At 44.6% G+C, this 576,716-nt stretch overlaps 1 protein-coding gene and 1 non-coding gene across 2 annotated transcripts; both read right to left on the reverse strand.

Moving 5' to 3' along the window:
- Nucleotides 1-47,665: 47,665 nt before the first annotated feature.
- Nucleotides 47,666-449,971, reverse strand: LOC124711312 (putative fatty acyl-CoA reductase CG5065). The gene is made up of 9 exons (XM_047241329.1): nt 449,496-449,971; nt 421,145-421,149; nt 95,148-95,560; nt 90,886-91,134; nt 78,744-78,999; nt 63,088-63,280; nt 61,443-61,682; nt 58,932-59,183; nt 47,666-49,277 (listed from the first exon to the last, which is right to left on the reverse strand). Exons 1-9 carry the CDS (start codon nt 449,660-449,662, stop codon nt 49,205-49,207), a joined length of 1,848 nt encoding a protein of 615 aa, XP_047097285.1. The 5' UTR covers nt 449,663-449,971; the 3' UTR covers nt 47,666-49,204.
- Trnas-cga lies at nt 326,154-326,228 on the reverse strand. Its single transcript has one exon. It is a non-coding gene; the product is annotated as a tRNA-Ser (tRNA).
- Nucleotides 449,972-576,716: the final 126,745 nt, after the last annotated feature.

Consider the following 576,716-nt stretch of genomic DNA (forward strand, 5'->3'; position numbering starts at 1 on the left):
GTGTACCGTGTGAAGCAGTGCTTTATTGACACCAGACTGACTGCTCCCCTTTGCGAGGGCTTTGCTATCGATGCCACGTGCACAGAGACCACCAGAGGACTGTCATCGACCACGAGGTGCATACAGTGTTTGCAGTACCAAGTGACACTCACCGCACAGTGTCCAAACTCCGATCACTGTGCTACACGCGACGACGTGTTTCTGAAAGATCTTCACTTGTCCTTCTGAAATCAAATTACTAGTGCAAAAATGAACAAAGAGGAAGGACAAAATAGAAAACTGTTAAGGCTTTCGTGGCCACTTGTTGACAAACTGCCTGTTTGCTGCCGCCTCGGGTTCTTCACCCGACGTTCGTTTGATGATTTTTATGAGTGGCTGGAGTGTCAAAGCTTCACCCACCAGGAATGCAGGCTGAAGCTTTGACAATGCCAGCCACTCAGAAAAATCATCAAACGAATGTCGGGTGAATAACCCGAAGCGGAAGCCAGTAGGCAGTTTGTCGAAGGACAAAATCATTTCGCACCATTTGTACAATGTATGAGCAGAATTAAACTGCTGCTGGATTTGAAAGTCACTCATCTTCGAAGTACTTCCTGAATCACACTTCAAGCCATCCCTCGCCCCTTCAGTATTCTCCTCGTACATTTTGCTTGCATTTTCAACAATTCCTAAAAACACATCTCGTTTTGTGCATTGTTATACTCCCTTACAAAAGCTTAAGTTTTATAGAATTTATTCTTTAACAAACTATTTTGAATAATATCGCTCAAAAAGAATGCAAAATGTTGTACAAAATAATTCAAAGTAACCTGGAAAAATGCGAATTTCATTTGCTCAGGGAAATGAAGAAAAGTATCCCAGAGCTTTCGATTTGAGACCAGTCCTACTCTTTATAGGTGTGAACGACCTTCCACTTAACATACATCAAGCAAGGTTAGTACTTTCTTGCAAGCGACACGAGCATTACTGTTAATCCTGTTAGAGGGAAAGCAGGAGCAGAAATTTTCAAAGAATTATTAAATGTTTTCTCTTAAAACTGGCACTTAATTAAAAATACCAGAGTATTCAGTACTGTACGAGAAATAGAATGACATAAACATTTAATGTGAGACACAGAGTTAATTTCAATTTTCTTACTGTATACACCACGAAAATTTTACTGAAGGAAAACATGGTACTGAGCTGTTAAACAACTAAATTCAGCAAAATTTGCTGCCTTTGGGAACAAACAAATCAACATCTTAGCAAAATTTGCGTAGTTCTACTTATAAATGTTTTATGGTACAATATTCTGTGATAAGTTAACAGTTAAAAAGAAAGTACTGATTGCACAAAACTCTTTAGTCCACCCATAATCATCTTGACATTCTTCAAGCAATAAGGAGTTTTAACTGCACATACAATACCTATATAAGCTAACGAAATTTGTCACAAATAATCCATCACAATTTGAGAACGGTGGTGATGAATACAGCTACAAAAAAATTAATCTTTTACATGAAAAATTAATCTTTATTTCTAATTACTAAAGCTGTCTTTGGCTCAGAAGGGGTTTCAATAATCTGTCTCGGAAGTCTTTCATCATTTGGCTAACGACACAAAATATGCAACTTTCAAGTTTAACCTTAGTCATTCCTCCAGAACCACTTTTTCTGTTCCATAAATGAATCTGAAATTAAAAACTAGTAGTATGTGTAGCTAAATAATACTAAATTTAAATGTATCACTAGTTAGATGCACAGTATTAAACACTAATATGTTCATTCCTTTTACATTTAGTCCGTCGAACTAGCCATCTCTCCCTTTCTCTCTTTGTTGTTCAGAACTGAGGTTGGTTTGCAGCAGTACGCAATTCCCCTCTTCTCTCTGCCTTCCTCTTCATTTCCAAGTATGTAGTGAATCCCACTTCCTTCATAACCTGCTGCAAGTATGACGTCCTTGGTCCTTCCCACCGATTCCTTTCCTCAAGAGCTCCTTCTGCTACTGTTTACATTTTTATTAATTTGCCTTGAAATGTGTCCTACAAGTTTCTCTCTTCTTGTTGGGATGTTTCTCCACAGAGATTTGGCTGCCTGCACTCTTCTCAGCGCTAGCTCTGTCTCGCCGGCCGATCTTCGTCATCCTTTTGTAGCACCAAATCTCCAGGGCTTCTAGCCGTTTTCTTTCTAGTGTCCTGTCGCCTAAGTTTCACATCCGTATAGGGCCACACTCCAGACAAAAGCTTTCATGGTCCGTTTCCTTATTTCTAGATTGATGTTCTTGCTGGTGAGTAAGAACTTTCCCACATTAAAAGCAATTTTGGCCCGCCGTATTCTGGTCAAAATTTCTTTCCAGCTTCCATCACTTTTGATCCTGCTTCCCAAATAGGTAAATTCTATTATCACTTCGAGCTCCACTCTTCCAATTCTTATTCTGAAAGGTTCGTATTCTTCTTTATGCTGCATAGCATCACTTTATTCTGAGGACCTTCTGTAGATATTCCTCCGTCTCCGTGACAACAGCAATATCATTTGCGCTATGCTAATTCTGATCCAGACCTCATTAATCGAGAAAGCTAGGTCTATAACTTTCTGGATGTACGAATCTACAAAAAAAGTGTCGCTGGAGAAATTGTTTTTGTGCAATCTTTTTAACTGCTAAGTTATCGCAGTACCACAAGACATTGAGTGCAACTATCGAAGATGTATGTAGCCATACTCACAAAGAAATCGTATATACTGAAGTGTTCCACATTGTTTTGATGGAAATAGGTCAAACGACCTGCACAACATGTAAGTAGCTAACTAATTTGTAATATTTTTTGGGGCGTTGTGATCTGGTGTGGTTAGTTCCGCCGGCGCGCCGAGCGGAGAGGCTGCCTGTTTCCCCTCAGCGCAGCGTACCGCACGGCTAGTCATTTGTTCAAAAATGTTCAAATGTGTGTGAAATCTTATGGGACTTAACTGCTACGGTCATCAGTCCCTAACCTCACACACTACTCAACCTAAATTATCCTAAGGACAATGACACACACCCATGCCCGAGGGAGGACTCGAACCTCCGCCGGGACCAGCCGCACAGGCCGTGACTGCAGCGCCTAAGATCGCACGGCTAATCCCGCGCGGCCTAGTCATTTTTTCCTCAATGTAGTTTGAGTCTACACATCGTCGTTTGGTCCGTAGCGCCTGTTGTGTGTGTCTGCTGCTAGCTGTCTAGTCCGCTCAGACGTTACGCCACGCCCTATAATAACAGCCAGATGAGGCGTTTCTCAAAGGTGCGGCAAGAATTTAACAGTTTACATATGGGGAAATTTACAACAATAGAACAACCGCGGAATGGGGGAAACGCTCACTGAGGACGGATAATTTTGCTAGCAGTAAGACGTGCACAGTGTATTGCGTTACACGAAAATTTCCTGATTTTATACCACCACTTACCCAATAAAATGCTCCCTCTTGCTGCTTATTTGCAGATGTGCGTTGCATTAGGCCACTAAGTAGGCTGGCAGATATTGTTCGGAACAGAAACTGATCAGACCAGGTCAGCTTTAACTGCAAAATATTGTTTACCGATGAGAAATGATCGGAACAAAGTTTCAGAGGGATTCGGACACTTAATTGAAAAGTAATTAACGAAAGGACACTAATTATGTCCGAGCAATCTGCAGCCAACCTCGCCTATTTTTCTTGCTGTAACATTCAGGAATCGTGCAATGAATGATTAAAAGACGACGTGACGGCTTGAATGAATAATGGAGCCGCCACAACAAATCGACAATTACAACTACGACTCTTTCATCTGCTCAGCTCGAGCGCCAAACGACAGAAGGTGATACTACAGGAAGAAGATAAAAGAACAGCGCTCTTTAATTAATTCTCGCTGGCTTTGCATTCGCCACTTTTACAACTTCTGGAAGTTTCAGTATCCTAAATGCAATCTTTAAATATATACCAGAATCGTGACTTTCTTACAAATCAAAAAAAAGTTTTTTTGCTACAGAAAATTACATAAACAACTAAGAGAATAAAAATTAGGGCAAAAAAATAATGAAACGTTTAACCGCCCACCCCCTTGAATGCTCGTCGTTGTGTCAACAGTTTACACTATAAGTATGTAACAGCAGGAGGAGGACGAAGTTATCTTTCAGCTTATTATTTTCACGTTACCTTTTAGTAAAGAAGAACAGAGTGTACGACAACATATAGCAAATGAAATACAGGGTGCCACAGGAAAACTGGAACATTTCCACAATCCAATAAAACTAGAAGTGATGAAGGAAAGAAATTGAATTCATAGTAATTGAAACCTTACAAATTTGCCATTTACAAAACATTGATCGCATTTATCGTTTTTTAAAAAATTACGTCATTCAGATGACGTCCTCGTGTACGAATACACTCGCGAAATCTGCTGTTGAGATTCCTCACTGACCGCTGCAACATCTCAGCTGCGTTATTGTGAACTGCATGCCGAATCCTCCGTTTTAACTCATCTAGGGTTATTGATAGAGTCGTGAAGACTCTGCTCTTGAGGTAGCCTCACAAAAAAAAAAAAAAAAAATCACAAACGGATAAATCTGGCGACCTAGAGGGCCAGCGAATGTTACCGAATCGTGGGATCACACGGTTGCCAAACAATTCTCCGTGCTGTGTGTGACGTCGCTCCGTCCTGCTGAAACCAGTGTTGTTCAATGCAGGTGTAAAGAAAGTTCGTAACATCTCCATGTAACGATCGGCATTGACAGTTATTGTGTTTCCCTGTTCATTTGCGAAAAAATACGGTCCGATAACCCCGTGTGGTGAAACACCACACCATACTGCCACTTCAATAGCGTGTAAAGGGCGCTCATGAACGTCATTAGGATTTGTGTGCCCAGTAACGGTAGTTCTGTCTACTCACATAACCTATGAGATGAATATGTGCCTCATCTGACATACACAACTTGTTTAGAAATTCATCGTCACTCTTTATTTTTGTTGTCATTTGTGGACAGAATCCTAATCGTAACCGGTAATCGTTGTCCTTCAGTTGTCGCACCGACTGTGGTTTGTACGGATGAAATTTTAAATCAAGATGAAGAATTCTGCGAACACTCTCCCAGGACATTCCAAACACTGCCGCTTGCTTACGAATTGAACGCCGTGGGCTCCGTAAGACAGACTCGCGTACAACATCAATGTTCGCTGGAGAACGGACACATTTTGGTCGTCCTGTTAGTTTCTTCTTAAGGGCAGATCCAGTCTCTTCAAAGTTATTAATCCAACATTTTATCGCGTGTTTCGACGGAACGGCATCGTGACGTCCTAAATTATAAAAACGTCGAAACTCCCTCTGCGTCACTTACAAACTATCATTGTTTTTATAAAACATTTTTATGGCTAACACACTCTGTTGTCCGTTCCACTGATCCTTGATTATTGAAATGGCGGACTGTTTACTCGCTAACTGTCACCAACCGACAGTGCTGCCACCCGCCCATGGCTGCCACTACTTACTGCAAACATTCCCGTTATTCTGTGTCACACTGTATTTGATGAATGAATTGTTGGGAATCTTTACAAATAGTAGCTTCTTAAAAGATATTCAGGATGATTGCTTCATTGATAAGTATGCAAAAGGAAACAAAATTATTTTTTATGTTTCACTAAAGTAGAGCTCAATTGTTAGTCTAATATTCTTGGCTCATTTATCATTTTGAGTTGTCTGTCCCTCCCCGACGGGAAGCAGCTCGCGGGTAAAAAGAGCTAGGGAGAAAAAAACAAGACAGTGAGGGGCATCATCATGCTTCTATACATTTAGTGCTTTGAACCAAAATTTTACACATGTTCATGAGTCACAGTCATGGTTATTGTACGAAAATCTCAGATTTTACGCACTTTTCGTTATTCACACTCATAAAAAGTTCTCTGCATACAACATTCACACATAAATTGACTAATAAAGTAATTACCTATTTTTATTTGTTTAATGTCTAAGTTTTTTGTGAAGTGTTAGTTCTCGAGAAACATTTTGTACTTAACAATAAAATGATGTCGTCGAGGACTGAACAAAAAGTTGCCGCATCGTTGTGGAGGGGCGAGCGACTGAATCTGCCCTGCGATAAAGTTGACTAGTACATTCATGTTAAGAAATGAAATTATATATACGCGCGCGCGCACACACACACACACACACATACTTGTATGATCCAAATACGTGTTTGTTGCATGCAACACGCAACGTATTTACAAATAAGACTGTTCTTCTCAGAAATTCCACATAAACATTTCGTTGCTTAGACGTCACTGAAGTGTTCATCACTAACAACAAGCAAATGTAAGCGTCGTGCAACCGTGCGTGATTCGCATTTAATGCCGTTACGCCATGCAATTTACAGAACGAAATTTTCACTCTGCAACGGAGTGTGCGCTGATATGATGCTTCATGGCAGATTAAAACTGTGTGCCAGACCGAGATTCGAACTCTGGACCTTTGCCTTTTGCAGGAGAGTTTCTGTCAAGTTTTGAACGTAGGAGATGATGTTCTGGTGGGAGTGAAGGTGTGAGAACGGGTCCTGATTCGTGCTTGGGTAGCTCAGTTGGTAGCGGCTTTTGGGTGCCTCGTGCGTTCAGGTGTGCTTTTCGAGACCGAATGTGACACTCTCACCCTGCCGCCGGATCGAGGAGGGCTTGGGCTTGTCCATGTCTATGACAGGCCGGTCGCTCTAATTGCAAGCACGCTAGTCATGTTATGGCAACGTCGTCTGGCCAATTTGACGGGTTTGTTGCTAGAGGAACTGGTGGCGACCTCCCTGACACCGCCTGTGACGATGCAGCACGTCCCACCCCACCCCCCACCCCCTGTCAATCTCCTAATCTTTTGCATAGATATCTTTTATTTAGACGCCAGTTACGTGCGACTCGCCCTACCAGCGAGACACCGAGTCGTGCTGAACTTAAAAGTCTATTCTTCCCGGACGAGACATGTTAGCCGCGCACCAAAACTAATGCTGTGACGTGTCTTCGCGGACACACAGTGTATTACTTGTTTCGAGACAGCCCGAATGACACTTTGTACTCCGTCCGCAGCTCGTGGTCTAGTGGTTAGTGTTGCCGCCCCTAGATCACGGGGTCCCGGCCGGGTTGGGGATGGTTGGGGATTTGCTCTGCCCGGGGACCGGCTGTTTGTGTTTTCCTCATCATTTCATCACCATCATTAGTGACAGTGGCTAGATTGGACTGTCTAAAAAAAATTGGGAATTTGTACGGGCGCTCATGACCGCACAGTTGAGCGGGCCACAAACCAGACATCATCATCACTTTGGACTTCTGGAACTGTTCGCAGGAACGGCATTGCAAGATCATCCGTAACCCAAAATATAGACAATACTTCTCCAAGTATTTATGGAGTGCACATCAAAATTCTTCGCACAGATTGGATCATCACAGGCAGAAGCTAGAATTAAAAGACGATGATAGAACAAAGCACGATTCATTGTGGGATATACCTTAGTCAATAGGAGAAGTCATGCGTGGATGATTAAGCTGTGGGAGAGTTTTGTCATGACCTTTTGCTCTGTGCGGCGGTATGTGCCCCCCACTACCTGTTTGTTTTTCGTCTTAACTGACGAAAGATCCTCGGCCTTTTTATGTTTCCAGTCCAGCGCACAACGCAGTACCGATTACTGGTGGTATGGGTTCCAACATTCTGTTTTATTTCATGGCTTCCTCACCCACACACTGTCCGCCCCCGGTAGCTGAGTGGTCAACGCAACAGAATGTCAATCCTAAGGTCCCAGGTCCGATTCCCGGCTGAGTCAGAGATTTTCTCCGCTCAGGACTGGGAGTTGTGCTGTCCAAATCATCATCATTTCATCCCCATCGACGAGCAAGTCGGCGAAGTGGCGTCAAATCGAAAGACTTGCACCCGGTGAACGGTCTACCCGACGGGACGCCCTAGTCACACGACATTTCTTACCCACACACTTCACTCAACTTGAGTAGAAGAAGGGATCGGTTGGTAGGACATGTTTTGAGGCATCAAGGGGTCACAAATTTAACGTTGGAGGGCAGCGTGGAGGGTAAAAATCGTAGAGGGAGACCAAGAGATGAATACACTAAGCAGATTCAGAAGGATGTAGGCTGCAGTAGGTCCTGGGAGATGAAGAAGCTTGCACAGGATAGAGTAGCATGGAGAGCTGTATCAAACCAGTCTCAGGACTGAAGACCACAACAACAAACAACACTTCACTCCTTTTCACTGTGCTGCGACGATAGCTGTGTACATTGATCAGTCAGAACATTGTGACCAGCCACCTAGTAGCCCGTTATGTTCACTTGTGGCGAGGATAACAGCTGCGACTCGTCGTTGCACGGAAGCGACGAGCCCGTGGTAAGTCGCTGGAGGGAATTAGCAACAACATCTGTACACACGAGTCACTTCATTCCGGGAGGGAGCGATGAGCTCCGACGCCAAGTTCAATCACATCCAATCACATCCCAGATTGTTTTCAATCGGGTTCAGATCTGGCGAGTTGTGGGGGCCAGCACATCAATTGGAACTCGCTACTCTGTTCCTCGAACCACTCCACATACTACTGGCCTTGTGACATGGGCATATTTTCTTGCTGAAAAATGCCACTGCTGTCGGAAAACATTATCATCATGGAGGAGTGTACGTGGTCTGCAACCAGTGCGCGGTACTGCTTGGCCGTCATGGTGCCTTGCACGAGCTCCACTTGACCTATGGTTGCTCACGTCAGTGTTCCCCGGAGCATAATGGAGCCGCCGCCAGCTTGTCTCCGTCCCGCAGTACAGGTGTCAAAGAGCTGTTCCCCTGGAGGACGACGAATTAGCGCGCACCCATCGGCATTATGAAGAGGGTGTGGGGATTCATCAGGCCATGCAACGCTCTGCCACTGCGCCAGCTTCCACAGCCTTTGGTTCAAATGGGTCAAATGGCTTTGAGCAGTATGGGACTTAACATCTGAGGTCATCAGTCCCCTAGACTTACAAGGGGAGGCCGCCAATTGTGAAAGTCAGATTCGATTCATACTGCGCATAATAAAAGCTCATGGCCAGAGGTGTAATGTGGCAAAGCACCAAGATGCACTTCTCAGCCGTTGTCGAGAAAATCGACAGTTAAAATAAACCGTTGCGATGAAATGCCCTCTACGGTTAACAGTATATATATATATATATATATATATATATATATATATATATATATATATATATAAACTATTAATGAATTGCTTATGCATTTTGGTGAAGGCGGATCGCTCTCCAATTGTACCGCCTCCATTTTTCCGTTTGTTTAACATGGTGTACCAAAGCTCTCACGTCCGCACTGATTTTCGGCGATGTTATAAGTTGCGCTAGGGACCGCATCTACCTTCTTTCGAAGTTAGCAGGCAACTACGCTTTTATGCGGCGGCTCGTTTCGGCCCATTCAACATCTGTCCTTCAAGTGTAACGAGCGAGTAACGGAGCTTATATTTCATACCTGCCACAGCAAATTTGTGTTCGTGGGGTCTCTATTCTAATTCGAACGTTTGACTTACGCTATACGTATTCGTTTCGGAATATCGTTTCTACGTCTTCCGTTAACTATACGTGGTTAACATTGTGAAGACAATTAATAACATTTGTGAAATACAACTCTGTTTGCGGAAAACATAATGATGTTCGAAGTCGCCAGTTTTTCCACGACAAACGACCTTCAACAACTTATTATATGCATAATTGTTGCAACTGATTGCCGGGAATTATATATATATATATATATATATATATATATATATATATATATATATATATATATATATATGTGTGTGTGTGTGTGTGTATAGACACATTTGAATAACAAAAAACAAATACTAAAAAAAATAAAAAAAAATTGCATGGCGCGAGATTCGATACGGCTACCTTCGGATTACGAACCCCAGCGCTTACCGCTGTGCTACGACGCTGTCGATCAATATTAATCGTTGAGAGTATTTCACCGCAACGGTTTATTTTAACTGTCGATTTTCTCGACAACGGCTGAGAAGTGCATCTTGGTGCTTTGCCACATTACACCTCTGGCCACGAGCTTTTATCATGCGCAGTGTGAATTGAATCTGAATTTCACAATTGGCGGCCTCCCCTTGTTAGAACTACTTAAACCTAACTAACCTACGGACATCACACACATCCATGCCCGAGGCAGGATGCGAACCTGCGACCATAGCAGAAGCGCGGTTTCGGACTGAAGTGCCTAGAACCGCTCGGCCACAGCGGCCGGCCAGCCTTTGGTCACGCACCCATTTGAGTCGTAGTCGCCGATGTTGTGGTGTTAACAATGGAACGCGCACGGGTCGTCGCTTGCGGAGGCCCACCTTTAGGAGTGTTCGGTGTACTGTGTGGTCAGAGACACGTGTACTCTACCCGGCCCTAAAGTCTGATGTTAGTTTCGCCACAGTTCGCCGCCTGTCCTTTTTTACCAGTCTTTCCAGCACACGACGTCCGACATCTGTAATGAGGGGTGGCTGCCCAAACCCACGACGCGTCTGGACGTGGTTTCGCCACGTGTTGAAGAGACTCGCCACAGCACCCCTCGAACACTCGGCAAGCCGTGCAGTTTCCGAAACGCTCTTGTCGAGCCTCCGGCCCATGAGCATCTGCCCTCCGTCAAACTCAGACAGATCGCGCTCCTTCCACATTCTACACACGGACAGCACGCTCACCGATACTTCATGCACCGCGCGTGTGTCTGACTAGCAGTCATTCCTCGCCAGGAGACGCTGCTATCACCTGGAGGGGTTTACGTCGACAGTAGGTCTGTGGTGGCTGATCGGTGTATTACGTTCTGTCAGTCCCCTCCATACACTTAGCCTCCAATTTAATGCAACAAGGGCACTACCCAGTTTCAGCCTTTTTTTACAAAACAAACAAAAAAGACAATCCACAAGAAAGCCATATTTTTAATTTTATGCAGAAGACATGCTTTATCTCTGCAAAATGCTCTATTTACAGGTGATGAGAAAAAAAGAGAGAAGCCGGTAGAGCACTTGTCCCAGAAAAGCAAAGGTTCCGAGTTCGAGTCTCGGTCCGGCAAAGAGTTTTAATCTGCCAGGAAGTTTCACATTCAGTACAGTTTACAAGACACATGTCGACAGTTGGATTCGAAGTGGCATTACTGGATGTCCGCCGCTTGCATCGGTATCACGAGTTTTGTGAGTGCGTGTTCATCATCAACTGCGGCATATACAGAAGACGAGGAATGTCAAATTCGTCACATATATCCACGTCTCTACCATTTCATCAAACTTTCAAATGTCTTTTTAATTTCTTGTCTATATCATGTAGCATCTTGGCCTACAAAAGCGTCCCTTTTTACTACTTTATAAGTTCAAATTCGAGCGAAAGGAACATTAGGTCTAAATACATCAGTCTGACTCTAATAACTTAACTATGAACTTGTACAAAGTCTCTTTCTTTGTTAGTCCCACGGACTGCAATACTTTCTTTACATTACTTGCATCAATGAATATTTACAATAGATTTTTGGATTACTCAGAATACAGTCTCTTACGATGTTTCTTTATAAAATCATTTTGTTTTTGGTTTGATACTTAAAGATAGATCTAGTTTTTTTTTCTTTTCATTTATACATGGAACAATACAGATATACAACATGGAAACATATATAGAACATAGATATATAGAACATAAGATATAGAACATGGAAAGTAAGCGTTTCTGGACACATGTCCACATAACATATTTTCTTTCTTTGTGTGTGAGGAATGTTTCCTGAAAGTTTGGCCGTACCTTTTTGTAACACCCTGTATAGTGAGTGCATTGGCAATTCGTCTAGCGGGATTTATGTAAAGCAAACGGGGATAAGCTGCTACAGTGCGCTATCCCCTGGTGGCACTGACGTAAACTTGTAGTTGAGTGGTAAGTGTGCTCACGAACCGTGCACGGTGTTTATCAAATCCGTATGTACTTGGCCTATAAGGCAATTATGTCACGCCAGTTGGGCATGTGCAAATGTTCATCAAAACGTGCACAACTGAACGCGTGCTCGAGACCCTGATGACAAGGCCCTCTGTTGTTCCTGATCTATGTTAACGACATAGGAGACAATCTGAGTATCCCTCTTAGATTATTTGCAGATGATGCTGTCATTTACCTTCTTATAAAATCATCAGATGACCAAAACGAATTGTAAAATGATTTAGATAAGATATCTGTGTGGTGCGAAAAGTGGCAATTGACCCTGAATAAAGAAAAGTGCGAAGTTATTCACATGAGTACTAAAAGAATTCCGCTAAATTTCGATTACGCGATAAGTCACACAAATATGAAGGCTGCATTTTCAACTAAATACTTAGGGATTACAATTACAAATAACCTAAATTGGAACAATCACATAGATATTGTTGTGGGTAGAACAAACCAAAGACTGTGATTCACTGGCAGAACACTTAGAAGGTGCAACAGGTCTACTAAAGAGACTACTTACACTATAGTTGTCCACCCTATTCTGGAGTATTGCTGTGCGGTGTGGGATCCGTGTCAGGTGTGACTGGCGGATGACACTGAAAAAGTTCAAAGAAGGGCGGCTCCTAAATAAGGGAGATAGTGCCACAGACATGATACGTGAATTGTAGTGGCAATCATTAAAACAAAGGCGTTTTTTGTTGCGACGAGATCTTCTCATGAAATTTCAATCACCAGTTTTCTCCTCCGATAGCGAAAACATTCTGTGGGCACCAACCTACATAGGGAGAAACGATCGTCATGATAAAGTAAGAGAAATCAGGGCTCGCACAGAAAAATTTAACTGCTCGTTTTTCCCGCGCGCCCTTCGGGAGTGGAACGGTAGAAAAAATGTGTGAAATCTTATGGGACTTAGCTGCTAAGGTCATCAGTCCCTAAGCTTACACACTACTTAACTTGAAAGGACAAACACACACACCCATGCCCGAGAGAGGACTCGAACCTCCGCCGGGACCAGCCGCACAGGAACGGTAGAGAGACAGCTTGAAGGTGGTTCATTGAACCCTCCGTCAGGCACTTAATTGTGAATAGCAGAGTAATCACGTAGATGTAGATGTAGGTGTGAAGTTTCACGGTGTCTAGAGGAGTAGCGATGTAACGTATCGCGGTAGATTCAGTGCCACGTTTTTCAGATTACCAGATCTACATTACGTTTAACACCATTCAAAGAAAACCAACCAGTAATTCCGCAAGGCGTCAAAATTTTCGGTGTTCGCATGCTCTTGTGCTCTTACACAACAGCCGCCACTGTATGGGGTGCATTTATTGACGCAGCAGTTGCCCACAAAGCTCCTTCGTCCTGAAGACATGCTGTGACAATCTAAATTTTCTGTATTTCATCCCACGATCTAGGCAAGACACTTCTAAATCCCTTTATGAAGACAAGCGGCTATGGGGATTTCTTTTCAGGCGAATATACCTGAACCTGGCGGTGTTTTAGTGAGCATTATTCGAAACCATCACCACTAAAATGGGTACTATCCCCACTGATTCATTCGCACATTCTGAATGGGGACTAACCGGCCCTACTTCATTCTGGTAAGTTTGGTGGCCAGGAACACTCGAGTCACACGTTCCAGCAGCGTAAGTTGCTGCGATGTTGCCTCTACACGTAAGTCCCTGTGCAGTATCTTTCCACTCGGTATTTAACCTTCCATTCACGTCTGTCTTTTTCTTCCATCCATTTAGTATACTCGTTGCAAAATCTTTGACCTAAGCGCTTACTAACTACTTCCTCAGGGTCAAGTACTGAACAATGATCTCTCTGAGATACTTGGTGTACAGTGGCTTCTATGGTTGAACGATCTGTCTGCAGAACTGCACATTGCTTGTTAACTTGTTTACTGCCTACTGTACGCCTTCGTTACGTTTCCTTAAGCTCTGAACTTTCGGCAGAAATACTTGACAAAGCAGTATCAGTGAGAGCGGCTAATTCGTTATCTCGCTCAGCAAGAGCGGTATTGATTTGCACGGCATTCTGTTTGGCCTGTTCTGCTAGGGTATTCTCTATTTGCGCGGAAATTCCCGTCGCCATCTCTTCGTCACGTGCTAGTGTGCTATTAATTTACGCGTCAAACTGTTTGCCACGCTGGTCCACTCGCATGACCATTTCCTGGTCCTGCTTGTTTATCATTAATGCAGTTTTCTTAAATAACATAGTGAATGGATCTACATTTTCATTCAGTTCAGGAATTTCCTCACTAGGTACTGCTTGTGGGTTTGACTATTTCAGAAATGACTGGATTCACTTTCTCTGTTGCCGGATCGGCATTGTTGCAAGCGTCGGTATCAGATTCGACATTCGTTTGATTTTCAGGATCCATTCGAACATCTTTCGCTATTTTGGTCATGATATGGAAACATCAACGTCATCCAGAACTGACATGTTACTCTACTACACTGAAGTGCCAAAGAAACTGGTATAGGCTATCGTATTCAAATACAGAGATATGTAAACAGGCAGAATCTGACGCTGTGGCCGACAACGCGTATATAATAGGACAACAACTGTCTGGTGAAGTTGTTAGATCGGTTACTGCTGCTACAGTCGCAGGTTATCAAGATTTAAGCGAGTTTGAACGTGGTGTTATAGTCGGCGCAAGGGCGATGAGACACAGCATCTCCGAGGTAGTGATGACGTGGGGATTTTCCCGTACGACAATGTCACGAGTGTACCGTGAATATCAGGAATCCGGTGAAACATCAAATCTCCTACGATGTTGCGGCTGGAAAAAGATCCTGCAAAAACGGGACCAACGACGACTGAAGAGAATCGTTCAGCGTGACAGAAGGGCAACCCTTCCGCAAGTTGCTGCAGATTTCAATGCTGGGCCACCAACAAGTGTCAGCGTGCGAAACTTTCAACGAAACATCATCGATATGGGCTTTCGGAGCCGAAGGCCCACTCGTGTACCCTTGATGACTGCACGACACAAAGCTTTAGGCCTCGGCTTGGTCCGGCAACACCGACACTGGACTGTTGATGACTGGAAACATGTTGCCTGGTCGGACGTGTCTCGTTTCGAATTGTATCGAGCGGATGGACGTGTACGGGTATGGAGACAACCTCATTAATCCATGGACCCTGCATGTCATCAGGGGACTGTTTAAGCTGGTGGATGCTGTGTAATGGTGTGGGGCAAGGGCAGTTGAAGTGATATGGGACCCCTGATACGCCTAGATACGACTCTGACGGGTGACACGTACGTAAACATCCTGTCTGATCACCTGCATCCGTTCATGTCCATTGTGCATTCCGACATACTTGGGCAATTCCAGCAGGACAATGCGACACCCCACACGCCGTAATTCCTACAGAGTGGCTCGAGGAACACTCTTCTGAGTTTAAACACTTCCGCTGGCCACCAAACTATCCAGACGTGAAAATTATTGAGCATATCTGGGATGCCTTCCAACGTGCTGTTCAGAAGAGATCTCCACCCCATCGTACTCTTGCGGATTTATGGACAGCCTTGCAGGACTCATGGTGTCAATTCGCTCCAGCACCACTTGGGACATTAGTCGAGTCCATGCCACGTCGTGTTGCGGCACTTCTTGTCCCTATACGATATTAGTCAGGTGTACCAGTTTACAAACTGCCTATTGGCTTCTGTCTCGGGTTCTTCGGCCGACGTTCATCTAATGATTTTTCTGACGTGCAAGTTTCAGCACCAAAGACATCCTGGTCAGCTTTGATGTTGTTTCGTTATTTACGAAAGTGCCACTCAGTGACGCTCTGGAGCACATCGGTTCCATTTTACCGCAGGACATCAGAAAGCTCTTCCGTGCATGTCTCACCACGAGCTATTTCACGTGGAATGGAGATTTCTACGAACAGCTGGAAGGCGTCGCCATGGGCAGTCCTCTTAGTCCAGTGGTGGCCAACTTCTTCATGGAACAATTCGAAGCACAGGCACTGGACTCGGCGACTTGCAAACCTAAGGTGTGGTACAGGTACGTCGATGATACTTTCGTGGTGTGGAGCCATGGTGAAGAACAGCTCGGTGAGTTCCTAAGACACTTGAACAGCCTCCATGCCAACATAACATTTACCATGGAAGTAGAAAAGGACAAGAAACTGCCATTTCTAGATGTGCTGGTCACAAGGGTCGGCGAAAACCTGGGACACAGCGTGTATCGAAAACCGACACACACGGACCGATACCTGCACAAACTGTCAAACCACCACCCGAGCCAGAAAAGAGGCATGGTTAGTACGCTCGTAACGAGAGCAGGACGAATATGTGAGCCGCAGCACCTCAGACGAGAAATGCAACACCTGGAAACTGTTCTGAGGAGCAATGGGTACTCCAAAAGTTATATTAAAAGTGTAACAGAGCCAAGCACTCGGCGAAGTAAGGAATCGGAAAAAGAAATGTCGGGTACGGCCTTTCTGCCATACATTCCCAGAGTGACGGACAGAATCGGCCGTATATTGCGCAAACGCGACGCAAAGACGATTTTCAAACCGACAAGGAAGATCAAAGAGTGTCTTAGATCGGCGAAGGAGAAAAGAGACCCACTTGCAATGTCGGGAATATGCCGTATACCATGCACGTGCGGAAAAGTTTATTTCGGAATGACTGGACGATCCATCAACACCAGGATCAACGAGCATAAGCGACATTGTAGGTTGGGGCAGGTGGAGAAATCGGCCGTGGCAGAGCACGCACTCTATGAGACCGACCACGTAATAAAATTCGCCGACGCGGAAGTTCTGGCTGTAGAGAAGCACTATCACACGCGCTTGTTCAGAGAAGCTGTAGAAATACAAAAACACGCGAACAGTTTGAACAAGAAAGAGGAAAGCCTTAAGGTAAACGGATCCTGGCTTCCCGTACTGCAGCGAACGACCGTCGCAGGTAGCAAGAGGAGAACCGCACCGGAAATGACCGCGGAGAAGCCCTCGGACGTTGGCACACGAGGTACATATAGTCTGTGGCCGCGAGCTCGGCTCCAGTTCACCACCGGCAATGGAGGGTGAAGCTTTGACAATGCCGGCCACTCGTGCTGGCGAAACGTCAGAAAAATTATTAGATGAACGTCGGCCGAAGAACCCGAGACAGAAGCCAATAGGCAGTTTGTCAACAAGTGGCCACGAAAGCCTTAACAATTTTGTACCAGTTTCTTTGGCTCTTCAGTGTATCGAGAACTTCGTAAACAGCACATAAGTTGCAATGCAGAAACGTAATGGGTACAGTTTCGGTTAATGGTACCAACTGTACTTACTACAAGCACACAATATCCCGGGCTATCGAGCTTATTCAATAGTACCATTGAACCACTACCACATACCGTTTCTCGCAGCGCTCCAAGATTCTACAACTGAACAACGAGGACGGACGACAGGTAGGTGCTGACACTGTTGAGTGTCGTTGTGGCGGCTTTCCAGACAGTTGGCGTGTAGTCACGAAGTGATTGCCACCACTGGCAACACTGCAGTCGCAACGTGAGTGTACCGCCGCTGTGACTTGTCCTAAGGTGGATGGCTTTTACATGAAAGGAATGTCATACCTGCGCTCGTCTGCGTAAGGGGAGCACAGTAAAAATTCCCTAATGTCAAAGATGTACAAAAGTTTGAATACGCACGGAAAAACGTAAACTGCCATTGAAATATATGTATTCACTACCCCAAAGTCTTGTCGTACTTAAATGATCATACAATACAAGCTTCTGCGGCTGCTGTTTCCTCCGTCGGTTTTTTTTTTTTTTTTTTTGTTTTATGGGTATTGGGATGGATTGGATTGTTTGGGGGAGGAGACCAGACAGCGAGGTCATCGGTCTCATCGGATTAGGGAGGGACAGGGAAGGAAGTCGGCCGTGCCCTTTCAAAGGAACCATCCCGGCATTTGCCTGGAGCGATTTAGGGAAATCACGGAAAACCTAAATCAGGATAGCCGGACGTGGTATTGAACCGTCGTCCTCCCGTCCTCCCGTCCAGTGTGCTAGCCACTGCGCCACCTCGCTCGGAGGGTATTGGCCAACAGAACGTTTCTGTACGTAACGTCTCGTTTGCTAATGCTGGAGACATAGTCAGACGCTACAAACATTCAGACAGCAGTTTCAAACTTAAACAGGGCAGCATGCCGGACTGTCTATACATATCCACGCGACGGTCGGTTCGTGACGTCATCACACCGTTGCCAGGGCTCGCAACACTACGAGATCTTGCGATCTGCAGTGGCCGTCCCTTGCAGCGAGTGAGTTTAACACTCACTAGCTGCGTGTTTAAGTCCAGTCTAGCTCTCGAGAACACATGACTAAGTTTTAAAACTTTGTACGTGGTCTTAGGTTGAAATCTTCTTGGATATTTAATAAACAGCCCATCAGTTGCAAAATGGAACCCGCCAGGGTAGCCGGGAGCGCTAATGCTCTCCTTCCTGGACTCGGGCAGGTGTGCCGGCCCCTGATCGTATCCGCCAGGCGGATTAACGACGTGGGCCGGTGCGCCGTGCAGCCTGGATGTGGTTTTTAGGCGGTTTTCGACGTCCCGCTAGGTGAATACCGGGCTGGTCCCCACGTTCCTCCAAGTTACAGGGCTCACAGACATTTGAAAACATTCACACTATTCCATGGCTTACACTAGACGCAGACAGTTAGGGTGCACTGTTAGGCCACACTTCCGTGGGGGAGGTAAGGGGTGGCGGCAGGGAGGGCAACCGGCAACCCCTTAACATTAACGTGCCACATCCGGTTAACCAGCAGACCCTGCAAGTCAGGATTAATATTTGGAAAGAGAGAGTTGCAAAATGGAACATTTATTAAATCCACTTTAACATGGTTTCAGAGTTTTTAAAACGTCTTCTTCATCAGGAAACAGTGACAGTTAGGTTACGTGTTGTGCCAGATGCATGTTAAAATATAGCCAAAAGGCGTCAGTCAGATATAAAATTTCACCTCTGTAATAATTAAAACATGCACAACATGGCTGTTGTCATTTGGTATTATGTCACCAATGTACAGCTGCTGTACAAGTGTCGTGTACTCAGCTCGTTGGCAAAGGAAAGCTCCTACATGTACATCTACATACATACTCCTCAATCCACCATACGGTGCGTGGCGGAGGGTACCTCGTACCACAACTAGCATCTTCTCTCCCTGTTCCACTCCCAAACAGAACGAGGGAAAAATAACTGCCTATATGCCTCTGTACGAGCCCTAATCTCTCTTATCTTATCTTTGTGGTCTTTCCGCGAAATATAAGTTGGCGGCAGTAAAATTGTACTGCAGTCAGCCTCAAATGCTGGTTCTCTACATTTCCTCGGTAGCGATTCACGAAAAGAACGCCTCCTTTCCTCTAGAGACTCCCACCCGAGTTCCTGAAGCATTTCCGTAACACCCGCGTGATGATCAAAGCTACTAGTATAAAATCTAGCAGCCCGCCTCTGAATTGCTTCTATGTCCTGCCTCAATCCGACCTGATACGGATCCGAAACGCTCGAGCAGTACTCGAGAATAGGTCGTATTAGTGTTTTATAAGCGGTCTCCTTTACAGATGAACCACATCTTCCCAAAATTCTACCAATGAACCGCAGACGACTATCCGCCTTCCCAACAACTTCCGTTACATGCTTGTCCCACTTCATATCGCTCTGCAATGTTACGCCCAAATATTTAGTCGACGTGACTGTGTCAAGCGCTACACTAATAATGGAGTATTCAAACATTAAGGGATTCTTTTTCCTATTCATCTGCATTAATTTACATTTATCTATATTTAGAGTTACCTGCCATTCTTTACACCAGTCACAAATCCTGCCCAAGTCGTCTTGTATCCTCCTACAGTCACTCAACGACGACACCTTTCCGTACACCACGGCATCATCAGCAAACAGCCGCACATTGCTATCCACCCTATCCAAAAGATCATTTATGTAGATAGAAAACAACAGCGGACCTACCACACTTCCCTGGGGCACTCCAGATGATACCCTCACCTCCGATAAACACTCACCATCGAGGACAACGTACTGGGTTCTATTACTTAAGAAGTCTTCGAGCCACTCACATATTTGGGAACCAATCCCATATGCTCGTACCTTAGTTAGGAGTCTGCAGTGGGGCACCGAGTCAAATGCTTTCCGTCTGATACCCTTCATCCATGGTTCGCAAGATATCATGCGAAAAAAGGGCGAGTTGCGTTTCGCAGGAGCGATGCTTTCTAAACCCGTGCTGATGCATGGACAGCAACTTCTCTGTCTCAAGGATATTCATTATATTCGAACTGAGAATATGTTCGAGAATCCTGCAACAAACCGATGTTAAGGATATTGGTCTGTAATTTCGAGGATTCGTCCTTTTACCCTTCTTATATACAGGCGTCACCTGCGCTTTTTTCCAGTCGCTCGGGACTTTACGTTGGGCAAGAGATGCAAGCTAAGTAAGGAGCCAATGCAGTAGAGTACTCTCTGTAAAACCGAATTGGAATCCCATCAGGACTTGGCGATTTATTTATTTTCAACCCATTCAGCTGCTTCCAACCCCAGGGATGTCTACGACGATGTCCTCCATACGGGAATCTGTCCGAGACTCGAACGGCGGTATGTTTGTACGATCCTCCTGGCTGAAATATTTCTCAAATACTAAATTTAAAATTTCAGCTTTCGTTTTGCTGTCTTCCGTTGCCAGGCCAGACTGATCAGTGAGTGACTGGATGGAAGACTTCGACCCGCTTACCGATTTTACGTAAGACCAGAATTTCCTTGGGTTTTCAGCAAGATCTTTTGCTAAGGTATGACGGTGGTAGTGGTTATATGCTTTGCGCATCGCTCTTTTTACAGCAGCACGAATCTCTACTAACTTTTGCCTGTCTTCATTCTCCCGATCTTTCTTGTACCTCGAGTGCAACTGCCTTTCCTTCCTGAGCATTCTCCGAATTGCGCTGTTAAACCACGGTTGGTCTTTTCCGTCGGTAACCCACTTTTTCGGCACATACTTGTCCAATGCGTGATTTACAATGTGTTCACAATTTGCCCATAATTCTTCCACGTCCATCGTACCGGAAGTAAATGAAGTCGATTCATTTACTAAGTGGGATGCTAACAACTGCTTATCTGCTCTTTCTAGTAAGAATACTCTCCTAGCCTTCTTGACCGACTTTTTAACTTTCGTAACCATAGTCGTAATGACAACATCATGATCACTAATCCCTGTCTCAACACTGAGCGACGGCGTGCTCCGTTTTAGGGAGCCTTGTATTGTTGAAAACTGCGTAGCGTCACGATATTTTGTTTGCTGTAAGAGGATATGCGGAAAATAGCAAGAGCACAATTCCTTTATAATAATTGTGCTCTTGCTATTTTCCGCATATCCTCTTAAACAAAATATCGCGACGCTACGCAGTTTTCAAAAATACAAGGCTCCCTAAAACTGAGCACGCCGTCGCTTAGCAGCAGTTTGAGACGAGGCGAATAGCGAGCAACGTGTTCCCAGACAGCAGAATCTTTGGAAACCGTGAAATGCTGTAATAACACGGAGAACGATAGCAATGAGAAGGTAAGCTGTTAACAAACATCTCACTTCCGCCATTCTGTGACATACAAAAACATAGACGTCAAATCGATTGCACCTTTCAGCGGAAACGTAACATAAATTCTCAAAAGCTTGTATAAGCTTTAATTTTAATATGCAGATCATCGACGCTGTAGTTATATTCATGTAATTCTGTTTTGCAAATCAGTCATCCAGATTGTTTAAAAAGATTTGCCCGAGGCAGTTTGTTTTGGAGACGCACGAATTTTATAAATTGTAATTACAGAAAATCGGAATGTTACGTATTATACATTCTCCTACGAAGTTCCTTTGCCAAGTGATCTCTGTGTTCGCTCATACAGACATTGTTCGAAGTCCATTGTGTCACAGTGGTTTGTTGAAGTACATATTCTCCATGCACGTGTCATAAGAAATAATACATTTTTATAAGAATTTCTAACGATTACAGAGGAATTTCAAATATTATACTGTATTTTTGCCAGAAATAATTTGCCTGTTAAAATGTAGGTGTCTTATAAATGGAATGAAATCCGATCTGAAATTGTTGTTTCTGTTTTCGTGTAATTAAATGAACTGGATCCGCGATGTCGTCCTTTTAGCACTACAGTTCGAATCCTCGATGCGAGTAGAGAGCGCCCACATTTCCTTGGCTTCTCGTCTCTCTAGCATTGAATAGGTAGAGATCGTTGCAGTTCGGGATGCTTTAATGACGTTAAAGCAGCACTGTATAGTGTAAACTGGCAATAGAACCCTGCAGCAATGCGGGTCCAGTGACTCATTTGAATGTCTGTTCCAAACCTTAAGAACAAAATTTGATGACATTTTCCCAGAAATCCCCAATAAGAACCTTGCAAGCAAGTCACAAGGAAGTGAAAACCCCATTAAAGGGAAGATATGGTATACACCCGAGCTAAAGAAATTACAGTGCATTACCAAAACATTAAGAAACCATATGAAAACAGCCGTAGATCCTCCAGGTAAAGACCTGCTTCACTGTAACTGCTTAAGAGCCAAAAAAACTACAGAAAGGCAGTGGATGCAAAAAAGGAAAAGCAATGACAAGTTCATTAAAGAGGCTCATAATCCATGTAAAGCAGCATGGAATCTGGTAAATGAGCACAGAAGAAGCCTACTCCCGTCTTAAATTCCGGTAGCCCTGATGCCTTCAAAAAATGGTTGAAATGGCTCTGAGCACTATGGGACTCAACTGCTGAGGTCATCAGTCCCCTAGAACTTAGAACTAGTTAAACCTAACTAACCTAAGGACATCACACACATCCATGCCCGAGGCAGGATTCGAACCTGCGACCGTAGCGGTCTTGCGGTTCCAGACTGCAGCGCCTAGAACCGCGAGACCACCGCGGCCGGCCCTGATGCCTTCAACCAGTACTTTGTTAGCGTAGTGGAAAGTACGGTAAATGAAATTCCAGTTTCAGGCTCAGATCCCACGGCCAACATAAAAAGTGTAAGCTGCACATTTAAAAACTCGGAGGAAAAACACCCTGAGGACCTTGTAAAGTTAGTGAAGTCCTATAAGCATTCAGAGAGTCCAGATATCTATGGTATGCTTTGCACAGTACTGAAGAAAGTAATACCAAAACTTGCTCAGCCACTAGCCACAGTAATTAACAAGTGTTTATCTTCTGGTGTCTTCCCAGATTTCCTGAAAGTGGCAACGGACAGTACCAGTCCACAAAAAAGGCGACCCGTGCAAAGTGCTCAGCTTCAGACCTATTTCAATAACACCCGTTCTTGCTAAAGTCATGGAGTCCGTAATGAAACATCAGATACAAAATTACTTCGAAAATAATAAACTCTCCCAGGACACACAACACGGTTTTCGCAGGGGAAAGTCAACAGTTCCAGCGGTACTGGACTTAATCACGAAGATAAGGGAGGGGTCTGAAGACAGAGAGAGTGTGACCTTGGCACTCTGCGACCCGAGCAAGGCGTCTGATTCCATCTCACACAAGACACTGATTAATAAGCTCAAGTGTTGTCGTACTGAAGGTGCGGTCCTAGCTACTCTTCAATCCTGTCGTGAAAACCGAAGACAAAAAGTAGCAGTCCATGGAGCAACCTCCCAAGAGCAAAAACTGGAGCATGGTGTACCCCAGGGATCCGTCATAGGACCTCTACTGGTCCTTATCAATGTCAATAATATAGGTTGTATCTACGACATTCTGCAGTTTGCTGATGATACCACACTCTATGTCAAGTGGAGAACTGCTGAAAAAGCTCTGTTGGCAGCAGATGTACTCTTTGAAAGCATTAAAGAGTGGTTCATCGAAAATGAAATGAAAATAAATCAACAAAAAACACAACACATGATATGCGGTCACAGCAACGTCGGCTGCCAGGATAACATGGATGCTGTCAAACTACTAGGCTTCGTGATAGACAGAAAACTGACAATGAGTATGTGTGTTCCAAGTTCTCTCGTGTTATAGACCTGCTAAGAAGACTAAAAGGTGTATTAACTGACCAGTAACTGTTAACAGTTTATTATTCACTCTTTCATAGCCATTTTAATTATGGTGTGCTGTTATGGGGACACACTGCAGGTTGTAAGGAGGTGTTAATGCTCCAAGAAAAGCTATCGGGATCATTACATCAAGTAAAACACAGAGGCACTGCAAACCTATATTTACCAGATTAGCCAATATGTGTTCCCATGCCTCATGTGAACTTCGAGGAGGAAGCCCTGTCGTCATCCGAACGGAAACCTACTTGCTTTTTCCGTTACGTGAACGACACTTTCGTCATCTGGCCACATGGTATGGATAAACTCCTTGACTTCCTTACACATCTAAACTCCATATACCCCAACATCAAATTCACTATGGAGACTGAAACGGAGGGTAAATTACCTTTCCTTGACGTCTTGGTCAAGAGAAGGGCTGACGGCACCCTAGGCCATGGGGTGTATCGGAAGACAACGCACACTGATCTGTATTATCACGCAGACAGCTGCCACCACCCTTCACAGAGGAATGGGGTACTTAAAACTCTAGTACATAGGGCGCGCACTATCTCTGACGCAGAGAGTCTACCCCAGGAATTGGAACATCTGAGAACTGTATTTCGGAAAAAATGGGTACTCAGAGTGGCAGATTCAACGTAATCTCCGCCCAACCACTACAGCACAACCTGTGGAGATGGATGAAATCACGAGGGAGGAGGTAGGCATTAGCGTTTATTCCATATACAGGCGCACTCTCGGGGAAAATCGCCCGCATTTTGAAGAAACACCGGGTCGGAACTATGTTTTGTCCTCCGAATAAAACTCGTGCACTGGTGGGGAGCGCCAAAGATGACCTCGGTTTGAGGAAGGTCGGAGTGCACCAGATTCCGTGTCAATGTGGCAAGTCGTATATTGGTCAGACGATGCGTACCGTCGAGGATCGATGCCGTGAACACCAGAGGCACACTCGACTGATGTATCCGAGCAAGTCGGCGGTCGCTGAACATTGTTTGTCGGAAAATCATGCTATGGAGTATAAACGCACGAGGATTCTGGTACAGACGTCGAGATACTGGGACAGCGTTGTTAGAGAGGCCATCGAAATTCGCACCAATGACGACCTCATAAACCGTGACTTTGGCTATAATCTTAGCAAGGCTTGGGAACCAGCGATTGGCTTAATCAAGAGTAAATCGAGCAAACGTATAGTTGTGACGACCACAGCGGACAGAGCCATCACTCCGACGTCATCTCAGACGCCGTCGCAATCTGTTCCATCGCGCGTCCGTGGCACGGGGCGCGGACGGCGGAGGGAGCGCGCCGCGGGCGGAGGGTATTTAAATCGGCCACCGCCGCACCGAACCCAGTTCCCTCTGAGCAGCCATAGCGTACGGATCTCCGTACCGGCACGGTCTGCCAGTTCACCTGATGATGGGGACATGTATGATCGCCGAAATACTGTGCCCGTTGGACACTATAGACCGGCAGTACACCCGTGGATATTTTGAAGATATTCATAATCACGACACCCGCTACTAGAGGAACATTGAAGTACCAAGTTGTCGACTGACTGGAACGTAAGACAGTTTTCCAGTGGTAGCCCTAAAAATGTTCAGTACACTGGACCGAGTAGTCAGGTCTCTGCCGCAAGGACTGTTCAAAAGGCCAATTGCACAGGACTTGGAAAGACACCCATTATATTCTATTGGAGAATTTTTCAATTCAGACCAAAGTGAATGAACGAAACAATATTGCCTTAATATGTTATATGTGCCCTTATTCTGCATACTTTTCTGTATTTGTATAAAGCTGTAACGAAATCTTATATGTAGCCCCGACGCAGTCTGTCCTGTCACGACTGGTAAATGACGCAGACCTAGTAATATAGTAATGTATGTCGATTCCTTCTTTGTCAATATTTGCCATCAGATGATGCTGTGCAGAACAGGCATGACACTATGGTTATTATTGTCTAATAACATATTTTCATTTCAGTGATGAGTACAGTAATTTGTAGGAATGAGTAACATTTGTGCCGGTTGTGCCCCTGATAATAGTTCACTCTGAGAAGTCTCTGACGGGAGTAGCTATCATTTCGATAGAAGTCTAAAGACTGTATATAACTTCGGACTGATATTCACTTGTTTCCAGTCGCTGCAAATCTTAGCTTTCTAAACACTGTATAAATTTTATCTTCATTGAACATTATCAATAAACTTTTACCATTTCAAATTCAATAATAAATAACATTTATGTGCTCTTTAACTACGCTCACGAGAAAGAAAATAGAAGAAATCCGCTGAATTATTGACCCATATCACTGACATAATTTTGCATTAGGATTCTGGAACATATACTGTGTTGGAACATCACGAAATACCTAGAAGAAAACCACCTTTTGACACAAGGTCAGCGTGGGTTCAGAAATTTTTGTTCTTGTGAAACATAGCTGCCTCTTTATTCACATAAAGTAGGGAGTGTTATCGACAGACTATCTCAGGGTGATTCCATATTTCTAGATTTCCAGAAGTGTTTCGACATCGTTCCTCACAACAGGCTTCCAATCTAATTGCGTGTCTATGGAGTATCGTCCCTGTTGTGCGACTGGATTCGCGATTTCCCATCAGAAAGCTCACAGTTCTAATGAAACAGAAGTCATATCTAGCTTTCTCCAAGGAAGCGCTGTAGGCCCCCCTTCTGTTCCTCTTAATCTATGTAACCGAATAGCTTACAAACCCGGAATTGCCTGGGTATTCATTTTGCCAATTTTTATTAGAAGTGAAACAAAAAATGAACTGTTTTTGCAGTGTAATATCGAAAAATTTTCATTCCATGTATTCGTGAAAACACCTTTGAAATTACGAAACAGTGATAGAAAGAAGTATACATAGTGTAGAAATGTTGAAGTACAGTATGTGGGCAGCTCCTGCACGCTGGTCGCAGCTGCTTGCGTGTCTACAACGTGATTCTGTGAACATCTCAGTGGCAACGCCTGTTCATTGCTCTACAAACGGCTATCGTTTTCGCCTACAGCCACTTGCGCCTCGTGGTTGAAAGCCGTCAAAAGCGCTGCCAGGTATCAGGGATTGCTGTATGTCGACTCGACTGTAGGTGTACCTATGTGGCAAAGAATAAATGTCTTACAACTTCATGCATGACGTGGCATTTTGTCACGCATGTCAACGTTAATAATGTCATATCTCTTGATCTATATGGCGGACGCTGATATACTCGTGTAGCTACATTCAGCAACATATGTGGATATTGTCTCTGAAATGTGTTGCGAACACCGTTATCATCAAAGAAGTAGTAAATAGAAACGTCATACATGATGAGTCAGTTTGTCACGCATCTCAATGTTTAAGATCACTTCTTGGCTCTTGACCTGTGTGTGGTACCGTGATATAATTTCGTAGGTGCATTTAGCGGCATGTGTGGATACTGTCTGAGAAATTTGTTGCGAATAGGGCTGGTCGAACAAGTAATAATTGAAGCGTCGTGCACGATGCGGTCGTTTTCTACGCACTCATTGTTTATGACAGCATACCTCCTGAACTATGAACGTAGGTGGTTCTTACACCCATAGGGATTGTTGCCTAACAGTAAGGGATGTGTGTGCCAAGTTTACTTGAAATCGCTCCAGTGGTTTAGGATGAGATGCGGAAAACACACATATTTTTATAAAATGTATGGGTTTAGGAAACAATCTGAGCAACTCACTTCGAATGTTTGCAGGTAATGCTGTCGTTCACCATCTAACAAAGCCATGAGAAGATCAAAACCACCTGCAAAATTATGTAGACAATATATCTGTAAGGTTAAAAAAGAGGCAGTTGATCCCATAATGAAAAATTTGAGGTCAGCCACATGACCACAGAAAGGAATCTGTAACGTTCCGTTTACACGGTAAATAACGAAAATTTAAAGGTTTCTAGTCCGATTAAATGCCTAGGCATTTGCGAACGAGCTAAACCGGAACTACAACTAGAAAATATTGTGGAGAAGGATAACCGAAGACTGCATTTTATTGGCGGTACACTTGGAAGGTGCAACAAATACAGTAAATAGACTGCTAACACTACGGTTGCCAGTCTTCTTCTGTAGCATAGTTCAACTGTGGAGGATCATTAGCAGTTAGGACTGACGGAGGACAGCGGAAAAGTGCAAAGAAATCAGCTCGTTCTGTATTATCGCGAAACGGGAGAGAGTGTTGCAGGTATGAAACGCGCGCTGGAGCACTCATTAAAACGAAGACGTTTTTCGTTGCGACGAGATCTTTTCACATTTCAGTCACCAACTTTCTCCTCTGAATGCGAAAATATTTTGTTGGCTGCCAACTACTTGCGGGGAAATGATCATCGCAGTAAAATAAGTCAAAGCTCACGCGAAAAGATTTTAGTGTTCGCTTTTACATGCGCTGTTCGATAGTGGAACGGTAGAGAAATAGTGTTAAAGCGCTTAGTTGAGCATCAGCCCTCTGCCAAACGCGTAAGTGGGAATTGCAGAGTAGTATAAATGTAGACGTACGAGCATGCTACGCCTGCTTTCGTTTACGCACTGAACACAGAGTTGCGCGCTAGCTAAAGTGGGATAAATGATTCACGTTTATTTATGTCAGAATAATTTGCAAAAACAATATTGATTGTTTTGATACAGGGAAAATCTTCACTTGACTGATGGATTTTACTAATTCCTCTGTTTCGATTTTTCCTTGTTTTTTTCCGTTTCTTTCTTTCGGATGACAGAGGTCCCTCAGCCTTGGGGACCTGGGCCAATGTCTTGGCTGACCCAGCTTGTTTACAGCTGACAACAATATATACATTCAGTACCCTCTCTTACTCCTATTTGGTATGGGCTCAACACTTCACCAATTTTTCTAAGATGTGACACGACTGGTTTGTATGCAATCTTCTTTGTAGACTCGCTGCATTTTTCTCAGTCTATTGGAGACGAACTGCTACTAAATTTGTACAACAATCTGTGTGACAAGGAAAGATGTGAGCTCGGATTAAAGTGGTCATAAGTTTTCGTTTTTTTTTTTTCCCCTAGTTCGCAGCTATCTTTTCCAGCTCATTGCAAGGTTCATTCTTGCCAACTACTCCGGAGACAGAGCAACTCCTAAATGGGATCAACACAGTTTCCACAAGCACTTATAATGTAAACCTGAACTGTCCTGTTCGTCAAAGAGGTCCATAAGGCTATGGATATTGTGAATTGTGGTTTATTTGTCTCATAACGTACATAATCTAAATCATTTGTTTCAGGTACAGGAGACATGTCAAACTGTGGTAAAATTTCACCATAAACAAAGAACAGCTGATGTTAACAAACAGCATAATAATAATACAATTTTTTATACAGACATACAATAAATTCTAACATTTCATTACCCCTTTCTCAAATTATCATTTCATTCACTATGAATTCTTCTATTGAATAGTGTGATTTCTCCCACAGAGTACAGAATGTCCCTGTTAACCAAGAGATATTGACAGAAGTGATTTACCTCAACATTTCCCTCCCCCCCCCCCCCCCTCCCCCGGGGGAGGCTTTGGCCAAAACCTCAATGCATAAGAGTCTTTTCATTATGACTGTCTGAAACTCAACGTAGAGTGAGTGGCAATCTATCCTTTTCATAATATTATTGATATTCCAACCTGTACTTTCCACTGTTTGATATTATGTTAATTGTGACTATTGTATTAATACAGAATGAACACTGATTTTATTGAATGAATGGCATACTGCAGTTTTGTCACAGGTAATTGTCCACAAAAGCTATACGGCAATGTTTGGGACACGTAACTGACACAAGAGACATCGTAATAAGAATAGACTTATGCGCAGCAGAGTTAGAAATAGCTACTGCAGTGAAGGTCGGTTCATTCGGGGGATGGGACCGAACAGCAAGATCGTCGGCCCCGTCGGATTACGGAAGGGTGGGGAAGGAAGTCGGCTGTGCCCTTTCACAGGAACCGTCCCGGCATTTAACTGAAGCGATTTAGGGAAATCACATAAAACCTAAATCAGGTTGGCCGGACGCGGATTTGAACCGTCATCCTCCCGAATGCGAGTCCAGTGTGCTAACCACTCAGTCTACAGTGAAGAGCAAGTGTTCCTGTTGTACAGTAAACTCAATACTACAGCATGTCACATGACCGGCATGTCGCCAGACATTGGACTGGCCAGTGACATGGCAGCTGAGTGAAGGACAGGCAAGACACACTACTGAACATTTGAACAGTCCTGATCTTGAGTGCCAGACATGGAACACTCTTGTTTTGCAAGCTGTGCAGGTAATGAGCATTTCACGTACCATGTCAAAGGTGTACCATGAATACTTTGAATTGATAAAACTTAACATCACCACAGTCAGCTAATGCTGCTGGCAACTACTGTACTGTGGATAAATGGGCCACAATGCAGAGAATCAATTGTCCACTAAACAGTGGACATCAACAGCTAGTAAGTACCCATACCATCCAGCACCAATTCCTCACAATGGGATTCACCTCTGCTCACCATACATCACAAGCCACAACAATCAGCACGGCCACAGGAAGGCCAGCATCGGACACTGGAAGCGGGGGCAAAGCTCACCACTACTGACGAGCCGAGGTACACTATGATACACGACAGTGGCAGAATATGAGTAGGCCTACTTCAGAGACTAAAACGTAATGTACAAAGATCCCCAGCATGTTCTCCGCAGACAGGGAAGACTATGGGAGCTATATGACACAGATCACAAATCAGCACCTCTGGAACTTGAATCCTGGAACAGTATGGATGATAATGAGAAAGGACCAACAATGATAATGGAAGAAGCAAAGACAGAATATCTGCAATGAAAAATGGAGAAAGTGGTAGCTGCAGATACGATACAAGCAGGAATACTAAAATGTTTGAACCAAGAAGGAGTAAGGTTATGTAACAAAATATATGACGAGGATGAATAGCCAGAAGACTTTCTGACTTCTGTAATGATTCCAGTATCAAAAACTTAGTTATTTAGTTACTTACTCCATATATCAGATTCGCAATAAACTTTATGATTTGAAATGTGCCAACAGAACAAGCATTGAACACTTATATACAACTAAATTAAAAATTAAAAAATGATACTGATATGGCTGCATGCTGGCCATTTACAATTTTTTAAATGATTAATTATCTCTGTTCAGGAATTTGTCTATTGTTTAGGAGGAGTTGCTAAGGAGAAAGCTCTTCAACCTACATTTGAAAAAACTTCTGCTATCTGTCACACTTTTATTTCCATGGGTATATTGCAAAAGAGTTTTTATAGTGTGTTTTTCACCCCGTTCTCTGCCAGATTTAGATTCATTAAAGGGTAATATGGTTCATTTTTCCTTCTAGAAGCAAGGAACCAAGAAATACAGGGAGCCCAGGACAGATGGCCTCATTTCACATACAAGCAAAGTTACGTTAAGAATCATTAATGAATGACTGGAAAAGGTAACGAATGAGAATCTAGCTGAGATTTTGATTTTAGACACAAGAGATGCACTAGGACTCTTGTAAATTTTGGAAGAGAGGGTTATTGAAAGTGGAAGAAACCTTCGTGTGTGGAAAAAAGCATTTGACAGTATAACTTCATATAAGCTCGAAACTATAATAAGAGAAAAGAGAGTGGACTGGAAAATGGGACAACACAGAAACTCATTATATATAAATCAAAAAGTGTCAGTGAAAAAAAGAGGGGAAAACTTGAAGGAGTAAGTCCAGGCTTCTATCTATCTCACATCCTTTTTAATCTGTAATTAGTAAATATGACTGACCAGAGGCCATTAGATGACAAGGAGGTTAAACTTTGGATTTGTAGATGGAATACCAGATGTAGAAGTATGAAACCAGAATTTCCCTACAAACGGTGCTAGCCGTCAGTGTAGGGCCCGTGAGACTGTGTCTGCAGCGTCATCTGCTTCCTAGAATGACTGATGACGAATGTCAACATACAGTAACCAAAGTTCCGTACATCGGTATCTGTTTCAAACCTGCAAACATGTCAAGTTTTGTGCCTCCGAACTATGATTTGCGGACAGCATTGGTTTTCTGTTATCATTTGAAGAAAACTGCTGCAGAATTGCATCGAATGCTTGTCAAAGCTTTCAGCGAACATGCTTCTTGGGAAAACACAGCGTTTTGAGAGGTCCAAAAAATTCAAAAGTGAGATTTTGACGTGAGAAATGAAAGGCGGTGATTTTGACGTGAGATATGAAAGGCGCGGGAAACCACATAAAATGTTTGAAGGCAATGGATTGCAGACCTTATTGGATGAAGATGCAACTCAAACTCAACAGGAATTCATGGAACAATTCAGTGTGATGCAGAAAGCCATTTCTCTTCAGTTGAAAACTGTGGGAAAGCTGCAGAAAGTCAGAAAATGGGTTCCGCATAAACTGAAAGAAAGACAGCAAGCAAACTGAAAGACCACTTGTGAAATCTCGCTCGCCGGATGCAAAAGAAAGTCGTTTCTCCATTGAACAGTGACAGGTGAGGAAAAATGTATATATTTTGAGAATCCTAGGAGTCATAAATCATGGGCAAACAATCGACATTCACCGCAAGACCAAATCGCTTTGGAAAGATGACAATGCTCTGTGTTTGGTGGGATTAGAAGGGTGTCATCTATTGTCAGCTGCTAAAACATGGTGAAACTGTTAACACTGGTCGCTACCAACAGCAAATTATCGATTTAAATCTAGAATTACACAGAAAATGACCAGAATATGGAAAAAGGCAACACAAAGTCATATTGCTCCATATTGTCCCATCACACACAGCAAAATGGGTCAGTGAAACAATCGAGGCATTCAGTTGGGAAATACTAGGGCATGCGGCTTATTTTCCAGAATTGGCTCCATCCGATTATCATCTATTTGCATCACTGGGACAGGCTCTCTCTGAGCAATGCTTCAATTTGTATGAAAATGTACGAAAATGACTTGCTGACCGGTTCACTTCAAAAGAAGAACTGTTTTTTTGGCATGGTATTTAACAGCCTGCTGGAGAGGTGGGAGAAATGTATAAATAGCAATGGAGATTATTTTGAATAAAATATTGTTTGTCAGTTTCAAACAACAGATGTGTAATTATTTCAGCCAAATTCTGTTTCATACTTCTATGCCTGGTATTCCATTCAGTAACAGAAGAAAAAGAATTACTAGACATAGTAATACCAGCAAAGCTACTGGATATATTGAGGGACTGAAAAGCAATACAAAGGAAAGAAAATAATGGCACTAGGAGAAAATAAATGGGTAAGAACATGAGCAAAGCTTTTAATATCAAGGAAGCAGGTTAGAAGCTGATTAGAAGAGTAACACAGAAACTAAAACCAGGAAAGCAATAGCAAAAGAGGCATTTTGTAAGAGAAGGAGAATTTTCTGTAGAGTATGGACAAAAATTTGAGAGAAAGACTAAAAAAGTGTTTTGTATGGAGTGTCCTCCTGTGTGGTGCTGAAACACGGACACTGAGGCAGAAAGATAGAGTAAGGCTGGAGGCTTTTAAGATGGAGACTTTGCGGAGGATAGAAAGAATAAGTTGGATGGATAGACTGAAAAAAAAGGATGCTGAGAAACAAAGAGCAAGACTGAATATGATAAAAGGGAGGAAACACATGTTGATAAAGAAGGAGAGGGTTTGAGGGTTATGCGAAAGGGAAGAGGAGTTGTGGGATGAGGTGGTTTCAGATCCTGAATGATGTGATGTATGGAGGCAAATACAGCAGCATTAAGAAAGAGGCAGTGGAGTGCAGGAAATGGTGACACAATGTACCTACTAATACAGCAGAACACTGATGACAGAATTCCCACGAGCCACTGAATCTTGCTCGCAAACAAGGAACTGTTCAGACAAATGGCATAGATATTTTTAGTAACCCTACCAGACATGTAGATGGATGATAAAGACACATCAATATTATGACGTTGCACATGTCCAGTGAGGGCAGCTGTGGTGGGAACGAGATCAATATCACAGAAACCCATTAATGTTCAGGTGAACGTTGGTTCTTATCCCTTGCCTCATTCAGATTAACTTTATTCTAAACATGGGAATCTACTCTCCAAAATTGATCTTGCAAAGGTATAATTTCTGCTGGTTCTTGACTAAAATCCTCAGAAGATGCAAGTATTGAACATTCCATTCGGACTATATCAATATAATTAATTGGTAGCCTTTCAGCATGGCTAGAGCTCCTGCCATCTTCAAAAGTTTCTTGAACAAGCTCAAGTTGATGACAGTCTAGCAACTGGTCAAACAGCAAACATTTGCACAATTTCCATAATCGAACTCTCACATTGTCTCGGTGTGATTGATTAACAGTGTACTTCCAGGTGATATGGTGAGTTGTTGCTTCCACTTCGCGCACAATATTTCGATGACTGACCCAGCCGTCTTGTTCAGGTGCTGTGAGTTTTGTTGTTACGTGCACTCACTGACTGTGAGTCCCTATTTATAACCGAGTTCAATTCCTGACACCCGCTATGCCCATTGGTGCTCTTTTGTTTTTCAGAACTTGCCCTGATATTCTGTGAAATGCCAACTACGATGGCCAGCAAGATTTTAATAAACTGAGTGCCATATCCGAAGCATTATTTAAATTGAAACCACTATTCCTGTTATTTAGGTTTTCTGACATGTTTTGACAGACTCCTTAATTCTGCTATCCGAAAAACTTGACGTCTGCTCTGTGATACTGCTCTTATCATATTTAATTTCATGATTACATTTGCGGCAGTTCTCGGTGACTATTGATTTTCTCGGTTATTTTAGTCAGGTGTGTCACTGATGTTCCTTGTGTCTCTGCTCGACTGTTCTGACAGTCTGCTGAGCATAAGACATTCATGGAATATGGTACTTGGCTAGCTTTTAGGCATCTAGATCATCTTTAACATTAGAAAGGACATTTTTTATCATAGTTGAAGGGAGTGAAATACACTGGATGTCAGTTTCCCTAGGAGTCTACCTATCTGTTCGTGGGTGAGGTACTTCTTCAGTGAGCCTCTCCTTGTCTGAAAGTGTTCAACATCTGCGGATCAGTGTCTTTAGCACTGAATCTCTTTGTGACAAATGGTGATGGCTCGAGCCATGGAGATAGAGGTCAGTATAGGTAGATCTGTCTTGTTCTCTTAACTGACACATTGAGGAAAGGTAGTCCTCCTGCTCGCAACTTGAACGCAGTTTTCCAAAATTCCTTCACCAGGAAAGATGAATGGAATAATCCAGAATTTGAAACACGAACAGCTGCTAGCATGAGTTTCTTAGAAGTAGATACCTTAGGGGTTGCGAAGCAACTCAAATCGCTTGATACGGGCAAGTCTTCAGGTCCAGATTGTATACCGATTAGGTTCCTTTCAGATTACGCTGATACAATAGCTCCCTACCTAGCAATCATATACAACCGCTCGCTCACCGATAGATCTGTACCTACACATTGGAAAATTGTAATCCATCTAACTATAGACCTATATCATTGACTTCGGTTTGCAGTAGGGTTTTGGAGCATATACTGTATTCAAATATTATGAATCACCTCGAAGGGAACGATCTATTGATACGTAATCAGCATGGTTTCAGAAAACATCAAGTAGTATTTTATATCTGTTTCCATATTTCTCCTCAGGTTGAAGTTTACAGTATGTTAAGTCATTTTGTTTGTCAAGACTCAAATAAAGATCATTCTTAACATGCATTTCCTTAAGAGTTTGTGTCATAGAATTCATTTTATTGTCTATTTCACTGTATGAAACACATTCTTTTTGCATCATTTTTGTAATTAGAGATGGAACACATGATATTTTTTCTCAGTGAATGCTTATTATAAATCTCAGTGTTCTCTCCTTAATAATACACTGCTTTGAGATTCTAAGTCTAGGAACTGTATGATACAGCGAAAATCTTTCAACAATGCCAACAAAGCAACTGTCTCACTAGAAATGCAACAGATATGAAACAGCTTTTTAACTTTCACGTAACCAATGACACATATAGCCACCACAATGTTTCAAGTTTTGCAGCTGTATGTGCTTTACTGAAAATTTTATAAAGTTCATCTAACAAGCATTCAAAGTTATGAACAGCATTTCCATCACTAAAAACTAGTTAAGAAACAAGGTCCATCCTATGAGCCATACAATGTACACTAATCAGGCGTGCAGATATTTTTTCATAATTCTAGCTGCAACACCTTATTTTTTACCAGTAAACACTGCTGCTCCATCCGTACCAAATCCTACAACCTTTCCTTTAAGAATTTCCCCACCTATGCCATCTTCTGAGATAGCTTGGATAATTTTTTCTTCAAGAGACTTTGCATCAGCATTTGGCACTGGTACTAATTTACAGAAACAGCAGCATGCGTTGTTTTGACTATTAACATATGTAACATATAAAATCAAATATTTTTCAGGTATCCATTCAGTTGACTTATCCACAGAAACGGAAAAAAATCAAACAATGGAAAATCCAGGATGGATTGTAACAATATTATGAGAAGGAAAGTTGCTACTCACCATAGAGTGGAGATGCTGAATCGCAGATAGCCACAACAAAAAGACTCTCACAATTATAGCATTCGGCTGTTAAGGCTTTCATCAACAAAACATGCACGCACACACACACACACACACACACACACTCTACACTCATGCAAATGCAACTCATGCACTGAGTTGCATTGGTGTGTGTGTGTGTGTGTGTGTGTGCACATATGTCTGCCTTTTGATGACGTAGGCCTTAACGTCCGAAAGCTCTAATTGTGAGAGACTTTTTTGTTGTGGCTATTTGTGACTCAGCATCTCCACTATAGGGGAAATGGAAAAAAAGTCAATTAGTTACACAAAATTAACTAATTTTAAAAGTAGCTGTTCCACAATAAAATTAGCCATTGGTGCTGCGGTCTTATCTCTATGAAGATGTGTTCTGAGATTTACGCCATTTACAATTTGTAGCTATTTAAGTTCTGGAGGGTCAGAAAACTCCTCTCTCATTTTGCACCCACACAAAATGATTGTCTCACCTTAATAATAGCAGCCAAGTTTTCCTTCCGATTTTTTAAATATTGCTCACGGAGTGAGAAGGTCTTCTCATCTCATCCTGTCCAATAAGTCTCCCCTGACCCAGGGTTCTGTGTGACTTTTCTGAACTGTACCCCTTTCCCTAAACGTCTCCAGTTCTTTTCCCTCACCCCTCTTCCTTCCCCTGCAATTCTTCAGCCAGGAGGAGGAGCCACTGGCCCCAAAAATTTGTAAAAGTTAAATCTTTTTGTGTGTGTACCCGAGCTGCTGCTTGGTGAGTAGATTTTTTTTATCTATCCATTTAATTATATCATCAATAATTGATTATTTTCATTGTAATACATGTACTAGGATACACTGCTGTTCATCAAGTAAACAAGTTGCTAAACAGTGGACAACTCGCAGTAAAAAGATGGAAATCACTTAGCTTCTGGCCAAAACTGTTTGTTGCACTAACAAACACACGTACAACTCGGACAACTATCATTACGTCCTAACACTAGCGTTAGAAGGCAACAGTGGATATGTGGGTTGTGTGTGCAAGTGACAAAGGAATTTCTTCAGAAACTAAGTTATTTTACATCTTTACAAGTACATGTTCACTATAAAGCATCTCCTCTATATGGTAAGTGGCAATCAGTCCTTATATATATGTTATAGGTAAACATTTCTTTGGTGAACACTGGCAAGGATGTCTCATGTTATTAACAAAATTAGTCCCCACTTTCTGTACCTATGCACTTTTCCCATCTAAACAATATCTAAACAATAGACTCTTACGAACTCTACATATGAAAAGCTAATCTGAAATGTATGTTTTTTACCTGAGCTGAATTTACAAGAAATATCTCCATTCACATGAGGACAAATGTAAAATACGTATTATGCATGAAGTCGCAGTGCCTGCCTGTACAGACAGGTGGTCAACACAGTGGAGCCTCACTTAACAAGCACCTCCCATAACGGCACAATTCGCATAATAAGCACAACAAATTCTAAGAAAATGACTCACCAATTGATCGTGTGCCACGGAAACATTCAAGAATATGAACACCTTTCATTGTTAGCAGCGGCATATGGACAATGTCTTTAGTATCTGCTGCAGTCTGAGTTTAGCGCTCTTTCTGCTACCGTCTTAATGCAGCTTGTGATCACACACTTCTCTGAACTTGTGTTCACAGTGTTTTTTGTGTGCAACTCATAATAACATTTGCAGAAATGTCCCCAACGATAAAGCCGCAAGAAGATGACCGTAAGAGGAAGAAAATGACTTACAAATGAAACATAAAATCGTTGAAAAACATGAGCGTGGTGTGTGTGTTGCTGATCCAGCAAGCGTGAGCAATCAGTCTACACCAACCATTTGCACTATGCTCAAGAACAAGTACAAGATTAAGGAGATAGATGCTTCAAAGGGAGTGACAAGAGTATCACTTCATAGGGAGTGACATGAATATTTAAACAATGGTCTCGTATTCTGGATGATGTCATAGAGTTGCTCCTTATATGGATAAATGAAAAGCACTTGCAGGGGGACACTATTACCAAGAACATCATTTGTGGGAAGGCAAGAATGTTTTTTGCTGACTTCATTAAGAAGCTGCCAGGATCATCAGTGGCCGAAGTAGTGTTTAAGAGAAGCTGTGGGTGGTTCAAGAAGTTTAAGAGAACTGGCATCCACAACATTGTGAGACTTGGCAAAACAGCCAGCTCTGATACAAAGGCAGCACAGAACTTCATCAGCAACTTCAGGATTCTTGTAGATTCTGAGGGTTATCTGTCACAACAGGTTTTTAATTGTGACGAGGTAGGTCTATTCTGGAAAAAGATGTTGAAGCGTACCTTTATAACAGCAGAGGAGAATGCATTGCCCAATCACAAGGCAATGAAAGACTGTCTTGCACTGCTATTCTGTGCCAATGCAAGCAGCGATTTGAAAATTAAACTTCTGCTTATTTACAATTCAGAAACTCTACGAGCCTTCAAGAAGTGTAAAGTCCACAAGAGCAGGTTAAATGTGATGTGGAGGTGCAATAACAAGGCTCGGGTGACACATGATCTTTCTTGTGATTGAATCAAATGAAGTGTTTGGTCCTTTGGTGAAAAAATACTTGCTCAAGGTCAATCTGCCACTCCATGTCTTGCTTGTTATGGACAACACTCGTGCCCATTCTTCAGGCCTACATGTTCACCTCCTTGAGGAATTTCAATTCATCAAGATGCAATTTCTGCCTCACAACACAACTCCATTACTCTTGCCTATGGACCAGCAGATTATTTCTAACTTTAAGAAGCTATACACTAAAGCACTCTTCGAGCATTGCTTCGAGTTGATTGAAGCTCACTTCAACATCATTGCCTGCGTCAAGATAATCATATTGGCATGGGAAGGGGTTACCAAGAGAACTCTTACCTATGCTTGGGAGAACCTTTGGCTGGAGTGCATTAACTAATGTGACTCTGAGGCATTTGAGTCAGTACCTGTGGAGCCTGTGGTCAATGAGATTGTGTCTTTGGCCAAGAGCATGGGGTTAGAAGTGGATATCAATGAGATTGTGGAACGGCCGAAGAGCTTATGGAGATACAGTGTGTTTCACAGCAGAGATAACATAACAGTTATTGGTGTTTACAGGCCACCTGCAGCAAATACAGATACCTTTTTTGTAAATCTTTCTGACTTGCTTGTATATATAGACACAACATTTTCTGGGCCAAATGGTCATGTAAATATTATAGTTACAGGGGATATAAATATAGATTTATTAACAAATGATGTCAGCACCAAAAAGTTACATCGTCTGTGTGATGAATTTAACATGACCCCACTCATTCGGGAACCCACTAGAGAAATTGGCAATAGTAAAACATGTCTTGACAACATAATAACAAACATGACCCACCTATCCCAAGGTGCATCGGTTTTAAAACTAGCAATCTCAGATCACCATGCAGTACAGCTTAAATTGGAGCTCCATGAGGCCCCCACTGTTACCACAAAGCAACAGTTTGTAACTAAAAGAATAATGTATAATGACAACATAAATAGACTAAACTGCATGCTAGCACAAATAAAATGGTTTGAAAATAATAGCTTTTCATATGATAGCTTTGCTGCTGACTTCTATTACTGCTTTGATACCACATGCCCAGTTGTAATCACAAAAATGAAACAAACAAAAAATATAAACAAAAATATTTGGGTAAATAGTAATGTCACTGAAGCGAGGGAAAAATTAAAACTATTCTACAGTGCAATGCTGAATAATAGAGAGATTCCTGAGCTAAAGGAAGCCTTCAAAATATATCAAGCACACTATAAGGACTTACTCACACAGACCAGGAGCAACTATGTTGCAAATAAGCTTCAAAACTCACACAACTTAACTTCTGGCATCTGGGCAGTCATAAACAGTTTTAGAACCTGCAACGACAAATTCTGTATGGACTTTACTATTAACCACAATGGCATGCTCATAAAAGACCAACTGGAAATTGCAAATATTTTTAATGAATATTTTTCTTCTGTAGGGGAAGCCATAAATGACAAACATAAAAACATGCACTACAGTTTTAAAGGTAATACATCTGACCACAGTATATCTCTAGACCCCACAAACTGTGCAGAAATAATGGGCATCATTAGCTCTCCAAAACCCTCTAATTCAGCTGGGCATAATGGCCTAAATACTAATGTTTTAAAAGCCTGTAGCCAAAATGTCTCTGTGCCTCTGTCTGCAGCAGTCAACAATACAATAGAATCAGACTAAAAATAGCACAGGTAACACCCATTTTTAAGAAAGGTGACAACAACAAAATAGAAAACTACAGACCAGTCTCAATCTTTCCTGTCTTTTCCAAAATAGTTGAGAAAGTTATATACAACCGGATTATAAACTTTCTTAACAAACACAACCTGATGTTCAAAACTCAAAATGGATTCCTGAAAGGTAAATCAACTGGCACTGCAACTGCTCAACTAATTGAAGAGGTGTTAGGGAGTATTGAAAGCAAGGAACATGTGGCAGGTGTATACCTAGACCTGGAAAAAGCCTTTGATTGTGTGAACGTTGACATCCTATTAGAAAAGCTATGGAACATGGGCATTAGAGGCGCTGCTTATGACCTAATAAAGTGTTATATGAACAACAGAAAACAGTTTGTTCTACTTAAAACGGAAAGTGTTGTCTACAAATCAGAGATCACGTGCATAAAATATGGCGTGCCCCAGGGCTTGGTGTTGGGCCCCCTTCTGTTCTTTATCTATGTAAATGATATTAAATACTGTACTGTAAATTACAAAATTGTTCTGTGTGCCGATGACACCTCCATTGTATGTAAAAAGGAATCATGTAATGAACTAGAGGCCGAGTGTAATAATGTGACAAAAGAAATTGTTCAGTTTTTTAATGAAAGCCACTTAAATGTAAGCACCAGTAAAATATGTTTGATGGAGTTTAACAAAAGTAGTTTAAATAATGAAATTAAATTATACATGGGCAACGAATTGGTAAAGAAAGAGTCTACTGTAAAATTCCTTGGCGTAACAATCCAAAGCAACCTGAAATGGGACACATATATTGACTCCCTAGCAACTAAGTTGTCAAAAAATATATTTGCAATCAGTACTATTAGCAAGTTCTGTAGAGACATTGTAGTCCTAAAGACTGCATACCATGCTCTTTTCTCCTCTCACTTGAACTACGGTATTGAAATTTGGGGGGCAACAACAAAAGTTAATCTAGATAAGCTACTAATTCTTCAAAAACGGGGTGTGAGAATAATCTGTGGAGCAAAATATAGGGAATCTTGTCGCAACTTGTTTCCAAAGCAGAGGTGTTAACTGTTATAAACACATACATTCTAAAAGCCATATTGCTTGTGAAAAGACTGCACCCAAACACTTATTCAGATTTCCACCAGTACAATACTAGAAATTAAAAAAAAAGATTTTACATTGGCAGCCACAGAACAGCACTTTATGAAAAGGGGCCTCAGTACGCAGGTATAAAATTAGCTAATGCACTGCCTAGTGCACTCATGGCTCTTCCTACAATTAAGCTGAAACATCAGCTTAAGAAATTTTTAGTAAAACACCCTTTCTACACATTAGAAGAGTACCATACTTATATGAAGAACAACAAACGCTTTGTGAAATTATGTGAATAGAAATGAGTAAACATCTTATCGTAATTTTGTTGTAAATTAATGACGTATTCAGAAGAATGTGTCCTGTGTATTGTACAAATAACTTCAATCATTACTGTTTCTTTGTACATGTGCAGTGTACCATTCGATGTTGAATAAAGCTATTACTATTATTAATTATTATTATTATTATTAGGAGGAGGAGGAGGAGGTAGTAACAGCAAGTTTCTGGCACAATAAGATAAATGCTGAAAGCATGGGAATAGGTTGCATCATACATTCAAAATCATCATCCCAATAAAGCAGTGGCCATGCACGCTACAAATTTATTTGACGATAATGCTATGTCACATTTTCACCAAGTGTTGAAGCTTCGGCAGAAAAAAAATGGTTATAGGTAGTTATAGGTAACTTCCTAGTTGAAAAAAATTAGTTGTGTATGAATAATGAAGTACATAATACTGTATGTATAGTTTTCTTTGAGTAAATGGCATGAATAAGATGTAACTTTTAGTAGTTTTTCTGCATGGAACGTATTATTGTATTTTAAATTAATTATATGGAATATATTGTTTCATTTAACAAGTACTGTATTCCAATCTTAAGTGTGAAGACTGAAAACTTTACCTTATGACACTATATTTAGCAATAAATATACCCCTCTTCATCTCTATTAATGCATGGTAATACAGTATGACTATTGTTTCAGAGTTGCTATGCTAATTTTGTGTTCGTAATATAACAGTCCACAATTTACACACACATATGTGTGAACAATAATGTTGTCTGACTGACATTTTACACAGTGAAACAAAAGTATCGTATGTATTGTATTGTTTCCAACTCTTAACATTTCCTGCTGATTATTTCTATTTTGTGTTCTTAATTACTACACATGTGGTTAGAAGTCCATAATTGTGTTAGTTCTATCTGTACTGACAACAATGAGTAGTATGAAGATTAAATGCTCTCTTAAACTTTCTTTTTCCTCAGTACAAAGTTATCCAGGAATCTAACTCTTGATTCTAGTGTAGAATTTTACAACAAAGAAGGGTTGGTTGATTTGGAAGAAGGGACCAAACAGCGAGGTCATCGGTCCCATAAGATTAAGAAACCATCCTGGCATTAGCATTTTAGGGAAATCACGGAAAACCTAAATTAGGATGCCTGGTCCTGGGTTTGAACTGTCGTCCTCAGAGTCCAGTGTGCTAAACACTGCGCCACCTTGCTCGGTAAATAAGAAGGTAGTGAGTTCATATAGGAATCTAAGTCTACCAGATGGTGACTTGCATGTCAGGTGCGGCAGGCAGAAGTAAATTTAGTAATTCTCAAAGCTAATGTAGCAGTTAACACTGGTGAAGAAGCCATTTGTCACATTCTGTTCAATGGGAATTGCCCACAGCTGTTATTTATATAAATTTTAGTATCCAAGGATGATCTAGGTTCCCCGCGAAGCCCCGAGTATCGACAGAGAGAACACGATGGAGATACTCGGACTCCAAGTGACAGTTGTGGCTTGTGTCCATATGCGGTACGGCTGCCAGTGTAAGCACGTAAGATGGTGCCGCCCTCTGACGACTGTTGACCAATATACCGCAGCCTGGAGATTCTGACCAGTCTCTCACTAGTTACCACTGAAACCACCTGCTTCATTCTGCCACTCTCCTTGTTACCACCAGTGCACATAATCATAAACCCTGTATCTACCTAGTAGACTAGGAAAGAAAATAAATGGTCTTTTCCTCCAGGTGTTAATTTATATGGAGGTTAAGTTAACTTGTCTTAGCGTACTTTTGAATATACCATACCGTACATTTGGGGAACTCTGAAATGATATATAGTTATAATTCTAATTAAAAATAAAAATGAACAATTCAGATGAGGAATGGTTATTAGTCAGCTGCCAGAAAGAGCAACATCTCAAGAAAGGACAAAATACACATGGACGAACTGTGACTCTATCAGAATTGCTGCACTTGTTCTTACAGCTGTTGCTCTTGTGTCTTGCACACACACACTCCAAATAAGTGCTATTAATGAGAAGTAGCAAACTTTTACAAAGAATTAATAATGTACATACTGTGGAGCTCCTATAGAAGAACTAAAGCAAATCATCGGAAATTACTACTTAAAACCAGGGCCAAGAGAAATACATCAAAAATACGTAGGAAATATCAGGGGTAATGTGTGGTTATCTTATCCTTACCTACTTACGAAGCAGAAAGTAACTATTGGCATTTCTTCCCCCAGCATTTCTGCTCTCACCAATCAATCTGCTTCAACATGTTGTATGCCACTCATCTATGATACTTTTATTTATGAGGTTTTTATCCATTTGTCAAACACAGTCACTGTTTGTTTATGAAACAATTCGTGTGTTGTCATAAGAAATATGAAAAACTAACCAATAAGAATATATGATAAGTACAAAACTGATTGGCAGAAATTCTTTAATTTTTAATCAACACAAAAGTTCTCACATTCAATAATAGTACAATCATTGTGAAATTTTTGTTTGGAATTTTTAGTACATATGGTTAATTTTACACTGGCAAAATAAAAACTAAAATATATAGGACCATTCATCACAGAGAAAATTGCTTTTATATACTGAGAAGCAGCAAAGCAAAATATGTTTTAATTTTACCTTGGTTTCAAGCATAAAATTCACTTTATACTGTTCCACTGCTGTAACTGTATTATAGAATACAAAATACTTCTGCAGAAGATATTTGCATTAAAGCCATGAAGTTGTTTTTCTTTTTTCTGTTTTTCTTTTACATGGTCACAAAAATATTTACGATTAATGAAATACTGAAAGAAAATTTTAATGCAGTTTTGTAGCTAGCAACATTTGTTTTACACATTTAATTACAAGAAATTTACAGTAAAATAATCATTGTATCATTCTACTCCTGTATGTTATTAAAATAACAGTTTCTCTTTTTTTCATAAACGACCTGCTCATTCATAATACTGCACAAATTTCAGCATAAACTGTATGCTCATACAGAAGAAAACTGAGTATATTTTGCAATTTAATGTTCTATTGTTACATGGTGTAAGAAGGCCTTATTCACTTTTTAATTGTAGTATTAACATGACACTTCAAAAATACTGAAATACTTGAATGATCACATCTCTGTTTTAGGAAATTGTGATCAAAGTTTAAAAATTCCTACAAGCAATTCTGATAACATAACTTATACTCTCCCTTGTAAATAATCAGTTTCACTTTGTATAGGTAGTTTCAGTAGTTTCTGTTCTCAGGACTCACTCATTAGTAATGTTAAAATAAATTATATAGTAAGCATAAGTTAAAATTGGGATATGTACATAAGAAAGTGAGATTCTAGTGAAAGATTAGACTCTCCCATGTTTTGCTATACAGCATGACAGTTCATATGTGTGTGTGTGTGTGTGTGTGTGTGTGTGTGTGTTGTTTGTAATGAACCAATAAAAGATAACTTTAAATAGGCTAAACTTTACACATTTTTCAGTCTAACTGGCAAATATTTACATACTGAATGTGTTCAGAATGGACACTGATATCACTTTCCCATGCTTATATTTTTATGTACCTCCCATGCTAAAATTTTGCGTTTGCTTTGTCAAAATACAAGTTTCATAAGCTTTTACAATGAACTATTGAAATAAATTACACAGAATAGTTTTGTGAACACTTAACTGTTTATGGAATGAACATAAATTATGAAGTGCATGTGTTGATGTGTTCTCCAAACAATGCAGGCATTTTAAGTGAATTATTAACAAAATTGCTTTTGTTCTTTTATGTGACACACAGTTTTCACTTATACTGCTCTGTGTGTGATGGCACCACTTACAAAAATTAGTAATATTTCACAAGTGAGCATTACTGGAAAACATACTGACAAATTTCTATGTTCATACCTTCATTGACTAGAAGACCTATTAGTCCTTTCAATCCTCTCTCTCTCTCTCTCTCTCTCTCGCACACACACACACACACACACACACACACACACACACACACACACACACACACACACACACACAGAGACGCCATGTGTTCATCTGCAGTCTTCCACGTTAGAACAGAAAATATAAACAGCAGTAAGATTTTCAAACTTTCTCTGAAGAACATCTTAGTGACCACAGCACAACTGCAATGCCTGATCAAAATAATGAGTAAATGTACATTGACCACTCAAATGTGTACACTAAAGATACTTTTATTACCTCTTAGCAGACCCTTATAAACACTTATTGGTCAAAAACTGCTTCAAAAGTGAATGGGTTAAATATTTAAATATGCAGAAAATTTCTGTTGGCGATAGACACACACTTCATAGTGCCATAAAAATGAAATATTTGTATTTTTGTGCAGTGGTGAATTACCAGTCAACAATTTCTTCACTTTTTTGAGACAGAATTATACACTCTGTAAGAATATGGACATGTTCTATTATATCACTTTCTGGCCAGATCACTTACAATACAGTGCATGTAATATTTCAATCAGTATCATTCTCAGTGTGAAATGAAATTTTGCTTTATGCATGGTATTGCATCCAATAAGGTGCTCAACAATCCTGGAGAACATATAATCTTTTATTCTGGTGATTAATTAAGTAGCCACTGACTTCTGAAGAAAGAACTAAACATTGATATAATTCTATTTATGAAATTAAAAAATTACCAAATAAAATTTAATTATATGTAAAATATACCATAGCATTTGGTTTTAATAAAAAAATGAATGTTCTTTCTTCGCTGTAATGTTGCTCATCTAATGTAAAAATATACTAATTTTACATTATACAGATCTTACTAAAAAGGCATATAAATTTTTTTATTATGTTAAAAATGGAGGTAACAAATATTAATGGTCAAAATATCATACAGAATTTGAAAGCCTGACTGCACACTATTTTCCATACAGCTCATGGTAACTGAATACGGTCCACGACAACAAATCAGAAATTTAAAAGTTATTACAAGTGTAAGATATAGCTTAATAACCATGTATGGAACAGTAATCTTTGCCAATGGAAATATATTTTCAAATATTGTACAGAAACAATTAGTTGTCAACAGCTTACTACTCAACAATTAGAGAAAATTTTTCATAACAACAGCTAAATGTGCATACATGAAAGAGCATATAGGAGAAAGGCACATCACATTTCAAATATACCAATTATTGAAGAATTATAAATAACTGAAAGTTATACACTGTACATCACTTTATATAAGCTTCAAAGAGACTTATTTAATGAAGAGGCACTAGGACACACATAGGTCCTTTTGTGTGGGACTTTCCACATGTCAGTCATTGTATTTACTGAAACCTCCTGTGCCAGTGTCATGTTCATCTTACTGTCATTACTAAAAATATAAATTTTCACCACAAAATTCTGCAAATACAAGGAAGAAAATAGTCTAATGGCCTATCCAGTCAGCAATATACACTGTAAAACTTTTCTTGATCGCTTACATAGCAAACTCGTAACAGGTGAGATATTGAAAATCCACCTGCTTGCAGTTTTATGATTTTTTTTTTTCATTGTCATACTACAGGCTTCAGCTCCTGAAAGTGAAGTGAAAGGATGCTCATTCTACAGCTCCTAACTATTTCACCCTGAATGCTAAAAATGCATTTATAACTACCTGCATAACTACAGTATTTATTTCGCCAAACCACAAATATCAACCAGCACTGGCCTGTACAGTTGTACAGAAAGTGTCTGCTTTTTCCTGACATAAGATCACCATTCTGTCAAATCATGAGGCAAAAATAACATGAAAATGTAACAGAGATGTATTATTTGTGATATGCAGTAATTATCATGAGTCAATCAACTTTTGTTGTGTTATACTGACTGCTTTTTAGAAAAAATGTAATACACTCAACACAAAAGAGTTTCTCACCATTATAGTATCAATTACTGAACTTCTTATACTCTGGGCATTAATCATAATTGTAGCATTTAAGTACTTACAAAAGTGATATGTCAATATACAGAAAAAGAAGTATGGAAAAAGAGTGAGGAACTTAGAAAATCAAACTAACAGTGAACACATCACAGTTATTTTGCTGCATCTTGGATGTCATATTAATTATGCCAATGAAAACTTCAAGCAGTACAGGTCATATAGGCTTAATTACAGGTCTGAATGAAGTGTATATGCACAAAATACACGCTACTGGAGTTCACTGTATGACAAAAATCTGCCTTCCAACATTTCCCATTTATGATAAAACCTGGGACGGATTTGAACAATGACAGCTTTATTTCCTTATTTCTTGCTGTGTCCATCTCACCTGCTGTTCTCCCAAGACACATAATGTTACAATAAGAATTATCAGAAATGCTCATTCATGATAATATTCCTCTCCAATAGAATACATGTTTATACAACTTTTATTCTATATTTTCAGTACACAATTGTAAGACAAAATGTATAAACCTAAAAGAAGCACACACAGATTTATAGAGTAACACAAAATAAAACTAAGCACTTTTTAGACAGTACATCCTATTTAATCTTCAAAAGATTTTTTTTAAATTTTCCAATGACTACCTCTGGAAGGGCACAGCTCTTACAGACACACTGTTTGTTGAAAACCGAGGGTTGGGCTGTCACATTCTGATTTTTGATGTTGACATACTGAGGAATCCTCCCTGTGCAAAAATACACTTTGCAGCATAATAAATGAGAATAAAAACCACAATTTTTTATTTCACTGAGAGTGATTGGCCTAGAATTTTGTTTCTATTTCATACAAAACTGGTCTGATAACCAGAGCATTTAAAATATATTTTAGCAAAACAACCAGAGAATTCAGAATTCCACGACAATTTCCTGTCAGAAATGCAACTGGCCTTCTTTGAATGTGCATATCCTTCACTCACATTCTAGTTTAACAGAATTTTCCTCCGTATTACATGTCCTGGAACATCATCCGAAAAAGACAAAATACGCAGTGTTCCTTGTAGACAAGTTTTGCAAACTTTGCAAGTAACAACCAGGATTATTCATTGTCACTGATAACTTGTAAAGTGCCTTACAATCACCTCAGTTTAACAATCTTCAGCAGAAACACAAAAGTTAGCACCTGAGTAATGCGATGAGCCCAGTACAACCTGAAAAAGAAATATTTGTCATTAAACTGTGACAGTTTCATAATATTAATTTTAAAGTGTCCTATTTATGATCAGACCTTCATATCAGCTACAGGTGTTTGTTCATTCAACTATTACAGACTTAGAATCATTACAGCAATGAAGTGATAATGCTTGGAAGTGAAACTACCAGAGAACATAAATGAATTGGTCAATATCAAGCTGAGAGCTGCTTTGTGTTATTGGTTCAAATGGCTCTGAGCACTATAGGACTCAACATCTGAGGTCATCAGTCCCCTAGAACTTAGAAGCACTTAAACCTAACTAACCTAAGGACATCACACACATCCACGCCCGAGACAGGATTCGAACCTGCGATCGTAGCGGTCGCGTGGCTCCAGACTGAAGCGCCTAGAACTGCTCAGCCACGCCGGCCGGCATGTATTATTGGTGTAATAGTTTAATGTCAGATACAATATCAGAACACTCAAGGATATAAAATGAGTTGGCTTTTTCATTTTTAATGTGTTATGGGTCTACACACTCAAAATTTTCATAACAACAGACAAAGTAGTTCCTTTAGTGAACATTGCTCACAAAATTGAAACTATCTACGAAGTTGGAACCTTGTAACACACCCTAAATTTCTGCTTATGACAGTGATCATGTTGATATCCATCTGAAGTGACAAGTAAAAATTTGTGCCAAGACCAGTCCTGGAATCTGCATTTCCAGAATTTTGCGAACGGTTGTGTTACTAGTAGGCTACCCAAGCATTCGACCTGGCTCAACCCCAAGTCTCACAGGCACTCAGCGTTAGGAATGCTCACACATCATAGTAACAACACCATTTCAAAGGAACCAAGGCAGAGTGCCTGGCTGACTTAACCCAACTGACGTATTCTGCAGTGTATACAATGTGACTTGAGCCTTTCGAGTCAAATTTAAACAGGTGATAATGGGCCCACATCCAATTATATTGAGATAGGGAACCAGTGGTCAGAAATACATATTTATTGTGTTATTATTATTTAACTGGATAGATAAAAAATCTACTCACCAAGTGGCGGAAGAACGCACACATAAAAGACTGTTGTGACTGGCAATTTCCGGAGCCAGTGGCTCCTTCTTCAGGCAGAAGGGTTGAAGGGTGAAGGAAAAGGTCTGGGAAAAGGATTGGATTTTCGGAAAGTCACCCAGAACCATGGGTCAGAGGAGACTTACGATACGGGATAAAAAGGAAAGACTGATTGTGGGAATGCATCGGACGAGATTCTACATCGGCATGACTACCACCAAATTATCAATTAGCACGAATGGCACGGGCAGAGGGTATATACTGGTAACTCGCAATATCCTGTTGCAGAACGTGCTCTACAACATGACATTCATGACCCTGGCACCTGTTTCACACACACACGCACCACTGGGATTCTTCCCCCAGATACCAGTTTCTCAGAACTCCACAGGTGGGAAGTAGCACTGCAACATGTTCTCGGTTCTCGCCACCCACCTGGCCTTAATTTATGTTAATTTCTTCCTTGAGTCTCGGCTTTTCTTCACTGTAACTGCTCTTTGCTTCACTCAGTTCTAGTTTTCTACATCTTTCATTGTCATTCCGGTCTATTTTTCACCGCCCACTCCCACTTCTGTTACATACAGTGCACTTGGCTTACTCACTCTTATTAACTCATGCACGATCTTTTAGTAGTACTCTCTGCTTGCTTATAACCCTGTCTTCCACCTTTAAGCAGTTCTGGGTGACTTTCCCAAAATCTACCCCTTTTCCTAGACCTCTCCAGTCTTTTTCCTTCACCCTTCTGGCATCCTCTTCAACCCTTCTGCCTGAAGAAGGGGCCACTGGCTCTGAAAGCTTGCCAATCACAACAGTCTTTTATGTGTGTGTTCTGTCACCGCTTGATGAGTAGATTTTTTTAAGTATACAATTAAATAATTTCATCAAAAATTGATTATTTTTGGTGTTTTATTGTGTTATGGATCCTTCGAAGCGTGTGTTTCGCAGGCAAGTTGATGGGTACTTGTTGCTGGGGGTAAGACACACAGTCTAAAACAGTCTCCTCAAAGTCTTGGCCGGCTGTCTGTGGCATGAATGACACTGTCTCTCAAGAGGTGGTATTCACACAACTTCTTCCAATTAGGATGAGGTGTTGGGAAAGTGTTCTCTACACATTCATGTTGCTATACAGACACACTCCATCCCATCACACCATTCATTAAATGCACATCTGCCTGCTGTCATTACGAGTTGCGTTCTGTCTTTGACTACGCACCTTGCACTGTACACAGTAACACATCTCACCGTGGACACGACAAGCTGTCTCATACAATGGACAACTGACACCAGAGATAGTGGTGTGTATGCGGCACAGGTTAACGTGCCGATGCGACACATGGGGTCATCGTATGACACATGTGTACAGTACGTCTGTTTGATGGTCAGGGATGTACATTGTTTATCACCTGCTGCCTGTTACAGCGTACAACAGACAGCCTACATCTTTGCAAGAGTGCAGCCGAACTGCATGCTACATTTCAATACACGCATTGGGACTGGCAGTTGTCACTTTAAACAATTACTATTAACTACATTGTTCTTGTATGGCATGCACTGTATATGTCCAAATACAATAAACATGCATTTCTGACCATTGGTTCCCTATCTCAAAATAACTGATTGTGGACCCACTGTCAACTAATTTGCCCCAAAAGAATTGAGACACCCTGCACAAGATCCATTCAAAAAACAACTGAACTTTTTGAAATAACATTTTTATTCAGCTACAGATTTTCAGCACACATCTCCTTCAAAGTACTCCCCATCTCATTTCACATACTTGTCCTAATGGTGTTTTCATTTTATTGTGATTCTTTTGAATGTCCATGAAAAATCCACTTTGAGTCCTAGTCTAGGTACAAAATTTCAACTGTCACTTCAAATGTACATTATTGCTATTAGTACATGGACTCGTGTAAACCTTTGCCTTTTGGTACTGGTTCATTTCAGACCTTTAGGATCATGAGTGATTTGTTCAATTCATCTCCTTTCTCCCCAATATCCATTCTCTCACTCCTCTTGGTTTTCTCTTCTTATTATGTTAATTCTAATAGTGGTGTCAGTTCACCACAGCTGTTCCCAAGTTTGCCACAGGAAGGAAGAGGTGGTGTGACAAAACCTCACAAGAAATCTGCGTTTGTCATGCTCTGGACAAGAGTAAACAGTAAGAGCTCCTTGTCTAGGGTAACAAATGACAGGGGGGGGGGGGGGGGGGGGGTGAGATATGTTGTGATGGTGGAAGGAAGTGAAAATCTCAATTGCAAAGATGGTGGAGAAATGCCCTTCATTGTAAACATGAATTTAATTCAGAGACGTCTGTTACCCCGGAGAATCTGTGCTTTGGTACTATGTAGGTGATGGCAGAATCAAATCTGTACCATCTGTACTCCATTGGTGCACCTGAAAAAGTGCCACTTCTCTAAGATGACAGTCACCTGTATGAGTCCAGCAGGCCTCACTACCTCAGTTTTAACCTCATTGCTGCCACTGTGGTAACTCAAGATATGCAAAATCATCCAATTATCCACCACTCTCCATTTGGTGTATTCCCACAGTGGAAAAACCTTTGTTTTGCCCATAGGAGGCAGAACCAGTTAATACTGAGAATTTGTATTGTGCTATGAGCTGAGGGTGGAGAGCCTAAAGTAAGGTTACTGATTGTGAAGCACACAAAATCCACAAAGTCTGGGTCCTGGCACAAATTTTCAGAGGTTGAGACATATCCGGGTGGAATTGTTCCACATGCTATAATACCACCTTTCAATAATTTTGTTTACTTTCGTTTTTTCCACTATGCACTTAATGCATATACCATGATTACACATAATTTCTGAATTCTTATCGTGCAATATGTCACTAAACTTTATTATTCACAGGATACCGTACTTACTCAAATATAAGCCGCACTTTTTTTCCAGTTTTTGTAATCCAAAAACCCGGCTGTGGCTTAGAATCGAGTGCAAAGTAAGCGGAAGTTCTGAAAAATGTTGGTAGGTGCCGCCACAACTAACTTCTGCCGTCAAATATATGTAGCGCTACACAGGCATGCTTTGCAGGTACAAAGATAAATACTGGTGCCAAAACCACTGCATCAATAAATAAATTTAAAAAAAAAAGGTGGAAGACGAGCTTTTTTCTTCGCCCCGAGTTTCGACCACTGCATTTTCATACATTATCCAACGAAGTAAATACAAATTCCGTATTGTTCCTCTTTGAATGTAGCAGCATTTCAATGTACTACAAAAATCCGACTGGCAAGACTGTTTGGGATGTTTGTCAATACGGCCAACTCTACGTTCTGAATTTTTTCGTACCTGTGAGAAAAGATAGTTGCTAATAGGAACTTTTATGAATTGTGAATCACATGCAGTATTCTCTTCACCATAAGAATAATACGAATATAAACATTTTGCCATGTATTCTTTCGTGTTTGCTGCTCTCTCATTTAAATCCTGTCTGCCAAATAAACTACGAAACTAGAGTGAGACAAAAGCAAACGCGGAAGAGTACACATATCATGTCATGTTTATATTCGTATTATTCTTATGCCTAATGGTGATAGTCAGAAATGAAGCACAGCAATTGACTAAATTTTTAAATCTAAGATGACTAATTTCTGTGCAGAATGTAATGTAGTAAAGAGGCGTCTGCAAAGATTTTCAAAAGGAGAAAAATTTTCGCTAAACTCTCGTTCAGAACATCATTTATCACATGCAATGATCATTATCAAAGAAAGCAGCAGTGTAAGTAACAACAAATAGCAGTCTCTTGCCATTGTTTCGCTAATGAGACTATTCTTCTCTTTTTTTAAAAAATTGGAAGCGGCAGTAGCGTGCACAAAAGCAAGCCATGCCGCGAGCAGCGACAGGTCGTAAACACTCATTATCAGAATGTGACAAACAATGCATGACACAGTACAGTAATGCATTTTCAGCTTAGAGTGACAAACACCTATAACAAAGAGAACGGCACTTATCTGATCAAAGAAAAATAAGCAATCAATTCAAACCAGACAAAGCATGTGAAAAAGGAAGGGTACCCGTATAAATACGGAGCACCTGACGCATAACAATGGCTACCTGGTAAAGCTTAACTGCTAAGCTTACGACTCGAACCAAACTATTGTAGCTGTATCATCATCATTTGACCTAAATTGTGTCTCATATTACAATGGACCAATTTTGTTTTGATGTGGAGGTGCGGCGTAAAATTTTTCTCTCCCCTTGAATTTCGAGTCTCAAATTTCAGGTGCGGCTTAGATTCGGGAAAATTTTTTTCCTCAATTTAGAGTCTCATTTTTCAGGTGCGGCTTAGATTCGAGTAAATACGGTAGTTACTGATATTATTATACTAATATATATTTAGTTTACTTGCAGGTGTTTTAAGGAAATATTTACAATCTTAGTGGCTTGTAAGACTTTCTGGAATTTTATATTTCAAACAAAACAACATGGAAAGAAACGATTGCTTTTGACCACACAGAGGAGACACTGAGTTGCAGACAGGCACAATGAAAAAGAATTCCAGAAATATTTCAGCCTTTGGACAAAGTTGTTCTTCTGAAGCAGAAAAAACACACATATTCACAAACAAGCACAATTCACTCACACTTGGCAAATGTCTCCAGGTGCCAGGATTGAACTATGTGTGAGTTGTGCTTGTGTAAGTTTCCTACTGCTTAAGTGAGACTTCTGAAAGCTGAAATAATCGAAAGCATTCTTTTTCATTATGCCTTCCTACAACTCAACACTTACTCAGTGGTGTGTGTAGCAAATCCATCCTTTCAATATTGTTATTCTATCCTGAACTATCTATTGTTTTATATTTTGTTATTCATATTACCTACAAATTAATGTATTCCAGAATGTTCAGGTCATAAAATGCAATCCTGTCAAAATTCTACTGTTATAGTTTTCTAGCCATGATTTTTCTGATTCCAAAAATGTAGGCTAAAACTTTCCTAAAATAACACATTAGTTTATGAAATATCCAAATTATAAAACATCACTTTCAAGAAAATTGTTGGCGAGCTTTGGAATTGCACATTAAAATTTCTGCAACACACAACAGTATCTGCCATTTTGCCATTTTCGAATTATACAGCTTACAGTTAACAAAAATAAATTCATTGCCTAATCTGTTTTCATATTTTTTAAATTTCTGGCGTGCTTTAAGCTAATAGCTAAAATGTAATAGTTCTGTATTTTCCCATTTTAACATTCCTGTGCTACGCGCATCTTTACACAGACATTCTGCAAAAAGCTACAGTCAGTCAGAGTTTGTAAATGATCCTGTAGTCAGTCATTGCCAACCATTCCATATGCAAACATATGTTAGTCAGTCAGCCCCTGCCACCTGTGAGTTTTGTGAAACCACCCACAGTATATGTAGCTTACTGATGTTTGTCGTAAAATCTATAGCACATTACAAGCAGCTGATCAAAGGTCTAGTAACATTAAATATGAATGAACTGAACAGTACAATCAAATGTGGTGTGTTGCATGATTATTAACTATTTGAATCACTTAACAATCGTTGGGAGGAAACTGAAAATATTCCATGAGACTTAGGGGGCACCAAATAGTTCATTAACTCTGCAAGGTCACTTCATTTGGTTAGATTTGTAAGTTCAATATTTATTTGATACTATGACATAATGTGAAATATCTGTCAAGACAGTAAACTGATAACATTCTCATATAACAGATCTTCGCATGTGGCTAAATATCTTAGAATTACACCTAAATGATTGTTTGAGAAACAGCAGCAGATCATCTGTTATAATTGTCCTCTGCATTTGCATTGCTATAGAATACTCTATTTCACTTTTAAATCATTATATTAGCATTGTGTAATGAATGTTGACCATATTCTTGATATTAGTAGAACTTACCAAGTATAGCTTAACACAGATTTATGAGCTAGTCATTGTCATTTCTTTTCCCCTCTATCCAGCATCAGGCTGGGTTAGGACATTTATGATACTTCTTCAATTTCCCCGGTATTTCCAAAATTGTCCTTCTATAGCTGTTTTGTTACAGTTCATATTTCTTCTTCTTAAACTGGTCTTAACTGAGCCACTCCATCTTACTGCGTGTCTCCCTCTTGCCCTCATATTTGGCCTCCATCATTCACTCTTATATTCTTCCACTTTCCATTCTCTTTATATGTCCAAACCATTTTAACCTATTCTTCTCAATTCTGTCAATCATTGTCATTTCTCAGTCTGTCCCTCTTCATTTTCCCTAACATTCTTCTTAAGAATTTAATTTCACTGGCTAAAATTCTGCTCTCTTCCCTTTTTATTATTGGCCAGTTCTCTGATGCAAATATGTTATTATGGGTGTGAACTATGTCTTTTACAACACTTCCTTCCCCAGACTAAGCCCTGCTCTGTTTCACACACTGGTACACTGTATTGCTCTGTTGTACTCTTTTGCTAAGCTTTGCCTCCGTTCTTGCAGGCTCCATTATTACATTTCCTTGATATTTAAAGTTATCCAAAATTTCAATATCCTGTTCTTAAAAATTAATTTATCCCTTACCTTCTCTGTCTCCCCTGGTTGCCACCATACTCTTGTTTTTCTCCACACTGTGTTTAATTCCATATTTCTTGATTTTTCATTTAAAATGTCTAGTTGTTCTTGCACACCTCCTTACTGTCACTTGCCCACAACACAATGCCAAAAGCAGATAGATCACCTTTATAAATAATGATGGTGACACAACACTTTCTTGTTTCAACTCTGTAATATTCCTAAGCAAATCAGTTCTTTCAACTTGGTCTGGATACAACTGAGCTGTTATGATACATTGCTTAAATAATTTCAAGGTGTTTGCTTTCCAATTTCCTCCTCCTTTTATCTGGGGACACTATTGTATGCCTTCATTAAATCAGGAAATGTCACCACCAGACCTTTTCCATGCTCTCAATGTTCTTTCAACTGTCCCATACTAAATATTGAGTCCACTGTTGACCTCCCTTGTCAGAAGCCATAATACTCATCTTCTAACTGATCTTCGATGCTTCAATAGTTACAACATACTTTTCTGTCTCTCTTCTTGAACAATGGAATTATTATTCCCTTTCCTCATTCTTCAGGAACACATTTTTGAGTACATTTGCATCTTTGCAATCTGTATAATCTCTGTAGCCTAGTAGGTCCAGCTGCCTTTACACCTCCACACTTATTTCACCTGTCCCAGGCGCCTTTCCTGTTTTCATTTTCTATGTGCTAGTTCCACTTCTAACACAGTAACCTATTTCTCTTCTTCCATGACTATGTCCCCTCACTGTACTTCTGTTACCTTTCCATTACTGTTAATCACATTTAGTAGTTTGTCAAAGTACTCTTTCCATCTTTTCCTTATCTGCACTGATCGTGTTATTAATTTTTCAACTTCCCCTTTCCCAGTTTTGTGAATGTGCTTTCCTTCCTCTCACTTCTCGTACTTCCATATAGCATCCTTTTACACCACATTAAAATCCTTTTCCAATACTCATTTCAATTCCTCCAAATTTTTCCCTGTTTTCTTAGGCTAACACATTCTTTTTACTTTCCTGGTATTTCTTTTTAATCTCTTCCTTTTCCACATATGACATTCTTTCTTTTCTTCTATTGTTTCCTGCACCTGCTCATTCCACAATGGTGTCTTCTTGTCCACTGCCCTTCCAGACATTCTGTCACAAGTGGTTCTCTGCAGAACTTACAAATGCCTCTTTGAACTTACTCCATTACAAACTAGTGCATAGCAATAGCATTAAGGCATGTGAACCTTTCATTGTTATTTACAAAAATTTCATAAAATTTCAAACCAGTCTAAAAAGAAAATTTATCCTAAAATGAGTGTATTCTCTGTTGTGAGTTGGACAGAAAAGCTAATTTTTATGTGACAAAAGAACAGCTCTCTTCTTGATCTAAAATAAAAGCAAATACCAAGGGGAGAAAATAGCCTGAAGGTAACAGGGACAAAGACAGGTTTCCAGCAAAAATAAAGAGTATGAAATTGCTGTAGGGATCAAATAATAATCAGCACATATATGAAATACATGGAAAAACTACACACACCTCTATACACTATGAGCAATTTTTTCAGTAGGTAAGTGTTAGATTGTAAGTCTACAATGTCATTATCTTTTTCCTCCATATAATGTGATTTCCTCTGAGGCATTCCAGTGCATGTCTGATAAATGCTTAACTGCTTCATGATTTGGATTCCACATTCAACTACATACCCCCTACCAATCAACTGGCAAACGAGATATCAAGATCAACAAGCGCATTGACAAAGCATGCACAGGAGAATACCTTGGTCTTCAGACCAGCTTTCTGGTTAGTAATGTTTTCTTAACCATAAAGCGCAAATTTTCTCACAGTTCTCATAATGTTGTAAAAACAGTTCACATTGAGTATGCTGTTTTCATCGTTTCTTATTTATTTCCAAGCTACTTTCTGAACACTTATTTCATTTTGCTTACAAATGTAAGAATACCGACATAAATGAATAAAGAAAGGAAAGGAAAAAAAGGATCTTTGTTTGACTGATCATGAGTTAATGAATCATAGTGCTAATACTTATAGAAAGGCAGCTGCACATACTTCTGAAGTTTTCGCCGTGCTCCAGGTATAGTGTCTGCAGAATCTTTCAGGATAAATTTCCTTATTCCTAGCATATATTGTTTGACATATTGGTCCCAATCTAGCTCAGAAATGTCCACATCAAATAATGCTTTGTCCTGGGCGTCTTCCATTAATGCCATCAAATTATCACTATGAAATTTCCACTCGTGCAAGGCAAAAAATTCACCAGTCTTAGCAGCCATTTGAAATCGCTTCGAAATCTTCATCATGCTGGAAAATACGAGAATAAAATCATTATATCTAAATTAATTTTATCAAATTATCCACAAAAATAACTAACTAAAGAGCTAATAAAATTATATTCTATGTAGATAGACTGAAGTGGTGAGTGAAAATTTGTACCAAGGCCGGGAATCGAACTTGGGTCTCCTGCTTGCTAGGTATGTGCGTTAGCCGCCTCAGTGGTTGACACACTTCATGGATTACCCGGGCATGCCTCCCTTCTCAATCCAGATTTTCACTGCCATCCCAGTCTGCTTTAAATTCCACTGTATGAGACCAGTAAAGTCTCTTCATTTGTATAAGTACTTGGACCTGGGTTTGAGGCTGGATACCCCAAATACATTTGATGCTGAGGTGCTATTCCAGAACATGGAGAGCCTCGGCAATTCTGTTGTTGTGTAAGGGAGAATTTAAAGTAGAGTGCGCTGGCAGTGAAAATTTGTATCGAAGAGGGAGGCATACCACGGTAATCTGTGCAGTGCAGTTGAACCAACCGTTGTGCCAAGATGGCTCAGTGGCCAATGCACTTACCTAGTATGCTGGAGACTTGAGTTCGATTCCTGGCCTTGATACAAATTTTCACTTGCTGTTTCAATCTGTATAAATAAAATCATATCTGCATGAGACCAGAAAAGTCTCTGAAACTGTATCATTTCATTTGTAAAACAGTGCTCACTGCATTAAATATTTCTAGTCTTTTCTCACTAGTTACTTTGAAATAATTTGTAATCCTCAGCCTATTACATAAGACATTCATAAAAAGTGTATTGATTAACAATTGATTCATTAACAGGCAAAAACAAGAAAGAAATTCAAGACATTTATTTGCAGCATTTTCAGCTACAGTTGTGAAGGGCGGTCGTGGAAAAGCAAGAAAAGTAAAAAATTAAAAGCAACAGAGATGTGGATGTGAATAATCACAAAAACATCCTGGACTGTATGACAATTTAATGAACATATTTTAGAAAGATTTAAAGAGAAAAGGACATCCTTTAATTTGATATATAGAAGACAAATTAAATTAATTAAGACACCTAATTCATCATAACATTTTCATAAAGAAAAGTCTTACAAGGAAAATTGATGGGGAAAAGCAGACATCTGCATTACAGAGTGTTCTCTGTTGAATGAACTGCAGCAACAACAGCCAAATATTTGACGATAAAATCAGTCAGAGATGTGTGAGAAAACTGATCACATAACAAAGTGAAACACTGAATAGAGTACATACAGTTCTTTAATAGATGAACCACAATTAATTCCATATAAAATATTGCCAGAAGCAGTAGGGCATACTGTGGTGGCATACAGGATAAAATTTTGCTAAACGTAGTTAATTTGTTCAAGGAGCTCTATTATTTTTGGTGCACTTCTTAGTACATTAAATATGGATAGAAACTTTAGTTACCTCTTAAAACTTTGTGTCAGACCAGGGTGTACATCAAATTTACTTTTGCAAATACTTTTCGTCAAATGGCTCATTTTACAATAGGTCATAAACTGACTCAAAGTTTCAGTCTGCTACCTTTATAGTCTCCTGTAGCACCAAACAGAGGTTTATTCATAAATTTATTTTATTTTATTCATAAATTTATTTTATTCATAAATTTATACTATGTTTGTTAATCATTCGAGTGACACACCAGGTTGGAGATATATGTTTGGTAAAACACCATGTCCTGCTGTGTGAATATGCCCACAACTGCCTGCTCCACAGGCCTTTTTTAAGAGACCAAAGGTGTGATAATCAAATGGGGAGAGAGAGAGGGACGATATGATGGATGCTTAAGTATCTCCCATTTCAGTTGGCGTAAGTTCTGTGTCACGACATTTGTGATATGGGGACATGCATTATCACAAAGTACCAGCGCCCCTTGTTGCAGTTTTCCTGGTTTTTGAAGATATGCTGCCCACACACACCCTTCATTCTCTGATCGAAGTCTACTGTTGTTTGTCCTTCAACAGCCAGGAAAAGAATAACAGCACTCTGGTCTCGTTTGGATGCATTTAGTAATAACATCGCCACAGTTCCTGTTTCCACATTTACTGCATACACGTTTGAAAAACATGACTGCCACACCAATCCCTTGCCTACACATCAATGCTATGTTGTATGCTACGTTGTATATACACTGCAGCAACAGCCTAAAACGGAAACTTTTTCATCACCCCATACATATAAAAAGCAACAGAATGAAATCAGATACAAATATGAAACATAAAGCAGTTTTTACGGCATATTCTTACATTGGTTTGGCTCCTTGTAGTCGCAGAACCATGTCGACAACAAAGGCAGGCACAATATGGAAAAGTGCCTCACATATCTTGTGCATCAGCCTGTTTGTTCTGAAGGTAAATCCAGGGTACCACATAACGTGTCGTGTAGGTGATGTGCAGGCGTGTTTCTGTGTCAGCCTTCCAAACTCAGCCCACTGGACAGGGTTCCTCATTCCTGATGTGCAGTTGTAGACTCTGACTGTGTTGGGTCTGTTAACATGGTGAACTGTCAGAACAATAGCTTTCTTAAGGTTTAGCATTTTGACGTTGCAAAACTATATGAGCAGCAGCTGCATCTTACATAGCTTTTCGTATAGAAATTTATATTAACGTTACAATGGTAAATTGTTTCAACTCAGATTCTACTCTTACACTATTTTTAAAAGTATATGTCTCCTAATATAAAAATGATTCCACCTTTGTTGGAGTTCTGTTGAATCCAAATGTAATTCAGCGATTTATTGGTACTACAGAATAGAAGAAAACAACATTTTTAAATTTAATAGCATAAGGAAAGCTTGTAAATAAAAATGAAATTTGCTGCCAAACAGAAGGTGATTATAAAGAAAAAACCATTTCTCTTTCACTTATTCTTGATTAAATATTAGTGTAGTTTGATGTTTGTTTTTATTTATTTATTTATTTATTTTCAAATTCCACAGATCCACGGCACAAGAGTATCGCTAGGATGTAGAACACGTTGCACTCAGTAATACTCTGCCAATTTATTTTTATCAATATTAATCCATAGATCACCAATGATTTTTTAAAAAAGAAATTACTATTCAGAATAGAAAGCAATTTTCATTCTCAGAGAGCAAATTAAATCTGCCTGCTTGATATGTATCCATCATGGAATAACAAATGTTCACAGCTGTGTTCAGGACTACAGTTTTGTCAGCAGTTACACTATTAAATTCAGCACAGGAAGTAATGGAGACAGTTTATCTTTTTCATAAGTGATATTTATACCAGTAGACCTTCAAGTCCCAGGAATCTGTTTTTCCCCATAGCCAAATGGGATTATAAACCTTTTTACTTTTGTGTTATTGGTTCTCTTTCTCCTACTTTCTGTGCCCACATACTTGCTTTAACCTGTTGACCACATTTTTCCTCCTGGATGCTTTACTGTATTTTGTTCTAATCTTGTTTTCCTTGCACCTGCTACACCAGTATTCCACCAAACCTCCCCACAAATGATCACCTGTGCTATTTTTATTTATCATGGTTTGTCTGAACCTTATTTCACAGTATCATTCATTATTAGCCTTTCTTTCCAAACCTCATATTGCAGATCTTTGTTTATGTTGCCCAGGTGATCGTGCAACAATGTCCGTGTATAAATGCATGTATATGCTACTATTATTTCTTTTTTAGATACTGAAAACTAAACAGATAATAACTTGTTCACTCTGCTCTACTAAACAGTGATAAATAAAGTTAGAGTAACACATTTTACCTACTTCTTCAAACATTTTGCTGTGTCATTCATAACTTCTGGACCTGTATGTAACTTATTTATGATTTGAAATTTTTCTGTTTATTTTGCAAAAGTTTTATTCACAATTTGTGATTCTTACTACGGTACTCATAAGTTTAACATTTCTCGGAGTACCTGTATGTCGCTGTGTGCCAAGCGACAGCGATCAATGTGTTGACAACGTAGTCGACAGGGATCAGGTCCATGATAAGTGTCTGGTCACATATGATGCTGCGAATGGTGCCGCGTCCTATCTCCATCATGATTCCTGTGATGCCACAGACATTGTCAACCCATCCAGGGAAAGGTTCACGCCACGCTGCTGTAACTGTTAGGACAATGTATATCATTATTATTGATACTCCTGATTGGCATTTTTGGTACTTACAGTGAACATTTTTTTACCGCAAAATTTGACTGTAGGAATTATAAACAAAAAATTCATTCCATTGTAATACTGTGTTTGTGACACGTGTGTTAATTGTGCATAAAATACATACATTTTGTTATAAACTACCTATTTAGCTACAAATTTAGGCTGTAGAACTGCCACTGTTTAAATACCAGTTCAATTTAATTACAAACATTTCAAAAAATGTTGTTTGGCATTTGTTACCAAATCTGATTTTTGTTCACTTCATAGGAAAAAGAACACTTTAATACATTCAAAAATTTTGCAGATTTGCTTACCAACAACTATATTAATCAAATGAAATGGGCAAATTGGATTATACAATATTGTAGGAACTTGTGTCAAATAGTGAGTGGCAGTAAACGTCATTAAAATAAACTGTTAGGTGCTTATAAACAACTTCCCTTACATTATAGCACAATTCATACACATATCATTGTGTAACATTCTCATAACTTCATTTTGGGGTGAGTTCCCTCCTTGAAACTCCTTTGGGTCCTCCAAAATTGAGTTCATTTGGGACCACAGTCCACTTTAGAACTATTGCATATGAGATTGTATTACCCTCTTAAATGTATTACATTTAAATAGTTATTCCCCTACCAATAGTTATTTCCTACCAATAGTTATGTCCTACTCTCCTGGCAGTACAACGAGAATCATCCATGTTTTTTTTCCCCCTTTTTACTATCCTGAATTCATGATTAATTAGAAATAATGTTTAAATAAACTAGTATAGTAAGAAGTATGTTCAGTTCTCCAAATGTTAGATACTAATATAGATGTATGACATACACTCCTCTATTTCCACAATGTGGAGAGGATGATGCTATCCACTCTTTAAAATATGTTTGTTTCAAAAACAATCACCCAATTTTATCCAAAAATTTGTTACTTATTAATATATAATTCTACTCACAAGCAAAAGGAGTTCCCTTCTATTTAATGCTGTGAGGACAAAACAACTGAAAGTTGAAAGTACTTTTCTATAAAAGTTATCATAACACTACTGCAAAACTCTGCAGTTATTGTTATCCATCAATTGTTATGACCTCCACTGAAACACACATTAAGCCTGAGTTTCAGACAGCAATTTCTTTTCACTCATTCACTCACTGATTCACACTTTGTGTTCCTTAGATGTAGCTTTGAGAAGTATACGAAAAATAAGTTATGATTAGTGCTAATCTATGCACATTGGTAATTATGAGAATTATTTCTCGATTAATTTTCACAGAGAGAAACAGAATTGAGGCAAATATACACACTAAAAAATTGGGTTAGTTCACAAATTTTTATTCTAGCAGGTCATATAATCATAATTTCCCCAAGGACAGACAACTGTTTCTGAAAGTTGTACGATCAGAAAACCATGAATTTTGCATATCATTTACATTGGTTGAAATTTTGAAACAGATCTTAGTATTCTGGGCACAATATCTGATATATATAGTCGATACTGTTTATAGCAACACCACTTTTAATGATTCAGTAGCTATAACAACGAAAGCTAACAGTTCCACCAAAATTGTTTCCATCTAAACTGGTTAGTACAACATCATATAAACGATATCATACCATATAAAACAACATATTTATTGCATTTTTGAAGAAATATATCAGCTTTAACATCCAATGTTTATTTTTGTTTCATACATATTTGGGGATTACTAACAACTATGTAACACTTATTTTCAAACTCATGTTTTCTGTACATTGTTGGTTTCATATCAGTATGTGTATTAAACAGTTAATGCCAGATGTTGCAAAAAAAGAGTAAAGCAATTAATATTGAAGAAAAGTCACAGATAATATCATGATTAGAAAATGGGGGGAACAAATGTCAGCATCACGAATGAATTGAGTCTCACATTCAACAATTGCAGTAGCTACCAGAAAGATCGCGGGAGGCGCACATTGGCACGGCGCGTCACGGACAGTAGTTGCCGCAAGTAAAGTCCCGCCCACCAGAGGGCAAGCAAGAATTCGGCCGCATCCTCTGCCGGCGGAACAACAACTCAGGCAGCATAGGCTGTGCCCAGCCAGTTCACATTGGGCATGCCTAGCAGACAGTTCCCGGTCTACACTAGGTGAAGTGCGACGGAAACGTGAATCGTGTTACTACAGTCTGAGAGTCCTAGGTTGGCGCCCGTGGAGGAGCTCTGCGGGGCTGTGTTCTCCCATCAGTGTGGTCCGGTATGCCATCAGGAAAAACGTCAACGCCTCCTCTGCAGGAAATTCGTGCACACACTTTTTCATCTGCATCTTAAATGTGAGCCTCCCATGATCTTTCTGGTGGCTACTGCAACAATGTCTACAATTTTGAAGGACAGAGAGAAAATACAGTACCTTTTTGAACATAATTCTTTAAAAATCAAGTGGGTGAGATCATCTGAGTACAACTATACTGAAGAAGCTTTACTTACACGGTTTAAGTGGCAAAGATCAAATAACATGCCAATCAATGGACCTATCCTGCACGCAAAAAACAATGAATCTGTGCACCTATGGGCAATTCCGATCATCAATTGTTCTTCGTCTAGGATACATTTCTGAGCTCACTATGATTTTATCACTGGGAAAATTCATGGTAAAATGGCCAGTGTCCCTGACAACACAACAGATAAGTGGCTATCTAAGAAGTAGCCAGTTACAAGCCAGATTATATATTCATTGCAGGGAACTTGGTTTGTTTTACAATATGAATCCCAGATAAGATGCTGAAATATAAAGGTGAACAATGTTTTGAACCTAAGAGGAGAATCACAGTTATGGTTGCTGCAAATATCACAGTATCTTGTAAAGAAGAGCTTCCGGTGATTGGAAATCCAAGAAAACTTAGAGGTTTTAAAAATAGTCACTCCTCAGCTACAGTTTTTGAAACAATGCAAAATCTTGGATGACATCTGACATTTCTGAAAAGTGGCTGCGTAACTCAGACTGGCAGCTGAAACCAAAGAAACGAAAAAGTTCTCATTGTTGATAACTGCCCCACAGACCCAGTAGTTGACAATGTGCATTGCATAAAGCTTGTGTTTTTATCCCCATATGTCACTTATGTTCAATAACACAAGGACTACAGAGTTATGAAACTCAAACTGGTGTACAGAAAACGGCAAGTGATGACCAAGTTACAAAAACAACAATCTCACCGTGTACATCCCAGCAAGTGAAGAAGAAATTGTAGCTGTCATCCACAGCAAACATGTGACTGGCATACAAGAAAATGAGCAAGAAGAACAGTTTGTTGTGCCATCACTTAATGAAGATCTCAGTGCAATGAAAATTTTACAAAACTTTCTTATTTTCAGAAAACTGTTTAATACAAACGATAATAATGAAGCATTAAAATGAATGTGTCATCAAATGCATATGTACATGTCAAACACAAAAAGCAAACAGAGGTAACTGATTACTTTAAATAACAGAATATATTGTAGTTTGTGTTATTGTATTGCATTTTGAAGTTAATGCAACTGGCTAAAAAACTAAAGAACACCGTCTTCCCCGTGGTTATAGGAAACTAGAAAATTGTTCGAAAAGGTTTCTCTTTTCTTTCTCCAAACTACAGTTTCTCTTTTCTTTCTCCAAACTACAGAACTGCAATAACAGTGTATTTATTAGCAATGCTTTGTGGTTATATGTGCTGGATATTTTCAATGTGTTAGGTATGGCACATCACGTCTGTATAGAATACTGTCTTTTCATTTTGGTACTTTTGATTAATTTTTGTAATACAGTAACTGGAATGAAGTTGTGTCACAGATGCAATCATTTGCCCTGCTCTAGAGGAAGCCTCTCAGCATGCAAGAACTGCGCATCCACAGCAGGTGGGTTTACTGGTAGTTGTGAGCTCCCGTGTCAGGCACATAGTTACACCCCTTACGAGATATGGCTGCCAAGGAGGAGAAGAAATCCAGTGTGCACTTTTATGTGCACACCGAGAGGCTTCACTCTGCACGTGGAACAAGTGCTTCCAGATGCCACGTAGACCACAGGGTGCAGCCAGCTGCTAGTGGTGGCTCACGTTTGTACTAACAATGTGTGTCGCTTTGGATCATAAGAGGTTCTCTCTGGTTTCAGGTGAAGTATAACTGTCTCTCAATTAGGAAAATTGTGAGGTCATCCACATGAATGCAAAAAGAAATCTGTTAAATTCTTATTACAGAATAAATCACACAAATCTAAAGGCTGTCAGTTCGACTTAATGCCTGGGAATTGCAACTAGGAACAACTTAAGTTGAAATGATAACACAGTTAATGTTGTGGGGAAGGCAAACCAAAAACTATATTTTATTGTTAGAACACTTAGAAAGATGCAACAGATCTATTAAAGAGACTGCCTACACCTTATTTGTTCATCCTCTGCTGAAGTATTGTTGCACTAAGGGGATCCCCACCAGATAGGACTGATGGAAGATATTGAAAAAGTTCAAAGAAGGGCAGTATGATAAACCAGTTGGGATGGCAATCATTGAGACAGGTGTATCTCGTTGCAGCCAGATTTTCTTACAAAATGTGTCACCAACTTTCTCCTCTTACTGTGAAGAAATTTTATCGTCACCTGCCTACTTAGGAAGAAGTGATAACCATAACAAAATACGAGAAATCAGAGCTCGTACAGAAAGATTTAAGCGTTCATTTTTCCCACACACTGTTAGAGACTGGAACTGGAATGACGTCTTAATTATTGGATAACGTGGAAAATTAACAGGCTAGTAAAAATACTATCCCCTTCTGCTTGAATGAAACATGGAATGTCCCTCATGTCAGGAATGCAGGCCGCAGGACGAAGACTGCTCAACGGAACAATTCGAGCTCTCTGGACAGAATACTCACCTCCCCTTTAAAAGAGCACACTGGTCACGTCAGAGCTCTGTACTCGGTGTAGAACTGGTACCACGTGGTCAAGTGACCCTCCACCACCAGCGAGGCAGTAACTCGATGTGGATGTGCCAGTCAGTTTTACAGAACAGTGCAGTAAGGCGGGTTGACCGGAGATGTGACACAATAACAGGGAAGAGCTGTCTCATTTCGATGTGCCCACGACCACATCACAATTTAAGTTGCCCGATTTGTTGACATATCGACACAGGCTACATACTTGTACGACTAATGCTGTACCATTCGCAACAATATAACATTGTGTAAGAGCAGTGGTTCCAAAAAAATCATAACAGAGGGGGACCAGAGATGAGTGTGACACCTTACTGATGACAGTCAGGTCTGACAGTGGCAGCTGCAGGTTCACCTCAACCACTTTCCAAGTGAACTGTGAGGGGAACTGAATGAAACAAACATTTGTAACTGTGTACCTCGTAAAGAGGCCCCTGCTCACGGCAGCACGTCTTCGGCGGGTCTGACAACACAGAAACCGGGGAACAGCTCACTGGAGGCATGTAGTTTGGTCTAATGAGCCACAATTTTGCCTCTTTTCAAACAACGCGAGGCACCGACGGCTCTATGAGGGGTTTAATCCACAGTGTGTGGAGAGGAAGTCCCGTGAAGTTCTGGGGCCAGTTTTTGTGCCGTGCCTCGAGTGCACTCATTTAAATTACCATGAACATCAATCACAATGTTTTTCAAACAGTTTCAGTGACCAAATGCTGCCCACTTTACTACATCTTTGCATGAGCATAGTGACTCTATACATTCCTGGTTGATGAAAAATTCAAGCATCTTATCACACCTTGACCGGTACGCTTAATGTCACAGAAAATGTTTGGAATTGTTCGAAATAGCAGGTGAGACTTAGCAACCAACATCCTTACAATTTGGTGTTTCTATGGGATTTAATCGCCAATCAGTGGCTTCAGTTGGATATGGATTTATGGCTACATTCAAACATTTTTTAAATGACTTTTCCCAAGAAAATAACTATGTTTCACTCAACTCAAAAAACAAACAAGTGGATTACAAAAGGGATACGGACATCATGTCTAAGTAAAACGAGCTTGTACAAGTACTCCAAGCAAAATATTAATACTGACTGCATTACATATTTCAAAAGATGCACAAGAAAACTAACATGAGTTATTTCAAAAGCAAAAAAACTAGAAAATGACAAAATATTGTGTAATTCCAAGAATAAAACTAAAACAACCTTGCAAATTGTAAGAAAAGAAATGGGCACCAGGCCAGTTAATCACAGTAATGTCGAGATGATTATGAACAAAAATAAACTAACTGACCCCAAACATGTGGCTAGTGCCTTCAATCATTATTGCTCTAATTCAGCAAAGCAGTTAATAAACACACACCTTGACAAACAACCAGCCAGTCACTCAGATCAAAAATTCATCCAAACACATTATTCATGTATCCAGCAACACCTGAGGAACAGTCAAGAGCCCTAAAAGAATTACTTAATAAAAATTCAGTGGGTGTTGATGAGATACTAGATGCTATTATCAAAGTCAACACAACATTTATTCTGAAACCACTAACAGACATAGTAAATTCATCTTTTGAGAGCGGTGTGTTTCCAAATAATCTAAAAACTGCAAAAGTAACACCTTTGCATTAGAATGGTGCAAAAAGTGATATTGCTAATTATAGGCCGTTTCAGTATTGTCAGGCTTCAGCAAAATTATGGAAACAATATTCCTTAGAAGATTAACAGTTTTATTAAATAAGAGTGGCTGATAAGTGACTCCCAACATGGGTTCAGAGCTGGAAAGTCAACTCAGACAGCAAATTTTGTTTTCTTAAATGAAGTATTAAAAGCAGTGGATGATAAGTAACATGTATCTGGGATATTTCTGGATCTAAGTAAGGCCTTCGATGTTACTGATCATGGCATTCTCTCGCATAAATTTAATTATGGAATTAGAGGCCTGTCTGAAAGGTGGCTCCAGTCATACCTCCGTTATCGTCTGCAGATTACAGAAATAAAACACAAAAAATTTCTAGTTTTTACAGTCATGAGGAGAAAATCAAGTATGGAGCCAACAAGGGTCAGTTCTGTGATCTCTACTATTTCTGCTGTATATAAATGACTTGGCTAGTAAAATACATGATAGAACCACTGCACCTAAACAATTTAAATAAGAGACTGAGTTTACCAGCATATGCTGTTAGTATCCTCATCCAGAATACAAGCTGCTCATCAGTGCTGACAATGTACCATTGTAGTATGCAGTTGCTACCTATGTATGGAATAATTTTAGGAGAATTCCACAAATTCTATAAAAGCATTGAAAATTCAGAAAAAGATTATCAGGGTGATAAAAAAAGCTAAATGCAAGGATTCCTGTAGACCCCTTTTCAAAACTCTCAAAATACTGCCACTGCCTTGCTAGTATATATATAATATACTAATTTTCACAAAAGGGAGCATCTTAAAAAAGACAAATATCTTCAGACACAACTATGATACACACACATATGAAACTAGTGAAAAGATGAACCCACACATGAACATACAAACTTAGGCAAAAGAGGAGTGTATCATACTGGAGCTATGTGATATAACCATTTGCCTTCTTATCTAAAATGCATACCAACATTAAATGCATTTAAAATTAAGTTAAAACAGTTTTTGCTTGACCACTGCTTCTATTCTTTGTCTGAATTTATGGAGCATCATAATAAGTAAATCTCATTTACCAAATTTTTTAATAATTATCAATTCATAATATAGTTTATGTTGTGCTTATAATGTGATCTCACTTAACAACTGCCATTATCACATGTAGAAGTAATGTAGTAAACCAACCTTCATTGTTATGCATTTTGATTCTGTCAACAATGTAGTCAAAATGACTACTGTATTGTGAATTAACTAGGTTTACCACTGTTCTATATCACATGTACAAACGATGTACTAAAATGATTCTTGGACAAATGAACATCAACAAAACACACACACCTCATGACAGACTCTAATTCACAGGTCACTTTTCGTTTGTATGTGTGCATTATAGAGGAACATTGACAATTCATCATAGCATTTGTTTAAAGCATAATACTACTTAAATGATGCCATCAATGATTCCAGAAGTCACAACCTATGTGTATTTTGTGCAGCAGGGCAATTTGCTGGAACCAATATTTTTTTTTATTTTTTTTTTTTTCATGGGGTGTGTACACCTGTAAACTTGCTTATCAGTGATTTTTTGCATCCCAAACCATACCAAAGCAGTGTGGCAGAGAATCTACCAAAACACATTCATTCTTTCTTTGATTCAATTCTGTGACACTTAGAAGTTCTTAATGCAGTTCATTTTGATGCAGGAAAATGATTTATTTCATGCCATATTTTTCACCTATACTGAGCACCACATTTGAAAATTATTCGAAAATCTCAAAAATGTAGCAAGAAATGAAATTATAATCACTGGAACATGAAGAGGGACACCAAGACCAGCGTCCCCAACCAAAGGATGAATCACTTCTATCACTGTCAACAGTCCTCAGTCCTTGAAAAATATCAGGGAGCTTGGGTGTTTAACCCGAGACACTGAAAGATAATTTGGTGTTCAAGAAATTTATGCCCTCCTTCTCCCAGACTTCTCAGCTTAATACTCATAATGAAACACCTTGCCACTGCCAGAATTTGTACCAGCCATATCTGGATGGAATGCCACTACATCTGGGATTATGAAATAATTGGCTGATCTGCTAGTCAGGCTGATCTGCTAGTCAGTGTCATATAGTTCACATGGTTCTAGGTCAGATGAATAAGATGCACGGTGTAACACTACAACACCGTACTTTGCTACAAACCTCTTAACAGACAATGAGGTATGAGCTGGTGCATCGTCTTGATACAGAACTCATGACTTGTACTTCCATACTTTGGGTCATTTTTTCTTATTTACTCATGGATTTAAGCAAGAACCTCATGGTTGTAATGTTGATTAATAGTTTGACCTCCAGGAACCCTACGAAGATACACAGTTCCATGAATATCGGGGGGAGGGAGGGAAACGATCAACACCAATTTCAATCTTGCTGTGCTCATTCGAGCTTTTTTTTGCTTTCAGTGGAGTTGGATCCTTCCAGTGCATGGATTGGCATTTAGTGTCTCGATCAGACGTGAAAAATCAAGAATCGTCACCATGTTATCACTCTTTCCAAGAAATCAGTATCATTTTCAATGGTATTAAAAGTGTGAGTACAAACATCTTCACAAGCTTCTTTTTCTTCAATTGTGAGAATTTTCACCCCCAGTTTTGCACACACTTTTCTCATGTTAAATTGGTTATGCAAAATTTATCTCATGGGGTCTTTATCAAGTCTTTATCAATTCCTATAGTTTCAGCAATTGAAAACTCAACCAATCGACAGATCAAATCATATTACCAGCTTTTTCGATATTCCCACCTGTTTTTGATGTTGAAGAGTTTCCAGGGTGTGTGTCATCTCTAACATCTTTTCGGCCATCTTGAAAATGCTTGAGCTACTCAAAAACTTGCATACATGATAAAAAGTCTACACAATACATTTCTTTTAGTAACAGATAGATTTCAGTAGCAGTTTTTTTTCCAAGTTTCATGTGAAACTTTGTGATAATTTTTTGCTCTGTTATTATACTCATCATTTTTCTGGAAAACGAAATAACAGCTCTGAAACAAATGAAGACTATGGCCACACTGATTTGTCTTTAGACATCTTCACAGCTATCGGTTGTTGATCTTTGGTGCATGCATACTTACCCCGTGACAGCATCAGTCCTGTTATTTTATGTCCACACATCTTAAACTTCTAATCAGTTTTATTAGATTATCAGATAAACCTTTTCTAATCACAATTTCCCACAGCATGAGTCTATCCAGGCTGTAAATGCCTTTTCAAAATCATTGAAGGTGATGCAAGTTTCCAAACTGAATTTTCTTCTTTTCTCAATCACTATGAAAATGACATTTGCTGTAGAGCAGTCCCATCTAAATCGCACCTGTTCCTCGCTAATGATATTGTCTGGTATGCCCCTGAGCCTATTGTTGATTATTCTGGACTATATTTTACAGGCACTGTTCAGTAAACTACTGCCTCTATACTTTTCACGTTTGCTCTCATCACCTTACTCATAAATAGGGAATATTTCACTTTTAGCCTGTTCCCTGGTATTCTTCCTTGTCTCCAGCACATATTCAGCAAATGCATGAGGCTGACATGTAAGGGGCTTCTGCCATATTTCCAGCACTCTGTGTTAATCCCATATATTCCTGGTGCTTTTCTGTTTCTTAAATCTTTGACCTTGCCAATAAGGGCTTTGAGCATGCCCATAACCTCCTCAAGAGAGATGTCGTCTAACCTCCGAGGTTCATCTACATATATCTCTTTTTTCTGATATTTATGCCAACAATTTACATACTAGGGGTGCCAAGGTAATTCATCAATCAGAGTTAGTTAGCTAGTTAGTTAGTTACATGTTCCATAAATCATCTGAACAATTCTTTTATCAAAATAATGTGGAACGAGTCAGTTTACAGGATATGTAAACATAATTAGTGTTAACATTAGTGAACACATTTTTTGTCCTATTCATGTAACTACATTCAGATACAATTTTTTAACCCTGTATTTTTGGCTCTAAACCTTATTCTACATAAAATTAGGTTCATAGCTGTACATTATATGTTAGATTTGGAAAATACAGGGTGTACATAAAGTCCAGGAACACTTTCAATTACTCACTGCGCAAGAACCAAACATGGTACAGATATCAAATATATGTCATTTTGAAGAGAAACCCTGAAACTTTCTTTTTTTTTTTCATGTATACCAAGACAGCATAGATTCGTAATGTGCCGATAGTCAGCACTAGTCGCAAACATGGTGACTTCAGGTGTGGAGCGAGCTTATTGTGTGTTGGGGTTTGACAAAAACAAGTGTGCTTCAGCTATTCAACAGATGTTTAGAACCAAGTATGGTTAGAGGCCACCAACAAGGAAGGCCATTTACCATTGGCACAACAAATTCGTTATAACGAGTTGCTTGTGCCCTGCAAAGAGAGGTGGACATCCCAGTGTGAGTGAAGTGAATGTGGAGCACATATGAGAGAATCCAAAGTAATCACTGCGTCGTGCATCCCGTGAACTTGAAATGCCTCAAATGCAATCGACTCTCCATTCATCTTTCAGCAGGATGGGGCTCCATCCCATTTTCATCATGAAGTTAGTGGGTACCTAAACAAGGAGCTGCCACATCACTGGATAGGCCGTGCTACAGAAGGGGACAGCTGTTTCATGAAATGGCCTCCCTGATCACCAGATCTCACTCTGTGTGACTTTAGTCTGTGAGAACACATTAAAGATGTGGTGTATGTACTGCCTCTATCACGTGATGTAGCAAAGCTCGGAGAGAGAATAAGGAAAGCAACTTCCACAGTTGACGATGATGTGGTGGGACGAGTGTGGCAAGAATTTGATTACTGTATTGATGTCTGCCGAGTCACTCATGGTTTGCGTATTGAATGTTTGAAAAAAAAAAAAAATCAGTTTCTCTTCAAAATTATGACAATGTTTAGTACTTGTGCAATAAATAATTGAAAGTGTTCCCGGACACTATATACACTATTACAGTAATTAGAAATTATGTGTTTTATATTTCAGAAAGGAAATTTCAGGCAATTAAGTAATTTTAGTGCATTTTTTGTTGTGCTAATAGTTTGTGTGCGAAAAAAGTGGGTTATAACATTATTTACACATTAAAATCAGAGATTGTAAGACATCTCCATTTGATGGTGATGTTGCCTTCTATTCTGTTACATTGATGTCTAGTGGGAATCAGCCTGTAAGCCTTAAACCATCAGACATTGGCAGTACTCTACGTACGACATTCTGTACCAGCCATCTGACTCAAGCAATGTCACTGCACCTAGTAAGATATGTGTTTTGGGCACTTTACTGCATAGGCACATCCATGGGTTAACTTTTTTTTAATGAGGGAGTATCAGAAAAATGGGGTGACATTTAACTTTTTTGTTGTCTAAATAATGATTTTTCCTCGGTATATGAATGAAGCTAATAAGAGTCAACTGTGATGGGTAGTTTTAGTGTCCTGACTAATGTTTTCTATACAAGGCACCATACCAGGGGGTGTGAGGGATGCGCTGCACATGTGTGCCAGCTGCAGAAGGGTGTTGAAGGCTGGGTGCACCATTCCTAACTAAGCTAATTATTAATTCATGATCACAGCTACTACATTGCTAATTTTACCTTACATATAAGCATGGGCCACAGATTCATTTCACACGAGAAAGATTTGTGAGTACTTGTAACTCACATGTTTAATAGGGCCTCCCTTTGTAAGTTGAATTGAAATTAGTGATGCTGTCAAGAATTTTCTATTAATAATGCTCAGAAAGTAGATTTTGTATAAATAATTTTGTTATTTCTAAAAATGAATGGCTAATTACATGTTTAGGTTGTACGTGTGATAAATTTTTGAACACTAGTGCTAGATTAGCAACTCAACCTAATTGCAATATCAACTGGGGAGGGGGGGGGGGGGGGCAAGTTGGTGCTTGCACCTCGGTGACTGATGGGCTTGGGTTGCCTCTGTTCATTCTACTGATTGCATAATAATTTAAAAAATCCAATTTGACAGTGTCTTTTAGAGCTTAACTAGCATCCTGGCCTTCCCAACAGACAGACATATTAATTCAGTATCAGTTTAAAGAAACCGAGAACAGATATTGTATACTGGCTAATAGAAAGTGTAGCTTGGAGTGTAGCGAAATTAAGTCAGATTATGCCAAGGGAAATGAGAAACTAAAAGTAGTAGCTGAGTTTTGCTGTACAGACAGCAAAAAAAGCAACAATGAGTGAAGCTGGAGGGAAGTAAAATGTAGATTAGCAATAACACGAAAAAGAGAAATCCCGAACATCTATTACAAATTTAAGTGTTTGGAAGTCTTTTCTGAAGCAGTTTCTGGAGTGTAGGCTTTTATGGAAGTGAAACATGACAATAAGCAGTAGATCAATAAAATAGAAGAAATGAGTTGGTACAGAAGAATACTAAAGATTAGATGGGTGTATCCACTAATGAATGAGAAAGCACTGAATCAAACTGGGGAGAGAAGCGTTTGACTAAAAGAAGGGATCAAATGACAGGACACATCCTGAGGCATCAAGAAGTATAGGATATAAAACTTGTAGAGAGATAGTAAGCATTTGCTACAGGAAACAAGTTCATATGGATGTTGGTTGTAGCAGTCATGAAGAATCTAGAAGCTTGTATAGAATACGCTAGCACACAGAATATGTAATGAAACTGGATATCATATCAGACTTGTTCTAATGATGAACACAATCAACCTCTTTAATGAAGACTGTGATGCATTAACAAGTCATATTTGGGAGGTGAGTGTGCAGTTTCTGAATACTGTAAGATTACCCTACTTACATGTGGTACTCTGCTATTGTTATTTATCCACACATCGATCATTCATTTAATGCCAAAATTATACTGAAATAACAATTGAGATTGAGTAATTTAATAACAGCCATTATTGAAGACTGCTTTCATATAAAATTAATAACTTTTTATAGATTCTATGTTTTATATTTAGAGAGAGAACCTTTTCTTTGGTTCAGTGACCATTTGAACCTGCATGACGCAGACCTACCAGTAATTATCTTGTTTCTTTAGCGACAGCATTTGTTTGATATTTCTTATTTAAGATTTTGGATCATTCTTACAATAGTACTTGATAGTAAATTTATCATCTACTTCAAAACATAGTACATTGACAAATTAGAAAAATAATGTTATGCCTATTTTTATATATATCAGAGGCTATTGTGAGTAGTTACTGTTTGTAAAACAAAATAATTAAGATTATTATTATTACAAAAATTTCTCAGAAGAATTTTGGTACAAGAACCACCTAAATAAAAACATGAATACATGTTTTATATGTGATTTATATTAAAATTACCTGAATGAAAATATATAAATAGTTACTTAGAGTAATATTTTATAAAATCATTGGTTGTCAAGAAATTCCTGTGAAAAAATAATAGCAATTAGAATGTGAAATTATTAGTGCATACTGATTTGAAAGATCACATGATACTATTATGTAGGTCTTGGGAGTTAACTGGGATTGGAAGGACAACAAATAGGATGTGTATACAAAACATGCAATGTATTGTATATGAAGATAGCCTGAGCGAAGTTGACAATATTGTTACTAAAATATTGACAAAGTTATAAATGTCACTAAAACTGCTAATGAAACAGCAACAGAAAAATTCTTTATTTATTGAATGGATGTTTAACTGTGATGAACCTCAGCAATAATTACAAAAAACAATCATCCCCTAGATAGCTACAGTAGAAAATATTTATGGTGAAGGTAAGTATAACACAAAAGTATTTCATTATTCGTATCAGCTGTTCTACGCTACAGGCAACTTGCAGTTATCAGGTGATCTAACAGTTAAAAAACCAGTAAAGTGCCATCCTGACTCTTTAAAGAATTGATCTACCTCGTATAAAACAGTTTCAAATGTCTGACTACTTTATAAACAAATTAATATGTTGCAAGTTTGATGTTCTGCATGTACATAGAAAAAGTTTATACAAGATTTGAAATTAGGTTAAGAGTCTGTTTTAAGTCTCTAAGAACTCTCATTATGAAACACTGGACAAATACAATTTGGGTAATTTGCACTCTGATTCAAGTAAAAGATAGTTTTTCTCACATGTAAATACTTATAATGTCATATCTCCTGAATCGTGTACTGTACAATGATATAATTTTCCAAATACATTCAGTGGTATATGTGGGTATTACATGTTGTGAATACTGTTAGTAGTAAAGAAGCAAGAAATTAAAATGCCTTATCTGACACTCAAGTTTTACGGTGCGAACAGTGAAAATGTTCATTTTGCGATGTCGGCGAGAAAAAGTTCTGTAAATATTTGAAATTACGTGTAAAGTTTGTTGGGAGTCGCAACATGCCCTGATTCTCAAATATTGGGTGAATATAGTTTCAGTAATTTATGTGCCACGAGCTCCTATGTCTCAAAACACATACACTGTTTCTAATTTGTTTTACTGTGTTAAACATTTAACAAAGATTACACTTATTAATGAGAAGATTATGACGGCATTTAAATTTTAAAATTCGGCCAATAACTGTAAGATATATCTAAAATAAATTTCTGTTGCCTCTATATGTTGTTAGATAGGCAACTTGCAACTGTGTCGGTGCCTGGGGTGAGAGTCTATTTGGAAGCTGCAGAAAAATAAAATTAATCTTAAAAATTTATTATCTTTCTTAATATTTGCTACTCAGCTTATACTTCCATAGTAAGCAAGAGCATTGAGACTGATATTCGGACCGAAGACCGCTTCAACCTGAACATATCATACAGAAGTAAACACAGGTGAGCAGGGTCCCCAACTGCCGCGTATACACACCGATGGACGGCCGGACGATGGCTGCGGGGATCTCGCCCGCGTGCTCTGCGACGACCCACTCGGCCATGGCCTTGGTCAGCGTGTAGGTGTTGGGGTGGCGGCCCTGCAGGTACTGCGACACGACGTCCAGTGCGTCGTCGCTGAGTGCGTCGCAGCACTGGATGACGCGCGCCGGGTCCGCCGGCGGCCGGTACACCACCTCGCGCACCTCCCGCCGGTCCGCATTTGAGTATGCCGTCGACACGTGCACGAATGCCTGAAGCACACGTGACACACTTACACTCGAGGCACACAATTCACACTGTCATACAGTTCCATTTTATCCCTAGTGACACAATACCCAACAAAAAATAAGGATACTCTACTCAGGAGTAGTATCTTAAGAAAATTACTGTACTGATTATTAGAGTATTGAAATAAAAGTATCTATACTTGTCTTTGCTAAAAAGATTAAGAGTAGATCCTATCTCAGCTTGAGAAAAAAAAGTGAAGCACCTAAAGAAATGGTCAGAGGGCACTTTAATTTCTTATACATTATAACGATATGTTTACGTAATGTGTATACATAAACATATAGTTATAAATGTCCCCGTTCGTAGTCGATAATTATAACAATATGTTTACTTTTGTGCTGTAACGTATAGCTATAATCAGCGGTGGAAATACACTCCTGGAAATGGAAAAAAGAACACATTGACACCGGTGTGTCAGACCCACCATACTTGCTCCGGACACTGCGAGAGGGCTGTACAAGCAATGATCACACGCATGGCACAGCGGACACACCAGGAACCGCGGTGTTGGCCGTCGAATGGCGCTAGCTGCGCAGCATTTGTGCACCGCCGCCGTCAGTGTCAGCCAGTTTGCCGTGGCATACGGAGCTCCATCGCAGTCTTTAACACTGGTAGCATGCCGCGACAGCGTGGACGTGAACCGTATGTGCAGTTGACGGACTTTGAACGAGGGCGTATAGTGGGCATGCGGGAGGCAGGGTGGACGTACCGCCGAATTGCTCAACACGTGGGGCGTGAGGTCTCCACAGTACATCGATGTTGTCGCCAGTGGTCGGCGGAAGGTGCACGTGCCCGTCGACCTGGGACCGGACCGCAGCGACGCACGGATGCACGCCAAGACCGTAGGATCCTACGCAGTCCCGTAGCGTACCGCACCGCCACTTCCCAGCAAATTAGGGACACTGTTGCTCCTGGGGTATCGGCGAGGACCATTCGCAACCGTCTCCATGAAGCTGGGCTACGGTCCCGCACACCGTTAGGCCGTCTTCCGCTCACGCCCCAACATCGTGCAGCCCGCCTCCAGTGGTGTCGCGACAGGCGTGAATGGAGGGACGAATGGAGACGTGTCGTCTTCAGCGATGAGAGTCGCTTCTGCCTTGGTGCCAATGATGGTCGTATGCGTGTTTGGCGCCGTGCAGGTGAGCGCCACAATCAGGACTGCATACGACCGAGGCACACAGGGCCAACACCCGGCATCATGGTGTGGGGAGCGATCTCCTACACTGGCCGTACACCACTGGTGATCGTCGAGGGGACACTGAATAGTGCACGGTACATCCAAACCGTCATCGAACCCATCGTTCTACCATTCCTAGACCGGCAAGGGAACTTGCTGTTCCAACAGGACAACGCACGTCCGCATGTATCCCGTGCCACCCAACGTGCTCTAGAAGGTGTAAGTCAACTACCCTGGCCAGCAAGCTCTCCGGATCTGTCCCCCATTGAGCATGTTTGGGACTGGATGAAGCGTCGTCTCACGCGGTCTGCACGTCCAGCACGAACGCTGGTCCAACTGAGGCGCCAGGTGGAAATGGCATGGCAAGCCGTTCCACAGGACTACATCCAGCATCTCTACGATCGTCTCCATGGGAGAATAGCAGCCTGCATTGCTGCGGAAGGTGGATATACACTGTACTAGTGCCGACATTGTGCATGCTCTGTTGCCTGTGTCTATGTGCCTGTGGTTCTGTCAGTGTGATCATGTGATGTATCTGACCCCAGGAATGTTTCAATAAAGTTTCCCCTTCCTGGGACAATGAATTCACGGTGTTCTTATTTCAATTTCCAGGAGTGTATATTTGCGATCGCCGACCGTGTGCGGCTGTTTCTTCTTGGACCGTCTGATCAGTCGGAAGTTGCATTGCAGGGGAGAGTAAATGCCTATTCAAAATATAATTATCTTTGGATAGCTCGACACGAATTTCCTAATGGACCGTAGTTTATCATGCATTTACCAGTAGAATATGGCACGGAGAAAATATTTCGTCGCATGCAACTTCCGTGCGATTTCGACGAAAGAATTCGTGACTGCGAACTCTCTATGTGGCAGAAACATAAAGAAAATTGAATAACTTCGTGAAGGAGTGAGACATAGATTCTATACTAAATAAATAGTCCATATACCAGTTCCATTTAACTCTGAATTTATGGCAATTAATAGATGAACTTACACTGCAATGAAGGATCTAACATGGATGCCGTTTTGACTGGCACGTCTCTTCTCGTATTGAAAACAATCCTTTGACGTTTTCACATACACGACGCACAATAAATGTACTACTATGCAGTATTGCACTTTTACTTTACACTAAAATAATATTATTTTTAACAATAATAATACGGTGGCAAGACATGCGCGTCCGACACAAGTTACAAGAGACAAGAGAAGAAAAAAATGAGTAACTGTTAATCGAGAATATCTCGTACATCAAAAGAATGTGTAAAAGTGTTCTTCTTCTGTTCGCCGCGGTTTTCAAAGTCAACAACTCACAGCATCTCTGACGGCGCTTCGACAATAAACAAGTTACGTCACAGGTGGTTCACCTTTTACATTCTCGCAACATTATTTGCTAACTGTAGCTGTTGCCGAGCGACTGCTCGATTAGTGAATGATGTAAAATGATAAGGCAATCACATAATGTTACAACATTCACACGATCAGCGAGTATGTAAATGATTAAGAGTTGCAATCCTCTGTCACCACACAGCATTAGTACCGTTTGTGTTTAGTGTAGTTGCCAGTTCTGATAGGTGCACGAACAGCACCAGATGCCGAGTGACCACTGTGATGGATACAGAGGTGCCACACACTATTGTAAGACATTAGCAACAACTGACATTTTGAAACTGTGTGCCGGACCGAGACTCGAACTCGGGACCTTTGCCTTTCGCGGGCAAGTGCTCTAAAGACTGAGCTACCCAAGCACGACTCACGCCCCGTCCTCACAGCTTTACTTTGCCAGTACCTCGTCTCCTACCTTCCAAACTTAACAGAAGGGTTCGCAGATGAAAATCGTCGTTGCGTACGGTGGTGACCAGGAAAACTGTCTCATTCATCTAGTGTTTTGGAGAGGCTCATGTCGCAGTGGGGTTTACTGTAGAGTAGGAGTGGGCAAGCAGTTCTCTGCTGGAGGTTGGCGAAGGAGTGGGCAGAGAAGCAACCAGTCAGCTGGTAGAACGCATTACTGATGAACGTGAGTAGACACTGTTTAGGACATTTAAACAGCAGACTGCAAACGACGGAAGGTGATCCGCGGTCTCGAGCACACCCGTACGGGCACGCCGATTAAGGCAATTCCTGTGGACGGTGGCAGCAGCTCGGCTACCACAGCACGCCGGTGTACGGTGGTCGACAGCTGCGGGATAGCGTCACGGCAGTGAGACAGTGTCCGAGCGCCCAGGTCCGACACTCGGGCAGTGAATGTCATTTCACGGCCCGGCAGAGCCACTGTCAGACATTTGGCGATGACTGACACACGCAGCACAGCACCGGACAGTCCGGCTGAGACTACCTGCTGACGGGCTGGTCCCGGTCATTTAAATCCCGTTTCCAAATGCCGACAGTTGTGGAAGGTCCCCCATTTTGAGACAGCATCAAGAGATCTGGAGCGGCGTCGGCGGTCCGGTGTGGCGTAAGTGGTGGTTCAGTCGATCGTGTAGCGGGAGACCTGAGTTTCTCCTGGCGCATACATCTTTCAAATAACTTCCGGGAATTCAGCCAGGTAACACTTTCAGAGACCGCCGACATTTCGGCGGGAGAACACCCCGCCATTTTCAAGGCAAACTGCAACAGACAGGCGGCGTACATGCAAATTTAAAACCTCGGTTCTCCGACTGAAGCAGGAAAGATAACACACACACTGAACACTAGTGCCACCAAAGATGACCAAAGTCAGAGCTATCGATAGTGAGAATATGAATTCGCAAGTGAGGTTGCATTGAGTCTGTCCCTCTGTTTTTTGACAAGGGAGAGAGTCGGATTCCAAACAGAGTTTAAACACAAACCTCCGTCCCTGTTAACGAGGTACCTCGCTAATTTAAGCTCAACTGCCTCCCTAATGACACTGTCCCAATAGCTGGACGTGCATGCCAATATCTCGGTGTTATTATATAACATGGGGTGATCAATATCCGAGCAATGTTCGGCAATAGCAGATCTATTTGGCTCCTGTAATCGTGTCCTACACGGTCCTGATACTTTGACCAATGTATGCCATGCCACAGCTACAAGGAATACGATACTCACCCGCCTTACGCAGTCCAAGATCATCCTTAACGGAACTCAAAAGTGCTCTAATTTTAGATGGAGGTCGGAAAACACATTTCACACCGTATTTCCGTAAAATACGACCGATCTTGTTGGACGTGTTTCCTATGTAAGGCAAAAAGGCATTAGACTTAGGTGTCGACTCAGAGTTATCATCAATCACCCGATGTACAGTTGGTCGATAGCGCATCGCACGTTCAATCTGCCTATCACTATAACCATTTTGACGAAACGTAACTTCAAGATGGGACAGCTCAGCTGGCAGAGTCTCAGCGTCAGAAACGACATGTGCCCTGTGTACCAAGGTACGAAGTACCCCATCACGCAGAGCCGGATGGTGACAACTATCAGCCTGTAAGTACAAGTCGTTTTACGATGGACGTGGAAGAGGATGGTTGCCTTACCTTTCTTGACTTGTTGGTTAGGAGGAAGGATGATGGATCATTGGGACATGCAGTCTACAGGAAACGTACTCACACCGACTTGTAAATGTGAAATGTGTTTTCCGACCTCCATCTAAAATTAGAGCACTTTTGAGTTCCGTTAAGGATGATCTTGGACTGCGTAAGGCGGGTGAATATCGTATTCCCTGTCGCTGTTGCATGGCATACATTGGTCAAAGTATCAGGACCGTGTAGGACACGATTACAGGAGCCAAATAGATCTGCTATTGCCGAACATTGCTTCGATACTGATCACCCCATGTCGTATAATAACACCGAGATACTGGCATGCACGTCCAGCTATTGGAACAGTGTCATTAGGGAGGCAGTTGAGATTAAATTAGCGAGCAGCCTCGTTAACAGGGATGGAGGTTTCTGTTTAAACTCTGTTTGGAATCCGGCTCTCTCCCGTGTCAAAAAACAGAGGGACAGAGTCAATGCAACCTCACTTGCGAATTCATAGTCTCACTATCGATAGCTCTGACTTTGGTCATCTTTGGTGGCACTAGTGTTCAGTGTGTGTGTTATCTTTCCTGCTTCAGTCCGAGAACCGAGGTTTTAAATTTGCATGTACGCCGCCTGTCCGTTGCAGTTTGCCTTGAAAATGGCGGGGTGTTCTCCCGCCGAAATATCGGCGCTCGCTGAAAGTGTTACCTGGCTGAATTCCCGGAAGTTATTTGTAAGTGTAGCGGGAGTCCGTGTGGCAATCCGTCACACAGAAACACTGGCTGAGGAAGCCGTGTCTGCTGGTATTGCTGAAGTGGCAGGCCATTGGCCAGTGGACTGCAGCCCAATTTAAGCTGCCAGGCTGCAGTCCCACCTGTCGGTATTTGAGACATTGCAGTGTGACAGAACACGTGTGGGACCGGCATGGGTGCCATCTTCATCTCGGTGTCGAGGACCAGTTGATGCACAGTCTGCCCCAGGAAAGGGTACAGCGGCTATCTGACTTCCTTTCTAAGAGAATCGACTCATGCACCCAGGAGAGAGTGGACCGTTAAGTGGTCTCGTACTGCCAAGTTCGTCTAAGTTTGACTTGATACTGTAAACAGTGAAATAATGCACACACCCACTAAACCTGTGGAGTTTCATTTCGTTTCCTCATTTCGTACTGGGTGCTTCACTGTTATTGCCAGGCTGTATATAACAGACAGAGATAGTGGATTTTCACGTGTTTTGAACATAATAATACAAGCAATAGATCAGGCGGTGTTTTAATTTTCATTATAGATCACAGTTTTTAAGATTAGGAAATCAAAATATTGAAGCACAGAACAGATCATCTTAAAAACAGCGGAATGCTACGCAAATGTACATCAGTAAATCTTACCTAAACTGCCGGCCACGGTGGTCTAGCGTTTCTAGGCGCGCAGTCCGGAACCGCGCGACTGCTACGGTCGCAGGTTCGAATCCTGCCTCGGGCATGGATGTGTGTGATGTCCTTAGGTTAGTTGGGTTTACGTAGTTCTAAGTTCTAGGGGACTGATGACCACAGATGTTAAGTCCCATAGTGCTCAGAGCCATTTGAACCATTTTACCTAAACTCTGTACAGTCATTCAAAACAATATTTCGACATTTCACTGACAATCCGTTAAGTGACTATGCAGTGCCCACTCGGTACATAATAAAAGCAATATTATAAATCATTACTAGGATCATTCATACCATATCTGCTATAAGTACCGATAAAAGCATCAACTGAAAGGTAATGAGAAAAAATATCGGTATTGGGGTGAAAATTCTCTAATACCAAGAAAAACTGAAACTTTTTCCATGCCCCTACTCTTTTCGTAAATCGAGGATTGATTGTGACCACTCGAACTATTCCTAGACGCTGTGTCAGAAGTAAGGCCCTCTGGTCGTAATAATCTGAGTTTTTGAGTAGTAAAGTTGCCTCTGACGAAACATAACACACACTTTTTGCTACTACATAAAACTGCTTCGTCTTATTCGTCTCTGCCTTGATAGATCGTGTTTCTTGTTTTTACTTCATACGCTTTCTTGTTATTCAAGTTTTCGTATTTGGTTCCTGTGTCAGAAAATATCCGCAGCATTACTCACACGTACGGAAGTCAGAACGACCTTTTATTTGGAGTGAGAGTTACGTTTCGTGGTGACTGCTTCCACGAACAAAACTTGAAAAGCCTGGTTCCAGAATTGAAGTATCACGAGGTCTAAATACCTCAATTCAATTAATTTGTATCATCCAAATGACAATGTTCCAACTAAAAATAGTCCGTTAAATCGTTCATACAAGTCCATCAGTATGTTACGAGAAGCTTTCTTCTTGAAAGATTAAGTTCAGATTTGTAATCTATGATTAAGATGTGACCTTTTCGTGTGCACACGACGTGTGTTTCACAGTGTCTGTGACAGACGCCTAAGGGTGACAGATCAGGCCATGGGGAACGACTTTTGTTACAGACAAAATGTTTCGCTGACACTACTCGTCTTGTGTGACTGGCCACGCCCTGAGAGGCAGCACTGCATAGGCACTCAGCGGCGCTCGCACGCGATGCGTGTTGCCTATCGCCCGGTCATCTGCTCCGTGTGAAACGCGGGAGGATGAGCAAAATTCGAGTTCTTGCTTCGCTCCTAAAATATCTTTCTTCACTCAGAGAGAGTCACTCTCATGGCTTTCTTTTCGAAAACCACTATCAGTTTATTGGAGGTAGGCAGATACTGCACACGTGGTTAGTAGAAACCTCGTCGTCCCAGGGTCGGCGAATACCAAAGGCATCCGGCCATCCTGATTTAGGTTTTCCGTGATTTCCCTAAATCACTCCAGGCAAATGCCGGGATGGTTCCTCTGAAAGGGCACGGCCGACTTCCTTCCCCATCCTTCCCTAATCCGATGAGACCGATGACCACGCTGTCTGGTCTCCTTCCCCAAAACCAACCAACCAATCAATACCAAAGGGCTCATAGCATCGCCGTGAGGCCTCAGCGAATATTTTGTCTCTAACAAAAGTTTTTCTCCGTAACGTGGTGCATAACGCACAGACGTTTGTCACAAAGACTTTGAAACATAATATAAAATATATACAGGATAGTTCCGTGATGATGATGCAAACTTTCACGTATGTGGAGACGGGTGAATGTACCAATCTGAGGTCCGGAAGCGACCGAGTCGAAAGTTAAAAGTGAAAATTGTTCTGATATCTCTGACAGTGGAATATACTGTATATACCAGTACTGTTGTTGCTAAGGTTGCAGGGTAAGTAATCCCGACGAGCGCGTAGGTGTAGAGGTTGCCATAATCACTCATCCCAATGCAGATGGCGTACTGCGTACTGACACGAGCAGTCCTGGTGTACAATGTCTACACTGCAGCAGAGACTGCAGTCTGTCCCTACACATTGAAGTACTAACGTCGATCAGGCCTCACCAAATAAAGCAGTATCCGGTGACGGAACTTGCAGACATGATTTTCGTGTATGGACAAGCGAATGGAGAAGCGGTAAGGTTGTACATGACAAAATATCCATGTTTCCGAGACTGAGAGGGCAATTGGTACAACACTACAATGACCGAAGAGGACGAAGAACTACACGGACTCACGACTTAGAAGATGGAGTGCTTGGTTGAATGGATGTAGCACCTGCTATGAGAACTCGGGCATTTGCACGCGAGATGAATTTTTCTTTCAGCACTGTGTGGCGAATATTACGGGAAATGCAGCTAAACCCCTACCGTTCAGAGAAAGTGGACTTTCGATTCCTGCTGACTTCGCACTTCGTGTCATGTTCAGCCGATAGTTCTTGCAGTGTCTTACAGTCGATTCCCACATTGCTGCGTATGTACTTTTCACGCATGTAGCGTGTTTCACCAGAGACCGAATGATAAATAGTCGTAATAGTTATGTTTGGGCCAATGAGAATCCACATGCTACAGTTGTGAAGCGCCATCAGCACGGATTATAGCTCAACGTGTGGACAGTCATAGTCAATAACTGTGCGCTAAGCCCATATTCAGCAGCGTACTCAGTGTTTATCAGAGGCATGCCACTCAGGTTCCTAGAACATATCCCACTTGTTATTCGTCATGATGGAACCCCCACCTCACTTTGCACTTGAACACTCGGATGACACTTTCCTCAAGAGTGGATAGGCAGAGGAGGTGCTGTTTCGTGTCCAGCAAATTCACGTGATCTGACACCACTTGAGTCCTTCTCGTGGGATCACGTGGAATGTCTTGCGTACGAGATGCCTGTCGAGACTGAAGAGGATCTCCTGGCAATAATTATCGCTGCCTGCGACTCCAAATGACACTTGGGATACTAGAACGTGTACGACTGAACTTGGTGCGACAATGCCATGACTACTCAGATGCTGGGGGACGTAAGTTTGAACAATTGTAAATGTAGCAGCTTGTGCAAGTAGAGCGTGTAATGGGATTCATGATTAGTGTACCTCAGAGTTAGCATTTTTGGTCTCTCTGACATCAAGTTATGTGCGTCGTTACTAGTCGATCAACAGAGGAAATTATCAGAGGGTATTATGGAGAATTCGGCGGGAATTCCGTAGGGATGTTGAGACCCTTACTTTGAATGCTGCAAGAGACGGAATTTGTATAGATTTTCGCTTATACTTTTCGACTCAGTCGTTTCCTTACCTCAAATTGACACATTTACCCTTCTCCATCATCGTTGAAAGTTTGTGAGATCGTCACGGAATTATCTTGTATGTACAGGATGAGCCAGAACTCCACTGGCAAAATTTCAGACGTTGATGAGGCATATTTTCTAAATATTTTGGTGTAACGGGAGGCCTCAAATCAAAAATGTTCAAATGTGTGTGAATTCCTAAGGGACCAAACTAGTGAGGTCATCGGTCCCTAGTCTTACACGCTACTTAAACTAACTTATGCTAAAACAACACATACACCCATGCCGGAGGGAGGACTCGAACCTCCGGCGGGAGGGGTCGCGCAGTTCGTTTGTCATCCCAACTATCTAAACTTACGGGAAAATACCTTCACTACAGTGAAAAACTCTACTATGACAACACAAAGCAGTAATGCAACAACCATCAAACAGATGCAAAAGTCGTGTAAATGCAACAACCTTCAAACAGATGCAAAAGTCGTGTAATGCAACAACCGTCAAACAGATGCAAAAGTCGTGTAATGCAACAACCGTCAAACAGATGCAAAAGTCGTGTAATGCAACAACCTTCAAACAGATGCAAAAGTCGTGTAATGCAACAACCTTCAAACAGATTTTGCATCTGTCTGTAATGCAAGAACCTTCAAACAGATGCAAAAGTCATGTAATGGGAGAGCATCTCTGCCACTCTACCATTGCTCTCAGTGTACTCAAAACACGAGGTGCACATCAGCCAAGTCTCCATCGGCGAACGTGTCCGTACTGCTGTGCATCACTGTAAAGGAACAAATAACTCGTCCAGCGAAAGAAAGAAAAAGCGAGCGGTACTGAATGCAGTCTTGAAGTTGAAAAGTAAAGTGGGCTTCACTGCTGTCAACAAGTACCGTCAGTGAATCGTACAAGTGCTTCCAAATAACACACAGCGCTTACCGCCGACATTTGCAGTGTTGTGCATACGTCTTCGATGCAATACGGTTACGAAGATAAATGAGGGCAAGAAATCAAACGAAGATTACTGTGTAACGAGCCGCCGGAAACAACGTACCCCTTGCGCCAAAATACTGGAATAATATGGTGAACAACCTCTGAAACCTTGTCGATGGAGTTCTGGTTCACCCTGTACAGGGTGTTTCGAAAAGGACTTTACAATTTCAAAAATCCAAATAAATTCATTGAAGGAAGGTATAGACCTGGGTTTAGTGTTATTCTGTAGAGAAACAAATAGAGCTTCTTTACCTTACACCAAAGATGTTGTATGTGGCTTCCGTTGGTTATCCTGCACACATATCATCGGAAGTCAATTGCTTCCCAATCTCGCTATAGCACTGCAGATGCAACTTGCTCAGTGGCTGCGTAAATCCTTGCTCTTAGTTCAGGTAGAGAAACCGGCGTAGGAAGTACAAACATGATATCCCTCATGAATCTACATAAAAAAAATTGAGTGGAGTCAGGTCTAGGAAACGTGGGGGCCATGCAATTGGCGCATCACGGCCAATCCATTGACCTGGAAAGCGGTCACTGAGAAAATCTCGGACATCAGACAGCTACTGGGGTAGTGCACCATCTTGCATGACGTACACATTCCGTTCTTGGTCACCCTCATCGATCTGTTGTATCAAAAATTGTTGTAACATATCCACGTACACTATCCCGTTGATGGTTCTCTCATGGAAAATAAGGGGCCGTACACTTTGTTCTTGCTCAGTGCACAAAAAACGTTCAGTTTATGGCTATCGCGAGCATGTTGCAATGTCTGATCTGCGTTTTCACTCCCCCAAATCCTACAGTTATGTGTGTTAACGATTTTGTCCAAGAAATGTTCATCCTCATGTAATCGATTTAACATATCCGCACAGAAGGTCTTGCGAGCAATCTCATCAGTGTCTTTTACTGATTGTACGATCGTCATTTGTAAGGTTTCAGATGCAAACCGTTTCTCAAGACACGCCAAACGGTCACGTGTGGAATTTGCAGTTCACGAGATGCACGCCGGGTCGGTTTCGTAGGGGCTGTTGACAAAATGTTGTCTCACTCGCTCAACGACGTCGTCAGATGTGCTTGGACGACCTGATGATTTCCCACGTCTTACCGAGCACCCCGTTTCTACAAAACATTTATGCCACACATAAACTGTACGCCTACTAGGAGGGTCTTTAGCGTACTTGGTACGGAAATTAGGCTGAACTGTTGTCGCCGGCTTGGATTCTCCAAACAAAAACAAACAGCTAGCACGCTCGGGTCCAGTGAAGGCAGCCATCTTTAACGCCAACTGCCGCTAGCGCTCCTTGCGGTGCGATTCGGCACTAGCGAACTACGCGAAACAAAACTTGATGTATTTCCCTACAAACTGACACTAGAATCACCTCTGTAGGTACAATGAATTAATTTATACGAATTTTCAAAGTTGTAAAAGTCATTTTTGAAACAGCCTGTGTATAGACTTCTAATTGCGCTCCTGCAGCTGGCGTACGTCATGCTTTTACGCGACACTGACTGCAGCGCTTGCAGACGGGTGTGCGGTGCCGGGCCTACCTGCAGCTGGCGCATCTCGCGGCACAGCTCGATGACGCGCTGCGTGCCCAGCGTGTTGAGCGTGACGGCGGCCTTGAGCTTCTCGTTGAAGCGGACGGTGGCGGCCGAGTGGAAGACGACGTTGACGCAGGCGGCGAGGCGCTGTCGGTCTGCCGCGCTCAGCCCCAGCTGCGGCTCCGTCACGTCGCCGCTCACGCTCACCACCTTCTGGAAAGCCGACGGGCACTCCTGGCGCACGCGCTCGAACACCTGCCGGAACCGCACGCCGTCAGCAAATACTCACACTGCCTGTGCCAGCCGTGACGTATTCAAAAAAAAATGGCTCTGAGCACTATGGGACTTAACATCTATGGTCATCAGCCCCCTAGAACTTAGAACTACTTAAACCTAACTAACCTAAGGACAGCACACAACACCCAGTCATCACGAGGCAGAGAAAATCCCTGACCCCGCCGGGAATCGAACCCGGGAACCCGGGCGTGTGAAGCGAGAACGCTACCACGCGACCACGAGCTGCGGACGTGACGTATTCGAAATGGCGGACAATTACTCGTCAAAAAGCAGATTTCAGAGTACCTGATGGCTCAACACAAAAGTTTTGTCTCAAGTACAGATAGTGTTGACGATCAGTGGACAAAGTTCAAAACCATCGTACAATATGTGTTAGATGACTATGTGCCAAGAAAGAGCGTAAGAGATGGAAAAGAGCCACCGTGGTACAACAGCCGAGTTAGAAAACTGCTGCGGAAGCAAAGGGAACTTCAAAGCAAACATAAACATAGCCAAAGCCTTGCAGACAAATATAAATTACGCGAAGCGAAATGTAGTGTGAGAAGGGCTATGCGAGAGGCGTTCAATGAATTCTAAAGTAAAGTTCTATGTGCTGACTAGGCAGAAAATCCTAAGAAATTTTGGTCTTACGTCAAAGCGGTAGGTGGATCAAAACAAAATGTCCTGACACACTGGGACCAAAATGGTACTGAAACAGAGGATGACAGACTAAAGGCCGAAATACTAAATAGCTTTTTCCAAAGCTGTTTCACAGAGGAAGACCGCACCGTAGTTCCTTCTCTACATTGTCGCACAGATGACAAAATGGTAGATATCGAAACAGACGACAGAGAGATAGAGAAACAATTAAAATCGCTCAAAAGAGGAAAGGCCGCTGGACCTGATGGGATACCAGTTCGATTTTACACACAGTACGCGAAGGAACTTGCCCTCCTTCTTGCAGCGGTGTACCGTAGGTCTCTAGAAGAGCGTAGCGTTCCAAAGGATTGGAAAAGGGTACAGGTCATCCCCGTTTTCAAGAAGGGACGTCGAACAGATGTGCAGAACTATAAACCTATATCTCTAACGTCGATCAGTTGTAGAATTTTGGAACACGTATTATGTTCGAGTATAATGACTTTTCTGGAGACTAGAAATCTACTCTGTAGGAATCAGCATGGGTTTCGAAAAAGACGATCGTGTGAAACCCAGCTCGCGCTATTCGTCCACGAGACTCAAGAGGGCCATAGACACGGGTTCCCAGGTAGATGCCGTGTTTCTTGACTTACGCAAGGCGTTCGATACAGTTCCCCACAGTCGTTTAATGAACAAAGTAAGAGCATGTGGACTATCAGACCAATTGTGTGATTGGATTGAAGAGTTCCTAGATAACAGAACGCAGCATGTCATTCTCAATGGAGAGAAGTCTTCGGAAGTAAGAGTGATTTCAGGTGTGCCGCAGGGGAGTGTCGTAGGACCGTTGCTTTTCACGATATACATAAATGTCCTTGTGGATGACATCGGAAGTTCACTGAGGCTTTTTGCGGATGATGCTGTGGTATATCGGGAGGTTGTAACAATGGAAAATTGTACTCAAATGCAGGAGGATCTGCAGCAAATTGACGCATGGTGCAGGGAATGGAAATTGAATCTCAATGTAGACAAGTGTAATGTGCTGCTAATATATAGAAAGAAAGATCCTCTTTCATTTAGCTACAATATAGCAGGTCAGCAACTGGAAGCAGTTAATTCCGTAAATTATCTGGGAGTAGGCATTAGGAGTGATTTAAAATGGAATGATCATATAAAGTTGATCGTCGGTAAAGCAGATGCCAGACTGAGATTCATTGGAAGAATCCTAAGGGAATGCAATCCGAAAACAAAGGAAGTAGGTTACAGTACGCTTGTTCGCCCACTGCTTGAATATTGCTCAGCAGTGTGGGATCCGTACTAGATAGGATTGATAGAAGAGATAGAGAAGATCCAACGGAGAGCAGCGCGCTTCGTTACAGGATCATTTAGTAATCGCGAAAGCGTTACGGAGATGATAGATAAACTCCAGTTGAAGACTCTGCAGGAGAGACGCTCAGTAGCTCGGTACGTGCTTTTGTTGAAGTTTCGAGAACATACCTTCACCGAGGAGACAAGCAGTATATTGCTCCCTCCTACGTATATCTCGCGAAGAGACCATGAGGATAAAATCAGAGAGATTGGAGCCCACACAGAGGCATACCGACAATCCTTCTTTCCACGAACAATACGAGACTGGAATAGAAGGGAGAACCGATAGAGGTACTCAATGTACCCTCCGCCACACACCGTCAGGTGGCTTGCGGAGTATGGATGTAGATGTAGATGTAAAATCCAGTACGCTGAATGTGTCGAAGACACTGATATTCGACATCTGGTTAGCCCCGTGATTAAATATCACACAAGTGCAAGCAGGGACAGAAAAGAACAATGACAATATTTTCTCTCTGTATTACTGTTTGTAATGTAATTTGTCGTGACATACTGACGTACACAATAGTCTGAGATCTAGTTTAGGTTGCAAGATGACAGGTAGACAGTGCGTTATTGAAGCCAACAGATGGGACGGAATGTGATGAGAGTAAGTATAATTCTTGTTATGGTACACACACTCTATGACAAGAAAATATGAATGCGACGTATCACGTACGAATTATCCAAATGGGACGGGAATCAGTAGATGTGCAGTACATATACAGAAAAAAATATCATTACAATTTCAGAAAAAATTGGGTGATTTATTCAAGAGAATGAGCTTCACAAGTTGAGCAAATAAACAAGACGTTGGTCCACCTCTGGCCCTTATGCAAACAGCTACACGATTTGGCACTGATTGATGGAATTGTTGGATTTCCTCCTGCATATCGACCCAAATTCTGTCCAATTGGCGAGTTAGATCGTCCAAATTCCGAGCTGGTTGGAGGGCCCTGCCCATAATGCTCCAAACTTTCTCAACTTGATAAAGATCCGGTTAACTTGCTGACCAAGGCAAGGTTTGGCAAGCGCGAAGACACGCAGTAGAAAACTCAGGCCGTGTGGGGGCAGGCATACCCTGCTGAAACGTAGCTCCAAAATGGCTAGCCACGAAAGGCAGCAAAACGGGGCGCGTAGTACACTGTCGACGTACTGCTGTGCTGTAATGTTAGGGTGCTCGGCATCATTGCTGGTTGTCGGGCGACAGTCACGTCGGCATCTCAACGCTGTCTGGGACGCCTTCAGACACGTCCTTGACCTGGAATCTCATTGACTGGAGTAGGACTGTCTTCAGAGATGAGTCCCGTTTTGGACTGAGCCCTGATCACCAGTGAAGACGTGTCTGGAGACGCCCCATACAGCGGTGGGATGCCAACCTCACTTTCCCCTGCCATACAGTCCGGCAACCGGGAGTGGTGGTCTGGGACGCCATTTCATTTCATAGCAGGTCCTTTTTGGTGCACACCCGCAGCACCCTTACAGCACAGCAATACCTCGACGATATTACATGTCCCGCTCTGCTACCTTCGTGACAAACCATCTCGGGTTGACATTTCAGAGAGATAACGGCTGCCCGCACACGAGACTTTCTCCTGATTCTCCGCGTGTTTGCCAAACACTACCGTGCCCAGCAAGGTCGCCGGATCTACCCCCAATTTAGAACGTTTGGAGCAATGAGATCACCAATTTAATATTAGAGAGCGGTGTGGAGTGCAAAAATCGTAGAGGGAGACCGAGAGATGAATACACTAAGCAGATTCAGAAGGATGTAGGTTGCAGTAGGTACTGGGAGATCAATAAGGTTGGACGGGATAGAGTAGCAAGTAGCGCTGCATCAGACCAGTCTCTGGACTGAAGACCAGAACGACAATAAACGCGCCAATTGGACAGACTTTGGCACGATATCCTCAATCGGTCGACGCCGAGCTGAAGAACTGCTCGCACATCGCTAGAGAGGAGATGCGAGTGTCCCGGCAGCGGGCACGTACCGGGTGCTTGAGCAGCTCGTGGTGGCGCGAGTCGACGTCGAGGCCGCGCTTGGGCCGGATGAGCAGGAAGACGGTGGCGATGTCGGGGCAGCAGCGCAGCAGCTTCTCGACCAGCGCCTTGCCCACGAAGCCGGTGGCGCCCGTCACCAGCACGCACGCGTCGCGGTAGAAGCCCTGCACGGGGCCGCCCGCCTCCAGCGGGTTCTTGTTGCTGCTCTCGCCGTCGTTGTTGTTGTTGTTGTTGCTGCTGCTGCTGCTGCTGGCGAGCGGGCTGGCGTCGCCGGCGCCGGCGCTGCCGGAGCTGCAGCTGCTGGGCCCCATGGCGGGGGCGGCGCTGGGGGCGGAGGCGCTGGCGGCGGCGGAGTCCTCGGGGGCGGCCTCAGCGGCTACGTGGCCACATAGGGGCGGCGAACCTGCAACACGAGAGGAGGCGCCGACTCAGCAGCGGTCCGACGACACGTGACGGAGCTCCAACTGGTAGCGAGCGCTACTCGACACCTGACTAGGGCGGCCTGAGTGCGAACCACACGCGAGAAAGTACGAACTATGTACAACGACGGGCTACATCTCTGCTAAAAATTTGGCCATTTCGCGAAACGCAGAAGGAGATATAATAAAGCACACAACCGTAGAAACTCTGATTTCAAAAAATCTGCAATAAGAATTCTCATGCAGTATGTGATCCAAAGTATGCGGACACCTATTAGTAGATAGTAATATGAGGTGTACCCAAAAATGGTTCAAATGGCTCTGAGCACTATGGGACTTAACTTCTGAGGCCATCAGTCCCCTAGAACTTAGAACTACTTGAACCTAACTAAGCTAAGGACATCACACACATCAATGCCCGAGGCAGGATTCGAACGGTAGCTGTCGCGCGGTTCCAGATTGTAGCGCCTAGAACCGCTCGGGAGGTGTACCCACCTCTCGCCTTTATGACGGCTTGAAGTACGCTTGGGAAACTTTCAGTGAGATGTCCGAATGTCTGTGCAGCAACGTCAGCCCGTTCACCCCAAGAGTCGAAATCAGAGATGGTAGCGGTACTGGACGCTGCATTCTGGAGCGAAGTCGACTTTCTGACTCATCCTACAGGTGTCAAATTGGGACTCTGGGCAGACCATTCCATTTGAGGAACGTTATTGCTAAGAAGCGAGTGCGTCACAGGGTGCGTTGTAATGCTGATACAAATAACCATCGCCTCCGAGGTGTTCCTCTAGTGTAGGGGCTACGCAGTGCTGTAAAGTGTGTTCGTATCTTTCTGGATGTAACGTTTGCGTAAGTACGATGAGGGGACCACACCCTAACCAACAACAGCACTCCCCATATCGTAACACCAGCTCCTCCCAACTTGACTGCTGGCACTGCGTATGACGACAGGAGAGGTCCTCCAGCATTCGCTAAGCCCAAACCCTTCCCGTGGACTGCCACAAAGCACAGCGTGATTCATCACATCAAATCACCATTTTCCAGTCCATCACTATCCAGCCTCCTTTTATAATGTCAGGTACGCATCTCGCGACCTCTCGTGCTCAGTTCCGCAATACGAAGGGGTGTCCGGGTACTTCTGATCACACACAATGTACAAACAGCCATGATAATTTCTTAGCAAAGGTAGCACACAAAACTGAAAACCATCTTCTTCAACAATACTCCCTGTCACTGATCCCAGTACAACATTTTATTCGCTTATTAGAAGCTGTAATCACTTACCGAGTGGGCTGCATAAGGCCATTTCGATCCCTGTTCACCCATTAGAATAATAAGACAACGAGTTACAGTTTGAGTCACCGTGAAGCAGAAAAAGGTAATGATATTCAGATAAAACAAGAAAGGAAATTAATTCAAATTTAGATGTGGAATAATTCGTGTTATACTGACTAATTGCCATCTTTTATTAATTTGTTAGTTGCTGTTTTACATAGGACTTGCACCTTAGAAGATATTGCAATCCACGTTTCAAAGATGTTATTATTATTATTACTGTTCAAAATCCATTGTACAACAATAAAGCTATGACGCGTCGTGGAAATACGAGGTATGTCCACAAAGTAAGTTCCGTTTGGTTATATAAAACAAACGTGCACCGATACAGAAAAAAACATTTATTGTACAAAAATCTACAACTGTTAAACTACACTCCTGGAAATGGAAAAAAGAACACATTGACACCGGTGTGTCAGACCCACCATACTTGCTCCGGACACTGCGAGAGGGCTGTACAAGCAATGATCACACGCACGGCACAGCGGACACACCAGGAACCGCGGTGTTGGCCGTCGAATGGCGCTAGCTGCGCAGCATTTGTGCACCGCCGCCGTCAGTGTCAGCCAGTTTGCCGTGGCATACGGAGCTCCATCGCAGTCTTTAACACTGGTAGCATGCCGCGACAGCGTGGACGTGAACCGTATGTGCAGTTGACGGACTTTGAGCGAGGGCGTATAGTGGGCATGCGGGAGGCCGGGTGGACGTACCGCTGAATTGCTCAACACGTGGCGCGTGAGGTCTCCACAGTACATCGATGTTGTCGCCAGTGGTCGGCGGAAGGTGCACGTGCCCGTCGACATGGGACCGGACCGCAGCGACGCACGGATGCACGCCAAGACCGTAGGATCCTACGCAGTGCCGTAGGGGACCGCACCGCCACTTCCCAGCAAATTAGGGACACTGTGGCTCCTGGGGTATCGGCGAGGACCATTCGCAACCGTCTCCATGAAGCTGGGCTACGGTCCCGCACACCGTTAGGCCGTCTTCCGCTCACGCCCCAACATCGTGCAGCCCGCCTCCAGTGGTGCCGCGACAGGCGTGAATGGAGGGACGAATGGAGACGTGTCGTCTTCAGCGATGAGAGTCGCTTCTGCCTTGGTGCCAATGATGGTCGTATGCGTGTTTGGCGCCGTGCAGGTGAGCGCCACAATCAGGACTGCATACGACCGAGGCACACAGGGCCAACACCCGGCATCATGGTGTGGGGAGCGACCTCCTACACTGGCCGTACACCACTGGTGATCGTCGAGGGGACACTGAATAGTGCACGGTACATCCAAACCGTCATCGAACCCATCGTTCTACCATTCCTAGACCGGCAAGGGAACTTGCTGTTCCAACAGGGCAATGCACGTCCGCATGTATCCCGTGCCACCCAACGTGCTCTAGAAGGTGTAAGTCAACTACCCTGGCCAGCAAGATCTCCGGATCTGTCCCCCATTGAGCATGTTTGGGACTGGATGAAGCGTCGTCTCACGCGGTCTGCACGTCCAGCACGAACGCTGGTCCAACTGAGGCGCCAGGTGGAAATGGCATGGCAAGCCGTTCCACAGGACTACATCCAGCATCTCTACGATAGTCTCCATGGGAGAATAGCAGCGTGCCTTGCTGCGAAAGGTGGATATACACTGTACTAGTGCCGGCATTGTGCATGCTCTGTTGCCTGTGTCTATGTGCCTGTGGTTCTGTCAGTGTGATCATGTGATGTATCTGACCCCAGGAATGTGTCAATAAAGTTTCCCCTTCCTGGGACAATGAATTCACGGTGTTCTTATTTCAATTTCCAGAAGTGTACTTTTCTACATAGCTCCAGAAATTTTGTAGGCACTTGTTATGGCGTGGAACAAGTTTTTGTATGCCTTCTTCATAGAAGGTTGCCGCCTGTGATGCAACCATTTGGTAACATGTTCTATCAGCTCGTCTTCATCGTTGTTGAAGTGTTGACCACCAAGGACAGATTTTAGGTGTAAGAAGAGATGAAAGTCGCTAGGAGCGAGGTCCGTACGGAGGACGATCAAACGCGTCCCAGTGAAATTCCCGTAAGAGTTGTTTGCTCACATTCGATGTGTGAGGTCGGGCATTATCGTGGAATAAAAACAACACCTTTTGGCTCTAACCCTCGGCGCTTGGTCTGTACAGCGCAGCGCAATTTCTTAATTGTCTCGCAGTAACCATGTGTAGTGATTGTTTGGCCTCGTGGTAAGAAATCAATGAGCAAAATGCCTTTTCTGTCCCAAAAAACGGTTCACGTGACTTTTCGAGGTGTCAAGATTTGCTTAGGCTTCACGTTCGTTGGGGATGAAGTGTGCCTCCATTCCATTGATTGTCGTTATGTTTCAGGGGTGTCGTACGATACCCGAGTTTCATCCCCCGCGACTTTTCATCCCCCGCGACTATCCGAGAAAGAAAACCATCGCCTTCTTCATTGTAGCGTGTCAGAAACTGAAGTGCTCTGCCCATTCGTTGTTTTTCGTGTTGTTCAGTAAGAATTTTGGGTACCCAACGTGAGCAAAGTTTTCGAAATTTACAATTGTGCTTAATCTTCTGTTCAATTGTATGAACCAGTTCATCAGTAACCACAGACGGGCGTCCACTTCGTTCTTCATTGTGCACTTGACCACGTCCTTCATTGAACATTGTGACCCATCTTCTAACCATTGAATCACTCGTAGCATTTTGTCCGTAAACCTCGCAGATTTGCCGATGAATTTCCTTTGGTTTAACTTTCTTTGCATTTAGAAAGCGAGTCACAGATCCGATTTCACACGCGGCGGTATTTTCAATTACGGCTGACATTATAAAGAAGCACTGCAAAGCACACTTCGCCAGCAGCGGTCTAACAATGGCGTACATGTCTTCTCCTCGAGTCAGAGTAACTGCCGCGCGTGCTCGGGAACTGCGACCGTAGCGCTGCCGCGGATAGAAATAGGAACGGAACTCACTTCGCGGACGACCCACGCAGTACTAAGAAAAGTTGCTGGACCGCGGGGCAGTCGAACAGAACCCGAGATTTCTCAGGCTGTGACATAAACAGCTCGAGCAGTTCCAGTCACGCGCAAACGCCGCACTACCTCAGTCGCTTGCAGCGTGCCGTCGCAGTAGGGACCGTCTGGAGGGATTCGCTGGAGGTGGCCGACACCGCCGTGTGTGCGACGCGCGTCTTGACCGGCCGTGCCGCCACGCACGTGCGTCTGCGCAGTCGCAGAGTCCGCGGCGGCAGTCCGCTCCACTCACTCACCCCCGCCCCCCCCCCCCCCACACACCCCACCAACGTGTTGTCGTCACGTCGCTGACCGCCATATTTTCTTAGCCACGTAAGGAGCAAACGCAAACAAGTACACTACTGGCCATTGAAATTGCTACACCACGAAGATGACGTGCTAGAGACGCGAAATTTAACCGACAGGAAGATGCTGTGATATGCAAATGATTAGCTTTTCAGAGCATTCACACAAGGTTGGCGCCGGTGGCTACACCTACGACGTGCTGACACGAGGAAAGATTCCAACCGATTTCTCGTACACAAACAGTAGTTGACCAGCGTTGCCTGGTGAAACGTTGTTGTGATGCCTCGTGTAAGGAGGAGAAATGCGTACCACCACGTTTCCGACTTTGATAAAGGTCGGATTGTAGCCTACCGCTATTACGGTTTATCGTATCGCGACATTGCTGTTCGCGTTGGTTGAGATCCAATAACTGTTAACACAATATGGAATCGGTGGGTTCAGGAGGGTAATGCGGAACGCCGTGCTGGACCCTAACGGCCTCGTATCACTAGCAGTCGAGATGACAGGCATCTTATCCGCATGGCTGTAACGGATCGTGCAGCCACGTCTCGATCCCTTAGTCAACAGATGGGGACGTTTGCAAGACAACAACCATCTGCACGAACAGTTCGACGACGTTTGCAGCAGCATGGACTATCAGCTCGGAGACCATGGCTGCGGTTACCCTTGACGCTGCATCACAGACAGGAGCGCCTGTGATGGTGTACACTCAACGACGAACCTGGGTGCACAAATGACAAAACGTCATTTTTTCGGATGAATCCAGGTTCTGTTTACAGCATCATGATGGTCGCATCCGTGTTTGGCGACATCGCGGTGAACGCACATTGGAAGCGTGTATTCGTCATCGCCATACTGGCGTATCAGCCGGCGTGATGGTATGGGGTGTCATTGGTTACACGTCTCGGTCACCTCTTGTTCGCATTGACGGCACGTTGAACAGTGGACGTTACTTTTCAGGTGTGTTACGACCCGTGGCTCTACCCTTCATTCGATCTCTACGAAAACCCTACATTTGAGCAGGATAATGCACGACCGCATGTTGCAAGTCCTGTACGGGCCTTTATGGATACGGAAAATGTTCGACTGCTGCCCTGGCCAATACATTTTCCAGATCTCTCACCAACTGAAAACGTCTGGTCAATGGTGGCCGAGCAACTGGCTCGTCACAATACGCCAGTCACTACTCTTGGTGAACTGTGGTATCGTGTTGAAGCTGCATGGGCAGCTGTACCTGTACACGCCATCCGAGCTCTGTTTGACTCAATGCCCAGCCGTATCAAGGCCGTTATTACGTTCAGAGGAGGTTGTTTTGGGTACTGATTTCTCAGGATCTATGCACCCAAATTGCGTGAAAATGTCAGTTCTAGCATAATATATTTGTCCAATGAATACCCGTTTATCATCTGCATTTCTTCATGGTGTAGCAATTTTAATGGCCAGTAGTGTATATAATCGACACAGTTATGCTGTCTATGCGTTACAGCATCTTGGGTGCCAGCAAACAAACAATACTGTCAAATTTGTTACGTCACACAGACCGAACATTGAAGTTGGGCAGATGGCTGGAAAATTCCGTTTTCGAGATAGAAAGACACTAACGTTCACACACACACGCGCGCACAAACAGCTTCAACGACTAGAGATACGACGTTCATATCCACAGGACGTGTACATTAGTATGTTGCGCAGATATCATTAGCATTTCAGTCACCTCGGTACAGCATGTGCCCTGCTACCTAGGAGGCACACGGTCTGCCAGTGGCCCTGGTAACTTGATCCATGTGTGATGGCATCGATGTGTATAAGGCTCGTATGGCCTCCTGTGGTTTAGGCATTCATGCTGCATTCACCTGGTTGCAAAGTCCATCTGTGGTGGCTTCACCACATCTCACACATTGGCGACAAGTCCAGTGTCCAGGCGGGACTGCGCAAATGGCTGACATCCTGTGACACCGAGAAGGCGCGCGTTGGTGCAACATGTGGTCGTGCATTGTCTTGCTGAAAAATGGCGTCTGGAGTGTTATGCAGAAAGGGCATGGCTGTGGGTCGCTGGATGTCATTCCCGTAGGTCATACTGTTCACAGTGCCCCGGACACGCACCAACTGTGGTTTGTGACTGCACCCAATAGCACCTCAGACCGCAAGACCTGGAGTTGGTGCTGTACGTCTTGTCCGAATGCGGTTACCGTGATGCCGCTCCCCCTGTCTGCGGAGAACTAAAACGCGGCCATCAGTTTCAAACAAACAGAACTAGATTCGTCCATAAACACTATCTGACGCCACTCGTGTCCGCAGTGACGTCGTTCCGTACACCATCGGCATCTAACATGTCTCTGCACATGCGTCAAACGTAGACGGAGAAGTGGACGACGCGCACGTAACCCGTCTGCGTGGCGGCAACGGACCGTCACCCCTGATGGTATGCGTTGTGTTCCACTGTTCCACTGCTGCGCCAGAGCCGAGGAGGACGCAGATCTGTCCTGCAATGCCATTCGTATGCGGTGTCGATGTTCTCGGAGGATGGTCTGGCTGGTGACAGCTGACCCACCTCGTCGTGTTCCACAGCCTTCCGTCAACCACATTCCACACCAGTTGCACTGCTGAAACATTTCTTCCCAGCAGCAATTTCGCCGACGGATACATCACATTCTCTCGTGCCAATAATGCGCCCTCCTTCAGAGTCACTGAATTGACGGTACGGTTCGCATATACCGGGTGATCAAAACGTCAGTAGCCGGCCGGGGTGGCCGAGCGGTTCTAGGCGCGTAGTCTGGAACCGCGCGACCGCTACGGTCGCAGGTTCGAATCCTGCCTCGGGCATGGATGTGTGTGATGTCCTTGGGTTAGTGAGGTTTAAGTAGTTCTAAGTTGTAGGGGACTGATCACCACAGCAGTTAAGTCCCATAGTGCTCAGAGCCATTTGAATCATTTGAACCAAAAAGTCAGTATAAATTTGAAAACTTAATAAACCACGGACTAATGTAGATAGAGAGGTAAAAATTGACACACATGCTTGGAATGACATGGGGCTTAATTAGAACCACCCCATATTGCTAGGCGCGTGAAAGATCTCTTGCGCGCGTCGTTTGGTGGTGATCGTGTGCTCAGCCGCCACTTTCGTCATGCTTGGCCTCCCAGGTCCCCAGACCTCAGTCCGTGCGATTATTGGCTTTGGGGTTACCTTGAGTCGCAAGTGTATTGTGATCGACCGACATCTCTAGGGATGCTGAAAGACAACATCCGACGCCAATGTGTCACCATAACTCCGGACACGCTTTACAGTTCTGTTCACAACATTATTCCTCGACTACAGCTGTTGTTGAGGAATGATGATGGACATACTGAGCATTTCCTGTAAAGAACATCATCTTTGCTTTGTCTTACTTTGTTATGCTCATTATTGCTATTCTTATCAGATGAAGCGCCATCTGTCGGACATTTTTGTAACTTTTGTATTTTTTTGGTTCTAATAAAACCCCATGTCATTGCAAGCATGTGTGTCAATTTGTACCCCTCTATCTACATTATTCCGTGATTTATTCAGTTTTCAAATTTATACTGACTTTTTGATCACGCGGTACACCTGCGAGGCATCCAGCACGTCTGCTCAAGTGACAGAGAGCCATTACCGTCAGCTTACAGCGACAACGAGGGCGGCAGGCACATTTTACCGGTACGCGCTGCGCCGTAAGATGGATGGTGACCTTGAGCCCGTGGGTCGACATAGCTCAAATGCTAATCATTTCTGCAGAACATACTAATGTGCATGTCCTGTGAATATGAACGTCCTGTCTCTAGTCGTTCAAAGTGTTCTGGTTTTTTTTCTGAAGATGAGTGTATAATTAAAAACAATTTTAGCTGATAATAAATCTTATTCAGTGTACAGCTGCATTAATGACAGTAATGAGATGTTAGAATGTCGTACTTCAGCAGAGTATCTGCATGCTTTACACTTCTAACATTCCTTCTACGCAACTGTCTTATTTGCCACATTTCTACATCGCTTTTTTCTGAACCTTCACGGTCATCTGGAATGAAACGCAGACGACTTTTTTAAAGTACACCTATATGGTGCATTGAGTTTGTCACAATGTATCGAGATTAGCCTGTTTGTCCAGAGTAATGTTCAAATGTGTGTGAAATCTTATGGGACTTAACTGCTAAGGTCATCAATCCCTAAGCTTACACACTACTTAACCTAAATTATCCCAAGGACAAACACAGGCCCGAGGGAGGACTCGAACCTCCGCCGAGATCAGCCGCACAGTCCATGACCGCAGCGCCCTAGACCGTTCGGCTAACCCCGCGCGGCTCTCCAGAGTAAAATTACGTGTTAAACAAAACTCGAATAAGTATACTGGCTAGGTATGTACATAATCTACAATTAAGACAGCCTTTTTATGTACGGAATTCCTTTCAAAAACGTGGACCTAACACAACGATGGGAATGCAGCATAAGGCTTGACCAAGCTGCGGCGTACGCTGTAGAGTTATGCGCGCCCTTCATACCTTAGAGGTTCTGGCAGGTGCTCTTTTCTAAGAAACAAAAGCTCTAACGCAATGCCGGCCTCTGTGGCCGAGCGGTTGTAGGCGCTTCAGTCCGGAACCGCGCTGCTGCTACGGTCGCAGGTTCGAATCCTGCCTCGGGCATGGATGTGTGTGATGTCCTTAGGTTAGTTAGGTTTAAGTAGTTCTAAGTTCTAGGGGACTGTCGACCTCAGATGTTAAGTCCCATAGTGCTTAGGGCCATTTGAACCATTTGAAACTAACGCAATATGGCATAAACGTGACCCTTCTATCTTCGATTTGAACTGCTGAATGCCGCACAAGCAAAGACATGACTCTTGAAGAAAAAACTCCAGCCCACATATCTGCAATCCTCCTCACAAGCAACGATAACGCGAGCCTCCGAATTACATATTATTTACAGCTACTATATAAGTACCAGTGTATAGTACAAATAAATGTCTTTCTAAATACGTAAGACAACTTGCTAAATGTCATTCAAGTAAAAGGTGGAGTAACTGTAAGTAAAAGTTGCAAAGAAACTCGCCAGTATGTACAGGGTGAGACACATCGCTAGTCACAAGTGTGCGTGATGACATTCTATTTAACTCAGTGGGATAATGCAGTACCTCGCACATCGCAAACATCACTCTTCAGATGCCACAGCCCACGAAAAAACGAACTCCACACTGGGAATTATTTTCTCTAAACGCGTCGTCCGAGTATTAAATAAAGCAAAACTGCATAACAAACAAAATAATTTTTCCCATATCGTAATTACACCCAGTAGCCACCGACTGCCGACAGTTTTACTGAAGCCAGTTTTCGAGGTTTTCACTGGCTACGGTAACGATACACATTGCCTAAGCCGCTGCTGCCAAGATGGATTTTAGACAGAAGTTTGTTTGTTGTGGTCCTCAGTCCTGAAACTGGTTTGATGCAGCTCTCCATGCTACTCTATCCTGTGCAAGCTTCTTCATTTCCCAGTACCTACTGCAACCTACATCCTTCTGAATCTGCTTAGTGTATTCATCTCTTGGTCTCCCTCTACGATTTTTACCCTCCACGGTGCCCTCCTATGCTAAATTTGTGATCCCTTGATGCCTCAAAACATGTCCTATCAACCGATCCCTTCTTCTAGTCAAGTTGTGCCACAAACTTCTCTTCTCCCCAATCCTATTCAATACCTCCTCATTAGTTACGTGATCTACCCATCTTATCTTCGGCATTCTTCTTGTCCAAACTATTTATCGTCCATGTTTCACTTCCATACATGGCTACACTCCATACAAATACTTTCAGAAACGACTTCCTGACACTTAAATCTATACTCGATGCTAACAAATTTCTCTACTTGAGAAACGCTTTCCTTGCCATTGCCAGTCTACATTTTATATCCTCTCTACTTCGACCATCATCAGTTATTTTACTCCCTAAATAGCAAAACTCCATTACTACTTTAAGTGTCTCATTTCATAATCTAATTCCCTCAGCATCACCCGACTTAATTTGACTACATTCCATTATCGTCGTTTTGCTTTTGTTGATGTTCATCTTATATCCTCCTTTCAAGACACTGTCCATTCCGTTCAACTGCTCTTCCAAGTCCTTTGCTGTCTCTGACAGAATTACAATGTCATCGGCGAACCTCAAAGATTTTACTTCTTCTCCATGAATTTTAATACCTACTCCGAATTTTTCTTTTGTTTCCTTTACTGCTTGCTCAATATACAGATTGAATAACATCGGGGATAGGCTACAACCCTGTCTCACTCCTTTCCCAACCACTGCTTCCCTTTCATACCCCTCGACTCTTATAACTGCCATCTGGTTTCTGTACAAATTGTAAATAGCCTTTCGCTCCCTGTATTTTACCCCTGCCACCTTCAGAATTTGAAAGAGAGTACTCCAGTCAACATTGTCAAAAGCTTTCTCTAAGTCTACAAATGCTAGAAACGTAGGTTTGCCTCTCCTTAATCTAGCGTCTAAGATAAGTCGTAGGACCAGTATTGCCTCACGTGTTCCAACATTTCTACGGAATCCAAACTGATCTTCCCCGAGGTCCGCTTCTACCAGTTTTTCCATTCGTCTGTAAAGAATTCGCGTTAGTATTTTGCAGCTGTGACTTATTAAACTGATAGTTCGGTAATTTTCACATCTGTCAGCACCTGCTTTCTTTGGGTTTGGAATTATTATATTCTTCTTGAAGTCTGAGGGTATTTCGCCTGTCTCATACATCTTGCTCACCAGATGGTAGAGTTTTGTCATGACTGGCTCTCCCGAGGCCATCAGTAGTTCATGGAATGTTGTCTACTCCCGGGGCCTTGTTTCGACTCAGGTCTTTCAGTGCTCTGTCAAACTCTTCACGCAGTATCTTATCTCCCATTTCGTCTTCATCTACATCCTCTTCCATTTCCATAATATTGTCCTCAAGTACATCGCCCTTCTATAAACCCTCTATATACTCCTTCCACCTTTCTGCCTTCCCTTCTTTGCTTAGAACTGGGTTGCCATCTGAGCTCTTGATATTCATAAAAGTGGTTCTCTTCTTTCCAAAGTTCTCTTTAATTTTCCTGTAGGCAGTATCTATCTTACCCCTAGTGAGACAAGCCTCTACATCCTTACATTTGTCCTCTAGCCATCCCTGCTTAGCCATTTTGCACTTCCTGTCGATATCATTTTTGAGACATTTGTATTCCTTTTTGCCTACTTCATTTACTGCATTTTTATATTTTCTCCTTTCATCAATTAAATTCAATATTTCTTCTGTTACCCAAGGATTTCTATTAGCCCTCGTCTTTTTACCTACTTGATCGTCTGCTGCCTTCACTAATTCATTCCTCAGAGCTACCCATTCTTCTTCTACTGTATTTCTTTCCCCCATTCCTCTCAATTGTTCCCTTATGCTCTCCCTGAAACTCTGTGCAACCTCTGGTTCTTTCAGTTTATCCTGGTCCCATCTGCTTAAATTCCCTCCTTTTTGCAGTTTCTTCAGTTTCAATCTGCAGTTCATAACCAATAGATTGTGGTCAGAATCCACATCTGCCCCAGGAAATGTCTTACAATTTAAAACCTGGTTCCTAAATCTCTGTCTTACCATTATATAATCTATCTGATACCTTTTAGTATCTCCAGGATTCTTCCAGGTATACAACCTTCTTTTATGATTCTTGAAACAAGTGTTAGCTATGATTAAGTTATGCTCTGTGCAAAATTCTACAAGGTGGCTTCCTCTTTCATTCCTTCCCCCGAATCCATATTCACCTACTATGTTTCCTTCTCTCCCTTTTCCTACTGACGAATTCCAGTCACCCATGACTATTAAATTTTCGTCTCCCTTCACTACCTGAATAATTTCTTTCATCTCGTCATACATTTCATCTATTTCTTCATCATCTGCAGAACTAGTTGGCATATAAACTTGTACTACTGTAGTAGGAATGGGCTTTGTGTCTATCTTGGACACAATAATGCGTTCACTATGGTGTTTGTAGTAGCTAACCCGCACTCCTATTTCTTTATCCATTATTAAACCTACTCCTGCATTACCCCTATTTGATTTTGAATTTATAACCCTGTAATCACCTGACCAAAAGTCTTGTTCCTCCTGCCACCGAACTTCACTAATTCCCACTATATCTAACTTTAACCTATCCATTTCCCTTTTTAAATTTTCTAACCTACCTGCCCGATTAAGGGATCTGACATTCCACGCTCCGATCCGTAGAACACCAGTTTTCTTTCTCCTGATAACGACGTCCTCCTGAGTAGTCCCCGCCCGGAGATCCGAATGGGGGACTATTTTACCTCCGGAATATTTTACCCAAGAAGACGCCATCATCATTTAATCATACAGTAAAGCTGCATGTCCTCGGGAAAAATTACGGCTGTAGTTTCCCCTTGCTTTCAGCCGTTCGCAGTACCAGCACAGCAAGGCCGTTTTGGTTAATGTTACAAGGCCAGATCAGTCAATCATCCAGACTGTTGCCCCTGCAACTACCTAAAAGGCTGCTGCCCCTCTTCAGGAACCACATGTTTGTCTGGCCTCTCAACAGATACCCCTCCGTTGTGGTTGCACCTACGGTACGGCCATCTGTATCGCTGAGGCACGCAAGCCTCCCCACCAACGGCAAGGTCCATGGTTCATGGGGGGTAGACAGAAGAACAGAGGTCAAAATGGAACCCTTCAGATGCTTCACAACGAATTTCCAACAGGACAGAGAAGGAGCTGAAAAGAGACTCGCCAAGAGGACAAAGGAGAAGGAAGGTAGATCAGAGTTCAACGTCCCGTTGACAGCGAGTAGAAACATCCGAACTGCGTCGCTTCCAGTAAACGATATACGTGTTCTTTAGTAAATAAAGACTGTAAACAAAAGAGTGGCAAAAGGAAAGAAACACAAAATAAGAACAGGTTTTACTTGGTAAGAGCGAGGAAAATACACTCCTGGAAATTGAAATAAGAACACCGTGAATTCATTGTCCCAGGAAGGGGAAACTTTATTGACACATTCCTGGGGTCAGATACATCACATGATCACACTGACAGAACCACAGGCACATAGACACAGGCAACAGAGCATGCACAATGTCGGCACTAGTACAGTGTATATCCACCTTTCGCAGCAATGCAGGCTGCTATTCTCCCATGGAGACGATCGTAGAGATGCTGGATGTAGTCCTGTGGAACGGCTTGCCATGCCATTTCCACCTGGCGCCTCAGTTGGACCAGCGTTCGTGCTGGACGTGCAGACCGCGTGAGACGACGCTTCATCCAGTCCCAAACATGCTCAATGGGGGACAGATCCGGAGATCTTGCTGGCCAGGGTAGTTGACTTACACCTTCTAGAGCACGTTGGGTGGCACGGGATACATGCGTACGTGCATTGTCCTGTTGGAACAGCAAGTTCCCTTGCCGGTCTAGGAATGGTAGAACGATGGGTTCGATGACGGTTTGGATGTACCGTGCACTATTCAGTGTCCCCTCGACGATCACCAGTGGTGTACGGCCAGTGTAGGAGATCGCTCCCCACACCATGATGCCGGGTGTTGGCCCTGTGTGCCTCGGTCGTATGCAGTCCTGATTGTGGCGCTCACCTGCACGGCGCCAAACACGCATACGACCATTATTGGCACCAAGGCAGAAGCGACTCTCATCGCTGAAGACGACACGTCTCCATTCGTCCCTCCATTCACGCCTGTCGCAACACCACTGGAGGCGGGCTGCACGATGTTGGGGCGTGAGCGGAAGACGGCCTAACGGTGTGCGGGACCGTAGCCCAGCTTCATGGAGACGGTTGCGAATGGTCCTCGCCGATACCCCAGGAGCAACAGTGTCCCTAATTTGCTGGGAAGTGGCGGTGCGGTCCCCTACGGCACTGCGTAGGATCCTACGGTCTTGGCGTGCATCCGTGCGTCGCTGCGATCCGGTCCCAGGTCGACAGGCACGTGCACCTTCCGCCGACCACTGGCGACAACATCGATGTACTGTGGAGACCTCACGCCCCACGTGTTGAGCAATTCGGCGGTACGTCCACCCGGCCTCCCGCATGCCCACTATACGCCCTCGCTCAAAGTCCGTCAACTGCACATACGGTTCACGCCCACGCTGTCGCGGCATGCTACCAGTGTTAAAGACTGCGATGGAGCTCCGTATGCCACGGCAAACTGGCTGACACTGACGGCGGCGGTGCACAAATGCTGCGCAGCTAGCGCCATTCGACGGCCAACACCGCGGTTCCTGGTGTGTCCGCTGTGCCGTGCGTGTGATCATTGCTTGTACAGCCCTCTCGCAGTGTCCGGAGCAAGTATGGTGGGTCTGACACACCGGTGTCAATGTGTTCTTTTTTCCATTTCCAGGAGTGTAGTTTCGTGGCTTCTAAGTTTACAACAGATTACATTTACAAAAGGCGACGTGCAGCTCCGCCCCCTACCGGCTACGGTGCGACCGACAACCCCAACTTGCGGCGAGTTACATCATCTCGTTTCTTTTTTTTATTATTATTGTTTATTTATTGTTCCGTGGGACCAAATTAAGGAGAAGTCTCCAAGGTCATGGAACGAGTCAATACATGAAATTATAACACGATAGTAGAAACAGATAAAATGAAATATAAGTAACATATTCAGGCGACAATTCGTAAGTTTAAATAAAGAAAATCAACAATGCAACACTGGAATTTGCTTAATTTTTCAGCTCTTCCAGGAGCTCCTCGACAGAACAGAAGAAGTGAGCCATGAGGAAACTCTTCAGTTTAGACTCAAAAGTGTTTGGGCTACTGCTAAGATTTTTTAGTTCTTGTGGTAGCTTATTGAAAATGGGTGCAGCAGAATACTGCACTCCTTTATGCGCATGAGTCAGGGAAGTGCATTCCACAGGCAGATTTGATTTCTGCCTAGTATCAACTGAGCGAAAGCGGCTAACTCTTGGGAATAAGCTAATATTATTAACAACAAACGAGATTAAAGAAAAGATATACAGTGAGGGCAATGTCAGAATTCCCAGACTATTGAATAGGGGTCGACAAGAGGTTCTCGAACTTACACCACATATAGCTCGAACAGCCCGTTTTTGAGCCAATCAGGAGAATTACCCCAAAAAATAATACCATACGACATAGGCGTATGAAAATTGCGAAGTAGACTACTTTTCGTGTTGAACTGTCACTTATTTCAGATACTGTTCTAATGGTAAATAAAGCAGCATTTAGTTTCTGAACAAGATCCCGAACATGGGCTTTCCACAACAGCTTACTATCTATCCGTACGCCTAGGAACCTGAACTGTTCCGTCTCGCTTATAATATGTCCATTCTGTCTGATCAAAATATCGGTTCTTGTTGAATTGTGGGTTAGAAACTGTAAAAACTGAGTCTTACCGTGATTTAGCACCAAATTATTTTCCACAAGCCGCGACCTTATTTCATGAACTACATTATTTGTTACTGTTTCAATATTACACACAAGATCCTTCCCTACCAAGCTGGAGTCATCAGCAAACAGAAACATTTTTGAATCACCTGTAATACTAGAGGGCACATCATTTATATAAATCAGAAACAGCAGTGGCCCCAGCACCGACGTCACATGCTCAACATTTGTTATCCACCACTTTTCGGGTATTCCCTGATATTTGTGGCCCCGTGCATGGGCGCACCCAGCGAGGAGCAGGGGGGGGGGGGGGGGGGGCAGCTGCCGCCCCCCCCCCCCCAGAACATATTTGAACTCGTTCGCACAGATTCGGGAGTAATTATTTCGTCTTCGGCACGTTACTGTCGGCAAATCCTAGAAGATTATTACTGAATTAAAAAGTTGTATTTTTAAACAAGTGCATTCTTATATTTTTCACTAGTTTACTGTTTTATTTAATAAGAAGTACTGTATGTTGTCTTAAGCCCTTGTTTCCTGAGACTAGTATGACCTGCCCCCCCCCCCCCCTAAGTCCTTGTTTCCTGAGACTACCAATTTAGTATTGGAGGGCAGCGTGGAGGGTAAAAATCGTAGAGGGAGACCAAGAGATGAATACACTAAGCAGATTCAGAAGGATGTAGGTTGCAGTAGGTACTGGGAGATGAAAAAGCTTGCACAGGATAGAGTAGCATGGAGAGCTGCATCAAACCAGTCTCAGGACTGAAGACCATGACAACAACAGTATGACCTGCCCCCCCCCCCCCCCTCTCATTCAGATCCTGGGTACGCCCTTGGCCCCGTGTATGTCATATTAAATTACTTTTCTCAGCATGATCTACGTCGCTTCTGGGTTTTTTAGATTTTGCGAAGAATAACCGTGTACTAGGCCTTTTTTAAAGTGCACAATAATGGCGTGCCCTTGTCTTGAAATGACATTCTGCCGTAATATTGAAGTTGTAATATGAAAATAACAATACACGACGAAATCAATACGGCGTCTGCGAAGTTGCCGCCTGCCGCGGTCGCACCGAGTGCCACGTCACTGTGACGTCACTTGCGAGTGACGCGGGCCTGAGCTACGGGGCGCGCTGTTGCCGCTCGGCAGGCAGCGGCAGGGGCAGCACGTGGTGTTCCCAGCCGCTGAGTCACGCGGCGCTCTGCACACCGGGGGGGCCGGCCCTGGCTGCTGGCTGCTGGCGCTCGCCTCCCGCCGCCGAGTCGATAGCGTACTGCGGACTGCGGGCTGGGCGCGCCCTAACCCCAGGGCGGCGAAGGGAAGGGAAAAGGGCGGCGGAATTCCAATTTCTGCCGCCGCCTCGGCTCACATCTCGTGCCGCGCCGGCACTGACTCACTTGCTCTTCCCTAATGCACAGCTACCGGCTGAGTTTGTACGTGCGGCCAGTTTGTCAGAGTCATAAATTTCGCACAACAATACTGCTCGATAAAGGTAGGCAAAAGCTCCCTTTGCTCGCGTCTTTCTCCGCTGCAGTCAAATACGAGCGAGGGCTATTCGGAAAGTATGGTCCGATCTCACGCGAAATGGAAACCACAGTGAAAATCAAAAATGTTCTATTCGCAACCGTTTGCTACACCTTCCAGCTACTTCTCTACGTACGTAAAAAGAAGAAACACCTGCAGCCGTCGTTGCTATGCTGCAACTACACTCCTGGAAATTGAAATAAGAACACCGTGAATTCATTGTCCCAGGAAGGGGAAACTTTATTGACACATTCCTGGGGTCAGATACATCACATGATCACACTGACAGAACCACAGGCACATAGACACAGGCAACAGAGCATGCACAATGTCGGCACTAGTACAGTGTATATCCACCTTTCGCAGCAATGCAGGCTGCTATTCTCCCATGGTGACGATCGTAGAGATGCTGGATGTAGTCCTGTGGAACGGCTTGCCATGCCATTTCCACCTGGCGCCTCAGTTGGACCAGCGTTCGTGCTGGACGTGCAGACCACGTGAGACGACGCTTCATCCAGTCCCAAACATGCTCAATGGGGGACAGATCCGGAGATCTTGCTGGCCAGGGTAGTTGACTTACACCTTCTAGAGCACGTTGGGTGGCACGGGATGCATGCAGACGTGCATTGTCCTGTTGGAACAGCAAGTTCCCTTGCCGGTCTAGGAATGGTAGAACGATGGGTTCGATGACGGTTTGGATGTACCGTGCACTATTCAGTGTCCCCTCGACGATCACCAGTGGTGTACGGCCAGTGTAGGAGATCGCTCCCCACACCATGATGCCGGGTGTTGGCCCTGTGTGCCTCGGTCGTATGCAGTCCTGATTGTGGCGCTCACCTGCACGGCGCCAAACACGCATGCGACCATCATTGGCACCAAGGGAGAAGCGACTCTCATCGCTGAAGACGACACGTCTCCATTCGTCCCTCCATTCACGCCTGTCGCGACACCACTGGAGGCGGGCTGCACGATGTTGGGGCGTGAGCGGAAGACGGCCTAACGGTGTGCGGGACCGTAGCCCAGCTTCATGGAGACGGTTGTGAATGGTCCTCGCCGATACCCCAGGAGCAACAGTGTCCCTAATTTGCTGGGAAGTGGCGGTGCGGTCCCCTACGGCACTGCGTAGGATCCTACGGTCTTGGCGTGCATCCGTGCGTCGCTGCGGTCCGGTCCCAGGTCGACGGGCACGTGCACCTTCCGCTGACCACTGGCGACAACATCGATGTACTGTGGAGACCTCACGCCCCACGTGTTGAGCAATTCGGCGGTACGTCCACCCGGCCTCCCGCATGCCCACTATACGCCCTCGCTCAAAGTCCGTCAACTGCACATACGGTTCACGTCCACGCTGTCGCGGCATGCTACCAGTGTTAAAGACTGCGATGGAGCTCCGTATGCCACGGCAAACTGGCTGACACTGACGGCGGCGGTGCACAAATGCTGCGCAGCTAGCGCCATTCGACGGCCAACACCGCGGTTCCTGGTGTGTCCGCTGTGCCGTGCGTGTGATCATTGCTTGTACAGCCCTCTCGCAGTGTCCGGAGCAAGTATGGTGGGTCTGACACACCGGTGTCAATGTGTTCTTTTTTCCATTTCCAGGAGTGTAGTTTCGGTGACTCGATACACCGTCTTCCGTATTCTGCGAAAGCCAGTTTATAGATGCAGGCCACTCACGAGATCGTGTATACGATTCTACTTCACCCCCTCACCGTCAGCTAGAGGCGGAAGATAGTGTACACACTCACCGAAACTTGTTGCAAATAATAAAATAACATCAAAACGACTGCTCCTGGTGTTCCATTTTACTGCGAAAGGGAACAGCTGAAGTGCTGCAGACCGTCAACCACACGGATGGGCATACATAAACTTCTCTAATATAGTCGCCGCTCCGACTTAGAACATTTGTCGTAGCGTTGTACCAACTTTCCAATAGTTTCATCACAGAAGGCAGCCGCCACTTCTCCACGCTGGTCTGGAGGTCGTTGTCCGGGCCGAAATGCTGTCTTCATTGCCAGCATTTCATATGGGCACAGATGAACAGAGAGAGCCAAGTCAAGCCCGTATGGTGGATGATCAAACATTTCCCATCCAAAATGCTGCAGGGCGTCCCCACTGCCCCTGCAGTGTGCGGCTGGGAATTTTCATGAAGAAGGAAACGCGTGACAGGTACTTTATGCGGGGTTGCGTGAAATCAGGTGCAACCGCGCAACAGGCACCCACACTTGGCGGGAGACATTACTATTCTAGGCATCTTTACTTGCTCACTGTGTACTCTGAGCGGACCGTGACATGGTCGACAGAGTACTAGAGACACATCTGTGCAAAGTTTCATCCGATTTTCAGTCTAATTCCTATTTCGCGATCTGTCGGCGTGAAATCTTATGGGACTTAACTGCTAAGGTCATCAGTCCCTAAGCTTACACACTACTTAACCTAAACTATCTTAAGGACAAACACACACACACCCATGCCCGAGGGAGGACTCGAACCTCCGCCGGGACCAGCCGCGAGTATTTCAGTAAAATCGTCTACTACAATGGCTGACCAACAGTCATGGCAATGTGAAGTCAGTGCCGGCTTCTAGTCACAGATGACGCATCCTTCTCGCAAACCGCACGTCTGCGGACCTACCATTAGATAACCACTTTTGCTTCTTCTCTCGTGTACTTCCACCTGTGCCAGTATCCGCTATTAATTACGATACATACTACATGTCATTGCAAGCTTTCTCGGCGTATTTCAATGATCAAATCTTGTCGAGCGATGAGGCGAGTGATGGCGTCTTCTTGTCGCAACGTTTCAATCAATTTCGTAGCCTGAAGATGATGGGTACGAAACTCCTTGAAACGTTGCGACTGACGACGCCACGTCGCGCCTCATCACCCGAAAAGATTACATTGCCAATACACAGTGTTTATCTGCACTAAGCAATCCACCTTACGGTATACAGAACGATGTGGCACAATGGTGACCCCAGTGGACTCGGTGTCGGGAGGTCGACGGTTCATATCCACGTCCGATCATGGCCGGTCATACAGACTTAGGCAAATGCCGCGATGGTCCCTTTCAAAGGGACGACTTCCTTTCCCACCGTGCATTAATCTGAACTTGTGCTGCGTCTCAAATGACCTCGACGTCGACAGTACGTTACACCCTAACCTTCCTTCTGTCCTTTTTTATACTACGACGCATGTCGGACGACGCCTCGGTCACCACGCTCATTTCCCCACTTTTCCTGTTCCATTCGCGAAACGCACAAGGAAAGAGCGAATGTCAGTAAACTCCCCGCATGACCTATGACTTTTCTGAATTTTGACGTAGTCGTTATCAATCCGCGAGACATGTCAGCGAGGAAGAATTGTATCGCTTGACCCTACTTGGAGCGTATGCTCTCGGAATTTTAACAGTAAACACGTCCGTGTTGCACTACGTCTCTCGGTGACACTTCGAACTTGCCAAGAACAGCAATAGCTGAAACGCCGCTTGATCAACTTCGAGAGTACGGTGCTGAACTTGAACGATGATTTCACAGGCAGATAAATTTGCGTAACTGGTAACTTTAACACGAACGGTTCCACAGGTCCGAATCACAATACCTCTCATGTCGATACAGTTGTCAGTGCAGCATATGGAACGTGTTTCTAAATGCACATTATACATGGCTGTAACAGGTATTTCCATAGGCGACTGAGCACAGTGTACTGAACAACATTACATCAGTATTTACGTCTTTTGCAGACTAATAATTATAGCTACTACAAATCGTATGTTTTTAGGTTTTAACAGTACTTCCAAGTACATGGGACAAGAGCAAGGCATTAAGGCGGGGGGGGGGGGGGGCTCATGAAATTGACCGAAAAAGTCAATTTTTAATGTATCACTAGAACTCCTGAACAATAAGTTCCCAAAGTTTCAATGATAAAAACGCACCCGAAGTGCCTGAAAACTAATGAAATGCCGGCCGCTGTGGCCAAGCGGTTCTAGGCGCTTCAGTCCGGAACCGCGCGACTGCTACGGTCGCAGGTTCGAATCCTGCCTCGGGCATGCATGTGTATGATGTCCTTAGGTTGGTTAGGTTTAAGTAGTTCTAAGTTCTTAATCATAACTAACACTTGGTTTAAGAATCATGAAAGAAGGTTGTATACATGGAAGAACCCTGGAGATACTAAAAGGTATCAGATAGATTATATAATGGTAAGACAGAGATTTAGGAACCAGGTTTTAAATTGTAAGACATTTCCAGGGGCAGATGTGGACTCTGACCACAATCTATTGGTTATGACCTGTAGATTAAAACTGAAGAAACTGCAAAAAGGTGGGAATTTAAGGACATGGGACCTGGATAAACTAAAGGAACCAGAGGTTGTACAGAGATTCAGGGAGAACATAAGGGAGCAATTGACAGGAATGGGGGAAATAAATACAGTAGAAGAAGAATGGGTAGCTTTGAGGGATGAAGTAGTGAAGGCAGCAGAGGATCAAGTAGGTAAAAAGACGAGGGCTAGTAGAAATCTTTGGGTAACAGAAGAAATACTGAATTTAATTGATGAAAGGAGAAAATATAAAAATGCAGTAAGTGAAACAGGCAAAAAGGAATACAAACGTCTCAAAAATGAGATCGACAGGAAGTGCAAAATGGCTAAGCAGGGATGGCTAGAGGACAAATGTAAGGATGTAGAGGCCTATCTCACTAGGGGTAAGATAGATACCGCCTACAGGAAAATTAAAGAGACCATTGGAGATAAGAGAACGACTTGTATGAATATCAAGAGCTCAGATGGAAACCCAGTTCTAAGCAAAGAAGGGAAAGCAGAAAGATGGAAGGAGTATATAGAGGGTCTATACAAGGGTGATGTACTTGAGGACAATATTATGGAAATGGAAGAGGATGTAGATGAAGATGAAATGGGAGATACGATACTGCGTGAAGAGTTTGACAGAGCACTGAAAGACCTGAGTCGAAACAATGCCCCCGGAGTAGACAATATTCCATTGGAACTACTGACGGCCGTGGGAGAGCCAGTCATGACAAAACTCTACCATCTGGTGAGCAAGATGTATGAAACAGGCGAAATACCCTCAGACTTCAAGAAGAATATAATAATTCCAATCCCAAAGAAAGCAGGTGTTGACAGATGTGAAAATTACCGAACTATCAGCTTAATAAGTCACAGCTGCAAAATACTAACACGAATTCTTTACAGACGAATGGAAAAACTAGTAGAAGCCAACCTCGGGGAAGATCAGTTTGGATTCCGTAGAAATGTTGGAACACGTGAGGCAATACTGACCTTACGACTTATCTTAGCAGAAAGATTAAGGAAAGGCAAACCTACGTTTCTAGCATTTGTAGACTTAGAGAAAGCTTTTGACAATGTTGACTGGAATACTCTCTTTCAAATTCTAAAGGTGGTAGGGGTAAAATACAGGGAGCGAAAGGCTATTTACAATTTGTACAGAAACCAAATGGCAGTTATAAGAGTCGAGGGACATGAAAGGGACGCAGTTGTTGGGAAGGGAGTAAGACAGGGTTGTAGCCTATCCCCGATGTTGTTCAATCTGTATATTGAGCAAGCAGTAAAGGAAACAAAAGAAAAATTCGGAGTAGGTATTAAAATTCATGGAGAAGAAATAAAAACTTTGAGGTTCGCCGATGACATTGTAATTCTGTCAGAGACAGCAAAGGACTTGGAAGAGCAGTTGAATGGAATGGACAGTGCCTTGAAAGGAGGATATAAGATGAACACCAACAAAAGCAAAACAAGGATAATGAAATGTAGTCTAATTAAGTCGGGTGATGCTGAGGGAATTAGATTAGGAAATGAGACACTTAAAGTAGTAAAGGAGTTTTGCTATTTGGGGAGCAAAATAACTGATGATGGTCGAAGTAGAGAGGATATAAAATGTAGGCTGGCAATGGCAAGGAAAGCGTTTCTGAAGAAGAGAAATTTGTTAACATCCAGTATTGATTTAAGTGTCAGGAAGTCATTTCTGAAAGTATTCGTATGGAGTGTAGCCATGTATGGAAGTGAAACATGGACGATAAATAGTTTGGACAAGAAGAGAATAGAAGCTTTCGAAATGTGGTGCTACAGAAGAATGCTGAAGATTAGATGGGTAGATCACATAACTAATGAGGAAGTATTGAATAGGATTGGGGAGAAGAGAAGTTTGTGGCACAACTTGACCAGAAGAAGGGATCGGTTGGTAGGACATGGCCTGAGGCATCAAGGGATCACCAATTTAGTATTGGAGGGCAGCGTGGAGGGTAAAAATCGTAGAGGGAGACCAAGAGATGAATACACTAAGCAGATTCAGAAGGATGTAGGTTGCAGTAGGTACTGGGAGATGAAAAAGCTTGCACAGGATAGAGTAGCATGGAGAGCTGCATCAAACCAGTCTCAGGACTGAAGACCACAACAACAACAACAAGTTCTAGGGGACTGATGACCTCAGATGTTAAGTCCCATAGTGCTCAGAGCCATTTGAACTAATTAAATGTGTGACGAGACATTCCTGCCACGCTCGCTTTTCGAACCAACTTTTCAATACAAGTTTGCGGAACAACAGTTCCGTAGTTTACTTCCAACCAAACTTCCACGGACACATATAGAAGGTTCTGACATGTACTCTTGGCTTTTACAGATCATCTGTGACTCTGTTCGTTATCTCAGAAAAATGCAAACTTCCACGGACACATATAGAAGGCTCTGACATGTACTCTTTGCTTTTACAGATCAAAAAATGGCTCTGAGTACTATGGGACTTAACTTCTGAGGTCATCAGTCCCCTAGAACTTAGAAATAATTAAACCTAACTAACCTAAGGACATCACACACACCCATGCCTGAGGCAGGATTCGAACCTGCGACCGTAGCGGTCGCGCGGTTCCAGACTGTAGCGCCTAGAACCGCTCGGCCACCCTGGCCGGCTTTACAGATCATCTGTGACTTTGTTCGTTATCTCAGAAAGAGACGCGTATAGAAGGCTCTTGACATCTACTCTTTGGTTTTACAGATCATCTGTGACTTTGTTCGTTATCTCAAAAAGAATAACAAACCAGCTGTTCTGATTATAAAGAAGTAATCCTTTTTTTCCTTGTGCTACTTACGGGAACTTACATAAATGTTCGATTGTTTCATCATTGAATAATGCCAGAACCTACCCAATGTAAGTGACATAAGTGCAGTGTTGGCTACGAATTTCCACATGGTGTCAACAGAGGAACATCTCGTTCGTCATCCGGCGCCACATTATCTGCTGTAAATATCTACAGGCTCAGAGGGATAACAACCCCTACATTCACAAGGAGAGGCTTGTCGGCCGCGGTGGCCGAGCGGTTCTCGGCGCCTCAGTCCGGAACCGCGCGACTGCTAGGTTCTAATCCTGCCTCGGGCATGGATGTGTGTGATGTCCTTAGGTTAGTTAGGTTTAAGTAGTTCTAAGTTCTAGGGGACTGATGACCTCAGATGTTACGTCCCATAGTGCTCAGAGCCATTTGAACCATTTGAGGAGAGGTTTCTAAACTATATCCTGAATGTTGTAAAGCCCACTTAAAAGGTTCTGACCGATCGTGAACTTCTAAAAGAATGTGCTCATGCCAAAACCGAGAATCCAAATGAGTCTATAAATTCACTCATATGGAAACATATTTTCATCTGGTCAGAATTGCAACTTATGATGCACTTCTCATATTTAATTATGGGAACGAAGGGAGGATGAAGGTATTAGTGACAATGAGCTTCAAGATAAGAAATTTCTCGATTTACGGCGCCTCTCTGCAGTTGAAAACTCAGTCAAACCTTTTAAAGGAAAGAAGACAGAAAATAAGAAAGCAGAAGAAAAGCCTTGAAGGGAAAGAGGACCCTGAGTACAAATCTGGGGACTTCTGAATAGATGATGTGAGAAGAAACGTTGGGTTGCACTTTAAATCGCATTCCCTGAAACTTATTTTCCCCTGGGCGTCAGGTCAAGTGTTGCAGTGTGGACGCGTGGACGAAAACGGTTAGTCTATACTGACAGTCGTAGTCCACTTAGTGGCGCAGTTACGATGGTGCAGAAAACATGAAGTCGTAAAGTTTGTGACGTGTTTGTGGGAAGACTGTTCGACACACAGAAAAAACAGCCAACACATCGACGTGTGCACGTACTAAGGTACCTCATGCAAAAATATCTGGACTTATACCCTGAATGTAACAATTAACTCGTTGACGATGGATTATTACTCATCACATGTCTTTTCTCTCTGCTTGAGGTTACCAACATAATCTTACACGCATTGGTTGCATTTTGTTGTTTCACTGGCTTCCCGGAATTACTGAGTGATAGGAAACAGAACATCAATATTTGTATTGCCACGTGGATGACGCGATTTTCACTTAAGTGCACATAGAGAGACACGTTATTTACAACGAGTGGTCAAACGTCATGAGAAGGGACTGGGGGCTGAATGCATCTTGCAGCTATTATCATCCCATGTTCAAAGTTGGTTAACCAGCAACGAGCTTGGATTTTCACTAGACACCTGTTTGTAACAGACTATTCAGAGTTTTTGTTCAGGGGGAAGTGAATAACACAGACCGAGAAAGACTGCGAACTATGGTGTGCACTGTACTCACACAAACCTGTAACTGAAGATGGTTGACTGAATGACTGGCGTGCATTTTCCTTGTGTTTCTGCTTGTTTACTGTCGACTCCAGCAAGTGAACTAGTTACGTTATCCCGGGTCCCTGCACTGTGTGTCACTACATGAGACTCAAAGTCACTTTCCTGTTAGGTTTTTTATGATGCCATTTTCACGTAGACGGCCATGTTTTAAAACATGTCTTCAGGAAAGAAGTGGAGTACCGAATTAACAAAACAATCTGTGTCCGCAGTTCTGGTCCGCGCCGTAGATTTTTAGTGAACCGTCAGGACTCAATCATGACAAGTGTTTTGTATTAAAATGTAATTTATTTATCACTCTCATTAATGCAACAGTCATACAGAATACTATGATGATAATGAGTAGATAAACGGTTAGTAGTTTTGGACAGTCGATGGCCGCTCTACGTCGAGATGGGACAGCCACGTAATCGCTTTGCCCCCGTTTTTTTGTCACGCTGCCCTGGCTCTCACATTCGCTCGCCTTTCTAGGCTTTTTTGATTCTTTTCGACGCTAACTTTCCTCTCACTTGCGTCTGCTACAATTCCGACCCCAGTTTTGAGCTGTACGCAAAATCACAGGTTAATGTAAGCGCAAGATAAACCAATGCAAATGTGAAATGCTGGTACATTAACAACCAGTGTAGCCGCTAGAATGTTGAACGCAAGCCTTACAGACGTGCAAGCTTTGAGTTGTACAGGGGCCGGATGTCTGTTTGTGGCATGCCTGGTGCACTGGGTCGGTCAATACAGAGACGGTTAACGCTAGTTGTGGATGACGCTGCAGTTGTCGTCCCGTAACTGCTCGATAGGAGGCAGATATGATGATCGAGCACGCCAGGGCCACATGTCGACGCTCTGTAAAGAATGTTGGGTTCAGCAGCTGTATGTGGTCGAGCGTTATCCTGTTGGAAAACACACCCTGGAATGCTGTTCGTGAATGGCAGCACAACAGGTCTAGTCACGAGACTGAGGTACAACTATGCAGTCAGGATGCCCAGGATAAGCAAGAGAATGTTCCTGCTATAAGAAATCGCACCCCAGACCGCAACACCAGCGCGTCCGGCAGGCAGACAATTTCGCGCCATCTGCTGGTCAAACCGCTGCTGCAGATGCAGTGGGATGCGCCGCAGCTACGCGACGTACACACGATGGTCTTCCTTCTCGGTAGAGCCACGTGGCCATCCGGAGAGCGGTCTTCTTGCGACGGTACATTACGGCGACCACCGCTGCCAGTAGTTATGTACCGTGGCTACATTTCTACCAGGTCTTTCTGCAGAGGTGTAGAAGGAACATCCAGCTTGTCGTAGCCCTAATACACGACCTCAATGAAACTCACAAGTGGAGGCTACGACGTTTGGAACGGCGATTTACCGTAAACTTCGTACACTCGTAGTACTGCATGTGGACAACAAAGTTGCGAGCAGTAGCGTGTACTTCTCAAGCGTTACTGAGAAAATCGCAAGATAATTTCGGTCGTCGAATATATATATATCTGTGCGTGGCTATTTTTACCATGAAGCGGCTGCAGCCGAGTGGTGACGGCACGGTAGCTCAGCGTGTTCGGTCAGAGCGTTAGCTTCCATTTCTAATAAAAAAAACTGGGCGAACAGATGAACGAACAAACTGAACGGGTGTCATGGGACGTCCGCCCCGAACAAATTCAGCGAACAATATAGAACAATATGTTTTTTTTTTTTTAAAGACGCTATTAAAATACACTCGATACTGCATAACCAATTATCAGCGCCGATTTTTAAGGAAATACTGCGTTATGCATGGTTTGCTTCCAAACTATCGTCTGAACGAGAGGTTTTCGAAAATGTTAACAAGGTTTGTTTTCCCACAGAAAACGTCAAAAGACGTTGCGTATGCGGAAACATAGCATTTATTGAATGGACGTGGTGCCGTTTAACTTTAGTTTTCCATGTTTTTACGAAAAATTCCGTCCTGCAACTTGTACTCGTAAAGACGAAAGCGACGATTAATTGTACATCTTTCGAAAGCCGTCTGTGCCGGTCAAAACTTGGAGGTGACAAGTCGCTTCGGGCTCCTTCCAGGTATAAGGGATTTCTCAAATCACGGACAAGCATACATTTTCAGTATGACTTTATGCATTTGGTCGTTTACTAGTCGATAGTTATGAATATTACATTATTTGTGATAATAAAAATCAGTAGACTGCCAATAACATTGTAAATTTAATAAAATTTCGTCCCATTACACGTACTTTCCCCATTATATCGGTTGTAATATAAATAATAAAGAAAATGGCTGTGTCGAAAACAGAAAAAAAAAACTGACGAACGCAACTCGATCCAGCAATCCAGCTGCTTGAACAGCAATTGAATTTGTTCATGGCGGACGTCTAATGACACCCATTCAGTTCGTTCGTTCATCTGTTCGCTCAGTTTTTTTTTTATTATAAAGGGAAGCTAACGCTCTGACTGAACACGCTGAGCTACCGTGCCGTCACCACTCGGCTGCAGCCGCTTCATGGTAAAAATAGCCACGCACAGATATATATATATATATATATATATATATATATATATATTCGACGACCGAAATTATCTTGCGATTTTCTCAACAACGCTTGCTTGAGATGTACGCGCTACTGCTTACACATTTTGTTGTCCCCATGGATTACTACGATCGTACGAAGTTTGCAGTAAATCCGCGTTCCAAACGCCGTGGCCTCCTCTTGTCAGTCAGGTGTTGCTAATGGCTTCTTTGTCGTCTTAAGGGCATTCTTAAGTAATATAAATTCACCACGTTCAATCTCAAAGGCAGCTATCGCTCACGAGCGCTACAGAGTGTGTATTTAAAACAGACGTGATTTGCATCCTGAAAGGGGCGCTACGAACGCCACTCTTATGCAACTGGCGCGAAATTTGAATGTATAATCACCTTCCGGATGTAGAAATACGCCTACCGACATTCGTTTATGTCGCGTGACTCCTTCCTTGTGTTGCGATTTCTTTTTCCGTCAGCGTATATGCTCGAAAATATTTTTATTGTCTCATTCTCGATTTCAATAGCACTCCGCAAACCTTTCAGAATCATATCGGAATCAGCGTCGTACTTAACGGGTTCCCACGCCACACCAGTTTATAGCTTCACACAAAGCTAATTCGTAACAATCACGCGGATGCACCTGCGCTGGAATGTCACAGTGAAAGGTAGTAGTGCGCGGCAAACACGAACAGACACGATAGATATCCGTTGTGCGCTCAACCATCGTTTACGAATTATTGGTCTCTGAGTTACTAGCGATTCAGATCTGACGGTATTTTGTCACAGAAAAAAGTTCGATCGATGAGCAAATGGACGTTTTCGCGTCAAAAATATAGGATGCTATTTTAAAAAAACACGTAGCGCTGTTCATATCTTCCTAACGAACAAAGTTACAACAAAGGCAGCCACGCTGGTTAATGTCACCGTGGTAGCTAAACTACATTTGTTTAATACATATTTTATTTTGCATCTGGACAAAGACTAATTTCGGGTGGTCAAGATAAATGCATATCCTGTATATTTAATTTTCTCCGCTTCACGCAAACAACGAAACAGTAAAGTTCATTGAAATACAGGAGTACAATATATATACTTCTTGGTGACTAATTCATTAAACCGATCCGTTACAAACTGTGCGTCGCAATTCGATAAGATGATATTGCATGATTAAATCACTATTAGTGCGATTGTGCGGTGGCGGGGACACCGTGTCAAATAAGATTAACGCTGACTTCAGCCACAGTAAAACTTCGATTACTTCATTAACATTGTAAGGGATCCGTGATCCCACGAACATAGATGCTATATCCAACGCCCAGGTCGATAGTAGACAGGAGTCGATTGTCGAGTGCTGCAGTAGGCAGTTAGACTAGTGTGGAGTGCACAGTAGTACTGGAGAGTGTCGAGCGAGGAGTAGTACGGGAAAGACGGGCAAGAATGGTGGTCGAGTGAGTTGTAAACGGCAAAATTCACCGGGGTATGACGAGTGAGCGCGTCCCCCTGATCGTCGTGGGGTTGGCCCTCATCGATACCGATTCGCGAGTGATATGAAACAGAAAGTGACTGACGAGTGCCGAATCACGTGTTTCGCGTCAACCGCGTCGACCAGCAACAACCATGGATTGCAGTGAGGATTGTTGTGGATGTTAACCATCAGCATTGCGTGTGACGAAGTACTGAAAATGAGCAACCAATAAAAAGATATAACCGTAATCAGATGTGTAAGGCGAAGGTAGCAACTGCCTCAGAATTTGTGTGTTAGTAGAAAATATAGTTTGTACATCGCAAGCTTTGTGGTCCTTAATAATAGGCCCAAACTTTCAATCATTCCACTATTCAGTTGCAAAACAGCCGCACTCGCTTGAAATACTCCCGAAACCACAGCAGGAAAACCGATAGCCTTCATCCATTAAGCACACGGTCATATAATCATAATAATTAACTGTTTGGCGGCTTGGGTAAATTACACAAAACCCAATAAGGAATTTAAACGGAGGTGTTTCAACATTCACTGCAGGAAATCTTTGATGCTAGAAAAATCCTTTACACATACAACATATTCTACATCTACATCGATACTCTGCAAATCTCATTTAAGTGCCTGACAGAGGGTTCATAGAACCACCTTCACAATTCTCTATCATTCCAATCTCGTATAGCGCTCGGAAAGAATGAACACCTATATCTTTCCGTACTAGCTCTGATTTCCCTTATTTTATCGTGGTGATCGTTCCTCCCTATGTAGCTCGGTGTCATCAAAATATTTTCGCATTCGGAGGAGTAAGTTGGTGATTGGAATTTCGTGAGAAGATTCCGTCCCAACGAAAAATGCCTTTCTTTTAATGATGTCCAGACCAAATCTTGTATCATTTCTGTGACACTCTCTCCCATATTTCGCGATAATACAAAACGTGCTACCTTTCTTTGAACTTTTTCGATGTACTCCGTCAGTCCTATACGGTAAGGATCCCACACCGCGCAGCAGTATTCTAAAAGAGGACGGACAAGCGTAGTGTAGGCAGTCTCCTTAGTAGATCTGTTACATTTTCTGAGTGTCCTGCCAATAAAACGCAGCTTTTGCTTAGCCTTCTCCACAACATTTTCTATGTGTTCTTTCCAATTTAAGTTGTTCGTAATTGTAATACCTAGGTATTTAGTTAAATTTACAGTTTTTAGATTAGACTGATTTATCTTGTAACCGAAGTTTGAGTTCCTTTTAGGAGTCATGTGGATGACCTCACACTTTTCCTTGTTCAGGGTCAACTGCCACTTTTCGCACCATTCAGATATTTTTTCTAAATCGTTTTGCAGTTTGCTTTGATCTTCTGTTGACTTTACTAGTCGATAAACGACAGTGCCATCTGCAAACAGCCGAAGACGGCTGCTCAGATTGTCTCCCAGATCGTTTATATAGACAAGAAACAGCAAAGGGCCTGTAACACTACTTCGGGAAACGCCTAAAATCACTTGTGTTTTACTCGATAATTTTCCGTCAGTTACTACGAACTGTGACCTCTCTGACAGGAAATCGCAAATCCAGTCACATATCTGAGGCGATATTCCATAAGCACGCAATTTCACTACGAGCCGCTTGTGTGGTACCGTGTCAAAAGCCTTCCGGAAATCCAGAAATACGGAATCGATCTGAAATCCCTTGTCAATAGGAATCACCACTTCATGCGAATAAAGAGCTAGTTGTGTTTCACAGGAACGATGTTTTCTAAACCCATGTTGACTGTGTGTCAATAGACCGTTTCCTTCGAGGTAATTCATAATGCTCGAACACAATACATGTTCTAAAATCCTGCTGCATATCGACGTTAACGATATGGGCCTGTAATTTAGTGGTTTACTCCTACTACCTTTCTTGATTATTGGTGTGACCTGTGCAACTTTCCAGTCTTTAGGTACGGATCTTTCGCCGAGCGAACGGTTGTATATGATTGTTATGTATGGAGCTACTGCATCAGCATACTCCGAAAGGAACCAAATTGGTATACAGTCTGGACCAGAAGACTTGCTTTTATTAAGTGATTTGAGTTGCTTCACTACTCCGAGGATATTTACTTCTACGTTACTCATGTTGGCAGCTGTTTTATAAGCTTAAATTTTACATGAAAAATTGTTGTTTTTATATTTAATATTACACAAGTTCTATTCTTCTTGTTCACGGAGCTCGACGATGTAATTGTTAACAGTGATTACACACGGAAAGAAGTGGAGTTTTGATTTGATATTCTTGTGATTCAAACTGACCTTCAGTCAACAATAATACCACACAACATGTAGTTTGACTAATAAATTCGTACTTAATTTGGTGGGTGATAATCTCTGAAAAGAAACGGACATGTAGTATGTGACGTGTCTGTGTTTACAAACTATAGGCTGACAACGCGTCTGCTGCACTGGTGAGAAAAACTTAAGGACGAAAGTAACTTTCGCATGCTGTGCCACTGCCCAGTAACACGGCTCGATTAAACGTGGGCCACACGTAGAAAGAACTGATACACCACAGTACTGGAAGAAGTACTCAGTGAGAAGAACACAAGTGAGACAGCAATTAGACTGAAGTCACTGTGATTCACGATGGTGCCGCGGATACTACATAAGGCGAGAGATGGTTGTTAGTATAGTAGGGTGTGTGATGACACGGACTGTAGTGTAAGCTCTGAAACGCGCTGCCACGCTGACCGCGGGATCCGTAAGGAGTTGTTGTGTCAGGGAGTTCCACCACTCCTCCACCAGCGCCGGTCACAGTCCCTGCAACGCATGCCACACGCGCTCGATGGGGAATCGGGGGGTGGGCAGGCCTGTCCATTCGCTGAATATCGTATCGTTCCTAGAGCTCCTGCAGCTGCGCTGTTCAGTGCGGTCGCGAACGACCATCCACGAAAATGAAGACAGGACGGAATGCACCCCTGGAAAAGAGGCACGCGGCGAAGGGCTACAGTGTCACAGGTGAGCGTGCCGTGTTCAAAGATTTGGAGGTCAGTACGCCCATGAGATGCAGTATAAGCTCGTTAGCGCGAACTCGCATAAGACGAACTCGCCGTTAACGCGAAAAAAATATTGGTCCCACCACGAATACATTAGTTCTTATATCGGTTAACACGAATTTAGGTTAAGGCGAATTACGAACTCTGTTTCAGTTCCCAGCGCAATTAAATTTCACTGTAACACAAACTTCCGACCTTAGAGTATTCTAAAGCGTAATTTTTTTCCGAAATCAATGTAGGGAATGTAGCTACAAAGCCAATTATACTTATTGTTGACTCGTTTTTAACGTATTGTAGGTCGGTAGCCGCGATTATCACCTCAACAATCAGCGTATGCTGTACATTGTAAGACATTGAATAATGTATGCAGCAGCATTTAGGAACGTACTCAGTGCCAGATTTGACAGGTGTTCTATTAGTCGTAGCCATATCGAGTTGGAATACTGACTAAAAACTACAGTTACAACCGGTACCGTAGCACGCGAAAATGGCAAAGAGGAAACAGACAGCTCTAAATGTACAGTTAAAGCTTAAGATTCTAGATGAAGTGAACCGTGGTACCAAGAAAACAGCAACTGCAGAGCAATTTGGAATACCTAAATCTACTATATCTACGATTATTAAGAATCGAGAAAAAATTATTAATGCTGCGGCATCAGGTTCTGGAAACAAATCCAAACGACTTCGTACCGCCATATATGAAGACATGGAGACGTTACTGCTAGAATGGCTCAATGATGTGCATGCATCTAACATACCTTTAACTGGCCCTGTGTTTCACTCAAAAGCAAATGATATTGCTAAAGATACGGGCATAGCAGACATCCGTTGTCCTGCTTGTTGGTTGTATCGGTTCCAAAAGAGACATTCAATTTCATCGGTAAAAATTTGTGGTGGCGCAAATTAAGTTGATGATGAAAGTGCGAACAGCTTGTTGCAAGAATTCAACCGAGTGAGGGAAAAGTATGCCTCGTGTGATGTATTTAACATGGATGAAACTGTATTTTTCTACAATCTTTTTCCAAATCACACCCTGGGAATAAAAGATGTTAAGTGTCACGGTGGAGCACGAAGCAAACATCGTGTGGCTGTCGTCCTGTGCTGTAGTGCTGACGGCAGTGAGAAGTTTCGTTCCTGGGTGATCGGTAAAGCCGAGAAACCACGTTGTTTTAATAACATAAATATGGACACTTTACCTTGCATCTACTCTCACCACAAGAAAGCTTGGATCGATGGCACATCATTTCGCAAGTGGCTTCTTCGTTTCAACAGTCGAATGGTTGCTCAAAATAGACATGTTGTTCTTACATTGGACAGATGTACTGCCCATAACGTTCATGATCTGAACCCATCCAACATAAAGGTTCAGTTTTTTTCCACCAAACGCCACAAGCCCCCTTCAGCCTTTGGACCAAGGCATAATCTCTCTCATAAAGAGAGCTTATCGTAAGCGACTTGTAAGAGCTGCAATTCGTGCTGCTGAAAACGATAGTGCAACCCCAAACTGGAATCTGTTTGACGCAATAAAAGCCATCGCAGCAGCCTGGAACTCAGTATCGCCACATCATATAGGGAAGTGCTTTAACAGAGCTTGGAGACATAGCAACACTGAAGATGTCCACGATTTAGAAGATGCCACTTCATCTGATGAATGGACAGTTCTGCAGGACGTTGCGAACCGTGGGATTAGTTTCGAAGTATTCATTAGTGAAGACGACGATGTTTCCGTATGTGCTTTTGTGGAATCGGATGTGCGAAAAGCTGTGAACGAGGTGCAAGAAGGGCCATCAGAAGAAAGTGAAGAGGAAGAGAATACAGATACCATTCCATCTACCCGTCAGGAGATGTTTACAGCCTTGGACTGTTTAGAACGGCTCGCTTCAACATCCGACGTCACTGCTGGGTTTACGGGCGCTATCATTACAATTGGTTGTGAAATTACAAAATATTATCGTTCCCATGAACGTCAGCGAACCATGACCGATTTTTTGCCAAGAAAGTAACGTACATAATTTGTGAGCACTTGTAATTTTAGAATCACTTCATAGTGTTATAAGTCTACAATAACGTGATTGATAGTGTAGTGTATTACACATGTACACTTATTAAAATATGTTTTTTTTCACTTAACACGAATTTTTGTAACATGAACTGATTTTTCGGTCCCTTCGGATTCGTGTTAACGAAGTTTTACTGTATTATGCTTCTCCAAAACAAAGCAGCTGGACAATGTTCCACAGTGCTGTACCTACCCTCATAAGGCGAGAGCTGGGAACACGTAGTGCACTCAGAAACATCGTCGAACACGATATTTTTTGGTAGTCCGAAGTGTTACGGTGCGGGAGACAAAATGTTACGTAGACGTACTGACCTCCAAATCTCTGAACACGGTACACTCGTCGATTAACATTATTGTGACACTGTACTGTTTCGCTAAATGTGTGTTTCAGGGAGTGCGTTTGATCGTGCCTTCATTTTTATGGATGACAATACATGACCGTATCAAACAGCGCAGGACAGGATATTCGGCGACTGGACTTGCCTGTCCATCCCCCGGCTTAAATCACATCGGTCAAGTGTCATGTTCTGATAGGAGAGGTACTGCAGCACATCAACACGTACCAACGAACGTCCAGCAGTCGTCAGCCTCGCTGGTGGAGTAATGGGACGGCCTGCTACGAGACAAGCCCCGTGGCTATCGTGGGATCACGTCGCAGGGCGTGCAGTGCCGCCCTATCAAGATCAAGTCGCCGCTTTTGTAATGTCAAGGGCCCCATCGTAATTTGTAGTGACTTCAGTCTAATTATTATCTGTGAATAAAACTGCCATTTCTGTTCATATCACGTTTCTTTCAGTTACCTCCTGTACTATACTGCAGCACTTCTTTCTATGGATGGTGCAGGTTTCATCTTTACTTGGCTGTGACACATCACGAGGAAGTCACTTCCGTCCTTCAGTTCTGGCCATCAGTGTGTTTTTCTTCAGCTGCGACTTAACCGAGGGTGATGTTTGTTTCCTTACAAAATAAGCAGCTTACATCTTGACGGTGCATCGTTTACTTAATCAGATCAAGCAGTTTACATCTGAAACTCACAAACAGAACTACTGTGCAAACGAAAATTCCTCGAATGGAGTCGTGCAACAGGTGTATTTCTGCGTATACCTACAGCAGTAGCAGAAATGTTCGAGAAAAAACGAAGAATGTAAAGGAGAATAATTTGCAAGTAACTGCGTCCAGCAACATGGGTGAAATTGGAAAAAAGATGCCGTCTTATTCTCTTGGCGTCGGATTGCTGCAAACGGTTGGTGGCGGTGTTGCCTAGAGAAGCGGCAAAGTGCTTAAAGCACTACAGCTGCGTTCTGACGTTAATGGTTTGCTGTAAAAATCTATGAAGACTGATAATGGGATGCTTCTTCTCAAAACGAGACGGCTGACTTTCTGACCCTCCCTTGCGCGGTACCGAAGTAGGTTCGCTATGTCTGACGGCCTCGCTAGAGTGCGACCGCGACAGGTGTTGCCACAGACTTTTGCCGACTGCTTCTGATTGTGGGGAACTGGTGCAGTGGCGAGGGCAACACTCACAAGGAACTGAGGAACTAGCTGAAGCGTTCCCGATCTGTGTGACTGGCTGGTGGTCAGAAGGTGGCGATATGAATTTCATGTGTGACACACATCCACGTCCCCGTAGTGTAAACCACAGCCACACGGCAGACTAGCAGCCGCTGCCATTCCTACCTGGAACAGCGTAGGCAACCAGCACGACCGCGGCGGCAGCTGTCTGCAACACACAGGCGCTCTTCCGCAGTACAGCCGAGGGAATCCGTAGTGCTGCGACTGAATGCAACAGCGCTGACACTCCGGAAAACGTTTCCAAAACTGCGTTGTGGCGAGAAGCTGTTACTTTGAAAGCATATTGAAATATTTCGTTTGGAATCTATATGTTCCTCGCTATATGATACAACTGGGTAGTTGCACCTAATACCTTACTCAGTAACTGGTTGACCAAGTCTGATTTCAGTATATGTCACAGGAAGACCTGAGAAGCATGGATGATTAGTGCAGGTCGATTACGATTTTGGCGAAAAAATCACTGGAAAGAGTAAAATAGCCAGAAGTAACAATCCAGAGCGACCTGACGGGAAATTACCGCAAAAACAAATTGCAGGAAAAGCAGCAGCCAGACTGAGATAAAAAACACTTGGTAAGACCAACTCTTGAGTATTGCTGATCACTCCGCAGATTAATAGAAGAGATGAACAGATCAGACGAAGAGCTCATATTTGTGTAAAATCAGCTTTGTACAAGGTAAAGATCACTGTTTCTCCCAAAACTGAATAATATGTAAAACTACAGGTTCAAAAAGTAGCTAAAAAGTACTCTGTTTTCCAAGTCCTGTTATCTATATTTTCGTGTGTGAACAAAGTCAATTGAGCATACATTTTGTAAGCGATACTTACGTATACTAAATTAGCGGTGTTGTTTGACAGCTAAGAAGTTTAGCGTGCTTCCTAAAGTGGTTAACCTCTACTGTGCTGTTGTCACTGGTCAAAGTGTTATGGGCCTTTAGGCCAGGCATTGCGCTAACATTTACTTACATTCAATGAGGTACAACGAATCAGTTTCAGTACTTTTGCCATGTATGTTGGAAGTTGATGAAGTACTATCGCCCCGGCCTCAGTGGCCGAAAGGTTCTAGGCGCTTCAATCCGGAACCGCGCGACTGCTGTGGTCGCAGGTTCGAATCCTGCCTCGGGCATGGATGTGTGTGATGTCCTTAGGTTAGTTAGGTTTAAGTACTTCTAAGTTTTAGGGGACTGATGACCTCAGATGTTAAGTCCCTCAGTGCTCAGAGCCAAGTACTATCGCTTTCTCAAAGTTCATTCCGAGAGATGTTATTCTGGTTAAAACACGTATAACTTTGCAAGTTAAAGTGCTTCTCGTCATTTTTTCCGTTTCTCGCCGTTCCTGAGTTGTTTCAAAATTCATGGAGATACGTTCCGTCTTTGTAACTAAATGAAAGTTTGTTTTTTGCCATACGCGTTTCGCTTACATTATTACATAATGCATTCATTATATATATATATATATATATATATATATATATATATATATATATATATATATATCTCTGCCACTCAAGATGCTTCATAAATAAAAGAAGCGAAACGCGTATGGCAGAAAACAAACTGTCTTTCATTTAGTTGCAAAGGCGGAAAGTGCTTGCACAAGTAAAGCGTTTCTGTTTTCTTAATTTTATTCAAGAAGACATTATTCAGATTCAAACAGCTTCAACTTAAGAAGTGCTTCAGCTTTCTCAACTTTCATGCAAAAAGACAGCATTCAGTTTCAAACAGATTTAACTTGTCAATCCAGAGAATCTACAACGTTTTCAAGAAGAAGATAATACTTAAAGGTGGAGTGTCCAACGGTTATTAAGTACTAGCTTCTGTCTTAACCTGTGTGAACTGCATTGCCACAAACTGTGAAGATGTTGAAGGACGCTAAGCAGGCAGAATGTTGTACAGTAAATTAGCGGCCATGGCTCTGTGTGTCGCGGTGTCTTCAATTCTCGATTCCCTTCCTGTTAAATTACGACTGAGAATAAACCACGGTTCAGACATGCAGTAAGTGTTTGTTTCTATAGCTTGTTAGATGTTGTGAGTAGGCAGAGATAGATTGCAGTCCAGTCAAAGAGCCTTATTGGGTGATGATAAAAACGAAAATAAAATTACTAAATTAATTAAAACGTTATTTCACAGTTCTAACGACGAAGACAGTGTGTAGCACGTTTTTGCAGATATCACAGTCGCCATCGATTGTGAAAGTTATTGGTTTGCACTACTGCTGCTTCGTCATTAAGGCCATTATCACGCGATATAGCGCAAAAAACTGTGCTTCAGCACACGGCAAACTCTGAAAATCTTTGATACGTACACAAGTCACCATGGTATCTGAGCCTTTTAGCAATGTTGCAGTCTTTAACACAAATCCCGGTAAATTACTGTTCTTGTACAGATATGACGATGACATGAGCACACGTCAAGATATTTTTAAAGCTTAGTCTGATCGAGGTGGCAAGGTGGTTAGCTCACTGGACTCGCATTCGGGAGGACGACGGTTCAAACCCGCCCCACGTCCGGCCATCCGGATTTAGGTTTTCCGTGATTTCTCTAAATTGCTCCAGGCAAAAGCCGGGATGGTTCTTGTGAAAGGGCACGGCCGATTTCTTTCCCCACCCTTGACACAATCTTTGTGCTCCGTCTCTAACGGGCCCGATTTCGATGGGACGTTAAACTTTAATCTTCCTTCCTTTAATGTTTGCCATGTGCTGAAACACAGTCTTTTACAGTATACCTCTTGACTCGAGACTCGAGACTGAGGTTGCAACTGTGGAAATAAATGACTGTTACAGTCTGTGGCGACTACGATGTCTTTGTAAAAGTTTGAAAAGCTTTCCAGGTAGCATTTGACTTTAAAAATTAGGGGTGTTACAGGCTCACTGAACTGATTGTTTCCAATCGGCTGTTCCCATCATTAGCGAGTGATCCTGGAAAAGAACGACCAAGATACAGTACCCACGGCGAGGCATGTATAGATTAAACATGCTCGCAGGACGGGATTCGAACCCGGGACCTACGTCTCCGGCGCGCAAATGCCCTAACCGGCTGAGCAATCCAGGGACGCTCAGGACTCGCCCTGGCAGACAGGTACTGGCGGCGAAACCGAGTCGTGAGTAGTGCCCATTGATATCTCGCTCGGTGAGAGCGTTTTCCCACAAAGTCACGGGTCCCGCGTTCGAGTTCCAGTTCCGCATGCAATTTCTTAATCCTAGCTGGAATAAATAGTTCATTTTTTTTTTTCTTGTAACAGTTGTTGCTGCTTTATTGCCGTTTTCAAATAATCAGCAAATAACAACAGTGAAATTATCTACACATAGTGTGGTTGTCGATATGAATAATCACATATTAGTATAATACAAAGAAGTGACAAAACATATTCCAATCGTTTATAATTACTATATGTCACGTAATTTGTAGGAATTAGACAACGACAGTTTACCATTGATCCAATACGGACTTCAAATCAGACTAGGCGTGGATAGCATTGTACACTACTGGCCATTAAAATTGCTACACCGACAAGAAATGCAGATGATAAGCGGATATTCATTGGACAAATATATTATACTAGAACTGAAAAGTGATTACATTTTCACGCAATTTGGGCGCATAGATCCTGAGAAATCAGTACCCAGAAAAACCACCTGTAACGTTCACTGTTCAAAGTGCCGTCACTGCGAACAAGAGGTGACCGTACCAATGGCACCCCATAGCATCACGCCGCGTGATACGCCAGTATGACGGTGACGAATACACGCTTCCAATGTGCGTTCACCGCGATGTCGCCAAAGACGGATACGACCATCATGATGCTGTAAACAGAACCTGGATTCATCCGAAAAAATGACGTTTTGCCATTCGTGCACCCAGGTTCGTCGTTGAGTACACCATCGCATTCGCTCCTGTCTGTGATGCAGCGACAAGGGTAACCGCAGCCACGGTCTCCGAGCTGATAGTCCATGCTGCTGCAAACGTCGTCGAACTGTTCGTGCAGATGGTTGTTGTCTTGCAAACGTCGCTATCTGTTGACTCAGGAATCGAGACGTGGCTGCACGATCCGTTACAGCCGTGCGGATAAGATGCCTGTCATCTCGACTGCTAGTGATACGAGGCCGTTGGGATCCAGCACGGCGTTCCGTATTACCCTCCTGAACCCACCGATTCCGTATTCTGCTAACAGTCATTGGATCTCGACCAACGCGAGCAGCAATGTCGCCATACGATGAACCGCAATCGCGATAGGCCACAATCCGACCTTTATGAAAGTCGGAACCGTGATGGCACGCATTTCTCCTCCTTACACGAGGCATCACAACAACGTTTCACCAGGCAATGCCGGTCAGCTGCTGTTTGTGTATGAGAAATCGGTTGGAAACTTTCCTCATGTCAGCACGCTGTAGGTGTCGCCACCGGCGCCAACCTTGTGTGAACGCTCTGAAAAGCTAATCATTTACAGATCACAGCATCTTCTTCCTATCGGTTCAATTTCGCGTCTGTAGCACGTCATCTTCTTGGTGTAGCAATTTTAATCGCCAGTAGTGTACTATTCCAATGCAACATTATTATTCAAACGGACAACCACCATATGTGTAAATAATTTCACCTATCATATTCGCAGAGTACTTGACAATGACAATAAAGTGCTGTCGTAATAAAGACTATTAAAGTTATATTGCTGCTAGTCTGGACCTATCCTTTTCAAAACGCCGGATTATGGTGTGTACTATGCTGTGGGCGCAATCGAACGAAAAAAATATTTACACAGTAATTACGCACATGCGGATCTAGAACTTTAAGGCGTGAGAAACAGTCTATACCCGTTGCCAGCTGATGTGTCTATGTTTTTGTTTTTGTCCATCAGGTGTAAGTCTGCGCAGCGGTCCCGTACGAGCGGTGGTCCCAGGAAGCCCGTAGAGGCGTCCCGTGCGTGGGCGCCAGCACCAGTGAGCGCCGAGCTGGGAAACCCCACGTGACCCGGCCAGCAGTGGGGCTGGACTGGTCTGGTGACGCGGGCGTCCGTGCGCAGCCGGGGGTCGCTCCCCGTGTCAGACGCGGCGGCGCCGGCGGCTAAGGCGCTTATCCACACGTCAAAAGCAGGCGCGCCGTGCGTTACGTAACGGCCAGGGTGGGAGGGGGGGGGGGGGCAGACGCATCGGCCGAGCACACACCCAGGGCCGAAGCACCAACGTCCGCAGCTCGTGGTCGTGCGGTAGCGTTCTCGCTTCCCACGCCCGGGTTCCCGGGTTCGATTCCCGGCGGCGTCAGGGATTTTCTCTGTCTCGTGATGACTGGGTGTTGTGTGATGTCCTTAGGTTAGTTAGGTTTAAGTAGTTCTAAGTTCTAGGGGACTCATGACCATATACGTTAAGTCCCATAGTGCTCAGAGCCATTTGAACCAATTTGAACCGAAGCACCAAGTTCTACTCACCTGGTCAGTAGTTAGGTAGCGTTCGTGTCACTGGCATCGATCTTACAATAGAAAATCCATGTCGTCAGCGATTTATGTGTACAAGGGGTAACGCGTAATAACACGAGAACGGTACACTGAACAATATTACACCAGTATTTACGTCATTTGTAGACTAATAATTATAACTATTACGAATCGCCGTCTATGTTTTTAGGTTTGGTAGTACCTCCAAGTACACGTGGCAAGAGGAAAACATTAATGTTTACTTTTCCCTGGGCAGCTCGTAAGATACTGAAGTGTGGACACGTGGACGCAAAATTGTTAGTCTATACTGACAGGTTCAAATGGGTCAAATGGCTCTGACCGCTATGCGACTTAACTTCTGAAGTCATCAGTCCCCTAGAACTTAGAACTACTTAAATCTTACTAACCTAAGGACATCACACACATCCATGCCCGAGGCAGGATTCGAACCTGCGACCGTTGCGGTCACGCGGTTCCAGACTCTAGCGCCTAGAACCGCTCGGACACTTCGGCCGGCTGTACTGACAGGTGTAGTACAATTAGTGGAGCTGTTACGGCCGTGTATAAAACATCACGTAGTAAATGACGTAACTTGTTTGTGGAAAGACTGTTCGACATAGGGACAAAACAACCGCCGGCCGAAGTGGCCGTGCGGTTAAAGGCGCTGCAGTCTGGAACCACAAGACCGCTACGGTCGCAGATTCGAATCCTGCCTCGGGCATGGATGTTTGTGATGTCCTTAGGTTAGTTAGGTTTAACTAGTTCTAAGTTCTAGGGGACTAATGACCTCACCAGTTGAGTCCCATAGTGCTCAGAGCCATTTGAACCATTTTTGACAAAACAACCGACGCACTGATGTGTGTACATATTAAGGTACCACATATAAAAATATCTGCACTCACATCAGCTACAGCCTGTAGGAAGGACACTGCGTATTTCAAGACTGTGCGCACTAGTTCCGAACGAAACAGAAAAATACGGGGTGATCAAAAAGTCAGTATAAATTTGAAAACTGAATAAATCACGGAATAATGTAGATAGAGTGGTACAAATTGACACACATGCTTGCAATGACATAGGGTTTTATTAGAACCAAAAAAATACAAACGTTCAAAAATTGTTCGACAGATGGCGCTTCATCTGATCAGAATAGCAATAATTAGCATAACAACGTAAGACATAGCAAAGATGATGTTGTTTACAGGAAATGCTCGATATGTCCACCATCATTCCTCAACAATAGCTGTAGTCGAGGAATAATTTTGTGAACAGCACTGTAAAGCATGTCCGGAGTTAAGGTGAGGCATTGGGGTCGGATGTTGTCTTTCAGCATCCCGAGAGACGTCGGTCGATCACGATACACTTGCGACTTCAGGTAACCCCAAAGCCGATAATCGCACGGACTGAGGTCTGGGGACCTGGGAGGCCAAGCATGACGAAAGTGGCGGCTGAGCACACGATCATCACCAAACGACGCGCGCAAGAGATCTTTCACGCGTCTAGCAATATGGGGTGGAGCGACATCCTGCATAAACATCGTACGTTCCAGCAGGTGTTTATCAGCCAGGCTGGGGATGATGCGATTCTGTAACATATCGGCGTACCTCTCACCCGTCACGGTGGCAGTTTTGCCGTCCAGCGCCATCTGTCGGACATCTTGTGAACTTTGTTAAATTTTTTTTTTTCTAATAAAACCCCATGTCATTCCAAGCACGTGTGTCAATTTTTACCTCTCTATCTACGTTATTCCGTGGTTTATTAAGTTTTCAAATCTATACTGACTTTTTGATCACACGGTACATCCTATCTGAATACCTGTGCTTTTAGCAGATACCCTAGTTGCAGACCCCTTTGGATAATGAGGTATCCGAGTTCTGTATCGCACATTTTCTTTCCACTTAACAAGACTGACTGTGGGGATTGGCCACCAACATCACTGCGACTTGGTAGGGGCGTTAAAAATATGTATTCTGAATACTGCAGCTTTTAAGGCAAATTTGTTTGACACATCTTCTTGAACGATACCATTTTCCCTTTTCTTCTACCGCAGAAGTTTGTATGCTACGGCTTTGATATACGTAATCTGTTTATTTCGCCAAATCTAAAATGAGCCACTTTATGTTGTACAAATTCCTCCTTCTCCACTGTTTTCCGATTTCTCCTAATATTTTTGAAATTCACATAACCGTTTGTTTGTACCTCACTGATGGTTTCCAATAATCGAAAGATGTTGACATGTGAATGACAGAACGAATCGTTCAGCTTCGAATCAAACCTTGCGCATGCATTCGTCGTTCGTGTCTGAGAAGGTAAGAATTCTGCCCATAGTGATGCACTATGGCGGAAATTTACATTCGGACTGAAACTCGGATAATTTGAAAACCGAATTGCGGCTTCGTCGTCTGGTTGAAAGGCCGGAATACTGTTTACGAAACAACCGTCTAACTCGCTAGGTGAGAGAAAAGGGAGGTCAAATGAAGTCTTTAGGAATTATGAAATGTCACCCTGGCTAGTATATTTCTTTACGTGACTCAAACATAGTAGCGTACTTTGTGAAACCAAGTCTGGCTTAGGTTGGAACGACGACTTTTCAGAGATGTAATTTGCCAAATAGCGAGAACAGCAGAATGAACAGGCACTTGAAAGTCAACATAAACAGGCCTAGGAGAAAAAATTAGGGGCAAATGATTACTTATATGTTGAAGTACCGCCGGCCGTTGTGGCCGAGCGGTTCTAGGCGCTTCAGTCTGGAACCGCGCGACCGCTACCGTTGCAGATTCGAATCCTGCCTCGGGCATGGATGTGTGTGATGTCCTTAGGTTAGTTAGGTTTAAGTAGTTCTAAGTTCTAGGGGGCTGATAACCTCAGATGTTAAGTCCCATAGTGCTCAGAGCCATTTGAACCATTTTTTGGTTGAAGTACCGTTTTGTACGTATCAAGAGACCTACTTGTAAATAAAGTAAACAACAACAGTAGATGTGTATAATTCTTAAAATCGTGAATAACGAAAACTTGTTTACAAAGGAAAAAGTAGCTTGTAAAAATACCGTCCATAAATAATGTGTCACACTGTTTTAAAGACGACAAGTTTTTTTTTCTGTGGTCAGCCCTGTAGTGTTATTCTCGACATCCTTATCAAATAACAAGTTTACGTAACTTGTTTGTGGAAAGACTGTTCGACGTAGGGACAAAACAGCTGACGCACTGATGTGTGTACATATTAAGGTACGACATATAAAAATATCTGACGCAGTTTACAAGTTGTTTATGTACTGCGAAATAATCGCGTGCAACTCCGACAGGTTCCTTGGCAACTTAGGATGAAATCTCATACGAGCAGAGTGCATATGTTTTTCTAACCAGAGTCAAATCATTGTTTTCCATGCTAAAATAACAGCAGAAATCCCCGAATGAAGAATCTTGCTTGGTCGTTCGCACAACCGTTCAAATACCTTACGTTTCAAACACTTGCTTAGCTTCTGCCTAATTAGAGACTGGACATTTTCAGTCACTTGACTGTGGGAATTATTCTCTTCACGGGTCGTACCTATCACAGGGTCGTTCCTATTACAACCGGTCTTCAGATATACTTTGAAAGACTTTTTACAGCACGACCATCGTTCAATTTCACCATTAGAATTCGACGGAGACGAAATTTGTACCCCTCCGTCACACGTAGTTGCTGCCCTTTCGCACTAGACATCGTTGGACGCCCACTGCATGCTCCAGTGTAATTACGGCGCTTCCAGTGGATCCGACCGTTATTTGTACCCGGCCTTTCAATAGATGAAGTAGAAACTCGGACAACTAGCACGAATGGGTTCGAGTATGTGGCTGCGTCAGCGGCCTCTCGCTGCAGTGGTGGCTACTGACACATTGTCAAAGTGCCATGGACCCATGCGAAACCATTCGACGTGGCACAGGACTGGCAGAATCCGTGCGACAAACTTTTACCCCCAGAGTGTGTGGCTGGCAGCAAGTGGAGAACGTTAGCAATGAGCCTCTCACTTATTAGTTTTGTAAGCATTAATCACTCAAAAACATTGTACCTTCGGACGTACACGCTGGTGGGAAAAAATTATATCTGGCCGGTGTGGCCGAGCGGTTCTAGGCGTTTCAGTCTGGAACCGCGCGACCGCTACGGTCGCAGGTTCGAATGCTGCCTGGGGCATGGGTGTGTGTGATGTCCTTAGGTTAGTTAGGTTTAAGTAGTTCTAAGTTCTAGGGGACTGATGACGTCAGATGTTAAAAGTCCCATAGTTCTCAGAGCCATTTGAACCTACTTTTTTTTTTTTTAAATTATAATATCTTAATGTACGATATCGATTTCGATCCGACGACAGAATACGCCATATGTGGAATGGTAGATGCGCCGATAATAGTTTCATCTTTGTTCGCCACCAGAGCGCCATCTGTGGCTGCCCCTTAAAAAGTAATGCTCATGATCGAAAGGCTCTCTGTGACAAGAGGTGTAGAGGAAGCAGGCACCGTGCCACCAAGAAGCACTCGTGGTTCCTGCAGACAACTGAGCGAGTCTGAGAGGGTCCAAACAGTGTCTTCCCCAGTGGCGGGATGGTCCTTTGGGAGAACTACCACACAGTTTGGAGGTGCCACGTCAGCTGTGCAGCGGTGCTAGCAAATGTAGCCACGGAAACAATATCACGGTCGTAGTCGATGATGATGATGTTTGGTTTGTGGGGCGCTCAACTGCGCGGTTACCAGCGCCCGTACAAATTCCCAACCTTTGCTCAGTCCGATCTCGCCACTTTCATGAATGATGATGAAATGATGAGGACAACACAAACACCCAGTCATCTCGAGGCAGGTGAAAGTCCCTGACCCCGCCGGGAATCGAACCCGAGGCCCCGTGCTAGGGAAGCGATAACGCAACCGCGAGACCACGAGCTGCGGACGGTCGCAGGCGAGTTGATGGACACACACGCTGCACAGACGCCAGCAGTGGCAGATCGTACAGCTACCACAGCGGACTGTCGCGAACCAGGTGCCACCACTGGGAGACTACGGGGACGCACACACTCACGCCACAGCATCGACGTGCACAGTTCGACTGGTGCTGTCAGAGGATGGAACAGCGCGTCGTGGTATTCGGTAGTGACGGCAGATTTTGTCTGCCTGCAAGCGATGGTCGTTCGCGCGTACGACGTTGAGCACTGTCTCGAACAGTGCATTCGCTGGAGACACACTGTCTTGTGGTCTGGAATGCAATAACCTAAAAACTATCGTGCGCCTTTGGTGTTTGTGTAGAGAACGCTGACCAGCATCAGACACGCGCAGAATGTCGTTTCATCAGTTCTTCAGCCGTTCTGAGAACAGATAGGTGATGTCATGTTCCAACAGGATAATGCTCGCCCAGGCACTGCTCACTCTGCAAGACGTGCGGCAGCTTCCCTGTCGAGCGCGATCGCCGGACTAGTTTCCAATGGAGGGCGTGCGGGTTGCTGTGGGACTACAAGTGGCTCGTGCGATTCGTTCTTAGATACGAGCACGTATGGAAACGGTATTCGCCACCTCTCAGTTCGACTGCCCGGCACAGTCAATGCTTGCACTGCCAGCCATTGAGACTACACTGCGTACTAATATGGCCGTTACAGCATGGGTCCACACTTGATACCTCAGAACCGCTCAAGTTGTTGATCTGTAAATGTTATAGTTCTATGTACCCCATATGTACTGTTCTGCAGTACATTTTGAATGTACTGTAAAACTCTGTTTTCTTTCTGTTTTATGGCACTGTGTTTATATGGACTATGTATTTTTTTTTTTTTTTTTTTTTTTGTGAGGAATCTGTCCCTGAAGTTTGTACAAGTACAGCACATCCAAGATAAAATCGACCCCATGTTAATAACACGCATATTTACGTCATAGGAAAACTTCACTTTATGGAAAATCAGGAAATACTTTCAAAAACAACAAGAATTTATAAATTACAAGTTATATCGAAAATGGTAGACCTGTGCCTCTTGTACAATTTTGAGGACCCGAGATCACATTGAAACTCATTTTATGCGAGACTCTCTCGTCGGTTGTTTCAGTACTCTGGCGTCTTTTCCTTCAGCTGTCCGCCTGCTTAGCTGAGTACTAACGTGTTTGCCTACCGTGCAGCGGGTCCGGGTTCGAGATTTTCTCCGTTCTTGGACTGGGTGTTATGATGTCCTATTCACCATCTCATCATCATCGACATGCAAGTCGCCCAACGTGGCGTCGCCTGAAATAAGACTTTTAACCCGGCGGCCGAACTTCACCGGACGGGGCCTCCCGGCCATCAACGCCACACCATCATTTCATTTCATTTTTTTTCCCTCAGTTGTTCTATCGTCTGAATTTTATGGTGGGATTGATTTACAAGAGCAAGTGCACTCCTTTACCAAACAAACGACTATCAAACTATACAGAGGCACCACAGCAGAAGCAAGGACGAGTGGAACACAGTCGCGCGGGATTAGCCGAGCGATCTAGGGCGCTGCAGTCATGGACTGTGCCGCTGGTCCCGGCGGAGGTTCGAGTCCTCCCTCGGGCATGGGTGTGTGTGTTTGTCCTTAGGATAATTTAGGTTAAGTAGTGTGTAAGCTCAGGGACTGGTGACCTTAGCAGTTAAGTCCCATAAGATTTCACACACATTTGACCATTTTCTTTTTTAAGTGGAACACAGAGCGACACCTGGCGACGCTGTAAACAGTAAACAAACACGACTAACACCTAAAACGACGTAAATCGGACTGCTGGTGTATGCAGACAAAGTAAGTACAAAGCCAAGATCACACATATAGCTTAATAAGATCACTACTCGTAGGTAGCCTTTGCAAATGACATAGCAATAGTAAGTGAGACGGAAGAAGACGCAAAGACACAACTCGACAACTTAAGTAAGGTAGCCAGAAAGGTGGGACTGAGGATCGCCTATAACAAGACAAAGACATTAAACACCACTGCAGACTGGAAAACACCGGAAGGCACTGTACAAATGATGACAAATTTAAATACCTGGGAGAATTTATAACTGGAAGGAACAGGAGCAAGGAGGGAATAACACAGACGATAAAGAAGATGAGGTCAGCCTTCTGTATGACGAGAGAGATATACAATAAAAAGAATATATCCACAGAGGCAAAGATAACCCACTACAAGGCAACGGTGAGGAATGCAGTATTATATGCTGCTGAGAAGATATGCGAAGACCTAGGGAAGAACTGTACCGGAACACGAGAACAATATCCGGGAACATCAGGCTCAAAATGGCAAGGTTTGCTGGACATGTAGTTAGGATATGGACAGAATGACGAAGAGAGTGTGGGAAACAACAGGGAGGACAAGGGAAAGACAGGAACCAAGTGGGTTGTTGAACTTCGGAAGGACTGGTTGGAACTGAGGATCAAGGTCGAAGGAAAGGAAAATTGCAGGAACAAATATACACCGACCAATATGCCGGAGATCAATGACAGAGAAGAATACAGAAAAAGATTAGAGTGTCACCAGTGGAGCCAACAGGAGAAACGGACACTGAAGATCTCGGAACAAGAGCGGGAGAAAAGAGAAAGAATGAAGAGGTTCTGGGAGAAGAAGAGGAGAATGCATTCCACGAAGGTGGTCCTACAGAGGCCGTAACGCAACAAGAAGAAGAAGAAGAGGAAGAAGAAGACCCAAATAGAAAGAAATTGTTTCTCCCCTAATAACAAGAGGAGAAAAAAAAGTGAAATGTAGTAATGTATCTGATTATTATATGACCTAAACGACATGTTTATTATAGGTCACTGAAGATGGTTAAAAAATCAAAAGAAGCGAAACGCATATGACACAAAACAAAAAGCGTTTCATTTAGTTGCACTTAGTTACTTGGATAATTAGTTACACGTTCCATAGCCCGCATCTCGTGGTCGTGCGGTAGCGTTCTCGCTTCCCACGCCCGGGTTCGATTCCCGGCGGGGTCAGGGATTTTCTCTGCCTCGTGATGGCTGGGTGTTGTGTGCTGTCCTTAGGTTAGTTAGGTTTAAGTAGTTCTAAGCTCTCGGGGACTTATGACCACAGCAGTTGAGTCCCATAGTGCTCAGAGCCATCTGAACCATTTTTGAACACGTTCCATACATCATTTTGCACGATAGATCGTAATGATGGGGAACGAGTCATTTGACATCACATCGCACATTAATTTGTACATATGGTTACACTCTAATCGCTTCTAAGCTCTTTTTATATTACAAAAAGAAAAAAAAAAGACAGATGTAAATTAGTAATTCCTACCTATGGCGTTCTACACATTACTGTAATAGAAATTCTTCTGCGGAATAGAAGTTGTTACGCAGAAACTTTCTCAGTTTGTTTTCGTATTTTACTTTGCTGTCTGTCAGACATTTAATACCACTGGTTAAGTGACAAAAAAATTTTCTGCAGCGTTGTGCACTCCTTTTTGCGTAAAATAAACCTTAAAGCGCAGTAATGATTGTCATTTTTCCTTCTCGTATTGTAATTATGTACATCATTGTCCCTTTTGAACTAAAGTGGTTATTTCCAACAAACTTTATGAGGGAATAAATATATTGTGAAACAGTAGTCAGAATGCCCATCAGATGTCTGCATATGATCGTAGTGAGTACGATATATTTTTCTTACAGCACGTTTTGTCCAATGAAGACTTTCTTTCTTAAAGATCAGTTGTCCCGCAATATTGCTCCATACGACATTACTGAATGAAAATATGCAATATATGTCAAATTACTGATTTGTCTCTCCCCAAGATTTCCTAGATTTTAAGCGCAAATATGGCTGAACTAAGTTGCTTTAGGTGTTGCAAAATGAGCTTTTTCCAATTTAAATTCTCATCAACGTGGACACCTGAGAATTTTGAAGTTTCCACTCTATTTACTATTTCCTCACCATGCATTAAACTTATCACTCATGTAGTACCTCTAGACGTGTAAACTGAATATGTGTGTCTTTTTAAAATTGAGGATGAGACAATTTGTAGAAAAGCAGTCAGTGATATTTTTAAGAACTTTGGCATTTATTCTGTTTCTGTTTGTATGCTTGGATTGATTATAATACTAGTGTCATCCGCAGAAAGAACTAATTCTGTTTGTTGTATATTAGACGATCGTTTAGGTATATGGAATAATAGTGGACCTAAGATTGAGCCTCGGGGAACCCAATATACGATTTCTCCCCAGTCAGAATTATGTAACCGGACTATATTGGTTCCTGCATACTTAGGTGTGACATTATCCAGTGTTTGGGTATTCCATCAATCCCATAGACAGCTTCAATTTATGTAGGAGAATACTGTGATTCACACAGTCAAATGTCTTAGATAGGTCGCAGAAAACAACAGCTGTCGTTATTTTATTATTTAATGTTTGTAAAATCTGGCGAGTGAGGAAAGTAGCTACGTGCTTGCTATTGTGGGACCCGTAACTGATAAGCAAATGTTATGCAAATCACACCGAAATGGGTTTACATAATGCATGTAGCACACATATATGTAACGCTGTCTTCTAATAGCTGTGACATAAATTCTACATAGGGTGGCTAGCCTCTCGTATAACTTATTCAATAAATCAATCGATCTACGTTCCCCTCCAAAAATGACGATGGAAAAGGATTCGGTCGAGTGTGACTGTTTAAAAGAAAAACACAGTCCTAAAAATTTACGATTAAATTTATTTTCTTTAAGTAGAACACAAAAATGATCAAGAAGTAGTACAAGAAAGAGTCATGTATTTTAACGTAAACCAAACATGTAAATAGTCGTCACTTGGTAGAGGGGTTGGCAGGAACCTAGTACAAACGACACCACATGGAATCTAGTGCGCATCTCTACTACGAGAAGATTGTGGTCGAGCAGTTCTAGGCGCTTCAGTCTGGCACCGAGTGACCGCTGCAGTCAAAGGTTCGAATTCTGCCTCGAGCATGGATGTGTGTGATGTCCTTAGGTTAGTTAGGTTTAAGTAGTTCTAAGTTCTACGGGACTGATGACCTCAGATGTCAAGTCCCATAGTGATCAGACCCATTTTTGAACAGCATCCGATAACCTACTTTGCAGGACAGTGTAATACGGCAGCGAACTGACATTAATTTGCATGTAACCAAATTCATATTCTAGAAATGCTAGATAGGCTGGTTTGATTGCCCTTAATAAATGTATGAAGGGGCCAAACTACCTTCCGTCTTGGAAGTGATCAAGTAAACTGCATTCTCAGTAGAGCGATCCTTCTGAAAGCCAAGAATATACACTGAAGCGCCACAGAAACTTGTACAGGCATGCTTATACAGAGATATGTAAACAGGCAGAATACGGCGCTGCGGTCGGCAACGCCTATATAAGACGTCAAGTGTCTGGTGCAGTTGTTAGATCGGTTACTGCTGCTACAGTAGCAGGTTATCAAGATTTAAGTGAGTCTCAACCTGGTGTTATACGAGGGTTGTCCAGAAAGTAAGTTCCAATCGGTTGTTAAATGGAAACCACAGTGAAAATGAGAAACATTTACTTTGCAAGAGTTAGCTACACTTTCCAGATACTTCTCTACATAGTCGCCGCTCCGACTTAGACATTTGTTGGAGCGTTATACCAAATTTCAACACCATCGTCGGAGAAGGCAGCCGCCTGTGCTTTCCGATAATTCTGTACTCTGGTCTATAGCGCTTAGCCTGCGCCCAAGTGTTATCTCCGTATCCAGCGTTTCATGTGAACAGAGATGGTACTCAGGACGAGCCAGTTAGGGCTGTGTTGTGGGGGATCGAACACTTCCCTTTGAAAATGCTGCAGGAGCGTCTTCACTGCCCCTCTAGAGTGCGGCTGAGATTTGCCGTGAAGAAGGAAGTGCGTGGCAGTTGTGTTAGGTGGGCTGCATTCATGAAGGCGAAGTCCCTCAGTGGGACCTCGTACTTGGCGGGAGACATCGTTGTCCTGGGCACCTTTACTCGCTCACAGTGCGCTCACTAATGAAAAGAGCGCCTTGATGCGATCGACGGTCGTACTGCCCAAAACGTCTGTGCAAAGCTTCATCGGGTTTTCACTGTGGTGTCCATTTCGTGACCGATCGGAAGTTACTTTCTGGACAACCCTCGTAGTTGGGGCACGAGCGATGGGACACAGCATCTCCGAGGTAGCGATAAAGTGGAGATTTTCCCGTAAGACCGTTTCAGGAGTGTACCGTGAATACCAGGAATCCCGTAAAGCATCAAATCTCCGACATCGCTGTAGCCGGTAAAAGATCCTGCGAGAACGGGACCAACGACGACTGAAGAGAATCGTTCAACGTGACAGAAGTGGAACCCTTCTGAAAATTACTGCAGATTTCAGTGCTGGGCCGTCAATAAGTGCCAGCGTGCGAACCATTCAACGAAACACCATCGATACGGGCCTTCGGAGCCGAAGGCAGACTAAGCCCAAACATGGGAGGTACGGTAAGGCAAGGCAAGATGAGATGCGAGACGGTGGAGCAGCTCCCTTCCGCGCCGCTCGCCCACGCACGTTTTCGAGTTGAGAGCAGTCGATACGAACGTCGCAGCACAACTCTGAGCGAGTCCAGCGCGTGTGGGCTGTGGGGAAGGGGGTGGGGGAGAAGGGGAGGGAAAGTACGCCGCGGATTACGGTGCTGGTGTTTCCGCCGGCGGGCTCATCTGCATAACGCATTACGCGGGATTTCGGCGGCGCTCTGTGGCCCCAGTTAGTGGGCGAGCCGGCCCGAATTAATTGTGTTTGGCGTGCGCGGACATGCGGCCGGCAGGGAACGGCCACCTACCACCTTTATTTCTGCGTAGCGTAAGCCTCCCCCGGCCTACGGTACGCGTCGATATTCCTAACGAGTAGTGCGCCGTATGAATGTCCATGTGCGTTACAACCTCATCTGCTCTCGGCGGATCTGAGTCTACGTGTCGCCTTCGTACCCCCATTCACAGGCAACGTGGTGGGCGAACGACTGTTGTGTGCCTCTAGTAAGCCCAAATTTAGTTTTCTCTCTTTTTCGGTTTTCAGTTTGCTCAGAATTGAGCAAAATCATGGGCATCTTTCTTTGATTCAGAAAGTTCTTCAAGGCCACAACGTAAAGGAAAAGCCTGTCTCTCGTAAATAAGGATACCGGACAAAATGGTAACCCTCTTAAAAGAGCACACTGCTCACTTTACAGCGCTCTAGATGGTAACGGGGTGGCAGCATGCGGTCACGTGACCTTGTCCACCTGTAACGTTAAGTCGTTGCGGTGCTGTGCTGCCACCACGTGCTATGGAACCACCGCTGTGTGACGGCTCTACATCACAGACTGGCAGACCCAGGCTAAAGTGTTTGGACGTGTTCCTGGTCATTCTGTGAATAAACTTACCCGGTTCGTCCATGCGCCGACACGCACTGTCCAACATGTCTACAGGGAATGGTGTACCACCCGTAGACACACCGTAAAAGCAGTGATCGTAAGGAGATCCTAACCGACAGGTATCAGATACGAGTGCGAAACCTTGTCGATGAGATTTAATCTCGAACCCGACAGGCACTGCTGGTACCAAAGAATGCAGGTCCAGTTCAGCCAGCTTCCGAATGAACATTGCGAAGAGAGCTTCACACAACGGACATTCGGTGTACCGCACGCTAAAGGCCGCTGCTCAGAGCGAGTAAGAAAGTCTTCAATGGGCCAGGCGACACAGGAACTGGAGAGCAGCTGACCAGCGCGGGCCGCCGAGTCTTTTAACGAACAGTCTGTGCAGTTGTAGTGCAGGCTGAAGGCAGTTCTGTGATGTTTCGGGTCTTCCTCGTACCATGATTCGGACCCACTGACTCACGACACCGAAATCATCAACTAAAATATTCGTTTCACCATCCTCGGTTGGGTTGCGTTGTTTGGGGGAGGAGACCAGACAGCGAGGTTATCGGTCTCATCGGATTAGGGAAGGATGGGGAAGGGTGTCGGCCGTGCCCTTTCAGAGAAACCATCCCGGCATTTGCCTGGAGTGATTTAGGGAAATCACGGAAAATCTAAATCAGGATGGCCGGACGCGGGATTGAACCATCGTCCTCACCATTCCCGGTGATCCAGGTGTTGCCCTTTCTTGACGTATGACCGAGCGAGGTGGCGCAGTGGTTAGCACACTGGGCTCGCATTCGGAAGGACGACGGTTCAATCCCGCGTCCGGCCATCCTGATTTAGGTTTTTCGTGATTTCCCTATATCACTTCAGGCAAATGCCGGGATGGTTCCTTTGAAAGGGCACGGCCGATTTCCTTCCCCATCCTTCCCTAACCCGAGCTTGTGCTCCGTCTGTAATGACCTCGTTGTCGATGGGACGTTAAACACTAATCTCCTCCTCCTCCTCTTAACGTATGACTTCATGTTTAGTATGCTGTGGAGGGTGCTGTCTTCCGTCTTAACAGGGCTGCACATTTACGTCCCTCGTCTGGCGAACACTAAGGCACCCTACCGCACATCGACTGCCGCGCTAAACCACCAGACCCTAATCCCACAGAAATTTCTGCGACTATTTGGGACGGCAGTTGAGGCGCACTGATCAACAGCTATTCAGTTCGGTGGTCTACGTGATCTAAGCATCAATGAGTGGCTTCAGGCGGATGTGCCATACATGAAGTAACCTGTAGAGTCTGTTTGGGTTGAGGCGGCGTTACACGGTATGGGCGTGATGAGTGGAAGGGTGACCATTTTTTTGGCTGATGTGCCTATTTTCGACAAGCCTCGATGCCGTATGTTTGACGTAACACAGCATTTTGCCTCCTTCATGTATCACTCAGGGCAGTGCACTGGGTGATCCCATTATTGCACGACACCACGGAAGCCCAATTTCTTTCTTTCTTCCTTTCTGTGTCTGGAAACCATCAATGTTTTCAGTTTTTCTAGTCGCTACTGAGTAAAATCAGTGGAACGTTTGCTTCAGAAAGACCTTCAAGGACCTGGGAAAGGCTTCCCTCCACAAAACGCTGCATGTCTTGGACCCGACCCGCTTCACGAAGTATGCCGTCCTCTTGACCGGCGCCGAACACGCTCGTAGCTGACTGAGCCTTCCTACAAGTCACCCGAGGCAGTTCAACGGCAGCAAGCTCGTACCCTGAAGTGCGCACCAGCTTTGAGGCTCTGTCCTACACAGTGGCGTGAGATTGACATACTTTCGTGTGTTGGCATTATTTGTCATGCAAAAACAACTGAATATCTATACTGTAAAATACAGGGTATCCCAAAAAACACGGACAACACTTAGTGTACTGTGTGGGAAGGCAGACTGATCGTTTTTGAAGAAGGAACCCATGTCCGGCCTGCATTACAGACGGGCTTCGAACTGTGTACCTCCTACGTTAACGCGGAGCCTACACCGGCGGTGCTGAACCTCATGCACGTGAGCCAATCCGCGCGGTTGTCTTTGAAGTATTTCAATCGCTCCATGGGCTCAAGCCATAAGATCCTCCATTGGAGTAACAGTTGTGCCATACGCCATACTCTTCGAGAGGTGCAGATCTGACAACTGTGCTGGCCATGGAACTGATCCACCTCTAGCAGTCCGTCGATTGGTATATGTGACGTTGAGCTGATTCCGCACGTCGACATCAAAGTGTGCTGGAGCCCCGTCATGTTCCAGCCATATGTCAATCCAAACATTTAGTGACACTACCTCCAACAGAGTAGGCAAAGTATCTCTAATAAATGTGAGGTACATCAGCCGTGTTAGTTTGGCAACAGATATGGCCCAATGATATGGTCACCAATTTACCCCGGCCTAGATGTTGAAATCGACCCTGTTTTGATGATTTTGAGTAGCCTGCACACGCGGATCTTCGTCCGCCCAAAAATGCATGTCGTGCAAGTTTAATACGCCGTCTCTACTAAAAGAGCATTCATCCGTGAACCAAGGTCAGAAACTGTCGCTGGAGTAAGCATTGTTGTAAACACCGAAGCGCAAGCTGTACCCATCGCGGGCAGTTTTCCTCCCGTAATCCCAGGACTTTCAGCACACAGTATGGATGGAGTCGGTGTTGATGGACAACACGACACACGGCGCTTCTACCCTCTGCAAACGCCTGTCCGACCTACCGAGTGCTGGTGGCCGGGTCCTCTTCCAGCAATGTCAGACGTCCCCCTTCAACTGTACTGTTAGAGCCGAGCGTGGACGACCCGCAATCACGGTCCGGCACCTACCACAGTGCTGGGGATAGTATTCCCAAGTGCTGAGCGCAAAGTGGTACCACTTTACTGTACAATGGAAACGGCTCAGGCAGGAAATACCTACGTGCAACTTTCCGTCTTCTCTGGGGTGTGTCTCGACGGCCGCGAACGTGGAGTGACGACGGGTACGTCTGTTTGGAAAACGTAGCTCACCCGCGACAGTCCGCTTTGCCGTACGCAAGCACCACGTCGGCAATTTCCGCAGCTGTGTACCGGTACATGTCTCACCGTTGTCGACAACGTTAAGGTGCGTTTACACTGCCATTTGTATCGGCACATGTATGAGATACATGTATATGCGACTTTGCGACATGTATCGCGACTTGTATGAGTTGACAAGTATCATCCTCATACTTGTATGAGCGTGCGTTTACACTGGTTGATATGTGTCACTGTGCGATAGCTTTCGACGATAATTTGGAAGATTTCACATTCTTATGTGCTTGTACACTTGCTCTTTTGGAAGATGATAGGAAGAAAAGGCGGAGGAAGCGTAGATGGTGGCAGAGAGAGTTTCTCGCGAATTAATGCTAAAGGATGGCGCATATTTTAGAAATTATGTTAGGATGAGTATGGAGGATTTCCGCGGTTTGTTATCACTTGTGGCTCCTCTTGTGTCCAAAACCAACACAAACATTCGGGAAGCGATTCTACCAGAGGATCAGTTGGCAGTAACACTCCGTTTTTTGGCCACTGGGGATTCCTCTTGAAACGAAGATTTCATTACAAAACATTTGCATTGTCGCGCGATTGCTAATGCCAACGTCTCACACACGATTGTCGGCATCCGTTGTCAACATTATCACGCGAGGCCGCCGGAATAATAGCAAAAAATTGATATACGTGCCAGATGCATGAAAAGTTATAGAATGTATTACATACTCTGATATATATAAAACTTTTACCTTCACTTCTTGGCATAAAACTTGCACAATAGCCTCGCAAACACGAAGAATAATGTTGCATATGGCACTTTTTGATGTTCTATGCAGATACATTAACGTCGAAACGATAGTCGGCACCTCCAAAACTCAGCCGCCAAAGAGCCTGGTACTACGCTAATCGTCAAAATAAGCGGCAGGCGACAAGACGACAGGAAATGATAGTACTGCGCATGCGCGAGTTCTTCAAATGTCGCTCATACATGTCGCGTATATGGCCAAAAAGCGATATACAATATGTATACGCGACATGTATGAGCTCGAGGGTCCGCATACAAGTTCCGTGAATTTTTGTATCACGTGATGTATCGCGACATGTCAAATTGACATGTCGCTCATACATGTCGCGATACATGTATCCCAGTGTAAACGTACCTTTACTGCACTGGCAGACCACACACGGCCCGCAGTGGTATGCGTGCTGGGGCTGTGCAGAGGGATGTGGCGCATGCGCAGGAATGTTATGACGCTCAGGTCGCCCATCCGCAGCACACAGATGGCTGAAAGGCTGCACCAAAACGAATCGCAAGAAACTATCACAGCCGTTCGTTCTCCAGACTTTGACGCTCTCCAGCGCTCAAGCCGTGCATCTCGTATGTGGTTTATGTCTCGAAAACCGATCAGTTTGCCTTCCCGCACAACGTGTTAAAAACTGTATTATTTTTATTTTTTTTATTTATTTATTTTTTTTATTTTTTTTTATTTTTTTTTGCTGGGGGGGGGGAGGAGCACTATATAACATGTACTCCGATACGATGTAAGAGACTGACCATTTGCGTTCAACGCCACTGATAACTTTAGTAGCAAAAGATTAAATGTTTACAATGGCTGCGAAGTTACCACTTGCAAACTTTCTCAGTGACACGGTTAAATTTATGGTACGAGTGTTCAGACTTCCGATTCTTTGAAGTGGACGAACATTCTGGATCAGATGACCTGAAGAAAACGTCCGAATGCTACTTTGTGACAGACACAAGGTTAGCTATATTTTATTACGGATTAACTCAAACGGAAACCGTACATAGTTGAATTACAGTTTCTCTCTCTCTCTCTCTCTCTCTCTCTCTCTCTCTCTCTCTCTCTCTCTCTCTCTCACGTATGCACCCCTTTAAAATGCGATCAGGTGTCAACAGACACTGCAGGAACTCAAAGTCTGGCAGATAGACTGTACGGTTGTATTGAAGCTTCCAACAGGTTAATCACCTACTACTAACATAATTGGAAGGAATGCTTCTACGAGTTTGAAGTTACGAATTAGTGTCATACTTTGTGAATGCATGTGAGCACCTGAGATAATTTCTGCCTGTTTCTTTATGACACATTTTTCGGTTGGTGACTGGCAAAATACGAGTATAATGATAATTTGCAAGTTCACACTCGTAGAAACATTGCTTCCAATTCTGTCAGCAGCAGGTGATTAATCTGTTAAGAAACTTCCAATAAACGCTCAAGTTTATCCTCCACACTTCGAATGGTCGTTGAGTCTATAGACACCTAATGAAATTTTAAAGCCGTACATCTCCAGAGTTTGTTCATCCTTCTTTCTTACTGTGTGGAATAGCAATTATTACAGGATATTCCTCTTTGATAATCGCCAACTCCGTCTAAACTTGTAACAAAGTAATTTGCACAGTAATTAGACTGTGGGATAACTTCGGAAGAGCCTGATTAAAATGCGAACAGTAAAACTTGCTTTGCTACCTGCCGGGTTCTGCCTCAAAAAGATCGGACCCTGCAGACCAGACTACAAAACTAGCAGGGCGTAAAAAACAAAACTAAATTTGGATCTTGTGACGTGTCGACACGAAGACGGAGGGGTAGGCGGCTGCCTGGGGCCAGAAAAAACCCACCCCGCTGTGGACGTCAGGTCCTCACCATCATCTGTAGGGAAATTCCGTGTTACGCAGTACACCTTCCTACAGCTTTGTTATTAACGCAAACACGTTTCAGCACAGCTATCTTGAGTGGGATTTTTTATTTTCTTTTTAGAAAAATCATTGTTACATGTTTACCTCTTTTGTAAGTTATATGAATTTTTAGCTCAAATGTAACCTACTCAAAACCTCAACATGTAATAAGAATTTAGCAGAAAGATAATAAACAAAAAATCCCACCGAAGGTAGCACATACAGTGTTGAAAGATGTTTGGGAAAAAATGAAACTATAAAACGGCGTCTTGCGTAAGGCAGAATTCCTATGCACGGAAATAAGAGGAACTGCAACATCCAAAATATGATTATCCTCTCATTATGTCACTGCAATTCGGGATTAACTGCTTAGCAGAGGTCCACAGGGCCACTTTCAAACTATTTCTGGACCGTTCCACCCTGTAATAGGGCGTGCGAATAAAGGACCACCGGAAACTTCCGCTGCAGGCTCTGTTTTCATTGCGATGATTGTTTCTCCCTATGAAAGTCGGAGTCAACAAAATTCAGCGGTGTAAATTAGTGATTGAAATTTCGTGAAAAAATCTCGCCGCAACGAAAACCCTTTGTTTTCAATGATTTCACCCCACGTCGCGTATCATCCGCTGTTTCGCAGTGTTACAAAACAAGCATCCCTTCTTTAAGCTACCCCGATGTATCTCGTTAATCCTCTCTGGTAAGGATCCCATCCCGCGTAGCAGTACTCTAAGAGGACGACAGACAAGCGAAGTGTGGGCGCTGTCTTTAGTACAGCTGTCGCACCTTCTAAGTGTTCTGCCAATAAGACACAGTCTTCGGTTCACCTTCCGCACGCCTTTTCTGTGCGATCGCTCCAATTTAAGTTGCCAGTAATTGTAATCTCTAGATATTTAGTTTAATCGACAACCTTTAAATCGTAATAAAAAGGAACACCAGCAGCCGTCCTTTCGATATTATTTATTATACAGCTACCGGTTTCGGTGATTCACTACACCACGTTTAGGCCTTAACTGACGTTGAGGGGTCTGGCTGCGGACACAACATCGCTGTTGCAGTCTACGGGAACCAGTCCACAGATGTCGGCCACTGATGGCATCGTCTATACAATGGGACTTCACCCCCCTCCCCCACCTCAGCTACCCAAACTGGTAGCTGTGTAATAAATAACATCGAAAGGTCGGTTGCACGTGTTCCATTTGATTGCGTAAGAGAACAGCCGAACTCGCTCAAACTTTTTATCAGAAAGATGGACATATACTCTTTAAATTTGTGAGATTTATCGTGTGACCCAAATTTAACGCATCTTTTTAGTACTCATGCGCAGGACTTGACGCTTCTTATTGTTTAACGTCAAGTGTCACTTTTCGCGCCTTACAGATAAGTTGTCTAAATCTGTTTTCCAATTCGTTTTGAACTTCTGATGACTTCACGAGTCCGCAGACGTCAGCAACATCTGCAAGTAGTCTAACAGAGCTGCTCAGATTGTTTCCTAAATCGTTTATGTAGAATGGGAACAGCAGGAGGTTTACATCAGTTCGCTGAGGAACCCCAGATGTCACTTTAGCTTCACTAGATTAAAACCAACTGTGACCTCTCTAGCAGAAAACCACGAACACGAACGGTACTCCACAGAAATGCAATTTGATTAGAAGCCGCTTGTGTGGGGGAGTCTCAAAAGCCTTCTGGAGATCTAGAAGCATGGAATCAACTTGGAAGTCTCTATCAGTAACTGTCCTTATTTTATATGAATGAAGTGTTTCAGAAGAACATTTTCTGAGCCCGTGCTGGTTACGCGTTAATAGATAGTTTTCTTCGTTATGTTTCATAATGTTCGAGATTGTATATGTACGAAAATCCTACCCCAGATCAATGTTTCACGGTAAGAGACTGTAATTGAGCGGATTACTTGTGTTTCCTTTCTTTGATATTTAGATCTCTGCAACTTTGAAGTTTCTAGGTAAGCATCTCTCGTCGAACAAGCTTTTGTATATGATCGCTAAAAGTCGAGTTTTTTCATCAGGATGCTCCGAAACGAACCTGTCTGATATACTCTCTTGTCCGGAAAACTATCTGATATACTCTCTTGGCAGGAAAACTGGATGTTACTTTAAGTTGTCTCGCTACACCGAGGGTATCTTCTTCTAAATTACTCATGTTGACCGCTGCATTTGATTCGAGTTCTGCAATATTTACTTCATTTCTCTTTGGCGAAGACATTTCGGAAAATCATGTTTACTGGCCCAACTTAGTGGCGCTATCATCGGTAATATTAGCAGGGTGAGTGAATGTGCGACAACGCAGGGCACCAAGTGAAGTGGACAGACTATTCCCTTCTCCAGAGGCCTGTAATATTTGAATATATCGTTCGTTTACAGCGAACTTGACTTTTTTCTGTTACTCAAAGTGAACCGAAAAATACAGTAATTTAGAAAATAATGAGAACTTTTCACAAGAAACAGAGTTGGCCCGTCGGCAGCGGACGTCTCGCCACACAAAAGAGTCCGGGACCCGATTTGCTGCAAAGCGAGGTGTGGCGGTGTTTAGTGCGCTGCCTTTGCTTTCGGGAACATCGGGCTTCACGTCCCCGCAGGTGTGCCTTAGTTTCTCTATGCCGTTTTCTTCCAGTCACATCCTTGTACGGTGCAAGCTTGTGCGCTGTATCCGTGACTTCGACGTCGCCGCAACCTTACTTCCAAATCACCCTTTATTCTTTCACGAATTTCTGGAGGGACCTCCAGGAAACAATTGTTACCTCGCTCAGTTTGTTCTTTACACGCAGACGACAGTAGATCGCAGTACCCAGGTTGATGCTGTGTTCCTTGATTTACGGAAGGCGTCCGATGCAGTTTCGCACAGCCGCGTAGTGAACAAAATACAACCTGAAGAATTTTACCTTCCAAGCAGACAGAACCCAACCGCTTTGTTAAAGGGGCGAAATCGTCAGATGCAAAAGTATCTTCCGGACTGTTTCCAGGGAGTGTCGTATGCCTGTTACTACTTACGATGTACGTAAATGGTCTGTCGGGTTATGACGTAAGGCGCGGATCACGGCGTCGTACGCAGGGAGAACGTCAGAAAACGGTAGCGAAGTGCAGGACCACCTGCGGGTAATCGATACTTCTGCGGAGACTGGTCGTTGACTCTGGACGTAAATAGCTGCGCGAAACTGCGCGTAAACACGCGCAAAGAGCCATTACTGTCCGACTACACTGCTGGCTATAAATCGAGGGAAATATTAACAGTCGTAAAATACATAGGAGCGACCTAAATTGGGGCAACAGCACAGAACTAGTTAAAGGAAGAGCAGAAGCCAATCTGAGAATCATTCGCAAGAACAAAATTGCTTACAAAACACTAGAGCGACAAACTGTTGAGTATTGTTCATCGCGCTGGGATTAATCGTGAGCTGAGAGAAGATCTACATCTACATCTACATTTATACTCCGCAAACCACCCAAAGGTGTGTCGCGGAGGGCATTTTACGTGCCACTGTCATTACCTCCCTTTCCTGTTCCAGTCGCGTATGGTTCGCGGGAAGAACGACTGTCTGAAAGCCTCCGTGCGCGCTCTAATCTCTCTAATTTTACATTCGTGATCTCCTCGGGAGGTATAAGTAGGGGGAAGCAATATATTAGATACCTCATCCAGAAACGCACCCTCTCGAAACCTGGCGAGCAAGCTACACCGCGATGCAGAGCGCCTCTCTTGCAGAGTCTGCCACTTGAGTTTATTAAACATCTCCGTAACGCTATCACGGTTACCAAATAACCCTGTGACGAAACGCGCCGCTCTTCTTTGGATCTTCTCTATCTCCTCCGTCAACCGGATCTGGTACGGATCCCACACTCATGAGCAATACTCAAGTATAGGTCGAACGAGAGTTTTGTAAGCCACCTCCTTTGTTGATGGACTACATTTTCTAAGCACTCTCCCAATGAATCTCAACCTGGTACCCGCCTTACCAACAATTAATTTTATATGATCATTCCACTTCAAATCGTTCCGCACGCATACTCCCAGATATTTTACAGAAGTAACTGCTACCAGTGTTTGTTCCGCTATCATATAATCATACAATCATACAATAAAGATCCAAACAATAGCGGCGTCTTTCGTCAAGGTTTCGTTCAGCGACCGCCACAGCGTTACAGCGATGCCCAGACACTATTGGCGAGGCAGCAAGCATCACAGAGGAATTCCTCTTAAACTATCGACAGGGGATCTCAAGTTGATTCCGTATTTCTCGATTTCCGGAAAGCTTTTGACACCGTTCCTCACAAGCGACTTCTAATCAAGCTGCGGGCCTATGGGGTATCGTCTCAGTTGAGCGACTGGATTCGTGATTTCCTGTCAGGAAGGTCGCAGTTCGTAGTAATAGACGGTAAATCATCGAGTAAAATTGAAGTGATATCAGGTGTTCCCCAGGGAAGCGTCCTGGGACCTCTGCTGTTCCTGATCTATATAAATGACCTGGGTGACAATCTGAGCAGTTCTGTTGGGTTGTTCGCAGATGATGGTGTAATCTACCGCCTAGTAAGGTCATCCGAAGACCAGTATCAGTTGCAAAGCGATTTAGAAAAGATTGCTGTATGGTGTGGCAGGTGGCAGTTGACGCTAAATAACGAAAAGTTTGAGGTGATCCACATGAGTTCCAAAAGAAATCCGTTGGAATTAGATTACTCGATAAATAGTACAATTCTCAAGGCTGTCAATTCCACTAAGTACCTGGGTGTTACAATTTCGAACAACTTCAGTTGGAAATACCGCATAGGTAATATTGTGGGGAAGGCGAGCCAAAGGTTGCGTTTCATTGGCAGGACACTTCGAAGATGGAACAAGTCCACTAAAGAGACAGCTTACACTACACTCGTTCGTCCTCTGTTAGAATACTGCTGCGCGGTGTGGGATCCTTAGCTGGTGGGATTGACGGAGGACATCGAAAGGGTGCAAAAAAGGGCAGCTCGTTTTGTATTATCACGTAATAGTGGAGAGAGTGAGGCAGATATGATACGCGAGTTGGGATGGAAGTCATTAAAGCAAAGACGTTTTTCGTCGCGGCGAGATCTATTTGCGAAATTTCAGTCACCAACTTTCTCTTCCGAATGCGAAAATATTTTGTTGAGCCCAACCTACATAGGTAGGAATGATCATCAAAATAAAATAAGAGAAATCAGAGCTCGAACAGAAAGGTTTAGGTGTTCGTTTTTCCCACGCGCTGTTCGGGAGTGGAATGGTAGAGAGATAGTATGATTGTGGTTCGAGGAACTTTCTGCCAAGCACTTAAATGTGAATTGCAGAGTAGTCATGTAGATGTAGATGTAGAAACTTCCGAGAGCGTGTTTTCTAAGGTACTTGCTCCCTCCCGCACGTCGCTTGAGGGCCGCGCTGAGGTAATAACGATACTCGGCCTCCTACGACGGCTTACCCACCGCCGGTCTGCCCACGGCGCATTTGCGTAAGGATCGTGAAACGACCAAAGTTCCAACTGCCAGCCGAAAAACTCCCATAAAAAAGGCCAGAATTCAGAAGTTCGTGTGAGTTCATCCGACGTGTAAGGTGACCTAATGACGTCACACTGGCACCAAATTCTACCAGAATTCTTCCCGTCGCCACCGTGGACGAGCCACACGACTGGAATATCTTCATAGGCCCCCTTACACACATTTGACCCCTTTTTCTTGAGGCTTGCCGAGGAAAACATTTCAGAGATACCGCCGCTCAGAATCGGCACGAAAACGCCTTACTGTTGGCGTCAATGAAATCACCCCTTCTCTTGGAGTGTTGATTCCCGCACATTTCACCGTCGAAAACTGCAGTTCCCAGTGATGTCGGAAACAAGGCGACGCCGTCGACAACCTTTTACACTGCCGACATCCCCATACGTTTCAACCGATCTCTATGGACACAGCGGGGCTGCATCCCCATGGAACACTATCGCACCCCCTAGGAGTGCAGCGCGACCGCAGTTTTTGCTCACGTGTACAGGCTGGAGCCACTAGGGACTGTTCAAAGTCATTCGACGAAATTAGAACGTGATCCGAAGCAGCAGAGGCTGATCGTGCTCTTTCATCCCTGTTCCGTGCCCTCCTGCGACGTGAACACAGAGGGTTTCAACATTGACAAGGGGAGGCCGCCAATTGTGAAATTCAGATTCGATTCATACTGCGCATGATAAAAGTTCATGGCCAGAGGTGTAATGTGGCAAAGCACCAAGATGCACTTCTCAGCCGTTGTCGAGAAAATCGACAGTTAAAATAAACCGTTGCGGTGAAATACTCTCTACGATTAATAATTTTCTACAGCGTCGTGGCGCAGCGGTAAGCGCTCGGGGTCGTAATGCGAAGGACGCCGGATCGAATCTCGCGCCATGCAACATTTTTTTATTATTAGTTTTTTGTAATTCATATATATATATATATATATATATATATATATATATATATATATATACCTTCTTTCGAAGTTAGCGGGCAACTACGCTGTTATGCGGCGGCTCGTTTCGGTCCATTGAACATCCGTCATTCAAGTGTAACGAACGAGTAACGGAGTTTATATTTCATACCTGCCACAGCAAATTTGTGTTCGTGGGGTTTCTATTCTAATTCGAACGTTTGACTTACGCTATACGTATTCGTTTCGGAATATCGTTTCTTCGTCTTCCGTTAACTACACGTGGTTAACATTATGAAGACAATTAATAACATTTTTGAAATACAACTTTGTTTGCGGAAAACATAATGATGTTCGAAGTCGCCAGTTTTTCCACGACAAACGACTTTCAACAACTTATTATATGCATAATTGTTGCAACTGATTGCCGGGAATTATATATATATATATATATATATATATATATATATATATATATGTGTGTGTGTGTGTGTGTGTGTGTGTGTGTGTGTGTGTGTGTGTGTATACACACATTTGAATTACAAAAAACAAATACTAAAAAGAAAAAAAGAGGTTGCATGGCGCGAGATTCGATCCGGCGACCTTCGGATTACGAACCCGAGCGCTTACCGCTGCGCCACGACGCTGTAGAAAATCATTAATCGTAGAGAGTATTTCACCGCAACGGTTTCTTTTAACTGTCGATTTTCTCGACAAAGGCTGAGAAGTGCATCTTGGTGCTTTGCCACACTACACCTCTGGCCACGAGCTTTTATTGTGCGCAGTATGAATCGAATCTGAATTTCACAATTGGCGACCTCCCCTTGTGAGACATGCACGAGTAAAACAGCGAAGACCACCCACAGTTCGGCAGCACCCTCGTGGCACCCGGTCACATTTACTGAGAATTTGAAAAAATGTCTCTTTACACAGAATACCAACGAAATGGCCCTAGGCGTCTGCAGGCATACAACTGGCATGAAAAGAGTCTCAGTGGTTGCTACTACACTATGTGATCAAAAGTATCCGGACACTTGGCTGAAAATGAGGTAAAAGTTCGTGGCGTCCTCCACCGGTAATGCTGGAATTCAATATGGTGTTGGCCCACCCTCAGCCTTGACGATAGCTTCCACTCTCGTAGTAGCCATACCCTCAATCATGTGGTGGAAGGTTTCTTGGGGAACGGCAGCCCATTCTTCACGGAGTACTGGACTGAGGAAAGGTACCGGTGTCGGTCGGTGAGGCCTCGCACGGAGTTGGTTTTGCAAAACATCCCAAAAGTGTTATATAGAATTCCGGTCAGGGCTCTGTGCAGGCCAGTCCACTGCTGGGATGTTATTGTCGTCTAACGACTCCGCTACAGGCCGTGCATTACGAACAGGTGCTCGATCGTGTTGAAAGACGCAATCGCCATCGTCGAATTGTTCTTCAGTAGTGTGAAGCAAGAAGGTACTTAAAACATTAGTGTAAGCGTGTGCTGTGATGGTGGCACGCAAAACAACAAGGGGTGCACGCCCCCTCCAAGAAAAACACGACCACACCACGACATCACCGCCTCCGAATTTTACTCTTGGCACTACACACTATGGCAGATGACGTTCACCGGGCATTCGCCATACACACACCCTGCCATCGCATCGCCGCATTGTGTACCGTGATTCGTCACTCCACACAACGTTCTTCCACTGTTCGAATGTCCAATGTTTACGCTCCTTACACCAAGCGAGGCGTCTTTTGGCATTTACCGGCGTGATGTGTTGGTTGTGAGCAGCCGCTCGACCACGAAATCAAAGTTTTCTCACCTCCAGTCTAGCTATCATAGTACTTGCAGTGGACCCTGACGCAGTTTGGAATTCCTATGTGATGGTCTGGACAGATGTGTGCCTGTTACACATTACGACCCTCTTCAACTGACGTCGGTTTCTGCCAGTTCAACAGACGAGGTCGGGCCTGTACGCTCTTGTGCTGTACGTGCCCCTTCCCGTTTCCACTTCACTGCCACACTTCAGACAGTGGACCTAGGGACGTTTAGGAGTGTGGAACTCTCTCACGTACAGACGTATGATACAAATGATATCCAATCACTGACCACGTTCGAAGTCCGTGAGTTCCGCGGAGCGCCCCACTCTGCTCTGTCACGATGTCTAATGACTACTGAGGTCGCTGATATGGAGTACCTGGCAGTAGGTGGCAGCACAATTAATCCTAATATGAACATCGTATGTTTTGGGGGTGTCCGGATACTTTTGATCACACAGTGTGACGACATTCCCATGGTTTGACACGTACACAGTGGCGTTGTGAGGATATTTGGTGCCAGTGTGACACCGGTCACCTGCCTCACACTTCACACGCACTTGCGAGCTGCGGCCTTTTCTTTCGCCACATGTAGACACCTCGCCTCTCTCAAGCGTCGCCGTCGAAGGAAGCTACATTTCTGCAGCATCACAGAGCAAGGTACCTTTGAGCCACAGTTCAAATTTATGCGCCGCAATGGGAGGAAATTACAGGCTTTCGAAAAAGTGATCCTTCGTATTGCGCTGTGTAGTTCTATTATACACCATCATCATTGTCAGTAAGTTTGACAGAGGGAGCATGTTCCGTAATTTTATAGTGAATATTTGCTGTTTATCACTTGTCTGACATTGTTGTTGTTGTGGTCTTCAGTCCTGAGACTGGTTTGATGCAGCTCTCCATGCTACTCTATCCTGTGCAAGCTTCTTCATCTCCCAGTACCTACTGCAACCTACATCCTTCCGAATCTGCTTAGTGTATTCATCTCTTGGTCTCCCTCTACGATTTTTACCCTCCACGGTGCCCTCCAATGCTAAATTTGTGATCCCTCGATGCCTCAAAACATGTCCTACCAACCGATCCCTTCTTCTAGTCAAGTTGTGCCACAAACTTCTCTTCTCCCCAATCCTATTCAATACCTCCTCATTAGTTACGTGATCTACCCACCTTATCTTCAGCATTCTTCTGTAGCACCACATTTCAAAAGCTTCTATTCTCTTCTTGTCCAAACTAGTTATCGTCCACGTTTCACTTCCATACATGGCTACACTCCATACAAATACTTTCAGAAACGACTTCCTGACACTTAAATCTATACTCGATGTTAACAAATTTCTCTTCTCATTGAGAAACGCTTTCCTTGCCATTGCCAGTCTACATTTTATATCCTCTCTACTTCGACCATCATCGGTTATTTTACTCCCTAAATAGCAAAACTCCTTTACTACTTTAAGTGTCTCGTTTCCTAATCTAATTCCCTCAGCATCACCCGACTTAATTTGACTACATTCCATTATCCTCGTTTTGCTTTTGTTGATGTTCATCTCATATCCTCCTTTCAAGACACTGTCCATTCCGTTCAACTGCTCTTCCAAGTCCTTTGCTGTCTCTGACAGAATTACAATGTCATCGGCGAACCTCAAAGTTTTTACTTCTTCTCCATGAATTTTAATACTGCTTGCTCAATATACAGGTTGAATAACATCGGGGAAAGGCTACAACCCTGTCTCACTCCTTTCCCAACCACTGCTTCCCTTTCATGCCCCTCGACTCTTATAACTGCCATCTGTTTTCTGTACAAATTGTAAATAGCCTTTCGCTCCCTGTATTTTACCCCTGCCACCTTCAGAATTTGAAAGAGAGTATTCCAGTTAACATTGTCAAAAGCTTTCTCTAAGTCTACAAATGCTAGAAATGTAGGTTTGCCTTTTCTTAATCTTTCTTCTAAGATAAGTCGTAAGGTTAGTATTGCCTCACGTGTTCCAACATTTCTACGGAATCCAAACTGATCTTCCCCGAGGTCGGCTTCTACCAGTTTTTCCATTCGTCTGTAAAGAATTCGCGTTAGTATTTTGCAGCTGTGATTTATTAAACTGGTAGTTCGGTAATTTTCACATCTGTGAACACCTGCTTTCTTTGGGATTGGAATTATTATATTCTTCTGGAAGTCTGAGGGTATTTCGCCTGTCTCATACATCGTGCTCACCAGATGGTAGAGTTTTGTCATGACTGGCTCTCCCGAGGCCATCAGTAGTTCTAACGGAATGTTGTCTACTCCCGGGGCCTTGTTTCGACTCAGGTCTTTCAGTGCTCTGTCAAACTCTTCACGCAGTATCTTATCTCCCATTTCGTCTTCATCTACATCCTCTTCCATTTCCATAATATTGTCCTCAAGTACATCGCCCTTGTATAAACCCTCTTGTCTGACATAAGGTAAGTCATTTACATTATTCTTGTTACCTCAATTAAAGGTACACTAAACTTGTATTGTATTGTACTGAACAGGGCACCTAGAAACGACGGAGAGGCTTCGTCCCCGCCGTAGCGCTCAGTGGTACAGAACCCTACAACGGGCTACGGCAGTCCACTCACCCCACCGCCGCCCCACACCGAACCCAGAGTTAGGACGTCTCAAACCTGATGAGTGCAACCCCAATTGTTTGCGTGGTCGAGTAATTATGGCGTACACGTATGCGGAGAAAATGCTTGCGCAACAGTCGCCGACATAATGTAACTGAGGCGGAAAAGGGGAACCAGCCCGCATTCGCCGAGGCAGATGGAAAACCGCCTTAAAAACCATCTATAGACTGGTCGGCACACCGGACCTCCACACTAATCCGCCGCGCGGATTCGTGCCGGGGACCGGCACGCCTTCCCGCCCGGAATGTGGTGCGTTAGACTGGACGGCTATCCGGGTGGGCGTAATTTTTGTATATTATCACTGTTGAATTTCTTTCCTGTTATAAATGTACTCCGCTTTTTTTTTATGTGTGAACCGCTAATGCTTTCTTGGCGTCTGATCTGGAAAAGTACCCACTTTGCCCACTTCTCCCAATAATTCAGTTTTAATCTGAATGTCACAGTAGAAATTGCTTACTTCCGTGCGTCACACATAATATTACAGGCTGACTTCGAAATCCTTTCATATACAAACCTATCGTCCGTCATTTATCGCTCTGTGACATTTTTGAATTAATTAACTGATTAATATTATTTAAAACCGTCATTCTTCTATTTTGGTGCCTAGAAAATATGTCCGGAAATCAGAGCAACAAACAAAGGGTCCCTTTGCGATGGTAAATGCTGTTGAGGCGATAACGAATGGTAAGACGCCTTCTACAACAGAAAAGCAGTTTAATGTTCCACGTAATATTCTGAAAAGAAGACTTCTAGGAACAAAAAAGAGACGCAGTACGCGGTAAAAAGATTCTGGGAACCTTATGGACGGTGTTCGGTAAAGAAAAAGAACAAAAAATGCTTGTCGTGACGGAGTTTCGTAGAGGAAGCTTGCTCCGTTATTTTCTAGTAAAAACTTCTGAAATGGCAAAGCAATTTTACAGCTTTACAGTGAATTATCTAGTGGCGTCTGCATTCCAGATTCAGAAAGGAACAAAACATCGTATCGCTTTAAGCGAGAGTTGCAGGTGGCAGGCAAAGACAGTACTCTTAGTCTCAGGAATGCTACCTACTCCGACTGCTACAGAAGAAGCTTTTAACAAGGTCAACGTAGACAAGATTTTGATGTTGTTAAAACAGTGCAACAAAAACAATCTCATCCTGATCGCCGTTTTACAAGGAGACTGAAACCGTTAACTCTTCAGTCTGAGAACATCACAGTGTTTGCAGTTAAAGTAAGACGCCAAGCCGTCACTTCAGTCCAACACAGGGCTGTTATCCACTTCCGGACTGTGCCATGTCTGCACTGGTCCCTTAGCCCCGTTAGCGTGGGAAAAATGGTCATTGTGTAAGACTTCAGAAAAATTCGTATACATCCCACTCAGTACACATTTTTTTTACTTAGAGATATTTAGTGTGATACTTTATAATATGTAAATTGAAAATATGTCAGGCTTCTATCAACAAGCATATTCCAGTGAAAATTCAATTTCCCGTAGACTGGTCACTCTACCCTATACATGTATTAACCCTCATACAAGGCAGTGGTGTCTTGTTTCGTGACAGATGCATTCGCAGAGGTGACCTCTGCCGTGCACTCAAAACAGAAACGACACCTCGTCCGCCGTCCACTTTCACTGGATTTATTTATTTCACTATCGCAACTTGGACAAGGCTGTCATTCCTGAGAGACAAGGAATACGAAAATGTGGTTGAAAACGAGAGCAACAATCCTATGCACTGACGCTCTCCACGGTGAATTATCACTTGATAATGGAAAACTGCCAAAACCACGACTGTGAAATGAGCAAATCCATTTACAGTACAAACGGTACATCGTTTAAGTTTCTAAGGTACTGTAGGACTATGGACTCACACAAAGAGAATGCAATTTAGTCTCTATGTTGATTGTTTTGATCAGGAGGGACGGATTTCTTTAGCAAGACAACGCGCCCGGACGAAACGCTATGGGGAGGGAGGGAGGGGGAGGTGACGGCGAGATGGGCGGGGTGGAGGCACCACGGAGCGGTCCCCTAGTTTTAGTTCCCTCAGTCCGTTCGCTAGTTGTAGTTCTCTCCATCTGTCCCCTAGATGTAGTTCCCTCTGTCCGTCCCCTAGTTGTAGTTCCCTCTGTCTGTCCCCTAGTTGTAGTTCCCTCCATCCGTCCCCTAGTTGTAGTTCTCTCTGTCCGTCTCCTAGACGTAGTTCCCTCCATCCGTCCCCTAGATGTAGTTCCCTCCGTCCGTCCCCTAGTTGTAGTTCCCTCTGTCCGCCCCCTAGTTGTAGTTCCCTCTGTCCGTCCCCTAGTTGTAGTTCCCTCTGTCCACCTCCTAGATGTAGTTCCCTCTGTCCGTCCCCTAGTTGTAGTTCCCTCCGTCCGTCCCCTAGTTGTAGTTCCCTCCGTCCGTCCCCTAGATGTAGTTCCCTCCGTCCGTCCCCTAGTTGTAGTTCCCTCCGTCCGCCCCCTAGTTGTAGTTCCCTCTGTCTGTCCCCTTGTTGCAGTTCCCTCTGTCTGTCCCCTAGATGTAGTTCCCTCCGTCCGTCCCCTAGATGTAGTTCCCTCCGGCCGTCCCCTAGTTGTAGTTCCCTCTGTCCGTCTCCTAGATGTAGTTCCCTCCGTCCGTCCCCTAGATGTAGTTCCCTCTGTCCGTCCCCTAGTTGTAGTTCCCTCTGTCCGTCCCCTAGTTGTAGTTCCCTCCATCCGTCCCCTAGTTGTAGTTCCCTCTGTCCGTCCCCTAGTTGTAGTTCCCTCTGTCCGTCTTCTAGATGTAGTCCCCTCCGTCCGTCTCCTAGATGTAGTTCCCGCCGTCCGTCCCCTAGTTGTAGTTCCCTCTGTCCGTCCCCTAGTTGTAGTTCCCTCCGTCCGTTCCCTAGTTGTAGTTTCCGCCGTCCGTCCCCGGATCTTACAGCACCCGGAGCTCTGAGAGAACACCCTGCACCCTGACGGTCGCGTAGGCCGTTATGCCTCTCCGTCATGCACCGTCGTCAGCACAACAGGTGACCGCCGCACGTGCTGGTGTAGAACTGTCAGCACCTACCTGCGTCACCCGCGGCGCACATCGAACAACATCCCTCTGCATGCAGAACTGGCAAAACACACTATAATTTCTTTTTGCTTTGTCTTTTAGTTCTAATGATGGCTAGTGTGGGGCGACATCGGCTAACGTTTTGAAGACCTTTTTGTGACGGCGTCAAATGAAAATAACGTGTTAATACTTTGTCGTTGTTTCGTTCGCACGTGTTCGTGTGAACTACCCAAACAAAAAGAATGCAAATGCCACACAAGGAATCTAAGAGCAATCAAACATTCGATCTACCCGTACTCGGAATTGTCTACCAGTGCGAACGCGTAAACTGGGAGTTCCGTCGCACTTTCTGAGATCCACTCTCACTTTGACAGGCGGTACGTGTTATCTCGCTCGCAAAGGTCCAGACATGAAAAACGTCTCTCGCTTACTGAGTTCTCAACAGGTGGAAACGACGGGCACTTGACAATCAGGGGTTTCTCGCTCAGCCATTTCACTTACCCAGGGATTCGATCGCATACCTCAGTTTCCAGGGCAGGTATCACCTCGTGCATGAAGAGCTTTGTGCAACAGACGCCATATCTAGGAAATATCGGAATTACGTGACTTGACAGCGTATTCTTATGCAAAGGGAACACTTTGACAATAAGCAAACAATCCGTAAAAATAACGGGAGTATTAGAAGCCGAGTTGTGTTTGTTGTGGCACACTGCTGACTGTTAACAAAGGCCGGAATATACGGAAAAATTTCTCAGACGTGCGACTGAATCGTAGATTTTTTGAGTGAGAGAACCGGATGGGAGAAAGTTCATCAGAAATAAAGATAACGTCAGGAATGCATCCCGAAAGTACGACAGAATTGGTTGGTCCCGTTCTCCCTAAACATAAACAGCCCGTCAAAGGCTGATGACTCTTTGTGTACAGGGAAATGTTGTCGCTGTGTGACGATAGATGGGTTCAGGATAAATTGGATACAACTTTTATTTGGGCAATGGACTGTGTGGGTAAATGTAAATTAATCGAATAAGTAGGAGAAGCGGATTAGGCTTTTTCCTCCTGGCCGATTGCTGGCTACAAGGCAGCAGGAGGAGAGATCTATGATTGTGCGATGTACAGGGGGATCAGAAACAGAGTGAGAAGCTTGTAAGGGAGTTGCAGAATATACAGTACTGGGAAATATCTGTTAAGAAAGATATTCGATACGTTGCGCCGTAATCAGCACTGAAGCTAGCCATTCAAGCTGTTGCGCGCACAAATTCAAGCAGCCCGCCAGATACACTCTCGCCAAACGTGTTACTCGTTGGCTTCCTAAAGTTGAACAAGACAGCGACACAAGAATTGTACACGGGACGGTAATAAGCATCGAACCCGAGCCGAGGGCTCAGCAGTCTCGTGCGCCACCCCCCACGTTGTGAGACAAACTGACACTAACTGTATCTGCTGGCCCGCAACGGCCTTATTCGCCAACTGCGGTGCTAATCAACTCGGAAATGGCGCAACGTAACCGATTTTTCTTCTTACCAGTTACTTCTCAGCACAAACTACGCTGCAGCTCCCTTACAAGCTTGTCAGACAACCCTGAACAATCAACAAGGCGCCACTCCCTCCCTCCAGCTGTTGTCGCCAGCAGGTCAATGCTGGTGACGCCGCCGCTGCTTTATTCAAGCAGCTCCTCAACTGGCTTCACGAGGCTGACTGGCCGCGTTCCAGGACTCCCTGTGTCAGAAAAAAATTCGAGGAGAATAGAGCGATTCGAACCCGTGTCTTTCCACATCGAAGGCAGCGACGATAAACGTTGTTTTCCATTCTGTTCTCGTCATTTGGTGTGGGAAGATGTCTCCTGACACCCCTTCAAATTCATCGTTGAGTACTTCACTCTTTTATTTTTTATTTCATTTCTTCATTTTATTACAGAGGGCAGCCAGTCTTCCGCCGGAACACGCTGAGCTACTGTGCCGGCAGCGTTCGACAACGGAGGTAGTCTTTCGTGTTATTTTCTTCATGCTGTGCACCACGGCCGTATATTGGCTAACGGCCATTTTGAACCATTCCACATCGGCTCTTTTTTCGAAAGTTTTCAATTTATTATATTTCGCACGACTGGTCATTTTCAAGCGCAGTCTCCAGAGAAAAATATCAAAGGCACAATAAGTACAAGTTTGCCATCCCGACATATCAAAGTAATATATTACAACAGGCGTCGATGTTTTGTACAATTACCGGTTCGCAAACGGGATACAGCTAATCTGAAAGCGAGTACATAACGTGCAACCGTCAGAATTAAAACGACAAAATCTAATTGTGTGCAGTAGCAATCATCCTTAAAACTACTGACATACTCCAAGTCCTCGCTTTCGTTGTCGAACATCAACTGTCACTTCCGTCCACATGGGAAACTGTTGCAACAAATATACAACAATGTGAGTTTAAATTCTGACGCTCGCACGTTATTTGCTCACTTTCAGATCGGCTATATCGGCGTCTATTAACAGCATAATTGTACAACACATCGACACTTGTTATGCGCCATTACTACGTTCAACTGACTGAATTATATCGTTTAAATATGAATCCGTAACGTCGTGAAACGAAACGAGATAGTATCAGGACAGAAGATCAGTTATAGGAAATGTGGATGGACGACTTCGTATTGTTGGGAGAATTTTGATAAAGCCAGGTGTGCCTGCAAGGGAGACCGAGTAGGGAGTGCGACCAATGATGGAGAACTCCTACAATTGCCCGGTATCGGCGAGCTGGTGGGATTAGAAGTAACGTAACGAAGCAATTGGGGGGGGGGGGGGGGTGTTGCTGCGAGTCTTACTGGCCGCTACGAGTTACGGCAGCGCTCCGCGAACTTCAATGAGTTTCCTAGCAGGGAAGATGAGCATCTTCTCGCGAAACTCTACTGAGGAAATTCAGAGCACCAGCAGTGGCGACAGACTGCAAAAGGTTCTCCTCCCTCCAATGCGCACTCGCGTACCGCTCGTAAGGGGAGGAAAAGAGGGATCAGGACTCTTCCAGAAGCATACGGGCGCCCTATTTGCGAGTGGAACAGAAAACGAAATCAGTAGCGGAGGTACGAGGAACCCTTCGCAGTGGTTTGAGGAGTTTGGGTGCAGCTTCTTTGTAAGGGTTCTGGGACAGCGCAGCCCATCTGCAATCGAAATCGCATACAAAACGCTGGTGCGACAGATCCTAGAATACTCTCCTTACCGAGTAGGCATGATGTCCACAGACTTCACAGAGACGAACTGCCAGAACAGTAAAATGTCTCAGCACAAGTGTGATGTACTCGACGCGCGTAAATTGGAATCTCTGGAAGAAGGCGGCTTTGCTTTCGCGGAACCTTTTTCGGTACATTTAGGGGAGTGCCAACAACTCCAATCCTCATTCCTGCCGAAAACGAGGTGAGGCGGGGTGGTTGCAGCTGCCACATATTTGCATGTGAACGTGTACACTGAAGGAGCGGGTCAAGAACGTTCTCTCGACTCACCCTGCACCTAGTATACACTTACTTGATCGAAAGTGTCAGGACACCCTTATGAAATGCGGAATCCACCACTAGATGTGTGATGGCGAAGGCGGACCCGTCACCGTACCAGGGTGAGTCAAATGAAAACCTTAATTTTATATATTTGTATATATATTATTTATTGTGCAGAAGTGGTACAAAGCTGTATCACTTTTCAACATAATCTCCTCCACGCTCAATGCAAGTCCTCCAGCGCTTACAAAGTGCAAAAATTACTTTAGTAAAAAATTCTTTTGTAGTCCGCGCAACCACTCATGCACCGCGTGGCGTACCTCTTCATCAGAACGGAACTTCTTTCCTCCCATGGCGTCTTTGAGTGGTCCAAACATATGATAATCACTTGGGGCAAGGTCTGGTGAGTATGGTGGATGAGGAAGACACTCAAAATGCAGGTCTGTGATTGTTGCAACTGTTGTACGGCCAGTGCGGGGCCTTGCATAGTCCTGTTACAAAAGAACACCTCCTGACAGCAATCCACATCGCTTTGATTTCACTGCAGGCCGCAGATGATTTTTTAGGAGATCTGTGTATGATGCACTGGTGACAGTGGTCCCTCTAGGCATGTAATGCTCCAAAATGACGCCTTTTTCGTCCCAAAAGAGAGTCAGCATAACCTTCCCTGCCGATGGTTCTGTTCGAAACTTCTATGGTTTTGGTGCTGAGGAATGGCGCCATTCCTTGCTCGCTCTCTTCGTTTCCGGTTGGTGGAAGTGAACCCAGGTATCGTCCCCAGTAACGATTCTTGCAAGGAAGCCATCACCTTCTCGTTCAAAGCGCCGAAGAAGTTCTTCACAAGCACCAACACGTCGTTCTCCCATTTCAGGAGTCAGCTGCCGTGGCACCCATCTTGCAGACACTTTGTGAAACTGGAGCACATCATGCACAATATGGTGTGCTGACCCATGACTAATCTGTCAACATGCTGCAGTGTCATTCAGTGTCACTCGGCGGTTTTCCTTCACTGCTGCAATGTTCTCTGGAGTCACAACTCGTTGTGCCTGACCTAGACGAGGAGCATCTTCCACTGAAGTCACACCATTTGCGACCTTCCTACTCCATTAGTAGACCTTCTGTGGTGACATTCATGCATCACCGTACTGAACCTTCATTCGTCGATGAATTTCAACAGGTTTCACACCTTCTCTACACAAAAACCGAATAACAGAGCGCTGTTCTTCCCTGGTGCAAGTCGCAAATGGGGCGGCCATCTTTATACTGATACTGCGACGGTATGTGTGCATCTGCATTATGCTGCCACCTACAGGCCACCCTGCACGCTGTTTGTAGCACGCTTACCAACTTACAGGCAAACAACGCGAAATTTCGATTTGTTATTACATGTTTATGGTTTTCATTTGATTTGACTCACCCTCGTAAAAGGAGGTAGGTTGTATCGTGTTGCGAGTGGAGTTGCAATAACCGCACAAAACCCTTGGTACGGGGGAGGGGGGGGGGGAGGGGGGGGGGGAGGGGGGGGGGCGTGCGTGGACTGCTGTAGCTTGTTGTGAACCACTGCGGGCTACGGAGGGCACGAAGTCTCTGCGTCGTTTCTAGGTCCTCAGTTCAATAGAATACAATACAACTCGTATTTATCGATAACACGGCGATCGTAAGGGCAAGATTAGGGTAATTACAGCATGCAGACGATCATCTTCCCGCGCTCCATTCGTGAATGGAACGGGAAAAGGTCCTAATAATCTGGTACAGTGGGAAGTATCCTCTGCCATGCACTTCACAGTGATTTGCACACTACAGCTGTAGACGGAGACTGATGCGGAGCTAAGCGCGCGACCTGGACGCAGCATCTGTCGCCAGGTCGAGCTTATCCCACGTTGCACAACATTGCAGTTTCCATATACCGCTTTATTTGGCCGAAATAACTATGTCGCAATAAAGCCACATCATCTTTACATACAGGGTTATTACAAATGATTGAAGCGATTTCATAAATTCACTGTAGCTCCATTTTTTGACATATAGTCACGACACACTACAGATACGTAGAAAAACTCACAAAGTTTTGTTCGGCTGAAGCCGCACTTCAGGTTTCTGCCGACAGAGCGCTCGAGAGCGCAGTGAGACAAAATGGCGACAGGAGCCGAGAAAGGGTATGTCGTGCTTGAAATGCACTCACATCAGTCAGTCATAACAGTGCAACGACACTTCAGGACGAAGTTCAACAAAGATCCACCAACTGCTAACTCCATTCGGCGATGGTATGAGCAGTTTTAAAGCTTCTGGATGCCTCTGTAAGGGGAAATCAACGGGTCGGCCTTCAGTGAGCGAAGAAACGGTTGAACGCGTGCGGGCAAGTTTCACGCGTAGCCCGCGGAAGTCGACGAATAAAGCAAGCAGGGAGCTAAACGTACCACAGCCGACGATTTGGAAAATCTTACGGAAAAGGCTAAAGCAGAAGCATTTCTTAAACAGGAGATTGGAAAACCGATGGATCGGTCGTGGTGGAGATCATGATCAACAATTCATGTCATGGCCTCCACGCTCTCCTGACTTAACCCCATGCGATTTAGTTCTGCGGGGTTATGTGAAAGATTCAGCGTTCAAACCTCCTCTAACAAGAAACGTGCCAGAACTGCGAGCTCGCATCAACGATGCTTTCGAACTCATTGATGGGGACATGCTGCGCCGAGTGTGGGAGGAACTTGATTATCGGCTTGATGTCTGCCGAATCAGATATCGAACATTTGTGAATGCCTAAAACAACTTTTTGAGTTTTTGTATGTGTGTGCAAAGCATTGTGAAAATATCTCAAATAATAAAGTTATTGTAGAGCTGTGAAATCGCTTCAATTATTTGTAATAACCCTGTATTTCGCGTAACGATCATGGAGGTAGAACACGACGCGTGACGTGGCACTTTTCCCTTAGCTCACTGTGCCATGAGAGTGACTAAAAACCGTTGAATCCGGTACCGCGACTGCACAATGCCTTCCGCAGCAGATAACGGAAATGGTCGTCTTTCCTAAATTATGTGAAAAACAAAACCTGTAGTTTTATTTCCGAGTTATAGTCTTCTAACGTCACAAATTGCTCTTTTAGTTCATTTTTTGAAGTTCAAGGAAAGAGGAATAAATGGCTCTGAGCACTATGGGACTTAACATCTGTGGTTATCAGTCCCCTAGAACTTAGAACTACTTAAACCTAACTACCCTAAGGACATCACACACATCCATGCCCGAGGCAGGATTCGAACCTGCGACCGTAGCAGTCGCGCGGTTCCGGACTGAGCGCCTAGAACCGCTAGACCACCGCGACCGGCAAAAGAGGAATAATTTACTAAAAAGATACATGAATAATAATATAAAAAAGACGTGCTCATCTTTTTGTTTGTCCTTAATACAGTGCCCATCGTTTTTGCTCGGAGCTGATGTAGTCCTCGAGTGAAGACACTTTTTGACAATATCGCATCACTTGTTGTACTTCACATTTCAGCTTGTCATAACAGTAAAAATACACCATTCAAGTTTTTAGCACTAAACAGAGCTTTTTTACTCGTAACTTTATGAGACAAAAGGCATGGTGTAGACTAGTGGACATGCTGATTTCCAACTACTCACTGATAATATGGCACATATACAGTTCTGTATATTAAAACATGAAGTTCCACTATGTTCCAGAAGCTGTAGTGTTGAAATTAACGACATCTGGTTTTTGCATCATTAACAATTTTATGTATACTTATCTTTTTTCATTGTTGCAAAAATCAAAGGAGTAAAATGATAGTAAAAGTTATTTTATGAAGTGTATTTTATGCACAATGGATCCAATTGAGCTCCGTGACTGTTCCTTTATGTGCAGTAGAACAATAACCAGTGACTACAGAAGACGATTTTATGTAACACACGATCGGTTTCGGGCTTGATAGTTTACATTCATGTACATGCTTCCGTGCTTAGTGTTGGAGAATACTGTTTAAATCAAAAATAGATGATGTGATGAAGACTATTCACACAAATGAAGCGACTGGAAGTGCCTACGCGACGTGTGTCGCTAAATATTGGATACACCGGAGTAACGTAAGTATTATACACTCCTGGAAATTGAAATAAGAACACCGTGAATTCATTGTCCCAGGAAGGGGAAACTTTATTGACACATTCCTGGGGTCAGATACATCACATGATCACACTGACAGAACCACAGGCACATAGACACAGGCAACAGAGCATGCACAATGTCGGCACTAGTACAGTGTATATCCACCTTTCGCAGCAATGCAGGCTGCTATTCTCCCATGGAGACGATCGTAGAGATGCTGGATGTAGTCCTGTGGAACGGCTTGCCATGCCATTTCCACCTGGCGCCTCAGTTGGACCAGCGTTCGTGCTGGACGTGCAGACCGCGTGAGACGACGCTTCATCCAGTCCCAAACATGCTCAATGGGGGACAGATCCGGAGATCTTGCTGGCCAGGGTAGTTGACTTACACCTTCTAGAGCACGTTGGGTGGCACGGGATACATGCGGACGTGCATTGTCCTGTTGGAACAGCAAGTTCCCTTGCCGGTCTAGGAATGGTAGAACGATGGGTTCGATGACGGTTTGGATGTACCGTGCACTATTCAGTGTCCCCTCGACGATCACCAGTGGTGTACGGCCAGTGTAGGAGATCGCTCCCCACACCATGGTGCCGGGTGTTGGCCCTGTGTGCCTCGGTCGTATGCAGTCCTGATTGTGGCGCTCACCTGCACGGCGCCAAACACGCATACGACCATCATTGGCACCAAGGCAGAAGCGACTCCCATCGCTGAAGACGACACGTCTCCATTCGTCCCTCCATTCACGCCTGTCGCGACACCACTGGAGGCGGGCTGCACGATGTTGGGGCGTGAGCGGAAGACGACCTAACGGTGTGCGGGACCGTAGCCCAGCTTCATGGAGACGGTTGCGAATGGTCCTCGCCGATACCCCAGGAGCAACAGTGTCCCTAATTTGCTGGGAAGTGGCGGTGCGGCCCCCTACGGCACTGCGTAGGATCCTACGGTCTTGGCGTGCATCCGTGCGTCGCTGCGGTCCGGTCCCAGGTCGACGGGCACGTGCACCTTCCGCCGACCACTGGCGACAACATCGATGTACTGTGGAGACCTCACGCCCCACGTGTTGAGCAATTCGGCGGTACGTCCACCCGGCCTCCCGCATGCCCACTATACGCCCTCGCTCAAAGTCCGTCAACTGCACATACGGTTCACGTCCACGCTGTCGCGGCATGCTACCAGTGTTAAAGACTGCGATGGAGCTCCGTATGCCACGGCAAACTGGCTGACACTGACGGCGGCGGTGCACAAATGCTGCGCAGCTAGCGCCATTCGACGGCCAACACCGCGTTTCCTGGTGTGTCCGCTGTGCCGTGCTTGTGATCATTGCTTGTACAGCCCTCTCGCAGTGTCCGGAGCAAGTATGGTGGGTCTGACACACCGGTGTCAATGTGTTCTTTTTTCCATTTCCAGGAGTGTACTGTTTTGCAACACATATCGCTTAGCCACTTTCAAATGTTTCATTTGGGCCTGTTTGCTCGTTATCACACGACCTGTTTGTGATTTAAACAGTAATCTCCAACACCGAGAATGGAAACATGTACCTATGTGTCAAGCACCTGAAGATGGACACAAGATCGAAACCGGTCGACCAGTAAATAAAATCGCCTTCTATTGTGACGTAGCGGTTATTATTTTACACCCTATTTCATAAAAAGGGCTTTTTAAAAAGTGTGGGGCATTACTTATTGAACGATCCTCGTATATGCTGCTCTTTACACGTGGCATATTTTACAATCCCAAAATTTCTATTTTGCAGTTATTGAATTCCTGTGCGCAGAGAAAGAAACCGTGACGAACATCCATAAATGTGCAGTGTATAGCGATGCTGCAGTTGCTAGGAGTACAGTTGGGCGACGGGTACAGAAAGTTACAGCGTCACGAAATGCAGAAACAGCTCCACGGTCAGCCACCCTCGGCACGTCCTGTCACAGCCACTGCTGACTCGTGGGGACGCCATTATTCGTGCCGACCGGCGCATCACAATTCGACAATTGGGTCTACAGTTATCGGCCAGCACTCGAAGTGCAATGATCGAGACTCTCGGAAGAGGTACTCACGACGGGTTCCACGAATGCTCACAGCGGACCAAAAGATTCAAAGAGAGGCCATTTCATCTGAATTGTTGGAGCTTATTCTCTACGGAGAACACACTTTGAAGATGGCGAGAGTGTCAGCCGTGTACAGAAAACACGGCTGCGCCTACAGGAGAAGAGCTTTCACCAGCAGGGAATACACGCCCTCCCACAACGTTGGCGTACGGCTATAGAACGTAATGGACACTACGTGGAAAAATAAGACATGGACAAGACATGCTGATGTATATTGTCACCAAATTCTGACTCTTAACAATGAACATGTTCTGAGTAACAATAAACATGTTCTGAGAAGAAAGTGTGGGGCATTACTTACTGAACGACCCTCGTACTTAGGTTGTACAAAAAAATTGAATTATTTACGGAAAATTAAGTGCGATTTTAGAGCAAAATAATAGTTTTACGTTTAGTACAGAATAAATTTGCATGAAATATTTTGTAAATTACATTTCCAAAGATATTCGAACCCTATGGCATTTGTTATACCCCATGCAAAGTGAAATCTACATGATTACTAATTTGTATGACCAATAACTTTTGCATTCAAAGGTACAAAAAAGTTTCAATACACTGCGAAATATCTTAGCAAAGGCGTTACTGCAACAGACATGAAACCTGCACTTAGTAACTGCTGCTGGAGAGAACATTGCCGAGAAAAGAGATGGGATCGTAGTTTTGGGTAACTGCCGATGGTATCGTAAAGTACACTACTGGCCATTAAAATTGCTACAGCAAGAAGAAATGCAGATCATAAACGGGTATTCATTGGACAAATATATTATACTAGACTTGACATGTGATTACATTTTCACAAAATCTGGATGCATAGATCCTGAGAAATCAGTACCCAGAACAACCACCTCTGGCCGTAATAACGGCCTTGATACGCCTGGGCATTGAGTCAAACATAGCTTGGATGGTGTGTACAGGTACAGCTGCCCATGCAGCTTCAACACCATACCGCAGTTCATCAAGAGTACTGACTAGCGTATTGTGACGAGCCAGTTGCTCGGCCACCATTGACCAGACGTTTTCAATTGCTGAGAGATCTGGAGAATGTGCTGGCCAGGGCAGTAGTCGAACATTTTCTGTATCCAGAAAGGCCCGTACAGGACCTGCAACATGCGGTCGTGCATTATCCTGCTGAAATGTAGGGTTTCGCAGGGATCGAATGAAGGGTAGAGCCACGGGTCGTAACACATCTCAAATGTAACGTCCACTGTTCAGAGTGCCGTCAATGCGAACAAGAGGTGACCGAGACGTGTACCAATGACACCGCATACCATCAGGCCGCGTGATACGCCAGTATGGCGATGACGAATACACGTTTCCAATGTGCGTTCAACGCGATGTCGCCAAACACGGATGCAACCATCATCATGCTGTAAGCAGAACCTGGATTCATCCGAAATAATGACGTTTTGCCATTCGTGGACCCAGGTTCATCGTTGAGTACACAATCGCAGGCTCTCCTGTCTGTGGTGCAGCGTCAAGGGTAGCCGCAGCCACGGTCTCCGAACTAATAGTCTATGCTGCTGCAAACGTCGTCGAACTGTTCGTGTAGATGGTTGTTGTCTTGCAAACGTCCCCATCTGTTGACTCAGGGACAGAGACGTGGCTGCACGTGCAGCTATGCGGATAAGATGCCTGTCGTCTCGACTGCTAGTGATACGAGGCCGTTGGGATCCAGCACGGCGTTCCGAATTACCCTCCTGATTCCATATTCTGCTACCAGTCATTGGATCTCGACCAACGCGAGCAGCGATGTCGCGATACGATAAACCGCAATCGCGATAGCGTACACTCCGACCTCTATCAAAGTCGGAAACGTGATGGTACGCATTTCTTCTCCTTACACGAGACATCACAACAACGTTTCACCAGGCGACGCCGGTCAACTGCTGTTTGTGTAGGAGAAATCTGTTGGAAACTTTCCTCTTGTCAGTACGTTGTAGGTGTCACCACCGGCGCCAACCTTGTGTGAATGCTCTGGAAAGGTAATCATTTGCAGATCACAGCATCTTCTTCCTGTCTGTTAAATTTCGCGTCTGTAGCACGCCATCTTCGTGGTGTAGCAATTTCAATGGCGAGTAATGTATATTTGACACAGGATTCCTATAAGTTTCGTTCATTGTAATATGAAGGTGCGGACGCCGACTGAGTTACAGAGCGACAAGGACGCGGGGGCGGTGAACTGGACTAGGAGCCTAGTGATGCTGGAGAGACATGTTACACAGTGTAAAAGCCGAGGGCAACGCGCACTGTGGAGTGGGTCCCGTTCACACAGAGCCGCTAGCTAGCTAGCCGTACCCCCTCCAATGGAGGGCAGGCAGCCCTGCCTCGGACCTCCAGCTACTGCTGCTGCTGCGACCGCGACCGCTATTGATCGCCGCGCCGCCGCGTGGCCCCCCGTCTCCGCAAAGCGAGCGGAAAATCGCCGCGCACACAGTCAGTCCAGCCAGTCAGTCGGTCGGTCGTCAGTTTTCGCAGTCGGTCGTCAGTTTTCGTGCAGAGGACGCACCGGCGGACGACGTAATTCCCCCCGTTATTCGTCCCGGCGCGGCGAAAGCGACGATTTTCCGAAGACGCTCTGCACGGCGAGTTCATTACGGCGGGCGGAGACAACGCAATCTTCTCGGCCGGCGGCTGCGGGAAATTGCCCCGCAGACGAGCCAGGTGCGGCCGGACGGAAAATTGGATATTTCTCGATGACAACGACGTCACTTCGAGAACGCCGTACCTTATGGGCTGTTGCTGGGAAAAGTGGCTACGGCGAGAGTTCCAGGGGACTGCTCGGAACTGCGATAAGCTGGAAGTAGCGCACACGTGACATCGGAGAAATAATAAGAAAGACAAAAAGGAAACAGAACCTAGTTGTAAGATCTTGGAAGAATAAGTGGTTATGACAAGAGCAGGACGAACATTCCAAGATCCGTTACAAAAGTTCATTTTTCTACAGGACACAGAGAGACCACATGTGTCACAAACACGGCGGCTCTCAAATCTTCTGCCCACTAGACCGAAGTTTAGCAGCCTTACGTAAAGAGACACTTTTTCGAACTTGTACTGATTATTTTTTTCGGTTGACTTTGCACTTATCTATTTCTGCTGAATGGCTCTGAACTCCTACGGTGTGATTAGAAAAACATAAACTGCAACAGAAGGAGGACGACACTCTGCACAGACGGTGTAAACATCCCACTCCCCCCCCCCCTCGCCCCTCCCCCAAGCTGCCACTCTGGAACATCGAGCGAGACCACCAAATGGCCGGCCGGAGTGGCCGTGCGGTTCTAGGCGCTACAGTCTGGAGCCGCGCTACCGCTACAGTCGCAGGTTCGAATCCTGCCTCGGGCACGGATGTGTGTGATGTCCTTAGGTTAGTTAGGCTTAAGTAGTTCTAAGTTGTAGGGGACTGATGACCACAGCAGTTGAGTCCCATAGTGCTCAGAGCCATTTGAACCATTTTTTTGCATTTATGAGTCTTTTTTTGTTCTTCTACTACTTCATATGTAGTCCTGTACACTAAATAAATAATGTCTCTGACCTAAGAAAACCTATTCGTTTCATCACAAACCGTTCATTTCATCATAATAGCAAATCTCTCATCTCAAAATGGTTCAAATAGCTCTAAGCACTATGGGACGTAACATCTGAGGTCGCCAGTCCCCTAGACTTAGAACTACTTAAACCTAACTAACCTAAGGACATCATACACATCCGTGCCCGAGGCAGGATTCGAACCTGCGACCGTAGCAGCAGCACGGTTCCGTGCTGAAGCGCCTAGAACAGCTCGTCCACAGAGGCCGACTCTCATCTCAAACATTATTATTCCCTGACATACCTACTGACAGGGGCAAGAAAATTATAGTCTTTGACTGCAATCTTGTTTCCAAGAAGTGTCACATCTACAGATTAAAAGTATTTTTCGGGAACACATTCAGTGATATCGGATACTTATTTTCATTTTCGCACCCTTACGCTTGTTTGACGGAACACGTGCAGTGAAAACCGAACAACCTACAGGACCTTCGCCATGAGTTATCAGTGAATCCGATTCTCGCCTTATGCAGGCATTTCACACTTCTGTACTTTGTTTTTACTATCCCTCACACGTTCCTTTTTTCCATTTCCCTCAGACGCAACTGTCCATCAGGCCACGGCGCATACACGCGAGTGAATGGTGGACACGTCCGCGAGGGAGGTTTCCCTCTGAAATTCGTTTCGTAACTAAAAATGGATCGGCGGACTTAAAATTCATAAAATATGCACCAAGTTTATGTATCGCTGAGCTATTATTCTGTTAAGACACTATACATCTGGAAAAAGTTATATAACGTCAAAATAAAGCCACTGACTTAACAATCTTTTGTATTTCTGACGAGACAATTGCATGAGCGCTTCACTATGCCTGAACCTGTTCCGGCCAGCCGGAGGTCATCTTCAGACTACATTCACACGACACTTGGAGGATTGTGGTGCGTTGTGGGCACGGTGAAATGCTCATGTGATTCTGTCGAAAATAATATAAAAAAATAAAAGAACGCGATGTCTTTGTCGGAACTGTGACGCTGTTACAAGACGCGTGGGAATTTGTGTTCAGTGACAGGGTGTGGCGTGCGGTACCCACAGCGGATCTCAGGCTGATTCCATATTTCTAGACTCCCAGGGACGATTCTGACACCGTTCCTCACAGACGGCTTCTAACCAAATTGCAATCCTGTGGAATATCGTGTCAATTCTGCGATTGGGATCGCGTTTTCCTATCCGAAACGTAACAGTACGTAGTAATTGATGGAAAGTCTTCAAGTGAAAGCAGAGTGATACCTAGGGTTCCCCAAGGAAGTGATATAAGACCCTTGCTCTTGTTAATATACTGAACCTATTTAGGTCACGATGTGAGCAGGCCACGTACACTGGTTACAGACGATGATCACATTTATCATCAGAAAAAATACAGCCACCAGAAGATCAAAATGAATTGTAAGATAATTCAGACAACATATGAAGTGCTTATTTCAATAGTGGTACAAGTCCATTTTTGTTCATTCTGAGATACAGAGTCCAAAAGTTAAATGAGCGCTGAAAAATCTGGAGTTGAGATACCAGAAATATTCTTGAATATATACTTGAATATTTCTGGTATCTCAACTCCAGATTTTTCAGCGCTCATTTAACTTTTGGAGTCTGTATCTCATAATGAACAAAAATGGACTTGTACCACTATTGAAATAAGCCCTTCATGTTTGTATGGAGCGAAAGTGGCTATTGACTCAAAACAATAAGAACTGTAGGGTTCTATACATAACTAGTAAATTCGTTACATTTCGATTCCATGATAAATCACTCAAATCGAAAGACTGTCAGTCAATTAAATACCTACGGATTATAATTACGAACAACTTAAGCTGGTACCATCAGACAGAACATATGCGAAAGCGAAACCGGAAGCTGCGTTTTATTGGCAGAACGCTTAGAAGACACAACACGTCTACTAAGCACACCGCCTGCACAACTCTATCTATTCTGATGTATTCCTGCACGGAATGGAATGCTTAGCAAGTAGGATTGACGGAGTAGAGCGAAATACGGTGATGTGTTACTGCCAGTAACCCTATGAAACTTGGACTACACATAGAAAGAACTCCTACAGTACAGTAGACAAGATAATTCAAAGAAATACGCAATGACGCGAACACAAGTGAGGCTTTTAATCACAAACAACAATTACTCTGAGGTCGCCACGATACCTGATTGCTCCCTGGACGTTAGAAAAGGCGGGACGCGGTTCTTAACAGGGTGTGTGACCACCACGGCCGGCAACGTGCTCCCATGGTAGCCATAGGACTGGTACCGAGTTCTCATGGTAGCGCGCTTCATTGCTCAACATCTGCTTCATTGTCGTAGGTTCATGTAGACGTGTTGAAATAGGTCTGCCGCCGCGCGGGACTAGCCGAGCGGTCTAAGGCGCCGCAGTCATGTCGACTGTGCGGCTGGTCCCGGCGGAGGTTCGAGTCCTCCCTCGGGCATGGGTGTGTGTCTTTGTCCTTAGGATGATTTAGGTTAAGTAGTGTGTAAGCTTAGGGACTGATAACCTTGGCAGTTAAGTCCCATAAGATTTCACACATTAACTGCCAGTAAATTAGGATTTTACAGGAATGTTATCGCATTTATTTTTGACAAAATTCGTTTATGTAACCAAAGACACAAGTTTTGACGATGATTTGGGTTCTACTCAAGTCTTTTGATTTATAATACTTAAGTAAGAGAACAACTTCATGCAGCCCATACAGTGAGGTAACTGTTTCCCCTGCTATTTTCCCGATACTTTGTCTGATACTTGTACTTTTATTGTGCTGTAATCTGTTGCAGTTGTAACACTTGATAAATGCCTAAGGCCGACAAGAAGATTGTGAAAGGAAACCTGTTCTACTGTCAAATGGTGGCTATACCTTTCAATCAAAAAAGTAATCAGTTGCCGTCTGTCTTTCCTGATGTATTAATATTCATCTGGTGTCGCTGCATCGGTTGTCTGCATGTTCGTAAATCACGAAGTTTCGAGAGGAGGAGGAGGAGATTAGTGTTTAACGTCCCGTCGACAACGAGGTCAATAGAGACGGAGCGCAAGCTCAGGTGAGGGAAGGATGTGGAAGGAAATCGGCCGTGCCCTTTCAAAGGAACCATCCCGGCATTTGCCTGAAGGGATTTAGGGAAATCACGGAAAACCTGAATCAGGATGGCCGGAGACGGGATTGAACCGTCGTCCTCCCGAATGCAGTTTCGAGAGCAACTGCCGTGCGTTACACAGTATCAGCTTGACACGTTTTTTTTTTTAAATTATTATAACATTATTACAACAATACATGTACAGAAAATTGTAATTGTGAATATCTGGTCAATATTTGACATTATTGAAATCGTTTAAGAACGAAAATAAACACAACTGACACGTGTGACTAGTAATGTACAGACGGTTTTAGTCACAATTCTAAAAATACGAGGTCAGTGTGTGTTGTGAAATGTAAAGAAAATGTAATAAGTTCATCAGGTAAGAAATTAATAGAAAATGGAAAACACAAATGAAGAAAGAGAAACAAAAGGGTACTTCTAGCGAAGGTATTGATTGTAAGTGAAGCGTCCTCTGAAATCCGTACAATAACGCAACTGATAAAGTGTTGCCAAAATGTTCAATGTGTACTTCGGTGAACGGTGCAATGACATTCCCACAGGTAGGCCATTGCCCAATATTCTGACCGAGGTGTAACAGCTTCGAAGCTGTGCAGTCTCCTGAAATGTATTGCACAAATCGTCGATACCGCTGCCAGACGGTCGACAGTATTGCGTTTGGCGTCGTCTGTCTACCTCTACGCCACAGTGCGCGGTCTCTGTTCGCCGAGGCTGCGCTGTGGAGCGCCTTCTCCCGTTTCCAGCCGCCACGCGGCAGCAGTCCAGCGGGCCGCTTCGCCTCACTTCCAGCTCCACGCGGCCGGCGTTTGTTTTCTGCACACTTTCTCCGCGCATTGCCCGCGCCCCGCCGTGTGGTGTAGCGCGTGGTGTGTACAGTGTGTAAACTTTTAGATGGCAGACCTCTCCCTAGTCCTGAATCGGTACAAGTCGGTAAACGTCGGGAGGCTTCGGTAGACACGCAGTTTCGACTGCTGCCAACATTACGTAGCTGACTGTGCTGTACAAGGTAGCCACTGTCGTCTGCTTCGTTATTGTTTTGCGCTTTACTGTTGGTTCAAATGGCTCTGAGCACTATGGGACTCAACTGCTGAGGTCATTAGTCCCCTAGAACTTAGAACTAGTTAAACCTAACTAACCTAAGGACATCACAAACATCCATGCCCGAGGCAGGATTCAAAACCTGCGACCGTAGCGGTCTTGCGGTTCCAGACTGCAGCGCCTTTAACCGCACGGCCACTTCGGCCGGCCGCTGTACTGTTCTGCGTGTTTTTATTGTGCAGTTGTGCTAAACATTATCAAAATGAGTGAAGAGGCAGTTGCTGGTCCATCTTGGCAGTCTCCAGCAACCCCTACCGGTAGGCCTACGGTTAGAAGGAAACCAGTATTACGTAGCGATGCTCGCAAAATTATATTGCGTGTGATTGAATGCTGCGAAAGGGAAAGGGAGCAGAAAAAATTGCTTCACCCCATTTACAAATTTTCAGTGAGAGCTGCTACATACACAGGATAAAGCATGCGTAGCATCGGAAGATTCAAACAGTTTTCCAAGAATCATCCTGGCGTATCACCGCAAACGTCTGGCAAGAAAAGGTGAGTTTCCATTTCAGATACTTTGTTCGCGATCACTTTGAAGGAGGCCCCTATTTCGTCCGAATTACCTTATATTTCATTTTTCCTTGCTACCGTATTGCAATCCGATGAATGGTTTGTGAGCGCATAGTAGACAAACATATATATATATATATATATATATATATATATATATATATATATTAATCTGATTTGATCCATTATAAATGGTTTTTGAAAGCCAGCGACTGTAGATACAATAAGTTTGTTTATAAATAAATAAATCTTCTGCTACCAGTCACGATTTTTTCTTTATTTTACTATTCGCACGACGCGTTTCGAGAAATAACTCCCATTTTCAAGAGCGGTTTTTTTTTGTGTGTATTAAGCCATTTCTTTTGATGTTGCCAGTGTGTGTGAGTCTGCTTCATTTTGTTGACTTTTAAGTTTTCTAATGGTCCATTTGTGTAGAGTCTCACACACTCTTAACATCACACACAACTTGTTGTACACTTTACACATTTTCGATGTGTAAAGTGTTGTGTGAGACTCTACACAAATGGACCATTAGAAAACTTAAAAGTCAACAAAATGAAGCAGACTCACACACACTGACAACATCAAAAGAAATGGCTTAATACACACAAAAAAAAAACGCACTTGAAAATGGGAGTTATTTCTCGAAACGCGTCGTGCGAATAGTAAAATAAAGAAAAAATCGTGACTGGTAGCAGAAGATTTATTTATTTATAAACAAACCTATAGATTTTAATGTACATGACGATTTCAGTTTCGTTTACGAACAATATCGAAAGCGAGTTTTACTTCGAAGCCTTTCGTCTGCTTTCGTGTAAGCATGACGCGCAACAATTAGTAGTGCCAGCACCGCAACTGGTAGGCGTGCCTTGTCCCCCCCCCCCCCCCCCCCCCCCAAACGGCTCCTATCCCCTCGCCAGCCAATGCTTGCTTCTTCCTCTCCCCGCACTCGCCACGTAACTCTGCCGTCTTACAGTCAACACACTGTACGCGCAGTGTACGTGCAGAGCACAGACCGGCCGCGCCGGGACGCGGGCGTGGCCTGCTGCTTCTGCTGCTGGCCTGCTCTGGCAGCTGCCGGCTTCAGCCAAGAGCGGGCAGCGGCAGACACCGGGCGGTGAAAGCGGCGCGCCGGGGCCCGTCTGCGCTCTCTGCTGCTGCTGCTGCCACCCGGGGTCAGCTCGTGCATCTGAAGTCTACATTCTAGACCGGCCGCGCGGTTTGAGGAGTCATGTCACGGACTGCGCGGACCCTCCCGCCGGAGGTTCCAGTCCTCCCTCGGGTATGGGCGTGTGTCTTGTTCTTAGCATAAGTTAGTTTAAGTAGTGTGTAACTCTAGGGACCGATGACCTAAGCAGTTTGGTCCCTTACGAATTCACACTTCAACAACAAGGTCACTAGACAAGTGAGCTGACACGTACTTCACGATTGCAGGAGTACATGACAACAAATTCAGAACACACACCAAATGAAAGCGCATGGCACAGTAAAGGATGCCCGAATAGATGCACGAATAGACAGTAATTTCCCCTCCCTCCCCTCCACCATTGAGCGAAGCAGCGTAATGGTTAGCACACTGGACTCGCATTCGGGAGAACTACGCCGCGCGGCTAGAGGCTCCATGTCACGGACTGCCCGGCGCCTCCCGCAGGAGGTTCGAGTCCTTCCTCGGACATGTGTGTGTGTCTTGTTCTTAGCATAGGTTAGTTTAAGCTAGTTTAAGTAGTGTATAAGTCTAGGGACCGACGACCTCTGCAGTTTGGTCCCTTAAGAACTCACACGCATTTGAACATTCGGGAGAACTACGGTTCAAACCGTAGTCCCGCCATTCCGTGATTTCCCTAAATAGCTTCAGTAAAATGCCGGGATTGTTCCTTTGAAAGGGCACGGCCGACTTTCTTCCCCACCCTTCCGTAATCCGATGTGACCGATGACTTCGCTGTTTGGTGCCCTTCCCCCAAATCAACCGACCAACCAAACTCCCCTCTGGCGGCAACGCAGGCGTCTATTCACGCATGCAACGATCGCGAAGGTGCCGAATGCCATCTTGCGATAGACTGTCCCAAGCACCTGACGCCTTTAGTTTGGGAGTCTACATCCTAGACCGGCCGCGCGGTTTTAGGAGTCCTGTAACGGACTGCGTGGCAGCTCCTGCCGAAGGTTCGAGTCTGTGTGTGTGTTGTTCTTAGCATAAGTTAGTTTAAGTAGCAGGGGAAACAGTTACATCACTGTATGGGCTGCATGAAGTTGTTCTATTACTTAAGTATTATACAGCAATAGACTTGAGTAGAACCCACATCATCGTCAAAACATGTGTCTTTGGTGGAGGCGCTTCCAGGCCCTGACGCAGGAGAAACTTCCCGCTTCGTCGTGTCACATCCGTGTCCAACTGGCAGAGGACCTGGTGATGGCGCGGGCCGGAGCAGCTGTTGTGCACCGCGAAGAGCACGCTGCGTCGCACCAGCCGTATGTGGGCGTGCATTGTCCTGCTGAAGGAGGGCATCGCCTGCCCGTGGAAGAAACGGCACTAGCATGGCGATAAGAGCCAGAGTAGTACTGGCGGGCGATGATTACTTTACGCTGCAGAAACACCAGATGTGACCGTGGGTTACCCCCCCCCCCTCCCCTCCCGCCCATCCCTGCCGTGAAGGCTGGGAGCGGCCAGCGTGTCGTGGGCGGATGCTGTCCGGAGCACACCGCTCACCAGATCTGCGCCGTACCTGTATACGCCCACCACTCGCATACAGACAGAACCTGCTTTCATCGTTGAAGACAACACTCTCCAGTGGAATCTTGCACGACACCGGAGCATCTGCCCTCGGTGACGTCACGGTGCCATCAGTAGCCTGGCGATAAGCAGACACCGTCTTCTCGGTCCTCCTGCGTGGAGGCCGTTCCTGGCGCTCCTCGGTGGCACACCAGGCCCAACATTTGCCTAGGTTTCCTCCCCGATCACACAATGCGTCCATTTTCTGTCGAGCACCATGGAACCGGCGAATCATTTATTTTGTATCCCGCCTGGAAGCGCCTGGAAGGCGGCGCGTGGGTCTGCTCCTGAAAACAAAGGTAGGCCGAAAGTAGGAAGCAAGGTGAGGTAGAACTCTCGGCAGTGCAGTGTAGTGTGAACTAAAATCACCTTTACTTAACTATGCATACAAGTAGTGGTCCGGCGACCGTGAAATAGAAACAATGTTGCTAGGTCGTGTCCTCGGAATCAAATGGGCCGAATCTGGAGCGGCGCTCGTAGAGCTGCACAGCGCCTGCTAGAGGGCGCTGTCGTCGGTGTCGGTGTCGTAGTGCCAACCTACGAACTTGCACCCACGCCGTGGCATCATAGCTATCGATGCCAAAATTTAACTCTCAAACTTTTTTTTATACAAATGGACAACTTTTGAAGCCATATTATAAGTGTTACTTCATAAATGTACGTTTGAAATTTTACACAAGAGACGATGTACAACACGGAAAGGTTCACTGCTAACGTTCCGAGAACATACGTTCCAGGAACAACCCAGTAACATAATACTTCCCGGTGCGTATATCTCGCGGATAACAACCGTGACGTCAAATTCAGAGGAACTGCTGGCACGTTCCGTGACCGGAAAAGGAAAGCTGGAGGAACGAGCGTGGTACCCCAAACATCTTCCGCCGTACTTGCCTAGTGTAGATATACAGGCTGTATCTCAATCAGTAGTTAACACTGACTCGGGTGAAACGACACGATAAAAGACGCAGAAATGTTCCAGTGAACATGGGTCCGCAAGAGTACAGTTTGGAACTCCGTGTCTGTGGCTGAGAACCACTACTGATTTCAGTTTGAAACATTGTCCTAGCCATTACAATAGTACGTTTGAAATGCACACTTCTCGATTCTGCCACGGCCTGGCTGTACTCAAATTTTGCCAGTGGTCAATGCATCTGGTCTGCTGTAGGCGGGTGGTGCTCATCTGACGTGTCACCCCACCCACCAGTGTAGTTGTGGGTACGTAGGTCGAGTACGACATGTACCTTGGCGTCCAAGACAACCTCATCTCAGTCCTCCTCTTTTTTCTGTCTGAGGTCCTTTCCAAAGTGACGTGTACCCCGCTGCCGTTGATGCGGCTGAAGAACTGCAGCAGCGGACTGTACAGCGGTGTCAAGCTTCACGAAATGGCCCTCGGGGAGGAGAGGGGAAGTAGGGTCGACAGTATTCGCAACTCACTGCACAGTCGAGTACAGTACGCTGGGACGATACGTGCAACACCTCCTTTAACATGTAGCTACGAGTGTACAGTGAATTGTGAGATGTACGGTGCTGAAGCATTATTGTATTTCTCGTTAAACTAAGCCATGCAGCCGGCCGTTGTGGCCGAGCGGTTCTAGTTGGAATCCTGCCTCGGGTATGGATGTGTGTGATGTCCTTAGGTTAGTTAGGTTTAAGTAGTTCTAAGCTCTAGGCGACTGATGATCTCAGATGTTAAGTCTCATAGTGCTCTGAGCCATTTGAACCATTTTAAGCCACGGATGAAATTCAACGCAGTTGCACGGTCAGTGAAGAGAAAAGTACATTTCCTCTTATTAGGACGATACTACAAATTGACATCGGTAGCAGCCAGTAACCGCACAACCGCAATTATCTCGAAAATTGCCCCGTTTCCGAGCCATGTTTTACTGGAACTTACTTGCTTCTGCTGTATATTGTCGCCGACGTCCGTTTTCAGTGTTAATTGTGACACACTCTGCCTAAGTAGACAGCTCTGCAAAACTTGTTAAAAGGACCAGCTAGATAAAGTAACATAACATGCTAACTACTCAAATGTTTGTACGTCAATTCTTTAGGGGGCTACGGCCGTTTACTATTGTAAGAAAATGAAACACCTATAGCGATCTTTAAGATGTCAGTCCTACCAGTTTCGGCGCTTCAATGCACCATCTTCAGGCCTTAGTTGATACTGATGGGGCTATCACGATCCTTGGATACGACGCATCAGTGGCCAATTCTCTGCGCAGCAAATCAGTTATGTTCGCCACTGATGCATAGTATATATGGATCGTAACAACCCCTTCAGCATCGACTAAGGTCTGGAGATGGTGCACTGGAGCGCCGAAAGTGGTAGCTACGCAATAAATGACATTATAAGGACGGCTGTACGCGTTTCATTTTCTTGCAGAAGTTAAGTAGTCATAACGCCTATTTTAATATTTATGACGACTTACTGAGATGATCACTGTTGCGTATAGAAGTCCAAGCCGAAGGATGAGAGACGGCGGATGGTGAAAGAGCTGGAAGACGCGTGCAGCGGCTAGCGCCGTCGACGGGGCCCTCCTGCACGGCCCTCTTACCCACGGCGATGGACTTCAGACGGCTGAACGGCTCGCGGCACCCAACACCGAAATAGTGGGAACCACGGAAGCAGACCATGGAGGAAAACAAGTCTACACCAGCGCCACGGATATAGAAATCGCCCTTTGTTTTAGATCGTATAAAAATTATAATTTTATTGTGAATTTTAATTTTGACAAGTACAGAGTTTAACTTTGACAGCTACACATTTTAATTAAGTATTTTAGAGATAAAAGTAAATTAGAATAATCTACTTAATACAATAGGTGCATTTGTAATTTAACAAATGTACCAGACGCCACCTGTCGGAAATAGTTTTATAATTGATGTAAATGACGTGCATTCTGCCGACCACAAGACCGCTACGGTCGCAGGTTGGAATCCTGCCTCGGGCATGGATGTTTGTGATGTCCTTAGGTTAGTTAGGTTTAACTAGTTCTAAGTTCTAGGGGACTAATGACCTCAGCAGTAGAGTCCCATAGTGCTCAGAGCCATTCTTCCGACCAATTTTATGTGACGCAGCATGTGAAGGTTGCTGTGTGTGGACGGGTTGCTCAGAAAATGGTTCAAATGGCTCTGAGCACTATGGGACTTAACATCTGAGGTCATCAGTCCACTAGGACATAGAACTACTTAAACCTAACTAACCTAAGGACATCACACAGATCCATGCTCGAGGCAGGATTCGAACCTGCGACCGTAACAGCAGCGCAGTTACGGATTGAAGCGCCTAGAACCGCTCGGCGACAACGGCCGGCACGGGTTAGTCCTGTAACCGAAATTGCAGGTACGCTCTGGTACATCTGATGTTGATCGGACAGGATTAAAAAAGTTTGCATTTGTGAAATAGTAAATTAGTATCACTATCGTTTCAGATCTGAAGATGGTTCTAGAGGAACCGAAACTGGTCATGTGAATAAACATTTTTGCAATGAAGACGGATTATAAGTAACATTGTATAACCAGTGATTGCGGTATCCTATCAGACATTATGTCTGTTTTTGCAAAGTTAAGTACACGGTGGAAATGAATGAACATGCCATGTACCGAGAGGTGTGCCAGTCGCGCCCAGAAAGCTGTATATGGGTCAGTTGAAAGAACGGGAAAAGGCAGTGTGTGTGTGTGTGTGTGTGTGTGTGTGTGTGTGTGTGTGTGTGTGTGTGTCAATTATCGTATCGCTACGGTGCACTCTGGTGGTGGTCTTCTTTACAGCGTGGCCCGGAGAGAACAGGGAGGTGAATTAACACGGGGAAGGATCATCGGGAAACTGTGAGATTGTTGTTTTGGGGGAAGAGACCAGACAGCGATGTCATCGGTCTCGTCGGACTGGAGAACGATGGGGAAAGACGTCGGCCGTGCCAATCAGGATGACCGGACGCGGAATTTAACCGTCGTCCTCCCGAATGCGAGTCCAGTGGAAACTGGAAGAAAGACGAAGTGTGACGAGTGTAGTCCAGGAGTTTCGAAGCGCTCACAGCACTGTTTCACGTGCACGGAGAGCGTTCGGGACAACAGTCACTGCTGCCCGAACCAGAGGAGGTGGTCGACCACGGTCAACACCGGCAGCAGCAGGTGGGCGCCCGGCGCTACACCGTGCAACAGGCAAGAGGGGGGGGCAGCCCTTGTGAGACAGCGGGTGCAGTTGCAGCCACACGTAACAGGACCGCTCCGCACGCAGTCACGTGCTCTGCAGCGACTGTGGTGGCTGCGCCAGTTGGTCTCTTTGCCCGACAACCAGTACGCTCTATTCCAGGCTGTTCCAGCTCGTCGGCTCCGTTGTGAGCCGCGGAGCGCTCCCTGCTCCAGGGAGCCGTGTCGCTCTCTGTGACCAGTCAAGTGGGCCGGCACGTGTCGTGGCTGGCTGAGGCAGGCGGCAAGGCAAGCGTTCTGATGTGCCAGCTGCGTCTTACAAGATCGACAACCTCATACTACTTTAGCTGCTAAGACGTGGTGACGTGCTACACCAGGAAATACGATGTTCAGGAAATAAATAAAGACTGCAAGCCCAGCATGTGCGGTGCTTTCGTCAAGCGCTGGCGAAAATGCAACAAAAGCTCTGCGCCCTTTTCGTGAGCTGTGTCTCTAAATCCACTGCCATGTCCAGGATTCGACGAGACATTGTTTGCTTTGACAAGCAAACCCCTTCAACTGCCTGCACCTCCCTTGGAAACAAACATTCTACAACTGCTACCATTCACGATTTTACGAGTGGTCCCACCGAAAACGGCTTGCCACTTGTCGCAATGATGTGAGCGACCCTGTAGCTTGCTTGAATTGCAGATTCAGTAGTGTTTTCTCCGCTCTCGTTCACCTGAAAATTATAAACGCATTACAGAACACGAATTATGTTGCTTGTTTTGATACCCTCCGTATTAATAAACCGTTTTTAAACTCACGTCTCCTGGTATGCCGTTCTTAAGCCTGGCTACCAGTTCTCTGCGTGCAACGCCTTCTAACTGATCGTAGTGCGCTGCGTGAAGACGAGTATAATGTCGTTGTATATTGGACCTCTTCGCAGAATTAAATACTTTATGACATACAAGACACTGCAGACGACCATCCCTCACAGTGAATAGAAAGGTATTCCCCAATAGAGGTACAGGGCTCCCGCGGCTAGTCATAGCTGTCATTGAACACGGATTATTGCGTCAGTTGCGGCTGCATGCAGCCAGGGGGCAGTGAGTAGGCTTTCCCCCTCCACGCCGGCTCCGAACTGCGGCAGTGAGCGCTCCGGAGCCCTCCGGCTCCATGGAGCTCGGTTGGAACAGCCTGCTCTATTCCGTTGACAGCCGCACAACGCCATAGGGACTGCAGCAAATACAAGCGGGGTCGCGTGCTCTTCTCGTATCAGAGCTCATTTAACCTCAACGGTGATTCTGGACGTACCGTCAGACGACGAGAGACGGGAGCACACAATGTAGCCAGCAACGTTGTCGAACATGATCGTTTTGGTGGCCCAGGTGTTACGGTCTGCGGAAGCGTGATGTAGCGTGGCAATACTGACCTCCAAACCTTGGAACGATCACCGTTACTGTGACACTGTAAGCCTTCCCCACGTGCGTCTCTTCAGTGGTGCATTAGCAACCCACTTCATTTTTAGGGATGACAATAGGCGACGGCACGGAAAAGCGCAGCTGCAGGAATTCCTGGAACGAATGGACTGGGCTGCCCGTTTCGCCGACTTAAATCCCACAGAGCTCACTCGGGGTGCGTTGGGGAGACATACCGACGACCCAGCAGGCGTCAACCTCGCTGGTGAGGGAACGGGACGCTCTGTCACACTAACTACTCACTAACGACACGTGGGAGCACGTTCCAGAGCACGCTCCGTCGTCCGTGGTGATCACACACTGTGCTGAGAACCTCGTCACGCCTTTCGTAATGGCCAGGGCAGCATCACGAATCGCGGCGACTTCAGTGTAATCATTGCCTTAGAATAAAAGTGTCATTTCTGCGCGTCTCATTCCGCACTTCTTCCAGTTATCTTCTGTACCACACTGCGCCAGTTCTTTCTACGCATGGTCCGAGTTTCATCGAGCTCTGTGACATGGCGCGAATTACCTTCAGCTTTCCAGAGATAACCACAACCAGTCGTCACCTGCGCTTCTTCGAATTTCATTTACCACGACCAGTTTTCCAATCGCCTGGCCATTCATCATTAGATAGTACGCATTTACCGAATATCTGGAGCATTGAAGGGTTATGTAACTCTGGCAAAATGTAAGAACGAAACAAGTAAGCACTGAATGTGGCGAGAATTATTTACATCACGAAATCCACTTAAAGGCATTACTTCCACTTTCGTCGTTGAGCTCTGCACACCAGCGTCAACTACAAACAGATAATGCCAAACGAAAATCAGGACTCAACAAGTTTCTTGCATTTTCCGCACACTACCAAGCCTCTGCCGCAACTTTGCAAACTTTCTTGTATTTCGAAATCTCCGACATTACGTCGGCTAAGAAATGAAGAAGCAGCGCTCAAAACGGTCTGAGAAAACTTTTCCTTTAAAAGTACGCAGGGGAATGAGGCGTTCATAAAAGAAGCTGCCCGTTTAAATTCTGTATAAATTTCCCCGCGTTTGGTTTTTATTTATTTTTTACTTTTATTTAGGTACTTCAGCACAGCGGACCAACACCTCAGGTCTCGCTTGTCTGGTAAGTAGTCACTCTTGTGAAACAACTCTGGCTCTAGAATCTCGTGCGACATGCGCTCACACAGAATTTCAGCGATGAAATTTTTTTTCCTGTTTCTAATAAAGATACGAGCGAAATATAGGACGGAGTAATCAAAATAGCTGGCGAAATAAGCAGAGAAAGTACGATCTGCATCAAACAATATTAAATATTTTTTTAATATTGTACTATTTTTAATATAACCTTACTGGTGCACCACAGCGTCACCAAAGCTGCGAAAAGTAATTGGCTAGCGCATGAAAAAAAAAAAGGTAACCGAAATTTAGCTCGGCGCACACCATACAGTGAATGTCACCAATATTGTCACGTTCGTTATACTGTTTCTGAGGTGGAATGTACAAATTAAAAATTAAAGAATAATACGAATTAATACTGCGGCTGGCGTGTCTGATGTTTTCTTTGTATCTTTCTGACCCTACTCAAGGAGAGATGCAAACATGTCAAAAAGTGGAAGGAAGTGTCGCAGTCAAATTTACTCCGATCTTTCTCTCCTCCACTGTACCGATATTGAAATGAAGAAACACGGCGAGTGTTCTTTAAAAAAAGGAAAGGAAATTTGCGTGTTTACATTTTTTCCTGAAGCACTGTGAACTTTGCTCTCCGACTGCCTCGCAAATAAGTTTTCAGGTGAGTGAAAAATGACAATATAATAAGTGTCATGACGTGAACTACTGACAAAGGCGAATGTGTTCATGGTGTCACGCTGAGAGAGTAAATGCTGAAGATCATCTGCAACATCCACCATAATTGATCATCATACTGCAAATGAGGATTCCTCCCTGCTCTGCATTACCGTAACTGGGTGTTGTGTGTTGTCCTTAGGTTAGTTAGGTTTAAGTAGTTCTAAGTTCTAGGGGACTGATGACCATAGATGTTAAGTCCCATAGTGCTCAGAGCCATTTTTTGCATTACCGTAGGCCCCCACAACACTCGAAACGGGATGTTGACGTAGTTTCCACCCTGAACTTCTACTCTGGACGGAAGCAGTTCAAATCTCTGTCCGGCCACACTCATTAAGGTTTTCTGTGGTACAACTACATTAAGTAAGGCGAATGCCAGACTGATTCCTTTGAGGATGACACGGCGCAGTTCTTTATCCAGGCTTGTGCTCTGTCTTTAATAACCTGGTCGTCGACGGGTCGTTAAACCAGAATCACCCACGCTTCCTTTACTTCAGTGTAAAGCTTTTTGTGTACTCGTATCTTCTGCGCTCTTCTGCCAACATTCGCACCTCGACGCTAGAGTATTCTCTGTGGTGATTCGGCATCGTTCCTTATATTGGATAGAACTGTCAGTATACACACTGGCCTTCCCTACCTTAGCCGGCCGAAGTGGCCGTGCAGTTAAAGGCGCTGCAGTCTGGAACCGCAAGACCGCTACGGTCGCAGGTTCGAATCCTGCATCGGGCATGGATGTTTGTGATGTCCTTAGGTTAGTTAGGTTTAACTACTTCTAAGTTCTAGGGGACTAATGACCTCAGCAGTTGAGTCCCATAGTGCTCAGAGCCTTCCCTACCTTAGACGGCCCCCGTGAAGAACTAGTGATCACAGGACAATGAAACTTCGTGCAAACATTTGTAAGGACATGCAGAAGAGAAATAACGAATACACCATTGAAATAAACACATTTTAATTTCCGTATGAGAGGATAAAATTTGTCAACTGCGTACCATGTTAATACGTTCCGTGTTACACGCGTTGCTCGGTGTGACGACCGACCACCTCCATCCACAGAAGCCTGGGACCGCACTAGAGATAAAGTAAAGTTTCCCAATTGTTGCAGCTGTGTTCGAACGGCTGTCTTGACGCACCTCGTACACTGCTTGAAGATCGCACTTTGTGTCCAGCATTCTTAGCCGTGGCAACAGGAACTTCAACAATTTGTGGCGCTATTGGACGTCGGCCTCTCGCCGGAGCAATTCTGAAATCGCCAGTTAATTCAAACTTCTCAATCATGTCCAACTCCGGTGCGGAAAGAGGGACCCCTCCGAACTCTTGTAATGCGTCGACACTCGCGAAAAGCGACAGCACTATTGTCGCTGTTTTATCACAGCAGCTTTACGAGTAAAGCCCTGCTCACCTTGTCCAGACCCGTGTTGGTTGTCTGGAAATCTAATGCTCAACTAGAGAAAGTTCAATCAGAACCAGCCTGTACACTGGTGCGCAAAACTCAAGGACGATAAGTTAGATGGCTTGATGAAACTTTGGCCCAGACATACGGAGTAACAATTATTGAAATGTATGAAAAAAAAAGACGAAAATAAGTTACAAACTATGGCGTGCATACACTTACTTCAACATGTAAACGTCACTACAGACCAGAATGAGATTTTCACTCTGCAGCGGAGTGTGTGCTGATGTGAAACTTCGTCGCAGATTAAAACTGTGTGCCGGACCGACACTCGAACTCGGGACCAGAAGAGCTTCCCTGAAGTTTGGAAGGTAGGAGACGAGGTACTGGCAGAGCTGATGGTGTGATGACGGGTCGAGAGTCGTACTTGGGTAGCACAGTCAGTAGAGCAGTTGCCCACTAAAAGGCAAAGGTCCCGAGTTCGAGTCTCGGTCCGGCACACAGTTTTACTCTGCCAGGAAGTTTCACGTCACTACAGACATTTGGATTTAGGTTATGACACGTTAAATAGCCTGCCATCATTGGCGATGATGTGATGCAGACAAAAAGCGAAATTCTGCATGACCCGCTGAAACGTCGAAACATCGATGCTGTCGATGATCTCATGAATGGCTGTTTTCAGCTCAGCAATCGTTTTGGGGTTGTAGCTGAACACAGCCCCACAAAAAGGAGTCACATGTGTTCAGATCCAGAGAATATGGCGGCCAATCGAGGCCCATGCCACTGGCCTCTGGGTACCCCAGATCCAGAACTGCGGTCCCCAAAGCGTTCCGCCGGGATAACAAACACTCTCCTGCTTCGATGGGGTCGAGCTCCGACTTGCATCATCTAAGTCCTCTGAAATCAGGGTCACTTTGTATAATGGCACGAAATCATGTTCCAAAATCTTCACGTCCCGTTCGGTAGTCACCGTGCCTGCACACTACACACTCACCCGTTGAGGGTGAAGAGTCTTCTCGATCGCTAAATGCGGGTTCTCAGTCCCCCAAATGAGGCAATTTTGCTTACTGGCGAACCCATCCAAATGAACGTGGGCTTCATCGCTAAACTAATTCGCATCATGCCCCGCGGCCAACCGCGCAGTTTCAACGTTGTAACGCAAACCGTTCAGAAGTGATGAGGATTTTATTCATGTAGTTTAATAACTGTCACCCTTTAGAAACAATAGCTACAGTATAGTACAGAAGGCAGCTGGAACACACAGTGAGACGATCAGAAATGACGCACTTATCCAAAGGCTATAACTACAATGAAGTCACCGCGACTGCTGATGGTCCCACGGACATTACAACAGACTGGACGTAGTTCTCGATAGTTTGTGTGATCGCCACGGACGGCAATACGTGCTCTGGAAAGAGATCCCATTCTGGCCACAGAGTTGGTGAGAACTTCTTGTGATGAGGCGTTCCATTACTCCACCTGCGCGAGTGACAACTGCTGGATGATCGCTAGTGCATGCAGAGGCGGCTACAACACGTCGACACACCGCACTCCACACGTGCTCGATGGGATTCAAGTCGGGGGGAAGGGGCAGGCCAGTCCATTCGCCGAATATCGTCTCGTTCAAAGAACTACAACACCTACGCAGTTCAAGGCGGTTGTGCAATGTCATCCATAAAAATGAAGTCTAGGTCGATTGCATCCCTGAACAGACGCACAACGAAAAGGAGTAGAGTGTGACAGTAACACTGAGTAGTAAATGTACCCTGTCCACAGATTTGAGCCGGCCGCGGTGGTCTCGTGGTTCTAGGCGCTCAATCCGGAACCGCGCGACTGCTACGGTCGCAGGTTCGAATTCTGCTTCGGGCATGGATGTGTGTGATGTCCTTAGGTTAGTTAGGTTTACGTAGTTCTAAGTTCTAGGGGACTGATGACCACAGCTGTTAAGTCCCATAGTGCTCAGAGCCATTTGAACCATTTTGAACCACAGATTTGAGGGTCAGTGTGCCCTGCAACAGTACGCCGCTCCCCACCTTAACACGTGGAGCAGCAAAACGGTAACTTTCGACAATGCTAGACATAGCCCCATATGGCGAGTGGTGCAAAAAGGTAATGCACCAACGAACACTGTAACGGCAATAACACACCGACTTCCAATGCGAAAAAGGTTCTAAAATTGGGTGCTGCTACTTTTACGGTCATTTCTAGTAGAGACGATCAGAGAACAAATGTACCAGGCTACAGCCTAGAGTGGAGGACGTAATGACAACAGCAGCGATATGTACGACGTGAAGTGGGGGTGGCGTACCGAACGAGAGGGCTCTGTCGGATTCTGGAGAGGTCCGAAACAACCGAAGAAAAGGTGGTGAGGTGACGTCAGCAAATATCTGTCAGGAAAACGGATGCGTGTCGATGAGGCCCCTTCTTGCAGCGGTGTACCGTAGGTCTCTAGAAGGGTGTAGCGTTCCAAAGGATTGGAAAAGGGCACAGGTCATCCCCGTTTTCAAGAAGGGACGTCGAGCAGATGTGCAGAACTATAGACCTATATCTCTAACGTCGATCAGTTGGAGAATTTTGGAACACGTGTTATGTTCGAGTATAATGACTTTTCTGGAGACTAGAAATCTACTCTGTAGGAATCAGCATGGGTTTCGGAAGAGACGATCGTGTGAAACCCAGCTCGCGCTATTCGTCCACGGGACTCAGAGGGCCATAGACACGGGTTCCCAGGTAGATCCTGTGTTTCTTGACTTCCGCAAGGCGTTCGATACAGTTCCCCACAGTCGTTTAATGAACAAAGTAAGAGCATGTGGACTATCAGACCAATTGTCTGATTGGATTGAAGAATTCCTAGATAACAGAACGCAGCATGTCATTCTCAATGGAGAGAAGTCTTCCGAAGTAAGAGTGATTTCAGGTGTGCCGCAGGGGAGTGTCGTAGGACCGTTGCTATTCACAATATACGTAAATGACCTTGTGGATGACATCGGAAGTTCACTGAGGCTTTTTGCGGATGATGCTGTGGTGTATCGAGAGGTTGTAACAATGGAAAATTGTACCGAAATGCAGGAGGATCTGCAGCGAATTGACGCATGGTGCAGGGAATGGCAATTGAATCTCAATGTATACAAGTGTGATGTGCTGCGAATACACAGAAAGATAGATCCTTTATCATTTAGCTACAAAATAGCAGGTCAGCAACTGGAAGCAGTTAATACCATAAATTATCTGGGAGTACGCATTAGGAGTGATTTAAAATGGAATGATCATATAATGTTGATCGTCGGTAAAGCAGATGCCAGACTGAGATTCATTGGAAGAATCCTAAGGAAATGCAATCCGAAAACAAAGGAAGTAGGTTACAGTACGCCTGTTCGCCCACTGCTTGAATACTGCTCAGCAGTGTGGGATCCGTACCAGATAGGGTTGATAGAAGAGATGGAGAAGATCCAACGGAGAGCAGCGCGCTTCGTTACAGGATCATTTAGTAATCGCGAAAGCGTTACGGAGATTATAGATAAACTCCAGTGGAAGACTCTGCAGGAGAGACGCTCAGTAGCTCGGTACGGGCTTTTGTTAAAGTTTCGAGAACATACCTTCACCGAAGAGTCAAGCAGTATATTGCTCCCTCCTACGTATATCTCGCGAAGAGACCATGAGGATAAAATCAGAGAGATTAGAGCCCACACAGAGGCATACCGACAATCCTTTCCACGAACAATACGAGACTGGAATAGAAGGGAGAACCGATAGAGGTACTCAAGGTACCCTCCGCCACACACCGTCAGGTGGCTTGCGGAGTATGGATGTAGATGTAGATGTAGAAGTGCATGGACAAGTCCAGAGGAAATCTTTGGACAGCAGTTCATGTCAAATTGTTGGTGATGGTGATGCACAAAAGACTTGGGTAGGACAAGGAAGTCAATGACTCATCTGCAGAGTCATGCTCGCGGTCTATCCACTACACAGGATGGCTGCAATTCGCAGTTTTTGTTGCAAATTGTCACCATCGTTATGGTGTACCTATACGCGCTGCTAACGACATTTGTGAGTTCACGACGGTGTGACCATTGCAGAATACTGTGGGCTTTTTTAATCCAGTTTCATGTCAACGTCTGCTTTTACTCTGCTATCTGCGCTGTTTAAACTGCATTGGCTTCTTTGATGAGGCGGCCTCAGAAAATATTTGTTCGGACGACAGCACATAGAAACACGCACGCTTTGCGATGACTGCGTCTGCTGGTACAGGCGCAAACTCACCGCTGTTCTGTACAGTGCAGTATCTGCCCTACTGAAGTACACAGTAGCCACTGCAGCTAAAACTGAGGTGGAAGTAGTGGGGAGGACACAAATACGAAGTGCACCGTTATGCCACGTAAGGACGTTACCAGCCAGTGACGCCCCGAAAACAGGCAGCGTTTAATGTGTGCCGCCACTCGACCACTAACGACGTACTGGGCCTCGCAAACGGAAAACATGTTAAGCGCCGTTGAGACCGCCAGAAACAGAAACTCCTGCAGGGGAGTCACCAACAGGGTGACACATTCAGCTGTGAGCCGTCGCGTTAGCCGACATCTGTGCTCCGTCTTGCAACCTCCATAATCAGGCGCTAATGTTTCGTTTGTATGAATAATTCGCACGTATGGTAAACTGGCAATCTTATGAAGTGAAAATGGGAATTACTGAGGCTCTCATAATAACAGAACGCTCTGATGGCGGACCGTCTTCAGTTTCTCCCTACGATACCAACAGTAAATCACAACTCGCACAAAATTTCTAGAGAGATACACTGACGGATTTTGCAGTGAAAGACTGCCTCTATCGCATGCTTCGCATAGAGTTCACTGTGATAAAAGAAGAGGGATTACGGTGCGTGCAAGGGCATATGTTCGCTTTCACAGCGCTCCATTCGCGAATGGAATACGCACAATAGGCATGGTGAGCACTACAATATGCACCGTAGAATGCCTAGCGGAGGATGTATGTATATGGACACAAAACATAAACATCGTTCTGAAGTACGTTTCAATTCTTCTATTCTTAAACGTACAAATAACTTACAGAACTGTCATGACGTTTCACTATAAGCCAATATGGACGCAGTTGATGTCACGCCCTGGTCGAAAAAAAAAAAAAAAAAGGTTCAAATGGCTCTGAGCACTATGGGACTCAACTGCTGTAGTCATTAGTCCCCTAGAACTTAGAACTACTTAAACCTAACTAACCTAAGGACATCACACACATCCACGCCCGAGGCAGGATTCGAACCTGCGACCGTAGCAGTCGCACGGTTCCGGACTGCGCGCCTAGAACCGCGACACCACCGCGGCCGGCTCGAAGGAATTCCTTCACACCGGCACGCAAGTACGACATTGCGCCGAAATCATTACAGCTATAAAGTTTTGCCAAGCCACTATTCACCCTTAGATAGGCCCTCAGTGCTATCCTCTCTGCTTTCTTTGCTATCAGTCTGAAGTTTGGGCTAGCGTAGCCTTTCGATAACGTTATATTATTTTTAAGCCTCGCTAATTTCCGTGGGAATTTCGACTGCAAATCTTAGTTCTGGTTACTGTTCCTTTCCAATTTTATTTCTGTACTGATTTTTTATTCAAGTTTTTTACCTTCCTCTCCTACAAGCAGGTTACACGAATGCGATGAAGAGTTTCAACTCAGCCTTATACACTATGTGATCAAAAGCATCCGAACACCCCAGAAACATACGTTTTTCATATCAGGTGCATTGTGCTGTTACCTTCTGCCAGGTACTCCACATCAGCGACCTCAGTAGTCATTAGACATCGTGAGAGAGCAGAATGGGGCTCTCCGCGGAACTCACGAACTTCGAACGTGGTCAGTGATTGTGTGACACTTGAGTCATACGTCTGTACGTGAGATTTCCACACTCCTAAACATCCCTAGGTCCACTGTTCCCGATGTGATAGTGAAGTGGAAACGTGAAGGGACACGTACAGCACAAAACCGTACTGGCCCGACCTCTTCTGTTGACTGACAAAGACTGACGACAGTTGAAGAGGGTCGTAATGTGTAATGGGCAGACATCTATCCAGACCATCACAGAGGAGTTCAAAACTACATCAGGAAGGCGGAAGCTGAGAAAACTTACATTTCATGGTCGAGCGGCTGCTCATAAGCCACACATCACCCCGGTAAATGCCAAACGACGCCTCGCTTGACATAAGGTCTGTAAACATTGGACTACTGAACAGTGGAAAAACATTGTGTGGAGTGACGAATCACAGTACACAATGTGCCGATCCGATGGCAGGTTGTGGGTATGGAGAATGGCCAGTAAACGTCATCTGCCAGCGTGTGTAGTGCCAACAATACAATTCGGAGGCGGTGGTATTATGGTGTGGTCATGTTTATCATGGAGGGGGCTTGCACCCCTTGTTGTTTTGCGTAGCACTATCACAGCACAGGTCTACATGGATGTTTTAAGCACCTTCTTGCTTCTCACTGTTGAAGTGCAATTCGGGGATGGCGATTGGGTTTTCCAACACGATCGAGCACCTGTTCACAAAGCACGGCCTGTGGCGGAGTGGTTACAAGACAATAACATCCCTGTAATGGGCTGGCCTGCACAGAGCCCTGACCTGAATCCTACAGAACACCTTTGGGACGTTTCGGAACGCCTAGCAGGCCTCACCGACCGACGTCGATACCTCTCCTCAGTGCAGTACTCCGTGATGAGTGGGCTGCCATTCCCTAAGAAACCTTCCTGCACCTGATTGAACGTATGCATGCGAGAGTGGAAGCTGTGATCAAGGCTAAGGTTGGGCCAACACCGTACTGAATTCCAACATTACCGATGGAGGGCGCTATGAGCTTGTAATTCATTTCTAGCCAGGTGTCCGGATATCGAGGCTGTGGGAGACGGCCGATGCACTTCCTTACCCTTCTCCTTCGCTAGTTTGTGCCACCTCTGTGGGTAGTCGCCTCGCCGCCGACGGAGCGTTAAAGGCTAAAGTTCCTTCTTTCCTTCGCTTTTCTGCTACGGTCGCCGGTTCGAATCCTGCCTCGGGCATGGATGTGTGTGGTGTCCTTAGGTTAGTTAGGTTTAAGTAGTTCTAAGCTCTAGGGGACTGATGACCACAGATGTTAAGTCCCATAGTGCTCAGAGCCATTTGAACCATTTTCCTTCGCTTTTGACCGATATGCACGGCTACGGAAACCTCTTCCTCAAGCTTCGCTAAATATTGCGTCCCAGTACAGTTCGTTAGTTCTGAAAGCATTTCTCTCAGAAGTCACATTTCTCTCTCTCTCTCTCTCTTTATTTTTTTTTTTTTTATTCACCCGCGGTAATATTGCTTCGATGTTTTCGTTGCTTAGCCGTCTTGTATGGTCTAGCTTTCTAGTTATCGGAAGTCATTCACTTCCCCTGCTGCTTTTTCTTTTCTACTTCTGATTTTAAACAAGCCTGGAGCTCTTCATTAGTTCCGTCCGTATTTTGTATATTGTTAGCGCAAATTTACTGCTGCGTACCCTACGCACTCTGTGGAACTCTTCACTTCAGTCCTCCTGACTCTCATGCAAAAGAGATGTTTCGTCGGCGGACGTGTGCAACAGTACTTCGCCTTTCTGTTCCCTAGCAGAAGTTTCCTTTCATTTCATTCATCCCAAGTTTGTCTGCCCCGCGCGAGAGTGTCAGTGAGACATCGGAAAAACTCAGTTCCCAGACTCTTGAGATAGACTTAAACTATTCCGAGAAAGTCTACCAACAGAGATTGAAGAAGAGGCTTCAGGTGATGACTCTAGGAATATACTACAACCTTCCACATATCGTTCACACAGAACAGGATTAGAATAATTACAACACGTACAGAAGCATTTAAACAATCATTTTTGCGGCTCTCCGTATGTGAATACAACGGGAAAAATGCCCTGTAACAACTGTCACAATGGGACGTACCCTCTGCCATGCACTCCTCAGTGGTCTGTCGGGTATAGAAGTAGATGTAGATGGGAAGGAACACGTGTGCGCCATCCCGTCTGTCAATCGTGTAGACTTTGTTCTGTCCGTAGTCGTAATTTTAAAGCGTTTGCATATCGTATTTGCTGAGGTGGGGTCCGCCCCCGGTAGCTGAGTGGTCAGCGCGACAGACTGCCAATCCTAAGGGCCCGGGTTCGATTCCCGGCTGGGTCGGAGATTTTCTCCGCTCAGGCACTGGGTGTTGTGTTATCCTGATCATCATTATTTCATCCCAATCGACGCGCAAATCGCCGAAGTGGCGTCAAATCGAAATACTTGCACACGGCGAAAGGTCTACCCGACGGGAGTCTAGTCACAGAGTCTAGTCACACGACATTTCATTTCATTTCTGAGGTGGGAGGATGGGACCAATCCACAATTTGCCTAGACGAGCGTGGAAAACTGCCTGAAAACCGTGGTCAGACCGGCCTTTGCACCAGCATCGGTCGCCGATCTGCCACGTGGGATGCGATACGCACATGCCTAACGCCCGCCCCCGTACATTGGAAGGTAGCGCGCAGCGCGCTACGCTAAACGAGCCATCTGAAACTGTATATGTGAAAATTGGAGTCCGCAACTTACATGGGGAGGGCACGACGTTTGGATCACGGATTTACTTCAAACTTTGTATATTTTAGTACGCCATTGAAACTAGCACTAAGGCGCACTACTCTGGCAGTACCGACGAGCAAATCGCAAGAGAAGTTTTACACGTCTACTCTGTAGGTGATGTATCTGTGCGAAGGGGCCGGCAGCAAGAAGTCGTTGTAGTGAAGCGACTTCCCAGAGGGCCGTCAACGAGCCGACTCTTTGAATGCCGCCATCTACATTTGTTCATCACTGGTCACTTATACGACATCTGAGAGGTAACATAATGAAAAAAAAATTCCACATTCATTTTCACGAAGTAGTAGGGAATTTCGTACGTAACTTGACTGTTTACCATTTCTAATTAAATTTTCAAGGACGAGGGACAGGCTTGCAAAGCCTAAGTCAAACCTCGATACATAATGATGCGAATGACGTTATTCACAATTAGTAATATAGTAAATAACAAGGTGCCAGACCACATGAGTAATGCAGAATTACTCGTCGGATGTGCTCTCGACATCACACGTTGCAGAACGATATTTGCCATACAGACATGGGAAGCAGTAATTGAAACTTCAGGCAAATAGTTAATCCAAACAGACGTGATTTTTTTCCATTGTATTACTTCTCAAATGTCATGTAAATTAAATAATATGATCAGTGATGAAAAAATACAGGTGTCGAACCGTCGCCTCATAAACGTCTGTATTCCGAAGCTCGAACGCTAAGTACCATTTTTTTATAAAAAAAATCTCATTTTGTTCGTTGTTTGTTGCATTTGTTCGGTATGGACATTCGTTCAAGTTCATCGTTGATCCGTGCACTCTCTGAGCTACCATACCGGCCAAACGCTTGAGTACCATGAACTCTAATTTCCACACCTACTCACAGATACATAAGGCGCCTAATAACAGAATCGTAAAACTTATCTTGCGATTTTTTTCGGAACTGGCACAGAAGAGCAGCTTCTTAGTTGCACATTATGTTGTTTTAATGTCCCGCTAAAGTTGTACAAGTTTGAAGTAAATCCGTGATCCCAGCGTCGTGCCGTCCCCTTTTTAGTAAGGACCGTGGTTGACATGGTACGTGGAAACGCCTTTTTTTGTCCCATAAGAAGCGCTGCGAACTGTCTGCCATGCAGCGCACTATTAACTTTCCAACCAAACACAAGGCGAAGCGGCAGTGACGCAGGCAGAGCTGTTACCAATTGGGAATAAATTCGACGGCGGGGGACTCGCCGGTTACAGCACGCATCTTGCAACCGAGGGAAACCTGCAGGAAAGCTTGGACGGAACCGCAGGATTGCAAGTATTTTCGATTTATTTCTATAACAGTGGTGTCCTCTGTTACAGGCAGAGATCTAAAGTGTAGGGAGGCAGTGTAGTGGCTGCAGGGTGGTGCAGGCCCCGCCTGGGAGGACACGATACTCTTTGATCGGCACTTCACTCTCGAGATTTACTTTAGAAACACTCGAAGGAATGCGGTGCACTAGACACAGCCATAAGCAGTTTCTGCCATTTTTTTACAGTTTTTGCTGTTGCTGCACAGAATTTGCAAATATTTCGCGTTCTGCACATTTAAGTGCGGTATAATACAGTATATTCAGGCAGAGAATTCTGTGGTGAGTAAAATGCTATATATTTTTAGAACTATTTATATAACAAGTGGGTATCTGAGTCCTGCTTCAACCAATCGTGCACTGTCTTGTGCGTTGAAACGGAAGACCTCGTACACATGGAACTGAGTTCCTTTGATGTCACCATAATTATACCTGTCTTGAAAACGCGAATTTCTGTTAGTTTCCAATAGCTTTTATTGCAAAATGTGATTAAATTGTAACTGGTTTTTGGTAATACTTTTGGCTAGTTTGATTTCACCTACTGATTACTGGTCTCCAGTAAGGTAGTAAAGTAAGCTATACACTCTCAACAACACCTCGATTGCGACGCTTTTAAATTTCAATCGAATATTCGTTCGTAAGTTCACGACCTTGTTGTATCTCCGAACATATTTTAATATCTGGAAAAACCTTAATTTTCCGCAATAATTTCTGGCATTTCAGAAGAAGACTGCAGCGCATAAAAAGTGAGCGCCATGTGTGCTCATTACCTACCTGGGGCCCTGTAAGAGTCCAGCAAGTTTGTACTTGGTATTTAGGAATAACACGCATGGCTAAATTAGCGACTTAAATAGCTGAATTAACATTAAAGGAGCTCACTGCATACGAAAAGTATACAACAATAAAACGCTGCTTCAATCGCGTACCTATACGATCAACACTATGCGGACTCCTATTAGTGGACATTAACAGGGGGCGCGTCTGTCCACCCTTCGTCCTTACACGACATCTCCACCTATGCTGGGGACACAGCATGTGACTTGGCTGGGTATCTACGGAGGAATGGCACACGCTGGAGTCCGGAGCGAAGTGAACGATCTAAGTGACCCAGAAGGTGCTCCAGCTCACTTCAGGTCGGCACTCTTGGTAGACCAGTCCAGTTCAGGAACGTTACTGTCCAGCAGCCAAGCACTGCCTCATACAGAGAGTGCTCGTCTCCGAACGCTTTTCCTACACTCCGGAGCTCTGGTGCTACTTTTAGTCATTTTCTACTGGACGACAGCACGTAGTACGAACTGAATAGCAGTTTTGGTTTATACTCCGATCTGACTGTGTGACATCTGTAGGTTTGGGTGTCAGATACAGCTGCGCGGAATCATCAAAACGATTACCACTAACGGAAAAACAGCCATGTAAAAGGTGCCTTCCACACGATGATATAGAATACTTATCGAAATGCGCTGTGGACGAAACAAAACTTCCTGACTGATGCATAATTAACAGTAGCTGATCTCACAACATGTTTCTTAATGGGTGTGACTGCTAGCTACATAAAGATATTTTGTCAGCAAGTAGCATTCTCAGAGTTTCTCGGTTTCTGTGTATGCAGCTACCAATCACTAACCTGATAGCGTTCTATCCTTTGACCTCCTCACTCGAGGAAGCAGTCGCTGCACCTGCATATCTACAGTCGCGGGCCAGAGGACTGTTTTTCCCCGTCACTCGCCGAAGGTCAAGCCGGCAACGCCTAACGCATGTTCAGATAATGTTACAACGCTTGGCCGGAAAAAGGAAAACCATGCCAATGTTACGGAATTTGAGTTTCAGTATCAGCCGCTGATTACTTTCCACAAAAAGTCAATTTCTACAAAATTCCAGAACTGCGTAGTATTAATGTCAGTAAGTTGTACTTTTGTATTTAGGTTTAGTTTGATATAAAAATATTCTCTAGAGGTTTCTGTCAAGTTATCCCTTTAAATTTTCAGTTTACTAAATAAAAGTGATTTTTCTTCTAAAACCTGTAAAAACATTTTAGATGAACTGACCTACACTAAACTGGCAGCGCACTATAGTCAACAGATGTAGTAAGGAAGCTGTACCAAAATTCTAGAGAACAGTGTAAAGTGACAAAAGTACTGACGGTAGAGAAGAGGCGGTCCAGAGGTCACAATCGACTCTCAGTTCCGTTGGAAAAATTCTGTAAGTCACACTTTAAAGAGTTATCGAACGGATGTTTTTGTACAACGTAGGGTACAGTTCTGATCAGGCAAAAATTGCGAAAATTATTAGTCTTCGACAATGTAAATTATTTTGTAATCAAAAAAGGTCCCTGTGCGTGCACTGCTGCAGAAGCTGGACGCATTCCCAGTGCAGGTGTATATAGGGACCAACGTAGGGGCATTAACCTTCGATTGTTAAAATTTATTTCGGACATGTTTGAAAAATAAAAGGTCAAAAACTGTCTTCCTTTATCATAAATAATACACATTAACTAACAAAAACATTTAAGTTTAGTGTCCCACGAGCATAACCAGATCCATGTTTTCATCTGAACCTAGCGCTTTGCCGGCCGTTGTGGCCGAGCGGTTCTAGGCGCTTCAGTCCGGAATAACGCGGCTGCCTCGATCGCGGATTCCAATCCTGCCTCGAGGGTGGACTTGTGTGATGTCCTTAGGGGACTGATGACCTCAGATGTTAGAACCATTTGAACCTAAGGTTTTTCAGAGTTGCATTTTTAATTTTAGAACCAATGTTTTCTACATTGTATGAAGTTTTCTGCGGCATATACGTCCCACTACATACAAATTGTGTACAGACCAGCATAATCACTGAGGTACATAGTATGTTTCAAAACATTTGCCTATGATGTGTAAGAAAACACAATTAGTTACTTCAGACATTCTTGGAATGGAGAAGATGGTGGTTCGGTCTGGCTTTCGTGAAATAGAAGCACTGTAAACACACGCCGGTCCATTCGATAGCTCACAGACTTGTATATATCCACACCATGGGCCGCTGCATTTTTGTCCAAGTTTCACATCATCTCACTACATGCTAGCTGTAGACATACACTACGTGATGAAAAGGATCCGGCCACCCCCAAAAGCAAACGTTTTCCACATTACGTGCATTATGCTGCCACTTACTGGCAGGTACTCCATATCGGCGACCTCAGTAGTCATTAGGCATCGTGACAGAGAAGAATGGGGTGCTCTGCGGAACTCACGGACTTCGAACGTGGTCAGGTGATTCGGTGTAACTTCTGTGATAAGTCTGTACGCGAGATCTCCACAGTCATAAACATCCCTGGGTCCACTGTTTCCGATGTGATACTGAAGTGGAAACGTGAAGGCACACGCACGGACCTCGTCTGTAGACTGACAGAGACCGCCGATAGTTGAAGAGGGGTCGTAATGTGTAATAGGCAGACATCTATACAGACCGTCGTACAGGAATTCCAAACTGCATCAGGATCCGCTGCAAGTACTATGACAGTTGGACGGGAGGTGAGAAAACTTGCATTTCATGGTCGAGCGGCTGCTCATAAGCCACACATCACGACAGTAAATGCCAAACGACGCCTCGCTTGGTGTAAGGAGCGTAAACATTGGACGATTCAAAAGTGGAAAAACGTTGTGTGAAGTGACGAATCACGGTACACAATGTGGCGATCCGATGGCGGAGTGTGGGTACGGCGAATGCCCGGTCAACGGCGTCTGCCAACGTTTGCAGTGCCAACGGTAAAATTCGTAGGCGGTGGTGTTATGGTGTGGTCGTGGTTTTCATGGAGGGGCTTACACCACTTGTTGTTTTGCGCGGCACTATCACAGCACAGGTCTACACTGATGTTTTAAGCACCTTCTTGCTTCCCACTGTTGAAGAGCAATTCAGGGATGGTGATTGCATCTTTCAACACCATCGAGCACCTGTTCATAAAGCGCAACCTGGAGTGGTTACACGACAATAACATCCCTGTAATGGACTGGCCAGCACAGAGTCCTGACCCGAATCCTGTAGAACACCTTTGTGATGTTTTGGAACCCCGACTTCGTGCCAGGCCTCAGCGACCGACATCGATACCTCTCCTCAGTGCAACTCTCCGTGAAGAATGGGCTGCCACTTCCCAAAAAAGCTTCCAGCACCTGATTGAACTTACGCTTGCGAGAGTGGAAACTATCATGAAGGCTAAGGGTTGGCCAACACCATACCAGGGTGTCTACGTGGACAAGAAAAAAAAATTCCCGGATTTTTCCCGGATTCCCCGGTTAAAAACACAATTTCTCCCGGATGAAATTACGTATAAAGCGGGTGAAAATACATCCGTGTTAAGTAACAGTATGCTTTCCCTCGGAGCTGTAAAACCTATCAGTCCTTTGAATCGTAAAGGTCTTAAACCGGCGGAGGACGTAGCAGCACTTTAGGAAACGAAATCCAGGAAAAACAATGCGTTTGGAAAGTTGTTTGATGCGAGACAATAAGCACAAAGTTTATTTTCGTATTGCGAAAGTATATACACAAATTCCACAAATTACAGCACGGTAGCTTCCGAAACTCTAAAATAGAGATTGCGTTGAGCGATGCACTTTTGTCAGCCAGTCATAGCTCATGTCACGTGATCTCGCTAGCGAATGACGGCAGTTTTTCAGAGCACGAGGCCTACGAGAAAGACAGGCCGCGGCGCGTACGTTACGAAGGTAGGCCGAGCTCGCTCAAATCAGCTAAGTGCGTTTCTACACCGGTTAACTCGTAACTAGATGTGTATGTACGAACGAGAATTGCATCGTCTATTGGCATCCACTGTTATTAGTCCTACAATGATAGGACGTCCGTACGCCTACTAACAGGCTCTAATTTGGCAATTAAAATCGTTCCAAAATGATTATCAGTTGCGTAGAAAAGTCGAGCTGTTCTGGCATGAAGAGGCTTGTGACATTCCTCACTAACACAGTATGCACATTTTTTTGAAGGTCAATTACACTTTTTGCCATCGATTGCATAATTTTTTATCTATGAAAGAACAACATTAAATATGAAAACTAACTTGAAGCTCGGTCTTTTTTTAGTGTGTGTTACATGTTAATTCATATCAAATATAAATGTGCCGGTAAAATTTTAAATAGTGGCATAAATGACTTACCTTCTGCGCCCGACATTTTTCAAATGGCTGATCCTCAAAGTGTTAAGTTTTGAATGAGAGTTATAACGCCCTGTGATTTAAGAAATTCACTGCACATTCTCACACGTAACATAAATCATCTTGCGTGGAAATGTAATTTGTAAGTAACGCATCTCAAGCCACTATTCGTAATATTTTCTGGTGATCTGTTAGAAATGTAAAGAATTGTGACGTGACGCACATCGAATGCACATTAGTTGTTACGGACGTACTGCATAATCTTCGACCTAAAGCCTTTGACACTTTTCGGTGTCGGCAAACTGGTCTGTGCATTGTGTGGATGACCCATTTCTATACAACTAAACTTTTATTTTGGTGTTATTCTCTGATTTATGTTTCATTGCTGCAGTATTATTCAGCAGTAGTGGACTAAAGCTCTTTGTCAGCGTATCAGATCTTACACGTCAAACCTACAAAACTTTAACTCAAATCTAAAACAATGAAAAATCCCGGAATTCTAAAAAATTCCCGGGTTTTTCCCGGATTTGTCCCGGATGAAAAAATTCCCTGGTTTTTCCCGGATCTCCCGGATGTCCCGGGCCGTATACACCCTGCATACTGAACTCTAGCATTACCGATGGAGGGCGCCACGAACTTGTAAGTCATTTTCAGCCAGGTGGCCGGATACTTTTGGTCACACAGTGTATATGAAGTGCAGTCGTCCCAACGGTCAAAAGTGCATATTACTTTAGTGCGACTTATCTATCCCATTAATCACGAAAGGGTTAAAAAGCCATTCGGTCGTCGCCGGTCGCACGTGATGGATGAGCCTCTCTACTCTCCAGAGAGTGCTGTAATTCCAGCCACGCCAGGGCGCTTAAGCCAGGGATGGCGTTAACGACCAGCGACTGGGGTGCTTTACGATCGAATTATCGCGCAGATTTTGTGCAAATATCTAAAAGGGAAGTTGCGAGCATTCACAATTTGCTTGATAGCCCGTGTTTTTGTTCCGACGTTCCCAGCTCTGAGTACCGCCCGTAGTGTTACAGAGAACCGCGTGGCAAGTGGTGAAGCTGAGTGGCCGCATTTAAGGCAAGCAAATAACACTACTTAATTCACAGATGGAGTGATAATTAGCAGTACTTGCAACTTCGGGTAGAAATCGTCTATGAAATGTGTCGAGTCCAAATAACGGTAGGGAAAGTCAAATGAAATCCAAAATTGTTAATTTGGGTGTGTGAAATTAAAATTATATGTAATATAGATGATAGTAGACTTTCATTTGTCGTCTTAGTACCTGATTCCTCTGGATAATAAATAGAGAGTTGCAACAGTTTCTGGCTGTCCGCACAAATGATTTCCCGGCTATTTTACAATACAGTGCATTTAAAAATAGCACAAATGATGTGAATGAAGAGAAACTGACTAGCGCCCAAACAAGAACTAAAAAAATACATAGACGTCGCCCTAGATTCAGCTCTTCTGTAGCACATATGCTACATCCAACTACTGTATTATGTTTTCCTTCTCATCCAATTAACTGAACTCCTTGAGCCTGACGATATGGTGTACTTTACAGCCTGTGCCTTTTGTGGAGCGTTAAATTTCGTTTCTGGAAGCTCCCAATAAGTTTCATCATATAACTGAAAAAAGGTGTTTCTCAGAGTGTCGTCATAGCTTCGAGAAATGATGGTAATTTCTGCTTGTATTCAGTAATTTTGAGCAAGCGTGTGTCTAAAATATGCTGCTGCAATATGCTGATATACCGTATACCACCGAATAAATGATTGATTGTTTCCTCCCAACAATACGGCGTCGCTTTTTTTTCGATGTAGCTTTAGGTTTACAATCGGCGACGACCTACCTGTCACAGTCAAAAGAGAGAATAAAAGAGCAAGAAGAGTGTGAAGAAGAAGAAGAGAAGGAATGATGACAGAGATGACAACGACCCAGAACACCAGGCCTGTACCATCGCCCCGGCGAGGTTCGAGTCCTTCCTCGGCCATGGATGTGTGTGTTTGTCCTTAGGATAATTTAGGTTAAGTAGTGTGTAAGCTTAGGTACTGATGACCTCAGCAGTTAAGTCCCACAAAATTTCACACGTATTTGCACATTTTGTACCATCACCAACTGCAAACATGTTACATTCCTTGAATCTACCTGAGATGACGAATAGAACACAAGAAAGTTGTTTTCGTTTGAGGGTTATCTTCATGCAAGGATTTCACAATCTGCAGTGAGATAAATGCAAAATAGATCACCGTTTCACAGAGAAAAGGAAATGTTTCAAGAAATTCCGTAAGAAATTTGTAGAATTATGAAAAATTTTCTGATTTTATTTTAAGGTATAATAAGAAAATAAGGTTTTGTGATACTTGCATAAACGTATTTATGTGTTTCATTTCTCAGTTTATAAATAGAATCCAGAAAAGCTATTCCTGAAAACATATTTTTAATGGGATAAAAGTGTATCAGAATCCTGACGTAGCACACATCTGATGTTTTGATGAATTCCAAAAATTTCTTAAATTTGGTATTTTTAGCCTTGTTTTGTAGGAGGACTACACACAGACCATCTCCATAAACTTGTCATTCACAAATTCTAAGGTCAAGACTGACGAGGTTCAGACATTTTACTGTTTCTTGGAATTATGGGTTTCGAACGGTTTGCTGTTTCGAACGGTTTGCTCACCACCAGATGGCTCCGTTGTACTTAGAGGTGGTATTTTTAGCCTCGTTTTGTAGGAGGACTACACACAGACCATCTCCATAAACTTGTCATTCACAAATTCTAAGGTCAAGACTGACGAGGTTCAGACATTTTACTGTTTCTTGGAATTATGGGTTTCGAACGGTTTGCTCACCACCAGATGGCTCCGTTGTACTTAGAGGACGGACTGGCGATCAGAAATTGAATGCTTTCAAACGGTTCAAATGGTTCTGAGCACTATGGGACTTAATATTTGAAGTCATCAGTCCCCTAGAACTTAGAACTACTTAAACCTAAATAACCTAACTAACGGACATCACACACACCCATGCCCGTAGCAGGATTCGAACCTGCGACCGTAGCGGTCGTGCGGTTCCAGACTGAAGCGCCTTGAACCGCTCGGCCACACCGGCCGACCTTGAATGCTTTCAACGCCACGATTCCCTACACTGAAAACGTCTAAAACTGGTAAATTTATGTAAACGAAACGAAAGTCGAGGATAACTTCAAGTTGAGACTGTGTATCGCACATGTACTTACTGTGAATGTGTCGAAGATGCTTTGAAGGCTAGCGGTCTAAGGCGCTGCAGTCATGGACTGCGCAGCTGGTCCCGGCGGAGGTTCGAGTCCTCCCTCGGGCATGGGTGTGTGTGTGTGTGTGTGTGTGTGTGTGTGTGTGTTTGTCCTTACGATAATTTAGGTTAAGTAGTGGGTAAGCTTAGGGATTGATGACCTTAGCAGTTAAGTCCCATAAGATTTCACACATTATCTTTGAAGGCTTGCGTTTTATCCGTGTAGCATGAAACGTTACATCGAGTAATATAACGATGAACAAAACCTTCGAAACCGATAATGGCACGAAACAATAAAATGTATTGAACAAAAATATCATCAAGTTAGCAGTTGCTAGATGTTTTTATCAGGTAACTATATAATTGTAACACACTTTAAAAATGGTAAAAAGGTTGTAGATTACACGTGTAGCTGCTCAGAGTTGAGGAAGATTTTATGGCACCTTCCATCGGAGATTAGTAAATCGCTCTTGACGTCCATTTACCTCCTCCTCGATGTAGTCTTTCCGTCGTGTATAGTCACACCGAACCGTAGAAATTTTCCGAGAGTCGCTTACAGGACGGAAGATAGCCGGTTCGTTCTTCTACAGGCCGCTCACTTACTTCTTGACTGTGGCGACTTCTGCAGACTGCCGGCTACTGGTGGAGACATCCCGGAAGGCCCGTGGCCGCAGATTAACGTGGCGCGGTAATTAGCCAGCGCCGCGGGCCTGAGGGGGGGGGGGGGGGGGGCTTTTATCGCCGCCGGCTCTGATTATGTGGGGGAAGGGGGGGGGGGGGGGAGCTAGAGGCGGGTAACTGGCAGAGCGCGACCGCTGCTTAACGAGATACGCGGCCGCACTTCTCTTTACAAAGTCTGTGGGAGCGCAGTACGCCACAAGTTGCGTTAAATTAGTCCCAGCAACTCTGAAACTTATCCCCCCATCTTTTCTCAACTCTGGCTTACACTTCACCTTTCACACCTTTTCTATCCTCTTTCCTTACATTTTTAAGCCATCAGTCTGTCTGCTCTTTCGTCCTCTGTCTCTTGTTACTTAATCGCAATCTTTTATAATTTCTGCCTATCTCTTTCACTGCACAGTTCAAGCACTGCCAGTCTCTCCGGATCCCCACTTAACCTCTGTATACCTCCTTTACAAATACGAGAGTCACTCCAAAAGAAATGCACACTATTTTTTTTTAAATCCATCTTTTATTCTACATGTCTGAAACTTTTACAGTTGGTAGATACATCCTTTAAGAACAATATTTTCATTTGTCCACATAATTTCCATCCCTCTCAACTGCCTTACGCCATCTTGGAACCAGCGCTTGTATACCCGCACGGTAAAATTCTAGACCAACCTGTTGGAGCCACTGTTCGGCAGCGTGCACAAGGGAGTCACCATCTTCAAACTTTGTTCCACGAAGAGAGTCTTTCAGTTTCCCAAAGAGATGATAGTCACATGGAGCCAATTCAGGACTTTAAGTAGGGTCTTTCAATGTTGTCCATCCGAGTTTTGTGATCGCTTCCATGCTTTTTGACTGACATGTGGCCGTGCATTGTCGTGCAACAGCAAAACATCCTGCTTTTGCCGATGTGGTCGAACACGACTCAGTCGATCCTGAAGTTTCTTCTGTGTCGTCACATATGCATCAGAATTCCACTTGGCACGATGTCCACAAGCAAGAGTCCTTCGGAATCGAAAAACACCGTAGCCATAACTTTTCCAGCAGAAGGTGTGGTTTTGATTTTTTTTTCTTGGGTATATTTGCACGATGCAACTCCACTGAACGCCTCTTCGTCTCTGGTGAAAAATGGTGGAGCCTTGTTTCATCCATTCGGGAGGACGACGGTTCAATCCCGCGTCCGGCCATCCTGATTTAGGTTTTCTGTGATTTCCCTAAATCGCTCCAGGCAAATGCCGGGATGGTTCCTTTCAAAGGGCACGGCCGACTTCCTTCCCCGTCCTTCCCTAATCCGATGAGACCGATGACCTCGCTGTCTGGTCTCCTTCCCCAAAACAACCCAACACCCTATTTTCATCACCTTTTTTAACGCCAACACTTTGTAACCTCCCAGCAAATATACAGAGTGATTCAAAAAGAATACCACAACTTTAGGAATTTAAAACTCTGCAACGACAAAAGGCAGAGCTAAGCACTATCTGTCGGCGAATTAAGGGAGCTATAAAGTTTCATTTAGTTGTACATTTGTTCGCTTGAGGCGCTGTTGACTAGGCGTCAGCGTCAGTTGATGCTAAGATGGCGACCGCTCAACAGAAAGCTTTTTGTGTTATTGAGTACGGCAGACGTGAATCGACGACAGTTGTTCAGCGTGCATTTCGAACGAAGTATGGTGTTAAACCTCCTGATAGATGGTGTATTAAACGTTGGTATAAACAGTTTACAGAGAATGGGTGTTTGTGCAAAGGGAAAAGTTCTGGACGGCCGAGAACGAGTGATGAAAATGTAGCACGCATCCAGCAAGCATTTGTTCGCAGCCCAGGAAAATCGACTCGCAGAGCTAGCAGAGAGCTGCAAATTCCACAATCAACTGTATGGAGAGTCCTACGAAAAAGGTTAGTTATGAAACCTTATCGTCTGAAATTGGTTCAAGGCAGGCAGCCCGTGACAGAGCACTTCATCACTGGCCTCCAAGAAGCCCTGATCTTACCCCCTGCGATTTTTTCTTATGGGGGTATGTTAAGGATATGGTGTTTCGGCAACCTCTCCCAGCCACCATTGATGATTTGAAACGAGAAATAACAGCAGCTATCCAAACTGTTACGCCTGATATGCTACAGAGAGTGTGGAACGAGTTGGAGTATCGGGTTGATATTGCTCGAGTGTCTGGAGGGGGCCATATTGAACATCTCTGAACTTGTTTTTGAGTGAAAAAAAAAACCTTTTTAAATACTCTTTGTAATTATGTATAACAGAAGGTTATATTATGTTTCTTTCATTAAATACACATTTTTAAAGTTGTGGTATTCTTTTTGAATCACCCTGTATTTAATGGCAATGACAATAAATGAGAACTAGCAAACTGAACCAAGTGTAAGCTCCCCACAAAAAATGTAACTCAATTCAATAAAAATGAAATCTCAGTGACAATGAAAACGCAAATAGACCTAAATGTCGATCTTAGGCCCTGTTCTTACCTCAGTAAAATTGCATCTGCTCTTATTTTTCGCCATAGCTTGGAGGAAATGCATCGCAAAAATTCTTTGAACTAAGTAAATTTTTTCTTTAAGGAAATGCATGGGTAATTTTCTTTCAATAAAATGTTTGTTTTGTTAAAATGCTTGGTTTGAAAACAAAATTATTATTGGGGCGATTCTTGAACAAATTAATTACACTTAAGATGCATTACATTATCAGATGAGCGCAATGCTGCTTCATTACCTTATTTAAAAAATATACCTCGTCCTGAATCTTGACCAGAGTCCCATGTCGACGCCCGCCGACTCCTCACACACAACAGCACCTACCGACTCCCTACATGCAACTGAACTCTCTCGCAACTCGACCGCAACTGCTACTGCCGACTCCCTACATGAAACTGAACTCTCGCGCGGTCAAGCGCAGACTAGCAACGATAAACAACTCTCTGGTCAGAGATTCTGTCATGCCTCGCCATCGCTGCTACATAACATACGTGTTTCAACTTTCAGTATTCTGCAAACACTCCCTTTCCGTATCCCAAAGTAACGTGACAATTCGTTCACTGTGATGCGTCTGTCAGCAGTCACCAATTCGTTAACTCTCTGCACATTGTCTGGAATGCGTGCAGTACGAGGCCTGCCGCTGCGAGGACAATCCTCAATATTGCCGTGCCCGCTTTCATCACGTAACCTGCCTGCCCACCGACTATCTGTACTGCGATCGACAGCAGCATCTCCATACACCTTTTTCAAACTCTTGTGGATGTTTCCCACTGTCTAGTTTTCACAGCACAGGAATTCTATGACAGCACGTTGCTTCTGACGAACGTCAAGTGTAGCAGCCATCTTGAAGACATGCTGTGACGGCGCCACTCACGGGAACAGGTTGAACTAAGTTTGAAAACAAGCGGGAAGGATGTATCTACACACTGTACAACTTTCACACATGCAGAATGAAAAAAAGTCGGCCGGAGTGGCTTTGCGGTTCTAGGCGCTACAGTCTGGAGCCGAGCGACCGCTACGGTCGCAGGTTCGAATCCTGCCTCGGGCATGGATGTCTGTGATGCCCTTAGGTTAGTTAGGTTTAATTAGTTCTAAGTTCTAGGCGACTGATGACCTCAGAAGTTAAGTCGCATAGTGCTCAGAACCATTTGAACCAGAATGAAAACTGTATTTTTACAAAAATAGTGTGCATTTCTTTTGGGGTGACCCTCGTATGACACAAATTTTAGGAAGCGTCAAAACATTCACAATCTCGTAACCGCCGTGTCGTAAGGGAATTCTCTGGAAGACCAAAACTCAGCTGTGCAAGCGATCAGTATAATGTTCTCGTGACTGTAGCAAACGAGAGTCCTTAGACTTTCCCGCCATAAGACATAAACACATCAGTGAGCGTGAACACTGACGGTGTCCCCACATCCGAGAGGCAGGTCTGGAGGCTGACTCCAGTAAGCGCTACACGCGGGAAGGCTTGTCGCTGACTGGAATGCGACTGTCTCTGTGTATTTCCGTACATACTGTAGGAAGACCTGGAACTGAACATTTATCGGGCACCTTCCAATAATATCACTGGAAGGAAATTCCATATCAACATGCCAGTCAGACGTAACTGGAAAGGAAAACAAAGAGTTACGCGAGCACTCGAAGCATACGTCCCGCTCCAGCTGGACAAACGGTATTTAAGGAACTGTAGTCTGCCCTTGTCTAACGTTATATGTGAATGACAATACATAATGGCTCTGAGCACTATGCGACTTAACGTCTGAGGTCATCAGTCGCCTAGAACTTAGAACTAATTAAACCTAACTAACCTAAGGGCATCACACATATCCATGCCCGAGGCAGGATTCGAACCTGCGACCGTAGCGGTCGCTCGGCTCCAGACTGTAGCGCCTAGAACGCACGGCCCTCCGGCCGGCGACAACACATACTGTTTCATACGTAGTCGTATATGAATGAGAGAGACAGAGAGAGAGAGAGAGTAGTGGGAGCAGTAAAATAAAGCACGGCCATACTTGCACGATGTCCAATTAAGTCCACGTGTAGCGCTTTCATTACAACCATTACATTCGTGGCGTGTAAACGATCTCGTAAAAGCGGTAAGCTTGGTACGACATGAGCTGCAGTGGCGGCCATTAGTCTTACGTGCGCAATATGACAGACGATGATCTCACCTGCTACGTGCCGTCCCTTTCTCCTCAATTTCACGGTGAGTACGACTGAAAAAATTTACGCGCAGCTTATTCCTTATAACCATTACTTAAGTGTAATGAATCACGTCACATGAATGCCATACAGTAGCACACAAATGTACTGTAGACGCTGATACGAATACCGGAAGTTTTAGAGCAGACACTTGTGAAAGGCATCGCACTGATTCGTTCGTGTTTCCCGTTAACGGGCGGTGTGCACTGCGAGCGAATTTTCTTGTAGTAAGAAAGTTTATGACCGTCAAACACTCGAGTACAACGTTTCTGCGGCCAAAGCAGTTTCGTCTTATAAGTCTCTCCAACAGTGCTGTAAAGAAAATGAACAAAACACTGTATTACAAGTAGACAGACAAAAAAATCATGTCGGTAAACTATACAAATACGTTGCTAACGCCACACACAATTAAAACTGGTACGACGGAATCAGTTTGCAGCAGGGCTACGTCATAGTATGTGGATACTGGGATGCATCCTACCATCTCTTCGGCATTCGACCCTTACTCAAGTTGTATTTCTCGCGAATCTCTTGGGCAGTGGAGAGTACCAAGCGAATTAAAAAAATCACAGATCAGTCCAGTATATACGAAGAATAAAACAACGGGCCCGAAAGACTAATAAACGTGAGACTGACGCAAAATTCTTGAGGGTATTTTAAGATCGAATACAATAATTATTCTTGAGATAGGAAAGTTTCTAGCCACAAATTAATAATAATATAATATGTGGTGCTCACCCACGATCATCTAGTAGACATCTGTTTAAAGAGTTGGGCTTTCTGACTAGTGCTTCACAGTATATTTATTGGCTCATGACTTTGTTGTAAATAACACACTACAGTTCAAAAGGAACAATGACGTTCAAAACTGCAACACCAGAAGGAAAAGTTACATTCACAGCTGCACATTAAGGTTGTCCTCAGCACAAAACGGGTGCACAGCGCTGCAATAAAATTTCTGATACTTACGCAGTGATATGAAATGTCTGACAGACAGCAAAGGAAAATTTGACAACAAACTGAAGAAGTCTATCGTTGGCAAATCCTATTCTATAGAATACTTTCTGTTATTATAATGTGTAAAAGGTGGTGGGTAGGGATTACTAACTCATACATGGTGTTTCACGTTTGATGTTACACACTTCTAGAGGTTGTAGAGGCGCTCAGTAGATCAAGTTTTACATGGGAAACCATGTCCGCAAACGTCATCCGAGGACGCTACAGAGCCTTATAGGTACAGGCACCGGCGCCTGTAAATGTATGTAATTACAGGGTGGTGATGATACAAACTTTCTAGGAAGATGGAGAAAGACAAATGCATTAATTTGAGATAAGGCTCCCTGTACCGGAGACGAATGCGAAAACTGTTTGGATACCTGACAGTGGAAAACACGTACTGGTACTGTTGTTGCTAAGATTGTACGCTAGGCAACTTTCAGAGGTGGTGGGTGGTGTGGAACAAAGCAAGGAAAAAAATGTCCGGTAAAAATAGACACTGAAATGCATACCAGAGGAGTACCAGCACTCGCTCGTCCTCGCGAGTGTCAAACACATCTACCTCTTCGGAACAAGTGTCCATATCACTTACGAGCTCGTTGCATTTCATGTCGCGTTGCAGCGTTACGCCGTCTGGGGTGGCCGAGCGGTTCTAGGCGCTACAGTCTGGAACCGCGCGACCGCTACGGTCCCAGGTTCGAATCCTGCCTCGGGCATGGATGTGTGTGATGTCTCTAATTTGGTTGGGTTTAAGTAGTTCTAAATTCTAGGGGACTGATTTTTTTCATTATTGCGTCTAGATATTTAATGGATGTGACCGTCTCTGGGTTTGTGCATGGGGCAAATAAAAGTGGTCCAGAGAAACAGAATTCCAGGGTACAAAGAAACAGAGCAGACGAGAGGAAATACAGTGCTAAACTGTTTATAGGAGATGTTGAAAGTGACCACCGTTCATCTCCTGGCACTTTTGAGCCTCGGTCAGCAAGCTGCTGAAAGCGCATCGAAGCTGAACTACTGCAGCCGCGTCCGAACTGTTATGATGCAGTTGTTGAAGACTACGAGGGTTGTTACGATACACCTCACTCTTGAGGGCTCCCCACGCAAAGTAATCGCACGCTGACAGTCAGGGGACCTGAGTGGCCACCTAGGGCCGCGATAAGACTGAACTCTTCTAACAACTCTGTCACTTTGAGAACTCGTTCGCACGATCAACGTGATATGCTTGTCTCTTGCGACAGGCGTGGGTCGGTTTGGTAGGACTCTGAAGCGTTTTCCGGTGAACTGCAGCCACCCTTTATGGTGTGCGGGCACGTTTGGGAATGTTTTTAGACTTAACAGTGATCCTGTCTACGCCATTTCCAGACTAAAGGATCCCTGACACCCTTTGCTGGCACTCTAACACCATTAACATTCTCAGCAAACAACTGACCACACCGTTTCCACGACTTCGTTGTCACGTAACTCCCCACAACGAACACCCGCTGTTCCACTGTGAGCACCATCGTCTCCTTCGCACTGCTCCACTCACACTGACACAGCCCACACTACCCTCTGAACTGGTGTGGATCATGTGGCAGGCATACAAGTCGTGTGCGCGTCACGGGGTCTGGTTATATGCATACATTCACGTCAAATCGTGTCCACTCCTCCGGGCCACTTTTATTTGCCCCACGCTGTATTTAGAACTACGTAACGTGCTTGTAATTCGCCCTGCAGAATCACTTTAAGTACAATTTCTGATTCTGGTATCTTTTTTCAGTTATACAAGCACATAGCGTCCCAAAGTGTCGAGTTTTTTTTATAGTAGTATTTCACCGCTGTCGCGTACTGCTGTTCATTTCGTGAAGAGCTCAACGGTGTGCTCTTTTTCTCCGCAACAGGGCAGCGAGCTACGACAGTGTCTGTTGTAGAAGACACGAGGTTAGCGTTGAGCCTGCAGCGCCTGTACAGAGGAGCTGTGGTGGCCCTCAGACAGCCACGGGTGACGCCTCCCGCAGGCCAGACTGCGTGTGCCACTACACCTATCTACTGGAAGATAGGTGGTCTATAATTGCGCGGAATATGGCAAGTGTACCGACGGAAGCGAGCATTAAGCCCCTAAGTGGGCACACGTCGTTGTGTATTTTTACGGTATTCCTACACATCTGTCGATCTAAGTAAGGCTTAAGCTATCCACAACAGTTCCCAACACTTTTCCGCGCGAGTCCGTCACGTAATCAAGAAGCGCGCTAACCGGAGATTGTAAGGTGCCTCTTACGTGAGGAAGACAATTTTACCAGTTTTAATAAAGTATTGTCTCTTATTGATGTATTCACGATAGTTAGGAAGTGCTGTAGTCCGTAGCCGGCCATGAGTCGGAGAGCATTTCCCATGCTGGCTGGCTGGCTGGCTAGGTGACGGCGCGACCATATGTCGCGCGTAGTGGGGTGGGGCTCGGCGCTGGACCGTAGCAGCAAGCGTCAGCCTGAGAAATATACACGACGGGAAGTACAGCCATCTTGGCGCCAAAGTCACCGATTCTGTTTATTTATACTTAATAATTAAAGTCATTTATGACAACATGAATACTAGGAGGAGCCTCTGGATGTTTAAAACTATTTATCATAATTTTGCCTCGTTAAAATTCACACCCGTTCATTAACAAATGCATATCTTAGTAAGTACGAACTTGATCGGAAATACACGAACTGTGACGAAACTAGTAAGAGATACGGACTGCGCGCCAAAGTCGGCAGTCGGCGTTAAGAGCTCTTCCTGTCTTGTTCGATGGTAGCCGTGCTCTCGGTTACGAGTAGTTTGTGAATGAGTGTTTCATTATTGATCTCATACGAATAAAAGTGATATTGCGGCATTCTGAATGTTAATTTCGAGTAAATAGATACCCCAAAGTTAACCGACAACAATTTCAGATAATTATCTTCCACCGACAGACACATCCAATGCGCCAATGAAGAATCTGCACGGGACGACATTTACGAGAGCTGCACCGCGCACAGGTAGGAGCAAATCCCACGATACGACCCACCAAGGCGGATCAAGGAAGTTCCGACATACACTCGCAAACTCCGGGTGGAAATGCTGACCAGTCGTACTGCACGTCACATACACCACCCTCTACGGACTCGCGGCTAAGCTGAGTAATAACGGTATCAGTTTAGAAGCGAGGGGATCTTGGAAGGTAACCAACTCAAACGTGGTCAGCTCGAAAGCTGTCGGTCAAACTTCACCACCAGGATTTGGCTGGCTTAGGGGGGCGTGCTGTGCAGCTGCAGGTCAGCAGACAATGTGTCACAGACGGTACCTCCACACAGCGCCTCGCTGTTGACCCTTCCAGCAAGTGGGGATGTTAAGACCAGCGTCCTCGTCGACGTTGTGCACGCCCGTCTCGTAATCCTCTTCTTTCCTTTCATGGCGCCCTCATCCAAACCATCACCTACTGAACACCGCTGTACACATGCAATCGCCATAACTATCCCCAAGATACGGGGTAGATGTGTGACACTAGGTAACAGGTCGAACGAAGGCAAAAACTGCTACGACCTCTTCCTGGACTGCAACACGAAATTGCTTATTCAGTGACTGATAACACACTGCGCAACAGAATTAAATCATCGCTTTTTCGAAACCCCGCACTGCCTTGCACTGCGAATCATAAGTTTGAAATCTGGCTCGAAGGCACGTAGAACCTTCCTCTTTAGTGGTGCAAAAGCGTGGAGCCCTGCGATGTCAGCCACAGGTGCAAGTGGCTCTGGGCACTGTGGGACTTAACTTCTGAGGTCATCAGTCCCCTAGAACTTAGAACTACTGAAACCTAACTAACCTAAGGACAGCACACAAATCCATGCCCGAGGCAGGATTCGAACCTGCGACCGCAGCGGTCGCGCGGTTTAACACTGTAGCGCCTAGAACCGCTCGGTCACCACGGCCGGCTCAGCCACCGGTTGAACGACGTTTCAGACAGCAAGCTGTCGACACACGCGCAGAAAACTCAGGATCCCAGAAGTTCGTGTGAAGTGTAAACTGGGTTAATGACGTGGCGCTGGCACGAAATTTCACCACAATTGTGCCAAACGGCACCGTGTACGTGTCAGCCCCTTCGATTACCTTCGGCTGCAGTTTGGCTGCCTTCAGGCGCTCGAGCAGCCGCCACGTTAAACTGGTGTCGTAGTTCCTGACAGGCAAATTTGTAACGTGCCCAATACACCTGCGTGTGTGTTGACGATCTGGGGGGTCTTAAGACGGACCCTTTGGTTTTTAATTGACGCACGTGTTAATGTTGCGCTCCCGTGTGATGACGCCACACGAGAGCAGAAAACTGGAGGAGTAAGAAAGCGTAACTGCCCTATACTGTTTCGGATTCCGTCGAATGTTTTTGAATGGCCCCTAGTGGTTCCACTCTGAACACGAGAGCAAAAATCGCCGTCGCACTGCACTCCAAAGGGGTGCGACCACGTTCAACTGGGATGAAGGCTTGAAACATCCGCGGGTGTCTGCAGTGTAAAGAACAACTTCCTGTTGGCCCATCGCAAGGTGAACTGTCGTTTTCGAGCGCGAAATATAGGGGAATCAACGACGAAGGGCAAGGGGTGGCCTCATTAACGCCCTTTGTGCCCCCTCCCCCTCCCCCATGAGGCCTTTCCGTGTCGATTTTGAGCGGCGGTGTGTCTGGAATGTCTTCCCCGGTCACTGATAAGGAAACCGCGTCATGTCAGCGCTGGCTGTGTCAGTTCCTACCTCCATCGCAGAGATGTCAAAAGAATTTTACTGCCGCCAACTTACATTTCACGGAAAGACCATAAAGATAAGGTAAGAGAGATTAGGGCTCGTACAGAGGCATATAGGCAGACATTTTTCCCTCGTTCTGTTTGGGAGTGGAACAGGGAGAGAAGACGCTAGTTGTGGTACGTGGTACCCTCCGCCACGCACCGTATGGTGGATTGCGGAGTATGTAGATGTAGATGTAGATGTAGATGTAGAAGTGGCGAAGTGTGGGTGAGGGCGGCTGTGACGACCTTCGCATCGTGCGACACGTCCGCGGTGGCCTTGGGCAGAATTGTCGTGGAATTTGGTGCCAGTGTGACGTCATTAACCCACCTCACAGCTCACACGAACTTCTCAGCTGTAACGTTAGGTCGCCATATTTTTGCAGCACTACAGAGGACGGCGGTGCGCACCTTTGTGCGAAATTTCAAACTTACGCGTCGCAATGTGAGGTAATTATGGGGTTTCGAAATAGTGCTACTTTAACTTCGTTGCTGCTTAACTGCAGTTAGTTGGGCAGATTCTTTTTAAACCTTGCTATTTACAAAAGCGACATACGCTGGTTCTCAATAGCTGCCGTCTGCCAACCACATTATTCGTTACACCGTCACGGTTACCCTGCTCCACGTTCCAACACAACTGACGATGGTGGAGCGGCGGAGAGATCTTAACACATCCCACTGTATAGCAATACAGTACTGTCAGGTTTGAATCTCACCATGAATACATATAACTGTTACCTGCCCCAGTCCTGGTGTTCCATAATACTGCCCACAGTGTTCGTTGCTCATACCACTGTACAGTTTGCGTTTCCCTACTCAGACAATCGCGTCCTTACTTTTTACTGCTTTCTACAGCCGTATTTTGACAGTGAAGAACCATACTTGACCGTCTTCCTTAATAGATCACTGTTAATGCGTCAGTATTGGCGAGGAGGGGAAAGCAGTAGGCACCCGTTGAGGTGAAAAATCAAACAAAGTTTTAACAGTATGAAGTTTTGATGCCGTAAAAAGGACAGGCAGGGCTGGAGAAGCCGCCGAGACTGAATGGGCAGACGTCCAAGAGAGCCGGTGAGGAGGGCGTCTGGTCGGTTTGGAAGCAGCCAGCAGAAGAGAAGGGAACGGCGTGTCCGCTCCCGGCAGCTGGCCGCGGTTCCGCCCCCACTTGACCACCTCCACGCCTCCCTATTGGTCGGTCAGATCGTAAGACGCGTAGTTCGGTAGCGTTACCTCGTCAGCAACACGTGAGTTTAGCTGCTGATGGTTCAACACGTGAGTTTCAGGGTGGTTCTATCCGCTTCTGGGCAACGTGACTGAGACGCTGCAACTTACCGCCAGGTAGAAGCCACTGACGAACATCAAGTGAAAAATAAAAATCAAATTTTTATACTAGTAAACCCATTCAGTAACGGCCCCCACTGTACAACACCATACTGCAAATTAAAGTTGAACTATATATAAAGTACCAAATAACCTCAGTTGGTATCACTTATTTTTCACAGCTAGCACCATGTTTCACGCCATACTCAGCGTGGACGTACAGACACACCTTTCAGCGCAAATACCAGCGTTACGCCTACTTTCATTTTCTGGCTGACAAGTAATGAGGCTTACCCGTTCCCCAGTTGCCTACAACACGTCGTATAAGCACCTCACTTCATTAACATAACACGAAAATGTCAGTGTATTCATAAATTTTGTGTTTTAAGCTTAATATAATGATAATGACAATAAAAGAACAAAAACAATGGAACAAATAAAAATACAAAAGCAAATAATATAACATAAAATTCTACAATTATGCCCAAATATAATGCATAATCGCAGACAAGCCTATGCCAGTACTTAAACTGATACAAAATTTAACAACTGCTGCCTTTCAGTCCTCTGCTCACCTCTGTCAGACTCTTCCCTCCACATTGCTGCTTGGGATTTTTATTTTCTAAACGCAGCCCAGTGGATTCGTTGCTGCGGTGGACAGCCAGTCGCTGCGTCCCGTGTGAGTTTCTAGCTGTTTAGCTTTGTGATACGCAGTATGGACGAAAATTGTGAAGTGTACACAACTTGTTGCGTAGCAACTGAGTCTTCCCATCTACTCTAATAATACATAGAATATCAGTGTCAAATAAAAGCAATCACAATAAACAAAGAGAGAGAGAGAGGAAATAACTTTTCAATGTATCTGTTCAATATGTGAGGCAGCAGAAATTGTATTTAACACAAAAACACTGGCGCAGGTAAGTCCAGTATCGTGAAAACGTTGACTGGAGTAAGCTGAGAAGCGCTACGTCCGTAAGGTTTTTGAATTTCTTCCCACCACGAAGTTTAACAGTTCGCCGTGTGCTATGTGCATCACGCCATTATTTGTAGTTGTCCAGGAATCAGCGCGAAGCACTGCAAACCGCGAATTCGTATCTACACAGCCGTTGCCGGCAACATCACTGTTTAGAAGACATTGAGGTAGATTCTACTGCACCGAGCGAGGTGGCGCACCGGTTATCACACTGGACCCGCATACGGGAGGACGACGGTTCACATCCGCGCCCGACCTTCCTGATCTAGCTTTCTCCGTGGTTTCCCTAAATCGCTTCACGCAAATGCCGGGATGATTCCTTCGAAAGGGCACGGCCGACTTCCTTCCCCATCCTTCCCCAATCCGATGGGACCGATGACCTCGATGTTTGGTCCCCTCCCCCGCCCGAATCACCCGCCCAACGGACATCTTACTACGCAGGGACTTCAGTTATGCGTGTCGTTCCACGCTAACACCAGTGCGCAAAAGGTGTGTCGCGTCGTCAGGACAGGTGTACGTGTCACGAGCCTCATTCGTTGTTCTGCTCCGGATAACAGGGGCAAAACAGCGTGCGACTGAAACGGTGCGGCAGCTGGAAACGCACTCCACGATGAAGCAGGCGCGTCACTACCACTATTATGGGCTAAATCTCTAAATTTCAGCTAAATTCAACGTAAAACGTTTATGCACCAAATGCCGTGTGGCGCCCAGCCATAATAAAGTAGTACCAAAAATTTGACCGAAACCACCCCGGACGTGGGTGATACTGACCGGTGTCTGCCCTCTTTTCGGCAGGCTGACAGAACGCGTGGGAGATTCTCCAACGACGAAAAGGTCCACACGGCGCTTCTCGAATGGCTCCGTCACAGAGGAGCGCATTTCCATTGTCGACCACTTGGACGAGTGGTAGAACCTTCCGACATGAGGCTTGGTGAGCGTAAGATAAACACCGCCCTTCTGCCCACAGACGGGACAATCGGGACCGACCGACCGCCGCGTCGTCCTCTACAAACGGCGTCAACTGGACGCGGTTTGGAGGGTCGCAGGGTCAACACAGCTGACATTGCGGGGCTGAGCGACACTCCCCGTTCCAGTCGTGCCACCGAGCTAACGCCGGCAATCGAACCCAGGCCTGCCGCACGGCAGTTAGCGACGCTCACCACTCAGCTACGGAGGCAGACAAACGCTTCGTAATTACTGCCACTACTTTTACGTTCCTGATGGACGGTAATCTGGCTTGGTAATTATGTTGGAAAACAGTGTCAAGTATCCGTCTCACTAGTAAAAGCAGTGCAGCATTCAGTAGAAGTTACTTCTCGGAGTGCCATCGCGATAACAGCCCAGTCTTGTCAACGTCTACCCAATTTATCCAAACGCAGGTAGGGGACCCACAGTTTAACGTGGAATCCGAGCCACGTATCGCGCCTGGCAAATCTTGACACAACTGAGAGGCGAAGGCTCAAAATCATGAAAAGTTCAATTTTTACTTTTTTGCGTTTTCTGAATCTGCAGACTATTACCTTTTAATAGATATATAATTTATTCAATTCCGAAGACTACAACTATTTTTAAATTTTTTTTGAAATGTGTTCTACATGCGCGTGACCCACTGTGGCGCTGTTAAACTGCTGTCAAATGGTGTTATTATTAACGTCCGTGTTCATCAGGTACACTTTAGTGATGTGAGATAAAGTATGTGTTGTGGCTAACCTGTGATGGTTCAATATATATCCCTGGTGTGATTGTCGATTGTTTCATGTTTATTTACTCTGTCGTTATCTCGAAAATATTCGTAATTAATTCTGTTTCTTGAGTCTCTGTTTTGTTGAAGTATAATAATGAGTAAAAGTAAAGTTATTAGAAATCCTCTGAAGGCTTTTAAGAAAAGGAGAAATGTTGGAAAGCCAAAGGTATGTGTTATTATTGTAAACAATAAAGACGATAACCAAGTGAGTGAACCTAACCTCTCAAGTACACCTGCCCATAGCAGTCAAAGTGGGAAAGAAAATACTTCACAGAAGAAGCTTGGTTCAATGAGTGAAAACTATGAATTTTTTATGGGCGAATCGGATGTGAATGAAATATTTGATATGTCGGTTCTCAAAGGAATTTTTTCAAACTGTGTAAGATGTATTCAATGTAGTGAAGTTGGTCTGGAACTCTGCATAATAAAGCACGTAGGACTTGCTAGTGAAATACAACTGAAATGTGATAAGTGTTCATACATGACCACCTTTTGGAACAGTGTTGCAGTAACTGCAACTGAAGAAAATGGTAGCAAAATCTACGAACACAACAACGAGCGATGCCTGCTTTAGACAAGGAACGCCTTCGGGCTGCAGACAGGGCTGTAAAGAGTCTAGAAATACAAGCAAGAGTAAACAGGAGGAGGAACAAGAGGAAGCTGGAGGAGGAGTTTGCAGAGGATGAAGATAATCCATCTTTGTCGCTCGATTCCCGAAACTTTTATTTTCTCATACTAATTACATGTTTTCTAAGGATCTTCTAAACAGATTTGTTTCAAACTTTCAGTAAATGTTACACAGTACCTTCTGCATAATTTAACACAGCCTTTTTCCAAAAAACTGTATATTTTTGAATATATAAATAAAAAATTGCAAAAAAATGTTGTGAATTTTCATTACAATTGAAAAAAAATCATCTTCAATAACTGAACTAAAATTTTGTAAAATCCCTGTGTTAAGTTGTAGCCCATATTCGAATAAATAATTTGTAAAAAGTTCAACTTCCTACCTCAAATACTTTGCGAGGAAAGATGTGATTTATAAGCGTTATTTTAACATTGCAAGTATAGGGCGTTCCGGAGCCCCTTAAAGGCCGACTGAGCCATACAGTAATCCGACCGGGATTCAACCTCGCAGGCTTTAGTTTTCCAGACACGCGCTTTGCCGCTACGCCACAAGGCACAGCAGTGTAGTTCAACATGGTGTCCCACATTCACGTCTGCCTTATCTTCTCTCGCTGATTTTATGCAGGTAGAGACGGTATGGTTATGAAACAGAGCATGCATCTACTTGAGTTGGCACACTGCGGTTTCTTAATTTTGCGAAAGTCTAGGAACAATTCGTTAAAAGGAATCCAGTTCGGCTGTCTGACACCCTTTGGCACGCAACCATTCTGCAGAATATTGACCCAACTTTATTCGTTAGTTGGTTCTCGGTGATCCCCTTTTCCGCAACTAACGGCACGCAACTCTGCGCCTGGCGGCTATGCAGGTGTGATGCACACCCAAAGTTGCTGCCGGTGCTTCTGCTGGTGCCTGGTGCTGTATACAGGGTGAAAAGTATTTAAACCGAAAAACTCTGGGAGGTTGTAGGGGACATCAAAACAAATATTTTTCCCTAATGTCATTTTTCCCTATGAGGAGTATTTAAACCGGTAGAGGAAGATTTCTCTGGCGGCAAATTAATTAAACCAACAAACACTTTTCCATTTTTTAATGACCAAAACACAACAAATTAAGACAACCCAATTTCAATTACAGCAGATTTTCAATAATGCCTCCACTGACACTTAAACAAAGCTTACACCGTCGGATCATGTTCTGTCTGACACGGGCAAAAAGCCCCAGGAGTATCCTGAATTGTTCCTGCTGCTGCTGCTACTATTACGGCAATCATATCCTCTTCTGATGCAACAGATGTTGCGAAACAAGGTTGCGCATCTCTCCCCACACAAAAAAGTCCAGAGGGGGCATGTCTGGGGATCGAGCAGGACCACCTCTGCCTATCCACGTTTCTGGGAACCGTCGGTCAAGGAATCGACACACACGACGACTGAAATGTGCCGGCGCCCCGTCATGTTGGAACCACATGCGTTGCCTTGTAGGGAGCGGGACGTCTTCCAGCAATTCTGGCAATGCTCTGGCGAGAAAATTGTAATAGTGCCTGCCATTTAATGGCCTAGGTAGCAGATACGGCCCAATCTAACAGTCCCCAACAACTTGACGAGCGCTAGTAACTGTGGCATGTGGGTTATCCTCAGTCCAAACACGCGAATTGTGCATGTTGAAGACTCCATCACGCCCGAACGTTGCTTCATCGGTAAACAATACAGAGGATGGATATGTAGGATGCATTTCACACTGTTCCAGGTACCACTGCGAAAACTGTGCTCTGGGTGGATAATCAACTGATTCCATGTTGTGGACACGCTGTAATTGAAAAGGACGTAACAATTGCCCTCGAAGGACTGTTCTTACATTCGTCTGATTTGTCCCCACGTTACGTGCAGCTGCACGAGTGCTCATTGGAGGACCCCGCTCCACATGCTGCAAGACAGCTTCCTCAAACTGCAGCGTTCTTACCGTGCGACGGCGTCCCTGTCCAGGCAATCTGCTGAATGGCCCGGTCTCACGCAGGCGTCGGTACACAGGAGCAAAAAAGGTCGTATGATGCGGGATACGGCGATTAGGATATTGTTGTTGATAAACCCGCTGTGCAGCTCATCCGTTGTGGTGCGCTACGTAGTACGCACCAACCTTATCAGTGTACTCACTCCAGGTGTATCGCCCCATTAGTGAACAGAGACAATGCACTGCTACACTGGTGGACAGCAGTTGCCTACAACTGAAGAGCGTAATACAGCCTCTAACAACTGAAGATCGTAATAGGGCCTCTAACAACTGAAGAGCGTAATACGGCCTCCACCGGTTTAAATAATCATCATAGGAAACTCCCAGAGTTTGTCGGTTTAAATGCGTTTCATCCTGTATAAAGCTCTATTTAAGAAGCACACCTACCTGCACTCGCGTTCTCTGACAAAAGAAAAGCGGGCCAACTTGTACGAGACCTCATGGCGCTGTTTACCCCTGCTGCTGTTTTACAAATGACGCCATAAAAGCTACGGCCTTCTTCGCTGCCCAACAGACCCCACCTGTTACAGGCACACTCGGGCGCCGGCGATTTCTCTCTCGCGTGCCTCCACTCGGGTGTATATCTTCGGCACACTGCGACACGTCCCAGAGTGTCTTGGCACTTTCTGGGCAGAAAACATCACCGTTAGAGCACAGTACCGAAGCAATTTATCTCCATTTTTACGTCCTTGTAAGAACTTGCATACAAAATTGACAACTCAACATGTCTAAATTGTAGAAACTGCCTATTCCTGCAACCTACCTCTAAACCACATGACAGGCGCTTCACGAATCGTCGTAGTATGTTTCTTCCGCAATTTCTTACTTTGCACTTAACAATCAAGTCTTTCGCAGAGGATTCACACAACGACTCTTCGACTATTTCATCTGCATCTACATTTATATTCCGCAAGCCACCCAACGGTTTGTGGCGGAGGGCACTTTACGTGCCACTGTCATTCCTTTCCTGTTCCAGTCGCGTATGGTTCGCGGGAATAACGACTGCCGGAAAGCCTCCGTCCGCGCTCGAATCTCTCTAATTTTACATTCGTGATCTCCTTGGGAGGTATAAGTAAGGGGAAGCAATATATTCGATACCTCATCCAGAAACGCACTCTCCCGAAACCTGGACAGCGAGCTACACCGCGATGCACAGCGCCTGTCTTACAGAGTCTGCCAGCTGAGTTTGCTTAACATCTCCGTAACACTATCACGCTTACCAAACAATCCTGTGACGAAAGGCGCCGCTCTTCTTTGGATCTTCTCTATCTTCTCTGTCAACCCGACCTGGTACGTATCCCACACTGATGAGCAATACTCAAGTATAGGTCGAACGAGTGTTTTGTAAGCCACCTCCTTTGTTGATGGACTACATTTTCTAAGGACTCTCCCAATGAATCTCAACCTGGTACCCGCCTTACCAACAATTAATTTTACATAATAATTCCACTTCAAATCGTTCCGTACGCTTACTCCCAGATATTTTACAGAAGTAACTGCTACTAGTGTTTGTTGCGCTATCATATAATCATACAATAAAGGATCCTTCTTTCTATGTATTCGCAATACATTACATTTGTCTATGTTAAGGGTCAGTTGCCACTCCCTGCACCGAGTGCCTATCCGCTGCAGATCTTCCTGCATTTCGCTGCAATTTTCTAATGCTGCAACTTCTCTGTATACTACAGCATCATCAGCAAAAAGCCGCACGGAACTTCCGACACTATCTACTAAGTCATTTATATATATATTGTGAAAAGCAATGGTCCCATAACACTCCCCTGTGGCACGCCAGAGGTTACTTTAACGTCTGTAGACGTCTCTCCATTGATGACAACATTCTGTGTTCTGTTTGCTACAAACTCTTCAATCCAGACACACAGCTGGTCTGATATTCCGTAGGCTCTTTCTTTGTTTATCAAGCGACAGTGCGGAACTGTATCGAACGCCTTCCGGAAGTCAAGGAAAATGGCATCTACCTGGGAGCCTGTATCTAATATTTTCTGGGTCTCATGAACAAATAAAGCGAGTTGGGTTTCACACGATCACTGTTTCCGGAATCCATGCTGATTTCTCGACAGTTCCATGGTAGAAAAGGAACAGCTACATCTTTCCGCGTGAGCTCCGATTTCCCTTGTTCTATTACGATGGGCATTTCTGCCTATGGAGGTGGGAGCCAACAAACTATTTTCGAGTTCGTGGAGAAAGTTGGTAACTGAAATCTCGTGATAAGATCTCGGCGCAATGAAGAACACCTTCCCTTCAATGAGTGCCACCCCCGACCGCCTGTCATATCCGAGAGAGGTGGCGGTGTGTCGGCACACTGGACTCGCACTCGGGAGGACACCGGTTCGTATTCCCGTCCGGCCATCAGGATCTAGTTTTTTCCGTGGTATCCCTAAATCGCTCCAGACAAATGCCGGGATGGTTCCTTTGAAAGGACACGGCCGATTTCCTTCCCCATACTCATATATAAGAAAGAAAGGCAAAAAAGATTCGTGGTCGTGCTCTGTCTTTAATGAGCCCGATGTCGACGACATGTTAAACACTGACCTTCCTCCCTTCTTTTTCCCATGACATTCTCTCCGCTATTTCACGATACTATACAACGAGCTGCCCTTCTTTGAACTTTCTCGACGTTTTGCGTCAATGGTATGTAGTAAAGATACCACAACTTACATCAGTACTGCGGAAGAGGATGGACAAGCGGAGTGTAAGCACTCTCGTTAGTAGATTTGTTGCAGCTTCTATGCGCTCTGTCAGTAAAATGAAGTCTCTGAATCGTCTTCTGAACAACATTTTGTATGTGATGGTCCCAATTTGAGTGGTTCGTGATTTTACTCCCTGGGTATTTAGTTGAACCAATCGCGTGATTTATCGTGCAACCGAAATTCAATGAAATTTTTTTTTAAACTATTCATGTGGAATTTAGCGTCACTTGCCGCTTTTTTGCACCATACACACATGTTGTCTGAATCATTTTGTAATTCGTTTTGATGTGCTAATGAGTTTACTCGACGGCAAGCGACTGAAGCGTCCATCAACCATTTTAGAGGGCTCCTCAGGTTGTCTCCTAAATCATTCACATAAATGAAGAACAGCAGAGGGCGTGTAACAATTCCTGGCAAAGCCGGATATCACTACGCTTTCACCAGAGCACCTTCCGTCGTTTACTACGAACTTTGACTTTTCCGACAGGAAACCACGAATTAAGTCGCGCATCTGGGACGGTACTCCATAGGCACGCAACTTTATTGAAGCCGCTTGTGAGGAGTTTCGCTGTTTTACACGGCAAATTGAGTCGGAAGCTTGATAACATGGAAGTGTTGTAGCTCATTGCTACACTATGGACACAAACAAAAAGAAATGTAAGATAACTGTGTACGGGAAATGTGGACGTGTTTGACAGCTGAATGTTATATCTGTACGACAAGAATTATGCTATCTCTAACGTAGAATAGACAAAGACGGCACTAAAAACTTAGTAGCGAGGACTGCAGAAGGCTAAAGGGATTTCTATTGAAATAAGCAACTGCTTACAACCAAAAATACGGGACGTCGGGGGTACAGGTACAGATAATGTTATCCTTGGTACCTGAATATGTACCCACAATGTTAGTTGTTTTTTCTCCGGAACTAACAGAACTACAGCAAACACGTCACTTAATTTACTACCTGATGTTTTCTGCACGGTCGCAAGTGTTGTGCGAACTGGACAACGCCCGTCAGTATAGACTGTCCGTTTTTGAGTCCACTCACACTTGAATACATCGCCCGCTGCCTGAGGGGGCACAAACATTAATGGCTTGCTCGTGAGTTGCGTACCTGGGAACTTACCGAAAAACGTGCAACTCGTGATAGCTATCGTTGTTAGCGAGAAAATGAAGTGGATACAGGTATAATGTTGTAAAAAATGTTCAAACGTGTGTGAAATCTTATGGGACTTAACTGCTAAGGTCATCAGTCCCTAAGCTTACACACTACTTAATCTAAATTATCCGAAGGACAAACACACACACCCATGCCCGAGGGAGGACTCGAACCTCCGCCGGGACCAGCCGCACAGTCCATGACTGCAGCGCCTAAGACCGCTCGGCTAATTCCGCGCGGCTATAATGTTGTACAGTACTCTGTCCTCAGTCATCAACAGAAAAATCCGCGGTTGTACACGTGACACGCTGTATAACCACTGAGGGCAGCCGGAGGTTAATAAAAAGTAGTGTTTTGGGTTTTGAGCATCCCTCCGGCACGCTTTATATACCCTGCATTGCTAGTGCTTCCACCTGCCGTCTCTGAGTCGTTATTGCACGATGACGTCGAACATAGGCGGTGGTCACATTAGTTCTACTCGATCGTGTTTCTTCTATCTCTCACCTGCTACTTTCCTTCCGAGCTCCTGCTTTGCGGGGTGTAAAGATTGAGTAGCGTCCTGGACACGCCACAGTCCCGTCTCACTACCTTCTCAACCACCGCTTCCATCTCCTGCCCTTCGAAAGAGGACTCATTCTGTACAAGTTGTAGGTAACTTTTCGCACTCTATATTACACCCCTGAAATCTTTCATCATCATCATCATCAGTTATCTGCTATATTAGCAGGTCCTTTGCCTCTCCATTTTCTGCGATCCATTGTTTCCTTCTTAAGGCTGCTGTATGTTGTACCGTCCATCATGTCATCCAGTATCTGGAATCTCTTCCTTCCTCGCTTCCTTTTCCGGTCTACATAACCTTCTAAAACTGTTTTTATCAGTCCGTCATTCTTTCTTAATATATGCCCAATCCAATTTCTTTTTCTTCTCTTTATTACATCTAGTAACTGCCTTTTCTCTCCCACTCTTCTGAGTACCTCTTCATTTTTTACTCTGTCCATCCAACTTATTGCTTCCATCTTCCGCCATGTCCAGATCTCAAAAGCCTCCAGCCTTTCTCTGTCTTTTTTCCTCATAGTCCATGTTTCAGCGCCATATAGAAGAACACTCCATACAAGACATTTTTTGAGTCTCTTTCTGAGTTCTCTGTCCATACCGCTGCAGAAGATTCTCCTTTTCTTATGAAACGCCTCTTTTGCCATGGCTACCCTTGTTTTAATTTCTGTGGTGCACTTCCAGTCGGTGTCTAGCCTGCTTCCAAGATACTTAAAATTTTGCACCTGTTCTAGTGTTTCTCCATTCAGCACAATTTTTATTTCCTTATTTCCTCCTATTGCCAATACTTTTGTTTTATTTGTGTTAATTTTCATTCCATATTTTTTTCCGTTAGTTGCAATGGTGTCCACCAAATCCTGTAATTCTTTTTCCCCTGTGGCTAGAAGGACCATGTCATCAGCAAATCTCAAGCACCCTACTCTTCTTCCTCCAATTTCTACTCCTTTGTCATCTAATGAGCATTGGTCAATCATATTTTCCAATCTTTAGTCAGCTGAATTACAGACGAAGGAACGGTCAAAGTGTTATATAGAAAGCGAGGAAAGATAATTAAGGACGACCCATTTCAATTCGACTGCGAGTGCGGTGGAGGATGCGACAGCGGCCTGCTGGACTGGGGATTTGTGCGGGCGCGGCGACCCGCCTACAGGTCCTCAGAACAGCAGCAGCAGCAGCAGCAGAAGGCGGTCCGCCCGCTGTGTCGATATCGGAACGACGCGCCGCACGGACGCGCAATGATATTGAATGGGGCGAGCGGCTCGGCTCTGGGAGGGAAATGAAGTTCCTCCAGCTACGGCGGCGGCCCCATCTCCGCCCACGCAACGGCCCTGGCGGGCGAGTCGGCAGGAAATAAGAATTCATCGACGACTGAAACAGGCGGCGGCGCCGTCCACAAATCAAATAAACTGGAGACTCGGCGGCGCTGTACGAGTCTGTCACTTGCTACTACACGGTACAGTCACGGTAAGGTGAGCGCCGACCATGTTCGATGCCAACGTGAAACAACCACTGTAACACCCCAAATAGAGCCCCTTCTTGACAGCAAATGATATAAAAATTAGCTATCTACATCTACATCTACATACATACTCTGCAATCCACCATACGGTGCGTGGCGGAGGGTACCACGTACCACAACTAGCATCTTCTCTCCCTGTTCCACTCCCAAACAGAACGAGGGAAAAATAACTGCCTATATGCCTCTGTACGAGCCCTAATCTCTCTTATCTTATCTTTGTGGTCTTTCCGCGAAATATAAGTTGGCGGCAGTAAAATTGTACTGCAGTCAGCCTCAAATGCTGGTTCTCTAAATTTCCTTAGTAGCGATTCACGGAAAGAACGCCTCCTTTCCTCTAGAGACTCCCACCCGAGTTCCTGAAGTATTTACGTGGCACTCGCGTGATCAAACCTACCAGTAAAAAAACTACCAGCCCGCCTCTGAATTGCTTCTATGTGCTCCCTCAATCTGACCAGAGGGATCCCAAACGCTCGAGCAGTACTCGAGAATAGGTCGTATTAGTGTTTTATGAGCGGTCTCCTTTACAGATGAACCACATCTTCCCAAAATTCTACCAATGAACCGAAGACGACTATCCGCCTTCCCCACAACTGCTATTAGAACATGCTTGTCCCACTTCATATCGCTCTGCAATGTTACGCCCAAATATTTAATCGACGTGACTGTGTCAAGCGCTACATTACTAATGGAGTATTCAAACATTACAGGATTCTTTTTCCTATTCATCTGTATTAATTTACATTTATCTATATTTAGAGTTAGCTGCCGTACTTTACACCAATCACAAATCCTGTCCAAGTCATCTTGTATCCTTCTACAGTCACTCAACGACGACACCTTCCCGTACACCACAGCATCATCAGAAAACAGCCGCACATTGCTATCCACCCTATCCAAAAGATCATTTATGTAGATAGAAAACAACAGCGGACCTACCACACTTCCCTGGGGCACTCTAGATGATACCCTCACCTCCGATGAACACTCACCATCGAGGACAACGTACTGGGTTCTATTACTTAAGAAGTCTTCGAGCCACTTACATATTTGGGAACCAATCCCATATGCTCGTACCTTAGTTAGGAGTCTGCAGTGGGGCACCGAGTCAAACGCTTTCCGGAAGTCAAGGACCTTGACGATAGCTACCGGCAAGAAAATATTAACATTATTGAAAGTTTGACCAACAGAAATACTAGAGAACTAACAACATATATTCCACGGAAAGAACTAAATGAAAGACTATCAGATGATCACTTAATCTACGAAGCGTGAAAGTCTAAACAAAGAATTCAAAATATATGCTTTACGAAGATGAAAACCCAGACGAGATAAAGTGATCAAAGGTAACATTTACCCAAGAAAAGAGTTGTAGCCGCATCGAGCTGCAAGTTCGGTGCGATTACAATGAAAAACTTCAATGGAGATGTTAATTCGCTCTCTTGTAGACATCGCGATAGAAGCACGCTTATTGGCCGATACTAGAGTGTTTCAGACCGATCTGGAATTTTTCAAGTATCGTCTCGACGTATTAGTCAAAGTTCTGAAGACAAGTGATAGAACATTTACCGTTTAGCCAGACAACGCGACAGATAGTATACGCGAGGGAAAAGCAATTCTGGGACTTAGTCCTCGTGATCTGTGATTGTCACGAACAATGAAGGACACAGCAATGTACCAGACGCCGACATAAACTCTACAAATAGACTTCAGTAAGAAACATATACACGCAATCATGAAGAATTCACAGGTGCGCCGTGTTGTCGGAAGCTGTAGTCAATGTCAGAACTGCTGATGTAAATCGTAGCTTCAATTCCCTGAATGACAGATCGGTGTGCTTTCCAGTGCAGTGGTAAGATAATTCGAAAGTTCAGTAAACTCAGTCATAACTTTAATACTTCGTGTTGTCTACATTATTTAATTCAACACTATTACGACGCTTCCTGTACGTTATTTAGAGAATACATTGTATCTGGATTTACTACGTAGGAGTTGTTGAATCAGCACCGTAGCGACGCATTAACGACGATATAATACTTCACAAATCAACATCCTAGAAAGACTATAATGTGGCATAGGCTTGAATGGTGGAACTTATAATTAGAGATATCATATTATGTACCTTTGAACATTCAATTGCAGCCCGCATCTCGTGGTCGTGCGGTAGCGTTCTCGCTTCCCACGCCCGGGTTCCCGGGTTCGATTCCCGGCGGGGTCAGGGATTTTCTCTGCCTCGTGATAGCTGGGTGTTGTGTGCTGTCCTTAGGTTAGTTAGGTTTAAGTAGTTCTAAGTTCTAGGGGACTGATGACCATAGATGTTAAGTCCCATAGTGCTCAGAGCCATTTGAACCATTCAATTGCAAACCGGGCATAAAAACTACTGTTACCAAGTTCGCGTAAGCTTATAAACCCGTCGCGAACACGCGAAGGATATTTGGTTCATTGTTTCACATAAAGGGAGTTGTTGCGGTAGCGAGTGGTTCAAAATGGTTGAAATGGGTCTGAGCACTATGGGACTTGACTTCTGAGGTCAACAGTCGCCTAGAACTTTGAACTAATTAAACCTAACTAACCTAAGGACATCACACACATTCATGCCCGAAGTAGGATTCGAACCTGCGACCGTAGCGGTCGCTCGGTTCCGGACTGTAGCGCCTAGAACCGCACGGCCACTCCGGCCGGCCATCTTCAGGTGTTTACACACTCATGTACATGTTTATATGCTGGAGATCGCTGTATAAATACAAAAAAAAATTATTTGCTGGTGACAAAACAGATACAAGTGGGACAATTTTAAGTGGCAAAGCAGCATTTCTCGAAAAGATTTCTGTACTTTTTTGTATTCATACAGTTGTCTCCAGCATATAAACATGTACATGAATGTGTAAACACCTGAAGATGGGCGCAAGCCCGAAACCGGTCGTGTGAGAAATAAATAACCTTTTATTGTGACTGGTAGCGGAAATTTTTCTACACCCTAATTTGTTGGACCACCTCGATTGGTCTGTTCGCGTCAGACCTAGAGGGCTAGCGCAGTGTTTAGCACAGTGGAGTCGCATTCGGGAGGACGACTGTTCAAATCCCCGTCCGGCCGTCCTGATTTAGATTTCCGTGATTGCCGTAAATCGCTTGAGGCATATGCCAGGATAATTCTTCGTAAGGACACGGCCGCTTTCCTTCCTTAATGCAACCTTCTGCTCCGTCTCTAACGACCCCGTTGTCGACGGGACATTAAACACTGATCTGCTCCTCCTCTACGCGTCAAGGATCCTGAAAGGGGAAACTTGGCGTAGCTGGCCAGGTCAGTGGAGGCGGTGTTGCTCCACACCCACGTGGGAACCTTTCAGAACATCACTGACTCTATTCCTGCACGTTTCCCGTCGGTCTGGCTGCAGAAAGTGGGCCGGCCGCTGTGGTCAAGCGGTTCTAGGCGCTTCAGTCTGGAACCGCGCGACCGCTACTGTCGCAGGTTCGAATCCTGCCTCGGGCATGGATGTGTGTGATGTCCTTAGGTTAGTTAGATTTAAGTAGTTCCAAGTTCTAGGGGACTAATGACCTCAGGTGTTAAGTCCCATAGTGCTCAAAGCCATTTCAACCATTTGAAACCTCATTACACTTCAAATTAATGTAATTTACATGTCGCTGTAAGGCATCTCATGATGGCAGAAGGCTACCTGAAGACGTCGTCCTAATAAACAGTAGTAAAAATAAGCTGAAGCCAGAAAAACTACTTCATAAAAGATAAATAACACGAGACAACAGAAATGAAGAGTACATAAAATGCAGGCTGGTAACAGCAAGAAAAGCTTTTGTGAAGAAGAAGTGTTTTTTTTTTTGCGCCGTACACCAATTTAAACGTTAGGAAGTCTTTTCTGAAGCTAATTGTGTGAAGTGTAGAGGTGTACGGACGTGTAACGTGTATGATGAACAGCGCAGACATGACGAGAACAGAGCACGGACTCGCAACTCGCGTGGTCCTCAGCCGCCACTGTGCCTTCGATCAGTACCGCAGGTCCCACGGAAGCCCAGGTACCAGTCCTGCACAGCACAGTGCTATCCACACCGACCATCGTCCGTGACGCGGCGCACGTTTCGAGCAACCGTTCGCCTGGATGGCGGCGTATCCGGCCAGGACCATCGACCTGGCATTAAGGGGCTCCGGAAAGGCTCAAAATCATGAAAAGTTCAATTTTTACTTTTTTGCGTTTTCTGAATCTGCAGACTATTACCTTTTAATAGATATATAATTTATTCAATTCCGAAGACTACAACTATTTTTAAATTTTTTTTGAAATGTGTTCTACATGGGCGTGACCCACTTTGGCACTGTTAAACTGCTGTCAAATGGTGTTGTTATTAACGTCCGTGTTCATCAGGTACATTTTAGTGATGTGAGATAAAGTATGTGTTGTGGCTAACCTGTGATGGTTCAATATATATCGCTGGTGTGATTGTCGATTGTTTCATGTTTATTTAGTCTGTCGTTATCTCGAAAATATTCGTAATTAATTCTGTTTCTTGAGTCTCTGTTTTGTTGAAGTATAATAATGAGTAAAAGTAAAGTTATTAGAAATCCTCTGAAGGCTTTTAAGAAAAGGAGAAATGTTGGAAAGCCAAAGGTATGTGTTATTACTGTAAACAATAAAGACGATAACCAAGTGAGTGAACCTAGCCTCTCAAGCACACCTGCCCATAGCGGTCAAAGTGGGAAAGAAAATACTTCACAGAAGCAGCTTGGTTCAATGAGTGAAAACTATGAATGTTTTATGGGCGAATCGGATGTGAATGAAATATTTGATATGTCGGTTCTCAAAGGAATTTTTTCAAACTGTGTAAGATGTATTCATTGTAGTGAAGTTGGTCTGGAACTCTCCATAATAAAGCACGTAGGACTTGCTAGTGAAATACAACTGAAATGTGATAAGTGTTCATACATGACCACCTTTTGGAACAGTGTTGCAGTAACTGCAACTGAAGAAAATGGTAGCAAAATCTACGAACACAACACTAGATTTGTTTATTCCTTGCGTTCAGTTGGTAAGGGTGCTACTGCAGGTGCAATTTTCTGTGGCATCATGAATCTTCCAAATCCCCCAACCAAGTTTACGACCTATAATAAATTAATAGGGTCTAAAGTAGAAGATGTCTGTATAGAATCTATGAAGAACGCTGTGGAAGAGGCAGTAATGGAAAATAATGGTAACAGAGATTTGACTGCAGCGTTCGATGGTACCTGGCATAAACGGGGACACACATCTCTTCATGGTGTAGTATCTGCCACCAGTATGTATACAGGGAAAGTTTTAGATGTAGCAGTAATATCAAAGTATTGTAGATGTCCACAAAAATATAAAGGTACACACGAAAATAATTGCAAAGCTAACTATAGTGGCAGTAGTGGAGGAATGGAAGTGGCTGGTGTTGCCAGTATATTCCAGCGTTCTGAGGCGTGTGATAAAGTGCGATATGTTAATTACCTTGGTGGCGGTGATTCTAAAAGTTTCAAACATGTTCAAGGACTGAAGCCCTATGGTGATGATGTTGTAGTGCAGAAATTTGAGTGTATTGGACACGTACAGAAGCGAATGGGAACAAGACTTCGGCGACTGAAAGCTTCGTACAAAAAACAAAAACTCAGTGATGGTAAAGGGTTGGGTGGGAAGGGAAGGTTAACTGACAGTGTAATTGACAAAATACAGAACTATTATCGAATGGCTATTAGGCAAAATACACAAAGTGTCGACGAAATGAAGAAGGCTGTTTGGGCTCTTTTTTTTACATACTTCTTCAACCGATGAAAATCCCCAACATAGCTTGTGTCCCAAAGAAGAAGACAGTTGGTGTAAATATAACAAAGGATTGCTAACTGGTGAAGTGTACACTCATAAGCATAGTCTGCCTCATGCAATAATGGAGGTGATAAAACCTATTTTCAGAGACTTAGCAGCACCTGAACTGTTGAAAAAGTGTGTTCACGGAAAAACTCAAAACCCCAATGAAAGTGTAAATAGTGTTATATGGTCGAGAATCCCCAAGACTGTATTTGTTGGAATAGAAACACTTCACTTTGGTGTGTATGATGCTGTTGCGACTTTCAATGATGGCAACATTGTGAGGTGCAAGGTATTTAGAAATATGGGAATGAAGATAGGTTCTAACATGGTACGAGCGATGCTTGCTTTAGACAAAGAACGCCTTCGGGCTGCAGACAGGGCTGTAAAGAGTCTAGAAATACAAGCAAGAGTAAGCAGGAGGAGGAACAAGAGGAAGCTGGAGGAGGAGTTTGCAGAGGATGAAGATAATCCATCCTATGGACCTGGAATGCACTAAAAAGTTAATCCAATCTTTGTCGCTCGATTCCCTAAACTTTTATTTTCTCATACTAATTACATGTTTTCTAATGATCTTCCAAACATATTTGTTTCAAAGTTTCAGTAAATGTTACACAGTACCTTCTGCATAATTTAACACAGCCTTTTTCCAAAAAACTGTATATTTTTGAATATATAAATAAAAAATTGCAAAAAAATGTTGTGAATTTTCATTACAACTGAAAAAAAATCATCTTTAATAACTGAACTAAAATTTTGTAAAATCCCTGTGTTAAGTTGTAGCCCACATTCCAATAAATAATCTGTAAAAAGTTCAACTTACTACCTCAAATACTTTGTGAGGAAAGATGTAATTTATAAGCGTTATTTTAACATTGCAAGTATAGGGCGTTCCGGAGCCCCTTAACAAGGGGCGTGGTTCGTCCGGCCGAGCGTCACGGCGCCACTGATCCACGGTCCGGCCTCGATGACCCCGCGCCCACTGCAGTCGTAACTGACGATGTCGTCTGCTGCCGACCACCAAGCTCGACCCCGTGCGCTGAAAGGTGCGGTCCGATAAACACCTGTGCCTGCGCCAGAACTGCGCCCTGCCGCCAGACCTGGCACGTATCGCCGCCCACACTGCCGTTCAGAGAGCGCGACCATCCGACCGCCACGTCCTCCGACGAGTCGTGGACGGCCAGCGCCTCGTCGCCTACTCGTGGTTTCATCGACCTTCTGCAGCTTTCCTAACGACAGCAGCAAACAGGCGACCTGCTTCGCCGTTTCCTCGATCTTAGTTCTCAGGAACCTGGTCATAACACTCCGTCCTCACTCAGAGTCACTTACGTCGACGTTTTTCCCCATCAGCGGCCCGCATCGCTGCTTGAGACGTTCTCCACTCGTCACTGCACCGCTCAGATACTTTCGTTGTCAAGTTAGGTGGACCCAACGCCGGCAAGCAGTGCTGTCGCATTCACGTGAACCGTGTGAACGGCCACGGGCCGGCGCGAGGCGCGCAGGGAGGGAGTCAGTGACGTTCTGGAAGTTACCGGCAGGGACGTGCAGCCACACCCACTCCTGCGCTGTGGCCAGCTACGCCAGCGCCGCGTTTCTCGCTTGAGGATCCGCGGAGCGAACAGCCCATGGGGGTGGTCCAAAAGACTCTCGATTCGGTTTAACTCCGGGGACTTTGGTGCTCAGGGAAGTAGGGTAAACTCATCGTGGTGCTTCTCGAACCACGCACATAGGCTGCGAGCTGGGAGACACATCGCGTCGCGCTGCTGGCAACGCCATCGTCGCGAGGAAAGAGAAACTGTGAGTAGGGGTGGACGCGGTCACCAGGAATACGTGCGTGCGTACTTGTGTCGATCCACTGTGACTTCGAGAATGACGATATCGCCTGGGAAATGTAACGAAAACACTCCACAGACCACAACGCTCTTTCCTCCGGCCTGGGTGCTTGCCACGACTGTTGCAGGGCGTTGGTTGTGAGGCGCTTCGCGCTGTACACGCCAACTGCCACTTGACCGGTGGCGCATAAAATGTAGTTCACCTGAAAATGCCGCCGGTCACCACTCGGCGGACGTCCAGTTGCGCTACTGGCTCGCCAACTCCCGCCCTCGTCGCTAAGCACTGGTGCACCAACCAAGCGCCTGCTGCAGAGGCCCACACGCCGCGACGCTCGCTGAACGGTAGTTCAGGAGACGCTGCTCGCAGAATTCTAGTCTATCTGGGCGGTCAGTTGCTCAACAGTCGCACATCTATTCGCCCGTACACATCTCAGCAGCTGTTGTTCAGTCCTGCCACCCGTGGCCCCAAATGCGCCAGTTGCCCCGGTCCCAGTTTCGGATAGCGCCACTTTGCCAACTGTTCACAAACTTGGCCGTTGCGGAAATGATTCCACCCTTAGTCCGAAAGCCAATGACCGTGCCCTTCTGGGCGTCACGAACCGCATTTCGATGACGACTGCACTGTTCTATGTGTCCCCCCGACACGGTTCGTACGTACACCCTGCACTGCCAGTGCTGCCACCCGCCGTCTGTCAGGGGTTACTGCACACCGACATCGAACATTGGCGGTGCTCAGCTTAATGGGACTGGTCCGTGTGTATCGCGGCGAGCCCCAGTCGTAATGTGTCGGCTCGCCACTTCATACTGGCCACTCCCTTACGCACTCTGATCGCCTGTCTGGGACGTGACGATCCCGCGCCGCCGCTCTCGGTGCCTGCCTCCAGTTCTTCCATTCGGCGTCGCCCAACACTCTACAGTCTGAGGTCACCTCATCTTGCTGTCTGCTTCTGGTCGCCCAGGACGTCTTGATCCTTCCATCATCATATGCCGTTTCTGCGGACTAAAGTGTGAAGAATGTGGTGGTACGGTTGTCGTAGTTCGGGTGTGGTCCCCTTATTGCTCTTAAGAAGACACTAAATGCGGGTGGAGAGGAGCACGTTTCACAGCACTGTGGGAAGTGTACAGTAGAGGAACGGTTCGTAAACAAATACTCTTTGTAATAGCGTGACAGAGCGTCCTCCCAGAAAGCAGCCTCGTTGAGGGAATGATTTGTGGACAACAACATTCCTGGAATGGACTGGCCTGCCCAGAGTTCCAACCTGAACCCAGTGCCGAACCGTTGGGATGAGTCAAGAGCGTCGACTTCGTTCCAACCCCCAACCTCCAACATCGCTACTTTCTCTGCTTCGAGCTCTTGAGCAAGAATAGGCTGCCCGTCCTCCACAGATATTTAGACACCTCTCTGAAAGTGTTCGAGCCATCATAAACGTAAAGGGAAAACAAAGGCCATATTGATGCCCACTAACAGGTGTTCAGACACTTTTAATCGGATTGCGAACACAGTATGGAAAATGTAAATTGAGCTTGAAAGAAGTGCTGTTTATGACGTAGGCTGAAGCATCACCATTGCTGAGGCTCTCCATTACTGGAATAACAGTTCAGCAACGAGCAAAATGTGGGGTTAATCCTGTGAGTTTAGCAGGGGAATAGCAATGGGCTGAGGCGTCAGCTGGAATTTGCAGCGGGTAGGGAGATACACAAGGGTAGCCCGTCCAGCTATATTGGCCGCAGCTCCAGCCTAAACCACGGTAACTCACAGTGTTCGGTCAGAGGGTTAGCCACCCCTGTAACAAAAAAAAAAAAAAACTGAGTGAACGGATCAACGAAGAACCTAAATGGGTGTCATCGGACGTCCGCTACGAACAAATTCAACGAACAATATAGAACAAAATGAGATAAAAAAAAGTGTGGCGTAACGGCTAGCGCACCTCATTAGTAAGCAGGGGACATGGGTTCGAATCTGAGTAATTGTACAAATTTTGCTTCATTGCTTCGACCTACATTGTTATCGTAAACAAAGGTGAGAGTTTCAGGAGTATCATTTGCGAACGAAAAGTACTGGTTTTACATCCATCCATGCGTCGTGCCTATGCCTAGAGCATTAGGAAATATTCTAGAGTCTATAACATTCAAAAATATTCGTTAACATTCGACAATACTTTTAAAAGTTCGAGAACATTATAGAAGAACGTTTCCCTTTTTCCCCTTGAAAAAGAGTGCGATGCGAAGGAGACAGAAGACTTTCTGGTGAGCGCCACGATGAGATTACCACCACTTCAGACACTCACATCTCCTCCACAAACGTAACAGCTGCCGCCACACAGCCACTGTAGTGCACAATGGGGGAGCCAAGGGCAACACCGGACGTAAACGGCAGGGGACTGTCGGCCGCTGGGTGGTTTTGCAGGTTCCCTCAACTTCACGCGGAAACTTCTTCAAGTTGTATGTACATGTTGATTAATGTGCAGCACACTGGTATAGCAGACTAAAAGAAAGCACCACTGTAATATAGATAACACATACTGAGAATGATGTGCATTTTGCCGTCACGTTTGGCAACTAATTTCACTATTTACAACGTAATTCGCATGATACCAATTTAAGAGAGGGTGGTCACGATTAACTCTGAGATTAACTTGCCGGTTTTGCGACGGGCAGACGTAGAGAAAACCGCTAGCAGAGTAAACCGGGGCTCCCCAGCTCTTTGCCGATTTACCCGGCGGAAAATTGCGACAGAACTGCAAAGCGACAGAAAGTCGCCAAGCAGTTAGCAAATTAAAACTGATTTGCCAGGGACGAGTCAGGGGCCGCATCCTCTGCGAAATGTCGGTCTTCCTCCTTTCGCTACTTTCGCGTGACGTAACTCGCTCGGAGCTTTTGTAAGAAGTTAGTTGCGGTTTTTCGTGTAATTAAAATGCTGGATTGCTGCGGATGGATCCAATTTGCAGTAAAGCTCTCTCCAGCTGCTCCACGCCCTCTCCCGTGCGCAACCCTCGCCTATACCTCCGCCCCCCCTCCCCCCCGCTCCTCTCTTCTCCTCTCCCGCCCAACAACTGAAGTATCTCTCACAAACGACTCCCACCACAATCTCGACTCGGCGGGGCAAAAAAATTAACAAAACCTGCGAGGCGTAGCATCCGCCGAAGCCATTAGGGAACCTCCGCTGGAGTGCAAGATATTCGAGGTGGATGGGCGCTCTCGACAGAAATAACGCACTCTCGAATTAACTAGGGCCGCGTAGGCTGGTTACGCCCTGTGAACGACTGCGCAGCTCCGTTCCGGGTTTTTGTTATACCGCAACTCGCGCTCCGTGTACAGCAATCGCTATTCCCTTCTTGAACAAGTAGAATTTTTCTCCTGGGTTACTTTTAGGAAGGTAAAATTACTACATACAGACGTGCTTGAACAGACTGATATGAGGGTATCAACGGGAGTCGTATTCTGGAGGACTTCAATTCTCCGGCCAGTCATTCACATTCAGATTTTTCGTGATTTCCCTGCCATCTCCTGAGGCAAGCGGCGATTTGGTTCCTGTGAAAGGCCACAGCTGATTTCCTTCGCCCACACGACCCAGCGCTCCGACCCTAACGACCTCGTCGTCGACTTTGCGTTGAATCCTGATGTGCCTCCCCCGTTCGTGGACTCATTCAAGCACTTCCTTTACAAGGATGTCATTTAGTGAGAATATTGTCCAGATATACACTACTGCCCATTAAAATTGCTACAACAAGAAGAAATTCAGATGATAAACGGGTATTCATTGGACAAATATATTACTAGAACTGACATGTGATAATATTTTCACGCAATTTGGGACCACAGATCCTGATAAATCAGTACACATAACAACCACCTCTGGCCGTAATAACGGCCTTGATATGCCTGGGCATTGAGTCAAACATAGCTTGGATGGCGTGTACAGGTACAGCTGCCCATGGAGCTTCAACACGATACCATAGTTCGTCAAGAGTGGCGTATTGTGACGAGCCAGTTGCTCGGCCACCATTGACCAGACGTTTTCAGTTGGTGAGAGATCTGGAGAATGTGCTGGCGAGGGCAGCAGTCGAACATTTTCTGTATCCAGAAAGGCCCGTACAGGACCTGCAACATGCGGTCGTGCATTATCCTGCTGAAATGTAGGGTTTTGCAGGGATCGAATGAAGGGTAGAGCCACACGCCGTAACAAATCTGAAATGTAACGTCCACCGTTCAAAGTGCCGTCAATGCGAACAAGAGGTGACTGAGACGTGTAACCAATGGCACCCCATACCATCACGCCGGGTGATACGTCAGTATGGCGATGATGAATAAACGCTTCAGATGTGCGTTCACCGCGATATCGCGAAACACATCATGATGCTGTAAACAGAACCTGGATTCATCCGAAAAAATGACGTTTTGTCATTCGTGCACCCAGGTTCGTCGTCGAGTACACCATCGCAGGCGCTCCTGTCTGTGATTCAGCGTCAAGGGTAACCGGAGCTGTGGTCTCCGAGCTGATAGTCCATGCTGCTGCAAACGTCGTCGAACTGTTGTCTTGCAAACGTCCCCATCTGTTGACTAAGGGATCGAGACGTGGCTGCGCGATCCGTTACAGCCATGGGGATAAGATGCCTGTCATCTCGACCGCTGGTGATACGAGGCCGTTGGGATCCAGCGTGGCATTCCGTATTACCCTCCTGAACCCACCGATTCCATATTCTGCTAACAGTCATTGGATCTCGACCAACGCGAGCAGCAATGACGCGATACGATAAACCGCAATCGCGATAGCGTACAGTCCGATTTATCAAAGTCGGAAACGTGATGGTACGCATTTTTCCTCCTTACACGAGGCATCACACGCAACGTTTCAGCAGCACCGCCGGTCAACTGCTGTTTGTGTATGATAAATCGGTTGGAAACTTTCCTCATGTCAGCACGTTGTATGTGTCGCCACCGGCGCCAACCTTGCGTGAATGCTCTGAAAAGCTAATCAATTGCATATCACAACATCTTCTTCCAGTCGGTTACATTTCGCGTGTGTAGCACGTCATCTTCGTTGTGTAGCAATTTTAATGGCCAGTAGTGTACTTGCAGGGTTGAAGATGATCATCATTTAACAAAGACTGTCGCCTGAACCTAAAAATAATAAATAAATGTAATGTAGTGCGCGTACATAGACGAAAAGAAGCTATATCGCTTGATTACGGGATCGGCGAACAGTTACATCCATTTAGCATGCAGCAGCCAGTATCTGTCCGGAGCACAAATCATCACTGGGGAAGTGAGATACCAGATGCAATTTATCAAAGGTCAAAGGAATCCTGTGAAGTGACTTGGACGTGCGCGCCCGCGAGCTAGTGTGTGTGTGTGTGTGTGTGTGTGTGTGTGTGTGTGTTCGATTTGGTATTGGAAAGTAAATGCATGTAAAGTGTGTACAGCTCCTACAGTTCTTTTTTCGTTTCGGCCAGCCTAGAATCACGCTGTTTCAACCATGTCTTCCCTTGAGCTTTCACTTGCTCTCAACGTTCCCTCACATGTTTTCTGCGACCCGCCTTTCTTCGCGTCTTGCCAGTTCAGAGCTTTGACTTTTCTTGGAAACTTTGGCGTGTTCCAAGTTTCTTGCATGTCTTCACTGAGATGTACACTTCTTGAAGACCCTCTCAGACTCGGTGAAACACGGCCACTTTGCTTTTCGTTGTCGTAAGGCGCAGACGGATGAGATTATGTTACGTCCTCGAGGGGATGTTAATTGGCTTTCGGGGCAAAGATGGAAGCATTTCCGTTATTAAAGCATACCGCTCTTGGCAAAATGACTCCATCCATAACCAGCAGGGAAGCAACTGTGTTGCTCCGCGGGCCACGCCACAGGGGCGAACGACCGCTGCAGTGATGTGGTCAGGCGAGTAGATGTGAAACTGGTGAGAAACTGGCGGCCCACGTGGACCGAGGAGCTGCCAGCTGCGTCTCCGCAGCGACCGTTGCTGCGTGCGGGCCTCCGCAGGAGCCGCCTGGTTCGCGCACCCAAGCTGACTGCTGCTCGTCGGCCATGAAGGCTGGAATTTACAGGCCACTAACGCAACTGGCCTTCTCAGATGAATCACGTTTTATGCTTCATCGGAGAGATGGCCATTGTCGTGTGCGGCGTGAAACGCCTGAAAGCAATGTGTCCAGGGCGGAGGAGGGAGTGCCATGGTCTGGGGAATGTTTTCGTGGCATTCTCTGCGTGACTTCGCCGTTCTGAAAGACGCAATGGATCATCAACGCAGGTATGCATCTGCCCTTCGGGTCCACGTCCAGCTTTAAATGCTGTTTGTTTTTCCTCGCCACGATGGCACTACCGGCAGGAGACTGCAGCGTGCCACCCACCTGCCAGTGTACGTGCGCGATTCGAAGAGCAGCTGCATCCGTTTACACCACACCCTCGGCCACCAAACACCTCTACATCTATACATAATACAAAACGTGCTGCCTTTCTTTGAACTTTTTCGATGTACTCCGTCGGTCTTATCTGGTAAGCATCCCACACCGCGCAGCAGTATTCTAAAAGAGGACGGACAAGCGTAGTGTAGGGAGTCTCCTTAGTAGATCTGTTACATTTTCTGAGTGTCCTGCCAATAAAACGCAGCTTTTGCTTAGCCTTCTCCACAACATTTTCTATGTGTTCTTTCCAATTTAAGTTGTTCGTAATTGTAATACCTAGGTATTTAGTTAAATTTACAGTTTTTAGATTAGACTGATTTATCGTGTAACCGAAGTTTGAGTTCCTTTTAGGAGTCATGTGGATGAACTCACACTTTTCCTTGTTCAGGGTCAACTGCCACTTTTCGCACCATTCAGATATTTTTTCTAAATCGTTTTGCAGTTTGCTTTGATCTTCTGTTGACTTTACTAGTCGATAAACGACAGTGCCATCTGCAAACCGAAGACGGCTGCTCAGATTGTCTCCCAGATCGTTTATATAGATAAGAAACAGCAAAGGGCCTGTAACACTACCTTGGGGAACGCGGAGAAATCACTTCTGCTTTACTCGATGACTTTCCGTCAATTACTACGAAATGTGACCTCTCTGACAGGAAATCGCAAATCCAATCACATAACTGAGACGATATTCCATAAGCACGCAATTTTACTACGAGCCGCTTGTCTGGTACAGTGTCAAAAGCCTTCCGGAAATCCAGGAATACGGAATCTACACTCCTGGAAATGGAAAAAAGAACACATTGACACCGGTGTGTCAGACCCACCATACTTGCTCCGGACACTGCGAGAGGGCTGTACAAGCAATGATCACACGCACGGCACAGCGGATACACCAGGAACCGCGGTGTTGGCCGTCGAATGGCGCTAGCTGCGCAGCATTTGTGCACCGCCGCCGTCAGTGTCAGCCAGTTTGCCGTGGCATACGGAGCTCCATCGCAGTCTTTAACACTGGTAGCATGCCGCGACAGCGTGGACGTGAACCGTATGTGCAGTTGACGGACTTTGAGCGAGGGCGTATAGTGGGCATGCGGGAGGCCGGGTGGACGTACCGCCGAATTGCTCAACACGTGGGGCGTGAGGTCTCCACAGTACATCGATGTTGTCGCCAGTGGTCGGCGGAAGGTGCACGTGCCCGTCGACCTGGGACCGGACCGCAGCGACGCACGGATGCACGCCAAGACCGTAGGATCCTACGCAGTGCCGTAGGGGACCGCACCGCCACTTCCCAGCAAATTAGGGACACTGTTGCTCCTGGGGTATCGGCGAGGACCATTCGCAACCGTCTCCATGAAGCTGGGCTACGGTCCCGCACACCGTTAGGCCGTCTTCCTCTCACGCCCCAACATCGTGCAGCCCGCCTCCAGTGGCGTCGCGACAGGCGTGAATGGAGGGACGAATGGAGACGTGTCGTCTTCAGCGATGAGAGTCGCTTCTGCCTTGGTGCCAATGATGGTCGTATGCGTGTTTGGCGCCGAGCAGGTGAGCGCCACAATCAGGACTGCATACGACCGAGGCACACAGGGCCAACACCCGGCATCATGGTGTGGGGAGCGATCTCCTACACTGGCCGTACACCACTGGTGATCGTCGAGGGGACACTGAATAGTGCACGGTACATCCAAACCGTCATCGAACCCATCGTTCTACCATTCCTAGACCGGCAAGGGAACTTGCTGTTCCAACAGGACAATGCACGTCCGCATGTATCCCGTGCCACCCAACGTGCTCTAGAAGGTGTAAGTCAACTACCCTGGCCAGCAAGATCTCCGGATCTGTCCCCAATTGAGCATGTTTGGGACTGGATGAAGCGTCGTCTCACGCGGTCTGCACGTCCAGCACGAACGCTGGTCCAACTGAGGCGCCAGGTGGAAATGGCATGGCAAGCCGTTCCACAGGACTGCATCCAGCATCTCTACCATCGTCTCCATGGGAGAATAGCAGCCTGCATTGCTGCGAAAGGTGGATATACACTGTACTAGTGCCGACATTGTGCATGCTCTGTTGCCTGTGTCTATGTGCCTGTGGTTCTGTCAGTGTAATCATGTGATGTATCTGACCCCAGGAATGTGTCAATAAAGTTTCCCCTTCCTGGGGCAATGAATTCACGGTGTTCTTATTTCAATTTCCAGGAGTGTATCTGAAATCCCTTGTCAATAGCACTCAGCACTTCATGTGAATAAAGAGCTAGTTGTGTTCCACAGGAAAGATGTTTTCTAAACCCATGTCGACTGTGTGTCAATAGACCGTTTCCTTCGAGGTAATTCATAATGTTCGAACACAATATATGTTCTAAAATCCCGCTACACATCGACGTTAACGATATGGGCCTGTAATTTAGTGGATTACTCCTAGTACCTCGGATCTGAACCCAATCCGGAATCTGTGGCAGCGCCTCGATCTGTCTGTCTGCGCCACGGATCCTGACCCGAGAAACCTGGCGCAGCTGGCCACGGCCCTGGAGTCGGCGCGGCTCCACATCCTTCCAGAACCTCCCTGACTCTCTTCCTGCACGTCTCGCAGAGGTTCGCGCTCCAAAATGTCGCTATCCAGGCTTCTGGAGGTGGTCACGGTAATGTGACCGGACAGTCTATAAAGGAGTTTATCAAATACAAATATTAATTGCCCAGTAAAGGTGTCACTCTCAAAACTGCAGTTCGCCCATCTCTTGGGTACTACGTGTATTAGATTCAACGAAGAACTGTAGGGCTAGTTATGTGATTCCTGTAAACGCTCGTGTGCAAAGTTTAAGAACGAAGGTAACCTTCGCATCATGTGTCGATGTCAAACAACATATGTCGACGAAACTTGGACCATAAAGATCTGCTACACTGTGGTAGAGAAGGTAAGTAAAAGAAATACTGTTGAAAGACATTAATTCCACTGAACTCACCACTCCTCTTGGTGGTCTCCTGGAGATTAAAGAAGGCGAGAAATGGTTCTTAATAGCGCGTGAGATCTCGACGGGCGACGACGCATACTCTGCAACGTGCTCCCATTCTGGTCACAACGTTGTCGTAGGTCGTTCCGATAATCCAACAGCGCGTGTGACAACTCCTGTACGATCACTGCTGCACGTGGACTTTCTGCGATACGTCTACCCTACGCAACCCACACCTGCTCGATGGGCCTTTAAGACGCGGGAATCAGCAGCCGACTCCATGCGCCAAATATCTTCTCACTCGAAGACGTCTTCCAGCCGGCTTCGATGCGGTCGCGCACACTCATTCATAAAAATTAAGTCAAGACCGGAAACACCCCTTAAAAGACGTAGATGGGGAAGGAGTACAGTTCCAATGACGGTGACCGTTGAGTGTATCGTGTTCAATGACTGGGAGGTCAATAGGTCCACTCAACGTTAAGCCTCCCAATACCGTAACAGGTAGGCCAGTAAGACGATCATGTACGAGACTGTTCCTGCGTGGATTATGTGTTCCCGCCTATCACTGTATGAGGGTGCTTGATGCACTCAGGAACACTGTCCAACACTATCGCTGGTGTGGGGAGGCGTATCCATATGTCCATATTGGCCTACAAATTCGATATACACACTGGTCAACGACACTGTGACACCGTGCGTCATTTCAGACGTGCATTCGGGCCTCACTTCGTTTTTATGGATGAGTCTGCGCGACCGCATCAAATAGCGCAGGTGGGAGAGACTGCGCTGCCCATTCCCCCGACTAAAGTCTCGTCGACCACGTGTATGATGCTTTTGGAAGACGTACCGCGGCACGCCCAGGTGCACCAACGGCCGTCCACGAGTTGTCACCCTGCTTCGTGGAGGTGTGGAACGCCCCACCACACCAACTACCTGCCGCTTCTCAGGCCAGCATGGCAGCACACTGCAGAACATCCATCGCCGTCAGTGCTGATGTCCAGGGAACCATCATAAACTGTGACGACTTCACGTCTGATTATTGTCTTCGATTAAAAGTGTCATTTCTATTCGCCTCATTTCTTTCACTTGCCTTTTGTATTACATTTTGGCAATTCTATGTACGGTCCAAGTTTTTCGTACAGTCCAAGTTTCTTCGAGCTCTGCTACCTGGCAGTGACACATCTTGTGAAAGTTACTTTCCTCCTTAAGTTTTGCACGCCAGTCTACATTATGACTGTCGTTCACAAAGATAGAAAAATAATCAGCTGCATGAGCGGCGTTTCTGAGAGATTAAAGCTACCTGATTTGTGCAAATCAGCCGGTATCTTTCAAAACACCGTCAACAATTTTTTCTGTCGATGCTCCTTTTGCCCGGTTCGACGAGATTGGTCCTATCATATGAAACAGCATTAATCGTGCCTGGTGGCTGAAGGTGTAGCTGCAAAAAAGTATGTGTAAATGCGGTGGTAAAAACTAGCAGTGAAGATGATTAATATGCGAGTGGTGTATCTGCGTGAGATTTCATACCAGTCAGAGGCATAGGAACTGTGTGTTGTACAGTTCCACGACAGCAGTTGTTTGAAACCGCCTCCGGAGTTCGAAGGGAAGAACGCGCAGAATTAGACCTCGCAACTGAAACCGCTGTTCCGTTATCAACTTCCGAATGTTGCCTTCTGCATGTTAAATGAACCAGTACGGGTGTACAGCTCAACTACTCAGCAGTTCATTAACAGAAAATGGCTTACTGTACTGGAATAACGCTGAGAACGACAAAAAAACAGGCATAGCAGTTTCCAGCAATGAGCAATAACTGACAACTAAGCACATCAGTCACTCGACCGGAAGACAATGAGGTATACCCAAAGGCGCCGCTTTTGTCTCGGACGTAGTCTAGCGACTGGCCTCACGTTCACCCGGAGGAATAGATTCGTTTGATTAGCATAAACGAACCCCGTACGAAATTAAGTAAGTTACAAATTTACGTCTCAAGCAACGTGTAACTACGAGGGTGAGTCAAATCAAAACCTTAAATATTTTTTAAATATTATTTATTGTGTAGAAGCGGTACAAAGCTGTATCACTTTTCAACATAATCTCCCCCACGCTGAATGCAAGTCCTCCAGCGCTTACAAAGTGCATAAATTCCTTTAGAAAAAAATTATTTTGGTAGTCCGCGCAAACACTCATGCACCGCGTGGCGTACCTCTTCATCAGAACGGAACTTCTTTCCTCCCATGGCGTCTTTGAGTGGTCCAAACATATGGAAATCACTTGGGGCAAGGTCTGGTGAGTATGGTGGATGAGGAAGATACTCAAAATGCAGGTCTGTGATTGTTGAAACTGTTGTAGGGGCAGTGTGGGACTTGCATTGTCATGTTGCAAAAGGACACCTGCTGACAGCAATCCACGTCGCTTTGATTTGATTGCAGGCCGCAGATGATTTTTTAGGAGATCTGTGTATGATGCACTGGTGACAGTGGTCCCTCTAGGCATGTAATGCTCCTAAATGACGCCTTTTTCGTCCCAAAAGAGTCAGCATAACCTTCCCTGCTGATGGTTCTGTTCGAAACTTCTATGGTTTTGGTGATGAGGAATGGCGCCATTCTTTGCTCGCTCTCTTCGTTTCCGGTTGGTGGAAGTGAACCCAGGTTTCGTCCCCAGTAACGATTCTTGCAAGGAAGCCATCACCTTCTCGTTCAAAGCGCCGAAGAAGTTCTTCACAAGCATCGACACTCCGTTCTCTCATTTCAGGAGTCAGCTGCCGTGGCACCCATCTTGCAGACACTTTGTGAAACTGGAGCACATCGTGCACAGTGTGGTGTGCTGACCCATAACTAATCTGTAAACGTGCTGCAGTGTCATTCAGTGTCACTCGGCGGTTTTCCTTCACTATGGCTTCAACTGCTGCAATGTTCTGTGGAGTCACAACTCGTTGTGCCTGACCTGCGAACTTCCTACTCCATTCGTAGACTTGCTGATGCGACAAACATGCATCACCGTACTGAACCTTCATTAGTCGATGAATTTCAATAGGTTTCACACCTTCACTACGCAAAAACCGAATAACACCACTCTGTTCATCCCTGGTGCAAGTCTCAAGTGGGGCGGCCATCTTGTGACGGTATGTGTGTATCTGCACTATGCTGCCACCTACAGGCCATTCTGCACGCTGTTTGTAGCACGCTTACCAACTTACAGGGTAACGGCGCGAAATTTCGATTTGTTATTGCAAATTTAAGGTTTTCATTTGACTCACCGTCGTATATCAGATTTGCAAGCATTTTGCGCAACCAAATTGTTGAATGAGCGGTGACACAGTAGAAGACATACAGAAGGAGGAAGCAAGGATGAGCGACCCTGGAGACCTTTACTCACCAGTGGAAGTCGGACGGCTCGCGCTGGTCGGTGAATCCAGCCACGGGTTTTCATACAGCGTGAAGGTTAGCGAAGCGTTACCACCCCGTGGCCAGCAGTAGAGACAGCACTCGGCGTGGACTCCATGTAGTGGGCCGGCTTGTCGGAGGGGAGCTGTCTGGCTGCCTGCACCACATTTCCGAGTCGGCGGCGGCGGCCTACTGCCGCTGTCACGCGTTTATCTGCGTGCGCCGTCACACGTGTCACACGCCACGGCGCCACGTTCGTAGCCCCCACGTCCGGAAACACTCCAGCTGTCTGTGGGGGGAGTGTCTGCTCCACTCTCGCTGTTCGCACTCCCGTCATCCTCGTCAGAGGCAGGTCAGCGTCGTCTAGTTTCCAACGAATAAGACGTGAAAATTGCGTGTGCAATTTCTGGTGCAGTTGTGACGATGGTTATGCCAAAAGTTTTCAGCAGAAATTCGGAAAATTTTTATTTACAATACACCTTCTGCAATTTTTCAGTATGCTCTCCAGTACGTTGTCCTCGATGGTGAGCCTTCATCGGAGGTGAGGGTATCTATCATCTGGAGTGCCCCAGGGAAGTGTGGTAGGTCCGCTGTTGTTTTCTATCTACATCAGGGATACCCAACCTATTTTGGACAAGTGACCCCTTTTCCAAAATGAACTGTTACCTCAGACCCCCATGGCCAAATTACCTACTTCTAAGATCAACCCCCTTATTCATAACGGTCCGCTAACTTAAAACAGCTGCTACAGAGTGTTATTTTTCATTCTGACTTAGGTCAATAGAAGAAGACAGAGTGAGAATTAGCAATGCTTTAACTTAGCAGACTATTATGAATAAGGGGGCCTATCTTTAGTTTTTTTCCTATTGATACAAAATACCTAGGTACTAAGGTACCAACTGCAAAACTTTGCACTTGGTTAACTGAGTAAAGTTGACTTCATTTTCTCATCAAAATTTAACAAAATAAAAAGACATACAATTCAGTAAATATCAACTTAAATTTATAATGATTATTACAAATTGAGTACTTAAAGAATCTTAAGTAGGTCGGAAATTATATTGAAAAAAGTATTTATTCGCAAGGAGAAAATAAAACATTCAGTTTGATGGATGAACCTGGTGACTATCTACCAATCTAGCTACATCCGGTTCAATATTGGTGAGTTGCAGCCTTAAATCTTCACGTTCGTTGATTTTCAAACGGTTTCTTTGTTTCGTCAAAATGTTTGTTACCACACTGAAGCTTATTTCAACTAGGTATGATGATGGAAAAGCGATAAGGTATTTTTGAGCAATGTTCCACAATGTAGGATACTGTTTTTCAATGTTGCGTTGCAACCAGAACTTCTGATAGGCTTGGTTGAACTTCTGCTTAAGCTCTTCGTCTGTGCTGATGGTAATCAACTCTTCTTGCATTATCACATTGACTTCTTCTATGGCTGTGGTATTGTACGGATTCATTATCCATCTTGTACGAACTTGAGACTTTACATTACTACAACAATGCTATTTCCTACAAAAATATTAATTATTCTTAGTACACGTAACACAACATAAACAATACAGTACCTACCTATCTTGAAAGTTTTAAATAAGAACTTGTGTTAATTTAATAGGGGTCGATTTTTAGACCTCGTCGACCCCCAAAATCAGTTTTCGTTTTTGTCGACCCCTAGGAAACCGATATCGACCCCAAGGAGTCGATATCGACCACTATGTGAATCCCTGATCTACATAAATGATCTTTTGGATAGGGTGGATACCAATGTGCGGCTGTTTGCTGATGATGATGTGGTGTACGGGAAGGTGTCGTCGTTGAGTGACTGTAGGAGGATACGAGATGACTTGGACAGGATTTGTGATTGGTGTTAAGAATGGTAGCTAACTCTAATTACAGATAAATGTAAATTAATGTAGATGAATAGGATAAAGAACCCTGTAATGTCTGAATATAGCGCTTGACACAGTCACGTCGACTAAATATTTGGGCGTAACATTGCAGAGCGATATGAAGTGGGACAAGCACGTAATAGCAGTTGTGGGGAAGGCGGATAGTCGTCTTCGGTTCATTGGTAGAATTTCGGGAAGATGTGGTTCATCTGTAAAGGAGACCGCTTATAAAACACTAATACGACCTATTCTTGAGTAGTGCTCGAGCGTTTGGGATCCCTATCAGGTCGGATTGAGGGAGGACATGGAAGCAATTCAGAGGCGGGCTGCTAGATTTGTTACTGGTAGGTTTGATCATCACGCGAGTGTTACGGAAATGCTTCAGCGACTCGGGTGGGGGTCTCTACAGGAAAGGAGGCGTTCTTTTCGTGAATCGCTACTGAGGAAATTTAGAGAACCAGCATTTGAGGCTGACTGCAGTACAATTTTACTGCCGCCAACTTACATTTCGAGGAAAGACCACAAGGATAAGAGAAGAGATTAGGGATCGTACAGAGGCATATAGGCAGTCATTTTTCCCTCGTTCTGTTTGGGAGTGGAACAGGGAGAGAAGATGCTAGTTGTGGTACGAGGTACCCTCCGCCACGCACCGTATGGTGCATTGCGGAGTACGTATGTAGATGTAGATAAGCACTTACACTGTTTTCCATCCTTCGAAACCACTTCAAATATGTTTCATTCCAAGCTTCTTGAGGAAAATCACTTACAGTACTGTTGTATGCTGGGACAGACCTTTTATCGGACGAAAAACGCCGCTCACGAATGTTTTCCTTCGTCTTTGGGAACAGGTGGAAGTCACACGGAGCCGAGTAAGGAGAAAAGTGTGAGTGCGCCAACACTGGTACTTTTTCCGCGGCAGCCGCGTGCGCTAAGGCACTGTCACGATGCAGAAGGACGTGCTCACCTTTCGAATGTGGGTGCTGTGACGTCCACCGCGTTGCGATGCCTTTCGGCAGATATACAGTCACATACCGCTCGGCAGCGAGTGCGCGACGTTTGTCGAAGGTCACAGGGGTGGGACGACCCGTCTTGGCGGAGGAAGTGGTCGCCATCTTCTTTTCAGAGCTCCAACTTCCTCACCTGACAAGCAATGTACTGAAGAACGCCTTTTCGTTTCGGGGTCAAAACGGTACACCCGTGCTTCGTCGCCTGTGACGATTTTGGGATGTCTTTGTACCGTCCTTCGTCGCATTTTTCAAGCATTAAACGACACCAATTCATTCTTGTGTAGTTTTGGGCTTCTGTGAGGAAATTTGGCACTCAATGGGCCCATCTCTTGGTTAGGCCTATACGATCACTAACGATGGTCTGTGCCGCTGTCGATCCAATATTCGGGGTCCATGGAAAGTCAGAAAATGACAGATCAGGATCATCTTCGATCATTTTCCTCACAGCATCTGTGTTTCCTTGGGCCACTGCCATTACTGGGCGACCTCAAGGAGGTTCACCTTCAAGAGATTCTCGATCCATCGAAAATTCACATAATCTCTTTCCAAAGAGGGCAATAGAAGGGGAACGCTCATCATAAACACGCACCAAAGAAGAATGGCATTCTCCTACGTTCAACTACTTCTCGTAATGGTGCACGAGAACCACCACGTGACAGGACCATCCTGCACTGCGTCTGACTCAGCACTGCCTGCCTCTTCACTCACCGTTCGCAGCATGGTCCGAAAACCAGTGGTGGGGGTAAAACCGGCGCGCGAACGATCCAAGTTCGAAAAACGACGCTCTTACAAAATGAAATAACCCCGTTCTCGTCACACTTCCGCTTTAACAGTCGATACAAACTTTCGTCACAGCCCATGTACCCTGTTCAAAAGCTTTTTCAAGACTGACACGTGGGCTGGGGCACGCCCATGTGCCACGTGGAGCACGGGACGCCCTCTGGAGCTGACCTCTCACGTAACTCGCTCACAGCCGAGCACCACTCCACGAGAGCATGGAATGGGCTGGCGTGGGGTGGGCGAACTCCGATTAATTTTGCGTGGGAGGAGGCTGCTGAAGGAAACGAGGTACAAATTATATAGGCCTACAAAGTACAACTCGAACTGCTGAAAATCTTCGTTTATTTAGTCACCGAGTCTAAGACTGTTGCCGCTTTATAATTACGTACTTAAGAGTATTCGTAACTGACAGTATAATACTGTCAATATTTTCTGTCATTATTCCGCAACTGCTACTTGAATTACGTTTATCATGTAGATTTATAAGCAATACCTCCTTTCGCAACCGACTGCAATTTGGTTTTCAACCAAACACGTATTGTCTGTTCATACTACGCAATGCCAGTGGTTTCCCTTTTTTTCCAGAGTTTTCTTGTATCCACTGTACCAATTGGAAACCTGTACAGTGTGCATCTAGTGTCTACACAAGAACCAGTGTGGGCACATGAAAAGAGTAGAAAAACGAAAACCGCTGATGACGCCTAGTAGAAAGAGCCGAAACATGTCTCTTCTTCTTCTTCTTCTTGCGTTACGGGCTCTGTAGGACCACGGGTAGCCCCTTCGTGGACTGCATTTTCCTCTTCTTCTCCCAGAACCTCTTAATTCTTTCTCTTCTTCTCTCCCGCTCTTCTTCCGAGATCTTCAGTTTCCGTTTCTCCTGTCGGTTCCACTGGTGACACTTTCCCTGTATTCTTCTCTGTCATTGATCTTTGGCATATTGGTCGGTGTATATTTGTTCCTACAATTTTGCTTTCTTTCGACCTCGATCCCCAATCCCAACCAGTCCTTCCGAAGTTCAACAACTCACTTGGTTCCTGTCTTTCCTCTTGTCCTCCCTATTGTTTCCCACACTCTCTTCGTCATCCTGTTCATACTCTTCCTAACTACATGTCCAGCAAACATTGCCCTTTTGAGTCTGATTTCCCCGGATATTGCTCTCATGTTCCGGTACAATTCTTCCCTAGGTCTTCGCATCCACCTGTCTCCACCTCTTTTGGGACGTAGTATTTTTCTCAGTATTTTTCTCTCTTCTTTCTCTAGTTGTTCTGACCCATTTCTTCCTAGTGCCATCGTCTCAGCAGCATATAATACATGTCTCGTTAAAAACACGTAAACATTCAGTTGTAGAAAACGATTTTGTTCTTATCTACCTGATAAACATAACTTGGAGGGTACGAGCTGAAAAAATAAGGTTTGTACATATTTTTCTGTTACGCAGGTAATTTTCAGTTACATGTGAATCTTGTCTGTAGTTTGCGACACTGGCTGATAACATCGCGTAATGTCGGCATAACGCTAAGGACACATTTACAGTGTAGAAAAATCTGACATTTTCAGTTACAAGGAGAACGGCTGCCGATGACCTGAGACTCATGTAGGGTTGACCGATTACACTGACAAAATTACCGAACATTGCCTGCAGAAAGGATCTGCTCAGTGCAGGGTTGAGGGTGAACACAATAAAACTCGTTTAGTAACCTTAAAAAGTTACATTTGTTATTCAATATTTCGAACGTGGCTATTGCTAGTTATAGCTTTCAGTTTGTTTGTAAAAATCGTTCCACATTTCACACCTCAAACTGCAACGAACGCATGATTCTGCTTTTGTCATATCGACACTCACTTCGTTTCCCCCGTCAGACCATAAATGACTGATGTGACAGAAGACTCTTTCCACATAGCCACTGCTGCATGGAACCGCCATTATGCTTTAGATAATTTTCCTGATCAATAAATAAAATAGTGGTATGACTGGAATTGTAACACCACCGAACAATTCATACTTAGGTACCGGACACCGAACAGGAGTCGAAGTACCGAGCAGTTCGGTAAAAAACCGAACACCTGGCAACCCGACACTCAAGACAAATCGCTTTGCTACCAGGCGACATTCATTACACGTTCACACTTTCTTCAAACCGATACTGAGTTGGCACGTCCGTCTTTGTGGAAAGAAAAGCTGAAGTTCGGTTTTTGAAGATAGTAATTATTTTTTGTGCCTCAAACATAAAGCACAACGCAATCTTTTTTCTGGTAAGGGAATCAGAGTAGAGAAGGAAGATGGGAGTCTTCAATAACTGGAGGACATTACATGAGGCCGCCGTTACGTTCGCCGCTGGGACATCACTCGCTTCAGCTTGCATAAATGAGTGAGCCGTCAGCTGTGTTTTGTCACGTTATCGACGTTATTGCTCGATGGCTCAGTGGGTGGCAGCCTGCAAATCCCGAGGTCCGTAGTTCGATCGCAGGCGGTCCCGGGGTTCTTACCCCTCGCTTGTCGTTCGTGTCGCCTCTGGTAATGACTTGATAACATGAAAAATGCCAATCTGAAGCCCACATTTAACTGTAGGTCCCCCTTTAAGGGCCTTGAGTGAGTCTGTTCGAAGATTGGGGGAAGGCAATGGTCTACCACTTCCGTCAAGAGCACACCCAGTATAAAGCACTGCGATGCTCAAAGCAAACTTTCCAGTTGGGAGCAGCCGTGCCATCAAAGTCCTATCAACACGACAATCGCCATTTATCCTGCCCCCCCCCCCCCCCCACTTTTAAAGTGATTCTCAAGAAGTTCGTACGTTTACCACGAGCAATAGTCACAAAATAAATATCATCAATCCTTTCAAAAATTAATTATTTCCAAACCAGAAACGATTTATAGCATTGCTTAACCGTCAAATACAGTCCTGATCGTCGCTTCTAGGCCCTTTAGAAAGACTGCTTTGGATCCAGAACGAGATTTTCACTCTGCAGCGGAGTGTGCACCGATATGAAACTTCGTGGCAGATTAAAACTGTGTGCCGGACCGAGACTCGAACTCGGGACCTTTGCCTTTCGCTGGCAAGTGCTCTACCAACTGAGCTACCCAAGCACGACTCACGCCCCGTTCTCACAGCTTTACTTCTGCCAGTACCTCGTCTCCTACCTTCCAAACTTCACAGAAGCTCTCGCACAGCTGGTAGAGCACTCAGTCGGTAGAGCACTTGCCCGCGAAAGGCAAAGGTCCAGCGTTCGAGTCTCGGTCCGGCACACAGTTTTAATCTGCCAGGAAGTTTCACTGCTTTGGATGCTCTACAATGCAATTCTCTTAGCAATGTTAAATATACAAAGTTTTCAACAAGTTTCAACATTGAAACATATTAGATCAATTCTGTGCTGGAAATCCGCTGCAGATAGGAAATCCCGATTAAAAGATTTCTGACAAGTCATTACCTGGCGTTCTTACAATTCCTCCGACCAAAAGTGTGCTACTCCGAGACGTCGCTGCTCGCCACGAGGAAACAGACAAAAAAAAAAAAAAAATTACTTCGACATAGCATTTTTCGTGGACTTTTACATTTGTAAGCAGGTTGTTGGACGAAAAATTAGTCTCAAATGGATCAAATGGCTGTGAGCACTATGGGACTCAACTTCTGAGGTCATCAGTCCCCTAGAACTTAGAACTACTGAAACCTAACTAACCTAAGGACATCACACACATCCATGCCCGAGGCAGGATTCGAACCTGCGTCCGTAGCGGCCGCGCGGTTCCAGACTGCAGCTCCTAGAACCGCTCGGCCACTCCGGCCGGCAATTAGTCTCCTTTCTACAGCGTCCATCTAATGTTCGTGAGAAATATATCAGAGACAAGATTAACCAAGTGAATTAACTCAAGGTGAGGCAAGTACAGCTCGAATACAGTCCAATTCGGTCAAACAGTTTGTGGTAACGTAAATCACCGTCAGCTACCCAACAGTGGCCGGATAATTTGTTTGTAGCTCCATCTTCGACTGTCGGTATGCTGGTGCATTGGTGCACTGGTTTCGACAATAGAGCTAGAACACGCGGCGGCTCGGAGTAAGCAGCGGATTGTGCAACGGACCGTCACGTCGCTGTTGCTTGTGTAATACTGTGAATTACGTAAACGGCGACTCGTTTTTACAGCCCACCTGCCCAGCGCCCTCCGGATGGGTCACTGCACTCGCGGGACACGGTGCAACAGACAGCTGATTTATGTACGGCGCTTCGCCACAGAGTGTCGGCTGCGGAAGCCACATCAAGTAGTCTGTTGCAGGAGAGCCGAGTTCCTTAGCGTGAGGTGCAAACGCTACGGTGTGAAGAAAACACACAAACGACAAAGAACACGAAAATTAATGAGAAACAAAAAATACTTTTACCATTCTTCCTGGAAAATCGCTTAAAGTCAATCACTAGAAAACAAAAGAAATATCCTTATAAGCACCGCTGGGCGCTGTAACCAGAGAGCAAGTGACGTCACCTCGCAGGGTTCCTCGGCGCGATTGCTTAACGGTGTGCTTCCGGTTGTTCCGCCTAGTTATTGTTTTCATTTCGTGCGCAATATTTAAACAACGCAGCCACGTGGCTTCTTCACTTGCTGCGTGTCTTGCTGTTACGTGTACTCTCTGCATGGACTCCAACCAGACTCTCCATTACTGTTGGTCTCACGCCAAGTTCGATTCCCGACGTTCCCCACTTCTTTTGATGCTGTTTCGTTTTTAAGAGCTCCCTCTGATATTCCGTGGAAGGGAATGTTCCTCAGCGTCTCGAATGAAAAACAGCCCACAGTTGCACTAAATACCTCGACCATGGTTCCTGCTATAATAATACAGCCTTCTTCAGAAGTCATACACACTAATAAATGAAAAATGTCTTAGCTCAGCGGCTGCGAATGGTCCGAATGGCTCTGAGAACTATGGGACTCAACTGCTGTGGTCATCAGTCCCCTAGAACTTAGTACTACTTAAACCTAACTAACCTAAGGACATCACACACACCCATGCCCGAGGCAGGATTCGAACCTGCGACCGTAGCAGCAGCGCGGCTCCGGACTGGAGCGCCTAGAACCGCACGGCCACCGCGGCCGGCCTCAGCGGCTGCGTCAAGACCTTTAAAATAACTTCTACGGACATTAGCCTGTTTCGGACATAAGTAAAATTACATATGGCACCGTATGTCCTCCGCCACTACCTCTGTTATCTTGTAAGGCCCGTACCGAATATTACGTGACAGCGAGCAAGAATGGGAAAACGGGCCTAAGAGAACTACAACTATGGTATGAATCTTCTTTTGGTCAATAGCTGGTTAAAATAGCGTGCTTTTGCTCGATTCCTGGTCTGGGTATACAAATGGTACTCCTTTAGAGGAAACTATCCCTCCTGAGAAGTGTGTGACATTGCACTTCATACTACCCGGAACCACTAGACATATCCAGTCTGGATGTTTGTTTTTTTCCGTAACTATAAAACATACTATGCCACTGTCTGCTGCTACGCCTTAAAGGACAGCCAGTTTCACGGTAAGCTCCACGACAGACTGTTTCGCATTCAGATGCACGCCACCACATTCCACCAGTCCTCATCAACTCGTTACACCCGTGTCATCCTATATGCATTCTTTAAGAGTCAATACCTAACTGATGGACCTGCACGGTTTGTTAACTCCCAAGGAGTACGCCTTCTCTGTTGATGCTGCGAAACTTTTTGATCACGGTAGCGCGCCATTTTTCATTCGGTGTTTATGGCGCAAGTTAATGCTTTGTTTTGAACATTTCTTGAATGTCGACGATGCCGATACATCCCATAGAGGTTTCATCCCTGCACCTCCTGGACACTCATTTTCTGTCGCCCCCCCCCCCCCTGATGCACATGATGAGTCATTAGCAGCTAATATTTTTCCTGTCACAATTTAGTAACGCAACACTTTCAAATGTGTCGTACTAAACATTGGACTTGTGCGATGTCAGACGGCGTGTACGACAGGAATCTGCAGGCAGAGAGAAGTTGTACGCTCGGAGGCCAGAATTGTACGAGGGCTGTTCAAAAAGTAAGGTGACTTTTCCAGTTGCGCGGGCAACGTACATTCGACCATCGATCTTTTTTTATGTTCACAGTTTCAAGCGTACAGCATGCTCGGTTTGCTTTTGACAGACAGAAAGCTTAGACGTTTTTTAGTGTGCTCGGCGATTTTCGATTACTATAAAAATGGAGCAAAGTATTTGCATCAAATTTTGTGTGAAAAATGGAATCAAGTGCTCTAAAACGCCTGAAATGTTGACAGTGGCGTGCGGCGAGTATGCTGTAAGCATATATATATATATATATATATATATATATATATATATATACACAAGTGGTACAAGCTCTTCCAAGATCGCCGAGATGATGCCAGTAACGAACCTCGCTCTGGACGCCCCAGCACATCAACAATAGATGATAACGTCGAAGCTGCGAAGCAAATTGTTTTGGAAAATCGTGGTATTATCGTAAGAGAAGTTGCTGAGGGTGTTGGCATATCGGTCAACTCGGGTCACGCAATTTTTTCGGACGTTTTGGACAAGAGACATGTGCCATATAAGTTTGTTCCAAAACTTCTCGATTTTGATCAGAAGAACCGTCGCATGAGTATCGTTCAGGAGGTCTTGAATGACGTCAGTGATGATCCTGATTTGCTCAAAAGGGTCATAACTGGTGATGAACCATGGGTTTACGGTTGTGACGTCGAAATCAAAGCCTAATCGTCCCAATGGAAGCATCCCAGAGAGCCAAGACCGAAAAAAAGCACACCAAGTTCGATATAATGTCAAAACTTATGAGCATTGTTTTTTATTTCCAATTACCGTGGCGTTGTGCATTACGAATTTTTGCCTCAAGGTCGTACGGTCAATAAGGAGTGTTACCTTGACGTTATGCGCCGTTTGGGAGAAGCAACACGCAAAAAATGTATGGAATTGTGGAAAAATAATTCATGGATTTTACATCACTACAATGCACCTGCTCATCATCGTTATTTGTGAGAGATTTTTTTGGGCAAAAATAACACTGCAGTCATGCCTCAGCCACCATATTCACCGGGTTTGGCCGCCTACGACTTTTACTGTTCGCAAAACTGAAGAGACCTATGAAAGGACAAAATATGAGGAAATAAAAACGGCGTCCAAACAAGGCCCCGGGAGTAGACAACATTCCATTAGAACTACTGACGGCCTTGGGAGAGCCACTCATGACAAAACTCTACCATCTGGTGAGCAAGATGTATGAGACAGGCGAAATACCGTCAGACATCATGAAGAATGTAATAATTCCAATCCCAAAAAAAGCAGGTGTTGACAGATGTGAAAATTACCGAACTATCAGTCTAATAAGTCACATCTGCAAAATACGGCTTATCTTAGAAAATAGATTAAGGAAAGGCAAACATACATTACTAGCATTTGTAGACTTAGAGAAAGCTTTCGACAATGTTGACTGGAATACTCTCTTTCAAATTCTAAAGGTGGCAGGGGTAAAATACAGGGAGCGAAAGGCTATCTACAATTTGTACAGAAACCAGATGGCAGTTATAAGAGTCGAGGGGCATGAAATGGAAGCAGCGGTTGGGAAGGGAGTGAGACAGGGTTGTAGCCTGTCCCCGATGTTATTCAATCTGTATATTGAGCAGGCAGTAAAGGAAACAAAAGAAAAATTCGGAGTAGGTATTAAAATCCATGAAGAAGAAATAAAAACTTTGAGGTTCGCCGATGACATTGTAATTCTGTCAGGGACAGCAAAGGACTTGGAAGAGCAGCTGAACGAAATGGGCAGTGTCTTGAAAGGAGGATATAAGATGAACATCAACAAAAGAAAAACGAGGAAAATGGAATGTAGTCGAATTAAGTCGGGTGATGCTGAGGGAATTAGATTAGGAAATGAGGCACTTAAAGTAGTAAAGGAGTTTTGCTATTTGGGGAGCAAAATAACTGATGATGGTCGAAGTAGAGAGGATATAAAATGTAGGCTGGCAATGGCAAGGAAAGCGTTTCTGAAGAAGAGAGATTTGTTAACATCGAGTATATATTTAAGTGTCAGGAAGTCGTTACTGAAAGTATTTGTATGGAGTGTGGCCATGTATGGAAGTGAAACATGGACGAAAAATAGTTTGGACAAGAAGAGAATAAAAGCTTTCGAAATGTGATGCTACAGAAGAATGCTGAAGATTAGATGGGTAGATCACATAACTAATGAGGAGGTATTGAATAGAATTGGGTAGAAGAGGAGTTTGTGGCACAACTTGACTAGAAGAAGGGATTGGTTGGTAGGACATGTTCTGAGGCATCAAGGGATCACAAATTTAGCATTGGAGGGCAGCGTGGAGGGTAAAAATCGTAGAGAGAGACCAAGAGATGAATACACTAAGCAGATTCAGAAGGATGTAGATTGCAGTAAGTACTGGGAGATGAAGAAGCTTGCACAGGATAGAGTAGCATGGAGAGCTACGTCAAACCAGTCTCAGGACTGGAGACCACGACCACAACAAACAACATCGATGGAAGTACTCACGTGCTTATGAGAAGTGCTTCGAGGACTGGAAGAAGCGTAGGCACAAATGTTTTGTATCTGAAAGCGATTATTTTGAAGGGGACAACATGAATATTGATGAATAAATAAATACTTTTTTCATAAAAATGTAAAGTCGCCTTACTTTATGGACACACCTCGTACATCCCGACAGCACGAGATGGTTTGATGGTTTTTTTTTTTTTTTTTTTTTTTTTTTTTTTTTTTTTTTTTTTTTTACAGGATGAGCTCTGGATGGGGGAGAGCTTGTGCGCGTATAATATAACGGCGTTGCGCTGCAGCCGTGGCCAGGACTGGGGGTGAACCTCGGCAGTGGAAACTGCCGCCGCGCGCCCCAAACTCCCGTCGTCCTGTCCTCCCCCCCTAGACGGGCCTACCCCACCACCAGTCCCCCCCCCCCCCCCCGGCTGTTAGCGCCAGACGGGCAGCCGCTCTGCCGCGACTCGCGTTGCGTCGCGCTGCGTCCCGATCGTTAATTGTTATTCCGGCCGGCCGACGGCAGAGCGCTCGGGCGGCGTTTTTGTAATTTCCGCAGCAGCTAATTTCAGTCTGCACCCGCGCCGACGGTCGGCGGTCGCGTTCTCTCTCTCTCTCTCTCTCTCTCTGTCCCTCTCTCTCTCGCTCTCCCCTCCCCAATTGCCAGCGGGAGAATGCCAACAGCGCGGGCCAACCACGAACTATTCCGATGGCACGCAGTGAATAGTGGAAGATGAACGACGCTGCAGAGGAGAGGGTAGGTTTAATCAGCGGGTCCTGCCGCTCTTCTACGCGCGAATGGATTGCCTAATCCCACTCCCTCTCTCTACCTCTGCCTGGCATGGATGAAAACTGTGCCCAGTGAAATCTGGGGCCATACAAAAGTCTGTGAAATCTGCGCCCGGTGCAGTTAAAACCTAGCTGTTCTCTACGTCACGGTCTGCTGCACTGTCCAACAGAAACGCTCCGTGTGCCCGCAGTGAGCACCGCGTTTCTGACACTTGTACGGGGAGGGAATGCGATGACATTTGCACGGACCCCGGGACACTGTAGGTAGTGGACAGGGTGTTCCAGACGTAGGATACACCGGCCCGTCCGCCGTTAACTGCGACGCATTCTGGAGAAGCCCAGAGTCCATTTCCTGCACAAAGTTCCCTGTCCCCGCACCAGTTCGTATGTGCGTAGCTTTCTCCCAGCGTACAGTACTTCGGTTAACCTCTGACTGGCAAGTAGTGTACCGCGTTTTAATGCTGCGATAATGGAGGTTTCCGGGATCACCAGTGGAAAGCCTTTACTGAATTCCAACGGGCACCAATTTATAGTAGACAATACAAACAGGAAGTGACTTACTGGCGCTGTGTTAACTTTAAAAAGAATGAATGCAAAAGAAGACTATCCACAAAAAATAACACAGTTTTAGAGGAAGGTAGTCACGTTTGTATTCCAGATGAAGCAGGAAATAAAGTGCGAAAACATTTTGGCAGCGCAAAGAAGCGGGCAATAAAAAAATAAACAAAACAAAACAAAAAGACAACAGACGCTACAGTCTCACGAGTTTACGTTGAAGAAGTAGGGCAGCTCTTCAATCGAGGCTACGAATTAATAACATCAGTACCATCACACGGAACTACGAAACAATCTTTACACTGCATTACGCGAAAATATATGGAAACTACACCGATTCTTAAGGAACATAGTTCCAAGAAAATAAGTCACTGATGAATGATTGTAGCAATTTTTCACTTCCAGATGATAACAGGGGATCTTATGACAGAATACTGGTGTTTGCCAGCGAAAGGGGATAAATGTGTTTATCAAACTGCGAATCATTTTTTCTGGATCTAACGTTCAAGGAGAGCGAGCAAGCAGTTTGGAAAGTTGTTTATACTCCTCGCCGACCTTAACAGTTCTAGGAAGAAAACAAACACCACTCCAGTTGCTTACCTTTTTTGCCAAATAAAAACTGAAAAGCATGTGAACATTTTTAAAGCTATTAAAACTAACGTGCTTAGATGGGACCCTGCGTCTCTGATGATGGACTTGGAAATTGCCATCATCCAAGCAGCTAACAATTCGTTTCCTGGAACAGAGATTACTGGACGCATTCACCACTGTAATCAGTGGTTGTGCAAACAAGTTCAGAGTGACGGTCTCGTTCCAGCCTATAAGGAAAACGAGGAAATACGCAGTCACATAAGAAATGTTCTGCTGTAGCACATTTTCCCTGAAAATGTTGGGCTACGGTCGGTCGTGTATTCAGGAGAGCACACCTGAAAACCAAAAGCTTCGGGACTCTTGTGGCTATTTTTTGGACAAATAACTCGATAACGAACGTAAGCCAAAAAATGGTTCAAATGGCTGTGAGCACTATGGGACTTAACATCTGAAGTCATCAGTCCCCTAGAACTTAGAACTACTTGAACCTAACTAACCTAAGGACATCACACACATCCATGCCCGAAGCAGGATTCGAACCTGCGACCGTATCGGTCGCGCGGTTCCAGATTGAAGCGCCCAGAACCGCTCGGCCACAGCGGCCGGCTGAACGTAAGCCAAGAGAGATGTGACATTGCAATGGAAGGGCCATAGCACTAATAACGTCTCAGAAGGATGGAACCGAAGAATAAATACAGGGTGTACATAAAATCCGGTAATACTTTCAATTATTTATTGCACAAGGACCAAACATTGTACAGATATCATACATATGTCATTTTGAAGAGAAACCCTGAAAGTTTTTTTTTTCATATTTACCGCCACAGTGTGGTTCGGTAATTTGCCGATAGTCAGCGCTAGTCGCAAACATGGCGAGTTCAGGTGCGGAGCGAGCTTTCTGTGCGTTAGCGTTCCACAAAAACAACTGTGCTACAGCCGTTCAACGGATGTTTGGAAACAAGTACGGTAAGAAGCCACCAACAAGGACACATTAAAGATCAAGTGTATGTACCGCCTCTACCACGTGATGTAGCAGAGCTCCTGGAGGGAATACAGGAAGCGACTGCTACCATCGACGATGTCATGCTCGGACGGGTATGGCAAGAATTCGATTACCGTGTTGACGTCTGCCGGGTCACTCATGGTTCGCATATCGAATGTTTGGAAAAAAAAAGAAAAAAAAGAAAAAGAAAAAAAAGAAAAAAGAAATCAGAGTTTCTCTTCAAAATGCATGCCATCTGTACAATGTTTAGTTCTTGTACACCAAATAATTGAAAGCGTTCCCGGACTGACTTTATGGTAAACACTGGACATTAGTATCAAAAGGTCATCTGAATGTTTACTTATTGGTGAAAAATCTTCGACGAGATGCAGAGTATCATGGCCATCAGTTTGATGGGAAAAAAAAGAATCTGGAACGACGACTGACGAAACGGTTGCAAAGGCTTCAAAGAAAATCCAAACTGAGGGAAACATACAATCATTTCAGACTTGTGTGGCCTACGGACACGAGTTACAATGACGAAGCAAACGTCACTTTCATTGAGAAATTTGTTAATTTTGAAAAGTAGCACAATGAAATCACTGACAGTCTTGTAAGCATTGTAAATAAGTTTAATGGTGGACTGAAAGAGACCACCTCTTCGTGGTGTTCCCTGGAAACGACACAAAGTCGGTTAAATGTCTCTTGAAATTTGTTAAATATTCCCTAATGAAGACACAATAACTTTTCTAGGTAATATTCGCAGCATTTTCCTTGAGTGGTTCTTAGAATCAAAATCTGTTGGCCGGCCGCCGAATAAGAAATCTCTTCAGCGGAAACGCGGGGCAACTAGCCGCAATTAAATCCATACTCCCTCCCTCCGCTAGGAGATCAGCAAACCAACATGAAATTGTTAAGGACAAAATAAGTTATCATAACAAAAAGCGACTAGTCGCAGTTTTGCAGCATATGTTAAAACATGTGTTAAAACCAATTCCTGATAACAGATGTTGTAGACTACAGCAGACCTGTTGAGGGTGCGGTAAAATGGGACGGCCACGCGTCGTTAAGTGGCGCAGCACGGCCTACTGGTACCTAGGAAGATGTGCCTTCAGGGTAATGACCGTACAGTACATACATAATATGGCGCAGTACTTACGGTGAGACTCCACTCAAAAATTTTAACTTCTCTTCTACTTTGCGGATAGTAATCAAATTTTAAAATCGTGTCTGTTATGTAAAGATGTAGCAATACCCAAGTTTTCAAGACCATAACTTCACTGGTTTTCTAGTTTTGAATTTTTAATATGACTTTAATGGTATTGTTGAAAACCAACTTTTGCTACTCACACCACAATTTTCACATGCCAGATTTTGTAGGTAAATTCACAAGATACAGCTCAACTGTTCTGCGTATTCATTGTACGCGAAATATTAATAACTTGTTTTCAGTGTTTATTTAAAATTTCAGTCTTAAATTTTCTTTGATTACCGGAAGAAAAACGTGACGATAAAATCAACAAATTAAATTTTCGGTAGCACTAATGCATAGAAGTGTGCAAACACGTCAAGACTACTGCAAAAATTCATACCGATTAATGTTTATGATACAAAATATTGGTACTGAGCTCAGAAAAACAAACTTATGATGAAATGGATTTTAACATTTTATCAAATGAAGAATGTTACTACCAAGATCGGGGTAGTCCTTTTCTTGAATTTTGTAATTAGAAATGTACTCACAGTTCTCCCGAAGAGGGGCGGTGGTAGTGATCACAGATTGTAAGCCAATGCCCGATTCCTAGGAGCTTGTTGATTGTACTGAACAGGACTTCAGTGTATTCGCTAAATTTATTTTTACACCGCCAACAGACAAAGCAATCGATTCCCGACGACTGGCTGCCAATAGTTTCGCTTCAGTTTTCCTAGATATCTTGTAACTTGATTTTCCCAGTTTGAGTTTATGCCAACTTCGTAGTTGGTTCTGTTTGGTGGTGATAGAAATCAAAAATTATCTTCGGCCTCTATCGGTGTGCCACAGCCCCTTACGCAATCCGTATTTCAAACATTTCTCAGACGTACTTGTAATTCGAAGCAGCCAAATCGTTTTGGGATGTAAGAGTAAACACTCCAAAGATGAGAACAGCAATTAATTTTTTTTTTTTGAAAAAAATAATTGAAGTTTTAGGGTGAAGTCTACCCTTAAAATGGCGAGTAACTGTTTTGAAAGGGATGGGAAGAAACATGATTGTCGGTCTAGGAACTTCAAAGCGGTCTGGCACATCAACGTCAACGTATCACAGCAGGACACTGGTCTATATGTGTACTGTTTGTGATGGTGTCTTGATACGCTTAGTGCTCTATTAATGCGCTCCAAAACTTTGAACACAACCAAAAACGAAGAAAATTACATTACAACAGATACCATGCAAAAGATTATGATCACTTGGATGATTAACGGCGAGAAGCCGATGGAAGAAAAAAAGACTGAAATAATTCATCATAAGGGACCAGAGAAATCAACGACTCAATAACTTTCCCAACATTTTCATTATGAAAGTACATTTTTGTTTTCAGGATAAACACTCAACGTATGAATCTGCAGTTAGCTCAAGTTACCAAATTGCTTTTCAGCTTGCAAAGGGTTCTGCAGTTCCACTGATTTTAGTGTTATGTTGACAATGTGGTAACTCGCTCTACTGAACGAAATTTCAGTTGAAAATACAGTAACTTACAGTAATGCAGTAACAGTATAGTAATTGGCAACCAATTTTTTTAAAATAAATCAATTTCAGAAACAATGTACCGAAGTTTGGGGTCACTAACGTGAAGAATGAAATTTTTGTGTTTTTTCATAATTTCATTGAAATCTGGATTCAGTTTTGTCACCATCAATGTTAGGTGCGATTTCACATTAAGATGATTTTGCTTTAACATTTTAATACTGCAAAGAGCAGGGAAGATCTGCTCAACTAAGTTGTAGGGAAACGCATCAAAAGTTCCTATTCCTCTTTAGACAACTCTTTATACCCACAACGCACACGCAACCAAAAAACTACAAAGTTCATTTTCCTTGAAAACATTTTTCCATCAAGGATTGCAGGATTGCAGTTGTCGTCGTGCGTCAGAGAAACTTCGTCATTTGTGAAAGGATCTTCAATCTAAGAGTGCCAGGTTGTGGGAGAGGGAAATATTCTCGAAAACTTACAGCTAATGCTACCAAAGTGTCTTACACGTCTTCTGGACTTCAGTAGAGAGTTTTTCAAAATCATACAGTTTCTCGCTTGAAAACAACGTTGCTTGTCTAAAAGAAACAGTTGCACTTCGTCACGCAGCTCAAAGAAACGACATAGAACTTTCCCTCTTGAGACACAACGCACTTCAATAAGTGAGTAAAGCTGACTGCGTTCACTGCTGATTTCTTCACATGAAACTGTGAAAAGACGGGAATTTAGATAACGTGGTTAAAAAAAATTAATAAGTTTTGTAACTTCACGCAGAGCACATTTCAAACACTCAGGCATTTTTCTGGCTGCTAAAGCTTCTCTGTACGAAGCAATGAGTACACTATTTCTGATGCTGAAGGTTTACTTCGAGCCACTAGGCTTTTAAAAGTGTCCTGACAAAGAAATAATTTCTCTCCCTTGAAACAGTCCTACATAACGGTTGGCCAGCTTCAGGGCAGAAATTTAGCAAAGCAATGAAACATTTAAATTTACAAAAGTAAGTGTAATTTCTAATTCCTTTCTTTTTAGCGGCTGAAAAATCACTTCTTGCGTAACAGCTGTGAGTAACATTTTATGACAACAGATTTCAATTTTTCGGCGTCGCGGACCCCCTGGCTGGGTACTGCGGACCCACTTAGAGAAACAGTGGCCTAGGGCGTTAGAATACGACCGACCGCTGCCCCACGGCGAGAAACAGGCAAAGCAGCATGCGAGGGAACATGCAGGGAAGCACGAAAGTTCGCCCACCCCACCGCGTGAAAACACTTCTAACCGGCGGCGTGTGCATGTGAAAAATTCAGAGCGTCTGTGAATGTCTACCATTGTTACTGCATGTTTAGATAAATGTAATTCAGGCAGTTTGTGTTCAACGCTGGAAAACTGTTAGCAGGAGTTAGGACAGACCGGTCGGATGTACGTTCTAGTAAGAGATATTAGTCGGCTATGTCTGACTGCTGACAGGCTATGCTATTCCGAGACACTCACCAAACCAGCGGATTAAAGAGCAGATTTTGGAATATCGTAACAATGACTCTTTTCTACGAGCTCTTTCGTTATCATCGTCACAGCCGTATTCACGTCCTAGGCCATCTGGTTTGTTCCTGTCTGGTCTTCATCCATTTTCAGCACATGTTTCAACCACTTATTTGGACATCCATTAATTCTGGCCGCTACAGAATATATGTCTAGCTATTTTCCGATTTCCTCAACTCTGTAGTAGCCTCTGGAAGCAGACCTGAATTCAAATGTTCAAATGTGTGTGAAGTCGTAAGGGACCAAACTGCTGATGTCATCGGGCCCTAGACTCACACACTACTTAAACTGACTTAACGCTAAGGACAACACTCACACCTATGCCCGAGGGAGGACTCGAACCTTCGGCTGGAGCGGCCGCACAGACCTTAATTTTATTGTTGTTTCTCTTCTGCAATGGCTTCCCGGCGTCCTACGTACTGTTCCGGGTACTTTAGATCAAACCCCAACCTTATTTCCAACATCTCGGCCATATTCGTACCTGATATTACAACAAGTTACATTTTTAGCCGCTGCTTTTGGGATTTCTCAGCTGTTGCATTTTGCGGTGTCTTTCACATCGCAAAATCAGGACTATAACATATCGTATCACACAAAAAAACGCGCCTGATAAGAAGAACGGCCTCTTGAAACGCATCGTGCGGAAAATAAAGAAAAATCCTGAATGCCGACAACAAATGTTATTCCGTAACAAACATTCGCGGACTTTCAACAATCATTTCATTATAGACAAAATAAAAACTAAAATAATAATTCTGTTTAGTTCGGAAGTTATTTAGAAACTCATAAATAGCCTGTATGAAGTACTGATTACTGAGAGTGTGTTATTCAACTGTACTGTATGCAGACGTGGCACACTGTACATCACTACTGAAAAACAGGCCATGCGCCAATGAAAATTACAGCAATATATTACAAGTAACACAATAACTCACGTCACTTCTGGATGGAGATAATTTTGTTTTCACCGAAAGTATGGCATCTAAACATTACAATGTCTCATAATCTCACAGTTCCCTTAGGTTCCGTCCACGTGACAACCAAACGCTGCTTAAATACTTACTGGTTCATAGTCTGCTTCTTAAACAGCACCCATGCTAAGTTATCTTATCGGAAAAATCACAGAAAACTACTACGACAAACAGACAGCTCTTTGCCACGTTCCCGATACCACAGAAAAATTAATTTTCAGTTCGAATTCCGCTGCTCGTTATCCACTTTAGGACAATGTACTATATTTCCTGTTTCAACTGAACTTTTACTACTCGCACATTATCGTTTATTTTCCGCGAGGAATAAGTGTTCGGTTGCAAGTGGTCGTTTAAATAGCGGTCCCATCGACACGGGAAGCAAACGGGCAGCCGTTCGGTCGCAGTGTACGCACAAATGGGGACTCGGGCGCAGTTTTCCGTAACAGTATAGAGCGTACGGCTGGTATGGCGTGATTTACGCGCTCCGAATCTCTACGGGGAGGCGCTATTAATTTGCATAATCCGGCCGGCAGCGGCGTTTGCGCACTACTTTGAGCCTACTGGCGCCAGCGGATGCCGGTGCGGTGCAAGCGACGAGGTGACGTCAATACTGGCGCGCACAGAGTGCGTGCGAAAACGGGAGGGCAGAGAAATCCACGGTAGTGGCTGCAAATGGGGCGGTTAAGCACTCTGGAATGCTATTCTGTCATATAACGGCATTACTGGAATACCGTGGCTGTTACGCGATGTACAATATTGTCATTGTACAGCAGCGAGCAACCAGCCGCAATTCGGTTTTGTTTCATTTCACTGAAAAAAAACCTTACCGGCTTCCACTTTGTATAAACATTGTCAGACAGCTTGTCAGCATCTATCAAAACATGTGGATGTTTACAGCTGAGACTAGCAAGGACACACAAAAATTCAAAGGTTCAAAATTCAGATAATGATGGTTGCATTACAAACTCATGGAATGCAACTTCCGTCAATGATAGCCAGGAACATTTGCTAAAATCGTCTTTCTGCAAAGAATACCGTTCGTGTTGTTCTTGATTTTTTTTTTTTTTTTATTTAGCATTCACGTTCGTATTGCACAGGGCTCGTTGAAGGTCGAAGCGACCCAAACGGCCGCTTGCAGCGAAAACTGACGGGTGGGTGAATGCAGTTATGCAACAGCAGAAGCGAAGTCAACACAGGTCCGCAGACGAGCCGATTGCAAGATATTTGCGAATGTGTGTGACTTCAGTACTAAGTATCCACATAGTTGGCATAAGTATTTCATAAGTACATTTTTGAGTTACGTAACCACGAAATAGGGGTCAAATTTCACTCAAGGGTTCCTTTAACAAGAAATACAGTACTGCTTCTGCACATTACATTTTACAATTTGTGTTCTTTTTCTTCGTCCTGTTTAACTCGTTCGGGCCGTCTGTGCAGTACAGTGCCTGTGTTGTTGTCGTGTGCCGCCTCTTGTGTTGTTGGTGATGTTTAGTACCTCACTCAATCAATCTATCTGTGTATCCACACATATACATACAGTGCAAACCAGTGTGAAGTTCTTGTCAGAGGATACTTTGGAATGGCACTAATGTTTCTTCCCGCTGTAGTTAGTGTAATCTTGTTTTCACAGTCAGCACGGAAATGGAACTTAAAGCAGAGCTTTCATTTGATATTAGTTCTCGAAATTTTCGACACTGGCTTCCTAGGGATAATTGGCACCTGTCTTCAAGAGTGCTGCAATTCTGGTTCCCTAACACTGTCGCGCCGCTGTCCCATGAGTGAGACAAACCCTATGACCACTCATCTCAACCTCCCTTACACACATACCGTATCCGTTGCTTGTCCACTTATGGATCTTGTGCGTTTGAGAAACATTCCAAGATTGTTGTTGTTGTGGTCTTCAGTCCTGAGACTGGTTTGATGCAGCTCTCCATGCTACTCTATCCTGTGCAAGCTTCTTCATCTCCCAGTACCTACTGCAACCTACATCCTTCTGAATCTGCTTAGTGTATTCATCTCTTGGTCTCCCTCTACGATTTTTACCCTCCACGGTGCCCTCCAATGCTACATTTGTGATCCCTTGATGCCTCAAAACATGTCCTACCAACCGATCCCTTCTTCTAGTCAAGTTGTGCCACAAACTTCTCTTCTCCCCAATCCTACTCAATACCTCCTCATTAGTTACGTGATCTACCCACCTTATCTTCAACATTTCGAAAGCTTCTATTCTCTTCTTGTCCAAACTAGTTATCGTCCATGTTTCACTTCCATACGTGGCTACACTCCATACAAATACTTTCAGAAACGACTTCCCGACACTTAAATCTATACTCGATGTTAACAAATTTCTCTTCTTCAGAAACGATATCTTTGCCATTGCCAGTCTACATTTTATATCCTCTCTACTTCGATCATCATCAGTTATTTTGCTCCCCAAATAGCAAAACTCCTTTACTACTTTAAGTGTCTCATTTCCTAATCTAATCCCCTCAGCATCACCCGATTTAATTTGACTACATTCCATTATCCTCGTTTTGCTTTTGTTGATGTTCATCTTATATCCTCCTTTCAAGACACTGTCCATTCCGTTCAACTGCTCTTCCAAGTCCTTTGCTGTCTCTGACAGAATTACAATGTCATCGGCGAACCTCAAAGTTTTTACTGCTTCTCCATGAATTTTAATACCTACTCCGAATTTTTCTTTTGTTTCCTTTACTGCTTGCTCAATATACAGATTGAATAACATCGGGGAGAGGCTACAACCCTCTCTAACTCCTTTCCCAACCACTGCTTCCCTTTCATGCCCCTCGACTCTTATAACTGCCATCTGGTTTCTGTACAAATTGTAAATAGCCTTTCGCTCCCTGTATTTTACCCCTGCCACCTTCAGAATTTGAAAGAGAGTACTCCAGTTAACATTGTCAAAAGCTTTCTCTAAGTCTACAAATGCTAGAAACGTAGGTTTGCCTTTTCTTAATATTTGTTCTAAGATAAGCCGTAAGGTTAGTATTGCCTCACGTGTTCCAACATTTCTACGGAATTCAAACTGATCTTCCCCGAGGTCCGCTTCTACCAGTTTTTCCACTCGTCTGTAAAGAATTCGCGTTAGTATTTTGCAGCTGTGACTTATTAAACTGATAGTTCGGTAATTTTCACATCTGTCAACACCTGCTTTCTTTGGGATTGGAATTATTATATTCTTCTTGAAGTCTGAGGGTATTTAGCCTGTCTCATACATCGTGCTCACCAGATGGTAGAATTTTGTCATGACTGGCTCTCCCGAGGCCATCAGTAGTTCTAATGGAATGTTGTCTACTCCCGGGGCCTTGTTTCGACTCAGGTCTTTCAGTGCTCTGTCAAACTCTTCACGCAGTATCTTATCTCCCATTTCGTCTTCATCTACATCCTCTTCCATTTCCATAATATTGTCCTCAAGTACATCGCCCTTGCATAAACCTTCTATATACTCCTTCCACCTTTCTGCCTTCCCTTCTTTGCTTAGAACTGGGTTTCCATCTGAGCTCTTGATATTCATAAAAGTGGTTCTCTTCTCTCCAAAGGTCTCTTTGATTTTCCTGTAGGCAGTATCTATCTTACCCCTAGTGAGACAAGCCTCTACATCCTTACATTTGTCCTCTAGCCATCCCTGCTTAGCCATTTTGCACTTCCTGTCGATATCATTTTTGAGACGTTTGTATTCCTTTTTGCCTACTTCATTTACTGCATTTTTATATTTTCTCCTTTCATCAATTAAATTCAATATTTCTTCTGTTACCCAAGGATTTCTATTAGCCCTCGTCTTTTTACCTACTTGATCGTCTGCTGCCTTCACTACTTCATCCCTCAGAGCTACCCATTCTTCTTCTACTGTATTTCTTTCCCCCATTCCTGTCAATTGTTTCCTTATGCTCTCCCTGAAACTCTCTACAACCTCTGGTTCTTTCAGTTTATCCACGTCCCATCTCCTTAAATTCCCACCTTTTTGCAGTTTCTTCAGTTTCAATCTGCAGTTCATAACCAATAGATTGTGGTCAGAATCCACATCTGCCCCAGGAAATGTCTTACAATTTAAAACCTGGTTCCTAAATCTCTGTCTTACCATTATATAATCTATCTGATACCTTTTAGTATCTCCAGGATTCTTCCAGGTATACAACCTTCTTTTATGATTCTTGAACCAAGTGTTAGCTATGATTAAGTTATGCTCTGTGCAAAATTCTACAAGGCGGCTTCCTCTTTCATTCCTTCCCCCCAATCCATATTCACCTACTATGTTTCCTTCTCTCCCTTTTCCTACTGACGAATTCCAGTCACCCATGACTATTAAATTTTCGTCTCCCTTCACTACCTGAATAATTTCTTTTATCTCGTCATAAATTTCATGATGAGAGCTAGTTGGCATATAAACTTGTACTACTGTAGTAGGAATGGGCTTTGTGTCTATCTTGGCCACAATAATGCGTTCACTATGCTGTTTGTAGTAGCTAACCCGCACTCCTATTTTTTTATTCATTATTAAACCTACTCCTGCATTACCCCTATTTGATTTTGTATTTATAACCCTGTAATCACCTGACCAAAAGTCTTGTTCCTCCTGCCACCGAACTTCACTAATTCCCAGTATATCTAACTTTAACCTATCCATTTCCCTTTTTAAATTTTCTAACCTACCTGCCCGATTAAGGGATCTGACATTCCACGCTCCGATCCGTAGAACACCAGTTTTCTTTCTCCTGATAACGACGTCCTCCTGAGTAGTCCCCGCCCGGAGATCCGAATGGGGGACTATTTTACCTCCGGAATATTTTACCCAAGAGGACGCCATCATCATTTAATCATACAGTAAAGCTGCATGTCCTCGGGAAAAATTACGGCTGTAGTTTCCCCTTGCTTTCAGCCGTTCGCAGTACCAGCACAGCAAGGCCGTTTTGGTTAATGTTACAAGGCCAGATCAGTCAATCATCCAGACTGTTGCCCCTGCAACTACTGAAAAGTCTGCTGCCCTTCTTCAGGAACCACATGTTTGTCTGGCCTCTCAACAGATACCCCTCCGTTGTGGTTGCACCTACGGTGCGGCTATCTGTATCGCTGAGGCACGCAAGCCCCCCCACCAACGGCAAGGTCCATGGTTCATGGGGGGACATTCCAAGATAGGGCCGCACAAATGATTGTAAGCCATCTTCTTCCCCTGGAGTGCCGCACCACTGAATAGCAGCATGTTTGACGCTCACGTACTCTGTAGCTATTCTGAGTCTGCTTTTTATGTAATATAAGTGAGAAAAATTCGTGGGTCGTCTACAGAATTTCTGGTGTTGCCTAACAAAGGTGGACAGTAATAAAGATCCCTCGGAGTGTATGTAAAAACATGAAGAAAGCGAATATTATACGTTTGAGAAAGACAGCGGAAACTAATCATATCACTTCAGTTGCATTCTAATACGAGGCTGTAGCGCACCATCATTATTGCACTGTCATATTCCATTTACTGTACGGCAAGTCAACTGTAAGCCGACGTTCGGCACGTTTTGATAGAGGCGTGAAAACCGCCTGACGATGGATGCATGACTTCGCAACCCCTTAACGAGGTTTTTTTCAATAAAGTGCACCAGAACAAAAATAAGTTTTTGAAAACAAAAATTGTGGTTGTTTCATGGCTGCCGTGTACTATCAAGTTCCTGTAAAGTTTCGTGGCACAACATCATTGTTGTTGCTAATCTTAGATTTGCAGTTCAAAGCAATGATTAACAGTTCCACAATTTTCATGTAACACTATGTTCCAGTGATTGACCGTTATTTCACCTTTGGCTTTAGGAAGCACCTTTGAAGTAGGCGGACAATTTGCTACATACAACAAAAACAGTAAAACTTAAAAACATACCCAGCGACTAGCGACTACAGCGAAAGAGATTGTTGACACGTACTCGTTTTACCTGAAACAGAGAAAGAAAAACCGTAGTCAGATAAGTTAACACTGAATGTAAATTTAGAGAGACAATAATAATCCAAGTGTTGGTCCAAAAACGATAAAACTAACATAATCAGGTACAGAATAGGTTCAAATTTTACGCTGGCTTTGACATATTCTACACACACGTGGTTGCTTGTGTCATTAAACAGTTGTCTGATGGTATCTTTTTCATTTTGTTAATTTAATTTCCTTATTACCCCACCTACTGCACTTCAGTACAGTTTGTCACACAAAAGCACTTTGCGGCTCAGCGAGCGACATACCGCAGTGATTCAGACGCTTAGAGGGGCGGAGTTCAAACGCCAGTCGGGGTTTACCGTTGTGTCCCTCAGTTTCAGGCGAATACCGGGATGATTCCTGCAAGAAAACCGCATTCGATCGCGTGCCTCAGCCCTGTACTGCTTTGTTACAACACAATCTAACAGCGACTTAGATGTCGACGTTATACCCCAATAAATGTAAACGTCGTATGGCAACGTTTGCTAGCAACCTAAGCCACGGGGTCGGGCACTAAGCTCCTATCTTCCTTAGCGACTGACCTCATTACAAAGCCGCCCTTGAAAACTAATCTGGCAGATACGTAATCTGGTCCCTGGCACTAATATCCTACCCACCTTCTTTTCCAGTACAATTATGTTTGTAAGCGACGTGTCTAGTAATAACTTCCTTTACGATTACACAACACACGCTGTGACTGTACTCTACAGGTATGTGCTCAGAAATAAAAAGGAAGGAAAGTTAGCTGTTTAAGCTGTCATTAGAGACGACGCGCGAGGTACTTTTAGGGAAGGAAGTGAGAAGGCAGTCTGCTGAATCCTTTTCGAAAGAAACATACGACTTTCGCTATAAGCAACTTAGGGCTTAGGGAAACCAAGGAAAACGCAATCTGAATGAGCGGTCTGGGATGTGAAGCGCGGTCCTCCCGAATGGAGTGCAGTGCCTCTCCTGGCCTACCGCTGCCTCAACCATCTCACCCAGAATGCAGCGCGCCTACAGAATGCCGCCGCTGGAAACCTATTCGTGATGGGATATCCTAGTCACTGGTGACAATATTAAACAAAACACTGTTATCTTCACACCGTAAACTTGTTCCACAATGGTGGTTGGCAACACTGGGAACGGGAAGTCGGATTACTGGATTTTGCATATCCTCATTCGTATAGTTCCTACTGGATAACACGCGAGGATAAATCGACATCTAGACAAGAAGTATTGGTTACACAAAAAAACATAAACTAATTATCATTGCGCTTTAAGTCCTTGTGCGTGCATCTTAAAGATATCTATTTAAATATTTCGTAATATTAACTAAAATCTCACTCTGCATTCATAACTGACGACATTTGTTGCTAAGAGTCGATTTGAGTCTGTAAGTAATTGTGACATTCACTAATATATTCACGAATGTCCGAAGGAACATTGCTTCGTTTTCTCACAAATACGGGCAGTGTAATATCGTATTTACCCGCCGATATCAGGCTAGCGACTTCCGATTAAATATCTTCCGAATATGGGGATTACAACAAGTGTACGAGTGCAGGCTGATAACACGTGGCCATGAAGCGCGCACGGGCAGCCGAAATTGCCATGGCGACCGCTCGCAACAAGCGCAAAATTCGGGTTCGAGTCCCGGTCAGCACAAATTTTCATTGTTGTCATTCCATTCCACTGTTGTAGGTTGCCCGTATTCGCAACTGCGAATATATTTCCTGTATACAAACATAATACTGCCTAAAAGCCAAGTGAAACACACCGCTACAACACTTTTTGACAAACCATTCAGAGAACTAAAATATCTCAAGACTTCAGACGTGATTTTATTAGCAGACTGTAGTTCCCACTTCTTGGTCATTGTATTTACGACAAAGATAAGATCTTGAATAAAAATAAGTAATACTTTACAAAGCACTATCTGTAAACGGCCGAAGTCTAGCTATATAAATCTCTTCATTAGTATGCGTGTTAATGAGCTGACATGCTCCAAATCATAACGTTCAACGTCACCATAACTCAAAGCGCCCTCTGCAGAAAAGAGAAGCACCTGTATGAATATCAAGAGCTCAAAAAAGGGAAGAGGAAGTAGAAAAAAATGGTTCAAATGGCTCTGAGCACTATGGGACTTAACATCTATGGTCATCAGTCCCCTAGAACTACTTAAACCTAACTAACCTAAGGACATCACACAACACCCAGCCATCACGAGGCAGAGAAAATCCCTGACCCCGCCGGGAATCGAACCCGGGCGTGGAGGAAGTAGACAAAGATTGAGTATGGAGATGAGTTGAGAGATATGGCACATTGAGCAGAATTTGACAGAGTACTTAAGTCGAAACGGTGGTCCCACAATTATTAATATCCTTGGGGGAGCGAAACATGACAAAACTATTCCACCTAGAGTGCAAGACGTATGAGACAGACGAAATATCCTCAGGCATCAAGAAGAATATAGTGATTCCAATTCCAAAGAAGGAAGGCGCTGACAGGTATGAACATTGGCAAACTGCGAACATTGCCAAACTATCAGTTTAAGACGCCACGATTGCAAAATTCTACACTGAAGAATGGAAAAACAAACTGTTAAAGCCCAATCTCGGAGAAGATCAGTTTGGGTTCCAAAGAAATGCTGGATCAAGCGAGGCGACACTGATCCTGCGACTTATCGTAGAATACACATTAAAGAAAGCCAAACTTGTGTTTATGGCATTTGTAAACTTAAGAGTAAGCTACTGACAATGCTGACTGGAACACACTCTTTGAAATTCTGAAGGTAGCAGAGATACAATGCAGGGAGGGAAAGGTTTCATACAACTTGTACAGAAGCCAGACGACAGTTACAGGCATCGAAGGACACGAAAGGTAAGCAGTGGTTAAAAAGAATATGAGACATAGTTACAGCCTCTCCCAGGTGTTGTTCAACCTGTACATTCAAAAAGTAAATCAAAGGAAAATTTGGAGAAGGAATTAAAGTTCACAGAAAAGAAATAAAATCTTTGAGATTTGTCGATAACATCGTAATTCTGTCAGGGACTTAATAACATGTTAACAGAATCTCCCGTCGGTTCTTGGTAGAACAACATTACAATAAATGAAAAGAACCAGTTTGCTTTTGTTGTACGATATTACTTTTATTGTTAACCGGTTTTCGGCTTACAAGGCCATCTTCAGTCAGACTGAGACTGTAGCGCCTAGAACCGCTCGGCCACCCTGGCCGGCACACTTGGAAGAGCAGCTGAGCTAAATGGTTATTGTCTCGATGCGAGTTATAAGCTGCACAAAGGTAAAATGGAATGCAGGCGAATTACACCAGGCGCCGCTGAGTGAACCACATTAAGAAATTAGGCAGTAAAAGCAAAAGGCTTTTGCTATTTGGGCAGTAAAATAACTGAACACGGCCGAAGCAGAAAGGATACTAAATGCAGACAGCCAACAGCAAGAAAATAATTTTTGAAAAACAGGAATTTGTTTACATCTGATATCAATTTTCAGTGTTACGAAGACGCTTCTGAAGGTATTTCTCTCCACTGTAGCCTTATACAGAAGTGAAATGATACCAAGTCCCGAGGAGAAGAGAATAGAAACTTTTGAGAGGCGGTGCTACAGAAGAATGCTGTAACTTATTCGGGTAGATCGAGTAAATAACGAGGTGGTCACAAATCGAACTGGAGAGGGAAGAAATTTATGGCACGACTTGAGTAAAAGAAGGCATCGGCTGTAAAATACATTCACGTCAAGAAATTAGCAATTTGGGGATGGTGGCATCTGTGGAGAATAAACAGCGTAGAGGGGGAAAAAGGGAGGAAAATTAGGGACAAATGTTCCGTCATAATCGAGCTCATTAAAGATGGAGCACGAACTCTTAGTGTTCTAAGAATAGGGGAGGAAATCGGCCTTACCTTTCCAGGAATTTGCCTCGAGCGATTTAGGGAAATCACGCAAAACCTAAATCTGGATGGGCAGATGCGGATTTGAGCCGTTGTCCTGTCGAATGCGAGTGCAGTATGCTGACCACTGCGCCACCTCCCTCAGCCATTGTTGAGAGTCGGCAAAAGATAAACATAGCCAGCAGGTTCAACCGTCTGTCGGACGCAGTTGTTACTCGCAGATGAAGAGTCTCCTACAGGACACGTTGGCGGGGGGAGCTGTATCAGACCAGTACGCGGACTGAAAACAACAACAATAATCCCAACAACCGCCACACAGAGTGTTGTCTCTGACTCCGGTAAGAATTTCTATGTTCACGTATAGCCTAAGGGCAGTCACATACGTACTTGTATGTACTGACAGATGCGGCAAAGTAATGCTTAGAAGAACACATTCGTTAAGTTGCGTGATGAAATGCAAAGCCTTTGCAGGCGCAGAAGAATGTTTGGTCGAGTTACGTGGCGCATTCATCTCCTCGCAGCGCCAGAACTTCTCGACGGTAGCACGGAAATGCTAACGAGTTTCCGAGACAGCTAACACGGCGCTGCAGAATCCTTAGCTCTGTCCACCAATTAGTACGCCAAGCGTGCCGAGAACGTTATGTCCGTACGGATATTCGTTTAGTGAGCTGTCACGTCCGGTTTGCGGTCGAGGTTGCTGACCTTCGTGGGAAAGGGCGGGGAGAAAATTAAATCTCGACTCTAAAGCAAGTTGTTCGAAGCTCATTTGAGAAAAGGTGTTTCATTGCCAGAAGTCGGCAGGTGGAGTGCCAAAGAGGCTGCGAAGTACCCGAACTCGACACGTTCTACGTAGAAGAACACCGTGGGCGGTAGACGAGTAGACGGCAGGGCACGTGTGGGGACAGCATTAGTGGTGGGGGCTAGAGTCTTGCATGACCGAGTAAGCGAGCACAAAATACGAGATGGGGCGAGCACACCCTAACTGGATAGGCTGCCCGCACTAGTTCTAGTGACCGAGCATAGATGCCGTGACCGAATACGTAGCACGTAACTTCAAACACATTACACGTGTCATTATCCGTACGGTGTGTCTCTCTCTCTGTAATCATGCAGCGCGAGGAAGCCAGTGCAGTAAGATGTAAGATTGAAACCAATGTTTACACATTGAAAAAACTGGAAGGTCTAAAAAGCCTAGTATGGAGTAAATTTCTGTTGGTTGTAGACGAAAACAGTGCGTCTACTGGGTACGCGTCGTGCATAAACTGCTCCACATTATTGTGTTTCCAGTCGGGAACCACTCATTTAATGGAACACAGTTGCAAGAAAGATGACAAAGATACAGCTCCTTCACGGATATCGGCAGTAATAAAAAATAGTATTACAGCAAAATATGTTTCAATGTGCGCTAAAGATATGAGACCTTTTCATGCTGTTTCCGGTGAAGGTTTCAGAGAACTGGGCCAAGAATTAGCACATCTAGGTGCGCATTATGGAGAAGTTAAGGTGGCAGATGTCATGCCACATCCCTCTGCTATAAGCAGAGATGTCAAAGAACGAGCTGATGCAATACGAAACAGCATAATGCCTTCTGTTATTGCAGAAGTTATTAATAAAATATGTGTTGCGACAGATGATATGTGGACTGGTTCGCAAAATCCGGTGCACTATTTAACGCTTGCAACACATTACATTAACACAAATTGGTCTCTTGTGAACAACGTTTTATTTACAACAAAATTCCCGGGAGTTAAGAAGAGCCGGCCGGTGTGGCCGTGCGGTTAAAGGCGCTTCAGTCTGGAACCGCGTGGCCGCTACGGTCGCAGGTTCGAATCCTCCCTCGGGCATGGATGTGTGTGATGTCCTTAGGTTAGTTAGGTTTAATTAGTTCTAAGTTCTAGGCGACTGATGACCTCAGAAGTTAAGTCGCATAGTGCTCAGAGCCATTTGAACCATTTGAGTTAAGAAGACGGGAGTAAATATTATGATAGAAATTGAAGAGAGGATGGCTGATTGGGACATTTCGCCGGACATGTTGCAAAGTTTTGTTTTGGTCTCCGACCAGGGTTCCAATGTAGTAAAGGCTTTGGAAAATCACGAAAGGATTCCTTGTGCTGCTCATTGTATAAGCAAGCACACACCTAGCCATGGTTTCGATGAAGATAACTTCCTGCTAAATCATGCCCCGAACATCGCATCAACAATAAATACTGCAAAATGCATTATAAGGTACATTAAAAAAAGTAACCTCTGCTCGTCTTTGAAATCATCGTTGAAACTAGAGGCCTACACACGCTGGAACAGCTTGTACACTATGCTGGAATCCTTACACACTGTATTATCATAGATCCTTCAAGTACTGTGTCATCACCACCCAGAAAGAGAGGTCGTTTCAAGGAATGGAGGAACAACAGATCATCCGCAGCAGATGAAGTAGATCTCTACATTTTAATGTACCCCGGAGATGATGATGACATCTTAAAAAAATGGTTCAAATGGCTCTGAGCACTATGGGACTTAACATCTTAGCTCATCAGTCCCCTAGAACTTAGAACTACTTAAACCTAACTAACCTAAGGACATCACACACATCCATGCCCGAGGCAGGATTCGAACCTGCGACCGTAGCGGCCGCGCGGTTCCAGACTGTAGCGCCTTTAACCGCTTGGCCACCACGGCCGGCTCCAAAATTTCATTTCGATATCTAAAACCGTGTGTGAAATATGACGAATGTTGTGTATATTTCACTCTGACATTATCGCTGGCGCGGCACGATCGCAAATGAGTGTGCTTTGTCAGATCAATTTTCTCGAGATTGGTTACAGATAGAGACCTCCACCTACGACTAAAGAAAAACTGTGTGTGTTAGCTAAATGTCATACCCAACATATTATGTAATATGCACCAAATGCAAAGTCATAGCGACCTCTGTTTTTCATTGCAAACTTTTTAGAATTTCGCGCATGTCTTACTGCCATGTAAATATCACAATAACCATGACCATTAACGAAATTATGGGCACATCATAATGAACCTGACATTTAAAGCTACAAGTAAAACAAAAATGAATTTTTTTTGATAAGTTTCCGTAAAATCGTGTGAGAAAGACTGCAGGGCGTGCGCGTCGATTCTGTCATCGGCGACCGGCCGAAAAGGGGGCAATCAAACGAACTCGTCCGCCGCTTTGAAGGAAAACTCGTCACTGCGAATCGGCTACCTTATCCTGCGCGGAGTCTCCGCAGACGAGACTAATGCATATTTCAAATATCCAGTTAGTGGCGAAATGTACAGACACTGCGACTGGCCATAAATATGCATGTACAACTGCAAAACGATCCATCAGCAGACACATTCTCCAACAACTGCTGATGGCAAAATTCGTTTGCATGAAGATATCCAATTAATTACATTGTCAATTTATGCAACAACGTTGCTTCTAAAAGAAGTTTATCGAAAGTGTATTCCCTAATTTAATCGACCATACACCAACCACACAAGACTGACAGACCTGTACATTTACACACCAAAAGAAAGAATAACCAGATATATGGTATACACACTAGCATCACCATAAATTCAACTTTTATTGCTACTTCGCTCAAATTTCATAGATCAACCACATTCAATATTTACATTTAAGAGAGCCACTTTTCTTAATTTTATTCTTCGTTACCTAATTGCGTTAACGTATTTCAGATACTTCAATTACACTGAATAAAAGATTTTAGTTCAAGACATATACGTTGCTAGTGAGGTCTTTGGCGGGATGACGTCCTCAAGTATCTTTGTAAAATCGAAGGAACGGACAGTTGAAGGATAGCGATAATACGGAGAAGTAATGGCGTGAGTTTTTATGGACATCGAATGTATGAAAATAAGAATTCGACCGACTGAAGGACTAATAAATGGTTCAAATGTCTCTGAGCACTATGTGACTTAACTTCTGAGGTCATCAGTCGCCTAGAACTTAGAACTAATTAAACCTAACTAACCTAAGGACATCACACACATCCATGCCCGAGGCAGAATTCGAACCTGCAACCGTAGCGGTCGCCCGGTTCCAGACTGTAGCGCCTAGAACCGCAAGGCCACTTCGGCCGGCGAAGGACTAATAGCTAGCGTAAAAAGTGTATACGAGTGGAGCAATGAACGTGTAACTCCGAGTGAGTAAAGCCGCTGAGATACTGCAAGCGATTTATGACCGAAGAGGAGTTGATGTCTGAGCTGTAAACGAGGGAAGAATTCGGCTTTTTACTGAATTACGGTAAGACATCATTGATTACGTAATAACACTTTCACTTTTGCGAATGCGTAGCACATATACTAATTGCTTTATATGTCTTTTCTGTTTGATAAAAAATCGGAATCCTACAATTATACATCGCGCGTTGCGATCAAATATCGACAGTTGTGAGTAAACTACCAATATCTGTGCTTTTTAGAAACCCTGTTTGATTCAAGTCAGTTTGTCGCACGTAAGCGTCATTAATCGTTTCCGTGAATATTCGCGTAAAATCAAAAAATGTGCACGCCATCTTAGCAAAAACGGCGAAGACAGATATTGTAGCATCACTCGCCGCCTTCGTCACGAGGCAGGAGAGACTTTTTTTGCATATATCTTTGGGCATCAAAAGGCATTGACTGCAAAGGTGAACAAAATAGGCACAATCACGGGTACACAATAAGATCCGACATAAGTTTAAAAGACTTCCTTCCTTATGTAGCAAAAACAAGGTTTTTTAATGAAAAACAAACCAGCAGGCAAAATTATCAGGACAGTTGGTATATTAACTCGGTTTTGCTGGAACTAAGATGTTTAAAAACCAATAATCATAATTCATCATATGCGAAACATCTTGTTCTAAGCGGTAAGTTAAAAGATAACATACTTTGGAACCAATATTAAAGTAAGCACGACATGCAATATTACAGTTTTAGTTAGGAGAAACTATGTACACTGTAAAGCATATGGGTGTCCAATGTTTGTATACGCATCAATGTAATGTGCATTGTGGAAGCAATTTTGCCACCTGAATTAGAATTAACAGCGGGAGGACACTTTTCTAAATACTAACTACTGCCGCAGTATTATTTCTAATTTCCTTCATTCTCTGGTCGTGATAATTTCACGAGACTTATGTGGAAGGAAGTAATCTGTTACAAAAACAATCGGCCCACACTGCAAATGATTTTTTATTTTCCTGAGCTGATAGTTTTCATTACATTACGATACATCGAATGTATGGAAATAAGAATTCGACCGACTGAAGGGCTAATAGCATAAAAAGTGTATGATGTTCCAATTAAGAGTTCAAATACTGTACTATGTTGCCTGACTGCTCTTGTAACGCACGTTCTCGTAATCTCAACATGGTAAAGAGTTGTTCAGCATTCCGTAGGGCTTTCGCACTTACTAATCGAGCCCTTGACGAAATGCGCAGCACTTCACTGGATCTTCTCTATATCTTTTCATTAACGATGTGATGGAGGGTTAAGGCACTATATTTCGGGGCAGCGAGATTTTTTGCATGCCTGGATACTTTCTGAAGGAAGGCCTCGCTCAAGTCCAAGTAATAGCCAAGAATATTTCCGCGACACGGATGTTTATATCTCGGTGTGTGTGTGGTGCTGTAGACTGTCTGCACCTTCTTAAGTTTAAAAAGAAGTGTTGAATCTCGGTTAATATTTAGCAGAAATGCGAACTACCTCAAAAATAGCCAACAGGATTTCCGTTGGCACCTCCACTATTCGAAGAAAGTTTTGCCACGACGAAAAACAGCCACCATCGCATTTACAGCGTACGTTTTAAAAGTGAACAGCAGTCTCAGGAAGAGTCTGTTTGAAACCGATAATGGAGCCATTTATTGTTAATAAGTAACATTATTAACAGTTTCTGGTTGCTGTTTTTACTCTCTTGTAAGAATAAGCATGTGTTTCAAATATATGGCAATCCAAAAGTTTAATTATAACTTTAGGCATACATTGTAAAATCTGGATACGCGTTATGACCCTAACAAATACCTAATTATAATTGATAGAATCATTCACAAAATTATTAGATTGCATCACATAACAAAGATGCAAATCTATATTCCAGTGCACATTTTAACTGTAAATATTAGGGGCAGTCAAATGAAAGCGAGAAATATGGAAAAAATTAGGTGAACTGTTTATTATTTCAAAGTAATTGCTGTGAACAATGCCTTCATGGAAAAATGTTTGCGGTTCTCTACGGAACCATCATTGTGCCCAAGCGTGCATTTCTTCCTCCGAAGCAAATCGATGGCCACGAATTCGTATTTCGGGGTTCCAAAAATCTGCAAATCGCCTGGGGCAAATAGAGACTGTGTGAACGATGCGTAGGGGCTTCCCAGCGAAACTGCTGTAGCATCAACATAAGTAGGCGCGCCCACGTCCTCCATACAGGCCACATCTCTCCCCATGCTCTCTCCGTGCTTTTGGAGCGTTGAAGAATGACATTCGTGGCCGTCAATTTGCTTCGGACGAAGAGGTCACGCCTGAGTACAAACACGCTGCGGCAGGCAACAGCAAGCTTTTTTCCAGGAGGGCACTTACCGTCTCGTCTCTCAGCGGGATAAATGTATAATCAGTTACCGAGACTGCTTTTGAAAAAACAAAGGGTTGACTTACTTTTTATACATCCGTCCTCGTTTCCATTCGGCTGCACTTAATATCAGCAAAACACGGATCTGTATATGTACGTATACACGCGACACTTAAGTAAACTACTTAAGACTTATTGAATTCTAATTTTTAATTGGAAAAGTTGTTTTAGCTTCGTTACACAAAAGTTCTACAGATAATATTGTGAGTTAGTCTACAACTTGGGTGGGGAGGGGGGGGGGGGAGGGGCAGGAGAGTTTAAGATATTAAAATAGTTGCTTTTTATTTCACAAATGATTCAGCGACTTTGATGACGCACCAAGCTGCTAGCAGTACGTTTGACAGGAGATGCGCAAAATTCTTATATCTCAACAGACTGTGAGCCACCCAACTTATTTTCGGAAGGCAGAATACTTTGCTACCTAAAAGATAAGTACATTTCAATAGTTCATGTAAAGTACATGTTATCAACAGGATTATGAAAGCAACTTTCTCTAGATAACGATCTGAAATTTCGGCCTTATGTGATTAAATACCGTGCATCGGACAAGTTACGAAATAAAGTTTAAAATATTTACAGAGATATTTGTGTTCATATTACCAATAACGTTGTCTGAAACCTAAATGACCTGGTAGTGGTATGTAATCACGAAGACTACGGCCTTCTCGCATTTAAGATGATGTTATAATATTATTCCTGGCGGCTACAATGCTGAGCTTTGTTGAATAATAAACATTACCTGTGATAAATCAGGTTCCTTTCACTGCCAAATTATTTCAATGCATAGAGTTTGAACACTGTTTATTACTATTTAATCTCTTACCGAAACGAAGCTGTGAACCATTAACGTAAACAAGAGAACCGTATTGCTACGTGGCCGCCTGTGGCTCAACCAAGCTCGACACCAACTACAGCGGCCCCTGCGCGATCAATAATACTGCACAACAATGTTGTGGAGTATTGTTGACGCTCTCCCTACGTTGTTCAATAACACTATCATTAATATTGTGCAATAGTGCTGTGGTTCAGACTGTTGGATGATAAATTGGTTCAAGGAGCGTCAATGCTCACTCACGAAAACTTGTTCAGATAACTGAGATTGAACGAAATAAAAGATTATTATAACTTCTAGTATGTTGATAGTCCCACGATTGATACAGTACTGGAAATGTTTTCCCCATAGATTAGCGCCCCCGCCCCCCCCGCCCCGGATTAAATTTCTGGGGACGCCGATATCCCGATCATCAAAAAGCAAAATAACACAATGAGAGATGCAGTACCACCAGATCAACGCTTATCTATTGCGCTACGATATCTTGCAACCGGCAGTTCTTTCGAAGACTTGCTATTTACAAGTGCCGTTTCCTTACATTGTTTGAGATATAGTTACGGAAATGTCATGCAATAATGCGTGCACTAATGGATTATGGCTGGTTAAGTAAAGCGCATTAATTAAATTTTTTTGAAAACCTCTTCCTTCGTGGCCGTTACCTGTATTTTCTGAGTAACAAATCATAAGATTCATCATGTTAACACATCCATTTTTGCACTCATCTGCACCAACACGCGATAACAGCGGCAATGATTTATACATTTCGATGTACTCTAATAATAATGTTCTTTCATTTTCTTTTGAACTCATTTTCCACACAACAACAAAAAGTAACGTATACTAACCACCTTGGTCCGTGTAGCAAGCTAGAGACAGTCAAAGAGATTGCCAACACACTTGCCACAGATGGCATAATATTGCCAGGCAGCGCAATATATTTCCAAAGGTTTCGATTCTTTCAATATTGTTTCCCAACCTTTCAGTCTCGCACTTAGGTGGTCAGTATTGCTGCGCATCCGTGAAATACTGAACGTCTACGGCATCGACCGTCGAACTTTTTTGCTCGAGAGCCAATACTCACATGTGTCCTGAGCTCCCAACTGACTCGCTGCAGTAAAGGGGCAATGAAATGCTTGCCGGTCCCAAAGTACTGATCGATAAATGTCGGCACCGGTCGGCACACTTCGTGTCGACTGTTCTCACTTTCAGATTGCTGCCCCCCCCCAGCGATCACAACTTGTGGCACTGAAATTGTCTCACAAACTGATATTGTGCTGTCTGTGTGCGTAAATGATTGATTAACAACACCAATTGTACTTATATTTACATGCATTAGGCAAATGTTTACTACAAGTTTAGAACGTAATTTTTTTCTTGTGCTTGGTGCATTGTATTACTGCATCTTTAAATTAGTTTCGTTTTCATTGTTACAAATACGGTGCACATCTGAAGACGACCGTCACTATAATGAGTATCACGAATCCATGTTACTTCCATTTTAAGTTTATACCAAGCAGCTGAAGGGTATTCCCTCCCCTCTGTCACCCTGCAAGCGCACACACGCTCTCGCTATTCAGAAGCCCCTGAGGTAAGCGGGAAACTTTACTTAGCCGAGGACCGATTTTAGCAACATCAACTGAAATTAAGCACATATTAAAGTATTACTGTTTCTGAAAGTATTTTTGTTCGTTACTGAACAGGAAAACTACTCCGTTAAGAAGCTCTTAACATGGTGACTTTCTGGATTCGGCTGCTGGTTGCTACTTCCATATTGTTATAAAATGCGGTTAACAACGGCGGACAGCACGAATACTCGATTCGGGTCACACCGAAGACCACTATACTTCGTACATCATAAGAATAAACTTGATGTAAATGAACACAAACGCGCCGCGCGGTTTCGGGCACTCTTTGCCACGGTTCGCGCCCCCCCCCCCCCCCCCTTCGGAGGTTCGTGGTTTCAAGATATTCTTATATTAACAACCCTCAACGTTTTTCTTACTCGTACTTTAGCTATAAAGTTTTAATTTAAAAAATCGTGTACAGTCATAGTCTCTGGAACGGCTTGCTGTACTTTGTAGCGCTATTAGTACGTTCCGTGAAAATGGGTGACACTGGTTCCTATTCCGTAGTGGAACACACTCGTGGAGCATCGTTACAAATGGCGACAAACAAGTTGCTCTTAACGTTTTCACATGTTTACAGAAAAAATCGAATGGTTCAAATGGCTCTGAGCACTATGGGGCCGGCCGCGGTGGTCTCGTGGTTGTAGGCGCGCAGTCCGGAACCGCGCGACTGCTACGGTCGCAGGTTCGAATCCTGCCTTGGGCATGGATGTGTGTGATGTCCTTAGGTTAGTTAGGTTTAAGTAGTTCTAAGTTCTAGGGGACTGATGACCATAGCTGTTAAGTCCCATAGTGCTCACAGCCATTTGAACCAAGCACTATGGGACTTAACTTCTGAGGTCATCAGTCCCCTAGAACTTAAAACTACTTAAACCTAAGTAACGTAAGGACATCACACACATCCATGCCCGAGGCAGGATTCGAACCTGCGACCGTAGCAGCAGCGCGGTTCCGGACTAAAGCGCCTAGAACCGCTCGGCCACCGCGGCTGGCCCGACCGGAGAAAATCGACCTTGAAGTTTTCCCGACAAGTTTATATTCCGCAATGGTAATGAGTTCTGTCAAGGAGACGCGTGGCGGTAGCGTTGGAGAACGGTAGTCGGGTGTGCTGTGGACCATCGCTGGTTCGAATCTCCAAGAGCTTGGTTTTTCCCGTTCAGTTCGAAACATATACCACTTACAGGTAAAATTCTTCAAATATATGTTCAGTTTTTATGAAAACTGCACGTCTCCTTGCTTCTAATTACACGTCGCATGCTAAATTCCAGTTTTAATTACAAATATAAATTCTCAATTACCGATATTATATTAAAGATTGTTATTTAAATTAAAAAAACATTATAAATATTTGGGGTAAAAATTATACATTAAATACTTTTTAGTTGGACTATGACAACTGTTTTATACCACAGATGTGTTTTCACGCGGGACAGAGTGATACACGTCGTAGAAACATGGAGAGTAACATTTTCACGGCCTGGAACACACCGCACAAATGCTGCATTTTTTACAGCTGCTATCGTAAAACTGCAATCTGAACTCAGCAAAACTGATATGTTGTGAAGAGAAGGGACTAGTCGGAAGCAACAAGACAAACGTACTGGAGCTAATGCACGAAGCGTTTTCACACGTTACTGCCGAACGCTCGCGAATTGCAGAGCAGCACATTAGAAAAGAAGAGGAGAAAATGTGGCGCGTGGATGGCCTTGTGGATCGTTGTTGATGCCTCATTATCAATACAGCAGATGATAGTTCCTCGGATTCGGATATGGAAGGAGTTCAGAGGTTACCAGATGACTGACAGTAATAATTATTTAACTATACCGTGAAATCCCTGTCATACAAAGAAAAATTGCCGTGTGTTTAAGTTGGGAATTTTCATCACACTTGTTTTTAATTACAATAATATGTTCGCTAACAACTGGAGTATGTTGTGTATTCCGTCTGATCCCCTAAGAAGGGCATTGCCGAAGTTTTGCCATATATTATTTCATTCTGTTTAAAATTAAATGGCATTCGTAGCTATATTGCTTCTGCGCTCTCGGCTCTTTTTACATCTGAACAGAAACTGTCCACGTCACTGAAGGTTAGTTGTACCAGCCGGCTGGCCACTGCTGACCAAGTTGAATGCGCCAGTAGAGCTTCTATCCGGTGTTATCACTGAGCCGCTGTGCTCGTAATGCAAAGCATAAAACGTATCCTTATCGTGCTCGACTGCACTCAAGACAGCTTGGCTGGCAGCTCCACGTGAAACAAAATCAAATGAGATTTCAGCAAACGCAGAAGAATACACGGTGTGATATTAACATCAGGTTTAATCTTTTGATGAACGCAGTATAATCTAGGGAGTCGCTATGGAGCTCTTTGTTTGCTGCGCTGGCTACTGCGCGTTTTTGGCGTCAGCGATGTAATAATTTTTCGAACATGTAAGGGCATTCTTCTCTTCCAAACCCCTTCAGCAGATATTTTCTCTTTCTGGCTGGTACCGTTGGGCTGTATACGATGTAGATGAGGACACTTAACTGTACAACATGCCCATGTTCGTTAGTGTCTACTACAATCGTTGTCCCGCTTGAAACAGTGTAATCAGTATCACACTGAGTCGCCACAATTCTTGTTTGTGGACGGACAAACGGTAAGCTACTGCTGTGATTGTGTTGTGTTGAGGGGCAGTCATGGAAATTAAGGATGGATGTCGCCGAGGTATACGTGACCATGGAACTGGACACAGCATCGTGGCGCCAGCGTGTCGGACCGGTCCTCTTTCTGCTGCTCCTGGAAATACCAATATAAAGGTTACGGACTGCATCTCAGCACTGTTCAGTTACGGTTCAATGTAGTACAGAGCAGACGCGGCCGCCACGCCGAGAAATGGGCACGTTTTCCCATAAGCAGCGTGACAACCGAACAAACCTAAGTCGTACAGTGACAGGTAAAATCACAGTATTCCCGCTGCACAAGGCAATGCTAAAATTGAGCTTTAGTAGAATCAGAGATTAATTCCTGTAGTGAATAAAAACTTTGCGCCAAACAACGCATGGGGGAGCAAGCGTCTCCTCTTCCGAATTCCCACCCGTCTCCTCCCTAGCAGACACTTGCGGCCTACAAACACGTAATACTGTATTACAATCTAACGGAGCAAGTTGTTGGCTGATGATGCTCAGCGTCGCGTTTGAGTGACTTTAGGGCGACACAGGTCGACTTGGATAGAATTTCTATTTGGTGTGATGAAGTGCAATGAATGGCAGATTGCTCTAAATGTGGAAAAATGTAAATTAAAGTGGATGAGCAGGAAAAACGATCCTATAATGTTCGTATACAATGTTACTGATGTGCTGCTTGACACAGGCCGATTAAATATCTAGACGTAACGCTGAAAAGTGCAATGAGCGGGTAAGGTCTGCTGCTCCGCTGCAGGGAAGCGGATTGCCGACTTAGGTTCATTGGGAGAGTTCTAAGAAAATATAGCTCGTCTATGAAGCGGACCACGTGCAGAACAGTTGTGCAACCCATTCTCGAGTACTTCTCTGGTGTTTCGGTCCTCATCGGATCGGATTAAAGGAAGATATCGAAGCAATTCAGAGGCGTTCTGCTACATTTGTTGCCAGTGGATTCGATCAAGACGCGAGTATGACGGAGATGCTGTGTGAGCTCAGAAGGGAATCCCTGGAGGCAACATGACATTCTTTTCGAGCAACACTACCGATAAAGTTTAGAGAACGGGCATTTTCACAACCCTACTGCCGGCCGCGGTGGTCTCGCGGTTCTAGGCGCTACAGTATGGAACCAAGCGACCGCTGCGGTCGCAGGTTCGAATCCTGCCTCGGGCATGGATGTGTGTGATGTCCTTAGGTTAGTTAGGTTTAATTAGTTCTAAGTTCTAGGGGACTGATGACCACAGATGTTAAGTCCCATAGTGCTCAGAGCCATTTGAGCCAGCCACAACCCTACTGCCACCAACATACATCTCGCTTAACGACCGTCGAGACAACATCAGAGAAATCAGGGCTCGTGATGACGCATAAAGACAGTCTTATGACAATTAATTACGTCAAAGCTCGCTTAGATACACAAAAAATACACACATTACCGGTTTCGGCAAATAGTTGCCATCGTCAGTTTGCTCAATCGGCATAAAGCTTCGTATAGATAAATATAGTTAGGCATTTCGTACATCATAAAGTAAATTACCATTTTAATGAATGTACATCAAATCGTCACACGGTAAGAGACTCAGGTCAATAATGTCAATAATTTTTTATATAGATCTACGCAATCGTTGACGTAATTAATTGCCACACATACATTACAACGGTCACATACTTCCAGTTTGCCATATATCATTTTTTTTAAAATATTAGTCATTATTCTCTCGCTACGTTTGCGAATGGGACAGGAACTAAGGGAAGGCGTAGCAGTGGCAGGAGGCCCCCTCCGCCAAGAACACAACGGTGGTTTGCGGAGTGCGTATTGTATGTAGATGCAGACAGCAATTAGCGAACGGTGCAATCCAGTAGACGCCGGCCGCCTAAACATGGGACGTGGCTACCCGCTATTCTGCCGCTTCGTGCCAACTCTGGACGACGAGGCGTTGCTACGGCTTCACGCCCACACTCTGCCGCCGCGCCGAATGGCTTCCTTCTCGCTGTAAGCAGTCCTGAACCTCGCGAGCAGGTACTCTCTCCTACATCAGAGAATGTCCGCCCACAAGTGACCTCGTACCCTTCACTGACTTCAACTTTATTAGCTCACCGTGCAACTTTATTTGCTTACCGTGTACGATTTCGTATGAAGTTGGGCTGTAGGGTGGAAGTCGGAAGTGAGGCAGTGTACCATTGAGAAGGCACTGAATATCACGAACGGAAACCCATTTCTGACTGAAATGGTAATACTCAGTGGTTCATATGCTAAAAAAATAGTGAGATGGATGAAAAAAGATTTCCGAATCGTAATTAATCTGCAATTGGAATCAATATGCTGCAATGAGAGCATAAAATGGGAAATCTGAGATATTAAAGATACGCCAAAGGTTGAGACAGAACTCTTTCTAATGTCAGAGAAGGAATTGTCTTGAATAGAGAGAAGTTGAACAAAACCAGCTACGCTAAGGATGTTGTTGTTGTTGTGGTTTTCAGTCCTGAGACTGGTTTGATGCAGCTCTCCATCCTACTCTATCCTGTGCAAGCTTCTTCATCTCCCAGTACCTACTGCAACCTACATCCTTCTGAATCTGTTTAGTGTATTCATCTCTTGGTCGCCCTATACGATTTTTACCCTACACGCTGCCCTCCAATGCTAAATTTGTGATCCCTTGATGCCTCAGAACATGTCCTACCAACCGATCCCTTCTTTTTGTCAAGTTGTGCCACAAACTCCTCTTCTCCCCAATCCTATTCAATACCTCCCCACTAGTTATGTGATCTACCTCAGACTTCAAGAAGAATATAATAATTCCAATCCCAAAGAAAGCAGGTGTCGGCAGATGTGAAAATTACCGAACTATCAGTGTAATAAGTCACAGCTGCAAAATACTAACGCGAATTCTTTACAGACGAATGGAAAAACTGGTAGAAGCCGATCTTGGGGAAGATCAGTTTGGATTCCGTAGAAATATTGGAACACGGGACGCAATTCTGACCTTACGACTTATCTTAGAAAAAAGATTAAGGAAAGACAAACCAATGTTTCTAACATTTGTAGACGTAGAGAAGGCTTTTGACAATTGTGACTGGAATATTCTCTTTCAAATTCTGAAGGTGGCAGGGGTAAAACACAGGGAGCGAAAGGCTATTTACAATTTGTACAGAAACCATATGGCAGTTATAAGAGTCGAGGGGCATGAAAGGGAAGCAGCGGTTGGGAAGGGAGTGAGGCAGGGTTGTAGCCTGTCCCCGATGTTATTCAATCTGTATATTGAGCAAGCAGTAAAGGAAACAAAAGAAAAATTCGGAGTAGGTATTAAAATCCATGGAGAAGAAATAAAAACTTTGAGGTTCGCCGATGACATTGTAATTCTGTCAGAGACAGCAAAGGACTTGGAAGAGCAGTTGAACGGAATGGACAGTGTCTTGAAAGGAGGATATAAGATGAACATCAACAAAAGCAAAACGAGGATAATTGAATGTGGTCAAATTAAGTCGGGTGATGCTGAGGGAATTAGTTTAGGAAATGACACACTTAAAGTAGTAAAGGAGTTTTGCTGTTTGGGGAGCTAAATAACTGATGATGGTCGAAGTAGAGAGGATATAAAATGTAGACTGGCAAATGGCAAGGAAAGCGTTTCTGAAGAAGAGAAATTTGTTAACATCGAATATAGATTAAACGGGCAATTCAGAACCGGAGAAGAGGAATGTTGAGCAAGGGCGTACACTAACTCCATGGCAACGCTCGCCCACACATCGCTCGGCAAACCGTTGCTCTCCTGCAACAGTTTCAGTGGAACATAATCACCCACCCACCCTATAGTCCTGACTTGGCGCCCAGTGACTATCACCTGTTCCCTAGGTTAAAAGAACATTTGGCCGGAAAACGATTCAGCTCCGACGACGAGGTGAAAGAAGAGGTTCATAACTTCCTGAACAGCATGGCGGCGAGCTGGTATGACATGGGCATGAGAATTCACTTGAACACATAATTCTGAGTTATCCCTCTTAACAAGAAACAAGCCACTTGGAACAACAGATAACCATTTCGAGTCATATGTTGAGACAGAAAAAATGTACTTGCGCAGTGTGTTCAAAAGGGTGTTTGCAGTAGTGATGAAGCTAACAAGTCGTGGACTTCCCCTCGTGGACAGCTGAAAGATTCCATTCATTACATAATGGTCAATTTATGATGTCTCTTGAACTTATAGCAGAGTTTGATCGTTTTCTCACAGAGCACACTGAACGGTGTGGAAATCCGGGCAGGTACATAGAAGTTATCTTTCTTCAACAATCTGTGACGAAATAACAGAGCTTCTTTCTGAACGAATAAATAGAATTACCATAAGTGAAATAAAGCAGGCTAAATATTTCTCTATAACAGTAGATTCTACTACGGACAATATCACATATTGATCAATTATCTTTCATATTAAGATATGTGAACGAGAATGGTGAACCTATTCAACGTTTCCTTCTGTTTTTACCAAACGCGGGACATACTAAAAGTCCTGTCTACAAATTCCATTGATATCACTGACTGTAGACGCCAGTCATTTGACAACGCAGGTGGTCGTCGGGAAGCATGTTCATTTTCCAATGTAGTGCAAAACCTGCATAATTTTTTCTACGCTTCTACACAGCGCTGGAATAAACTTCTTTCTTTCATGAAACCAGGAAGCAAAATAGTGTAAAGAGTTCATCAAAAACACCTTCGTCAGCAAGAGAGGAAGCGTGTGTAAGTCTGTGTGAAAACTGGGAGGGCGTTATCAATGCCCTCGAACATGTTGCCAATAATACGTTTGAAAAACCACTTGTGCCGAAATGAGGCTTCAGCTTTATTGAATCAACTCAGCAGACTAGAAACAGTATTCATGATGACAGTTTGGAAGGACGTACTCCAGAGATTTAATAGTGTAAATCTGAAATTGCAAAGTGTAAATATTGATACTAAAATAGTGCATGAAAGTGTAAATCTGAAATTGCAAAGTGTAAATATTGATACTAAAATCGTGCATGAAATATATGAATCACTTGTACGATTTATTGCATCTATTTGTGGCATACTCGACTATTATGAAAATAAATCCATGGAGGCTGTGACTCATGTAGACCATGAATGTACCTATAAAAGATCACGAAAACGCAAACTTCATGATGAGGAGGAAACGGACTCTGAAGAAGTTTTTCTGACAGGAAGGGAAAAATTTAGAGTCGAAACATTTCTCCCAGCACTCGACAACTTATACGCCGAATTAGTGAGAAGGAAGGAAAGCTATAGAACACTGTTGGACTCCAGTTTTCAGTAACCTTAAGAACAGTTCACCTAACGATATTGCTGAACATGCAGCAAAATTCCAAGCATCATATGACACAGATTTGGAGCTTTCCTTCCATAGTGAATGTGTACATTTCACGGAACTTAGTGATATAACAGTAGAAATGAGTAAATTTAAAGAAAAGAGTGGTTACAGTTCATGTTTCCGAATGTTGACATTGCTCTTAGAACACTTCTATGTATGGCATTTACAGCAGAACGCTCGTTTTCGGCTCTTAAAAGGCCGGAATCGTACCTACCTTCTACGTTGTCTGAGGAGAGATTGAACGCCTTGTCTATTCTTCACATCGAAGCCGTCCTCATAACTGATAACAGTCTGAACTATGAAGGTATGATCAACGAGTTTTCTGCCGTCAAAGCCAGACGCAAACTTTGCTGACTGGTGAGTTTGTTTATTTATGTAGCCTCTCCCCGATGTTACTCAATCTCTATATTGAGCAAGCAGTAAAGGAAACAAAAGAAAAATTTGGAGTAGGTATTAAAATCCATGGAGAAGAAATAAAAACTTTGAGGTTCGCCGATGACATTGTAATTCTGTCAGAGACAGCAAAGGACTTGGAAGAGCAGTTGAACGGAATGGATGGTGTCTTGAAGGGAGGATATAAGATGAACATCAACAAAAGCAAAACGAGGATAATGGAATGTAGTCGAGTTAAGTCGGGTGATGCTGAGGGTATTAGATTAGGAAATGAGACACTTAAAGTAGTAAAGGAGTTTTGCTACTTGGGGAGCAAAATAACTGATGATGGACGAAGCAGAGAGGATATAAAATGTAGACTGGCAATGGCAAGGAAAGCGTTTCTGACGAAGAGAAATTTGTTAACATCGAGTATAGATTTAAGTGTCAGGAAGTTATTTCTGAAAGTATTTGTATGGAGTGTAGCCATGTATGGAAGTGAAACATGGACGGTAAATACTTTGGACAAGAAGAGAATAGAAGCTTTTGAAATGTGGTGCTACAGAAGAATGCTGAAGATTAGATGGGTAGATCACATAACTAATGATGAAGTATTGAATAGGATTGGGGAGAAGAGAAGTTTGTGGCACAACTTGACCAGAAGAAGGGATCGGTTGGTAGGACATGTTCTGAGGCATCAAGGGATCACCAATTTAGTATTGGAGGGCAGCGTGGAGGGTAAAAATCATAGGGGGAGACCAAGGGATGAATACACTAAGCAGATTCAGAAGGATGTAGGTTGCAGTAGGTACTGGGAGATGAAGAAGCTTGCACAGGATAGAGTAGCATGGAGAGCTGCATCAAACCAGTCTCAGGACTGAAGACCACAACAACAACATTAGTTTCAAAAATTTAAGATTATAATTACCTGTTTATTTTACAATTGTCGATAGCAGAACGAGGAACTAAACCTCGTTTACGTGCAGACGTGACCGAAGGCGCCCGAATGACACAGACCGCTCGGCGCTGTACAAGTCATGCTGATACTGTACTATATTACAACTGATGCGTGGCGTCTGCTGAAATATATAGTTATCGCAGAAATATAGGTTATCGGAAAGTACGCTCAGATGACAAAGTGTTAATAATAAATCATCATCATCATTTAAGACTGATTATGCCTTTCAGCGTTCAGTCGAGCATAGTCCCCCTTATAAAATTCCTCCACGATCCCCTATTCAGTGCTAACATTGGTGCCTCTTCTGATGTTAAACCTATTACTTCAAAATCATTCTTAACCGAATCCAGGTACCTTCTCCTTGGTCTGCTCCGACTCCTCCTACCCTCTACTGCTGAACCCATGAGTCTCTTGGGTAACCTTGCTTCTCCCATGCGTGTAACATGACCCCACCATCTAAGCCTGTTCGCCCTGACTGCTACATCTATAGAGTTCATTCCCAGTTTTTCTTTGATTTCCTCATTGTGGACACCCTCCTGCCATTGTTCCCATCTACTAGTACCTGCAATCATCCTAGCTACTTTCATATCCGTATCCTCAACCTTGTTGATAAGGTAACCCGAATCCACCCAGCTTTCGCTCCCATACAACAAAGTTGGTCGAAAGATAGAACGGTGCACAGATAACTTAGTCTTGGTACTGACTTCCTTCTTGCAGAAGAGAGTAGATCGTAGCTGAGCGCTCACTGCATTAGCTTTGCTACACCTCGTTTCCAGTTCTTTCACTATGTTGCCATCCTGTGAGAATATGCATCCTAAGTACTTGAAACCGTCCACCTGTTCTAACTTTGGTCCTCCTATTTGGCACTCAATCCGTTTATATTTCTTTCCTACTGACATTACTTTCGTTTTGGAGATGCTAATCTTCATACCATAGTCCTTACATTTCTGATCTAGCTCTGAAATATTACTTTGCAAACTTTCAATCGAATCTGCCATCACAACTAAGTCATCCGCATATGCAAGACTGCTTACTTTCTGTTCACATATCTTAATCCTACCAAGCCAGTCTATTGTTTTCAACATATGATCCATAAATAATGTGAACAACAGTGGAGACAGGTTGCAGCCTTGTCTTACCCCTGAAACTACTCTGAACCATGAACTCAATTTACCGTCAACTCTAACTGCTGCCTGACTATCCATGTAAAGACCTTTAATTGCTTGCAAAAGTTTGCCTCCTATTCCATAATCTTGTAGAACAGACAATAACTTCCTCCTAGGAACCCGGTCATATGCCTTTTCTAGATCTATAAAGCATAGATACAGTTCCCTGTTCCACTCATAACACTTCTCCATTATTTGCCGTAAGCTAAAGATCTGGTCCTGACAACCTCTAAGAGGCCTAAACCTACACTGATTTCCATCCAATCAGTGTGGGTTTAGCCCTCTTAGAGGTTGTCAGGACCGGATCTTTAGCTTACGGCAAATAATAATAAATAACGTACTATAAATACGTAAAAGCTTTGCTAATACCATTAGAAAGAGCTATGGTGAGAGACCCCCCCCCCCCATGAACCATGGACCTTGCCGTTGGTGGGGAGGCTTGCGTGCCTCAGCGATACAGATAGCCGTACCGTAGGTACAACCACAACGGAGGGGTATCTGTTGAGAGGCCAGACAAACGTGTGGTTCCTGAAGAGGGATGGTTCAAATGGTTCAAATGGCTCTGAGCACTATGGGACTAACATCTAAGGCCATCAGTCCCCTAGAACTTAGAACTACTTAAACCTAACTAACCTAAGGACATCACACAACACCCAGTCATCACGAGGCAGAGAAAATCCCTGACCCTGCCGGGAATCGAACCCGGGAACCCGGGCGCGGGAAGCGAGAACGCTACCGCACGACCACGAGCTGCGGACCCTCAAGAGGGGCCTTTTCAGTAGTTGCAAGGGCAACAGTCTGGATGATTGACTGATCTGGCCTTGTAACAATAACCAAAACGGCCTTGCTGTGCTGGTACTGCGAACGGCTGAAAGCAAGGGGAAAATACGGCCGTAATTTTTCCCGAGGGCATGCAGCTTTACTGTATGGAGTAGCATGGAGAGCTGCATCAAACCAGTCTCAGGACTGAAGACCACAACAACAACAACAACATGGTGGGAGAAGTAGCTGAAGTACAAAACTGTTCAGCCCTTACATGGATTAAAGATACTGTGTACACTAATTATGCAGCATCTAGCTACACAGACCCTAATGCTTTACTCGTTAACTATTAGATTATAAAACAAATTTGATTTTTCCACGCTAGTCTGTAAAATTATGTAATAGCAAATCCAGTTCTGTGTTTTTTCGTCTGTGTTTAGTTATTATTTCGTGCACTGAAATCTCTATTTCATTTCCATTTCTCACGCTTTCCTATAGATTCACGTATTAATACCGAAAGTGCTTTTTTTATCTGCTACACATTCAAGTTATTAGATCGTAAAACGACAGTTTAATTTTAATTTTGAACGCATCTCTGTAAAAGTTCGTATTAATTTCTAATGTATGACACGTTCGCTTCAATTGATCGTAACACAACTTCTTTATTTTCATTTTCAACGGTTTCGTGTAAAAGAACATATTACAAGTGAATGTATAACAAAAATCCGTTGTGTCGTACATGCTCTGCTGAATTTTTATGCCATAAAAGAAAAGTTATTTTCCTTGTGTTCGTTTCTGTTGTCTTTCGACAGCAGAATGTGGTAACACAATGCAGTTTTAAATTTGTTTTATCCGCTGCCGTATACCAAGTGCAGTTCAGGAACCATATTACATTTTGATTGAGCGCGACTAGACCGCTGACGCGTCCTTCAGAACAACGAATAGCAGAGTACGGAAACAGCCCGCAGGGCTCCCACCCAAAACGGCAATTGTGAAGTGATCGTGTAATAGTTATTATTTAAAACATGGTTTTTTGGGGGGGCGCATATAATATGGTGTGCCTAGGGGCGCAAAAATTTTTAAATCCGCCACTGATTGTTTCCATTTTTCATTACGTTGCCGAGATATCGTAGTTTTCTGACAGTCGTCACAGTTAAACTCTATGCAGTAAGGAAAAATAAGTTTCGGCCTCTTTGAGCCGATCACAGACACTACCGTCTGTACATGTTGAAGGCCACTCGGCAACCGTACAATCGTATGGGAACGATCTAGAAACTGAATCGTTCACTGATGTAATTGTTAAGCAACGCCGTCATTAAGATACCATATTTTCTGCATCACGTCGTAATTTAATTCGCCTTGCTACGATTCTTGGGAGGGCACATTTAGAGAAAATTGTACATCTACACCTAAAACTACACCCCGAAATGCATGTTACGGTGTGTGATAGAGCCTACGTCACACACCAGTACTGTTTCTAAGCCTCTCTATGCAATTCGAATTACTCTGATTTTACCACCATTGTTATTTGCAAGAAGCATGTGGTGGGAGGTAATAAACTTTTGGGAATGAGTTCGAACGTCTGCTCTGGACTCGGGTATTATTCGCGACAATCGGAGTGTTGCCAGAATAGAACAATGGGGACATTGTGATGATAAAAGAACTTAAACACCAATAGGTAGAGTAAGACCATGTATTATAATTCATAAAAATCAGTTCTTTTCTGCTGCACTACATGGTACATTATCTGTCAGTCTAAAAATATCAGTACACCCATCAGTGGACATTAATGTGCGGTGTGGTCACCCTTCGCCTTTATGACAGCTTGCACTCTGCTGCCAACACTTTCAACGAAGTGTCTAAATCTCTGCGCAGAAATTAGCAGCCCTTTTCTCCCTCACGAGGTCTGGAGGCAAGTCGACGTTCTGAGTCATTCTAAATATTTCCTCTGGGTTCGTGATGGGGCTCTGGACAGGCCAGTGCATTTCAAGGCTGTTATTGTCCACAAACCATTGCCTCCAGTTGATCCTTTACGAAAGAGTGCATTGTCATGCTGATACATGGTATCCAAACTGTTCTGCTGTACGTTGTACACAATGCTGCTGTAAAATGTCTTCATATCCTTTCACATTTAGCTGCTTCTTAAGCGCAGTAAGGGGATCACACCCCAATCACGAAAAACACCCCCCACACCGCAGCACCACCTCCTCTGCATTTCACTGTTGACACAACAAAGGATGGCGGTAACGTCCTCTAGGCATTCGCCGCACCCAAGCCCTTCCATCAGATTGAATCAGGCTGTAGCGTGGTTCGCCGCTCCCAGTCGTACAATGTCCATCGCTCTTCACGCCACCTCAAGTATCGCTGAGAGCTGATTACTGAAATGTATGGCTTATAACGGGCTGCTCCACCACTCTACCTCTCATTCTTGCTAAACTCCCTGCCCACAGTCCATCCTTGTGCTAGGTAGACTGCTGGTACACATGGAAACTCACGACTGATTCCTTCCGCTGATTTCACCGGATTTGTTTTTTAGAAGCACCTTCTCTAATGCTTCACGGTCTCTGTCTGCCTGACCTTGATTTAGCTGTGGCTGTTCCTTCGCGTTTTCACTTCATTATCACAAAACCAACGGTCGACTTGTGCAGCTTTAGATGGGCTGAAATTTCCCTGATGCATTAGTATACAGTATGAGTAACAAGTGACCCGACACACTTTCCTGGGACTCGCCTGTACATCTCTCGATGACTCTCCATCCAACACAACGCGCTGCAAAAGACGTTCTCAACGCAGTCACAAATTTTGTTTCATGTCCAATGTAGCCGCATTTCTTTCAAAAAATTTTAGTGTAGCACGGAGTGAAAAACTTCTCGAAAGTCAAGGACTGCTGCATCTACATGATTACCTTGATTTATGTGTTTTTAGGATCCCGTGTGAAAAAAGTAGCAATTTCGTGTCCGTAGAGTGTCTATTCAGCCTTTTGAAGACAACGCCGGCCGGGGTGGCCGAGCGGTTCTAGGCGCTACAGTCTGGAACCGCGCGACCGCTACGGTCGCAGGTTCGAATCCTGCCTCGGGCATGGGTGTGTGTGATGTCCTTAGGTTAGTTAGGTTTAAGTAGTTCTAAGTTCTAGGGGACTGATGACCTCAGAAGTTAAGTCCCATAGTGCTCAGAGCCATTTGAACTATTTTCGAAGGCAACGGAGACGTGAAGGAGAAGTAGGTGCTCTGATTTCTGAAGCAGGCACTAAAGGCCAGCAGACAGTAGCGCTCATCATTCCAGACCCCCATTCTCTTACTACGATGTGGTATACAATTTTGCATTCCCTCCGTCGAATTTTTTGAACATTCAGTTGTATCAGGCTGACACTAGCCACTCTCTGAGCTTCGGTCAAATTGCGGGGAATGCATCGGGAACAGAGACATCAGTGAGAAAGAGACGTAAGGGTTGATGCAGAATAGAACGTACTGTTGTCCATTTTACGTTTGACTATGTCTCTATCGGTATTACACATCACGAAGCCGACTGTAGACAATCTTTTTTTTATGAGGGTGACGGATTACCAAAACTAGAATGAATCGATTCGAGGCACTGTTTATGAGTTCAAACCTTAACGAAAATCGCGTTCATCGGAAAACTTCGCGTGGTATTTCTACACTGGAAGGGGAAAAATCGCAACAGCAAGAAAAAGCTGTGCGACATAAACGACAATTGGCAGGCGTGTTTCTACAACTGAAAGGTGATGTCCACTTCAATTTCGTACCAGTCGCAGGATGCAAATCTGGTTTGGTATAACGATTGTGGATGTTGGTTACCTCTGAGATTGAACGTGGTGACTTATTAGACAAGAAAGCCTTTAAGGAGACAAAGACGCCATTACCAACACGTTTAAATGATGTCGTGTAATAGGTTTACGAGAAGCTGCACGTTCCTTCTGACTTTGCAGAAAGATTTGACAGGAATGTTGCTACTGGACACGATTGCTGGCAGCGGTGGTCAGGAAAATGTACGGTCGCAAGAAGACCGGGTTCCTTACGACCACTGCGGCTGCAGCAGCAATCTGACCAGCAGTTGGCTCCACAGTAACACAACGAACTGTTAGAAATCGGTTACTTCAGTGCCAGAAGCCCTGTATCGTGCACTCCACTGACTTCAAACCACGTCATTTGCGACTACAGTGGTATCAAGCGAGAGCTCGCTGGATGGCAGGATGGGTATCTATTGTGTTCTCTGACGAAAACTGGTTCTGCCTCTATGCCAGTGATGGCCGAGTGTTGGTTAAGAGCCTTCAACCAACCTGTCTGCGTGCCGAACACACTGGACTTACACCTGGAGTTACGGTCTGGGGTGCCGTTTCGTATGACCTCGCGGTTGCCTCACGCATCCTGACTGCAAATTTGTACGTCAGTCTGGCGATTCGACCTGTCGTGCAGCCGTTCATAAACAGCATTCCAGGGTGTGTTTCCCGACGCCTGCATACCGCTCTTGTAATGCAACATTCTCTACAGTGTCGACATGTTGCCTAGGTCTTCTCTCCAGTCAAGCACATACGAGAAATCAGTCGGACGACAACTGCAGCGTCACCCACAAACGGCATTAACTGTCCGTGTATTGACCGACCAAGGGCAACAGACACGGAACTTCATCCCACTAACTGACATCCGGCATCCGGCACCTGCACGTTTGCATTCAGTACTCTGGCGGTTAAACCGGTTATTAATGTACCAGCATTTCACATGTGCAAGGTCTTATCACGAACCTAAATACCAGACAAATGTATTTCCGTCATTTCATTGTTCAACAAATGGCTCTGAGCACTATGCGACTTAACTTCTGAGGTCATCAGTCGCCTAGAACTTAGGACTAATTAAACCTAACTAACCTAAGGACATTACACACATCCATGCCCGAGGCAGGATTCGAACCTGCGACCGTAGCGGTCACGCGGTTCCAGACTGAAGCGCCATTAACCGCACGGCCACACGGGCCGGCCATTGTTCAACATTAATTATTTTGCTGTAGCGACTTCTTTTCCGTCGGTGAATTTTTTTTCTTGATCACTGTTGCTACAAATGCTCACTGCAAACAAACTACTCTGTCGAGTTCTGAGCTCCCATTGTTTTAACGGCAGCAAATATCAAATCTTAGAGCAATAATAATGTTCAACCTCAATAATGCCATTAATGATCGGCAAAAGTTACACAGGCGTCTCACGTATTTAACTCTCTAAATTTCAGCCCATTTTCAATAACTTACATTAGCAGCGTGGGAAATGCCGTACTTTGTGAAGGGACAAGAAACCCTTACTTCTTGACTTTTTAAAGAGGTACTGACGAGTAAGTGGGAGCCATAACCCGAAAATATCTTCCAGCACTGTGTTAAAAAATGCGTCTTCAGATTTTGCACTTATTGAGTCACTTAAGTTTATTTTGTCTCATCTACATCTACGTGATTAGTCTGCTATTCACAATAAAGTGCGTGGCAGAGGGTTCAGTTAACCAATTGACCACCTTCAAGCTGTCTCTCTCTCTCTCTCGAACGGAGGGGGAGGGGAGGGAGGGGGGGGGACACGAGCACTTAAATTATCATGGGAAATATATGTTTAAATAATAAATGTCGTTATAGACCCTTTGAAGAAAACTGAAGTACAATTCAAAAATACTGGAAATAATTTAGGTTAAATTAAAATAGTTTACAGAACATAACATTGTTGCTGAGAAAAATTTTCGTACAAGAAAATTCGTCTTCAACTTCCTTCACCACTTCATCATTGTTATCAAATTAAATTTCCAAATCTCTTGAATCTATAGGTTCTTCTAAAATCTATAATGTTTTTCTCTCACTAAGGGAACGTCAACAAATTTTAAATCACAGTTGTGTCTAACACTGGACAAACTGCGACTCAACAAGAAAGACCAGAGAGAAATGAATGAGGCTGATTGTTGCCATGCATACAGAGAAATTTGATGTCATAATACTATTGTTTACCGAGCATTTTATACTACCATTAATCCAATGATGTTGTTGTTGTTGTGGTCTTCAATCCTGAGACTGGTTTGATGCAGCTCTCCATGCTACTTAACCTACCTGCCCGATTAAGGGATCTGACATTCCACGCTCCGATCCGTAGAACGCCAGTTTTCTTTCTCCTGATAACGACGCCCTCTTGTAGTCTCCGCCCAGAGATCCGAATGGGGGACTATTTTACCTCCGGAATATTTTACCCAAGAGGACGCCATCATCATCTAATCATACAGTAAAGCTGCATGATTTGGAATAATTATAGAATCTGGCAGAAGACTTCATTAAAAGCAATAAACATTTTTCTCGATTTTGCAATATAAAGTACATGACTACAGTACAATATTCACAAGTGGGCATACATTACATCGTGTCCCCCCTCCTCTCCCCCCAGACTTGGTACTTCTGCGGTTAATCAGGCGGTAGGACGCCAATGAGTTGCTGAATAACGTCGACCTCCGCGGGCATACATTGTAAGGCGAGCAATGCAACTTACTAGAGCCTTAAACATACGTCTCTTGTACTGATTATGAACACAGAATTGAATAAATTTTGGGTTACAAGGGACTGCACCGACTAATACCGCCCGCTAACCGAACAGTGGCTTGAACTTGCAGACGTCGAGCAGATGCGCAAAACTATAGACCTATATCTCTGACGTCGATCTGTTGTAGAATTTTAGAACAAGTTTTTTGCTCGAGTATCATGTCGTTTTTGGAAACCCAGAATCTACTATGTAGGAATCAACATGGATTCCGGAAACAGCGATCGTGTGAGACCCAACTCGCTTTATTTGTTCATGAGACCCAGAAAATATTAGATACAGGCTCCCAGGTAGTTGCTATTTTTCTTGACTTCCGGAAGGCGTTCGATACAGTTCCGCACTGTCGCCTGATAAACAAAGTAAGAGCCTACGGAATATCAGACCAGCTGTGTGGCTGGATTGAAGAGTTTTTAGCAAACAGAACACAGCATGTTGTCATCAATGGAGAGACGTCTACAGACGTTAAAGTAACCTCTGGCGTGCCACAGGGGAGTGTTATGGGACCATTGCTTTTCACAATATATATAAATGACCTAGTAGATAGTGTCGGAAGTTCCATGCGGCTTTTCGCGGATGATGCTGTAGTATACAGAGAAGTTGCAGCATTAGAAAATTGTAGCGAAATGCAGGAAGATCTGCAGCGGATAGGCACTTGGTGCGGGGAGTGGCAACTGACCCTTAACATAGACAAATGTAATGTATTGCGAATACATAGAAAGAAGGATCCTTTATTGTATGATTATATGATAGCGGAACAAACACAGGTAGCAGTTACTTCTGTAAAATATCTGGGAGTATACGTGCGGAACTATTTGAAGTGGAATGATCATATAAAATTAATTGTTGGTAAGGCGGGTACCAGGTTGAGATTCATTGGGAGAGTGCTTAGAAAATGTAGTCCATCAACAAAGGAGGTGGCTTACAAAACACTCGTTCGACCTATACTCGAGTATTGCTCATCAGTGTGGGATACGTACCAGATCGGTTTGACGGAGGAGATAGAGAAGATCCCAAGAAGAGCGGCGCGTATCGTCACAGGGTTATTTGGTAACCGTGACAGCGTTACGGAGATGTTTAATAAACTCAAGTGGCAGACTCTGCAAGAGAGGCGCTCTGCATCGCGGTGCAGCTTGCTCGCCAGGTTTCGAGAGGGTGCGTTTCTGGATGAGGTATCGAATACATTGCTTCCCCCTACTTATACCTCCCGAGGAGATCACGAATGTAAAATTAGAGAGATTAGAGCGCGCACGGAGGCTTTCAGACAGTCGTTCTTCCCGCGAACCATACGCGACTGGAACAGGAAAGGGAGGTAATGACAGTGGCACGTAAAGTGCCCTCCGCCACACACCGATGGGTGGCTTGCGGAATATAAATGTAGATCTAGATGTAGACGTAGCTTTATAACAAGCAAGTCCAAATCATAGTGGGCCATAACATGCGGTACGGGGCTGCCACTACAGAAGCAGCGTATAGGGAGGTGTAATTAGCGACAGCGTGGCTCGTATCAGAAAGGCAGGCTCGGGCGGCCGCCGGCGGAGGGAGTCGGAGTGGACTCTGCCTGAAAAGGAAGGGGGGAGATGCGCAGGTCGTGCTGCAGCGACAGTCCATTGTCCGCCAGCACTCAGCCTGATTGCACGTGTTGCAGCTACCAGAGGACGGCGGGCGAAACACTCGCCGGTTCTCCATCTATCTGTCCCCAGCGCCTTTAACAGCAGTCTGCCTCTCTGGGTTATCAAATTAATTAGGACATTCCAGCTTTCACCTGCACACCGGTCTCACTCCCAGGCTTGCGCGGAACTGATGCCAATATGAATTGCTCTATGCGACAAAGAACCTCGATAGGAATCGACAAATGCAGAACTTTGGCGAAGCCATATTGGATTTGTCGCTCGTAGTTCATTGTGTTTGTATTGCACTGGAGCGCCAAAGAAACTGGTATAGGCATGCGGCGCTGTGGTCGGCAACGCCTTATGTTCTAAACAAGTGTCTGGCGCAATTGTTAGACGGTTACTGCTGCTACAATGGCATGTTATCAAGGTTTAAGTGAGTATGGACGTGGTGTTAATAGTCGGCGCGATGGAGCACAGCATCTCCGAGGTAGCAATCAAGTGGGAATTTTCCTGTACGACCATTTTACGAGTGTACCGTGAAAATCAGGAATCCGGTAAAACATCAAATCTCCGACATCGCTGCGGCCGGAAAAAGGTCCTGCAAGAACGGGTCCAACGACGACTGAAGAGAATCGTTCAACGCGACAGAAGTGTAAGCCTTCCGAAAATTGCTGCAGATTTCTGTACATGGCCATCAACAAGAGTCATCGCGCGAACCATTAAACGAAACACAATCGATGCGATTTTTCGGAGCCGAAGGTCCAGTCGCGTACCTTTGATGACTAAACGACACAAACCTTTACGCCTCACCTGGGCCGCCGGCCGGTGTGGCCGAGCGGTTCTAGGCGCTTCAGTCTGGAACCGCGCGACTGCTACGGTCGCGGGTTCGAATCCTGCCTCGGGCATGGATGTCTGTGGTGTCCTTAGGTTAGTTAGGTTTAAGTAGTTCTAAGTTCTAGGGGGCTGATGACCTCAGATGTTAAGTCCCATAGTACTCAGAGCCATTTTTTTAATCACCTGGGCCCGTCAATACCGACATTGGACTGTTGATGACTGGAAACATGTTGCTTGGTCGGACGAGTCTCCTCTCAAATTGTATCGAGCGGTTGGAGGTGTGAGGTATGGAGACAGCCTCATAAATCTATGGACCCTGCATGTCAGCAGGAGACTGTTCAAGCTGGTGGAGGCTCTGTAATGGTGTGGGGCGGAGTGATATGGGAAGCCTGAAACGTGTAGATGCGACTCTGACGGGTGACACGTACGTAAACATCCTGTCTGATCACCTGCATCCGTTCACGTCATTGTGCATTCCGACGGACTTGGGCAATTCCAGCAGGGCAGTGCAAGACCCCACACGTCCATAAATGCTACAGAGTGGCTCCAGGAACACTCTTCTAAGTTTAAACACGCTGGCCACCAAACTGTCCAGACAAGAACATTATTCAGCATATCTGGGATGCCTCACAAAGTGTTGTTCAGAAGAGATCTCCACCCGCTCGTACTCTTACAGTTTTATGGACAGCCCTGCGAGATTCATGGTGTCAATTCCCTCCAGCACTACTTCAGACATAAATAGAGTCCATGCCACGTCGTGTTGCGGCAATTCTGCGTGCTGGCGGGGGACCTATACGATTTTAGGCAGGCGTACCAGTTTCTTTGGCTCTTCAGTATATAACAGGGGCAGTAGAGCTCCAAAAATAACCAGCACTCCAGAAGCGAAACAACAGCCCTGGCCCGCGCTGACTACTTCGCCAAGCAGCAGCGCCAAGCAAAGCTGCTGGAGTGCTTGTTACTCTTCAAGTTTTACTGTCGCCATTAATACATACCGCACTAGACGAATTTGCAACCGCGCAGTCGAGTGGACGCCTAAAATGCCCCTTTAAAAATCGCTTCGCCCGTATTGGGGAACATGGCATACTTAATGGGCGGTGTTTGTTTGGGCTGACTCCAACCACACACTGCAAAATCGGAATTGTAAATATCTACCGAAACGCCAGAAAATGCACGTGACGACTCTTGGAGAGACGGCCTGTATAAACAAAACGTAAATAGTGATTGTTGCACGCCGAAGTACACATTCACACGAAGACTAAGCCTCCGCCGTTTAGCGCTCGAAAGTATTATCATGATCAACGAAGGCTTTAATATTCACTCGTTCCGTGTTGGAGGGCCGGCCACGGTGGCCGAGCGGTTCTAGGCGCTTCAGTCCGGAACAGCGCGAGCGCTACGGTCGCAGTTTCGAATCCTGCCTCGGGCATGGATGTGTGTGATGTCCTTAGGTTAGTTAGGTTTAAATAGTTCTAAGTTCTAGGGGACTGATGACCTCCGATGTTGAGTCCCATAATGCTCAGAGCCATTTTGAACCTGTTGGAGGAATTGGATATAAGATTGACTGTAACGCATTGAATCTCAAAGTTTTGATGGGTAAAGACGGATCGACACACCGTTAAAAAGCAATGAAAACGGCAGGTTTCTCGTTGCCTGGCAATTGGAGCAGAAGGCACTCATAGTGTGACCCGGAGCGCGTGCCCCTGGCCAAAAAAGGTCTGTTGTTTTTGTGTTGCCGCTCCTCGTATTAACGAGAGAATAAAATGGTAATCGGAGGCAGGTGCGTAAAGCGTAGCGCTTTAGTAGCGGCATCCACGTCGCAGCGGACACAAAGCAAGCTCATTTGCATCGGCCTCTGCAGCCGACAAAGAATGCAGCGTGTTTCGGGAGCTGTCCGAACAACATTTGTTCGTTCTTCTAGTGGACGTCGCGTTGTTTTTCGATTAATTCTGTAGTACACGGGTTTTAATGTAATATTCGTCTCGTGTTGAAACTTCACGCGTTTCACAGACTAAGCAATTTTGATTGGTTTATGATGTACCCAACATTAATATGCATCCACATTTCTATTCCTAAATTAAGCCAGCTGGACACAGGCGTAAATTTTGTCGAAATTCGGTATTGGACACGTTCCAGAACAGCGAAACGGCGTAAATGGGTCTAGGTAACACAGTAAGTGAACTTGGCATTTATGCAATCATCTAAAACTAACGCCACGAAGTTATTGCGTTGTTAATTAAATAACGACCGTTAAACACTTTTTTTATCTATAGACGGATGGTCAAACAGTGGTTATTCAATATTACTTGGAACTTTGCATAGGTTACCGTCATTTTAATTACGTGGTAAAATGGAATGGCTGGCTCTGAGCACTATGGGACTCAACTGCTGAGGTCATTAGTCCCCTAGAACTTAGAACTAGTTAAACCTAACTAACCTAAGGACATCACAAACATCCATGCCCGAGGCAGGATTCGAACCTGCGACCGTAGCGGTCTTGCGGTTCCAGACTGCAGCGCCTTTAACCGCACGGCCACTTCGGACGGCTTTTTTCTTAAAAAAAAAAAAAAAATGGTTCTGAGCACTATGGGACTTAACATCTATGGTCATCAGTCCCCTAGAACTTAGAACTACTTAAACCTAACTAACCGAATGACATCACACAACACCCAGCCATCACGAGGCAGAGAAAATCCCTGACCCCGCCGGGAATCGAACCCGGGAACCCGGGCGTGGGAAGTGAGAACGCTACCGCACGACCACGAGATGCGGGCAAATGGAATGGCAGGATACCGGAGATCATCTATGCAAGGACATATTTCATTGGAGTGGTTTCCTATGTCTGAAGGTGGAATCTATTTTCTGTAATTGATCGTCTATGATGTATAAATAATCAACGTTACTCAAGTGCAGCCTGACATAGTCTGTAATCTTTCACATAATAAAATGCATTGAGCCTTGTCATATACTGATGTGATACGATGTGGTTTTGTAGTGAATATACCATTTTCTGCTCAAGATGTTTGTTACGGCTTCTCATCGTTGCTGCATTAGGTTACGAAACTTTAAACCGAAGCATTTTAAATAACGTTTTCAGTGATTTAAAAAGCTTTTTTTGCGAACACTTTGACACTGCTTTCGGTCTTCTAGCATTTACGTGTGCTATTTGCGGTGATATAAAATTGTTCAGTTTTTATTGTTTTACATGTGATGGCTGCTCATTCTGAGATCTCCGGAAGAAAAAACACCTCACATACAGCGGTAATCCTGTGTATATACCCACTGACAGAAATTCATATTTTTTGTTCATCCAAATCGCATGTTGAATTACGTTCTGTTATACGCAATGTACTAGTGAAATACGCACGTCGTGTAGCGTCCGCCATTAAGCTAGCTGCTTACGACCAATCAGGGAAGTAAGTGTTGATGAAATTTCGTTGTCAAGTATGTAGACCAGGTGAAAACGTTGAATCTGACACATCCGCGTTCCGTGGGACTTGCTCACATATCAGAATTCGTCATACTATGGTATTAAAACGCCATTTTGGGGCCTTGCTTGTTTGTTGAATATTAGAAATAGGTTCACTCCGACTAAGTGTAATATTCAGTGAATTTTGAAAACAGTTAAAATTTTATGGGTTAATTACCGCAGAAATTACATGCACGAGATTTTGAACAGATTTAATTAGAAACGTGACAGGTTTCCTCCACTTTTAGTATTGTTTTTGGGTTTAATTCTGCTACACTTTAAAAGATGAATTATTTTCTTACTAAAATTTTATATGACGACGGTTTTTTGGTAAAGTAATATTAGGGAAGTTCCTATTTCACTGCAGCCAAAGACAACGAAGATGGAGAAATTAAAGAGAGTACCTCAGTCGCTTAGAGAATTCCCTGCCAAACTGTGAGGATGTTACAAAACAGCACTCAGAGTGAAAGATTCGTTCTGGTGGTGCGGCATGACCCGGTAAGAAAATCATGAGGAACTCTGCCGTGCAAAAAAACATTCTGAAACCAGTGCTGTAACTATAAAAGATATACCCGCCGGAGTAAAAAATAAACGGTAGGTCCGACTGTAACTGATAGTATAACTCGGTTCAAAAGTCGGGTAAGGGACGGACATATCACTATCTACAGGACCGTGCATGATAAAGCACAATAATCTGCTGGTTACGTGTAGATTTTCTGTAATTATAATATCGCTCATATATACACAATCGCTTGACAATGTAAATAAGAAATGTATGAGCCTCTGAACTACGCAACTGCGCGTATGTCCCCGCAATGGTGTACCAGTGTAAAGTACCGCCGCCGTGTATTCTGGCTGAAGCTGTTACGCTCAGTTACTAGTCCCATAATTAGCTAAATTCGCTGAAAGGGTGCAACAGGAGGTCTTCGCGCCTATGAAAAGAATTACCTCCGCCAAGTTTCGCCATTAGCTCTCTGAACTCAAGCGAGATAGCGATCCGGACTATTTTTGTTTTAGTATTAATCATTAATTAGACAGGACAAAAGAGTCCAAGTGACAGTAACACGTGTTGCGGATGGAAGATAAAAATAGACGGCGGTATGCGCCGGGGTAGTGGGTCATTAAGCTACCTGAGGGACGCGCACAGGTGAGCCCTCGCCGACAAGCAGTGGCTCTGTTCTAGCGTTCGAGAGCCGAAAGAGCGGTGCTCTGTGAGGTAAAAAGAACGCCCGCTTGTCAAAATTAACTTACCACTTTCGATTTCCGATACGAAAATAATTCAGGAAAACCGAAATAACCGTACATGAACACACTTTTAATTTCTGCGTCGGCTGTGTTCTAGAGTGTCACTTCTGATTGAAAACGGCCTTGAGGTACGCACATTTCGAACCTCATTTTAAAATTTCACATCGCACGTTTCAACATTTCTAGTGCCCACAATTTCAATACCTTCGTCCGCTTACGACGTTGCAAACGCAAATTTCAGATAATCCCTGTGAATGAAACTTCCTGGCAGATTAAAACTGTGTGCCCGACCGAGACTCGAACTCGGGACCTTTGCCTTTCGCGGGCAAGTGCTCTACCAACTGAGCTACCGAAGCACGACTCACGCCCGGTACTCACAACTTTACTTCTGCCAGTACCTCGTCTCCTACCTTCCAAACTTTACAGAAGCTCTCCTGCGAACCTTGCAGAACTAGCACTCCTGAAAGAAAGGATATTGCGGAGACATGGCTTAGCCACAGCCTGGGGGATGTTTCCAGAATGAGATTTTCACCTGGCAGAAGTAAAGTTGTGAGTACCGGGCGTGAGTCGTGCTTCGGTAGCTCAGTTGGTAGAGCACTTGCCCGCGAAAGGCAAAGGTCCCGAGTTCGAGTCTCGGTCGGGCACACAGTTTTAATCTGCCAGGAAGTTTCATATCAGCGCACACTCCGCTGCAGAGTGAAAATCTCATTCTGGAATCCCTGTGAAATTTCAGATAATCCCTGTGATGTCACACACTGGGGCAAATCTGGTGTCATGGCAGCCAAGGAATACACTCATGACTCAGAACAGTTCGATCACCTACCTAATAGCTGGCATGCCCACGTTTGAAACGGATAACAGCGGTGACGCGTCGCGCACGGAAGCAGTGAGGTCACATCCCAGATGTGTTCCGATCTGGCGAGGTGTGAGGGCAGCATAACAACTGGAAGTCGTCACTGTCTTCCTCGGATCACTCCATCACTCCTGGCCTTGTGACATTGCGCATTGTCTTGTTGAAAAATGCCCTGCCGTCGGGGAACTTGATTGTCATGATGAGGTGTACGTGGTAGGCATCTAGTATACGATACTCTTTGGCCGTCATGGTGCCTTGCACGAGCTCCACAGCACCCGTGGGTGCACACGTGAATGTTCCCCAGAGCATAACGGAGCCGCCGCCAGCTTGTCTCCAGCCCACAGTACAGGTGTAAAGGAGTTGTTGCCCTCGATGACTACGGATTCGCCCCTCCAATCTGCATTATAAACAAGGTGTCGGGATTCATCAGACCATGCAATGCTCTGCCACTGCGCCAACATCCAGGACCATGGTCACGTGCCCACGTAGCTGCCGATCGGAGACATAAAGTCTGAAAATAGTCCGTGATCATATTTTGGCACTTTATTTTACAGGTCCGTCTTGATCACACAAACCTGTATACTTCACTATAACCAGTTCCGGCTACCGCCATCTTCAGATCTGTTCCAAATAGAAACGAAGTGTAACCAACTAAGTTGAGTTTCCTGACGCTAAATCTATAAAAGGCCTAGTGCTACATAAGAAATATAAAAAGGATTTACATGATTAACACCCATGTATACCAGTCATACAGAAGTAGTTGCCCGTGTCGTGCTGTTAGCATTGGGGCATGCATGGGTCGTCGGTTGCGAAGGTCCATCTTTCGGAGTGTTCGGTGCACTGTGTGTTCCTAGTTCCGTCACAGTTCGCCGCATGTCCTATTTTACCAGTCTGCCCAGCCTACGACATCCGACGTCTGTAAAGAGGGGTGGTCGCCCAACCCCACGACCTCTGGGCGTGGTTTCACCTTGAGTTGAAGATATCCACCACAGCGCTCCTCGAACACCCAACAATCCGTGCACTTTCCGAAATGTTCGTGCCGAGTCTCCGGGCCGCCACAATCGGCCCTCGGCCAAACTCAGATACACTACTGGCCATTGAAATTGCTACACCACGAAGGTGACGTGCTGCAGACGCGAAATTTGACCGACAGGAAGAACATGCTGTGATGTGCAAATGATTATCTTTTCAGAGCATTCACACAAGGTTGGCGCTGGTGGCGACACCTACAACGTGCTGAGATGAGGAAAGTTTCCAACCGATTTCTCATACACGAACAACAGTTGACCGGCGTTGCCTGGTGAAACGTTGTTGTGATGCCTCGTGTAAGGAGGAGAAATGCGTACCATCACGTTTCCGACTTTGATAAAGGTCGGATTGTAGCCTATCCCGATTGCGGTTTATCGCATCGCGACATTGCTGCTCGCGTTGGCCGAGATCCAATGACTGTTAGCAGAATATGGAATCGGTGGGTTCAGGAGGGTAATACGGAACGCCGTGCTGGATCCTAACGGCCTCGTATCACCAGCGGTCGAGATGACAGGCATCTTATCCGCATGGCTGTAACGGATCGCGCTGCCACGTCTCGATCCCTGAGTTAACAGATGGGGATGTTTGCAATACAACAACCATCTGCACGAACAGTTCGACGACGTTTGCAGCAACACGGACTATCAGCTCGGAGACCATGGCTGCGGTTACCCTTGACGCTGCATCACAGACAGGAGCGCCTGCCATGGTGTACTCGACGACGAACCTGGATGCACGAATGGCAAAACGTCATTTTTTCGGATGAATACAGGTTCTGTTTACAGCATCATGATGCTCGCATCCGTGTTTGGCGACATCGCGGTGAACGCAACATTGGAAACGTGTATTCGTCTTCGCCATACTGGTGTATCACCCGGCGTGATGGTATGCGGTGTCATTGGTTACACGTCTCGGTCACCTCTTGTTCACATTGACGGCACTTTGAACAGTGGACGTTACATTTCAGATGTGTTACGACCCGTGGCTCGACCCTTCATTCGATCCCTGCGAAACCCTACATTTCAGGAGGATAATGCACGACCGCATGTTGCAGGTCCTGTACGGGCCGTTCTGGATACAGAAAATGTTAGACTGCTGCCCTGGCCAGCACGTTCTCCAGTTTTCTCACCAACTGAAAACGTCTGGTCAATGGTGGCCGAGCAACTGGCTCGACACAATACGCCAGTCACTACCCCTGATGAACTGTGGTATCGTGTTGAAGCTCCATGGGCAGCTGTACCTGTACACGCCATCCAAGCTATTTTTGACTCAATGCCCAGGCGTATCAAGGCCGTTATTATGGCAAGAGGTGATTGTTCCGGGTACTGATTTCTCAGGATCTATGCACCCAAATTGCGTGAAAATATAATCACATGTCAGTTCTAGTAAAATATATTTGTCCAATGAATACCCGTTTATGATCTGCATTTCTTCTTGGTGTAGCAATTTTAATGGCCAGCAGTGTAGATTCCGCGCCAGTGGCGGATTTTTAAATTGCCACCAGTAGCCTATTTAAATTTTGCCACCCCTACCGACCTCCACATCTCGATACTGTACTTGACAATCATGTTAATTACAATTTTTCTGTCAACGAAATTTTTGAAAAATCACAGCACACAACCAGAAGATGTACCAGAGAAATATTCCCTACGTATTTCATATGGTCACAATAACTTAACGATTGCGCTTGTGCTAGCACAAGCGGAGGAAAGCGTCACTAGTTGAAAGATATTCATTTGTCTCGGAGCGCTGCCAGCGTTACACCACGTCGTACGTGAGCGGTCAAATGCGAAAGCGGCGCGCCGCAGGAACAAACGAGCGACACACTGCGAAGCGGTGCGATTCGCTCGTTCTGTCCTACGTGAGCTGCCCGCTGCGCGGCGGATGATAACAGTTCATGACAAAAAAGTGTTTTCCGATTTTCTTGCAGAAAAAAATGCTGTATGTTAATGAAGCAAAGCTACATCAACTCCTATAGTTAGTTTTTCCGTAGACATTCTCCTTTTCCTTTAAAAAATTGAAAACAGCTTATTTCGGTTTTGGAAGTATTCTTCACTATATAATACTACTCACTCGACTATAAGAAAACTAATTGTTACAAAGAACTGATTTTTCCGTATCTTACAGTATCATATCGCAGTGTCAAGGCGGGAAAGGCACCTGGATTGGATAGAATACATCCAGAATTCCGTCTTCACTGTGGGGAATACGCCAAAAAACGGCTTAAAGAGTTTCACTCAAATATAATGGCAACAGGGAACATACCACAGAAAATGAAGAACTCGGAGATCACCGCACAGCTTATATCAGGAAAACCTAGCGATCAGCCGAAGAGTTATAGGCCAATCGCATTGTTCGCTGTGACATAGAAGCTGTTCGAGAGACTCCTGTATAACAGACTGAGCCCAAAAATACTGGAATCAGTTCCAGGCGAGAGTCTCATAACTAATACTGACAATAGCACTTTCAAAGGAATTTTCTGTGTCCCTCATACCCATTTCGTCTTCCAGAGTAGTAGCACATGTAAAGTCCAAAAAATTTGATAACGTGCTCGCTGCTGAGTGTTCTCGCTGCAGCTGCAAGTTCCCTTCTGTTTTTCGTTGTGTCAAAATATCTTTTTAAAAAAGCATGGCCAAGTGCCTCTATATACCGGTTCACTGTTGGCGTCAACTCCATAACAAGGCTTAGGTTCTTTTTTTTTCTATTCTTTTGCGAACGTATCCATTCTATTTTTCCATTTTTTCTTTGCCGCATCGCCTGAAGTAAAAATTTGAAAAGAAAAAGACTTCAAAGCATAACGGTACAAAAGGGTTGTTACCCTGTCTAACAATTTCCGTTTCAGTGGGGAACACTACGAATTGTTGACTTGATTGTTTATGTTGTGGACTGACAAGACAGCCAATCCACAATGACGGGTAGCCGAAAGGCACGCGTTTAAGCTCACGCAGGCTGGCGTGAGGTCTGGAACAGGTAAGGGAATTTATAGTAGCAAAGAACGTAAGTAACTACTGGAATATTTAACTTTAATTCATAATTGGTGAACATCGGTCTCACGGTACATGTATCACAAGATAAATAGCAAATGATAATGGCGCCTTGCTAAGTCGTAGCAAATGACGTAGCTGAAGGCTATGCTAACTATCGTCTCGGCAAATGAGAACGTATTTGTCAGTGTAGCTTCGCTAGCAAAGTCGGCTGTACAACTGGGGCGAGTGCTAGGAAGTCTCTCCAGACCTGCCGTGTGGCGGCGCTCGGTCTACAATCACTGACAGTAGCGACACGCGGGTCCGACGTATACTACTGGACCGCGGCCGATTTAAAGGCTACCACCTAGCAAGTGTGGTGACCGGCGGTGACACCACAGTTTAGAATTAATGGCGAGCGGTGTATTCCCCCTCAGTGAAAATGGAACTTTCCATTCGCTATATGAGCTTAGCGAACATAAGACAAATTTAGTATCAAACTGTCCATACTACTGATTCATCCTTGTACAAAGAAGTGTCGGAAATTAATGCGATTGTTTAACGACATAATGATTGGTGAGATGCTGCAGACGTTTGCTCCACAGTTAACGGTGTTCTTCTGGCAGACTTGACCTGCGTGATTTATAATTGCTTTTCCACTGAATCGCTCTATGTCATAACAACTGACTGCTTGCTGACGATCAAAATATGTTAAAGGCGCATAATGGCAGTATATCACTCCGAATACTATAGTGATGATAATTTCGAGCTCGTTAGCGTGTAAACAAAGACAAACTCACCATTCTGTTGTCTGCAATTGTGAGAGGGACAGGTTATACAAATAATTATGTTATTTGTCAACGTTCGATATATCGCCGCATTACATACGTAAAAAGGAAAAAAATATTGTCCAATTAAGAACCTACCGCATTTTTAAATAAATTAAAAAAATTTAAGAAATTAAGGCAGATTTTTCATCATTCCAGGTACTTAGCCACGAGCATACCGCCCCGCCAGCTCGCTTTTCCATTCAAAATTTCTAAAACGGCTATATCCACAATCGTTGCATAAGTTTGTAAAGCTACCTGGACAACAGTCTTAATAAAGTACATCCCTGAGCCAACAGAAGATGACTAAAAAAGTAGCACAAAGTTTTTGGGACAGATGGCAATTCCCTAACTGTCTTGGAAGTATAGATGCGAAATACATTCGTATTAAAACACCCAGTAAATCTGGTTCCATTGGATTATTAGCCGTCACCGACGCAAATTATAGGGTGTTATGGTGAATGTAGACTACTACGGCAGAGGCAGTGACGCAGGTGTGTTTGATAAATGTTCCTTCCGACATGGAATACAAAAGGGAAGATTAAAGCAACCTGAAGAATTTTTGCCAGGATCCAGTATCAAGGGTCCGTATGTTTTTCTAGGTGATGCCGCATTTCCACTAAAGGAATATTTAACGAAGCCTCTTCCAGAAAGACCGACGATTGCAGGTGACGGTAAATACAACTATCGGTTATCTCGGGCAACAATGGTGGTAGAATGTTCATTTGGTTCTATCACATCTAAATTTAGAATTTTGCATAATCGTATCGAAACTAGAGTGTAAAATACAGTACATATTGTTAAAGCTATAACTTTATTGCACAACACCATCCGTGATCTTGAATCAATAAATGAGCCAGAGGTGGCATTTTTCCAAGACGTATACCGAAATACAGAGAGCGTCGATTATCCGAACGTCGGGGAACCGAACGACCGCTTAACCGAGCTGTGTACTCGCTGTCACCTGTTACTCTCCATCATCCCCCTCACTCCCAAACCAAGCAATAGATTGCCACGAATGTGATGAAGAAGACGTTCATGAATGGATGAATATCGATGATGCAGATCCAGGATTCCAAATCATGCAGGACAGCGAGACTGTAAACGTCGTCACTGATAAAGATGAAAGTATATCAACAGCTTCTGAGGCGTTCACTTGTTTAGACACTGCCTTGCGATGGTTTGAAGCCCAAGATGAAAGTGACCAGTTTTAGATATCTGTAATGAAAAAAGTACGTGACTTAGCTGGTCGTAAGCGCGTAGGCTTGCTTAGACAGACCAAAATAAAGGATTTTTTAAACGTTAATTTTGTATACCGTGTGTATTGTTCATGCAAAATGCGTATGTAATATTTATATATTTTTGTTTAATAAACTGTGCCACATACTACATATTCCTACTGAAGTTGCCTTTGTTACTTTGTAATACTAAAAGAGATGCCTGTTTTTATGAATAAATTTACTGTACAGTACTTCTTTTTGGTAAATAAACATGTACAGTTCGATTATCCGAACAAACCAGTTTTCCGAACACCCATGTCTCCCAATTACTTCGGATAATCGACGCTCTACTGTATACCAAACACAGCACAAGACAATTTACAAAAGAGATACAATGCATCATCACGAGCAACTCTGCAAGTGAGGGATAATTTCAAATTGTATTCTGAACAAAATCCTGTACAAAGAATGTAGACTACACTGCTTAAAAATGTGTTAGTAGTAGTAGTATAGTATCAGTTGTATTGGCAATAACGAAAAATTTTAAATTGTATGTTGAACAAAATCCTGCGCACAGAAAGTAAACAATACTGCTTAATAAATGTATGTTACACATGTACTTATTTGTAGTACCAATTATTTTCGCAACTTCCTCCCATTCCCGGTATGATATTAAACGGTTATAATAATTTTTATTTATCTTGTCCCGCAATACACGCCGTTCTTGAACAGCACTGATCAAAACTTCAGCCATTTTAAGATGAAAAAACACACTGCCGCAGCACTTTGCGGCAGGAAGACCTGCCTCCTGAAGACGCTTATCAAAACAATGTTTTCCGCTTCCGTAGATAAGGCCGCCGAGCCGCGGCATGCCGCCCGACGGACGGTTAGTTCAGAGCACACGGTTTCCAGCATCGGAATTCCGTCTGCTGTCCTGGAGAGATGGGGCCAGAACATTTTATTACGCCGCTCCCGCCTCGGATAAAGAATATGGGCACAGTAACACGTGAAAAAGTCCGGCTACACCTTATCAGCCGCAAGCCACCTTACAGTATCGTATCGTGGCGTAAGAATACTGTGCACGACCGACATATTCTCCTTCGTGCGTGCCAAATCCAGTGCAGAGAGTAGTTGGGACCGCACAGGACACGCACTGAGTTGTGAGGAGGATGTAGTAACGTGCGCTTGTCAGGGGCAATTTCGGAGGCATGCAGCTAGACTATAAAACGCTGTAGTAAAAGAAGTGGACGCCTTTTGCTATTATGGCAGCAAAGTAACCAAGAGGGGCAAAGTGGACATGCTTTAACGAATAGAAATTTGAATCTTGGGAAGTCCTTTCTGAAAACTTTGTGAGGAATGTAGGCTTGCACAGAAGCTGGACATGGATTAAAGGACACTTGAGACAGGAAGAAAATAGAAGCTTTTGAAATGTGAGAAGAATGCCGAACATTAGATGGGTAGGTCCGATAACCAATGACTAAGTACTGAATCAAACTGGGGAAAAACAACTTGACTAAAAGAAGACGTCGGTCGTGCGGCGTTAAAGGAAAGTTCGGAAGAGCGATAGAACGTTTTCCGTTCCGACAAGTGATACTCGCAAACGATAGAACGGCATAAAGAATTATTACACAGGATACCGTGGCTACTGCGTGATTTTATTATTTATTTTCATGCGGCGAGCTCTGTCGAGGGACGACGCGTGTCTTCAAGGTGCGACGGCCGTCACAGTAACTTTGCTGGAGTACGCATCCACCTAGGAGTAAATGCCGGGCAACGCAGGGATCGACTTTCGTAGACAAACAAACTCTCTACTGTAAAATGTCAAGTAGACATCCATGTTCAAATTTTGAGTCACGAGTCCGTTGTAATGTCCTCAATTCTATTACGGAATTGAAAGAAATGATAATGAAGAGTTCCTTGAACTGAACTGAAAGAACGTCGATTATCCGGACGTCGGTCAACCGAACGACCGCTTAACCGATCTGTGTACTCGATCGCACCTGTTACTCTCCATCATCCCCCTCACTCCCAAACCAAGTTTCCCACAGTAGTCGCCGCACTGGGCCACCGCTGGCGGAACATTGCTTCTAATGGGGCCTTCACAAGGCGCTGCTGACCTGCCAAGTCGCCAGTCGCTGTTTTTCAACAATCGGCACACTTCTTTAGGCTTGGCACTGGCAGTAGAAGTAGCGGCAGTATCAAAGCTGTTCACAGCAACAGCTGCGCCAGCTTAGAGTTGAGGCTTCTCACGGTGCAGTCACCTTCTGTTCTCTGTTACGACCACTTGTGTTCTGCTGCGTGAAGAAGTGAACTTGATGATACAAAATGCTTAAACGTAAACGTGTTGTCCTTTCTATGAGGGACAAGTACGAGATTATTAAAAGGTTAGAAGAAGGTGAATCTGCAACCACTTTATCCAATGAGTACAAGGTGGGGAAGTCGACAATTACGGATATAAAAAAACAAAGGACGAGCATAGCAAAGTTTATAGCTATGCTTGATTGTACTGATTATCCGAACAAACCAGTTTTCCGAACACCCATGTCCGCCAATTACTTCGGATAATCGACGCTCTAATATATATATAGAGGGAGAGAGAGAGAGAGAGTCGTATATATTTAAGAAAGTGAATGTTGTGCTAAATACTTATCTTCGAGAGGACTCTGCATACATACACTCACAAAAAGGAACATACGTTCCGTCGACAGTGAGTTCATTAGAGACGGGGCACAAGCTCAGGTAAGGGAAGGGTGGGGAAGAAAATCGCCTGTGCCCTTTCAAAAGAACCATCGCGGCATTTGCCTTAAGCAATTTACGGATATGACGGAAGACCTAAACCTGGATGGCCGGACGCGGGTGTGAACTATCGTCTTGCCCAGTGCTGAATGCGACTACAGCGTGCTGACAACTGGTGGCTAAGTCACTAAAGACGTGGGGGTCTATATTAAGCATTCACTACTCGAGACAACATCCGAACCTCCACAAAAATCAACACGAAAACATTACAGTTGATAGGACACTTACCGAAGCATCAAGAAATTACCAGTTTGGGAATTGTGCGAAGTAGAAATTATAGAGGCAGACCAAGTCTTGTCTACTGTAAGTTGGTTCAAATGGCTCTGAGCACTATGGGACTTAACATCTATGGTCATCAGTCCCCTAGAACTTAGAACTACTTAAACCTAACTAACCTAAGGACATCACACAACACCCAGTCATCACGAGGCAGAGAAAATCTCTGACCCCGCCGGGAATCGAACCCGGGCGCAGGAAGCGAGAACGCTACCGCACGACCACGAGCTGCGGACTGTAAGTTGGTGACTGCGGGACTGATGAAGAGGCTTGCACAGGTTACATTAGCGTGAACAGCTTCATCGAACCTGACTGAGGACCACAGCAACAACAAATAACATTGGAAGAAGTCTATTTATTGCAGTCATACAGTTTACGCTGGAATCTTCTATGAAAGATGAAGTTACACCGAGTACCAGGCTAAATGGATGGATGGAAAAAGTTCCAGGTACTGGAAGAGAACAGTGCTTTTTCCAGGGCAATTGAAGCATAATATAGAAAAGCGGAGGGAAGGCCTAAGGTCTTCTGCTCCGGTCTGCTTTGTAGGTAGCAAATTACGTGAGCCAAGAGAGCGAGATTCAGAACCTCCTTCACAGGAAGACGCAGGAGGCACTCAAGTAGTCTCTGTCTCACGCCTCCTGATTGGTTACTCGAAGAACGTTGCGCCGTGCTGTGTCTTATTACAGATCATCTACTGTCCGTGGACTTCGGTCCACCGATTCAGCACTCACGTAACGGCACGTCTACCTGACTAAAACGAATGGGTGCGGAATGCAAAGTGGTAATGGGAAATGCAAGAATTATATAAAAAAAATTAATTTGTAAGCGACCATGTCGACACTGGCTGTCGGAATTGTGCACAACTGCCGATAAATCTCGGCGTGAACTCTAATTTCTCTGGTATTCAGGTCACGGGCATTTCGTGCGATGCATGTCGGTGGAAGTAACACTTGGCTGACTTTTCTCGGAAACAGCGCTCTCGAAATTTTAACAGTAACTGTCTTAAGTGGAGCAGAACGCTTCTCTTTCACCGTCTGCCACTGGAGTTTAAGCATAACTTAATGGAACCGTGCCGAAACGGTGTGCTTCGCTTTGGATTTGTTTATCCTCTCTATTAGCACTATCTGGTAAGGAAGCAGAATAACGAGAATAAAGATTTTGTGAACGAGTCGTTTTTTCTTAACATTTTTCCAGTGAAACAGAGTGTAAAAAAAGGAAAGGAAGATTACAGTTTGACACCCCAAAGACGGAAGACAGAAGACTAGGGTTCAGAATTCCGTCGATAACGACGCCATCAGAGAATGGGCAGAAGCTCGGAATGCGGAGGGAAACCAGCCGAGTCCTTGTCAAACGAACAGTCTGACATTTGCCGCAAGATAAAAGGTTTATGAAAACCACAAACTGGAGTTCAAACTGACGCTCCCAAGAAAGCAGGTCCAGTGAGTTCGCATCGCGCTACCCAGGTCGCTGATCTGTCTGTCATTCTGTGTTAAGTTGTCGTTCCGCCTTGGTACACTGCTGGCATTATACTCAAAGATGTTTTCCGGGTGTGATTGTTTCAAGCGGCTGATCGCCAATTGCGAATCTGCCAGGCCTCCACCATGCGATGGATCCTCTCTCGTGTCTTCCACAATAACGCCAAAATTTACTGACCCTGCTACTGCCTTCTACAGAGTGACTTTTCGGAAACGTTCGTAGTTCGCTAGTGCCGAATAGCACGGTAAGGAGCGCTAGCGGCAGTTGCGTTAAAGATGGCTGCCTTCACTGTAACCGAGCGTGCTAGCAGTGTGTTTTGGTTTGAAGAATCGAAGTCGACAACAACAGTTAGCGTAATTTCCGTACCAAGTATGCTAAAGATCTTCCTAGTAGGCCTACAATTTATGAGTGGCATAAATGTTTTGTAGAAACAGGGTGCTCGGTAAGACGTGGGAAATCACCAGGTCGTCCAAGCACATCTGACGACGTCGTCGAGCGAGTGAGACAACGTTTTGTCAGCAGCCCTACGAAATCGACTCGCCGTGCATCTCGCGAACTGCAAATCTCACACACGACCGTTTGGCGTGTGTTGAGAAACCGTTTGCATTTGAAATCGTACAGATTGACGATCGTAGAAACAATAAAAGACACTGATAAAATCACTAACAAGAACTTCTGTGCAGATATGTTAAATCGATTACATGAGGATGAACCTTTGCTGGACAAAATCATCTTTTCTGACGAGTCGACTTTTCACTTAAGTGCCAAGGTTAACACACATAACTGTAGGATTTGGGGCAGTAAAAATCTACATCAAACATTGCAACATGTACGTGATTTCCCTAAGCTAAGCTGAACGTTTTTTGTGCATTGAGCAAGAACAAAGTGTAGAGCCCCTTTTTTTTCCGCGAGAGAACCATCAACAGTATAGTGTGCCTGGATATGTTGCAACAATTTTTGATACCACAGATCGATGAGGATGACCAAGAACGAAATGTTTACTTCATGCGAGATGGTGCACCACCCCATCACCTGGCCGATGTCTGCGATTTTCTCAGTGACCGCTTTCCAGGTCAATGGATTGGCCTTGATGCGCCAATTGCATGGCCCGCACGTTCTCCAGACCTGACACTACTCGATTTATTTTTTTTTTTTTTGGGGGGGGGGGGGGGTGTTCATCAAGGATATCGTGTTTGTACCCCCTGTGGCAGTTTCTCTACCTGAACTTAGGGCAAGAATTTACACCGCCACTGAACAAGTTACACCTCCAATGCTACAGCGAGTTTGGGAAGAAACTGACTTCCGATGGGATGTGTACAGAATAAGCAACGATAGCCACGTACAACATCCTTAGTTCTAGGTAAAAAAAAACTTGATATATTCCCCTACAAAATAATACTAAACCCAGCTGTAAATCTTGTTTTAATAAATTTATTTGAATTTTTAAATTAGTTAAGTCTTTTTTGAAATACCTGCACATATGTAACTGGCAGACGAAAAGTCCTCCCCTACTTTTTGTTTGGCCTACGGCAAGCCTTTGCAACTATACCTCAAGGGGCAGAAGCGACCCGGAGCGCTGGGGGAAAGCGAAATGACGCAACAAGTCGTGTTAACACGATTACAGCTATCGTTAGTCGCCGAAGCCCTAGCCTCAGTTGGAGGAGACATTTCTACTTATTGATGGGTACCGACGTGCAGTTGAGAGTATTTAATTCTACAAAGAATTGCAACATATAGACTTATTTGTGCACGCCTTCACGCGACGCATTACAAGTAGGGAGGGGGCGAAGCGCTCAAAGAACTAGAACCCAAGCTTGTGAACGACTTGTATAAACGAATTCTTGGCAGAAAAGTCGTAGAAATATGCAGCGTCAGTTCACGCGTATATATTTTCCAGGTGAATGACGGTGGAGAAAACGCAAATGAGGCAGCAGTTGAAGCACGCTTCAAAGTCGCGACGAGTAGCGAGCCTTTTTCAGTGGGACTTCTCGTAAAACCGTGTACGGTATCAGTTGCAGAATGCTGATTTTCAAGGGAGCTGCAGGCAGTTTCGAAGCAAAAGTGTATTTTCGAATCCCGGACATGGCGGCGGAATTGGAGACGCACTTCAGAAGAGAGAACTGGGCCTCTGTTGCATTTTCGCTCAGTCTCTGACTGGAGAGATCCGTATGACTGCGCTCAGCTTTCAGTATTTATGTGTAGTACCGATAGGGAACTGCAAGTGGGAAGATCTCAGGTCTGTTACCGCACGGTTACGCTGGTATTTGGCTGATTAGTTTTTGGGGAGGGGACCGAACAGCGAGGTCATCGGTCCCATGGGATGAGGGAAGGAGGGGGAAGGAAGTCGGCCGTGCGCTTCCAAAGGAACCATCCCGGCATTTGCCTGAAGCGATTTGGGGAAATCACGTAAAACCTAAATCACGATGGCCGGACGCGGCATTGAACTGTCGTCCTCCCGAATCGGAGTCCAGTTTGCTATGCCGTGCGCCGCCTCGCTCGGTGGTATTTTCGAAGCTGTTTCACAATCAGTGGAGAGTATGAATTGGCCATGGGACAAGCTACACTTCGTAGCCACAGAGGGTATACAAAAAAAAAATGTTCGGGCCCCACCCAGGTTTCGCTTCTCGTTTAAATAGTAAACTAAAAAGTGAATTCGGGAAAGACGTTTTAACGGTTCGCTGCTTCATTCAGCAAGGAGCACTGTGTGCTGAAACAGTGGAATTTGGTCATGTACTGACGTTCTGGTGAAATGTCTTAATTTTATGCAACGTCACGGTGCAAATCACCGTCAGTTCGAAGGACTAAGCACAGTTCGTTGGCTTAGTCAGCAAAAAGTTCTTGTAAAGAAATATACATTGTTCTCAAAATGAAAGGGGAAGAAATGCATAACTGAAAGATTTACAACAGGTGCAAGACGTAGCCAGCCTCCCCAGTAGGCGTGACTGCACCGCCTGTGCCCCAACACGCGACTACGTGCAGATGTCAGACGAAGCAGCCACGCACGCTGCACACCTCCAGGTTTGCCTTGACAATATGCAGCAAGTACCAACAGGGGGGTGGACAATAACACGGAAACACCGTGAGAAATGCAGGGAGCGCTGTCGTATTTGACCGCGAAGGCACGTGTGCATTGTCATCAACACTGGTCAGAACACTGTTCTGCGTAGTCGGAGCCCAGTGCATTCGAACGTGGGCAGGTCGTTGGTGCCCGTGGGGTGGGTAGCTGCAGTGTCTGGTGTTTCAGGAGATTTACACTGCATACAGGGAGACCCGAAAAACATCATCCGGTAAGTCACAACGCGGACGAAAGCGTATGTCGAGTGATCGTGACAGGGGGCTGGTCCCGGCGGAGGTTCAAGTCCTCCCTCGGGCATGGGTGTGTGTGTGTGTGTGTGTGTGTGTGTTTGTCCTTAAGTCGTCGACACACGGACCGTGCATCCGAACGTTGAGCGTGCCGAGTTTCTGACGTCATAGCGTGGAATAGCACGTTCGGGAGTCTCTCCGAACGGGCAGAGCAGTATCTGGCGTGTCAGATATTCTGAGCGTGCGTCTGAGCGTTGACCAATGAGATGGCACAACGCCACCTACGTCACACGCACGCCGTCTCCCTTCAGTACAGAGTTGTGAGGCGCCATATTGGCATTCATCTCAAGCCTATATGTATATATGCCGTTTCTGAGCACCAGCAAATTGAGAATCACTGGGAAACCCGTTGTTAATTGTGTGATTCGCTCTAATAAAATAATGAGAAACATGACATTCGTGGCAAAAGAATTATTGTAACTTGCGTATTATGAGAGTATGCTATTTGAAGGCAGCGACACACTGAAGATCCACGGAAAACGCGTTGTTCTTGGTACAATTTGTTATAGTTAAATTTCAATTAGTAACATAATTATCTACGATTAATGTTTTTAGCAAGGCGTAAGACAATATGGATAAGCCCAAGGAGTTTGTTGTTGGTGTAGCGTAATGCGTAGCGTCTCTAACGAATAATGGGAGTTTTTGTTGGGGCGATGGTTCGCGTCGTAACACTTCCAAAGTTTTTTTTCCTAACATTCACGTTCTTATTAGGTTCTGATACTTTATTATTAGTTTCATATAAGTATATGTTATAATATTTGATGTTATATAAATAAAAGCTCACCTTTTTTAGGGGAGTGACTTTGTTCGATTGGCTTAATCTACTAGATGGCTTACGCTACTTGTATAAAGATATTTTGCTCGTTTTTCTTTTACGCTTCGTAATTCACACGTTGCAAAGATTCTGCTACTGGGTAGGAACAGTGATCAAGTAACGCTGACCTTGGGGTTTTACTAAAATGTGGGAATGATGAAATAATGTTTATCTTATGCGGAGAAGTATTCCAAATTTGTACCGCACTGTTTGTAATGGAACTTTTATAAGCCTGTGTCCTTATTGATTGGACATGGTACTTTCCTTTTCGTGGACTATGAAGCAAATGTACATTTTAATAGAGCTAACGTGGGAATTTTACGCGCGCCTGTTGAGTAAACAGTGTGGTTTACGAACTAGAAACACCCCTCAACTGCCGCTGGAGTGCGTTGCGATCGCGTATACCACGTTGGGGCCCACGTACCGTATGCACAAGTCGCATCATTCCTGAGCGTTCAGCAGCACGTTGAACTCGGCACCCTCAACGTTGACGTTCGACAGCACGGTCCGTGTGCCGACGGCTTTAGGATAATTTATGTTAAGTAATGTGTAAGCTTAGGGACTGATGACCTTAGCAATTAAGTCCCATAACATTTCACACACATTTGAACATTTTTTTTTTGATCGTGACAGATGGACGTTAAAGAGAAATGTGACGAACAATAGGACGGCGACAGCTGCAGAGGTCACTGCGGAACTAAATGTCTCTCACGCGAACCCGAACCCTTTCATCGCCAATATAAGACGAATGGAGCTTCATCAGCACGGAATCGCACGGCGAACTGGAATTCCAAAACCACTCACCAGCGATGCAATTGCTTGCAGAAGGAAAACATGGTGCCGAAGCCATAAAACCTGAACAATGGAGCAATGAAGAAAGTAATTTGGTGTAATCAGTCTTGTTTCACACTGTTCCCAACTTCTGGTAGAGTAAAAGACGGCCGTGCGGTGAGGATTTCGGCATCCATACCGTGGTATTCCGTGGGCTCCTCCGCAATCACCAAGGTCGCATTACTGCCACGCATTATGTAACCATTTCGTGTGATCACGTCCATCCCACGGTACAAGACGGCAGGTTCCCCGTCCACACAGCCCGCATCGTCCGGGACTGGTTCTGTGAGCACCACGCTCTCCCGGGCACGACACTCACCAGGTCTCGATGTTGTTGAGCCATTGCGGTCTACTTTGGAGAGACGAGTGCGTGATCGCTATCTGCCTCCATCATCGCTGCTTGAACTCGCCACTATTTTGCAGAAAGAACGGTATAAGATTGCGTTGAAAACAATACGCGGCCCGCATTCATCCGCTCTGAGACGACTGGAAGATATTTTGAATGCCAACTGTTTTGCTACACCGTATTAGGCACGGCAATGAGTTGTTTTTCCATATGCTTGTCCAACCCCTGTACAGGCAAGGAAGAGCACGCCTTACTGGCTCTTAAGTAACGTTCGCACGGGCCACAAAAATTACGTACTGCCAAAGACAAAACTGGTACCGTCGGCAACGTTGCCGGAAAACGTTGCCACCGGTGCGAATTGCAGCCTCGTGTTCGGAAATAATGACTGCCACTGTTGCCGGGCGATATTTGCGGTAACACATTTGTCGCTCACATGTGTTTACAGCGTCCACAGTATGGCAGCAAACTGGGCGGAGGCGCGCTACTAGAAGTGGGTCCGGCTCTCCTATTTTTGGGGAAAAAATTAAGACGAAAAAGGGAAATCGGGTTTGTGAATGTGTTCTGTCTCGAGCGAACTGGTTCCGAAACTTTAACTCGTGGACTGATACGTACGTCTTTCAGAACGTTGTATGGAAGATTATAAACCAGTTGACAACGAGACTGGCGACCACCTTCCGGTTTTCGGCCAGTGGTGATGCATACAGAAGTTTGACGTTCCTCTTAGAAATGTAATCCTCATCGATGTGCATCTCGGTACCAGCGTGCCGCAGCGCCTCGGTGTAAGGACTCGACCAATTTATCAAGTCTGAAATAACAACCGAACGTTTGTGTTAATAACGCGCAGTGGCTAGCAGCGCAGTATGAAATTTGGTTTCGCAACGCCGTGCGTCCGCGTAAGCTAGACTCGCCGCGTCGGACACCTCCGGTAGACCGCCAGAAGCGACTACCAGGACCGACACACCGGCAAGCGAGTGACTTTTTGTGGCCGACGTGCTTTCCTCGCTGCTGAAGAATTCGCTCTCACCAGCGCGGCGGCGGCAGCACTCGAGCCAGCAAAACTCCGCTGCAAGTGGCCCCCGTTCGAGGATTTCCGGCCCCTTCACAACACCGACACCTGCCGTGTATACTGCCAGCTCGCAGGCCTCGCTGCGGCCGCTGCCGAGTCCCCTGCGGAAGCTCGTGAAGCACTTCAGTGTCTGCAGCCAACACGGACGATGGCAACTGGAGCCACTGCGACCTTGGGTAGCAGAATATGGTACACCGTGTGACCGAACGCTTCCCCTACTATATGGTGTACCATATATTTTCAAATGGTTCAAATGGCTCTGAGCACTATGGGACTTAACATCTACGGTCATCACTCCCCAAAACTCAGAACTACTTAAACCTAACTAACCTAAGGACATCACACAACACCAAGTCATCACTAGGCAGAGAAACATATATTTTCACCAGCCTAAATAACTTTTACCGCAGAAGCAAAATAAAAACATTTATCGAGCAAATATCGTTAAGGGACACAAGGCGCTATTGCCTTACGAATTATTAACCGTTGTACGTCTTCTTTAAACAGGAGCCGGCCGCTGGTGGCCGAGCGGTTCTGGCGCTACAGTCTGGAACCGCGCGACCGCTACGCAGGTTCGAATCCTGCCTCGGGCATGGATGTGTGTGTTGTCCTTAGGTTAGTTAGGTTTAAGTAGTTCTAAGTTCTAGGGGACTTATGACCTCAGCAGTTGAGTCCCATAGTGCTCACAGCTATTTTAAACAGGACTCTACATTTCTTATTCAGTAATGCAGTTCCTTTCCTCGAGACCTGTTCCCAAATGTATCACAATCTACCATTCGTGCAAACATGACGTCATTACAAACCTTAACACAAAACTGACTTTGCCGGCCGAAGTGGCCGTGCGGTTAAAGGCGCTGCAGTCTGGAACCGCAAGACCGCTACGGTCGCAGGTTCGAATCCTGCCTCGGGCATGGATGTTTGTGATGTCCTTAGGTTAGTTAGGTTTAACTAGTTCTAAGTTCTAGGGGACTAATGACCTCAGCAGTTGAGTCCCATAGTGCTCAGAGCCATTTTTTTGAAAACTGACTTTCTCTCATGCGCTGGTACACACTGAATCTACCCTGGGTAAGGCAACTCGTCCACTCTCAGGAAATGACGGTAAACAAATACAGAGACAGGGAAAATGCAGTCATCCAGTCAACCCTCTTCATTGGCTGGTTGATAAGGGGCAGGGAACTGAACAGCTACCTCATGTGTCCCATCGCATCAGAGAAGGGAGTCGACCGTGCCCTTTCAAAGGAACGATCCCGGCATTTGCCTGAACCGATTTAGGGAAATCACGGAAAACCTAAATCAGGATAGCCGGACGCGGGTTTGAACCGTCGCCCTCCTGAAGGCGAGTCCATTGAGCTAACTAAACACTGCGCCACCTCGCTCGGTGCATATCCTTTAAGACAATGGTTCAAATGGCTCTGAGCACTATGGGACTTAACATCTGAAGTCATCAGTCCCCTAGAACTTAGAACTACTTAAACATAAATAACCTAAGGACATCACACACATTCATGCTCGAGGCAGGATTCGAACCTGCGACCGTAGCAGCTGCGTGGTTCTGGGCTAAAGCGCCTAGAACCGCACGGCCACAACGGCCGGCTATCGTTTGAAAGTACTACAGTACTGAACTAAATGTACCCGGATTGAGAATCAACTAACGTTATTCCAATTACTTCTCTGCTGACTCACGTTCCCCACAGACGAGTAGCATTTGTGGCTACTCATCGTTGGTGAGAGCTGTACTCACACAAATCTTCAACTCAAGACGGGTGACCGGATGACCGGCGTGCATTCTGCCAGTGTTCCGAGCTGCAGCACGTGGGCCCATTACCTCCATTGTGTGCTAGTGCAGCGCAGTTTAAAGTCAATTTCGCGTTACGTTTTTAATAACTTCACGATTACGAGATGTTACACTGTGGTACGTTTCTGAACTGGTCTTGACGAGAGGAAGTGCATTATTCCACAAAAATGGTGATATTTAGAAAATACGTACTGCTGCTGTTCATGTCTTCGTGATGAACAAAGATACAAGAAAAGCACTTATGCTGCTTAATGTCCACTGGTAGCTAAACAACAATTGCTTAATATATTTTTTATTTTGCTTGTGGAGAAAAAGTTATGAGCAACCCTCTAGGACTGTTTGCAGATGATGCTGTCATTTACTGCCTAGTAAAGTCGTCAGAACGTGAAAACCAATAACAACACGAGTTTGAAAAGATACCTGTATGGCGCGAAAAGTATGATGTCATCCACACGAGTCCTAAAATGAATTCGTTAAATTTCGGTTCCACGATAAATCACACAAATGTAAAGGCCTTTAATTCGACTAAATACTTAAGGGATTACAGCTACGAATAACTTACAACGGAACGCTCACATAGATAATGTTCCTGGGAAAACGAACCAAAGACTGCGTTTTATTGCCAGAACACTTAGAAGATGCAACATGTCTACTAAGGAGTGAGCCGGCACTACGCTTGTCGGTCCTCTTTGGAGTACTGCAGTGCGGTATGGGATCCGTTTCAGATGGGGTTGACGGAGAACATCGGAAAACTACAAAGGGTACGGCTCGTTTTGTATTAGACGGTTAGACTTGAGGGTTCCCCACACAAAGTAATCGCACACTGACGGATCATTTGACCTGGGTGGCCAGCAGGGGCCGCGATAACACTGACCTCTGCTAAAACTCTATCAGGCGGTATTCGTTCCCATAATCGACGTGACATGCTCGTCTCTTGGGACAGGTGTCGGGTTGATTCGGTAGGACTCTGAAACATTTTCTGGTGAACTGCAGCCTCATTTTCTGGTGTGCGGGCACACGTTTCGGAATGTTTTTTGACTTGTTGGAAACATCCTGTCTGACGCCATTTCCGGACTAATGGTTGCCTGGCACCCTTTGCTGGCACTCTGACACCACTAAACCGCTCAGCAAACAACTGACCACACAGTTTCGACTACTTCGATGTCACGTGACTATCTACAACGAACACCTGCATTCACAATGAACACCTGCTGCTCCACAATGAGTATATCGCCTCCTGTGCAGTGCTCCACTCACACTGACACAGCCCACAGTACGCTCTCAACGGTGTGGCTCACGTAGCGTGCTTACACGTGATGTTCCCGTCACGGGGTGTGGTTATATGCATACATTCACATTCAGTCGTATCCACTCGTCCGGGCCACTTTTATTTGCTCACCCTGTACCGGATCCACTAACAAGACAACAGATTGTTTTATTGAAGGGTGCCGTCATGAAAGACCTGATTATTCCTATTTCTCATTCAACAAATTGAAGTATGTTAAACAGATATGAGCGTTTGACATGACCTATAAACTTTTCTGGTGTCCTGTACTGTGTCTTCCGACATATTAAAACTTTTCGCTTTTACGTCATTCACCCACAGGATAGAAAAGAACAAAACTTTTCTACGTGTAAGAATTTTGTTACGTCGGAGGTAAGCGAACCGAGGCGCAACACAGGGTTGTGAAAACAGGGCAGTCCCTGTCCTGTAACGGGTGAGCTGAGATGTTTGTCGCCCTAGTGCCGTTGCCACGGCCGTGCTGCGAGGGGAGCTGGTTTTTTCCCCCCTCCTTTCAGTGCCCGCCGCCGTTTGCTTGCTGACGTCACTTCCGGACGCAGGGAGCACCTGCTCTGCGTCAGTCGCTGGTTCGCTGCGCCGCAACAGCTGACTGCCCGCTGTCTCGCCGGTCGTGGTTCAAAAATGGTTCAAATGGCTCTGAGCACTATGGGACTTAACATCTATGGTCATCAGTCCCCTAGAACTTAGAACTACTTAAACCTAACTAACAGAAGGACATCACAGACATCCATGCCCGAGGCAGGATTCGAACCTGCGACCGTAGCGGTCTCGCGTTTCCAGACTGAAGCGCCTAGAACCGCACGGCCACATCGGCCTCGCCGGTCGTGGTGACGCCCTCTGTTCCCTTGTCGTGACGCGCGATCGTCAAGTCATAAAAACACTATGGCGACGCTAATAGATTTCCCATTCCGTCAGTGCGTCGCGCCGCTTACACTCTGGGGTGTTGGCGACGCCACCGGGCCGCGATGTGCATTGCTCATAATCAGGGTCCGGACTTCATGTAATTACATATTCTCTTCCTTTATATGTAGTTATAAGAAAAACTAAAATGTTGACGAATTACAATGAACGTTTTAAGTTGCACATTATAACATATTTCGAGGTATAATACATGTTTTACACAGCCGGCCGGTGTGGCCGTGCGGTTCTAGGCGCTTCAGTCTGGAACCGAGTGACCGCTACGGTCGCAGGTTCGAATCCTGCCTCGGGCATGGATGTGTCTGATGTCCTTAGGTTAGTTAGGTTCAAGTAGTTCTAAGTTCTAGGGAAGTGATGACCACAGATGTTGAGTTCCATAGTGCTCAGAGCCATGTGAACCATTTTGAACCAACGTATTTTACACTATACTGCGTAATTTTACATATTATAATATTATTGCGGAATTATTACACATTTTCTCAAGTCCCATCCAAAAAAAAAAAATGGTTCCAGACTGCAGCGCCTTTAACCGCACGGCCACTTCGGCCGGCAGTCCCATCCACTTTCGTGAAATTACCGTGTTTCTGATACTGTCATCAATCCCGTTACACTAAAACCTAAACTCCCCAAGTTCGATTTGGACAACTACGACTTGTTTCATATGTTCTCCTTCCTCGTTCTCAAACTCTTCACAATCTGAATTTTAGTCTGAAAACATGGATTTCTACTGTAGCGCTTTAATCACTGATGGTAAAACAGTCCTCTGGCAAACTTGAGATAAACTTATAAGATGTACGATAAAGTCTCAAACTGACCAACGTTTATGAAGCAATCTACATATTAGAATTAAACAAGGCATTTCTTAAAGCAGACGGTCCCTACTTACACAGCCTACATCATCTAAAATTGAATTTTACAAGGAACTAACTTTTGGAGTGGCTCCGAACGTACCTGAATTCAAACAGTACTTACATAAATACTGCAATCGCAACATGCCGATGTATCCACTCTCAGCAATCATTATCTGGATTCTTGCTATGTTGACATATTAGAAATAAATCGAGCTGATATTGGCAAACCACCTTTATGGGTTTCTATTGCTGAGACGAGTGAAGCTGTTGGCCGTTTCACTGCTCACGTAATTGCGGGAGAACTGGACTCTCAGGCTGCATCTAGGCTCTATTTAATTTATTGTAGACCTTTGGAGGCAACAAATAGTTGAACAATTGTTGGACTTATGGTACCATGACCAGATGACGTAAAAGAAGAGAGGGACGTTGATGTTCATAGATGCAGCTCCATATAAGTCCAAAGAGGGGAAATCGCCTACGTACTTTATCCACACTTAGTGTGTGTTAAATGTACGCTTCATGCATTGCAACGAGTGGCAGAGACAATTAGACATGAATTCCCACAAATAAATTCCCTGATAGCAGCAGCGAACAACTTTCCCCTCAAATGTCCTTTGTAGCAGAAGTGAACTGATAGAGAATTAACATAGATTTTCACTAGGCTACCCGTGAACTTATATTTTCTAGCAAAGAAATTATTTTTGGATTTTCCATATACTTGCTTCATTACATACCTACTTACATATTTCAGCAATTTTGGTCACGTATTTATATATATATTTCTTAATTTGATATTAGATTAAAAACCGGACTCCAGTCTCGTCAGTTTGTGCTGATTACTACGAGAAATATTACATTCATGGACGTTACGAATTTTCGAGCGAAGCTGTTTTAAAATTCGACAACTGTTCCTCGCGAAGACGTAATCCTTAGCAGTCTTGTCAGCAGCAACACCGTTATGGATCGGACAGGAGACTCCCGTGATTTCGATCGTAGGTCATCTGAAGGAGCGAATCCATCAGGGACATTTCAACACTTCTAAGAGGGCCGTCAGTGACGTGACTGTAAAGTAGGAATGGGAAAGAACAGCCACAGTTAAACCGAACCCAGGCAGACCTCACGTAGAGGCGGACGGGGAAGGTCGAGCATTGCGAAGAGTGGTCGTAAGAAATCAGCTGATGTTACAAAGTGCGCCGAGCATTCTAGCTAGCACAATGGCTTGCGTAAAGAATTAAAAATAATGCGGTTCCATGGTCTGGAAACGAGTGGTTTGGAGCGATGAACTGCGCTAACCCTGAGGCAGTTCGACGGAAGGTTCAAAAAATGGCTCTGAGCACTATAGGACTTAACATCTATGGTCATCAGTCCCCTAGAACTTAAAACTACTTAAACCTAACTAACCTAAGGACAGCACACAACACCCAGTCATCACGAGGCAGAGAAAATCCCTGACCCCGCCGGGAATCGAACCCGGGAACCCGGGTCGACGGAAGGGTTTGAGTTAAATACCATCATATGTAGTGCCAATAGGTGGTGTTATGGTATGGGGGTGTTTTTCGTGGTTAGTATGTGCTACCCTACCAGTGCTTAAGCTAATGTTAAATGCAGGTAGATATGAACACACTTTACAGCATTGTGTACTGCGTGCAGTAGAGGATGAACTCCCTCCCTAGCGTCTACGGCGTGGATTCCTCTCCCCCCTCCTTCTCTGCCGTAGCCCCCGTACGTCCCGATAGGTCACCATTGTCCTTAAGCCTGGCAAGGATCTGTCGTCCATTCATAGTTACAGCCCCATCAGCCTGGCCAATGTCCCCTCATTCAGCAACTCCCCCACTCTCCCTTCCTCGGTGGTTTTAATGCCAATCATCCTTTGTGGGGCAGTGCTTCTTCATCTAGTGGGGCTCCTCACTGACCAATTTCCTGCAGACCACGACCTGTGCATTCTTAATGACGGTTTCCCTCCTCATTTAAATACCACATATGACACTTTTTCCGCTATTGATCTTTCGCTTTCTTCCCCTCCCCTTCTTCCTTCCTTACAGTGGTCGTCACAAGATGACCTCTGTGATAGTGACCACTTCCCATTGATTATCTCGTTCCATTCTCACCTCCTGATCATTAGGTTACCCTGCTGGGCTTTCCATCATGCTGATTGACCTCTATATACCACCCAAGTCGTGTTCTTCTTTGTCAGGATGTATTGACAAAGTCATCAACGATCTTTCCGATAACATATTCAACGCTGCCAACATTGCGCCGGCCGGTGTGGCCGACATTGCGCCGACCAGTGTGGCCGAGCGGTTCTAGGCGCGTCAGTACGGAACCGCTCTGTTACTACGGTCGCAGGTTCGAATCCTGCCTCGCGCATGGATGTGCGTCATGTCCTTCGGTTGGTTAGGTTTAAGTAGTTCTAAGTTCCATGGAACTGATGACCTCAGATGTTAAGTCCCATAGTGGTCAGAACCATTTGAACCATTTTGAGCCAGCATTGCCGTTCTCCGCTTAACGAGCCCCTTCACTGTAGACGGTTCCATGGTGAAGCGTGGCCACTGCCACTGCTATTCGTGATCGTCGTTGCACCTTGTAACATCTTAAGCGGCACCCGTACTCCGCCGGTCTTATTACTTTAAACATCTTCACGCCCAACCCCATTACTTAATCAAACAGAGCAGGGAGTGGGCTACACTCTACACCCTCCAAGGTTGTCAGTGGCAGTCTTCCATTGCGGGCCTTGCCCTTCCAGGTGGCCTGTGTACAGATCAATCAGTTCTCGCGGAACACCTCGCGACCCATTTTGCGACGGCATCAGCATCGGCCTCTTATCAACTTGCCTTTCTCCTCCAGAAACAGCGGGCTGAAACTTCCTGCTTATGATTTACCTCTTGTCAGGCGGAATCCTACAATGAACCTTTTACTGAATGGGAGTTTCTTCTGGCCCTCTCTTCTTCCCGCATTTCAGCCCCTGGCCCTGATTCGATTCACAACCAACCGCTTCGACACCCCAAGTCTCCACAACGCCACTATCTCCTCCAGGTGTTTAACCGTATTTGGCTCCAAGGAATTTTCAACTCTTAATGAACGGACAGTATTGAGCTTCCTGTCCTTAAGCCTGGCAAGGATCCGTCTTCCATTCGTAGTTACTGCCGAATCAGCCCGGCCAATGTCCCCTGCAAGTTACTAACATGCATGGTGGTCCGTCAGCTCAGTTGGGTCCTTGAACCTCAGGAGTTTGTATCTCCCTACCAGTGCGTCTTTCGGGAGGGACGATCTCTGATCTATCATCTGCTTCAATTGGAAACCGCATTTCGCCAACCCTTTTCTCAGTTCCGCCATCTTCTCACTTTTCTTCGATATACGTAAGGCCTACGAAATAGCTTGGCGCCATCACATCCTCCTTACGTTCGATGAATGGAATCTTGAGGGCCCCTCCCGATTTTTATTCGCCAGTTCCTGTCCCATCTGTCGTTCAGACTCTGCGTTGGCACAGTTCCCAGCCCTCTGCAGGCCCAGCAGAATGGCGTTCCACAGGGCTCCGTATTAAGTGTCCTTCTTCTCATAGCTATTAATGCGCTTGTGGCCTCTGCCAGATGATTTCTGTATTTGGGCTGTGTCCCACTCGGTGGCCTCTGCAGAACGACTGCGCCAGCGTGCCATCTGGCGTGCTTCCATGTGGACACTCTTGCATGCTTTTCAATTCTTTCCCCTTAAGTCGAAGCTGGTGCATTTCTGTCACCGTACTAAGGTCTACCCTGATCCGAAGCTCTACTCTGATGCCCAACGCCTGTTCTTTTTGACAACAAGCTTACTTTTTACCCTATATCTTCCGTCTGATGATTGGCTGTTTTTGTAAACCCAGTCTCCTTCACTTCCTTGCCCACACGTCTTGCAGCACAGATTGCTCAACACTTCTGCACCTTGACTGGGCATTAGTTCTGTCTTGTCTGGACAATGGTTGTCTAGTTTATGGATCAGCTACCCCTTCCATGCTGCTCCTCTTGGACATGGTTCACCATCGTGGTAATCGCTTAGCCACCGGTGTTGGCGCAGATTACGATCACTTGCCTGCCTTGTGTGGGGTATTTACTGTGGAACTGATGGCCATCTAGTGGGCCCTCTGTTGGATATCGCTCGGTGTCCTTCCTGCCACCCCTTGGTATGTGCTACACATCACCTTCCTTCTGATACTGGTGATTCTGCTTGTTTGGTTGACTTCCTCTGGGTAGATATCCCGGTTAATGAACTTGCTGATCATTTGGCTGGGGAGGGGGGGGGGGGTAGGGTGGAGGGGGCGCCACCACCAACCGTTCTCCATGACCCCTCCAGGAGTAGATTTGCGGCTCTACATCAAATCCCTTTTTGATCAATCGTTGGCTGACTCTTTGGAGACTACCCCATGCATAATAAACTTGGTGCCACCAAGGGGACTCCCCCTATGTGGCATTCTTCTCTGCCTCTCCCAGCGGGAGTCTACCATTCTCTGCCGACTTCGTATTGGCCATAATAGGTTGACTTAGGCCACAATGAGCCGCCTTCTGCCCTTTGCAGTCGCAGGGCTCCACTCCCAGTAAACAATATCATGCTGGATTGCCCCCGCATTTTGGCCCTCCACCTTGTCTTTGTTGTTAGCGGATGACCCTCGCAGGGTTACGTCAGTCCTCTGTTTCCTTCACGAAAGTGGTTTCTACTCTCAGGAGTAAGTCCTTGAATTTTGCTCTGGAATTTGAGTCCCTCAGTTAGTAGGTGTTACTCCAGCCTTGATGTCTGCCATGCTAGATAATGGGTCCGGTGACCTTGCTGTTTGATCCTCTCCCCCAAATCAGCCAACCAACACCCTTTCATAAGGCAGCGTGATGCAATGTTTTGTGGACAATAACATTCCTGAAATAGTCTAGCTTGCCCAGAGTCCCGATCTGAATCCAATGGAACACCATTAGGATGAGTTAGAACGTCAACTCCGCTCCAGCATTCAGTGTCCAACATGACTGACTTTCCTGATTTCGGCTCTCGAGGGAAATGGGCTGCCATTCCTCCACAGATATTCGGACACCTCTTTGAAAGTGTCCCCAGCGAAGTTCAAGTCATCATAAAGGCGGGGAGTCTGCACTACCATCATTAATGTCCACTGATAGATGTCCGGAGTGAGAGCAGTAAAGTCAATGCAGGTCAGTTGCGTGACGCTCTCAACGCGTTTGAAGCGTAAATTGGAGACGCTTTGAAAATCGTAACTATTTTTGTTCCACGAGAATATTTTCAACACTTAATGGACAATACTTTTGAAGGTACCACATGCTGCGTAATATAATTTATTTTTTGTGGGTTTACTCACTGTTTTTTATCGTAGACTTGTATTAAAATTTTTGAAAGTAAACCATATAGCAGCGAGTTTTATCCAGTTTGAGGGTCTACTTTGACGTGAAGTTTAGTGTACAATCTTTTGAATTTTTTTTTGAGATCTCATGCCACGAGTGACCACTCCGTTTTTAACGTAACGTTTAATATCCCGACGCCGACGCTTTTTTTATTTAGGACGGTCGCGCTATTGAGCCAGAACAGTTAAGCTGGTTTCACCGTCTAACTATAAACTGAAACCAACCATGTTGCCGCGGTGTCACTTTCAAATAACTAAATTTATAAATTTTTAATAGTCAGTTTTCAATATTTAAACAAAAACTGTAATGACTTCAATACTATATACAACCAATTTCGTTTGGTACGTAACACGAAAGTTGAAAATTTAGAGAATGTTTTTGTACCAATATGAAAAGGATTGAAATATGACATATACTTTGAAATAAAAGTTCCGTCATACGCATTGTGTGTTATTCTACATAATTTTAAATAGTTTCGTGCAGGTACTGCGAAAATGCTTCTAAAGAGTTTCATGTGGTATTTTTTGCCTACGTGAGTTCATGAAGTCCCGATTCATGGTGACCTCACTGTGAAATGGGTACCACAGCCAATTCGGTAACTATCTGAGGAGGCTTAAGAGTCGCGAAGGAAGAACTTAAAGTACCGACAAGAGCATTCGCAGAATTCTTGTACAGAAAATACCTTGACAGATGTTTTATATTGGCTGCATGTGTCATCTGCTCTTTATTTCCTAGTGAGCTATTAAAACGACCAAACAAATCTACAGGACTATCATTCGAGGCTACACAATTATGGTTACCTAGTGATGGACACGCAATACATGATTCTTCATCGGACGACTGTGACGTAAGCTCGGAATCCAACAGACGGTTTAGCGAGTGAAGCTAGTTGACAATTTATAATGCAACTGCAACGTATTAATAGTTCAAATAATTTGTAAAGCAGTGAATATTTTTTCAAAATTAACAATAATTTTCAAAACCTTAATGAGCACGTTTTCCTAGAATGAATGAGTTTTTTAATTGAAAATTTCTCTATTTTTCATCCGCCATATTCAATTTAACGGCAAACACAACGTATTTTCCAGATTTAAGTCTTCCAAACCTTTATGAACCTACTTTTTTCAGATTTTTCACGAAGAATTCCGGCTCTTTGAATTTTGTGTAAATAATGTCAAATTAATAATCAGATTCCTTCGAAACTGTTGAATGTCTGTTTTTACTTCAATCCGAATGTTCTTTAATTTGTGTCCGCCTTTTTCGCGAAATGGTTCAATGGGAGAGTTTGGACGTGTGGCTGCGACCTTGAAGCGGCCGGCCTTTGAGGAGGTGACAGACACACTCGGCCCGCTATGCCGGAACGCCGCACTTTATTCTGAGCGTGCCGGCACGCGCGACTGACTGCCCGCCGTGGGCCAGGGTGACGCCTCTGCTCTCCAAAATTAGACCGCCTGGTCTGGAAGCCGGAGCTGGGCGGCCCCGAGCTAGCTGCCTGTCACAGCCAGCCACTGCCCGCTGACACTTGCAGGCTGGCCGGAACGCCCGCTATTGTAGGGGGGGGCGCCAGCTGTCCCAGCTCATTAAAAATGCCGGCCAGCCTGTTACACCACACGGGTCGTCAGGTACACGCTGTATGTTTGACAGTACTGTTAACATGCCATATCCGGACCGCGCCTGTGTTCTCGTCCTGTTCCTACTTTGCGGTAGCTGGCCGAAAGTGGTTTTAATTATACAATGAAGGATTTCGGGACGAGTTGTCTTAGCTGCTGAAGAATCTTTTCTAGTTGCATGTCGTGATCCATAAAACTTCTTTCTTCCTGAATTTGCACATCGGAACACCTTGTACCGCATATATATATATATATATATATATATATATATATATATATAATTTTTTTTCACTTTGGAAATATGACCTTGAGCATCGGATACTCAACGCCTGTTGCAAACAAAATTTTAAATATGCGTTGTTATATTGGAAAGTTGATGTAGGAATTGCTAATGAGATGATAAACTGTAGCAATAACACATATAACGAAGATACAGCATCGCAATAATAATAATAATAATACTAATAATAAACACTCACACTTTCATTCCTACAAGCTGCTCTGTATTATAGCAATTAAAGGTCAACAACTTCATCTGTTGGAGGTCCTGGGAATCAAAAAAACACCTGGCGTGCAGTCCTGATTTAACGTTAAGTGGCCAAATATACATTAATGCTTCCCCTCTTCTAAACGTCACTTAATCCTCTCAGTTTTCTCATGTTTTCCATTGTGAGTACTATTCTATTCCTCAGTTTTCCTGTATTTACTTATTTCACTGCGACTGTTTATGTACTCCATAAATTATACTGTTCTGTCCGATACACCGTTTCTTTGTTACCTTCTATTGCATAATGCCTCTTCAAGCAATTATTCTGTACTCTTATCACATACTAATTTTTTGGGGGAGATTGTTAATTTAATTTTAATTGTTAAATAGGCACTGGTTTTTCGAGTTCAGTGGCCGGCCGAAGTGGCCGTGCGGTTAAAGGCGCTGCAGTCTGGAACCGCAAGACCGCTACGGTCGCAGGTTCGAATCCTGCCTCGGGCATGGATGTTTGTGATGTCCTTAGGTTAGTTAGGTTTAACTAGTTCTAAGTTCTAGGGGACTAATGACCTCAGCAGTTGAGTCCCATAGTGCTCAGAGCCATTTGAACCATTTTTTCGAGTTCAGTGCAAATTTTTTTCTGGTTTGCTGTTTTTGTACTTATTTACAGTTTACCTCGAACATTTATAACTACATTATCATAGCGTTGTCAAAGATTACTTTTACTCTGCGTTCATACCTCAGCCTCTATGTATAACATCTTATTCAGTGCTGTTCACGAATACTGTACCCTCTTTGACAATGATTGTTTAAGTCTCGTGACAGCCTAGTAAGCTCGAAACCGGTTTACAAAACATACACAATACTGTCCTTTTCATTTATAATTGTCAAACTGTTCTAGCAAGAAACGACGGAAATTTAACTATAAACACGTCTTTTGTGAAAGTATTCGTGTGGAGTGTAGCCCTGTACCAAAGTGAAACGCGGACGATCAGGGGTTCAGGCAATAAGATAATAGAAGCTTTTGAAACGTGGTGCTACAGAAAAAAACGGGCAGATTGTGTAACTAACGAAGAGGTGCCGACTGCAATTGGCTGAAAGAAATGATCGGTTGATGGGAGGCATCAAGGAATTTCAATTTGGTATTAGAGAGATTAAAGGGAAGTGTGGGAAGTAAAAATTTTAGAGACAAACCTAGGCGTGACTACAATAAGCAGTTCATATGGTTGTGAGTTGCGGTACTTGCGTGGAGAGGGGGAGGCTGGCAGATTATGGACCAGCGTGGAGAGCTGCATCAAAACCAGTCTTCGGACTGAAAACGGCTACGACAGCAGCAGCAACAACAACAACTGGAACTTCACCAACTACGACATGGTCGCGTATACAAACAGTGATCCAATACTGTCAAATGTTTTTTTTTTATTTCAGTCTTTGATCACAATATGAATTCTTTAGACGATGGCCGGTTTCAGTCTGTAACGACTGTAGGACATGGTGTAAAAGAGATCTGAGGATGGTCATTACGGACTGAAACCGGTCATGGTCTAAAGAATTCATACTGTGATCAGGGACTGAAATAAAAAACATTTGACAACTGGAGCTACTTGCAGAGCACCGTTATCTGCTGTTACCTACCGGCAAACTCTCGAAACACTTTACTATTCATTATGGTCACTTCCCCTGTGTAATTTCTCTCGCTTCCCAAATAGTTAATTAAGTCTCTGCTATGTTTATTTCGCCGAATTTCCTTTACATGCACGGAATTCTCATGTTCAGGGACGGCCAGCCCTGTCTTCCCGTGGGTACTTGCTCGTGTGTGTGTGTGTTTGGGTCATAGACACAAGTGGCCGTGCTCAATTCCCCAGTAACAGCAGGCTGGGTAATTATCTCTAAACAGTGCGGTCAATGCGTGGCGCGTGGCTCGCACAAATTGCCCCGGCTGGGCCATCTGGTGTGTGGACTGGCTGCCCCGTCTGTGCCGTAGCAGCCGACCCTGACAGGGCTGCACTGCACTACACCCTACGGTCAGCCCCTCGCCTTCACCCCAGGCGCCGTTTGGACTCGCCCTGGCATCTGGGACCTTCCCCGTCTGCACACTTGCTTGTTGGCAGCCACTACGCCATGTTTAGGTACGTAACAAACTGCGTATTGCCGAGAACATGACCCGGCAACAATGCTGGCCGCATGTCGGCATGATGGCCGGCAGTATTTGCGCCATTACGTATCCCGGCCAGAAGTGTTAACCCAGGGCAAAGTAAATCGACGGAAGCGAACTGCTGGGACTGACGGCGGCTCTCCTGCTCTTGCATTCCATGAGGAATCTACACTGCGCAGGCACAATTAAAGGACCACGCTGTTGAAACTCCGTAACTGTCTTTCATTGCGAAGCCTAACTTTGGAATTTGGCTCAAAGGTGCCACGAACTTCCCTCTGTAGTGGTGCGGAAGCGTGGCGCCCTGCGGACGTAAAGCTGGAGCCAGGCGACGCTTTAGACGGCAAGCTGTCGATATATGCGAAAAAATCACAACTTCGTGTGAGGTTTGATGTGGGTTAGTGATGCCACATTGGCACCAAATTTCACAACAATGCTGCCCAATGCCATGGTCGACGTGTCACTTGGTGAGAAAGCTGTCACACACCTTCGTTTGACGCCACTCCGATGGAGGTCAGAACCTTGACACCTAGCGTTGAAATGACGCGTGTTTCTTGTGGGTGGCAGAGGTAAACATTCCACACACACACATCCGCTCAGAATCGACAAGAAAAGGCCTCTGGAGGTGGCATAGAGGGGCGTCAGTGAAAGCACGCCTACCGTAAGGGCGTTCGTTCCACACATTTCGCGGTCGAAAACGGCAGTTTGCAGTGCAGTGTACAACAACACGTTCTTGACAACCTGTGCCACCGAAGTTGTAGGTGACTTACCAAGATGTACGTGTTGGCATCCAAGAACACCCCACATTAAATTTATCAACGGAAATGGTGTACTGTTTCCGAAATAAATGGAATATGTCCGTGAAGGCTTCTGAAGAGAGTCGATCGGGTAATTTTTACGAAAACCCTCAGAAAATTTACCGTTCATGCACGATTTGAGAAAGCTCATAATGAGAAAAGGGAAAAGCGAGCGGAGTGTTGCTCGTGTCGAAACTTTTAAATCATATTTCACTTTGTGTCAAACCAATAGTAAGTTAGTAGTCCATCACAAAATAGAAAGCACTAGCTGAGATTTAAAGTAACAAACGCTCACTGACGTACACATACCGCTCTAAAACAAGTTCATACGTTATTTTAAGTTTCAGCACGATAGGCAATACGACACAGCCGCACGCGAAGGTATTGTTCAATAAACGCACGCAAGGCCACGCCAGAAATAACAGGTATTTCGTGCGCTACACGAAACATAGACATCGCATGTAATGAGAGCGAACAACGTACATTTTGTACCATACATGTGTGATGAACGGATGTGGAGTAGTGAATAGCTCGTTTTTAGATAATACCTATAAGTTAAAAGACAGGCCACGCCAGTGAGCTTAATTTTGTTGGAAGTGAAACGAGAAAATACTAACTGAAGAAGGATTTCAACATTATGCCATATAAAGCGCAACAAAATATTTTAACAAAAATGAGAATGTCTCAAATAACATATTTCAACAACGGTAACACCCGTTTATAAGGTTTTCGGGTGCTAGGTCACACTTAAGAAACAGTCGGACCACTGCCCAAAGATGGCGAGCAGGTGTCTAGTAGAAATATTGTGTATTTGTGCAACAACATAAGACGTTACATCCGTTACATCCGCTTCTACCAGTTTTTCCATTCGTCGTCTGTAAAGAATTCGCGTTAGTATTTTGCAGCTGTGACTTATTAAACTGACAGTTCGGTAATTTTCACCTGCTTTCTTTGGGATTGGAATTATTATATTCTTCTTGAAGTCTGAGGGTATTTCGCCTGTCTCATACATCGTGCTCACCAGATGGTAGAGTTTTGTCATGACTGGCTCTCCCGAGGCCATCAGTAGTTCTAATGGAATGTTGTCTACTCCCGGGGCCTTGTTTCGACTCAGGTCTTTCAGTGCTCTGTCAAACTCTTCACGCAGTATCTTATCTCCCATTTCGTCTTCATCTACATCCTCTTCCATTTCCATAATATTGTCCTCAAGTACATCGCCCTTGACAAGCCTCTACATCCTTACATTTGTCCTCTAACCATCCCTGCTTAGCCATTTTGCACTTCCTGTCGATATCATTTTTGAGACGTTTGTATTCCTTTTTGCCTGCTTCATTTACTGCATTTTTATATTTTCTCCTTTCATCAATTAAATTCAACATTTCTTCTGTTACCCAAGGATTTCTATTAGCCCTCGTCTTTTTACCTACTTGATCGTCTGCTGCCTTCACTACTTCATCCCTCAGAGCTACCCATTCTTCTTCTACTGTATTTCTTTCCCCCATTGCTGTCAATTGTTCCCTTATGCTCTCCCTGAAACTCTCTACAACCTCTGGTTCTTTCAGTTTATCCAGGTCCCATCTCCTTAAATTCTCACCTTTTTGCAGTTTCTTCAGTTTCAATCTGCAGTTCATAACCAATAGATTGTGGTCAGAATCCACATCTGCCCCAGGAAATGTCTTACAATTTAAAACATGGTTCCTAAATCTCTGTCTTACCATTATATAATCTATCTGATACCTTTTAGTATCTCCAGGTTTCTTCCAGGTATACAACCTTCTTTTATGATTCTTGAACCAAGTGTTAGCTATGATTAAGTTATGCTCTGTGCAAAATTCTACAAGGCGGCTTCCTCTTTCATTCCTTCCCCCCAATCCATATTCACCTACTATGTTTCCTTCTCTCCCTTTTCCTACTGACGAATTCCAGTCACCCATGACTATTAAATTTTCGTCTCCCTTCACTACCTGAATAATTTCTTTTATCTCGTCATACATTTCATCTATTTCTTCATCATCTGCAGAGCTAGTTGGCATATAAACTTGTACTACTGTAGTAGGCATGGGCTTTGTGTCCATCTTGGCCACAATAATGCGTTCACTATGCTGTTTGTAGTAGCTAACCCGCACTCCTATTTTTTTATTCATTATTAAACCTACTCCTGCATTACCCCTATTTGATTTTGTATTTATAACACTGTAATCACCTGACCAAAAGTCTTGTTCCTCCTGCCACCGAACTTCACTAATTCCCACTATATCTAACTTTAACCTATCCATTTCCCTTTTTAAATTTTCTAACCTACCTGCCCGATTAAGGGATCTGACATTCCACCCTCCGATCCGTAGAACACCAGTTTTCTTTCTCCTGATAACGACGTCCTCCTGAGTAGTCCCCCCCCGATGATCCGAATGGGGGATTATTTTACCTCCGGAATATTTTACCCAAGAGGACGCCATCATCATTTAATCATACAGTAAAGCTGCATGTCCTCGGGAAAAATTACGGCTGTAGTTTCCCCTTGCTTTCAGCCGTTCGCAGTACCAGCACAGCAAGGCCGTTTTGGTTAATGTTACAAGGCCAGGTCAGTCAGTCATCCAGACTGTTGCCCCTGCAACTACTGAAAAGGCTGCTGCCCCTCTTCAGGAACCACATGTTTGTCTGGCCTCTCAACAGATACCCCTCCGTTGTGGTTGCACCTACGGTGCGGCTATCTGTATCGCTGAGGCACGCAAGCCTCCCTACCAACGGCAAGGTCCATGGTTCATGGGGGGGCATTCCAGTAGCCAAACAAAATAGTGATGAGATATGCTGAATTTACAACTGTGCAAGGGTCTCCAATGGAATACGTTGGGATCAAGAACATTTGCATCAACTAACCATTAAGCGAGAAAGCTCTGCTCTCGTGCATTTCCCTTGTCAGTTAACGTCTTTCCGAGAGAGCTGATTTTTATTTTCGAAAATAATCAAACGACTGAAGTAAAAAAAGGATATGTTGTGAAGCCATCGTACAACTGTCTCGTGAATCACTACTGAGATGATATGCACTAGTTGCCAAATGCGAAATTAGTACTGATACGTTACGCATCAGTTGGCAAATGTGTGATATATTTACACCACAACAAGTTTAAGTTCTATAAAACAAAGAAACAAATCAATACTAGCAACACTGCATATGCTGACAGCCAAGCAAATATCTATATTATCTTGCAGTACAACAAATGAAGTTTTTGTACCATTAGGCTACGTCAAAAGTAGAAATCCAGCACCAAACATGCAATGCAAAAGATAAAATCTACCGGAACATCACGTGTTGGACGTAATACTCTAAAAGCGTTCAGTTGTAAACTAAACTTTATCTAGAGAGGGTAGTGCTATCCTCTGATATCCCCAGCGACACTACTGTCTACCGCAAGATCTTTGAGCAATACGTCAAGTCAGAGCAAATCATAAAAACAATCCTGTTCTTACACTGTAATGTGTGCATCCATAGAGAATCACCGACAGACATCTTAAAATCTTACGTCGCTAACAAGAAACTGTCCAATGCGACACGTCGCAATTTTTTATACAGGAAGAATACATCGACTGTATCACTACGTTATAAAGTGAATTAATTTGCTTGCTAATAGCGTCTGTCTTTGTGCAGATTCCACAGTAACGTGGAATCCAATGCATGTGTTCACAAACGTGCGAAGATGAAATACGAAGAACATGGTATGCAATCCAAATTACCTACTTCTTTTCAAGAGCTACATGCCTGCTATTTATTAGTTAATTTCTTGGAATTCATTGTAATGATGTCGACATTTCGTTGGAAACTGAGGAAACATGAGAGGAAGCAGGAAACGACCTGGACGATTCAGTGGATTGTCGTTAGAACGGAGAGTGTTGCGCTGATTAAAGTCCACAGCAGGAATAGAGTACTTTCCAATCTCAAATAAAACATTTCACGGATGACGAGACTTGGCGTTATCAATACCGAAATTGCACAAAATGACAGAATGCGGGAATTCACATGAAAGATCAACGTTCTGACGACATGACCGACATTAAAGCCGATGTGGCGTGCTTGTTAATGAACAACATCCCAAACAAGGACTTGCCTCACAGTTTCTAATGGTTGTGAAACGCTCTGTGCGCTGTACTCAAATGGGGTGGGAGTGGGGGTGGGGGGTGCAGGCTGTGTAAAACATCTGAAGCGTGAAAACAACCATACTAATTTTTCTCTAATTTTTATTAATGCAACCAGGAAACTTTTTGGACTGATATTTTATACTCTAGCAAGAAAATATAATTGAAAGATATTTAGCACAAGAAAAAACGTTTAAATTTAAAATGGAGAGATTGACAGCCTGCAATTCGAGCTTATTAAAACTGTCCAGGTTATTTCATAGTGACCTCATGCATTTCATTTTACGATGTTATCCGCGAGCAGCTATGAAACTTAGGGATGTTCATGAACATCTGTGGAAGTACATCACAAAAATTGTAGCCAAGTAAAAAAAAAAATTATTGAAAAACGAAGTTACAGGACAGGTTCGCAAACGTCATTATGAGTGACATGTTCTACTATTAAAAGTTGACCTGTAAACGAGGAAAATGCAAAGGATCAACATATGAGTTGTGCAGTCAACAAGACTTACAGTAAAACTGCAGAACTACAGCTTTATTTGCACTGGACATGAAATATGATTCTTCCAAAATCAGAAAGTGAGGATATAGGTAAAATATGAAATGGCAATGAGTAGAGAAGCATTTTTGAAAAGGAGAAATTTGTTAACGTGGAATACAAAGCTAAGTAGGAATAGTAAGCAGCCCAGCACTTGCAAAATGCAACGTTTATTAAAATCTCGTTCATATGATTTCAACGAAAAAATCTTCTTCAGAAGGAAATATTGGTAACTTTCAAATGGCTCTAAGCACTATGGGACGTAACATCTGAGGTCATCAGTCCCCTATACTTAGAAATGCTTAAACCTAACTAACCTAAGGACATCACACACATCCATGACCGAGGCAGGATTCGAACCTGCGACCGTAGCAGCAGCGCGGTTCCGGACTGAAGCGCGTAGAATCGCTCGGCCACAGCGGCCGGCTATTGGTAACTGGACTACATGTTGTGGTAGGGGTACGTTAAAATAATGCCGAAAGGCGTTAGTCAAAAATGAAATTTTACGTCCACAATAATAAAACGGTGCACAATACTGGTGTTGTCATACGGTATTTTCTCACCAATGCGCTAGTGTCACGTACCCAATGCTTGGGCTAAGGAAAGCTTCTTGCAAGGGGGCGCACTAGTAGAATGCGCAAAGAGGAAGCGCGCTGTTGTGCACGGTTTAATTATCATGGAGATGAAATTTTATATCTGGCTCACGGCTGTCGGCTATATTTTAACGTACTCTGCCACAACATATAACCCAGTTGTCGACATTTCCGTCTAAAGAAGACGTTTTTATAACCGTTGAAACGGCAGTTGTGGTGTCACCGCCAGACACCACACTTGCTGGGTGGTAGCACTTTAAATCGGCCGCGATCCATTAGTATACGCCGGACCCGCGTGTCGCCACTGTCAGTAATAGCAGACCGAGCGCCGCCACACGGCAGGTCTAGAGAGACTTACTAGCACTCGCCCCAGTTGTACGGCCGACGTAGCTAGCGATGCACACTGACGAAGCCTCGCTCATTTGCAGAGCAGATAGTTAGAATAGCCTTCAGCTAAGTCAATGGCTACGACCTAGCAAGGCGCCATTTATCCTCTGCTATGTATCTAATGAAGTATGTACAGTAACAAGACCAATGTTCACCAATTGTGGATTAAAGTTAAGTATTCCAGCAGCTACGTACTTTTCTTTATAGCATTCATTACGTATCCTGTTTCAGACCTCACGCCAGCCTGCGTGAGTTTAAGTGCGTGCCTTTCGGTTACCCGTCACTGTGGACTGGCTGTCTTGTCAGTCCACAACAGTAGTAAAGAGGTCTAAATGAACCTTCCGTTTTACAACTGATTGGCTGTTTATTTCCAGAAGATTTCATTTTACGGTTGCTGCTCCAGCCACGTACAAAATTTTAAAATGAAGTGTTAGCGGAGCTTCATCGATTGGTCTTCCGGCAGAAGACCGCTTCAACAACAACAACAACAACAACTCGCACTACCGTCGTATTAACAGCCCGGTAAATGTTATTTGGGTGGCTGCTTTGCCGTCTGCCGGCAGCCCCTTGTCTGTAGTGGGAGCAGCGTGCCGCCGAAATTAACAGCTGCTCTGTGGCTGACCCTCGCCCTTTGAGAATCAACACGGGCCGAAGCACAGCAGACCGCGGACTGGAACAACACTCACCCAGGCGCACGGAAACCGTCCAGCCAGCGGGGCCTGGGGAGGCGGTCGCTGATTTACGGCTACGGAGTCGTGCCTGCGGGCTGAGGGAGGGGGAGGTGGGGGGGGGGGGGTGGCGTGCTGTGCTCGGCTGGCACCGCAGGACTGCGGGAGCCCCGGGCGGGCGGTCTGCTTCTGGAAGGAAAGCAGGGGCAGGCGAGCACGCCACCGCCGCCCCTCCCGTCCAGGGCGCCTCCCGCCTGATTTACAACCCGCTCCGGCGCGGGTGGCGTCAGAAAAGCCGGCGCCCTCATTCCACCCGAAACCAGGCTTCCGCCCGGCAGCCGCTTTTGGTCCCTCCGAAGTCCCTTCTGCTTGCGAGTTACATCTTGAATTTAAGGCTGCGAGTTTATGAGCGACGTGGCTGGTACACCTACATGTACGTATGCTCGGCGTAGTCCATGGACGGAGGGTACTCGGCACAAATACTAGCTATTTCATATCCCGCTGCACTCGCGTACCGAGCGGGAGACAATAGACTGCCCGCATGCCTGTGTAGGCGGCCCACTCTCCCTTACCGTATTCTCACGATCCGTACGCGACGTACGTGATGGCGTCAGCATAATTAGTGCACAGCCTTCCTCAATATAAGTTCTCTAAACGGCTTTCTCCCAAAGACTCGCATTTAAGCTCGCCATAATTTCTTATGGGCTTACCGACCTCTTAAGGTCCTGGCAGCGCGTCTCCGATTTGTTCAATGTTTGATGTCTACTTGTGGTCGTTGTTGTTGCTTTCAGTGCGCAGGCTGTTTTGACGCAGCTGCCCACGCTACTCTATCCTCTGCAAGCTTCCTCATCCCCGAATAACTACTGCTACATACATCCGTCTGAAAGCGCTTAATGATTCATCCCACACATCCCTGCACTATTAAACTCACAATTCTTCGATGCCTGAGGATCCCTCCTATGCGACAGTCCCTTCTCGTAGTCAAGTTGCACCACAAATTTCTTCTTCCCCAAATTCTATACGGTACCTGCTCATCAGTCACGCGATCTACCCTTCTAATCTTCAGATCATTATTCTGTAGCGCCACTTTCAAAAGCTTCTACTCTCCTAAGAACTTTAGATGCAGCCGTATGGCGTAGAGTCGGTCGCACGAGTGGGTGTCCTCCGTGATTCACTTTACACTCTCCCAGAACAGTTTCAGCAAATCCGTGCCAACACACTGTTGAGTGCCCCTCCTGACCGGTTCGACTGTACTTTGATGAGTTGGCATGTGCCAGTGACACGCCCCCCCCCCCCCCACTATTCTTTAAACATCCGCACTCCGACGTACAAACGTCACACCTTGTGAACTATGTATCGTCAAATGATATAATTTTGGAGCTACATTCAGTGGTATGTGTGGATAGCGTCTGCAAAACGTGTGACGTGTGGTAAAGAAGTAATAAATTAAAATGTTGTGCTCATGCCGAAATTTTATTGTATGAATGGCGAAAGTGTAGTACCCGATAAACTTTTTTCCTTTCATTATATTGTGGAAGTGTCGGAGGGGAAAGAGTTTGGAACAGATTTGAAACTGAAAGTAAAGTTCGTTGGAAGTCGCTAAGTACTCTGATTTTGAATGAGTATGTGTAATTTCTGCGCTCTGAGTTACGCTGCGTCAAGGCACATACGAATGTTGGATTTGAATAGTGTCAGCTACTTGTTTACAACTTATACAAGATAGATACGTGTTTCAATGTTACTGTCGTCGAAAGTAGTCACCTGCATCGTGTATTAACTCGCTGCCAGTGATATGCAGGTCGTACGATACCTTTAGCTTGTTCGAGTGCAGCGGTGCATTACCGCATGGATCTCCGTAACAGTTCTGAAGCAAATGCCGTGAATTGCTTCCTTCATGTTAGGGCGCTTCCCAGCCACACGCGTCCGAGGAGCACAGCCCGCTACTAACTCAGAGAAAGAAGCGGGGACGCTTTCTGCTCGAGCCGGCCACCATTTTGCTCGATCAGTGGGGCTGGGAAGTGCGGTACCAACCACCAACACTCTCTCCGGACTGAAGCCCTCATCCAAAGACGAAGGAAGCTTTTTATGGCACTCAACTGCTACAGAGATTCATTGAGCAACACACCGCTCTGCTCGAACCATCAACGCAACCGGCGCTGCTAAGGGTACCCTGCGACTCCATCATCGCTTACATGTAATGCTGGGACTGCGCCGAAGAACTGTAAAATTGTGGCAGATGTATCTGTTTCGTACAATAGCTGCCGCTATTAAAATTTACACAGTTTCTAACTGTAATGATTATCTCCAGCGTTAAACCTATACGTAAGATTATACTTTTTAATGAGTAAATTACGGCATGATTTAAAATTTTTAAATTCGGTCAATAATCATGCAAAATACTGACTCTTTTTTGGAGGCCTTCCAGCGGTTTTGCCGTCTAATAATGCAGGTGATATTTAGATCATCCGATGATGGTTTACTAGAACTGAAAACCAGCGACGATATCATTTGTGAAAAGTGACTGTGAAATATACGATTAAAAAATCTATGTCTTCCTTCCGGATCCCTAATTTTTCGTTTTTGTGCCATCCCAATTCACTTCCTAGTGTTTCCCGTGTACACCCACACGATATGCCCAGCTCCAGATGTTCACCGCTAGTCTCGTGGTCAGACACTACCTGGTTTGCTATCGCGAGGCAAGTGAATGGTTGAATGTCGCGGTGTGTCTGAACAAGACAGTCCTCTAGACACTGGAAAGCGCCCGCCAGGCGATGAAGTTGCGGGTGACGCCGCAGGACAAGCCTCGGCACCAAAAGACAGGAGACACATTCGCCTTACTTTGTGCCCATAATTCTGTTGCTTCCTTCCTGTGGGCTCCCATCCTGTCTTCAGACCATTTTCTTCCAGTCTTCTTCTCTGGCTTTTCTTCTTGGTCAACTTGCCACATGTTCCCGTAGATTTAGCGCTTTCGGACGCAGCCTGGTATAATTCCCCAAATTTCAGATAAGTTTCGATCTCGCCAACCAATTTCATCGCGTCCGATTTGCCTTCCCTTCTGTTGTCAAAGAATTCGACCTCTTTTTTTGTATTTCTATCACGGTACACTCTTCTAACGTGTCTATAGAAACTTAGCCAGCGTTTTCTGACGTCACCAAGTTCATTTTTGTGTACAAATGGTTCAAAATTTCAAATGGCTCTGAGCACTAAGGGACTTAACATCTGAGGTCATCAGTCTCCTAGAACTTAGAACTACTTAAACCTAACTAACCTAAGGACAGCACACTCGTCCATGCCCGAGGCAGGATTCGAACCTGCGACCGTAGCGGTCGCGCGGTTCCAGACTGAAGCGTCTAGAACCGGCTTGGCCACATCGGCCGGCCTTTTGTGTACAGTTCGATTTTCAGTTTGCCTCAGAGTTGATACCATTCGTCTACAGTTTTTGGTCTTGGATTTTTCTTAAGGTTTCGTGTTCCTTCTTCTGGCTGTTTTTAATGTTTGTTTTCCTGTTCAAAATTAGTGTTTCTGATCCGTAGGAGCATTCTACTTAAGTTACTGTACTGAAATAACAGTTTCGTGTGCCTGGAGATATATTTCTTGTTATAGATATTTTGGACAAGTCTACAGGTGTATGCAGTTTCCATCTTTTGGCATCTAATTTCGTTTGCTTTTCTTTCCATTCTATTTTCCTGTATGGTTCCACAGATTTTTAAATTTTGGAATACGTTTAATTTTGCCTTTTTTCGCGTCCTTGAATTTCGATGCTTGTTTGTTGAAGGTCATGTACTCCGTGTTTTCGAAAGATATCTGGAGAACTACTATTTCCAGCAGTTCCTTTCAATCTCAGCGCGTGACGGAAAGATATTAACGGTTTTGGAGTAGCTCTGTGAAGTGTAACTGCAATCAAATAAGCTTTGACCCACAATACGAATAAAAGGAATAGTACTCTACAGTGATGAGTTAAAAGACATTATGTCCAGCAGCTGCTAAGTAGGTTGACAGGTTTCCCCGGAGATATGTGCCACTAAATGCCTACGTACATGTTAAGCAATTACCGTAAATGACGGCCGGCCAGAGTGGCCGAGCGGTTCTAGGCGCTTCAGTCCTGAACCGCGCTGCTGCTACGGTCGCAGGTTCGAATCCTGCCTCGGGCATGGATGCGTGTGATGTCCTTAGGTTAGTTAGGTTTAAGTAGTTCTCAGTTCTAGGTTACTGATGACCGCAGAAGTTAAGTCCCATAGCGCTCAGAGCCATTTGAACCATTTTGAACCGTAAATTACAGGGTAGTTTGTTGGCGCCGAGCTGAATCCCGATAGCGTCCCAGATGCGTTTCACCGGGTCCACATCAGGCGTATTTGGCGGTCAAGACATCATGGCCCTCAAACCGGTGTAGCCCAATTCTGGCCTTGTGATATGGGCAGTTATCCTTATGGCTCATGCTACTGTTTTCGGGGAAGGCATCGAGCATGAAGGGACCTAGGTGGTCCGCCTTAATGTTCACGTAGTCCACAGCCACGGCGGTGCCTTCAGTTAGTACTACAGGCCCAGTGGAAGCCCAGGTCAATGCGACCCGCAGCCGAAGTGCCCACTGCTCCCTTTTCGTTGTGACTAAGAAGTGTTATAACTTCAGACTTTCTACTGCAAGTGAGGTGGCACGAAGGGACAGTTTTTATTTCCTGGAGGTACCCTAAGGCTTTTGCGGTTCAGCGTCTGGGAAGGAATGATACATCCATATAAAGAAGAAGACGCACAAAACACTTGCTCTTCACCACTTCACAAATTTTGAATCCTCATCAGGTCGAACTAGAGGAGGAGATCGAATGAGTTCAGAGACTCGTACACATGCACATGTTTCTGTGCAGGGTGTTCAGTTAGTCTTGGAATGATACGAAGTAGCTCGGGCAAGGTACGTGAAGGCCTTTGTAACAAAGACGAAGACGGTCTCGCCGTGAGACGGTGTTCGCCGAGGTTAAATGACTGAGGCTGGAGGCAGGATTGTAAAACGTGTCTGCTCTGCATCCATTGTGTACCTCGCGCGAGGATCATAATAACGAGATAAAAAGAGATTACGCTGAATAGTGAGGCCCACGGGAAGTGTGTTTCCCGGCTCAAATCGCGAGTAGAACAAGCAAGAGAGTGGCAGATAACAGTACGACGCATTCTACGTCGTGTCATGCTGTGCTGTGCTGTGGATTATAACGTCGAAGAGACGCCAGATAGTAAAGTATAGACACGCACACACACACACACACACACACACACACACACACACGCGCTAGTGCGCGCGCGAGCGTGATCTTGGTAAAACAAGCCCCCGACGTTGATCTTGATCTCGGTCGTAGCAAATTCGAGTTATTGTCGTCGTGAACAGCGTGAACTGATCACAAGCCTAAGCGAATCCAAGTGAGGAGGGAACATGTCGTTAATTTGACTGAAGGTCTTGGTAGAGATGTGCGGCTATTATAATAACTATAAACAATTTAAAAAAGCTTCGTCTAAGAGAAATAACTGTTGCGCAAAGATGTTGAAACTACATTGCTTATTTAGCCTACACCTGTGTACTATGTACACCATGTAACTTTATATTTGTTGCTTTATTTTTATCGGGTTAAAAAAATGTTCATGTGTGTGAAATCCTATGGGACTTAACTGCTGAGGTCATCAGTCCCTAAGCTTACACACTACTTAACCTAAATTATGCTAAGGACAAACACACACACACACACACACACACACACACACACACACACACACATGCCCGAGGGAGGACTCGAACCTCCGCCGGGACAAGCTGCATTTTATCGGGTCATCTGAAGATGGGCAGCGTCCGAAACGGTTAATGAGGGGCGGTCCACAGAAACAGTAGCACCTGCTTTTTCGCGGTCATCCGGGTTCTTTAAATGCCTTATAGTTTTTGCAAAGGCCTTGGCTGGCCGTCGCTCACAGTGGACGCCACCGCTGCTTCTACCAGTACTGCCACCACGACGTCGTCGCCGCCTACACTGGCTCCAAGGCGTGGTGCGTGGCCGTGCAATCAGGACCCCTGCTGGACTCAGCTAGTGACCTCCGCTGGCAGTTTCGGCGTATCGTCAAACTTCAACCAGCAAACTACACTTTTCTTCCATAATAGCCAACCCAAGCTGCGTGTTTAGACGTGGTCTGTCCAACCTTTCAGCGCACCTGGACCACGCTGGAGAAAGAGGAGTACTTTTGGGCCGCACGTAATTTAAGTCACACTAAACAATCAGAGAGGGGAAAAGAGGAACGGCATAAACCAACGAGAGAACAGCAGCGGGTGGCAGCGGTCTCAAATTGAAAATATTCTCTTTATCGTAATCATATTTTTATACAAACGGAAATACAGGGTTATTACAAATGATTGAAGCGATTTCACAGCTCTACAATAACTTTATTATTTGAGATATTTTCACAATGCTTTGCACACACATACAAAAACTCAAAAAGTTTTTTTAGGCATTCACAAATGTTCGATATGTGCCCCTTTAGTGATTCGGCAGACATCAAGCCGATAATCAAGTTCCTCCCACACTCGGCGCAGCATATCCCCATCAATGAGTTCGAAAGCATCGTTGATGCGAGCTCGCAGTTCTGGCACGTTTCTTGGTAGAGGATGTTTAAACACTGAATCTTTCACATAACCCCACAGAAAGAAATCGCATGGGGTTAAGTCGGGAGAGCGTGGAGGCCATGACATGAATTGCTGGTCATGATCTCCACCACGACCGATCCATCGGTTTTCCAATCTCCTGTTTAAGAAATGCCGAACATCATGATGGAAGTGCGGTGGAGCACCATCCTGTTGAAAGATGAAGTCGGCGCTGTCGGTCTCCAGTTGTGGCATGAGCCAATTACCGCGGGCTACGCGTGAAACTTGCCCGCACGCGTTCAACCGTTTCTTCGCTCACTGCACGCCCCTTAGAGAGGCATCCAGAAGCTTTAAACTGCGCATACCATAGCCGAATGGAGTTAGCAGTTGGTGGATCTTTGTTGAACTACGTCCTGAAGTGTCGTTGCACTGTTATGACTGACTGATGTGAGTGCATTTCAAGCACGACATACGCTTTCTCGGCTCCTGTCGCCATTTTGTCTCATTGCGCTCTCGAGCGCTCTGGCGGCAGAAATCTGAAGTGCGGCTTAAGCCGAACAAAACTATGAGTTTTTCTACGTATCTGTAGTGTGTCGTGACCATATGTCAATGAATGGAGCTACAGTGAATTTATGAAATCGCTTCAATCATTTGTAATAGCCCTGTATATGGAAATTTTTTTCCTATTATGTGATAGATGCTCACTTCTCGGACCGCACTGATACTTGCTTCGGGCCGCATGCTGCCCGTGGACTGTCGGTTGTACAGCCCTCGTTTCGACGATGTCTGCACCGGCGTTATTTGGAAATTTGTAGTAAGGTCTTAAGGGACCGAACTGGTGAGGTCTTCGGTCCTTAAGCTTACGTGCTACTTAATCTAACTTAAACTAACTTACGCTAAGGACACACACACATGCACACACACATGCACACACATACACACCCATGGCCGAGGGAGGACTCGCATCTCCGACGGTGGTTCAAAATGGTTCAAATGGCTCTGAGCACTATGGGACTTAACTTCTGAGGTCATCAGTCCCCTAGAACTCAGAACTACTTAAACCTAACTAAGGACATCACACACATCCATGCCCGAGGCAGGATTCGAACCTGCAACCGTAGAGGTCGCGCGGTTCCAGACTGTAGTGCCTAGAACCGCTCGGTCACTCCGGCCGGCTCCGACGGTGGGAGCCGCGCGGACCGTGAAGGACGCTCCAGACCGTGCGGCTGCCCCGTGTTATAATATTTCCTTTGTTTAGAAGCTGTACAACCTAATTTACGGGTTATTGGTGATTCTTCTACTCTGGTGATGGTGATTACTTTCTTGTTTCGGGCGCTCTAAACACAGTATTCTGGGGACGTAGCGCAGACTGCCGGTTCCGGCTTTGGCATATTTTTCCGTCGTTGCATTTGGTTTATTTGACGTCGGGTAGCTTCAGCAAGATTATCATTAGTCATTCGTTAGACTGCCACTAGTCTGGGCTACCATCTTGTGAAGTGAATGCAACTCTTGGCTGCCTACCTCATCGCTCGCGAAAGTGTTTGTTGCCGGACCTTCTTAGAGGTCGATTCCTGGAACACCGTCTGTGGCCCCTTGGTTCTTGTAAGACGTGTGTGTTCTAAAAGGAGGGCTGGTGGCCAATAGTTCAGTGTAACGCTCCTTCAGTCCACGCCTTTTGTGGGTATAATCTGCCTCAGTACCCTTTAAGGAACTTATGTACTGGTCCTTGTGTTCTACGAGGTGCATTCAAGTTCTAAGGCCTCCGATTTTTTTTCTCCGGACTGGAAAGAGATAGAAACATGCGCATTGTTTTAAAATGAGGCCGCGTTCATTGTCAATACGTCCCAGAGATGGCAGCACCGTATGACAGATGGAATTTCACCGCCAGCGGCGAGAATGAGAACTGTTTTAAATACTTAAAATGGCGACGTTTTCCTTACTTAACAGCGTGCAATCATTCGTTTTCTGAATTTGCGTGGTGTGAAACCGATTGAAATTCATCGACAGTTGAAGGAGACATGTGGTGATGGAGTTATGGATGTGTCGAAAGTGCGTTCGTGGGTGCGACAGTTTAATGAAGGCAGAACATCGTGTGACAACAAACCGAAACAACCTCGGGCTCGCTCAAGCCGGTCTGACGACACGATCGAGAAAGTGGAGAGAATTGTTTTGGGGGATCGCCAAATGACTCTTGAACAGATCGCCTCCAGAGTTGGCATTTCTGTGGGTTCTGTGCACACAATCCTGCATGACGACCTGAAAATGCGAAAAGTGTCATCCAGGTGAGTGCCACGAATGCTGACGGACGACCACACGGCTGCCCGTGTGGCATGTTGCCAAGCAATGTTGACGCGCTACGACAGCATGAATGGGACTTTCTTTTCGTCGGTTGTGACAATGGATGAGACGTGGATGCCATTTTTCAATCCAGAAACAAAGTGCTAGTCAGCTCAATGGAAGCACACAGATTCACTGCCACCAAAAAATTTTCGGGTGACCGCCAGTGCTGAAAAAATGATGGTGTCCATGTTCTGGGACAGCGAGGGCGTAATCCTTACCCATTGCGTTCCAAAGGGCACTACGGTAACAGGTGCATCCTACGAAAATGTTTTGAAGAACAAATTCCTTCGTGCACTGCAGCAAAAAGGTCCGGGAAGGGCTGCGCGTGTGCTGTTTCACCAAGACAACGCACCCGCACATCGAGCTAACGTTACGCAACAGTTTCTTCGTGATGACAACTTTGAAGTGATTCCTCATGCTCCCTACTCACCTGACCTGGCTCCTAGTGACTTTTGGCTTTTTCCAACAATGAAAGACACTCTCCGTGGCCGCACATTCACCAGCCGTGCTGCTATTGCCTCAGCGATTTTCCAATGGTCAAAACAGACTCCTAAAGAAGCCTTCGCCGCTGCCATGCAATCATGGCGTCAGCGTTGTGAAAAATGTGTACGTCTGCAGGGCGATTTCGTCGAGAAGTAACGCCAGTTTCATCGATTTTGGGTGAGTAGTTAATTAGAAAAAAAATCGGAGGCCTTAGAACTTGAATGCACCTCGTATTTTTGTATTGTTTATTACTATACCTTGTAATGCCTACATTAAAGGTTATATATGTCTAGTTAATAGTTCTGGTCGACGTCTGGAATAAATCTAGCAGTGTAGTGTTCAGTGGATGTTAAGGGTTGTGTTACAAAGTTTACCATCATCTTATTCCACCCGTTTGGTAATCAGTTGTTTGTTTTGTTAATTAACCTTTCGTTCCTGGCGTGTAAGGCCTTCAGGCGTGATTGTGGTCGTTTGCCTTAAAATTCTAATTAGGTGTTTGTATTTTAGCAGTAAGCCTCAAAACCTTATTTACTGCCATTCCTGGCGTGTGATGTCTCCTGCTGTGTTTGTGGCCACTTACCTTTGCTATTCCAGTACCTGTAATTTGTTAAGTTGCAGCGAGTTTTAAACAATTCTTAATTTATTGTCATTCTTGGCGTGTAAGGCATTCTGCCCAGATCACAGTGGCTTGCTTCTAAAACATTATCTGCTGCATCTGTATTTAATGGTGATTTGCTAAATTCTGACTCGCTGGAAACACTATTATTCACACAGTTGTTTATTCCTTCATTAATAACGTGTGGTATTTTTATTTATTGTTGATTCTGGAAGTACTGGTTTAAAATAAATTGTGTGCGACTGGATAAGGTAACCAATAATAACCGATTACGGGCCCGTCCACAATCGTAACCGAATCCTGCCTTCCCTTGACTACCAGGTTTCAATTTGAATGTCTTATTTTAGCTATGTACCACCACATTTTCATATGTAACATTTCTTATACATGTCACTACAGCTACACGACTCCCATAGTGCTGCAGACACCCAGTAAATGTATACCATCTGATGGTGAATTACTACGCGATTCGAAACCGGTTATGGGATAACAAAAATTGAAGAACGAAACAAAAGGCGTTGGCGGTAATTTCAAGAAATCTTTCTTATACGTAATTGTCACTTTTGCCAAAATTCTACATCATATTTCCTGGATCTTCATGGTCATTTGGAATGTCAAGCTGACGACTTTATTAAAGTACGCCTCTCTACTGCATTTAGTTTTCTTAATGTATTGACAATACATCTGTTTGTCCAGGGTAGAAATACGTGTCAAACAAAAACAATACTAGGTATATGAACTACACAAGTATATGAACTCGAAGCTAGTCTTTTTCATTTATTATACACAATCCTATTGGAAAACAAGGACCTAAGACAACGATGGGTTAGCAACATAAGGCGGGAACAACTGACAGCCTAGTCAATATATACTATATGATCAAAAGTATCCGGACACGACCCCCCCCCCCCCAAAAGATACGTATTTCATATTAGGTGCATTATGCTGCCACCTACTGCCAGGTACTCCATATCCGCGACCTCAGTAGTCATTAGACATCGTGAGAGAGCAGAATGTGGCGCTCCGCGGAACTCACGGACTTCGAACGTGGACAGGTGATAGGGTGCCACTTGTGTCATACGTCTGTACGCTAGATTTCCACACTCCTAAACATTCCTAGGTCCACTGTTTCCGATGTGATAATGAACTGGAAACGTTAAGGGACACGTACAGCACAAAAGCGTACAGGCCGACCTCGTCTGTTGACTGGCAGAGACCGCCGACAGTTGAAGAGGGTCGTAATGTGTAATAGGCAGACATCTATCCACACCATGACAAAGAAATCCCAAACTGCGTCAGAGTCCGCTGCAAGTACTATGACAGTTAGACGGGAGGTGAGAAAACGTGGATTTCATGGTCGAGCGACTGCTCATAAGCCACACATCACGCCAGTAAATGCCAAACGACCCCTCGCATTGGTGTAACGAGCGTAAAACACTGGATGACTGAACAGTGGAAAAACGTTGTGTAGAGTGACGAATGACGGTACACAGTGTGGAGATCCGATGGCAGGGTGTGGGTATGGCGAAAGCCCGGTGAACGTCTTCTGCCAGCGTGTGTAGTGCCAACAGTAAAATTCGGAGGCGGAGGTTCGAGTCCTCCCTCGGGCATGGGTGTGTGTGTTTGTCCTTAGGATAATTTAGGTTAACTAGTGTGTAAGCTTAGGGACCGATGACCCTAGCAGTAAAGTCCCATAAGATTTCACACACATTTTTGAACAAAACTCGGAGGTGGTGGTGTTATGGTGTGGTCATGTTTTTCATGGAGAGGGTTTGCACCCCTTGTTGTTTTGCGTGGCACTATCAAAGCACATGTCTACACTGATGTTTTGAGGACCTTCTTGCTTCCCGTTGTTGAAGACCAATTCGGGGATGGTGATTGCATCTTTCAACACGATCGATCACCTGTTCATAATGCACGGCCTGTGGCGGAGTGGTTACACGACATTAACATCCCTGTAGTGGACTGGCCTGTCCAGAGTCCTGACCTGAATCCTATAGAACACCTTTGGGATGTTTTGGAACGCCGACTTCGTGCCGGGCCTCACCGACCGACATCGATACCTCTCCTCAGTGCAGCTCTCCGTGAAGAATGGGCTAACATTGCCCACGAAACCTTCCAGCATCTGATTGAAAGTATGCCTGTCGGTAGAGTGGAAGTTGTCATCAAGTCTAAGGGTGGGCTAACACCATATTGAATTCCAACATTACCGATGAAGGGCGCCACGAAATTGTAAGTCATTTTCAGCCAGGGATGTCCGGATGCTTTTCATCACATATTGTAGATGTATATGGTGTTGTCGTCTTAGGGCTTGTTGTAAATGCTAGTATCGTAGAGCAATACGAGAATAAGCATGACGGATCTATCTGTCATTAGAACTGCTGAAATTCACACAAAAACGTGACTCTAGAAGGAAAAACTCTAACCCCGGATCTGGAGCTATCCTCAACAGCAGCGATATTTCACCCTTTGAATCGCGTATTAAAATGTTTGGCTCTAAATGGCTCTGAGCACTATGGGACTTAACATCAGGTCAGCAGTCTCCTAGAACTTAGAACTACTTAAACCTAACTAAGGTTCAAATGGCTCTGAGCACTATGGGACTCAACTGCTGAGGTCATTAGTCCCCTAGAACTAACCGAAGGACATCACAAACATCCATGCCCGAGGCAGGATTCGATCCTGCGACCGTAGCGGTCTTGCGGTTCCAGACTGCAGCGCCTTTAACCGCACGGCCACTTCGGCCGGCCTAACTAACCTAAGGACATCACACACATCCGTGCCCGAGGCAGGATTCGAACCTGCGACCGCAGCGGTCGCGCGGTTCCAGACTGAAGCGCCTAGAACCGTTCGACCACTCTGGCCGGCTTAAAATGTTTATTTACAGTTACTATACTCTGCTTTCTCTATAAATTCCAACGACCTATAAATATATTTGTTTGACAGGTGGTAAGACAGCACTTCCTAGAGCGAAAGTCGATGAACGTTATCCAAGTCAAAGGTGTAATAACTATAAGTAGGAGCTGGACTGAAATTCGCCAGAATCAGTGGGGTCAGATATATTAAATACATACTTTGTTTACATTAAAGTCACCAGAATAATGCAGCAGCTCGCACGTCGCAAGCATCGCGGTTGAGATGCCGCAGTAAGAGTCAAACGCAGTTCATATTTTGCAATAGTGGCTCGAAACACGTCGTATAGGCAATAAATAAAGAAAAAATCGCTACTGGTAGTAGCAAATGTTATTGTATGAGAACAAATGTTATTGTATGAGAAAACCAGATGATTCCGTGCTAGCAGAAAACTGCACTGCTTAACATGACGTTGCAAAACATGGCGGCCAAGTTTTCAGTTGGATTCAAATTTGGCAACGCCTCCGCCAGTCTGTGTTGGTACCAACAAGGCCCACGAGAAAGACAGGCCGCGGCGCGTACGTCACGAAGGTACGCCTCAGCTCAGCAGACAAACTACGCTTCTAGGCCTGTTAACTCACAGCTGGATGTGTACATACTGACGAGAACTGCTCCTCCTACTGGAATCTGCCATTATGAAGTCTAACTGATTACCATTCGTACAACAAAATTTAAGATCAATTCTCGACATAAGTGGTATACCAGCTTGTTTGGAGCATTTAGTTCAAATGGTTCAAATGGCTCTGAGCACTATGGGACTCAACTGCTGTGGTCATCAGTCCCCTAGAACTTAGAACTACTTAAACCTAACTAACCTAAGGACATCACACACATCCATGCCCGAAGCAGGATTCGAACCTGCGACCGTAGCAGTCGCACGGTTCCTGACTGCGCGCCTAGAACCGCGAGACCACCGCGGCCGGCGGAGCATTTAGTCTCTTCTGCTTAACAGTCCTCATTTCATACCAGATGTAGTGCCTTATGCAACTGATAATCATTTTGGCGTGATTTTTCTTTTATTGTACCCCAGTACCGCTGTAACAAATTATAAGTAGGCCGATGGACTTCCGATCACTGTAGGACTAATAACAGTAAGACTCCATAATAGCTGATTCAAGTAGAAGATGCAATTCTCGTTTGTACGTACACGCCTAGTTAAGAGTTAACAGGTGTAGAAGTGTAGTTTGCGTGCTGAGTTGAGCGAGCGAGCGCAGGCCTACCTTCGGGACGTAAGCACCGCGGCGTGTGTCTCGCTCGTTGGCAGCCAGCCTCAATATCTGTGACACTTACGGTAGCCTTCTTGCAGGGATAGCGCTACGTGGTCTCTAGAAAAACCACGTTCCTTTGAGGCTCCGTCCACACATGGGTGCCAGTATTTTTGTCAATGATGGCCCGTCACAGCCGTAATCCGCTACGCCACGCTGGCAATAGGCACAGTTTGAAAACGCCGCAGTTTTAAAGCAAAGATTACACTGCAACCGATTTTAAGGTCACTTCTCTCTCTTTTTTGCTTTGCCGGCATTTCGGCAGGGGTTTGAACCTCCCAATGCGGCCCCCCTTCTGTCTACGCCCATGATTAGACAAATCGAAATAAAATTTTTGTGTGCACAGTTGGGGTCCACGCAGTACAATTTTCGTGAAAACAAAGGGATGAAATCATAAAAAGTGTTTCGTACCAATATGTAGTCCAATTATCAATCTCTTTCATGTAATGGTTACAATGAGTAATATGTTGTTGTTGTGGTCTTCAGTCTTGAGACTGGTTTGATGCAGCTCTCCATGCTACTCTATCCTGTGCAAGCTGCTTCATCTCCCAGTACCTACTGCAACCTACATCCTTCTGAATCTGCTTAGTGTATTCATCTCTTGGTCTCCCTCTACGATTTTTACCCTCCACGCAGCTCTCCAATACTAAATTGGTGATCCCTGGATGTCTCAGAACATGTCCAACCAACCCATCCCTTCTTCTAGTCAAGTTGTGCCACAAACTCCTCTTCTCCCCAATTCTATTCAATACCTCCTCATTAGTTACGTGATCTACCCATCTAATCTTCAGCATGCTTCTGTAGCACCACATTTCGAAAGCTTCTATTCTCTTCTTGTCTAAACGATTTATCGTCCACGTTTCACTTCCATACGTGGCTACGCTCCATACAAATACATTCAGAAACGACTTCCTGACATTTAAATCTATACTCGATGTTAACAAGTTTCCCTTCTTCAGAAACGCTTTCCTTGCCATTTGCCAGTCTACATTTTATATCCTCTCTACTTCGACCATCATCAGTTATTTTGCTCCCCAAATAGCAAAACTCCTTTACTACTTTAAGTGTCTCATTTCCTAATATAATTCCCTCAGCATCACCGGACTTAATTTAACTACATTCCACTATCCTCGTTTTGCTTTTGTTGATGTTCATCTTATACCCTCCTTTCAAGACACTGTCCATTCCGTTCAACTGCTCTTCCAGGTCCTTTGCTGTCTCTGACAGAATTACAATGTAATCGGCGAACCTCAAAGTTTTTATTTCTTCTCCAGGGATTTTAATACCTACTCCAAATTTTTCTTTTGTTTCCTTTATTGCTTGCTCAATATGCAGATTGAATAACATCGGGGATAGGCTACAACCCTGTCTCACTCCCTTCCCAACCACTGCTTCCCTTTCATGCCCCTCGACTCTTATAACTGCTATCTGGTTTCTGTACAAATTGTAAATAGCCTTTCGCTCCCTGTATTTTACCCCTGCCACCTTCAGAATTTGAAAGAGAGTATTCCAGTTAACGTTGTCAAAAGGTTTCTCTAAGTCTACAAATGCTAGAAACGTAGGTTTGCCTTTTCTTAATCTTTCTTCTAAGATAAGTCGTAAGGTTAGTATTGCCTCACGTGTTCAGACATTTCTACGGAATCCAAACCGATCTTCCCCGAGGTCGGCTTCTACCAGTTTTTCCATTCGTCTGTAAGGAATTCGCGTTAGTATTTTGCAGCTGTGACTTATTAAACTGATAGATCGGTAATTTTCACATCTGTCAACACCTGCATTCTTTGGGATTGGAATTATTATATTCTTCATGAAGTCTGAGGGTATTTCGCCTGTCTCATACATCTTGCTCATCAGATGGTAGGGTTTTGTCATGACTGGCTCTCCCAAGGCTGTCAGTAGTTCTAATGGAATGTTGTCTACTCCGGGGTCCTTGTTTCGACTCAGGTCTTTCAGTGCTCTGTCAAACTCTTCACGCAGTATCATATCTCCCATTTCATCTTCATCTACATCCTCTTCCATTTCCATAATATTGTTCTCAAGTACATCGCCCTTGTACAGGCCCTATATACTCCTTCCACCTTTCTGCTTCCCCTTCTTTGCTTAGAACTGGGTTTCCATCAAAGCTCTTGATATTCATGCAAGTGGTTCTCCTTTCTCCAAAGGTCTCTTTAATTTTCTTGTAGGCAGTATCTATCTTACTCCTAATGAGATAAGCCTCTACATCCTTACATTTGTCCTCTAGCCATCCTTGCTTAGCCATTTTGCACTTCCTGTCGATATCATTTTTGAGACGTTTGTATTCGTTTTGCCTGCTTCATTTACTGCATTTTTATATTTTCATGAGTAATATAACTGATACATAATAGATGCCTCACACGTTTTTCGCAAGTATCAAAGTCTCCGGACTCGTGAAGTCGAACAAGTGCATTAAGTGATATTTAACGGTGTGAGTCGTATGATCACCGATGGGATCAGCAGTGGCATCTTCCGTGAAACAGACAGCTGCTTGACGCAGAACACAGGCGTGCGTGGCATGAGCTTCGTTGTACTATGCGGTGACGTGGCTGAAGGGCACGTAATCGGTTTGTGCCGTTTTTCATTTCCTTTTCGAAGGTGCCCTGGTTCTCGTACTGGACGCTTCAGGATTTCTTGGGTTCCTTTCGGCGCGAGTTTTCCTCTGACTTGTCTACTGTATAATTATTTACAAGTCATACGAGTAATCTTTAATTATTTTGTAATTTTCTGTTTAATACCGATTTTTACTTGCATACCAGCGAATATTTTTATTGCCTAACATCGGGTCCTAGTAACGCTCCGCAATCTCTCCACAGTGACAGCCGAATCAATGGCCCAGCTAAACTTGTTTGCTTGAGGCGCCTATTCATAACTTTACACAAAGTTACTTCGTAAGACTCGTGTACATGCGCCGACTTTGGTACACTGACGTCACAGATAGAACGAATACTGCGCCACAAATGCGTAAAGAAACCGTCTGTTCATTTGGACTCAACCGTAGTTTGCTCAACATTAGTCTCGCGGTGCCGGCCGCTGTGACCGAGCGGTTCTAGGCGCTTCAGTCCTGAACCGCGCTGCTACTACGGTCGCAGGTTCGAATCCTGCCTCAGGCATCGATGTGTGTGATGTCCTTAGGTTAGTTAGGTTTAAGTAGAATAAGATTTTCAATCTGCAGCGGAGTGTGCGCTGATATGAAACTTCCTGGCAGATTAAAACTGTGTGCCGGACCGAGACTCGAACTCCGGACCTTTGCCTTTCGCCAGCAAGTGCTCTACCACTGAGCTACCCAAGCACGACTCACGTCCCGTCCTCACATGTACTGGCAGAAGTAAAGCTGTGAGGACGGGGCGTGAGTCGTGCTTGGGTAGCTCAGTGGTAGAGCACTTGCCGGGGAAAGGCAAAGGTCCGGAGTTCGAGTCTCGGTCCGGCACACAGTTTTAATCTGCCAGGAAGTTTCATATTAGGTTTAAGTAGTTCTAAGTTCTAGGGGACTGATGACCTCAGATGTTAAGTCCCATAATGCTTAGAGCCATTTTGAAGTGTCGCGGTTATTAGCGATTCAAATGTGACGGTATTTTGTCACACATGAAAGTCGTACCGAGGAGCGGACAGAAGTTTTGACGCCAGAAGTTACCTGCCCAGAGGCTCCCCGTGCTCCTTGACATCTTGCGCAGTATCTCAAGATTTATGCTTCGAAACGATTCCTCAACAATGTCCCGGAGTTCATTAGTCTTGTACCGACTATGAGCCCCTTACAATGAGTTGGGTGCCGTGGTACGACCCGAAGTCTGTGATGTTCATTCGCACTCGGAGACCGCAGTTGTCCGATAATAACTGGTGCACAGCCTCTGATTTTCAAACCTTTTTTAATGTGGTGACGTACTGTTGACCCCGGTACTTCATCTCCCCTTTCGCGAATGGAGGGGGCTCGCTTCACGGAGCGGCGGCGGCGGCGGAATGTTCCCTTGCGCCCGCTGCGCGGCCTGCCTTCGACACTGCCTCAAACAAGAGCTCGTTTCTGGCATTCAGCGAGTGTGCATTACGGTGAAAGGAGCCTCGCCAAAGCGCTCTCTAAAGGCACTCATTATGTCGGCCCCTGTTTGCGGACGTTCTTCCACTGTCATTCACACACACACACACACACACACACACACACACACGCGCGCGCGCGCGCCCATCACTAATCCCTCCTCAGCGTAACATGGCCCGCTCACATCAGCTACGACTTCCCAACTGAAGTAATGCAGTACTGGAACAAAACAAAACAGTAGAACACCGACAGCGGCGCTTTTCTTCAGCCTCAGAGCAGGGATAACAACAAAAAAACTGTGTACTTCGCCAATAGCACAAACACAAGAATTCTCGGATACCCTAAATTGGTGCATTTAGTTTATTTTGTTCTCTTTATGGCACGGAAATGAAACCGTTTTAGGCGTAGGCTCCTGTATAAAATTTAAACAGCTGACTCCCCTCTATACTATCTACAAGTTCGTAACTGACGAGGGCGGGTCACGCCGTTGCGATCACAGGTTTACTTCAAACTTCGTACCCATGTAGTAGGCCATCAAAGCAACATAATGTGCAACTAATCTGGCAATTCAGAGAAAATCGCGAGATATGTTTTAGGCGTCTGTTACGTGGCTTAATGTATCTGTGCATAGGTGCCAGACATTAAGAGGCCGTGGTGGTCAACTGGTTCCTCTGTAATAAAAAAAACTGTGTGAATGGATTAACGATGAACTACAAGAAGCGTCTTGGGACATCCGCCCCGAGCAAATACAACGACCAATAACGAACCAAGAAAAGAGAATTAAAAGTGGTCAGCGTTCGAGCTACGGAAGACGAACGTGTGTCAGGCGACGGTTCGACTCAAGTTAATTTTTAATCTATCCTATCGGAAGAAAGAGAAATTTTTCATCGAGATGTGTTTTACCTTATGAAACTCTGAACATTCACAGTAAATGCGGGAAAACTACATTGATTCGATATAGTAGACGCCGTTTCAATTTATGTTTTCCATGTCTGTTCGACAAATAGCACCCTGCAACTTGTGACGTCGAGAGCACACCCGACGAGTACTTGTACGTCACTCTTGTGGTCTGCCACACAGTGGCTTACTATATTACTGAATGACGTCATTCGCATCGTTATTTATCGGGGTTTGGCTTGGGCTTTCCAAACCTATCCCTCGTCCTTCAAATTTAATTAAAAATAGTGAATAGACAAATAACATATAAAATTCACTAAAACTTCATGAAAATATACGTGGTTTTTTTCACTATGTTACCTCTTCATTGCCATATAAATTGATCAATGTGACCAGTGACGAAAAAATATAGATTAAAAAGTAAGTGGTGGCGGGATTGGAACCCTCACCACGTCTACGCCCCTCTTTCAATGCGCGAACTGTAACCGCTTGACTACGGTGACTTTTTACAGCCGGCTCCTTTGCACAGAAACATGATGTACACAGTAGGAGCGGAAAACTTCTCTCGCAATTGCCAGAGTGGTGCGCCTTACTCCTTTCACATTATGTTGTTTTAATGGCCTCCTGAAGGTGTACAAAGTTGGAAGTGAATCAGTGATGCCAACGTCGTGGCCTCCCGTTGTAATATAGTTACACCACACGTCTGTATTTGGCAAGCTACCTTACGGTGTGTGGCAGAGGGTATTCTGTGTGTCACTACCATTTTGCCATTCCTTTTCCCATCAACTCTAGAACACTAAAGGAGGGAGGGGGCTAGACGAGGGGTAGGAATGTTACATTGCTACTAAACCAACTCGGCCATCGCAAAGTTCACTTCAAATGGTTCAGATGGCTCTGAGCACTATGGGACTTAACATCTGAGGTCATCAGTCCCCTAGAACTGAGAACTACTTAAACCTAACTAACCTAAGGACATCACACACATCCATGCCCGAGGCAGGATTCGAACCTGCGACCGTAGCAGCAGCGCGGTTCCGGACTGAAGCACCTAGAACCGCTCGGCCACAGCGGCCGGCCAAAGTTTACTCCTCCACATTTTATTGAAAGCAAGACATAATTTATAGGTTATGCATTAGTTTGTCACAATTACTAGATCTCCGATGGTATGTTACATCTCAAACCAAGCACAGAATGTTCCTACTGCAACCGTGAATTTAACGAGGGTTTAATAATCTAGGGTTGATGAAAAGTGGCGGGACGAGCGGCAATAAGCCTGTAATGTTTTTCTTGGATTTTGTCGTCGTGGCTACTTCGCCATGTGTGTGCGAGAGAAGGTACTACGCCGCTCGGCTGTTGTCGGCACGTGCACTCCGGAATTTTAGGAATAACACTGTCTCTGCTGCACAACCTCTCTCTTCTAGCATCGTTCACCGCAGCCGCTTAAACATCTAGCGCAGGAGTAGTCAGCAATTTTTTACCTACCTTCCACTTTCATGTGTCTGTTAGTAATAAAATGGTCTAAGCGCCCACCGGTTGCACGGTAATAATGATTTATAAATTACGAAAGTAACTTTACTTTATAAAATTTATACAGCAGAGTTACAGCAAGTTAAAGCATATAAAAATAATTACTTACCAAATACTTGATGTTAAAAATTTGCGCATGCTAAATGGAATTGTGACGAAACGCGACGTTCACCATTGGATCTTATGTATCTCTTCTATTAATCCTAGTTGGTAAGGGTCCCAGTCTAAGGAACGGTCGAGAAAGTATTTTGTAAGCCACTTCATTCACGGATGAGTTAGGTTTTCTCAACATATTTAGAGTGGAACTCAGCCTTCCATCTGCTTTTGTTACGTGGCTACTCCACTTCAGAAAGGTTGCTGCAAGGTATATTACGGTAGTTACTGTTTTCAGTGGATGATGGCCAACTGGGAGCAGTAGCGGGTCCCTCGGCACAACACGTCGACTGGCGACGCCTGCGTCAGACGGCGGGCGTCTACTGTCTTGCAGGCAGCAGCAGCAGCGGCAGCACGCACACCTGACGCTTTCGTCTCGATGAGGAGGACGTGCCGAGCTCCGTCTGCTGGGAAGAACCTGGTCCATGACCGCTAAGCTCGTAGTTTATTCGCTAAAAGACAACGCAGAACAGAGTGGAAGGCCTTCGGCGAGTCGAGGAACGCAGCATCAACCTGGGCGCCCTGCATCTGAGAGAGAGAGCCGAATTCCAAAAACGTCTCTGTTTTGCGGAATACAAGCTGGTTCCTATAAAGGGGATACTCGTTTCCACAAGCGTTACACTGCGTGAGCATTAAGCGTGTTCTACCATCTTACAACACATTAAGGTCGACGATACAGGCCTGTAATTCGCTGTTGGAGTGACCTACGACAAACTAGTGTTAGGAAGGGAGCATTTCCTTCGGGTAATCTCTGCTGGCTCTGAAGGGATCTCGTCGGGTCCACGTGACTTCCCAATGTCGAACGACTTGAGTCGAATCTCTACTCTGCGATCACTGAACTCAGTATCTGGAATTTCGGCGTTCGTGCGGCGATTGACAGCATGAATCGTACTACGGCGTTCGGAAATGAAACAATCACGAAAGACGGAATTCCGTACTTGGGCCTTCTCTCTGTTTTCTTCTACGCATTTCGGTTCCGTTAGTATGCCACGGTAGAACATTCCTTTTTTTTGTGAGTCGTCGGATTCTCTATCTACAACACAAAAAAGGGAGGTAGTTTAGCGACTAAGCACCTACTCAAATAGCCACTGGCAGAGGGGAGCAGGAGACCGCGCCTGCCCGGCGGTCGTGTTACGGCACGGCGCGCGGAACCTGAGGAAACGGAGAGTTTGGCGGCGTCATCATTATCCCTGCCGCCCTGCTGAGGTGTTTCAGGGTCCCTCGTTAACGACTTTGCCGGAGGCTCGCCATTAGCAGGGACTACAGGAGGGCGGTCCTGGGGCGCCGAAGGGTCAAATATCGCAGCTGGTCAAGCCCGGGGCAATTTCTGGTCCAAATGAGAACAGTGCCGTCTGTCTTGCGCAGAGAAATGCCCCGTAGCGTACAAGCGGTGAGATAGCAAAACAGAATTTTAGGCGGTACCGTAATTTTGTTAACTACTTCTCCCGTGGGACGAAAAAGAAAATCTGACCTCAGGCAAAGAAGAGTGAAAAAAAGACGGACCTCTGTCAAACTACTACTCTCTAGCAGGTCCCGCTGTGCTAATTTTTTTCCCAGTTTGTTAGCAAATTAGCACCATCGCAACATGTAGCATTTGATCTGATCAACCTTGCCGCGAAAGTACTGTTCAATGCTGCGGAAAGCTACATACGTATGAGGAGTGATTAAGTGTTCTTTCGCGCCTTGGGTTTACCAGGATTAAATGTTGCTTTACGAAAAGCAGACACATTCCGCTCTCAGTAACTATTCCTAGATGGAGTAGTAAATGTCCCCATAGTCTATCCAGATCCCTCCTAACAGTTTACGGCGCTTGTTCTTTCTCGCGTACTTTCGTTTCGTGCTTTACCTGAACACTTAATTTTTAACACTAGCATTCCATGAAACAAACAAGATTATATATCGAATGTCTTTCGTACTTGTCACTTAAACAGACATTTCGTTGCGAGGTATATCCACGACACTGTGCGCAGTGGTCGTGTTTCTGTCCCCACTTGTTATGCGGGCCTCTCGCGCAGACGGGCACAGCGGAGAGGGCCTGCGTTTTACTCTTCGCAGCCGAGAGATTTCTACATCTTACGTTTTTCGGTGTGTTATTTGTTTGTTTCAAGTGCGGGTACAATAATTTGTTTCTGATGCTCGATGACAAAAAAATATTAGTTTACAAAACAAAAGAAGATAAATTATACTGAAATTTTATGCTCGCTAATTTAAGCACTTGAATGAAGCAGACAAAGTCAGAAACATGAGATGTAAGATAAATGATAAAATACTGGAGGAAGTTTAGTTAGAAGTAATAAAAAAACTTGGCAACAAAGGAGACGGTAATGAAATGAGGGAACGGTAATGGTGTAATGGTATTAGCATAAGTAAAAGTATTGGCAAATATAAGGTAACTTGGAATATGTAATGAGATTGTGGTGGCTGTGTTTTGATAAATGGGAGCACAGAGGTTTGTGCGTGCATATCTTTGGTGTGTGTGTGTGTGTGTGTGTGTGTGTGTCTGTGTGTGTGTGTGTGTGTGTGTGTGAGAGAGAGAGAGAGAGAGAGACAGAGAGAGAGAGAGAGAGATAGTAGAGTCGAAGACACAAGACAGTTGGACAAGGGTTAGTAGAAATCTGCTTCTCAGGATGTCTCCGCATATGGGGACTAAACGTTGGATCTGTCGAGCACGTCAGTTCTACCACAGAATAATATACGGGGAAACTGTGTAAACCGTAACCTAACAGGCGCACAAAGAGAGAGCTAAGGTCTTCAGTAGCCAAAAGCTCTTGGCAGAGGTGTTTACAGGAGAAGGCCGCAGAGCGCCGCGGTAAGTGATTGTGTGTGTGTGTGTGTGTGTGTGTGTGTGTGTGTGTGTGTTTTTGTGTGCGTGTGTTACAGCAGCGGGCGTTCCTCAGGAGATTGATTGAACGCTTCCTCTTCCGCCGCCAGCGGCTGTAAACATTCGTCTGCCGTTCACTGCGAAGCTAACGCAAGGGAGGTGTGTCCGCGTCTGTCGCATTATCTTCGGAGCAGCAGGCGTGCGTATTCCTCAGCTATAGGAAAAGCCCGTACAGCGCCTGAAGCGACAGAGGGTGAGCGATTCTTTTGTCATTACTGTCGCGTCATCAGGCCTGCATTCCTCTCACACTGTGCTAGGCTTTTCATCTCTACACATTCACTAAAACATGTTTCACGCCATCGCGCGCGCGCGCGCGGGCACACACACACACACACACACACACACACACACTACCCTATGATATTAACTCTTTAGTCTGCCGTGCTTTGATACTTTTCAACCTATGAAGAGCTTCTTACTAATATAGTAACAACAATTAGACTTTTCTGGTACTTGTCTAGGAGATGTAAATTCTCCTCCTCTGATGTATTGAGAGGTGGCATGAGCCCCCTCTCATATTTCTATCTTACTCTGAGTAATTCGATTTTCCTCTCTAATTGCATGCGGTGAAAAGTTGCTATTCCTTCACATGCGGACTTCCCACGCAGCGTCTCTCGTCATCCGGGTGGTTCGGTGACAGGCGGGCACTGCTGATCTTGAAACGGTTAAGCCGACGGGTGTGAGGGAGTCGAGTGAATGCTTCCCAGACGCCGACATTGTCATAAGAGCGCGTGCGACACGCCCACACGGAGCGGCTGGGCTACCTGCGAGGCGTGGGAATGACTTGTGTTCCCAGGCAGTCTTGGCGGACAAATTCCCGCGTTTTCTGCAAAATCATAACTCTGATTGGCTTGCTCAGGGGATAGCTCCGTGACGTAGCAAAATCGGCGCAGAAATTGGCACCAAGTATCTCCATTGGTGGAATGGTAGTGCTTCGGCAATAGAGTGGAATTTTCTGCCGGTTTTCGAGTTGCTGATTGGAACGTTTAACCACGGTCACTGTCACGGGGGCGGTAATGTTCTGTGTTCGGCTTGTACGGGTGCTCTTGAGAGGGTCGGCTCTCGCCTTTAGGTCGGAGTACGTTACAAGACTGAGCTCTCGCTGCTCTGGACAGCCTGCCCTCCGTTGGCTCTCTAATATACTTTCATTTAAGTGTAACTGTTTGACGAAGTTTCTGAAGTTTCGACTTCAACGTAACTTTCAGAGTACAGTTGGCAATTGAGCGTCCTGCGTACAAGCGGCCTATGTTGTCCATCTTGAGCAGTTTTGGCTAAAGTTGACTGTACCGGAGTTACTGTGTGACTTCGCTTGTTAAAATCAATCACTGTACCTTCAGTGATTGTGTGGCGAGCCTTCTTTGTCTCCCTCAGAGGCGCATTTGTATTGATATGAAGTCTTTAGCCTGGAACAACCAGACCAGGATAATTTGTTTCGGGCTATACTCGCGACATTATCATCACCATGACTGGACGTCGAAGCACCCAGCCATCGCTTCCGGTACGCCAGATCGTGTCCTCGCAGTTAAGAAGACAGCTTGGTAATGTTCGTCCGCAGCACCGGCAAATCAGGGAATTTTCCTCTGTAATAATCAGAGCTCAGCAGAGCGCGCCTGTTCCCGTCTTTTCTTACGTGGTTCTGTCTTGGATGTTCATTGCCTGAGTTCTCCCTACTGTATCAGCAATTAATGTTGGGTTGGCTGGGTGTTTCTCTTAAGATTTGAGTTGCAAGGAATTGGCTCCACATACCACTTGGTCATAAACGTCACAAACTAGTTTATGGACAACTTCACCTTCACAGCATTTATTTGAGTATCCAATTTGACGTATTGTAAATGTTTCATGTGTTTTGTTTATTATTTTGAGTTTAGTCATAATAAATGAAATTGTTATTTTGGACAGAACTTTCAATCTGTGGATCGGTAAAGCAACCCTTTCATTTCTCACTACGTTAATGAAACTTTCCTTTATCAAATTAATTTCTATCAAATTAAATTACTGCAGGTGCCCAACTCTTTTCTACCCCACTTGCAGGGTCGATTACACTCAGTTCGCGTTTCTTTTTGATCCATGTGCCACAGCAAAAGTCGGAGTTAGAAAAGGAGGGGGGGGGGGGGGGGCTTAGAGCATCATTTCCATATGAAGATTCTAGAAGAATTTAGTGTTAAATACACTGCTAGCCCCGGCACCTCGCAGTATTTCGATTTGCATCTACGACAGCAGTCGTTGTTCATCGTTGCTGTTAATAATAAAAATATCTGTACAAACAGAGCAAACAGCGTACATGTAATATTAAAGCTTCACCGTTTGCATAAAATGTATACGAAGAGTATAATACGAAAATGAAGCTAGAACTGCTTCCCCCCCCCCCCCCCCCCCGCCCCCTCGGCAGCTGTCGGGGCATATCATTTCCATACCAGGCAGTTCGCACTAAGTTTTTTTGTCCTCTCAATATTGTGTAAAGTATCTAAATGGTTCAAATGGCTCTGAGCGCTATGGGACTTAACATCTGAGGTCATCAGTCCCCTAGAACTTAGAACTACTTAAACCTAACTAACCTAAGGCCATCACACACACCCATGCCCGAGGCAGGATTCAAACCTGCGACCGTAGCGGTCGCGCGGTTCCAGGTCGGCAAAGTATCTAAGACACACGTTCTGAAAACCATAAAAACGGCACTCCAGATACGAAAATAAACTTGCAAACGACAAACTTCGGCAGTGAAACGCCGTCAGTGAGGAAGGAACACTTTGCCGCCATTGCTTGATCTACGTAATCGTTCCTGAAAAGTCTACAATGTGGTGACACTTGCGCACATCCTAGTGAATCGTACCGAGAGACTTAAACATTTAGGATGTCTTTACTGCAGTGGATATAATTGGTAATGGCGGAAAGAAAAACGTACCTTTAACGTTCTCAAAACATTGTCAAACGTTGATTAGTGACGCATCAAAGCATAAGAGAGATAACAGCGACAGACAATGGAGGGTGTGGGTCCAACACATGCTTGCAATCAGCGGATCGTGAAAGTCGACGGTTCCCACAGCTCAGCTACTTGTGGAGGACACGTCTCCAAATAGCCGCTACACGCGGTGCTAACATTTCGAGGCACAGCCTAGCATGGTGAAGCTGTTTGAAAAACATCAATCGATATCTAGAGTTATAAAAAAGTTGCTGAAGTTAAAATCTTCTGGGTTATTAGGCCGCGTCATTTTTTTTTTTTTCTAAAATGTTCGACGTTTGGACCCCTCTGCTGGGATCTTCCTCAGGATCTTTTGGTGTCCACTACTGCTAGAACAGTCATTTTTTTTTTTTCTAAAATGTTCGACGTTTCGATCCCTCACCTGGGATCTTCCTCAGGATCTTCTGGTGTCCACTACTGGTAGAACAGTGTTCTAGTTTCTAAAATGTTCGACGTTCGACTGTTCTAGCAGTAGTGGACACCAAAAGATCCTGAGGAAGATCCCAGTAGAGGGGTCGAAACGTCGAACGTTTTAGGAAAAAAAAAAATGACGCGGCCTAATAACCCAGAAGATTTTAACTTCAGTGACAACGGCCACGAAATCCTAGAGACTTGTATAAAAAAGTTGATTGTCATTATTTAAATCTATATGCAAAACATTCTGTATCGTTTCTGATAATTTAAATTATGTAATACATCATGGACGAAAAACTTTAAATCTATGTTTGGGGGCGGCGCTGCCTCCGGCGCTGGCGCGGAGGTGGACCGTAAGCTGTGCAGCGATAAGCGGGGGTGCACGTGGGGCCGGCGGGGGGCGCACAGGCGGCTGGCTGGAGGCGGCGTCAAACTCGCCGGCGCCGGCCGGTGCGGCGGGCGCGCCGCATATCGACCCAGCTGTCTGTCGACCTGACCGCCAAACAGCGTCGACTCGGCAGCCGGTAGGGCGACGGCCGGGCGCTGCCTCGCTCTTCAAGCAGCCGTGGCTGGAACGGCGCCGTGTGCTCGAGCAGCGGCTCTCTCTGCAGCCTGTCGCCTTTTGAAGCCCGTTCACGCGATCGACTTCCCGGACAAATCAGAATTCTCGTTGTGGGTGTGCCGCCACGTGCTTGCGTGTAAACCGGCAGCCAATCACGTCACGAATGGGAGAGTGGCGCCAATGATCATCTGCCTTTGCCGAGTATCTACATTACTGAGCGAGCATCCCGCGGCCGAGCGGTTCTAGGCGCTTCACTCTGGAACCTCGCGACCACTACGGTCGCAGGTTCGAATCCTGCCTCGGGCATGGATGTGTGTGATGTCCTTAGGTTAGTTAGGTTTAAGTATTTCCAAGTTCTAGGGGACTGATGACCTCAGATGTTAAGTCCCATAGTGCTCAGAGCCATTTGAACCATTTGAGCATTCCGGAGCACAGCCCCACGAACACCAGAAATTTGATTTTCGTTACATCGTGTAATTATTGAACGAATTTAAAAATTTAAAATGTTGTCAGCATTTTAAGCGTCAGGCGGCGCTGAAAAGCGTGTCAGCTCGTGATTAAGTACCCGTGTCCGTCTGTAAGTACTCTCGCTCGCAGCTCAATTCGAGCTGTAACAAAAATGCGTTGACATGTGTTGCAACCTACTGCTACAAACACCTTTATAGCTGCAGTATTTACACTGAAGCAGCTCAAATCGCCGAGCCCACGTATCCAAAAAAAGGAAATTCAAATCCAGAGGAAAATAAACGAAACAGGGGGAAGTGAGACTTGAAGATGTAGAGCTTCGGCGAATACTTCACAACTGTAACGTTATTTCAAATGTATCGTTTGTTTTGCGGTCCAAGCTGAGAATTTAATTTTTCATTTTATTGCTAGTCTCGATGAAAGCAGGTAACGTTCGGATAATTTTACACTGTGATTTATTTTTAGATCTGAAGATGATCAACTTTGGTCGAAGCTAGCCATATTATAATTATATAAAAAAAATAAAGAGTGCGACTAGAAGGCAAAATAAACGACAAATTATTAAAGAAATTCAGCGTGTATCGCAGGATGCAATCAGTGAGGCTTGATAATCGTGTGAGTGAGCTGCGACTTTTCCTCGGGATGTAGGCCAGGGTAGCACACAATGTTTTGGAGAGCGTCTCTTGTAGTCGAGGGGCCTGCCGATAAAGTCCGGAGGCAGTGCAGCAGGGCGACACGACGAACTCGGCAGAGTGTGGCTGGGACAGGCGTCGGTGTGCGGCACGCACGCTGCCACGCAGAGCAAATCGGGCCGGCGGACGAGCACACGCAGCGGGCGGCCAGCGTACAGCCGTTACACGTGCTGTGCTGCAGGAGACAGGCAGAGTTTGCACAGCGCGCCGTCCACTGCGCCGGTCACCCGGCAACAGTGCATAATGAATGAGAGTCGAGAGCCCCCACACCGCCTCCCAGCCTTTATCGCTGTCTGCACGCACAGCCCAAAACGTGGCGGGCCAGGTGCGTCCCTTTAAACCGCAGCTGCTGCACCAGCTTCCCGCTAGCCTGGTCTGCATGAACAAGGGGCGCCCAGCCTGCGTCTCTCGGTCACCTCCATCACGTCTTACGCATCCAAATCATAAGCTGAGTGACTATACCGGCACCGAAACGGAATAGTACACTGCTGGCCACTCAAAGTGAAAACGCTGAAGGAAGCATCGAGCAGATACTGCACCGAGACAACTCTCTGCTGCGCGACAGATTCAGACAGGCAGCTCGTCTGTCCTACGACGAGGCGGAACACTCCCGAACAGGCTCACTCAGGACTCGGGCCACCAAATGCATCGCAGGTCGACCACGCTACGCTAGAGATGGGCAAACTCGCTCATCCTTGGGAACTAGTTCACTGCTGATCGTTCTTTTTTGGGAACCGTTCATTTTTACTCGTTCACTGTTCATTTGTGCTTGGTATACGGTTCTTATGAAAAACTGAAAACTAGTAGTGTAGGTGAGTGAAGGATGGAGGGCACCAAGGGGGGGCACTTGCCTCCCCCCTGGAGTACAGAGATTTTATTCATTACAGAATTCTTACACACTTTTAGAAGTAATTTCTGTGATTCTGCAGAACCTCTCGTTTAGCCAACTGTAGCCTTGTGTGGCTGGTTACAGGGAAATATATAGGGTGGCGCACGGAAAATCGGCCCCGAGTACAGACTGCTCGCCAATTACGGACGATGTGTTGCCCGTTACGAGCAGGCACAACAAACAGACAAACATGTAATAATTAGGCAGTGAAGAAATAACAAGCTAATGGAAGCAACAATTGCGAAACAATCGAAGACGATGTGTAGAGAGCTGGAGAACCTCACGCGACACGCACTGGCTATATTTCATGTAGTCTTGTAAACTTAATGGTGGTTGTTTCCCAACTTAATAGACCACAAGTGTCTTGTATAAAATTCTTCGTTTCCACTTCCACTACATAGCTACGCTACGTTGTAAACAATAATCGTTTACACCCTATATATACTTCACGTTGTCTCTGAGTTCGTAGGCGAAGTAGAGACTTTATGGAAGCAAAAAATAAAAATGTGGTTTTCTCATACCTGCGTCACACGCCTAGTAAAAATTAGGTTTTTATGTTGCGTTATTAAAGTTAATGCAGCAATAACAATAATAATAATAATAATAATAATAATAATAATAATAATAATAATAAAGTTCGCAGTAATAAAGTTTTTGGTTTGAAAGCTCCTTTTGAACAAATGTTATTGAGATAATAAGTAAATACGATTTTATGGCAATCTATGTCTTTTCAAATGGAGAGGCACCGCTTTTCCTACTGAGCCAAAATGACCCAGAACCCACTTTTTTTTCCCAAAGAAACAAAACTAGCAGGTAATGCAAATTGGAAACAACCAAACTTAAAAATAATTAGAGCCTTCCTAATTGTGATGTTTTGTATATGAAAGATACACGAAAATCGTTTTATATGAATTTTCTTACACTACAAATTAAGCAAATTATTGAAAGTTAGTTGCTAAATCAAGTCGATGAAACCAAAAAAATAGATGAATAACAAAAAAAAAAAACTTGCCTTGTTATAAGTATGTTTTCTGCTGTTCATCGATATAATGAAGTGAGCTGATATGCCCTTTTGTTACCTGAAAAGACGTATCTATTACGTACAACGTAATTTTTATGTAATTTACGTAACTATAAAATACTTTTTGATTATCGGTCGTGGACGCTGAATAGCCAGACCCAAGTGGAAGAACAGTTTGGAACACATGTAAAACGGGCGAGCGCAGTGAACGAAACGAACAACTGGATACTGAACTAACTAGGAGCAGTCGGCAGTGGAACTGAGACAGGTGGTCATGCGAAGAAGGACGAGTGCGGCCGTGGGAGACCGAGACTGAGACGAGCACGCGACCGAGGCTGGAACGAGAACTGCCCAAGTGTCCGCCGCGACCGAAGTGAACTATGAACCGATCGTTCCTCGTTCCCGGGAACTATAAGTAGACCGCCGCGACCGAAGTGAACTATGAACCGATCGTTCATAGGAATTCGTTCCTCGGTCCTATCGTTCATCTTGGTGAACCGTTCCTTTGCACCCGTTCGTTCGCGAACCACCCATCTCACGACCACGCGTGGCCCGACCTGTTGCGGGAGTAGACACCTCCTAACAAGAAGTGCCGCAGGAGTAGCGCACCAGACGGTTAGCTTGCGGCCAGGATAGGCTTGTCATTTTCAGCGACCACCCGAGTGGACATACTGGAATCGTTCTTTCGTGCGGTTGTTTTGCGGAAGCAGCTTCAGTATGCCTCGCAGACGATAGCGAGCGCCTTCCGAGCGCATTTCGCTCTTCGACCGAGGAAGCATAGTTGCCTATAGGGATTGCCGGCTATCCTTCAGAGAAACCAGCGCTCAGCAGAGTCCGCGCGTACCACTCGACGTCGTCTGCAGCAGAGTGGACTGTCCGCAAGTCGTCCGTTGCTGCCTTTGCCACTGGGTCAAAAGCCACGCGTTTGCGCCGGCAGTGGTGCATTGGACGATGGACACCGACAACCGAATGGAAGGACACCGGTTTTACCGGCGAATACCGATTCTGCCTGCACCAACACGACGATCGGATTTACGTCTGTAGACGTCATGATGACGTACTGTTGTACTGTTGCCTTGTGCATCACCATACTGGTCCCTGCACCCTGTACTGCGGTTTGAGGAGGTATTAGTCTCCACTCCGCTCCACCCTGTAGTACGCATTTCGGATACACTAACCAGGTAGCGTTTCATGTCTGAATTGTTGGAGCCTGTTGTCCTCCCACACCTTCGGAGCTTTCCGACGGCCACATTGGAAACGAGCGTCTGGCGCCATTGGCCGGAGGCCTCTGACGGGGCAGGTCCGGCCGCCTTGGTGCAGGCCTTACTACATTCGACGCCACAACGGGCCACCTGCACGCCGAATGGGGATGAAATGATGATGAAGACAGCACAACACCCTGAGCGGAGAAAATCCCCGACCCAGCCGGGAATCGAACCCGGGCCCGTCGGACGACAATCCGTCACGCTGACCACTCAGCTATCGGGGCGGACGACGGCCACATTGCAACAGTGTAACGCGCGACCACACGTGGCATGCAGTGTTCGCCGCTCCTTCGTCGCCCTTCATACAGGATTGCTGCCTTGGCCTTCCTGTTCTCCCGATCTCTCGCGTATCCAAAACGTCTGGTCGATGGTTGCGTAGCGACTGGCCCAGAATACACCACGCGATGGTACACCAGATCAACTCTGGCAATATGTGGAAGAAGCGTGAGGTGCTGTACCCGAACAACACATCCATAAAATAGCCCCTTTCATGCAATGCCGAGACGTGTAGAGCGGTTATAGCCAGTAATAGCGACGACGCTCGTACTGATTCCGTCATTGGCTATCTACAGTTCGTGTTGTATTTCGGGTGACCAGAAGTGTATTGGTTGACATTGTCAACGTTGACGAAAAGTGATCTGTCGTAATGTTTATACTACGGACGCTACGCCCAGTATCGACGGAAAGCATCGGTTTGATTCCCGTTGCAAATAAAATGATTTTTAAAGCATAATTTTACCTGCCCATTCGATAGAGCGGTACCTGATTAATCTAGTGCGATGTTGGTTTCATCGAAATGTGTTAACAGGGACAGTAAAAGGTGATAAAACCCGAATAATACAGGGTGTTTCAAAAATGACCGGTATATTTGAAACGGCAATAAAAACTAAACGAGCAGCGATAGAAATACACCGTTTGTTGCAATATGCTTGGGACAACAGTACATTTTCAGGCAGACAAACTTTCGAAATTACAGTAGTTACAATTTTCAACAACAGATGGCGCTGCGGTCTGGGAAACTCTATAGTACGATATTTTCCACATATCCACCATGCGTAGCAATAATATGGCGTAGTCTCTGAATGAAATTACCCGAAACCTTTGACAACGTGTCTGGCGGAATGGCTTCACATGCAGATGAGATGTACTGCTTCAGCTGTTCAATTGTTTCTGGATTCTGGCGGTACACCTGGTCTTTCAAGTGTCCCCACAGAAAGAAGTCACAGGGGTTCATGTCTGGCGAATAGGGAGGCCAATCCACGCCGCCTCCTGTATGTTTCGGATAGCCCAAAGCAATCACACGATCATCGAAATATTCATTCAGGAAATTAAAGACGTCGGCCGTGCGATGTGGCCGGGGACCATCTTGCATAAATCACGAGGTGTTCGCAGTGTCGTCTAAGGCAGTTTGTACCGCCACAAATTCACGAAGAATGTCCAGATAGCGTGATGCAGTAATCGTTTCGGATCTGAAAAATGGGCCAATGATTCCTTTGGAAGAAATGGCGGCCCAGACCAGTACTTTTTGAGGATGCAGGGACGATGGGACTGCAACATGGGGCTTTTCGGTTCCCCATATGCGCCAGTTCTGTTTATTGACGAAGCCGTCCAGGTAAAAATAAGCTTCGTCAGTAAACCAAATGCTGCCCACATGCATATCGCCGTCATCAATCCTGTGCACTATATCGTTAGCGAATGTCTCTCGTGCAGCAATGGTAGCGGCGCTGAGGGGTTGCCGCGTTTGAATTTTGTATGGATAGAGGTGTAAACTCTGGCGCATGAGACGATACGTGGACGTTGGCGTCATTTGGACCGCAGCTGCAACACGGCGAACGGAAACCCGAGGCCGCTGTTGGATCACCTGCTGCACTAGCTGCGCGTTGCCCTCTGTGGTTGCCGTACGTGGTCGCCCTACCTTTCCAGCACGTTCATCCGTCACGTTCCCAGTCCGTTGAAATTTTTCAAACAGATCCTTTATTGTATCGCTTTTCGGTCCTTTGGTTACATTAAACCTCCGTTGAAAACTTCGTCTTGTTGCAACAACACTGTGTTCTAGGCGGTGGAATTCCAACACCAGAAAAATCCTCTGTTCTAAGGAATAAACCATGTTGTCTACAGCACACTTGCACGTTGTGAACAGCACACGCTTACAGCAGAAAGACGACGTACAGAATGGCGCACCCACAGACTGCGTTGTCTTCTATATCTTTCACATCACTTGCAGCGCCATCTGTTGTTGACAATTGTAACTACTGTAATTTCGAAAGTTTGTCTGCCTGAAAATGTACTGTTGTCCAAAGCATATTGCAACAAACGGTGTATTTCTATCGCTGCTCGTTTAGTTTTTATTGCCGTTTCAAATATACCGGTCATTTTTGAAACACCCTGTACCTGCCCATTCGTTAGAGCGGTACCTGATTAATCTAGTGCGATGTTGGTTTCATCGAAATGTGTTAACAGGGACAGTAAAAGGTGATAAAACCTGAATAACAACCAGCACACTCCGGCGGCTCGAATGCAGCGCTACTGAGCCGCTGCTGGATTGCACATGATTCGTTCTTCGTGTTTCACTGTCGCTATTAATACATATCGAGAACAGAAATATCGCACTACATTAATCTGGTTCCGCTCTATCGAATGGGCTCGCAATGCAAAAGTGAAATTGCAATATCTGCCGAAACACTAGAGAATATGCGCATGACGGCGCCCGAAACGGAAGATGACAGAGAAAAGGCCAAAATATGGAATTCGGTCTTCCGAAAGTGGTTAACAGCGAAAGTTCGTTGTACGATTCCTGCTTCCAATTGTCTTACGAATCCCGAAGCGGTATTTCTTGAGACAAGTTATACTGGAATAAAAAAATGAACAAAAATCGGTGGACAGTGAAGAGCAGAATAAAGAAACCATTTGCAACACACGTGCGCAAGTACTGATAGTTCCGTACAACGCTTTCACATAGAATACCGTGAAAAATTGTCATCATTTCGGTACGAACCCAGGACCCGTGGTACGACTATCTAACGCTCTATGAACTTCCCCACGAAAGCTATAAATATTAGAAACTCACAGTTACGCTTTTATTGTGCTCCGTAAAACTGGTGTTAATTTTAATTTACGCTTACTCCTGTTCTGCAGGACGACAGCACATCATACGAAGTAAATTAGTGCCTTCGTTGATACTCTATTGACATACAACGTTCGGTACAGACATGAGAGGTCTGGGTGTCAGTGGCTTGGACTGGCCAAGTCCTCGGTAGGTTGCCGGCGTACGTGGCACCAGAGATCACGCAGTTCCAGGCCAGTCCTCTATGGAAGATCAGATCGGGCAAATTTCGTGGCAAAGACGTCAACTTGAGTGACATCACGCTCCTCAAACCACTGTAACACAATTCTGGCCCCGTCACAAGCACATTTGTCCAATTGGAGATATCTTCGCCGACGGCACAGACATCCAGCATCACGGATTGCAGGTGGTCCGCAGTAACGTTTATGTATTCGAAATGTGTCAATGTGCCTTCGATTGCTACCACGGGTCCCGTGGCAGCGCACGTGAAGATCAGGCGACACCTTTCCACCGGTCCACGGCACAGTCTCGATGATCCTGTGTCCACTACAATCGTAATTAACGGTGCCGTTCAATCGACAGGGGAAGCCTTAGGGATCGTCTGCGGTGGAGCCCAACGATCAACAGTGTGCGGTGAACGATGCGCTCCGAAACACTCGCGCTGCACCGGCGTTGTCAGATCTGCCATAGGTCGCCGACTCTCCTCGTTTACAGAGCGAGCGAGCCTTTGACCACAACGCTCCGTGACGAGGAGTGGACATCAACACCTACCACCGTCTCCGACTGGTGATTTCACCGTCCACCAACCATTTTCCACAGGTGATGAAAACGGTGACACGCTAACAGCTTCGCCGTTTCCGAGATGCTCGATGTCAGATTCCGGCCCGCAACAGTCAGTCCTTTGTCGGTGGATTTACATATTTGCGGCCCCTTTCGACCGTACCGACCCGTCTGTGTCTGTTCCGCTTATATACCTTCACAATCTCGTAACCTGACCACGACACCACCAGGCGTTGCCGAACCTCGCGGTGGACCGGGATCATAACTCTTTGGCCCATCTGTTGTATGGCCCATCAGTTTATCTAGACATCACAGCATGTTGTTGTGGTCTTCAGTCGTGAGACTGGTTTGATGCAGCTCTCCAGGCTACTCTATCCTGTGCAAGCTTCTTCATCTCCCAGTACTTACTGCAACCTACATCCTTCTGAATCTGCTTAGTGTATTCATCTCTTGGTCTCCCTCTACGATTTTTACCCTCCACGCTGCCCTCCAATACTAAATTTGTGATCCCTTGACGCCTCAAAACATGTCCTACCAACCGATCCCTTCTTCTAGTCAAGTTGTGCCACAAACTTCTCTTCTCCCCAATCCTATTCAATACCTCCTCATTAGTCACGTGATCTACCCACCTTATCTTCAGCATTCTTCTGTAGCACCACATTTCGAAAGCTTCCATTCTCTTCTTCTCCAAACTGGTTATTGTCCATGTTTCACTTCCATACATGGCTACACTCCATACAAATACTTTCAGAAACGACTTCCTGACATTTAAATCTATACTCGATGTTAACAAATTTCTCTTCTTCAGAAACGATTTCCTTGCCATTGCCAGTCTACATTTTATATCCTCTCTACTTCGACCATCATCAGTTATTTTACTCCCTAAATAGCAAAACTCCTTTACTACTTTAAGTGTCTCATTTCCTAATCTAATCCCCTCAGCATCACCCGATTTAATCTGACTACATTCCACTATCCTCGTTTTGCTTTTGTTGATGTTCATCTTATATCCTCCTTTCAAGACACTGTCCATTCCGTTCAACTGCTCTTCCAAGTCCTTTGGTGACTCTGACAGAATTACAATGTCATCGGCAAACCTCAAAGTTTTTACTTCTTCTCCATGAATTTTAATACCTACTCCGAATTTTTCTTTTGTTTCCTTTACTGCTTGCTCAATGTACAGATTGAATAACATCGGGGAGAGGCTACAACCCTGTCTCACTCCTTTCCCAACCACTGCTTCCCTTTCATGCCCCTCGACTCTTATAACTGCCATCTGGTTTCTGTACAAATTGTAAATAGCCTTTCGCTCCCTGTATTTTACCCCTGCCACCTTCAGAATTTGAAAGAGAGTATTCCAGTTAACGTTGTCAAAAGCTTTCTCTAAGTCTACAAATGCTAGAAACGTAGGTTTGCCTTTTCTTAATCTTTCTTCTAAGATAAGTCGTAAGGTTAGTATTGCCTCACGTGTTCCAACATTTCTAGGGAATCCAAACTGATCTTCCCCGAGGTCGGCTTCTACCAGTTTTTCCATTCGTCTGTAAAGAATTCGCGTTAGTATTTTGCAGCTGTGACTTATTAAACTGATAGTTCGGTAATTTTCACATCTGTCAACAACTGCTTTCTTTGGGATTGGAATTATTATATTCTTCTTGAAGTCTGTGGGTATTTCGCCTGTCTCATACATCTTGCTCACCAGATGGTAGAGTTTTGTCATGACTGGCTCTCCCAAGGCCATCAGTAGTTCTAATGGAATGTTGTCTACTCCCGGGGCCTTGTTTCGACTCAGGTCTTTCAGTGCTCTGTCAAACTCTTCACGCAGTATCTTATCACCCATTTCATCTTCATCTACATCCTCTTCCATTTCCATAATATTGCCCTTGTATAAACCCTCTATATACTCCTTCCACCTTTCTGCTTTCCCTTCTTTGCTTAGAACTGGGTTGCCATCTGAGCTCTTGATATTCATACAAGTGGTTCTCTTCTCTCCAAAGGTCTCTTTGATTTTCCTGTAGGCAGTATCTATCTTACCCCCAGTGAGACAAGCCTCTACATCCTTACATTTGTACTCTAGCCATCCCTGCTTAGCCATTTTGCACTTCCTGTCAATCTCATTTTTGAGACGTTTGTATTCTTTTTTGCCTGCTTCATTTACTCCATTTTTATATTTTCTCCTTTCATCAATTAAATTCAATATTTCTTCTGTTACCCAAGGATTTCTATTAGCCCTCGTCTTTTTACCTACTTGATCCTCTGCTGCCTTCACTACTTCATCCCTCAGAGCTACCCATTCTTCTTCTACTGTATTTCTTTCCCCCATTCCTGTCAATTGTTCCCTTATGCTCTCCCTGAAACTCTCTACAACCTCTGGTTCTTTCAGTTTATCCAGGTCCCATCTCCTTAAATTCTCACCTTTTTGCAGTTTCTTCAGTTTCAATCTGCAGTTCATAACCAATAGATTGTGGTCAGAATCCACATCTGCCCCAGGAAATGTCTTACAATTTAAAACATGGTTCCTAAATCTCTGTCTTACCATTATATAATCTATCTGATACCTTTTAGTATCTCCAGGTTTCTTCCAGGTATACAACCTTCTTTTATGATTCTTGAACCAAGTGTTAGCTATGATTAAGTTATGCTCTGTGCAAAATTCTACAAGGCGGCTTCCTCTTTCATTCCTTCCCCTCAATCGATATTCACCTACTATGTTTCCTTCTCTCCCTTTTCCTACTGACGAATTCCAGTCACCCATGACTATTAAATTTTCGTCTCCCTTCACTACCTGAATAATTTCTTTTATCTCGTCATACATTTCATCTATTTCTTCATTATCTGCAGAGCTAGTTGGCATCACAGCATATATTCCATATATTGTGTGTGTCCTTTGAGCGTTCATAGGTCCCCAGAAACTGCCAAAAATTATGGAAATGCAATCCGTATTGAAACATCACGAAAGTTATTAACAATGGAAGCGATCTTATTGTGTGCTCTTCACGAAGTTTTTCTTTGTGTCTCTTGCATGTTTTTTTGTCTTTGCACCGAACGTTGCCACGCGGCTACGCGTGTTGCCTTCGCCTCTGCATGTTACGGAAACGTTAAGGGCACTACGCTTAATGTGTACGTGCATTGTTATGCTTAATTAAGCCCACATTTTCACTGCTTACGGAGTTTTAATTAATGTCAAGTACGCCATGTGTCATCACTTCACCTAGCGAGGAAGTTCTAGAGGTGCGATTCCCTTTTAAAATACTGCGTCGCAAACGGACCGCGGTTTGTTCTGCTGACTAACTTCAGCTGTCCTCAGTCGGAAGGTTGGCTTGTACACCGGCCCGCTTTATTAGGCGCGGTCATCCTGTATGCGATACACCATTGCCTTCGTCCGACCTCTGGATTGACTTAACCCTGCCACTGATACGGCCAGCTACAGTTTATCGTGGCCTCCAAACCAGTCTGCAACAATGTACAGTTAATCGTCAAAGGTGATACGCCGTAGTTGACGGGAGAAATTCTGGGACAGACGGGGGAGTGGATCCCCGACCGTAGGGTTTGTAGTCTAATACATACCACACTTCTGCTGAGTTCTCGCACAAAAAATTCTCTTGTCCTAAGCAATGTCGATTCAACCGTTAATTCCGAGGTTTCATTCAATTCCAAGAGTCGGAGCATGTAACAAGAAAGTAGTAGTCTCTACATTCAGCAATATGGGAAGGACACCGCGGACAAATTTGGAAACGAAGATAAATTACAGGGAAAGAAATAGAATCTTTACAGTTCAGCGATGGCGCTTTTTTTCTGTCAGGGACGGCAAAGTATTTGGCGCAGCTGCAGAACGGAATGGATGTTGTTTTGAAAAGAATTATAAGATGAACATCAACAAAAATAAAACGAGGGTAATAGAATGAAGTCGACTTAAATCAGGCAATGCTAACGGAATTAGAACGGGAAACGGAGTAGGTGAGTTTTGTTAATTGAGAAACAAAATAAGCGATGGTCGTCCAAGTAAAAAATGCAGACTGGTAATAGAAAAAAGCATTTAGGAAAAATGGGAACATTTTAACTTGTTATATAAATCCGAATTTTGAAAGTCTACTCTGAAGGTGTATCAGAAGTGTAGCCTTTTATAGAAGTGAAATGTGGATAGTAAATAGTTCATAGAAGTAGATAACAAATGCATTCCAAATGTACTTCTACAGAAGAACGCTGGCTGAAAATTAGATGGGTAATCGTGTAACTGAGGAGGACCTACTGATCAGAATCATCAGCACACAGAAATGTACAGTAGAAATAACGAGACACAGGAATCTTGAGTGTCTCCTGTTGCATTTTTAGGAGAGTATAGTGCCACAGGCCGCCGGTTCTGGGGGCTTTTCCGTTCAGTCTGACATTACGCTCACAGAGCTAACGGATTATTGAGACGACATTAGCATATAAACTCTGTTTCGAGTGCTGTTACGAAATAATTATGGGGCCGCAGGTGCATTATAGCCTGTTGAACGCTCCAGTGAACGCTCTACACTATTCCAGGACGCAACGCCGTAATGGTTTCCGTAATCGGCAGTAATTGCGCTTGTGTTGGCAGCTCATTCCGTTCCACGGACCTCCTATTATTGCCGATGCCGCCAGATCAATTGTTACACATATTGACTCGTCTAGCAAAATCAGCAATTAACATGGTCGCCTGCTCACATTTGTCGGAAAATGAAGCGCAGTGAAAAGACTTATTCAATGTCCTGACCAAGTAATACGTTTGTGCTCGAACTCATACATGAATTAGTATCTCAGCCGTTATGTTTAATGAAGTGATAGGACAAAACGTCTCGCTGTACGCATTTACGGAGTAACGAAGAGATAAAAAGTTTGTCATGTTTTCACAGTCGCAATTTCCTTAAAGCTGGCACGTTACCAACATTTCAGAAGTACTTTTTCTTCATTTTAACTCCGTATTTCTTTCCAGAAAATTATTCGTAAAACGCCACATTCCATAAGTCACCGTCAGAGGGTATACATACGGCTTGCGATTATGATTTACACTTCCCAATTCATTCGCGGTTGAAACGCGTAAAGGAATATTTTGTGTAACTTTTGCATGAGCCCCAATTTAATTTTAGCGTCGTGGTCATTATGGGAGATTATTCGACGAAGTATGTGTTGTAGACTCATGTCGGAAATTCGACGCCGGAATTTTGTAAGTAGCGCAGCGTCGCATTTCCGTGCCACTCTCGAGTTACCGCGCTGCTCTTGGTCGGATCTTTTCCCTCTCCTCTCCTAACTCACCACGGTAAGTGACCCAAAACGACGAACAGTATTCCAGAACTGGTCGAAAGGAAATTTTCCAAGCTACTTCGTACTTGTGTGAATCACTATTCCTCAGGATTCTTGCAATAAATCTGAGGCTGGTGTCTGCTAGATTTATGTGGCCGTTCCACGCCGCACGCCAATTCCTAGAGACTTGAAGGTTGGGACTCATTTCGGTGACTGGTAGACGATCACGTGATCAAACGAAACTGGACCATTTTGTCTACTTACGCAATTTACGTTACATTTATTTATTATGAGAATCATCTGCCAGACTTTGCACCAGGTGACAATCTGCAAGTATTTCCGAATTTCGTAACAGTTTCCTAACGGTGTCACCTCCCTGTCCAAAAATACGGCGTTTGCGAGCGTCCTCTTAGGGATGCAGACGTCATCCTCCCGGTCGTTTGTACATGTTCCGAACACCAGCTACCCTGTCACACTGCTCCATCTCACGGGCAAAGTCTCGGAAACGTAACATACAAATGCACTATTTGATCAAAAGTATCCGGACACCCCACAAAACATACGTATTTCATATTAGGTGCATTATGCTGCCACCTACTGCAAGGTACTCCATATCTGCGACCTCAGTAGTCATTAGACATCGTGGGAGAGAAAAATCTGGCGCTCCGCGGAACTCACGGATTTCGAACGTGGTCAGGTAATTGGGTGTCCCTTGTGCCATACTTTTGTACGCGAGATTTTCACACTGCTAAACATTCCTAGGTCCACTGTTTCCGATGTGATAGTCAAGTGGAAACGTGAAGGGACACGTACAGCACAAAAGCGTACAGGCCGATCTCGACTGTTGACTGACAGAAACCGCCGACAGTTGAAGAGTGTCGTAATGTGTAATAGGCAGACATCTATCCAGACCATCACACGGGAATTCCAAACTGCGTCAGAGTCCGCTGCAAGTACTATGACAGTTAGGCGGGAGGTGAGAAAACTTGGATTTCACGGTCGAGCGGCTGCTCATAAACCACTCATCACGCCGGTAAATGCTAAACGACGCCTCGCTTGATATAAGGAGAGTAGACACTGGACGATTGAACAGCGGAAAAACGTTGTGTGGAGTGACGAAACACGGTACATAATGTGGCGATCCGGTGGCAGGGTGTGTGTATGGCGAATGCCCGGTGAACGTCATCTGCCAGCGTGTGTAGAGCCAACAGTAAAATTCGGAGGCGGTGGTGTTATGGTATGGTCGTGTTTTTCGCGAAGCGGGCTTGCACCCCTTGTTGTTTTGCGTGGCACTATCATAGCACAGGTCTACAATGATGTTTCGAGCACCTTCTTGCTTCCCGCTGTTGAAGACCAATTCGGTGATGGCGATTGCATCTTTCAGCACGATCGAGCACCTGTTCATAATGCACTGCCTGTGGCGGAGTGTTTGCACGACAATAATATCCCTGTAATGGACTGGCCTGTCCAGAGTCCTGACCTGAATCCTATAGAACACCTTTGGGACATTTTGGAACGCCAATTTCGTGCCGGGCCTCACCGACCGACATCGATACCTCTCCTCAGTGCAGCACTCCGTGAAGAATGGGCTGCCATTCCCAAAGAAACCTTCCAGCACCTGACTGAATGTATGCCTGTCGGCAGAGTGGAAGCTGTCATCAAGGCTAAGGGTGGGCCATCACCATACTTAATTCCGGCATCACCGATGGAGGGCCCTACGAAGTTGTAAGTCATTTTCAGCCAGGTGTTTTTGATCACGTAGTGTAAGTAAATGGAAGAACACAGTGTGTACACAACATCCCCTGCACCCTGATGTGGACTGTCTGACTCCAGGATTTTGGTCAATCCGTCTTTCAGAGATGACCGTTTCCCATATAGCGTAATGGAAACGTCAGGAATGCACTGAGCAGGGTCCTAATAAATTGGAATAACAGGAAACCTAAACTTTAGGAATCAATTGTCACACAGCCTTTTCAGTTTCTGCCATTCCTACACAGGTGTCAGACACAGAAGGATCCGTGTAGAGACGATAGGGCGATGTTTGCAGTGTAATTCTGCTGCCTACGAGGATATGCGCGGCGGCGCTTAGTGTGGTGCAAACAACGTTATCACGGCTTTGTTAAGGTGTTAGCCAGTGACGTGGCACAGCACAGAAGACCACGCGGCACTGGTGGGCGGAGTTTACTGTGCAGCCCGCTGGGGCTGTTGCTCATCGTTTAGCCTCCAGCCGTTATTTTCTATTGACGACGAAACGAAGACAGGTGTTAGGAGAATGTAACGGACGGTAGCACGCTTTCCACGCCAGTGTTACCACGCAGAAACTACTGGATCGTGATTCGAAGAATCTCAGGCTCTTTGCTCAACTGGCCTCTTTTTGACCCTCCACACTGGGTTACTACTCAAACACAAATCATAAATGCCCTGTGGCATTCTAAATGCATTTAAAAAAGATTTCGTACTCCAACGACTGGACTGATAAACCTAAATTACCAACAGTCAATGGGCATTCTGGAATCACAGACAACGGAAAAGTCGAGAAATTAACAGGGAGTAGTATCACGGAAGGGATACCTTTCTTTTTACTTCTGCTCTACACAGACTTCGCAGCTTCTAAAACAAAAGGGGTGGGCCTATTTGATGAATGGTACCGATTCTGGGAAACCTCTCGGAATATGAGAGGACGCAACTTTGCACTGATTCAACCGTTCATTCCCATAAGAACATGTTATTTAGATGTCAGATTTGTTCAGTTTCAAAAAACAGCAATAATAACAATGCGAAGTGGACACTGGTGTTACATTCTAAATCTCTGCAGAACCAAAGTTTTAACTGTTCCCATATTGCGAGTATCAACCTTCAGAACTGGCAGATCTAAATCACCTACTGCTGGACTGCTCCCGCTACGTCACTCAACATGCCGATGCCGCGCGGGATTAGCTGAGCGGTCTGAGGCGCTGCAGTCATGGACTGTGCGGCTGGTCCCGGCGGAGGTTCGAGTCCTCCCTCGGGCATGGGTGTGTGTGTTTGTCCTTAGGATAATTTAGGTTAAGTAGTGTGCAAGCTTAGGGACTGATAACCTTAGCAGTTAAGTCCCATAAGATTTCACACACATTTGAACATTTTTTGAACATGCCGACCTCCGTACGGGAATACCCTTACGCAAAAATGTCAGGAACCCCGCTCGACTGCCGACAACCTGTGTCCACATAGGAAATTTTGAAGAAACACAGATTCATCTCTCAGTTTCAAGATGGGAAGACAGCGAGACACAGTAGCCGCATATGTGATATGATTAATAAACTTCTAAACGAGTGATCCGTCTCTGTACAAACATGAAAGGGCTCTAATTTTTCATTCAGCATATACATTTACACAGTGTTATTATTCCTGTCTTGACTCTGTTTCCTTGCGCTTCAGTAAGTTCTATACATTATACAGAGTATTAGAGTCTCTAGCAAAAACGTGCAGCTATATAAAAATTAAATACATGAATACAGGAAATATTTATGAGTTAAAGTAAAATCAATAAAGTAAAATGTAAAGTTCCACAGACGGAAATGTGACACTTTTTAAAAAAATGCCCGGCCGTTATACCCCGTGTTTTGCCGGCCGGAGTGGCCGAGCGGTTCTAGGCGCTACAGTCTGGAACCGCGCGACCGCTACGGTCGCAGGTTCGAATCCTGCCTCGGGCATGGATGTGTGTGGTGTCCTGAGGTTAGTTAGGTTTAAGTAGTTCTAAGTTCTAGGGGACTGATGACCTCAGAAGTTAAGTCCCATAGTGCTCAGAGCCATTTGAACCATTTTTTTTTATACCGTGTTGCGATGCGAGCCAAGGCGTGCATGGACCCTCGAAAAAGATACAACTCCTCCTTTGAAGATGTTCCTCGCAGATGGGGCAGTGCGGCTTTCATTGCGAAAATCACCTCAAAATGGCATTGTAGTATTTTAATAAGGGTGAAAAACGATTCTGAAGGCCAAGGAAAACATGGAAAGACTTACATCACCAATAAAAATCTTGAGGTTAGGACTTATTTTTTGCGTCCCTGTTTGCTTTCAGAATAATATCTTCAAAAGTGAAGATTTTAGGTTAGGCTTTGTCGAGACAGATATTGATATCAAAACCGAAAATTGACTTTCGCCCCTCCACACAACATCCCAATGACGCTGAGAGGATCAGATCGCGGAGTTTCTGTAGTTTCTTATTTACGTACTCTAATAATCATTAATTCAAATAAAAATGTATTAGAAGGCGATTCGTCGCTGAGCAAACACAGTTTCATCCACAGAATTTTATTAATGAAGTTTCTGCATTATCAGATGATGGTGAAATTTCACTGAAACATCTATGTTAGTTCAAGGCAGAATCTTTTACCAAAACATATTTTACGTGTATATGAATTTGAAGAGATAACAACCTTGTAAGGGATCCACAACCCATTACTCGGAGTTACTCTGCACTGTAGAGTAAGGAGTGCGAATGAGTGGTCGCCCAGGCGGCAGCTAAATCGGTACAATTGTACCACGTAGTGAGAAAAATGTACCGCCTTTTATTAGAAGTAAACGTCAGAGCACAGATGCCACTTGCGTGTTCACGTCAACGGCTCCAGTCAAAGAATTATAGTCACCATGTTACTCGGGCTCCCAAAACCGGATTTCGTAAACTAACTTCCCAGAACCACTTCTGTTTGGTCACGTAAACGCTCGCAAAATCGATTCTGGAAATCCGAGCCTTGCTGCCTGTTTTCCACCTTTGCAATCGATTTTCGCTCCCGTGTAAATCCACAGCCGTTTTTGAAACGTGCTTGTATTATCAGATTACGTCTTATCTTTAAAAATTATTGGCTAATATTGACATTGACTTTTTTACACTGAAGACGAACTAGAAATTTTGGACCGAGTACGAAGATAGCTACCTGTAATAATTCATTGAAGAGAAATAGCGGCTGTAAATCAGATGACGTCATATTTCACTGGGCTAGGAAATCCGCTTCAGGCCTTATCGTGGAAAACGATAGCGAAAAATGGATTCCTAAATTCCGTTTTCGTCCTCTGGAAGTGGTGTCGGATGTAAAAGTGTTGGACTACGTGTTTGGATCAGGAGAACACCGTGTGACGATATTTCGACGTACTTGGTCTGTGTTGAGATTGGACGTGAGCAGTTGGAAGACGAAGGTGCGACTCTGTTCTATTGTGTTTAAAAATGATACATTGCTTTACGTAGTGCAGTTATGGGCTACCTCGACTACTACAGAACCATTAATTCTGTTGTAAACATCTTCCACACCAAAAAACCCATCATCCTTAACCATCAGGCCACGGAGACAAAAATCTAAAGTTAGGCTGCTAAATTATTCCAAAATGTTTAGCAAACAAATTAAACACGAACATTATAACATCAAGTTACCTTCCACTAGGAATGTGGGCTGCACTCAACGACCGTGATATGACTTTCAAAATGATGGAGCACAAAAGTCACTCCTGCTTTCTTTTCAGGCTTTAGTAAAGCAATTCTAGATTTGGGCTAGTCACTAGCCACAGTCAATGCATTATTTCAGAGTTTTAGTACATGTCCTAGTACGTGAGTAGTCTTGTATGAACTGTGACGCGAGCTCGAACAACACAGGCCTGAGGTACTAGGACATGTACTAAAACTCTGAAATAGTGCATTGACTGTGGCTAGTTACTGGCCCAAATCTAGAATTGCTTTAATAAAGCCTGAAAAGAGAGGACGAGTGACTGCTGTGCTCCATCATTTTGAACGAACATTACAAGCTATGCAGCCCAACTCGTGTCGAAAGAAAGCGAAATCGGCGAACACGGTGAGACAGTGCACCACTTGGAACAGGGAACAGCACGATAGACTTATGACGTAACGGAAAGATCGAATGCTGCCGCATCGACCGGCGCGCCGTTCCGGACCCGTACCGTGACGCGTCACTTTTGTGCGTTCCCGACAGTAATTACGGCAGGCAGCTGGCGGCGGCTGCCGGCGCAGTTTTCCGTGCCGGGGAAAGGAACAGCTGCCGCCGCGCCCACCCCCACCCCTCCTCCCCCGCCCCCTTTTATGTTTCAACAAAGTGCGAGGCGCGAGCGGAGCGCACGCAGCGGCGACTATCGATCCCTGGCTGGCGGCGCAGGCAGCGGCTGGGAAGGGGCGGGGAATGGTGGGGGTAGAGGGGAGGGGTGGGTTCGTCCCTGGCCCCGGCCCCGGCTAAAACTCTGCGGACAGCTGTTGGTTAGCGGCCGGCCGCGGCTGCGGCGTGAATTATTAATGGCGAGGCACAGGCGCGGGGGCAGTCCGGATGTGTGTGTGTGTGTGTGTGACCTCCCGGGTTACGCAGCGCCTAGCCCAACACGACGGGTCACCTGCGGGCGTCAACTGGTAATTGTACAGATAGGGCGATGTAATGGGGTCCAGGCAATCAGAATGTCGTCAAGAAAATCACAGAAGGCTGTCCGCCAGGGAAAACAATCAACACGACACGGTATACACGCTGGAGTACCCAAGGGAAGCATCCTAGGGCCCCTACATAAACGATCTCCCAACCACACATAACACAGCGATGGCAATCTACCCGGATGACACAGCCATCCTCGCGCAAGACTGGAAACCATCAAACATTACGTCACGCTTACAGACTGCGCTCAGAGTGGCCGAGCCTTGGTTGGAGAAATGGCGTGTTAAGAGTAAACGTCGACAAGTGCGAAGCCGTTCTGTTCACTAGAAGACCGAAGCAACTGCGCAAACACCGACACTGTAGACCAATAACTCTACGTGCACGCCCAATACGTTTCCGCGAGAAAGTCAAACACCTCGGTGTCTGGCTGGACCGGAAATTACTCTGGGGGGACCACATACAACACATGACCAACCGAGCAAGCGCGAGGCTCAAACAGCTCTACCCCATGCTCAACAGGCGTAGCACACTGAACAGAAGGGTGTCGAGGCCCATGTACATGACACTTATTCGACCCCTGATGACGTACTCAGCCCCTGTCTGGGGATGCGCTGTGCCTACACGCCTGCGCCGTCTGCAGCTCATACAAAACAAAGTACTCAAAATCATAAGCAATGCTCCACGATACACACGCATCGCGGACCTTCACCGGGAATACCGACTTGAGACTCTCGCGGAGGTAATCCACAACCTCACCACAAGACTATACAGAAACCCCAGACATTCGCAGAACCCGTTTATTCTGAATCTGGGGAACTACGACCACAACCGTAGATGGAAACATAAAAGACCAAAAGACATACTTGTAAGGACCTAATATCTATGGCCAAGTACACGCAAACACAACGGTACAGGTGAGCCCCTGTTAATCAGACGCCATTACTGGATATCCAGCTGGAACACACTTGCCGAATAACTGGCACCACAGGGAAACCGTACCGTACACTGCATGCAGACAAGCTCCACACATCCCCCACACAGCGAGATGATCTATGGCCGATCTCCCACTACTATATAACGATCTTGATTGTTCCAGGTATGCAGCGGCTGCAGCAAACTGGGATACACCGTCATTGCCTGCCACGGTAATGATCCATAATACCCACACTAACAAATCCAATCTTGCATGAACTATCGCAGCTAGTAAACCACTACTGCTCTTACTACTCATCCCACTGTCGCAGGGGTTTTTTCCCACGGCATGAGCCTTGGCACTTTTTCCCCCTCTGCTCTTCAAATTGCTACCCTCACTCGCGTTTCGTCCACTATCTATCACCTGATGGACCGTGTTAATGCTTAGTGTCACCCAGACGCACGGATAACATCACAGCCCAGCATCCTGTGACCCACCTATTAGATAACTAACATGTTGACGGAGGTGACAGTAGAACGTTTGGTCTGGTCACCATGTTGGTGCGGGCGTGGAGGGGCCCCGTCTCTATCATAACAATAAATCTGATGTAAACATTACACGATGTGCATTTTCAACTTTTCGCGACTTAATGAATAGTCCATTAAACTTCGGGCGTGAGCCGCGCAAATGAAATTCCTTTCACTGATATTTCGGCCGCGTATCGTCCGGCCATCCTCAGCGTATCAGAAATATCAGTGGAAGAAATTTCGTTTGCGCAGCTGCATGCCCGAAATTTAATGGATTATTACACGATGTATTCTCCCGCGTTTGCTTGAATCTCACTGGATTTCGTTTCACGTGGAGCGGAAGCCAAGCTGTGTCCAGTACAGTCAAGAACACTCCTAAGGATACGTTTTATGCTGTGTTTACACGCACGTAGACTGCGGGACAATAGCCTTACCGGCGAATTTAGCAAGGACACCACTGGCCGGCCAGCTGGTCTACCTCACCTGCAATGAGCAGTTGCAGTTCAGACGTACACAATATAGCTTCGAATGTCATTCAATTTTTAAATAGAATGAAATAATATTCGCCGAACTCCATCGCTACAGCACGCTTCTTAGGTGACCAGACGGAAAACATAAAATGCTTTCGTTCTCACCTAACACAGAAGTCTAATTACAAACAAGACTGATGAAAATTCCTAACTTAAACACAGGGTAATTTTTCTGAGCGACCTATGTGCGATGCAAAAGCATACTGTAGGGATTTCGCCTATCGTTGAATACTGAGGTCACTGAACGTAATAATTACAGTCAGTCGCCTGGTAATCTCCTAGCGTCCTCCTTATCCGAATCCGAGAAATTCATTTCAGCTCTGGGACTGTCATCTGCTACGTTGATAACGAGTCGATCAACAACAGAATCGACGAAGCCAACCACGCGCCTCATTTTCTCCTCTCCTTTTATGACGAGCCGTTCTATATCCCGCCAGCGTTCGTCAGTGACATGTGAAAAGGCTGCGAAGCTTCGTGCGTTAGTTCCAGTATGTCTGGCAGCTTAAGTCTTGTTATTTCTCGCGACAAAGCCCGTAATTTGGCTCCAAATCAGTTCTGTTGGGTTCAAAAAAATGGTTCAAACGACTCTGAGCACTATGGAACTTAACATCTGAGATCATCAGTCCCGTAGAACTTCTTAAACCTAACTAATCTAAAGACGTCACACACATCCATGCTCGAGCCAGAATTCGAACCTGCGACCGTAGCGGTCGCGCGGTTCCAGACTGAAGCGCCTAGAACCGCTCGGCCACACCGGCCGGCTCTGTTGGGTTCATACTGTAATGGTAACAGTGGCCAATGTAAACATTTAGCATTTGTATGGTGTGCGCAATGATATGAAAATGAGTGTTCTACGACACTTGTCACTCTGGTTCGTGTGAAACAATGGACATAGTCCAAATAGATTAATTGCTTTTTCACTTTTATCCTAAAAAATTAAACTGCTATTCTTTCTTAAGTTAAGAATCCTTTATTAACAATCTTTCATAAAACATCGATAGTTAAGAACTTCTATTTGAAATGAAAACAGGGATTTCGCGTCTAGTATGTAATTAGAAACAAGAAGACGTGCATTACTCATAAAAAATGATGATGAATTTTACAATTACGAGATGTAGGTATTTCAAATAAACAAAAAAAAAAAAAAAAGGATTACCGACGCGAGACTTTAAACTCCGACGCCGGGCGGCTGTGGCCGTGCGGTTGTAGGCGCTTCAGTCTGGAACCGCGTGACTGCTACGGTCGCAGGTTCGAATCCTGCCTGGGGCATGGATGTGTCTGATGTCCTTAGGTTAGTTAGGCTTAAGTAGTTCTAAGTTCTAGGGGACTGATGACCTCAGATGTTAAGTCCCAGAGTGCTCAGAACCATTTAAACTCCGATATATGAACTTCAACAGAAAAATTGTTCAAATCGCTCTGAGCACTATGCGACTGAACTTCTGAGGTCATCAGTAGCCTAGAACTTAGAACTAATTAAACCTAACTAACCTAAGAACATCACACACATCCATGTTCGAGGCAGGATTCGAACCTGCGACCGTAGCGCCCAGAACCGCACGGTCACTCCGGCCGGCAACTGCAACAGATTGTCAGTCCTACGCTATAGATTTCGCTATACATCCGCGTGTATTTGTGTCTCAACTGTATCACATACAGTCCATCGGAAAATTTCAAAGCCGCATTTTTCTGTAAATTTATGAAAAACATTAAGAACAACCTATTTCTCGGCACTTTCTAACCATGTTCCACACGTGTGTTCCGCTACGGAGCAGGAAGCTTCAGCCATTTTCTTACTGCGTATTAACAGCGCGACAATCAGGCTGTAACTACACACGATTTTTGAAATAAAAACTACACAATTAAAGCGTGATCAAGAAACACGTTTATGGCTGTTAATACATTAGAATATCTTAAACTTTCATTTAACGAAATTTAGTAATACGATATCTAATACATAGGTAGGATCTATTTCCCAGAGCGTTTAACACCACTAGTGTACGTGTCCTACGGCTTCTGACCAATCATCGCGTTTGTGTTTGTTTGCATCAGGTTTATTCTTATGATGACCAGAGCATAGCATCTGGGCTTACAGGCTACATCTGACAACATACAGGAACACCGTAAGGAAGGGGCAGAGAGCGCTCTGGTCAGGTTATCTCGAACCTTCGGAACTACGTCGAAAAAAATGGCTCTGAGCAATGGGACTTAACTTCTAAGGTCATCAGTCCCCTAGAACTTAGAACTAGTTAAACCTAAGTAACCTAAGGACATCACACATCCATGCCGGAAGCAGGATTCGAACCTGCGACCGTAGCGGTCTCGCGGTTCCAGACTGCAGCGCCTAAAAACCGCTCGGCCACACCGACCGGCTACTACGTCGACGGAAGCGCTTTCCCGACTGACCTCACAATCAGACTACGGGCAGTCACGTACTGGTTAAAGGCAGGGAGACACGATAACGTGACAGAGGTTACAGGACAGAATCTCAATGACAGACGACAACTCATCAAATGGAGGGTGGACTCGTGGCAGAGGGAATGGGACAAGGACGGCAAGGGCCGTAGGGTCTGCCAGTTTTTCCCGGACGTCAGGTAACATCTGAATATGAACCGTATGAACCCCCGTCGAGACACAGTTTCTTTTCTGGCGGGCAACGGCCCATACCCCGCGCATCTACAACATCGCGTGGGATTCAGTCAATGCGACACCCGTATACGTGGGGAACACGGACCCCCCGAACATACAGTACTTCGCTGTCCATTAGACACTACTACAGTTACACGTGCACAACTGCAGCTACACACGCTGACAGACATAAATGCGGCAGTCAGGGCTGAAGACACGTGGGATGAAATAAACCGAGAGGCAAATGAAATATCCCGGACACTCCACAAAGCTTACAACCAAACAAGGCCATACTTCAGACTGCGACAACAGACACGAAACACTGGAGAGACGGAACCGTGAGAAACTACCAGCTCCGACACGGAAGATGACACGGACGCGATGCAAAAACAGACTCAGACATCAGCAACAATACGTCCCACAATCAACACAACGACGAAATCAACACCACAATAAAGACAATCACAGACATCCCGGACTGCACTCTGCTTTTCACACCGACGTGAGGATGGAACATGTTCAGTACCTGTAATGGCATAATGCAACGTAGCGGGCAGGGAATGGATGGCTCCAAGAACATTCTGAGCCCTCCAACCCTGCTGGTTAGATGGGGAGAACCATACCGTTTCCTAACCCAACATCCAAAATTCTATTAAATCCTTCAACCTAATAACCACCACCGTGTATCCAAGTCCTCATAAGAATAGTTTACAAGTAATCTAAATGCATGTTTCTTTTTTTTCTTTTTCTTATTTTATATTATTAGCATTACTCTCTAAAAGCAAATTGAAAATGCATCCAACGTGCACGTTAATAATCTGAAAAATCAGTGTGAAACCAAGGTGATAATACCCGATGGCAAATAACAGCAAAGCGGGAGATACTGGTCCGCGTCCACGTGGCAGGGACGGGCGATATCGAGGGCGGCCGGAAGCTGACTAGCTTGAGCCACTTAAAGAGACCAGCAAACCTTGTTGGGTATATTATAAAACTATTTTTTTGTGGTAAAAAACGACAAGCCCTATAACCACAGGCAGCTGGTCACCCGCATGATTTAATGAAAAAAAGCAAGATTCCCTCTAAAAAAACAGACGCGGACGTCTGCGGGAGGAGTAAAGACCGGAAGAACTTACCTGAGAACACATTTACCAACAATCTACCATCGCAACACATTCTCACCGTCTGCATCTACACCTTAACGTATGTGGCGAAGAGTAACTCCATCGGCGCTATCTTTTCCCTCCTTCCCTGCTCCGTTGAAAAGAAACACAGCTTGCGCATTCCTCGCACTGCGGACTACTGATGGAGGGAACAGCAAGAGTGTACGTTCCTACATTTCTGCAAAGCGTTTGATACGGTGTCCCTCTGCAGACTGTTAACTAAAGATCGAGCATATGGAGTAGGTTCTCACATACGTGAGTGGCCTGAAGACTTCTCAACTGTTAGAGAGACCCGTACGTTTTCCTGGACGACAAGTATTCATCAGAGACAAGGGTGTAGTCCAGAGTGTCCCAGGGAAGTGCGATAGGACCGGTCTTATTCTCTGCTCACATAAATGATCCGACGGACAGCAGCCTGCAGCCCAAGTTGCCGTCGCTGAGTGACTGTAGCAGGACTCAGAATAACTTGGACACAATTTTTATTTGGCATGATGTATGACAGCTGTAGCTAAATTTAGAAAAATTGAAGTTAATGGAGACGAGTAGGAAAAAAAGCAATCCTGTACCGTTCGAATACAGCATTAGTACTGTGCTGCATCGATCAGATATCTACACGCAATGCTGCAAAAAAGTATGAAGTGGAAGGGCCGCGGCACGTAAGGTGAACAGCAGGGAGGATGAATGACCGACGCCGCGGCTCATCTGTACAGAACACTTGTCCGATCCGTTCTTGACAACTGATCGAGTGTTTTGGATCCCCACCAGGTCCGGTAAAAGGAAAACATCAAATCACTTCAAATGGGCGCTGTTAGCTTTGTTACCGATAGGTCCGATCAACAAGCGAGTATTATTGGCAATGCTCCCTGAACTCAAATGGCAAACCCTGGAGGCAAGACGAAGTTCTTTTGGCGGAACAATGTTGAGAGAAGTTAGGGAACCACCATTTACGGCTGACTGCAGAACTATTCTGCTGCCGCCGACGTACATCTCGGGTAAGGGCCGCGAGAACAAGACAGGAGAAAGCATGGGTCGTACGGAGGCACAGGTAGTCGTTTCTCCCGCGCGCTGTTTACGAGCGGGAACAGGAAAGGGATTGACTCGTACTGATACAACGTACCCTCCGCCAGGCATCTTACGGTCGCCTGCGGATGGAAATGTCAAATACAGGCAGTTCGCGGACTTTTATACATAAATGTAGAATATGCGTCTGGTACTGAGATAGTTTAGCAGCAGCATGCGATACCCGCTGGAAAAAAAGGGAAATTATACGAGAAAAACTCCAGCACTCAACTCAGGTCATACAGAGGGGAACCATGCGACGTCTAAATGATGACAATTTTCGAATACGGATCGCGACGTTTAAATCAGGAAAGTTTTCGTGTATAGATCCACTCCCTTTACCTACTGGGCCATCTCTCCCTGTTTTTCGACGTTTGTTTGGCTTTAATGTACACGAAAAAAGAAAATTTCATTTTTCACAAAGTCACAGCCAGCATGTTATTTTGTATCGTTCAAGCTTTGTTTGAGACTAATTCTGAAGATTTGCTGCGTAGACCGGATAACTAATGAAGAGGTACTGAATTGAAACAAACTGGAAAAGAGCTTTACGCACAACTTGAGTAACAGAAGGGGTGTGTTATGGGACACATACTGAGACATCAAGGAATAGTTAATTTGGTAACGGACAGAAGAGACTGTGTGTGTGTGTGTGTGTGTGTGTGTGTGTGTGGGAGGAGTTATTTATCCTCCTCTTCAAAATCTTAACTGCTTTATTGGGCACAACGGGTACATCGATAGGATTCTACGGAGGAGGTCACGTCTTGTAGTTCAGAGATTCAGGCAGCAAAGATATATGTGATAACGCTAGTCGTAAAAGGCTGTGTGCGTCCTGCATTTAGCGTGGAATACGAAGTACTGAACTAATGGCCAACAACGTTCTATCAGCCCAGAGGGTCGGATCGAACTTTCACTATTTCCTGTGGCGTTTTCCATCTAATTGCATCAACGTTGTCCTCATTTGTCTATTCACTGACGGCTTCAAAGTAACAGAGGGCACCGGGTTTGCTAACTTCTGCGCGGATCCTCTATCTTGCGCTATGTTTCAGCTTCCGACGGAATCCGGCACCTTCGCTGCCGAAGTCCTTGCAATGAAGGAAGCCCTTTGATATGCGGCAAATCGGTTCGAAGACATCTTTATTGTCACGAATACGAAGAGTACACTGGAAAACCTGGAAAAGCAGCAATGGGACTCAAACACTAAGCGCCATGCACTCGGTGCAACAAATTTAATCTATCAGTGTGAAAATCAGCAAAAACTTTGTCCGTTATCCAGTCATACGTCAGACACAAAGGATCAATCGCGAGGAGTTCTGATATAAGGACTGTGTTCAATGTGTGACTGTGTAAAGCGTACCATGTACTTTACCTCTAAATGTGATTTATAATGCCTAAGCTGTGTGTATGATAGCTGACGCCACCTCTGTTGTTACTCATTTTTCTGGTTAAATGGTTGATGCCAAAGGCCAACAAAATAAAAATTGCACTTATTCTGTATTCCATTACAAAAAAACTCGTTCTTTCTGACGTTGACAACTCGTCTATCCGCAGTGGAGTTGAAAGTCGGAATTAACGGCTGATTCTGAATGGACGGTACAGTACATTCACTCGCTGTTTAATGTTAGAGTACTTCAATTAAAGGTCGGCGAACAGGGTTAAATAAGTTGTTGGAAGGTATAAGCTACCGGTGTTATTGTTCCTTGCCGGAAAAAGTTCACACAGTATCCGACTGAAGTTGTCATTGACGGGCTTGTAAGCCCGTATAAGACGCGGCCTACCGGCCTACCGGAGCCCTAGCGGGCACCCTTTGTGGACCACTAAGCGACGGAAGCGGCCGAATGAATGAACAATTGGAGCCTCAATGAAGGCGTTGCACTTGCGTGCGCCGCTTCTCCACTCTACAGCTTCCAGCTCCAGAAGCGAGACACTCGCTACGTGCAGCCTGAACGGGCGTGCCGTACAGGCATTTCTGTTCACAGTATATACAAAGCACCAAGAGTACAGCGTCAGATGCTCCATTAGGACGTTCGAGGACGATTCTGATGTATACAGAAGTCGCGACGTACATCGTTTATACACAGGCGAAAAGGCTGCTGACTGTACTGTAAACGAATCCCGAACAATCAAACGAATGCCGAACAGTCATAGGAAGCAATCACACCCATAAATATCTCTTTGTACGGTGTAATTTAAACGGGCACGAGCACGTAAAACTAATGATAGGCAAGGCACAGGCCAGACTGAGATTCACTGGAAGAACCGTCAGGATCTGTGGCACTCATACGGAATAGGTAGCACAGAAAACCCACGTTCGACCGACACTTGCGTTCTGCTTGCCAGTCGGTGACCTGATAAGCGAAGTAGAGAAAATACAAAGAAGAGCAGGGCGTTTCGTTACAGTTCCATTTTGTGACAGAGATGATCAGCCAATTGCAGTGGTAGGCGCTAACAGAGTAGCGTCATGCACCACGTTGTGGCTTACTTTTAAAATTCCGAGAGCTTACGTTCCTAGAAGAGTCAACTAACATTTTGTTTCCTCCTACGCATATGTGGCGAAAAGGTCACGATGATAAAATCAGAGAGACGCTGACTTAACAAGCATTCTTGCCACGGGCCAATTGCGGCTGGTACAGGAAAGCGGGCAGGGGCAGTGATACACGAAGCACCCGCCGCCACACACCGCGACGTGGCTTGCGGAGTACAGCTGTAGAGGAGGGCGTGTTGTGGGACTTCTCTGTAGGGCAGTCACTTACAACCTTACCAAGCACGTAATTCCTCAACAAAATAAAATATCAGTCTATATCTCAACAGAATTTGGCACCTTACTAAACTTTACACTGAAAAAACCTACTACTTTTAAACTGACTAAAGATAAGTAACATTTAGCTAACGTCAGAAAAATAAAATTAATTGGTTTTTGTATACGATTTATTACAGCGAAAACTAATGAGTCGATGACAAGGTTGATACTCCTTATTTCTACAAAAAAAAATTTTAATTGCACGGTGTAATTGGTTTTATGGGCATTAAGGCACGAACTATGTCATGTTTCTGTGCGCAACTTTTCATCTTCACCTACGGGAGACAGTCTCAGGGGCTATGATGACGTTGTTAGTTGACTCTTCAAAGAAAATCTTGTTCAGAAAGACGAAGCTGCTTCAGGTGAGAACAATGTTTTCTAAATCTCGTCGGAAATGATGCTTACCGCGAGCGTTGGCCCTTGGCGCATGGGCTAGGAAACCTTTAGCTTGTGTTCAAACTGAATGGCTACACTGAAAAGGAAATCCGTGGAGCTTTGGAGTTCGGACATTCTCCAGAACAAGCAGAAGACCTACCTACATGATTACTCTGCAATTTACAATTTTGCGCGTGGCACAGGCGTAAGTAGATCGGTTACTTTTCTACAATATGCCGGTACTTTTATCTCCAACGATAGAAAGGATTTTAAGGAGGTATAATATCAGAAGTGAGCTCGGTCCGCCAGCCGAACTTAGACCTCCCCTTGGCTCGGTTAAAGATAGTGTAGGGCTGAGGAAATCCGGTGTTTACGGAATCCCTTGTCATTTGAGAAAACATGCACGATTCGCACCCTTCACGACAAATGTTACTACGACTGGTTGGTTGATATTAAGTGTAGGTTAGTAGTGCGTCCTGGTCAGCAGAAATTAGGGAACTCGATGAAGATCTGCTGGGAGAAATCTTTTTCGAGCGCTGGTGCACAGTTGTGGCGGAGTGGATATTACCTCCGCTGTGGGGCAATACGAAACCGAAAAAAAGGGAAGAGAGAGGTCAACTGTAATAAATAGGTCACTCTGGTCTCTTGTGGCAATCGGTAAAGGGCAAGGCACCAATTGAAGTCGCCAGAGATCTCATTCGCGAAGGCGGGTGTGAAGTCGGCGCTCCGGTCACATTTACGTCCTTCTGCCGCAGGAAACACATCATCAGCTACAAGCATCTGTGGCTAGTTGCCTGGTGGAAGCCTTTCTGTTACGTATCAAAAGAGCCATTACTCTATTGACGTCCGGAAGATTCTCACAGGTTTTGCGTACAGAACAACAACAGGATGATTCCATTCCATTCGTACAAGTTGATGACAGACCTGCTGCAATAACCGTATTTACTGTTAACGTCTCAGTTGTGCCCGAGACTGTTTCCAAAAGTGATCGTTTTCATTTAGATTGCAAACTTGCATTGCTTGTTGAATTGGTTGGTCCAGAAAATTCCGGCTAATGTAATTTACATCTTGTGACTGTTAAGATCACAGTTTCAGTTTATCAAGTTGGGTTTTTCCACCTTGTTATATCGCCAGTTAGTTATATAATCCCTCCGATGAAAATGTGTGTGTGAGTAGAGAGTTAACTATTTGCTGTAATTTTCGTAACTCACAAAATAAAAATATAATCCAGATTTCGCTTAGTTTTAATTGTCAAAGTGTTTAAAAGTTAACTATTTGCTGTTTTTTCGTAACTCATAAAATAAAAATATACTCCAGATTTCGCTTAGTTTTAATTGTCAAAGTGTTTAAAATACTGCGTTGTTAAAAAAAATCAAATTTCTACAAAGATCACCTCTAAGAAGTGTAATGAACGACAAGAAGTCAAGAAACTATATATTCCAAAATTTTGGTTTGATATATATGATATAAAAATGCGGTCTTTGAGACCCCTCCATAGTAATTGTGTTCCTGTGAATGACCATAGTAGTTAAGGGTAAAAAAAAAATTGAATTTGTGAAAAAAGTAAATATCGTTTACGAACTTTTATTCGATGTTGGATCCGCAGACCTTAAAAAAAACTGTTAGTGTGTTTTTAAATGCGGTGCATAGTGATCTCTTCGCAAACTGACAACACTGGGCGAATCTGCTACTATCACGGTCCGAACGACGCGCAATATTTCGCCGTCAGCTTAAGTGTTCGAGACGTTCCCTAAGCGACCAGTTTGTTAGTCAGAAGATACCGCACTGCCACTGTTTGTTCAACCTTCTCATTTTGAAAGCGTTTTCCAGAAAATCTTACGGCGACTGTGAATATTGTAGCTGCTAAAGGAGACGTCGTCTTCATCGCGGGTTGTAGCAGTTTTCTCCGACTTTGCCTGTCGTTCTCTGAGAACCGGAGAAGCAGAAACCTCCGACCGCCAACTCATCCTGTACCTTACCCGTTCTCTTCTTACAGCAGCCATTAAGAAAAACATGTTCATCTATAGTCAAATGTATTTCACAGATTGTTTGTATTAGACTGGTAAAACTTTTATAATTTATGTTTCTAGGCAAAAAAAAAAAAAAATCAAAAGAGAGGTTTTCTTATGCAGTACCTGTCTTATCTTTGCCAAAGACAAAGGCGAAAGAGCAAGTTAATTAATTAATAGTTTTTTGGTTTTTGCGTAGCAGTTTCATTTCAAATGAAAACAACAATTAAACGGGTGAACTATATCTTACAACAAAGGAATTGGAGAGTCAAGGCTTCCAAAACGGAACGCAACTACAAAAACATAAAAAAACAACATATGTTTCAACAGAGCCCAGAGAAACTGTGTGATTGTGAAACTGTTGCGTTTATTTGTTGCAGTTTATGTGCCAAACTATTATGTTTGCATCGGTTCTTTGGGAGTATTCACATTCATACGAACCCTAAATGGGGCAAGGAGGCATGTCTCCATGTCTCACTCACTTACCAGGCGTGGGTGCGTCGATAAGATATTCCTATCATATGGCACACGTACTGTCACTAAAGCCGTGTGTGACACACCAGACGTGTTTTCCGGTGGAGAATTCGGTTGACTTGTCGCCTTGTCATCAAACGTTTGCGGTTCCCATCCGAAAGCCACTTGGCTGCTCATAGGTTAGTTGCGCAGAATCAACTGTCAAATAACACGCCGCTGTTGCAAACGGACGTTACACCACGGCACTGACACAAATTTGAGTAAACCGAACAGCGAAAATAAAAAAAAAATTAAATAAATAAAAATCAAAATTTGGCACGAGGGAGGTTTTGAACACTGCTTGCTCGAGTCGCAATCCACATCTGCCCCCTGCATCCACATCTACATGCATACTCTGCAAATCACATTTAAGTGCCTGGCAGAGGGTTCATCGAACCACCTTCACAATTGTTTATTATTCCAATATCGTATAGCGCCTGGAAAGAACGAACACCTGTCTCTTTCCGTGTGAGCTCTGATTTCCCTATTTTATCATGGTAATCGTTTCTCCCTACGCAGGTCAGCGTCAACAACATATTTTCGCATTCGGAGGAGAAAGTTGGTGATTGGAATTTCGTGAGGAGATTCCACCGCAACGAAAAACGCCTTTGTTTTAATGATGTCCATCCCAAATCCTGTACCATTTCAGTGACACTCTCTCCCCTATTTCGCGATAATACAAAACGAGGTTCCCTTGTCTGAACTTTTTCCAACACCGTAACCACTTACCTACGACGCCATTTCTTGTCCCTGTTGCTCTATATTGCACTTCGTTTTCTGAGACTGTTCACTGTTTATATTTTGCTTATTTTTTCACAGTCCAGCACACCTTCGTCCAGCTTGATCCTGTGTTTATTTTTTGACGGTTTGTCCACTGGGTGCTCTTACCACTAAACATGAGAGGGGTTCGGTGGGGAGTTGGCCGTGTAAGTAGGTCACACAGCAGAGCTTAGTAGTGGTTGGGGCCGCATAGCGTGACGTCAGCGGGCCGGGCGCCTTATCAGCGAACGTTGCGTGGGAGTTGGCTGGCGGCGCGCGCGCAGAAGGGCCCGCCCACGTCCCACTCGAGAACGCTACTCCACACACTCGCTACCTGTAACCCCCTCGCCTTTTGTTCCGCCAGGTGCAGGACACCAGGCTCCTAGGGTGAAAGGTACTAAGCGTAAAAAAATGAAATTTACTTTAGTGACAAAATCGTACTTCGGCACTTGAGCAATGAACACAGTTATTAAGAAAAACAGCATACATTAGCCACAGCACATAATAACACATTCCTGTTTTCGGTTTAATTCAGCAAGACCTGACCAATCAGGGTTTTTATGTTTCACCCGGCCCAAGCCGCCATTAAAACAAATGACACAAGCTAACATGTGAACCAAATTCACGTAAGTCTGCAGGCCTTCGTCACTAAATAATTACAAGACCATTAGACCTTAAAATTCCCCACGGTTCTCAGCAAGTCCTCACTTGTGCGCAGCTCTCGTGCTCTCGCGGTAGCGTTCTCGCTGCCCGAGTCCGGGGTCCCGGGTTCGATTCCCGGCGGGGTCAGGGATTTTCACCTGCCTCGGGATGACTGGGTGTTGTGTCGTCTTCATCATCATGACTCATCCACACTACGGTCGGAGGAAGGCAACGGCAAACCACTTCCACTAGGACGTTGCCTAGTACGGCGGTGCGGGTCTCCCGCATCGTCACCTACGCTCTGTTGCGTTAAAATGAACGTTTATGATTCTAACTTAAATACTAAACTGTTGGTCGGACTGTAGCCGCTTAAAATACTTGACTTCCCTACTTGAACCGGCAGTAGTGTCTTAAATTGCCAATTACATACATAGTAAAAATAAGATAAATTTAGCGTTGGTCTGATGACTGCGCAAACAATACATGAAGTTTAACTCGGCGCTTAGCCGCCTTTGAATCGGCACCAGGTGTTTAAATTTTTAAACTACACAAACAGATTAAATTTAGCTCCAATGAATTTACAAATTCGAATCGGCACTAGCCCTTTTAACTTAGGGAATAAACCATTTTTTTTAATCCAGCCCTTGACCACACAACACCCAAAAAAATTTTTAAACAACTTATCTGCTCTAGTTTCCACTAAACTACGCAGGTTGACAATTTTCCTGAGCAAAGATAGATGCTCGGGAGTTTCAGTTTAAAGCACTAATGAAGCTAATCGCCTGACAGGACATACTCAAAAATAGACGTTGATCGACGCAGCACATGAAAACGGTACTTGCATCAACCGGCGCCTTCAGCTGACGATACACCGCGTTAGAAGCAAGTCCAACTATTCACATGAAATCGTATGGGCACTAGCTGTTTGATACGTAATCAGACGTGAGGTTACAACTCGTCAAGCAATAAGCCCGCCAATCCTGCCACGTAACAGGTGGAAGGCTTTAAAGGTGTTCAATGATAACAATTACATAGAGGTGCGATTGGAGGCTAGACATAAACCACTTTACTGCCACAAATTACTCTAAAAACGCATAGGGCAGCACTGCTGGAACATGTTAAAGATGGCCGTAAGAATAATGACAGATAATATTTCATATAGGTGGCTCTAGCCGCTCACGTATCAACCAATAGCTCACACGCAAAATACCCGTTGCTAAAATAGTTCACCGGCATACGTCGGTCGCAAACGTTTCACTTGAAAAACAACAGAAATACCAACGACCGGGCTACCACTACACCCAAACAAATGAATTTCAAAGAAAGGCCTTCAGCCACTCTGCGTTTTAAATGTTTTTAAGCATACAGTAAGTTTAAGAACATAGGAAATGGCTCCACGGCACAAAGCAGTATTAGCCCAGATGTACAACAACTCTTAATTTTAGTCACAATGCTTTGAATTTGCCCACCAAGACAGAGATCAGGACCATACCCCAAAGGCTGCCGCATTTCTAGCCAAACTCGCGCAAGACTCCGCACAACCGGAGCCTTTCAAGCACACTAGAACACGAGCCTTATAAAAAAAGCTGACAAATTCTCCAGGAACGATACTTGACGATGTTACCACGAATCTAGGAGTACACGAAAAAGTAATTTCGGAGACCGTTTTTTTACATGTTAAGGTGTGAAGCGGATTTGCTAGCCCAGTTAAATATGGGCCTAGAAAAAAGTTGCTACAATTTATGACTTACTTAGCACAATCGCCACTTCTCTTTAGTTAGACAAGGTGTAAACAGCTTTGGTACAATATTTCTACTTGTCCTTCGCTGTACAAAAAGCCACTCCGTCCATATTAGCCGAAAGTTTTTAAAAACAAGCCGAATCCTGACAGCCCGGGCACGTTTCAAAACCGGCTGCGTCTACATGGGAACGAAAGTCGATTACGGGATTGGAAAACCGGCAACTAGAAGCGAATTTCTAGAATAGATTTTGAAGTGTTTACATCACAACCCACAAGCGGTATTGGGAAATCGGTTTATGAAATCCGGTTTTGGGAGCCCCATGTAAACGGGGTGAAATCGCTTAAAACCGTGACCTCGCGCGACCTCTATAGCCCCAACCACGAGCGATGGCCATCCGCGCATGTAGAGAAACGGACGGGGACTGCATTGTTGACGGTTCCAAGCGACAATTGCAGTACGCGCATGCGCATGCATTCCGCTCAAAGAAAGCCTGTATCCTACAAATTCGCTCTTTCACTTGCTTACGCAGAATTTATCACTTACCATCAAAATCAGCGCAGACAAATCGCAACAAATGGAATCGAAATTCCGTAGACAATTCGCTACGATCACGTTTAATGCTCTCATTAGCCACATAGCACTACTGAACGCGCATTGGCTGTCGGAGAATACGTGACGTGGGTGCGCGGGAGACTCCTAAACTCTGCAACTCTCCCCAAAGATCTCAGCGGCACGCCTCACAATCGACTTACCATTTGCCCCCCCCCCCCCCCTCCTCCCAACTTCTCCCTCGAAAACTGTTACCCGCGTCAGTTTTCGTTACTAATTGTGAATCGCGCTGATTACAAATCCTGCACTCGGTCACCCCCCCCCCCCCCCAGTCGCCATTACTAATTGTGGCACGTCGTGTATAGCTTGGCTCCGCAACCGGCGGATGTGTCTCTTGTGCCTTAAGCCGGTTCTGGACCCACCACACTACCGCTGACGGGTGCTCGACTCACAGCTAAGGCACTCTGCTGAAATACAGGATGATTCAAAAAGAATACCACAACTTTAAAAATGTGTATTTAATGAAAGAAACATAATATAACCTTCTGTTATACATCATTACAAAGAGTATTTAAAAAGGTTTTTTTTCACTCAAAAACAAGTTCAGAGATGTTCAATATGGCCCCCTCCAGACACTCGAGCAATATCAACCCGATACTCCAACTCGTTCCACACTCTCTGTAGCATATCAGGCGTAACAGTTTGGATAGCTGCTGTTATTTCTCGTTTCAAATCATCAGTGGTGGCTGGGAGAGGTGGCCGAAACACCATATCCTTAACATACCCCCATAAGAAAAAATCGCAGGGGGTAAGATCAGGGCTTCTTGGAGGCCAGTGATGAAGTGCCTGGCGGCCATTCTCTGTAAACCGTTTATACCAACGTTTAATACACCACCTATCAGGAGGTTTAACACCATACTTCGTTCCAAATGCACGCTGAACAACTGTCGTCGATTCACTTCTGCCGTACTCAATAACACAAAAAGCTTTCTGTTAAGCGGTCGCCATCTTAGCATCAACTGACGCTGACGCCTAGTCAACAGCGCCTCAAGCGAACAAATGTACAACTAAATGAAACTTTATAGCTCCCTTAATTCGCCGACAGATAGTGCTTAGCTCTGCCTTTTGTCGTTGCAGAGTTTTAAATTCCTAAAGTTGTGGTATTCTTTTTGAATCACCCTGTATGTGCCCACAGAGAGCTTCAACGAGGTTTCGGAGTAAAGTCGAAGAAGTCGCTTCATGAAACATGTAAAACAGCAAATACACGTAAAAAGTCACCTTTGGACTGTATGTGCTTCCCACTTGACGTTGACGGCTAACCGTGTGGAGGTTTTTTAGGCTCAGTTTCGGCTGTGTACCTGAACTTTGTTTTCTATTGTGCGAAGTGTGTGGACATTGGTCCAGGCCAGGGCTTTCCAACAGTTTTCGTTTAACAGGCCTACACTGGAAGAAGACGGGTGTTTTTGGGCCGTTCATAATATACTTAACACTAACAACAACCGCTGGCCAAAAGGGCAGTCGGAGGTATTTAGTTAACACATTTACGTAACTTAGAATTTTTTAACTTGTGATTCTTTATTGTAAAAAAGAAACATGGAATTAATTTTACATTTTATACATGCTACTTAATTAATAATTTTGTAAATACGTAACTACCAATCATAGAATTAATGTGACTTTGAATGAGGGAAACTAATGCGTCAATATATCATACTGCCGAAGTACCGTCGACGGAACAGCGACCAATCCAATATTGAAAAAGTAAATGTTTTAGTCTATAGTCGCAGTTTATTCATTTTGCCGGTTTCGGCGCAGTGTGCTATCCTCGTGCATCGCCCGTCACGCAGACGACGCGCTCGCTTCGCAAATAGGTGTGTCTAATAATGACACATCAACTTTGGGACAGGTGCTGCATGAAGATGGCACTGTGAACAGAAACCAGGAAAATAAAGAATCTGCGACTATAGACTAAAAGATATATTTTTTTCTTTCAACAACAAAAATAGTCAGTCGTCAGCTGCTGCTTACTATCAAGCAGTTAAAAAGCAACGTAAAAAATGTGAAGATACGGTGACCAAAAAAACATTGCAGCATAACGAGGATATTAAAAAACCACGAAACATATGACGATTGACACCAACGGGTCTGCGTTGTACCAAAGTCAAACATGGACCATGCATGAACCTTAGAGAAACGAAGAGAATACAAACTTTTGAAATGAGGCGCTACAGAAGAATGCTAAAGATTGGATGGCTAGATCGAATAACTCATGAAGAGGTAATGAACCAAACTTCTTTAGAAAAAGCATTTATGACATACAACCAGACTAAAAGCACGGATCGTTTGGTAAGACAAGTTCTTGGGCACGAAGGAATGGTTAATATGGTAATACAGAGCGGTGTGCGCGTGCGTGTGTGTGTTGCAGTAGTTACGTAGACATGAAGAGATCTGTACTAGGGGGAGAGCAGCAGCAAAGCAGTCTTGTGCTCGCACGTTAACACCTTCAAACACAGACAACTTGGCGGCGGATCAGCCACTAGAGAACGCGACTGTCGCTTGATCGAATCGACCTGGACGCACTTCAGCTGTGGGTCTAGGCAGTCGTGTCAGTTATGGAGCGCATACTGTAAAGGAACTGTTGCTTTTCGCTTTGTTACTGGAAAGAAAATACAGGCGCCACCGACCACAACGGAAATCCATCCTATGTTAACAGTTCGAAAATAACACTTAAGTTATTTTATAAGGAAGAGACGGAAAACTCGACAAAATTTTCCTCCACAATGTCTGCGACGTCTTTTTATAAGTTCCCTGCTATGCTGAGGGCTAGTAAGTAAACACTAATAAATCGGAAATATTTAATACTGGTGAAAGACTAGCTCGCGATTTGATATACTTGGTGGGCTTGGGTTGGTTGTAAAAACTAGGGGTGGGTCTGGATATGTAGGTATGTGTGAGATGAATTAAAAATCACGAGTTTTGTAGTGAACTATTACTCCTCGTTTACTTCTTCAACAAAGACAGCATTTCAAATTTAATGTCTGTGGCACATATTTCAAATCGTTCAATAGTAACAGTAGAAAATGCTTTCGTTTGCTGCCGGCACCTGAATAATTTCTTCCGCTGTGTCACCTTTGGTATCCTATGACAGTTGTAGCGGAATCCATCTGAACACAGGCTTCTTCCAATCCTGACAGTTTAGTGGCAACTGGAGATGATAAGGAAATTCGTGTGATTCTGCGTGAGAACTATTTTTGACGCCTTTTTTCTTGTTGATTTCTTTTGTGTAAGTCACGCTCTCACGTGGCTTTAATAAAGCAGAAGTATCTTATTACAGGCGCTGTGCGCTGCTATGGGCTGTACATTTACGCAGTTGCGTTATTCCTTGAGATGTGTTATTTCCAGTATATCAAAAACCGTGCGAGACACCACTCACAAAATATGGGATAACGCACGAAGCATATGCATACCACCTGCTTCTGAGGAAGCCTGGTTTAATATACGAGAAAAGTTTAAAAAGCATGCTGATTTTCAGAACTATCTTGGTGCAACTGACGAGAAGCGTGTTCAGACTTTTCATACATGAATACAGCAGCTCTTTAAATTACAAGTACAAACTTTTTTTTTCATATAAGGCGTTTAGAAGCAAGTATAAGAGATAGAAAAAATATTTGTACGTATGTGCACCATATCGTAGAGGAAGGCCCGATCTGTTAGTTGGCAAAGGTATATAGGTGTATAGGGTGATCGGAAATGCTTCCAAGCGGCTATTTGAAGAACTATTTAACAAGAAGTGTCTTATCTTTGGATGCAGCGAGTTGTAAATGCACATAATCTCTCAGGTTAGAAACGTTTTTTTGTAAGCTGTTGCGATCAGGTGATTCGGTGCTTCAGAATTTGGCAGATTAGACGCCGTTTTCGCATTCAGTACATTGAAATAGGGCCGAAGAAGGTGAACATCTTAAGAAGAAAAGAAATAATAAACAGTCAGACAGCGAAAATGCTAACAGAGATGGTTTGCGGAAGCGTGTACAGCAACTTCCTCATTGGTTTTAGTGGTAATGCAGGTGGACAGAACAAGATGAAAAACATCGCTAAGTTTTAGATGTACATCGTAATGCGCACCTCACTAAAGATCAATTACCACAAGTTCCTCATTTCAGGTCACTCCTGCATGGGAAGTTCCATAAACTACCATCAAAGTTGACCTGAATTTTAATTCCATTTTCGTAAGACGACCAAATATAGGATGCCCAAGGTCAGCGGTAATACAGTTGAATGTACGATCACTACTTACCATAATAACATAGAAACATCAGAATCTGCAGCGCCACTTCCATTTTTGCCTCAAATTTGCCACCCATTCTGTACAAATATTAAGCGCAAATAAAAACATCTATTTCCACAACCATACAGGACATCGCACTAGCAAGTAACGGGCCAAGCACACTATCTGCAAATGACATGGTGCCTTCTGATGCAGCTGTCTGGGATCAGAAAAGACATTTCCTGTCATAAAAATAAATGCGAGTATTTGTATGTGTAGGTGCTAAGAGTCTGCTATGTGTAACATTGTTTATCTATCTGCCTTATTCTCTCCATTATTGTATAATCAATAAAAGTTGTGTGTATTGATTAATTTAATAAATGAAGCTGGGACAACATATTATTTTACATTTTACAAGAGATTAGAGCCCAGACAGAGGCATACCGACAATCCTTCTTTCCACGAACAATACTTGACTGGAATAGAAGGGAGAACCGATAGAGGTACTCAAGGTACCCTCCGCCACACACTGTTAGGTGGCTTGCGGAGTATCGATGTAGCTGTAGCTGTTGTGCTTCATTCCGAAGCTGATATTACTGAGAGTCAAAAGGCTGTAAGTGACTACCTTGGAGTCAGAGGGTGCAAGTTCTTCATTTTGAATTTCATTTGATAGTGTATCTATAGCTGCTTAGTTAATAACTAGTGCATATGACGGTTACTGTAGACAATGGAGCAAATGAAAAGAGAATTTTAAAGTTGATACAAAATTTGATCCTAATTTTCTCAGAATAATGATTTTGCCATTTAGACCCATTTGCTTTTAACCGTCTCAATCGTGTTACTAGTTGTTTGTGACGCTCACTATGACTTCACATTAATAGACGTAGGTTCATGCAGAAATAGTCGAGACATGCCATTTTATAAAAATAGGACCTTTAAAGCAAAATGACCTGCAACAATTTAAATCTGCTGAAGCTTCTACTTTTTACTCGAGCCCCTTCCATTCAGCTTAGTCAGAGACGAAGCATTTGCTCTTAAAGACAACATACAACGGCCGTACTGTGGGGCAAAATTGACGGAAGAAAGAAAAGTTTATGTTATCGGCGACGCGACGCTAAGCAGACTGTACTTTTGGGATCCTTTTCAAGAAATGGCGAATATTTTATCGCACTTAAAACGTGAAACAGGATTTCCGTGCAGTAATACTTGGAGCAAAAGAGATGGATAACAGTTGGATGAAACTAGAGAAATAATCGCTGCCCCTAGTATACGAGACAAATTCGTAGATACACTGTAAGCACTGAAGGTGATGATCATGGCAAATATACGAAATATCGGGTAATAGAGGAAATAAATAATACGTACCAGATTCGTTTTTTTCCATGAAGTTTTATTTTCGAAGTCAAATTTTTCACACGTCTACTCCCAAATATTACGTTTTTCGATTTCTTATCGCTATATTCCTTATTGCCTGAATCGCAAGCTACAGGACGTCGCTGATGTAAAGCTCCCGCCCACAGTCATTTTCGCAGCACAAAAGAAAAAGAAAATTGTTTAAAACGACACAGGAAACGCTAGTGACTGAACAATCGCGGAGCGCATCAACAATAGTCAAGCGCAGCGCGACACGACCTGGCGATGCGGCAACTGTTTACCCCCTCCCTTCCCTCTACAGCATCGTTGCTGTTTATAGATCGGTAGGTGTGAAAATGAGAGGAGGGGTCAAATGCGGCTGACGGCAACCCACTCATCAGTTGAAGCCTCATGTACAACTGTTAACGGTTTACGTACGTTCGCTTAATGCCTCCCGTCCGCATGATGACAATACAAACATTGTCCATACTTTCGAGAGTTTATAAACAGCTGCTATTGACTGGGAACACAAAGGGCGAACAATATTCCAACATTCCGAATTTACAAAACGGTTCCTTGCTTACCACCAATACGAAAATGTATACAGTGAATAACCTTAATAATCGGACACTAAGAGATTTTTACTTCGCTGCAACACAACTGTATTCTGAATAAAAGAAAAAATAATATATCCACGTATTATGTGAAGATAGATATACCGGGTGATCAAAAAGTCAGTATAAATTTGAAAACGTAATAAACCACGGAATAATGTAGATAGAGAGGTAAAAATGACACACATGCTTGGAACGACGTGGGGTTTTATTAGAACAACAACAACAACAACAACAACAAAAAAGTATTGGTAGACGCGTGAAAGATCTCTTTCGCGCGTCGTTTGGTGATTATCGTGTGCTCAGCCGCCACTTTCATCATGCTTGGCGTCCCAGGTCCCCAGAGCTCAGTCCGTGCGATTATTGACTTTGGGGTTACCTGAAGTCGCATGTGTATCGTGATCGACCGACATCTCTAGGGATTCTGAAAGACAACATCCGACGCCAATGCCTCACCATAAATCCGGGCATGCTTTACAGTGCTGTTCACAACATTATTCCTCGACTACAGCTATTGTTGAGGAATGATGGTGGACAGATGAGCATTTCCTGTAAACAACATCATTTTTGCTTTGTCTTACTTTGTTATGCTAATTATTGATATTCTGATCAGATGAAGCGCCATCTGTCGGACATTTTTTCAATGTTCGTAGCTTTTTGGTTCTAATAAAACCCCATGTCATTCCAAGCACGTGTTTCAATTTGTACCTCTCTATCTACATTATTCCGTGATTTATTCAGTTTTCAAATTTATGCTGACTTTTTGATCACCCAGTATGTCCAGTAAACAATAGTATGAATGATGTTTACACCACGTATACCACTTGTTAAATAATACCACTGAAATAAAGCACTCTTCGATGGTCACGTTAGTTTAATATCCGGACAGATGGCAGTGCCGCACTTGTTTTCACCGTTTACATAAGGCAGCGCGTGTTTCAAAAGCGCGGTCGACAGTCCAGACGGTACGATGCCACGGCAAAGCTAATACTAGTTTTGAGATCCGACAGTTTGTGAGTTTTCACAACGCGAAATGTAAATCATATAGAAAAATTGCTGCCACGCTCAACATAAGTAAGAGTACTGTGGCAGAGATCGTCAGTGTGTGCTGTGTCAAAACGCCCTTACTAGCGCTGAGCGTCCTACCCGATAACTTAATACAAAACACCCGGTGGTTACTGCAAATATACGTGTACGATGTATTAAGAAAAAAAAAAGTTGTAGATGATCCGAGAGCGTCGACGAAAAAACAGATGGTGAGCACGCGCGACTTCAGCGATGCTGCCTGAGCGACGCCCAGCAGCCGGCCGCTGTCGTAGAGAACCGACAGCAGCAACGAATAATTAATTAACTGTCAAAAGTTGGCGTGGCGCTGCGCGTTTGTTCGTTTTAAATGGTTCCTATGGTATGACAGAAAGAGTTAGTTAGTTCCCATTAGACCTCTCACCGATATATCGGTGTGCGTGTAGGTCTGATAGTAGAGCGACATACTGCGTGGTGTAGTGAGGCACTGCAGCGGTTGGGAGAGGGAAAGGAGTTTTTATTGGTAATACCAGTACAGGTCGCGAAGGCAGCGTGGCTATTTAGTCTGTTATGCCCCTGCTCATATACGTGGCTGTGACGGTTGTTTCCTCCCAACGCTAAGCCAATTGATTGTCGTCTTGTGGGCAGTTTCGCTCGTAAAGTTTGTTGTGGTAAATCCAGCGTGAGCCTAGTTAGAGAAGTAGATGTGTAGTGCCGAGTGTTTGGGAATCGGTGGAACCGATATCCTGTCCGTGTTTTACGATTACTGGTCGCGGCTCGCCCAGAGGTAATTGGGTTGTTAGCCGTTTTGTTGAAGTGGTTTGGTAGTGGTTGGTGTGTGTGTCGAGAAGGGAAACCCTCGAACACATGTTCGTAGTTGTTGTTGAAGTACCACCATCTTACAGCGGACCGAGAATTGGCTCGAATAAATACGAACTGTTTCACTATATTGTGATAGAGTGCACCAGTGGTTTAGTGGATAAGTGACGAGAAAATAAAGGACCCATTTTACAAGCAGCACGCAGCTAAAGAAAAACTTGATAGCTAAAGTGACGAGTGGCCGAATTCAAGTAGGGAACTTAGCGGATCGCGTATTGTCAACGCCTGAAGGGAGTCAGAATTGTCTTAAACTGTCACGTAAGGTCAGATTTAAAGTGGCGATGGCACTTAGGATTTTTGTTTAATTTTTTTATTATTGAATTTCCGTGTAGAGGGGGGTGTAGTATTTGATGGCCCTCGCACACTTACATGAATAAAAGTGTACTGAAATACCTAGAGACAATAAATTCAAGTTTTCTTGAGTTAACAAAAACATTACGTGTGCTCAATTAGTATCTGGTGTGTGGATATATATTTTACGAGAAAAGCAAAGTGGCTACGATGGAAGAGTGGCCAGGAAGCCGTATGTGAATGAACAGAATCAAACGAAGAGATTGTACTTTGCCAGTGAGTTTATTGCGAAGGATGAAATATGGTGGAACGACGTCATTTTTGCCGACGAAAGTAAATTTAACGTTTTTGGGTCTGGTGGACGAATCATGCATGGTGTGGCGGAAGAAGAACGAAGAATTTAGTCACAACTATTAAACCGACTGTAAAGCATGGAGGTGGCAGCGTTCTTGTCTGGGGCCGTATATCGATATTTGGACCGCGCGAATTGGTGTTCATCGACAGTATTATGGTCAAATATGACTAGTACTGAACCATGGGGTTATCAAACATGTTCAAGTTTTACCAGGGCAATGACCAGAAACATAAGGCTCGCATTCTGCAGGAATGTTTGTTGTACAATTGCCCCAAAGTCTTACAACCACCACCTCAATCACCAGATCTCAACCCCATTGAGAATGTGTGTGGAGAACTGGACGACGTATTAGAAAAACAACAGTATCGTCCAACGAAACTCTGACGCGTCCATTAAAGGAAGATTGGGGCAGTCTACATGCGGACTATTTAAAAAAGATCATTTGCAGTATGCCGCAGCGTTTGAAATAAGTGATAAAACAGAATAGCAACCCGACAAGATACCGAAACATTTAACGCTTCACAAAATCTAGTCTTGAAATGATTAGTTCTGCAAAGAGTCCGAATATTAAAGTACCGCGAGTATAGCACGGAGTTGTATTTAAATAGTATTATAAAAGAACTTATGTATGTTTATCTTAATAAAGTTTATGCTATTATTTACAAGACACATCACGAAATATAATAATACTTGGTTACATGGTTTGTTTGTTTTGTTACGAATATAGTTATGATGCTACAAGATTAACATATCGTAGTGTCCAAATATTGAGGTGATTGACTGTATAACAACCCTTCGACCATAGTAATACCTCGGGGCGTATAGTCAGTTAGCTTCTGTATTCTGTAATGCTGGCACACTCGCTCTGGGTTGCGGTTTTGGTCACCGTTTAAACGCGACATTTAAGTTCCACAAAACTTTCTTTCAGTTAACTTTTCGTGTGATATGGGTGCTGCATTAAAGTCTGACGTTATTACGACGTGAGGCGCCCCACGCCCACGCCCATTGTCCACTGCACTTTCTCGGTCTTTTCTGATGATGTTGCTGTTTTGAGACGTCTGTCACGTGGATTGTCTTCCATAAGAGTGCACCTTCTTTGCTCTGTAGAAGGCCGCTGCAACCTCGGCTTATTTAAGTACTGTTGGGGACACTCATGGGCATTTTAGGGAGACTGACAACGACCGCAGTAGCCTACGTATTTTTATCACGGTATAACTGGCTTTCTTTAAGCCATCCGCCTCTCATGACCATCTTCAACCTTAAGGATAATACAAGCTCTGGTTTGTCCCTTATACACGTACTTCGTTGGATCCATCTGCCCGACCGATCTCCTGTAGCCCTTGTTTCGGCTTACATTTTTCCAGTGCATTCCTGTTAACTGTTCCTTTCATTCGCTGATGTACTTTTATTATTCCTTCATCCACATTAGATACAGTAACTATATTCTGTTATTTTCATTTCTCATCCTCTCAAGTGATGTCAAGCCACTGTTGTTGCTCTCAGAAATCACATCTCTGCAGGTATCTAACATTCACATCCAAACAACAATGTCTTTGCCTGACATTACTTGTGCCATGTATATATAATCCTATTTTTAAAACGCCGTTTGTGCAATAGAGTTGCAGAATTCAATTGATACAATATAACGTCTGTGGTAAAAGACTTGGTTAACTTGTTCTATGATTGCGTTATTAAACACTTCTTTGGCCCTTACTGGCTTTCATCCTCTAAATGCCGTTACTTTTATCTTCTTCACATTCACAGCAAGAAACACAGTGGCATGAAAACAAACTATGGTTTTTTATTGCCTTAGGGTTACAAGAGATGATATACGATGTTGAAAAAACCTGCATTGCGGCCGGAAGGGTCTGACAGGAAATATCGTATATGACACCTTGGGTCTTATGCTATACACCTGGATTTGAAATTGTCTGATGCAATTGTTAAAACAAAGGGACACTATAGGTGACGTACATCTCACAAATGTCAACGAGCGCCAGTGTGAGTGTCGGCATTTTGATCTGTTTTTTAGACAAATGCTTTGCACAATTTTTTCTTGCAATTATATGTGGAATTTGTGCCACTGTCCGTAGTTTTCGCGTTTCTGCAGCTCCCGTTTCAAAGGTCTCCTCACCTCATTCACTATCATCTGAGAAATCAGTTTGTGTGTATAGATGATGTTTTGTCACATCCACTCTACATCTACATCTACATCCATACTCCGCAAGCCACCTCACGGTGCGTGGCGGAGGGTACCCTGAGTACCTCTATCGGTTCTCCCTTCTATTCCAGTCTCGTATTGTTCGTGGAAAGAAGGATTGTCGGTATGCTTCTGTGTGGGCTCTAATCTCTCTGATTTTATCCTCACGGTCTCTTCGCGAGATATACGTAGGAGGGAGCAATATACTGCTTGACTCTTCGGTGAAGGTATGTTCTCGAAACTTTAACAAAGGCCCGTACCGAGCTACTGAGCGTCTCTCCTGCAGAGTCTTCCACTGGAGTTCATCTATCATCTCCGTAACGCTTTCGCGATTACTAAATGATCCTGTAACGAAGCGCCCTGCTCTCCGTTGGATCTTCTCTATCTCTTCTATCAAACCTGTCCGGTTCGGATCCCACACTACTGAGCAGTATTCAAGCAGTGGGCGAACAAGCGTACTGTAACCTACTTCCTTTGTTTTCGGATTGCATTTCCTTAGGATTCTTCCAATGAATCTCACTCTGGCATCTGCTTTACCGACGATCAACTTTATATGATCATTCCATTTTAAATCACTCATAATGGGTACTCCCAGATAATTTATGGAATTAACTGCTTCCAGTTGCTGACCTGCTACTTTGTAGCTAAATGATAAGGGATCTATCTTTCTATGTATTCGCAGCACATTACACTTGTCTACATTGAGATTCAATTGCCATTCCCTGCACCATGCTTCAATTCGCTGCAGATCCTCCTGCATTTCAGTACAATTTTCCATTGTTACAATCTCTCGATACACCACAGCATCATCTGCAAAAAGCCTCAGCGAACTTCCGATGTCATCCACAAGGTCATTTACGTATATTGTGAATAGCAACGGTCCTATGACACTCCCCTGCGGCACACCTGAAATCACTCTTACTTCGGAAGACTTCTCTCCATTGAGAATGACATGCTGCGTTCTGTTATCTAGGAACTCTTCAATCCAATCACACAATTGGTCTGATAGTCCATATGCTCTTACTTTGTTCATTAAACGACTGTGGGGAACTGTATCGAACGCCTTGCGGAAGTCAAGAAACACGGCATCTACCTGGGAACCGGCGTCTATGGCCCTCTGAGTCTCGTGGACGAATAGCGCGAGCTGGGTTTCACACGACCGTCTTTTTCGAAACCCATGCTGATTCCTACAGAGTAGATTTCTAGTCTCTGAACTGATATAGTCCGTAACTCTTCCTTAACGAGTCCACTGTTTAAATGCGATCATTTGATTGTCAGTGAAAATGTCTGTAGACCATGGGGCCTTCAGACACGAGTCTCAAACGGTGTTTAGCATAGTCCTCACTTTCCTGAAGCGATCAGATTGTCTATAATATCGGCGCGCAGAACTATCGACAACAACGTTAAGGTTGACTCGTAGAAGAAAGAAACTGTTTCTGGAAATATTGTGTACTGCTTCGGGAATTCTTGTTCTTTGAGACCGAAACATTTTCAAACGCCGGCCGGGGTGCCGAGCGGTTCTAGGCGCTACAGTCTGGAACCGCGCGACCGCTACGGTCGCAGGTTCGAATCCTGCCTCGGGCATGGATGTGTGTGATTACTAAGGTTAGTTAGGATTAAGTAGTTCTAAGTTCTAGGCGACTGATGACTTCAGAAGTTAAGTCACATAGTGCCCAGAGCCATTTGAACCATTTGAAAACGTGGATAACCAATTACTGTTGAGTAAATCCAACATCCAAAGACGTTTTCACTTTATCTAAATTGGTATCAAATGATTTTCATGAACCTCTTAAATTAGCAAATCAGTTACTTTCACAAAAAATGTCATTTACATGGTCTTAAAAATACTGAAATGGCTTCCAAAGATTATAACTGGATATTGGCTGTTGTACAGTAATTTGGGTTGGTAAAAATATGTTTATGAGAAAAGAAAAAATCTGTAATTTCTACAATCCATTATCTAAAGTTCCTAATTATTTAAAAAATCTTAAGAGAATTCTAAACTTCTATATCCATGTGCCTGTAAGAATCCTGTCATTTTTCCTCCCTATTGGTTTAAAATCGTGCTGCAACTGGTATAGAGATTCTTCATTTCTAAAGTTTTCCAAGAAGAGTTACGGTTTTCCTTAATCAGTCTGACATTCAATTAAAATTCGTCTTCGCTGTTTTCACACTATAAATCAGAGCGTTTTGGGTCTATCTGATTTATTAGAGCCGAAGTTTCGGCGTCTGTGAGTATTATAAGTAAACGCAAAACATGAGTCTCTGTTGTGACTATCGTTTGTGTTGCCATGTTAAAAGACCAAAGTATCAAATTGATACTCTCATTTATTGACCTATAATTCAGCGTAAATTTGCATTTCAGTTATCAAGCACAATAACCATGACTAGCGTACTTAAATGAAGTGTAATACATGGGAAACGACATTAAAAATATTCCATTTACGTTCGTTTCCCCTAGCAGCGCGGCAACAGCTCGCATACTCCATTTTACACTACCCCGAAGTTTACTGGCAAACCAAGGTTATTTATAAGGGCTGGCAAACGTTCGCAACAATTCCAGGTCGCGTTCTGCGTTTGTGGGATTGTTGGCACAAATACGCACATTGCGCTGTACAAAAAATGTTGAAAGTGAGGTATCATAATACCTGGCAAACGGAGAGGTTATGGCGTGCAAATATTTAAATTATATTGACTTGCTACTTTCACAAGCAGGTAACGTTCTCCTTATTTCCAGCTAAAATAACTTGTTTGTCTACTGTGAGCATTGTATGTATAGCAGAGTTATTTCTTTTCAGGTGTTTTGATAACAATTTTTGACAATTATTTATCAAGTATAGATCAAAGTGAATATGTCACAAAGGGCACCTTTCTCGACGTCCTTGGGTCATTTCGCTCCAATTAAAACTTGAAAGTATGTTGTATCATACATATACTGTGTTAGTTTTACTAAAAGCTGCGGTTAACTTGTCGAGTAAGGATTGAAGGAAGTCTGTTCCGTTTACCTTGTCAAATGCTTTTTACGTAGTCAACGAAAGCAATGTACATAGGTGTACTAAATTGTAGATGTCTTTCTATTACGTTAATTACGGAGTAAATCCAAGCTGTTGAAAATTAAGCAGTAAATTCGCCAATATGGTGATGAATTTCCGTTATGGGCACAGCGTCCACGTCTAAAAATTACTTTACGGCATTGTATTCCATCTTATAGATTTGAATCAATCGCGCTCGCCAACTTCCGGTTTCTTCTTGCAAAACTGGCGTTGTGTCGAAATACTTGACCTAGTTAGGAAGGGAAAACCAACTGATTTATTTGTGTATATTACTTAACGTGTTACAAGTTGGTTCGGAAACTGTGCTGCATCATCACACTTTAAATTTAGTTCACCTGTATGAGGCAGTTTGTTTTTTTGTGATGCTTGAAGCGATATTCTCGCTGCAATGAATATGTAACCTATTCTGAGTTCATCAAATTGCAGAACGTCACATAACTGAATTGAGTTTATTGAATAGTGGTACCCTATTGCCCCGCGCATGGATTATGCAGCATGGCGGTGTCTTCATCGCTACAGTCAATGTCGGTTCATTTTGTCCATTGAAAATACCATTACGTCATATTATTTCGACAAGCCTGATGGTGAGGTTTCGGTACCGCTGCTTCAGAACGCCATGTCTTAACCACAAAACACCTCGGTCGGATTCGAAAAGGGGCGCGGCGGCTGAAGATTTGTCATTAGGACATTCCTCCAAGTGATTTACTGAAAAATCGCACACCTAAATCAGGACGGTCGGATGAGAACTTACGTCTCTCTCGTCCCGATTATTCTTGTATGTTAACCACGTCTATAGCGCACGAAAGGAACGTCTGATTTCAGATTTAGACAGTATACGACTATATGGTCACCAGGCAAATGTGGTTGGATTCAAGAGGTGTTTGTATCTAGGCACAGAGGTGAGGGAGGTATCCTAGACACATGCGCGCTGCACTGTACAGCGTATCAGCTGCGTGGGCGTATTGCTGGCGGCTGGCGGCCACGTGACGTTGTTATCATGTAGGTGCAAGTCGACGCCATCACGATTACAGTCAATGTTGGTTCATTTTGTCAAGCAGGTATGCGAATCGGCTGAGACTCCTTTGAAAAGATCACGTCATATTATTTAGAGCAGCCAAATATAATTATAATGTGAATACGCATCTCTGGCAGTGTGTTATGTTATCGAGTTCTTCCACGGTAAATGTCGATATGTCTATATAACCAGCTAGCTTGTTATAAATAATCTGTTTATGAAAAGAAATCAAAATCTATAATTGCAACATTTGTATTTTTTAAAAAAAACCTCTTGAAAATACTGACTGGAACAAACTCTAAAATTCCGAAGTTATGAGGGGTAAACTACAGGCAGCGGAAGATTATCTTCAGTTATAGAAACAAGATTTCATTTGTACGAATCGAAGAAGATGAAAGAGAAGCAGTAGTTGTGAAGGAAGTAAGGCAGGGTTGTAGCGTAGCCCCGATATTATTCAATCTGGACACTGAGTGAGCTTTAAACGACGACAAGGAGAAATTTGGAAAGGGAATTTAAGCTGAAGGAGAAGAACTGAAAACTTGAAGGTTTACCAGAGACGTTTAACTTGTTACAGATAGCAAAGTACTTGGAAGATCAGTGAAACGGAGTGGATAGTCTTGAAAAGACTGTACCTGTAGAAACGTAAAACTATCACAATGGACTGCAGCCGAATTGAAACGGATTATGCCGGAGGAATGAGATTAACAAATGAAGAACGGATCGTAGAAGACGATCTTTGCTATTTGGGAAGCAAAATAATCAACAATGACACAAGTAATGAGGGTGTAAAAGACAGACACGAAACACCAACTAAAACTTCTCTGAAAAAGAATATCAGTCGCAAATTTAAATTTTAGGAAGTTTTTATTTGATGTATGGAAGTGAAACGTGGTCTATAAACAGTAAAGAGAAGAAAATAGTAGTGACTTTTAGCAGGGTGTTGATACAGAAGAGAGCTAGATATTAGTTGGGTCGGTGGTATGAATAATGAGGAAGCACTGAAATGAAATGGGTAGAACAGAAATTTGTCACATTTTCACTAAAAGAAGGTGTAAGTCAATCGGACAAATCGTAAGACAGGAAGGAACAATTACATTGATATGGGGGAGGGGGGGCGGTAAAGGAGACCAGGAATTAACTGCAGCAAACAACTTCAAGTGGAAGATGGTTGCAGCAGTTATGCAGAGATGAAGGGACCTGCAGTGCGAAGCTGGATCAAACCAGTCTCTGCCACAACAAGGCCCTCTTCATTAGCATTTTCTTGATCGTTTAAGATGCGTCGTATCAATCTATGCGTTCTTCAGATCATACTATGCCATAAATTTGGTTTGCCCCCAGTTGGCTCAGTTATTCGAGATCTACCCATATAATCTTTAGTATTCTTCTGTGAGACTACATTTTGAAACGCGAGATTCATCTCATCTGTACTGTTCACGGTCCACGTTTCACGTCCACGTAAGGCTGCAGTCCAGACATAAACGTTCAGAAGACACTTCCTAATACTTTTACTATGTTAACTTACTTCTCTTTTTCAGGAAACCTTTGACTGATGCTTCTAGTCTGCCTTTTACACCCCGTTTACTTCTGGCGTCGTTAGTTACTTTGCTGCCCAAATAGCTCAACTCGTCCACTACTTTTCGTGCTGCAAATGGTAATCTAATTCTCCAAAAACCACCCACATTGATTCCACTGATCCCCATTACCCATGTTTTATTTTAATGGGCGACCATATTATAACCTCTTTTCAATACAGTATTTGCTCCATTTAAATAATCTTCCAACACCTCTGGCACTATTCCTCGGGTTGGAACTTTTTACAGCTCGTACAAAATTGGTGCATGTTTCAAGGTTTTACTGACCTTCAAAGTAGTCACCAGCACTGTGTATCACCCATTGCCAGCGATGTGGAAGTCGTAGATACTCCTAGCCGTGCCAGTAGTGTTGACAGTTCGAGCGGCGCGGTCTATTGCCCGACGAATTTGTAGCAGTTCTGAAGCGAATGCTGTAAAGTGTTTCCGTCAGTTTGGAAATCGAGTTGAGCTCACGGGGGTTTAAGTCAGGGGAGAGCAGTAGGTGGTATAGCACTTAGCAACCCCATCAGTCAAACAAATCAGTAACAGCTTGCACTGTACGTGCTTGAGCATTGTCCTGCAAAATGATGGTCAGGTCCTGCAGAAAGTGCATTCCCTTCTGTCTCTATGCTGTTCACTTTTGGAACACAAGCTACGACGAGCTTAGAGACAGAAGTGATGATAAATTTCTGCATGACCTGACCATCATTTTGCAGGATAATGCTCAAGCACGTACAGTGCAAGCTGTTACTGATTTGTTTGACTGATGGGGCTGCCAAGTGCTATACCACCTACTGCTCTCCCTTGACATAAGCCCTCGTGAGTTCAACTCGATTTCTAAACTGACGGAAACACTTCACGGCATTCGCTTCAGAACTGCTACAAATTCGTCGGGCAACAGACCGTGCCGATCCAACTGTCAACACAACTGGCACTGCTAAGAGTATCCTACGAGTTCCACATCGTTGGCAACGGGTTATAATACAATGCTGATGACTACTTTGAAGGTCAGTAAAACGTTGAAACACTTATCTATTTTGTACGAGCTGTAAATAAATAGTTGCCACTATTAAAGTTCCAACCCTCGTATAAATGCCATCGAAAAACTTTGAAATTTTAATTTCTTCTCCATGCACTTAATTCCTTTCTCAAATTTTTCCTTCGTTCCTTTTAATGCTTGCCCTATGTACTCGTGTGATTTGTATAACGCTGCGGTTGGGCTAAAACTACCATCTTGTCTGACTACATTCTCAGTAAGTGGCTCCCTCTGGTACGGTTCGGTTCTTACCACTTCGGTCTAGTTTCTGCATAAGCTGTATATAATCTTTCTCTATCTGTATTTTTATCCTCGATAACTTTAGAATGCTTAAGATTTGACGTTGTCTCGTAATAATAGGTGTCCTACGTCACGGGGAGAATCGCCCTGGCGCACAGGCGTCCTGCCACGGAACTCCGCAGGGCCGATGCAGTCATAAGTAGGACGCCCGGTCCTCGGTTCCGGTAGAGCACACTGTTTCCGTTCGCCTCTTTTAATCAATGGCGTGTAGAGTTTGAAAGAAAATCGGAGAATACGATTTCAATAACAAAGTAAGCTGTCAGGAACTTTTTATTCTCTACCTCTAAGGCGAGATGCTGGAGTTGTGACCTATTGTAGACTCTGGGTGTTTTCAGTCAGATATCAGGCGAGATGATTTCCAATTATTGCGAATGCACGGGAGAGGATTTACATTTCCAGCAGCTTCTTTACAAGCGAAAAACTCTGTCAGAACCGGGGTCATGAAAATTAGTTTGAAATTAGTTCTGGGAGAATTTGTCGCAGGCAAAACGTGGGAGGCCAGATTACTTGCTCATGGTTTCTCAGAGTGAAGTAAACTATTGTAGAGAAGTCGAACTTGGCCTCGTATTCTTCCTCCAGTAGCTGCTGAGCGCTGGAGAGCCACTGCACAGCTTGAAAGAAATGCCACCTTGACGCTTTTAAAATCGGTGCGTGAGGTTAGGAGCAGTACTTTCGCTTTAGTATTTGGTGAAAAGCACAAAGCATTGTAAAGAATTCGTCATGATTCTTATCGTTCTAGCCTTCAGCTACTAATGATAGTTAATCGCGTGCAAGTCCCTTCATCTTTGCGCAGCTTCCATTCCATAACCTCCATCAATTTAGCTACAGTTTTTGCCTCTCACATTTTTATCCATTACCATAAATGCATGTGCTTTATCAGGCTTCTTTTAGTCACGTTGCACAATAAAACACTTTTCTCCCCGATTAGATTCCGTAATTGTTAATTAGCTGTCCGATATGTGCACATTTTTTATTCTCTTCTTGTGGGCGTCGTTTGTCGTGCAAATTCATCCGCAAGACAAACGCATCATTTCGGCCCTTGTAAACTGTGATTTCATTTTCACCATCGTAACATACGCTGCTGCCAGTCACGTCTTTTACGTCCACAATAAAACCGGAACCATCGTTTCACAGTTGTAGAAGGTTTCTACAGGCAGTACCACCAGCTCTTTCACCAGGGCAGGTGTGCGGCATTTTTGCACATTCACTGAGGTTGGGTGCTGCACTGATGCGTTAAGAATCAAAGGTAACGCTCAAAAATCTGTGTGTGACTTTGCAGCCGTGTACTGACGGGTTGTATCGCACTGAACTGGCACTACTACCTGCAGGTGGAAACATTATATCTGCGTAACGTCGAAAATGTGATATTTTGGCAAGAAAAACGAAACAGTCGGTTTACACTCGCTGCCATTCACAATCATTTTATAGAGGGCGAGATAGAACTTCGAACCAGGTGGCAGAAAGGCAGAAGCAACGAACCTGGAGTAGCGCCTTGCCTTGGACAGCAGTGCAGAAGAGCCGCATTGCCACAGACGTCCAGTGCGTGAGAGCGGCACCGACTACAGCGCGGCGGCTCGGCCGACACCCTCTGCGTGTACCGTGGGCAGGCGTGTGCGTGCGTGCTCCGCCAAGCGCATGGCGGAGGGTACTTGCCACTCAAGTACGTATTAGGGTTTCCTCCCACTCCATTTACATATACAGAAAGACTGACGCCCATACGTCTCTCCGTGCACTGTACTTGGTCTAATCCTGCCGTCGCGGCACGTACTGCGAATGTGGTATATTCCGTGATTAGTCACCTACAGCTGGTCCTTGAAACTTTGTGAGTAGGCTTTGACGGGAGAGTTTGCGTCTGTGTTCAGGTGTCTGACAGCTCAGTTTTTCAGTGTTCCGTCACACCTTCCCACGCGTCAAACAAACCTGTGACCATTCGTGCTGCCCATCTCTGCCTACGTTCAGCGTCTCCAGTTGCTTCTCTGTGGTGTGAATCCCACACAGTTGAACAATAGTCTGAAGTGGGTCGCACGCTAGTTTTGAGAGCAATCCAGTATTCTACCGATGAACCCAAGTCTGCCGTCTGCAGTACCTACGATTGAGGCTGTGGGATTATTCCACTTCATTTACCGCATATGTTACACCTAGCTACTTGACTGACTCCAGATGTGAATCGTCGTTATTGTAAGCATACGAATGCTATAGTTTAGCATGTTGTGAAATGAACAGTTTCATATTTCAGGATATCGCAAGCTGCTATACTTTCACAATTTTGAAATCTTATCCAGGTCTGTCAGTATACCTGTGTAGTGGTTTTCTTCACTGTAGTCCTTCGTTACAGATCAGTGCATCACCTGTTAACGATCTGGCAGGCAATACGCAGCCTTTTAATATTGAACAAGAACGGCGAAGGGCGCCCTCCAGCCGAGCTAACACACTGCGCACTCCCTATCCGAGACACGCGTGGATAAAAATGTGATCAATGCCGGTAGCCGAGGCCGGGGGAGGCGGCAGCTGGCCGAGGCGACTTACTGTGCAGGCCGGCGAGGGGCTGCGGCGCCTGGGGGCGGGACCCGCCTCCGCCACTGTGCGGGTCTCGGCTGCTGCCGCCGCCTGCCACGCCGCCCACGGCTGAGTCGACGCTGCCGCACACACCGCCGACGTCGCCTCCGACGCGCAACACCTCACAACACATCCCCCGGCGACCGCCGACTGCCCGCCGCTGCCGCTGCCGCTGCCGTAGTGCCGCGAGGGGAGCGCGCCGGTGACGTCACCCGGGTCTAGGTCAGTGATTGGCGCTCGCGCCCGCTTCTCGCCGCCGCCGCCGCGGGGTGCGCGTCGCGTCTGCCGCCGCTCCACTCGATACTACGCGCCCGACTCTCTTTCCGGCCCGAGCATCGCACACAGTCGCCGAGTTTTGCCCTATTGCTGAGCAGCGGTAATTAAAGCGACGACATACGGGCGGCAGAGCGAGGAAGATTACGCGGCCTGCGCGCGCGGGCGCGAGAACAACAGCGGCGCGACTGGCGTTTCAGCGCGACGAAGCCATCTGTCGGCAGCGCGCCGTTACTACGGGAGAGGGCCTCGGCAGACGCCACTGCGCAGGCGCGGGGGCTCCCATTAATCCGGTAAAGCTGAAACTCGACGGGCCAATCTTTTTAACAGCTTCCGCCGAATACTTCGAAATCTGAATACCGATTGTATTGACAAATGAGAAATTATGCGAGGTCACAAGCTATTATACGAATGATTTACGATGTGTCCTGCGTTCCCGTTACAGAAATCCATAATCTACATTGATTATACAATTCTTGTTACCGCGGAGCTCCGAAATAGGGAGAAGATTTTAACTCTTCATTGACATTGTGGTCGTGCCACAGGGGGCTGTCCAACTTGGACGAAGAGGGGTAAAGTAGTCATTCACTGAGTGTTTTAAGGAATGGTCCCGGTAGTTGCGTTAAGCAAATCGGGAAAACTCGTATCTGAATGGCCGAAGGCAGTACTTGAACCCCGCCACTACATAGTACGCTACATTCGCCTCGATTGCAATAACCACTGCGTCGCACTGCTTACTCCATGTTAGATGAAGTGGACAAAAGTCAGATGATTTGCCAGTCATTGGCTACTTTCTCAATTTGGATGAAGCGAAGAAAAAGACACAGGCTATGGACGCGAACGCTATTCGTTACCTCCGTAAAAACCCCATCTGAAACAAACTTAATCTGATCCCCTCACCTTTTCCATACAATTTATATAATTTCCGTAACTCCTCTTTCTTCATTTCCTCCACTTAAAGAGGACGTTAGAAATTGTCTTCATATTTTTCACTTCATTATCCTCCCAGAATATGTTTGTGGCCTCCTATCCTCCTAAAATTTCTTCATGAATTCACTGTGTCTCTTTTTCCAATGTTCTGACCATTTCTTGCCAGTTTTCTTTTAAAACGTCTGCGTGGTGACATTCCAAATGGTAGATGTTTTCTTCTGTGTTGTTTAAATGCTGTAAATCTTGTCTAACTGCCTCTAACCAAATTATTTTGACCTAGTTTGAAATGTTCCTGTTGTCTTTTGGCATCAATTGTTGTCCTTTCTACCGGGTGATCCGAAACTGTCTTGAACAGCTTTAAGGGTGTGGCAGGGTAGGTTGTGCAGAGAAATAACTGTTAAGAAAAAAATTCGCTACGTTGCGGCGTTTCCGAGTTAATTAGCGTTGAAGTTAGCCATCAGGCCGTTGCGCTCGCAGATTCTACCGTCCCGCCACACAAAATTAGTGTCAGTTGTTCTCATATCGTAGACTACAGCTCACGAGACTGCTCAGCCTTTGGCTCGGGTTCGATCCTTACCACCGCCCTATGTCCAGTTTTTGTATCGCAGTCTTGCTCGGTTTTGGCGACACCATCTCTGGCGGGCACCTTGAATTTACGCGCGCAACTGCCTTATTGACCAACTTCAGCGCTAATTAACTCGGAAGCGGCACAGCCATCGAATTTTTTTCCAAGAGTTATTTCTCAGCACAACCTACCACTCAACACACTTACAAGCTTTTCAGTCTGTTTTCTCACCGTCCTATACAAATACGCCATAGAATTTCACGCGTCTATTGCACATTTTTTCACCGAACGTGTTTATTTTTCTTACTAGAGATCATGTACTTTCGTCTTCACACAAATTCCACTGTACTGAGTGGAATGTTTTCGTACGAATGTTACGCTCTTTCCCTTCAATTTCTACAGCCTCAGAGAGACTTCCAATAGCCACAGTATTTGAGTAGTAGTTTTTGTAAACGTATTAAACTGTTGCGAAGTACATCGAAAAGAATGAACCGTTTCACGCCAACCAGCATGGTTCCTGAGGTGTTGAAAATTAATCATTCGCTCCTTTCCCCTCAAAACCGACCTGAAAAGCTTGCTGTTTGTCACCATAACTACATATACAATACTATGAAAAGGATAGTTGCTGCTCACCATATAGCGGGGACGCTGAGTCGCAGATACACAACAAAAAGTCTGTCACACTATAAACTTTCGGCAAGAAGGCCTTGTCATAAATAGTCAAACACACACACACACACACACACACACACACACACACTCACATGAGCGCTGTCTCTGGCAGCTGAAGTGAGTGTGGCATTAGCTGCCACAGACTGCTCATGTGTGTGTGTGTGTGTGTGTGTGTGTGTGTGTGTGTGTGTGTGTGTGCCTGTACGTGTGTCTGTTGTCTATTTTTGACAAAGGCCTTTTTGGCCGAAACTTTTTTGTGCCTATCTGCGACCCAGCATCTCCGCTATATGGCAAGTATCAACTATTCTTTTCATAATATTGTTGCATTCCATACTGGAATATCCATTGTTTAAGTAATATACGAGAGGAGGTCGAATAGCCTAACAAATAAAGAATGAAAAAATTTCATAATACCAATTTATTTTTCAGTTTAATACCCGTGTACACTATTAGACTTGCGGGCACGCTCATATAGCATCCGCAAACCGTGCAAATAACCAAGTCGGACACCAAACGCTCAAAGCATCAATCACTCCATCGTCATTGTGAAATGGTCGTCCTTTGGGGTCCTGCTTAAGATTTGGCAAAAGAAAAGAGTCTGATGCAGCCAAATCTGGAGAATGTGGCGGATGACGTAACGATTCGAACCCGCAATCACGTAGTTTCTAGTGTTGCGAGAGCTCTGTGCGCCAGTGCGCTGTCGTGACGCAAAAGAACTCGGCGCGCCTATTTTCCGTGCCTTTTTTTCTTTATCTCCTCTCTCGAACGGCGCACGTGGCTTTAATAGTGTGACGCATTGATAGTTCTGCCCTTTTGCAAGCAATCCACCATGATTACCCCAGAAGACCGATGGCATCACCTTACCGGCTGATTTTTGCACCCTGGATTTTTTTGGGGTAGGCGATGAAGGATTTTTCCATTGCTGTGACTCTTGTTTTGTCTCAGGATAAGAGTGGTGGTCATATACTTTCGTCTTCACACAAATTCCACTGTACTGAGTGGAATGTTTTCGTACGAATGTTACGCTCTTTCCCTTCAATTTCTACAGCCTCAGAGAGACTTCCAATAGCCACAGTATTTGAGTAGTAGTTTTTGTAAACGTATTAAACTGTTGCGAAGTACATCGAAAAGAATGAACCGTTTCACGCCAACCAGCATGGTTCCTGAGGTGTTGAAAATTAATCATTCGCTCCATTCCCCTCAAAACCGACCTGAAAAGCTTGCTGTGTGTCACCATAACTACATATACAATACTGTGAAAAGGATAGTTGCTGCTCACCATATAGCGGCGACGCTGAGTCGCAGATACACAACAAAAAGTCTGTCACACTATAAACTTTGGGCAAGAAGGCCTTGTCAGAAATAGTCAAAACACACACACACACACACACACACGCGCGCGCATGAGCGCTGTCTCTGTCAGCTGAAGTGAGTGTGGCATTAGCTGCCACAGACTGCTCATGTGTGTGTGAGTTGCGTTTGCGTGAGCGTGTGTGCTTGTATGTGTGTCTGTTGTCTATTTTTGACAAAGGCCTTTTTGGCCGAAACTTTTTTGTGCCTATCTGCGACTCAGCATCTCCGCTATATGGTAAGTATCAACTATTCTGTTCATAATATTGTTGCATTCCATACTGGAATATCCATTGCTTAAGTAATATACGAGAGGAGGTCGAATAGCCTAACAAATAAAGAATGAAAAAATTTCATAATACCAGTAAACTCTTCCGGGCTAAGTTGCCGTGGTCGATCTGTAGAACTTCTTCTCCCTGACGTTTCGTTCTCAACTACGGAGAACATCTTCCGAGGTGAGTCGACGACTGGCTGCTAGGAGCTGGGGCCGCCGCTTATATAGAGATCGTAGGGGGCGCCACCACACGTCACGTGGCGTCGATGTGCAGCTATCTCTGGCTATCGTCTGTTCTCTCGATTGCGAGCAATCGATTGTCGCGTGATTGATGCAACGTCGACCGCCATATCTTATCCAATTTTAATCCTTCTTCTTTACGATTAAAATTGTATTGATGTTTGTGGATTTCAATTGCCTCTCTATACATACGTGTATAATAGTGCGACGTCCTCGCTAGCACGCTTGTTTCACCAAATTTTATGTCGTGATCTCCATCCTTAAAAACATGTTCCGCTACTGCCGATTTGTCGATATGTCCCAAGCGACAGTTTCTTTTGTTGTAAAGGAGGGAATTTTGCAATAACTCCATCCAAGATTCCTGTGGAGGACATTATTGCTAATATAGAGGCAGGAATTCGTCAGTTACCATCATATTCTGCTGATGAAATTAGAATGGAAACCTCCAGGATATTACACAAAGCTAAGCCACCCAGCAGCAATCTGTCTCAAGGGGAAAGGAAGGGATTGCGGGAGATCAATGCAGACAAGAATGTTATTATACACTCCTGGAAATTGAAATAAGAACACCGTGAATTCATTGTCCCAGGAAGGGGAAACTTTATTGACACATTCCTGGGGTCAGATACATCACATGATCACAGTGACAGAACCACAGGCACATAGACACAGGCAACAGAGCATGCACAATGTCGGCACTAGTACAGTGTATATCCACCTTTCGCAGCAATGCAGGCTGCTATTCTCCCATGGAGACGATCGTAGAGATGCTGGATGTAGTCCTGTGGAACGGCTTGCCATGCCATTTCCACCTGGCGCCTCAGTTGGACCAGCGTTCGTGCTGGACGTGCAGACCGCGTGAGACGACGCTTCATCCAGTCCCAAACATGCTCAATGGGGGACAGATCCGGAGACCTTGCTGGCCAGGGTAGTTGACTTACACCTTCTAGAGCACGTTGGGTGGCACGGGATACATGCGGACGTGCATTGTCCTGTTGGAACAGCAAGTTCCCTTGCTGGTCTAGGAATGGTAGAACGATGGGTTCGATGACGGTTTGGATGTACCGTGCACTATTCAGTGTCCCCTCGACGATCACCAGTGGTGTACGGCCAGTGTAGGAGATCGCTCCCCACACCATGATGCCGGGTGTTGGCCCTGTGTGCCTCGGTCGTATGCAGTCCTGATTGTGGCGCTCACCTGCACGGCGCCAAACACGCATACGACCATCATTGGCACCAAGGCAGAAGCGACTCTCATCGCTGAAGACGACACCTCTCCATTCGTCCCTCCATTCACGCCTGTCGCGACACCACTGGAGGCGGGCTGCACGACGTTGGGGCGTGAGCGGAGTACGGCCTAACGGTGTGCGGAACCGTAGCCCAGCTTCATGGAGACGGTTGCGAATGGTCCTCGCCGATACCCCAGGAGCAACAGTGTCCCTAATTTGCTGGGAAGTGGCGGTGCGGTCCCCTACGGCACTGCGTAGGATCCTACGGTCTTGGCGTGCATCCGTGCGTCGCTGCGGTCCGGTCCCAGGTCGACGGGCACGTGCACCTTCCACCGACCACTGGCGACAACATCGATGTACTGTGGAGACCTCACGCCCCACGTGTTGAGCAATTCGGCGGTACGTCCACCCGGCCTCCCGCATGCCCACTATACGCCCTCGCTCAAAGTCCGTCAACTGCACATACGGTTCACGTCCACGCTGTCGCGGCATGCTACCAGTGTTAAAGACTGCGATGGAGCTCCGTATGCCACGGCAAACTGGCTGACACTGACGGCGGCGGTGCACAAATGCTGCGCAGCTAGCGCCATTCGACGGCCAACACCGCGGTTCCTGGTGTATCCGCTGTGCCGTGCGTGTGATCATTGCTTGTACAGCCCTCTCGCAGTGTCCGGAGCAAGTATGGTGGGTCTGACACACCGGTGTCAATGTGTTCTTTTTTCCATTTCCAGGAGTGTAGTTGCCGCTGACAAGGGAAATGTTACTGTTTTAATGAATACTGAGGATTATCACAAGAAGATCAGTGATCTCCTGGAACCCAGCACATACAAGAAGTTGAAAAAGGATCCCACAACGAATGTGCTGAATGCCACCAATCGTCTGATAAAACAGTCTTCAATTCCTACAGAAGTTAAAAAGTATCTTTGTGAAACGGAGGCTTATCCTCCGAGATTATATGGATTACCAAAGATACATAAACCTGATGTTCCTTTGAGACCAATAGTCAGCGCAATTGGAGCTCCTACCCAAGAACTAGCCAGACACCTTGCCTCTTTGTTACAACCTCACATAGGCAAAACTGAGAGTCATATTAAAAACTCTCTACACTTCATTGAGAAATTGAGGGAAATTACTGTCGGTCCTAATGACATACTTGTCAGTTTTCATATAGTGTCTTTGTTCACGATGGTTCCAGTTGATGAAGCTCTCTCCCATATAGCCAATATGTTCCCTACTGATATAGTAGCCTTGTTCCAACACTGTCTATCCTCAACCTATTTTCAGTACAATGGTGAATTTTATGAACAGATCGATGGGGTAGCCATGGGAAGCCCCCTAAGTCCCGCAATTGCGAATTTATTCATGGAATATTTTGAACATCAAGCATTGCAGTCGGCCAAAAAAAGCCCCTCGAAGTGGTATCGGTATGTGGATGATACCTTTGTAATATGGAATCATGAGGAAGAAGACTTGAATGATTTTCTGGTACACTTAAATAGCATCAACCCAAAGATTAAATTTACTATGGAGAAGGAGAAGAATGGACAACTTAACTTCTTGGATGTATCAGTTATCAAACGGGCGGATGGGACCTTAGGCCATAAGGTCTACAGGAAAGGTACACATACTGATCGCTGCCTCCATAAGAACTCAAACCACCACCCTAGGCAAAAGAGGGGGGTCATAAAAACACTAGTGGATAGGGCCAATAATATTTGTGAACCAGGCTACTTACAAGAAGAACTAAATCATTTACGAATGGCCTTTGCGAAAAATGGTTATACGAAAAACAAGATTAATCGAGCACTTCACCCAAATAGAAAAATGCCTAAAAATAGGAGACAGCAACAACCAGCTGGAAAAGTATTTCTTCCGTTCATCCATAATATCACGGATCGCATTGGAAAAGTACTAGCCAAGTTTCAGGTAGAGACCATTTTTAGACCTACTAAGAAAATTAGTGAATGCCTAAGATCAACAAAAGATGCTCGTCACCCCCTAGCCACCCCAGGGGTATATAAAATTCCGTGTAGTTGCGGCAGGGTTTACACAGGAACTACAAAAAGAAGCATCAATACTCGGTTGACGGAGCACAAAAGAAACTGTCGCTTGGGACATATCGACAAATCGGCAGTAGCGGAACATGTTTTTAAGGATGGAGATCACGACATAAAATTTGGTGAAACAAGCGTGCTAGCGAGGACGTCGCACTATTATACACGTATGTATAGAGAGGCAATTGAAATCCACAAACATCAATACAATTTTAATCGTAAAGAAGAAGGATTAAAATTGGATAAGATATGGCGGTCGACGTTGCATCAATCACGTGACAATCGATTGCCTGCAATCGAGAGAACAGACGATAGCCAGAGATAGCTGCACATCGACGCCATGTGACGTGTGGTGGCGCCCCCTACGATCTCTATATAAGCGGCGGCCCCAGCTCCTAGCAGCCAGTCGTCGACTCACCTCGGAAGATGTTCTCCGTAGTTGAGAACGAAACGTCAGGGAGAAGAAGTTCTACAGATCGACCACGGCAACTTAGCCCGGAAGAGTTTACTGATAAAGACGCCAGCCGTGAAAGCCTACATGGAATGTTTCATAATACCAATTTGTTTTTCAGTTTGACACGCGTGTACACTATTACACTTGCGGGCACGCTCATATAGCATCCGCAAACCGTGCAAATAACCAAGTCGGACACCAAACGCTCACAGCATCAATCAATCCATCGTCATTGTCAAATGGTCGTCCTTTGGGGTCCTGCTTAAGATTTGGCAAAAGAAAAGAGTCTGATGCAGCCAAATCTGGAGAATGTGGCGGATGACGTAACGATTCGAACCCGCAATCACGTAGTTTCTAGTGTTGCGAGAGCTCTGTGCGCCAGTGCGCTGTCGTGACGCAAAAGAACTCGGCGCGCCTATTTTCCGTGCCTTTTTTTCTTTATCTCCTCTCTCGAACGGCGCACGTGGCTTTAATAGTGTGAAGCATTGATAGTTCCGCCCTTTTGCAAGCAATCCACCATGATTACCCCAGAAGACCGATGGCATCACCTTACCGGCTGATTTTTGCACCCTGGATTTTTTTGGGGTAGGCGATGAAGGATTTTTCCATTGCTGTGACTCTTGTTTTGTCTCAGGATCAAAGTGGTGAACCCACGTTTCCTCCATTGTCACATATATTGCAAGAAAGCCGTCTCTGGTGTGCATTCGAGTCTTTCGGGTCCCACCGAGATGAAACTTCCCGCATGCCCAAAATATTCACGACAGTGTCACGAGCATGCCCGTGGGAGATTCCAAATGCGGTTCCAACGTGCTGCAACGCTGTTCGATAGTTCTGCAAAATCGTATCGTGAATTGCGGTCACTGTTTCATCAGGCCTTCCGCTCCTCGGCGCATCTCCCACGCTCGTTCGTCCACGTTTGAAGTCGGACACCCCGTTCTTCACTTCTGCACAAGACGTTCCTTCGTCATTCACTTCAAATGTAGTCAATCACAGTATATTCTCTCGATGTTCGCCATTTTGCTTACACTACGGTATATAACGGTTCCTAGCGGCAAAACTAACAAAGGTGGAGCCGCGAAATTTGACTTGCATATCCTTTCTGCGAGACATTACGGTAACTATCTCGGGCTAGATACTTCGACACCCCTCGTGCAGTGACTTTTTCCTCGGGCACTTAAAACCAGTATTAGGGAGACGACTTCCATCTTTCTATTACGCCGGCCGCTGGTGGCCGAGCGGTTCTGGCGCTACAGTCTGGAACCGCGCGACCGCTACGGTCGCAGGTTCGAATCCTGCCTCGGGCATGGATGTGTGTGTTGTCCTTAGGTTAGTTAGGTTTAAGTAGTTCTAAGTTCTAGGGGACTTATGACCTCCGCAGTTGAGTCCCATAGTGCTCAGAGCCATTTGAACCATTTTTTTTTCTATTACGGTATCACTTCTTCAATTCTCGTGCAGTATATGGAGATATCCTGCATTGAGCTCACCTGAAGCACAGACTGTGTTCAGGTGGCAAGGAGAAGGCGGCCTAAGCAATCAGAGGTACTGCATTCGTAACAGGTTATCAGCAGCATTTGAAAGCAACTGAGGTATTAACAAAGCCTCTCCTTTGTATTATAACCTCTGTTCTTTCAACGAAGTAGTATGTACAGAAATTAACTTACCATATCACTCACCGTTATTACTGTGAGACGGTTGTGAAATATTTACACAGTTACGGACATGGTCAGTTCCTCCAGTGATTTCAGGTACAATCCTTCCAATGTCTTTATACAAACATGTTGTTTATTGAATGTGTACATTAACTTTGAATTTTCAAATGTTCAAATGTGTGTGAATTCCTATGGGACCAAACTGGTGAGGTCATCGGTCCCTAGACTTACACACTACTTAAACCGACTTACGCTAAGAACAACACACACACACACGCATGCCCGAGGGCGGACTCGAACCTCCGGCGGGAGGGGCCGCGCAATCCGGGACATGACGCCTCAAACCGTGCGGCTGCTCTGCGCAGCTTGAATTTTCACTTACTTTCTTAATTCATGCATCTTTTAAAAAAATCCAAATCTGTCGATGGTTATTCCAATGATTACAAATAAGAATGTCTTAAAACAGGTTGTGAATAACCGAATAATAATTTGCAAGTACTTGGAGTCAAAACGAAGTAGGCAAGAGGACGATGTCTAGCATACCCACGCAGTACACGCAAGACACGCTTACAACAACTAACTACATCACTGACTTCCTCGTTAATTCAGTGAAGACTATCATTGCCTCTCTAAGAATGATTAAGACGCAAGTTTTATAAAACGGAATTCATTCTTTGACGAAAGGTGGGAAAATTTGTTGGGAATATTAGAACCGTTGTAGTAACATAGATGTTCTCGATTTTCCATTCGATGATGATCGGAAGAAGGAAGAAAAGATTGCGTTACACTGTCTTGTAGACACCACTGTGATCTGTGTATTCCAACCGTCTGAATAACATTGTCTAGTCCACAATTTAATTGTATTTTTCGACGTATAAAATACAGTAAAATACTAACGGAGACTGTGTTATTTAGACAAAATATAACAAAATATAACAATGAATAAAACAGAAGTCATAATTGAAACTTCCTGGCAGATTAAAACTGTGTGCCCGACCGAGACTCGAACTCGGGACCGAGTTCGAGTCTCGGTCGGGAACACAGTTTTAATCTGCCAGGAAGTTTCATATCAGCGCACACTCCGCTGCAGAGTGAAAATCTCGTTCTGGAGAAGTCATAATTGTTATAAATGGTATGGACGTGATAACAGGTGCAGAGTATTTCTTATTTTTTTCGGGTACGTATCGGAAGGTGAACTTGGGAGAAACACTTTGTGTAAGAGGGTTTGTTGGCGTCGACGATGTTTGCGTCGCTCCGGGGCAGTAGTTGAGGAAGACAAGAGAATAAACCTTCCTTCCTCGGCCAGTGTGCGGACTTGTTCACTAATTTATTTCCTTGGCCGGTTTCTAGATCAAAGGGCTACGTGGCTATTTATTTCGGATGGTCTAAAGCTGGATAATGTAATACACTAAGACGACCTGCATTCATTCGTGAAGCATGCACATACGCATTTGATTATAAGACTGAATACCTCAAAATTTGCTAAGCGAATAAATCATTAAATAAATGAGCTGTAGCAATGGCAGGGGAAGGATTGTTCATTGTGCCTCTAATACATTGTCGAGTTCATTAAAATGGCCGCTCACATACTTTTTCCCTTTGTTTGTGGGAACGCTTGGAGACGATTTGATTGTTATTTGTTCCGAGGGTTAAATCTAGACAATTTATTACGATTTGTAAGGTGCCAGTGTGCTAGAAAGTCAGTTTTAAAGTGAGAGTAGAAAACAAACAGGAAACTCGATGCACTTCTCACTTGCGATTTAAATGTCAGCAACATAACTGTTGCAAATATAACAGGAATAGTAATATTTGTAACTTTATCAGCAACAAGAGCATGATTTTATGTCTGGATTTTGGTAGCCTACAATATTACGTGGTCACCTATTCCAGGACTAAGGATGTCCCACAGAAGCATAGATTTTGTCACCGTACAAGCGAAATAAGGAACGACAGAGAAACATGGCAACAGGTCAGCCATATGCGTACGATGTCCGATGAATGGAAATTTTTAAAGAAAATCTCACTCACTTGTGGACACCTGAAGATGACCCGTTGAAGAGGTTGGCTTCGATATTGAGGACGCCTGGAAAAAAAAATAAAACTAGTTGATCGGAGCTGTGTGGAAATGTAACGCACTTGGCTTCTTAATACGACTGAGGCTAAACCTTACATCCTCTGGTACACCCGGCAAATCAGAATTAATTAGGTAGCAGAAAATGTTGGTCTTTATTGCATAAATGTTATCAGGTACTCCTTGTATTCGCGTCGTTGTTGGATTCAAAACGTTAACAAGTGATCCGTAAATGCTTACTACCGTGTACTCGCGTGCGTAATATCCAACTGAAAGGTGTCACTGACAGAGCTGTTGCGGAGGCAACAGCAAATCCAATCAGGAGGGGCACTGAAAATTTATTTCTTTATTTATTTAACCTGGCAATATTAGGGCCATCAGGCCCTCTCTTGCATCTAACCAGGCATTCTACTTATTTTACATTCATATGTTTTAGTAGACATGTTAAACTACATCTAGTACAAAAAATGAAATAAACAATTAGAAAGGTACACCTGGAAAAATACATACATATAGAGTTTATATTCGTAGATCATAAGTACTGTTATAACTAGACATTATTGAAGAGACAAATTTTAGATAGGAGTGCTGGCAGCAGGGAGTATGAGGGAGACTCATGGTGAAGGGAGGAGAAGAATAGAGAGACATGATGAAGCATAATTAAGGAAATATAAAGGAAAAGAAGATTGCGTGGCTAATAGAGATAGATGAAGAGGAAGGCATCTCAGGAGCAAGATAGGAGATGCTAGCTTTGCTATTTGACAGATGAGAGGATTGGCCTGGTACATTAATTTTGTGGAGAACTTTATGAGGATGATAGTAGGAAATGCTTCAACTTCTTCTTAAAAGCAGCAGTGGATTGAATTTTGCACAAGGTAAGGGGCAGTTTGTTCCAGAGGCGGACAGCGTCAACTGAGAAGGAGTTTGCAAAAGTTTTTGTTTTGTGAGTGGGCACAGTTAGGATACCAAATAAGAGTGACCTCGTGTTTTGATTATGATGGCATGACAGGTTTTTAATCTCTGAAGCAAGGTACTGGGGTGCTTGCGCGACGAGGAGTCGGTGAAGTAGACATAGAGTGTGGTAGTCACGCAATTTGTCCGGCCGCAGCTACCCTAGCTGGGAGTATGAAGCACTAACATGATCATATCGGCGAATGTTGCAGGTGTAACGCACACAGGCATTCATGGTTAGCTCTAGCCGTCTTTTGTTTTCACTACTCGTGCCTTGTTGAATCACATCACCATAGTGGAGGTTCGGTAGAACGAGTGCTTGCACGAGCTGGCGTTTCAAGTCCTGTGGAAATATGTTCCGAAACTTTTTGAGAGCATGGAGACAAGCAGACGTCTTTCGGCACACTGCGACTGTATTCTCCGCCCAGTTGAGATGCTCCTCCAAAGTTACACCCAAGTTCTTCACTGTTTCCTGATGTGGTATTGGAGTACCGTCGAGCAGAATAGGAGGTAGCCGTTCGCGGAAATCTGAACTTATTAATTTCTGATGGGCTATTAAGATTACTTGCGTCTTTTTTGCATTTAGTTTAAGCCCCAGGTTTTTCGCCCATGTCACTACTGAAGACAGATCATCATTCATCTGAGCGATTGCAGTGTTTACATCTTCAGGTCTGACGCTTGGGTAGAGCTGGAGGTCGTCGGCTTAGAAATGATATTTACAGGAGGACAGAACCGACGAAATGTCGTTGACATATAAAGAAAACAAAAGTGGTCCTAAGACTGATCCTTGTGGCACTCCTGAGGTGACATGTTTCCAGGAAGATTTTTCATTTACGCAGACAACACATTGCTGTCTGTCTTTTAAGTAGCTTTCAAACCATCTCATTGCACTATCAGAGAAATTAAGCTGTTGCATTTTTCTGAACGATATGTCAAAGTTAACAGTGTCAAAAGCTTTGCTGAAGTCCAGTAGCGTCAATATTGTTGCCTTTCGATTGTCGAAGGCATATTTCAGGTCATCAGTTACTTTAATTAGAGCAGTGTTTGTGCTGTGATGTTTACGGAAACCGGATTGAAATTTGTCATATAGGCTGAATTCATGCAAGTGTTCAGTGATTTGGTCATGAACAATATATTAAAGTGCTTTGGAAACAGCAGGCAGTATGCTAATTGGTCGGTAATCACTAGGCAGTTGCGGGTTTTCGATCTTAGGGATGGGTCGAATTATGCTTCTTTTCCATGCAGTGGGATATATTCCGTTCACGACGGAAAAATTAAATATGTCAGTTAAGGCAGGTACTAAGATATCGGCAACATTCTTAATCATGGTTATACCGATACTGTCGTTGCCTATTGTATCAGAAGAGATTCTCATTATTGCTTTTCTTGCCGTATTTGTTGTTACATGTTTTAGATGGAAGGTATCGTTGTTAGTTATCCTGTTGGGGATTCTTGTGGACGGTAATTATCAGCCGTGCTGGTATTCAGAGGTGCAGAGAAGAATTCATTTAATTCGTTAGCTGACACATGAAAAGTAGTTTCCGATTTTGCCTTTCCGACCCCCAAGCTACGGAGATTCTTCCATAGAGTCGTGGGCGTCAGATCGCTGCATACAAGGGAGCGAGCGTGCCTGATTTTAGCATTGCGAATGCATTGTTTCACTCTGTTCCGTAGCTTTCTATATTCTTCGAAACGCTCGGGTTTCGGATCTGCCTTGAAACGCCTGTGGGCAGCATCCCTATTAGTCATCATTTGACGTAATTCAGCTGTCAGCCATGGAGCAGGAGATTTTCTTACAGGGATTGTGCGCACAGGTGCATGTTTATCATAGAGAGGGCAACCGGCTGTTAGAGCGTCAAGGTCAATACGTTTCATGTTCCTACAAGTTATGTAACGCGATTTGATCCTTGGGGGCTGCACAGAGTAGGCCAGGAATATTACATCATGTGCTGAGAGGCCAGGGGCGATGTTTGACCAACATCTCTTACTTTGTCAGTCTGTTTCGTTGCGATTACGTCTATAAGAGTATGACTGTGCGCCGTATGGTGTGTAGGTTGTAATGGAAGAATGTTCATGCTATTGCAACTAAACAGTCTTCTTAGGTTTATTGCGGAGGGAGTGTCTCTTAGCAGGTCTATGTTCAAGTCACCCATTACGATGACATGTTCGTATTGACACTGAAGTGAAAAGGTAGGCGCCCAGTATAATTCTGTATGTAGAGTTTCGTTGGGTGATATACGCCCTCCTCACAGAAACAGCCGAACAAACTGAACTTTGTGCTGAACTGAGAGCGTGTCAGGTGTGTTGTCCGTCTCGGTTCTATTCCTTTCTCAGGAAATGGAACGCCGTACCAACCGAGTTACTCGTTTCCGAGGTAACGCGAGCTTACCGCAAGCTGCGGCCCCCAAGGCCTTCACCACTGGCCAAAACAACTGCAGGAACAGGAGAGATATCGCTGACTATGGAAAGATAACGTTTTACTTCGCTCTGAAATACTATTGTGGAGGACAGAGTTTCAGACAGAGAATAACATACGTGAACCTGCCGGACAGCGTCGTGGTTAGAACTGTGGGTCTCCCTTTAACTCGAAAGGTCAGTCAGTTGAAAGGTGTGATGAAGGCGAGGGCACCCCAGCTGCAAAAACACCATACCAGCGATGAGGTGTTCACGCCGATCTCGGACTGAGTATAGCTTCTTCTTATGGTAAGATTATTTTTTGCATCAGTTGATTCACCAGAAACTCGTGACGAAATCGTAATAAATGTGTATGAAACCGTTTACTTTATATCGAGTTGAGATACAGTCGCAGCAAAAATCCACATTGATCTAGGAAATGGTTTTTTATAATTCTACGAGGGTGGTGTGAAAAGTTCTCGGAATCACCACGAGAGGTCAGCGCTAGCGCAACGAGCTGTTCACGTGATATTCGTTGGACTGTTGGCTGTAAACTCGTGCCACGTCTGACGTCAGTGTTCTGTGAAGAGAGCTGGGGCAGTGACGTAGCTCTGTTGTTGTTCACGCGCAGTGATTTGCGAGGATGGAAAAAATCGAGATTCGAGCAGTGATTAAGTACTTCGTAATGAACGGTATGAAAGCAAAGGACATTCATGCCGATTTCCACAATACAATGGGGGACTCTGCTCCTTCATATTCAGCTGTTACGAAGTCGACAAATGAATTTAAATTTGGTCGGGAGAGCTTAGATGATGCTCCGCGCAGTGGTCGGCCGAGATGTGTCACTTCTCCAGAAATCATTGCAGAAGTGCACAAAATGGTCATGGAGGATCGCCGATGGAAAGTGCGTAAAATTGCCCATGCTTGCCAGATGTCATCTGAAAGGGTGTATCTTTTAACTGAAGAGTTAGAAATGACAAAATTGTCTGCAAGGTTGGTGCCGCGACTCTTGACGCGCGCCCGCACACATGTGCCGTCGCCATGGCGAAATTACACGAACTAAAGTATTTATTGTTGCCACACCCACTTTTTTCACCTGATACGGCTCCGCCAGACTGCCACCTCGTCCGAAAGCTGAAAATTTTTCTTGGTGAACGAAGATTCACTTGAAACGAAGAATTGATAGCCGGAGTTGACATCTATTTTGCAGGCCTGGAGGAAACTCATTGTCGAGATGGGATCAAGGCACTGGAACATAGTTGGACCAAGTGAATTAATCTACAAGGAGACTACATTGAAAAATAAAGAATTATCACTGATGGAAGTACTTCTTTTCTATTCCGTTTTGAGAACTTTTCAAACCACCCTGTATTGGGTTTGAGCATAAGTTCGTAGCGTTTTCCCTTAAGTTTAATAACCAGAACAGATACACGTAACAGACATCAGGCATCAATTATGTGTTCTCCTTCACTGTTTACAACAATCCGCCTACGCTGGGCTAACTTTTCGATTCCGCGACTGTGTGAATCGTAAAGGCGAAGAACTCGTCCGGAGTGCCTTTTCATCCGGAAAGGAAGTTTACTGAAGGCTGCTCGGTAGAGAGCGAAAAAGGTGGAAATCTGAGGGCGCAGGATCACCTGAATAAGGAGGGTGGGGGTGACTTCCCAACACAACTCCCGTGTAGCGTTCGTTGTGAGTCTAGCAAAATGCAGGCGGTCGTCGTCGTGGAGTGGCGTCACTTCACGCAGTCTTTCAGGTCGTTGTTCTTGGACTGCCTCTGCAAGACGTCTCAGTTGCTGACAGTAAATCTCAGCAGTGATGGTCACATCTCGGGGAAGCAATTCTTAGTACACGACACCGTCGTGTATCCACCCGGGCCATAACATTATCTTTTACTGGATGCGCTCAGGTCTTTGCACGAAGAGTTGCTGCTTTGTTTGGGCTCAAACATTTCTTTCTTTTCCTTATCTCAGCATACCTGCTAATTTTTGTGGTTGTGGCTTAGAGAATGCGGTTCTCGTACATCCGATTTTTGAATCTTCCCCATTGCATGTAAATGTCAGACGACGATGGAATCATCACATTTCATCGCATTTGCCAGTTCCCGAGAACAGTGACGTAAATCATTGTGCATTAAAGCGTTTAAACGATGTTCGTTAAACGCCGAAGGTCGTCCTGAACGTTGAGAGTCACTAATGTCGAAACGATCCTTCTTAAAACGAGAAAACCGTTTTCTTGCTCCATACACGGCGCAATCGTTTCTGGCTGCTTCCGCTGGTGCCACGCCTCTGTTGGACTCAAAGAGAGGGATGTGTTGGAAATACTCCGATTTCTCCACTTGGCACTCCATTTCCTAGAGTCCAGACTTCCACTGACTATTTCAAAATTAAAAAACGACAATATGTAATCTCAAATAGCAACAGTGGACAAATAAAAAAGTGACAATCGATAAATAAACCTACAGCAGCTGGATACCAACATGCAAAACAAAGACGCTACGAACTTTTGGACAAATCTAATAATCACGCACCATAATATTTTATACGGCAAGATAGCTCTGTCTCGTTATTTGGTAGGTCTTCAAGATGGTCATCATAAACCCAAGTTAATTACCTGGTCAAAAGTACTGTCGTCCTTAGCTGGAATAAATATAAAAAGCAAAACATAGTAGCTCATTTCCATCTTCATCACTCGTTGCTGCTGGTAACTGTGCCACTTCTCAAGAAAAGCAAATTTATAGCTTCGAGCCGTCAGATAGCTGCTTTGGCTGATTTGCCCATCGACCAAAACACAGTCCTGCTTATTTTAACAGTCTGTCATCTCGAAAGAAATAACCTGCGTGTACAAGTGTGAGTTCCATTCGCTCTTCACACAGTGGGCAGTATCCGTTTGCTACGTTATTTCTCTACCCCGTATATTCGAGAAGTACCGGTTAGTCACACTATCGTTAATATTACTGTCATTAGTATCTGGCATATCATTAATACACGACATGAACACCAGGTGTCCTAAGACACTTTCCTCGGCCAAGCCTGAAGTTACTACTTCTATATCTGTCGATGACTCCGTGTCTAAGATAACATGCTGGGAAATCCTTTCCGTGGAACGCTCAGTCCAGTAACAAATCTGGTTTGATAGCCCATACAATGGTACTGTACTTTCTTACCAACCGGAGACGCCGTACTGAGTCAAATGCTTTTAGGAAGTCAACGAATATTGCATCTACCTTGCGGCCCTGATCCATGGTTTCGACGAAATCATGTGACAACGGCGTTCAGCATTTGCAGGTGGCCACAAAGCGACAGGCAGTGGTGATTAACATTTATATAACATAACGGTAGTTGATTGCCGTTAGTAATTGATTATTTATTGAAAGTGGCAAGGTTAGGGCCCTGAAGCGCTCTCTTACACCTAACCAGCCATTATACATATTTTACATTAAAAATGGTTCAAATGGCTCTGAGCACTATGGGACTTAACATCTCAGGTCATCAGTCCCCTAGAACTTAGAACTACTTAAACCTAACTAACCTAAGGACATCACACACATCCATGCCCGAGGCAGGATTCGAACCTGCGACCGTAGCAGTCGAGCGGCTCCGGACTGAGCGCCTAGAACCGCTAGACCACCGCGGCCGGCGTATTTTACATTACATTCATTCGGTAAGTACGTTATAAATTACATCTAATATACATGCACATTTAGAATAGTAATCACTTAGTGCGAAAAAAGGAAAAAACACTACTTACATTCGTTTATGAGAAGTACAACAATGGAAACAAGTTACAGGAACGTACTTTTAAAATAAGAGGGCTAGCAACTTAGAGAAGAGGTGGAAGACGCAGATAAAGAGCAAAGTGATGAAAGACAGTTAGTAAAGACATGACTGGTTGAGAAATGGAAACAGAGTATAGTGTTACTGGGAGGAGATGGGAGAATGAGGGTGACAGAGGCAGATGTTTCAGCTTCTTCTGAAAAAGAACGGGGCACTGGAGTGCGCATAGAGTGCAAGGCAGTTTGTTTCAGAGGTGGACGCCAGTGAGACATAAGGAGTTTGCGAATGTCTTTGTTTCGAGATGAGTGGGAAGCAGATAAGTGAGACCTTATGATGAGATGAGAGGTACTTGATCTCCAGTTCCAGTAATAAACACGACGTGTGGCAGTCACGCGGCTTGTCTGGCTGTAAGCGGCGTAGCTGGGTGTGTGAAGCACTGGCGAGGTGAAATCGATGGGTGCCACTGGCGTAACGCACACAGGCATTCGCGGTTAGCTGTAACAATCTAGTGTTATCACTGCTCGCCCCGTGTTGCGTTATATCGCAGCAGTGGAGGTCGGCAGAACGAGAGACTGCACAAGTCTGCGCTTCTCACTCTGTGGCAAAACGTTGCGTAATATTGTTAAGTTGGCTGTTATCCTTACGTGTTTGTAAGATGAAAGTTCAGCTATCCTCCGTTTTGCGAAGTCCAACCAACTGAGCTTGCAGGCCTCAACAATGTGATCCTAAGGTTTTCGCGCTGTGACAGACAACGCCGCAAGTTTCTTAATGCCATAATCAGAGCAGGAATTCCCGAAGCTACATCTGTGATGGATCTGTTTCGACAGCTGCCCACAACGGCCCGTTTACGCAAGAACCGAATGTCCAGCGATAAATGAGAAGTTGTGATAGTTGTGGTATATGGACTGTGTTGAGAATGTGAATTTACGAAGTGTACCATGAAGTTTATCTGGAATTAACTTACTTTGTAACACCTATGCTGTATATATGATATGGTATACCAAATCTGTAGTTACTCACTTTTCCGGTAAATGGTTAATGCCAAGGCCAACAAATAAAAGAAAGACAGATTATCGTTGATCCAGACGGTCGCAGAATTGATGTCCTCAGGTCTCACACGTAGGTACAGATCGTCACTATAGGAATGATATTTACAGGAGAACAGATCCAGTGAGATGTCATTGATGCACGAGAAGAAGGTTGGGCGCCCGGTTAGCCGAGCGCCTTACTGCGCCGCTTACGGGACACGGGGAGGCAGTCCTGTCTCTCATCGAATCCTCATCCCGCATTAAAGAGGACGACTGGAGGGCAGACTAGCCAAGATGCGGTTTTTAGGCGGTTTGCCATATCCTGTGCCAAAGTCAGAATTAACCCAGAATAGTATCATCCTTTCTCCTGTAAGTAGGCTGTTTATGTTTTCTCTATGTAAGTAGGCTGTTTATGTTTTCTTATTGGCAACGTTACATAGCGCTCAATATGAAAATCACTGGCTGTGCTGTGTGCAGTCTGTGGCTAGTTTGCATTGTTGTCTGCCATTGTAGTGTTGGGCAGCGGCAGCTGGATGTGAACAGCGCGTAGCGTTGCGCAGTTGGAGGTGAGCCGCCAGCAGTGGTGGATGTGGGGAGAGAGATGGCGGAGTTTTGAAATTTGTCATGAACTGCTATATTTATATATGATGATATCAAGGTAAATACATTGTTTGTTCTCTATTAATATCTTTCATTTGCTAACTATGCCTACCAGTAGTTAGTGCCTTCAGTAGTTTGAATCTTTTATTTAGCTGGCAGTAGTGGCGCTCGCTGTATTGCAGTAGCTTGAGTAGCGAAGATTTTTGTGAGGTAAGTGATTTGTGAAAGGTATAGTTTTATGTTAGTCAGGGCCCATTCTTTTGTAGGGATTATTGAAAGTCAGATTGCGTTGCGCTAACAAAATATTGTGTGTCAGTTTAAGCACAGTCCTGTATATATTGTTCAAAGGGGACGTTTCATATGGCGACCCTGCCAGGACTCGAACCTGGAATAAAATACTGCAGTAAAACAAACCCTGTCCTTTCCTTTTGTATTATTATGCTATATGTTTGTGTACCCTTGTGTATTTGTGTACTTCCTGTCTTTATGTGTTTATCTGGTAAGACTTATGTTGTAGAATTTTTCTAGTACTAAGCTATATTCACTATGAGGAGGAATACTGTTATCCTCAAATATAAGTTGCATTAATAATATGTTATTTTCTTTGTAAAGTTGTTTACAATTCTGTTCTGTTTCAATGTTCATGTGTGAAATTAATGTTTTGAAAACTATTCTCATTATTTTATATATTTACTTATGTCACAATTCCTGTAACACTGATGTATATGTTCATTTCGATTCTTTTGCAAAGCCTGTACTACAAATGTTATCTGTATTGTTATGTTTTTAATGATGTATTTTGTACCTTTGTTATTGTATTCTTATGTTATAAAATTGTAATTGTCACCAGTTCATGATATTATTAACTTGTTAGTTACATTTCACTGCACACGTTTCTGTTGGTCATAGTATATGGACAATATGTGAGAAGTAAGGACTGTTAGTGTTTGCACGTGTGTTAATAATTCAGCAAGGGACTGGATAACAGCATTGCTGGTTCTAAGGACAATTCCAAAAACTTTGTGAGTGCACAAGTGGTGGTTTATGGACTTGCTATATTCTCCGCAAGACTCTTCGATGGTGAATGTGCACCTGCACAATCGCAACAGATGGCTGCTGGCCATCTCTACAAGGACTACAGTGGGTCTGCACCTCTGGTGGCCCACCAATACCATTATCTCTACAAGGACTACAGTGGGTCTGCATCTATGATGACCCACCAGCGCCATTATATCTACAAGGACTGCAGTGGGTCTGCACCTCTGGTGGCCCACCAATACCACAATCTCTACCAGGACTCCAGTGGGTCTGCTCTGTGATGACCTACCTACCAATATTCTTCAAAACTTCGAACGACTCTGCTGTGGGTTTGCTCCGTTGTGACCCATTACTTGTCTGCATGTCGAGAGTCAGCACTGTCTTTCTGTTGGAAGGACAACACTACTTCTTCAAGACTGAATGGAAATCCACTACTTCCGTGTGCATTTTCTTCTACTGCTCAGACTTTGAGAAAAACACTACTATTTTACCGTAATGAACGATCAGGACTGTCTTTATGGACTGTGAGAAAATTTGAGCTTTTGACCAACATTGTATCAATAAGTGTGTGCATTTGATTTCTTTGTTATTGTAATTATGAAAAATTTTTTCAAATCTGTATTGGCCACTGCCCAATCCAATTTGTAAAATTTTTTGTGAGGAGCATGGGGGCTATGTAAGTAGGCTGTTTATGTTTTCTCTATGTAAGTAGGCTCTTTATGTTTTCTTATTGGCAACGTTACGTAGCGCTCAATATGAAAATCACTGGCTGTGCTGTGTGCAGTCTGTGGCTAGTTTGCATTGTTGTCTGCCATTGTAGTGTTGGGCAGCAGCAGTTGGATGTGAACAGCGCGTAGCGTTGCGCAGTTGGAGGTGAGCCGCCAGCAGTGGTGGATGTGGGGAGAGAGATGGCGGAGTTTTGAAATTTGTCATGAACTGCTATATTTATATATGATGATATCAAGGTAAATACATTGTTTGTTCACTATTAATATCTTTCATTTGCTAACTATCCCTATCAGTAGTTAGTGCCTTCAGTAGTTTGAATCTTTTATTTAGCTGGCAGTAGTGGCGCTCGCTGTATTGCAGTAGCTTGAGTAGCGAAGATTTTTGTGAGGTAAGTGATTTGTGAAAGGTATAGTTTTATGTTAGTCAGGGCCCATTCTTTTGTAGGGATTATTGAAAGTCAGATTGCGTTGCGCTAACAAAATATTGTGTGTCAGTTTAAGCACAGTCCTGTATATATTGTTCAAAGGGGACGTTTCACTCCTAGTGTTGTACCTATGCACGTCGCTGTTATTTTTGAATTGGGATGGGTTATTAATAACGAATTTCATAAATGAATATATGTATTGCGATGGTACTGTGAATATCCCGACTTCCTTAAATAACAGTGTGCAAGATGATCTTGGGTGAGCTCCAGCTATTATTCTGATTACACGCTTTTGTGCAATGAAGACTTTCTCTCTTAATGACGAATTGCCCCAAAATATGATGCCATATGAAAGCAGTGAATGAAAATAGTAATAGTGAGCTAATTTACTGATATGTTTATCACCAAAAATTCCAATACCCCTAATAGTAGAGGTAGCTGAATCTAACCTTATCAGCAGACCATCAATGTGTTTCTTCCAATTCAACTGCTCATCATTACACACACCCAGAAATTTAGAATATTCTGCCTTAGCAACAGACTTCTGTTCAAAGTCTATATTTATCAATGGTATTATGCCATTTACTGTATAGAATTGTGTATAATGTGTCTTTTCAAAATTTAATCAGAGTCCATTTGCAGAGAATCACTTAATAATTTTCTGAAAGACATTATTTACGATTTCCTCAGCTGATTACTGTTTGTTGAGTGTGAGTACTATACTTGCATCCTCAGCAAAACAAAGTAGATTTGCATCTTCATGAATAAAGAGTGGCACATCATTGATAAATATCAAGAACAATAATTGACCCAAGACTGAGCCCTGTGGGACACCATTCGTGATACCTCCACAGTTGGAGGACTCTGGTGATTTTACAGACTATCTATACTATTAATTTAAACTGTCTACATTGTCCCAGTTAAATACGAACCAAACCATTTGTGCACAGTCCTATCAATACCACAACACTTAAGCTTACGTAGAAGAATTTTATGATTCACACCGTCAAAAGCCCTTGAGAGATCACAATATATCTCAGTGGGTGATGTTCGGTTATTCAAAGCATTTAATATTTGATGATGAAAGCAAATATACCATTTTGTGTTGAAAAGCGTTTCTGAAAACCAAATTGGCGTTTTGTTAGTACTTCATTTTTACAAGTATGTGATGCTACTCTCGAATAGATTAGTTTTCAAGAATTTTGGATAAACCTGTCAGAAGTGAGATTGGAAGGTAGTTGTTTGCATCAGATCCGTCCCCTTTTTTATGCAATGGTTTAACAATTTTAGCCTGTCTGGAAAAATGCCTTGTCTGAGTGAGCTGCTACACATGTGGGTTAGAATCCTACTTGTTGACAGGGAACAAGTTTTTAGTACACTGTTGGAGATGCCACCAATTCCGAGTGAGCTTTTACTTTTGACTGAATTTATTTATTTTCTGTAGGAGAGATGGGTTGAATTTCAGTTTTATCAAACTGCATAGGTATTGCCTTTTCCATATACTGCCTTGCAATTTCTAATGAATAGCTGGATCCTATTTTCTGTACAACTCTTAAAAATCATTATTAAAAATGTTTTCTACTTCTGACTTTTTGTTAGCAAACTTTTCATTGAGTTTGATAGAAATACAGTCTTCCTTTGTTCTGTTTCCCTTTTGACAATATTCTAAATTGTTTTAATTTTATCATCAGATGTGCTAACCTCAGACAAGGTGAACATGGTTCTGGAATTTTTAGTACCTGTTGCTAATACAGTGATGTAGATTTTATAATGTTTGACAGTTTCTGGATCATTACTCCGGCTAGCTGTAAGACACATTTGCCTTTTCTGTTTACAAGATATTTTTATCTCTTTAGTAAGCCATGGCTTTTTACTATTATATTTCACGTTTAGAACACGTTTTCACTCTTGCATATAGGGTTAAGAGCAGATGGAGACGGATGGAATACACTGACTCCGTGCTGGGGGTGAGTAGGAGACCGATCTAGTCTGCTTGCATCCACAATCAGCAGCAGCAGCAGCACCACCACGACCCACCGGACTGACGTACAAGGAGAGCAACAGCGGGCCCGCGGCTGACCCCTGCGGCACTCCTCAGAGAACTCGCTGCTGGGGCGACGTCGCTTTCTCACAGACGACACGCTGCTCTCTGTTGTTGAAGTAGCCTCAAAACCATTACAGAGCACTATCTTGAAATTTTAGCTGACGCCTTTTTCCAAGTAATATGTCAAAGTTGACGATGTCAGATGCTTTTTGTTATAAGAAAACTAAGGCCCCTGGAGGAATTAACAGTGGAACCTTTTTGTTATGCCGGCCGAAGTGGCCGTGCGGTTAAAGGCGCTGCAGTCTGGAACCGCAAGACCGCTACGGTCGCAGGTTCGAATCCTGCCTCGGGCATGGATGTTTGTGATGTCGTTAGGTTAGTTAGGTTTAACTAGTTCTAAGTTCTAGGGGACTAATGACCTCAGCAGTTGAGTCCCATAGTGCTCAGAGCCATTTGAACCATTTGAACCTTTTTGTTATAAGAAAACTAAGGCCCCTGGAGGAATTAACAGTGGAACTTTCGTCGTAACAGGCCAGAAAGAAAAAAAAAAAACCTAGAGAGAATTTCTTCCAAGCATTTCTGAAGGTAGCTGTTTCCGAGTCATGAGGCCGCGCACTTGCGGCGCTGGGGGCTGCCGGCCTCGACCGTCGACCATCGACCAGTCCACCAAACTCCCCAGACGCGAACATTATCGAACATATCTGGGATACCTTGCAACGTGCTGTTCAGAAGAGGTCTCCACCCCCTTATGGACATCCCTGCATGGCGTCAGTTCCCTGCAGCACTACTTCAGACATTTGTCCAGTCCACGCCACGTCGTGTTGCGGCACTTCTGCGTGCTCACGTTGGCCCTACACGATATTAGGCAGGTGTACCAGTTTTTTTGGCTCTTCAGTGTATTAGCCAATAGTAGCTGCTCTTATTGTTTCTTATCGTGAGCCAACAACCTCAGGCAGACAGGTACCAGGCCGATGGCTGCTGCTGCTGCGAAGCTCCCGAGTGCAGACGTGCACGACGGCCTCTTGTCATTCCACATGGAGGATCTTAACTCGTAACTGCCCCTTGCCCAGGGTTTCTCGCAATATGGGACTCCTGCAGGACTCAGTTCTTGTCAGTTGTGCACGTCCTGTCGCTGTTAGCTTGTGGCACTGGTGCTACTGCAGACGCCACGTTAAAAATAGCCACTTAATGGCCTGCCGTTGGTAGAAAGCGCAGATGGCGCTGGTGTGGCGGGCACAGTGCACAGGGCTGAGCACTTCCCTGCCTGGCCGCTCGCTCCCCCAGCCGTGGCACCACGTGTCGGGACCAACGACACGACACTGGCGCTCTGCTAGACTTCGCTCAACATACACCCAATAAGACTTTAAACTGCTCATTTAAGTGATCCTTCGGAAGAAGAAATCGAAGTTTACTTGTTAGGTATGGCAATCACTATCACTGACTTTATGAATACTCGTACTTTCATGCCTCAGTGGAAATTAATTGAGATTAGAGGGGTTTATCAATTTAATTGAGTCCTATTATGATGCGGGGAAGTTTGAATAAAAGCCGTCAGGTATCCCATATGTCTTGTCTAAATCATTTTGCAATTGCTTTTTATCTTTTGGCGACTTTCGTACACGGTAAACCACATCATCTACAAACAAACTAAGATGGCTACTCAGATTGTCTCCTAAATCCTTTATGAAACCAATAAACATGCGACTAATTTTTCACATGGTACTCTTCCAAAAGGGGACACCTGAATTTTCCGGCTATTGGATGGGAGATCTTTACGATTGAAACTGTTGTCAGAGATAGGATGAGCTTGTTGTGAATGTCTTGTCCAGAAACTACTTAGAAGACGTAATTAAGAAAACCGATTCGTGACGACAACGTCCTAGACCTGCTAGTATTTAACAGAGCTCAACTTTTCTAATCAGATAACACAGAGGAGCGCATGAATGATACCATCAGTCACCATGGGGCTTACAAGATACACTGACGGAAAAATTACGCAAGGATTGTGCGACATAAACGAAAGTTGACAGGCGTGTTTCTACATCTGAAACATTACTTCTGTTCCAATTTCGCGCCAGTCGCATAGGAGTGGTAGTTGCGTCACTCTGAGGATGCAAATTAGATTTGCTTTACATACCCGTTGTAACGGTCGTGCGCGTTTGGTTACCTTTGAGACTCGACATGGATGTTAGTTAAGAATGCCTTTAAGGTGACAAAGACGCCATCATCAACACTTCACTGAGTTTGAACGATGTCTTGTAACAGGGCTACGAGAAGCTGGCTGTTCCTTCTGCGATACTGTAGAAACAGTTGTCACTGTACACGGTTGCTGACAGCGGCGTTTACGAGAATATACGGGCGGTTACAAGTAGACCGGCCTCCGGGTGGTCACGTGACAGTACGGAGAGGAAGATGGGTCAAATGGCTCTGAGCACTGTGGGACTGAACATCTGAGGTCATCAGTCCCCTAGAACTTAGAACTACTTAAACCTAACTAACCTAAGGACCTCACACACATCCATGCGCGAGGCAGGATTCGAACCTGCGACCGCAGCGGTCGCGCGGTGCCAGACTGAAGCGCCTAGAACCGGTCGGCCACATCGGCCGGCTCCACTGTACAGAGACACTGGCTACAGATCATCGTGCAGCGGAGTAAAACCTGCTTCTCCGAAATCAAGCTATCTCACGTGATACCACTACTACTGTATTACGTGCACCGAGAGCAACATTGTTCAACTGTCGCTATATATTCATTACTGGTGAGTGTCGCACCGTGGGTGTTGTGTTTTAGTCGCTCTAGGAGTGTCGCAGACGAACAGCGTGTGGGCGTGGTCTCCATTTTGACAGGACATTGTACTCTCCCCTCGGATCTCAGTTTGGACTTCGGACAAAATCTATTCATGTTTTGTCGTCTGATTTCAAGTTAGTTCGCTTCCATGTTAGCGGTAGTGCTAGTGGTGGTTCTTCATCTGTTTGCATTTCCGTATGCTCGTTTGACGGTTGGGCCTCACTTGTTACGATATTCCTGGTGGCAGTATCCTCGATAGTTTCACAACGTGCGACATTGTCGCGAGAAAACAGTGACCCGTATATGTAACAAGTTTCCTTTAATTTACGTCTATGGTCACAAACTTTTTGTTAACAGATTACCGGTTTCGGTCTTTAATGACCATTATCACACCTGCAGCAAAAATGGGATAAACTTAAATTTATATTTTTCCCATTTTTGCTGCAGATCTGATGATGGTCATTAAAGACCGAAACCGGTAATCTCTTAACAAAAAGTTTGTGACCATAGACGTAAATTGAAGGAAATCCTCAATAGTTGTAGAGGGGTCAGTGTCGGTTGTGGTGTGTAGTTTTCACCAGAAGGACCCTTCTCACAGTGTGAGGCGGGTTGTTTATGGTTGTAGAAGTGCATAACACTGAGATGCAAAATTAAAGTCCCCATGATTGGAAAACTGAGTAACGCTGCCTATACAATCATGCGTATTTGCTTTGAAAAGGTAATAAAACAAGTCGCACAACAGATAAGTCTTATTATGTAAGGCGTCCGGATTTTATGGATCTTACATGAGCTTGATGCATAACGACAGTGCGAGACAGAATCAGATCCTCAGAAGAAATAACTATATTACATCAATAAAAGGCAATTGCAGTAATCTCATGTACTGAAAATTAATGGAACAGTATCTACCAATATATGGACAGGGGCATGAATAAACAAGTTAAAGTGAAACACATTTTGGAGACGAACTGAGCAGGTGGTTAATGACATCGGAAAACCCTACTTAACAAGAGAACAGCGAGCTTCAGCGCAGAAAGGGATCAGGCCAGAGCAATACATTATTCCTTTTAACGTAAATACGGCTGGGACCGAGGGTAAGTGGTTGCACGGTATTAACACGGCTAGGCTGTGACCCTGCAAAAAAAAAAAATAAATAAATAAATAAATAAATAAAAATTCACCTCTAGTGAGACAGTGATTGGCTGAAGCCATACTGGGCGATGCATACGCGACACGGTGTGGAGATCCCCATTATATAAAAGCGTTTTGAGAACTAAAATGGTTAGATCAATCTCTCGTCTCGTGGTGGACTGCACAAGTGTGTGGAAAATAACGAGGACGTTGACAGTTTTGCTTTCTGCGAAATGTGGACGATACGCTTCACATATCGTGGTGACAGATTGCAAAGAGGTAGTTAATTATTCCTGCGGGAATTTTTGTGGACAAAGAAATTGTGCACAACGCTCGAACCCTTAGCGAGTGTGCAATAGCCATTATTTTGACTAGGGAAAGGTTAATGTTCTACGGAACGCAGGAAAGTTGAGACTGAGTGAATTCAGTCAAGGCCAAAATAGGGAATTAGTGTTTCAGATCAAGCACAAAGCCATTGCAGATGCCACATGGTAAAGTACCATCGCACATTAGGCTACAGTAAATGTTGAGTCTAGATTTTGCTCACTCCAACTTGCGTACACTTTGACCATTGAATATCAAAAGCTTGGATACTACTCTCACATTGAGTACATGAGAGTTTTTTCATTTGTTCAAAACATACATTATTCATTCTCCACCAACTCAGTGCACTGAACAACTACGATACCGTAGATGTAAATGGGCCAATGAAAATTTTTAATCATTCTTTCCTGTGATAAAATTTTTTTTTCATATGTAGAGATAACGATTTTAATAATCTAACGATTTTAATAATCGTCAGTTCAATATGTCCAAGAGTTAAATATTTTGTTATTGACTGTCAAAAGTAATTGAACATGATTGTTGTGTATCACTTGACCCCTGAAAGCACAGTTGATAAATTATATGTAGAATAAAAAAGGGAATAGCTTTTTTGTCTTTCTAGAATAGATACCGAACTTTCACTTTTATTAATTGATGCATTCTAGTTAAGTGACAGCAGCATTTCTAATCACTTTTGTTATAATCCGCACCTAATATTGGCTCCCTTACAGGGCCAGGTTCATATTTATTTAGAATGTCTGTTTAACACCCTGGGCTTGAGAAGACAGTTCAGATGTTTTGTCCATTTGCGCGCTAAGTGGTAACCTAAGTTTGTACACATTCGTACACTCACTGTACACACACAAAAAGTGCGGACGCTGACAATTACATCTGGATTTAATAGGGGTAGGCCCACATTTTAAAAGTTAATAGTAATGCATCAAATACACAGCTCATTCACCACACGCCACATATTTGTTAGCGTGGCGTCTAACTATCGAATGAAAACGCATGTTCACAAAAGATGCTGTTTCTTTCCTTTAATTGGTTTCTTTCAAGTGGGAAAACCTTCAAGAAGATGACAATGAATGCAAAATTAAAGAAACAGTTTAACTCCGATTTTGTGCCAATTTCTGGATCGCGTACTGAGTGCTGCCAGTACTCGAGCGGAAGGCGTACCAGAAAGTGCTAATGAAAAGTGATCACTGTTCAAAGATGCGAATCAAACAACTCACCGCGGTTATCAGTTACCGAAGCGACCAACTCTGCGAAGTTAAAAATGGCGCACACTGCAGAACCTTTCCACGGAAAAGCGCTGCCGGCCGAATCTCGCCAAATAAACTTGCAGTACTCGTAACTGCGTGCGCGCCGGCTGTGGGCGCCAGACAGTACAGAGCGCAGCGTTCTGGCCCCGTCTCGGCGTGTGGGGCCCGCGAGGTGGCGGCAGTGTCTGTCTAAACCGGAACTCTGACTTCTCTCTCAAGTTCTGGAGAAGCGACGAGGCATCCACCGGTGACGGTAATGATTCCCAGCACTGTCCAATCTTTAGCCAAGTTTTGCCGAGATTGCGAACCCGGTCCCAATGAAATTTGAAGATTTTGATGGAACTCCTGCAAGAGGGAGACTTTTTCTTTTGTTTTTAGATGGGGACCAGGACAGAAGCCAGCCTTTGTATCAACCCCTCCAAGACCCAGGCGGTCATCACAGGCCGCACCACCCGCTCCTTCCGCCTCCATGGTTTCTACCTCACCATTCATGGCCGTCCTATCCACCTCACTCCTACCCTCACATACCTTGGCCTCATCCTCGACCGCCACCTCACCTGGACTCCCCATCTCCTTACAATCCAACACAAACACCACAACAGAAACTCCTGTCCAGCTGGACATGGGGACTGCATCCTTCCACCATCCTTCACACCTAGAAACACTTGATCCACCCCATCCTTTGTTATGCCAGCGTTGCTTGGATTTCCGCCCCTCCCAGGTTCTATTACGCCCTACAAATCCTCAAGCGCCGTGCACTCCGCCTCACTTTCCATATCACCCTTCCATCCCCCACCCGCATCCTCTACGACATGATCCCCTTCCCCCAGCTTCTTCTTTTCCTTGAACACATCCGCACTCTGTATATTGTCCGCCGACTCGATCCTCCCCATCCCCTGGTGTCTCCTCCTTCCTCTCCACCCCCAGCCTGTTTCTGTGCCTTTACCGTTGTGTCCCACCCTCTCTCCACCTCTGCTCCCTCCACCTCCTTTCCCAATGCAACTTCCAGCACCTACCCCTCCCAGAATATGAACTTCGTCCTGACATCTACCCCTCCTACCCACTCTAACTCCGTCTTCCTGCCTCCTCCTCAGGGCTCCCTCTCCTGCCCCTCCCTCCTCCTGAGCGACTTCCCCCTCCTACTCCCCCTCCCTCTCTTGTGCCCCCTTTCGGTGTCTCTGCACTCCCTCCTGCCCTGTCTTCCCTCTTCATCTCCCACCCCACGTGTCTCCTGCCTCTCCGTGTACCCGCTGACGCCCCTACTCTCTTCATCCCGCCGCTTCCCCTGCTGCCCCTTGCTCTCCCCTCCTTTTCCATCCTCTCTGACCTTTTACTCGGCAGGTCCCACCTGGCAGTTTTATTCTTCGTCGTGTGTGCTACAAGTGGGTTCAAAAAAAGGCTCTGAGCACTATGGGACTTAGCATCTGAGGTCATCAGTCCCCTAGAACTTAGAACTACTTAAACCTAACTAACCGAAGGACATCACACACATCCATGCCCGAGGCAGGATTCGAACCTGCGACGGCTACAAGTGGGTTTTAAGTGTGTTGTTCTGGAGTGTTTTTAATACTGTGGCCAACTTTTAACCTGTGCATGTGACTTCAGTGTCTTTTTTGTGCTCTACGAATCGCCAACTGTGTTTTTTAACTTAACATCGACTTTTTTGTCCCCCCATGAACGTCTCTGTGTCAGTGTATATTTTCCCTCCATTATCTCCCCTTCCTCTGTTTTTATGTCTCCATTTTTATCGACTTTATAAGTATAATATTCTCCTTTTATTAGTTGTCATATCACCCGGCTGAAGTGAGGCGGATTGTGCCACTGCCAGCCCTCCCCTGCCCATATGGGGCAGGGGAATGAAATCACAATCAAGAAAAAAAAAAAAAAAACAACAACAACAGAAGCTGACCGTCTTTCTAGCCTAGCAGCTGTTGAGATGCTGTGTCTTCCTGTCTTCCGGTTCTTCCAACTGACGCTTCTTTAAGTAAAGGTGACACTCCTTAACGCCGTCACTGTGACGCAGTAGCCTCCCGCCACGCCACCAGCCCCGAGCCGGGGGAGGCAGTGGGGCTGGATGCGGCCACACATACGTGGCCGTGCCGGACGTCGGTTGCCGACGCCTCTCTCTGCTAGGCTGATGTGCCGAATAAATGGGAACACACAGCTTCTAACAAGCCGATGTGAACAGCTAATCCAGTTTCTAGCCCGACCCTGTGCAATATGTGGAGTAACTCACGCCATTTTGCAAGCAGTAATACGAATTATCAAAGTAACAGCTCAGCTAACCCATTCACTATGTTAAAAGACTTGGGGAGTACTAAGAGAGCATAAAAATGTAACAGTTTGTACGACGGCTGCTGCATGAATAACTAAGCCACCTTACAGTAGTTGCCACCAGATATGCTGCTGGTTACGCGAAAAGTTCTAACCTTATTTAGCTTCTTGGGATGCTGGTATATGCCAAAGATGATGTCGACAGACTGGTCGTTCAACTTGATGTATCGACAGAAGTGCCGACACAGTGTGATTTGAGGGGACCGCAATGCACGCTATAAACACACGAAGGATGGCGTGAGGTCTGAAACAGGATACGTAATGAATGCTATAAAAAAAAGTACGTAGCTTTTGGAATACTTAACTTTAATCCATCCTTGTTGTATACATCGTTCATGATGAGACATGCTTTATACGATAAGTATCAATTGCTATGTAAGGCTAATGGCGCCTTGCTAGGTCGTAGCCATGGACTTAGCTGAAGGCTATTCTAACTATCTGCTCGGCAAAGGAGCGAGGCTTCGTCAGTGTAGTCGCTAGCAAAGTCGTCCGTACAACTGGGGCGAGTGCTAGTCCGTCTCTCGAGACCTGCCTTGTGGTGGCGCTCGGTCTGCGATCACACAGTGGCGACACGCGGGTCCGACATGTACTAATGGACCGCGGCCGATTTAAAACTACCACCTAGCAAGTGTGGTGTCTGGCGGTGACACCACACAACTACGCCTAACGATTCACACGACAAGCCGCCTCCCGCACATCACTTTGCTCCCTTGCCTCGCAGCGGACCTGTAGAGCGACTTGCGTAGCGCTGCCGTTGCTAGGCAACAGCTGCTCTTCACATTTCTCGGAATTGTGGCTTGCACTACTCTGCCGAGCCTGATCCTGTTTCATCAACTACTCCTGTTCAATTAGCTGCCATTTTTGAGCTTGTAAGTCTAGACACTGCCGTTGTTGTAATTCTACCACTGGTTCTTCTCTACTTACTGGTATAGGAAAAGAAACTATTCCACTGTCAACAGGGAGTATTGAATTCCTTTTTCTCACTTTCAGGGTTAATTATTCGCAGCGGTTAGCACAAATGGCAGTGAAACAGATGAGAAATCTTACGGGAGGAGGCGGCGCTAGAAACAAAAGTGGGATACAGAGCGCAAATTAGAAAATGCTATGAACAACCGTATAGCGACTTTACGAGCTTAAACGATACTAAAGGAATGGAAAAAGCGGTCGCAAAGTAATCAGCAGTAAAATAAAACGCAAACCATAATCCTGAAACAAATGTATGTGATCGCTTTCTCAGTATCCTGCTGCTTTATCAGTGGGCGGGAATAACATCAGAGCGAAAGTTTAAAACGAACACGGCAATAATTTCGGGGACAGTAATAAAGTTAGGAAGAAGGAAACAGACTTGAGGTGGCACTCGCTGGAGAGGTTTCCTGGCCGTGGGCTCAGAGGGTGCAAGGCAGCGCAGGGCGCGGGCTGCGAAAGTAGTCTAGCGTTAGCCGCTACAGAACACGTGTAGGATGTCAGGCAATGACTGCGGCAACACGCGTTGCTTCGGTTTTTCATTCATTCGAAGGTTTGGATCAAATTTGAAGATCGGCAGTATTAAGTCCAGAAACAAAACTGACCTCAGTAGTAGTTTCCTAAAAATGGTTCAGATGGCTCTGAGCACTATGGGACTTAACTGCTGTGATCATCAGTCCCCTAGAACTTAGAACTACTTAAATCTAACTAACCTAAGGACACCACACACATCCATGCCCGAGGCAGGATTCGAACGTGCGACCTTCCAGACTGTAGCGCCTAGAACCGCTCGGCCACTCCGGCCGGCAATAGTTTCGTAATACACATGGAACTATAACATGAATTTGTACGTAATTTCCGATGTAGGCGAACACGTAAGTCTGCCAAATGGCAGAAGCTGTGCTGCAGCAGTACGCCACTGACCAAAACAAGATGTTACAAGATACAAAAAAACTACGTAGATCCAGTGTTCAAAATGAAGTCGATATCAAGTCCATAATGTTGGACTTATGTCAGTACCATGCCAATGGAACTGTAGTGAAAACAGGAAAAGCATCTTGGCATAAAGAAACGTACATACGAGTTGAATGTTTGGTTCATTTCTTCAGTGCACAGCTAAGGAGCTTAGCCATCAGTGTAATAGATGATTAATATTCATTCTCAATCTCAATGTATTTGGTCTGTAAGTCGAAAGAAACGAAGACATGTGGAATGGAAGTTGAAATTGTGAGGTTTCCTATGACATTGTAACTCTGTGGGAGACGGCAAGGACTTGGAGACACAGACGAACGGAATGAATAGCGTCTTGAAAAGATGTTATAAAATGAAAATCAATGAAACAAAGAGAAAGGTAATTGAATGTAGGTGACTCAATTCCGACCATGATAAAGGAATTAGATTAGGAAATGAGACAGTTAAAGTAGTTCATGAATTTCGCTATTTTGGCAGCGAAATAATTGACGGAAATGAAGACTGACAATGGCAAGAATACGGCGTGCGCAAATTTAAATTTTGTGGAAGTGTTTTCTGAAGGTATTTGTCTGGTGTGCAAACTTACATGGAAGTGAAACGCGGACGATAAACAGTTCAGACAAGAATAGAGTAGAAGCTTTCGAAATGTGTTGAAGATTAGATGGGTACATGGCGTAACTAATGACGAGGTACTGTACAGAAGTGGGCAAAAAAATTTCTGGCACAACTTGACTAAAAGAAGTGATCAGCTGATAGGACACAGTCTGAGGCATCAAGGGATCGTCTGATAACGGAGGCAAGTGTGTGGAAGGGGAGGAGGGGGGGGGGGTAGGGGATAGGCGGGTTAAAACTGTGTAGGGAGGGTTGGCTAAAGTAAGCAGGTTCCGCTGGGTGTAGTTTGCAGCGGCTATGCACAGATGAAGAGCCCTGGACAGTATGTACCAGCGTGGAGGAGACCTGCGTCAAACTAGTATCATCATCATCATCATTTATTGTATTTGCGGGCCTTTAAGTCCTACAGAAGAATAAAAAATGGTACAACCACAGTATAAAAAGAATACAACAAACTGCACATTATAAAAAAATTTGCAAAGGTACACATTACAAAAAGAAAAAAACAATACCAGTCCGTCACAATTCGGTATAGGAGACATTCATTGCAGCTGGCGGTCCATCGCTGTCGGTCCACAGCCTCATGTTCTACAGCTGAGCTGTCGGCCCCACTTGTTTGGGTACTGCTAGAACCCGGTCCTTCCATCGCGTCCTCGGTCGTCCCTCTGGGCGTCTCCAGCAGGTTAGGAACACAGAACACGGTTAGGGAGGGATCTACCGGCTCGGAATATGTGGCCAAACCACTGTAGCCTCTTCTGCCCTTATATTCGGCCGATGTGTAGCTTTCCGTACCGCTGGTCTTCTTTTATTCTTCGTTCCCATTTACCTTCCACGGTATTGTAGACGGGTCCACATATCTTTTGAGGTACCTTCCTCTCGAACGCTTCTTCATTTGTTGCTGAAGTTGACCAGGTTTCACAACCGTATAAAAGTGTCGGCCGTACTAATGTCATGTACAGCCCAATCTTATTTTTTAGCGATATCAGTCGGGATTTGAATAGATTGTTTAGGCTGAAGAAAGATTAGCGTTTGGTATTCGTTGCTGCACCACTTCACTTTTGTTGGTCAGTGCCGCGCGGGATTAACCGAGCCCTGTTTGCTTCGCCTTGCGGAGGAATCGTGAAGTGTCAGCACTTACTTGCTCCTGGACCACAACATCTTCAGAAAATTCCAGGATTGTGTCTGCTCCCGTCATCTCCATTTCTCTGTTTGGACCAGTGTCGCTGCCAAGTTGAATAGTATTGGCGCCAAGGGATCTCCTTGTCGCAGTCCATTTTGAATACTGAATGGTGGTGATAGCTGGCCGCCGAACCTTATTTGGCAAGTTGATTGGGAGCAGCAAGATGCTATTAGTGGGATGTGTTTAGGTGGAATGTCGAGTTCTTGTAACGTTTTCCTTAGCATGGAGCGGTCATTGCTGTTATACACTTGTCTAAAAGCTGTAGTTCCCGATCAAACTCGTAAAATTTTTCTCTTAGCTGCGTCTAGATAAATATGTAATCAAGAGTCGACCGTCTCGAGATGAAGCCACACTGATAAGGGCCTATAATTTCTTCAGCCAATGATTTCAAGCGCTTCAGGATCAGCATTGTAAATACCTTGTATCCAATCTAAAGTAGTGAAATCCCGCGGTAGTTGGATACTTGTGTGGCATCTCCCTTCTTGAAGATGGGATGTATAATTGAGGCCTTCCATTCTTCAGGAATTTTTCCCACTGTCCAGATGGTAGATATCAGCCACTTCAACGCCCCCATCAATGCTTCACCCCCAGGCGTAGCATCTCAGCTGTGATACCGCTACCACCTGGAGCCGTGTTGTTCTTGTGGGCTTTAAGCGCAACACGGATGTGTTACTCTGATGGTTCATGGATTTCCTCTCTATCAAATTTGACCCGTATCTGAGTTGTCAACACTGTTGGGCTGTCATGGTTCAACGAACTCTCAAAGTGGTTTTTAAATAGGTTCGCCTGCTCTAGTAGCGGTACCACTTCACCAGTCTCACTTGTCAAAACCTATGTAAGTTGCCGGTAGACACCTCTTTCATCAAACCAGTACTGGGAATAAAAGCACAGCAATTAGAACGTAAAAAGAGTCTGGTTGCCTCGTGTTTTCCAATAATGTGAGGCACAGTGACGGGGGCATAGCCAGAAGTATTGTGGATAAGTTGAAACGTCCCTTCCCCCGCTCCCGTGTTTCCACGACGACATTCAGTTTTCTTCAGGTTGCGGCTTTACCAGCTGGTAATTGGTTTGCTACGAAAATAACTGCGGTATTAAGTTGCAAAGTAAACCTATTTCAACTCCGATGGCGAAATTATCTTGTCACCTAGGGGATAACTTAGATTTGTATCACTTTAGTTAATAATGAAACCGTTTCTGCCGTATAGATCAGATTTACACTGTGCTTGATTGATCTTAGGTGGTGCGATTTACATAAAATTCCCCAACCACAAATTGTTAAAGTCCAATATAATGTGTATTTTTCTTTATTACGCATACGGAGTAAAGACTGGTAATCAAATTACACTACATAGGTAATCGAACTGAAGTTACCTCGAGGCCGAGCGGAGGGCCCCAGAAATTCCATGCATCTGCGTTACTTAACGACTTACAGCAGTCACCAAACTTATTTTGCAATTCATTATAGAACAAATTCTAAAGGTGGCAGGGGTACAATACAGGGAGCGAAAGGCTATTTACAATTTGTACAGAAACCAGATGGCAGTTATAAGAGTCGAGGGAGACGAAAGGGAAGCAGTGGTTGGGAAGGGAGTGAGACAGCCTCTCCCCGATGCTATTCAATCTGTATATTGAGCAAGCAGTAAAGAAAACAAAAGAAAAATTCGGAGTAGGTATTAAAATCCACGGAGAAGAAATAAAAACTTTGAGGTTCGCCGATGACATTGTAATTCTGTCAGAGACAGCAAAGGGCTTGGAAGAGCAGTTGAACGGAGGATATAAGATAAACGTCAACAAAAGCCAAACGAGGATAATGGAATGTAGTCGAATTAAGTCGGGTGATGCTGAGGAAATTAGATTAGGAAATGAGACACTTAAAGTAGTAAAGGAGTTTTGTTATTTGGGGAGCAAAATAACTGATGATGGTCGAAGTAGAGAAGATATAAAATGTAGACTGGAAATGGCAAGGAAAGCGTTTCTGAAGGAGAGAAATTTGTTAACATCGAGTATAGATTTAAGTGTCAGGAAGTCGTTTCTGAAAGTATGTGTATGGAGTGTAGCCATGTATGGAAGTGAAACATGGACGATAAATAGTTTGGACAGGAATAGAATACAAGCTTTCGAAATGTGGTGCTACAGAAGAATGCCGAAGATTAGATGGGTAGGTCACATTACTAATGAGGAGGTATTGAATAGGATTGGGGAGAAGAGGAGTTTGTGGAACAACTTGACAAGAGGAAGGGACCGGTTGGTAGGACATGTTCTGAGGCATCAAGGGATCACAAATTTAGTATTGGAGGGCGGCGTGGAGGGTAAAAATCGTAGAGGGAGACCAAGAGATGAATACACTAAGCAGATTCAGAAGGATGTAGGTTGCAGTAGGTACTGGGAGATGAAGAAACTTGCACAGGATAGGGTAGCATGGAGAGCTGCATCAAACCAGTCTCAGGACTGAAGACCACAACAACAACATTATAGAACAACTCACTTTTGTGCACTAAAAATCTGAACACACTGACGTATCATACTCGATCCTGTGTGAAGTAGTCCACCCATAAATTAAAATTTAACAAATTCATATTTTTATTGTAGGGTCAAATTCAGTTTATGCGCTCTATGTCATGAGAAATTACTGTATATAAATGTGCAGTGTCTATTTCTTACAGGAACTGAACTGTCCTTCCCATTGCAGCAATCAGAATTTATATTCATGTAAAGATTTTTAATTTAATCGAAAAACCACCCAAAATACACAGAAGCGCCAAAGAAACTGGTACAGGCATGGTTATTGAAATACAAAGATATGTAAACAGGGAGAATACGGCGTTGCGGTCGGGAATGCCTATATAAGACAACAGGTGTCTGCATCTCCGAGACACAGCATCTCCGAGGTAGCGATGAAGTCGAGATTTTCCCGTACGATCATTTCACGAGTGTATCGTGAATGTCAGGAATCCGGTAAAACATGAAATATCTGACATCGCTGCGGCCGGAAAAAGATTCTGCAAGTTCGGGACCATCGACGACTGAAGAGAATCTTTCACTTGACAGAACTCCAACACTTTCGCAAACTGCTGCAGATTTCAATGCTGGGCCAGCAACAAGTGTCTGTGTCAGCTTGGGAACCATTCAACGAAGCATGATCGATATGGGCTTTCGCAGCTGAAGGCCCACTCGTTTACCCTTGATGGGTGCACGACACAAAGCTTTACTGAAATGATAATTAAATCAAGACCCTAATCTGTCGACAGGCGTTGATATACATCAAGGGGGACAGTTGAAAATGTGTGCCCCGACCGAGACTCGAACCAGGGATCTCCTGCTTACATGGCAAACGCTCTATCCATCTGAGCCAACGAGGGCGCAGAGGATAGTGCGACCGCAGGGATTTATCCCTTGCACGCTCCCCGTGGGACCCACATTCCCAGCTTAATGTCCACACACTACATTCGTAGTGCCCCTGCCCATTACACTCATTGCCCGCGGCAGACAATCTTACCGAGTCCCGTAAGAGTTCCGGCAATGCGTGTGCATCCGCACAGAAGAAGAGGGTAATGGGCAGGGGCACTACGAGTGTAGTGTGTGGACATTAAGTTGAGAATGTGGATCTCACGGGGAGCGTGCAAGGGATAAATACCTGCAGTCGTACTATCCTCTGTTCCCTCGGTGGCTCAGATGGATGCTGGCACAGTACCTCAGCGTGTTCGGTCAGAGGGTTAGCAGCCCTCTGTAATAAAAAAAAACGGAGTTAATGGATCAACAACGAACGTAAATGGATGTCTTACGACGTCCGCCCCGAGCAGATGCAACGAACGAAAGCGAACAAAACGAGATTAAAAAAAAAATCCCGTGTTCGAGTCCCGGTCAGGGCAGAAATTTTCAACTGTCCCCGTTGATGAATATCAACACCTGTCGACAGCTTAGGGTCTTGATTTAATTATAATTTCATTTTAAGAGAGCTGCATGGTCACCGATGGTATCTGTTCTTTCGGACATGTCCATTTATGAAATACGCTAGTTTTAATCAAACATTCAATTAACACGTCTCTCGCAGGTTTAGTATTTCAATAATAGAGTAATAAATCTCAGTCGATGCTTATCGACGAGCATTACTATCTCATATCAACATATCTTCTGTGTAATAAAATGTAGGAACGTTATTAATTATGAACTGAACTTCCGTTAAAAGAACATGCACGAGCAGTAACTTTTTCCCACATTACCTCCATAGCATATCTACATATCCACAGATTCAACAGTATTATGAGAAGAAAAGTTGCTGCTCACGACACAGCGCGGATGATGAGTCTCAGATAGGCGCAACAAAAAGACTCGCATTTAAAGCTTTCCACCATTGGCCTTCGTCAACGACAGACGCACACATACAGACACCACACACTCACGCAAACGCAACTGACACGCACGACTGCAGTCTCAGGGCACTGAAACCACACATACGTTTTCTCGCGGTGTATCGTGTTTCACGGTACTGACAGTAGTTTGCGCCAGAGCTCGCAGATGTGTACAAAGCAAATAACGTGACTGCGGCCGCGGCTGTGCGGGCACGACGGCGTCCCATCCCGGCAGCAGCCCGCACGCCTGACAGACAGATGCACGCCACGCGCTCTAGCCGCACGTGTAATTCAACCAAGGCGCTCCACCGAAACACTCGCGTCAGCTCAGTTTGCAGTTGGTCGTGTCACAGCAGCCATCACTGTGTTTTCCACTGTGGTGCCCTGCTTCAGAGTACATTGGCGTGCGGACTGCTGTTTCCATCCACACGGCTGCGTCAGGGAAGACGAGTGTTTGGTCAGGGCGGGGTGTGCTGCTGCTGCTACGTAGTCCTTCGGCTGCCTCCTCCGTCAGCGTACACAGCAGGCCAGGCAACATCGTGGCCCCACACACCGACGTCCCTTATGGCCTCACAACTTCACCTCCGTCTCATGCTTCGAGTAGCTTTGAAACTCACAGACGGAGAGCCCGTTGCAACGAACCGACCAGGTGACCCTCCTGTGTACTCCCAACATGTGCCTCTTCTTTATTCCTTTCTCCTTCTTCTTTTGCCGGCCGGAGTGGCCGAGCGGTTCTAGGCGCTTCAGTCTGGAACCGAGCGACCGCTACGGTCGCAGGTTCGAATCCTGCCTCGGGCATGGATGTGTGTGATGTCCTTACGTTAGTTAGGTTTCAGTAGTTCGAAGTTCTAGGGGACTGATGACCTCAGATGTTAAGTCCCATAGTGCTCAGAGCCATTTGAACCATTTTTCTTCTTCTTTTCCCAAGCGTTCATCCTGTCTCGTAGACGGCCGGCAATTTACAGAACTTGGCAAATATTATGGTATTACTTAAGTACGTGACCAGATGCCACTCACCAAGGTAATCTAGGGGAGGTAAAAGAACGGACCCGCAAAATTACTGACCAATATCTCTAACTTCGGTTTGGTGCAGAATCCGTGATCGCATTCTCGGTTCGAATATAGTAAAGTTTCTTGGGACTGAGAAGATTATGTGCACGAATCAGGATGGTTTTAGGAAGCATCGCTCATGTGAAACTCAGCTTACTCTTTTCTCACATGATATACGAACTATGGATGAAGGGCAACAGGAAGATTCCATATTTGTAAATTTCCGGAAAGCATTTGACACTGTTCCCCATTGCAGGCTGTTAATGAAGGTACGAGCATATGGAATAAGTTCGCAAGTTGTGTGAGTGGCTCGAAGACTTCTTAAATAACAGAACCCAGTACGTTGTCCTCGACGGCGAGTGTTCCTCAGAAATAAGGGTGTCGTCAGCAGCGTCCAAGGGAAGTGCGGTAGGACTGCTCTTGTTCCCTATATTCGTAAGTAATGAGCCAGACAGGATGGGCAGCAATCTGCACTTGTTTGCTGCTGATGCCGTGTTGTACGGTACGGTGTCGAAGTTGAGTGACTGCAGGAAGATTCAAGACGACGTACACAACATTTCCAGTTGGTGTGACGAGTGGCAGCCAGCCCTAAATGTGGAAAAATGTAAGTTAATGCGGATGAGTAGGTAGATAAAACCTGTAATGTTCGGTTACAGTATTACTAGGGTCCTGCCTGACACACTCAAGTCGTTTAAATACCATTTCAAAGCGATATGTGGCGGAAGCAGCATGTGAGAACTGTTGCAGAGAAGGAAAGTGGTTGACTTGGCTTTATTGGGAGAACTTTAGGAAAGCGAGCTTCACTTGCAAAGAAGACCGCACATAGGACAGAGGTGCGACCTATCCTTAAGTACTGCTCGAGTGTTTGGGATCTGTACAAGGTGGGATTGAAGGCAGACATCGAAGCAATGCAGAGGTGGGCTGCTAGATTTGTTACCTACAGGTTCAAACAACACATACGTGTTACGGAGATGCTTCGGGAACTCGAGTGGGAAGCTGTCGAGGGAAGGCAACATTCTTTTCGAGAGACGCTACTGAGAAAATTTGGAGAACCGGCATTTGAAGCTGACTGCCAAACGATTGTACTGCCGCTAACATACATTTCACGTGAGGGTCACGAAAACAAGATACGAGGAACCAGTGCTCATGTGGAAGCGTACAGGCTTTTCCCTCGCTCTATTGGCGAGCGGGACAGGAAAGAAGACAAGCACTGGTACAACGTACCCTCCACCCCACACGGTACGGTCGCTTGCGGAATACCGGTGTAGATACAGAGGGGAACCGTGCGCGCCTTCTGTTTCTGTCTGAATCCTGTATCCCTGGTTGCACGTCTTACTATGGTTTCTCTTCTCTGAGGCGAAATTGGAGGACTGACCGAGCGTTCACTTGAAGGAACCTGGAAAAGCGCCTAATAGCTACACTGAGGCTGTCCGTTGTACCAGCCCAGTGTTTCCGCATCACTAGTATTCGACTTGGGTGTAGTTCACGTACAAGTCTCGCGAGCTAGCTTGCTGCGCGTTATGCCGTAAGAAGCAGTTTTCTTCTTTCATACACTCCTATTCCCTAAGGGCGGAACAATCCCAGAGTTCAACGTTCCATCGACGAACGTTCGACGTATCTGCTTCTCAGGACACTGGTTCTACACTGCTGTCCCATTTAAAATTACAACACTATGTGTCATAAGGTGTGTTCCGGCTTAACGACAAGTGCCGACACGATGATGAAGAACGCAAGAGCAGAGAGGCCTGTCAGACGACGTCAGCCAGTACTACGCTCTCTAGGACGACAGCAACACAGGAGCGGCCTCTACACGAAGACAACATAAGCGCCACGCCTCCTACCCAGGGGGGAGTCGAGGACCGGCCCTCACACAAACGCTACAGCAGTCACTTATGAACTGTATTGTTTCGCTTACATTGAAACTGTATATACCGAAGGACATTGATTATTTGCATGACGCCATTTGCTTGCGATACACCTTTGTGAATAGGCAAAGTTGTTGTTGTTGTTGTTGTGGTCTTCAGTCCTGAGACTGGTTTGATGCAGCTCTCCATGCTACTCTATCCTGTGCAAGCTTCTTCATCTCCCAGTACCTACTGCAACCTACATCCTTCTGAATCTGCTTAGTGTATTCATCTCTTGGTCTCCCTCTACGATTTTTACCCTCCACGCTGCCCTCCAATGCTAAATTAGTGATCCCTTGATGCCTCAGAATATGCCCCACCAACCGATCCCTTCTTCCAGTCAAGTTGTGCCACAAACTTCTCTTCCCCCAATCCTATTCAATACCTCCTCATTAGTTACGTGATCTACCCACCTTATCTTCAGCATTCTTCTGTAGCACCACATTTCGAAAGCTTCTATTCTCTTCTTGTCCAAACTAGTTATCGTCCATGTTTCACTTCCATACATGGCTACACTCCATACAAATACTTTCAGAAACGACTTCCTGACACTTAAATCTATACTCGATGTTAAGAAATTTCTCTTCTTCAGAAACACTTTCCTTGCCATTGCCAGTCTACATTTTGTATTCTCTCTACTCCGACCATCATCAGTTATTTTACTCCCTAAATAGCAAAACTCCTTTACTACTTTAAGTGTCTCATTTCCTAATCTAATTCCCTCAGCATCACCCGATTTAATTTGACTACATTCCATTATCCTCGTTTAGCTTTTGTTGATGTTCATCTTATATCCTCCTTTCAAGACACTGTCCATTCTGTTCAACTGCTCTTCCAAGTCCTTTGCTGTCTCTGACAGAATTACAATGTCATCGGCGAACCTCAAAGTTTTTATTTCTTCTCCATGGATTTTAATAGCTACTCCGAACTGTTCTTTTCTTTCCTTTATTGCTTGCTCAATATACAGATTGAATAACATCGGGGAGAGGCTACAACCCTGTCTCACTCCTTTCCCAACCACTGCTTCCCTTTCATGCCCCTCGACTCTTATAACTGCCATCTGTTTTCTGTACAAATTGTAAATAGCCTTTCGCTCCCTGTATTTTACCCCTGGCACCTTCAGAATTTGAAAGAGTATTCCAGTTAACGTTGTCAAAAGCTTTCTCTAAGTCTACAAATGCTAGAAACGTAGGTTTGCCTTTTCTTAATCTTTCTTCTAAGATAAGTCGTAAGGTTAGTATTGCCTCACGTGTTCCAACATTTCTACGGAATCCAAACTGATCTTCCCCTTGGTCCGCTTCTACCAGTTTTTCCATTCGTCTGTAAACAATTCGCGTTGGTATTTTGCAACTGTGACTTATTAAACTGATAGTTCGGCAATTTTCACATCTGTCAACACCTGATTTCTTTGGGATTGGAATTATTATATTCTTCTTGAAGTCTGAGGATATTTCGCCTGTCTCATACATCTTGCTCACCAGATGGTAGAGTTTTGTCATGACTGGCTCTCTCAAGGCCATCAGTAATTCTAATGGAATGTTGTCTACTCCCGGGGCCTTGTTTCGACTAAGGTCTTTCAGTGCTCTGTCAAACTCTTCACGCAGTATCTTATCTCCCATTTCGTCTTCATCTACATCCTCTTCCATTTCCATAATATTGTCCTCAAGTATTTCGCCCTAGTATAAACCCTCTATATACTCCTTCCACCTTTCTGCCTTCCCTTCTTTGCTTAGAACTGGGTTGCCATCTGAGCTCTTGATATTCATACAAGTGGTTCTCTTCTCTCCAAAGGTCTCTTTAATTTTCCTGTAGGCAAAGTTAACTGTTGTTAATTTAACTTACTGTAATAAACTCCGTTAATACGATTTGCTTGAATTGTTGTCTAGTGATCCGAGGAAGTAGCTTCCTAGGCACCCTGTATTAGACGAGTGGGCTAGATACAGAAAGGTGTACTGTACTCTCGGATTTGTAAATGATCAGCATTTCAGTGGCACCACACAAAGCGTACAGGGGTGACACCGCCTACATTCTGTATATAGGGAAACTCATTCAGGATTCTTTCTTGTCGTTTGTCTAGTAGCAGGTGCCGGTACTCAACAGCGGCAGCATAGTGGCGTGTGGTGTGTCACTCCGCTACATTTCTGCTCCCTTTGATTTTCCTGCAAAGAGGGAGTCAATGGACTCGGGTGGACCATACTCGACAATCCCAAGAGGCTAGCGCGGGAGAGGACAGGCATATTGTTCCCTCGACCACGCAGCACGATACAGCCTCGTTTGCTGCAAGAAGAGTACCGCACGTACAATCTGGAGCACCACGGACCGACACCACGACGGTCATTGTCATGGCTTCCCAGAGAGAGGACTGGGGTGCGCCGAACGCCAATGCTGTTTTTTCAGACGACTTCCGATTCTACATACAACTTCACGACGGGCATGCCCATGTATGAAGAGTCCGAGGGGCACGAAATCTGCCAGCCTGCTTCCTTAATTTTCACAGAGGCGTGATGTTGGATGCCACTGGATACACAACACAACCATCTCTGGTTGACATAGGCAGTAATGTGCACAACAGATGTTACATTTCTGGCATGTTAAGGCCGATGGTTGTGCTCTATCTTCGAGGTCCTCGTACCGCTATCTTTCAGGAAGATAACGCCCGACCGCATGCCTGACGTATCTCGGACTTGTGTCCTGGGCAGAGCATTCTCCACGTCTCACACCTGCTGACATCTGGACACCACCACTACCACTCATCTACTCTGCTACAGAGTTGAAAGCAACAGGGAATGACGTACCTGTACCTGTCACCAGAGTTCAGTTCGACTCTGGGTCCAACCGGGCTAGAGCGGTCGTTGCCACCAGAGGTGGCAGATTTGTGTACTATGTTGCGCACTGTGTGCAAAGGATAGCAAATAACGAGGTTTTTCTTATCGTGTGAATGCCGGTGACGACACGAGCTTCCGCGGTCGTTACAGACCGTCGCCAGTCGTGTGGATGCGACACAGAGGCACCACGTTACTACGAGGTTTTACTGCGAGTGAGCGCCGAAGCCTCGGAAGAATGGGCGAAGTTGCTGCTACTGCTGCGGCGAACAGCTGTTTCCTTACGCTTGAGTTGCTATAACATATTGCCTACTCTAACTAGGCTGGCACGAACCTATGATTGGCTGATCTTCGCCATCTACCGTGCTGGCGCTCAGGTAAATTTTTACTGCCGCTGTGTCATTATTCGTACCCACCTGTCTCGCACCTCTCACTATCGAGTGCTTCTTATTACCTGTGAATGCCTTCTTTCTATTCGATTATCAGATTAATGTTTCGAAGATTTGTTGTTATATTTTTGTTTGAGCCGCGCGGTTTGAAGCGCATTGCCACGGTTCGCGTGGCTCCCCCCGTCGGAGGTTCGAGACCTCCTTCGGGCATGGGTGTGTGTGTTATCGTTAGTGTAAGTCAGTTTAAGTTAGATTAGGTAGTGTGTAAGTTTAGGGACCGATGACCTCAGCAGTTTACTCCCATAGGAACTTACCGCAAATTTCCAAAATTTTTTTGTTTGGCGATTTAAGCACTTTTTTCTACTTCTCCGGTACGTAACGAAACGAATCTTTGCAGGCAAGCCACGTGCTGAGACGTACACCTGGCTGGCCGCTCAAGGCCGAATAAGGAAGAATGGGCGCTGTGGGAATATACAGGGTGTTACAAAAAGGTACGGCCAAGCTTTCAGGAAACAATCATCACACACAAAGAAAGAAAATATGTTATGTGGACATGTGTCCGGAAACGCTTACTTTCCATGTTAGAGCTCATTTTATTACTTCTCTTCAAATCACATTAATCAAGGAATGGAAACACGCAGCAACAGAACGTACCAGCGTGACTTCAAACACTTTGTTACAGGAAATGTTCAAAATGTCCTCCGTTAGCGAGGATACATGCATCCACCCTCCGTCGCACTGAATCCCTGATGCGCTGATGCAGCCCTGGAGAACGGCGTATTGTATCACAGCCGTCCACAATACGAGCACGAAGAGTCTCTACATTTGGTACCGGGGTTGCGTAGGCAAGAGCTTTCAAATGTCCCCATAAATGAAAGTTAAGAGTGTTGAGGTCAGGAGAGCGTGGAGGCCATGGAATTGGTCCGCCTCTACCAATCCATCGGTCACGGAATCTGTTGTTGAGAAGCGTACGAACACTTCGACTGAAATGTGCAGGAGCTCCATCGTACATGAACCACATGTTGCGTCGTACTTGTAAAGGCACATGTTCTAGCAGCACAGGTAGAGTATCCCGTATGAAATCATGATAACGTGCTCCATTGAGCGTAGGTGGAAGAACATACTGACGAAACTAAAATGAGCTCTAACATGGAAATTAAGCGTTTCCGGAAACATGTCCACATAACATCTTTTCTTTATTTATGTGTGAGGAATGTTTCCTGAAAGTTTGGCCGTACCTTTTTGTAACACCCTGTATAAGCAGTCACTCATACGACACCTGGGGATCTTTGGTAATGAACAACCCACCGGTGTGCCCAAAATTCCCTATCAGTTTTATTTGAAGTTCTTTGGAAATTCAATCACGATGTAAACCATTAACGATATTTGTGAGAAGAAAGAAAAAAATAGATTTCGGGCGCCGTCATTTTTGAGCGGAGTTGATATTTTATCCAAAGTGGCAGCTGCCATTCGAGTTTTACTCGGACGCTGGCACTGACCTCTGTGGGACAATAGACGCTATCAGCTGCAGCGTGTCAGCGGGTACGCCGGCTGGCTGCGGCTCCACTTTTTGAAGTCGCAAGTTTCCACGAGTGTGGCACCGGCTGAACCATGAAAGCTGTGCTCGGCGTCACATCCTGTACCATGCGGCTTGAGCTCCGGGCCGGACCAGCGTCTGCAGTTTCGGCACACGCGCTTCGCCTTCGGTAGTGGTTTAGCTGTCCACCGCCGTGAACAGAACGCAACAAAGTAGCTCGCGTAGGCTCCGGCCTGGTCGCATGTGCTTTCCGTCTGTTACTACTGTGCAACGTCACTAAGGCTGCCTCTGCTAAATATGGTTTGGCTGGATTCTGATTCAAGAGTACATCGCTATTTTTGTTAGTTCTTATTTTCCTTCGTATTGGAGTTGTGATATCGTCACAAACGAATCACGGACCCTCTGGAACTAGGAACGTTGTCGACGCCTTACACGGTCGAATAGTTGACAGGAAATCAGTTTAAAATTCCTGCCCCCGCAACTGAGGAATACTGCTTTCATTCGTCGCCAGCGACTGCAAGATCTATGAGGGTCAGGTAACCACAGGCAATATTAGTAATCATTCAATCGTTGTGATGCGATAGCGCGTATTTTTGACCACCAAGGCATACCTGTTTTATCTGAGTTTAGCTTTTGTGAAGTAGGGATGGGAGATATCGACCGGTTAAAAGCCACACCGGTATTTTAGTTCAGAGTAACCGGTATTTTTCGATGTTTGTTTCGTTTTAGTTACAACAGGTAGTTTTTTTTACCGATAATAGGGCATAAATCCAATGTATCAATCTGCCATAGCAGTGGCGCTGAAGTTTTTGGTTTTAGGTAAAATTTCTTTTAAAAAACGGGTTTGTAAGTGCGTTCTGTGGCTTCTGAAAGACTGATATCGTCTTTGAAAGGAGTCAAGTTACAGGTCAACGCATTATAGAAGGAGTATTTGTGAGGAGATTGGACAATAAATATTTGAGATTTGATTAATTCTATACTCAAATTTTAACTATTGTCATGTAATTGTTCCTGGTAATTAATACATTTTGCCGAATATATAAACGGTTCATTTGAGTTTTTTAAGAGAGTTTTTTTGTTTTTGTCGCCAAGAAATCATTTGTATTCAAATTCCCGTTGAAAAGTAAAGATATATTTCACTAAAAACGGTCTTTCCATTCGAAATAGTTAAAGACATAGAACGCTAGTAGTATTACACAAAATCTTATTATTTCTCTTCCATTTCTATGAACTGATAGAAAACGGAAGTCACGGCTCGAGTAATAAATTACAAACTTAACAATTTGTTAATAGTTTGTAATGAAATTAGATGCTCTGCTACTTGTAACCCGCAGAAGCGGACAACTTAACACGAAAAAATACTTCTCCCTCAATAGATTTCATCCTTTAACACTGACCATTCGTGACGCCAAATAGCGGTTTGATCCTCGGTTAGAACGTGATTTTTAACATTGTTGTTGCGGTTGTCTTCAGTCCTGAGACTGGTTTGATGTAGCTCTGCATGCTACTCTATCCTGTGCGAGCTTCTTCATCTCCCAGTACTTACTGCAAGCTACATCCTTCTGAATCCACGCTCCGATCCGTAGAACGCCAGTTTTCTTTCTCCTGATAACGACGTCCTCTTGAGTAGTCCCCGCCCGGAGATCCGAATGGGGGACTATTTTACCTCGGGAATATTTTACCCAAGAGGACGCCATCATCATTTAACCATACAGTAAAGCTGCATGCCCTCGGGAAAAATTACGGCTGTAGTTTCCCCTTGCTTTCAGCCGTTCGCAGTACCAGCACAGCAAGGCCGTTTTGGTTAGTGTTTCAAGGCCAGATCAGTCAATCATCCAGACTGTTGCCCCTGCAACTACTGAAAAGTCTGCTGCCCTTCTTCAGGAACCACACCTTTGTCTGGCCTCTCAACAGATACCCCTCCGTTGTGGTTGCACCTACGGTACGGCCATCTGTATCGCTGAGGCACGCAAGCCTCCCCACCAACTGCAAGGTCAATATTACAATCAGGGGAATGCTGAGGCATTTTTTGTAGTTTTCAGGCCCTCATTACTTTTGAAGGAAAGCAGCGGACTGTGGACAAAATGAGTTTTCCTTTGTTTACGTATTTTATTTGATATTCTGTTTCTATGTGTCTTCAAAGATGTAACGCAAAAGTAAGAGGGAGTAGTAGAATTTTTCAGGCTTTCGACGATGTCTACGTTTACTGTCGGAAATTATAGCAATAAAAAAACCGAATTCGGTTATTTCAGAAACGGGTTATTTTGAGCGATTTTGACAGTTAGTTTATACTGGAGATGAAAATAATGGATGTAACCGATAACCAGTAGTTTGATCGATAATCGTCGTCTCTACTGTGGAGCTCCCCTCCTACACTACAATTCACGTCTGTGGCTAACCGTGTCAGATCCGACTGGGGAGAAATACTGATCAAGTTGCTCTCTTCTTCTTTCACGTACGCACTTACGTTATTGCACTTCGCTGCGGCCTCGAAGGATCTTCAACACGTTTTCTTAATGCTGGCACTCGTACTGTCTTCACAGACTTTCTATGATGTCCGAGTTTTGCGTAACCGTACTCTACGTTATTCCCGCGCAATCACAAACTCTCTGTCGCGCTTCCTCGGGATTTCACGGAGTGCTGCAGCTCCATTTCTGCCCTTTTCACTTTAATCTGATCTCCGGAGCTGTCTCTGCACTTAAAATTGCGCGCCGTCTCGTCTGGAATTAGCGACGGCGGATTAGATATGCGAACTGCGTAGGCGGAGAGGTGGCTGCATTCTAATGACGCCGGGGCCAGCCGTGAGTCGAACTGCAGCTCCTGAGGGAGCAGCGGCGCCTCGGACTGGGTCACTCCTGTTGGACGCTGTTCGTGTGGGTGCGAAAGTACTCACATAAAAGCATAGCTCTATAACGCAGTTTCAAGCAAATTTTGGATGTAAATGACTTACAATAAAGGCGTGGGGTTGGGGCTGGGAAGTGGGCAACATGTAAAAAATTATCGCAAACTATTAATACACTACTGGTCATTAAAATTGCTACACCACGAAGATGACGTGCTACAGACGCGGAATTTAACCAACAGGAAGAAGATGCTGTCATATGCAAATGATTAGCTTTTCAGAGCATTCACGCAAGGTTGGCGCCGGTGGCGACACCTACAACCTGCTGACATGAGGAAAGTTTCCAACCGATTTCTCATACACAAACAGCAGTTGACCGGCGTTGCTTGGTGAAACGTTGCTGTGATGCCTCGTGTAAGGAGGACAAATGTGTACAATCACGTTTCCGACTTTGATAAAGGTCAGATTGTAGCCTATCGCTATTGCGGTTTATCGTATCGCGACATTGCTGCTCGCGTTGGTCGAGATTCAATGACTGTTAGCAGAATATGGAATCGGTGGCTTCAGGAGGGTAACACGGAACGCCGTACTGGGTCCCAACGGCCTCGAATCACTAGCAGTCGAGATGACAGGCATCTTATCCGAACGGCTGTAAATGATCATGCAGCTACGTCTCGATCCCTGAGTCAACAGATGGGGACGTTTGCAAGACAACAACCATCTGCACGAACAGTTCGACGACGTTTGCAGCAGCACGGACTATCAGCTCGGAGACCGTGGCTGCGGTTACCCTTGACGCAGCATCACAGACAGGAGCGCCTGCGATGGTGTACTCAACGACGAACCTGGGTGACGAATGGCAAAACGTCATTTTTTCGGATGAATCCAGGTTCTGTTTACAGCATCATGATGGTCGCATCCGTGTTTGGCGACATCGCAGTGAACGCACATTGGAAGCGTGTATTCGTCATCGCCATACTGGCGTATCACCCGGCGTGATGCTATGGGGTTCCATTGGCTATACATCTCGGTCACCTCTTGTTCGCATTGACGGCACTTTGAACAGTGGACGTTACATTTCAGATGTGTTATGACCCGTGGCTCTACCCTTCATTCGATCCCTGCGAAACCCTGCATTTCAGCAGGATAATGCACGACCGCATGTTGCAGGTCCTACACGGGCCTTTCTGGATACAGAAAATGTTCGACTGCTGCCCTGATCAGCACATTCTCCAGATTTCTCACCAATTGAAAACGTCTGGTCAATGGTGGCCAAGCAACTGGCTCGTCATAATACGCCAGTCACTACTCTTGATGAACTGTGGTATCGTGTTGAAGCTGCATGGGCAGCTGTACCTGTACACGCCATCCAAGCTCTGTTTGGCCCAATGCCCAGGCGTATCAAGGCCGTTATTACGGCCAGAGGTGGTTTTTCTGGGTACTGATTTCTCAGGATCTATGCACCAAAAGTGCGTGAAAATGTAATCACTTGTCAGTTCCAGTATAATATATTTGTCCAATGAATACCCGTTTATGATCTGCATTTCTTCTTGGTGTAGCAGTTTTAATGGCCAGTAGTGTATTAGTCTCAACTCCGCAGTGTACGCCGTTGCTAGGATCACAGGTGACCGTCCCCATCACATCTCACGCTTACATTTGTGGTGGGGGTGGAGTTCTCATGGGAGACCTAAGAAATCTGAAACGGCCAAAGCCAACATAAATATTGAATCAGTAGTTTTCTGGGAAGCAAGGTTAACTGGAAACACTGGCTTATCATCTGTTGTTAAATATATCTTTCATATCTAACTCATAATTATTTACACAAAATCTACTAAACCTAGATTTTCAGTTTGAGGGAAGCACAGTGTCAGCACTGTCACTCTATCAAGCACGAGGACGCGAGAGGTTTTTACGAAATATTGACTTAATCTTTAAAATGAGGGTTAATTCTTATGGTTACGGACCCACAGGTACAGCGGACAAAAACGGTTAAGGAAATTGATATATTTCTACATCCAAAAATCTGTGTACTCCGAAAGCCACTGTTGGGTGAGTTTTGGAGGATCTAATAAAATTAGGTCCGGCGATCCTGAAGCATTTAGATGTGGAAAAGAGTCACCAAAAGTAGCAAAGGAGTTTTGCTATTAGGTTTACAATGGTCGAAGAAGAGAGAATGAAAAATGGAAACTGATAGTAGCAAAAATAGCGCCTCTGAAAAGGAAGAAGTTGCTAAAACTACACATAGTTTTTTCTGAAAGATTTTATTTAACATGCAAATTATGCAGCATAGGTAAGACGTGAATAGAAAGATTTGAAATGTGATGCTAGAGAAGCATGCTAGCGAAGAGCGTTAACAGTACTGGTATGGCGACTCCAGGACGCTTTGACATTTAAATGACCTTGAAGGTGACCGCGGGATCGTCTGATGCATGACAGCGTCGATGACCTAGGACTGATGGCGGTGTCATACTTATCGGGAGAAAACACACTCCCTTTCCTCCTCCTGCTCACCCTCAGCCCTCTGCCTTATTTCCAGACAGTAACATCACTGTATCAAAACCGAAACTGTCAAGCAAAAATTCAAGTTGGTGGATATGGATTAGCTGTGATAGTGTGCAATCAGAAACCCTATTCCACCCCTTTTCCCACTTCCTTTCCTCAGCACTATCTCCAGGCAGTTATAGTGCACTATTAAAATGAAACAACCAATAAAAAATACAAGATCGTGTAAAAGTGGTAAAAAGTTGTAGATTTTAAAATCCATTCCAACCAAGGAGAGAATGTATTTAAATAATGTGTAAAAAATGATGTCAGATCGCATTACTTCCAAAAGATATTTCACATACAGATGAAGTAACATCCCTTCCCCCTCTCCTCATCTCTGTCTCCAACCAATCATACCTGCCTCATTCAAAGTAATCATTTCTTTCTGTATTTCATATGTTAAAAAATACTATATTCATTCAACACACCTGTGATCAGTATTCACAGAAACATGTACACAGAATTGGAAACGTAATCGCTAGACAGTAAATAGTAAACGGCAATCACTAAGCACTAAACAATTTAATGCGAAATGAGATGCCCAGCCGGCCAGAGTGACCGAGCGGTTCTAGCCACTGCACTCTGGAACCGCGCGACCGCTACGGTCGCAGGATCGAATCCTGCCTAGGGCATGGATGTATGTGATGTCCTTTGGTTAGTTAGGTTTAAGTAGTTCTAGGGGACTGATGACCTCAGCAGTTAAGTTCCATAGTGCTCAGAGCCATTTGAACCATTTTTGAAATGCCTAGGTCAAAGTTACGCATTACCTACGTACACATAGATACTTCTGGCGTAATATCAAAATGACTCCAAGATTGAAGGTGTGCATTATATTTGTAAAATGGCATACACACATAACTCTATTTAACGTCTCAAGTAACTGATCTTTCACAGAAAATAATCATTTCTGTCTCCCTCCCTCCGTCTCTCTCTCTGTCTCTCTCCACATTTGTCTTATAATTATAATATATTGCTGAGGGAGTATAAGTACAAAATGAACAATACATAGAAATTGTTATCAAAAACAATTTTCACAGGGAACTTCACAATATATACTGTTTTACACCGTCATACTCAGTGGAAATATAAAAATTTAATAGCATCTAATGCGTTATGCCTAACACCTCAGACAGACATACATACCTCTGGCACAATATTAACATGATTCCAATATGAAAAATATGGATTATTTACATATACTTGTGTACCTCTGGCGTAATGAAATGTTTATAACGCATTTCGAAGTGGGAGGACCTGTCTCCGAGGCATATTTCCACGTTGTCTTTGTGGATGGGCGTGTGTTGTGTCTCTTTGCTTTTCTTCTTCCACACTCTGTGATTAGTACTGGCTCTATCATGTGGGAAATGTTTTTATGCCTCATTTTAAAACTATGCTCTGATTGGTTGGAAAGATGAGCGATTTTTAAATTTACCACCAACACAACTGGGCTATTTGTACCATCGAGGATTTTTTAAATTGCTTATTTTGTTTTCAATACTGCGCTATGATTGGCTGGAGGGGGAGCGGATAAGGAGCGCGACTTCCCACTGATAAGGATGATAAAATCAATAATAATAAGTGTGATGGTGTCATGAGTTCAAGGTTCGTGACTACCTTGAAAGCCATTTAAGGTCTAAGTGACCTGGAGTCGCCATATCATTAATGTTACTGCATAAGTTGACTAAATCAAGAGATTAGTTGACAGGAGACATCCTGAGGCATCAAGGAATCATCAGTTTGGGCACGGAGGTGAGTGTGGCGAGTAAACATTCTAGAAGCAGAGCTACGTATGAAAACAGTAAGCAGATTGAAATGCATGTGAATTGCACTAATTATGCACAGATGATGACACTGACAGAGGCTGGAGCAGCCGGCACGGTAGCTCAGAATGTTCGGTCAGAGGGTTAGCTGGCCCTTGTGGCTATCCGTGCAAGACTCTCGATCAGACCCAAATTCCATATGTCGTCAACCATGCGCCTGTGACCCGTACTCGTACACACAGTATACATATGTATTACCGTACAGGTCAGAAGTTGTACGTACGTACGTGTGTTGCTGCTGTCTCTGCACTGAAATTACCAAGACCACTAAGAACTTCCTTCTGCATGGAAGGCACTTCAGATCTGGAGAAATCTGGCTGTCCGTTGGCGTAAGCACACCACCGGAATAATCGAAACTTTAGATCCTCTTCCTTTCAACGATGTATGGTTCATTCATATCCAGTTAATATTTCGGGACATGATTCATGTCCAGTTTATATTTCGGGACATAAATATTAATTAAACTGTGTTGATCTTTTTAAATAACTTCCTATTCTCCTTTCACGTTCTCACAAATATGACGCGGCGTTCTTTGGTACAGTGACCCATCACGAGTAACGGCTGCTAGGATCAACACAAACTATTGATAGCAGAGAAAGTCGTGGTGCTACCAGCCGAACACTGCAGTAACAGCGCGTAATTCTATTCGACCACACAGGGTGAGTGTGTCAGCCGCGCGGGGTAGCCGTGCGGTCTGAGGCGTCTCGTCACGGTTCGAGTCCTCCCTCGGGCGTGGGTGTGTGTGTGTTGTCCTTAGCGTAAGTTAGTTTAAGTTAGATTAAGTAGGCCGATAGCCTCAGCAGTTTGGTCCCATAGTCCTTACCGCAAATTTCCAATTACAGAGTGTGTCAAAGAATACACTGAAACAGAAGGAAACCATATTGAAAGGAAACAAAAGAGAATAGTAAAATATGGGAAGATGGACTGTTAAAATGAAAACAAGATTGCAGTCTAATATTGATGGTAATTATACTAATGGACAACGAAAGCGGAAGGCCTGCGAAATGCACTTCATGTGTTAACTGTGGGGAGACTGTTTGAAAGAAGAGAGAGGTTGGACAGCCAATATCTGATCGCCAAGTCACCCTCGTTCTGTGAGTTCCAGAGCGGCTGTAAAAGGCAATGCTGAAAGGAATTCACAGAAATGAGTTTGTAATCTGTCACAGAAAAAATAAAAAGTGCTGGGCACTCCAAGAAGCACTATGCGCTGAATCACTGGAGGAAGTCTTCTGAACGCGTATAAAACTCGACTGTCACAAGAACTCAAGCCGCGAGGTCTTTTAAAGCTGCGATAATCCGTTAGGTGGATACTGGGCGAAAGTTAAACACATAATAATCTGTCATAGAATCTTCACATCCCACTTTCGGCTCAACGTGAACGTGAGTAAGTAAATCAGCCTCTTATCGTTCGTGACCAGTCTTTGTACCGTCAAACAGTAACCGTTTGTATCGATTTATGAAGCAGTTGGAGAGCGGGTCGCATTTCTTTGGAAATGAGGTTGATGTTGGATGACGTTCCTCTAATATGTTGAGGAAGTTTCATGGTCTTACGTCGACAGTCTATGGTTGGTAGACACAAGTCCACCAGGGCATATTGAATCGTATCTATTTTACGTGAGCCTTGTTACTACTCATGAAGTAATAAGTGCTATCGACAGGGGATGTCAAATTGATTCCATATTTTTAGATTTCCAGAAGGCTTTCGACACCGTTTCTCACAAGCGTCTTCTAACCAAACTGCGTGCCAACGGAGTATCGCCTGAGTTGTGCGACTGGGTTCGTGATTTCCTGTCAGAAAGGTTAGACTTCATGGTAACAGACGGAAAGTGATCGAGTAAAACAGAAGTAATATCCGGCGTTCCCCAAGGAAGTGTTATCGGCCCTCTATTGTTCCTGATCTATATTAACGACATAGGAGACAATCTGAGTAGCCGTCTTATATTGTTTGCAGGTGATGCTGTCATTTAGTGTCATGTAAAGTCATCAGATGATCAAAACGACTTGCAAAATGATTTAGAAAGGATGGTGCGAAAAATGGCAATTGACCCTGAATAAAGAAAAGTGTGAAGATATTCACATGAGTACTAAAAGAAATCAGCTAAATTTCGATTACGCGATAAGTTACAAAATTCTGAAGTCTGTAAATTCAACTAAATACTTAGGGATTACAATTACAAATAACCTAAATTGGAACGATCAGATACATAATATTGTGGGTAGAGCAAACCAAAGACTGCGATTCAGTGGCAGAACACTTAGAAGGTGCAACAGGTCTACTAAAGAGACTGCTTACACCACGCTTGTCCGCCCTATTCTGCAGCATTGCTGTGTGGTGTGGGACCCGCATCAAGTGGGACTGATGGATGACATCCAAAAAGTTCAAAGAAGGGCTGCTCGTTTTGTACTATCGCGAAATAGGGAGATAGTGCCACAGACACGATACGTGAGTTGGAGTGGCAATCATTAAAACAAAGGCGTTTTTCGCTGCGATGGGATCTTCTCATGAGATTTCAATCACCGGTTAACTCCTCCGATAGCCAGAACATCCTGTTACCACCCACCTACATAGGGAGAAACGATCATCACGATAAAATAAGAGAAATCAGGGCTCGCACAGAAAAATTGAAGTGCTCGTTTTTCCCGCGTGCCGTTCGAGTGTGGAACGGTAGAGAGACAGCTTGAAGGTGGTTCATTGAACCCTCTGCCAGGCACTTTATTGTGAATAGCAGAGTAATCACGTAGATGTAGATGTACAATTTGTAAAAAAAGGAAATTTGTGAAGAATGAAGTTTTAGAGGTGCACTGAGCACCCCGATGAAGCATTAAATGTGGAGGGGCGTGTCAGTGTGTCCCCAGAGAGTTATGTATGTAATACAGACGGAGAGGATCGATAACGCTAATCCTCCCTACACACGCGCGCACACGCACACACACACACACACGCACACACACACACACACACACACAGGTGCCGGTAGTCCGCGCCGCTTGTTTACACGCGTTCACAGGCACGTATGCATGCGCTCATGCGCCGTTTAGTGCAGAGGCAAACATACGGGCGCCGGGCCTCTCTCGCAGCTCCTGACGGCTCGCAAACAACGCCAGACAGCCAGCTTAGTTAATTGCCACCGGCCTCCCAACTGCTGGCCGCTTGCACACTACATTACGTGGAGAATGAAGTGCGGTGAAAGCACGAGGCAAGTGAGTGAATTTCACGAAAGGATCCCTGCAAAAACATCTGTTTATCAGTTCACTGATTACTAATAGATTCAGCCTTGTCTATACAGAATGCAACGGAAAGGTAAGGCCAGCCTTCCAGGACACATCCTTGACACGTAGAGAAGAAGAGAATATATTATGGCGATATGGATCCGGAAACGCTAGAGAACATTTTCTACAGCTCTTGAAGGAACAGGGTAGTTCAAAATGATTCTCCCGCGTATAAAGGTGAATATCTTTTGCAAAAATGAAGATATAAAGTTCTGGCATATTTTAACTTAATCATCGAAAGCAGAATTTTAAGGTGGCGTCAGGTGTTGTTTGTGTAGCTTGTGGTAAGACATTCCCTGGTGGAGCTAGCTCGCTGACTCGCTAATTACGCAAGGTATGTCGAGTGTAGGTGACGATAACACAGCAGCAAAAGGCGGTATGCGTTCTCACCGAGCGTACGCAACTGCGCCTCCAGCAGCTCGGAGCATTGGACGATAGTAGCGGCAGTTTATGACCTTGTGGATGACATCGGAAGTTCACTGAGGCTTTTTGCAGATGATTCTGTGGTGTATCGAGAGGTTGTAACAATGGAAAATTGTACTGAAATGCAGGAGGATCTGCAACGAATTGACGCATGGTGCAGGGAATGGCAACTGAATCTCAATGTAGACAAGTGTAATGTGCTGCGAATACATAGAAAGAAAGATCCCTTATCATTTAGCTACAATATAGCAGGTCAGCAACTGGAAGCCGTTAATTCCATAAATTATCTGGGAGTACGCATTAGGAGTGATTTAAAATGGAATGATCATATGAAGTTGATAGTTAGTAAAGCAGATACCAGACTGAGATTCATTGGAAGAATCCTAAGGAAATGCAGTCCGAAAAGAAAGGAAGTAGGTTACAGTACGCTTGTTCGCCCACTGCTTGAATACTGCTCAGCAGTGTGGGATCCGTACCAGATAGGGTTGATAGAAGAGAGAGAGAAGATCCAACGGAGAGCAGCGCGCTTCGTTACAGGATCATTTAGTAATCGCGAAAGCGTTACGGAGATGATAGATATACTCCAGTGGAAGAGTCTGCAAGAGAAACGCTCAGTAGCTCGGTACGGGCTTTTGTTGAAGTTTCGAGAACATACCTTCACCGAAGAGTCAAGCAGTATATTGCACCCTCCTACGTATATCTCGCGAAGGGACCATGAGGATAAAATCAGAGAGATTAGAGCCCACACAGAAGCATACCGACAATCCTTCTTTCCACGAACAATACGAGACTGGAACAGAAGGGAGAACCGATAGAGGTACTCAAGGTACCCTCCGCCACACACGGTCAGGTGGCTTGCGGAGTATGGATGTAGATGTAGTTTAAAGGCACTGCTTCTTTACGCTGGGGGGAGATCCACAGGTCGCCCCCCGTGCACTGCCTCATTAAACAGAGTTTCTCAGCTAATCCACATAAATGTACTCGCCGTGCCAAATGAGAGCCGTGCGTCACGTGTCCATCTGGCGAGTTTTACTGCGAAGTTGGAGTTTCAAACTATATAGGACTGAATTGCTACAAGCCTTTCATGTCGGTGGAAAACAACCGTTTCGTGAATTCGTTCTCTTTGTGGAGAAGCAAAACGAGGATAATGGAATGTAGTCGAATTAAGTCGGGTGATGCTGAGGGAATCAGATTAGGAAATGAGACACTTAAAGTACTAAAGGAGTTTTGCTATTTGGGGAGCAAAATTACTGATGATGGTCGAAGTAGAGAGGATATAAAATGTAGACTGGCAATGGCAAGGAAAGCGTTTCTGAAGAAGAGAAATTTGTTAACATCGAGTATAGATTTAAGGGTCAGGAAGTCGTTTCTGAAAGTATTTGTATGGAGTGTAGCCATGTATGGAAGTGAAACATGGACGATAAATATTTCGGACAAGAAGAGAATAGAAGGTTTCGAAATGTGGTGCTACAGAAGAATGCTGAAGATTAGATGGGTAGGTCACATAACTAATGAGGAGGTATTGAATTGGATTGGGGAGAAGAGAAGTTTGTGGCTCAACTTGAGTAGAAGAAGGGATCGGTTGGTAGGACATGTCCTGAGGCATCAAGGGATCACCAATCTAGTACTAGAGGGCAGCGTGGAGGGTAAAAATCGTAGAGGGAGACCAAGAGATGAATACACTAAACAGATTCAGAAGGATGTAGGTTGCAGTAGGTACTGGGAGATGAAGAAGCTTGCACAGGACAGAGTAGCATGGAGAGCTGCATCAAACCAGTGTGAGGACTAAAGACCACAACAACAACAACAACAACAAAAACATGTGGAGATGGGGGATAAGAATATCCTTTCACGTTTAGTGTTCAGTGATGAGGGTACGTTCCATTTAAGCAGAAAAGTGAACTCCTGCAAAGTAAGAATATGTGTGAACATGACAGCCCGTTAAACAAGCAATGACTTTAACAAGGCGACTGCACGTGTCAAGCACTTGGATACGCTGGAGCTGTGGCTTTGCCCGCTACTGCGCCTGCAGGTTGGTTTTTCAGCAGTACACTGCCACCTGCCCGGCAGAGCACTTCTCAGCCGAGGGCTGCGTCATCGGCGGATCCGTCGTGGCGGGCGTACGGATCTCTTGCCGAACCATTGCCCTCCAGCGTCACGTAAGTTATATTTTCTGTTTTTTTCTGCGGAGGTTTGTCAAAGACTCCACACGCATGTCTCGCCTTCCATCATGTTTCCGTTGACCTCGACACTGGATAGCAGTAAACGCAGTTACGGCGGACAAAGTATCGCGCGGGTCTGAATGTCGTGGGGATATTTGTCGTCGCGTGTTGGGTGCAGGACACACTGAACATCTATGAAAAGTAAATGAAAAATCTTATCGCATAGGTGACTGTAAACAGTAGCCTTTTTGAATATCAAAAGCTTAGAAGCCCCACGCCTTAGTTAAAACTTACTCCAAGTTTCTCTCTTCATTCGTGGCACAAGATATAATCTTGTGAAACAAGATGATTGTTTTTAAACGCACTGTATGATTTGGAAAAAAATGTCACGTTGAAAGGGTAAAAGGTCTCTTTATAACTTTTGTTACGGCGGATTCCTGTAGTTATTTCTTATGTTACTTGATAGTCTTTGTAAAAATAATGTGTGCTAAATTTGTGATTGCTGATGGCTCACGTTCACTTCGTTGCATCACAGATCGACACGTGTTACGTTTGCGGAAGACGATGTCGATTGGAAAATGACAGAGAAAAACATTGTTTAGTAGGGTGTTGGCAGAGCAGACGGATAATCACTATTTCCTGCGCAAATATTTCGTCTTGAAACCGAGAACTCATTTCCAAACGATTCGGAGACTGGCAGCTGTGTAAATTTGGCGTATCGTTTACGTTTCGTGGCAGTACTCCAGTTTCCGAGGTTAGCCGTTGCTATGTTTTTGATACTTTTCATTTTGTACCTCGAAAGGTTGAGCTGACGCGAGAGACTTTTCAGCCAGATATCATGCCATCTAGTTGAGGAGCAGATGCAGTTCCAACTGGGAATAAATAAATTACCTTACAACCAAGAGAAGCCCCCGAAAACCTCTATGAGAACTGGGTAATGGGAATTATTTTTCATTTCATTCTGGAACAACATGTTACACACAAAAATACGAGAACAATTTTTTTCTTTTTATATGGAGGGTGAAGTTACCGACGTGCGCGACATGTGTTTCGGCGGCAGGCGACGCAACTGTTACGTGTTGCGATCTCGGCGCGCAACTTCCGCAAGTGAACTAAAGTGACTCGGGAGTTAGGGAAAGCGCCCTTCGTGCGGTACGATGCAAGCCGCGCGATGGCTGTGTCGGGTGGGTTGCCGTCCGCACTGGCGAAAGGCGTCGGAATGGCGGTAGGCGGTGCCTCGGGCGAGAAGTGTTTTTAGATCGAAGATGAGATGCAGGGGGAGGGGGAGACCACAGAGGCGTCTCAGTCCCTGCGCAGCTCAGTAAACTAGCGAACATAGTTCCAGCAAACGTAATCAGTAGTGCAGCGGTGCAAGAATCACCTATTCCTAGGCGAAAGACTGAGTATCGGTGATGTCGTAGCCGTCAGCGATCAATCGGAAGGCCATCAGCACTTTGCAATGGCCGAGAAGCAGTCGGCCGAAAGGCCGTGGATACACGAGCACTTGACCGGCTGCGAGCAGCACTGTAAGATTGTTCGCTTGTGATGCTGTTGTCTACAGAAAATTATCATCGGACGATCATAAATAAATGCTGAAAGACCTGCACAAAATTCTCGTTTGGTGTAATGAATGGCAGCTGTCTTTTTAAAACGGACAGAGGAAGATAATGCCTATAAGAGAGAACCTGAGGGAGATTGCTCATATCCTCCAATCCGCTCCCTCAATTGCTCTGGCAACCGCGCCGCCACATTCTGCGAATGCCCTGTGTACCTTGAAGAGCAAGCCATTCAGAAGATCCGGGTGAAGGAAAAAGTACCCCTCAATGTTAATCGCACAATGCTAGCAAACCGAAAGCCTTACCACTCTCCGGTAGTTACAATATCGCTGTTGCTACCCACGACCCACAAAAGGTATGTCCACGCAGACCAGCAACCTCCAGTTCTACGCTCGTGGAATCGCCTAGTGCTAAGGAGACGTCCTCACCTCTGCTACTACAGTGGTCAACACACCAAATAAGCTTCGCCCATACTGGTGAAGTCACTTGTGACCCAACCAGAAGAACGGAAATCTAAAAAAGAACACTCCCGAGAAGACTTTTTGTGCACCTCAAGTCAGCAAATGTCTGGGTCCATGTCTGACAAACGCGAAGGTCCTAAGAAGTCGAACAAAGACAAACGTTCTTCCCCTTCTCCAACTCGGAGATTCTTTGCATCAGTGACACCGCGCGGAATCTATGTCCGGCTGACCTACATTTCAGAGGTGCGAATCACCAACCGGTTCTCCACCCTGGAGTCAGATGACCGTCACAGGAAGGCTACTGGTACCTTGAAGAAACGGTGGATCAGAATCCTACAGCCTTAAAACCCCGTGTAATACGCAGCCACTGAAGAAGTTTTCCCTTATAAGAGAAATATTTCTTATCACCTATCATCTAATATGACCGCTCTGCGATGGAACATTCGTTGCATCAGATCCTACAGGGCAGACTTACATCTGTTATTGCGATCGCAATGCCAAGTTGTTTTATTCCTCCAAGAAACGAAAGTACGCCATCGAGACTGATTTGACCTCTTACAATTCGCTCCAGTACATTTTACCTTCCTTCTGAGGAAGGATTTCCAGCTCACAGGGCCGCGACGCGATTTGTGCGCGGAGACGTGCTCTCCGTGTCTTTGAACGCCAACCCACAAAGGAGAACGGTGTTCGTTATAGACAGCTGCGCCCAAAGTATTGTCGCATTATCAGAGATAGCAGAAAAGCTAGTTAGATCTCTTTTACTGATTATTTTAATCATTTTACTTTCTCTTCTTTCCTGTGGATTTCTGGAAACAAGGTACATCTTCCGATTCCTGGCGTAGCTGTAGGGAACTATGCTATTGTGGACTCTATCGATATCTCCCACATCTTTGTTCGGTACTTTGCAGAGATCTCGAGCCTCGACCATTACCATTCCGCCTTCCTGCCACAGAAATGAGCCGAGGAGGCTCGGCAGACATCTTTCCTCTCTCAGAATACCGAATGCTACAATATCATTTTTACTAGTTCTCTCACCTCGTCACGATCCCCCACCCCAGGATCGTACGATATTTACATTTGTAAGTAGGCTGTTTAGGTTTTTTTATTGGTAACGCCACCTCTGTATGAAAATCACTGGCTGTGCTGTGTGCAGTCTGTGGCTGCTTTGCATTGTTGTAATACTCGCCATTGTAGTGTTAGGCAGCTGGCTGTGAACAGCGCGTAGCGTTGCGCAGTTGGAGGTGAGCCGCCAGCAGTGGTGGATGTGGGGAGAGAGATGGCGGAGTTTTGAAATTTGTCATGAACTGCTATATTTATATATGATGATATCAAGGTAAATACATTGTTCGTTCTCTATTAATATCTTTCATTTGCTAACTATCCCTATCAGTAGTTAGTGCCTTCCATAGTTTGAATCTTTTATTTAGCTGGCAGTAGTGGCGCTTGCTGTATTGCAGTAGTGGGAGAAACGAAGATTATTGTGAGGTAAGTGATTTGGTGATTTGTGAAAGGTATAGTTTAATGTTAGTCAGGGCCATTCTTTTGTAGGGAATTTTGAAAGTCAGATTGCGTTGCGCTAACAAAATATTGTGTGTCAGTTCAAGCACAGTCATGTATAATTGTTCAAAGGGGACGTTTCACATTCACACGTTGCAGCACCTGTCTCTTGACGGCAAACACTTTCTCCTTCGTACGTATACTCGCGTCTGGATGGACGGTGCGTTTCTCAGACGTTGGCGTGAAGCCACTGTAATCCCCATAGCCGAGCCTGGTGAGAACGAACATCTTCCGTCTAGTTACCGCCCAGTTCCCCTCACCAGCAGTGTCTGCAAAGTGATCAGTGGTCGGCCGGTATGGTGGCGTGGTTCTCGCAGTTCGCTAACAAATGCACACGTGGATTTCCTAAGCACCGCTCTACAGTTCATCATCTAGTCACCCTGTCAACCCATATTACGAACAATTTTCTGCTGAAATGCCATACTGTAGCTGTGTTTTTTGATTTGGAGAAGGATTATGATAGCTGCCGGGGAGGGGCATTCTCCATACAACGCACACCTCGGGCTTCCGAGGCTGCCTGCCCCATTTTATTCGAGAGTTTTTAAGAGACCTGGTTGTCGTGGCACGTGTGGGTCCGGTGTCGTCTGAGACTTTAATTCAGGAGGACGGGGTGCCTCAGGGCTCTGTGCTGAGGGTAGCCCTATATGCCACTGCAGCTAACCCTATCGTGGACTGTCTGCCGCCAGGCGGCTCAGTCTCTCTTTTCGTCGATGACTCTGCAATCTGCTGCAGCTTTCAACGATCTGTTTCCTGGAGCGACGACTTCAGCGATGCCTCGAGCATCGACAACGGTTTCGACTTTTCCACTGAGAGAACTGTCTGTCTCAACTTCTGGCGGCGTAAGGAGTTTCTTCCACCATCCTTGCATCTTGGTCCTCCTACTCTTCCGTTTGTCGAAAACAAAATAGTCTTGGAGCTCACACTCGATAGGAACTCCGTTGGTCCCCCTACGTATCTTATCTGGCAGGACTCTAAATATCCTACGTGTTTTACTTAGGAGAAGAACAACCTCTTAGCTGAGATCACTATAAAAATCTTTATTGTAGATTACCTGTTTCGGTTAAACTGAGTTGACATCTTCAGGTCTTCATAAAAGTTATTACGAGGATCGTTTAATAAGTAATGCCCCACCTTTTTTTTTTTTTTTTTTTTTTTAAAAAAAAGCCTTTAATGTACATAGACAAACGTCCTTGTTGGTGATCCACATTTGATGTTTGTGCTGTGCGCCGGTGAAGTTTCGAACCGTTCTGGAAGATGGCAGAGTCGTAGTACAGCGTCAAAACGGCGTCTACATACGACTCATGTTACAAGCAGCGTGCTGTTATTGAATTCTTGTGTGCAGAAAAGAAACCGTGGTGAACATCCATAAAAGTCTGTGTGCAGTATATGGCCATGCTGCAGTTGATAGGAGTACAATTGGGTGATGGGTAGGGAAAGTTACAGCTTCAGGAAATGCAGAAACAGAGCTGCACGATCAGTCACGTTCGGGACGTCCTGTCAGAGCCACTGCTCCAGACGTGCTAAATCGCGCGGATGCCATTATTTGTGCCGACCGGGGCATCACAACTCGACAATTGACTCTACAACTATCGGTCGGCATTGGAGGTGCGTCTGCAATGATCGACACTCGGATATTCAAAGAGGTACTCACGATGGGTTCCACGAATGCTCACAGCGGACCACAAGATTCAAAGAAAGGCCAATTCATGTGAATTGCTGGAGCTTAAAGATTCTCTACGGAGAACATGCTTTGAAGATGACGGGAGTGTCAGCCGTGCAGTCAAAACATGGCTACTCCTACAGGACAAGAGCTTTCACCAGCAAGGAATACATGCTCTTCCACAACGTTGGCGTACGGGCACAGAGCGTGATGGAGACTACGTAGAAAAATAGGACGCGGACAAGGCATGTTGATGTATATGGTCACCAAATTCTGACTCTTAACAATAAATATTTTCTGAGAAAAAAAAATGTATGGCATTACTTGTTGAACGGCCCTCTTACAAGTTTCTTGTGCCAGTTACACGCAAAATCTTTCCACTCAACTTCCAGGCACATAAAACATGAAATGAGCGATGCGTTGGCACGTCAAAATTAAAGTGGCTGTGTTCTACTGACGTTCCAACGTTTCGCTCATTTCATGTTTTATGTACCTCTAACTTCAACGGAAAGTTTTTGTGTGTATCTGGCACGAGATGTTTGTAATAACCTTTATGAAGATACAAAGATGGCAACTTAGTTTTACCGAAACCGGTTTTCTACAGTGAAGTTTTTTACATAAATCTCGGCTAAGAAGTCGTTGTTCTCACTGGTGATCACTAGATATCGCCCCTTTGAGCTCAACATGAGTAAACTATGTGTTGTAAACGGTACTTCATGGGAGTGGATCAGAAAATCCTCCTCCGTTGTCGGATCAACAATTCACTACGGGTGTCTCGTTTACTCATCTGCATGATCGTCTATTTTACGCCATCTCATCACAATCCACCATCGAGGCACACGTTTGGAAACTGGAGCTTTCTCCAGCAGCCCAGTTATCGGTCTCTACGCAGACGCTGCCGAACTACAGCTGTCATACCGGCGTGGAGCTCTCAGCAGGTCCTCAATGGCCAACCATCCATCCTATACGCCCTTTTTTGATGACTGCTTTGACCGCCAGCGGGGGCTAAGCGCAACTTGTTTATTGCTTCCCGGAGCTCCCTTTCGTGTACTAATTCGGAAGCTTGACCTTACATCACTTGCCACGTTCCCGATGGGTGAGAGACCTTCACCGCATTGGCTTGGTACAGAGGTCTGCGTTCATCTCGGACATAGTCCGCTTCCCGAGGACGCTGCCCCAGATTCGACTTATCGCTGTAAGTTTCCCGGACTTTGTACGCGATTTGGAGTGAGCACCTTCGTCTACGGTGAAGGCACCAAAACCGACCGTGGTCGCGGACGTGACTTTGTCGTTGACAATAAACATTTTAGATACCGGCTTTTAGAGCAGTGCTCTATTTCCACGGCAGACCTTTCCGCCCTCATCATGCTACCCAGTACATCCGACGACATAGGCTTCTCAATTGTGTATTAAGTTCCGATTCCCGTAGTAGTGCCCTCCAGAGCCTCAGTGTGTTACACACGTACCACCCCTTAGTACAATGAATCCAATAATGCTTTCACTCGCTCGCTGATGATGGAGCCAACATGATATTGATGTGGGTCCCTGATGTCGTTGGAGTACTGGGGAATGAAGCTGCCGATGCTGGAGCCAAGATTACCCAGCTCTTTAGCTGTTCTGTCCCTTCGTATGACCTCTGTGTTGCCGCACATGTAGCATAGTGTGTAGCAGTCTGAGTTTGACATTAAACTTTTCTCCGCTATTCAGCTTTCTTTAACACTCTCTTAGCTGCGGCAAGCTGGAGCGCCCCATCAACCTGAAGCGGCATTTCCTTATAACAACACCAACTTCTGCGTAAGAGATTTCCTCCGCTTGGGTCTGGGTGTGGCGCTGTCCTTATCTTCGTAGCGTCATAACTGACACAGAAAACGCCTACCTGACGTCAAATGACAAGTCAAAGTCTATGAAATTTCGTACCAGGAATCGGGTTGACCCTGCTGAATATTCTGAGCTGTCGAAACGCACTATCGTAATCCTCTTACTAGCGGGAGGTATTACTGTAGTTACATCTCAAATAGTTGAGTTAGTACCGATATCTGATAAACTAATATAGTTATGAAAAGACCATGAGTCATTTAGGGAAGACTTTTTCGCAACTGATTGGTATGTAAACAGAATTTCGGTACCTTAAATGGTTCAAGAAATATCTGAAGTGTACAGTATAGCTGAATTACCTTGCAGAGGTAACAATTTTTTTTATGTAATGGTAATGTTACTCGGTTACAGTTATTATCTCCTTAAGGCGAAGCGACCAGATGAGGTAAGCTTATAGCTGAGGATGGTGCAGTTGTGTGACAAGTGTCGTGCAGCCCTGCTCCAGATGCAGGTTCACCTCGGTTTCCTTACAGATCTCAGTCGCGCTAATAACACGTCTAGAACATCATTATCTGCCAAGTTTCCGCCGGCGGGTGAAAGTTTCAGCCCCGATATCGACAGCAGACTCGGTAAAAGCTGCCGTCAGCTCTCCTTTCTCCCAGTCTCGCTAGTCCTGAACTGCCTCAGAAGTATGAGTACACAGGAAGGAATCGTAAAATGTATGAAATGGGAGATTAAAATTATGAGTAATATCTCAAGGCGTGCTGAGATTTTCAGTTTGTAGACTACAGGAAACTGTTCGATAAAGGCACTTGTACAACTAGCTCCGAAACTGACGATATGTCGAACTTGTACCCACGATGTCCTGTGCGTTGTACTTCAATTCACATAAAGTGTGTTGTGGTCGTATTTAGTCGTGATTCGCCTATAAAAGTCACGTTCTGTCTTTTCACCGAAACCCGTCCGATTTGTTCCTTCCATCTATTATGCAACTACTGCCGAGACAAAAATAAGAAACTGCGTCAGTTGTTAGCGACTTCATTATCTATACAGAAATTTATGTTCGCGTTCCACAGTGATACGTGACTGATAAATCTAATGAGAAAGGTGAGAAGGAGTGCATCCATTTTTGTTAATTTTCACCCATGATTTGATTTCAGTGTTTGAAACTTAGCCTTCCACAAAACACTATTTTTACCTTTATTTCCTACTCTTTTTGTTGCCTACAGTGAGTCTCGTTTTGTTTCTTTCTGAAACTGCATTAAAGTTGCCTTTACACAAGTTGGTCTGCTATTATGCGGTTCTCACAACTTGACAGGACGTCATGTTTTCGGTCATACTGCGCATCCCAGCCGCGTACACAGCTTTTCGCTCCTTTTGCACTTCACTTCCACACGGTACAGCAAGTTGCCACACACTGTAACGAGATCTAGGAAAGTTTATGTCGCCACACTCATCGAAAGGTATTACTATCTCAGTAACACAATGTTGCTAACTTTCTCTGGCTCTTTCACAAATCCGTGATATTCTTCTCATTTATGGCAAAAATCGATTATCTGGAGATGTGTAACGGGAGATGTGGAGACCATCGTCTTGAGGCGACTCAACTTCTGAGCTACCGTGTAAACACACTGGATCAAAGCACACACTCCAGCACTATGGAATAGTCTGGAAAACGCGAACACGCTCCACACTTCGTCCAGATGGTACTCACCTTGTGAGACGGCGTACAAACGATTCCCGGAAGCGTCAGCGAAAGTTGGAAACGAGATCCGAGAGAAAGAAACGGAGCACACGAGAGAATAACGAACGCCACGTCCGAACACTATCCGACCCGCAGCACTCGCGTTGAGGCCTGCAGAGTACTGGCCAATCCCGTTCAGTTGTCACGTCAGCCACTGTCGGAACACTGGCGGCTGCCTACAGGGACCGCCGTCGGAGTGTCAGAAAAACGGAAGTTACGAAACAAAAACGAGAGATGGAGAGACAGGGTTCCTCCCCCATCCCCACGGAAGGGGCGATCCTCATCCCTCTGCCCTCCCCCCCCCTCCCCCAGAGGGTACCAACCCCCACCCCCGCCATCCCGCGGAACACGGCGCCCGTCCGCTGGACCTGCTGAGGAGGAGAAATGAGAAAGCAGAGTCGAGCTGCTCGCCTGCTGTAGCATTCTCCTCTCCCTCCACCTGCGCTGCCTCTCTCTCTCTCTCTCTCTCTCTCTCTCCCGGCCCTACCCCACTGCCTCACCGACACTTTTTCTCTCTTTTTACTGCTTCCGTTCAGCTTTCGCCGGCAGTCCGCGACGAGAACGAAAGCGGTCGGCGGGCCGAGGTTTCTTACCGGGAACCGGATTACGGAGGTCTGCGGCGCAGCCCCGGCTATTACGAAAGCGCGCCCACCGCTGTTGGGCCGGCTCTGGTTACACGCCGCTGCGGCGTCTCCACGGGGGGAGCCGATGCGGACGCTTACGCGCTCTCCTGCGCCCAGGACGTAACACACACACAGACACACACACACCGGCAAACACTCTCTCTCCCTGTCGCCCTTTTTCTCGCGCTTTGCGGCTGTCTGTAGGAGGTTACGAAACGCTCAGCTCCTCCGGCAGCTTTCCTCTGGGCGACCTTCGAGCCTCGCTTTCTTTCCATCTTTCTCTCGAAGCAGCGGAGCGATTAAACGCCGTCGCTCGTCACGTGACGCTGGACTTTCTTCCCCTCTAGGCCACGTGACGCTGGAGCGAGCGCTGTCACGAAACGGAGAACCTCGCTATTACCAACAAGCAAACAAATTCCAGCCTCACCGACGCACTGTAAAGTGGAGAATGCAGCAGGGTTCGCTCGTTTACTACTGTTGGTTCAAAACGGCTCTGAGCACTATGGGACTTAATTTCTGACGTCATCAGACCCCTAGAACTCATAACTGCTTAAACCTAACTAACCTAAGGACATCACTCACATCCATCCCCGAGGCAGGATTCCAACCTGCGACCGTAGCGGTCGCGCGGTTCCAGACTGTAGCGCCTAGAACCGCTCGTACTATTGTTGTTTTTGTCGTCGCTGTACATAACTACTGCTGTCTGCAACCGCTGGAATCCGCTTACTGCATTCAAGCTCTAGGCTCCCTCTGTAGCTTTTACCATTCCTTCCCCCCGCTCCGCACACTCAGTCACATACTCACATACCCACCCATGCTCACAACCACCCACCCACCCAAATATACACCACACAGCCCACCCACATCCACCCACTATGCCACCTACCCACCCACACGACAGACAGACAGACAGACACACACACACACACACACACACACACACACACACACACAGAGAGAGAGAGAGAGAGAGAGAGAGAGACAAACACACGCATTTTTATTCATTTATTTTTGGCTGTGGGCAGCAAAGACCAAACATTCAACACTACTTACAAAAGTGCCACGTTAACATTACTGCAATTTGCACAGCAAAAAAGTAAAGAGTTGGATGTACAAACGTAAGTTCTTAATGCAAAATAAAAACACTAAAAGACGAACACCACACAGCTAGCAGTAGTTACAGCAGTGACAACATTAGTACAATTTTCACAACAGAACAACGATAAGAGTGTCAAGTACAAAGATATGTTAGTAATGTAAATAAAAAAAAATTGCGACCGAGGTTTCGAACCGGGCCGATTCCATAGGAGAATGATATTCACAGCAATTTGTAATTGAAAACTGCACAACAGCGTCGTTTACAGACGTAAATTGTTAATGAAAAGTGAAAACACAAACAGATGTCCCAGTTTTCGAACCGGGCTGCTTCCATGGGAGGACAACATCCACATAACTTCTAAGTCAAAGCTGGATGACGGCTTCTTGCGAAGAAAAGCAGCTACACTTCTATGGAGAGGGTAGCCCCTCGCAATAAATCAGTCTAATCTAAAAGCCGTCAATTCAACTCAATACCTAGGTATTACAATTACAAACAGCTTAAATTGGAAAGAACACACAGAAAATATTGTGGGGAAGGCTAACCAAACACACCTTTTTTTTTGGCAGGACACTTAGAAAATGTAACATACCTACTAAGGAGACTGCCTACACTACGCTTGTCCGTCCCCTTTTAGAATATTGCTGCGTGGTGTGTGATCATTACCACATAGGACTGACGGAGTACATAGAAAAAGTTCAAAGAAAGGCAACACGTTTTGTATTATCGCGAAATATGGGAGAGAGTGTCACACAAATGATACAGGATTTGGGCTGCAAATCGTTAAAAGAAAGGCGTTTTTCGTTGCGACGGAATCTTCTCACGAAATTCCAGTCACCAAATTTCTCCTCCGAATGCGAAACTATTTTGTTGACACCAACCTACGTAGGGAGGAATGATCACCACGATAAAATAAGGGAAATAAGAGCTCGTACGGAAAGATTCAGATGTTTATTCTTTCCGCGCGCTATACGAGATTGGAATAATAGAGAATTGTGAAGGTGGTTCGATGAACCCTCTGCCAGGCACTTAAATGTGATTTTTAGAGTATCCATGTAGATGTAGATGTACTAATTTCTTGCACTTGGTACACTCCAGTATGACGTGGTTCAGATCCGCCGCTGTCGTTGCGTCGTGATTAGTGTCAAGAAGCGGTGATTCTCAGCTGATATATGTGGGCGGGGTAACGCCGTGTCTCACACACACACACACACACACACACACACACACACACACACGCACACTTCCATCCTTTACCAAAGTGACAATTTTTTGATGTCTCGGTATCCGTCCTGTCAACCGACCTCTTCTTTTGGTCAGTTCTGCGCCCCAACTTTTTTCTCTCCCACAATTTGCTTCAGTATCTCTTCACCAGTTATTCTCTCGTAGCACCACATTTACAAAGCTTCTATTCACTTCTCGTCTATACTCCACTCCAGATACATATTTTCTGGAATATTTCTTCGATGTGAACACTTTTTTTCTCTTTCAGAAATGCTTTTCTTGCTATCGAGACTCCACATTTTATATATCATCATTATTTTTCTACTCAAATAGAAAAACTCGTACACTACTTTTAGTGTTATTTTCTAATTCGCTTATCACAGCGTGATTTAATTAGGCTACATACCGTTGCACTTGCTTTAAGGGGAGACCCGGGCAAAAAATGGAAAAATTTTTTTTTATCTTTTTGTTTCATTAAAATCTACGGAATCTGCTGAACATTCTGATATATTATTTATTTGGTGGAAATATTATCTTGTTGGTATTATCGTCCTTTACTGTGTATCTGCATTGTCAGTTTTCCTCCTCGCGACTTACATTGACTTATTTGAATGGTCATGTTTCAGAAACTATTCACTATAGAAGGCTGTGGTTTTGTTGTTTGTTGTACATTGACAGTACTTTGCAGAAGAAAAATGACAAAACCACGCGGAATATTCAAGAAGCGAAGAAACAAAGGTAACAGGTTTTACCGAAAATGTGTAGCTGATGAAGTTTGTTTGAGTATATCACAAGGAACTACAAGCGACAGCAGTGACAAGAGAAGTGCAGTGCCTACACCCTCCCACCAAGTGCTTCAAAAAGGAAAGTTCACTTTAGAGTTTATGAATAGTTCAGTGTAGAAAAAGTCATGGGTACAAATATAATTGTGGAGTTCGGTATTTTGGCTCGTGTTCTAAGTGAAGCAGTGAGTTGTTCTCTTTGTAGTGGTGCAGTAACACTGCCTGAAGATGAATCAGACAGGAAAGTAATTGTTTGTCATTTACGTATTTCCTGTCAGAACTGCGAATTCTCTAAATCGTTTGGCACATCAAACAAGTGCAAAAACAACTTGTATACTAATAACGTAAGATTAGTATATGGACTGAGGTGCATTGGGAAGGGTCAGGCAGCTGGGAAAATGTTGTGCAGCATCATGAATTTGCCAGGTCCTCCTACAGAGTATGAACACTACACAAATGTCATTGATCATTGTGCAAAGGAAGTGGCTACAGATTCCATGGTATCTGCAACAAAAGAAACAGTGGAAGCAAATGATGGTTGCTCTGATATCAGTATCGCCTTTCATGGTTCCTGGCAGAGACGAGGACACAAATCTAAGAATGGAGTTGCAGCGGCAACAAGTGTTGTCCTGGACCTTGAGATTTTGACAAAATATTGTCAAGGATGCACATGTGCTGGCGTGGATAGAGAGAGAGTAGAAGACCATAAGCGAAACTGTGGAAAAAATTATGAGGGAACAAGTGGAGGGATGGAAGTGGCTGCTGCAGTAAATATTTTTCAGCGATCTGAGGAAGAAAGGGGAGTTAGGTACATTCAGTTCTTGGGAGATCGAGACAGCAAGTCGTTCAAAGCAGTGGTGGACAACAAACCTTACAGTGTGCCCAAACTAAACTAAAGTGTGTAGGCCATGTGAAAAATAGAATGGTTGCACGTTTCAGACAGTTGAAAATAAAACTTGGCAACGCAAATCTATCAGATGGTTCTGGCAGACTGACTGACAAGGTGACAGATCAGTTTCAAGATTATTATGGCAAAGCTATCAGGAACAACACCAATGATTTGCACAAGATGGTGAGAGCTGTGTGGGCTATCTACTATCATACAATTTCAACTGATAACAACCCCGAACATTGTTTGTGTTCTCCTTTTCCTGAGACATGGTGCAAATATAGAAAATCTGAAGCTGAAGGATCTCTGGCAGATTTTAACAATAAAAATAGTGTGTCTCAAGCAATAATGGAGGCTCTGATGCCTATATTGAGAGATCTGGTCGATCCAGATCTGTTGAAAAGGTGTTTGCATGGGAAAACAAAGCGTCAACGAATCTTTCAATAATCTTCTCTGGACTCACATACCAAAAAGGGTATTTGTTGGGATGAGGACCCTACAGTTAGGAACGTATGACACTGTAATCATGTTTAATAATGGATGTAGTGGCAGACTGAGAGTACTTGAGAAGCTGAGAGTAATTTTGGGGAAGCATGCAGTGGAAGGTCTTCACAAAGTGGACATCAGAAGAGTGAAAAAAGCTGAGGTTTCAGCAAAACATGTGACCAAAGAGGCAAGGAAAAAGAGAAGCGAGCTGTTACTTGATAGAACTGGTGGAGAAGATGACCTAGAATATGGAGCAGGGTGTTTTAGTAACATCATGTAACCATAAAGGTAAGGAATTTCATACGAAAATTTTAAACGTCCTTTTCCCTGTTTATACATTTTTCACTACAAATGCCCCGTTTTCTCAGAAACTGTTCATCCTATTGCACTGAAACTTTTACAGGGTCCTGCACAACTATCCAGTAAGCCATGGATCTACGGCCAAGAATATGCGTTAAGCTCAGCTATTTTTATGTATATTTATGTTAGCAAAATTTTTGCAGAAATACAGGCATTGAGTAAAAAGTTTGTAAAACCTTTTGTTTTGATGCAAAACCTTCCATCGTAAATCAGTAGAATAAATAGACAGTAGTTAATATATTGCAGAAATTTCAAATCCGTGTCTACAACAGTCTCTGAGATAATGGGTCATTAACATTGGTGAATTAAAATGGGCGAGATAGAGGCCCGGGTCTCTCCTTAATTTTGTTGATATTTGCCTTATGACCGCTTTTCAACACTATATCCATTTAGTTCAACTCATTTTCCAAGTGCCAACGGCCTTCCCTCAATAAATACATCGATTCCCGCCTGATCATGGAATTTAAACAACGCCGGGCGCAGACGGTTCTCGGACGGGTAACCGTCCCGGGTACGTCACACGGTGCTGGCAGTTTTCCTGCAGCCTCTCCACCAAAGGACAGGAGAGGTGGTGGTGGTGTTGCAAGAGTTCCTGACCACCAGACTTAGTGCGAGTCTCCTGAATTAAATTCCAAACCTCTCCGCTGTGTCCCACGAGCTGAAGGCATGTGTGTGTGCTGACGGCGAACCGTCAGTCGGGTGCGGTCATTAAGCTCCGTAGGCCCCCCCCCCTCCCCCCTTCCGGTGGTATTCTAGAGGAGCGGGCCGTGTGCAGGCAGCAGTTTCTCCCTTCTCTCACCGTCACACGGCACAAATATGACACACACCGTCATCTACGTGTATCAGAGACACCTAACACGCAAATCTTACACTTCGCGAGGGAAAGACGGCAGTGTGCGCGAAGGAGAGGTAAAACCTTTCTTGTTAGGCAGCCGAGCCTGTCCCTCGCACCCTGTCAGCCGATCATGCCATATGGTTTTTATCTTCCAAGTCCGCTGCCACCGCTGACAGAAATACAGTGGCTTCGGCAATCTTCAAAGGTTTTTATTTCTTCTCTGAGCTTTAATTGATTTTCCAAATCTCTTCTCGGTCTCCTCTCCTGCGTCCTTAACGTATAGACTGAATAACGTCGGGTGTGGGGGACAACCTTGTCTAACATCCTTCCCAACTTTTCACGTTTTTCGTGCCTTATAACTGTAGTCTGCTTTCTGTTCAAGTTGTGAACAACATTTCGCTCTCTGTATTTCATTCCTGGCACCTCAAAAATTTCAAAGAATGTATTCCGATCAACGTTCTCAAAAACAGGAACTGCGTATTGAATACAGTCACGTTCACAACTGCAAAATATGGATAAAACTAAACTGTCGAAAGCTTTCTGTAAATCGACAAATGTTGGTCCTACATTTCTACGAAACCCAAACTGATCTCCCCGCAAGCTGGCTTTTGCGACGTTTCCACTCTCCTACATCTACACTGCGCGAATCGCCGCGAAATGTTTGCTACAGCGTACCTTTTATCGTATTTATCGAGGTCTCTCCGGTCTCCTATGCAGCGCTGTAGAACGACTGCTTTCACAACTCTGGCGAGCCCTCGCTTGCTTCATTTTATCTGCACGATCTCTGCGGATCTGATACCTTAACAGATCTTGCCCGAGGCCGGCTTTTACCGGTTTCTCCGTTGCCCTGCAAATAATTCCTATCACTGTTTTACAGCCATGATTTATTAAAGTGGCGGTTCGGTAGTATGCACACCTTTCAGCACACGCCTTTTTTGCAATTGCAATTATTAGATTCTTCCTGAGCTCTTCGGGTATTTCGTCTATCTCATACGTATTGCACGGCAGGTGGAATTAATTTTGTCATGACTGGCTCTCCCGAAGATATCAGCAGCTGTGATGGAATGTCGTCTACTCCAGGGTTATTTTTTCGATATACATCTTTCAGTGCTCTATCGAATTATTCTAACAGCATCTTATCTCCTATCTCATCTTCACCTACTTCTCCCACTCTTCTTTCTATTATTTTGTTCCCAGGTACGCTTCTCTTATACAGATCCTATATACAGGGTGGTCCATTGATCTTGACCGGGCCAAATATCTCACGAAATAAGCGTCAAACGAAAAAACTACAAAGAACGAAACTTGTCTAGCTTGAAGGAGGAAACCAGATGGTGCTATGGTTGACCCGCTAGATGGCGCTGCCATAGGTCAAACGGATATCAACTGCGTTTTTTTTAAACAGGAACCCCCATTTTTTATTACATATTCGTGTAGTACGTAAAGAAATATGAATGTTTTAGTTGGACCACTTTTTTCGCTTTGTGATAGATGGCGCTATAATAGTCACAAACGTATAAGTACGTGGTATAACGTAACATTTCGCCAGTGCGGACGGTATTTGCTTCGTGATACATTACCCGTGTTAAAATGGATCATTTACCATTTGCGGAAAAGGTCGATATCGTGTTGATCTACGGCTATTGTGATCAAAATGCCCAACAGGCGTGTGCTGTGTGTGCTGCTCGGTATCCTGGACGACATCATCCAAGTGTGCGGACCGTTCGCCGGGTAGTTACGTTATTTAAGGAAACAGGAAGTGTTCAGCCACATGTGAAATGTCAACCGCGACCCGCAACAAATGATGATGCCCAAGTAGGTGTTTTACCTGCTGTCGCGGCTAATCCGCACATCAGTAGCAGACAAATTGCGCGAGAATCGGGAATATCACAAACGTCGGTGTTGAGAATGCTACATCAACATCGACTGCATCCGTACCATATTTCTGTGTACCAAGAATTGCAGGGCGACGACTTTGAACGTCGTGTACAGTTCTGCCACAGGGCATAAGAGAAATTACGGGACGATGACAGATTTTTTGCACGCGTTCTGTTTAGCGACGAAGCGTCATTCACCAACAGCGGTAACGTAAATCGGCATAATATGCACTATTGGGCAACGGAAAATCCACGATGGCTGCGACAAGTGGAACATCAGCGACCTCGGCGGGTTAATGTATGGTGCGGCATTATGAGAGGAAGGATAATTGGCCCCCATTTTATCGATGAGAATCTAAATGGTGCAATGTATGCTGATTTCCTACGTAATGTTCTACCGATGTTACTTCAAGATGTTTCACGGCATGACAGAAAGGCGATGTACTTCCAACATGATGGATGTCCGGCACATTGCTCGCGTGCGGTTGAAGCGATATTGAATACCATATTTCATGACAGATCGATTGGTCGTCGAAACATCATACCATGGCCCGCACGTTCACCGGATCTGACGTCTCCGGATTTCTTTCTGTGGGGAATGTTGAAGGATATTTGCTATCGTAATCCACCGACAACGCCTGACAACATGCGTCAGCGCATTGTCAATGCATGTGCGAACATCATCGAAAGCGAACTACTCGCTGTTGAGAGGAATGTCGTTACACGTATTGCCAAATGCATTGAAGTTGACAGACGTCATTTTGAGCATTTATTGCATTAATGTGGTGTTTACAGGTAATCACGCTGTAACAGCACGTGTTCTCAGAAATGATAAGTTCACAAAGGTACATGTATCACATTGGAACATCCGAAATAAAATGTTCAAATGTACCTACGTTCTGTATTTTAATTTAAAAACCCTACCTGTTACCAACTGTTCGTGTAAAATTGTGAGCCATATGTTTGTGACTATTACAGGTCCAGCTATCACAAAGGGAAAAAAGTGGTCCAACTAAAACATTCATATTTCTTTACGTACTACACGAATATGTAATAAAAATGGGCGTTCCTATTTTAAAAAACGCAGTTGATATCCGTTTGCCCAGTGCCCTCCGCCACACACCGTTGGGTGGCTTGCGGAGTATCAATGTAGATGTAGATGTAGATGGCAGCGCCATCTAGCGGGCCAATCATAGCGCCATCTGATTTCCCACTTCAAGCTAGACAAGTTTCGTTATTTGTAGTTTTTTCGTTTGACGCTTATTTCGTGAGATATTTGGTCCAGTCACGATCGATGGACCACCCTGTATATTTGTTCCACTTTTCAGCCTTCCCTTACTTCCCTTATTTGCTTAGCAGTAACTGGCAATTTGAGATCTTGAAATTCATACAGTTGCTTCTCTTTTCTCCAAAGGCCTCTTTAATTTTCTTGCAGGCCGTCTCTACCTTTACCATTCTTATGCACGCTTCAACGACTTTATATTTGTCATCTGCCGATTCCTGCTTAGCCGTTTTGCATCTTCTGTTGATCTCATTTTTTATTTGTTTGTATTCCATTTCGCTTCTTTCATTTGCTGCATTTGTTGCATAATTTCTTCTTTAAAACTTGTCCTCGTCCAAATTATTTCTTATCGGAATCTGTAATAACTTCACTAGATGCTATCGTGTCTTTTCATGCTTTAAAGACGTCTCCAGCAAGGGTGTCTAATCTGCCTTTCCTATATTCATTCCGGTCGGAGTTTAGATGGTTCAGATGGCCCTGAGCACTATGGGACTTAACTGCTGTGGTCATCAGTCCCCTAGAACTTAGAACTACTTAAACCTAACTAACCTAAGGACATCACACACATCCATTCCCGAGGCAGGATTCGAACCTGCGACCGTAGCGGTCGCGCGGTTCCAGACTGAAGCGCCTAGACCCGCTCAGCCACCTCGGCCGGCTTTGGAGTTTAGAATTTGATTACTGCCAGCTTTCCGACGCTCTGCGTAGAAGAGGAAAGGGGGAAGTACAATGGTACATAAAGTAACACACAGTAAGGCCGTGTGTAGATGTAGATGTAGATTTAGATTTAGGCCAGGCCAAGCACTGTGTCCGGGTGGCGCAGTGATTAACGCCACGCCCAGTAAGCAGGAGGTCTCGGGTTAGGATCCTGGTCCGGTTCACATTTTCACTCCTCGCCGCTGATTCCGCGTAAAGCCCCGTGAGCTGATATTGTTAGTTCCTTCCTTTCTTTTCTGAAGATGATTGTATGGCGTGAAGCCATGTATGGAAGTGAAACATGGACGATAAACAGTTTACACAAGAGGAAAAATAGAGGCTTTGGAAATGTGATGCTACCGTACAATGATGAAGATGAAATCTGCAAATCGCAAAAGGAATGAGGAGGTACTGAATAGAATTGGAGAGTAAAGAAACTCGTGGCACAACCTGTAGTACTGGAAGGAATTTTGGGGGGGGGGGGGCAAAAATTGGAGAGGGAGACCAGGAGTCGAGCACACTAAGTGGATTCAAAAGAATTTGGGTTGCAGTAGTTGTTTGCAGATGAACAGGCTTACAGAGAATACAGTATCTTGGAGAGGTGCGTCAAACCCGTCTTCGGACTGATGACCATATCAATAACAGTAGGAGATGCCTGCAAAATTTACTACATATTTAAACAGCATTATAGGGGCAATAGAAATTAAACACGATAGTCAATTCTTACCGAATACTTTGTAAACCGAAATAGCATTCTTGAGTACAGGAAAAGATTTGCAGGTAGTTGGAAGAAAGAATGAGAACAGGGTTCATTAAACTTTATCCTGCGCCCTCTGAGGTTGCTTGTACTGGAGTCCCCAGTTTCGTCAACACTGAGAGATCTCAGATGAGACAAGTTTGCTCATAAAGTTGGTACACATTTCATAGGAGAGTGTTTACATTTATGCTGTGAGAGATGTCAGCGTGAAACGTGAGGAATGCACCACAGCCAACCATCGCCTAGCAGGGACCACGCGTCGGACGTACTTGTCAGGTATTGGAGAGGTCTTCCGTTGCAGCTCAGCTACAGGGGTCAGCGACAGAAGGACACGCGGAGGGGCGATAGGACTCTGCTGTCACGGTGATGTTGCTGGTCACGTTCTTACAGACGCCACTTAGCAATGAGATGCCACATCCTGTGGCACAACGGCGGCCACTCCACAGTCAGCACCTCGAAACCACAAACTCTTCCATTTCTCGAATGAAGTATTAGTTTGCGGCGCTAATATATAAGATAATTTTTTTTGAGTGATCTAACGATTTCACCCACGCCGAAAAGAATACTGCGTCATGAATTTTGATCTCTATTTTTTCCGAAAACTCAAGCTCAGCGACCTAAACGTTCAGAGAGGATCACAGAATGAAGGCTTTCACGGCAGGTATTGTCATCACTTTACACTTCCGGGCTGAGACGCCGTGGTCCACGCATAAAACTCTCCCCTGACGTTTCGCCTTCGACTGCGGAAGGCATCCTCCGAGGACAAGCGGCGACTGAGCGCCGTATATATGAGCCGTCCAGAGGGCGCCGCTGTCAGTCACGTGACGTCGGCTGTGCTATGATCTCTGATATTGCCAACTTTCTCAGTTGAAATTAATCTATTGTCACGCTGTTGCTGCGATGTTGACATCCACATCTTATCCAGCTTAATGCCTTCATCTTTTCTATTAAAATTACTGCAGTGTTTGGCAATGTCAGTGGCCTCTCTGTACACTCGCGCATAATAATGCGACGTCTTTGCTATGACGGTCGTCTCACTAAACTTTATTTCATGATCACCTTCCTGAAACACACGTTCCGCTATAGCCGATTTATCAATGTGTCCGAGGCGTCAGATCCTTTTATGTTCACCCAGACGGGTGTTGACGCTTCTTTCTGTTGTACCACAACTGCACACAAGTTTATAGACACCTGGTGTAGCTAGAGGATGTCGTTTATCTTTTGCGGGTCTTAAACATTCTTTTATTTTCGTGGTGGGTCTGAAAACAGTTTCCACGCCGTACTTGCTTAAAATTTTTCCCATGCGATCAGCGACCTTACTGATGAATGGTAAGAACACTTTCCCCTTGGGTTGGTGTCATTCCTCGTCCGTCCTGGTTGTCAGTCTAGGGCGTAGTGCGCGATCTGTCTCTCTGTTGGAATTCCCATTCTTCTTGAAGGTCGCTCTAAGGTGTTCAGTCTCATCATCTAAGTGAGCTGGTTCACATATTTTGTGCGCCCTGTCTATTAATGTTTTAATCACCGCTCTTTTATGTCTTCGGTGGTGGTTAGAATCTTTCTGCAGATAACGATCAGTGAGTGTGTGTGCGTCTTTTCTGAAAACCTTATGACCCAATGATCCGTCCTCTCGTTTGATTACAGTCACATCTAGGAAGTTCAGGTGACCATCGACTCTCTTTTCCATAGTGAATTGAATTCTTGGATTAATACTATTCAGATGTAACAGGAAGGTATCCAGTTCCTCGTCCCCATGGGTCCATATAACAAATGTATCGTCTACATAACGATACATCTACATCTACATCTACATCTACATTGATACTCCGCAAGCCACCCAACGGTGTGTGGCGGAGGGCACTTTACGTGCCACTGTCATTACCTCCCTTTCCTGTTCCAGTCGCGTATGGTTCGCGGGAAGAACGACTGTCTGAAAGCCTCCGTGCGCGCTCTAATCTCTCTAATTTTACATTCGTGATCTCCTCGGGAAGTATAAGTAGGGGGAAGCAATATATTCGATACCTCATCCAGAAACGCACCCTCTCGAAACCTGGCGAGCAAGCTACACCGCGATGCAGAGCGCCTCTCTTGCAGAGTCTGCCACTTGAGTTTATTAAACATCTCCGTAACGCTATCACGGTTACCAAATAACCCAGTGACGAAACGCGCCGCTCTTCTTTGGATCTTCTCTATCTCCTCCGTCAACCCGACCTGGTACGGATCCCACACTGATGAGCAATACTCAAGTATAGGTCGAACGAGTGTTTTGTAAGCCACCTCCTTTGTTGATGGACTACATTTTCTAAGCACTCTCCCAATGAATCTCAACCTGGTACCCGCCTTACCAACAATTAGTTTTATATGATCATTCCACTTCAAATCGTTCCGTACGCATACTCCCAGATATTTTACAGAAGTAACTGCTACCAGTGTTTGTTCCGCTATCATATAATCATACAATAAAGGATCCTTCTTTCTATGTATTCGCAATACATTACATTTGTCTATGTTAAGGGTCAGTTGCCACTCCCTGCACCAAGTGCCTACCATATGGCTGGTCTTTTTCTAGCTGTTTGCAGTGCCCGTTGTTCAAAGTTCTCCGTGAACAAGTTAGCCACAACTGGACTAAGAGGACTTCCCATAGCCACCCCGTCAATCTGTTCATAAAAAACATTATTATATTGAAAATAAGTTGTTCTAAGGCAATGTCTGAATAATTCCAAAATATCACTAGGAACAATGTCCGCTATACATGTGATCGCTTCGTTCTCCGGGATCATGGAAAACAACAACACCACATCAAAACTGACCAGGATATCATTAGGGCCCGCACTAATTTCCTTAATAATATCGATGAAGTGATATGAATTTTTAACATGACTGTCGGTTCCACCAACATGAGGTTTCAGCAGCGAGGCAAGGTGTCTAGCTAATTCATGGTTGGGAGACCCTATTGCGCAGACTATAGGTCTCAACGGTACCAGCGGTTTGTGGACCTTGGGTGACCCATAGAGTCTGGGCGAGTAAGCTTCTGATTTAAAGAGTTGTTTCTAGTCGACTGAAGAGAGGGAAAACGCTTTCACCATTTTGATTGATCATTTTAAAAATCTTCGATGTCGAATCCTTCTGAAGTTGTTTGTAATTGTTGGGATCCAAAATGTCCATGCTTTTTCCTGATAATCTTTACTCTTCATTACGACAGTAGCGTTGCCCTTATCTGCAGAAAGCACGATGATGTTTTCATCTGCGTTGATGTTCCTGAAAGCCTTCCTTTGTGCCTGTGATAGATTACTATTAGGTGGCTTACATGTGCGCAGAATTCTAGGTGTTTCCATTCTTATAACATCAGCGGACGGATACCTTCCTCAACATTAGCCACAATTTCTTCCGTGGTAATCATTCGGGGCGTCACTGCAAAATTTCCACCCTTAGCAAGTACTGAAACTTCATCTACAGTCAAGACTTTGACAGGTTAATAACTGTCCGAGAATTATCCTCTCTTGTGCCTCCCGACGTGTTCTTCTGTAAGTTATCGAACTTCCTCTTTCGTCTAGTCACTGATATTTCTGCACTTACTTCCATAGTTCTAAATGTAAGGCTGTCAATCTTATTCCAATCTTCATACTGCATGGTATTACTAATGAGAATATGAAGTTGAAATAGCTTACTGTTGGTTTCCGCCAGTGCTCGCCGCGTCTGGTGAATCCTCTCTGGTAACATTGCTGATTCCATACGGCTGTAAATTCGATGAGCTTGTGCCGAGCGGAACGTCCTCTTCACTTGCAGAAATTTCGGAACAGTTGACGCGTCCCTGCAGCGTAACAGGAAGGTGAGCGAACACAGTTGTTGTGACTTCTTCTTGCGCATGCTCTCGAACCGTCGAACCGATGTCACATATCCTCCCCGTAGAGGCGATTGATCGTAGAATGAAGGGTTTCACGGCAGTAATTTTAATAGAAAAGATGAAGGCATTAAGCTGGATAAGATATGGATGTCAACATTGCAGCAACAGCGTGACAATCGATTAATTTGAACTGAGAAAGTTGGCAATATCAGAGATCATAGCACAGCCGACGTCACGTGACTGACAGAGGCGCCCTCTGGATGGCTCATATATACGGCGCTCAGTCGCGCTCTCGTTGCAGGTCGCCGAATGTCCTCGGAGGATGCCTTCCGCAGTCGAAGGCGAAACGTCAGGGGAGAATTTTATGTATGGACCACGGCATCTCAGCCCAGAAGTGTAAAGTGATGAGTTTAGAGAGGAATTACTTTCGAACGGCCGCCGACTGGTCAGCTGACATGGCAGGAACGCGGCGTCTGGTGCGTGCTCCTTAAAGTTGAGCAGGCAACGCCGCCATTTGTCCGTGCAGGCACGGAACAAGATTTTATACGGCGACAAACTACGTTATCTACTGTGCCGCTGAAAGAGGTGCATGCGGAACACGCAGACGTCTGGAAACTGTAGGGTTATGCTCTCACAGCTCGTCCGAATATCACTATAGGCATTCATGTCCATTGTGCACACCGACAGGCTTGTACAATTAGAGGAGGACTATGCGACACCCCACACGTTCAGAATTGCTACAGAGTGGGTCCAGGAGCACTTTTCTGAGTTTGAACACTTCCTCTGGCCACCAAACTACCCAGACATGAGAATTATTGAGCATATCTGGGATGCCTTGTAACGTGCTGTTCAGAAGAGATCTCCACCACCTCGTACTCTTACCGATTTATAGACAGTCGAAGGATTCATGGCGTCGGTTCCCTCCAGCACTGCTCCAGACATTAGTCGAGTCCATACCACGTCGTGTTGTGGCACTTCTGCGTGCTCGCGGGGGCCCTACACGACATTAGGCAGGTGTACCAGTTTCTTTGGCTCTTCAGTGTAGCTTTGCGATGATTCGTCTGTCGATGATAAGGAAGTTAGTCGCGCGAAATGGTCCAAGGTCCAGCTAGCTCTCACTAGAGTTTGTTCCTCATAGTGGAAAAAACTAACAGTAACGAAAAATGGTTATTATCAGTGGGAATACCTCATGTGAGATAAATCAGTTTCCCGATTAGTGCCGCATACCGCCTTAGGACGAGGGAGAAGGGAGTGATCTACAAGGCGGCAACCAAGCAGAGTACACTATCTGGTCAGAAATAGCCGGACACCCAATAGTGAACTTTTATACGAAATATATTCGCCGTTCATCATTATCAGTATGTGAACTCTGTTGCAGCCTCTTTAAATGACGTGTCTGTGGAGGAACGGCAGACCATTCTTTCGCAAGAGTCAAAATCAGAGAAAGTAGTCAGTCGGAGGCTGGCGTCTGGTGCGAATCGACGTTCTGGCTCATCCCAAAGGTGTCGTCTTCGGTTCATGTCCGGACTCAGTCCATTTCAAGAACGTTTTTGTCCGCAGACCATAGCTTCACAGATGCTGCTCTACGACGGGGTGAATTCTCATGGTGATACAGACAACCGTCGTCTCCGGACTGTTCCTCTTTCGTTCGCAGCACAAAATTCTGCAAACTGTCTTCATAACCTTCCGAATTTAGCGTTTTATTGAGGGCAATGAGAGCGCAAAACCCTAACCACAGTACATTCCCCCATACAATGCGCCCGGACTTCACTGCTGGCACTACAGACAATGGCAGGTAACGTTCTGCAGGCATTCGCCAAACCCAAACCCTTCCATCAGATTGCCATAGCGCGAGTCGTCACTCCGAATAACTCATCTCCGTTCATCCACTGTCCGGTGACGTTGCTGCTTACGCCACCTGGAGCATCGCTTGGCACTGAGTGCGGAAACGTGCGGCCCATCAGGAGCTACTCAACCACTGCAACACATTCTGTTCAGCTCCATACGCACAGTCGTTGTGCTAGCTGGACTGCTGGCAGCACTCTGGAACTCACGAGAGATTCCTTCCTTCCGCTGACTTCACGCGATTTCTGGCAACCGCGATCCTCATTGATCGACAGCTCCTGTTCGTCAGTACGTGGACTCTGCCTGGTCCCGGTTCAGCTGCGGTCGTTCCTCCGCGTTCTCATTCCAGAGTCCCATCACCGACAGCAGACTTGGGCAGCTACACCAGGGTTCAAATGCCCCTGTCGGATTTGTTTCTCGCGCGACATCCGGTGCAGTCCACGTCACGCGTCGCCGAGTTACCCTGACCGACGCACTCTGCTGTTACCGTTTCTCTACAGACACCACAATCCACTGGATGCGCCTCTCGTGACATCTGGTGGTCATTACATATCGCTGTCCGAATATTGTTCATCAAACAGTGTATAAAAGAAGGTGCGTTATCCTGTGATATTAACTGTATGTTCCGACGACGATGCAGTTATGTGGAAGTGTTATGAGGGTCTGTTTTGGTATGAATTCGTTAGTTCTTTTGTTGATCGTTAAACGAATGCACGGTAGGTGTTTGTGGGAACATTTCATATAACAGCATACTTCCCGTAATTTTCAATCAGAGGTTTTTTTATATCAGCGTGATAATGTTATTGTTCGTGGATGGCTGAAGAAGACCATCTGGATTTTTGGATGGGTTCGTTCAAAACAATCTGCACGCCATCCAAGTTGTGTAGGACGGAGTGGAGCAGTGTCGGTCGCACACTTGTAAGATACGGTAGTCCACACTCTAGAGTAAAATACAGACTTCGCTCTCTCTCGGGGAGGGGGGGGGGGGAGTCAGTTTGCTAACAGAAGCGACAGCTACGTCATCGAGTAAAGACGATGCGTCGTGCCGTGACTACACAGTTCCCGCCTGTGAAACGTCCACTCCGTCAATCCAATCATTCAATTACATCGCTTAAATTGTGTAGCCATTCATCTGTCTCTTGGCAGTTTGATTAGTAGCTAGCTCTCAACTTCGAATACTTACACTCCACACCACGAACAGATTAAGAAACATCACCCACAACACACAATGTATAAGGGGCGCTCAAAAAGAAACGAGCCGGAGGCATAATTACAGAAACGAGTATGTCTATGTTAGAACTATTGACCCTGGCTGTTGACACTTGTCCCACTGTGACACATAGCGGTGAATGGCTGTCTCATAAAATTCCTGGGGCTGCGATGTTAACCAAGTTCCGCACATGCAGCTGGACGTCGTCGTCCGAGGTGAATCGTTTGCCACTCAGCCCCTTTTTAAGGGGACCAAAAATGGCGCTATCACAGGGAGAGAGGTCCGGGCTTGTATGTAGGGTGGCCGAGAACCTCCCACTTAAATTTCATGAGGAGTGCCGCGACTATGTTGCCCGTATGAGGCACTGCAGTGTAGTGGAGCAGAATGACTCCACAGGTGAGATTGCCCGGTCGTTTTGATTTCATCGCTTGGCGAAGGGTGGCCAAGGTCTGCGAGTAACGCTGGGCATTCACTTTTGTCCCGCGCTGCTTGGTGAGTCTCAAGGGGGTCCCTTAAAAACTCTTTGAATGGATGAATGATGATGATGAAGACGACACAACAACACCCAGTCATCTCGGGGCAGGTGAAAATCCCTGACCCCGCCGGGAATCGAACCCGGGACCCTTTGCTAGGGAAGCGAGAACACGACCGCGAGAGCACGAGCTGAGGACATAATATCCGCTACTGCAAAGAAAAGCAACACAGCACCTGGTCGTGGCTCTCCCGTGTACCACTACCTCAATTAAATAGTCTTCCAGCTCCGCAACTCCTTTCTTAACATCCAATTTCACCTTCAAGCCGTGGGGAGCTTCGAGAATTATTTTGTTCTTAAAGCAATACAAACCACACATTGATACCTCTTTCTACCAACTCATTAGCCACATCTCTGTCTTCAGCGAGGTCCTTGCATCTACCATTTCCAGAAACATTCACATGTACTAGGAACGATATCTTTCTATTGTTTAGTATGAAGTGATCAACTCCTGAATCTAGTCAACGTCCTACACCAAATACAACTAGCGTCGACCCTTTCTTTTTATCCGTACAAACAGAAGAAAGCTATGGCTGGGTATGGGGTTCCAGTCTCCTGTCCAGACTCCAATGATAATCCCTATCAGTCAATTGTATCCTTCCTGACAAATCATCTCTGCTACGTAACTAAAAGCGACACTCAGTATCCACGTGCAGGTGAGCTAGAAGGGACCGTCCAATGACGGCTTCTTTATCTTCTACGCAGAAGAGCCAAAGAAACTGGTTCGCCTGCCTAATATCGAACAGGGTCCCTGCGAGCACGCAGAAGTGCCGCAACACGGCGTGGCTTGGACTCGACTAGTGTCTGAAGTAGTGCTGGAGGGAACTGACACCATGAATGCTGCAGAGATGTCCATAAATCAGTATGAGTACGAGGGGTGGAGATTTCTTCTGAAAAGCACGTTGCAAGGGATCCCAGCTATGCTCAATAATGTTCGCGTCTGAGGGGTCTGGTGGCCAGCGAAAGTGTTTAAACTCGCAAGTGTGTTCCTAGAGCCACTCAGTAGCAGTTCTCGACGTGTGGGGTGTCGCATTGCCTGTTGGAATTGCCCAAGTCAATCGGAATGCACAGTGGACATAAATGGATACAGGCGATCAGACAGGATGCTTAAGCACGTATCATTCGTCAGAGTTGTATCTAGACGTATTAGGGGTCTCATATCACTCCAACTGCACACGCCCCACACCATTACAGAACCTCCACCAGCTTGAACAGTCCCCTGATGACATGCAGAGTCCATGGATTCGTGAGGTTGTCTCCACACCCCTACACATCGTTCTGCTCGACAGAATTTGAGACTCGTCCGACCAGGCAACAGTTTCCAGTCATCAGCAGTCCAATGTCGGTGTTGACGGGCCCAGGTGGGGTGTAAAGCCGTGTGTCGTGCAGTCATCAAGGGTACACGAGTGGGCCTTCGGCTCCGAAAGCCAATATCGATGATATTTCGTTGAATGGTTCGCACGCTGACACTTGGTGATGGCCCAGTACTGAAATCTGCAGCGATTTGCGGAAGGGTTGCACTTCTGTCACGTTGAACGATTCTCTTCAGTCGTCGTCGGTCCCATTCTTGCAGGATCTTTCCGGCCGCAGCGATGCAGGAGATTTGATGTTCTACCGCATTCCAGATATTCACTGTACACTCGTGGAATGGTTGTACGGGAAAATCTCCACGTCATCACTACCTCGGAGATTCTGTGTTCCATCGCTCCTGCACCGCCTATACACAACGTTCAAACTCGCTTAAATCTTGATGACCTGTCATTGTAGCAGCAGTAACCGATCTATCAACTGCACCAGACACTTGTTGTCTTATATAGGCGTTCCCGACCGCAACGCCGTATTCTACCTTTTTACATATCTCTGTGTTTGAATAACCATGCCTGTACCATTTCCGACCGCAGGGCCGTGTTCTGAATGTATCCCTGTATGTGAATACAGGTGGCTATACCAGTTTCTTTGGCGCTTCAGTGTATACATGGCTGACGTCTCAAATGCTTCCACAGCGACGTAGTTAGTCGCATTCCTCGCTGCCTAGACCACCCTTCATTCGGTACAACAGTTCCTCTAACTCCGTCGCATCACTTCGCCTCCTTCGTATAACCAATTCTACCTCTGGATCAACGCTTGAAAACGCAGAAATAATTACAGCAGTAATCACCAGTGCAGAATATCTCCGAGACCTCCATAGAAACAATCCACAACAGTCGGATCTTCTTAACCAAAATTCATAGATCTAATACGCGATGAAAAACTAACATGCTCATCTACTAATTATCCTAAATTAAGATAATAACAGATTAAAACTTCATTCCTCGCCAAATATGGTGACTAAATCTCACGAGCATCGTTCACCCATGCAGCATCTTCATCTAACCCCAGTCTCTCCTATGCATTTCCGTATTTCTCAAGTTGTACAACTCCCTCCAAAATCTCGAACGGAATGCACTAAACGTTCGTTTCTCTCACCACTGTGGTGTAGCAGCTCATAAGGTTCGCGCACTTCCTCGAACGCATTCGCCTGTCCTACATTCTCTCGTATTGTTGACTCCCTATGTCCCACTGTATCCATCATCCATTACAACTCTGGCCTGACGCTGGACCTGAACCAATACAGCCCTTTTTCCTTTCTTCTTCAGACGTCTACTCAGCAAAATATGATGTAATGATTGAGATCTACCACTCTGTAGAAAGTTACCTGCCCGCCTGTCTATTCCTAAATGGAGTTTTCTTCCTGCCACACCCTTCCTGCGTAACTGGAATCCTACTTACTTCATAATTCCTTCATAGCTACTATCAATTCTTTCCGCATTAGACGTCCCACATTCGTTACCGTACAACATGCATTCCAATACTAACCTCTTCCAGGTACATTACCTCCGGTTACCAGGAGTCTTCATCTCAACCTTTCCCACAGAGCAAATGAATTCACATAATTCTCGCCATGTCATAAAATCTAAGTATTCAACCTTATTAAACTTTGTATAACCTTCACTTTCGTAAATCAAAGGACTGAATAGCTCCCACCTGACATCTGTCAACCAGACCAATGTAGTAGGAATGGAAATACTAATAACAGTACAGAAGTGTTCACTGTAGAGCGCGATGCGCAGTGAGCAGTTTTCGGCCAGAGCGCTGGACGAGTACGGTAAGAGTACGACTAGGGTACGGGAGTGCGACATTGTTTGCCACCTTCCTGCCTGTCGGCGACACACTGCAATGACAGAATCGAGGCGCACGTCCTGCAATCTTTCTCGAACGGTTTTACAGAAACTATTCGGTAAAAAAATTACTTACAGCTTTATATGTTAGCTTCATCATGCCGTGTCCGTCATTTCATTAACGGTCGTTGTTATTGTGATATTTGCTCTTAAGTAAGACACTGCTTGAAAACTTTGCAATGAAAAATACGGGTCACTATGATTTTGTGTGTGGTGCATATTACGTAATACGTTACTGTGTATGAAATTTAGCTAATATATTGAATTTTTATGTAGATTTAGGTAGAGGTCTATCTGTCACCAGGCTGAAAAAATTTATCTGATGTAGCACGCTCATTGCTATCGATAACATACAAATGGGCTGAGATATTGAAATGAGAGGCTGGCAAATGATAGCATGCAAAGAGAAGAATATTTGGCCATATAATTATTGTGCAAAACTTCATTACCTGTCGAGTTATTCCACTAACTACAGACTTTAAATATAATTTTTAAGGGTTTTCGATAGCTGGTGAAACGAGAAATGCTGTGGGGTTTTGAAACTGCGTAAGTGAAGACATTACACATTCATTTTTGTACTGAGGATGGGCTTTTCCGTAACTTGTTCGCCTTACTTTTCCTCTGTTCCTCATTTAGTAAACCACAGTTTCAGCATTCTCTCGCAATTGCGTCTGTACAACATGTAAGTCAGGTTGTAACAACAACGACTCTGTACTATTGTACATAGAAGTACTTCCTTTCTTCTGATTTACGATAAACTTGTGTAATTGATGTTCTGATTTCAATTTTTTTGTTTCACGCCATTGTGTTAGGAAAACTGTAAATAAGTTTCAATGTGAATATTAATGTTGATGTCAAATGTCAAGTAATATTGTAATAGAATTGAAATGTAATAAATGTTAAGACTGTTGTAAGATGTTTAAAATTGTGGCTGTGCGTCTGGTCCATACGTAGGCACTGTGTTAGGATATGTAGAATGCAACCCTCGGGTGAATACCCTCTCTGTAAGGGAGCGGTAAAAGGTGGATGGCAGGCGAGCGCGGGAAAATGCGCGCGGGGACTGCACGGCACAACGGGCACAGTAGTTGCTGGAGTTTGGCACTGGTTTGAGCAACACCTTCTGGAGCGAGGAGGCTCTCCTGGAAGGCATAGCTTCACTGAGCCTCGGGTATGCTGTTCCAATCCCACACAGCACGGCAAAATTCCATAGTCACTAAATGGAAAAGTATTGCGACGCTATGAAGAAGTAAAGTGCCGATACGTCAAGAGCCATAGCTGTGGTTGTATGTGTGCTCTGTGCCTCGCCATCTCGCCGCCCGCCAACCGCCGCATCGATACTAGCAGGTTGAAACTTTTAGTACTGTATTCGCATGGATCAGAGAGTGAACTGTGTTTGTTTGGTGCAATAATAACCTAAATTTTACCAGAACTTTTCCATCATTTAATTATCCTCACAACTAAGCTAGACAGGGTTGTTTGCAAATGTTGTGCAATCCGAGTGTCCCGAAACGAAAATTAAAATTTGTGTTAATAATAAGTATTTGCAGAACTAGCTATGTTAGAATGGTGTTATTTTGTTAATGAACCAGTAAATGAATAACGAAGGTCTAACGAAGTTGAAAGATAACTTTAGCATTGATATAGTAATGAAGTTTATTATTTTGAGACAGATTTAAAGGCATTTAAATGAGCAGTAAATAAGATGAAAAGAGTAGTAACTTATACACTGGAAATCTTGAACGCATAATAAACTCAGTAATCAATTTTTTAAATACAGCGATCATAACAGTTTCAGAGTCCCCCCTCATTCATTTGAATTCTGAAGTGTTCTAAATTGGTTTGACCAGCAAAAGTTAAAGTCAATATACAAGTCAAAATTTATCAGTGTTTTGTCTTTATCAAAATCGACATTTTGTGTGTGGCACGAAAGTGCAGTTTCTAGGGTAACCTATGCCCGATTTTAATCTGATTAATAGACAATATAAAGTTTTGTAGTATAAATTATAGTGTAGTGTCATGTATTCATCCATATCAGTACAGGACGTGAAACTATCAGTTCAGTAGATTTTCTGGTTCTAAAATTCGACTATATTATGCAGTGTTACAACTTGTTGTTTTGCATGAATACATACCAACTTGGATAGGGAAGAAACTCAGTTAATGCCTAATTAGGCCGGCGACCGTATTATTATCTAATTGGTAGCATCTTCTGGGTTGCTTTTGATCCATCCTGACGTGTAATTGCATTTCGAACTTACTTGACGGATCATTGTTATTACAGAGTGGATGTAAGTCTGATTTTCCACCATTCAGGTGCACGCGGTCGATAACTATACGAAAATCCTTTCTCATAAGGTGAACCCCGCTCACTTACTACAGCACAGGCTTTAACGAGTACTGCGTTAGGGATTCCAAGGTGACATTGTGCAAACTCCGCTGTGTTTTGGCAAAAGAAGCAAATTTTAACACGGCAAAATGTAGGTTTTACTCAAAATTTGCCACTCTCGGCGCTTCTATGAAAGTTACAAATGGTTAAATAGCCATCCGAAAATAAATCGCCGGCCGAAGTGGCCGCGCGGTTCTGGCGCTGCAGTCTGGAACCGCGAGACCGCTACGGTCGCAGGTTCGAATCCTGCCTCGGGCATGGATGTGTGTGATGTCCTTAGGTTAGTTAGGTTTAACTAGTTCTAAGTTCTAGGGGACTAATGACTTCAGCAGTTGAGTCCCATAGTGCTCAGAGCCATTTGAACCATTTTTTTGAAAATAAATCGCTGTTTCGTTGATATTCCGTGAAATTGTTTCTTGCAGGTATGGGCGTGGAGGTGCTCCAGTTAATATTTACAAAAATGATGAGCCTAGGCTTCAGTTTAGAACGGCACTTCTCCTCCCTCCCCCCCCCCCCCCCTCTCCCCAGCACTTGGATTTTCTCCAACAGCGCATGCCCGTAACTCACACCACTATCACTCTCCCATGCGTACCCTGTTGACTTTGCATCTACAGTCCACATTATTCTGCACGTAGTCTACAACTGACAGCATTTGTCTTTCATGCTGAATTCAAATGTATCACAACAGTGGTTTAGAGGATTAACAACACTGCAGTTTAACAGAGCGATAAATTATTCGATAAACACTTTCTAATATTCTGCACTACAGATACTGTGCAGTCCCTAGACATTCGCAACAAAATACTAGCAGTAATCACTATTAATTGTGGCTCACTATTAGTGTATACTGCATCGACGCTATTATGTATGTTGAGTATCGGGTCTTAACTCTAAGAATCACCACATGTCTACTGGATTTAATATATTCTATGTTCTTAAATGAAAACTGAGTATCTCTTTTAATTAAATATTGTACTACAAGTAATATTTCATTAATTGCTACTGAATATCAAAAGTTGGAATTAGCTGGTTGCCGCCCGCTGACTAGGCTTCTATTTGAAACCTGCTACATTATAGGCAGGTGTGCGGCGGTCGTTGTCTGTACCAGGTCTGTCGACCCCAACGTGACACAATTCACGCAATCAAATCTCACCGTGCCATATTCTGTTATGTTGCAAAATAATGACTGCAGTTGCAATTTAATTCTTAACAGTCGAGTGTATATACTGGTGACTGATTTAGAATATGAATACATAACGACAATTACGGAAAAGATTTGGAAATATTCGTGTAACATCATTACAATGATCCAAATTACAAATAGGTTGTATGATGCCAGCAAAAAACTGTAAGCAAAAGAATGGAGACAAAAAGAATGTGACTACAAGCTAAATCAGTAAGCTAATAAGTGATAAACACTGCTAACAGTCAGCAAACTGCAACTCAACACTCAGTACCGAAACTCAATGAAAATACACTACCTTAGTCCAAAATAGTTTTCTATTATTTGTTTTTTCGTAATTTTTCATTCATTGGTTAAATGTTGGATAGAAGCACAGGTGTCCTCAACAAAGGGCAAGGGGGAGGGAAGGAGGTGCAAGAAGGGGTTCTCGGACCCTCCTGGAGCATGGGCTACTTTTTGTTCATTACAGTATTCTCATACGTTTCTAGCAAGGACTGTCAGCCGTTTTTGTACTGAACCGTAGGTTAAGCATTGCAGACCACTGTGGGGAAACTGTAACTTAGCAATGACTGTACAGGTTTACTGTCAAGTGACTCCAGGGTTTTACTCGTAGAAGATACCGCGGGAAAACTACAAGAGATGCAGAAAATACGCACATATCAGTGACAGAACAGCTCTCCAAGTTCTTAGCTCATATTACAAGTTCTCAAAATGGGCAGTTTGTGATCCGGAGAACGTCACTACGTTTGTGACGTCATTGCTGCTGTGGCCGGAGAGACGTGACGACAACAGCCCGCCTGTTCAGTGCGTTGTCTGTCTACAGGCAACAACAAATTCGAAGCGACAGTACGGAGCGGAAGGCTTTGTCTACGTGTTGTGACATGGCTGCCCCCACCCCCGCCAATTTCCAACTTGGGGAGCTGCCCTGGGCACTGATGTGCGTCTGTTTCTTGCATGTCTTGTAGTTCTCGCACAGAGGTCTTCAGAAACCGGGAGGTACTTATGAATAAACTTCTGAATAACTCTGCGTAACTCTGGCTTGCTTGTCTGTGAGTCTGCTCAAGTGAGAGTGTACAATTTTCTCTGCGCTGTCCTGCAGTAAAGACTGATGCGAACTTTCGTTAACATTTGTGCTGTAACATTTTAACCTGTGTCACTTCTTTCTAATGTAACTTCACGCTTGTTGGTGGCTACGTGTAACCATTAGTTTTAACTATGTGAAATTTCCGATTTTCGATTTTCTATGCGTATAGTTGTGTGCGCTGTATGCATTCTCTGTTAACCCTAGCTATGTGACCTTGTGGATGTTACTGTTCCAAAATGTATAAATTTGGTTCGTATTCTTTATGTTTTGACTTCCAACACAAAATATTTACACAATCTTTTACTTGTTCATCATCGGTATGTGTGATTACCAAACCAAAATTTACATATGTAACTGTGTAAATTCTTGCATAATGAATGAACAAACCGCTAAATATACAATCTACATATGCACTGATATGATTATAGAACAATACAATACTTTTCAACTCATTGCTGAGAGTACGATAGTACGTTTGGCTTAAGAACAGTAATTAATACACGTACAGAGTGAGCATATATAGAAGCAGGAGGCTGTCTGAGTCTGTGCAAAATGGGTAAAAACTCACCGTTCCCTAAACGCAGTAGACAATGTCTGAACCTGGCCTTAATGGCGTACTCGCGCAACAACGTAAACGTACATCTACTGTGCAACGCAAATATAGTTATCTGTGACAACATGAGCTGAAAGAAATCACACTATTTTTGGTACTGGTTAAATAAATTCGGTAATTGCAATGCGAGCAAACCGAGAGCCAGAAATCAAATGTTAGTAATCGGATGGAGCTGCAATTTGTATCCGGTTAATCTTGTTTTCGAAACTTTTTGATTAAACAAGTGGGATGTGAAGGCTCAGTCACTAATAACTTGAGAGCTACTGTCCTTTATTTGTGTATTAATTAGAGGAATTTGAGAATGTCAACACGCAGACATTGCTGATCATTGTTATAATAACAGTAGGTTTGGAACACTTTAGTTGAAACTTCCTCTTACATTCAGTACTTAAGAAAAGGGTAAAAAATGATGTGATCCTTTCCTGAGTTCATGGTAGTTATGAAATGCTTAAACCGACAATGTTCTGATAGCCAAGACACAATTCAAGGTACAATATCTAAAAAGCTAAAACCGAAAAATCCTCCCTAAATGCGACATCGCGTTTCTTGCAAAGCCAGCACACGCGAATGCATAGCCACCTGTTCCCCTATTCGATATGTTCCAAGCTGCACAAAATGCGTTCCGACGTCAAACCTCCCCACCAGCACCATCCAAGTCAACATATCCGATTCTACCAATACTCGGCAAAGAAGTGCTCACCAGCGAGTACTTACTACTCAACGACAATATCCAAAAACTCTCCTCTATACATGTTGTGGGAGATACGCGGTACGTGGCAAATACACACATCAAAAGAAGTTTTGCATCACCCCGGTTCCCAGAACTCCTGAATATAGACGTTGACTGTGGATATTGTGTCAGAGATAAAGTCTCTTTCACGGTTCAGATATGTCACTAAACCCGCCCAAAGATGCAGACAACTATGCATGAGCAGCTCCTATTAGACGGAGGGGGTCCGACAGCCGATCAGTTCCAATCTTCCCACCAGGAAGGAGGTACAAGGCTCGTGTTGTCTGTAGTTCAACCATGCCTAGACGGCCGATAGCGCAGTTCGATCGCGTCCGCATTGTTAATTTGTGCCAGGAAGGGCACTCAACAAGGGAAGCTTCCAGGCGTCTCGGAGTGAACAAAAGAGATGTTGTTCGGACATGGAGGAGATACAGAGAGACAGGAACTGTCGATGAGATGGCTCGCTCAGGCCGCCCAAGGGCTACTACTGCAGTCGATGACCGCTACCTACGGATTATGGTTCAGAGGAACCCTGACAACAACGCCACCATGTTGAATAATGCTTTTCATGCAGCCACAGGACGTCGTGTTACGACTCAAACTGTGCGCAATAGGCTGCATGATGCGCAACTTCACTCCCGACGTCCATGGCGAAGTCCATCGTTGGAACCACAAGACAATGCAGCGCGGTACAGATGGGCCCAACAACATGCCGACTGGACCGCTCAGGATTGGCATCACCTTCTCTTCAATTATCAGTGTCGCATATGTCTTCAACCAGAGAATCGTCGGAGACGTTTTTGGAGGCAACCCGTTCAGGCTGAACGCCTTAGACACATTGTGTGGCGAGTGCAGCAAGGTGGAGGTTCCATGCTGTTTTGAGGTGGCATTATGTGGGGCCGATGTACGGCGCTGGTCATGGTAGGCACCGATAGTGCAACCATATCGGCAGCATATTGGCGAGGCATTCGTCTTCATGGACGACAATTCGTGGCCCCATCGTGCACATCTTGTGAATGACTTCGTTCAGGATAACGACATCGCTCGACTAGAGTGGCCAGCACGTTCTCCAGACATGATCCCTATCGAACATGCCTGGGATACAGTGAAAAGGGCTGTTTACGGACGACGTGACCCACCAACGATTCTGAGGGATCTACACTGAATCACCGTTGAGGAGTGGGACAATCTGGAGCAACAGTGCCTTGATGAATTTGTGGATAGTATGCCACGACGAATACAGGCATTCATCAATGCAAGAGGACGTGCTACTGGGTTTTAGAGGTACCAGTGTGTACACCAGTCTGGACCACCACCTCTGAAGGCCTCACTGTATCGTGGCACAACATGCAATGTTGGTTTTCATGAGCAATGAAAAGGGCGGAAATGATGGTTATCTCTATTCCTATTTTCTGTACAGGTTCCGGAAGTCTCGGAACCGAAGTGATGCAAAACTTTTTTTTGATGTGTGTATTACACACATAACAGCTGTCTCTCATAATATATTTAGGTTAGTAGTGTTTTTGCTTTGTGTGATGATATTCTGCTTGCTATGGCTTTATTTATCGAGTGTGATCTTTTATTCTAGTTCACTGTTGCTCTTTGAGTTCACGTATTGTCATTTTGTCATTTCGAGGTAGTGATTGGAGTTGTCGACACTCCGAAAGGGAGTGCCATACGGAGAAATCGGAAACATTTCCGGCATGCTCTTCTGTTTGAGTTCAGGAGAGGGGTGACAGCAACGGAGGCAGCCAGGAACATTTGCGCCGTGTAGACGATAATGCCAATAGACAGAGCACGGCAAGAAAATGGTTTTCTGTTTTAAGCAGGGTCGTTTTGACATTAGTGACTCTCCACGTTCAGGAGGACCTTCGGGGTCTGATGAAGAGCCTTTAAAAGCATTAATCCACAGCGATCCACATCATTGTATTCGACACCTGGCGTATGTGATGAACTGTGAACATTCCACCATCGTGCGACATTTGAATGCAATGGGGAAGGTTCAAAACTAGGGTGTATTGGTACCGCATGCTCCGAGCCAAAATCAGAAAAATCAGTGGGTGGCCATATGTGCATCTGTACTTGCTCGTTATCAATTGGCTTGTGAATAGCACGGACCATTTCTAACCTGTATCGTTACTGGAAACGAGAAATGGAGTCTTTACGCCAACATAAGGAAAAGAAGGAATGGTTGAGCCCAAAGAAAGCAGCAGCTGCCCGCTGAAACCTGCGCGCATTCATAAAAGATAATTTTATGCCTCTGGTGGAACAGCGACGTCCCCGGGCGTAACCATCATCGCTGTCTTTTATTGCCAACAACTGAGAGGTCCTGCGGACGCAATCCAAGAACAACGACCTGAAAGACTGGGTGAAGTGATGCTAGTCCACGGTAACGCCAGCCCGCATTCTGGTAGACTGACAAAAAACACTATACAGGAGCTAGGAAGGGAAGTCATTCTGCACCTACCTTATTCGCCTGATCTTGAGCCCTCAGAGTATCACCTCGGACGAAAATGCGCTCCGAACATGCCTCGACGAGGTCTTCGCCTTAAAGCCCTATGATTTCTAGAGTCGCGAAATCCAGAAGTTACCCCAGCGTTCGCAGGCTGATGTAAAGAGTGAAGGAGAGTACAATTATTATTGATGACTAAAGTGTCTGTTAGATGCATCTATTGTGTTTATTGAACTTATGGAAAAGCGCTACGAACTTACGCACCAACATAATAGAAACTGAATAACTACACTCCTGGAAATGGAAAAAAGAACACATTGACACCGGTGTGTCAGACCCACCATACTTGCTCCGGACACTGCGAGAGGGCTGTACAAGCAATGATCACACGCACGGCACAGCGGACACACCAGGAACCGCGGTGTTGGCCGTCGAATGGCGTTAGCTGCGCAGCATTTGTGCACCGCCGCCGTCAGTGTCAGCCAGTTTGCCGTGGCATACGGAGCTCCATCGCAGTCTTTAACACTGGTAGCATGCCGCGACAGCGTGGACGTGAACCGTATGTGCAGTTGACGGACTTTGAGCGAGGGCGTATAGTGGGCATGCGGGAGGCCGGGTGGACGTACCGCCGAATTGCTCAACACGTGGGGCGTGAGGTCTCCACAGTACATCGATGTTGTCGCCAGTGGTCGGCGGAAGGTGCACGTGCCCGTCGACCTGGGACCGGACCGCAGCGACGCACGGATGCACGCCAAGACCGTAGGAACCTACGCAGTGCCGTAGGGGACCGCACCGCCACTTCCCGGCAAATTAGGGACACTGTTGCTCCTGGGGTATCGGCGAGGACCATTCGCAACCGTCTCCATGAAGCTGGGCTACGGTCCCGCACACCGTTAGGCCGTCTTCCGCTCACGCCCCAACATCGTGCAGCCCGCCTCCAGTGGTGTCGCGACAGGCGTGAATGGAGGGACGAATGGAGACGTGTCGTCTTCAGCGATGAGAGTCGCTTCTGCCTTGGTGCCAATGATGGTCGTATGCGTGTTTGGTGCCGTGCAGGTGAGCGCCACAATCAGGACTGCATACGACCGAGGCACACAGGGCCAACACCCGCCATCATGGTGTGGGGAGCGATCTCCTACACTGGCCGTACACCACTGGTGATCGTCGAGGGGACACTGAATAGTGCACGGTACATCCAAACCGTCGTCGAACCCATCGTTCTACCATTCCTAGACCGGCAAGGGAACTTGCTGTTCCAACAGGACAATGCACGTCCGCATGTATCCCGTGCCACCCAACGTGCTCTAGAAGGTGTAAGTCAACTACCCTGGCCAGCAAGATCTCCGGATCTGTCCCCCATTGAGCATGTTTGGGACTGGATGAAGCGTCGTCTCACGCGGTCTGCACGTCCAGCACGAACGCTGGTCCAACTGAGGCGCCAGGTGGAAATGGCATGGCAAGCCGTTCCACAGGACTACATCCAGCATCTCTACGATCGTCTCCCTGGGAGAATAGCAGCCTGCATTGCTGCGAATGGTGGATATACACTGTACTAGTGCCGACATTGTGCATGCTCTGTTGCCTGTGTCTATGTGCCTGTGGTTCTGTCAGTGTGATCATGTGATGTATCTGACCCCAGGAATGTGTCAATAAAGTTTCCCCTTCCTGGGACAATGAATTCACGGTGTTCTTATTTCAATTTCCAGGAGTGTATATAGAACAGTGCCGAAATAGCATCCATCACCTCTTCTCTGTTGATTCGTCGCACATCCAGTTCCAACACTCTGACACCAAGAAAGCGTTGCACATTCCCACGACACCGCTCTGTTCCCTCATTAGCGCAACCTACTTTTGGCTGTATTACAACTGGCGGAAGCCTGTCCAATTCCAAAAAGAACACTCCCCGTCTCCCGGGTGCACAACCGTAGCTCACCTTCTCCGTGTTCGCAAACATGACCGGCAGAGCATTGCTGAGTCTACATTCAGTATTACACGGCAGAAAGATTTTAGTAGACCGTGAAGGACCCGTCTGAAGGTAGGCAAACCCCATCCAAGGTGTGTAGAGGAAGTTGCCTAACCGTTAGGCTGTAGAGCATCCGCCAGTCTAAACTGACGCCGAGGTTTCTGACACGTACATTTGCAACGGGCTCAACAAAGCTGCGTGGGTGTTGCTGAACTGGGGGTTCTTAGGGGGAACCTTTGCAGTTTTATACACACACTTATTAATGTTGCACACCCGTGTGATCACGCCAGAGGACGGCGGAAAACAAGAGGCTTGAAGAAGTATAATTACCGTTTGCTGCTTCGGATCACGTCTAGATTTTCTTCAATCGTTTGGAACGGTCCCTAGTGGTTCCAATCTCATGAGAGCAAATACTATTCAAATGTTCAAATGTGTGTGACATCTTATGGGACTTAACTGGTGAGGTTATCAGTCTCTAAGCTTACACACTACTTAACCTAAATTATCCTGAAGGACGAAGACTGTAGTGTAACGACGTAAGTTTCTTATAAATGATTTTCTTTCGACATATGACCGTGTGTAGACTTCGTCACCTACGTCAGTTACAACCCACTTCAAAATTATTTATATTCTTTTTAAATTTGTCTCAGAATGGTTCTTGAACGAAACTGTAAAACATCATTTGAGTCGTATGCACAGAATTACGTCACTGGGGCCAATTGGTTTGCGTAAACTTTTTCAATTTTAGATGTCGTTTGTTTCTCCTCAGAAATTATATTGATACACGTTATCTGATTTAATCGATAATAGAACCACATTGAATAAACTTTTTGAGATTCAAAGTCGCGATGAACTCTGTCAAGATCCAATAATCTTGTCAAATATATTATTAATTCATTGACATAATTCTTCATAAATAAATCCTCGGAACACGTATTTCAACTTTAGTAGCATCCACTAGTTTATTATCTTCCTACATACAGACGTGAACCTGAGCCTTGACGAGACAAAACTAACAGTATCAATAAGATTAAACTCTCTACGACGTCATTGTTGTACAAAACATTACAAATTAGTCATTTTCAATTTTTAGAAGCACGACGCAACAAATCGGTTTCAGAATCTTCTGTGGCTCTTTGGCTGTCGACCCGCGACGTATAGTGGCCAGCAATTTTCTCTCCGGTCCCGGCAACGAAGATGCTGTCTCCGTTCGTTGCGCCGCCCTCTCCGTACATGAAACATAAAAAAAGTACAAAAACTTTAGACACTTCACAACCATTACAAATATTACAAAAAATACATAAACAAAACTAAATTAAACTTATATTCACCTGCAAACTGGGCTGACACTGGTGGAGGGGTGACGCTTCAATTTCGTTCCACTACAAGACACACACCCATGCCCGAGGGAGGACTCGACCCTCCGCCAGAATCAGCCGCACAGAGCATGACTGCAGCGCCTCAGACCGCTCGGCTAATCCCGCGCGCAAATACTGTGGCGACGGTGCACTCCAGTGCGTGCTTCATTGGTGGCAGCTCCATTATGTCCTTAGAGAAGGGCTGAAACGGCTCAAGATCACAGCAGAGTCAAAGATTCTCAACAGCATCTTCTTGTTGCTAATCGCACTGCGAACTGCCGTCTTCGACAGGAAATGTGTGGGAATCGATGCTGCAGGGAAACGGCTGGTTTCATTGGCACCCTTTTTGCCAACCTCTGAGGCCTTTACTTGTCGATTCTGAGCGGCGCTGTGTCTGAAGCGTTTTCCTCGACCACAAATAGAAATCCGCATTGTTTCAACGCTGGGCGTTGCGGCTTAACCTCCGTGGCGGAGGCATCAAAAGAGAGGATGAAATGTGGGTAAGAGAGGATGCGACGACCTTGCCGTCGTGTGACAGGTCAGCAGTGGCGTTGGACAGGAGTGAGGTAAAGTTTGGTGACAATGTAACAAAGTTAACCCACACTCCAGACTTCTCAGCTCTGGCTGCTTCTCTTCCACGTGCCGACAACTTCCTGACTAAAGCGTTCCCGAGAACTAGGATGACGTAGCAGGGCGGCACGCTTTTGTACCATTATAGAGGAAGATTTTAGCCTAATTTCAAGCTTACGCGTTGCAATAGGACGCAGTTATGGGGTTTCGAAAAAAGCTATTCTTTAATTTTGCTGTGCGGTGTAGAAGAAGATGTTCAGTCCAGGTGTTGGCATCTTCTCGAATTCTGTGGAGTGCAACTCCGCGAAACACGAAGTCATCATAGAATTCTGCTACTACCCATTTTGCGTGGTTGCTTGAAGTTGGTTGAATGAACACTCTGCCAGGCACTTAACTGTGTGCTGCAGAGTAATCACGTAGGTGTAGATCCAACGTGTGGGAGTGGGGAGTTCTGGTGCCGTCCTGTAGCAGCGTCGGCCAGAGAAGAGCCCTCCCCTATTGCAGTGGGCTGGACGCGGCTGCTTCGTTCGTCTGCCTCAATCGATCACGTAACGCGAATGTCTCTATGGCAACGCATAAAGTATGTTATACAAGTCACATTAGCAGCTTCGGTTTACTACAATCATCACAGTTGTTTCAAATAAAAATAGAAAAAATAGAAAGAAACAGTAATGTGACAATAAGACTAAATACACAGAAGACCTACGACTACATGAAAAGATAACATCTTTATCACTCGTATATACCAGCAATAAAGTACACGAAAGTGAAGACTGTTTTGAAGACCACACTGATCTAGCGGGCGCGGGCCGTTGCCTCCCTCCAGCCTCTGAACTGACCCACCCAGTTACTTATATGGGGACCTGCTGTTTGACATCGACTAACATTGCCAGAGGTGAAAGAAGTGACGAGTGACAGATAAAAATCCTAGGATTGACTGGGGTTCTAACCATAGAATTTTGGACCAGTAATCTGGCACTTTTTGTCGTTATCGTTTGTTGCATTTTTTTTCGGGTGGACGTCCCATGACACCTGTTCAAGGTCATCCTTGAGCCATTCACTCCTTTTTATTACGGAGGACAGCTAACCCTCTGATCGAACACGGTGAGCTACCCTGTTGGGGACCAATCAGTTACCGCGCCACACACACAGCTGACATTAAACGTATTCGGGTACAAACATTATCGAAATAAACCAACAATGAGTCGAAATTAGAATAAAAGGTTTAAAATGTGATGTACTGTAGAATCAATTGCCAGAAAGCCTTCCTGTATGACAAGGCGAATAAAACACACCCCTATGTGAAGGTGGTCAATTGAACAATTATTATTTTATAAAAACCCCGGTATTCGGTAGTGTATTATGAGTAGAGTGCAGATAGCACCATGCTGCGACCTCCCTGTAAGCTATTTCGTCATTCTGTGGAGCCGATTGCAGAAGGAAGCCCCAATCTCATGCCGCGTGTGTACGGCCGCTGTTCATACTTGTGAGAGTCGACGCTCAAGTTAAACTCGTGCTCTTCGTTAAGCTGTTCCCTGGTTGGCATTGTCTGTTGACATAGCTCTCTGTTCCTTCCAGTAGCTCCAATAATCGCCCATTCGATGCCCTTTTGTAACACCTGCATATTACCCCGCATATTTCTTGCTACATGTTTTTTCTTACCCACATGAATACCAATGCGGTCCTATGTTGGTTGGTTGGGTTGGGTTGTTTTGGGGGAGGAGACCGCACAACGAGGTCAGCGGTCTCATCGGATTAGAGGAGGATGGGGAAGGAAGTCGGCCGTGCCCTTTGAACGTCCTATGTTGCTGTGCATTTGTTCCTTGAAGCGAGTCTTGAACCTCCTTCCAGTCTGACGGATGTAAGACTTAATCGTTCTCGTTGTGGCGTGGCCTGCAACCAGTGGTGCCCTTTGTCTGAAATCCAGTTCAACTTTACTCTTTCTGAAAGTCTGCACAATTCTGTCGGAAAAGTGCACCATTGTGTGACACACTAACAAACCTCTTGTCTGCTGTATCTAATGTTTTCTGACTGTGAAATATTTTTGACCTTAATGCTTAAATGGCTCCTACTCTGTAGTGAAAGAGAGCAGAACTGTATCGTCTACTTCCTATACAAGTAGGAAGTAGTTGCCTCTCCTAGACTATGGCCCCAGTGCGTAACCGCACGGCCTCTTAGATGGTCCGTGTCGGCGTACCTCTGACCACTAGAGGTTTATGTTATGGAGCGTCAGCAGCTTAGGGGAAGCGGAACGGGTCATCAGCTCCCTAGAACATAGAACTACTTAAACCTAACTAACCTAAGGACATCACACACATCCATGCCCGAGGCAGGATTCGAACCTGCGACCGTAGCAGTCGCGCGGTTCCAGACTGTAGCGCGTAGAACCGCTCGGCCACCACGGCCGGCGAATAGTAATTTTAGATTTCTGTTGACATCTCTTCTTTCCTTCATTAAAAAATAAGATAATGACTTTTATTTAACAAGTTGTGGTGAAATAATAGACTTCGGGTCTTTGCTGTGACAGTAATTTTACACTTGTATTCAGCTAATTATCCACTAGCAACTGAGACGGAGTGGTTTCTCAGTTAACCGTGTTTATTATTCGCGGTGTACTATTTAAGCTGCTAGTGTGGATTACGCTGTTCCATAGGAATGATGCGACTGAAAACCATTCGAGAGAGCGACTGCAAGTTCAACTCACTCCTAAGTAACACAGCTCCACAATTACCGCACAGAGACAGTAATCGAATTCGAGATTGTGGTTTCTTTTTTTCCGTTTGTTTTATGCAGAAAATAGCCGTGCAGTTTCTAAGGGAGAAATCCGTATTCGAAGCGGTGCATTTGCCCAGTGTATCAGCAACGTAGTCATGAAATTGTAATTTTCGCAGAAATATTACATCTCCGCCGAGCGGCGTGGCCTGACTCCTTGCAAGCTCTGCCTGCCAGCCGGAAACTGCATTATTGAGACGCCCTCTCCGGGTAAGCGGTCTCGCTAGGTCGCTCGCTCTTTCTATTTGGCCCCCTTTTAAAATTTCACGATCCGTTTACGGGCGCTTGCCGCTCACTGGTACATACCAGAGTCCGCTGTACGGTGTGCTGCTGTCTGCGCACTGAGTCCTCACTATGAGACAAACCGTGCTAGGGCTGGAGGGCGTCTGCAGGGACTTACTGGCCATTCCCGCCTCTCTCACTTGAAACAGTCACCTGTGAAAACTTCACGTCTGTCTCGCGAACCAGATAGTGTCACACGTGTTTTTGGATCCGTCCGACAACGGAAGGGAACCAACCCTGGAGGCTTCCATGATCTAGGACAAAATCTGGTCACGCCGCATTGGTAATACCAGGTTAACCCAGAGCTTCCCATTGCCTAACAAATCGCCCCACATTGTAGTTGTGCGCACTTACAGTCACTTCAACAAGAAAGTTTACGCCGTTATGTGTATGAAATAAAAGACACTATTATAAATATATGTTTACATGGACATTCGTGTTGCTACTAATTGCACAATTACCTAATAGTTAATACAATCGCCGCCGTTATCGATTATACCTTGTCACCTTTTTGGCATGCTTTTAACTACATTTCTGCATATTCTCTCTCGGTAACGATATCCACATCGTCCTGATTTTGTATGACAGCTGCTTCAAAGTATATACTGGCTTACCTTTAAGCTTCAAGCTTCATCTCAATATATGACCAAACATTTGCGATAGGATTTGCATCCGGAGACAGGTGCTGGCCAATCCATCCTGGACACTCCATTGTCTTGTTTTCACGCTGTACAGAGGCGGCTGCGATATATCGCATCATTAGGCTCTTGAAGCACCCAGTTTCCCTGTTTCGAACCATATATCTTCTTAACAGACCTCAGAAGGCGTTTTTAATAAATATTCCACATTTTTCTGCATTTTAATTCGCTGTAAATATGAAACTTCCTGGCAGATTAAAACTGTGTGCCGGAGCGAGACTCGAACTCGGGACCTTTGCCTTTCGCGGGCAAGTGCTCTACAACTGAGCTACCCAAGCACGACTCACGCCCTGACCTCACAGCTTTACTTCTGCCAGTAAAGCTGTGAGGACGGGGCGTGAGTCGTGCTTTGGTATCTCAGTGGTGGAGCACTTGCCCGCGAAAGGCAAAGGTCCCGAGATCGAGTCTCGGTCCGTCACACAGTTTTAATCTGCCAGGAAGTTTCATATCAGCGCACACTCCGCTGCAGAGTGAAAATCTCATTCTTCGCTGTAAATAAGTGCAAATTGCCAAACCATTCAACTGTCACACTGTGCAAAAGCACATTGATTACAGATTGGAGACCAGTACCAGAGATGACACTGTGGATGTTTTAAAGTTGTAGCGTACACTTTTTTGTGGAACTGACTGTACGGTCAGCAGCTCATATCCAGGTGGATTGCCCCCTACTTTTGGCCTTCTGCTAAGTATTGACTTCCGGTCTCAATGGCTGTAATATTGGCGAAGGATTCACGGGTGGTTAAAATGGTTCTCAGTTTTCTCCGTGAAAGTGGTTTTTATTCTCAGTTATAAGGTTTTAATCTCCCTCTGGACCCGGGGCAGGGTAGTCGGGGACGTGGCGTCTCCCGCTGTATGCTACGTCTGGGAGATACCCGACCCCACCTCCTCGACCAGGTTACTTTTCCATCTCTCCTTTGTTTTAGTCACTTTTAGATTCTGTATGCCTCTTTTCTGCCGCACCCAGTTCTCTATTCTGGGTGTCGCTCTTTGTTGAATAGCGGGCGCTCTTGACTGTAATGAATTAGGCCCGATAGCTGTGGGTGGGACGTTGGCTGTCACATGCAGAGTCTCGGGAACGCCCACTCGCTGAATTCCCTGCCTCCTTCATCTTATGTCCATTACATTTTTAGTCTTCTCGCTTTTACTGTTATGAATCTCCCTACTAGAGCAGAGAACGTCCTCGGTGGATGTCTCTACTTCCGGATGCACCATTCTTGGACCGAGGGACTGATGACATTGTTGTCTGGTCCCTTATCCCCTCTCCCCACCATCCCAATTAACTAACCAACGAAAATTGGCCACTCGCCCTGTGCTGGGTAACTGCTTTTGTTCAGCAGAGAGGACAGCCAATGCTTGTTTGGACTCTGATCATGAGACTTCCGTATCCTTCAGTCCAATACTCACCACAAAGTACATCCGTTTACAGCTAGCGTGAAAGAGGCCAGAGCTTCCCGAAAGGTTAGAAGCAACTCAGAGACGCACTACTAGATTTGTTACCGGTAGTTTTGAACAACACGTAAGTGTTATGGCGATGCTTCCGGGCCGGCCGAAGTGGCCGTGCGGTTAAAGGCGCTACAGTCTGGAACCGCAAGACCGCTACGGTCGCAGGTTCGAATCCTGCCTCGGGCATGGATGTTTGTGATGTCCTTAGGTTAGTTAGGCTTAACTAGTTCTAAGTTCTAGGGGACTAATGACCTCAGCAGTTGAGTCCCATAGTGCTCAGAACCATTTGAACCATTTTTTTGATGCTTCCGGTAATCAAATGGGAATTCCTGGAGGGGAGGCGACACTCTTCTCGAGAAACACTACTGAGAAAATTTAGAGAACTGGCGTTTGAAGCTGACTGCAGAACGTTTCAACTGCCGTCAACGTACTCTGCTCGTAAGGCCCACGAAGACAAGATTCAAGAAATTAGGGCTCATACGGAGCCATATAGACAGTCTTCTTTCTCTTGCTATTTGCGAGTGGAACGGGAAAGGAAATGACTGTTAGTGGTACAGGGTACCCATCCTCATGGACCGTACGGTGGCTCTAGGAGCATCTATGTAGACGTAGATGAAACACTTGTTACTATCCTTATCTGGTAAACAGAGCAGTGCCTAAAATGGTCCTAACTTCTTCCTCTTTACTGATTCTTTCTGATTTACTACTGCTATTCGTTTAAGACAGTTTATCTAGAAGTTGCAGGGACTGTCATTTGGATACGTGTTGTATAATGATTTACACAGTGGTTGGTTCGGGGAGGGGGCCAGACAGCGCAGTCATTCGTCCCATCGAAATAGGGAACGATGGGGAAGGAAATCGGCCGTGCCCTTTCAAAGGATAGCTTCCCCCACCTTGTCAATTAGCTCGTAAAATTTGAAAGTGCCTCACTGCACGTAACACATAATGGTTCTGTAGCAAAACGCTCACCATACACCTCCTAAACTACAAAATTGTTAAGGCTTTCGTGGCCACTTGTTGACAAACTGCCTATTGGCTTCTGTCTCGGGTTCTTTGGCCGACGTTCATCTAATGATTTTTCTGCCGTTTCGCCAGCACGAGTGGCTGGCATTGTCAAAGCTTCACGCTCCACCGGCAATGGATGGTGAAGCTTTGACAATGCCAGCCACTCGTGCTGGCGAAACGTCAGAAAAATCATTAGATGAACGTCGGCCGAAGAACCCGAGACAGAAGCCATTAGGCACCTCCTAAACTGTTGGGATTAAAGCGCCACACTCCCGTCCATTTAATCCAGCCCTTAGACAGTTCGAGTATTCCTGTCCCGAACTAATATGTCTCTAATATTGTCTGGTAGACTGTGTCCATCTCTAAGAAAGGTTGACTGAGTTCGCAGGCATGGGACACAAGAACACTTCAAATACATACAAAATAAGTACATATAAGTGAGACATATGACAGGTAATATATCTAGAAATGTTATGTAGCAAGAGCTGCTGTAACAATATATAACTCTGGGTTACTGTTTTCGATTGAAGATGGATGTGTGAGTAGGCAGTGCAACCTTGTTATATGAAAACGTCTTTCACCAAACTAGAAAATTTGGTGCGTATTGGCTTCTTATTGAAAGCAATTTAGATCTGTTAGAATTCAGGACGCCCTTGATGCAAAACTTCAATTATTAAGCAGTGCAGTCAACACACCAATAAACGGACCTTACTGGAATAAAATTAACGCCAGCACTGAAGATTGAGTGGTGACCCTCTAACACCAATAATCGGTACTGTTGTGTATAATCCGTACAAGTTCTCTGTTGACATTGTACACAAGTCTATCTGCATAGTCAAGAGCTTTGGTAGTGTAAATATGTAATGCTTACGTTGTTTTGGCGTTTTAAGAAATTGTATTATAACTTTTGTATGTAATACTCTGTGAGTGTAATAACTTGTACAAACTCGGTACGTTTTACTGGTCCCTCAGCAGGGCAGCTAAATGTGAAACCTGTAGTAAAGCCCCACCGCTACGGGAGTAGTTTGGCGAGACTGGAAAAGGTCGACTTGGCACGCAAGGCGATGGATTACTCTGTGGCGAGTTGTGACTGTGATACTGAGTGGTCGGAGGAAGCCTTGGTCAGCTATTGTGGTTAATTTGGCTGTATAAATTGAGGCAAGAAGAGCTTGCGACCACATAAATTAGCCTCGGATGGAATTTAAAATGGCCTGTTGACCATCGTATCATTATTGGCCCTGTTTGGTTAAATACACGACGCCAGGAAGAGTTATATCAGCGTGCGAATAACATCAAGAACAATGGTTGCTCTACCGCCAATTTTATAGCCACTGTGATTCACCACAAGCGCCACTACCTTCAACAGAACTGTTTTTTAAATATGTACACTACATCCAAGGGATCAAGTATTATGTATTGAATAATAACTTTTTGTGTAACTTCTAACTTACGTGTGTGCCACCCGTGATTATCCCCAGTCACATTCCTAGACAGGACCCTTTCCAAGTGAATTAATTCCGAGTATCCTGTTTTTATTAAACTGACAATTAGTCAGTACTTATGTGGAGTATGAAGTGTGGTTATTTTTCTGTACAGTAGTGAATGATTTACACCACATAATTTTTCATCTTAAAGTTTACTAAAGTGTGGTCATAAAGAAAGCTATTCATTAAATAAGAAGCTGTCATTAAAATAATCAATGACAAAAACATAAAGTGCTTATCACTGTCTGTAAGTAAAAGTTATAAAGAGACAGCAGTATTATTTCACCTTGAATAGGTTTGTAAACTTGCAATTGTTTGTTTTTTGTATATGCTGTTTTAAAGTAGTTTTTCAAGTTACGTAGTCATTTACAAAACCAGTTTGAGTCCACTGAGAGACTAGTTGCTAGGTCCCATTGTTAAGTGTTGCATACCAATGCAATCAAAAGCCAAAAACAAAAACAGGTCCTCTTCAGGGCCCACCCTGACGATCGTCAGCCTGAACGTCGAGGGAATCACCAAGAATAAGGAGGATGTAATATCGCAACTATGCCGATCAGAAAAGTGGGACGTACTGTGCCCGCAGGAAACGCATAGAGATGAAACAGCAAACAGACCCAATATCAAAGGAATGCGCTTGGCAGTAGAAGCACCTCACAGAAGATATGGGAGCGCAATATTTACTAGACCCGAGATGCTGCTCTCTTCCACGAGTAAGACAACCACCAACAACATTGAAGTGTTAGCGATAGAGAGTGGATCATTTACAATATGCTCCGTATATAAACCCCCCGACCAGAACTTACACACTTCAACGCCAGAAAGCTTCAACAACCAAAGGACACAATTCGTTGTGGGCGACTTTAACAGCCACAGCACCACCTGGGGCTACGACGAGACAGACGCCAATGGTCAGTTGCTAGAACAATGGGCTGAGGCAAATAACCTCTCACTTCTCCACGACCCCAAGCTCCCCTGCTCCTTCAACAGCAAAATTTGGAAGCGAGGTTACAATCCCGATATTTGTTTCGTCAGCCGGAACATCTACGACACCTGCTGCAAAAGAGTATATGATGCAATCCCAAAGACACAACATCGACCTATTGGAATCCAAGTCTACTCAACAATCAAAACAACCAAAATACCTTTCCGTAGGAGATTCAACTTTAAAAAGGCTGGGTGGTCAGAATATTCCCACGCGCTGGATGAGGAATTAGCCAGTCTGACCCCAACACCAAATAATTACCTTACCTTTGTTGAGACTTTGCGAAAGATATCTAGACAATATATTCCTAGGGGTTGCAGACAACACTATATCCCAGGGCTCTCAAATGCCTCAAAAGGACATCCTGGAGAAGTATCAAGTATTGTTCGCGGAAGACCCATTCAGCGACGAAACCATCACCTGTGGCACAGCTTTAATGTCAGCCCTCAGCGAGGCATGCGAGAAGAAGTGGATAGCAACCCTAGAAAGAATGGATATGTCCCACAGTAGCAAAATAGCCTGGAACCTGATTAAGAAACTGGATGGTGACCCAAGGCTAAGCAAGGCCCTGTCCAACGTAACTCCAAACCAGGTGGCCAACCAACTCCTTCTAAACGGCAAGTTCAACTCCAAACGTCAGAAAACTAAAATCACACGCCTACTGCCAACGGAAAACACCAACTTCCAGAAACCATTTAGCATGAGAGAGTTGAACAATGGCATAAATACCATCAAGAATGGGAAAGCCGCTGAGTTTGATGATATTTGCGTGGAACAGATTAAAAACTTCGGCCTTGGCGCCAGGGACTGGATACTTGGACTTTTTAACGTGTGCCGTGAAACCTCTCAAATCCCGAAACTGTGGAGGAAGTCAAAAGTGGTGGCTCTCCTTAAACCCGGGAAGGACCCAGAGTCTCCGAAGAGCTATCGACCCATAAACCTTCTCTGCCATCTGTTTAAGCTCTATGAAAGATTGATCCTCAACAGAATAGAGAAGATCGCTGACTCGAAGCTAATTCCACACCAAGCAGGTTTTAGACCTGGAAAGTCCTGTACCAGTCAAATTCTAGCATTGACGGAACATATCGAGGACGGGTTTGAGAATAAACTAATCACCGGGCTGGCACTAGTCGACCTAAGTTCCGCCTATGATACAGTACATCAGCGGACACTACTGCATAAAACCTACGAGACCCTGAAAGACTACCACCTAGTCAAGATAATCGAATCCCTGCTCCAAAATAGACAGTTCTTCGTAATGCTTGAGGGGAAAAAGAGTCGATGGCGGAATCAGAAAAATGGGCTCGCCCAAGGGAACGTGTTGGCGCCAATCCTATTCAACATATATACAAATGACCAACCAACTCCAGACAAAACTAAAACTTCTGTATATGCAGACGACCTGGCAATAACAGTTCAAGGCAACAGGTTTGAAGGCATCGAGGAGAAACTAGAAACCGCCCTTTCTATAATGTCAACCTACTACAAAAAGAATTATCTAAAGCCCAATCCCTCCAAAACTCAAGTGAGTGCATTCCATCTGAACTCGAGGCAGGCAAAGTACAGGCTCAGTGTTACCTGGGATGGGACATTACTAGAACACACACATACTCCCACCTACCTTGGCGTCGTGCTGGACAGAACATTGACAGACAAATATCATTGCGAAAAAACACGCAAAAAAGTAGAAGCAGGAAATTCCCTAATAAGAAAGCTGTCCAACAGCAAATGGGGTGCCAAACCTACCGTGGTCAGAACTTCAGCCCAAGCCTTGTGCTTCTCAACTGCCGAATATGCCTGCCCGGTATGGTGCAGATCCGCCCACGCAAAAAAGGCAGATATTAGCTTGAATGAGACATGCAGGATAGTGACAGGCTGCATGAAACCAACCCCCACAGAAAATCTTCACAGGGCCGCAGGTTTCACAAACCCTGACTCACGTAGGAAAGCCCATGAACATACCGAGAAGCTAAAACAAACCTTTGATGCTCGTCACTCAATATTTGGCCTAGAGTGTGGCCCCAGCAAACTCAAATCCAGACGCCGTTTCCTAAGTTGCGCCTTAGATGAGCCCCCCATCTACTATCCACTAAGAGAGGACCCACCAAGCGGCGTTTCTGGTGATTGGAAAACCTGGAGAATGCTTAACCGCATCAGAACTGGGGTAGCTCCTGTGAAATCTAATCTGACCAAATGGAGTTTGTTGGACGAAAATGACGACAAATGCGACTGCGGCACTCGACAGGACATGGAACATCTTCTACAATGCCCAGCCTGCCCCCACAGATGCACCCTCGACGATCTATGGTTGGCTAAAGAAGAAGCATAGGACATTGCCCAATATTGGGCAAACAAATCGTAGTTTCCGGACACGAAAAAGTAAAGTAAAGTAAGTTAAGTGTTGAAATAATTTTGCGTTACTCATTTATCATTATACTTAAAGTTGTTACTAAAGGCATTCGCTACTTTCTCCAATTTGTATGTTACTATTTACAACTGATTATGATTCTACAAACTATACCGGTTTCAGATATCTCATAAGCTACTTAACTAGTGTGATAAAAGAAAGTAAAGGCTCCTTCCGAGCAAGTGTAGCAATCAGGACAAACATTTATTCTACACCAAAACTTTTCTTATAAATAATAAATTGCACTGCCCATTTGAATAGAGCAGTCCAACGGCATTGTCACAGTGGTAACACCGATTCCCGTCAGATAACCGAAGTTAAGCGCTGTCGGGCTGGGCTAGCACTTGGATGGGTGACCATCCGGTCTGCCGAGCGCTGTTGGCAAGCGGGGTGCCCTCAGCTCCTGTAAGGCAAACTGAGGAGCTACTTGACTGAGAAGTAGCGGCTTCGGTCACGGAAACTGACATACGGCCGGGAGAGCGGTGTGCTGACCATATGCTCCTGCATATCCGCATCCAGTGACGCCTGTGGGCTGAGGATGGCACGGCGGCCGGTCGGTACCGTTGGGCCTTCATCGCCTGTTCGGGAGGAGTTTAGTTTATTTGCATACAGTAATTTCATGTGCAAATGTACGAAGCCCATAATAGTCAGTACTGCTTCAAATCATGATCTTTATTGTGATAGTTAATTAAAATAAAGTACTTCATGCTACTGCCAGTTAGACCTTGTTAGAAGGCTCATATATCCTGCATTTGTTCATTATATTGCATAGTTTTGCCTATGAAGTGTTATTGTGAGTCAGTGTGCACTGCTGCATTTATTGGCCATTCTGTGTTCTGCATAAAGGTTAACTGTTGTTTGAGATTAACTGTCCTAGAAGAGATTAGTTAGGACATGAAGTGAGGTTAGTTTTCTTATGTGAAGTTTATTCCCGCTTTGCCATAAAACTTGATACCACATTGCCTACTTAGGTTGGGGACTGCACGTATATATATAATTACAATTTACTTTCCTATTAGTAGAACGTCAATTCAAAACCTGTTTGCTTTGCAGTTGTTAGTGTTACACTTACTTCGCGATTACGAAATTGTAGTCCGATTTTTTGTCATTAGGTACAGTCACGGTCAGGCCACACCCTTCACAGAAGGTTAACATTATCTGCGATTGACAATTTGGTAAGGGCCGGTAGTGTTACAACCCGGCTTGAAATAACGCAGTTGTAAACAGTTTCGACTTTGAGTCGTCGTTTACTTATTATAAATACTTCCATCGTTTCACGAGGACCATCTTTAACAATGTTAGTTCACTGCATCAGTATCACAAAATCGTTCCATCTTTATCCTAACTATCTTCAAAATATCGCTAACTAAACTGTAACCGCTGGGTGAACACACTTTATGTGACAACTATGTAAAGTTCTGACACTGAAATTACCCTTAACAGCACAAATGTAACTTTATTTTTAGATGTTACTCAAGGAAACATGTTAAAAGGTAAACTGAAAATTGACTTGAACCTGCGTAACACACTTTAGTAGTATTTGTCTATAGGAGTGTATAAAATGTTGGTTGACAGTCGATATTGTGATGGGAGAAGTGTGCGCTCAGCAGCTTCCTGCCTGAGACGACGGACTACTGCTGCATCTAAGACAGTCGTTCGTAATTTTCAGCTTAACTCGTAGTTCCAACATAACACAGCTCACCATCGCTTCTGAACTGCCTCTTCGTAACATTATTCACAGATATTCGCTTGTCAGCTGTCAGTTCCAGTGATCTCTACGCTACCTGGATGTTGAACTTCAGCTGTCTGATCGTGCCAGTCATAGATGCTCATATTTTGTTTCTTGCCAAACTACAACATGGCTGCTTAGATGTGTCGCTAGAACACGAAAAGAAAACACTTTTCGATCCCACATGAACCTATTACATCACATGTTGACGTAAAGTTCAAGACAAGAAATAAGTCTCCAATTCTTCGTCACGTGCAGCTCGATGCAAATTTGTTTGCCAAATAACAACATGGCGGGCGATGCAGAGCTCTGTGTCAGTTCGTAACATTATTCGCAGATATTAATTTTCCTAACAGATCGAAGCTTCTAAAATTACAAGGAGATTACATACATTCATGCAATCAACATTATCCAATAAATAAGAATATTGATTGTATGTACTACATTACACTGCATATGGACATACAGTATCACAACAATCCAAGGTAGGTTACGTTCACAGAGAAAAGAGGAAAAAAAACGCAAATAGAAAAAAATACATATTGACTTCATTAATGTTTCACAGAAGTCTAAACGAATATTAGTATTAGTAGATGCAGAATGCAATAACATAAGCCAAGTAAACCTGTTACGGGGCGTGCCGTGTACACCATAGACTGATCTTCTCGGTGGACACGAGTGACCGATAAATTTGGAGGAGGACATCGTACCATTAGTCTGTATTTTAAAAGTGTACTTTATTAAGCACTCCTAGTTTAGAGAGTTCCTGAGTCTCAAGTGCAAGTGCAAGCATCACAAACCGTAATGACATGAAAAAGAAAATATAAAAGCCTGTACGACTGGACCCGTTGAAGTTTTGGCTCAAAATCGGTGGTCATCTGCAACAGAAGGAAACACGTCGTTCTCGTTAAAAAGAAATCGCCTGCCGTGGCTAGTTGCACACAGCACGGTTGTCAACGTGAACGATGTAAGTATGAAATGCATAGAGTTATATTCGGTTCGAGAACTACAGTAATAACACATAATTAAAAAGCTACACACAACCAGTCACAACGGAAGAGAAACCTCGCAGCCGGAATCCACACCTGGACCCAGCTGTCTACAGCAGCTCCATATCTTAACCAGTGTGGGCGAGAAAAATGTAACTGTCAGCCGAAGAGTCTACAGTCAAAGGATCTTGAAGTACTATCGATATACAATTTCAAAATAAATCTTTTTTGGTATAGTTATACGAGCACCTGCTGAAAAGTAATGCCTCCGAATTTTTTATGTGAAAACTCTTAGAACGTTTTAAAAAAACAAACGTTATTAACACTCTACGTCCTTGTTCTTCATGCCTACCTACATATTTATTTCTCAACACATCCACTCTGGTGAAGAGCACATTTCTTCCAACTATAGAACAGTTTGTTGGTGCCATCACTGTAGAATGTGACGGCACCTCACCTTTGCTTGGTCCGATTCATCACTTTCAAAGGGAAGTCTTTTTTTCTCTTTATTGTATTTCTATTTCCCCCCAGAGGGGGGGGAGGGGGGTTGGCGGCCTACAGATAAAGTTAAAAAACATAATGAGGAGATATAACAATAAAAAGAGGGATGAAATGGAGACTGTTTGAAACTGGTACATGACGAAAATGTTGTGAAGAAAACAAAAAGCAAAGAGGTCAGTGATGATGATTAAAAACACTTAGACAGGCACAATTAAAAAAGATGGCGACAGTGTGGTCTCTGTTAGCAGCACCATAAAAAGGGACACACAACACTGAACACTCACGGAAAACACTGCACTATAGAGTACAAAGGCATACAGGTATGGGGGAGGGGGGGAGAATCCAGACAGATGATGGGGTGAGAGAAAGGGGGAGAGTCCATGGAGGGAGAGGGCATAGAAAAAGGGGGGAGCAGTGCAGAGGCGAGAAAGGAGTGGGGAAGACAGTGGAGGGGAAAGAGAAAGGACTGGGAGATGAAGGGTGTAGAGGTGGAGGGTAGCAGGGACACAATGGTGAAGGTACAGCACGGGATGGGGGTTGGAGAGGAGAGGAGCAACCAAGGGATGAGGGGGATCAAGTCAGCAGGAGGTGTAGAGGACACGGACATGTTCGAGGAAAAGGAGCAGATGGGGGAAAGGAATCAGGTGATAGAGGATCCGCGTGGAGGACGGGAGGTGGATACGGAAGGTGAGGTGGAGTGCATGGCGCTCGAGGATCTGGAGGGACTTATAGAATTTGGGGTAGGAGTGGATATCCAGGCAGGACTGGCATAACAGAGGTTGGGATCTATTTAGGATTTGTAGGTGTGAAGGATGGTAGAGGAGTTCAACCGCCATATCCATCCAGAGAGGAGTATAAGGAGACGGAGGCAGTTGTGGGCCTTGTATTGGATAGAACGGAGATGAGGCATCCAGGTGAGGTGACGGTCAATGGTGAGTCCAAGGTAGGTGAGGGAGGGGGAGAGGCGGACAGGACGAGCGCAGGTGAGGGAAAGATCAAGGAGTCGGAAGTGACCAGTGCGTGGCTCATGTCCCGCCATCATGTATTTTACACACTGATTTTAACGTACTTCCACCTCACAACATTAATTTAAATTACTACTGTCACTGAGTTGCCGCTTTGCCTGACCGTGTATCGTGTATCGATATATCCCCTCTCGTCGTATCTTTGCTCGACTGCTATTACTTCCAGGTCGTTGTCTGTCGTAAGCGATTTTGGATAGGGAGTTCGGATCACGAGTTCGGGCTGCCAGTCGGTTGGAACGCGTCTGGAGCGCAGTCCGGACCCGCCAGTTGGGGAGTTGCAATGCGGCACTAGTGCAGTCGGGTTGGAGCAGCGAGGTCTGCGTCGACATGGCTCGCCCGACCATTGCCGCAACGCATCATCTGAGCCGGGCCGCGGTCTTGGTGGATGGTCGATAGGTCGTCCTACCGGACGACGCGTTTTGGCTCTCCGATCGTTCATGAGTCGGCTGTGTGTGTGTGTGTGTGTGTGTGTGTGTGTGTGTGTGTGTGTGGACTCCTGATTTGTCCTTGTGCGTGCTTAGTTACTGTTCGGCACCATTCAGGTCTTCGTGTGTTTGTCAGGTTGTGTGTGTAGTTGGCGTTATTTTCACTGACGACTATTTTAGATGTTGTCGGCATTCTGAGGGAGTGAGCCGGAGCGTGCGAGGAGGAGAGTTCGCGGCGGCAGTTGGGGTCGTGAGTTGGGCCCTGGCAGTCAGTAGCAACGCGTCTGGAGCGCATCCCGGGCCAGCCAGTCGCCGGCTGGCAGCAGCAGTGAGCCCTGCGTGGACATCGCCGCCCGACCGTTGCCGCCACGCATCACTTAAGCCGGGCCTGACTCTTGGTGAATTGTTGGTCGGTCGGTTGGTCCGAGGACATCTCCTTCTGGCGTGGTCGACTGGGCCGCTAGCGGTCGGAGTCTGTCTGGAGCTGTCCGATCGGCATGAGCATCGTCGCTCGCCGACCCAGGACGTAAAGGTTGAGTGGTTTTGAGCATTACGTTGTTGGTTCCGCCGTTGCTGTTGTGGAGGTTTTCCTGTGAGCAACAACGAGTGAAGCGTTCGAGATAGCCGCCGTCAGGTAGAAATGATTAAATTAACTTATCCATAGTTAAGTGCACCAGCGGAATTTTCTGCCTTGTGGCCGTTAGTGTTCTGGCTACCTGCCCTGGCCGCTTACGTAATTTTTAGGCAGTGTCTTTTCCTCACAGGTTGTTGCTGACCAACATGGTGTGTAGTTTTGGCAGCTCAGTTCACACACACGTTTGTTTGGGGATAGTGATACTTGTAACTTTTTTGGGGCCTTGAATTCTCGTGTACTCCGTCGTGGCAAGCAAGCGTTTGGTCGGTCGGTCGGTGACTGTCCATTGGTTGGGTTCGCACGAATTAAGTTCAAATGGTTCAAATGGCTCTGAGCACTATGGGACTTAACATCTGAGGTCATCAATCCCATAGAACTTAGAACTACTTAAACTTAACTAACCTAAGGACATCACACACGAATAAAGTGTAGTTGGACTCACCACCTGTTTCGCCTAAGTGAACGAGGGCAGACCGATCCACTGCAGACTACTGAGTGCCGCTCTCTTAATTATCCATTTGGCAGTGTTAATGTTGTTGTAATTTAACTGTATTTTATATTTTTAATTGGAGGTGGTTAGTTTTGGGCCTTCAATCCTGGAAACATGTTTTCAGAGTTTCCTTCAAGTCCAAACGTTGTCGCCTTCTGCTCTTGAAAGGTTATTGTAATTTCCTCTCAAAGATTTTACAAGTGATTGAGGACCTTCCGCCGTTGGTGTTGTGCTGTTGCGAAAAGGAAATTTTTAAACTTAATGTATTCTTTTACCGATTGTTGTAATATATATTTCCTTAATTTGCAGAATTTAACTTTGCGGCCTTGAGCCATCTTATTGCGTTTGTTTATCTCTTTCTGTGCACCTTGTGGGCTATCAGTCCTATTAGCATCTTAAAACATTATGGCCTTCTGCCTTCAGCCGGCCGGGATGGCCGAGCGGTTCTAGGCGCTACAGTCTGGAACCGCGCGACCGCCACAGTCACTGGTTCGAATCCTGCCTCTAGCATGGATGTGTGTGATGTCCTTAGGTTAGTTAGGTTTAAGTAGTTCTAAGTTCAGGGGACTGATGACCTCAGAAGTTAACTCCGATAGTGCTCAGACCCATTTGAACCATTTTTTTTGCCTTCAGTAATCATCATAGTATATTTGGAATTTTGGAGATTTATCCGGCGGCCGCTCCGCATGCTCATCTCATATATGTATACGATTTATCTTATTCGTAAATTTAACTGTGTGTCATGTCTTTTCAAAATTGAACTTATTCTAAAGCATCTGTTTGGAGGCCTTCAGCCGCGAAGCAAATTAAATTCTTTCAAAAGTGTATTTGTGAACTAAATGATAATAAATTACAATTGTGAAATGAATCCGACCGCAACTCCCTTGGCCCTTTCCACAACCCTAATTACGTGTTGGCCCTGCGTGATTTACCGGCCGTCTGAGGAAGGAGCGAATGGTAGAGACTACGATGATTGCCTGGGTCTTGGAAGGATTGATTTTGAGGAGCTACTGGTTACACCATGTGACAAAAAGGTCAGGTGATTCTGGAGAAGGCATTGGGACAGTTGAAGGGTAGGAGCGAGGGCAAGGAAGGCGGTGTCATCGGCATACTGCAGGAGGTGTACCAGAGAGGTGTGGGGGGGGGGGGGGAGGGTTGGGGTCTATCTGCCGTGTACAGGAGGTTGTTGTTGTTGTGGTCTTCAGTCCTGAGACTGGTTTGATGCAGCTCTCCATGCTACTCTATCCTGTGCAAGCTTCTTCGTCTACCAGTACCTACTGCAGCCTATATCCTTCTGAATCTGCTTAGTGTATTCATCTCTTGGTCTCCTTCTACGATTTTTACCCTCCACGCTGCCCTCCAAGAGGCAGAGGAGAAGGTAGAGGACAGAGCCTTGGGGCACACCCGCAGAGGGGTAGAAGGTGCGGCAGCTGACGTTATGGATGCTAACGTAGGAGGGGCGGCGGGAAGGAAGTAGGCAATCAGACGGACATAGTTGATAGGAGGGGCGTAGATCTAGAGTTTAAAAGTTCACCGGGATGCCATACACGGTCATAGGCCTTTTCGAGTTCTAGGGAGACAAAAATGGCGGAGCGACGGGAGTTAAGCAGCAGGGAGAGGAGGTGAGTGAGGCGTAAGAGTTGGTCATCGGCAGAGAAGGAAGGTCGAAAGCCACCCTGGGTGTTGGGGAGGAGGTGGTGTTGGTGGAGGTGGTGATGGATGCGCCGGGTAAGCATGAGTTCCAAGAGCTTGCTGAATACCGAGCTGAGACACATAGGGCGATAGGAAGAGGCATCAGTTGGAGGTTTGTTGGGTTTGGAGAACATCAGGATACGGGAGGTTTTCCACAGTCGGGGTAGAGGCCGGTGGCAAGGATTACGTTGTAGAGGGCAGTAAAAACTGCAAGGGAGGAGGGAGGGCAGTGTTTGAGATGGCGGTAGGTACCGCGGTCGTGGCCGGGAGCAATGTCGCGTTTAGGGCAGTGTGCGAGGCTGATGTCCTGTGTAGTGATGGGAGTGTTAAGTCCTGATGGTGTGGTGCGGCCGAAGAACTGGAAGCAAAGGGAAGTCCTCAAACGTGCTCTTTAAGTTTTAGAAACAGAAGAAAATCGGATGGGGCGAAGCCAGGACTGCGTGGAGGATGATCGATGCCAGTGGCGACAGGTTGTTGCAGATGTCGCAGCGCTCGTGTGTGGTCTGCCATTGTTGTGCTGAAGGGGAGAGTGATCCGTGTGTGGAACAACTCCTCGAATTCGAAATTCGATTGCAGCACGCTGTTTCTCACGCACCGACGTACTTACGTTACACACCGCACAATTCGGAGCCCTGTAGCGGTAGAGGGCTGCAATTGTGTACACACGAAGAATGAAGATGTATAATGTTGCTAATGGTTGTTTCATTCAAAAAACTTTAGGAGTTTCCATACAAAAATTCGAAAGCATAACTTTTCAGAACGCTCTCGTAGTTACGAGGGAGAGCACGTAACACTAATATTTAAGGAACTGTGTCACACACAGGCACTGGCGCAGAAAACTTTGTACACAAACGTCAGGCCGAAATTCACAAACAGCCGAACTGTGTCTGCAGGAGAGAACTCCGTAGAACATGTTGGGTTTCCACAGTGATGTGTGGGCGAGTGTTATCTTGTTGGAAAACACACCCTGGAATACTGTTCATCAGTGACAGCACAACAAGTCGAATCACCAGACTGAGGTACAAATTTGCATTCAAGTGCGTGGGATTACCGCGAGAGTGCTCCTGCTGTCATACGAAATCGCACCCCAGACCATAACTGCAGGTGCAGGTCCAGTGTGTCTAGCACTCAGAAAGGTTGCTTGCAGGCGCTGAACTGGTCTCCTCCTAACCCTCACTGGCACCGAGGCGGGACCAGCTTCCATCGGAAGACGCAAAAGGCCTCCACCCACCCCTCCAATGAGCTCTCGCTTGACATCGCTGAAGACGCAAATGGCGGTGGTTTGGGGTCAGCGGGATGCACGCTACAGAGCGTCTGGTTCGGGCTGTCCTTGAAGTAACAGATCTGAAACAGTGGTGGCAACTGCTGCTCAGATTTCTGCTGCAGGTGCAGTACTATGCTCCGGAGTCATGCACCGCACACGATGATCTTCCCTCTCGGTGTTGCCACGTGGCCGTCCGGAGACCGGTCTGCTTGCGACCGTACGTTCTCGCGACGACCGCTGTCAGCGGTCTTTGTACAGTGGCTACGTTCCTGCCAAGTCTTTCTGCAGTATCGCAGAAGGAGCATCCACGTTCTCGTAGCCCTATTACATGACCTCCTTCAAACTCAGAGAGGTACTGTACTGATACTGGCGTCTTTGTCACCCTAGAGACATTCTTGACTAACATCAACTCACCACGTTTAATATCAAAGGAAACTAACGCTTACGACCGTTGACGCGTGTATTTAAAGGAAACCTGTTTTGCATCTTCATAGTTGAGCTGCTAGCGCCTCTCTTATGCAACTGGCGCGAAATTTGAACAATCATCTTTCAGGTGTAGAAACACGCCTACGCAAAACTCCGTCTTGGTGTTGCGATTTTTTTCCCCTTAGTGTAGATTGAGGTTAGTGACAGCAACTGCACGCGGCTCTTCTATGCGTTAGTTAATATCACAGTCTTGATGTTAAAAGATTATGTCGTAGCTGCTAGGTAAAACTTCGTATTACACTTAGAATATTCCTTTCAGAAAATTCTGTACCATGCTACATTCTTAGTGTTGCAGGGGCATGTTTCATATTCAGTAAGTTATACCGTCACATGATGTTCGTTTCACAGTATGCTCGCAGCAGATCATAAAAATTTCACAGATATCACAATTAGAATGGCTCTGAGTACTATGGGACTTAACGTCTGAGATCATCAGCCCCCTAGAACTTAGAACTACTTAAACCTAACTAACCTAAGGACACCACACACATCCATGCCCGAGGCAGGATTCGAACCTGCGACCGTAGCTGTCGCGCGGTTCCAGAGTGAAGCGCCTAGAACCGCTCGGCCACAATGGCCGGCATCACAATTAGAGCTTTCCTTTCGCGATATTACGCTGAAACATTAAACAATTAGAGTATTGCACTGAAATGTTATGCATTTAGAAATTTAAACACTAAAGGTTACAAATGGAGTAGCACAGATAATCAGACAGATGTTTAACTGTTTAGCAATGCGACGTTTGTCACTTCACAGCAAGCGGAAGCTTTGTATCGTATGGTTACACCATCAGTGAGCCACAACTGGAACCAATCAATTCATACAAATATCTGGGTGTAACAGTTTAAGGATATGAAATGTCGTGTGGCTAGGGCTTCCCGCCGGGCAGACCGGTCACCTGGTGCAAGTCTTTTTAGCTGACGCCACTTCGGCGACTTGAGAGTTGATGGCAATGAGATGGTGATGATGATGATGATGATGATCAAGACAACACAATACTCAGTCCCTGAACGGAGAAAATCTCCGACCCAGCTGGGAATCGAACCCGGGCCTCTGAGCATGGCATTCCGTCGCACTGACCACTCAGCTATTGAGGCGGACTGTAAGCATATGAAATGAAATGACCACAAAGGCTCAGTCGTGCGTATATCACGCGGTAGATTTACAAACGTTCGAGAAAAACTATTACGTAAGAAATTTACGACGACCTCCCATCCCCCTCTTCGCGCAAGGAACGCGAAGACAAGGTTAGACTAATTGCACGCACAGAGGTGTTTAAGAGTCATTTCATCCTATACGCGAATGCAACGGACAGAAACCCTGACATCTCCTACAATGGGAAGGAACTTCTGCCGTGCAAGTCACAGTGGTTTGCAGGGTATGGATGTAAATGTAGAGATCGAGTGGGGGGACTTCGTGACAACATCCGAACCCTAGAATGAACGCACATAGGCAGTATCGAAACAGTAATGAATAAACCGAGGTGAGACATTTGAACTTCTTCCGGCCTACTGATTTTTCAGATAATATGCGGGCATGAAGACGGGTAAGTCCTTGACAAGCGCCGATATTTCGTCACGTGGACACCCCTGGCACAAAAATGAGCAACTCGTGAGAATCTCACTCGGGTCGGCGGCGTTGAAACCTGCTTGTTTCCTTGGCTGCCAGCAGTTCCACAGCCCAGAGTCTCTAAGGAACCGAACTGCCGCCTGTAAAACAGTTTTAGACGTCTCATTACAAACAAGTTAACTTGCTCATTGTCTGACGTTAAGCATGTTAAACGTTTATGGCTGAAGGCGCAAAAACCTAATGATCTTACTTCCATTAGTTTCGGATTATTCATCCTTTTTTTTGAGTCATCAATCCCACTGATTTGACGCGGCCGATCATGAATTCGACTCCTGTGTCAACCACTTCATGTCAGAGTAGCAATTGCAACCTACGTCCTCAATTATTTGCTGGATGTATTCCAATCTCTGTCTTCCTCTACAGTTTTCGCCCTCTACAGCAGCCTCTAGTATCATGGAAGCCATTCCCTCATTTCTTTACAGATGTCCTATCATCCTGTCTCTTCTCCTTGTCACTGCTTTCCATATATTCCTTTCCTCTCCGATTCTGCGCAGAACCTCCTCGTTTCTCACCTTATCAGTCTACCTAATTTTCAGCATTCGTCTGTAGCACCACATCTCAAATGCTTCGATTCTCTTCGGTTCCGGTTTCACCACAGTCCATGTTTCACAACCGTACAATGCTGTGCTCCAGATGTACGTTCTCAGAAATTTCTTCCTCAAATTAAGGCCAATGTTTGATACGAGTAGACTTCTCTTGGCCAGGAATGCCCCTTTTGCCATTGATAGTCTGCTTTTGATGTTCTCCTTGCTCCGTCCGTCATTGGTTATTTTGCTGCCTAGGTAGCACAATTCCTTCACTTCATCTACTTCGTGACTATCAATCCTGATGTTAAGTTTCTCGTCGTTCTCATTTCTACTACTTCTCATTACCTTCGTCTTTCTTCAATTTACTCTCAGTCCATATTCTGTACTCATTAGATTTTTCGTTACATTAAGCAGATCATGTAATTCTCCTTCACTTTCACTCAGGATATTAATGTCACCAGCGAATCGTATCATTGATATCCTTTCACCTTGAATTTTAATTCCACTACTGAATCTTCCTTTTATTTCCAACATTGATTCTTCGATATACAGATTGAACAGTAGGGGGGAAGACTACATCCCTGTTTTACACCGTTTCTAATCCGAGCGCTT

The sequence above is a fragment of the Schistocerca piceifrons genome, chromosome 8, assembly GCF_021461385.2.
Source record: "Schistocerca piceifrons isolate TAMUIC-IGC-003096 chromosome 8, iqSchPice1.1, whole genome shotgun sequence".
NCBI lineage: Eukaryota > Metazoa > Arthropoda > Insecta > Orthoptera > Acrididae > Schistocerca > Schistocerca piceifrons.

What these genes read in the sequence shown, in the direction of transcription:
- LOC124711312 (XM_047241329.1), bottom strand. Translation starts at nt 449,662, where the DNA reads ATGTGTTGTGAGGTGTTGCGCGTCGGAGGCGACGTCGGCGGTGTGTGC. An exon ending in TGGCACACAGCGACATACAG is followed by an intron (nt 61,683 to 63,087) that starts GTACTCCGAGAA and finishes CCATGTTAACAG; the next exon opens with ACCCAACACAGTCAGAGTCT. An exon ending in CTACAAGGAGCCAAACCAAT is followed by an intron (nt 59,184 to 61,442) that starts GTAAGAATATGC and finishes CGTATTTTCCAG; the next exon opens with CATGATGAAGATTTCGAAGC.